The sequence below is a fragment of the Leucoraja erinacea genome, chromosome 1, assembly GCF_028641065.1.
Source record: "Leucoraja erinacea ecotype New England chromosome 1, Leri_hhj_1, whole genome shotgun sequence".
NCBI classification, from domain to species: Eukaryota; Metazoa; Chordata; class Chondrichthyes; order Rajiformes; family Rajidae; genus Leucoraja; species Leucoraja erinaceus.
The window spans coordinates 75,488,704-76,065,419 of record NC_073377.1 but is presented as its reverse complement, the minus strand read 5'-3'; the positions used below and the strand labels follow the sequence as shown (position 1 = coordinate 76,065,419).

Sequence of the window (576,716 nt, the reverse complement as noted above, 5' to 3'; positions counted from 1 at the left end):
CCTCTCTTGGCTGCACAACGTTTGCTACCCCCCACCCCACCCTGACAGCACCCGCCTCAAAAACATTTGTTGCACAAATTCTTCAGTGTTCATTTAATTTTTATTTATTAGAAGTACAGTAAATTACAGTAGTCTAAGCCACATATATCTTATTACATTTATTGTACCCCTTCATTTTTTAAGCTTTAAGGAAAGATAGAAATAAAGAAAGTAAAGAAAGTGAGAGAGAGTCGTGTTAGTGTAGAAGAGTGATAAAAAAAAAACATTCGAAAAAGCGTTAGTGAAAAAAGTTAAGAAATAGATAATAGAAAAGAAAGAAAGAAAAAGAAACAAAAGCTCTAGTATGAAAACCTCGCTAAAGGGATATACCAACTTCATATTTTTCATCCCCCCTTACCAGATCCTGACACCATTTATTTTTTAAAGTTCTGATGCACCTTATACTTGTAGTAAGTCGATAAATGCAGACCATGTCTTTTGGAAGTGGTCTGATTTGCCTGCAAGGAGGAATCTCATATCTTCCAGGTGTAATGTTTCAAGCATGTTTGAAATCCACATATTTATTGTTTGTTATAGGAGCGTTTTTCAAGAATTTAAGTATGCTTTTTTCCCGTTATTAGCCCATAATTAAATAGATTATTTTGAAACACATTTAGTTCAGGGCTACCTTCCATTGTTCCAAAGATAATCCATTCAGCTTTTGGTATCAGTTTTATTTTAAATAATTTTGTGAAGATTTCAACATTTTCAGTCCAGAATTTTTGAATTTTTATACAAAAAACAAATGAGTGCGCTATAGTAGCTTCTTGAGATCGGCTTTTATCACAAATAGGTGAGACGTTAGGAAAAAGTTTACTTATTTTGGTTTTTGAATAGTATAATCTGTGTTAGATTTTGAATAGAATTGGAGTGTGTCTTACGTTAATCGAGCATTTATGCACGTATAGTAAATGTTTATCCCACCTCTCTTTTGAAATTTTTATAGCTAGTTCTTGCTCCCAGTCTCTTCTAATACCGTCGGTTGATGGTAATTCTATATTTAAAATCATGTTATACAAGTATGATATTAAGTTTGCTGATTCAGCCTTTGTCTTCATTGCTTCGTCCAGTAAATCTGGTGGCATATTATAATAATCTTGTGTATATTTTTTCAGAGGCAAAAATATCACAAACCCACTGCTGGACCCTCTGCAGTTTGCATATTGGGCCAATAGACTGTGGATGATGCAGTCAACCTGGGCCTGCACTTCATCCTCCAGCACCTAGACCGCCAGGAGACCTATGCAAGGATTGTGTTTGTTGATTTTAGCACTGCATTCAACACCATTGTGCCAGAGCTACTACACAGACTCTATGATGGTCCAATTCTATACGGCCATCACAGAGTCTGTCCTCACCTTCTGCACCATGGTTCGGTTTGGCTCAGCCACCAAGCACGATATCCGGAGGCTGCAGCGAATTGTCCGATCAGCTGAGAAGGTTGTTGGCTGCAACCTTCCCTCCATTGACGCACTTTACACTGGAAGGGCCAGGAAGTGAGCAGGTAAGATCATCTTTGACCCCTCTCACCTTGGCCACAATCTCTTTGAATCACTTCCCTCTGGAAGGCAACTCTGGACTGCCAAAGCTGCCACAGCCAGACATTAAAAACAGCGTTTTTCCATGAGTAGTAGCTCTACTCAATAACCAAAAATCTGTAGCCTCCTTTAGCTCTGGTATTTTAATTAAATCACATGTTTAATCAATAATGTTTTATTATTAATGTTTAATGTTTTATGTATCATTCTTAACTGTCACTGTATGTCATGTTGTCACTTGTGGGCGGAGCACCAAGGCAAATTCCTTGTATGTGAATAATTGGCCAATAAACGTATTCATTCATTCATTCATTCATTCATTCATCCATTCTTTCAAAATCCTCTCCCCTTACCTATTGCACCATATCCATCTCTACAAGATGGAAATATAATAAGGTAATGAGAAAATCACGTTAAATAAAATAACATCAAAGGAAATGGAGGTGGCTGCATGGTGAGGAGAAGAAAGGGGTATTTCTAATTCAGCAATGGAAATACTGTCTATTTTTGCAAAATGAGGCAGAAGTGTGATTGAATAATTTTAAGCAGCTGTTAGGAGCATGAATTTTTGTAGGAGTATTCATGCTACAGAGCCAGAGCTACATTGCAGCTTGGTATCGATCAGATACATTGCACAGTGCCCTATAAAATACACAGATAATGTTGATTAGCAGCTGCTTCAGATTATGTTGCTGTCTGAATTTAAAACACAAGTTCAAAACATTTGTAAGCTGAAAATGTGAAAATGTGAGCCATTGTTAGCACGCAAGAAATGAACAGCACTTTCAACAACAACAAAAGGGGTCAATCCTTCACTAATAACCCAGTGCTTTTTAATGTGACCATGTACACCAGACCTCTCAAATATTGAAAACTAGATTTTTTAAAATTTTAGAATTATTAACATTACAAAAAGATTACTAAAATTTAATACGACATGTATTAATTAAATTCAATGATTCAGGCCCTTAAACAGTTTAAGCTGCTTATAGGACAACAACCTACGATAGACACCAACACCAAAGGACGATAACTATACTGGCATTTTTTTGTCTACAAAAATAGCTCCACCTTTAAATCTTTTTTAATCTGAATTGCTTACACTTTGTGTATATCCACTAATCCAACCTATAAAAACCCGTAATATTTCGATTTTTCATTCCGAATTTTCAGCAGCACCACATCTACTATTACACAAGGAAATATCTAAGCATTTTTATTCATCTTGTGCCACGGCTCAATAAAAAATACTAATGTGCAATACTAATGTAATTTAGAAGTCTGTTACCACATCTTTACTCACCCAATAAACAGTAGCTCAATATATAACATCAAATAATAATAATTACTAATACAGTATAATGGGCATTGCATGGTTCCCTGCCTCAACCAAAACATATTTGCAAGCAAGAATTGAAGACAACGGATAACAATCTCTATGCCCAATTAAGCTGAAATGACAAATAATATACAAGAGAATGCTAGCTTGAGTTACTACTCAGCAATCAGCTAGCTAAGCTGAAAGAATGCCCACTTTAAGTAAATAATGTTTCACCGTTTCTCTAGGGAGCTCGAGCATAATAATAAAATTTACACAGAAGTCCACTGCATTTCTATTTAAATTTGTATTTATCCAGAACGGTATAATTTTGAATCAGCTATCTCTATAGCACCATGGCTTAATGAATATCTATTGGCTTCATTATTAGCACATGGTGCACGCAATGGAAATGGGATCTAGCCTCCACTATTTAGCATCATCTTGGAAGTGAGCATTCTTGATATTCTTGAAGATAGACACAGAAAGCTAGAGTGACTCAACGGGACAGGTAGCATCTCTGGAGAGAAGGAATGGGTGACAATAGACAATAGATGTTTCGGGACGAGACCCTTCTTCAGACTCGACCCGAAACGTCACCCATTCCTTCTCTCCAGACATGCTGCCTGTCCCGCTGAGTTACTCCAGCTTTCTGTGTCTATCTTCGGTTTAAACCAGCATCTGCAGTTCCTTTCTACACATGATGTTCTTGAATCAGCTTTTTGTAAATCTATAGCCAATTGTCTAGGCTAAGCAGTTGATCGACTGAAAATCAAAGCCTTCCTTTCTTTTAGCTTTACAGGTTAATCAGTACTGACTTGGATCTATCTGATTGCTGGTTTGAGTGTGCTGCTTGCATACTTAATAGGCACAACATGCATAGATTTTACTTCGGAGTCACGTGAGGGACTCCATGAAGAAGCCCGCGTACGACGCATGCGTGTCATATCGCATACACGCATTGAACGAGTCAGACGTGGGAGACGACGTCTCCCTAGAGGGAAATGCAAAGAGCAGGTAAGAGACTGCAAAAATTTTTCCACTTACCTTGCAGGTAGGAAATACAAGAGGCCGGAGAGGATTCCTAAACGGCTATTTTTAGCACAGAACAGCTGTGCCCGACGTCGCTCCCCGCACCGGCAAGATTGACTGCTGCCGGGCGGGAAGCAAAGCTACACGTCCCGGGGGTTTCCAGACCAAGTCGGGTCTATTTTTAGATGCAGTCGCTAGGGGCTCCGGAGCTGATTGAAGCGGCTGCACCTCCCGGAAGAGAGAGAGAGCTGACATCGGGGACAGCAGCCCATGGACCTGCGCTACGGGGTCCGTTGGGCTGCGGGAGGAAGGACGTTTCCTCCCAAACGGCAGCCTGAAAACCAGTACAGGTAAGAACAAATTTCCCTTACCTTTTTTGGTGCTTTTTTCCAGACGTGGCTGTTGTATTTTGAAGAGCAGCAGGCAGCCAGCTAAGGACGTCAGGGCAGAGCCACAGACTTAATGGTGTGTTGCTGAACAGCAGGCAGCCAGCTACTGGTGTCAGTATAGAGCTGAAGGGCTGCCAACACAGAGTTTGCTGTTCTTTAATGACAAGCAGCAGGCAGCAATAAATGTCGGCACCAGCATCTCCCAGAAGGGAGCGAGTGCCAAAACATCACCCTAAATGGGTAGAGGTGCCCGTGAGTACCAGGACCATGGGGAACGACCAGTGCCCGTAGGCATGGGGACGGGCTGTGGGAAATACCGCGTGCGACTAGTGCCCGAGAGCACCAAGGTCGGCAGGAGCGGTCCCATATATTAAGCACCCGCGACGACTAGTGCCCAAGAGCATGTAAGTCGGTTGGAGCGGTTTGCTGGAGTAAATTTCTCCACAGTGGCAGGCTCCAGGATTGGAGGATAGCCACAGTGGGCAAATAAATATAAGTCCCACAGCAGTTTCCCATATGGGCTGCATGAAATGTCAGACGCCTCTGAGGAGGGTATGGAAGGTCTGACGGGGTAAAACCTGAGCAGGTGATGGAGCCACTGTCCCCTATTGAAGGGGGGGAAAAACAACCTGCTGAACATGATGAGCAGTACTGCCAGCAGAACTCATGGAGAATGATCTCGAGAAGGATGGCTGTGAGTATTGTAGGACTGTGAGTCCACCCATTAACTTCAAGCTAATATTTTGCTGAAGTGTTGGCAAGGGTTCTATACCCCGGGAATATTGTGGTGCTCTTAATGTAGCCATTGTTACAGGTGCATTTGCAGACGTGTTGGGAAGGCCGTTAGGAGTTGGGAAAATCCGTAATACTCTGAAAGGTCTCATGGCGGGCATAACAGCTTTGGGCCGCATGTTAAAAAAGGTGTACAAAATTAGTGACCATAAGGATGCCATTAGCACTATTTTTTGAAATGTGTAGTTTGAAGGGCCATTCAGCCAGCTCTAGACCCTAGTTCGTTATACTATGTAAGCAAAGGGCTATAGACCCCATTATTTTGGGGGGGGGGAGACCTGTCTAAACAGGTAAAGAATTGGCGTGGAGGCTTGACTTTGGGGCTGATTAAAGCATCCAAAGGATTTCTGGGGAAGACATTAACCTCATGTGCATCCTAAGAGAGGTAGTGTGTTTTTTGTAATTATACTAGAAAGAATTGGGCAGAGGTACCCAGCAGCAGCGTCCTGTTTAGGGTTTGGCCGGGATGACCACTGTGGAGATGCAAAGTAACATTAACCTTTAGGCTCTCCACAACCGCATATGAAACCAAGAAAATAACTTGGTTACCACCAATAACCATGGAGGTAGGTGAATTTGGGGCTCCAGCATTAATAGGGAGCACGGAAGTTGGGGGGACATTGCAACTTCATGTTGAAGCTTGGTGTAATATATCTATGGACAGATATATCCTTAGCAGTTTTAAGGGATATCTGATAGAGTTCTACACGAACAAAACCCTCCAGTACATAAACCGGACAGATATACATGCTGGTAATGGAATAAACCAAACCTGAACACCAGGATTTGTCTCAAACATCTTTATTAGAAATAAGAAAGATGGGGGATGCCGTATTATTATGGATTATCAATACTTCACAATGTTGTGCAATATATTCATTTTAAAAAATGGATATGTTTAGCAGTGCTAAAGACTTAGTGTGCAGCAGGCTAGTCTATGGCAAGTATTAATTTAAGATCCTTGCTATTCAATATCCAACAGGGGAAAATTTTAAACCAGTGTTGGGACTGCTGCAACGCCAAAATCATAGAATAATGGTATAGTTGGATGATATCCTTATCTTGCTAAGGAATTGGTCGCCGGCTACAGCATTAATCTGGATAACTAACTAGAAATGGTAATGCTGATAGCGCTAGTCACAGTGCATAAGCTCCAGTTATTGCTAAAAGTAAGACTGGATGGCTTTGCTATTGCGGCACGAAGTTTGGGGTTTGTGATCCAGGACCGTATTATTAAACAAAATAGGCCAGGATCAGCGGGGCAGGTCATAGAATTGATGGCCTACCCGGAGGACAAACGCCTCTGTATAGTAAAGTACGGGTTTGTTATACAGTGAAAGTAAAAAGGCTATCAGAGGCAAGGAATTGGCGTTTAATCAGCTATAAGATACTGTACCATAGAGTGTAACTCAGACTATTTCGCGGTGGCTGAAATATGGGTTATGATAGGCGGGAGTGGACAATAACATATTTAATTATCACTCCACCAGGGCTGCAGCTACATCTGCAGCAAAACGCCTTGATGTATCCATGGACCAAATCCTCAGGATTGCAGGATGGTTGTCAGAGAAAACGTTTCAGAAATGTTATAACAAACCAGTTAGCAGTATGGGAACGTTTTTCGGGGAACAATTTTAAGTTCTGTATGATAATTTATCCCTGAAGAATACAGGGTTATGATTTGAATTAATTCGATATTATTTATCATTTCCATTAAATAATTGGTATGAATGTTTTGAATATAATTAACAATTTATCTCTCACTACCAAGGCAGTTGTGAATCATGGACTCGTTTTCCACGGCGTGAGGTCACAGAGCTTTGAAATCTTCATGGAGTCCCTCACGTGACTCCGAAGTAAAATAGTAAGATTAAACGAGAACTTACCAGTTTGAAGTTTGATCTGTATTTTATGAGGAGGAACGTTGAGGGAATACATGCCCACCGCTCCCACCCTCATAGGGTCATATCTTAAACTGGTATCTCTTTAATAATCTTACTATTTTAGGTCATTATAGTGTATCTGTGACCTCACACCGCTGCTTTGAAGGATGACACGCTTGCATCGTACGCGGGCTTCTTCATGTATTCCCTCAACGTTCCTCCTCATAAAATACAGATCAAACTTCAAACTGGTAAGTTCTCGTTTAATCTTACTATTTTACTCAAGTATCGGATGGTTCCCTCAATGGCCGCCTCGCCAACTGTCTGTCTCGTCCCTTCTTTCTTTGTTGTTTTTTAGGATGTGTTCAAGAGAGTTCACGAGTTCAAGAGATATTTATTATCACATGCACCAATTGCTACAGTGAGATTTGAATTACCACACACCCATACGAATAAAAAGAACACAATACACGATGAAATTTTACATGAACATCCCCTGTTAAATGTTAAATGTTGTTTTGGTGTTATTTTGCTTGTTTTATGTGTGGGGGGGGGGGGGTTGTGGGATACTTTTTAAAACCTCTTACCTCAATGGAGATGTAATTTTTTCCCGTATCATATCTCTGTCCTCACTGCGGCCTAACGTTGTGGAGATGGCGGTCTCTGCTGGAGACCGACTTCGAGGAGTTCCAACAACGTGAGCCTGTGGACTTAACATCATGGAGCTGGCGATCCCTGTCGGGGATCGAACTTGGAGCTCCAACCACGAGAGCCTGCGGACTTTAACATCGTGGAGCTCGTGGTCCCTTGTTAGAGACCGACTGTGGTGCTCCATCCGCAGGAGATTCAATCGCCCCGATGCGGACGTTCGATCGGTGGGAGCTTCGATCGCCGGCTGCGGGAGCTTCAATCACCCCGACTGCGGATGGTTCGTAAAGAGAAAGAAGCTGGACTTTATTGCCTTCCATCACAGTGAGGAATGTGGGGAATCCGCTGTGGTGGATGATTATGTTAACTTTTATGTAGTTGTGTGTCTTGTTGCTTTTTTTTCAGTATGGCTGTACGGTAATTCGAGTTTCATTGTACCTTAATTGGTACACGTGACAATAAACTGACCTTTGAGTATCAGTCAATGCTTGGAGCTGATGATACACAGATCCTATGAAGATTCCACATAGTTTCCAAAGTAAACAGGATTAATTTCCATGGTACAACAATTAACACATGATGTTATGAACATTCTAATATACATTTCAGGCTAAAAAGGATAAAATGTTGTTTACGATTATTCATTTTTCCAATCAAGTCTTTGAGTTGAGGTCTGAGCTGTTACCTGATAAACCTTTGATGTCAAATGGACTCACTAAATCATCACAATCTATAGAGTAGAAACAAGGAACTGCAGATGCAGGTTACACAAAAAAGCTGGAGAAACTCAGCGGGTGCAGCAGCATCTATGGAGCGAAGGAAATAGGCAACGTTTCGGGCCGAAACCCCTTCTTCAGACTGATCGGGGACGGGGGTGGGCGGGGACAAGAAAAGGAAAAAGGAGGAGGAGCCCGAAGGCTGGGGGATGGGAGGAGACAGCAGGGGGGCTGAGGAGGGGGAGGAGACAGCAAGGACTAACAAAATTGGGAGAATTCGATGTTCATGCCCCCGGGATGCAGACTCCCCAAACGGAATATGAGGTGCTGTTCCTCAAATTTCCGGTGCTGCTCGCTGTGGCCATGGAGGAGACCCAGGACAGAGAGGTCGGAGACGGAGTGGGAGGGGGAGTTGAAGTGCTGAGCCACCGGGAGGTCAGCTTGGTTATTGCGGACCGAGCGGAGGTGTTCGGCGAAACGATCGCCCAACCTCCGCTTGGTCTCACGGATATAGATCTGCTGACATCTAGAGCAGCGGACGCAATAGATGAGGTTGGAAGAGATGCAGGTAAACCTCTGTCGCACCTGGAACGATTGCTTGGGTCCTCGAACGGAGTCGAGGGGGGAGGTAAAGGGACAAGTGTTGCATCTATTGCGGTTGCAAGGGAAAGTGCCCGGGGAGGGGATGGTACGAGAGGGAAGGGAAGAATTGACAAGGGAGTTATGGAGGGAGCGGTCTTTGCGGAAGGCAGATATGGGGGGAGATGGGAAGATGTGGCGAGTGGTGGGGTGCACCACCTCCGCTCGGTCCGCAATAACCAAGCTGACCTCCCGGTGGCTCAGCACTTCAACTCCCCCTCCCACTCCGTCTCCGACCTCTCTGTCCTGGGTCTCCTCCATGGCCACAGCGAGCAGCACCGGAAATTGGAGGAACAGCACCTCATATTCCGTTTGGGGAGTCTGCATCCCGGGGGCATGAACATCGAATTCTCCCAATTTTGTTAGTCCTTGCTGTCTCTTCCCCCTCCTCAGCCCCCCTGCTGTCTCCTCCCATCCCCCAGCCTTCGGGCTCCTCCTCCTTTTTCCTTTTCTTGTCCCCGCCCACCCCCGTCCCCGATCAGTCTGAAGAAGGGTTTCGGCCCGAAACGTTGCCTATTTCCTTCGCTCCATAGATGCTGCTGCACCCGCTGAGTTTCTCCAGCTTTTTTGTGTAACCTTCGATTCTCCAGCATCTGCAGTTCCCTCTTAAAAACTGCAGATGCAGGTTTTTCCAAAGAAAGATACAAAATGCTGAAGTAACTCAGCAGGTCAGGCAGCATCCCTATCCATGTTCTCCAGGGATTCTGCCTGACCAAATGAGTTCCTCCAGTGTTTTGTGTCATCACAACCTATTTCACCCATTTGACCACTTTGGGAGGAATGGAGGCTGTCTGTTTGTGTTTGTGTTCCGAGGTGGGAAGATTATTCTCTATGGTCGATTAAGTGCAGTTGTGGACGGCTTGATTGTATCTGTACACTGTGGATGGCTTGATTGTAGAATGGGGACAGTGTGGGGGAACTGTTGTTGGGGGGATGGGACAAAAAGGGGAGCCGGCGTGCTTTGTAACGTTGTCAGCGCCGTAGGTGGCTGCTATTTGTATACATTGAGTAAACAAGCAAATAATCTCACTGTGCCTAGTCACATGTAACAATAAAGTATTCCTATTCCTCCTAGTTAATCTGTGGAACATTGCCACAGAGGGCTGGAGAGGCCGTCAGTGGATATTTTTAAGGCAGAAATAAACATTTTTTAAATTAGAATAGGTGTCAAGCGCTATGGGGAGATGGCAGATAAATGGGATTAGGAGGCAGAGATCAGCCATGATTGAATGGCAGAGTGGCCTAATTCTACTATACGTTGTGAACTTGTGAACTTGTAATAATTTATAGTTTTTTCACCGATTGGATAGCTCACAACAAAAATATTTTCACTGTACCTTGGACACTTGATAATAATAAACTAAACTAGATTCTGTTTCAAGGAAAAGACATCCGAACTCTTGATTTTACTGTTTATTTTTGGGACATGAGAATTATTATCAAAGCTAGTAGTGTTATATTCATCTATTGATCCTTGAACATGGGTACTACATGTAGAGTTTGCACATTCTCTCTGTAAATGTATGGGATTCCTCCGGGTGCTCCGGTTTCCTTTCACATCCCAAAGACATTTACATTTGTCGGTTAAGTAGCCTCTGTAATTTGCCCCTAGTGTGTAGTGAATGGAGCTAAAGCGGGATAACATAGGACCAGTGTGAAAGGGTGATCGATGGTCAGCGTGGCCTATCGGTGGGCCAAAGGATCTATTTCTACACTGCATCTTTCAATCAATCAATCAATCTGTCAAACTGAGAAAATTTTTCAGACAGCAACCAGGCGGTAGGCGCAACCATATTGGTGGGTCTGGAGTCACATTGAACTGAATGTATTTTTGCTGAAGGTTCATGGAATGCTTTACTGAAATATGTTTCTTTAAATCTAGTTAATTATTTGAATTTAAATTCCATTTCAAATTTATGTCAATGGATAAATTGTCCATGTCCGTAATATTGGAAATATTATTTCAATTTAGATAACAAGTGGCATAAGAGTTCCTTGGATTGTAAATAATTTCATTAATTGTATTTAACATACATATTTTGTTCCAGGACATGGAAATAAATATGTTCAAACTTATACTATCGTATTGGCTTTAATAACTCTACATTTTCTTGGACATTATCAAGGAAAAATTCTCGATTTTTGAACTCAAGTCACCAACTTGACATTTAGCATCTCAAGCAAATTTGATGCAAGCTCTTTTGACTGGTCATACATCACACACAGCTTTATTTAACAGTCATAATACCAATACACATAGAAATAAACAACATATATTTATAGATCAGACAACCAAATATCCATTCACAAAACCTACACACGTTAATGCACAAATGGGCAAAACAGACAAGGGTTCATGTCATCATCAGAGCTGCATCAATAAACATTGGCAGTGTGATCCAGTGCTCATATAAAAGCTGATTGTTTTGATGGACCACTTTTATTCAAATTGATTTTTTTGCAGAACCTTTAGTGCTCAAATAATCATATAATAATAATAATAATAATAAATTGTATTTAATGGGCGCCTTTCAGACACCTCAAGGACACCTTACATAGATTAATCGGAATAAAAACATATAATCGGAATAAAATAAGTAATAAAGACATCACAGAGACACAAATTAAAAACAGAATTCAATTCAAAAACAGAAAATCAAAAACACATTGTGAAGAGAGAGCAGCGGCAGCCAAAGCGCGCCAGCGTCCACTCTCTCTTCACGGCAGCCATCTAGGACACAGACTTACAGGATTACAATATCACTGTATGCACACCGCTTCCTTGTCGTCATAACCTAGTTAGGTTTCTTTTCAAGGTCAAGGCACACAGCAGCATTAACAGCAATATAATATGTCAAAAAAGTGAATTAAATTGCCAAAAATGCCAAAGTGATTATATGCTGAGACTGCTAACCAATAGTGCAAACTTCAACATTTATCAATTATGTTGAAAGGATCAAATTTGAAGAATAAATGAATGCAAAACATGGGATGTCAGTAAATCTTAGTTTAGAGATACCATGTGGAAACAGACCTTCAGCCCACCAAAGTCCATGCCGACCAGGGTACACTAACACTATCCTTACACTAGGGAGAATTTACAATTTTTACCAAAATCAACTAAGCTACAAATCTCTACATCTTTGGAGTGTGGGAGGAAACTGGAGCATTTGGAGAAAACCCACGCAGTCACGAGAAGAATGTACAAACTCAGTTTGGACAGTACTTGTAGACACGATTAAACCTGGGTTTCTGGCGCTATAGGGCAGCAGGTCTACCGCAGCATCACCAGATTGCCGTAGCACATTTTTGACAAAATATTCACTGTTCCAATCTATTTTGCAGATATCCAAAGAAAGAATAATCAGTTTCCTATTGAGCTGAGCCAACATCTCTTGTACTAGAGAATCACCAGGTCAATTGGTGTCCTCCAAGAAAGGTTGGACGCAGTTTAGCGGAGTCAGCACTGAGTCCACTTTGGTTCAGATTAATATGGTTAATATGGCATTTACTCCGTTTTCTGTAAATGCTTCCATTATTAGTAATTACGCTGCATCATTTACAAAATTCAATTCCATTGAAATAAATTAAACCAAATTACAGAAGTGGTGAAGAATGTTTTCATGTTTGGTGATGCAGTTACAGTCAAGAGGAACGAATGAAGAGTTTAGATTAGTTTAGTTTAGAGATACAGTGCGGAAACAGGCTCTTTGACCCACGGGGTCTGCACTAACCAGCTATCCCTGCACATTAACACTATTCTACACACACTATGAACAATTTACACTTATACCAAGCCAATTAACCTACAAATCTGTACATAAGTATTCAGACCCTTTGCAATGACACTGAAAATTGAGCTTAGGTTCATCCTGTTTCCATTGATTTTGCTTGATGTTTCTACAACTTGATTGGAGTCCATCAGTGGTAAATTCAATTGATTGGACATGATTTGGAAAGGCACACACCTGTCTATATAAGGTCCCACAGTTGACAGTGCATGTCCGAGCAAGAGCCAAGCCATGAAGACGAAGGAATTGCCCGTAGCCCTCTGAGGCAGGATTGTATCGAGACACAGATCTGGGGAAGGGTATAAAACAATTTCTGTAGCATTGCAGGTCCCGAAGAGAGTGTGCTCCATCATTCTTAAATGGAAGAACTTTGGAACCACCAGGACTCTTCATAGAGCTGGCCACCCGGCCAAGCTGAGCAAGTGGGGGAGAAGGTCTTTGGTCAGGGAGGTGACCAAGAACCCGATGGTCACTCTGACAGAGCTCCAGAGTTCCTCTGTGGAGATGGGAGAACCTTCCAGAAGGACAACTATATTTGCAGAACTGCATCAATCAGGCCTTTATGATAGAGTGGCCAGACTGAAGCCACTCCTCAGTAAAAGGCACATGACAGCCTGCTTGGAGTTTGCCAAAAGGCATGAGAAGCAAGATCCTCTGGTCTGATGAAACCAAGATTGAACTCTTTGGTCTGAATGCTAAACGCCACATCTGTAGGAAACAAGGCACCGCTCATCACCTGGCCAATACCATACCTATGGTGAAACATAGTGGTGGCAGCATCATGCTGTGGGGATGTTTTTCAGCAGCAGGAATTGGGAGACTAGTAAGGATCAAAGGAAAGATGAACGGAGCAACCTACAGAGATTTCCTTGATGAAAACCTGCTCCAGAGTGTTCTTGACCTCAGACTGGGGCAGAGATTCACCTTCCAACAGGACAATGACCCTAAGCACACAGCCAAGACAATGCAGGAGTGGCTTCATGACAAGGCTGTGAATCTCCTTGAGTGGCCCAGCCAGAGCCCCAACTTGAACCCGATCGAACATCTCTGGAGGGACCTGAAAATAACTGCGCATCGACGCTCCCCATCCAATCTGACAGAGAAGAATGGGAGAAATGACCCAATACTGGTGGGCCAAGCTTGTAGCGTCATACCCAAGAAGACTTGAGGCAGTAATCACTGCCAAAGGTGCCTCAACAAAGTACTGAATACTTATGTAAGTGTGATATTTCAGTTATTTATTTTTAATTGCAAAAATTACTAAACACCGATTTTCACTTTTTTATTATGGAGTTATTGTGTGTAGATTGGTGATTTAAAAAAAAAAGAATTTAATACATTTTAGAATAAGGCTGTAATGTAACAAAATGTGGAGAAAGTGAATGGGTCTGAATACTTCCTGAATGCACTGTAGACAGGGGGGTCAAGAGGACTTTCAGCACATTGGCCTTCAGCAGTCAGAGTATTGAGTATAGAAATTGGGAAGTCATGAACATAATCATAATCATACTTTATTAGCTAAGCATGTTTTGCAACATACGTGGAATTTACCATACAGTCATACCAATAAAAAGCAAAAAAACACACAAAATACATTTTAACATAAATATCCACCACAGTGACTCCTCCACATTCCTCACTATGATGGAAGGCGGAAAAAAAAGTTAAACTCTTCCCTTCTTTGTCCTCCCGCAGTCGGGTGCCTTGAGCCTTCCATTGACGGGACAATCTTGGCTCCTGTAGCCGGCGGTTGGGCCCTCCGCCTCAGGGCAATCAAGCTCCCGCCTCGGGGGAATCGCAGCTCCCTGTGCCAGGCGATCGGACCCCGGGTTGGGGCTAGTCGAATCTCTTGCAACTTTGGAGCTTCCCAACATCAGTCTCTACCCGAGACTGCGAGCTCATCGATGGTGAAATCCACAGGCCGCTGTTACAGTTGTGTGCGACATTAAGGAGGCCACATTTGGAGCATTGTGTTCAGTTTTAGTCACCATGTTATAGAAAAGATGTTTTCAAGCTGGAAAAGATGCAGAGAATATTTACAAGGATATTGCCACGAGTGCATTGCATTCAGTTCTGGATCACCTTGACAATAAAAACATTTATTTCATGATCTATTTGTTGACTACAGCTCAGACTCAACACCATAATACAAAATAAGCTCATCTCTACACTCCTGGACCTTGGGCTTGGAGCCTTCGTCTGCAACTAGCTTCTGAATTTTCTGAAGATAGACACAAAAAGCAGGTAGCATCCCTGGAGAAAAGCAATAGGGGACGTTTCAGGTCGAGTCCATTCTGCATGTCACAGAGTCCAGAGCAGTGTCCAGGGAGCAGGGTTAAGGGAGCAGGGAGCAGGGAGCAGCATTTTTTTTGGATAGGCAGACGCTGTCCATGGTGCTGAGCGTCCACTCCTCCTGGCCTGTCTGCCATTAACAAGGATCACAGCGGCACATATGGAAGCTGGAGCCATCACAATTTATACTCTTTACACACGAACTTCATATAAACAAGGAATTTCATTGCACCCTGGTGTATATAGCAATGAACTTATCTGAATCTGAATTTGAAATGATGCCACGTAAATAAATATCTTGTAATTTATCATAAAATCAGTTGTATTTGGCTGTCTTTAGCACCTCAGGGTACAACTATTTTCTCCATTGAAGAACACACTCAGATTTTCATCCTACTGATCTCTATACTTCCCCCAGACACCAAGCCAGCATTAAGTAAAAACATATTTTGCAATGTGCAAAACATTTTACATTGGTTGTCATCCTTCACAAAGTTTGGGTGAGAAAAGGAGAGGTTTGGAGGAGTAATTGACTAAATACCAGAGTAAACAGACCCAGAGTTCACCCAGACACATGTCAGCATGCAAGAAGTAGGAGTTTTATGGAGTCATAGAATTGTACACCTCGGAAACGGGTCCTTCGGCCCAACTCATCCATGCTGGCCAAGATGCCCATCTAAGCTAGTCCTATTTGCCTGATTTAACCCATGTCCCTCTAAATCCTTCCTATCCCGGAGCTATACAGAATGGTAGGGCTCTGGGGAGTGTTGTAGGGTAGAGGGAACTAGGAGTGCAGGTACATAGTTCCATGAAAGTGGCGTCACAGATAGATAGTGTGATCAAAAAGGTTTTTCGTCAGTCAAAGTATTGAGTATAGAAGTTGGAAGGTCATGTTCCAGGTGTATACAATATTGGTAAAGCCACATTTAGGGTATTATGTTCAGTTTTGGTCACCATGTTATAGGAAAGGTGTTTTCAACCTGGAACGGTACAGAGATATGAATTTATTGCCAACACTCAAGGCCCTGAACAGTAAGGGGAGATTGAACAGGCTGGGACTTTATTCCTTGGAGTGCAGGAGGGTGAGAGGAGATGACGTAGAGGTGTATAAGATCATGAGAGGAATAGATCAGGTAAATGCACAGTCTTTTGCCCAGAGTCAGGGAATTGAGAACCAGAGGATATAGGTTTATGTTTGAGAGGGGGGAGGAGTGGAAGATTTAATAGGAATCTGAAGGGTAACTTTTTAAATAGGGGGGGTGGATATATGGAATAAGTTGCCGTTGCAAGTAGTTGAGGAAGGTCAAATACAACATTTAAGAGATATTTGGGTAGGTACATATTTAGAAATTAATGAGCCAAGTGTAAGCAGGTGGGACTAGTTTAAATGGGACATGTTGGTCGGTGTGGGCAAATTGGACTGAAGGGCCTATTTTCACGCTGTATGACTATCACACTATATGAGTCTAACCATGGACCTGTCCAAGTGTCTTTTCTATAATGTTATTGTGACATGATATTTGAATATTGTAATTGATTTTATAGGCCAAGTATGAAAACAAAACAGGTGTGTAAATCATACGAGGAATTTGATTTGCCATACAGTCTCTAAAAAAGCAACAAAACACGCAACCACATAAAAATGTCACATAAACATCAATCACAGTGGCTCCTCCACATTCCTCACTGTGATGGAAGGCAATAAAGACACCTTCTTCCCTCCTTTTTCTCGCTGGCTCCCGCAGCCAGCGATCGGAGCTCCCACGTCGGGATGATCGAAGCTCCCATGATCGGGGCTGTCAAAGCTCCTGAGGCTTGGAGCTCCTGAAGCCAGTCCCTGACCAGGGACCGTGAGCTCCACGATGTTAAAATCCACAGGCTCCTGTGGTCAAAGCTTCCGAGGTCGATCCCTGGCAAAGGGATCACCAGCTCCGGATGTTAAATCTGCAGGCTCCCATGGTTGGAGCTCCCGAGGTCCATCCCCAGCAAGAGGTCGCCAGCTCCACGATGTTAGGCCGCAGTGCAGACGGAGATACGATAAGGAAGAAGTTGCATTTCTGTCGATGAAAGACATTAAAATAGTTTCCCCCATACCCCCTCCACGCCCTACATAATACAAAAGTAAAGATACACTAAAACAGCATTTAGCTACAGACTAATAATCAACAAAGAGAGAAAGGGACGAGACAGACTGTTGGCGAGGCAGCCATTGACGGCGCCACCCGGAAGTCTTGATGGCACCACCCGAAATATCCATTCTCTATCCACCAGAGGAGGATTCCACCTCTAAACCAACTTCACTAAAGGCGATGTACCTGATCCAACTGTCAGATGCAGCTACATGCAAGTATCAGATGGAGTAAGATGGTGCCTCTCCTCTGACAATGCTACAAAGCCTGAGACTAATGCCACAATAAATCATATAGATTCCTTCTGGCAATGTTGGCTTTCTTCAGGTTTCAAAACAAAGTCTAGAATCATGTATTGCTTTAACTGGCTGGAAACTGCAATATTGAAGCTCATCTGGGGACACATGGATTAATGAAACGGCCACAGAATTCCAGTCCACGGCTTTGTGCAGAAATTGCCATGACAATGATGTAAGAACTGATCAAAATGATTAACCTGCACTTTGCCCATGGTATTGTTACTAATACTTACTGACAGAGTCACTGGTCAATAATATTGCCTATTGACTGGACGTTCTAATCCGCTGAGTGATTTGATTCCTAAGTACGAGGGAGTTATCAGAAAGAATTAGCTATATTATTGAAATGTCTGCAATAGGAGTATCCACTGTTCTATATTTTAACTAATTGATGTTGCAGACAATTCTCTAGTAAATTTGTAGTCATAATCATCTTGCCTAGCCTTTTATGTTAGTGTTTCCTGTAATCAAAAGCATCTATCTTCTTTATCCAGAATTTGAATCTTATTTTAAAATGCACTTTGGCTTGGGATATTAGCAGTGAGCAACGCTAACTTTTAGTATTCTTCCCCAACAATTGGATCCTTCCAAACTTTCAGGAATGGGTTGTCCATTTTGTAATTACACTCACCTCTGCCATTGATATACTGTGGTCTTTACCTCACATCATGTAACCAACAAGCTGACACTGCACATTACCAGTGAGTGGTGCCTGCAAGCATTGCTACGTTTCCACCTACCGTGCTGTGAAAAGGATCAGAGAATAAAGTAAGGTACGTTTCCCCCTGGGATGTGTTTTCCAATGTGTACTACATTTTCGTCAATAATAAATAATAAACATTAAAGAACAAATTGAATTCCACATCTTATATCTTACACCTTGCTTATCTGCACAGTATTTGTGCCTATGCCTACTCCCTCTGCTCCTCTGCAATTCTGTCATTCAATCACTTCCTACAATTTCCAGACATCCCAGTTCAGAGTTCCTTCCTACACACCACATGTTGTACGTTATGCTGCCACTCAGTGTAGAGATCCCGCTTATTGAGCTGTACAATTACAAGCCTTGGGTAGAGTAAATAATTATTATGCCACACTCCAAAGTAAATTCAGCTATTTGAGTCTGAAGAAGGGTCTGACCCAAAACATTACTCATTCCTTCTCTCCAGAGCTGCTGCCTGTCCTGCTGAGTTACTCCAGCTTTTTGTGTCTAACTTCGATTTAAACCTGCACCTGCTGTTTCTTCCTATACCAGCTATCCACCATGTTCATTACACACCCTGTAATCAATTGTATGTGTGGGCTGCTGCTCTTCTCTAGAGTGAAACTTCAAATGGTCTCAAGAAACTGATTGTTCTTTATCAGAGACCTACAGACTCATTAGACATTAACATTTTCTTTCATTTCCTACAGCTAAATAAAATGTTAGCTTATATTTCACCATGAAGTTGTAGCTAATAAAAGATCACCCAATGTGGATGTATTTTGTACAAATTGAGTAGTTTGATAGCTTGTTAATTTTTGAGCTGCTTCATCTAATCTATGACTGATGCAGAGTGAAGTATTCAAAGATGATATCCACAGTAACACTGGCAAAATTGCAAATCTCTGTATTCCTGGCCAGTTGGCCAGGAGTGTACACAATGGAGTATGTTATCATTTGGAACGAGTTCTAAAATCCAAATGGTTCCCAATTGAAATTTGCTTTGACATTAAAAAATCAAATATTTCAGAACACAAAATCAGAATAGGCAGTTCTTGTTTACTTGTAGCATCATGTATAAAGACAACTACTTTTCAGCGAGATACAATGTAATTTTCTTTTTAAAAATCAACATAAGAATCTACGTTTTGTGAAGAACTGGATTAATGCCTGAAAGTCAAATAAGATTGACTCGTATGGCGAGTGTGACTTCTTTTTATGTTTATTTCTTGTTAAAAACAAGCATTTTTATTTACCTTTTTCCGGTCTTGAAAATGTAGAGTCTTCTCATAAATTATTTGATTTTCTAGAGGCTGAGGGAACATTTAAAAACTGCTGGTTCATGAGGATCTAGAATTTCTGCATTCAAGTTATCAACGGCAAGGCCATGAATGGAGAATTTGCAGATCAGATCTCAGATAACGGTGTAGCTCCTCCACTCAAAGCTATGCAGGCCTTATCCAGCTATCTTCACTCTGGCTACAGTCTCCAGCACTGCCATCAGCTCAAGCTGATGGTAACATCTTCTACTTTCATTCTGCCAACGGCAACTGTAACCAACCTCACCCATTGCAATCTTCCTATATTCTGGCACAGTTATGCAATTGATAGAGCTGCTGCCTTACACAGCCAGGATCCCGAGATCTATTATGACCTTAGGTGCTGTCTGGGTGGAGTTTGCACATTCTCCCTGTGAAATTGGTTTGTAGCTTAATTGGCCGCAGCATAAATTGCTCCCAGTATTCAGGGAATGGATGAAAGTGGGATAACATGGAATTAGTGTGTACAGATAATCAATGGTCATTGTAGACTTGGTGGGCCGTAGGGCCCATTTTCATGCTGATTCTCTAAACTAAACTCCATTCCAGCAGAGACCAGTGCCATTTTTTTAACAAACTTTTGTCACTTCTAAAAGTCACGGTGCAGATGACTCTCTAAGCTATTGGGAAATATTTAATTTCTCCCGTCATTCCAGATGTCATCCAGCATGGAAACAGGCCCTTCGGTCAAACTTGCCCACGACAATCAAGATGCCCAATCTATACTAGTCCACCTGCCTGCATTTGACCCACATCCCTCTAAACCTTTCCTATCCATGTGGAGCCCAAGTTATTGGGTATTTTTGAAGCAGAGATTGACAGATTCTTGACCAGTAAGGGTACCAAAGGTTATGTGGAGATGGCAGGGAAATGGGGCTGAATGGCCACGATTGAATGGTAGAGCAGACTTGATGGGCCAAATGGCTTCATTCTGCTCCTATGATTTATGATCCTGTTCTATGTTCTATGAAGCCCCTAAAATGATCTGGGCCATGCTGAAGCATTGGGAGCCGGGTCTGACTCAGAACGGCTGTAAAATAAATGAAAAAGGCACCATTACTATTGAATTATTATTTTGATTAACTTGTCAGAAAAGTTAATGTAACATCTTTCACAAGTATTTTACCTACAGTCCAACCATCGAGTTCTTTCATTATTGTAGAATATTTATCAATGTCGTTAAAATGCTTATATTTGGAATTTAATATTAACACAATATTAGTGTGGGTTGGAAATATTAACAACAGCAATCTTGACAAGTGTTCTGTATATCTAAGATATCAGAAGACAATCGATCAGAACGCCAAGCAATGACGACTGAAAAGCAGAATGTATATTAAGTACGGTTCTTGATCTCAGAGATGGAGGAGTGCAGTCCGCATAAAATAAGGACAAATCTATAAGATGCTCAGATAACATGACCAGCACCAACAACGAAAGTATTCTTTTGTCAAGAAAAGCAAAATATTGAAAGTGATAAGAAATTATACCAGACTTGAGACACCGCTCATGAATCTCAATATCCGGTGACACAAAGCTGAGAAATGCTTTTGTTTACATCATCGACCTCACAACAGCAGGGGTGAAGAAAAAGGAACATTGTGTTTTTTACTTGAGAAGCTGGACAAAAACAAGAAAAATAATTTCCTTGGTACTGATAACAACTCACTAAGTGTCACTGTTTTCTTTTTCAGGCTAATGCAGAGCCCTTTATAAATTAGAACAACAAGGATTCTTTCAATGAGCATCTGAGAAAATGATTAAAGGCAGGAAGAATGATTCTTGGAAAAATAATGAGAAGAACAAAACAGTTTTGTACAGATGCAGCTGAATAAATAATTAAAACACTTTAAACACAAGAGCAGCAAATTGTGACTATGGATTGTTCCACATGGGTCTGCATTCACCTTAATGTATCTAATTATTCTGTTATCTATATTACTAAAAGTAAGATCTTGACCGCTTTTGACTCACTGCAATGTGATTTCCGAGAGAACACCGCCACTTACGGCCGTCATTTTTGGCCAACTAGCTCAGAGTCCGCCTCCGCCGGACTGGACCAGAGGATTGTTCCCATCGGTGAAAAATCAGTGAGATATGAATGTTTTAAAATGTTTTGCCATTCTCTCTGCTGCCCCTGCTGGTGGGAGGGGGAGGGACTATAAAACCCGGATGTGATGTGCCTCCACTCAGTCTCTGCAAGGTGGAGGAAGCGCGAGGGTGACGTCTCTCTGAGCTCTGAATAACACTGAACACATGTCTACTCGACTGTGAGTGCCCTTAATGTGGTTTGAAAATGAAAATATGGTTGGGTTGATGTATAAAGGCACTACAAAAGGTTTAAGAGGGAACTGCAGATGCTGGAGAATCGAAGGTTACACAAAAAAGCTGGAGAAACTCAGCGGGTGCAGCAGCATCTATGGAGCGAAGGAGATAGGCAACGTTTCGGGCCGAAACCCTTCTTCAGACTGATCGGGGGCGGGGGTGGGTGGGGACAAGAAAGGGAAAAGGAGGAGTAGCCAGAAGGCTGGGGGATGGGAGGAGACAGCAGGGGGGCTAAGGAAGGGGAGGAGACAGCAAGGACTAACAAAATTGGGAGAATTCGATGTTCATGCCCCCGGGGTGCAGACTCCCCAAACGGAATATGAGGTGCTGTTCCTCCAATTTCCGGTGCTGCTCGCTGTGGCCATGGAGGAGACCCAGAGGTCGGAGGCGGAGTGGGAGGGGGAGTTGAAGTGCTGAGCCACCGGGAGGTCAGCTTGGTTATTGCGGACCGAGCGGAGGTGTTCGGCGAAACGATCGCCCAACCTCCGCTTGGTCTCACCGATATAGATCTGCTGACATCTAGAGCAGCGGACGCAATAGATGAGGTTGGAAGAGATGCAGGTAAACCTCTGTCGCACCTGGAACGATTGCTTGGGTCCTTGAACGGAGTCGAGGGGGGAGGTAAAGGGACAAGTGTTGCATCTCTTGCGGTTGCAAGGGAAAGTGCCCGGGGAGGGGGTGGACCGAGAGGGAAGGGAAGAATTGACAAGGGAGTTATGGAGGGAGCGGTCTTTGCGGAAGGCAGATATGGGGGGGTTGGGAAGATGTGGCGAGTAGTGGGGTCACGTTGGAGGTGGCGAAACTGACGGAGGATTACTTTTTGTATGTGACGGCTGGTGGGGTGAAAGGTGAGGACTAGGGGGACTCGGCCCTTGTTGCGAGTGCGGGGATGGGGAGAGAGAGCAGTGTTGCGGGGTATGGAAGAGACCCTGGTGCAAGCCTCATTTATGGTGGAGGAGGGGAACCCCCGTTCCCTGAATAGTGAGGACATTTCAGATGTCCTGGTGTGGAACGCTTCATCCGCGGAGCAGATGCGGCGTAGACAAAAGGTTGTTTGGAGGGTTTGTGTTGAAGTAAAAAGGCACTGCAAATGGTTGTTTGGGGGGTTGGGCGTTTGGGTTGAAACAAAAAGGCACTGCAGACGGTTGCTTGGGGGGTTTGGGTTGAAGTAAAAGGCACTGCAAATGGTTGTTTGTCTAAACTTGACAAATTCCTGTTTGTGCTATATCGAATTTAGATAAAACGCTGCCACTTACGGCTGTGATTTTTGGCCATCTTAATCAGTCCCCATCCGCTCATCAGGTGCAGAGGATTCTTCCCAACAATGAAAAATAAAAGTGTTATTAGTGTTTAAAAAATGTTGAGAATCTCTCTCCTGTCAATCACGCCATGAAGGCCACACCTTTTAAGATGGGAGGGGGAGGGATTATAAAACCCAGAAGTGTGGATGTGGCTCAGTCTCTGCATGATGGGGGAGGGAGAGGTCACAACTCTGTCTGAGCTGTGAATCAACTGAACAAATTGAATGTCTACTGAACTGTGAGTGTGGTGTTTTGTGTGGTTTTATGGTGGTTTCACCCTGCTTGAAATGGTATGAATCTGCATATGAATGTGGTGGCCTTGCACCGTGCATGAAATGGTATGCAACTGCATTTGAATGTGGTGTTGTTGCACCCTGCATGAAATTGTATGAAACTGCATTTGAATTTGGTGGCCTTGCACCCTCCTTGAAATGGTATGAAACTGCACTTGAATTTGGTGGCCTTGCACCCTGCTTGAAGTGGTTTGAAATTGCACTTGAATTCGGTGGCCTTGCACCCTGCTTGAAGTGGTAGGAAACTGAACCTGAATTTGGTGGCCTTGCACCCGGCTTGAAGTGGTATAAAGCTGCACTTGAATTTAGTGGCCTTGCTCCCTGCTTGAAATGGTAGGAAAATGGATTTAAATTTGGTGGCCTTGTATTCTGCTTGAAATGGAATTTCAAGGAATAGTCGTGAGTCAACTGCCAGCCCACCAGCCATAAATGAGCTCCCAGCACTTCAGGTTTGAGGGACTGAGCTGCCACCCCAAGAATCCATTTGGCCCACAATGTCCATACAAGCCCTCTGGAGACCAATAGTTCCTGTAACACCCATACCAGCGCTCCAGAAAGCACTCCCCCCCCACTGGCCACCATTATTGGAATTGGTGGGGAGGTGGAATATTGTGCCGGGGACCAGCCCTCCAATGTGAACATGGGACCCAACGGGTCCCACTTAATCTAGTTTCTTCCTATTCTTTTGTCCTCACTTATTTATCCAGGCATAATAGAAGCTTCTTCCTGCTGTTCTTCGTGCAATTTTATTGCTACAGGTTTTTAACTACCGGTACTTTCTCTAATGCTTATCTGGCTTTACCGTAGATGTATCTGTGATAGAATCCTAAAGTATTCCTTTTGATAGCAATAGTGTTTCCTGATAAGTGCACCATTTTATCTCCAAGTACATCCCAGGGAATTATTCACATGTCCTTTTCAGTGTCATGAGTTCTTCACCATAGCGCCCAATCTAAAAGACTATTTGTGTGCAATCACACATTACAATCGCTCCACTCCTTTAAATCTCTACTCCAATAGCAGCATTTATTCACTTTATTCCCTTTATCATGTATCTGTACACTGTGGGTGGCTCGATTGTAATCATTTATTGTCTTTCCACTGACTGGTTAGCATGCAACAAAAGCTTTTCATTGTACCTCAGTGCATGTGACAATAAAGTAAACTAAACTAATCATATTGGGAACTGATTTCCAAAGGATACTTCATGGCAAGCATTGACCTCAAAGATGCTTACTATTCAGTACCCATTCACAAGGATCATCACAGATACCTGAAATTTACCTGGATGGGGCAGCTATGGCAGTTTAAAGCATTACCCAATGGCTTTAACATCAGCCCCATGATTATTCACCATGATACTAAAACCAGCCCTGGCAATATTAAGAAGACAAAAACATATTGTCATGGCATATCTTGATGATATCTTAATAGTAGGCAAGACCATGGAATTGGCATATCAGCTGTGTCAAGTACCAAACAGTTGTTTGAAACCTTAGGATTTGTTTTACATCCAGATAAATCTAAGTTTAAGCCATCCACAACCATGGACTACTTGAGCTTCACAATTAACTCAGCCCACATGTCTATAACTTTGCCAGAAGACAAAACAAGTGAATTGGCACAATCATGCAACAATTTAATGGTCAACGAGCGACCAACTATTCGACAAGTAGCAAGAGTAATTGGGAAAATTGGAGCAGCATTTCCTGCTACACCATTTGGACCTTTGCACTATCAAAACCTACAAAGAACAAAGGTACAGGCACTAAAACAAAATGCAGGTCATTATGATCGTATCATGAAATTACCCACTGAAGCAATATCAGAACTACAGTGGTGGGCAGAAACCGTTTGGCATAGTTTCAGCCCTATCATCATCATTAACCCTACTTTAGTTATCCAAACAGATGCCAGTGCTCAAGGCTGGGGAGCGACTAACTCCATATCCAGCACAGGTGGTAGATGGACTAACCTAGAGTCATCATTACTACTTACACGGGGCATTAACTATCTAGAGATATTGGGTCCCTTTTATGGTTTAAAAGCATATGCATCCAATATGCATCACTTGCATGTACGGTTACAAATAGACAATACTACGGTGGTGGCCTACATTAACCATATGGGCGGCATAAAATTGATATCATGCGACAAATTGGTCAACACAATTTGGCAATTGTGTGTCGAAAGACATATTTGGCTATCAGCAACTTACCTGCCAGGTAAGCTAAATACAGTGGTAGACACCAGGTCACGCAAATTTAATGACAACACCGAATGGATGTTAAACCCCAAAGTGTTTGCAAAAGTTATTAAGCAATAAGGCACGCCAGATATCGACCTATTTGCATCAAGGCTAAATCACCAGGTACCTATGTATGTCACTTGGGAACCAGACCCTGAGGCAGCAGCGATAGATGCGTTCGCACTGGACTGGGGAAATTTCTTCTTCTATGCATTTCCTCCCTTCTGCCTCATCAGCCGGGTACTGTGCAAAATACAAATGGACTCTACTTCAGGTATTTTGATAGTACCCGACTGGCCTACAGAGCCATGGTTCCCATTACTCCACGACATGGTTGTTGAAACCCCGATGATTGTTCGAAAAAACCGTCAACACCATGTCAGCATCCCTCCGAACCTCCACAAGAAAACAATACTTGTCCAGCATCAAAAAGTGGGAGAAGTACTGCTTGGATACAGGGACCACCTACTCAACTGCTGCAGTTACCAACGTACTGGAATTCCTGGCGAACCTTCACCAAGATGAAGGACTCAGCTACAGTGCCATCAACACAGCTAGAAGTGCCCTGTCTGTCTATTTAAAACAAGCTCCAGGACAACAGGCCATGTGGTCCCACCTGCTGGTGGTCAAACTAATGAAGGGTATTTACAACTCTAACCCCCCTAGACCAAGGTACACCCATATATGGGATGTCAATGTGGTCCTGACATACCTCGGGGGATGGCCACCAGCCAGATCCCTCAACCTGGAACAATCTACGCTCAGATGGCACTTGTATCTGCACAGAGGGTCCAGTCACTACACCTATTGCGACTCGACAACATGATCACAGCTCCAGACCAGATCTCTTTTATTATCCAGGGACTGATCAAACAGAGCAGCCCAGGAACACCTAATCCAGTCGTGGAATTTCGGGCTTACACGCCAGAACCATGGTTATGTGCCATGACCCACCTACTGTCCTACATAGACACAACCAAAAATATTCGAGGGAGTGAAAAAGCCTTATGGGTCAGATATAAAAAACCTTATGGTTGGGTGATGAGCCAAACCATTTCGAAATGGCTCAAGCAGGTGCTAAAAGCTGCTGGGATAAACACTAACATGTACAAATCTCACTCCACCAGGGCAGCATCCACGTCGACGGCCAAAAGAATGGATGTGCCTATAGACCACATCCTGGCTACAGCAGGAAGGTCGGGGGAAAGAACATTCCGAACTTTTTATAATAAGCCGTTGACAAAACCTGCTTTATTTGCAGAAAATATTTTACAGACTGCAAATATTTAATTTAAGCCCAGTGGAGCAATTTAATTTCTTTGTTGTTATTGTTAATAAATACCGTTGTGTTTTTCTACAAACAGATTCATTGGTTGATTACAATAACACACTTCCTCCCTCAAGGACTTCAGCAGTGAGTGAAGTAATAACTGTTACACGGTTTGAAATCACAGAGCTTTAAAATCTTCACGTAGTCACTCACGTGACTCCGAAGTAAAATGGTAAGATTAAACGAGAACTTACCAGTTTGAAGTTTGATCTGTATTTTATGAGGAGTTACGATGAGGGATTACGTGCCCTCCGCTCCCACCCTCAATAATATGGGTCAAACCGATAACTGATGTCTCCTTTTCTTTACTGTGTTTATTTCAATAACTGTGTCTATCTGTGATTCTACACCGCTGCTTTGAAGTATGCCGCTCATGCGTGCTGAGCGGGCTCTTCATGTAATCCCTCATCATAACTCCTCAGAAAATACAGATCAAACTTCAAACTGGTAAGTTCTCGTTTAATCTTACTGTTAAATATAATACCAGAGCAAAAGGAGGCAACAGATTTTTGGTTATTGAGTAGAGCTGCTGCTTGTGGAAAAAAAAACTGTTTTTATGTCTAGCTATGGCAGCTTTGACAGTCCAGAGTCGCCTTCCAGACAGAAGTGATTCAAAGAGTTTGTGGTCAGGGTCAAAGATAATCTTACCCGCTCGCTTCCTGGCCCTTGCTGTGTTCAGTTTGTCAATGGAGGGAAGGTTGCAGCCAACAAACTGCTCAGCTTGACCACAACCTTGACCACAAGATTACAGCAAAAGGTTATCTGGGAATGAAAGTACCACAAATGGATTGGATAAGTAACATTCACAGTTTTATTAACATTAACTCGACTAAGTGGGACCCATTGGGTCCCACGTTCACATGGGAGGGCTGGTCCCCCAATGAAATATTCCACCTCTCCACCAATTCCAATATTGGTGGCCAATGGGGGGTCTTTCTGGAGCGCTAGTATTGGTATTGCGGGCCGAAGGGACTGGTTAGAGGGCTCCTATGGCCATTGTGGGTCGAATGGATTCTTGGGCTGGCAGCTCAGGCACTCAGGCCTGGTGGGCTGGCAGCTCAGTCACTTAGGCCTGGTGGGCTGGCAGCTCAGAAAGAGCCAGAAATTCTGCCCAAAACAGGTGAGAGCTCTGTGAAAGAGAGAAGGGGCAGAGGGTTGAAAATCAATTTTAGACATTTTTCATCTTTTTTCTGCAGATCACAGCAATGAAGGAGGAAAGTCTATCCTAGCCTGGATCTCACAGGGAGCCAATGGAGGGAGAAAAATACTGGGGTGAGGTGTAATACTTGCAGGGGGAATACTTACTGATGAACCAAAGGGACTCATCCTGGGCTAGTACTGGCCTGATCGGCCAAAGGGGCTCTTAAAAAAAAATCTGAGTGTAATCACAGTGAAAGGCACTTTTTCTGGACTTTTCCTGGCCTGGCACGGGCCTTTTCAGGCAAAATACTCCTCCTGGACTAATACAGGCATTTTGGGCAAAAGGGACTGGTTTCTCTAATAGAGGCCTTGTGGTTTCAGGCAGGCCAAATAACTCATTTGATTTCTTTTTCATTTCAGACCCTTCTTCAGACTGAGAGTCAGCGGAAAGGAAAACGAGAGATATTGAGTGATATTGAGAGATATAGAGGTATATACAGATATAGAAGTTGGGAATGGCGGTGAATGGCTGGCTCAAAGGGCAGAATGACCTACTCCTGCACCGATCTATTGTCTATTGAAACTGAGTAGAGAAGTAATAATGTTACAGTTCTAAAAGATGTTGGTGAGATACACTTGGAGTATAGTGTTCAGTTTTGGTCACTGTGACAGGATGTTGCCTGGACTCAAGGGCCAGAGCTATAGGGTAAAGTTGGGCATGCTAGGACTATAATTCCGGGAATACAGGAGACTGAGGGACGATCTTATAGAGATGTATAAAGGAAGGGAATAGATAGGGTATTTATTTGTATTTTTCCCCAGAATAGAGGAATTGAGATGTAGAGAACATAGGTTTAAGATGAGAGGGGAAAGATTAAATAATAACCTGAGGGGTAACTTTTTCACGTAGACGATAATGGGTGAATGGAACGGGATACCAGAGGAAGTAGTTATGGCAGGTATTATAACAACATTTCAAAGACATTTGCACAGGCACATGGATAGGAGGGATAGGGGCTAAAAGTAGACAAATGACACTAGCTTAGATTGGCATTTTGATCGGCATGGATGAGATGGGCTGAAGGGCATGTTTACTTGCTGAAAGACTCTATGACTCGATGCCTCATCTTTGCAAATTGTACCTCAAGGAGCATTTGGTTTACGAATCACCTCAGACATCTTTAGGGGCAATACTCTTTAAAGATATGAACATGGGTAAAGGTGAGGTAGAATTGTCTATGGCTTGTTTTTAATCATAAAGTTATACAGAGATATAGTACAAAGCCAGCCATTCAGTCTATCCAGTCCTCCCGGATCATCAATGTCTCATTTACACTAATCCTGCATGAATCCCTTGTTATTTATTCTCTCCCACATTCCCATCAATTATTTCAAGATTATACCACTCACTCAATTTTTCTGTTTACTTACCGACCTACACATCTTTGTAAGATGTGAGGAAAGTGGTGCACAAGGAGGAAACACATGGGTAAATAGAAATAATGCAAATTCCACACAGACAGCACCCAAGATCAAGACTGAACCCATGTCCCTGGTGCAGTGCAGAGGTATCTAAACACTATGCCATTGCACTGCAGAGAGTCTAGAGGAACTCTTGGCACCTTGTATGGCACCTTGTATGGAAAACTTTCCATTACATCAAACTTAAATAGTAACAAGCATACAGAATGTTTGCCTCATGTCCTGGTTTGCTAACTCAAATCCCCAAGAATGAATAAGGCTGCAGAAGATGGTGGCCATTACCCGGTCCATCACTGATGATGACATCCCCAACGTCGAAGCGATTTGCAGAAAGCACCACCTCAAGAAGGCAACTAACATCATCAAAGGCTACACAACACAAGCTATGCTGCTACCATCGGGAAAAATGTATAAGAGCTTGAGAACTGTTACCTCTCGATTCAAGAACAGCTTCTTCCCATCAACCATTAGGATCTTGAACCTGTACAACCCTATCCACAACCCTACCTCAGCAACTATTTATTATGGACTTTGTACATGTGCACAACATACTTTGGTTTGTACAATTAAGTTGTGGTTACCTAGTATTACTGATAATTTATTGTATTATTGATTATTGTATATATTTGTGGTGTTGCATTAAAAGTGTGCCTCTAAATGCTGCAGCAAATAAAGAATTGTATTTGCCCCCGGTGAATATAACAATTAAACAATCATTGCCATACTTGTCTCAAGATAATGGTTACATCTGATAGGAAGAGGTCAGTTACATCTCTATGACATTTCACCAGTTGAACAAACTATCCTCACCATGATTGCAGATGCATAGTAATTTGCAGTTCTCCATCTCCAGTTACACAGAACATAGAACAGTACAGGAACATGATGCCGAATTAAACAAAGCTCATCCACCTGTACATGATCCATATCCCTCTATTCCCTGCACTTCCATGTGCCTATCTCAAGGCCTCTGAAATGCCTCTATCATATCTTCCTCCACACCACCCCTGGCAATGCTATCCAGGACTTGCAGTGTAAAAAAAACATGCATCTCCATTAACTATTACCTTTTAGCTATGCCTTCTTTTCCACCCTGGGAAAAAGGTTTTGACTGTCACACCCTCTCACCCAACTCATCATACTTCTCATGCTGTAGTAGCATCACATGCTGCACCCTACCCTTCCCAGAATTAACTGTGCAGGCTCATCCTTAAAATCTGGCATCACAAACAATATACAAGATTAATTTAGAGGAAGTGTCATATGACCAAAAAAAAAGGCCATGATAGGACACATTTGGTGAGAGACATCAGATCACTCACATTAATTCTACTCTGTGTTCTTTTATTGTCGATATTTAGATTTCAGACTTTTAGATTCAGAGATACAGCACAGAAACAGGCCCTTCGGCCCACCAAGTCCATGCCGACCAGCAATCACCCCATACACAATGTACAATGCATTTCTTTTTTATGAATACTGTGTGTATTTCTCTAAACAGCATATGGTTCTAAATATGTATGCATGAAAATGACGAAAGAATTGCATTGCAGCTTAATGTAATTAATAACTGTTTAACTGTTTTGATGGACAAATTGTCGAAGTTTACAATGGCCATGAGGATGAAGGTCCTGGATCTGCAGCTGTTCGAGTGTTCTGTGTCCATGAATTTTTGCTTCTGATTTCTGATCCAATGTACATAGGATTTCTTGTAGCAGTCGAAGTAAATGAGTCATCCTGCTGTTCGGCACAGCAGCTGCTAAGGAGACTGTAAATTTCCACTCCTAACCTAATTAATCTAAATCTACTTAAGTTAGCAAATGTCACAAATATGTTAAGATAAATAGAAATGCTAATGCCTCAGAGAATCAACTGGTGGTAAGCCTGTATGGTTGCAAGGCTGAGAAGCCAGAAGATTTTAACCAGGGTACATCAGTGTAAGTCCTGACGACTCAAGCCATTAAAAGCCCCATTTCGGGATCCAAGTGCTATTTCCTCAATGAACAACTTTTTCACGACCACCAACATCACATCATGCTGAGGAATGCTTGCTATCGCAGGAAATATGCAGAGATAAGGCAGGGTAGGAAGATTCTTGATTAGTACGGGTGTCAGAGATGCAAACTAATCACCTCCTGCATGTTGACATGTCACAAATGTGAAGTACCGTGATACAACACTTAGCACAGAAGGACCAATCTTATTTTGCAACCTATTTTCAGCTTTCGATATATTACTAGACTTCACACGGGAAGGCTGGTCTCCCAACGCAGTATTCCACCTCTCCACCAATTCCAATATTGCTGGCCAGTGGGGGCTTTCTGGAGTGCTAGCATGGTTGTTGTGGGCCGAAGGGACTGGTTTCCAGAGGGCTAGTATTGACATACACACACACGCATGCACACACACACACATACACTCACACACTAACACACACACACACACTCACGGCCTCTCCCTCACGATCTTGCAGAGTGACTGAGTCACATCCAGGCATCCGGGGTTTTATAGTCCTGCACCCCCACCCCCCGCCCCTCGCCCCTGAAGGGGCGTTACCTTCATTGCGGTGATTGACAGGTGAGAGGATCTGAAGGGTTTTTTAAACATAACTTATTTATTTTTCATCGATGGGAAAATTTCTCAGGGCTGCCGCAGTGGAGGAGGACTGTGAGTAAGATGGCCAAAATTCATAGCGATATATGGTAACATTTTTTTCTAAAATCAATATACAGCACAGACAGGAAGTGGTCAAGATGAGGCTTTTAATTATATAGATAAAGCAGAGAAAAGCATGTGGCAGATGATAGCTGTTTATAGCAGTTGGCCATGAGGAAATATGTTTTGTAATGAATCAGGACTGTGTAGCATTGTGCATCTCTCCTCTAGTTTAGTTTAGTTTTGAATTTAGAGATACAGCCTTGGGCCCCATTCGCTCCTCCCAGCGATCCCCGCACACTAACACTATCTTACACACACTAGGGACATTTTTTTTACAATTATACTAAGCCAATCAGCCTACAAATCTGTACGTCTTGTGGGAGGAAACGGGTGATCCTGGAAATAATCCACGAAGGTCACGGGGAGAACGTACAACCTCTGTACAGGTCAGGCACGTGTCGTCAGGGTAGGCAAGGTAGGCACTGCCTACCCTGACTAAAATTATGACATGGTAATTATTAAATATAAATAGTAAAGGCATGGGAATATTATGCCTATCTAAGAGACTGATCTCTTAGGTAGACATAATTCTCCGTGCCTTTCAACCGCAGCACTTGTAACACGGGAAGGTCTGTGCAGCCAATGTGCCGTCAGCGCTGCTTCAAGCCATCAATTTCAAGGGGAGCTGAAGGCAGCTGCAATTCTGCCTTTGCTGTATTGCGCATGCGCAGCAGCCTACTTCCCGCAAATCCTTAAATTCCGACAGCGTGCTCCAGGAACCAATTGAGGTTGCTCGGCTGTGGTAATTTAAGGATTTGCAGGAAACAACTGACATGAGTGAAGCCCGCGAGCGGCAGGTGAGAGGTGTTCAGTCGGAGAGCATTGCCAGAGGTGAGCAGGATGGCAGAAGGCGCTGAAGTGGCAGCCTACTGAAGTTGGGTCTACTCACGGCCGCTCGCAGTCACCCGAGCTGCTTCTATCCCCGGAAGTGGCGGCCAGTCCTGCTGTCCATGCCCAGAGCTCTGCGGCAGCGGTGAGTGTGTCTGACATGATCTCCGACCTTCTCCTTCTCAACACTCCTGCCCTCCCCGCATCTTTAATCCCTGGTCCAGACTCTCCACAAGCTGTGAATGGAACCCTCTCTCTAATTGGACCCTTGAATTAGTATTGTCATTCAATAAGATGACAACTGATTCTCGTGTGCTCCCGTTTTTCCCACCATCTCTCCACCTGCCTTCATCCTCCGTCCCCCACCCATTCAGTAATTTAAAAATTAAGGAGATTTAGAAGCCTTGGGCAAATTGAATTGTCACTTATTTTTATTTTTTATTTTTAAGGAGAGAACAATCTGCACATGCGCGGTTTAAGATTTTTTTTAAAAAGCCGCCTGCCTACCTTGAGTAATTACTCACGGCACGTGCCTGGTACAGCCAATAGCGATGTTACAAAACTTACCTTCAGCGGCGCTGCAGTTCTGTCACTGGGCGTGTGCGCGACTTTGGCGCCTTTGAGGGGGGGGACGGAATTAAAATCCAGTTTTCTATCGCCTGTCCGAGGCAGGAGGCGGATTTTCTCGAGGTTCTAGCTGATGCAGAAAAATCGTTTCGACTTCCATTCACAATTTTTTTTTAAGTTTAATCGCGAGACAATTTCATAATTATATTAAAATAAAAATAAAATTCTGACGCCGTCAACGCCTACAATGTGACGGATCTCACGTATGGGACAAAACACAGTGTAAGTCGTTTATTTTACATATAAACTTGCTTCTTGGGATGACTTTAATCAATCCTCTATAAACGAAAATGTGATTTGGGCCCCATACGAACCGGCAGTGTTTATCCTGCAGATATGGGGTTCAAATTCACCGCAAATGCAACATTCCAATCGATTGCGTTCCAGAAGCAAGATAATTAAAATGCCCATTTTTCTTGGAGATAAGCCGTCTAAATTGTCTATATTTTGTCTTATTTTCTTTCTCCATGATCATTATTTTTAAACTAAATATTCATAACAGTTTGAGTCACATGTATTGTGCAAAAAACAATAATTTGATTATATTTTGGGTGGATATTTCTAGATTAATTTATGGGAATTAAACATTAAATCCTTTCCATCTGGGATATAAATTCATGGCAGCGAGATTTAAAAATCATGTTATATTGTAAATTCGAGTGGGATTAGTTTGTTATTTGGATAGTCTATTTAAAAAATATATAATTTTCTTAAGAAATTGATTCTACAGGACATTGTTAATGGGAAAGTAGTGGGCAGAAAGACATGTCATGTGTGGTTTGAAGAGCAAAAACGTAGTTTACAATGCCAAAATTGAAAAGTTGAGGAAAAACAAGGTGTACAGAGTTGCTTATTGGTTACAATCTGAGGAGTATGATGATGCTACTGATTATGATATGCCAATGTACCAGCTAGCAACTGATCGTCTCCATAAAGACTGGGTCTATTGCTAGAAATTGTAATTTATTTACCTATCTGTTACGAATTTACAGCATATAATACAATAATATTAAAGTTCTGATCTTGAGAATATCACATTTTTGAATTTTCAAGGCAGTCTGGATGTTTATTACTATTTCCATCACAACGGTCAATTTTGTAATTATCTACAATTAGGTAATTAACTAATTATATGCTTTAATTTCAGGTCATCCAAGTAAGATGTTTTATATTTGTTTCAGAATGCTTCAATCTACAATAACTGAAAATTTAATTCAGTCCTCTTGATTTTTAAGAAAGTTATGGGCTTTTGACTGTCCTCGATCACAGCTTTCATGTTAGTTAATTCAATGGAAAAGCAAGAGGGAACAAGATGCAAATTTCCGGGTATGAAAATGGCCATAACTATTTTAATACTGAAGATATGAAAGTGAATTAGGTGTCAAATTAAACTTATTTTTATGCTTTATCTGATGGGATAAATTGCAGACTTGATTTTTTAAATCCCAAAATGTTGTAACATTGCTACAGACAAGCACCTGTAGTCAGGATCAAACCCGGGTCTGGCACTGTAAGACAGCAATTCTACCGCTTCACCATTGTCACCCAACTTCTGACTTAATTGCAAATGTGCTGGTCTAATTTATCTAAAACTAAAATAATGAAAGCCACATCATTCCCTATTCAAATTACAATTCTTTGTTTCTCTTCCACCTAGAATCTGATTTTGATGCATAGCAACTGAAGAAATAAAATCAATGCTAAATCTACACAGTACTCCATGCTTACAGAAAAACAAATCTTGCTTTTATTTGCTGTCCCAGAAGAACACAATTTCCTTTTGTAAAAATTGAATAATTGACACCAATCTTGGAATATCACATCCTTTTATGTTGACATCTGTTTTCCTGAAAGTAGTTAACGTGTAACATAGAAATGCGTGGAGTGATCTTCCATGACAAATGTTGTCAGGAGAAACTGTTCTCAGAGCTGCAAGAAACCAGAGACATTGCAGACATACATTACAAACATATTGAATATCTACGAGTGGCATTAAATAGAATAAATGCTAATATCTAATACAGTCATTTTAGACTGATAATCCTATAACACTGACAACAACAATTGCTACAGATAAGGAAACCTGGGCCTTAAGAGGAAAGAAAACCTATATTAGTTACAACACTTTTTTTTCTCCTGAATAAGTACCTTTCATTATTTTAGCGCCTTAGGCACAGGCATGACTAAAACAAAGGTGAGGAATATAGAAGCTATTCCAATCTTAACAATGTCTACATATCATGTTCAATAAGCTGCTATAAAAAACTTACACAACCCACATCAGTTTTTTTTATGACAGAGGAGTTAAAAGATTAGGAATACAGATCTATCATTCATTACTTAACAACACGTTAAGAGTTTCATTTTAAAATGAACTAATTTCTCGACAAAACTGAATTTAAAAAATATTGAAGCTATCTGAAATTGTATGAAAATTTTATTTACTTGATGATGTAAATGATCGTGGACTCTTTATTGTGTAAAGCAGGTAGGGGCACTGACAAAACCAGAATAAAGAGGATGTAGCTGTCAGCAAATATGTACATATCATGGGATGATCTGTGTGTAGGGAAGAACTGCAGATGCTGGTTTAAATCGAAAATAGACACAAAATGCTGGAATAACTCAACGGGACTGGCAGAATCTCTGGAGAAGGAATAGGTGACGTTTCGGGTCGAGGGAAGGGTCTCGACCCGAAACTTCAACCATTTCTTCTCTCCAGAGATGCTGCCTGTCCCGCTGAGTTACTCCAGCATTTTGTTTCGATCTTCAATCTTCTATCTTCTGTTCAGTATTGCTAAAGTTAGAATAGCTCCATATGTGCAGGTGAAACCAGAACGGTGAGCACTTATAAAGATAATGATTGGAAATTTCAGGAAAACTTTACTCAGAGAGTTTTTAGAGAGTGGACTCACTACTCAGGAGGAATTGTTGATACAACTGTTATGAATGAAATTGGAAGACAGCTACTCAGTACTTGGGAAAAGGAACAGAACGGTATCTAGATATTGGAAAAGATGATGGTGAAAAATGCACACTGACATGGAGCCAATAGCCTGTTTCAATTCTGTGAAAACATTAAATAATGGACATGGATCTCAAATTGTAAGAAAATGACTCGAAGAAGATGAAAGGAGAAAATGTTGTAAAGGTTCAGCAAGCGGTAATGGAAGTACTGAAAAGTAGAACATGAATATGGAAAATGATGGATGAATATTGAATGTGAGTGATGAAAGACAGCATAAAATTCAAAGAGATAATCTGCACGGCAGTTCATACTTCACACGGGTTTCTAAACAGTAAAGTCACATGATAATCGATTCATTTGAAGAGTGATGTTTATTGTTTCTGATTTTTGATATTGAAAGTCATTATGCATTTGATGCACATTTTGATGTTGGTATTTTTTTATCATTGTCACGTGTCGTGGACTTTTTGTGGATATCGAGGTCATAGGCAGCTGAATACCTGCTGGTGTTTTATCTAATTAGATCTGTCCTTCTTGGGCATTCCTGCAGGATCGATGATAACCTCCTCCATTCCAGCTTTGTTGGTTCTGAGGTGATTGATGCGACCAATGCGATAATAACAGCAAACTCTTCCGCAGATACCATGGCAGGTGGCTGCAGGGTGGGTAGTTTGTGAAGTGGCCTGCTCTTGCCACTGGGCTATAGTTTCTAATATCGTCCTGAATGTTCCTTCTCCATTGTGAGCTGTCATGGACCAGGAACTTCCAGGAATCAGTGGGGATTTTGCATTTCTTGGAGGACAGTTTCGGCACATCTTTGAATCTTTTCCTCTGGCAGGCAACCTTTGCCTATAACAATGCTTGGAATAAAGTGTCTATTTCAGGAGTTTGACATCAGGCGTGCAAACAAAGTGGCTCGGAACGAGTGCCAGGAGGGAGTAGTGCCGGCATTTTGACATTTATTCAGCAACCTTTCCCATCCAACATCCCAACGTCCCAGTTTTACAGCAAATTGGGAGGATTTTGCAGAGAAAGCATTGGTAGTATCTTTATCCAAAGCCTTGAAACACCTGGTGAAGGAAATATAGGCCGTGGAAGCATGTAGGATGGTAGGGATGACTGCAGCCAGGCAGACCAAGAGCTTTGTGACAGGTAGACGGTCGTGATCTTCAAGCACCCTTTCCCTGAATTGACCAAAGGCTATGCTGACACAATGAAGATGGTGGTGAATTTCATCTTGCTTGCCTTTGCTGTAAAAGTGGGAGAGGTCTTGCTATGAACCTTAATTGTCAAAGGACAGGACGGTGCAGAAAGAGCAGGTTGGGACAAGATGCTGGACTTTCAGATGTTGAGAGTATAAGACCCACGTGCTAGTATGCTTCAGTGAAAGAGTTGATGCTGGCTTGGAGCCTCGTAAATATGTCTAAACACCAATATAATCTGCACACTGTAGCTTCAATATGGAGGTTTTAATAACAATGGCTCTACAGTATAAATGCTGTAAGTTGAACAGCTTTTCCATTGGATCAGAATAGTGCTGTAGTCCTACTGAAGTAGTTTGGTGATATTCAACATTTATGCGAGAAATATTGGTAAATGTGTAGGGACAATACGTTGGCATAATTTGCCAGGTTTTATTGGCCTATTGGTTAATATCATGGTTTGCATGTCATGTGAAGCAAGTGTATGAGAATACGTTCTGTGGGCAGGACAATTTTCAAACTCAATGATGGTCTGCAGTCCCTCCCAATTGATAGAGGCAAAGGCATCATTGAGTTTGAAAAAGGCCATGAACAGTGGCTGGTGTTGCTCCTTGCAATTTTCTTGAGCTCTCACATGATGAAGAACTATTGAGTCCTTCAATGGACAGAATCCACATTGAACCAGGGAGCATCTCTTTGGTCACTGGGAGAAATTAAACATGAATGATCCTGATGTAGACTTTCCCTGGGGCAGCAAGGTGACCCGACTGCAATTACCACAGTCAAATTTGTCTGCTTTCTTAAAGATGGTCACGATAACTGTAGTGTATTTTGGGTACTTGGAACTGACTCAAAAGAACTCTCAGATACAGGAGTAAACTAGCAAGCTTCTTTATTGCAGGACGCCACCTTGAGTCTCCTCCAGCGCATGTGTCCCCTCGCACCAGACGTAACATATGCTAATTACATTATATACATTACACTGCTCCCCCTTTAACTTGGAGGCAGGTTACACCATTTACATTTTATACATTACACTGCTCCCCCTTTAGCTTGGAGGCGAATAACTTCATTTCTAGTACGTTAAATATAATTGATTAACACACAGTTGCAAAATTATATTATTGCAGTCATCTTACATTACATCCTCATAACTGTAATAATCGTACTAAAACTTAGCACTTATAATGGTTCATTCCACTCATCTTTCTAATCACTCTAGCTCTACCTGTATCTCTGCCTCTTCCCTTTTTAAATATCCTAATCTAATTTGCAGATTTCTTCCTGTTCTTGATATTCTGCTAAAGTTAACATTTCCTCTGTTTCTGTTCCTTATTTGTAGGTGGGATCTCACACATGACTGCAGGTTTTCGTTTTTCAGTCGCTCTCTGTCGCTCAATTTCCTGGCGCTACGTATTTATCTGCTCTTGTTGTAATAATGACATTCTGCAACGCATAAACATTTGTACATTGCTCAGTGAAGGAAGCTCCATGCCGGACTGTACTGAAGTGTCCTAAGCGCAATCGGTCCTGCATACTTTTGTCTCAACCGACAAGCCTCTCTTCTTTAGATTTTTCTGTTAACAGTTTTATGCTCATCGTCACACATTTATTTAACCGTTCTTTGCAACGTTTAAGCCTTTTCTGCTGTTCCTCTATTTGTCTTCTTAAATTACCTTTCTGGTTATTCATCAAGAAGTAGGATCTATACTGTCCTTGCAATACAGCAGTGGCTTTGATTTGCGCTCTGTATATTTCTCTTACTACATAAGCACGGTAGTGATACTGCACTACAACTGCTGTATAAATCGGTTTGAGGAAGTCTTTCCGATATCGTTTAAGCCTTTTGTATCGTTTCAGCCTTTTCTGTTGTGCATCTATTTGTCTCCTTAGGTCTTTCCTAATACCAACTCATACGGAGTACTGACTGCACTTTTACAGTAGCTCTCTTTTGCTTAACCCACTGTCTAACCACCATACTCTTGTAGGCAGTTTGAATGGTAATAGTTGCATCCCTCATTGACTGATATTGCACAAACTGAGAATGCCCTATTTTGCATGCTTTGTACCATCTCTGGACCGAAATGACTGCTTATGGCATAGCTCTGTACCGTACCCTTAATCGGTAACCACGGTATGCAGCTTGCAGAGTGACTACAGCCACATTTTGCATCAAGAAATGCTTTCTTGTAATGCACATTCTTATGAATGACTTAATACCACGTGCTGCCTTGGTTTTCTCTACCAATACTCTGGCTTTGATCCCGCAGTATAAGGGCTGAATACACACCACTGCTTCTCTCAAACTCTTATACTGTCTCACTTGGACATCTCTTATCTGGCATGCTCTGTATCATTGCTGTACAGCAATGGCAGACCAGCATAGTTTCTTAAAATACTGATGCTGTTTATTCATCTGATAATAAGTCTGTATGACCTTGACAGATTTATGCATGCCCCGCAGTTGCCTTCGAACAAGCATTGCACGGTAGGCTGCCTGAAGCAGTACAACGCTTCTGCGTACCTTCATGTAAGTTTTGCGATCACTTTCCATTTGAAGGTGTGCCCTATAATGGGTTTGTACTATTATAGCTGCCAATCTCATTGCCTTGTATTGACGGTATACTCTGTGCCTTCTAAATGCTGCTTGTATTACCGTTGCTGCCTTCTGTTTGTTCCGGATCTCTCTCCGTACATTCAGACCCCTGAATTCAGCTTGAATAGCTAGGGTTGCCCTTTGGATGGCAATTTCTCTTTGCCTTTGACTTCTGCCACTTTGCATTTGCCCTTTGTCCCTTAGCACTTGACTTGTATCCCTTTGTACTTGACCTTTGTCCTTTTGCACTTGACCATTATCCTTTTGCACTTGACCTTTGTCCTTTTGCACTTGACCTTGGTCCTTTGAGAGACTCTCTGCCCTCTTTAGTTCAGGCTCCTTGCCTCTGGATGCCCTTGGAGGTTTTGGCGAGAAATGAACCATTAAAGTCTCCTTACACTCCTCATACATTTTATCTGTGGGTTTTGTTGGCAGCAGTAACATACGTAAGGTTTGATAACCCTCTCTTCCTAAGCCTAATATGAACCATGCTCTCTTCTTCTCCTCTGCAGCGATATCATTGGAAATGAAACAAGCCATTTCACAAAATTACACCCATAATCTAACTGGGGCACGTTTCCTACAATTTGAAAAGCCATGCTACCTGGTGCTATTCAGGTGCACTATCTTCTTTTCTCTCACTGTGTATTCTGCATAGACGTTATCCTTCTACACACTAAGAAGTGATCCAGCCCACTGACTATTACTAATTCTTATAAAAATAGATTTATACTATTAACCAACATTTCATGTTAATAGACATTTAGAACATTTGAACCATATTCCTGCTATGCACACAGATTTACTATTAATAACAGTGACCAATGCATTGCATCCAAACAGTCCCGCTTTTACTGTGAAGGAATAGTGAACAACGCATTTCATTCTACAGTCCTGCTTTTACTTTGATGGATTTCACTTGTCCAGCTCGTCGGCATATGTACTCTGATGCCTTCCCGACCTCTCGAGCTGTCCCCACCAATAGTTTTGCTGCTGGCCTCTCCAGACCTCCACTTTTGCTGCTTTTGCTGGCTCCTCCGGGCTTCACCGTTACTTTTGCTGTCGATGGCTCGCTGCCAAATCGACTCCTGCTGCTCCGCCGACTTGCCTGCCCGCTGGCTCCACAGCCCTCCCGCTGCTCTCCACTGGACCTGCTGCTTGGCTCGTCGCTGGCTCCGTGGACACCCTGCGGAAGGTGTGTCGCTGCTAGTTACTGCTGCTAGTCGGGGGCTGGCTAAGCACTGTGTCCCGCTTCTCCATTGGCCAGCTTTCTCTCGCGACCGGGCTTTCTCCACTTTCTGCTCACGACCGGGCTGACTCTACTCCCGACCGGGCTGAAGTGCTTGAGCGCTGTGTCCTGCTTCTATCGTGCGGACCCACTCTTTGCTCGGGGCCGGACTTCCTCTCACATCCAGGCTTTCCGCCTCGGCCAGTCCGTTTCTCTTGCGCGGCCAGACCCTCTTTCCTGCTCACGGTCGGGCTGACTCTGCTCCCAACCAGGCTTTCTCTGCTCATGGCCGTCTCTTGAGACCGGGCTTTCTCTCATGACCGGTCCGCTTCTCACGCATGGCCGGGCTGTTTTTTTTCGCTGCTGGTCTGCTTCTCACGTGGCCGGCTTTCTCCCTCGACTGGGCTGACTCTTCTCCCAGCCGGGCTGACTCTGTCTCGTCGGTGGCTTCACTGGACCTGTCCGTGACCTACCCGGTACTAGGCCCTCACTCGACGTCGTTGGCGGCTCCTGGGCCTGGCTGTGGGCTACACAGCCCTGGAAAACGTCCGAAGTCGGTGGCAGCTGCTGGGCCTCTTCTGCCCCTTTGCCTTGGCTACACGGCCCTGGAAAATGTTCCAGGTAAGTTGACACCATCGCTGCCCTGCTGGTTAGGCTTCCAGCTTTCGGCTGCTTTCTTCGGTGACACTTACTTACTGCCCACTTGTTTTCCTTGCTTCCTGTTCCGACCTTTCTTTTCTTTGGCGTCAATTCAAAACCATTTGGCGCCAAATCTTTTGGCTTGGTGCCGTTCCACTATGTTTCCAAACACAACCTTTATTTTTTTCTGACAGTCCTTCTTCTTTCCTTTTCTGTTCTTTTATCCTCTTCGTGCTGTTGTTGTGTGTTTTGGTGTAACAATTCACCTAAAACTTATACAAAGACTGTTCAGCTTGAGGAATTTGACAAAAACAAAACTCAGTCTAAAATGAGTAACAATCCGAAGGACGACATCTTGCCACGAAGGCACAACATAGAGATAGCCTGACAAAACTCGCCGACTTGTACAGCTGATGTTTTAAATGTAGTCCCCGGCATAGAGGGATCTGCAGGCCTCTTTTGTCCAGCTCGCAAACAACTGCGACACAACTCCGTATCTACAGTTTAAACTGTTAAACAATCCTGTGTGTTGCAAAACAGTCCTGTGGGTGAGTTCACAAACTCTATCCCATCCTCGTCGCCAATTGTAGTGTATTTGGGTACTTGGAACTGACTAAAAAGAACTCTCAGATATAGGAGTAAACTAACAAGCTTCTTTATTGCAGGACGCCACCTTGAGTCTCCTCCAGCGCATGCGTCCCCTCACACCAGACATAACATATGGTAATTACATTATATACATTACCATGTGGAGAGCAGCGGAACATCTCTAAAGATCTCCTGAAATCTCCGCCTCTTCCCAAATGTGAAGGTAAAGCTATAAAGCTATAAATTTGTTCACGGTTTAAGTTTAATGTGGATTTTGTATGGCACCAACCCTATACCTTCTTTGCTTTTATACACATTCCTCGTTCAGTATTTTATTATCGATTTAACTTTGACCTTTGGGGGCATTGAACTTATTGTGTTCATTACTCAAAGCTTCAGTTATCCACATCCAGTTCCTTGCAGCAAGGGCTTCCTATTATATTGCATCTCCTTGTATGAATTTTAATAGGCAATGGCAGCAGAAGTGAATAATTGTTATTTGAAGCAATATCTAAAATGGTTTTTACTGCAGCAATTATCGTTCATTGAGTTTTTGTTCTTTAATGAAGCTATGGGATTTCTGAATGTTATTCTTCAGACAGAGTAATTAAATGGTGTAATGACTTTGGCTGCAACACTAACCATAGAAATCAATTAATGAATGTCTGTAAATAATGGAATCCCACTGAAGTGATTTTACTTTTGATGAAAAAATGTTTACTGATCAGAAGTGTCAGGTTTCGTCTCAGAATGCAGGTTTAATTTAATAGACATAATTTCCGAGTCAGGCTAATGAAATAATTGGAAACAATGTGATTAGAATTCATAATTTAATTAATTACCAACATTTGCAAATAGATCATGATGTGAACTGATTTGTTAATTATTTTTTTGTAAAATTGCAAATTTCTTATTCCCTAAAATTACTGTTAAGTTTGACTGCGGCTAACTCTGTTAATTCAAACGGAGAACCTTTATTCAATGAAGATCCCATTAAATTGTTAGTCAAAATTGCCCTTAAATAAGTTTGTAGGTTTTATTTAAGAGATATGCACAGAAATTGGGTCTTGACCCGTAACTCACCCATTCCTTCTCTCCAGAGAGGAGATAGGAGAGGTGATAAATTGTGTATTCAAAAAGTTAGGATCATAAGAGGACAAATCTGAAGCCTCTGGTGAGGACTAATAATGCAAGATCACGGAGAGGAAGATCAGAATGTGCAGTGAAAATGCAGACGGTAGATCCTGGGAGCAGAGTGGAGCCTTTTTTTAGTCAATGTAAACAGTTGTTCTCCAGGCTTTCTGTGGAGCTTCCAACAACATTGTTACAATCACGAGAAAGAAAGGTAGAAGTTAAACACGTTACTTTGGCAGGGTGCTTGGACTAGCGCATTAAAACCTATTTTGTAATTCCCAACAAAATGTATCCCGAACTCCTTCAATAACATGAACACTGGTAATTTAAATTTGGTGTGAAGATGGATCTTGACCCAAAACGTCTCATGAGTCTGAAGAAGGGTCTCGACCCGAAACGCCGCCCATTCCTTCTCTCCAGAGATGCCGCCTCACCTGCTGAGTTACTCCAGCATTTTGTGTCTACCTTCGATTTAAACCAGCATCTGCAGTTCTTTCCTGCACAAAAATTCAGCCTGGACTGGTGGTGCTAAACCTAACATAAAACAGCAGTAGTTCATTCCAGTCAATCTCCAAGGTAATTTTTCATTCAGAGTTTCAAATTTAGAGTGAAGAGAGCTGCCATTAGTATATGGCAGGATTAGTGCTACAGCCAGGGTTTCAAATTTCATTTTTGGTTCTCAGTTTTAGAGGAAACAGGCCCTTCAGTCCACTGAATCTACACTGACCTTTGATCACCCATTCACACTAGTTCTGTGTTGTACCATTTCCTCATCCATGCCTGTGGAAAGAAACTGAAACATAGTTTTATGAGTCTAGGAGGCCACGTTACAATTATATGAGATGTTGGTGAGGCCACATATACCATATAACCATATAACAATTACAGCACGGAAACAGGCCATCTCAACCCTTCTAGTCCGTGCCAAACACGTATTCTCCCCTAGTCCCATATACCTGCGCTCAGACCATAACCCTCCATTCCTTTCCCATCCATATAACTATCCAATTTATTTTTAAATGATAAGAACGAACCTGCCTCCACCACCTTCACTGGAAGCTCATTCCACACAACCACCACTCTCTGAGTAAAGAAGTTCGCCCTCATGTTACCCCTAAACTTCTGTCCCTTAATTCTCAAGTCATGTCCCATTGTTTGAATTTATGATTTGTAAAATGGAAAGATAGGAGGTTATCTGTCCCCACCTGTTGTTGAACCGTCTCAACCTATCGCCGACTTGAATATCGTCAGCACATCTCATGCGACTGATGGAATAATATTTGCATACCACAACGGCCTCCACCTGATTGTCGCTTTGCTGTCCATGACGAGACAGATGGTGGCTGCAGATGTGATCAAGGCAGTGTCTAAGAAAGCACTTGCTATAAAACCACCAAGGCTGCCAATAAAATAATAGACAAAAGGTGTTTATCACTGCATCTACTGCAATTCAGACAGCTGAGTTCCCTCCACTGACCTTGCAAATGCCATAATCCTCTTTTGAGAATTCTCTGAACTCGCTGGTATTTAAAGGCTTTTGACTGTTTTACCCTTCAAATAGCCCCAAATGGTGGCATTAACCTACGGACCTGCAGTGTCTGGCAGAAATCAGGACTAGCATACTTTCCAACAGTGTCCTGCATGATCTTCTCAATCAACTGATGAGAAGTCAAGTAAGCAATGCTACTTGCCAGTTCTTCCTCTAATGGTTCTCCTATGCCCAAAGGGAAAGCAAATTTAGTCACAAGTGCCAGCAGACCCTTATAAGACTTGAGTTGAAGCAGATCATCCATTTGATGTGGGAATTTGAGTTCACTGTCAACTACCTCACAGTCAGAGTCTCCACGAATAATCCTCAAAACAGAGTGGGAGATATCATAATGCAACCCTGAACTAGGTATTGCTGCCGCAAACCTCTGACTGGAACTGCCTGTCTCGGTCGCCAGTGTGCGCAACACATTCCCTTCGACCAGCCTCTCAATCAGGATTTCCAGTATTGGGAGCCTACAGATGATATCCTCAATGGATGTTGAGGCAGTACCTTCCTGCCCAATATGCCCAAGTGGGTTGGCGGCGCGACCGACGTCGCAGCGGCCTCTGCAGTCCGTCTGTCTTTTTTTATTTTATTGTCCTGTTGAGTGTATAGTTTGTGGTGGGTTTTTTTTACTGTGTATGTGTGGGGGGTGGGTGGGGGAAACTTTTAGATCTCTTCCCTGTACGGGGACCCGACCTTTTCCCTGTCGGGTCTCCGTTGCCGTAGGGGCCTAACACCGTGGAGCAGCCTCCAACCGGAACGACAGCTCAAGTCACGGAGCCGGTGGAGCTGCGGATCTACCATCGTGGAGCTGGCCGGCTTCGGAGCATGGAGACCTGCGGTGGCGCGCTGGTGCGACCCGATTACGGTGGATGGTGACACCGGGAGCTCGCGGGTCCCCAGTGGGAGACTACTTTGCGGGGCACCGGCAACGGCGACTTCTCCCGCTCGAATTGCGGGGTTGAGAGTGACCTGGAGTTGGGCCTTACATCGCCTGGCGTGGCTTTAAATGGCCGCGGACTTGCTAACGCCCGCCGGGGGCTTTGACTTTGACTTCGGGAGAGGAATGGAGGGCAGGGGAGAGACAAGACTTTGCCTTCCATCACAATGAGGAGGAGATTCACTGTGATGGATGTTTGTGTAAATTTTGTTGGTGTGTGTCTTGGTTCTTTTCTTGTTTGACTGCAGAAACCAAATTTCGTTTGAACTTCATGTGAGGTATTGTATTGTATTGTATTGTATCGTAATATTGTCCTTTTGGACATTTTGGCCTTGGCCTACCCTGAACTTGGTTCGCCAAACTGCTCCCTTACGGAGCTTTTGCTTTATTAATTATTTATATTATATTATTTATTTATTTTTATCCCTTATTTTTTACAACACGTACCTGCAAGTCAGATAAAAATGCTACATGCCAGTTCGGCCTTTATTGGTTTACCATATCCCAGAGAGGATGGCAAATGATGTTCCATTGAGCTGGTAACCTTTTTTAGCCGAGGTGAAAGAATTTAGCATGTAATGAGGGAATCCTCAACCTCACCTGCCTCTTAAGCAGGAGATATCCTATACAATGAAATGCACCTTTCTCACTCTTGTGGACAGCCTGATAACCTCATCATAGATGTTGAGGCAGTGCCTCCCTGGCCAATATGATCCATTTGGCTAGCCAGTTTCAAGTTGGTCGACCCTGAACCAGGGTAGACAATCTGCTCCTTCTGGAAGCTTTCACAGAGGTTGCTGTGCAGGCCATGCTGCCACCGTCTCTGAGGCCAGTTCCAACGAGCTGCTCCATTTCGGAACTTTCAGCGGTTTCTGTGCAGGCCAGCGCCACTGAGCCCGGTTCGCCAACCTGCTCTTTATCAGAGCCAGTGGAAGGTACCAGACAGACTATGCCGCCAGTGTTTCCGAGCCCGGGTTGCCAGGCTGCTCCATTTCAGATCTTTAACGGAGGTTAGTAAGCAGACCTTACCTGCCAGCATCTCCGAGCCCGGGTCGACCTCCGTATCGGTCCTTTAGTCCATTTGCAGTCCGTGCCTGTCGACATCTTTGACCCCACGCTTGCCAAACTGCTCCCTTTCGGAGCTTTAAATGGACATTGCTGTGCAGGTCGAGCCTGCCAGCATCTCTGAGCCCGGTGGGACAGGCTGCTCCTTCAGAGCCTTGGTGGAGCTTACTTTGCAGGTCGTACCTGCCAGTTACTCATAGGCCGGCCGCCCGCTCCCTTCCGGAGCCTCAACGGCGGTAGATGTACAGGTCACGCCTGCAGCCTCACCAAGCCCGTTGCATCTATTTTCGGGGTCAGGGGGCCATTCCTGCAAACAAAAATAGCTTACCTGCCGGAGCATTTTCGAATGGCTCCGAATCTCACGCCATGTGACAGCGTATTGACACGCATGCGGGGGGGTTTTCACGCAGTCTCATCACGAGACTTCAATATAAAATCAAGAACTAGAGAGCATAAGTTTAAGGTGAGACTGGAAAGATTTAATATGAATCTGAGGAGCAACCTTTTGCAACATTAGGTGGTGGGTATATGCAATGAGCTATGTAGTTGAAACAGGTGCAATAACAACCTGTAAAATACATTTTGGCAGGTACATGGATCGAAAGGTTTAGATGGACATAGGTCAGGTATGAGCAAACGGAACTAGATTAGATATTGGTTGATATAGACAAGCTGTACTGAAGGGCCTGTTTCAGTGATGTCTGACTCTAGAGTGCAGAATGCACAAATCTTGCCATTCAGCTTGCAGCACATTTGAATACAGCCATTTGAGATACAAATTACCACTTGGGCCTCTTGTGACCACAAATGGATAATCACACATTTATTACAAACACAATTCACCATGGGTTCAAATGACAGATGAGATGTTGCTTACAGATGAGATGTTAATCAATTTCCTTTGTTTTTTTTTATGATTCTATAGCCCCTCTTATTTATGGTTTCCCGAAGTTGTTCATCATGAATTCCTCCAATGAATTGTTCTGAATGGCATTTTGCTGATTTCAAGCCTTGTTTGAACAATCATCCATCAAAAATGTTCAGGAGACAATGGTTCTATCCTGACCCCAGGTCCAAACAATGGGCCGGATGTGTGCACTACAATAAGTATGTCCACTGCATTGAAACCTGCCCCCTGCTGCAGCCACAACGCCAGTCTCAGAGCAGGGCTACATCGAGATTGCCACTGCTGCCTAATTTTGTATGATTGGTTCATTCCAAGCTGCAGTTAAAAACATTTACAGCATCTTGCAGCCTGCCATCCATTACTGAGATCATGGACTCTCTGCTCAAAGAGAAAGGCACCATTTCATTCTTCTTTGCCTGCACAAATAGGCAGAGAATAGAAACAGACCTAAAGTTTTTGAAGTCCTTATATTGTTCAGCAATAATAAACATTTCAAGACAGACTGCACACGTTTAGTAAATTTTCTATGTGTCAATGTGTAGTGGTTGTTAGAGACTGGTTGAAAATTCAGTTACTTTGAATTGAACAAACTGTAGTGCGTGGGTCTCAAAAGGAAGCACGAAGTCCAGTGTTTTGAGAGGCACCTTTTATTATGATCCTCCCGGTTGTAGGGAAGACCAAACAAGAGAAAGATGGCACCCAAACCCCTGCCTTTAAACCCTCTGGCTAAGGGCCGCCTCCGGACTGAACCACTCCCATGCCGAGGGGTTCGACAGTATGATGGCACGACCCTTGGGAGCCGCCACAGGACCCCCCCAGAACCAGAGGCATGAAATGCACCGGCGGGCGCACGACCCGGCCGGCCCGCGTGCGGACGTCAGCCGATCATGGGGCTAGCAGAGGCATAGGTGGAGGGACAGGTCGAGGGACTGGTGGGAGGACAGGTGGAGTGACAGGCGGAGGGAGCCGTGAAGGGGGGCGCCCTCGAGGCCGAGGTTGGTCAATGTCCAGGTGCGCCGGCTTCAAACGGTCAATCGACACTGCCCTCCGGACGGCCCCCCATGTCCAGGACAAAAGTCGACTGCCCGTGTTCCAGCACCCGGAACAGGCCCTCATACGGCCTCTGGAGTGGCGTCCGGTGGGCATCACGGCGCAGGAAGAAGTATGGGCAGTCACTGAGGGCTGATGGCACGTGTGGACGAAATGTCCCAAGGCGGGACGTCGGGACGGGTGCGAGTCTGCCAACTCGCTCGCAAAGGCGCTTTAGGGTGGATGAGGGCGTTCCCTGCTGCTCCGGCGCCGACGCCACAAACTCCCCGGGCACCGTGAGTGGCGGCCCGTACACGAGCTCCGCCGATGATGAGGCCAAGTCCTCTTTGGGAGCAGTCCGGATGCCCAGCATGACCCACGGCAACTCGTCCATCCAGTCCGGGCTGGAGAGTCGTGCCTTCAGTGCTGCCTTTAGCTGCCGGTGGAATCTCTCCACCAGACCGTTAGATGACCACCTTATTGAAAAGATACAATATTTTTCCTGATAGTTCGCAAGGTTTGCACAACTCTTTAGATCATTTCTTAATGAGCAGGCATGGATGAAGTGGATGGTTTGGTTTCCTCTGAAAGGATTGTGAGCCTTCTGAGTCAGCAAAATGATGAAACCGTTTGTGGATTTCCGTTAATCCCTACTAAGTTCTTTGCTTCCTCAGAATTGTATCTCCCCTACTGGTACTGTTCGTGGATTAGCTGTCTTAAATCTCTCTTCTCTTGATCTCAAAGGATGTTCAGCACCAAAATGATATAGCCGTCAACACCAAGCTAAATCTGGACATACATTCTAAAACTTATTTAATCTCGCTCTTGCATTGATATATTTTCCTACTTTACAGGACAGGCCTTGACACATTCTAGGTAAAATAAAAAACTAGAATTGCATTAAAAATTGAGGACATCAAACGATCTAACCTTCAAAGTCAAAAACACCAATATAAGTTAATGCCTAAAGAGACTACTGAACTTGTACTGTCAATTCTGTGTGACGTATGTTGGAAGGATTTAAGGCAACTTGCGTCAATCACCTCATTTAACCTGAGTCTTTGCCTTCATAGCAATGAACCACCTTTCACTGCATGCCCATTAACTCAATCATAAATTAGATTGAAAAAAAGTGAAGCTAGGACATATTAAAAGAAAATGTTGAGCAATTTGTTTCTTGATGTCTTTCATCCAAATAGAAATATATTTTGAGAAATTATGTTAGCTGCAAGATTACATACACGTACACTACAACTACCCCCCCCCCCCCCCCCCCCCCCCCCCCCCCCCCCCCCCCCCCGCTATTAAAAAACTACAACTTTCAACTGTCTTTAGTTGAAATCAGCATCAGCATTTCCTCTACATATATATATATATATATATATAGGAAATGCTGATGCTGATTTCAACTAAATACAGTAGCGTCGTTCTCTCAGAAATCACATCGCAGTGAGTCAAAAGCGGTCAAGATCTTACTTTTAGTTTTATATATATATATATAAGATCTTGACCGCTTTTGACTCACTGCGATGTGATTTCCGAGAGAACGCCGCTACTTACGGGTGTCATTTTTGGCCATCTCGCTCACAGCCCGCCTCTGCCGGACTGGACGAGAGGATTTTTACCATCGATGGAAAATCAGAGACATATTAATGTTAATATATTAATATTAATTCCCTCTACTGCCCCTGCTGGTGGGAGGGGGGGGGGGGGGGAGGGGGGGGCTACAAAACCCGGAAGTGGTGTGCCTCACTCAGTCTCTGCAAGATGGAGGAAGCGAGAGGATCAGGTCTCTCTGAGCTCTGAATAACACTGAACACATGTCTACTCAACTGTGAGTGCCCTTAATGTGGTTTGAAAAAGAAAATATGTTTGTGATGAAGTAAAAAGGCACTGCCAATGGTTGTTTGGGTTGAAGTAAAAAGGCACTGCAAATGATTGTTTGGGGGGTTCGTGTTGAAGTAAAAAGGCACTGCAAATGGTTGTTTGGGGGATTCGGGTTGAAGTAAAAAGGCACTGCAAAGGGTTGTTTGGGGGATTTGAAGTTAAAAAGCACTGCAAATGGTTGGGGGGTTTGGGTTGAAGTAAAAAGGCACTGCAAATGGTTGTTTGGCGGGTTTGGGTTGAAGGAAAAAAGAACCGCAAATGGTTGTTTGTCTAAACTTGAAAACTTTCTGCTTGCACTATATTGATTTTAGATAAAACGCTACTGCTTACGGCAGTGATTTTTGGCCATCTTACTCAGTCCCCCTCCGCTCATCGGATGCAGAGGATTCTTCCCATCAATGAAAAATAAAAGTGTTATTAATGTTTAAAAAATGTTGAGAATCTCTCTCCTGTCAATCACGCCATGAAGGCCACACCTTTTCCGGTGGGAGGGGGAGGGTTTATAAAACCCGGAAGTGTGGGTGTGACTCAGTCTCTACATGATGGGAAAAGGAGAGGTCAAGACTCTGTCTGAGCTGTGAATCAACTGAACACACTGAATGTCTGCTGAACTGAGTGTGGTGTTTTGTGCGGTTTTATAGTGGTTTTATGGTGGTTTCACCCTGCTTGAAATGGTATGAAGCTGCATTTGAATGTGGTGTCGTTGCACCCTGCATGAAATTGTATGACACTGCATTTGAATTTGGTGGCCTTGCACCCGCCTTGAAATGGTATGAAACTGCACTTGAATTTGGTGGCCTTGCACCTTGCTTGAAGTGGTTGGAAACTGCACTTGAATTCAGTGGGCTTGCACCCAGCTTGAAGTGGTAGGAAACTGCACCTGAATTTGGTGGCCTTGCACCCTGCTTGCAGTGGTGAGAAACTGCCCTTGAATTTTGTGGCCTTGCACCCTACTCGAAGAGGTAAGAAACTGCACTTATAATAATAATATAATAATAATCTTATTTATATAGCACATTTTTAGTCAACTTGCATTGACCCCGAAGTGCTTCACATAATTACATTACATTTACACACACGGAAAGGCGGGTGAAGTGTCTTGCCCCAAGGACACAACGACAGTACGCACTCCAAGCGGGATTCGAACCGGCTACCTTCCGGTCGCCAGCCGAAAACTTAGCCCATTGCGCCATCTGTTGTTCTTGAATTTGGTGGCCTTGCAACCTGCTTGAAATGGTAGGAAAATGGATTTGAATTTGGTGGCCTTGGACTCTGCTTGAAATGGAACTTCAAGGAATAGCCGTGAGTCAACTGCCAGCCCACCAGCCGTGAGTGAGCAGCCAGCACATCAGGCTTGAAGGACTGAGCTGCCACACCAAGAATCCTTTTGGCCCACAATGTCCATACTAGCCCTCTGGAGACCATTTGTTCCTGCAGCCAACACCACCCATACCAGCGCTCCAGAAATTCAGTCACCGGTACCAGGTGCCGGTTGACGTAGGTAGTCGCCAATGAAATTTACTGAAGTCAGTACCCGGTGACAACCAACGTCACCTGGCGACAACCTGTGTCATCTTGGCGACAACCTACAACAGCACCTACAACAGGAAAATACAAATTACGTCAAGCTACGTCGATTCCATTTTCGCCGAAAAGTTTTGAACATTTCAAAATCCAGCAGCGACCAGAAAAATGTTATGACTGGCATGTTGTGGATGTGTAGGATATGGAGGGATATGCATCATGTGCAGTTAGAGAAGATGAGCTTATCTTGGCATCATGTTTGGCTCAGACATTGTGGGCCTTCTTCTTCTTGCATATGGCGTGCACAGCCTAAAGTTGTAGATCAAGGGTAGACACCAGGCCAGGATAGCATCAGTTACTGGGTGGATGGCTTTGATGCCCCCAGGCAAAAGCCTCAGTGGGCAGTCATTCACGATGTGTGGGATGGTCTGGTCTGGATGTCCACAGTCGCAAGCAGGGCTGTCTGTCAGCCCCCACTTATGCAGGTGATGTTCTTGCATGGAGGGTGCGGATTCTGTTCAGTTAGCCATTGCTTGCAATGGAGGTCAAAACCCGGTGGTTTCACTGTGGAGTCTGTGATGACATCTCCGTTGTTGGTGTTGGCATCTTTCCAGGCTCTGCGCCATTCTGTCTAGGAGTCAAAGTCTTCCAGAGATTTAACGGAAGACCAGAAGGATTTGCGGGACTTCAGGCGCATGTTGGGCAGATTGGTCAAGTCAGCATGGATGGGAAGGTCAGGGTTAGCCTCGATGGTGCACCAATCTTTCACCATCCTCTCCCTTCTGCGTATGCTGGGAAAGGCTATATGGGAGAGGACAGGGAGCCACTGCAAAGGTGTTGACTTAAGCGTCCCTGTAATGACCCGCATTGCAGAGTTAAGAACAGTGTCCTCGTTTGGTGTAGCCGAAGGGCCTGTTCTATCTCATGATTCATGAGCACACAGCCAGGTTTATCATTCAGTCCAATAAATCATGGAAGTTCTTAGCTCCTTTGTTCTCCCTCTCTAGTTTGAAAGCATTTGTAGCAGGCGTTTGTTATCGCCCACTAGCATTGTTTAATATAGTTCACCTTTCCTACTATTCCTCTGCTGCGAGCCTCTGGTCATCAACTTCTAAAGCAGTTCAACCAGTCATTTTATCTTCCTGCTGTCAGTGGGGCTTCAGTGTGTGGAATGTGACCTCTGCATTTGTCTACAAAACAACATTGCAGAAGCTTCAAAAGGCAATGCATTGGCTGTGAAGTGTTGTAAGGTGTTTCAAGATTGCAAGGGCTGCTGTATAAATGTAAATTATTATTTCCTCAGCAACAATGCCTGAAGTAGGTTCCATGTCTCCAGCAAAATTAAATGCAACATCAGCAACAATGACACTCGTCATATCCTCCTTGATCTGAGTGCTTCAGAGCCAGCAAGCACAATCTAGCTCACATTTTATTTCATTTATGATCCACTGTAACTTTTCTGTTGAAATATCAAACTGGGGTATTTCATATTTATTCCAGAAAATCTTCTTCCCATATCTGTGTAGCTGATGAGGTCCACTAATGAAATAAGGTCATGTAGCATGATCTTGGATGGATTAATTGAATTGATTGAACAATATGGCAATAGACCTTACAGCCCAGAAAGTCCACACTGACCATCAGACATGTGTTCACACTAGTTCTCCATTTTCCCACTTTTGTATCCACTCTCTTTACACTAGGAGCAATTTTTGTAAAGGCCAATTAACTTACAACTGCATGTTTTTTGGATATGGGAGGAAATCGGAGCACCCTGTAGAAATCCACACAGTCACAGGGAGACCAAACTCCCCATGTGGACACAGCACCAGAGATCAGGATTGAACCTGTGTCTCTGGCACTGTGATGCAACAGCTCTACCAGCTGCACCACTGTGATGTCTACACAGATCTTATAATACAGTAAAAAGGTATTGCTTATTACGAATAGGGTCAGTTTCAACAGGAAAGCTTTACTAGTGTTTGGTATTCTTTATTAGAGAGGTACAAGCTCTGTGAGGATAAAACCATTTGGTTTGGGTAGGAACACTTGAATTGGTAAAATGGAAAAGATGAACCCACTCAAAAACTATTGATGCATCATTGATGTAAGGATTAATAGCTCACATAAACATATCTCTCCCAAATGCACCATTCCCAGCAGCTCAAAGCTGAACAATTCCTCTCCCTCATTCTTTCCATTTACAATCTTTGGCAATAAAAAAAGCCACACTCAAAACTAATGATTTAATTTTTCACATCCCTTCTGTTCATTCTTTTCAGTCTAATACTTTAACTGAGAGGCTTGAACATAGAAACATAGAAATTAGGTGCAGGAGTAGGCCATTCGGCCCTTCAAGCCTGCACCGCCATTCAATATGATCATGGTTGATCATCCAACTCAGTATCCCGTACCTGCCTTCTCTCCATACCCCCTGATCCCTTTAGCCACAAGGGCCACATCTAACTACCTCTTAAATATAGCCAATGAACTGTCCTCGACTACCTTCTGTGGCAGAGAATTCCAGAGATTCACCACTCTCTGTGTGAAAAATGTTTTCCTCATCTCGGTCCTAAAAGATTTCCCCCTTATCCTTAAACTTAGACCCCTTGTTCTGGACTTCCCCAACATCGGGAACAATCTTCCTGCATCTAGCCTGTCCAACCCCTTAAGAATTTTGTAAGTTTCTATAAGATCCCCCCTCAATCTTCTAAATTCTAGTGAGTACAAGCCGAGTCTATCCAGTCTTTCATCACATGAAAGTCCTGACATCCCAGGAATCAGTCTGGTGAACCTTCTCTGTACTCCCTCTATGGCAAGAATGTCTTTCCTCAGATTAGGAGACCAAAACTGTATGCAATACTCCAGGTGTGGTCTCACCAAGACCCTGTACAACTGCAGTAGAACCTCCCTGCTCCTATACTCAAATCCTTTTGTTATGAATGCTAACATACCATTCGCCTTCTTCACTGCCTGCTGGACCTGCATGCCTACTTTTAATGGCTGGTGTACCATGACACCTGGGTGTCTCGTTGCATCTCCCCCTTTCCTAATCGGCAACCATTCAGATAAGTCTACTTTCCTGTTTTTGCCACCAAAGTGGATAACCTCACATTTATCCACATTATACTGCATCTGCCATGCATTTTCCCACTCACCCAGCCTATCCAAGTCACCTTGCAGCCTCCTAGCATCCTCCACACAGCTAACACTGCCCCCCAGCTCAGGAAACCTCAAATAAACTTGAAACCTGAAACTTCCAGTCTGAAGAAGGGTTCCGACCCTAAGCGTCGCCTATTCTTTTTCTCTCGAGATGCTGTCTGACCCAATGAGTTACTCCAGCCTTTGGTGCATAACCTCAAATAATATTGATACTTCCAAAGGGAAAACAAAAGTTGCAGTCCATTTGCTATCGCCATTGTTGCTACACCATCAAAATTTCCTTCTAGAGAGAAAAAATTAAACCCAAATGGTCTAAGCCAAATGGTTTAAACTTCACAAGTCCTTCCACCCTGCATCGCACCCTCTCTCGTGCCTGCAAATTAAGCCTCATCTGTAATGTGTTAAAGCTATCTATTTTAACTATTCAATGTTGTATCAACAATCAAAATCAAACCATTCTCTGTCCAGAGATATTGCTCATATATCTATTCACAAGAATCTGGAAGCACTCAGCAGGTTAAGCAGCAAAGGTCTTGAAATGTTAACTTTGTTTCTCCTTTTACACACTGTTGCCTGACTTGCTGAATGTCCCTAGCACTTTCTTTTCTTTATTGCAGACCTCCAACATCTCCAGGGCTTGGTTTATTTGCTTCAGCAGACTTACTGTAATTGTTATTCTTGAGCAACACAAGTGTGTACTGTTCTGTGAAGGCTGAGTTGAACACTCTCATTTCAGCATGAGATCATTGTTAGTGGTAGTCATGCTTATTAATTTTAAATGCCTTTCAGTGCCTCTGTGCATTTTTAATCAAACGTCATTGGACTTCTCAATAACTCTTCAATCTCTGTGCAGTTGATGTGTATTTACTTTGACAGAAATGTTGCCATTTGCAATGCATTTGTATTTCAGGCCACAAAAACAAAATGAATTGGATTGCGTTTCACTTCATTTGTTTTTCTTATACTGTTGGCATACCCGAGGCAAGGCATAAGGGCAAACTTTGTTGCAGTTGTTATTTTCTTGAATGCTTAATCTTCTTGACTGATTATAAAATATGTTAGTAGACTAACAAGTACTCAATAGAACTAAATAAATATTGGATATGATGCATTATTTACCCCATAGGCACAAAACAATAGTTATTATCTGATAGTTTATATTTTGAACCATTTCTGTTAGGGTTCCGGGGGGGGGGGGAGACTGGACCAGCTCTCATCCGTAGAACCACGCCTCACCGCAGCCAGAATCGAACCCGTGTCCCCAGCGCCACAAGCGCTGCCAAACCCCCACTGGACCGTCCCGTTCCCCCTCCCCGGTCCCCCTCCTTCCCCACTCGAGTGTCCCATCCCCACCTGTTTCCACCCTGTATCTCTAAACTAAACTAAACCAATCTTTAATGTTATGACAGGATGGAGAATGATATCACCTTCCAAATAGACTGCACAGCACAAATCTAATAACCACTTCAGAGTATTATTGAGATTTTCATTATTATTTAACTGCACCATTCTACATTGGGGAACGAGGCAGATGATGCTGGTTATGAGGTTGCACAATACTAATTTGCCTTTGATCTGGAGGTGGTTTTCATAGTCTATTCTACTATGTGATTTATGAAATAAATTTTAGTTGCATCAATGTCAAATTGTAATCTTTATGTAGAACTAACTCAAATTAGCTGACAGATTTTTCAAAATAAATATCTACATATGAAAGACATTGATTGCCTAATTATTATGAGAAATAGAATAATTATTTGTTAATTGTGAACAATTTTAATCCTGGTTTCTGCCCATAAAATTAATCATTTTGTAGCACACTAATAGCATAATACGCCAAACTTGGATATTTTTGTATAAAGCTGGCAGGTTTTATCATAGTATTGCATTTTATATTTTAGATTAAAATATATTGTTTTAAGAGGAGTGCTTTCGACTTGATAAGCAGAGCCTACGGCCAGACTATTCCTCCAAACCCACTGTCAGCCATTTTCGGTACCCCTCCCAACACCAACCTCTCTGTTGCGGTGAAACGGGTTCTAGCTTTTACAACCTTGTTAGCCCGGAGACTGATCTTGCTTAACTGGAGGCTCACCTGTCCCCCGACACACGCCTGCTGGATTAAGGAGGTGCTTTACAATTTAAAGCTTGAAAAACTTAGGTTCTTTCTCAAAGGCTCTACCAAGACATTCCTAGATACATGGAACCCTTTCTTGGAACTTGTTAACTCTCTCAACTTGTCCCCGGACTCAGAAGAGGACTGAGTGCTCTCCACCATTGTTCTGCTCTACTGCAGCTGCTCTTCCCTTAACCCACCCCCCCCCCCCCCCACACTTATTTATTTATTTACTTACTTATTTACTGTTATCAGTGACTCCCTTTTTTTTCTTTATTTTTTAGTACTTTTTGTTTCGTTTATCTTACCATATTTGTGTGGATGTGTATGTATGTGAGTGTTGTTTGTCCCCGTTTGGTTCTGACCTGATTCGGGTGGGTTGAAGGTGGGTAAGGGTAAGGGCTTTGAGGGTCGCCTACATACTGTTACACAATTATGCCTTGACTGTCACTGTCTGTTATCATTGTATGTATGCAAATTGCTGTGAAATTCAAATAAAAAGATTTAAATCAAAATATATTGTTTTAAGAAAGCTGTTGCCCTGAGGAGAAAAATGTTCATCAATGTTTTTGCTCTGTATTTCAGATGAACCAACATTACAATAAGGTACCAATTCCGCCTCCACCCAGATGGCTCATTGGAGTTTCACGACCTAGGAAAACCTACCGGTAGGTAAAATGCCCGCTAAACTTTATTAAACTTCTTAAAAATGTCTCCATTCCTTCTCCCCCCCTTTTCCCCCCTTATCTTCCCTTCTCTCCCCCTTCTCTCCCCCTCCGTATTAATTCCAACTAGAGATGTCCGTGAGTCAAAGCATTCATTGCAGGAAGACTGGGGTCTGGGTCACGTACAGCACAATGATTAAAGGTTTGAGAGGACAGCTGGCTACATGAATCAGTGAATGAAGAGGGGGAAAAAAATTGTGAGTTCATTTTTTTAGTTTCTTTAGTTTAGTTTTGTATAGAGACACAGCTTAAAAACAAGGACCATTGTCCCACCGAACTGTCGCAGACCAGTGATCACCCGTATAATAGTTTTATCCTAAACCATAGGGATAACTTACAGAGGCCAATTAACCTACTAACCTGTACATCTTTGGAATCGGGTGGGCGGCGCGACTCACGTCGCAGTGGCCTCTGCAGTCTGTCTGTCGTTTTTTAAATTTTTTGTCTCGTTTGTATGTAGTTTTTATTTATTTTTTAAACTGGGTATGCGTGTGGGGGGCGGGGGGTGGGGGGAAACTTTTTTAAATCTTTCCCCTGCACGGAGAACCCGACCTTTTCTCTGTTGGGTCTCCGTTGTCGTTGGGGCCGAGCACCGTGGAGCGGCCTCCAACCGGATCGACCTGGGGCTCCAGTCACGGAGCTGCGGACTTACTTACCATCATGGAGCTGGCCAAGTTCGGAGCAGGAGGAGCGGTGGTGGCGCGCTGCTGCGACCTGACCCAGGAGATTCGGGGGCTCCAGCCGCTGGCCCGGTGGATGGTGACACCGGGAGTCCGCGGGTCCCGGGTGGGAGACTGCTTTTCGGGGCTTCCGCAACGGCGACTTCTCCCGCCCCAGTTGCGGGGTTGAGGATGACCTGGAGCAGGGCCTTACATCACCCGGCACGGCTTTAAATGGCCACGGGACTTGTTAGCGCACGCCGGGGGCTCCAACACCAAGACCCGGAGCGCGGCCTTGCATCGCCCAGCACGGCTTTATAATTGCCGTGGGACTTATTTACCATCGCCCGCCGGGGGCTTTGACTCTGACATCGGGAGGAGAATGAGGAGAGCAGGGGAAAGATAAGACTTTGCCTTCCATCACAGTGAGGAGGAGATTCACTGTGATAGATGTTTGTGTAAATTGTGTTGTGTCTTGGTTCTTCTTCTTGTTTGTATGACTGCAGAAACCAAATTTTGTTTGAACCTCTGGGTTCAAATGACAACAAATCAATTGTATTGTATTGTATTGTATTGGTGGAGAAAACTGGAGCACCCGGAGAAAACTCACGCAGTCAAGGGGAGAAAGTAAAGGATCAAACCCGGGTCTCTGGTACTGTAAGGTAGAAACTCTACCTCTGCGTCACTGTGCCATCCTTCATTTATTGAGCTTGCTGTTCTCTATAATTACCTATTACCGCAGTGGCTGCCTCGCCAGCAACTGTTAGTCCTTTCCCCCTTTTTGTTATTTCTAAATGTATGTTTTATATGTTTCTTAGTATGTCCAATAAGGGGGGGGGGGGGGGGGGGGAATAGGGGGGAATCATTTCTCAGTCACTTACCTGGACCGAGATGCATCTTTTCTCTGTATCACATCTTCACCCCCCCCCCCCCTCCCCCCCCTCGCAGCCTTTCCTACCGGTGACCAGCCCAGAGCTTCAGCAGTGGCGCAGCACTGAATTGCCATCACGGAGCGGTGATGGATCTCCGGAGTGTTAGGCCTGCTGACTTTAACACCGTGGAGCTGCGGTTTGCGGGGCTTCTAGCCGCGGGCGCGATGCTGACTTTAAGATCGCGGAGGCCTCGGATCTTTTGCCGAGCTCCGCCCAGTTCGGCCTGTAGACATCGGAAGCCGTGGTCTCTGGTAAGAATTGGCCAATTCGGAAACTCCAAGCCACGAGTGTGTTCCGATCCGTTCCGATGTCGGAGTTCCGATCATCCCGTTGAGAACGTATGTACATCGGGCCGTCCGTAGCGGCAACTGTGGAGGGTTCAAAGGCCCCGACCATGGGTGAACGAAGAGGAAGGTGAACTTTATTGCCTTCCATCACAGTGGGAAAAGTTGATTCCATTGTGGTGGATGTTTATGTTAAACTTTATCTGGTATTGTGTTCTTTTTATTTGTATGGCTGTATGGTAACTCAAATTTTACTAATACAATTGGTGCATGAGACAATAAATGTGAACTTGAACTTGATGTGGGTGGCCATGGTGGCGCAGCGGTAGAGTTGCTGCTTAATAGTGAATGCAGCGCTGGAGACCAGGGTTTGATCCCAACTATGGGTGCTGTCTGTACTGAGTTTGTACGTTCTCCCCGTGGCCTGTGTGGGTTTTCTCCGAGATCTTCGGTTTCCTCCCACATTCCAAAGACGTACAGGTTTGCAAGTTAATTGGCTTGGTAAATGTAAAAATTGTCCCTAGTGAGTGTAGGATAGTGTTAAGGTGCAGGGATCACTGGTCATCGCGGACCTGGTGGGCCGAAGGGCCTGTTTCCACGCTGTATCTCAAAACTAAACAACTGTATGCACCGGTTTAACACTCACCCAGACACCAGAAATACGTAAAGTGCACTTTTATTTAATGACGTAAGAGTGCACTTTCTAAAGAAGGTTCAATAAAGTAGCAATGTTACAAAATTTTGAGATTTAAAAAATCAAGTCTGTAATTTATCCCATCAGATAAAGCATAAAATGAAGTTTAATTTGACACCTAATTCACTTTCATATCTCAAGTATTTAAAAAGTTATGGCCATTTTCATACTCGGAAATTAGCATCTTGTTCTCTATTGATTTTCTATGGATAACAAAAAAGCTGTGATCATGGACAGTCAAAAGGCCATAACCTTCTTAAAAATTAAGAGAACTGAATGAAATTTTCAGTTATCGTAGATTGAACCATTCTGAAACAAACATAAAATAATCTAACTTGGATGACCTGAAATTAAAGCATATAATTAGTTAGTTACCCAAGTGTAGCAAATTTCAAACTTCAATTACTAGATCTAAACATCTATCCATTTCTTAATAAATGATTAACGTTTTTAAATAGCCCAAGTGTCCAAATAATATTCATAAATAATTCACAATAAAACATGATTTTAAAATCTCATTTACATTAATTTATAGGCCAAATGGAAGGAATTTAGTGTTCAATTGCTGTAAATTAAAGTCAATTTTAAATCGGCTTTCTAGTGGGTTCCTGTGAACGCGCTGGTTTAGAACGTTCACATTGCGCTGGATTTGTGCCCTCAAATGCCCAGAAAAATACTGCGGGATATAAAGAGCCCAAAATTAGCTACTCGCTATTGAAAACTTTATATACAGGGTTCTTAAGACGCCCCTTTTAATGTAAAAATAAGGTACATACCTTTAATTGTTTGCTTTATAAAACCCTGGGGCTGCGAGAGGTCGCGGGTTTAGAGAGTGATTTTTAAACTACTATAACTATTATACAAGGCCATAAAAACTAATAATACCTTTTGCGACGTGGTCTTTCAGCGATTTTTTGTTAATGATTTACTCGGCTGAACATTTTTGATTGCAACAGCCTAGTAAAAATCGCGTTTTAAACCCGCCCCCTCTAAACAGCGCCAAAATCACGCACACGTGGTGGGGCAGATTCTCAGACACGATTCAGGTAGGTTTTGTAATATACCTAAATAAAGCCCATCTGTGAACATCTGGTTGGTAGTGTAGTGTTTTACAAAGGCATTGAGACATAACAACATATATCCAGAGGTACCGCTCAATTTGGTAGGCAGTACACTTAAAGCATTTACATGTCGAGGCTTTAATCTGTTGAAGCAGACTCTATATTCCATTATGTAGGTACAAATGTCACATATCAGTAACAGTCCACAAAAAAAACACATATGCATACAGAAAGAATAGCAGGACTGTGCTTAATGATCCTCTAAAAGGCAGGCTGAAGGGCCTAATCAGCTAGACAGCCTACAATAATCACCATCCAATGTTACATGAATAATGAACAGTAATTTTACATATAACCTCTGAAATCTAAAGAGCCTATAATGTTTACACTGGATTAACTATACTAGCATTCTTTTAAAGATAGGGTCACCAGGGGCACACCTCATCAGAGCCTTCTTCTAAACATGGACTTACACATAGGACCCCAAATGCTGCAGAGAATGGTGGAGTCAGCCCGCTCCATCACAGGCACAATCATCCCAACCTCATCAAAAGAATCTACGAGGAGCTACCTCAAGAAGGTGGCACTTATACTCAACGATTCCCCCGCCCGGGAAGGGTCTTCTTCTCGCTGCTACTTTCAGGCAGGAGGTACATAAGCATGAAACATAGAAACATAGTGCAGGAGTAGGCCATTCGGCCCTTCGATCCTGCACCACCATTCAATATGATCATGGCTGATCATCCAACTCGGTATCCCATCCCTGCCTTCTCTCCATACCTCTGATCCTTTTAGCCACAAGGGCCACATCTAACTCCCTCTTAAATATAGCCAATGAACTGGCCTCAACTACCCTCTGTGGTAAAGAATTCCACAGATTCACCACCATGAAGTCATACACCACCAGGTTAAAGATCAACTACTTTCCTACAACTATCCGGTTCTTGAACTGACCTTCACAGCCTTAATTGTACCTCAGCAACGAAACAATTAAAAAAAAATTGTTGTATGTAACCATGTCTTGATTTGTTGCAATCTTTTTTTTGCTACTGTCTTGCAGAATTTGTGTGTAATATGTGTATAATTTGTGTTTTGTGTATTTGTCTGAGTCTATGATGAGTCTGTGATGCAGGTGCAAGGACCATTTACATTGTACTATACTTGTGCATATGACAATTAACTTATCTTGATTGCAATTTATGTAGTAGCCAGTTGGCTTAACTTAGCATGTTATAAATAGGGCATTTGTCTTTAAATTTTGTCTGCCGGTAATTATATGGGTGGGATTTATTACGTAGTCGGAGGCGTGTTTGCTGCTGGGATTTTGGCGCAGAAACCTGCAGTTTTTTAGTTTAGTTCGGAAGAAGCATGGAGGGAAGGCATACCTTTCGACTATTTAGGAGCAACATTTTGGAGCCACATGTTTGACATGTAAGATTAAAATGTACTTAAACAAGAAGAAGTTTGGATTAATATCTTACTGCTTTACTATGACAATAAAGAAACTATTAATCAAGAGACTGTGTTTTGAAGATTTATCTTTTGACGGCTTTGACTGTCTTGTGGAGAGCTCCCATATGTAAATAACGGTATTTCCTTACCCCCATGTCTTCATCATAGTGGCTGGGGGAGAAAATTCCTTGAATGATATAATAATCTGCCACTATCATTTAGCTCATACCAAATTTATAGAGCACTTGATTTCAATAGAAAGCATTTCAAAATAAATAAATCAAATAAAAGTACATAGCGTCATAAAGTCAAACAGCACGGAAATAGGTTATTTGGCCCTACTTGCCCATGTCGACAAAAATGCCCATCTACACTAGCCCCAACTGCCACATTTGGCCCGTATCCCTCTAAACATTTCTCATCCATGTACCTGTCTAAATGTCTTTTAAATATTTTTATGGTACCTGTCTAAACGAACTCCTCTGACAGCTCGTTTCATCCGCCCACCATCCCATCTGTGTGATATACATGCAATATAAGAAGTGAAAAATTACTGAATCTTTTGACTGTTAAGTCTTTGCAATGATTCTATTGCCCGGAAATTTGAACACATAGTGGTTTTCCATCCAGTATGACTGACAAAACCTAAATTGCTTGCCGTATTGTACTCTGTCCAGGCAGAACACATTTATGAAAATTCAATCTAAATGATATGCATTCCATGTGCCTGGAGGTTGCTGGATACGGTCAATTACCATATAACAAACAAAGGAAGACACCTTGAATGAAATTATGCTGTTCATACCCAGTGTACAAACAGTGTAGGACTCATATACTGGTGTAGGATTTAATCAAAGCCACACAAAAATGCTGGAAAAGCTCAGTGGGTGCAGCAGCATCTATGGAGCAAAGGAAATAGGCAACCTTTCGGGCTAAAACCCTTCTTCAGACAGATGGGGGGTGGGGGGACGCGGGGAGAAGAAAGGAAAAAGGAGGAGGAGCCCGAGGGCTGAGGGAGAGCTAGGAAGGGGAGGAGACAGCAAGGGCTAACAGAATTGGGAGAATTCAATGTTCAGGCCACGGGATGCAGACTCCCCAAGCGGAATATGAGGTGCTGCTCCTCCAATTTCCAGCCGTGGTGGAGGCCCAGGACAGAGTGGTCGGATACGGAATGGGAGGGGGAGTTGAAGTGCTGAGCTTGGCACTTGGCGAAACGATCGTAGATCATCTGACATCTACAGCAGCGGATGCAATAGATGAGGTTGGTGGAGATGCAGGTGAACCTCTGTCGCACCTGGAAGGACTGCTTGGGTCCTTGAATGGAGTCGAGGGGGGAGGTAAAGCGACAAATGTAGCATCTCTGGTGGTTGTGAGTTCTATTTCAATGTAAGTGAAATGTCATTGTAAAGCACTGCCCAGCAGACTTTATCGGATTCACTTTTTTATTTTCCCATCAACTGTGATCAAATCCATGCATTCAATCTGAACACATTATAATTTGGTAGAATACTGCAATAACTGGAAACTTCATTACAAGACGACCATAGGACATTTTAGTGTACAGGCCCATCACCGATTTTCTTGCACCCTTGCTTCTAGAGCCTTGCCAGATTATCCATTTTGTTGGGCCAACAGAGGTCCCATAATAATGATACAATAATACACTTCCGACGCACTAATTATACCCCTCCCTGTGTCACCATGGACTGCTAGAACTTAAATAAAACAAATATTAATTGTGAATTAAATTTGCTTACATTTGACATCATGGCTTTCATTTGGAACATACTTAGAAGCCAAAGCTAGGGTTAAATGTAAGCTAACAATTGCATTAAACTGAGGACTCACCACCAACAATTGCAGATGTGGGTATTTTGATTTTTGTTTATTTTCTTTTGTCTCGTATGGTTGTGTGGTAATTTGCATATCTCTGTACCTTAATTGGTACATGTGACAATAAAAGATCTTTGAAACCCTTGAATCCTGTCTTCAGGTGCCATGTACAGTGGCTTGCAAAAGTATTCATACCCCTTGAACTTTTCCACATTTTGTCACCTTACAACCACAAACGTAAATGTATTTTATTGGGATTTTATGTGATAGACCAACACAAAGTGGCGCATAATTGTGAAGTGGAAGGAAAATGATACATGGTTTTCAAATTTTTTTACAAATAAAAAAACTGAAAAGTGTGACGTGCAAAAGTATTCAGCCCCCTTTACTCTGATACCCCTAAACAAAATCCAGTGCAACCAATTGCCTTCAGAAGTCATCTAATTAGTAAATAGAGTCCACTTGTGTGTAATCTAATCTCAGTATAAATACAGCTCTTTTGTGACAGCCTCAGAGGTGTATTAGAGAACATTAGTGAACAAACAGCATCATGAAGCCCAAGGAACACACCAGACAGGTCAGGGATAAAGTTGTGGAGAAGTTTAAAGCAGGGTTCGGTTATAAAAAAATATCCCAAGCATTTCACGGAGCACTGTTCAATCCATCATCCGAAAATGGAAAGAGTATGGCACAACTGCAAACCTACCAAGACATGGCCATCCACCTAAACTGACAGGCCGGGCAAGGAGAGCATTGATCAGAGAAGCAGCCAAGAGGCCCATGGTAACTCTGGAGGAGCTGCAGAGATCCACAGCTCAGGTGGGAGAATCTGTCCACAGGACAACTATTAGTCGTGCACTCCACAAATCGGGCCTTTATGGAAGAGTGGCAAGAAGAAAGCCATTGTTGAATAAAAGCCATAAGAAGTCCCGTTTGCAGTTTGCCACAAGCCATGTGGGGGACACAGCAAACATGTGGAGGAAGGTGCTCTGGTCAGATGAGACCAAAATTGAAGTTTTTGGCCTAAATGCAAAACGCTATGTGTGGTGGAAAACTAACACTGCACCTCACCCTGAACACACCATCCCACTGTGAAACATCGTGGTGGCAGCATCATGCTGTGGGGATGCTTTTCTTCAGCAGGGACAGGGAAGCTGGTCAGAGTTGATGGGAAGATGGATGGAGCCAAATACAGGGCAATCTTGGAAGAAAACCTGTTAGAGTCTGCAAAAGACTTGAGACTGGGGCGGAGGTTCACCTTCCAGCAGGACAACGACCCTAAACATACAGCCAGAGTTACAATGGAATGGTTTAGATCAAAGCATATTCATGTGTTAGAATGGCCCAGTCAAAGTCCAGACCTAAATCCAATTGAGAATCTCTGGCAAAACTTGAAAATTGCTGTTCACAGACGCTCTCCATCCAATCTGACTGAGCTTGAGCTATTTTGCAAAGAAGAATGGGCAAAAATGTCAGTCTCTAGATGTGCAAAGCTGGTAGAGACATACCCCAAAAGACTTGCAGCTGTAATTGCAGTGAAAGGTGGTTCTACAAAGTATTGACTCAGGGGGGCTGAATACTTTTACACGCCACACTTTTCAGTTTTTTATTTGTAAAAAAATTTGAAAACCATGTATCATTTTCCTTCCACTTCACAATTATGTGCCACTTTGTGTTGGTATATCACATAAAATCCCAATAAAATACATTTATGTTTGTGGTTGTAACGTGACAAAATGTGGAAAAGTTCAAGGGGTATGAATGCTTTAACAAGACACTGTATATGTAGTTTGCGCATTGTGACTGTGTGGCTTTTCTCCAGGTGCTCCGGTTTCCTCCTATATCCCAAAGACAAGAAGATTTGTAGATTACCTGGCCTCTGTAAATTGCCCCTAGTGTGTCGGGAGTGGATGGGAAAGTGTGATAATATATAATTAGTGTGTTCAAGTGATCAATGATCGGTGTGGAGTCGGTGGGCTGAAGGGCCTGTTTCTATGCTGCATCTTTGAATCAATTCAATCACGAGGGTGAATGGAGTTTTGAGATCTGAGGCTTGATAGGCTCCTTCTATGACTTGTGAAATATGAACAATATTCCTGAAGGCGGTCAACAGTTTGCTGAAGCTAATTTGCACTAGTTACACGAGGTGATACCTTTGAGAGAGACTTGTAGGAACAGACAAAGATGCAGCAAGTTTACAGAGCTTTTAACTTTGTATTGTGACAATAGATACCTCAGACACTAATACCAAGCAATTGTCAAAGAACGGGCAGCACGGTGGTGCAGAGATAGAGTTGCTGCTTTATAACGTCGGAGACCCAGGTTCAATCCTTACTATGAATGCTGTCTATACGGAGTTTGTGCATTCTTCCCGAGATTTTCTCTGAGATCTTCGGTTTCCTCCTGCACTCTAAAGACGTAGAGCAATCTGCTCCCAGACTATGCACCACTCAAAACCCACTCCGTTCCAGCTCCTTGCTGTTCCAGAAACGAAAATGTCAAACAATGAGATCAACCTCTTTGCTTGCAGGCTCCAGTGGTTATTGGGGCTTGTTGCTTGACTGTCCTGCAGCTGAGGGAACTAATTATAACCTACACTAATGCGTAGTCAGTTTGTCAAGGCAGGCTTAGGTATGCCAATTCATAAATAAGGGATGCTGCACCTACATCAGTTGCATACGATGGAAGAGTCATTATCAAGGGAGCGATGTCATACTTTTGGTGTTAAATTGAGCATTGGCAACATTGGTGTCATGGGCAGCCTTCTTGAGCTATAAAATGGGTGCAACAGATTCCTCTCCGGTTGCACATGGAATTGCATTTATTTTATTTCCACCTAATACTATTTCAAATTGTGTCCTTCACCAATTGCATTGATCAAATGTTCATGTAATTGGAAGAATCAATGATATCAGAGCAGAAAGTGATGGACTGATGTTTGCAGGAGATTAAGCAATGAATAAAAATCTGGCTAGTTTCAACCTTTGTGAAGATAATCACATTCTCATAGTAAATGTCAGGAATTTAGCTTGAATAATTAAAGCAATTGGTTTCCATAATTTCCCTTAGTTCCTGCCAATTACATTGCTACAATTTATAGGTAATGGATAGAGGTCAGTGGTTGAGTAAATAAAATACACATGCTGGAGCTGAAGACAGAATGAACATTTAAATTTGTGTTAATATATTGTGTAGGCGTGACATGATGATCAGGTATAAATATAGTAAATAATTAACTGAACTCATTTATGAGCTTTGCTGAAGAGCAAACAGACATTATGAAAATGTTGTGGATTGCTTGCTGTAGGTCCACGATTCTTGTTTAACTATTTTCTCAGGTTGACATTGCGCATCAATGAAAGTCACTCTTAAATTAAATTTATGAAAATGTTACCGGCTGAACAGTAACCTTGTAAAAACATTCAGTAACAATCAGTAAGGTATAACTCCCTGTGTAGGAAGGAACTGCAGATGCTGGTTTAAACTGAAAATAGACACAAAAGGCTGGAGTAACTCAGCGGGACAAGCAGCGTCTCCGGAGAGAAGAAATGGATGACGTTCCGGTTCAAGACCCTTTTGTGTCTATTTTAAGTATAACTCCCTCGCTGTTTATGTCCATTTTATAAGCTTTGAATGGTGGGATATTTTGTACAGTTACTATAGTAGCCACAAAATGAGGCTAGTAACTCACCTCAACAATTCAGTTCAGTTTAGTTTATTGTCACATGTACCGAGGTACAGTGAAAAGCTTTTGTTGCGTGCAAACGCAAGACGCCCAGGAATGTGAACCTTTTGATTCTTTCTACCATCGTCCCGTTTATGAAGACAGGTTTGTGGATCTTCATTCTTCCTCTTTCAAATTCCACATTCAGTTCCTCTATTTTAATAGAATGGGGTTTTTAGTTGATCAATGATTGTCAAGAAATTCCAGTGCTTAGAAATATGAGTCCAGATACACACACAGCCTGAAGCCGGGTTTAATAATAATAATAATATCTTTTACTGTCATTGCACATAGGTGCAACGAAATTTGGTATGCAGCTTCCATCCAATGTCATAACTCGGATGGAAGCTGCATACCAGCAAAAGGTTGGCCATCCCATCGGTTGTGCTTGGAATCAAGGATAGTCAAATCTGATCTGATCACATTGTCACGTGCTTGGGGGCCAGGTAAGCCTTGGCCATATTGGGTCTGGAGAGTGCGCCTGTGAATATCAATTGCCTATTAATTTTGGCCAGGAAGCTGAATGATTTAGTGACACCTGTGACCACTGGTAATGGCAATAGCCAATAGACAATAGGTGCAGGAGTAGGCCATTCGGCTCTTCAAGCCAGCCCTGCCATTCAATGTGCTCATGGCAGAATGTTAGAGAAGTTAGCAATTCGTGTCAGTGATCAAGCTAGCCATGGATTTGTGGAGCCTGGGAGGGTGGCCATGAACATTGGAAGTTGATTGACCATAAACACCAGGGTTCAAGGACATTAGCGATTGAGAAGCCAGAGTCAGGAGCATCATTGGGAGAGGTGGCATTATCACTGGGGTGAACTGGGGTTGGGGACTGGACTTTGTGCCTTCCCTCATGGTGGGAGCCATTGTGGGGGGATGTTCTTTGTGTTTAAGACTCTCATTGGTGTTATGTCTGTATTCTTTTGTGTACTGCAAAATGGTAAAATGCATTTCACTTCATTACACCTCAGTGTATGTGAATGTGACTAATAAAAAAACCTTTGAATCAAGCTCTTGGGGGCAAGTTGAGAATAGCAGCAAATGGTATTGTGAATGGTAATAGTGGAATTGGTTCTTGTTGGCAGTGGGCATGGTGTGGAAATGCCATGATTTGGATAGTTTTACACACACTTTCAGGTCTTCTAGATTGGCGCTAAAGAATGAGAACAATGTCTAGTTATGGGTGATTCCATGTCAACAAGTATCAATTTCCACGAGAAGTGACAACATCACAGATGCCTGTTGTCGAAATCATGAGGTTGACTAAAGTTCTTGATTTGTTTGATCTGGCATGTAAATTGTCACAAGCTTAACTTACTCCGTCCGGGATGACAATGATGTCTCAATAGCATTGCACTGGAAATAAAAATGCTCTGTGTTCGAGCTTCTGAGCTAATTGTATGTCTGCTCCACACATGCTATCTTATTGCTGTCTGCTTCCAGCTCTGTATCTCTTGTTCTGGCAGTCACTAAGGACGCAGTTTGTTGGAGCTACTGACCTGAGATTGGCAGCTGAAGTACAGACGGTATGATACTTAAACTGCTTGACACGTGCCCAAAAGACAGACTGCCCTGCAGGCAAGAGCTATGTTTGCCTGGATAATGCAGAGCACAGAGGTCTCTCAGCAGTAACAAAGGAAAATCTTCTCTGGGGAATGAAAAATCCTTGCTCTCAAAATGTAGCGTTAGAGGTCGGATAGATTTAACACAGGCCCAGGAACTCCACTGGCTGCCTATGTACCTTGTAAACTAGATTTGATTGATGGCATTTACAATTCGGTGTCGAATTAGACTGATTCTCACTGTCACTTCAAGAGAATATCTCTCTCCCTTCACCTGCACTGAGAGTGACAGGCATTCATCTGACGCTCGTGGATAGCCACAGAAACAAGGCTGGGATGTAAACAAAGAGCAAAACGCCCTCAGTGGGTAAATCACCTTATCCAGACTGGTGCATTACATGTTCGGGCAGGAAGTAAGGGTAGATATCACAGAGACGCTGGCCACATTTTCCCAGTTCTCCCCTCACAAACAGGGTATTTCCTGATCAATGGAGGATTACAGCGGTTATTCGTAAACGGGGAGAAAGCTAGAACCAGCAATTCAGTTCAGTCAAATCATACAACATATAACAGTACAGTGCAGGAACAGGAGCTCTGCCCACATTATCCATGCCGAGGATGATGCCAGTTTAAACTAATCTCTGCCTGCATGTAATCTAAACCCCTCCATTCCCTGCATATCCATGTCCCTATCTGAAAGCCTCTTGGATGGCCCCTATCGTATCTGCCTCCATTACAACCCCTGGCAATGTGCTCCAGCCAGCTACCACTCTCTGTATTTAAAAAAAAAAAAATTGTCTCGCATATCTATACATATACATAAATATACATATACATATACATATTATATATATATATACTAGACTAAGTGTGACCCGTTGGGTCCCATCATCACACAGGAGGGCTGGTCATCCAACGCAATATTCCACCTCTCCACCAATTCTAATATTGGTGGCAAGTTGGGGGGGGGGGGGGGGGCTTTCTGGAGCGCTAGTATGGGTGTTGTGGGCTGAAGGGACTGGTTTCCAGAGGGCTAGTATGCAAATTGTGCGCCAAATGGATTATTAGGCTGGCGTCTCATTCAATCAAGCCTGTTGTGCTGGCAACTCACTCACTCACGGCTGGTGGGCTGGTAGTTGATTCACGACTAATCCTTGAAATTCTCTTTCAAGCAGGGCATAAGGCCACCAAATTCAAGTGCAGTTTCATACCATTTGAAGTAGGGTGCAAAGCCGCTAAAGAGCGAGTCGTGACCTCTCCCTCCTCCATCTTGCAGAGACTGAGCCACACCCACATTTCCGGGTTTTATAACCCCTCCCCTCTCCCACCGGAAAAGGTGTGGCTTTCATGGAGTGATTGACAGGAGAGATTCTCAAAATTAAAAAAAATACTAATAACAGTTTTATTTTTCATTGATGGGAAGAATTCTCTGCACCTGCTCAGCGGAGTAAGATGGCCAAAAATCACAGTCGTAAGTGGTAGCGTTTTATCTAAAATCAATATACAGTGCAAACAGGAAGTAAGTGCATTTACAGTAGTGCCTTTCAACTTCAAGCCAATGCACCCACGCCACCATTTGCAGTAAGTAGTGCATTTCAACTTCATGCCACCTTTTGCAGTAAGTGGTGCCTTTCAACTTCAAGCCAATGCACCCAAGCCACCATTTGCAGTAAGTAGCGCCTTTCAACTTCATGCCACCATTTGCAGTAAGTAATGCCTTTTAACTTCAAGCCATTGCATCCAAGCCACCATTTGCAGTAAGTAGTGCCTTTCAACTTCAAACCACACCCAAGCCACACCCAAGCCACCATTTGCAATAAGTAGTGCCTTTCAACTTCAAGCCAATGCACCCACGCCCCCATTTGCAGTAAGTAATGCATTTTAACTTCAAGCCATTGCACCCAAGCCACCATCTGCAGTAAGTAGTGCCTTTCAACTTCAAGCCACACCCAAGCCATAATTTGCAGTAAGTGGTGCCTTTCAACTTCAAGTCAAAGCTCCCAAGCCACCATTTGCAGTAAGTAGTGCCTTTCAACTTCATACCACCATTTGCAGTAAGTAGTGCCTTTCAACTTCATACCACCATTTGCAGAAAGTGGTGTCTTTCAACTTCAAGCCACACCCAAACCACACCAAGCTACCATTTGCAGTAAGTAGTGCCTTTCAACTTCAAGCCAAAGCAACCAAGCCACCATTCGCAGTAATAGTGCCTTTCAACTTCAAGCCAAAGCTCCCAAGCCTCAATTTGCAGTAAGTAGTGCCTTTCAACTTCAAGTCAAAGCTCCCAAGCCACTATTTGCAGTAAGTAGTGCCTTTCATCTTTCTGGAGCGCTAGTATGAACCATTTTAGAACCAATGGACATTTTTTTGCAAGCTTTAGAACCAATAGAGACACTTTTTTGCAAGCTTTAGAACCAATAGACATTTTTTTGCAAGCTTTAGAACCAATAGACATTTTCTGCAAGCTTTAGAACCAATAGACACTTTTTGCAAGCTTTAGAACCAATAGACACTTTTTGCAAGCTTTAGAACCAATAGACACTTTTTGCAAGCTTTAGAACCAATAGACATTTTTTGCAAGCTTTAGAACCAATAGAGACACTTTTTTGCAAGCTTTAGAACCAATAGACACACTTTTGCAAGCTTTAGAACCAATAGACATGTTTTGCAAGCTTTAGAACTAATACACATTTTTTTTGCAAGCTTTAGAACCAATAGACACATTCTGCAAGCATTTTAGAACCACTAAGAGCACTTACATTTGAGTGGACATGTGTTCATTGTTATTCACAGCTCAGAGAAACGTGACCCTCTGCCTTCCTCCATCTTGAAGAGACTGTGTGGCACACCACTTCCTGGTTTTATAGTCCCTCCCCCCTGCCGCCAGCGGGGGCAGCAGAGAGAATGGGAAATTTCGTAAAATCATTAATATCTCTGTCATTTTTCATCGACGCAAAAAATCCTCGGCACACACGCCGCAGAGGGGGGCTCTGAGCGAGGTTGCCAAAAATGATGGCCATAGGTGGCAGCGTTCTCTCGGAAATCGCTGCACAGATCGCCAAAATCGGTCAAGAACAGACCTTTAGTAAAATAGATATATATACATATATATATATACACACATATATACATATATACATATATATATATACACATACATACATACATATACATATATATATGTATGTGTATATATATCTAAACATTTCCCCCTCACCTTAAAACTATGCCTTCTGGTGTTTGATATTTCCACCTTTGGAGAAAATATTCTGACCGTCAAACATATCTACAGCTGTCAACATTTTTATGCATGTCTATTCGGGTCTCTCCTCAACTTCTGATGTTCCAGAGAAAACAATCCAAGATGTCCAACCTCTCCATATATCTAATACTCTCTAATCCAAGCAATGTTCTGGTAAACCTCCTCTTCACTCTCCACATCCGTCCTGTAATGGGGTGACCAAAACTGCATGCAACACTCCAAATGCAATCTGACTAAAGTCTAACTAAAGCTGCAACATGACTTCCTGACTTTGATATCCGATGGTCTGATTGATGAAGGCAAGCATACCGTGCACCTTCTTTCCTGCTCTCTCTACTTATGTTGCCATGTTCACCGGTGGCAATGGAACAGCCTGGAGAAATTATTTGTCAAGTTATTCACCTTTCTAATTCTTGACTTAGCAAAGAATGATATTCCCCATTCATAATATCCGCATTAACAGAGAAAAGGTAAATTACATAAAATGTTCACTGTTGTAATTATTTAGTGGTGTTTCAACGTCCTTGTACTGTAAAAAAAAAATCTTGCCACATTTATAATTACTTAAAGCAAGTTTAATAGTTCTTGAATGTTTCTGGACATTAGAATTTATTAAACATGAAAAGAAGCTGGTCCTCACCCTGAACAACACCTCCCAATTCCATAGCATGGGCCCCAGCTATGCCTGCCTCTTTGTAGGGTACGTTAAACAATCCCTGTTCCAGGCGTACACTAGCCCTATCCCCGAACTCTATCTCCGTTACATTGATGATTGCATCCATGCAGAACTCATGGACTTCATCAACTTCACCACCAATTTTCATCCTGCACTCAAATTTACTTGGATTATCTCCGACACCTCCCTCCCCTTTCTTGATCTCACATTCTCCATCACAAGTAATAGACTATTGACTGACGTCTATTACAAACCCACTGACTTCCACAACTATCTCGACTACACTTTTTCCCACCCTGCTTCCTGCAAAGACACTATCCCCTACTCCCAATTCCTCCATCTACGCTGCATCTCGCGCGACTCACGTTGCAGCGTGTCCGTCTGTCGTTTTTGTTAATTTTTTTTTTTTTTGTCTCGTTTGTATGTAGTTTTATTTTTTTTTAAACTGGGTGTGTGTGGGGGGCGGGGGGAAACTTTTTAAAATCTTTCCCCTGCACGAAGAACCCGACCTTTGTCGGGTCTCCGTGTCCTTGGGGCCTAGCACCGTGGAGTGGCCTCCAGCCGGAACGACCTGGGGCTCCAGTCGCGGAGCTGCGGACTACTCACCATCGCGGAGCTGGCCGAGTTCGGAGCGGGAGGAGCGGTGGTGGCGCGCTGCTGCGGCCCAACCCCGGGGATTCGGAGGCTCCAACCGCAGGTCTGGTGGACGGTGACACCAGGATCCTGCGGGTCCCTGCTGGGAGATCGCTTTTCGGGGCTTCCACAACGGCAACTTCTCCCGCCCGAGTTGCGGGGTTGTAGACGACCTGGAGCGGTGCCTTACATCGCCCGGTGCGTCTTTAACGGCTGTGGGACTTGTTAGCGCATGTCGGGGGCTCCAACATCAATACCCGGAGTGCGGCCTTGCATCACCTGGCGCAGCTTTAATGGCCGCGGGCCACTTACCATCGCCAGCCGAGGGCTTTGACTCTCACATCGGGAGGAGAACGAGGATTGCAGGGGAAAGATAAGACTTTGCCTTCCATCACAGCGAGGAGGAGATTCACTGTGATGGATGTTCGTGTAAATTGTGTTGTGTCTTGGTCCTTCTTCTTGTTTGTATGACTGCAGAAACCAAATTTCGTTTGAACCTCTGGGTTCAAATGACAACAAATAAATTGTATTGTATTGTATCTGCGACCAAGATGAGGTGTTCCGTACTGGAACATCCCATTCTTTAGGGAACAGGGGTTACTCTCTCCCATCATAGATGAGGCCCTCACTCATTTCTCCTTGGTACCCCACAGCTCTGCCCTTGCTCCCCCTCCCCCTAGAGACCGAGACAGAGTCTCCCTAATATTTACCTTCCACCCAATCAGCCGTCGCAAACTACACATAATCCTCCAAATTTCTGCCACCTCCAACGGGATCGCACCACTAGCCCCATGTTCCCATCTACACCCCTTCCACCTTCCGCAGAGTGTTCCCTCTGCAACTCCCTGATTAACTCTCCTCCATTGTCAGAGTGAGGCTAAACACAAAATGAAAGAACAGCATCTCATATTTCATTTGGGCAGCTTACAGCCCAGTAGTATGGATATTGATTTCTCTCACTTCAGGTAGCCTGGGCATTCCCTCTCTCTCTCTTTCTCTCCCCCACCCAAGTTGCACCAGCTTCTCATTTTCACCCTCCAAATAGCTTACAATGGCCTGTTGCCTTTATCATCCTTACTTTTTTGCATATCTTTCATTCATTGTTCTTTATCTCTCCCCATCACCGTCTATATCTTTCGTTTCCCTTATCCCTAACCCGTCTCAAGAAGGGACTCGATCCGAAACGTCACCCATTCCTTCTCTCCAGAGATGCTGCCTGAGTCACTTCAACTTTTTGTATCAATCTTCAGAAAGAAAAGGTTTGTCTTTGATAGGAGTTTAACCTTTCCACCTGTCACTGTCTGCCTGGATGCTTTGGTTGATAGAAATTCAGCAGTAGCCACGTGAGGACAATAGGTATAAACCAGCATCTGCAGTTCCTTGTTTGTACATTTTGGCTGCAGCTCTGCAAAATTTCCTCAAGGCATGTCTACTTTGAAGTTATCTTCCTCTCTCCAACAGAAGTTGTCCAACACCCTCTCTCACAGCTCTTCAAACCCCCCCCACCCCCTACTGTTCATCGGAAGAAGAGTCCTGCCCGAAATGTTATCCATCCTTTTTCTCCAGAGACGCTGCCTGACCTGCTGAGTTACTGCAGTACTTTCTGTCTATCTGAAGACAATAGGAAGATGGCTGAATGCAGCTTGATCTAACCCAATGAATAGACTAATTTGTGATTGGGTAGAGAAATTATAGAAATGAGCTGCAGAATGAAAACTGTGCATTTATGCAGCCATGTACAAATGTTATTCCAGTTTTATATTATTCCACTTTCTCGTCGTCTCCAAAAACATTTGGAACAATTTACAGAGGCCAGCCAGATATAGACCCATGGCCCTGTTTTGTTCTGACCTTCTCTATCTCCCCCTAAAGCCCAAAAACCAATCAAATCTGCTTAACTTTACCTGCTGCCTGATAGCTAAAATAAAACAATTCCTCCACTTTGATGACCTCGAAAAGATCATCCACACATTTATCTCCTCCCGCCTAGATTACTGCAACTCTCTTTACACTGGCATCAGCCAATCTTCCCTGTCCCGCCTGCAACTGGTCCAAAACGCCGCAGCGAGACTCCTGATGGGCACCCGAAAAAGGGACCACATCACCCCAATCCTGGCATCTCCACTGGCTTCCTGTGCAGTTCCATATACATTTCAAGACCCTCCTCTATGTGTCTACAAAGCCCTCAATGGGCTTTCCCCCTCCTACATTAAATGTCTTCTCACCCACCATTCCACCTCGGGTCCCTCAGATCGGCCGACTTGGGGCTGCTGAATATCCCGCGGTCTAGGCATAAGCTTAGGGGCGACCGCGCCTTTGCGGTTGCAGCTCCTAGACTGTGGAACAGCATCCCCCTTCCCATCAGAACTGCCCCCTCCATCGACTCCTTTAAGTCGAGACTAAAATCCTATCTATACTCCCAAGCCTTTCCTGGCATCCACTGAGCGAGGGCTATATGTATACATGTATGTAGTTTGTGTGTTTATACTATTCTTATAACAAATGTAAAGCACTTTGGCCAACAAGAGGTGTTTTTTTTAATGTGTTATATAAATAAATGTGACTTGACTTCTCTATCTTTCAATCTGAAGAATGTCACTCATTACTTTTCTACTGAGATGTAACCTGACCCGCTGAGTTACTCCAGCATTTTGTGTCTATCTTCAGTATAAACCAGCAACTACAGTTCCACCCTGCACATACAAACCTGCACCTCTTTGGGATTTTGGAGGAAACCGGAGAACCCGGATGTAACCTATGTGGTAACAAGGAGAACGTGCAAACTCCATACAGGCAGCACACAAGGTCAGGATTGAGGCAGCAGCTGTGCCACTATGCCGCCCTAAATGTTTTGTTTAATTTAGAGATACAACATCGAAACAGGCCCTTCAGCCCACGCCGACCATCGGTCACCCATTGACACTAATTCTATGTTATCCCACTTTATCATCCACTCCCTACACATTAGGGACACTTTTTTTTTTTACAGAGGTCAAAAACCCTACACGATCAAAACCAGGTTGGAGTCCCAGTGGGCTTTTCTCACACTGGATTAGAGTTGTGCAATGCAGATCCACTGTAAATGTTCCTGGAGCTGGGTTTGGAGCTTGGAGCCAGTTATGGGGACCTTCGCACTTGCCATTCAGCAAGATCATTGGTAATATGGCGGCAATACTATTTTCCTGTCTTCTCTTCATCCAGAAAATCTATCTACCGCAATGTGGAGTAGGTAGAATGATTCAGCAACCTGACACAGAGAGTTCTAAACATTCACAACCCTCAAGAAATGACTGCGCATATCACCTGGGAATAGATAACCCCACATGTTGTGATTGTAAATCTTAGTTCGAGGCCACTGCTTATTCCAGAGTCACAAAACAATCACCCAGATTTAATTTTTATTTTGAAACAAAGAACTGCAGATGTTGGTTCATTCCAAAGATAGATACAAAGTGCTGAAGTAACTCGGTGGGTCAGGCAGCATCTCTGGAGAAAAGGATGGGTGACATTTCAGGTTGGGACTCTTCCCCAGACTGGAAGACCTTTTTCTCCAGAGATGTTGCCTGGCCTGCTGAGATACTCCAGCGCTTTGTGTTTATTTTTTCTTTGGTGTTTTTGTCTTTTGAATCAAATCATTAGTTTTGTCAAGAGATTACATAGATGGGTGGTACTGCAAAGAATTGTGTCTGTAAATTAAATGGGAAGGACAATCTCAGTGGTCAGTCAGTTTTTCATATATAATTTTGCATAATTTCCTGAAATAACAGCCAACAGATAAGCATTCAGTGCTAATCGATGTTTTGTTATGAATTGCTGTACGAGACCGGTAATTGTTAAAACTAAGTATTCATGCCATGCAATTCACAGTAAAGGACACAATTATTGGAGGACTATTATTTTCCCTTTGCAACCATCATTAAAAGTGTAACTTGAGGCACAGAGAAGTAATATTATTGACCTCCAATTGTGTCCGTCAGGAGTCCTGAAATGTAATTTATCTGCTAACTAATTCTAATCCATGGTGGGAATATGAAAATTGCACTTGGAGGTTGCATTATCTATATTCCATTGAACAAGAAGAAATAGTTAGATTTAATAAACAAGAGAACACATTTAAAAATAGAAATGAATTATATTTGAAGAAATATTATTTTCTTACGTTAAGGAAAAGAGAAAGGAATTGTAAGCATGTGCAACTCTTGTAAGCATGTACATTTAATTTAATAGTTTTCAAATATCTCTGGACATCAACAATTCTTAAAAACAATTTAAAAAAAGGGTCTCAACTCAAAACATCATCCATTCCTTCTCTCCAGAAATGCTGCCTGTCCCGCTGAGTTATTCAGGCATTTTGGGTCTATCTTTGGTGTAAATTAGCATCTGCAGTTCCTTCCTGCACAATTTTAAAAAGCGTCAATCTTTTGATGGGATTTGAAGCGCCATCGAGAGCTTCTCCTTGTCCTTGATAAAGATCTCTCAATGGCTGTCAGGATGCTTTTGCTGATGGTGAATCAGCAGTAGTCCAGCTGAGGACAATGGGCAGCTGGTTAGATCCAGTTTGGTTTATCCCAAAGGTAGACACAAAATGCTGGAGTTACTCAGCGGGACATACAGCATCTCTGGAGAGAAGGAATGGGTGATGTTTCTGGTCAAGATCCTCCTTCAATCTGAAACGTTACCCATTCCTTCTCTCCAGAGATGCTGTAATAAGTCGAGTCAAACACACATCAAGATACAACATGTTTATTAAAGTCCACTTACAGCATCGGTCTGCAGGATATTACAGTTCCTAACAGCAAGCGGCGTAAGAAACAGGCTTGCAGTCGCTATTGGTAGTGGTCTGCAGGCAAGCAGCGCCAAGTCAGTACGGGGACGCATCACAAGTGTGCGTTACTAGTAATTCCAAAGCAAAGTAGGTGAGCGTAGGTGCGCTAGCCAGCTGCAATTTGAGGGTATCAAAAGCTCTTTAGTGCTGCTGATACCAGGACCATGTCACCTTGCAGGGGGACAGATATGTCACTGAGGTTGGGAATAAACTTCCCCAGGTAGTTGACCATTCCAAGGAACCTTTATAGACTCACAACGTCAGTAGGTAGCGGCATCTCATTGATAGCTGCAGTTTTTGACGGGTGAAGACATGTCCAACGTAGGTAACGTCCGGGACTCGAAACTTGCACTTCAGGGGATTGAGTTTGAGCTGAATGTCTTTGGCACGGTCCAGTACTTTCTTCAGATTAGCATCATGTTCAGCCAAGTCGCGCCCATAAATGAGAATGTCATCAACAATGATGGAGATTGTTCCATCGAGCGCTGGAAAACTTTGCTGGCAGAGTTGATGACAAAAGGGCATTCTCAGGAACTTGTAGCGGCCAAAGTAAGTGCCGAACGTAGTAACATTGGACGAGTCTGGATCCAGTGGAATCTTGGCATCCAGAATGGAGACCACTGATGCGTTGCCCATTTGAGCAGCAACTTCCTCTACTGTTCGCATAGGGTAGTGTGGGCGTTTGATAGCAGCGTTGAGATCTCTGGGGTTAATACAGAAACGAATCAACTCCTTGTTTTTTTTGTTGTTGCGACCGCCATGGTAGATGGGTCAGTAACATCAGCAATGACCCCCATGTAGACCAACCACCCGAGTTCATCGTGTACTCCGTCACGCATGGCATGCGGAACACTATGTGGTGTTTGAACCACAGGAGTGACGTTAGGATCAATGTGGTACTTGAGGGGCAACTTGCCAAGCTTGTCTTTAAATAGTTCTCTGTATTGGGAGAGTATTTGCTGAGTGGGGCCTTCAGCAAGAAAGAGTTGATGGACAGATCAGCCAAAGTATACTAGGCCTAGATCATGGCATGCATTGATACCGAGCAGAGTCTCAGAACCCCCCTTGACGATATGAAACATTAGGGTATGAGGCTGCGAGTCTATGGTGCATTTTAAATTAGTCTGTCCAAGCAGGTGTAAAACACCTCCTCTTAGACCCGAAGTGTGGCCGAGGTCTTTTCAATATGTTCAACATTACGAATTTTAAAAAATTCAGATAACAAGATGACGTTGCATTTTGCGCCTGTATCAACCTTTGCAATCACAGGCCTGTTATTCACAAACATGGTTACTTCAGGGTCAATTTGTTGCTCATCAGAGGAAGGGTGGAGAGAGTGGATGGCTGAACTGTTATCTGTACTTTTAGAGAGCTGAGCGGAGGATGGCAAGTCAGGCTTTTGGTATTCGTTATCAGCAAGCTCATGTTGTAACACGTACAAACTCGGCCTTGAGAGGGATTGAGTCACACGGGAATGGCAACATCTTGCAAAGTGGTTGGATTTCTTGCAGAAATTGCAGATTTTACCAAAAGCAATACAGAATTCTCGACCCGTAGCATGAAAATAGTTGCAATTAGGACATTGAGCAGCTGACCATCTCTGCTGCAAGGCCGGGGAAGGCTAGGAATGGCTGTTACAACAGGAGGTGTCTGTAATATTGACTATACTGCGAATGCTGGCCAGAAATCACAGACTTAGTGTGACAAGTCTCCGCACTCCGACAGGCATGCGCGGCTTGATTAAGGGTCAGGTCAGTGTTACGGAGCAGTTCATCCCTTAACTTGTTATTAAACATACCTCCAACAATCTTGTCATGGATGAGTTTATCGCACAAATCACGAAAATGGCAGCATGCAGCCATGTGATTTAAGTTGCGAATAAAACATTCTATCGGCTCATCAATCTGTTGCATAAGAGCACAAAACTTGGTGCATTCGATAATGTAGTTCGCGGGGAGGTCACACAACTGTCTCAACTTTGCAAGTAGGACAGCAGGGTCATCAATCATCTCTGCAGGCACTTGGATCTGTCCATTCGCATCTAAAACAGCAGGCTCAAATGTCCGCACATTTCATTGCTTCTGGGCCAGACAGATTGAGTAATACAGAAGCACGTATATCTGGAGGATCATTGCGATGAACGGTGCGAACATTGTGAATGCAGTCGCGCTTGAAAAGGCGCCAGCATTCAGCAATGTCGGAGTCAAAGAACAGAGGACTAGGATGGCGAGACGAGTTTGCCATGATAGAGATAACAGTCACATAAAACAAATATAAAAAAACAAAACTCGATAAACGTGAACGGAGTAGGTAAGACTCACTCTCTGCCACCATGTAATGAGTCAAGTCAAATACACATCAAGATACAACACATCATTATTAAAGTCCACTTACAGCATCCGTCTGCAGGACATTACAGTTCCTAGCAGCTACTCATACTGAATGGCATAGTCAAGCTCTTTGTAATATGAATCGCATATTAGGCGGATCAACTACTAACAAGCACTACAATTGGTTAGTAGGAAATATCCTATCTACAGATTTAGCCTGTCCCTCTGCATTACTCCAGGATTTTGTGTCTATGTTCGGTTTAAACTGGCATCTGCAGTTCCTGCCTACATATTTGGATTATCCAAAAGAGGATCAGACTTTGTTATTCGTCCAATAGATGTGAATTTCACAAGCAAGCCCACCTTTTAGCATGCAGCCCCTCAATGCCCTAGAAAAAGAGTAGCGATACATTGTCTTCATATGTTGATGTCCATACGAACTCCATCATCAAGTTCGCTGACGACACCACTGTGGCGGGACTTATCACTGATGGGGATGAGTCAGAGTATAGAAGAGAGATCGAGCAACTGTCCATATGGTGCCAGCGCAATAACCTGGCTCTCAACACCAGCAAAACCAAGGAACTGATTGTGGACTTTGGAAGGAGTAGGATGGGGACCCACAGTTCCATTTATTTCAACGGGTCGATGATGGAAAGGGTCAAGAGCTTCAAATTCCTGGGCGTGCACATCTCTGAAGATCTTTCCTGGTCCGATAACGCTGATGCAATTATTAAGAAAGCACATCAGTGTCTCTATTTCCTGAGAAGATTACGGAGAGTCGGATTGTCAAGGAAGACTCTCTCTAACTTCTACAGGTGCACAGTAGAGAGCATGCTGACCAGTTGCATCGTGGCTTGGTTCGGCAACTTGAGTGCCCAGGAGCGGAAAAGACTACAAAAAGTAGTAAACACTGCCCAGTCCATCATCGACTGACCTTCCTTCCATCGAGGGGATCTATCGCTGTCGCTGCTTCAAAAAGGCTGGCAGTATCATCAAAGACCCACACCATCCCGTCCACACACTTATTTCCCTGCTACCTTCAGGTAGAAGATACAGGAGCCTGAAGACTGCAACGACCAGGTTCAGGAAAAGCTACTTCCCCACAGCCATCAGGCTATTAAACCTGGCTCAGACAAAACTCTGAACATTAATAGCCCATTATGTGTTTATTTGCACTTTATTAGTTTATTTATTCATGCGTGTATATATTTATATAATGGTATATGGACACACTGATCTGTTCTGTAGTCATGCCTACTATGTTCTGTTGCGCTGAAGCAAAGCAAGAATTTCATTGTCCTATCAGGGACACATGACAATAAACTCTCTTGAATCTTGAATCTTGAATGTCCGTGTGATATCAACTAACTACAACTGAACTCTCGATTCTCCAGCATCTGCAGTTCCCTCTTAAACAACTCAATAACTTACTGGGCTTTTCTTCTAATAAGAACTTTTCTGTTGGTATGGAGCCACGCATGGACTCAGTCCAACAATTAACAGCAGATTTTCTTCCCCAAGCAGCATTTCAACACCAATCACTTCCAGTAATGATAAAATTGCACAATCGATGGCAAACAATTATAAAATTACAGTAATGCAGCCACCAGTGAGGATTCCTTTCAGTAATTGAAAAATCCAAAAATTGTTGAAACGAAAATAAGACCAGAAAATGTTGTAAATCAAGGGATATGGGGAAAAAGCTGGAACGGGGTACTGACTTTTTGATGATCACCCTTAATCGTATTGAACGGTGGTGCTGGTTCGAAGGACCGAATGGCCTACTCCTGCACCTATTTTCTATGTTCCTATGAAACATTCAGTAAATTGCGTAGCATCTGTGGTAAGAGAAAAGAGTTAGGTCCGAGTCAGCATGGATTTACAAAGGGGAAATCATGCTTGACTAATGTTCTGGAATTTTTTGAGGATGTAACTAGGAAAATGGACAAGGGAGAGCCAGTGGATGTAGTGTACCTGGACTTTCAGAATAAGGTCCCACATTAGAGATTAGTGGACAAAATTAGAGCACATGGATAGATTGGGTGAGTGGGCAGATGCAGTTCAATGTGCATAAATGCGAGGTTATCCACTTTGGTGGCAAAAACTGGAAGGCAGATTATCATCTAAATGGTGTCAAGTTGGGAAAAGGCTCCAGTTTAAGAATAAGGGGTAAGCCGTTTTGAACGGAGATGAGGAAACACTTTTTCGTACCGAGAGTTATGAGTCTGTGGAATTCTCTGCCTCAGAGGGCAGTTTAGGCTGGCCTTTCTAGAGAGAGCTAGACAGAGCTCTTAAAGATAGCGGAGTGAAGGGATATGGGGAGAAGGCAGGAACGGTTAGTGATTTTGGATGATCAGCCACGATCACAATGAATGGCGGTGCTGGCCTACTCCTGCACCTATTGTCTAAAATTTCAGATTGAAGATCTTTCATCAGATTTTGGACTAAAGGAATCCATTCATATTGTTTCTGATGAAATGTAGAGTAAATATGTCTCATTGTTTCTACAGCTGGACAGGGTAAATTCGACAATAAGCTTTCATTTGTATAATAAACACAATGCAGTAAAAATAAAAGCATGGCAGAAAAAAGTAGTGTGTATGTGATTTTCTATTCATTCATTTAACTGATTAGAAAAATAAAATGAAGTGATAATAAAAACTACCAATAGATTGTTTCTTAGTTCTTCATTGGAAGTGCAATACCTGCTAATTATTTCTGAATGCAAAAATTGTATTTAACATCCTCGCATATACCTGAGAATTGTTTCCAATAAAAAACAGTAAAATGTTGCAAATTTGTATATGCGTGTACTAAAAGCTTCCAGCATCTTAACACAACTTTTCCTTTCTGATGGTGAATGGAAAAACTGCAAATATTTGTCATCTATTAAGAAGATCAGTCTGAACGTTTTGCATATGGATTAGTTCATTGTAAAAGCCAACAGAAAAGTTAGTTCATTTTCACTTGCTAAATTGATAACAACCAATATGCTGGGGATGTCCAAATTCTTAGCTGTTGGCTATGTGCTTTACTTCATTTAAATTTCATGGATCTGTAGATTTGGAAATACTGCATTTATGATCCTTCAGCGAAGAAAACATAAATCAGTAAGTCATTTCTGTTGGTATCCAGAGCATGAGCACAATTTAATGGAAACTAAATTAAACCTTCCACATGCCACACAAGCTTTATGTTCATGACATGTCCAGATAAGACATGACAGCATTAAAGTACAGGTTTTCCACTGCTCCATTGAGATACCTCCAGTTATTTCTCAGTATTGAACAATCAAATGCAAAACATCTGATCTTGCCATTGCTGTCTCATCTTCATCCTTTTGGCTATTACTTAGTGAATTGATGCCTGTTGCTACTAATGGGCCTGTCCCACTTAGGCGACCACCAATGACTCGGGCAATGGAATTCATCAAAGTCAGCACCGGCGACAACCTACATCATCTGGCGACAACCTACGTTAACTTAGCGACAACCTACGACAACACCTAACACAACCTACGACAGCCCAAATTGACAGCACTGTTGCTGAAAAATTTTCAACATGTTGACATTTTTCGGCAGCCACCTAAAAAAAATCGCATGTGGGACATGCCCATTAGTGTCAACAATACCAGAAACAGCAGCTAAACGAGAGATATTTTAATGCCCCCCCTTCCTCCACCTCTTTTGTTTCCCTATTCATCAAGGAAAGCAAAATTAGTAACAAAAAGATAGTGGTGGTGGGGAGGAGGAAATAAACTATTTTATTTGTTAAGGTTTTTTGGAGAAAAGGTTATATGGTTGGGAAATTAAAATAGATCTAGTTTACTTAGTGTTAATTGAAAAACGGAGCAGTAGAACACATTCATCTTATATTTTTGTTCAAGAAGGAATTGCAGATGCTGGAAGATCGAGGGTACACAAAAATGCTGGAGAAACTCAGCGGGTGCAGCAGCATCTATGGAGCGAAGGAAATCGCATGTGGGACATTTTTGCCTAGTTATTGCATTAGTTCAGAATTGTTTAGAAAGTGGCTGTTGGATCATGCAGAGTTCCACGCTACCCATTTTTAAATAAAGCAAATTGCAGGATAGCTGGCTCTTAGCACTCGAAACAGATGAGCAATAAATGACCAATGTTTTTCTCAGATGCATATTTCAGTGTCCTTGATATAATTCAGAACTCTCAAGGCTTTTATATTTAAATAAACTATTAGTTCCAAAGAAAGCAAGAACTAACCGTAAGTCATTTAGAATCAATTTTCAGTACAATCTAGACAGGAAGATGATGGATACAATTTGCATTTGAATTGATTTACCTTTGATTTTTGATTTTATGTTCAAAAGATTGCTTGCATGCAAGAATAAGTATTGATGGTTTAATGCCTGGTTTTATAAATCAGTTTTAAAATCTGAGTGACAGTTTTAAATTGCAGAGAGGGCAGGTGACTTCTGTATAGAACAATAGGATATCTATTGGCACGAGGAACTGCAGATGCTGGAATCTTGCACAGAACACAAGTGCTGGAGTAACACAGAGGATCAGGCAGTATTTCGGCAAGACATGGATAGATGATGATAGATACAAAGTGCTGGAGTAACTCAGCGGATCAGGCAGCATCGCTGGAGGAAAATGATAGATGACGTTTTGGGTCAGACAGTTCATTAAAGTCTGAATGTCCCCCATCCTTTTTCTCTAGAGATGCTGCCTGACCTGCTGAGTTACTTCAGTACCTTTTGTCTATCTTTGGTATAACCCAACAACCAAAGTTTGTTGCTTCTACATGGATAGGTGATGTTTCAGGTCAGGACCTTTCTTTAGACTGATTGAAGTAGGGGGAGAAATCTGGAAAAGCGGTTTGTGTGGTACAAAGCCTAGTGTGATAGATGAATGTAGGTGAGTAGGGTGTCAAGACTCAAGAGTGTTTTATTGTCATATGTCCCAGATAGGATAATTAAATTCTTGCTTGTTGCAGCACAACAGAATATGTAAACATAGTACATAACGGGAGAAAGAAAATTTAGTGCGTATATATACACAATGTGACATGCACACCTACTTAATAAATAAACAAATATAGTGCAATAATAATAATAGTCTGTTGTAGTTCAGAGCTTATTTGTTGTTATGTTTAATAGCCTGATGGCTGTAGGGAAGAAGCTGTTCCTGAACCTGGACGTTACAGTTTTCAGGCTCCTGTACCTTCTTCCCAGTGGCAATGGTGAAATGAGTGCGTGGCCAGGATGGTGTGGGTCTTTGATGATGTTGGCTGCCTTTTTGAGGCCGCAACTTCAATAGATCCCTTCAATGGTGGGGAGGTCAGAGCCGGTGATGGACTGGGCAGTGTTCACAACTTTTCTGCTCCTGGACGTTCAAGTTGCAGAACCAGGCCACGATGCAACCAGTCAGTATGCTCTCTACTGTGCACTTGTAGAGTTCAAGAGAATTATTTTTGACAAACCAAATCTCCATAATCTTCTCAGGAAATAGAGGCACTGACATGTCTACTTTATAATTGCATCAGTGTGCTGGGTCCAGGAAAGATCTTCGGAAATATGCACGCCTAGGAATTTGAAGTTTTGACCCTCTCCGCCATCGTCCCATTGATGTGAACAGGATTGTGGATCCTCATCTTTCCCCTTCCAAAGTCCACAATCAGTTCCTTGGTTTTACTGATGTTGAGAGTCAAGTTGTTGTGCTGGCAGATGGGTGGTCAAAGGCTAGAGATAAAAAGACATAAGGAGAGAAGAGGTGTGAAAAGTGGCATCAGAAGAAGGGATATAAGTGGAAGGAGATGGTGAACAGGGCAGGAGAGTGGGAGAAATTGGTGAACCGAAGGGGGTGGGGGGGGATACAGACAAAAAAAAAAAAAAAAAAAAAAAAAGGGGGGAGGAGGGGAGATGTATGTTACCCTAATACTGGAGAATCATACAACATACCATACAATATACTTTAGGCTAATATGCAATTTCTTAATGTATCTTTGTAATTATTTGTACTGTTTGATGTGTATATGGACCTGTGTCTGAAATAAAGCTTTAATAATACGATACGCAGGGGCAAAAAACCCGGGGAGGCCAGAGGGGACACGTCCCCTCCATGTTTTGAGAGGTGGGGGACTTTAAAATGATGAGAGGGATAGATAGAGTTGATGTGGACAAGCTTTTCCCACTGAGAGTAGGGAAGATTCAAACAAGGGGACATGACTTTAGAATTAAGGGACAGAAGTTTAGGGGTAACATGAGGGGGAACTTCTTTACTCAGAGAGTGGTGGCTGTGTGGAATGAGCTTCCAGTAAAGGTGGTGGAGGCAGGTTCGTTTTTATCATTTAAAAATAAATTGGATAGTTATATGGACGAGAAAGGAATGGAGGGTTATGGTCTGAACGCAGGTGTATGGGACTAGGGGAGAATACGTGTTTGGCACAGACTAGAAGGGTCGAGATGGCCTGTTTCCGTGCTGTAATTGTTATATGGTTATATGGTTATATTGGTCTGCCAACAGTCACAACACACTACAAGGTACATGAAAACTTGAAATTAAAATTAAATTAAAGGTGAGAAAACAAAAAGAAAACGACAAGCGACTGTTATTTGGCTGTCGTGTACACAGCGCCTTCACAAGCGCTTCAGATTTGTGAATCTCACTTTCTACATTCCTCGCCACATTGTTACTGAAATTCCCACAGATTTTCCTACGAGAGTGTAATCACAAATTTTTAACAGACTTTTACACCCATTTATATAACTAAGCATCCATTGAGACTGCCTTAAAACAAACAAAACATTTGTGATTTGACTGCAGTTTAAAACTTTCAAACTTGCCAATAACCAAGTCTCCTGTAGATATAAGGTACACAAAAAAGCTGGAGAAACTCGATATCTCCTCAAGGTATGCCTACTTTGAAGAAGTTCTCCTGATATCCCCTCCTGTAGATATAAGTACATTTGGGTATTGACTCCTCCTCTTCAAATCTATTGTCATCAGCCCCTCCAAAGAAGCACCTTTGAACAATAACTGGAGACATTAATCATTAAAAAGAGAGAACTGTATCGTTGCTGAGTTTCGGGTCATTTTGGAAATAGACAAATTGCCATTGACTGCTACTGACTATGACCATGCTGGAGAGATGCGTTTAACTGTAGTGATCAAACCAATATTTTGTTTGTTTCAAGAGTCTCACTGGATGTTCAGGACATTGAGCCTGGAAATTAGTTATATAAATAGGTGTAAATATCTGTTTTAACTTTACACTGTAGACTTTAACGATACAGCGTGGAAACAGGCCCATCGGCCTACCGAGTCGACGCCAACCAGCGATCTCCGTACACGAGCACTATCCTACAAATTAGGGACAATTTACAATTTTACCGAACCAATTAGCCTAAAAACCTGGATGTCTTTGGAGTGTGGGAGGAAACTGGAGCACCTGGAGGAAACCCAGATGGTAACAGAGAGAACACACAGACTCCATACAGACAGTACCCATAGTCAGGATTAAACCCGGGTCTCTGACGCTGTAAGGCAGCAAATCTACCGTCGTGCTACTGAGCCGTCCTAGTCTGGATGAGTCAGTAGGGTCTGGACCCGAAACATCACCCACTATTTTTCTCCAGAGATGCTGCCGATCCCGCTGTTAAACAAGCCTTTTGTGTCTATCTTCTATATTTACATCCAAGTTCTTCATCTGTATAGTATATCACAAACAAGAGAGTAAATATAAAAAATAAACCAAAGAATTTATGTGTGAGATAACATTACAGGCTTAACATGGGTAACCGTTTGTATAAAAATGAAAGGAGAAACAATTCCTGAGACACTTGAATTTGAACTGTACTTTGGTCCAAGCTGGTTAGTCAGAAACAAAATTAAGGAGATGGCTTCCAATCAGGGTACGGGATTCTTTCATCATGGTTTGTTGTACGGGGCTGTTGCTGGAGTTCTTCTATTTTGTTGGTCATTTACACAGAACTGCATAGCGTGGTGTGGAAGAGAAAATGTATCCTTTCCCATTAGTGTACTGGAGGTGCATAATGATCCTGCATTCATCACAAGAGACAGTCACTTGCCCGCCAGCTGTGCTGTCTGCTTTTGATTCTGAGAGAGGACAAGACCCGTGAAGCTGGGGATTTATGGAAATTCACTGCCATATGTGCTTAATCACAAGAAACCATACCCAAAGTGTCATAACAATTATTTACAAATTCAACACATTAAAAAGCATGAGAATTACCTTTGGAATATAATTAAAATCAAATTCATATTTGAAGCACTCAAGGCCACTCTGGGAGGCAAATTAAGCCACTGGAAAAAAACAGATTTTCCTGTGTGTATTCCTGAAATTATGAAATTAAAATGACATTAGATGTTCTTGGGGGGGGGGGGGGGGGGGGGGGGGGGGGGGGGGGGGGGGGGGGGGGGGGGGGGGGGGGGGGGGGGGGTCCTGACTCTACAACGTGATAAAGAACAGTAGATTTTATTTATGCTATGTGGTACTGAGGAAACAGTGTATATTCATGAGAGCCTCATTGGAATGACCATTTTCTTTAATTTTCCTGATAGCCAGAACATTGCATGCATCCTTCACTGACCAAATCAAGTGAGTGCAGGACTAATCAAATTTACAATATCCTGATGTTAAAATAATCTGTTCAGATTATGTCAAGGTTACTTACAAATAATTCTTCAATGTAGGATAGAAACCGGTTCCTGGGTTTCAGGTTCAACGTGTATTAGCATCTTGACAAGGAAAGAAAAGATATAAAATAATATATATGACCAATTACTTGCAAAAAAAAAGTTTCCTACTTCTGTCACAGCTGTTCTTAAATTATTCATTTAAAGTTCACATCAATATTTAGTGTACAAATCATAAAATAGTTTGTTAACATATCATTGCACATTAAAAAGAGCTTTGGAGTTATCTATTCTTCAGAGCTAAATAACATTTTGTAAATGCAATGATGCTTCAATATTTACAAGAGGATTGATAAATGCATTTCCACTTATAATGTGAAACATATAAAATCCACACAGATTTTCACTCAGAAATATTGTCTGCATCATGGTAGTATCACAAAAGTTGAATGTGTCTCATCAACATATCACTTAGCTGTCACAGGTGTGGGAGACAGAAATCGCATATTTACAACTGGAGATATCTTCCAAATATCCCTATTGACATTGTTGAACGTTTCCATTAAGTTAATGCAGTTTGGGTCTCTGTTATTGCAGTTGTAAGTCTCCAATACACTCTGAAAATAAATGAACACCTTTCGACGATTTACTTTATTTAGCTGCACATTTTCAATCCTCAGAAAAATATTTTTAATTACTTTATCTGATAGAGAGCCGATAATCATATCAAGTGAGTATCAGTCTTGAATATTCCATGCAAGTATAGTTTTGAGTTTCCTCTATGTCAGTGAGAAGGATGGGTGGGTGCTTTTGTTGTGCATAGTTGATGCTTTTTTCAGCATAGTCAAACATATTTTTTGTGGGCTCTCAGGTACCAGAATGGATGTTGCATTTTTAGTTGGTTGGGAGCTTTAAGGACTGAGATGAGGAAAATCTTTTTCATCCTGAGTTGTGAATCTGTGGAATTCTCTTCCACAGAAGGCAGTGGTGGCCAATTCACTGCATGTTTTCAAGGGAGAGTTAGTTCTTAGGGCTAACCGAATCAAGGGATATGGGGAAAAAGCAGGAACGGAGTGCTGATTTTGGATGAACACATGATCATATTGAATGGCGGTGCTGGCTCGAAGGGCCGAATAGTCTACTCTTTCACCTATTTTCTATGTTTCTATGTTTATCATGCTGTAATACACTGGAGTAGTAAGTCCCTAACTCCAAAATGATAGGTGCCTGCCCATGTGTGATACCAGATGCTATGGCCATTTCAATTTGATTAATAACAAATAATTCTTTTTTTCCCCCCCCCATAGTTGCTTGAGAGGAATTCTGAGAAGGACACTTGGCAAATGGGATTTTTCGCCTGTGCAGTCAAAGAGAGGCAGCAGCCTCTCCCTTCCTCTGATAACTTTACAGACCCTAAGTAAAGCAGTGAGGGTCAGACTGGATACTGGGCATCTATCTTAGATAGGTTTGATTTTACTACTGTCTAAAGAAGGGTTTTGGCCCAAAACTTTGTCTATTTCCTTCGCTCCATGGATGCTGCTGCACCCGCTGAGATTCTCCAGCATTTTTGTGTACCTTTGATTTTACTACCTTCTGATTCAGTTGAAAGGCTGTAACAACTGTTTTAAATATTAAAACATTGAAAATTCAGATTCAACCTTCAAAGGGAGAAATCCTTTATTACGTTAGCTACTGTGCATACTCACAACAAAGGTCAGCTCCACAAATAGAGTTGTGAATATTTCACTGTGTCATTTTCAATGCAAATTTTGATAATACATACAAGCGAGATATGGATGTAAATTAAAATCAAAGTGCAGCATTAAATATTTAAAAGTAACCAAGCATGCCATTATTCATAGTGCAAATGTTTAATTTTTTAATGTCAACAATATAAAGTACACAAGCTGGTGAAGGAGTCAAAATCAGACCGTAATTATATCATTTGCTGCAGTTACAAAAAAACGTATTTCACACGATTTGCAGCAATTGACTGCTCTAGATAAATGCGTACTAAAAAATAATTTACAAAAATATTGTGATCTCCTACTTTTCCATCACCAATTGTAAGAAAATTGACAAATTGTTACTAAATGAACCATTACAAAGGAAACGCTGTTTCCATTAATATACCCAACAAATCATTGACATGCACATTTTGTATCATTTGCACCAAATTCTCTGCAGTATTTAATGTCTAAAGTAAATTAGCTATTGCTCATGTTTCACTAAAACAAGGCATTAGCAACATTACTTACATGAGTGGGCAGCTTGCATTCTATTACATAAACGCAGCTGGCTTTTACATTTATATTCATCTCATTTATCAACATCTATTTGTTATTAACCTAATAAGAATGGGATTTCTATCAGATTTCCCACACAAAGATCAGAGAAGTTGTGCCCGCTCTCCTACAGTTGATGCAATCCTTGCATTTATTCTAAACTCACTGGTATTTCTCATTTTGTTATACAACAGGGCTGGACGCTGATATGAAATGACAAATGGGATGTCAATATCAGTGTTCAAAAAGTCACCATGGAGTAGTTAATCATAATGTTATTTCAATCATTAACAATGTGATGTTGTAAGCCATTGAGAACAATAATAAGATTCAAATCTCCAGTCTCACAATTAATCCACACAATGAGCCACATTGTTATTATTAACTGCCAAACATTTGTTGATCAATTAAAATTCTTATTTTCGAGCACAATATATAAAAGCACCAAATGTGAACAATTTGTGTCATTATAACTAATCAGCCGTTTTAAAACTACCATCTGCCTCAGTAAATGCACCCATTGATATCACTAACATTTAGCCACTGACTAACAAAATTAAATCTTGTATGAATTCTAAAATGCCACAGAGGTAACTGACCAAATAGCTGCATTATTCTATATACATAAATTATCTGTGGGTAAAAGGTGGGGAATATTTAAGCCATAAATTCAATTGAACGTTTGGAACATATTTGGCTTATTTTTCATATCCACGTTCGTCAATGAACACTGACCTTAACTACATTTTCACTTGTGTCCAACAGAAATTGTCTGAGTGTAGAAATGAGGAACTGCGGATGTTGGTTTACAAACAAATATACAAAGTGCTGGAGTAGCTAAGTGGGTCAGGCAGCATTCTTGGAGAACATGGATAAGTGACATTTCAATTGGAATCTCTCATCAAACTGCTAAGAAATCGTCTTATACTATTTTATTATCGCTTATTATATTGGTGTACCTTCTCCCAATTAATTTATTAAGTTATATTAGTTAAAACTAATGATAAACAAACCCACATCTTGTCGGTAGACAGAAAATGCTGGTGAAACTCAGTGGGTGGGGCACCATCTATGGAGAGAAGGAATTGACAATGTTTCGGGTCAAGACCCTTGTTCAGAATCCACATCTTGTAGATTTATTGGCATTTGGGAAAGGTCAACTCAAAGCAAATTGTTTTTCCAGTAGCATTAATCACATGTTTGAATCACAAACGTCATTCTTTAAACCTGTTAAGCCCTTTCCCGTCCCCAGTGCAGTGTTTGGAACTTGCCAAGTCATGTCAAAAAGTGTGGTCAGTCCAAATTTAAAATTCTTGCAATACTGGGCAAAAATTAGCGATAATTTGGGAATGAGAAAACAAAATGCCCTGTTCCCTAGTGGGCCTGTCCCACTTCGGCAATTTTTCAGGCGACTGCTGGCGACTGTCAAGTTGCCGGCAGTCGCCTGAAAAACTGGCAACTGGAACGGCGACTGTCAGAGTGGAACACACACACACACATCGCTTCCTTCACTAGCCTGTTATACAGGCGGGGGACAGGGCAAGTGGGTGGTGTGCTGTCTGAGTGAAATTCACACGGTGCAAAGCCAAGGTGATACAGACACACACCGCGATGAACAGGAAGGTTGGCGCTGTAATTAAGATGGCTAAAGCACAGTGTACAGTAAGTCCTTTAAAAGAGGGGGTGAGAGGGGGGGGAGAAGGAAGGAGAAGGAAGGAGAAGGAGTGGAGACAACTTTTAAGAAGCCAGAGCTGCACGGCTGTGAAGCTCGGCGGACATTTAACATTACTGGTCAGTTATCCTTCGTTCTGTAAACTACTGCTTATGGGTTTTTTTTCCAATGAGCCAATGAGATTCACTGGTCAGCACCGGCTACAACATATGAAAACCTTCGACCTCCTGGCAACCCACCTACGGCACGAGAATTCTCGCTACTCAACATGTTGAAAAATTCACGGTGACCATAATGAGGCCGCGACTAGTTCCCAGAATGCGGGAACTCCTCAGGACCATGAAGCCGACTCCCCGGCAGGAGACTACGCGGTCACAAAATGCTCGCCACGTGTTCGCGGGTTGTTGCTGGGGAGTTGCCTTCATGGTCGTGAGGAGTTCTTGAGACCTGTGGCCAGGTCTCAAGACTGACTGAATGGTCCCACATCTGTCACTAACTTACTTGAGTCCACATGGAAGCCAAGGGCAATGCCAAGTTCACAAAGCAACTCTCAGATCAGCCCAGTGGACAATGGGAGACCACTATAATTTCAGTGGAGATTTTGAGCCTGCCAGTGAGGGAGATAGAGAGGAAGGTAATTATTTTAAAATTATTTTACTTTTGATTTTAAATATTTGTTTTGAATTAACTTTAATATCAATTTAAAGTAATAGGTATTTTTTTAATAAAATATTTACATCATTTTTAATGGACTTTGAATGTCTATGTTAGCTTTCACTGTTGGCAGTGCTCCATTTCCATTTATACCTTCCATCAAAAGCTGCAGTGAATGTAGATGTAGAATTATGCCACCAAGGAATGTGTCATGGTTTGAACTGATGCTGACAGAAAAGCAGAACTCCAAACCAACCAATTGTTTCACAGCCTCTCACAAAATTAAAGGGGATTCCATTATCACGCTGATACTTAGCATACTTAAGCAAGATCAGAGCTAAAATATGCTGGTGCCGTTCAATTATTTTAAAAGTCTTTCCAATTAGAATACGACGATTTATACTTTTAGGATCATAAAACGTAACCTATTGGCACAACTCGTTCTGGCCAAACAGAAGATCTCGAACCGAAACGTAACGTACTGAGTTATGGGCCTGTCCTACTTAGGCGACTTTTTAGGCGACTGCAGGAGACTATGCAGTCGCCACAAGTTCGCGGGTGGTTGCCGGGGAGTTGCCTTCATGGTCGTGAGAAGTTCCCGCATTCTGGGAACTAATCGTGGCCTTATTATGGTCGCCGCAAATTTTTCAACATGTTGGAAAATTAACGGCAACTAGAATGAAGCCGCCATGGAGAGTGGCGAGAATTCTCGTGCCGTAGGTGGGTCGCCAGGAGATCCTAGTGGGTTACCAGGAGGTCGAAGGTTCTCATAGGTTGTAGCCGGTGCTGACCAGTGAATTTCATTGGCTCATTGGGGGAAAAAACGTAAGCAGTTTTTCAGAACGAAGGATGACCGTCCGGTAATGTTAAATGTCTGCCGAGCTTCACAGCTGTGGCATCTTAAAAGTTGTCTCCACTCCTTCTACCCCCTTCTCCCCCCTCTTTTAAAGGACTTACCGTACACTGTGTTTTAGCCGTCTTAATTACAGCGCCATCCTTCGTGTTCATTTTCTAGGTATGCATAAAACTTTTAATTTTTAGTCTTAAATTTACAACAGAAGTCTTTAATGCTTTACTCAATGCTTGCAGCAAGACAACTCAAATAGGCTGCACACACACTGTCTACAGACAGGATAAACTATATACAAAACGTCTCCCTTTGTGCTGTGCAGCGCCACTTGCTGCATGGGAGGAGCAACGGGTCCTCCCACCCCACACAGTCCAGCAAACATCACGCCAACCTTCCTGTTCATCGTGGTGTGTATTTGTATCACATTGGCTTCGTGTGTGTGTGCGCTCGTGCGTGCGTGTGTGCGTGCATTCCACTCTGACAGTCGCCGTTCCAGTTGCCAGTTTATCAGGCGACTGCCGGCAACTTGATTGTAGGACAGGCCCATTATTCCAGCACTTGGTGTCACTACTTAATCAGCTAGTTGCTTCAAAATGCACTTGCTATAAAAACTCTTTGAAAAGTTGACAAGTTTTGTAATATAGAATTATTTGAAATTATTTGTTCCAAATGCTTCAGTGTTTGATAGTCTTGAAAATACAGCAAATTAAATAGTTTTCCATAAAGGCTGAATTTTACTGATGACCAACAGGACATTTAATAGTAGGATTAAACGAGTACTTACCAGTATGAAGTTTGATCTGTATTTTATGAGGAGTTACGGTGAGGTATTACGTGAAGAACCCAGCTCTACTGCGCATGCGGCATACTTCGAAGCAGCGGTGTGAAATCACAGGATAGACACAATATTTGAAGTAAGATAGTAAAGATCACGAGACATCAGTTTATTAGTTTGATCTATATAATGAGGGTGGGAGCGGCGGGCACGTAATACCTCACCGTAACTCCTCATAAAATACAGATCAAACTTCATACTGGTAAGTACTCGTTTAATCCTACTATTTTACTTCGGAGTCACGTGAGTGATTCCGTGAAGACTTCAAAGGTCTGTGATTTCAAACCGTGTAACAGTTTTTATTTCACTCACTGCCGAAGTTTATGAGGGAGGAAGTGTTATCGTAATCAACCAGTGGATCTGCTTTCAAAAGAAACAGAAAGGTATTTGTTAACAATAACAACATAAAGAGCTCCTCTGAGCTTAAATTAATATTGCAGTTTGTAATATTCTCCTGCAATTAAATCAGGTTTATCAACGGTTTATAATAAAAAATGTTCAGAACGTCGTTCCCTTGACCATCCTGCTGTATTGAAAATGTGGTCAAACGGGATGTCCATTCGTTCAGCCGCTGATACCAATGCTGCCCTAGTGGAATGGGATTAAATGTATTATTATCTATTCCGGCAGCTTTCAGTACCTGTTTGAGCCACCTTGGAGTGGTTTGGCTCGTACCCCGTCTTGGGTTACTGTGGTTGACCCATAGGCTTTCCTCTCCCTCTAAGATTGTGGGTTGTGTCTATATATAGTAGTAGATGGGTCACCACACTCAACCTGGACTCTGGTGGGTAGGCCCGGAATCCCACCAGTGAATTGGGCGTTCCTGGTCCATATAGCCATATAACGACTACAGCACGGAAAACACAGGCGATCTCGACCCTACTAGTTCGTGCCGAACTCATAATCTCGCCTAGTCCCAAATACCTGCGAGTTAGATTTTACCAGACCTAAATATGAACGTGATGCGTCCGGGGTAATCACCATGTATCTAGTCTAGTTTATGGAGTGACCGGACTCTGTGAGCGTGTACGAGAGCCATAAGCATGAGCGTTTTTTAAAACATAGATTAAGCAAGCTGAGGGATCTGGCTGGTGCCATTCTCTGAGATATGTCAATATCACACCAATATCCCATACATGGGTATATACCTGGGTGTTTGGGGCTTATATTATAGTTGCCCTTCATAAGTTTACCTTCAGTGGATGGGATCCCATGCTCCGCTGTCATGCTGTTTTAGATAAGCAGATAAGGCGCTCCATGCTGTATTTACGGCATTGTAACTCACCTTTTGGTCATGGTGTAGATGTTCCAGGAACTCCAATACGTCAGTGGTTGAATAATTCGGTATGTTGTCCCTGCGTCGTGGCAGTATTTTACCCATGTTAGCTTTTAGTGACTGTTCGCAGGGATGCCGACATGGTGGTCCCTTGGATAATCCCAGTCCCTGGTAAGGTCTATTCAAACCCTGCACCCAGGAGTTTGATGTTTCCCTGGTATGGGTGGCTTGTGCCTGATACTGGGTGGAGTCAGCAACCATGGTCCACTAGGGAAATCCATAGGTGACTCGCCCACTGTGTCGTGATGAACTGGGAACCATGGCTGTGTAGGCCAGTCGGGCACGTTCAATATCTCGGAGGCTCCCATCTGTATTCCGAAGTGCCCGTCTGATGAGGCAGAAGGGAGGAAGGCAAAGCAGAAATTCGCCCTTCCAGCGTGTAGGCATCTATCGCTGCTGCCTCTAATCTGGTTCCCAAGTCACATACATAGGTTACTGGTGATTCCTTCTTGTGCAACCAAATTGATATCTGGCTTTCAAACTGCTTAATACCTTTAGCAGATATTTTTGGGTTTAACATCTATTCAATGTAATCATAAATTTACCCCGTGACCTGGTGTCTCCCACTGTGTTCTAGCTTCCTAGGACATAGGCAGCTGATAGTTAAAATGTCTTTTGACACACCATTGCCAGATTTGTTTGACCAATTTGATGCACAACAATGATTATTATGCTCCCCATATGGTTGATATAAGCCACCACCATAGTATTATCAATCCGTAACCACATATGTACGTGCTGCATTTGAAATGCATATGTTTTTTAGCCCAATAGGCGCTCACCAATCCCAAGTAGTTGATGCCCGGTATGTGTAGTAACGATGTTTGTGAATTGGTCCATCTGTTACCTGTGCTGGATATGGAGTTTAGTTGCTCCCCAGCCTAAAGTATTGGCATCGGTTTTTAATAACCAAATTGGGATTGGTGATGATAATAGGGCTGAAAACTATGCCAAATAGATGTCTACCCACCACCTTAGTTGTGATATAGCTTCAGTGGGTTCATTCATGATTTGATTATAGTGACCCAAGTACCTTGGCAAAGTAACAGTCATATGGACGGAATTATTATTGAAGCCCAGATAATCCTTGGTAGTTAACGCTTCAATACTGGTTTATCTGGGCGTGGGATAAACTTCAGAGCTTAGGGAGCTGTTTCGTAGCTAGAACTGCTGCCACAGCTAATTCCTTTGTTTCCCCTAATATGAGGATATCATCCAATATATGCCATGATTATGCTTGTTTTCTTAATGTTTTCATGGCCGTTTGATATTTATAATAGTTTTAGGGCAGAAGTTAGACCATAGGGACTGCTCTATGCTCCCATGGTTGCCCTAACCGGGATATCCATTATCCAGGTAAAATTTTTAGGTATCTATAATGATCCTAGTGTATGGGTATAAGATAGTTAGCATCTTCCATATCAATGCTCCCCTTAGGTATCCTTGGGAGATCAGATGCCTGGCAGTGACAAAAAACCCATCTCCATCTTAAAGTGTATATATACTCAACAGATTTATTTAGTGATATTAGATCAATGATGATGCTACATTCACCATCTTTTGTAGTTTCCAATGGTTCATGTTTACTCCCATGATCCGTTTAGTAATGAGCCTTTCTAGTTCAGCTTGACCTTCTCACTTCTCTTTTCTTAGAGGGAGAAAGTGCCCTTTGGGCGCATTGCTGAACTGGCGGTAATATGCCCAATTTGAATTCGTTTTTATCCTCTAATACTGTTGAGTATATTTTAGTTATTTGTGACAGCATCCCATGCTTTATTAACAAGTGTAAATGCCCCCCCCCCCCCCAGTTAGTAGAACACCCTTGTTTAGTGTAAACTGGGAGGAACCAGACTACCTACCTCCATGTTTGTTGTTTTTTCATGAAGGCGTAGTTTGCTGGTATGCTGGTGCTGTTGGTGGGGCGGCGCATCTTCCCACGGCTCCGCTCTGGGCCCCGTCTAAAAAGAATTTTGGGGGTAATGTGAAGCGGTCGCCAGGCTTTCACCAGTCCTTGTTTGATATCGCTGGTGGATGCCGAGGGGTGCTGCCAGCTGGGTGTTGGATGCGATGTCCTGCTCGTTCCATGGCCTGCCTTCATGAGGCGCACAGGTTTAGCTGCCTCTCTTCCCGCAGCAGCGGTTTGCATAGCCCCATATATTTGGGGTTGCGGGCAGGTCTATATGCACCATTGTTCAGTCGAGTATCCCAAATTTGGGAACATCTTAGGCGTCAGCACCCTGGTAGTGCAATGGGAGAGTATAATCCGTGGAAAAAACGAGCAAAGGCGGTAACATCTTGACCCTTCTGTAGAATTCGCTGCTTGTCTGCGAGTCTGCTGACCCAGCTGCCTGCGGATTTGCCTCTGGAAAGGCCTGCTCCTGCAGGGCTTTGTTGGGAAGATGGTCGCGTGGAGGAGCCATGTAGTGGCCCACGACACCCAGTAGCTCTTCCTGATCCTGCTCCCCTGGCATACTGCTGTTCTCGTCCGCCTGCCCAGCATTTAAGCCAGCCCAGCCCTGGCCTCCTTAGCTAGCCTCAAAAGAGGGAGCAAAAGGGTGTGCTATAATTTGGAGGAGGCATAGATCAAACTCCGCTGTTGCATCAATCCCTCGACAAGGGAGATGGCTAGTGCAATAGCACTGGGGTAGGAGTCAGCTCCCTTGGCATTCAGCCAGTGCCCCTTTATTCCTGGAGGTGAACTCCATGACCTCCTCTGGCTTGGGGAGACAGACATACTTATTTTTGCCTTCTCCAACCTGTTCCAGTTTTGGAGGAAGTTGGCTCCTGTAGAACCTGTAAATTGGGAAGATTTTTCTCTTACCTGTATGTAGAGGCTGCCTGCCGTTTTTCAGGCGGCATTGTGGCGGTTCCCGGGCGGCGATTCTCCTAGTCAGGAGTCTGCAGGGCTGCCGGTCGGGTTTTTAAATTTCCCGCCGGTCCGCTGCTGTTGCACAAACAGCTGTTCAGCGGACCGGCATTAGCGCAGCTCCCTGCAGCGGTCCGCAGCGTTTGCGGTCCGGGTAGCGCTTTTTCCCCGTCCACTGTCGGCTCCACGCTGGAGTCGAAACGGGGCCGCTCACCATGCCTCTCTACTTTGCTCCCCCTGGAGCAAAAACCACAAGGCCCGATTAAGGTAAGTACTTACCTCTCGTCCTTGGATGCGGGAGCGCCCGACTCCCGCTGGCCGCGTTCTGCACAGCTGTGCGTAATGCCGCATGCGCAGTAGAGCTGGGTTCTTCACAGAATCACTCACGTGACTCCGAAGTAAAATTCTCCAAGATAGTGGCGGCACAGTAGTAGAGTTGCTGCCTTACAGCGCAAGAGACCTGGGTTTGATACTGACTACAGGTGTTGTCTGTATGGAGTTTGTACATTCTTCCTGTGACAGTGTGGGTTTTCTGCTGATGCTTCCCACAATCCAAAGACATACAGGTGTGTAGGTTAATTGGCTTTGGTTAAATTGTCCCTAGTGTGTAGGATAGTCCTAATGTACGGGGTAGTTGCTGGTTGGCGCAGTCTCAGTGGGCCAGAGGGGCCGTTTCTAAGCCACCTGTATATCTCTAAAATCTAAAGTAAAGATATCCATAGAGAGCAAAACATATTTTACATAGTCGATCATTTTTCCTGATCAAAGGTCTTTGACTCAAAAACTTAACTTAAAAAGAAAGTATATGGCATGTTGGCCTTCATAACAAGAGGAGTTGAGTATAGGAGCAAAGTGGTCCTTCTGCAGTTATATAGGGCCCTTGTGAGACCTGGAGTATTGCGTGCAGTTTTGATCTCTAAATTTGAGGAAGGACATTCTTGCTATTGAGGGAGTGCAATGTAGGTTCACAAGGTTAATTCCCGGGATGACGGGACTGTCATATGCTGAGAGAATGGAGCGGCTGGGCTTGTATGCTCTGGAATTTAGAAGGATGAGAGGAGACCTTATTGAAACATATAAGATTATTAAGGGTTTTAACATGCTAGAGGCAGGAAACATGCTCCCAAATTTTGGGGGAGTCGAGAACCAGGGTCCACAGTTTAAGAATAAGGGGTAAGCCATTTAGAACGGCGATGAGGAAACATTTTTTCACACAGAGAGTTGTGAGTCTGTGGAATTCTCTGCCTCAGAGGGTGAAGGAGGCCAGTTCTCTGGATACTTTAAAGAGAGAGCTAGATAGGGCTCTTGAAGATAGCATAATCAGGGGATATGGGGAGATGGCAGGAACGTGGTACTGATTGTGGATGATCAGTCATGATCACATTGAATGGCGGTGCTGGCTTGAAGGGCTGAATGGCCTACTCCTATATCTATTGTATATTGTCTATTAACTCTGTTCTTTCCCTATTGATGCTGCTTGATCTGTTAATTACAACATTTTCAATTTATATTTGATTTTCTGCATCTTTGCTGTTTTACATGCTTTGTTTCTTATTAATAATTGGATAAGGGAATGTATAACAATGTGGCTAACAAATAAATGTCTCACATGTTAAGCCTAATATAAATTCGAAGATTTATTTGAGTCTTAGAAAAAAAAATTGGAAACTTGTGAAACCAAAATATTGACCATAAAGTGAAGTCCCAGATTTTTATTCATTCCTCCAATTACTCCATTAGAAGTTAGTAACTTTTGGAATTTTTGCATTTAAAGAGAAAGGAGGATATCAATTGGTGAGGCACTTTTCACGTACCAATTTTTACTTTTCACAATATGGTAGAGTAAACTGCTTTTCATGATAACAACAGTTTAGTTTAGTTTAAAGATACAGCACAGAAATAGGACCTTCGGCCCACCGAGTCCACACCAACCAGCCATCCCAACACATTAACAGTATCCAACACACACTAGGGACAGTTTACACTTATACCTTAAATTCACTTTAACCTACAAACCTGTACGTCTTTGGAGTGTGGGAGGAAATCGATGATCTCAGAGAAAACCCACAGCCAGGGGAGAACGTACAAACTCTGTACAAACGGCACCCGTAGTCAGGATCAAATCCGGGTCTCTGGTGCTGCAAGCGCTGTAACGCAGCAACTCTTCTGCTGCGCCACCATGCTGCCCTGAATAAAATAATCTGCTTTCATAAAATATATTGGTGCAAAGATAATTGTTGACCAGGATACTGGGCTGACTTTACAAACTTCCTTAATGGTATTACAGAAGCAGCTGTTTCATCTGAAAGACAGCATCTCTGATAGCATAGCTCTCAATGGCGTAAAACCTGCAGAAAAATGGCACCATCAAAAATCAAGTAAGCTTTCAATCATCAAATGGGTCATTGGGTCCAGATGCCTTTGGTCCTAATGATTCAGAGAACAAGAAGAATCTTGAGTTGGAGACACAAGGAACTGCAGATACCTATTCTTGAGCAAAGCACAAAGTGTCAGACTAGAGGCGGGTCCCGACATGAAACCTTGTTCGTCTATTCCCTCCCCAGACGCTGCCTAACCTGCTGAGTTCCTTCCGCACTTTGCGTTTTGATCAAGAACCTTGAAGTATTGTTTAATGATGAGCGGTGAATTTCTTGGTTAAATTTAATTGCTCAACCATTAAAAGTCTTAAAGATTAAATTAGTCATTCACTTTATTGCTGATGGAAACAATTTGCGGGGCATGAAATAGTTGCTATTTTTATTCCCATGAAAACATTTACCCTGTAGCAAGCTATCCATTGAAGGCTTTGAGACCGGATTACAAAAAGCAATTACTTTCCTTAAAAATACGTGAACTTATTGACTGTGATGTGACCAAACAAGCAATGACATCATTAAATCTGCAGACTAGAATTTTCATAAAAATTGGATTTGTTTCAGAAATGTATGATTTCAGTGAAAATTGGGTTGTTGGAAAACAATGTGCTTTTTTGTTTAGTTGCACATTTCTTGAGTTTGATTTGATTTCACCCCCTCCCCCCACTAACTTAAAAAAACAAAATCCCACAGGTTGTTCTTTAATAACTGTGCTTAAATTAAAAAAAAAAGTTTGATGCTTATGAACTTCAAAATAATCTTATAAAATTATAGTGACACAGAGGGAGTTAATTTAGCCTATCTGCTCATGCTTACTCCTTAGCAAAGCAATCCCATCAGTCCCATTCCCTCTCTCCTTATTTTTCACCTTGCTACTGTAATTCTGGTCCTAACCACCCCCCTCTCAGTCTGGTTCAGTCAAACACCGAATACGAGCACTGGAAATCCAACTCTCTTTTATTGCACAATACCAATACAATACCTAATCCAATACCGCGGGTCCGATCCTTGCCTCTACTTACTCGAGCCCAACAGCCTCGCACAAATAGAACACACACCCCCAGAAGATCGGCACACCCCAATGTGCTCCTCACTCTTTTTTACCTTTACACACCCTTGGCGTGAAAATACAAGGGGGGGGGGGGGGGCAACCCATACAAGCCGATTATCGATAAGGGCTGCAGAATACATTGAATGACAATTTGAAAACCCAATCATATATCACATACCTGAGTTTCAACACAAAGCACTTAGGGGAAAACACTTCTGTTAGGTAAAGAAACATTATACCAGGTAAAGTAAACATCTAAGGTGAGGCTCCTCTCCTGGACCAATCATAATTAGCAACAGGAAGACTCTGCAACATTATTGTAATCCATCATTTCCCCAACCAATCCCAAACATGCATTTGCAACAGGACCTAGCTCCTTCTGCAAAATCTCATTCATATTAACTATTAAAGGCCATCTGGACATCAATCTCTATTCAACCCCTTCTCAGGCCACAGACTTTCTGGAGCCATGATCCTCATGGTCTTGCAGCTTTTGCAAAAGATGACAAGCAGGTTTTACAGAAGCAGAAATCCTCCATTTTGTTTAGTACCCAAAATGCTTGATATTATCATTCCCCTCTTTTTATCATATATGATAACAAATAAAGTAAGATGACAATGGTTCTTGTTATACAATTTAACAATGATGGCAAAGTAATTATGTCAGAACTCTAAGTAAATTCCTGAGTTTTCATGGGCATCGTTCAATGATTCCTGACTGACGAGTCTCCATCTCCCGAGTTTGTATGGGCAGGAATCCTCTTTATCCATCCCGTCAGCTTGATGTACTCTTGACTCTAGATGGGGATGATGTTCCTATACTTAAGAAATTCCTTGAAGAAAACAAGTTAGCAGCACAAACTCTTCCACCAATACTCTTGCAATGGTGTAGATGGACCCACGCATTCCTTCCTTCTATCTTAACAGCATTTCGGGTTGTTAGGAGAACCTAGTAAGGTCCCTCCCACTGAGCCTCCAAACCTTTTCTTACCCAATTCTTCACTATCACAAAATCACTAAGCTTGACCTTAATGGAAGAAACCAAAGGAGGTAATTCACTATATGCTGCTCGCACCCTACAATGCAAATCTTAGTGCCCGAGTTAAAGTCAGAATATAGTTGGTCATCTCATAGACATGTGATGGAAATTGACAACCTTTGGGGTATTTTGGTTCCACGGGGTTCTTAAGGGACGTCCATACACAATTTCAGCTGGGCCTAGTCTCGATTATTATAGATTGCTGTTAAGATCTGGGTGCATATTGGGTATCCTCTCGCTACTGGGTCAAGCTTTGAAGAATAATAAGCCACTGGTCCGTGCTTATCCCCATGGGTGAGGACTGCAGTTGAACATTCGGAAATGATGGCACAGTAAAGTTGGAAGGGTCTAACAAAGAGTGGCCTTCCTAGTGCTGGAGCCTGCATTAAAGATCTCTTTAAATTCTAGAAAGCTTTCTGAGCTTCTTCGGACAACAGAAATTTGTCCTCTAGGCTAGTATAAGGAGTCAATTCCTTGGTGTCTAGTGTAATATTAGGGATCCATGATCGGCAGTAGCTCCCATGCCGAGCCAGTCTCATCTGCTTTGCCTCTTTTGGTACAGGAAATTTGCAAATTGGTTCAATAATTGAGGAGTATCCTCACGATTGCTCTGCTCATCTAAACTAGCCACCAACAAGTTGTCCACATGTTGAACTAGAGTGGATTTACTTTTAAAGCTTAAGGTGCTTAACTGCCCTTGAAGACCTTGAGAAAACAGGATAGGCAAATTAATAAATCCCTGAGTTAGTCTCGTCCACGTATATTGTTGTCCCCTGTAAGTAAAGGCAAATAAATACTGGCGGTTTTGGTGCAGAAGTAATAAGAAGGCATGCTGCAGGTCTACAATTGAAAAAATATGCGCTTCAGCTGGGAATCAAAGCTAAAATACGAGCTGGGTTTGGCACCAAGGCATGGAGCTGTTCTACTATTGCATTGACAGATCTTAAGTCCTGAACCAGTATGTACTGGCCTTCTATCCCTGCCTTGGGCACTGCAAGGATTAAGGTGTTGTAAATAGACTGGCACTTTACTAATATGTCTTGTTCCAGCAATCCCCGAATCAGCTTGTCTATACTCGGAATTGCCTGTTGTTTCAATGGGTACTGCTGTGTCGAAGGCAGTGTCACCCCTTTCTGGAGAGCTACCTGGATGGGATAAATGCGAACACATCCTACCTGAGTTGTGTCTTCTGCCCACACTTGTGGGTCCACATACTCACATACCTCACTCCCCAGATGCTGGTGTAGCTGGGCAACAACTGTCCTCAGGGTCTAATAAAACTCAACAGTACATTCGTTAGACAAGTTCTGTTCTTCATATATATTCGGATCTGCCAGATCAATTGCTTTCTTTACCATTGCTCCCAAGTCTGGAAAATTCACCTTCCTTGTTATATGTGGAGCAAACTCTGTAGCTCATTTCCATAAATCCAGGGGTATCTTAACATACTCTGCAGTTCCTTCTTGTCCTGTTATCCATGCCAAAATATTCACATTCCAATTTTTTCCTTCTTGAGGTCTGATCAAGGATTATAATTATTTATTTTTGCCACTTCTATCATAGGCCAATGTGATATGAAGCAGAGGGTCATCTTCGAAGTCTAAGGACCACCATTGCGGTGTCACTGATGAATAGCACAGCCTTTCGGGAGCCCATGGGGTTATTATTATTCCACCGTCGTTGCATTCAATTTTCAATTGAAATGCGCAGAGCAAATCCCTAGCCATTAAATTGCAATCCATCCATTATTACAAATCTATGTTTTATTGCCTTGCTTCGATACACCACATTGACTGGCTTAGAGATGGGATACTGGTAAACCTGTCCCTGAAATCCGGACAGGCTCTGAACTTCACTATACTTGGGAAGGTTATAAATTGATTGAAGAGATGACATGGATGCCCCTGTATCTCCCAAAAATGGTGCATATCCTTCCTTCTACTCGTAATGATAGTACAGGTTCTTCATCAGATTTGCATCCGTTCACCACCAAGTTAGCTAATCAGGAACGTGAGAATGGATTATTTTGAGAGAAGGGCGTTTGTCTTCTTTGCCCCTGATCCAGTTCCCTCTCTGCTCTCTCTGTTGGCCCCCTCCTTCTTGTCGTTTTCGTGTTGGGCACTCCCTCCTCTAGTGACCTTGTCTGCTGCAAGTATAACATTGGTCTGGTCCCAATGCTCTATTCCCTTTCCAGTGTCTTGGGGAAATTGGTTCTAAGGGAGATGGTTCATCAGGGTAACCCGGATAATCCGGTTCTGGCACCCTTGCCCAGTATGGCACATCATGCCTTGCGCTTGTCTGAGGACTATTTCATAAGTCTAAATTAGATCTTGGCGCTTTCTTTTCATTACGTATTCACTCTTTGCCTTAACGACTGGCTTTCTAATATCTTTCCAGTGATAGCCAACTGCACGGGCCATTTGACTTGCACTATTCTCTGACCAATCCATGTTGTTTGTCTTGATTGCTTCAGCCACATTAGTTGGCAGACAATTTAACAAAATTGCGCAGTATTGGGGAGTATTCGCCCCATCCCGAAAAATTTAAATCTTCCGACTGATCCATATATAGTTCCGAAAACATTTCTACGAATTCATCTGCTCCCTCTCCTTTCTTTGGTCTTACTTCCAGAATCCTAGCGATGTCTATTGGCTTTTGGAGGGTAGTGGCAAGGGCAGTTAAAACTGCATCTTCCCTTGCAGTTATTGGCAAGTACATTGGTCAGTGCCTCATGAGTTGGGTGTCCTAAAGTGGCTACGAACCTGGTATGCTCTGTAAGAGTTATGATCTGTTGTATTATAGCCCACAAATCTCTCGAATTTGCGTGATACACACGCATAGTGTCCAGAGACCGTCCACAAAGGAAGCTGGTGATTTCTTTCTGTCAGGTATTTTACTCAGTACTGCCATCATTTCATTTGGTTTCCATGGGGAGTACATGTCAATAGTTTGAGGATTGTTGGCACCAACTGCATTAGCCGGATCAAAGGCTGGGTTAGGCATCTCCTTAACTGGGAACTGGCGGAGAGAAAGTTGTTCAGCCTGCATAATCTTTCCTATGTCTGATTCACTCTCAGTGTCTCCAGAGACGACATCACCCTCTGGTGTATCATCCTCGTCGCTAGGGGGAAGGCGGTACTTTTTTAAAGCATATCTTTTCTCTCTGGCTCGTCGTCTTATTCTCCTAGGTTTAGGTTCGTAAACTGGTTCTGGTGATCGGTCTTTTTCTCAAAATACAGGTGCTATTTTCTTTGTCTTGCTCCTTGTACTGAGCGCTACTGGAATATCTGTTAGTGCTGGAGCTGTTGAGGTCAAGGAACTCTGTGCTGGTGCTGCTGTCTGGAGAGCAGGTGATAGTACAGGATCACTATCAGCAGGGAGTGTGGGAGGTGCTGTAGGCACAGGAGGTCTGTGAGGTACATAAGGTGCTGGAGGTGGAGATGACATATAGGGAGCGGAAGGGGAATAAGGTGAAGGCTGCAAACTTCTCTTAATACAAACTCTCCCAATCTTCCAAATATTCCTTGTCTCCTCCTTCCAAACCAAAGCCAACCAACGTGTTCCTCAACTATATTTCTACGTGCCACTTTTCCATCAGGAGTCCCCTTAGTCTCCCGTTCCCTATGTTCTTTGTAAGCACATCCACATTCCTTTTTCCAAGGCATCCAGAGGTTTATTCCCTTCATCATCTTTTAATTCTATTGCAAGTTTTAAAGCTGCTTCTATAATCTTTGGTCTGGAGCCGGTCCCGACATCATACTCATGAATCAGCTGGGCAGGAGGCGGGCAGACTGAATTTGGATGCCGCACGGTGTCGGGCGGTTACGTCATCACGCAACGGCCCTTTACTTACAATGGAAACAATAGCTCAAGCTATTCGCACTTCAATCACAATATTCCTAGGTTACACAGAAAAGCTGGAGAAACTCAGCGGGTGCAGCAGCATCTATGGAGCGAAGGAAATAGGCAACGTTTCGGGCCGAAACCCTTCTTCAGACTTCCCTCTTAAACACAATATTCCTAGGACTTGACTTGACTTGACTTAATAAGTTTCCTAAAAAATAATGGCAAAAGCTTTCCAATGCACTAGTAAGTCTCTCACAGGACAAGGACACAAATTCCTAACACCTAACAAGTCTCTCACGCAATCTATCTCCTTTCAACCAATGATCTTATAGCAGAGCTATAGGATCTTTGCTTTCAACAGGGCACCCAAGAATCTTTCACACAAATCTCACACACAGAAATTACAGAGATCACACAAGCTTTTAAAACGGTAAATAAAATGAGAAGGTGGGGACCACCTTCTCAACGGAACAATCAAACGTACTTCAGCAGCAAATCTCCTGCACTTAAGCACTTGGATTCAAACAAGCAAAATTACACTCAAACAAGAAAAAAATATAGTTACAGACTATTATACACAACCACACTGCAATATAAATATAAGCATTTGATTACAGTACAATTCTAAAGTAAATCACGCTATTTTAAACTACACTAGATCATCCTATATTAACATACAGTCACGATTCAAACTACGATTACAACAGCAGCATTAATCACACAATAGGGAGGTTTCACGGCAGTCGGGTCACGACCCATGACCCGTACTGTTGCTACGCTACTCCAAATGGATTACACACGATGTACTGCAGGTAGGCACTTACCATTGTTTCCAGTGTAGTAGGCCCGTTAAAACACGCTGAAATTGTCAATTTTTGCGCTGTAAATAATTATGGAAATCGGGATAAGCGTGTGAGACATTTAGCATACTTCAGAATTCCAAAAGTGTGGAGAAATGACGGTAGATAGAAACGAGAGCTGAAGGGACAACAACAGCCAGAGTGCTTGGCGAACATTGGCCGTTTGCTCACTGCATTTCATGAAGTAAGGCATTATTTGTGTTTTTTCTTGATTCCGTTGGCATCTAAAAAGTTTCAGAAGTGATAAATCTGGCTATAAATTTTTTAAATCGTCCATGGTTCTCGTGGGTTTTTACATACAAAATGAAAACGCATCTGAAGAAAAATTTACAGTCAGATTTATCACTTCTGAGAATTTTTAGATACCAAAGGAATCAAGAAAAAACACAAATAATGCCTTACTTGATGAAATGCAGTGAGCAAACGCGATAATTCCCAATATTTTCAATGTTTACCAATGTTTGCCAAGCACTTTAGCTGCTGTTGTCCCTTCAGTTTCTCATTTCTCTTTACCTTCATTTCGCTTCACGTTTGAAATTCTGAAGTTGGGTACATGTCTCTCACACTTACCCCGATTCCCACAATTTTTTTCAGCGCAGGAATCCAAAATGTTGGCGTTTTTTAACAGGTAGGAAAGCACGCGTTTCTAGCACTAATAACATATACCGGAAGTGACGGCTGTCTTCCAGTTGGATTTAGCGGCTCCGTGCGTCGAGCCCTATGACCCAGTGACCTTCCGTGCAACCCCCCTATAGCTATATTACAATTAAGGAGGTATATGGAGTTATATACAATTACAGAGTTATTTTACAATTTTACAAGATCAAAAATGGCTCTATACATTACAATAACCAGTAGCCTTCAATATGAATGCCCTGAATCGAAATATTTAGATCACTGTCCAGATAACAGACGCGTCTTCCCGAGCTCGGTGTTGATTTTAAAGTATATCATCCAAATTTTACTCTAACATTAAGTTCCCAGTACTGGTTGGGACAAACCACACACAGGCGCGGCCTGGAACCCCCTAGGCCTCAAACCTTCAACCCGCTAAATAGTGGTCTTCAGCACTTTGAGGATATCTCACAATTTATATCCCAGTCTGAGTAGGGCCTCAAACCTCAGGGTCTACCAACCCTCAAACATCGGGCCAGTTTCAGTAGATTTCCGATTTCAACAGCTGTCACCTTATCAATGGTGTGGGACCTTTAACCCACTAGAGAGGAGCCTTTTGAACCCAACTCCCACCCTCCGGGCCTCAAACCCCCTAGGCGGAGACTCAAACCCTCTAGGGCCTCAAACCCTCACCCTCAGTGCTTGCCAGACTACTAATCTTCTATTGATCTCGTCGGGAATCCAAACACAAGCACGTGAATGACTGATTCGTCGTCAGACTAGCGGAGCGGGGAAAACCGATGTGAAAGTCGCACCGTGGCGCCGATTTCTCCTCCCGCAATCTGACATGACTCGATTCCCTGACCGCAAATTTATACTTGGCAATCCGTTCAGATCGCGGACAAGCCCCCAATGTTATTCCGCTCCTAGACTTACCCCCCTTAGTCTTGGTCAGAAAAACACTGAATACAAGCACTGGAAATCCAACTCTATTTTATTACAAAATACCAATACAATACCTAATCCAATGCCAAAGGTCCGTTTCTTGTCTCTACTTACTCGAGCCCAACAGCCTCGCGCTAATAGAACACACACCCCAGAAGATCACCACACACCTATGTGCGCCCACTCTTTTAAACCTTTACAGACCCTTGGCGCAAAAATACATGGGTGATGGGGGCAACCCCTACAAGCATATTATTGATAAGGGCTGCAGAATACATTGAATGACAGTTCCCTAACGCAATCATATAATATCACATAACATAGTTTCAACACAAAGCACTTGGGGGAAACACTTGTCATGTAAAGACACCTTATTCCACATAAATATCTTGGGAGAGGCCCCTCTCCTGGACCAATCATAATTAGTGGTGGGAAGACTCTGCAACATTATTGTAATCCATCATTTCCCCAACCAATCCCAAACATGCATTTGCAACAGGACCTAGGTACTTCTGCAAAATCTCATACATATTAACAATTAAAGGCCATCGGGACATCAAACCACAGACTTTCTGGAGCTATGATCCTCATGGTCTTGCAGCTTTTGGAAAAGATGACAAGCAAGTTTTCCAGAAGCAGAAACCCTCCATTTTGTCTAGTACCCAAAATGCCTGATATTATCACTACTTTACCCTCTCTCATTCACGGTTATCTAAGCCACTTTAATATGTTTGCCACTTACCTTTTCTGAGGCAGTTTACAATAACAATATTTGCCGGCTTACTGTTGAGATGGTGTTGCTATAAGGGGGAGGGGGAAGTTGGTGAATCTGAATAAATAGGTTGTGAGCTTCCGTCCCCCTCGAAAGCAGCCTGAAGTCTAGAGGTTGGTTTGGGAAGTTCCTCAAGTGGGACTCAGCAACCTTGGCGAAAGGATGTGGAGGGGCAGCTGTGGAAGGCCGCGGCCAGAGTGGTTGCAAGAGCAGTAGGTCATGGCGTGGGAACAGGAAGATGTGGCGGCCGGTGGAGGCCTTATTACAGCTAGGTAAGCAAGTATGTCGAGCACAGCTTGCAGAAGCTACATGGAGCAGCGGTGGCCATGAAAGCAACAAACAGCATTATGCTGGGCCAGGCCGACCCCAACATCATTGATAAACCCTCACTCACCCAGTGTCACCCATGAGGAAGTAAAACATGCATGTCCCCTTTGGCCAAGATCAGACTCATGATTTTTTTTCAGTTTTGAGATTTGATAAATGCAATATGGCGTCGAAGTGCGGCAACGCTTTGTGTACTGTCCCAGAAGAGGATCCACTGATTATCCACTATAACAGATCCATTCTTTTACTTGTGTATGATGGTATGGTACTTTATTGAAACATATACCGAGTTACAGTGAAATTAATTTGTGTATACACTTCAGTACAAGTATCACTATACATAAGCACTTAGATACATATTAGATAAGCATCTCAGATACAGTACAAGGGTATAGCAGTTGTACAGAGACAGTATACAGTCGCCAGTTTGGCACCGTTTGCAAGTCCCAGTTGTAAGTGCAGGGTTCTAGATCTGACCATGAAGATCTGTTGCCCTAAATATGATAGTACTTATGGTATGATTTGACTGGATACCATGCAAAACAAAGTATTTCATTTAGTTTATTAGTGAATATAATAAAATAAATTAAGAAATGTGAAAAAAGTCCAAGCACCCTGTTAAAATCCCAAATGGTCACAGGTAAAACATATAAACTTCACACAGACAGCACCCCAGGCCATGAATCAGAGAGGTGGTAGTACTGTCTTGTGCCACCATTATGCTTAACAAACTTTATTTGTCAGTAATTTTTAATAATGATTCTGAGGGATAGAATCATACAACCTGTAAAAACAGGCCATTTAGTCTAACTTGTCTGTGCTAACCGAGATGTTCTGATGGCAAATCATGATGGCAAATCATAATGGCAAAGTAATGATCTTGGAATGGAAACAATGCACTTGAAAGGAATAGCTTTATTTTGAATGTAAGGGGATGGCATAGGTGAGAGTGATCTTGGACCAGCACATGTCTTTTACTGAAATGAATACAAGTAGAATATTAAGAATCTCTCAACTTTAACAGGGTGAATGACTGAATAACCTTAGGGTGCAAGAACCTCAGCTACAAGGATGCAAGTTCATGTGATCACGCACTCTTTGGACAGTACTGTGCACTGATCGGGAATCAGGCAACAAATACAAACATACAATGATCTTTGATGATGCGCAACATCTCAGGAAGTCTATAAACAACTGTTCCACCCTAAATCTCAGTCCTGAGCAATACCTGTTCTGCCCCTTTATCTGTTAGTCATTAGCATCTTCTCATCAAAAGACAAACAAAGATACAAAGTGCTGGACTAGCAAAGCGGGTCAGGCAGCATTCTGGAGAACATGGATGCAGGGTCAGAACCCTTCTTCAGACTGATTGTAGTGAGGATGGAAGCTGGAAGAAAGGAGGGACGGGACCAAAGCCTGGCAGGTAATAAGTTGATACAGGTGAATGTTTTTTTTTAATGGGCAGATGGTTGGACAAAGGCCAGAATTGAAAAGACAGAAGGAGTGAGACAAAAGGATTGAAGAGCTGTGAATTGTGAAGTTAGAGGAAATAATGTAGGTGGAAGGGGAGGGGAAAGAGGAAAAATAGGTGAGAGTCCAGTTGTGGCACACGGGAGAGGGGAGGGAGACGGGGGCAGTTAGGGAGCGGAAAGGGGAGTGGAGGTTTATTTCGTTATCTAAAATTATATAATTCAATGTTCCTACCCAACCGAATTTTGATCAAATGGTATGAACATTGAATTCTCTAATTTGGCTCCAAAGCCCCATCTCCCTCCTTCTACCCCCCCCCCCCCCCCCCACAAACCTTTATCTGTTTAAACCTGCCAGGATTTGTCCAGCCCCTCCTCTCTTCCTGGTTTTGGTTCCCCCCCTATGATCAGTCTAAGAAAGTGTCCTGATTGAAAACATTACCTATCCACGTTCCACAGAGATGCTGCCTGACCCACTCCAGCACGTTGTGTCTTTTTTTGTAAACCAGCATCTGCAGTTCCTTATATCCTCATTAAAATGCTTTTTTTTTAAATAAAAGCTCTCATAAAATTGAGTCTTAAACAATCACATTTCCACATATAGTCCAGATATGGTTCAAAAGCATATTGAGCATACAAAAGACAAGGTTAGATTACATGGATTCCAAGGAGAGATAGCAGAATGGGTAGCAAATTGACTCCATGGAAGGAAGCAGAGGGTGATGGTGAAAGGTTGCTTCTCCGACTGGAGGCCTGTTACTAGTGGTGTGCCTCAGGGTTTGGTGCTGGGCCCGTAACTGTTTGTCATCTACATCAATGGTTTAGATGAGAACATACAGGGCCAGAGTAGCAAGTTTGCTGATGAGACAAAAGTGAGTGGTTTTACAGATGGTGAAGATGGTTGTGAAAGATTTCAGCAGGATCTGGATCAATTGGCCAGGTGGGCTGAGGAATGGTTGATGGAATTTAATACAGAGAAGTGTGAGGTGTTGCATTTTGGGAAATCTAACAAGGGCAGGACCTACACAGTAAATGGTAGGCCTCTGGGTAGTGTTGTAGAGCAAAGGGATCTAGGAGTACAGGTGCATGATTCCTTGAAGGTCGAGTTGCAGGTAGATAAGTTGGTCAAAAAGATATTTGGCACATTGCCCTTCATCAGTCAGAGTATTGAATATAGAAGTTGGCAGGTCATGTTGTAGTTGTATAAGATTTTGGTGAGACTGCATTTTGAGTATTATGTTCAGTTCTGGGCACCATGATATAGGAAAGATATTGTCAATCTTGAAAGGGTTCAGAAAAGATTTACGAGGATGTTGTCAGGGCTAAAGGGTGTGAGCTATAGGGAGAGGTTGAGTAGGCTGGGGCTCTATTCCTTGGAGCGCAGGAGGATGAGGGGTGATCTTGTAGAGGTGTACAAAATCATGAGAGGAATAGATCGGATAGATGCACAGAGTCTTTTGCCCAAAGTAGGGGAATCGAGGACCAGAGGACATAGGTTCAAGATGAAGGGGAAAAGATTTAATTGGAATCCAAGGGGTAACTTTTTCATACAAAGGGTGGTAGGTGTATGGAACAGAGGGGGTTGTTGAGGCTGGAACTATCCCATTGTTGAAGAAACAGTTAGACAGGTACATGGATAAGATGGATTTTGAGGGATATGGACCAAGCGCAGGCAGGTGTAGCTATTGTAACTTGGGCATGTTGGCCGGTGTGGGCAAGTTGGGCCGAAGGGCCTGTTTCCACACTGTATGACTTTATATGTGACTTATGCTTGTCAAAAGGACACAGGAATTTCACATTTATCTTTGCTTCCTTGACCATGGCCAAGAAGTTCTCTGATGCAAGTCATAAAATTAATGCTGGCTAGTCTAACAAATTTGCTTTCGGAGTTAATCAAATAAAACACAATCACCAGAAGAATGAAAAATATAGTTTTCACAACATTAACTGATAATCCCAGTAGCTGATCAAACATGGCTTTAGTGTGCCTTTTTTGGTGCTGCAGGAGACAGGAAAATAAATATTAAAAGGTGCAGGAAATTGGAAAACACTGGAGAATGAAAGCCTAGTGCAAGAGCGTTCCGGTGCTGCAGTTTCAGTGGTGCTTGAAAAATAAATGGAATTTCCAATAAACATTATGAGCACAACGAACTGCATAAAGTAGAGCAATTTCAGATCATTTTAGCCTGCCAGGCCCAGCAATTCGATTCATTCAGCTGCCTTAATGGTGTTTGATTGTTTCCTGCTTTAATGCACTACAGTTTTAAACTTTGCCATTGCCAAGAGCAATTTGGGAATCAATAAACGCATCAATAAATATTTTCATTTGATGAATTTCTAGGTCATCGCTGATGAGTTTTATGCTTTTTCCGATATCTATTCCTATTGTTGTAAAGTACTCCAGTTTTCAGGCCAACATATTAGATATGGACGTGCCATCAGCATGCCATAGTTTTAGGGAGATAGTCCCCAGAGATTAATCAGTACCATTGTTATCTGCTTTATTTAAGATACATGCAGTGTATTCTACAAGTGACAATGCAGTGATAATGTTACAGTAGGGCACATTAAACCAGAAATATCCCTTTATTGACATAACATAGGACAATGGAGAAGAGGAACTCTGGTGAATTCTACTGCTAAGCAGAAAAACAATCACCACCGTAATCCACTACCAATACGGAAGACACCAAGTAAATTAATCATTGTTCACAGATTGTGATCAATCAATATTATTTACTGTACCTCCACGTATTGAATTTCTGAGTAGGAAAAAGCAAAATTGAGTCTCGTTCCTTCTTTGTAAATGCTGTGAATATTAAATTATATTACTGAATCTAAGTCAACCATTAGTAATGATGCATGTGACAAGATTTCAAGTGCACCCACAGAATTGTTCTTTGAGTATTTGTACCGATTCAGTGTGGCTTTTAATATATAGTAGATCCAAGCTCTTTTACTTATGTAAGTGGCCTAATTATGAGTCACCTCATTATCAATGTCTTAAATTGATGAAATCTCCATTTAATATCCATATGATGTCTTCACAGTAGAAGGTCTCTCCATCCATATCTTAAAAGATGACGCACTTCATTCATGCTTTGATGGAGGATTACTTTTTAGAAAGACTGTGTTCAGCTCGTGCATGAGTTTTGAATGAAGTTTTGTATCAGTTCCAAAATACATTTTATTAAGAGTCACTTCTGCTTGACCTGGACACTGTAATCCTTGGCGGAGTCTTAACTTTGTGTCACTTTGTGCTCCAGTAGCTTGACCTGGTCGTAAAATGCGCTTATTTAGCTCTTGTCCGTTGGCAGATAAAATCCCTGAGCGTTCTAGGCAGGCAGCCAAGTGATGTGATTTCCCATGGGTATACTCACGGCTTGGCTGATGAAGGAGATCATTCAGATTCAACTTCCTGGCATCCTTCTGTAACAAAAAATAATTATTTAATGGAGGGGGTTCAATATTCTGGAAGAATGCAACTTCTCTAAACTACAGAAATTAAAAATACAAAATTAGGATAGTGCAGCAAATTAAGTACTTCAAACAAGTCACTTGCACGCAGTAATAAGAGTGGTTCCTGGCACAATGCTGTTGCAAAAGCAAAGAAAATTCATGCACATAAGAGAGAAGTTAACAGTTTGTGATGGCTTTCATTTACAGTTTAGGCGGCACGGTGGTGCTGCGGTAGAGTTGCTGACATACTGCGCCCAAAACCCGGCTTCGATCCCGACTACGGATGTTGTCTGTACAGAGTTTGTACATTCATCCCATGACCTGTGTGGGTTTGCTCCGAGATCTTTGGTTTCCTCCCACACTCCAAAGACGTACAGGTTTGTAGGTTAATTGGCTTGGTATGAATGTAAAATTGGCTCTAGTGTGTGTAGGGTAGTGCAGAGTGGTCTCTGCATACTCGAGGCCTCAGCTAGGTCGCGGCGTTTTTTTCAATATGTTAAAAAATGCCAGCGAGTAAAAAAGGTCGCCATGGAAAAAATATACTTTTTTTATTCGTAGGTTTAGTCGTAGTATGTCGTAGTAGGTTGGCATGCGAGTCGTACGTAATCGAGGGGAGTCGAAGGTAGTCGTAGATAGTCTTCATGAAGATGAAAGGAGGTCGAAGGGAGGTCGAAGGAGATCAAAGGAGGTCGTCTTCACTCTCCACTATTCGTTGTCCAATTTTCCCGAAGTTAGTCGTAGCTAGTCGTAGCTAGTCGAAGCTGGTCTTCAACATAGTCGAAGGAGGTCGAAGAAGGTCTTCTATATAGTCGAAGGAGGTCTTCAACGTGTCATTATTTCAAACTCTTCTAAGCTCGGCAATTAGGTCGCCTAAGTGGGACAACCCCTTTAATGTGTGAGGATCGCTGGTCAGTGCGGACTTGGTGGGCCGCAGGTTTCTGCACTGTACCTCTAAACTAAACTAAAGTTTGAACTGATGATGATTCTTTAGTTGCGCTATTCATTTAATCATATTCACCTGCTCCTGGGTCAATGTTTTTATCTTTTGAATATATCCAATGTATATTGTTTTGCTGTTTTTAGACAGCCAGACATAAAAACCGTTTTTATCCACTAGTAGTTGCTCTACTCAACAGCCAAACATCTGTAGCCTCCCTTTGATCTGGTATTTTGTTGGTTCACATGCTTGATCAATGGTGTTTTATCATTAATGTCTTCTTATTATTAATGTTTAGTGTTTTCTGAGTCATTTGTAGCTGTCACTGTATGTCATGTTGTTACTTGTGGGTGGAGCACCAAATTCCTTGTATCTGAATACTTGGCCAATAAACTTACTTACTTACTTTCAGACAATGCATCATAAAACTTGCTGCGTAAATGACAACTTAAAATTGTGTACTCTGTTTACAAACCCCTTTCCAATTATAAGTAATTTGTTTTTATTTATCTATCAAAATTATTGATGTTTTACAGCTCTACCAAACTAAGTCCTCACTACCTCTGCCTCCAATGAACCAACCCCCCCCCCCCCCCCCCCCCAGTATTTTTGTGCACATTAAGTCCTTCATCTCTGGTACTGCTCTGGTAAATATCCTCCACACAGCCTCCAAGCACTTAGGACCATTCCTGAGGAGTGTTGTCCGGAACTGGTCTACATCCAGCAGGGGCATACACAGAATTCACTAAAGGCTGAGAATAACTTACTTTATGTTTTATTTCTCTATTAATAAAGCCAGTTGAAAAATGGAATAAAAGGTGCATAGGAAAGTAATATAATAAAAAGCTAAATGGAAAGAAAATCCAATAGTTGTCAAAAGAAATGAACAAAATGAAACAGTCAGGCACTTAAAAAAAATAGCCATCTCATCTTTTCTTATCAGCTTTAAAGACTTCCGCAGGTATGTTAACAGGTGTCTGTCGCTGCACTTCCTAAAATACTACCGATCAGCATACATTGCCATAGCTTGCTCCTCCTGTCCAAATGTATTACTTCACACTTCTGCCATTTCAACACAAAACCTATGTCTGTCCATTTCTGGCTTGACATCCAAAACATTAATCCTCATTGATTATTTAAGTTCCAAGTTTCATTGTAAGCCTGGAATTCTCTCCAAGTTTGCAAAATTAATGTACATCAGATACAGCGATATTCCCTAAATGTATCTGTGGGAAATTATACTATTCCAGTTTGGAAAGGAAAAGTGGCATTTTGTCAATTAGTTTTTGAATGCCTATTTTTCATTTTTTTTATTTTATCTCTGTCCTCATTTTAAACAGACTTGTAACATCTAAAGCCACCCAGTGCAAACTTTACACCAAAGGAGGATTGTGATCAGAGCCTCAACAACTTCAATTATACTTCTCAATGGCCAAGGACACTTTCCATTTGGATCAAGTGACGATTACACTTTCAAGAACTTTTTTTTTTTTTAAGTATATACTTTAATTAGTTATGCAGGGTAGTAGCAGCTCCTCTTTAGAACTCCCAGCCATGGACAAATTCCATGCTTACCATTTTGACTTTGCCACACACCCCAAATTGAATACTGAAGGGCAGACATGTCTACTGGGGGTATCGCTTCCAATGCCTCTACAGTCACTCCAACTCAGCTTCAAGTTTCGCTTCCTGGTGGGTCCCCCATGACCGGGCATTTTAATTGGCTCATTGGAGTTTTCAGAACCAAGGAAAACCGACCGGTAATGTTAAATATTCGCTAAACTTTATTAAAAGTTGTCTGGCTTCTTAAAAGTGTCTCCTCTCCATCTCCCTTCCCCCCTTCCCCCTCTCCCCCTTCTCCCCCCTTCTCTCCCCTTCCCCCCCCCCCCCCCCCCCCCCCCCCCCTCACGCTCACTAAAGGACACTGTACACTGTGCCAGCCATCGTTTACCTTCCTGGTCATCGCGGTTGTGAATTTCAGACAGCGCTCCCCCGCTTTCCCTAGCCCCTGCCTTTGCGATCTGTTTGTGTGTGTGTGCTGACGGTCGATCCAGCTCGCGTTTTCATTGCTGACAGTCGATCCAGCTAGAGGTTTTTCAGACGAATGGCCTCGAGCTTGGAGGTCGAAGACAGTAGCTGAAAAGTCGCGTTAGTGGGACAGGCCCTTTTAGGCTAAACACAAATTAGAGGAACAGCATCTCATATTTCGCTTGGGCAGCTTCCAGCCCAGTGGTATGAATATTGATTTCTCTAACTTCAGGTAGCCCCGGCATTCCCTCTCTCTCTATCCCTCCCTCACCAAGTCGCACTGGGTTCTCGTTTTCACCCTCCAAACAGCTAGCAATGACCTGTTTCCTTTAACATCATTACTTTTGTGCATATCTTTCAATCATTGTTCTTTATCTCTCTACATCATCGCCTATATCTCTTGTTTCCCTTATCCCTAACCAGTCTGAAGAAGGGTCTCAACCCAAAACGTTACCCATTCCTTCTCTCCAGAGATGCTGCCTGGCCCACTGAGTTACTCCAGCTTTTTGCGTCTGTCTTCAGTTTAAACCAGCATCTGCAGTTCCTTCTGACACACTCCTATCTTTGCGTTGGACATTTCCCCAAGCTTACATACCCAGGGATTTGGTTGCAACGCATCAAATGTACTCACATTTCAACACATTACCATTAATCTCTGATGTCCACTGACCGTTGCACCATATAAACTGCCTTCCTCCCAGTGGTTTACTGTTGATGGATTATTCCCAAATCCTGCACATGTTCTGAGTCCTAAGGGTAGACCCATGCTGCTTCTGAACAATGTTGCTCTCTGAAGGTCATCCTCGGTATGACTTTTAGATTTTTATGTTTACAAACTAAAAATTAACTAGGTCCTAATACTGGCAATTTAAGATGCCAACCTTAAATGAAAGAAGCCTGCAAATATATCTTAGTAATTGTGTTTCAAATGTGCTCGCATTAAACTGGTCAAGCTTCATACTCAGGTTACATAGTGCTGCTCAACTGAATTATGTTTCTTGTAACAAAGCCAACCACATATTCTCCTTCCTCAATTCCTTTTCTAACATTTCTGTCTGTGTTTCTGCACAAAAGTATCAGGGATAAGTGTTTCTAATGATTCTCTTCTTTGCAGTGCTTCACATAATTTACCCAAGGTTCTGGAATTTTTGTTTAATTTAGAGATACAGAGTGGAAACATGTCCTTCGGCCTATGGACTGCACCGATCAGCGATCCCCGCACTCTAACACTATCCTACACAAACTAAGGACAATTTACAACTATACCAAGCCTATTAACCGACAATCTTGTACGTCTTGGAATGTGGGAGGAAACCTGGAGATCCTGGAGACAACCCAAACGGTCACAGGGAGAACGTACAAACTCCCTACAAACAAGCGCTCCTAGTCAGGATTGAACCCTGGTCTCCGGCACTGTAAGGCAGCAACTCTACCACTGCGCCACCTTGCCGTCCCAATTTTCTGCCAACATTACAACAAACAAGAAGGGGAACTCACTGAAATATCACCCAGGCATGACCACACTCTGTGCCTGTTCATATACGAATGCAGGTTGCAGTAAATCTTCACAGGAAGATGACAAAATAAAATTGTGAGTGAGCAAGGAGGTGCAGGGAGATCAGAGATATCATTCCATTAACGGGGCCTATGTTCATACAGCTTAAATCATGGATTCGAATGCTGAAATCAATGTTTCTTCTCAGTGTAGGCTTTGGGCCTCATAACCAAAAGGACTAGCTGAGGAGAGCAGAAGGCAGCTTGTCTTTGAAGATTAGACTGCTATTGTGCTGACACAAGTTCTCAGGTAACTAAGGAAGGCAAGAGAGAAGTGAGGCCAAGGGATGTGCGCTTGAGGGAAATACTGGTGTCAGAGAAGTTATTTTGTTCTTATCAGCTACACCTTCAGGGATGTATATTTTAACAATCTGCACAGTTAATTGCACAAAGCAGATAGTCCCATTAAAAATTGACTGATAAAGCACAAATCTGTGTTTCTGTTATCTGTTTTGAACCAAGTGAAGCAGCACTGGTGCAAACTGATGTTGCTTCAGGTCTTAAGCTCCTTAGTTGAACACAGGTCAATGCATATCAGTAGGTACTTTGTTCTTTATCAATAGTGTGTGTGAATTTTTAGCCTCAATATGTTAAAGATAAATGCTCAAGAAAGTAACTGCAAACAAAGTAGAGAGAAAAAGAATGACTCACTGTTACTTGTTTATAAACAATTACATTCAGAGTCATACAACTCATCCATGCTGACCAAGATGCCACATTTAAGTTATTCCCATTTACCCATGTCTAGCCCAGATTTCACTAAACCTTTCCAATCCATGCATTTGGCCAAGTGTCTTGTGAATGCTGTTATAAATACCTCCTCTTGCAACTCATTCCATATAGCCAACACCTTCCAAGAGAAAAGGTTGCCCCTGATTCTGATTAAATCTTTCCTCTCTCACTTCAACCTACATCCTCTGGTTCTTGATTCCTCTACTCTGGGGAAATAGACTCTGTGCATTTACTCTGTCTATTTTCCTCATGATTTTATAAATCTATATAAGATCACCCCCTCAGCTTCCTGTGTTCCTAGGAATAAAACCAAGGCCTGCTTAACCTCTCTCTATAGCTCAGGCCCTTGAGTTATTTAGTTTACGATCTTGAGTAATTGCGACCTTTAGCCATGCAACACGACTGTCAGTGCAATCGGTAACAACTATAATGTATTTCAATAGACAATCTATTCATCTGTTGCTGCAAAGCAGTTGTTGCCCTATGTTCATAAAAAAATAGTGCATGTACTCAGAGCAGCATTTACATAAACTAAATTGATATTGGCAGTATTGATGAAGTATCATTTTTAAATCATTCCACTTTTGATGGACATATCAGATAATGCTTAAAACATCATTAGTCCACAGCTAAAGCACCAAAAGGTTTGCAAATTGCACAATGAACCATTATGGGCCTGTCCAACTTAGGTGATTTTTCAGCAGATGTGCTACCTTCCAAAATGGCCTCCTTATGCAACATGAGATTCAGACCAGTTCATACATCCTTTGTTTCCAGTGCCAATGCCTAAATTTTGGGAACTTGAGATGAGTTTGTACTGAAATGTATGTGACAGTATGAACAACCTGAATAGTAACAAAGGGATTGAATAAAGCAAACAACTTACTTGTATTTGTTCCATTTTCTTTCCAGTGGTTGATACTTGGATTGGAGTTATGCCCATGCTCCCTAGCTTTGCTGCCAGCATCATCGATGAAATGTGCAGCTTTCCACCAGCTCGCCAAAGATCACCCTCGTGCTGTAAAAAAAGTCCGCGTTTCAAAAAAGATAGTTCTGTTAAGTGCTTTCTGAACCAAGTTCAGGTTGAATTACAAAGTCACGTGCCATCATTTCCAGTTCAAAATCCGAATATGTGAACGATAATTTAAAGTTATGGACTGCTTTTAGTGTAACAAGGTCAGAATGTTAATGACAGGAGAATTGTCAAATTTAGATCATCTTACAAAAGTAAATATAAGTTTGAGGACATTTGGGGCGGTACAGTGGCGCAATGGTAGAGTTGCTGCCTTACAGAGCCAGACATTGGGATCGATCCTGACTACTGGTGCTATCTGTGTGGAGTTTGTACATTTCTCCCTGCGATTGCGTGGGTTTTCCCCGTATGCTCCGGTTTCCTCCCACACTCTAAAGACATGCATGTTTTCAGGTTAATTGGCTGTGATAAAAATTATAAATTGTTCCTGGTGTAGGATAGTGCTAGTGTACAGGGTGATCGCTGGTCGGCACGTATTCGGTGGGGTGAAGGGGCTGTTTCCGCGCAGTATCTCTAAAGTAAAGTCTAAAGTGGTACTAGATAGAGAGACAGTTGGGGACAATATGGCCAAGGAATACAGTTTATGGACTGGTCCAAAGGTTGGTTTAGGACCTCGTAATATTTAATTGGAAGGATGTGCCACACAGAAACCATTTAGACCAGGAATCTGATTAGTATGAATCCTCTGCATTGTCTTGCTATGATTAGAAAGGTAAGAATAGAACCTGCAAAACATGGGTGAAGGGGTTAAATTTAGAAGATGGCATAATCAACCACGTTGTGAGAAGCAATGTATAGTTTTACCCTTGTTAGGCCTCTTGGGCAATAGTGACATTATAAACAGCAATGTTAATAGTGCGGGAGAAGTGGAACCTTGATCGAGGGCTCTAAATAAGGAGTTCAAGAAAAAAGGGTAACATTTGGGGACAATGAGAGGAAAAGGATGCAGTTGTGGCAGAGTCAAAGAAAGTTTAGGAGGAGGAGATAAGGAAGATGGATTTAAAGAGATGCAGGATAGCACTGATAGTACCATCAGCATCAGCGAGGGAGCCAGGAGAACAATTGGTGATGTTGGAGAAAAACAAAACAAGATTTATCTTTACATTCTCATATTATCTGTAAAAAGCTATGGAAACTCTGGAAGATGCCCGAGCAATATTAATTCATTCATGAGAGGACAGCTCGCCGGCAATCCAAATGTGGTGATGGCTGCAATGGGGGCTTTATGGCCAGCTGCAGCTTAGACTGTGTAAAACTGGTGGCGACTATTGCATTTGGGCTCAGTGGGCCATTTCCATGCATGGGTACTTTTTTAGGGATTGTCTTTATGTATGGCAATAATCTCACTGACCTGTATGCAAAAATATATATTTCAATAAAATAAAAGAACCATTGACACGAGGGACTGCAAATGCTGGAATCCGGGGCAAACAAACAAACTGTTTGTGGAATTCAGTAGGCCAGGCTACATCTGTGGTGGGGCAAGGTCTTAAAAAATCTCAAGCTTCAACAATTCCTTTCCCCCTACAGATGCTGCTCCACCATGAGTGCACCTTGCAGCTTGCTTTTTGCCTAGATGAGCATCATGATATCAGTATCACATCCATTAAAATAGCACCAACGCAACACATCTGTGCAATGTGTAGGTAGGAACTGCAGATGCAGGTTACATACCGAGGATAGACAAAAAATGCTGGAGTAACTCAGCGGGTTAGGCAGCATCTCTGGAGGGAAGGAATGGGTGACGATTCACGTGCTCTTAGTTCACGTGAGAATGCTTCACAACAGTGGACCTTTGATCTCTAATTTACATTGGCATGGATGGAAATGGGCATTGTAGGAATGGAGGTGTCATGCATAGGGAAAAGGACAGACACAATGATGTGCACTGTGCCAATAAGTGCCCAGTCCAATTTCACAATGAAATGATTTACTTCATAATATAATTCAGGTAATAACAATTTTGCATCACGTGGCATTTGTAAAACAGGTGCCATGCTTCCAATTTTCAGCCTTGTATACTTTAGCTTACTGAAGGGAGGAATGTACACACATTCTCGCTGTCCGAGCACGACGTGAGGAGGGCTCTGACAAGTGTGAACACGAGAAAAGCTGCAGGCTCCGATGGCATCTCGGGGCGAGTACTCAAGTCCTGTGCTACGCAGCTAGCTCCAGGGCTCACTACAATATTCAACCTCTCCCTGGACAAGTCCGTGGTCCCTGCCTGCTTCAAAAAATCCAACATTGTACCGGTACCAAAAAATGCCTCCCCAGCCTGTCTGAATGACTACCATCCGATGGCCCTTACCTCGGTAGTCATGAAATGCTTTGAGAGGCTGGTGAAGAAACACATCTGCGCCTTCCTCCCTCGGAACATGGACCCTTTGCAGTTCGCATACCGTCCGAACAGATCCACGGACGATGCGGTCTCCCAGGTCTTGCACACCGCTCTCTCCCATCTGGACAGCCAGAAGGGGGGCTACGTGAGGATGCTGTTCATTGACTACAGTTCAGCCTTCAACACGATAGTCCCCACCAGACTGGCCGGGAAGCTAATGGAATTGTGGCTCAACACCTCCCTGTGTGCCTGGGTCCTGGACTTTCTCACCGCCAGGCCCCAGGTAGTCAAGATGGGAGGGAATACATCGAAGTCCCTCACCCTGAGCACAGGATCGCCCCAGGGTTGCGTCCTCAGCCCCCTATTGTACTCCCTGTACACACATGACTGTGTGGCTAGGTTCAGCTCCAACTCAATAATTAAGTTTGCTGATGACACTGTGGTGGTGGGCCTGATCTCAGACAATGATGAGAAGGCCTACCGGGAGGAGGTGGCTGATCTAGCACTCTGGTGCCAGGATAACAGCCTCCTCTTGAACATCAAAAAAACCAAGGAGCTGATCATGGACTTTAAGAGGGCACATCATCCGAGGACGTACACTCCATTGAGGATAAATGGGAATCCTGTGGATAGGGTGAACTGTTTTAAATATCTGGGAGTCCACATCTCTGAGGATATGACATGGGCATCACACGCCTCAGCATTCGTGACTAAGGCAAGGCAGTGCCTTTACCACCTCAGGCAATTGATGACATTCAGAGTGTCTCCGAGGATCCTCCAGTGCTTCTACGCAGCGGCGGTGGAAAGCATCTTGTCCGGGAACATTACCTTCTGGTTTGGGAATTGCTCTGCCAAGGACAAGAAGGCTCTGCAGAGAGTAGTGCGTTCGGCCGAACGCAGTATGGGACTTGCCCCCCTGCAGGAGCTATACAACAGGAGGTGCAACTCCACAGCCAACAATATCATGAGAGACCCCTTCCACCCCTGCAACGGACTGTTCCAGCTGCTACGGTCAGGCAAACGCCTCCGTTGCCATACGGTGAGAACGGAGAAGTTGAGAAGGAGTTTCTTCCCAGAGGCCATTCGGACTGTAAACGCCTATCTCACCAGGGATTAACTCTACTGAACGTTTTTCCTTCCATTATTTATTATGTAAAAGAATATGTGTGTTATGATTGTGTTTATAGTTTGTTTAGTTGTTTGGTTGTTTGTCTTTTGCACAAGTGTCCGCGAACATTGCCACTTTCATTTCACTGCACATCTCGTATGTGTATGTGACAAATAAACTTGACGACTTGACTTGACTTGAAACAAGACTTGAAAACTAATTAAAATCAGAGTGGATGTCTGCCAGACTCTCAGGTTCCAGTGTTGTTTTACGTCGATTAGGAACATCTGCAGAAAATCTGCTCCACCTATTCATGTAAACAACATTGAATATGAATATGCACATTTTCATCACCTTAAGGCATTGTATCTTCCCTTCGTGCATTAGTAGTCAGGGTCATTTGCTCAACGAGGCACTGAAGTACCTATTAAAGTGCTAAGCAGGTGCAATGGCCAAGTGATTATCTTACTAGAGTTCTGGGCTAATGGTCTCAAGAGGAGTTCAAATCCCACCATGGCAGATAAGCAACTAAAATTGAGTTCATTAAATAAATCCTTAATGAATGATTATCAGTAACGTTAGCCATGGAGCTACTGGATTGTTGTATAAATCTATCTGGTTCACGAATGTACTTTTGGTAAGTGAATATGCTATCCATAACCACTGCAAAACAAAACAAAAACTGTTGCAGGAACTCAGCGAGTCAGGCAGCATCGATGGATGCAAAGGATTAGCCATAGTTTCGGGTCGAGAACCCGTATCATGACTGCAAATTATCATCATGATGGTTCAGCACATCCTATAATCCAGACAAAATTACGAGAGCAAACTAGAAACCCCCACTGGAAATTGGCCAGTAATTGTGGTGCCTATGCCAGGTGAGGCGGCCAATCTCAATCTCATTGGGACCTTAGTGCTGATTGGCTGGTTGAATTTCCCCACTGCAGCCGAGACTCTGGAGCTCCGGCTTGGCCAGAGCCGGCAGATCCGTTCCCATAGCCAACTTCCGCAGCCAATCAGCAGGTTAAATTTGTCCCCTGTGGTCGGGGCTCTGGAACACCGGCCCAGCCAGAACTAGCAGCTCTGTTCTCATGGTCAAATTCTAAGGCCTACTTTTTGGCGGCCCAGGTAGACCGTTCCGGCACAGTAGGAATCCTCTCAGATGCAATGCCCTCCATTGGCCCAGCAAAATGGATATTCCACAAAGGCTCAGAAACCAAGGGTGCCGGAAAATCAGTGGTGGACCTGTACTTAGATAGGAACAGTGGAAATAGCCCTCCATATTTAATCAAGCACATTCAATGGACTCTACAAGCTGCTGGAACAATCCAAATTCATTCACGAAGCTGCTCAGTTAGGTAGCACGGAGCCACAATTCTTTTGTCTCTGCAGATGTTGAGTTCACCTGCTGAGTTCCTCGTGCAGCATGTTTCTTGCTCCATGTTTCAACATCTGCTCTCCCTTGTGTCAACACAAGCAGAGGCCAGTGTGGTTATTATGTGACTTCACAGAAGGCTCGATGTGTGTGAAGGTTACTACCTTCTGAAATGCCCTGGCAATCCATTCAGTTGTATCAAAGTACAATAAACAAATAAAACCAGCTGGATGATCTGGCATAAACCTAAACAGAAATCATGACAAAGCTCACTCAGTAATTTCCCATCCTGTGGCCTCAGGGGGAACCTGTGCAATACAAAGATGAGCACTCATAGACTGGAGAAAAAATGATCTGGTGTGGCAACAGGATAATATCTTTGAGCCACTGTCATAGCGTCACGCAGCACCGAAAAAGGCCCTTTGCCCCATGCCGACCAAGATGCTCCATCTACACTAGTCACACCTGCCCGCAATTGGCCCATATCCCTTTAAATTTTCCTATCCATGTACCTTTCAGATCCATTTATAATTGAATTTGGATTGCTCTGGTGGCTTGCAGAGTCCATTAAATGTGCTCAATTAAATATGGAGGGCTTTTTCTACTTTTCATATCTAAGTACAGATCCACCATCGATGTTCAAATGTCTTTTAAATGCTGTTATAATACCTGCCTCAGCCAAAGATCTTTGGCCTCAACTACCATCTCTGGCAGCTCGTTCCATGGACCTATCACCAGACTAAAACCCATAAATTCCCAATTTAACAGCATTTGAAGAGACCACGACTTAACGGCATTTCAAGGAGGCAGCTTACCACCACCTTCTTAAGAACAATTGATAAGGTTAACAAATGCTGATCTTAAGAGCAACACCCAGGCTGCTTGAATAATTAACAAAATGCTTTCTGCTGTTAGGAATTCCTTAAGAGGAACCACCAACCTTTGCAAGTTTTCTCATTACAATTTTAAAGATTGCTGCAAAAATATGTTAAAAATTAACTTTAGGGAATTGAGTTGCTGCATTTTGTTGCAACATTATGGAACAATTAAATCAAATGGGCCTTATATTCAAGTGTGCATCGGATTACATTGAACTCATGCAAGAATTAAATAGCCATGATGGAACCAAAATATGACTGCAAAATTACACAGAAACATTGAAGATTTCCCACCTGTGCATTGAGCAAACTAGCCAACCATTCCAAATATGTCTCCTCCTTATCACAGCACAAGTACCTGTAGATGGATACATATTTTACATATCAGTCCAATGTTATCAATTATAATTTTAATGCAGAAGATATTATCATAAACCCATTGTGGAATTCATTGCCACAGACGGCAATTGACAGATTCTTGATTAGTAAGGGTGTCAGGGGTTATGGGGAGAAAGCAGGAGAATCGGGTTGAGAGGGAAAGATAAATCAGCCATGATTGAATGTCAGAGTAGACTTGATGGGCCAAATGGCCTAATTCTGCTCATTTTACTTATGAACGTGAATCCATTAAAAAGGAAACCCATTTGTTTCATGGCATCAACCACTTTCCAGATCAGAACTAATTATTCTCACCCCCATTCTGTCTCCATAATAATAGCTAAGAAAAAGATGTGGGATTAGTGCCTCTCAGCACATTATGTGATCATAAATGGTCTTTTTTGAAGTAATTATCAGCATATATTTGATTTTCTTCAATGCCCAACAAAACCCTTTGGGTCTCAGTTCTGAAGTTTCCAATTGGTCTAACCTCATAACTTTACCTGGGCTCCTGATTTCCAGTATTCCTTGTGTGATGATGAGCTATCTGCCTTCATCACAAACAGCCCCACTCCATCAATTATTTACACTTATTTTCTTAATCTCATACTCTTAATCTTTTACATTAAATGTAATTAAATCAAAAGCAATCGCACTTCATAATTTAGTTATTTTATCTCTAGAATTATAATGTAAAACTGTGTTCATAACCTCTCCAATATAGGTTTCCTACAGAGCGAAACATAGAATTGAACATGGTAAACCAAGTGCAATCTAAACAGAGCTTGAGAAGACTGTTCAATAGCCTCAACTGTACTTTTAATTTTTCCATAAGGGATGTATCTCTTCACTGCTGTATAACTTACAGCTTTTCGATTTGAAAATATTCTGAACATAGTCTTAAGTCAAAATCCTAAGCCATTCCTATTTCCAGAGGATGGTGGGTATGTGGAACAAAATGTAAAGGGAAGCTATAGAGGGGTAAAATTCAAGTGTTTAAAAGACATTTAGGCAGGTACTTGAATGATAAAGGTTTATAAGGATACGAGCCAAAGGTTGACAAACGTTAGCTCAGGTGGACATCTTGATTGGCATGGACAATTTGGGCTGAACGGTCTGTTACGGTGCTGCATAACTCCGAGTCTATCTTGAACTTTGTGTGCACCAGTTTTGGCGAATCTTTTGGTTAATCATTATTCCTTTGTAACTTTCTGCTCCTATCTACACTAATTACTGTGGCATCCAATTGTTGCTCCCTCCAAGCATTGATCCAGTTCTCAATCTGTCAAGACATATTGTAAATAACTTAGATCCCAGTTGAGATCCGTAGGAGCGACAATAGCCAGATTCAGGCTTTGGAGTCCTAATTCATTATCACTTTACCTACAGTTCCAAATCAATGTCCTATGAATGTTAAAAGGTTATCTACACATTTACAAATCTCCAAACTTTCTCGTATGTGGAATCTCGTCAAATCCTACCAATCAAGTTAAACATGATTTACCTTTTGGAAATACAAAATGACTTTTTCAAATCCATTAGATTTATCCAAATGCTCAATCATTCTACATGGAGTAACTTACCTGTAAATGTTAACAATCTAATTAAAGGTTATTGACTTGAAACATTAAATGTGTTTTTTCTGAATGCTGGATGAAGTGCTGAATATTTCCAGCCTATTATTTTCCCATTTCAGGTCTATAATTATAACAGTTGTATAACAGTTTTACGATTAGTTGTAGTTGCCAAGTTAAACTGATCTCATCTGCCTGTACGTGATCCATATTCCTCCATTTCCTGCACTTCCATGTGCCTATCTTTTTTATTTTTTTTTAAATTTTATTTTATTAGAAGTACGTACAATAATGTGGTACCTTGCAGATACCTAATATATATTGACATGTTACATTTTATGTACAACTTCTTATTTTTTTTATTTTTAGCAGTAAATGGAAGAAAAGAAATAGAATAGTAGAAAAATAGAGAAGTGCGTGATAACGAACAGTGAGGTGAAGGAAAGAAGAAAAGAGAGAAAATAGAGAGAGAAAAAGAGGAGATAGAAAACAGGGGAGTGAAGGAGAAATAGCTATTTATTATTCTTGACCACCCTTCACTGGCTATATTTAAGAGGGAGTTAGATGTGGCCCTTGTGGCTAAAGGGATCAGGGGGTATGGAGAGAAGGCAGGTACAGGATACTGAGTTGGATGATCAGCCATGATCATATTGAATGGCAGTGCAGGCTCGATGGGCCGAATGGCCTACTCCTGCACCTATTTTCTATGTTTCTATGTTTCACCCGATCCTGAAACAGTTAATTTCTACAGATATGTTGCACCATATGCTTGTAAGAAGTCGATAAATGGAGACCAAAATATTAAGAATTGGTCTGCTTTGTCTGTTAGGAGTAGTCACATTTCTTCAAGATGTGAGGTGCCTATCTAAAAACCTGCTAAATACCACTATCATATCTGCCTCCAGCACTACCCCCGGCAATGCATTTCAAGGCGCCAGCACAGTCTGTGAAAAAACGTCCCACACATCTCCATTAAACTTTCCCCGTCACCTATAGCTATGCCCTGTAGTGTTGGACATTACCACCCAGGGGCAATGTTTTCCATTGCCTACCCTTTCTATGGCTCTCATGATTTTAGAAACTTCTATCAATCCACCCCTCAACCTCTAACGCTTCAGAGAAACCAATCCAAGATTATTTGAAACCTTTGCATAAGGCAGCATTCTCATAAACCTCCTCTGCACCCTCTCCAAAGCCTCTATATCTTTCCTGTAATGGGGGCGACTAGAACTGTGTGCAATACTCCAAATAAGATCATAAGATCATAAATGAAGAGAAGAATTAGGCCATTGGGTCCATCAAGTCTACTCTGCCATTCAATCATGGCTGATCTATTGCTCCCTATAAACCCCATTCTCCTGCCTTCTCCCCATAACCTCCGACACCTGTACTAATCAAGAATATATCCATCTCTGCCTTAAATATATCCACTGACTTTGCCTCCACATCCTTCTGTGGCAAAGAATTCCAGATTCACATCCGTGGAATTCCTCCTCATCTCCTTCCAAAAAAAATAACGTGCTTTAATTCTGAGGCTATGATCTCTAGTCCTAGACTCTCCCACTAGTGGAAATATCCTGTCTACATTCACTCTATCCAAGTCTTTCACTATTCTGTACATGTATATGAGGTTCCCCTATCTTCAAGTCTAGTGAATATAGGCCCAGTGCACTATTGCTCTCCATATGTACATTTTGGGAGGTTTCCCCCTCATCTGGACTTCTCCAGAGCTCCATCCTTCCTCAATATAGGCCCAAAATTGTGCCAAGTTTCAAATGTGGCTAACTAACCATACAGAATTGAACCCTTACTCATTTTTTAGGAAACATATTTCTTGCAAACCTCGGCCTGGACCCTCTCCATTCAGCCATGGCACATCCTTCCTCAGATATGGTACCTGCCTTCTCTCCATACCCAAAAATCCCCTTAGAAAGGGTACAAGTTTCCTCAAATATGTGAACTGGCCTCAACTAAATTCCTGGCAGAGATTTCCAGAATCATGTCTCTCTGTGTGAAAAAAAAGTTCTTCTCATCTCGGTTTTAAAGATGTCCCCCTTATCCTTAACTTGACCCCTTGTCCTGGATCCCTAACATCGGGAACAATCTAGCACAAACTTATCCTTAGACTTTTAATGGATACGAGAGACTTTTTGGATAGTTTTGAATTAAGTTAGCTTTCAAAGATGTAGCGAGGGCATCAACAACATCCTCATCTATTTCTCTCAGCATACTGCCGCAAAAATCATCAAGTCTTAGAAATCTGCCTATTGTCATTCACATTAATCTTTGCATTATCGTTACCCTACTTGAACTAAATTTAGCGTATTCCCCCCCTTAAAAAAGATTTAGATTTCCTCATATCTGTGGCACTTTATCACCTTCCTCAACTGTGAAGCCTTCTATTACTTTATTATTCAGCAAGTAATAGCTCATCTTTATTGGCAAACAGTAGCAAAAAGGAACTAAGCACAAGTCAAATTCCTGGTGGTGATATAATATCCTGGGCCTGTTCTACTAATCACCGAATGTTTTGACCGACCCACAATCTTTATTTTGCCTCTTCATGTCAGTCAATTCCTGGAAAAAAACCTGAGGATGTTAGTATATTCCCAGGAAGTTAGTTATGTTTTTTCCCTCCTGTTCAAATCAACTACTATGGATAAAGAATGTTTTGAAAAAGATCTAATTTGAGAACTTACCATTGCTGCTTTTCTGAACAGAGTGTAAATCCCCAGCTGTGTATTAGAGAAAGAGATACATAAACATAAGAGCTCTTACTCATCCTTCAGACAGTGGTGAACAAGAACAAATGTTTTAATCCGGAGACACCACCATGGAGGTTAAAAATACAATAAACAATGAAAACATTGTGGACACTAAAGGTGTTGGTTACATACAAGCTTTTCAATCACAACCTCTTTAATTGAAGGGGAGGCAAATGTAGAGCCTTCGCCTCATAGTTCCAGAGACCCGTGATCGATCCCAATCTCGTTTGTTGTCTGTGTGGAGTTAGTATGCTTTCCCAGTGACTGTGTGGGTTTCCTCTGGGTGCTCTGGTCTCCTCCCATATATCAAAGATGTATGGGTTTGTACGTTATTGGTCTCTGTGAATAGCCCCTAATGTGAATGTAAGGTAACATCAAACTAGTGCGAATGGGTGATTGATGGTCAGTGTGTACTTGGTGGGTTGAAGAGCCTGTTTCCATGTTGTAACTCTATTCTGATTCTGTCCCTGCTTGAGCTTGACAAATACTTGTTGGTTAGCAATGAGTTTAGGTCAAACCTTTGCTTCTTTAGTCTTCTCTAGGAACTTGAACATTATTATCTGGACTGACACCATTAACTGATGAGATAGCACACTATTGTCAGAGATGCTACTGTTGAGAGAGGATGTCAAAATCTTCTTCTTGTTCAAATGAATCTGCAAGAACCTATTCTACTATTCAAAGCTGATGTTTCAAGTACCCTGATCCGCTGAGTTACTCCACCACTTTGTGTCTTTACACAATCTTAACTCAACCTCAACAACAGAACACCATGAACCATGTCTCGCATCACCATGGATTTGTTTTTTTTTCTATTTATGATTTGCGCTGATGTCATATTTTTACAGTATTTTTTCCTTTTTACTTTCCTGCAGGTGCTATGTGCAATCTACATGTAGTTTATGTGTAATGTGTGTAATTTATGTGTATTCTGTGCATAATTTATGTTTTTGTGTGTTTGATTCTGTGTGTTTGTGACCATTTTCATTGTACTTGTATCTCACTGTACTTGGGCAAATGACAATAAACCCAACTTGACTTGTCAACCTGGGCTGCAAAGTGCGTTGGGACACAATCATTTTGATGTAATGTCCTTGGGTAGGATAGATTGAACGGAATGACAAGCCCATTGCATTTGATGTTAAGAAATCTTCCTTTTCCTCTGAGATATGTTGTGTTATGACAGCAAATTTTCTGCTTTAAAAAAAGAACTGGGATTAACGTTTTGTTTTGTCCATAAATGGGTATGCAAGAACTAAATAGAACAGTAAGTATCTCATGTCCTGCATGATCTCCTAAACTCAGTTGATCACAATGGGTAATTTTCCAGTTTATTTTCCCTCCAAATTAGTTTGGGATTTTCAATGCTTTTATGCATCTTCTTGGAGGACCTTTAGCCAGCAGAGAGAATGGGAATCAAGATGCCCTGCTGCATTATAAACAGCCGATGTTTTACGTGTTTCACATTGTGCTTTTAGTGAACCTTAACTGGAACTGCCAAACCAACCTGTACTCATGAATGCAGTCTATCACATTTGAGTATGTTCTGCATTAACCACAAAGCATCCTTACCAGCTTGGAGGTTTCAGTTTCTTTTTCAGACCAAAGTAGAACTTCAAGGATTTTACAAGTGCTTCTCTTTCCAGTTTGTTGCTCTGAAAAAGTCACACATTTTGATTGGTGAGTGAAATGAAAACTCTTTGATCAATAAATTTGTATTGGTTTATTTAGATTGGAATTCCCAAAAATATAGACAAACTTGTTCTCCTTCAATATTCCAATGGCTGACTATCAAAGTGTCACAAACTAAGGAGACCATTCTCAAACCTACTAGAGTAATAAAGCGATACAGTGTAGAAATAGGCTCTTCAGCCCAATTTGCCCATACCGGCCAACATGTCCCAGTTACACTAGTCCCACCTGCCTCCATTTGGTCCATACCCCTCCAAACTTGTCCTATCCATGTTTCTGTCTGACTGTTTCTTAAATGTTGGGATAGTCCCAGCCTCAACTACCTCCTCTGGCAGCTTGTTCCATACATCCACCACCCTTTGTGTGAAAAGGTTCCCCTCAGATTCCTATTAAATCGTTTCCCCTTTATCTTAAACCCATGTCCTCTGGTCCTCAATTCCCCTACTCAGGGCAAGAGATTCCAAACATATCATTAAACTTGTGTCAGTCTCTACACTCGGGAGAATAACAACGTATGTAATAATCTGTTGCCTTATGTGAATGTTAATGATTGAAACTAATTTAATTGTGAAGCTGGTTTGGTTGTACGAGTTCTATACATTTATCCAAGTGTGAGATTAGATCAAAAGAGGCCTCAAATGTAAAAGTATTGGAAATACTCAATAGGCTGTGGGCCGAGCATCAAAAATGTGTCTAGAAATAGGATTTTGTGACCCAAGTCACCAAACTCCATGAAATGTTCACATATTGTGTAAAAAAATGTATATAAATCACCCCTGAAACTCAATATGAAGAAGACTTGCACATTTTTATTAAATTAGAGAAAAACCGGAAAAATGTCGGGAATTTTTTAGTCCAATCAAAGCACATTTAACATTGAGTTGTCTGCCAGTTGGCCAATCACGCGTTTTGTTTCAGGCTAGCACACAAAGGCTTTCTTGCACTTTAATCCACTTTGCAGCACTTTCTTCAGCCTTTTTTATGCTTTTCCCACTAAATACAATTAACCTGCTGCAAGTTTCCACAACATTTATTCCACAGAACAACACATCGGAATCTCCAGTAAAACAGGCATCTGTGAAGCCCCCTCAGCCATTTTGTGTGCTAGCCTGAAACAAAGCGCGTGATTGGCCAACTGGCAGACAACTCAATGTTAAACGTGCTTTGATTGGACTAAAAAATTCCCGACAATTTCCCGGTTTTTCTCTAATTTAATAAAAATGTGCAAGTCTTCTTCATATCGAGTTTCAGGGGTGATTTATATACATTTTCTTACACAATATGTGAAAATTTCATGTAGTTTGGTGACTTGGGTCACGAAACTGCAGAATAAAGCTCCTCGGCCCACAGCCTACAACAGATCAAGATGCATCTGTGGAAAGTGAAAAAGAATTTCAGAATAACAACCCTTTATCAGTCTAGGAATGAGATTTCAGATGTTTAGTATCTTCCGTTTTTTGCTTTCCACTGAAGCCTCCTTCAGAACCTAAGGAAAATCAATGAAAGTTGTTTGCAAGAATTCCAATGTGAATTGAAGGTCAGAGTAGTTTCCTTAGCTGATAATGTAAGGACGGGAATTTTGTATTTATTTAAACTTCATTCAGGGCATGTGAAAAGTTAAATATATTACATAACTTTTCTCTCTTTTCCTTTAGTAAAGCGTGTTAAAGGGGGGAAATGGTCCTACAGAATGATACAGTATGGAAACAGGCCCTTCGGCCCAACTCACCCAGGCCGATCAGGATACCCCATCTAAGCTTCTTCCCGAAAGGCAATGCTTCACACTTACTTGAACTAAACTCCATTAATCATTCCTTGTGCCACTTGTCCAGCGATCAACATTGTGCTGTAATTCTTGATAATCATTTTTACTGTCATTGATACCACCTACAGTACATTAGTACAATCTTCCATCTTTATAATCACATCGTATATTCTCATCCAAATTATTTATAAAGATGACAAGCAGCAACGGGCCAAGTGCTTGTCCCTGAGACACATCACAACTCACTGGTCTCCAGTCCGAAAACCAATCTTTAATCACCACTCTCTGTTTCCTACCACAAAGGCAATTCTGTATCCAGTTAGCTAGCACTTCCTGGATTCTATGTAAAGTAAACGTCCAGAGCAGCCTACCTTACCAAAGACCTTGGTCAAGTGCCAAAGACTATGTCTACATCCCTGCCCTCGTCAACCTTGTTACTTCAAATAACTCAGTTAAATTTATGATACGCAATCTCCCATGTACAAAACCACACTGACTATCTCTAATCAATCCCTGCTTTCCAAATTACTGTATAACTTATTCTGCAGAATCCTTTTTAGTAGGTTTCCCATCACAGATGTTAGGCTTACTGGTCTATAGTTCCCAAGTATTTCCTTGCAACTTTTTTAAAATAAAGGCATAATATTAGACATCCTCCAGCCTTCCAGCACCTCACCTGTGACAAAAGATAATTCATTTATGTCAGCCAAGACTCCTTGGCTGACATAAATCACACTGTCCTTCGATATATCTGATCAAGCCTTGCAGATTTGTCTAACTTCGAACATCTTAGGATGTTCAGCACCTCCTTGACAATAATATGGACTATTCTCAAGACATCTCCAATAACGTTCCTCGTCCCCATGGCTTAAAGAATTGAGTGCATCGTATATGATTCAATAGTCTGTATTGGTCACATTAAACTGGATTTTCTGTGTTCTCTCATCAGAACTTTAGCGAAATGCAACACTAATCCCAAGTGCAGAAACTCTGCTGAACACAATCATATTTCATTTACACGTGATGGAGGGCACAATCTCTTACTTTGCCAGAGACTAAAGGGCCTGTCGCACTAACGCGACTTTTCAGCAACTGTCTTCGACCTTCAAGCTCGAGGGCACTCGCCTGAAAAACCGCGAGCTGGATCGACCGTCAGCGCACACACACACACATACACACAACAGCAGGGGCCATGGACATATCGCAAAGGCGAGGGCCAGGGCAAGTGGGGGAGCGCTGCCTGAAATTCACACGGTGCAAACCCAAAATTCACACGTGCGATGAACAGGAAGGTAAAAGACGGCTGGCACAGTGTACGGTAAGTTCTTTAGAGAGCGGGGGGGGGGGGGGGGAAAGGGGAGAGAAGGGGGGAGTAGGGGGGGAAGGAGTGGAAACACTTTTAAGAAGCCAGACAACTTTTAATAAAGTTTAGCGGGCATTTAACATTACCGGTCGGTTTTCCTTGATTCTGAAAACTCCAGAGAGCTAATTAAAATGCCTGGTCAACAAAGGAGATTGCCTATGGCTGCCCTCGACTGCCTATAACTACAAAGTGACCCCACTCAACTGCACTACGAGTTCAAAAGAACCATGCCGATCAATTTTTATTTGCGGAAAATTTTTCAGCATGCTGAAAACTTTTCCTCAACCAAACTGAGGGCGCCAGTATGCGGGAACTTCCTTCGAGTTTGCAGAGTTTGCAAATGCCTCCCAGGTTTATTTTTTAATCATTCAGAACCATGAGAGCAGGGAAGGAACTAGTTAGGTAGATGTTACTAAAAGTACATCCACTGCTGTCAGCAGCAGCCCTTTTTCTTCATCAGCCTTTCAAGAAAGGCAGAAGGGAAAGCACAAGGGTGAAGAGGAAGCAGAAGAAGAGGTGCCAGTGGGTGAAGCCCTTCTTGCAAAGAAGATTGATGCTTGGACAGTATGCTAACCTGATGAATGTGCTGCAAAAGGAGGATTTGTCTGCATTTAAAAACTTTCTACGAATCACACCTGAGCTGTTTAATGAGCTGGAAGAACTCTGCAACTATGATTGAGCATGCCCAGGAGTGACAGAGGTCACATGCTTATGTTAATATTAACCTTCTTTTCACCCAGTTTTATTCCACCAGGGAGGTCTTACCTTCCACTACCTGCAACCGGCAACCACCTTCAACTAACATCGCAACCGGCTTCGACTAAAAAATTACCGATTTTTAAAACGGCAACCGATTTTTAGTCGCAGCCGGTTTTGAATTTTTTGAAATAATCGCTGGAACATAGAAGAATCGGAAACCACTTCCGACCATTAGGGAGACTGACAAAAACCTCCGGGAACCGCATGGAAACCTTGGGTGGGGTGCAAAGTCTCCAGAGGTTTCCGTTCAGGTTTCCTAAGTGGGACAGGGGCATAACAGTTACCTCCTAGGATCTCCTCAGACCACAGGTCGACCATGCTGCAAGTTTGAGTCGAGCGCAAACTCTTCTAAACTCGGAAATTAGGTTCCCGCAGCGGGGCAAGGCAAGGCAAGGCAAGGCAAGTTTATTTGTATAGCACCTTTCAACAACAGGGTAATTCAAAGTGCTTTACATAAAACATTAAAAGCATTGGAAAGAAACACATATAAAATGACATTTAGATGTAAAACGATTATTAGATTATTCAGATAAAATAATTACAAAATTAAAGGCAATCAAATAAAATATTTAAAATAGAATAAAACCAGGAATAGAAGTTACAGTGCGGTAATTAATAAATTGTATTGTTTACTGAAAGGCAGCGGCAAACAGAAAAGTCTTCAGTCTAGATTTAAAAGAGCTGAGAGTTGCAGCAGACCTGCAGTTTTCTGGGAGTTTGTTCCAGATATGTGGTGCATAAAAACTAAATGCTGCCTCTCCATGTTTAGTTCTGACTCTGGGGACACAGTGCAGACCTGTCCCAGACGATCTGAGAGATCTGGGTGGTTCGTAGCTAAGCAGAAGATCAGAAATGTATTTTGGCCCTAAACCATTCAGTGCTTTGTAAACCAACAGTAGTATTTTGAAATCAATTCTTTGACAGATAGGAAGCCAGTGTAAAGACCTCAGAACTGGAGTAATGTTATCTACCTTTTTGGTCTTAGTGAGGACTTGAGCAGCAGCGTTCTGAATTAACAGCTGTCTGATCGACTTTTTAGGGAGACCTATAAAGACACTGTTACAGTAGTCGAGCCTGCTGAAGATAAATGCATGGACAAGTTTTTCCAAATCCTGCTGAGACATAAGTCCTTTAATCCTTGATATATTCTTTAGGTGATAGTAGGCTGACTTTGTGACTGTTTTTATGTGGCTGTTGAAGTTCAGGTCTGAGTCCATGACTACTCCTAAGTTTCTGGCTTGGTTTGTTGTTTTTAGCCTTACCATTTGAAGCTGGGTGCTAACTTTCAATCATTCTTCCTTGGCTCCAACAACAATTATCAAAGATAATCAGGTTTTACGAAATTAATGGGCCAAAATCTACCGGAGCTGGAGGTTTTACAGCCCAGTAAAGAGTAGAATAAGGGGATGGGCAAGGTGAAGTGGAAGAAGTAAAAAGTACGAAGGTAAGCTCACCAAGAATATAAAGAACGATAGTAAAAGCTTCTTTAGGCATGTTAAGAGAAAAAGATTAGTAAAGATAAATGTGGGTCCCTTGAAGGCAGAAACAGGTGAAATTATTATGGGAAAATAGGAAATGGCAGAGGAGTTGAACAGATACTTTGGTTCTGTCTTCACTAAGGATGACACAAACAATCTCCTAGATGTACTAGAGGACAGAGGATCTAGGGAGACAGAGGAACTGAAAGAAATTTGCACTAGGCGAGAAATAGTATTGGGCAGACTGATGGGACAGAATGCTGATAAATCCCCAGGGCCTGATGGTCTGCATCCCAGGGTACTCAAGGAGGTGGCTCAAGAAATTGTGGATGCATTGGTGATCATTTTCCAATGTTCTATATATTCAGGATCAGTTCCTGGTAGCTAATGTTATCCCACTTTTCAAGAGAGGAGCGAGAGAGAAAACAGGGAATTATTGAGCAGTTAGCCTGACATCGGTGGTGGGAAAGATGCTGGAGTCAATTATTAAAGAAGTAATAATGGCGCATTTGTATAGCAGTAAAAGGATTGCTTCAAGTCAGCATGGATTTATGAAGGGGAAATCATGCTTGACTAATCTTCAGGATTTTTTTGAGGATGTGCCAAGTAAAATGTATAAAGGAGAGCCAAAGGATGTAGTGCATCTGGACTTTTAGAAAGCCCCGCTCACCCATCCCAAGCATCGGTTTTCAATTTGTGTTCAACCATTCTTTTGTTGAAGAAATTCAGTGAAAGGAGACCATGTTTTGGAGAATTGGTCTACTTTATCAGCCAAAACAAGCCTAATTTTTTCTAAATGTAATTTTTCTAAATTCTCGGCCATTTCAGGATATCAACATTTACAGCACAATCTCGACCAGTTGGGCAAGTGGGCTGAAGAATGACTAATCTGGGTATTGATTATAGAAGGTGGAACGTTCTATAACAGTTGTACAAGGCATTGGTGTGGCTGCATTTGGAGGACTGTATTCAGTTTTGGTCACCCTACTGTAAGAAAGATGTAATTAAGCTGGAAAGAGTGCAGAATTGACATATACAATACAATACAATACAATACAATACAATACAAATTTATTATCATTTGAGCCCCAGTGAGACTCAAACGAAATGTTGTTTCCACAGCCATACAAACAAAGACACTGTCTTACAGACATACACATAATTAAATTCACACAAACATCCATCACAGTGAAGCCACTGTGATGGAAGGCAAGTCTTTTCTCTCCCCTGTTCTCCGTGTCTCTCCCGATGTCCAAGCCCCAGGCGGGCGATGATGAGTCCCACGGCCATTTTAGGCCGCGCGGGGCGATTTACGGCCCCGCTCCCGGTCTGAAAGTCCAAGGTTGGAACCCCCACGGGCGATGGTGAGTCCCACGGCCATGAAGCCGTGCCGGGTGATGTTCGTCCCGCTCCGGGTCGTTCCAACCCCGTGACACCGGCTGGAGAAGTCGCGTTGCGGGTGCTCCGGGAAACGGTCTCTCTCTCTCTCCTCCCAGACCCGCGAGCTCCCGATGTCGCGGTCCACCGGACCTGCGGCTGCGGCTGCGTTGCTGGAGCCTCCGAGCCCCAGGAGTCGAGTCGCAGCAGCGAGTCACCGCCGCTCCCCACGCTCCGAGGCCGGCCACCCCCGACGATGGTGAGTCCGCAGATCCGCAGCTCCGCAGCTCCGCAGTCTCCCGAGCCCCCGGGTCGTTCAGGCTAGAGGCCGCTCCACGGTGCTAGGCCCCAACGACAGCCAAGACCCGACAGGGAAAAAGTCGGGTCTCCCGGACAGGGAAGAGATTTAAAACAGTTTCCCCCTCCCCCCCCCCCGCCCCCCACATTTACACATTTAAAAATACTATTAAAAAACAGCAAACACTACATTTAACTAGACAAAAAATAAAAAAAAGACAGACAGGCTGTAGGGGCCGCTGCAACGGGTGAGTCGCGCCGCCAATGAGGATGTTGCCAAGATTCGAGGGTCTGTGCTATATGGAGATGTTGACCAGGCTAGGACTTTATTCCTTGGAGTGCAGGAGGCCGAGCGGTGATTTTATACAATGTTTAAAATCATGAAGGGAATTCATAGGGCGATTGTAGATTTTTTTACCCAGGATAGAGGAATCAAAAAACAGAAAACATACATTTAAGGTGAGATAGGAAAGATTCAATGGAAACACAATGGGGCAAGGGTGGTGGGTGGTGAGTTTACCTTTCAAGGGTGGTGGGTGGTGAGCTGCCAGAGGAGGTAGATAAGGCAGGTAAAATAATAAATTTAAAAGACACTTGGACAGGCACATGGATAGGAAAGGTTTAGTGGGACATGGACCAAATGGGGTCAAATCGGACCAGTTTAGATGGGGCATCTTGGTCGGCATGGACTAGTTGGGCTGAAGGGCCTGTTTCCGTGCTGTAAGACTCCAAAAGGGATAAGGGTTAAATTGGTCATATGATGAGGTTGCCTTGCCATTCACAATCAATGATGATGGAAGTAAATGCTTACTTAAGTTTATTTTAACCTTATTCTTAATAATGTGGAAGCTCTGTTTAGTTATGTGCAAGTCTTAGCAATATTTCAATCCTTCAGACTGTAAAAGCATCAACCCGAGAACATTTCTGCACCACCTGTTTAAAAAAAAATGGCACATATGGTTCACTTAATTATATCCAAGCTACGTATTGACTTTTGTTAATAAAACTATTGAAAAAAAAAAATTAAATCAAATGGTTATGCCCTACCACTGACCTACAGAACATCCTGCTCATTCTTATTAGGTGGAGTTCCAATTAAAGGTGTGATTGATGTGATATCACATCACACTTATCTCAAAATAAATTGAGGTCCTTGGGGGCATTTAAAGTTAGTGGGAAAGTAAGGGTCAGAGTGGAGCACATTTGCAGTGGAGACACGTTGCCACCTTATACTTGTGAATGACATATAATAGAGTTCAGTCTTGAAAACTGTCTTCATCTATAAATGTTTACAAGGTGATTCCTGGCAGTTCAGAGCACTCCAATAAGCTTTACCACTCTCCTCCTTGTGGACCTATCCCTCTGGGTTCAAAGTGTTAATGGAGAGCAGCAGCAGCCAATTGCATAGTCAACATTGCTTTCAGACCAAACTCCTTTCACTCTCCTGGTCTTTATAACTCATAGGCTGATGTCACTAAAGGTCCTGCATGGTAGGCTGGTCCAGAGAATTAAGGCACAGGGGATTTGAGTCATATTGGCAAACTGGATCCACAATTAGTGAAGTGGTAGGAAGCAGAGAGTAGGTGTGGATGGATGTTTACATGACTGTAAGTCTGTAATAAATGGTGAACCATAGGGATCGATGCTGGGATTTACGATGTTGTCTGTAAGATGACTCGAATGAAAATGCCACTGGTATGCTTAGTAAGTTTGCAAATGACACAAAAATTGATGAACTCATAGAAATAGTTTGCCTGAGGATATATAGATCAGCTGGGAAGGTCGGTGGAGTAGTGCGAGATGGAAGTTAATCCCAGCTAACTATGAGGTAATGAGCTCTGAGGGGTCAAATTCTGGTTGGACATAAAGTAAATTGCAGGAATTAAGGTGCATTAATGTACAGAGAGACATTCAGTACAATTTCATTATTCACATTAAGTGGCAACACAGGTGGTAGTGAAAATGACATTTGGTTTCCTTACCATCAAAGGCTGAAGCGTTGAGTGTACTAGTTGGGATATCATGTTGCAGCTGTACTTAGAATATTGCATAAAGTCCTGGTGGTTGCACTGCAGGAAGAATGTGAAAGCAACAGAGAGAGTGTAGAAGAGATTTGCTGGGATGTTGCCCGAGATGGAAATATATAGTTATAATGAGAGATAAGGTGGGTTATTCTCACCGGAATGAATGAGGCTGAAGGGGTATAGATAAGATGGATAGACAAGGGATAAGGTAGATAGTCAGGATTTTTTCCCAGAGAGGCGAATGTGAGAACTAGAGGGCACGGGCTTAAGGTGAGAGAGGGAACATATTAAAGGAGATATGTTCTTCCAGTTGCAAGTATGGGTGATAAAATATTGATAATATTCACAGTGTCTCCCTCTTGGAATATATGGCTGTACAAATATCATTAGGGCTAATTTAAAATTATTTCCTTGCATTCATTATATGCAATGTTAGCTGAGGTTCACTCATTGTTTTAAATAATGTACCAAAAAACTTTCACTGTTAATAGAGATGAAGATAATTCTGGATTTTATGTGCCCGGTTATTATGGAAGTCAAAACTGCCCCTGTAAATTATAATCAATGGCCTGAAAGAATATATCAAATGTATACTTCATACACATTTTAGTTGTCCATTAGATTGATAAATGAAGCATCATGTAACTTAGAATTAAAACAAGTTAAGAAGCATTGTATTGTACAAGACATATTGAATGTTAATGTGGGTGAGGTTAAGGAGGTTAGAAGAGAAAAAGTGACTGTGAAAACCAATTAAGAGAGTTTCCAAAGTGAATTTGAAGACTAAAATAATTCCAAACAAATACATGTTCATGATTACAAAAAAAGATGTGCACAAGTTGTGCCTAGAAATTGAATTTAACCTTCTTTTGCTGAGCTATAGATCTGCTGTGAAAGAATCTCAAATCCACTTTGATATCTTGCAAACAATAAAATACACTAAAGGACATTGAGTTCCAACTGCCACAATAACAACTGAGAAATGAGTCAGCACCTAGAGAAACGTTTCCAATAACAGTCACAGTACAGCAGCAGAGGAGGCTGTCATGGAGGTGAGGAAAATCATGGGGGTGGGGGGGAGATAGTGGGGTGGAATGGAGGACATGGTCATCTGCTGTATGTGGGCTACCTCTTCACAACAATCTGGTCTGGCCTGATTGACTCTCCAAAGCCACTCCGATGTGTGGGCTGGTCAAGCAGCATTGATCACCGAATGGAGCCGAGTGATTTAAAAAAACTGCAAATTCGTAAAGGGCACATAAAATAACACATGCAATTGAAAAGTCAAAACACAAGAAGCCACAAATGAGCACGAAGCAAAGTGCTGGAGGAACTCAGTGGGTCAGGTGGCAAGCGATGATGTTTCTTTGGAAAGGTCCTGACCTGAAATTGCCCGTGTGAGGATAGTGTTAGTGTGTGGGGATTGCTGGTTGGCGCGGACTCGGTGGGCCGAAGGGCCTGTTACCACGCTGTATCCCTAAACTTTGATTCGCCAGGTGGCGCCAGCAATGGCTGCTTCACCAACTGCCTGTCTGTCCCTTCTTTCTTTGATGTTTTAGTAGTATGTGTAAAATGTTTGTTTTTATTGTTCTTTAGCTTGGTTTATGGAGGGGGTTGCGGGTTGGGGGAAACATTTTTGAATCTCTTACGTTGACGGAGATGTGCTTTTTTCCGTACCGTAACTCTGTCCACACTGCAGCCTAACATCGAGTAGTTGGCGGCCTTTGCTGGAGACCGATTTCGGGAGCTCCAACCATGGGAGCCTGCAGACTTAACATCGTGGAGCTCGCAATCCCTTTGTCAGGGATCTACCTTGGAGCTCCAACTATGGGAGCCTGCGAACTTTAACATCATGGAGCTCGTGGTCTCTGGTTAGAGACCGACTTCGGGAACTACAAGCCGCAGGAGCTTCGATCGCCCCAACGCGGGAGCTTCAATCGCCCAACGGATGGTTCGATTGCCCCGATTGTGGAAGAATAAAGAGGAAGAAGATTGGACTTGATTGCCTTCCACCACAGTGAGAAATGTGGGGAATCCGCTGTTGTGGATGTTTGTGTTAACTTTTATGTAGTTGTGCGTCTTGTTGCTATTTTTTTGTATGGCTGTATGGTAATTTGCAAATCACTGTACCTTAATTGGTACATGTGATAATAAAAGACTTTTGAAACCTTTGAACTAAACTAAACACACAACTCCACAGACAGTGCCAGAGGTCAGGATTGAACCCAGCTCACTGGTGGTGCATGGCAGCATTACTACCTACGGTGAAAGTTCTCGGTTGCTCCCAGAAGCGCCACTTTCAACTGTACATGGAAGTACTATGTGCTGCACAAACCAAGCCATCATTAGATGTGCAAATGGTAACAGGCAAAGGCCAAACACACGCTGATAAACCATGTACAGAAGTGTCCTGGCCAATTTCCCGATGGAAACTAATGAACTAAAAAATAATCACTTCTGCAATGTAGGGGGTAGAGAGTATATTTTATTTGTGCATAAAATACATTTGGTAGTAGGACCAATTTCCACGTATTGTTCCTCGAAGACAATGACAGTCTGAGTTGATTTTCTCAATATTTAATACCAAAGTCAGGCTCGAAGGGCCAAATGTTCTCCCAATGCACTTATTTTCTATGTTCTAATCATCAGATTTACGACCAAGGATATTTTGGATTAATCGGGCATTAGAGAGGAAAAGCTCCCCAACTTTCACAGAATCAATGCTCAAGTTGAGGGGAGAAGTCAGCAAAATAGCCTCATTAGTCCAGTTTGTTCTGACAAAAGGGCATTGATCTGAAACATTAATTCTGTTTCTCTCTCCCTCGCTGAGGATTTCTCGCATTGGCTGTTTTTATTTTATATTTTTGGATCTGCGATTGTTTTTGCTTTTTGATTACCAGTTAGTTCCAAGCTGTCTGCTCAGTACACTTAAGCTGCTTGTTTCCTCACACAATTAAGGTGTTTTCTTTTAATTTTACTGTGGCTTTAAATTCGAAGTTTTAAATTTGGGTATTAAATTCATCTAATTTAAATAGGGTAACTGAAAAAAAAAAATCAAATCCACAATGATAGTAAAAACTCACCTTTGCATCTTTGTAAAGGAGTAGCTTCTCATCTTGCAAGACTACATGTCGGTCCTGAAATTTATTTTCCAGATAAAAGTTTTGATGGTTCTTCTCTCCATTTCAGAGTTCCTGCTTTCCCAGAATCTTTGATGTTCTTTGCTGAAAGATTTAAACGCTGAATTTAGGCATTGGAATAACTTTCCACTCAAACCCACCATCACGGGCACCCTACTCATCTAGATTATGCTGGGCCTACCCCATCCTCTAGACCCGTCACCCACTGAGTCTGCCCACCTTTATTTAGAGTGTTTTATTAATAGAGATACAGCATGGAAACAGGGCCTAGGACCCACCGAATCTGCACTGACCACATTCACCCGCACTCTTAGTCAGAGTGATACAGTGTGGAAATGGGACTTTCGGCCCAACTTGCCCACCCCAGCCAACATGTCCCAGCTATACATGTCTCACCTGTCTGTGTTTGATCTATATCCCTCTAAACCTGTCCTATCCATGTACTGTCTAACTGTTTTTTTTAATGTTGGGATAGACCCTGCCTCAACTACCTCCTCCAGCAGCTTGTTCCATACATCCACCACCCTTTGTGTGAAAAAGGTACCCCTCAGATTCCAATTACATTTTTTTCCCCTTCATCTTAAACCTATGTCCTCTGGTCCTCGACTCACCTAGTCTTGGCAAGAGACTCAGTGCATCTACCTAATCTATTCCTCTCATGATTTTATACACCTCAATAAGATCACCCCTTGTCCTCCTGTGCTCCACGTAGTAGAGCCCCAGCCTACTCAACCTCTCCCTATAGCTCACACCCTCTAGCCCTGGCAACATCCTTGTATCCTCAACATCCAGAACTGAACATATACTCAGCCTCACCAACGTCTTATATGGCTTGGATAGAGTGGATGTGGTGCAGATGTTTCCACTAGTGGGAGCGTCTAGCACTAGACGTCATAGTCTCAGAATTAAAGGACATTCTTTTAGGAAAGCGTGAGGAGGAAGTAATTTAGTCAGAGGGTGATGAATCTGTGGAAATCTTTGCCACTGAAGGCTGTGAAGGCCAAGTCAGTGATTTAAGGCAGAGATAGGTAGATTCTTGACTAGTACGGGTGTCAGAGTTTATGGGGAGAAGGCAGGAGAATGGGGTTAGGAGGGAGAGATAGAGAAGCTATGAGTGAATGGCAGAGTACACTTGATGGACCAAATAGCCTAATTCTGCTCCTATCACTTATGATCTTATACAACTGCAATATGACCTCCCAACTTCGATATTCATTCTTATTCTATCCTGCATAGGAGAGACAATTTAATGAGGCCAATTAATCTACAACTTTATGTCTTTGCAATGTGGGAGGAAACCAGGGCAACCAGAGAAAACCGACTCGGTCACAGGGCAAACATGCAAGCTCCACAGAGACAGCATCTGAGGACAACCTGGGTCTCTGGTGCTGTGAGGTAACAAATCTATTGCTGCGCCATTGTGCTGCCAGTAGGTAAAAGGCAATGACGCTCCTACCCAATCTGCATCCTGCGATACCGATGAGGACCCAAGTGGTCAGGTCACCAAATTCTACGGACCCACCGCAAAAATGCTCCTGACTTCAGCACAGTCGTGTTCCATCACCGGTGGAGCCCAGTGGCAGAGTGGGAGTGAAAAAAACTAACATCAGACCAGCTCATTTTGCCCTTCTGCATTGGCCAATGTGCCCAGATGTGTATGGTAAGTATTGATAAGGATAATGCACACAGTCTATTTTCTCCTGGGGTAGAGGAACAAAACATTTGAAGACATTTCAAAGGTTTAAGGTGAGAGGGGAAAGATTTAAAAGGGACCCCAGGGATAACTTTATCGTAGAGTGGTTAGAGTGTGCTGCCAGAGGAAGTTGTAGAGGCAGATACAGTAACAACATTTAAAAGATGTTTGGACAGATACCTGGATAGGAAAGGTTTAGAGTGATGGCAAATGGCATTAGCTTGGTCTAAATGGATGAGCTGGGTCGAAGGGCCTACTTCCATGCTGTACTCTGTGACAAACTGGGCTGCATATAGCTGATGTCCAGCAGTTCCCTATGGAACCACTGGCTGTCATTCAGTTCAATTGAGCATTTCAAAATTAGATTGTGAGCCACTATAATTCTGATGCAACTGCCTCAGGCAGATGCGATCCAAACTGGTCTTCTGAAATGATCCACTTATGGATGGATACATTTAATTGTTACATACATGATCTCTCTTTTTAAGCACAACAATAATCTGAGGAAATATTTTAAAGTTCTATTATGCCATGTGTTCTATTAAAGACACATGTTCTACCAGAATAATTGATGATGAGAGAACAGATCATTATAGGCTGTATGTGAGAAGCAACATCCAGAGCAAACCTGCTGCAGCCTGACTGCCCTGATATATACTTGGGGAAACAATCAAACAAATATATTCATTTGTTATCATAATGAGAAAGCATTTACAAAGTATATTAGACAGAATATATACTATGTGAATTTAATAAATAAAATGAAAGGACTATTTTGATGAAAGTATAATTAAAGCACAAACGCATTAATAATGTTTGTTTACCCAGCATCTGCAGTTCCTTCTCTCTCTCTCTAATTGGAACCTCCTTAGCTGCTGCATAATTAGACGCTGGTTATTTTTGCCACGGTTTTGGTTTCAATCAAATTTACTTCTAACATAATGTACGTCAGTGAATTGACCAGCAGAGATGACAGACTGGAGAATAGCCAGGTGTATGTTCCAATGAATATATTGCTCTTTACACAGTATAATGAATCAGGGAAAGTTTGAATGGAACAGGATGGAGATCCACAAAACCAAACAAGTGATCACATAGGAAATATTACCACTTGTGTCGTTGACAAGTGTAATAAATTACATTCTCGTTTTGAAAAGGTCTATTCCTTGATCCGGGACCAAAGCTGTCAGCTAAGTATTCAGCGTGTGCTCATTTATCTCTGCTGGTCAAGTTTGGGTAGTCTTGGCTTTTAGTCTTTATTCAGCACGAGCCCAGACATTATATCACCAATAGAACAGCATGTTTCTGCTCTTTATTTCTCAGTCCGCAGAGAATTCCAGCCAAATTACTGTTAGCTCATGGGCTTTAGTTGTTCCAACAGTTTGGAAGTGCTTTACTAGAAACTAAATTGAGCAGTTCTCCAAGAATGTAGGAACAGAGAGGCCCATAGTATAGAATTGCTTGAAGGGGAGAGGATGTGGAAAAGGCTGTTAAAAATGTACGAGGTAGAGACACAGTGTATAACACAAGGAGGATATGTCAAACCTTTCCAAATCTCAGCTTGGGGCTATGACAAACTATTTGGGAAGGATATCAAGACCATGCAAAGGGTGTTGAAAAGACTCTGTAGAAGTGCACCAAAGGTGTGAATCTTCAGTAACATAGAAGCGTGGTATCACGGAACAGGGTACAGGGGAAATTAATGGGGGAATAGGTTTAATCTGTGAACTGGCAGCTGGGTTTGTTCTTCTCAAAGCAGAGAAGATAAAGCGGCAATTCAGCAGGGGTTTCTGACACCATGAAATGCTTGGAACTCTGAATAATTATTTCCACCAGCAAGAGGGTTGGTAAGCAGAGCTCCTACTGAGTGTAGCATTGATAGAGCTGCCGCCTCATAGCTCCAGCAACACAGGCTCAATCTTAACCAGTGTAGGACAGAACTGCAGATGCTGGTTTAAATCAAAGATAGACACAAACTGTTGAAGTAACTCAGTGGGACAGCAGAATCTCAGGAGAGAAGGAATGGGTGTTGGTTTCGGTCGAGACCCTTCTTCTGACTGATCAGTTGGAAGAAGGGTCTCAACCTAAAACGTCGCCCATTCCTTCTCTCCAGAGGTGCTGCCTGTCCCGCTGAGTTACTCCAGCATTGTGTGGGGAGAACAGGGTACAAGGAAAATTAGTGGGAGAATGAGACTACTCCATCAGCATAAACTGGACAGGCATAAATACTTCCTTCTATGTGGTAAGGAAACATATAGAACCATAGCAAACTGTTCTAGCAACAGGGGAAAGGGAATTTGAGTATTTTAAAACCACATTTGCTTTGATCTAGATGAGCAGAAGATTTAGTAACTTTCAAATGGGAACCACATAAATAATAAGACACTGCAGCACTGAAGGGAAGGGAAAGGAAAGGGCAAATCAAATAATTTGTCTAGTTCATGTAATGGACCATCACAACCTAAATGTTCTGTGCTTTAAGATTTAACTATTGGCTAATTATCAGGAATAATTGTTTAGGTGCAATAAAACAGACATTAATTTTACAGACATTAAGCAACACAATGTAATTAAGTCAAAAGCAAGTTAATTTTATGCCACGTGAATTAAATTTCTCCTCCAGGATACAAACAGAAATGTTGGAGATTCTCAGAAATACACAGACTTAACCTTCAGTATACGATGAGATAATGTTGGTGAATTATTTTGTCTTATCAGTCTACCTAAGGCAGGTGCTTTTACATGTGATTCATAGGGGTAACCATTGCACTTTGTGGAGACATCACTTATTGTCAGAGGGCATTTTCCATCCTTCTGTGCAGCAGTACTGTCAATGAACTACCTGTCAATGAACAGTCCAAAACTGTGTGTCACAATGAGTCATCAGCAGCCTTGGGCATTTCCAAAATATTATAGTGTTAGGTGAATCAGGTGAAATCCTTATTACATGCTACACTTTGGATGCAGCATGCCAGTGACAAAACTAAGTGATCCCATCATAAACAATCAGATTAAACCAGCAGGAGCAACTGTTTAACGATCCATCTCACTATCAATCTCACTGGGACACAAAGGAATAAGAAAATTGTCTATATCCGCTTCTTCTTTTTTTATTAAACGCATATTATTTTCATTTGCACAAACTGGTTTCCTCAATGAAGCATTGTCCATAACCTGCAAATAAGTAAATGTTGGTATCTATTTCTGCCAGTTACCACAGACTTTGTGGGTACATGTACCTCAGATATCTGTATTCATAGCACTAAAAAAGGGGGAGTTGTTCACTAATTGCTCACTAGAATTTCTTCATTCATACGTATTAAAACTCACATTTTAAAATAAATTAATTTCCCAACTTTGTTCGAGTTAAGTAATGGCTTCATTTTGAATATTTTGGTTTAGCAACATATGCCGATGACAGTACAGCAACCCATTTGTGGAAGTAAAAATAATATGCATTTAAGAGTTATAACATTATGTAAATTTTACATGAACTCTTTTTGAAAATCACTCAGAAAGTTGCACCTCCAGCCATTAAATCACAAAATATTTGAGATTACTAATCAATTTTCAAAGATGCATCCAGCAATGAAAACAGTGGTTTTATCTCCAACGGAACTTTAAGTGTGGAACTAATTGGAGTTTCTGAAATACCTACTCCATCAAGCAACTCAGAATTTTATTAACATTCATGTTCCCAACTGTGCAAGTGCGACAAAGGCGATGTGGGGGGTGGGGATCGGAACGTTTATTCAACAGAGGATGGTGAGTGCCTGGTACACGCTGCCGGGGGTAGTGGTTGATGCAGATATGCTAGTGGCATTTAAAAGACTTTTGGATAGGCATATGGATATACAGTGAATGGAGTGATACGGTTTATGTGCAGGTAGATAGGTGACGGTTTTGGCATCATGTTCGGTGCAGGCAATGTAGGCCATGGGGTCAGTTCTTGTGCTGTACTGTTCAATTAACTTTATTTTTCTATCTCATCTATTATATTGTTTACTATGTACTATGTTTATGTATTCTGTTGTGTTGCTGCAAGTAAGAATTTAATTTTCTCCGAGATCTTCGGGTTCCTTCCACGCTCCAAAGATGTACAGGTTTGTAGGTTAATTGGCTGGGTAAATGTAAAAAGTGTCCCTGGTGGGTGTAGGATAGTGTTGGTGTGCGGGGTTTGTTGGTCGGCGCGGACCCGGTGGGCCGAAGGGCCTGTTTCTGCGCTGTATCTACAAGTTATGACTGTAGCTCTCATGCAGGAGGCCTTCCTATCAATAAAGATGGGCATGTTCTTCCTCTACCAGTTGGTTAACTGTCCCCCGTCATTCACCAGGACACGATAGAATTGCAGCACTCAGACCTATGTACACAGTCTTGCATTGTAACTACACCAGCTTGGCACCTCATTGTTGGTATAGGCCCTGCTGCTCCCAACTTGCTTTCCATATTATTAATTGAATCAAAATTGATCCCCATCCTCAATGGTAATTGCACAGTAAGAGATATCGCTTATCATGTGATCTAGGCACAAACTTAGCATTGAGAACATTCATCAAACTTATTTGGGTTTATTATTGTGAAAATCACAATCAATGAAAAGAAAAATTGTGCACTGCGCAAAAGGCAACCGAGTGCCCGTACTTTACAGTCCAATCAAGATTTTCAAGTTCTGCCTGTCATATGCCTATCATAAGTTAAAGCAAATGTCATTCCCCAAGGACAGCTCTTTTGGTCAACTGTCCTGCTACTGGACTCTATACCAAGCCCCTGTTTCTCCAGTAGCTTTGTGCCTATCGCCTGCAGGATACATCAAGATGATTTGCAAACACCAGCCGCCATCATAACCAGACCACAAACCTAAGGACTGCCTCCAATCTTCCAGTCGAATGCCGAACCCTCGCAGGCAATTGTTAATGCTGTAAAGTACCAGAACTCTAAACTCAACACCTATATAAATCACATAAAGACAGTAAAGCCTCTCCAGAGTAATAAAAGTTGAGCAAACTACGTTAGAGCAGGCCACACAGCTATTAGAAAGATGCAGACTAGGAAAGCCTATGTGAAAACTGTCAATCTTCCTTGTCATAAAATTATGCGCCTATTTAATTAGGATATTGCTAGATTCCAATATAAAATTGATCAATGTGCCTTGGTTTACTAACAACAGACAAGCAGAAATGATATGCTGTTACAACTATATGGGTGCAATAATCTGGTTTCATTAAAAACATGTCAAAGTTGACATTTATACCTAGGTAGTTTTTGATTGCGTTTGCTGTTTGAAATTGCTTTATGATCAAGTAGGCAGATTCAGGCTCCGGCAGTATGCTCCACTGAAGAACCTGTTCCAGCACATGCTCTTGATAGTGCAACAGTCTCTCTGTGGAGGGGAAAAGGCACAATAATTATATTAAATAGTAGACAATAAATATTTGAAAATGTTATTTATTCCTTCCATAACTTCTGACATGAAATAACAAGAGCAATAAATTAACAGTGAGCCAAATTAAGGACATATATAAATACAAATAAATAATTTAACTAGTGCATAGTATTAGTCGTCAGTTTGATGTGACAATTTATTCTCGCAAATCCTTCAGGAAAATGCAAAATGTACTTAACCCCTTAGAAATTAATTTGCGATGCATCAGTTTAATTGATAGCTTATTCAAATCCCTCCAGCTCCAATCGTAAACCTCAAAATTCTTATCACTGATATTGTTTCTTGGCAGCAAAAGGAAGCAATATTAATATAACATTAATAACCATTTTAATAGTTTGATTATAAACATCTAGAGCATATTTCTTAACATCGCCTTGGTTTAAAATGTTGGCCGAGTTGTACAGGAGGCAAGAGGCCCACTCTGAAGAGCATTAACTACAACTATGAAAGGAAAGTAGAGCAGACCATTATTTTATTACTCTGGCAAGTAAGCATCTCTATGTAGATCCTCGGCAAGGATAGGATCTGGTTCAAACTGTCAACCTGCTCAAAACATCAGCCAGGTAGAATAAACAACCTTTAAACTTCAGCTAAAGATGAAAATTTTATTTTGCTAATTTGTCAGAGCACAGGCGTCATTAACATTGATGGGATTTATTGCCCATCCATCGAATGCCTCTTGAATAAGATGGTCAACCACTTTCTTGGTCCACTGGGCAAGATGCTCCAAAACAATGCTGTTGGGTAGGAAGGCATGAAAGATGCTGTTGGAGTGAAATAACTTAATCTGAAGATTTCTCACTTAATGTAGAGCAACCAACAGTTCTAGTTGAGTAATTGTAGTGCACTTTGTAGTTGGCACATGCTGCAATATTTCACTATGAAAGAGTATTTACGAGTTAGAATATTACATGGATTTAACAGGCATTAAACAGGAACCAGTCTTCAGAAAATCTGTTCTAATGCATGTTTCAGGCAGTAATCACTTTGAAATTAAAAGGACATTATTGTCAACAGTATCGGTCTACTGACAAGACCATGAAACGTTCTTATCTGCAACACTGAATGTTAAATAATGGGCAATTTTTTTTGCACCTTCACATTAAAGGGTTTGTCCCTCAGGCGTAATTTGCTCGTCATTTACACGACAGGCCGGTAGTGACTGTCACGCGAAAATCGTCTAGCAGTACGTCAGTCGCACGCCAAGTGCTCTTGAGGGCCCTGCTTCTTTTGGGAGCGATTTGCAATGTCGTTCGTACTTAGTCCAATCTCCATGGCAAGATTTTCCTAGTTAAAAATTTTCAAAACTACGCGCGCTTTATACCCGGGTGGTCATGTGATGTGGTGCTCAAATGAGGTGCAAATGGCGAGACAACGGCATACAGCGCATGGTTACAGACGTTGACGTGTGGTGACACGTAATAAATTAGCATAGGCAATGTCTGTGCGTCACCGTGTGTAACCATGCGTCACCATGCGCTACACATACTCCATCAGTATGCCAGCGTGCGCCATCAGTACATCGGCATGCGCAAGGGATACCTCACGCAGTGGCACGCAAGGATTTTGAGCATTCTAAAATCGTGGGACGCCGCACATTACCGTGCGTCACTGCATAAGCCACCATGCCTCACCACGCGCCATGCGGGTGTCATGACGCGCCAACCAATTTTTAGGATGTCATGCAAATGACGCCTAAGTGTGACAGGCCCTTAAGTTATTTCACATGTTTGTCATAGAGATGAAGCAAACTACCAAACATTTTTGCAAGTCACAACACCATTCTCTGCCAATGGTAGAGGGAATGAATGCTTCAGACTCCAATCAAGGCATTTGCTATGTCCTTGATTGTGATGAGCTTCTTAAATGTAGTCAATCCTGCTCACATCAGGGCAAGTGTGGAGTATTCCTTCTCTTTCCTGACATGCCTTGTAACGTTAATGGGGTATCAGGAGATGAGGCACCGCTGTGAAATACCTGGCCTCTGACCTGCTCTTTAAGCCACAATATTTATGTGGTTGGTCCTTTTGCATTTCTGGTCAATGGTCACCACTCCTTGGAAACTGATGGTAGGGGACTCAGCAATGAGAACACTGTAAGTGGTTAGTGTCTGACAGTTTCTCTGGGCAGCTGTTCAGCCCAAGCTTGAATGTTCTTTTCGAGTGACCCAAAGATATAGGCAGTGGCTGCTGGTCAGTTAGATGAACGATGGGAATGGAAACAGAATCTTGATTTTGCTGGAAACCTCTGGCATCCATGTAATCCAGCAGCAGAGAGTGCTCAGTTTTAACTCTGAGGAACTCATTTTGTATCAGCTTTTAAATGTCTCTGCTCATATTTGATAGTTAGCAAACTTGAGGGCATCTTGGGAGATTTGTAAGGTAAGGCCTGTTGCAGGATGCATGACCCAATTGATCTTAAGTTGAATGGAGCACTGCGAAGGAGGAAGCAAAGTGGAAAACAAGTTCATTTTTTGGGAAGACAGTGTGCTGGAGTAGATCAGTGCCTCAGAGGTTCATGGATAGGTGACATTTTGGGTTTGGACCCTTCCCAACCAGCAACATTGCCTATTCATGCACTCTTAAGATGTTGCCTGACCCGCTGAGCTACTCCAGAAATCTGGGTCTTCTTTTGTAAACCAGCATCTGCAGTTCCTTGTTTCCAAATTCCTTTATTTCATATTTTTTCTGGTTTGTTCATTATTTGCAATGTTTTGTGTGTTTTAAGTAGTTTTAACCAGAATCAATTTAGTTCAAAAATGAGCTGTGACTTAATAAAAAAATACTTGCTTCATTTTGTATCAGCTTTTAAATGTCTCTGCTCATATTTGATAGTTAGCAAACTTGAGGGCATCATTGTTGGCTGTCAAAGGTGGGGCATCTTTTGTGCGTCATTAGAAGACCACCTGCCGCTTGGCTGTGGGATGCTTTGGGCTAAGAGTGTAGCTCTTTGGCATTTGGATCATGTTAAGTTAAGTCTTATGGTTAATGTGGGTGTCGGCCCTTATTATCAGGAGACGATTTTTAAGGGTGACTACTACATGTCGATTGAGATTGACAAGAGGGGACAAAAGAGTCTTCATTGTGTTTTGAAAGAACATTGTGTTTTGAATTACAATCTGCAACTGTTAATATCCTACCAAGGTCTCCATTCTCTATCACTTCAAACGCGGCCCAAACAATCTTCTCCTCAATAACGATGCTCTTTATTTCTAAGACAGAGTGAGTCAGCTCTCCAGCCGTCATTGTCGGAGATACCTGTAAACCACAAAGTAAACCAGGCCGTTATTTCAAAGCACTCAAAGCTGTTAAAAGTAGCTGACGTGCTAGGTATAAATTATTCCAAAACAAAATTTGATAAATATGTAATTATGTCTGAACTTCCAAAACTTTTGTAATTCAAATGGAATTCTGATCTAGGACTATTTTCAATTAAGAGTGAGATAATTTAGTAAAATCCATTTCACAAAACAAGTACTCCTATGACAGATATAGATGACAGAAGGTGCTGAAATAAAAGCCATAGCATTATCTCAAGTTAAAGCAAATATTCCATCACAATTGAAGCATACATTTCCTGTCCTATACCTTTGTGCATTTGTTTTTTTGTAAAATGGCTGCTACATTTGCCTGTGAAAAGTTTTATTTTGCAGCAGCTTATTGCCTGCGGCTCAATTTGTGATATTTCTGACTGCATTCACTGGGTTGAACAGATCTGCCAGACCTTGGTGTAAATCAAAGGGACCAAAATATCAATGCAAATGGTGTAGAAAACAAGTAGAACAAATGACTGAAGTGACCATTGGTTGTTTAATCTCTCAATACCATTGTCCACACTGGAACAATGGAAACAAAAATTCAAAGTGAATGCCGATTATGTAATTGTTAAATGGGTATGCATTTTGGGAAAATTGAAGCATTTTTTCCCCTCAAAAATAAAGCAACTTCGGCTGATCTGATAGTTAAGTTCGCTTCTTTCAATTTAAGCTATTAATCATCTTTATTTCTAACACAGTGAGTTAGTTCCTCTGCAGATTTAACTAGAGACTATGCATATGAGAGCATGTGTGATGAAGGGGCAAATCTGCTCCAAATGAGTAGAGTGCAATACAACGATGATTATTACTGCACAGGTTATTTACATGAGAGGAATAGATCGGGAATAGACGCACAAAAAATCAGCTGGTGTTGCAGTGAACACACTCATTCCACTTAACTTTAATGTGCTCCTGAAATACATCTATGAAATACAAACTCTAGTTTGGGACCAGTTGTGGGTGTATAAAAATAGTTTTATTTGGTTGGTTTTAAATTGAAGTTAATTAACTACATTAAAGGTAGAAACATTTCAAAGTACTGGGAATAAGGATGCAATACACTGAGTATTTCATACTTGAAGCAAATGCCTACCCTAATAATGAAGCAACAGTCAGTCTCCTTCTTCTCCAGGTATACTTCAAGGATGAGATCCCCAGTTTGTGCAATCTAAAGAAAACAATTTCCAGAACACTTTACAATCTCAGTAGTAACAAAAACCTATACTGACAGTTTTACTTTTGGGATCTGCAAGAGGTAAAATATTTCAAGAGTTGTCTTTTTCTGTTCTAAGTTTTGTCTAAGTAAAACAAATGGAACAAAATGGGGGAACCACCAAAAGCATCATATACAAAATACTGACTCAAGCTGTGCCTTCTGCTATCTGACCAAAGGAACCACGTGGTGTGCTGTATTTAACTTAGCTAAAACTCACAGGAGTATTATTAAATAAATCTCTGTGCTGTGCCACATGAGGAGGTATCAGCGCAATAAATAAAAGTCTGTTAAAGATGTAGGATTTAAAAAGCATCTCAGAGGAGAGAGATCAAAAGTCAAATCGAGTTTATTGTTATAAGCACAACAGAATACAATGTCAAAAATAAGAGGGTTAAGCTTTAAGATGAGAGGGGCAAAGTTTAGTAAAGATGAGAAGAAAGTTTTCTTTATATACCATTGGTGCAAGGAACCCACTGCCAGTGATGGCGTTGGAGGTGGTACGATTGTGGTATTTAAGAGTTTTTTGGATAGGCACATGGATATGTAGTGAATGAAGGGAAATGGATCATGTGCAGGCAGAGGAGATTAGTTAAGATTGTAACATTGTAATGAAACATGATCTCATTAGAACATGAAACAGCACCCTACACAATGTCTGTGCTGAACACGATGTCAAGATAAACTAAACTCCAATATGTCTTCACCACCACCCATTTCCACGTATTCCTGGCCCCTATCACACTTTGCATTAAAAAAGAATTGCCCAACACATCTTTAAACTTTACCCTTTCACCTTAAAGCTATGCCCTCTGATCTTGGACATTTCCACCCAGGGAAAAAGGTTCTCACTCTCTACCCTATTGACACTTCTCATAATTTTATATACTTTCACCAGGTTTCCCCTCATTACTCTTATGTTGCCAGATAAGGTCAGTAAAGGGTTAGCAACACTATTCCAATTCATGACACTGAGATTCAAAATAGGCGCATTAGCAGCCACAGTCATAATTGCTGGACCCCTTTTCCAAATTGAGCAACAGTAGCAAATATCATAACTCACTGAATAAAAATAGATGGATATGTCCAGTAGAAAAGAATTACTGTGAGATGCAACTGAGAGGAACAATTCCAGGTTTGAAAAGAATGCTTTCCCCAAAAAATAAAAGCACTAAAATCTTCCCCAGAGTAAAACATAATCCATTATGCAAACACACATTCAAATAAAATTCCAGATCAAAGGTCAATCATTCAGTCAGTGATTGCTTATGTAATTAGTACGACTCTTTTGTAAAGAATCACATAATTACACCAAAAATCTATTTTCTAATTAAATTAAAGTTTAGCAATTAATTACAAAGTTGTTAAAAGGAATTAGAAATGTGCTTTTATGGATGAATAGAAACGTTTTACCTATATAGATGAATTAAATGTATACACTTTAATTTTGTAGCAATTACCTAATTGCAAATGCAAGCAATGAATGCTCATGATTTTTTGTTAAACCAATTTTTGTTGTTGGAACGTGTGTTACATCGGCAAGACCACATATTATCCATCCTCAGTGGTCATAATAGCTGGTTATTGACTACTTTTTGGAATTCCGATAGCATTTGTGGTGATGCGGTTTTCTGTTTGGTATTTGGCAGAGTGTTCACGGATCTTGAAGATGAAGCTACAATTGTACATGAGCAAGTCATAGACGACATGAAACTAGGTACTGAATTGCATATGATGTTTAAGAGGGAACTGCAGATGCTGGAAAATCGAAGGTAGACAAAAAAGCTGGAGACACTCAGCGGATGAGGCTGCATCTAAGGAGCAAAGGAAATAGGCAACGTTTCGGGTCAAGACCCTTCTTCAGACTATATAATTATGTCACATATAATTATAATCACATATAATTATGTGATAATATGTGGTCTGAAGAAGGGTCTCGCCCGAAACGTTGCCGAATTGCATATGATGGTGCCTCCATGACATGATTCTCTTGTTCTTCTTTGTTAGAGATTATGGGCCGAGTGCTGCCTCGAAGTACATGGGGTGAACTACCAAGTGCAGCTTACACGTGGTACAGAGCACATCCAAAAGATAGTAGAAGGGGAATAAGTACAAAGAACTATTCAGTACAGTGGCAGATAGAATCAATTATCTGGGCAGCTCTATCCTGGATCACAACGATTGATGACTATTTCACCGTACATCTTAACTTGGTCTTCTTCTTAAGCATTTTCTCAGGATTTTGAGGTAGATTTGCTTCCATTTCCAGTTCCGTGAGTATTGAGAACCAAGTGGTATCTACAGATTCTGCTACAGATAAGATGGGGGGGGTATTGAGAGAGGCATGGGTAGAGGGTTTGAGAGGTGATGTGCTTTTTCCACAGATTAACACTGGGCTTTTGTCTGCTCCTTATGAATAACTGTGAGCTTCTCAATGCTCTTCTGAATGCTCCTTCTTCAGTTTATTCATTCGTAGGCCAGGGATTCCTACAAGTCAGTGGGAATGATCCAGTATTTCCGAAAAGTTCAGAGAATATCCTAAAGCCGTTTCCTTTGTTTACCTGGTAATATCTTGTCATGGCAACTTCTACACTCAGCAATGCCAGCCTCGTGTGATCAACAGTGGACAGCTGCATATTTCCAGACCTATGCGGTGCAGCCCTGAAGCGATGCCAGTCACAGGAACCATCACTTCAACCTTTCCAGGTGGCCAAATGAAAGTCTACCCAAGATTTTGATCCACAGTGGACAACAAACCTTAGCCTGAGGCCATTCTTAGGGTTCGAGGGAAGGAGGAAGAACATAGAGGACTTTGGGATGGGGTAGTTGGGGAAAGTTAATATCAAAATAATAGAGAGGAGATGGGGGCCCAGATCGTTGATGGAATAAATGGGCTCAGGCCAAGTGCAAGGGCAGTGGGGGAAGGTAAGGGTTGGATGGAGAGGCACTGAGAGATGGTGGGAGGTAGATAGCAGGATATCAGAGATCAGAGGGTAACAGTGATCAAGAGGAAGGCAAGGAGGAGACAGCAAGCAAAGGCATCAGTGCTTGCGTCGTACAGGCAATGCTGAGCCTTTGCTGTGGGTCAGTTGTTGCAAAGTACCTAGTGTTCTGAATATGACCTGTGGTATACATTCAACTAGTAGTTCCTCCAAATGGTATTCAACAAGAGACTAAAAAAGAGATACAGAAGAAATGAGAAGCAAAGAGAGAAGGAAATAAATCATATCAATGGGTGCATGAAAGATAAATTTCAAAACCTTGTAAGGTGACAATACTTCTAAGTATGCTAGTTATTTTTTTAACTCTTGAAGTTACAAACCAATTCAAAGAATAAGATACCAGCTCATGAAACCCATAACTGTACCATAACTGCAATTGTTAGGAACATTCTGTTTTACAGAAACTCTGCATTGTGTCAATATCTAGCGATTCATTAAAAAAAAGCAAGCATGTAGGTATTTGACCATTTTGTTTTTGATGTCCCCTTGAAGAGATTACACCAAAGCTTACAAAACATGTGTGGCTTTAAATATTAAAAGTATGAAAATAGCTCTGATATGACCATTTGATCTTAGACCTCTCAAAACACAATAAAGCTAAATACGTCAGAGACAGGCTTCTACCTGTGTATCTTTCCAAGTTGTGATGAAGCTATTTTCAATCTCCATCTGTTTGACTTGGTCTTCATTAACCTATTCCAAACAAAACACAAAAAACATTTAGTAAAAAGCAAAAAATAAATAATAACGATCTGAAGCTGTCAAACTAAATAAAAAATCAATTAATTTACCTCACAATGAACCACGTAGATAAGTGCATGGGGAGTTGCTAATCTACTGTATATTTAGCCAGGGAGAATTAAACAATTAAATGATCCACTTTTCTTATTTATTTGACATTTCTGCTTTAAGAAATCATTTAAAAACAAAGCATTTTTGCAGTTATTTTGGGAATAGTTGCCGGCAAGATTTCCAGATAAAATAGTGAAACATTTGATGGGTATCTGGGAACATTTGACTGGAGTACCCGGGAAAAATAACTCAAGAGAAATTCCAACAAGATTTAATACTGCACTTGTTTTGTGATTTCCCTGTGTAATTCTTAAGGGCCTGTCCCACTGCACAAGGTAAATCAAGAGTTCTCCCGAGTTTTCCCCTGATTCGAACTTGGAGAATGTCCGTAGGAGTTTGTGAATGTCCCGTAGCAACTCGTGCGAGTAACGGTAGGTATTCGGGAAATCCGGTAAACTCGTGACGTTTTTCAATACTGTGAAAAATGTCCATGAGTAAAAAAATACTCGTGATGAAAAAAATTGTTACTTTTTACTCGTACGAGCCGCTACGAGACATCCATGAACTCCTACGGACCCGCTACGGACATTCTCCGAGTTCGAATCAGGGGTAAACTCGGGAGAACTCTTGAATTACCTCGTACAGTGGGCCAGGCCCTTTACCAATGTTGTCTTCCTACATCAATTCTTATGTTGCATGCTTTTTCCCCAGAATTGGTTGTTTTGTTGTTTACATATGTGTAACCTTTTGATATACATTGTACATTCCCCAGAGAACCTTTCAGTTGATTAAAGACTCCTGGTGCATGCATTCCATTTATATTTCCTGATGGCTAAGTTTGGAATACTGGAATACTTTTCTGTTATTCACTTCCCTGTAGCATTATATCATATAACATAGAACAATACAGTAATGGGAACGGCCCTTTAGCCACAATGTTTGCACCAAATATGATGCCAAGTTAAACTGATCTTATCCGCCTGTGCATGATCTATACCATTCTATTCCTTGCACCTCCATGTACTGTACCTATCTAAAAGCCTCTTAAACACCATGCACACACGCTCTATCTTCCCCCTTTCTCAATGACAGATATTTTAGATAACTCCATTCATCCAAACACCATGCCACACAAACCATCTCCTCCAACTTCCCCCTTACATATTCAAGCCGTTCTATAAATACGTCGACTTACAGGTTTCATTATAAAATTATCGCTTGCCACTCTTGCTCCTGCTTTTCCATTTGAGTCCTGGTTTCAAATGAGCATGAAGTCCCATTCCCCCCTACTTTTATAGAGATAAGAACTAAAGGTAGCATATAGTCCTTTGTCCGCCATTCAAACATTGCCCATTAAGGCAGCGCTGTGCTCCACACCTCAGGTGCTACTGTGTTGCACAAAACATTTGCCTCTGGATATCCACTTTTCATGCAATACCCCTATGAGTAAATATAGTATATAGTAAATGCAACCATTCCTCATTATTTAACAGACCAGCAGGTGACAGGTCAGTCTGAGAAAGGGACTTGACCCAAAAGGTCACCTATCCATGTTCTCCAGAGATGCCGCCTCACCCGTGGAGTTACTCCAGCACTTTGTGTCCTTTTGTGCATTAACCAGAATCTGTAGTTCTTTATTGGTGGGCGAGTAAAGCTGATGAAGTTCAAGATACACAGACACAAACAACTCTAAGCAGTTTTACAGCTTGATCAAGGCTGTGTATGGTCCACCCAAGCTGACCTCCTTCCCCCCTCCATGCAGCTGACGGCAAAACCCGGCTCAAGGATAAAAGCAGTATCTCAGACAGATGGAGAGAACACTTCGCCAACCTTCTAAATAGATATTCTGCCGTTGGCCCAGTCGCTCTCGACCAGATCCCACAAAAGCCATCACTTGATGACCTTGACCTCCACCAATCTTTACAAGACATCAAGAAGGCCATCAGTTAAACTAGCACAGGCAAGGCAGCAGGCATGGATGGAATCTCTATTGAACTCTACAAGGCAGCAGGTCCTGAGACACTAGATGCCTTCCACAACATCTTGTCCAGCATCTGGGAGACAGATAATATGACCGATGAATTCAGGGATGCCATTGTTGTCTCCTTGTTCAAAAACAAAGGTAACAAAGCTGACTGTGGCAACTACCGAGGCAGCTCCTTGTTGTCCGTCTCTGGAAGGATACTGACCTGTGTCATCCTCAATCGCCTAATCAATAAGGTCACGGAAGCAATCTTAAGGTCTCAGTGTGGTTTCAGACCTGGTTGCAGTGTAAATAGCTTGTTCTAAGCATCCCCCTGTCTAATTTCAGTCAATAAAATACTGAATCAAGCACTTGCGCATCTAAATGTTATTTTGGAAAAACACAATAACAGTTCCCACTACTATACCTAACCACCGCGGGTTCGATCCTTTTATCTGCTTGGCCAAGCACTCCTAGCCTCGTGCAAGCAGAGACGCTGTAGTAACAATATCTAATTAGTAATCAAACTTTAAGTACTCCTAAGCCAAATCTCACGTCAGTTCCAAATCTCAAATTTTAAAGTCCCTTCAATTGATCGCCATACAATTTAGAGACCAAATTCAAAATTATCAATTTATATCTAATAACTGTAATTTATGCACAAAGTAGGTATTTTGCCCCAAACCACAGAGTGTCTATTTTTAAATTCAAATTCAATTCTTCAAATTAGAACTTGCCCCAATAGTAGATTGTCTGTGACTTTTAGAAAAGGTTGGATTGTGTTATTTTCTTTTTCCTTCACTGGTGTCAAAAGCTAGATGATGTTAAAGTTGGTCACTAGGGTAGGCATCTTCTTCTTCTTCCTTGATATTAGTTTCAAAGGAGTAGGCATACTGAGGAGCAGCCTTCTCTATCTGTTGGCCTTCCCAGATGTCTTAAAGGGACAGGACAGTATAATTTCTTCCTTGATGTTGGTCTCTGTTTCAGGGGAGCTAACTAACCCGAGAAGTGTCTTCCGCCCGTTCTCAAGGGTCACATACTCTTTACCTCACTCCCCAGATAGTAGTGTGTTGTAGATTATACTGTCCTGCAGGCACAACAACTTAGTAACAAGTTAGTGCAATAGCTCAAAGGTACACAAAAAAGCTGGAGAAACTCAGCAGCATCTATGGAGCGAAGGAAATAGGCCACGTTTCTGGCCGAAACCCTTCTTCAGACTGACGGGGGTGGGGGGGCAGGGACAAGAAAGGAAAAAGGAGGAGCCCGAAGGCTGGGGGATGGGTGGAGACAGCAGGGGGACTGAGGAAGGGGAGAAGACAGCAAGGACTAACAAAATTGGGAGAAGTCGATGTTCATGTCCCCAGGATGCAGAAATGCAGGGTGTCCCCATTTCTACAGAAGGCACATTTAAATTGACCAAATAGCCTAGCAGCCCAGAAGCCTTTACTCAATTATAGTGTCCTGGCATCTCCAATTTGACCAGAATTAACATTAGCACTGCTGATATGATTTTCATGGTAAGACAGATACAGGAAAAATGCATTAAGCAGAAGATGGACCTCTACGCAGTCTCCATCAACTTGACAAAGGCCTTTGACACGGTCAACCAGGAGGCTCTGTGGTCGATACTTCACAAGCTCGGCTAGAAAGTGCATATAGATCATCCGCCTCTTCAATGATGGCATGACAGGAACAGTTCTGGTCAACGGGGTGAAACTTCTGCACCTTTCGACATCTCCAATGGAGTGAAGCAAGGTTGCGTTCTGGTCCCTGTACTCTTCAAACTCTTCTTCGGCTGTGTCCTGAGTCACGCACTCCAGGACCTCGACTGTGGAGTGCACCTGAAGTACCGTCTGGACGGATCTCTCTTTGACCTTTGACGGCTGAATGCCAAAACCAAGACACACGAACGGCTCATTCTCGAATTCCCTTTTTGTGGAGGACTACACCCTCATGGCTCACGAGGAGTCTGAATCCAGTTCATTGTGACCAAATTTTCGGAAGCAGCACAGGCTTTTGGTCTCACAATCAGCCTCAGCAAAATGGAAGTCATCCACCAGCCGGCTCCAGACTGCAGCACCGCCCCCAAGTGAGCACATTGACAGCACACGGCTGAAAGCCATTGACTCCTTCAAATACTTGAGAAGTGTAATATCATCTGATGGCTCCCTGGTCAAGGAAATCCCAATGAGAATCAGCAAAGCCAGGCAAGCACTTGGACGACTGCATACACAAGTGTTGAACCACCACAACATCAAGCTGTCAACTAAACTCAAAGTCTACAAAGCAGTTGCACTTTCCAGCCTGTTCTATGGCTGTGATATGTGGACCTTGCATTGGAATCACATCCGTCAACTTGAGAAGTTCCATATGCGCTCGTTACGGTCCATCATGGGCATTCGCTGGCAGGACAAAGTGCCCAACCTAGAAGTATTGGACAGATCCAGCTTCACAAGCATCGAGGCAATGATCATCAAAGCACAGCTCCGACGGACTGGGCACGTTATCAGAATGGATGAAACCCGCATGCCTCGTCAGGTCTTTTACGGCGTGCTCTCCCAGGGGCAAAGGAACCATGGGCGTCCCAGGAAGCGGTACAAAGATTGCAGTGCAAACAGCAGCCAGCAGCTTTGAGGTGTGCCGTCTGGAGCAACTTACCAAGGCCAGGGAGTGGTGGAAGGTTGCCGTCCAGAACCCGCCAACGGTGACCTTCATCTGCCTCCACTGCTCTCGAGTGTGCAGTTCACGAATTGGACTCGTGAGCCATGTCAGAACTCACCAGAGTTGAGACTGCACAACCCGCCATCGTCGTTACCGACAGGCCACCACCTACATGCAGTTCTTTGTTTCCACCTCCTAATTCAACACTTTGTGCTAATTCGTATGATTCGCTGCACTTTTTCCAGCATCATTAGCTCCACTTAAGATTTAATGTCCACAATTGAATGTAGCAACCCTGAGCATGGATTGCCCTAGGCTCTAGATTACGGGAGGTGTTAGATCCAGCACTGGTTTCAGATAGTCACTGTGTGAGATCAAGAGATATTTGGGTAATAAATAGCTTTTCCAGGGAACAGTGGAAAAACATTTGAGGCAGAGAATAGGTACTGGTGATGATAAAGATGATTTCTAGAGTCATACAGCATGGAAACAGGTCCATCAGCCCAACTTGCCCACACCGACCAAAACGTCCCATCTACACTAGTCCCACCTGCCCGCTTTTGGCCCATATGCCTCTAAACCTATCATGTACCAGTCTAAATATTTCACAAACTTTGCGATAGTGTCTTATTTCAACTAAGATATTATTATGTGATGTGATACATTATTGCATAATCAGTGGTTGGTCAATTCTAGATAAAAACATAATTTCATATAACACCCCTCACTGCTTCTCCTCAATTAAGTATTTAACTTTAATGGACTCTGCTCACATTCACAGTTGAGTCCCAGAAATGTATTAAATCCATCCATAAACTTTTCTCCTCTCATCTTGTTACAGCCACCATAAAAGAGGTTCCTTTGGACAAAGCTCTTAAGCATTCAGTATGATCTTCTTTTATTGACATCCCCTCTGTTAGCACAGAACACATTTCCCTCTGTTAAAGGTTTTATTTATAAGTGAGTTGTTGCAATGTTGTTGCAACTGCCACAAAAGATCTTACAACTCAGTTTAGTTTGGACCCAAAATGAATGAACTTGCTTAGGTCATCACTTTTCCAACTTTTAGACTCTCAGTTTCAAAGCTGTAATGAATACATGGTGAAATAATACATTGGCAGCAAGATCAAAACTGGCTGTGTAGGTTGTGAGATACTGAGCGGCATCTCTCCCAAGAAAATATAAATTGCTTAAATTATCAAGCCTTTCATGTGTTTTTATCCACAATTCTGTAAGGCTACATGTCTATAGCATAACTACTCAGGGATAAAATTTTATTTTACAAAATAACATTTAAAAAATATACCTTAATACTTTTCTTGATCTGGAAGAACATAAAACAATATGCATTAATTGTTCTCATGTTAACTGGTGATATAAGCTTTTCATATTGATTCACTTTTTAAAATCAAGAAATATGACAGAAATTATTTAGTCCATTAATTTGAAGCAATATTGATTTATGATAAAGAAAAATCCCCTTTCACTTTGGAATGAAAAGTATAAATTACAATTAAAACACAAAGTACTTGGATATGCTCTCAACCAAGAAAATCAAGCCCAAAGCCAAAGTAGTATCTAAACTGATTATACTAACATGCTAAGGACAATACGGAAAATATACTTACACCAAAGAGTTGCACATATAACTTGATAAGATCCTCTATAACATTCACTTCGTGTTTGGTTTGACCTTCTGTTTGGAATAAGTAGGATGAAAACACTTGGGACAAACTGTGTGTGTTCATCTGATTCATCTCTGAACATTTCTGTACTCTGTGGAGGGGAGAAAGTAATTTAGCATGCGCACAACACAACTGCCAAAGTGATTCATTACTACACTGGGGTTTTATATAAAAACCACAATGTCCTTATTACCAAGGTACACAAAAATATTTTAATGCATCATTATTTTTATTAAGCTTTATGCAACACACTGCCATAGTTGTGTTACATAGTATATTACACTGGTCCAGTTTTATGTGTAGGGGTAAGCATTGTGGAGCAAGTTCCAAGATTGCAACAGGTATCAGGCAATATGAACAGGTAAATAATCTCTCCCAGAGACTCCCAAAACCTAGCTTGCCCTCTTCCTTTCCAGTAAATGGAAGAGTGTATTCTGGAGATGGCCATCTCAGTCAAGGATATTTAGAAGTGGCTGCTTCCTGGCCCATAGGAGTCCTCTCTATTTTTGCTAAAACTACCTTTTTCTTTAGGTCAGCCTTTGCGTTCTACTTGCGGAAGTTTGTTAAAAATCAGGAAACAGCAGAAAGGTGGTGAGATCATAATAAATAACTGAGTGCATCCTATTAAATCCCACAGCTGTCTTCTAGTGCAGACTGTGGAATCAGGGTGAGTATTTCAGCATTGCACAGGTCTTATAATTTGGTTAGACTTGAATTTAATCACCTCTGCTGTTTTGACAGGCTGGATAAAATGTCGAACGAGAATAAGCAAAACGTGGGACATGTTGGACTTCACTAAATCAGATAATGTGACCTCGGGTTACTTCCAACAAACTGTATGGAGGAATTGAACATCATTACAATTTCCACTATAGCAATAGGTGTAATAGCTTTGGGTTGCCAAAGAAACTGGATATTCTCATTCCTTCGTCCCTGTGGACCCGAGGGAGAAGAAAACAAGTTCTGCAGAGAAGCAAGACTTTAATAATCGAGAGGAGCTACAGAACCGGATTGGAAGCTGGAAAAGTTTCTTGTGATTTTTACAGCTGCAAGTGACCTCTCCTGAACTTCAGATATTAACCAGCAGCTAAAACAGTGTCCGTGTAGCTGCTGAAATATACATCTGTCTGAATGTCTAAACACATGCCAGAATCGAGACTTGTAATAGATGCACTACTGCAGAAGGGAAGAATGTAGAAAAATGAGTGTTAAGAGTCCAGTATACCGAGAGGTCCAGTTTAAGCTCAGTTTGCATGCCCGAACAATGAGAATACTTTGTGCTTGGCCAGGACCTACAGGTCTTCAAGAGCCAGCCGTTGACAAGTACTTGCCCAATTTCATTTTGTCTCCCTTCCCTTACTCTTCTGCTGCCACTTTTTATGGAGCTCATTATCAGGTGCATGAACAACAGCGGCTCGCTGATACACGTTATAGGAGTAGAATTAGGCCATTCGGCCCATCGTGTCTACTACGCCATTTAATCATGGCTGAAATCTAAAAATAAGTACCTTCTAAATGTTATCTACTCTCATATTTAGATCGGATTGAAAAAAAGGGTTAAGTGCCCTGTGTTTTCTCCAGAAAAATGTATAAAAAAGAAATGTGCATGTTCCTACATTATTATCATTTCACATTCTTCAAGCCTTATCTGAATTTTTATGTTTAATGTGAATTCTATCACTTTTGCGGAAGGAAATTCTGTCCATTTTGCATTCAGTCCCAACATCAACCATTAAAAGGACAACAAATTAATGAGCCAAATACATCCAGAAGCTTCCCATTTATTGGTCCCAAAATGTACTGAACAACCATTTTAGATTTCACCCTCGAGCAGAAAAGTAAATGTGGACACAGGGATCTGCAGATGCTGGAAACTTGCATAGACCACAAAATGCTGATTCCAGCACTCAGTGTTCCAAGCAAAGTAAATGTATTTTCCGAATCAGGTGTCCTAGAAATCTCCAAGGGATTCCACTCCAAAATTAATATTTGTTTAACAGTGAAACAAATCAATATTAATAATATTTAAGATGTTCATGCTAATTGAAAGCAGACAACTCCCAGCCGTAATGGATGCATTCAGCTTCAATTTCATGAGATAGATTTTACCAGCCCTCTGTTTCATCCAATCCCTGTTGCCACATTACAATATTTTTTCTGTTTGCAGTGAACAGATTGGATCAGTAAAAAAAAACTACTCATGGGACAATTTTTGGAAGTTGATTAACAATTTGATGTGATGGGTGAATTGAATTTGTACCCACCTGCTATTTTGGGGAAACTGACAGGAATTTCAAGGATTTATTCGAATGAATCATTTGGAGCCTGAAAGATTCACTGCACTGTTTATGCCCCCTCAACGCGTAGAATACAACTAACATCAGTGCAATTAGTTGACTTTACATCACACTACAAACACGCACATACTTCCATGTCTTATGTACCACATGCCACTTTGCTTTATTAAAAAAACATTAATTGATTTTCTATAGGATAGGGTACATGATAGAAACCGGAGACTGGCAGGGATAAGGTGCGGTTGTAGAAAGGGTTAATTGTTGGCAAATCAGCAATCCACCCCCTGCTACACTTTATATTTATTAATTTTCACCCTGTCAAGGCAGGAGATCATAAAGCTCAAATTCCAAAACTAAATATTGTTTGGCCAGGGAAGCACCTCAACATGAAAAGCACTGTATAGCTTTGTGATAGTGTTGTGGGATTTATAGCTTGGGTCGTGGAGCAAGAGATGAACTAAAGTTTGTTCTCCATTTTAATTTGTTATCAGTGACATGGAATGATGTCAATGGAATAACATAAAAGTACTAAAAAAAGCAATGCCTGTAGTTATTAGCATAAAATAGTCTGTTTTATTTTTCAGAGGAAAAGCTACCATACTTCTGTCCTAGCAGTGATCTATTTATAGCACAACAATGTATAGATTTTTTTATTTTAATTAATGATTTTCTTCCAAAGCAATATACATTCTGGATTGAAGGAATAACTACATAGAGCACATTTTCCCAATTATGGTATTTCATAGCTAGTGGTCTATTTATTCTTCATGTTTAGCCCATCCCAAATTTTCCATGAAGCGCTGCTATCCTTCTGCTGATGGTACTCCAAGAGTACTGCCAGGCTGGGATTTAAACCTAACGGTTATGAAGGAATGGCAATACATTTCCAAGTAAGTTTGGATGGGAACCTGAGGGTGCTGGAGTCCCCCTTGCACCTGGATCCATTGTCCTTCTTGCTGGTAGAGATTGCTGGCTTGGAAAGTGCTGGCGAATAGACTGGGTAAGTAGAAACATAGAAACATAGAAAATAGGTGCAGGAGTAGGCCATTTGGCCCTTCGAGCCAGCACCGCCATTCAATATGATCATGGCTGATCATCCAACTCAGTATCCTGTACCTGCCTTCTCTCCATACCCCCTGATTCCTTTAGCCACAAGGGCCACATCTAACTACCTCTTAAATATAGCCAATTAACTGGCCTCAACTATTTTCTGTGGCAGAGAACTCCAGAGATTCACCACTCTCTGTGTGAAAAATGTTTTTCTCATCTCGGTCCTAAAAGATTTCCCCCTTATCCTTAAACTGTGACCCCTTGTTCTGGACTTCCCCAACATCGGGAACAATCTTCCTACATCTAGCCTGTCCAACCCCTTAAGAATATTGTAAGTTTCTATAAGATCCCCCCTCAATCTTCTAAATTTTAGCGAGTACAAGCCAAGTCTACCCAGTAACTGCAGTAATTATAGATGGTGCTCACTGCATGGTGGTGGTGGAAGGTGGAAGGAAGGAATGTTTAATATCAAAAATAGGGTAGCAATCAAGTGGGCTGCCTTGCTGAGAATAGAGGAGCTTCTTATGAGTTCATGGACTTGCAGTCATCTGGAAACCTGAAGAATAATGGACACTAAAATCTTACCATCCACTGATGTCAGGCTGACCGGCATATAGGATCCCCTCTTTTGCTCTTTCCCTTCTTGAAGAGTGGAATAACATTTGCAATTTTCCAATCCTCTGGGACCATTCCTGACTTTAGTGATTCTTGAAAGATCACCACTAATACTTCCGCAATCTCTAATGCTACCTCGTTCAGAGCCCTGGGGTGTAGTCTATCAGGTTCAGGTGATTAATCCACCTTCAGAGCTTTAGTTATTTTCCTCTCACACCCAAACATGGACAGGATTGTATAACTAAATATTCAAATATGAGGCCCAATGCTGTTAGATGAAGGCTCTCAATTCTTATATTTGGAGCTGCTAGAGCTTGTAATAATTTAGCAGCAATTTATAGTTTTGTAATCAGAAAATAGCTTTTTAGATTAGTAATTCAATTCTTCACCCAGAGATTCACAACTCTCTGGGTGATGAAGTATTTTCTCATCTCAGTCCTAAATGGCCTACCCCTTATTCTTAAACTGTGACCCCTGTTTCTGCTCGCCCCCAACATCGGGAACATTTTTTTCCTGCAACTAGTCCAATCTTTTAAGAAGTTTATATGCTTCTATAAGATTCCCGCTCATCCTTCTAAATTCCAGTAAATACAAGCCCAGTCGACCCATTCTTTCATCATGTGGCAGTCCCACCATCCCGGGAATCAACCTGCTGAACCTACGCTGCATTCCCTCAATATGTCCTTCCTCAAATTAGGAGACCAAAATTGCACCGAATACTCCAGGTGTGGTCTACCAGGGCCCTGTACAACTGCAGTAGGACCTCCTTGCTCCTAAACTCAAATCATCTCACAATGGCCTATATGCCATTACCTTCCTTCATTGCCTGCTGTACCTGCATGCTTACTTTCAGTGACTGATGTACAAGCACACCCAGGTCTCCTTGCACATCCCCCTTTCCTAATCTGACATCATGCAGATAATAATCTGCCTTCATGTTCTTTCCACCAAAGTGGATAATCTCACATTTATCCACATTATACTGCATCTGCCATGCATCTGTCCACTCTCCCAACCTATCCAAATCACCCTGCAGCCTCATAGCATCCTCACCGCAGCTCACACTGCCACAACTTGGAGATGTCACATTAAATTCCCTCGTCTAAATTGTTAATATACATTGTAAACAACTGGGGTCCCATCACTGAGCTTTGTCACCCCACTAGTCACTGCCTGCCATTATGAATAGGACCCGTTAATTCCTATTCTTTGCTTCCTGTCTGCCAACTAGTTCTCTATCCATGTCAATACCCTACCCCCAATACCATGTGCTCTAATTTTGCACAGTAATCCTTGTGTGGGACCTTATCAAAGGCTGTTTGAAAGTCCAGATACACCACATCCACTGGCTCTCTCTTATCCATTCTACTTGTTACACCCTCAAAAGATTCCAGAAGATTAGTCAAGTATAATTTCCCCTTCATAAATCCATGCTAACTTAGACTGATCCTGTCACTGCTTTCCAAATGCACTGCTATAACAACTTTAACAATCGACTAAAGCATCTTCCCCACTACCGATGGAAGCTTAACTGGTCTATAATTCCGTTTTCTCTCTCCCTCATTTCTTAAAAAGTGGGGTTACATTGGCTACCCTCCAGTCCATGGGAACTGATCCATAGTCAAAAGAACATTGGAAAATTATCACCAATGCATCCAAGATTTCTAGGGCTTGAGTACTCTAGGATGCAAACCATCAGGCCCTGGGGATTTATCGGCCTTCAGTCCCAACGGTTAACCTAACAACACACATAACACAAATCCCAGAATATCATAAAGGACATTTCCCACCCCGGACACTCCCTGTTTGAACTGTTGCCGTCAGGCAGACGGTACAGATCTACAAGGACAAGGACAAATAGACTAAAAAACAGTTTTTACCCCACTGCTATAAAAGCACTAAATGTAGCCGCCAAGGAACGCAGGGGCGATACAGACTAAGGGACTGTGGTAACTGTGGAATCGACAGAAGGATGGAGGGTTGGGTGTGTATGCGTGCTTTGTCCGTGATATTTATTTAGTTGTTTATCTTTAATATTTTACCTTGTATGTATCGTTAGCTTTTAGAAATGTTTGAATGCTGCACTGACTGGCTGACATTTTAAATTTCGTTGTACATGGTTCTTGTTACAATGACAATAAAGAAACTATTCTATTCTATTCTATTCTATTTCCTGACTAATGTGGATTCCCTTCAGTTCCTCCCTCCCACTAGATCCTCGGTAGTATTTCTGGGTGATTGTTTGTGCATTCCTTAGCCAAGACGGAACCAAAATATTTGTTTAACTGTTCTGCCATTTCTTTGTATCCCATTATAAATTCACCTGTCTCTGATTGTAAGTGACCTACATTTGTCTTCACTAATCTTTTCCTTTTTACATATCTAAAAAAGCTTTTAGAGTCAGTTGTTATATTTCCCCCAAACTTTCTTTCATTCTCTTTGTACTCCCTCTTAATTAACCCCTTTATCCTCCTCTGTTCTAAATTTCTCCCAGTCCTCCTTTTCCTTGGATTTAGCACTATCCTTGATCTCCCTCATTAACCACGGTTGAGCCGCCTTCCCCGTTTTATTTTTTCGCCAGACGGGGATGAACAATTTTTGGATTTAATTCATGCAGTCTTTAAATCTTTGCCATTGCATATCCACCATCAACCCTTTAAGTATAATTTGCCAGTCTATCCTAGCCAATTCCCATCTCATACCTTCAAAGTCTCCTTTCTTTAAATTCAGGACCCTAGTCTCAGACTTAACCGTGTCACTTTCCATCCTAAAGCTGAATTCCACCATATTATTGTCACTGTTGCCCAATGGGCTTTGCACAACAAGATCGCTAACTAATCCTTCCTTATTACACAATACCCAGTCTAGGATGGCTTGTCCTCTAGTCGGTTCTTCTGCATATTGGTTTAAAACACCATCCCGTATACTTTTCAGGAAATCCTCCTCCTCAGCGCTGCTACCAATTTTGTTGGCCCAATCTATATGTAGATTAATTAAAGTCACCCATGATAACTGCTGTACCTTTGCTACACGCATCCCTAATTTCCTACTTGATGCTATCCCTAATCTCCTAACTGTTGTTTGGTGGTCTTGACACAACTTCAACAAGTGTTTTCTGCCCTTGGTTATTTTGCAGTTGTACCCATACCGATTCTACAGCATCCAAGCTAATGTCTCTCCTTGCTATTGCATTAATCTCCTCTTTTACCAGCATTGCCACCCCACCTTCTCTTCCTTTCTGTCTATCCTTCCTGAATATCGAATACCTCTGCATGTTTAGCTCACAGCCTTGGTCATCCTGGAGCCATGTCTCTGTAACTCCAAATATATCATATTACTTAACTACTAACTGCACATTCAATTCATTCACCTTATTACGAATACTCCTCGCATTAAGGCACAAAGCTGTCAGGTTTGTTTTTCTCATCTCCCTTCTCCTTTTATGGCCCTCTGTCTCCTTGCATTGGTTCCCATCCCCCTGCCCTATTAGATTGGAAGTTTGAATTATGCAAAATGAAATACCACACTAGTTAAGTGAGAGAAAAAGAGACAGAAGTCAGCTCCAGTACTTCTTATAGTAAATTTTGGTTGGTTCCGTAGCCCTTTTGCATCAAAAGGTAAGTTACATTAACTGCACAGGGAGGAAGTACAAATATGAACATGAACTTATGAAGTTCTAATATCACCAAATCAGCAACTTCAGGGTTTTCTTTTTTCAAGAATGTAGATCTTTCCTTTTATATTCATGGAACAAATTGGGTAATTATTTTCCAAAATGAAAAAAAACATTGTTCCGAATATTAATTAAGAAACTAGAACATTTATAGGGTATTTTCACAGTTGGAGTGCTTGTAGTTTCTGGTATATTATACTAATCTAATGTTTCCTTTTGGGTAATAATATATGTAATGTGAAATATGGAGAAAAGGAAGATCTGTTTCACGAGAATACAGAGGATGATTACTTTTACTTAGTTTATCAATTATTCACAAAGCATGCAAGTAAATAAAGTTCTTCAAGAAATATAAATCAGCAGCAAAATAACATAAGGAATTTACAATAACCTAAGATCTCAATGCGATCATTCTATTAGATGATAATTGCTGACAAACTGTGCAGTAAAACAGATTATCCGTTGTATAATAGATGTCATGAATTTTAGAAATAAGGATAATCATTATCCACAACACAACATAATCAACACAAAGCTCTGGTCAAACTGCAGATTTTGAATTTCTATTCAGTTAACATCACGATATAAGTGCCTTCAGTAGGTTGGATTAAGTTAGTTTGGCACATTTGGAGGAAGTCATAGAGTGATACAATGTGGAAACAGGCCCTTTGGCCCAACTTGCCTACACCGGCCAACGTGTTTTGTCCATGTCCCTCTAAACCTGTCCTCTCCATGTTCAGTGCCCTCCATAATGTTTGGGACAAAGGCCCATCATTTATTTATTTGCCTCCACAAATTGTACTACTCCACAATTTGAGATTTGTAAAATAGAAACATAGAAATTAGGTGCAGGAGTAGGCCATTCGGCCCTTCGAGCCTGCACCGCCATTCAATATGATCATGGCTGATCATCCAACTCAGTATCCCGTACCTGCCTTCTAAAATAAATAAATTCTTACATCCTCTTTCATTGAAATTATTTCGTCCTCTTGGATTCTTAGAGCAACTTGTAATGAAGCCGACCAGAGAAAAGGCAATTCTGGATTTAGTGTTGTCCAATGAATCAGATTTGATAAGAGAACTCGAGGTAAAGAAAACGCTTGGATGTAGTGATCATAATATGATTAGTTTTAATCTGCAATTTGAGAAGGAGAAGGTTAAATCGGAAGTGTCAGTGTACAAAGAGGACTATGAAGGCATGAGAGAGGAGCTGGCCAAGGTAGACTGGAAAGGGATCCTGGCAGGAATGACGGTGGAACAGCAATGGCAGGAATTTCTGGGCATAACCCGGAGGTCACAGGATCATTTCATTCCAAAAAGGAAGAAAGATTCTAAGGGGAGTAGGAGGCAACCATGGCTGACAAGAGAAGTTAGGGAGAGAATAAAACTAAAAGAAAAGATGTATAACACAGCAAAGAGTAGCCGGAGGCCAGTGGATTGGGAAACTTTCATAGGATGACAGAAGGAAACAAAACGGGCAATACGGGCTGAAAAGATGAAGTACGAGGGGAAGCTGGCCAGGAATATAAAGAAAGACAGTAAAAGTTTCTTTAGATATGTTAAGAGAAAAAGAATAGCAGTCAAATGTGGGTCCCTTGAAGGCAGACATGGGTGAAATTATTATGGGGAACAAGGAAATGGCAGAAGAGTTGAACAGGTACTTTGGATCTGTATTCACTAAAGAAGGCACGAACAATTTCCCAGAAGTACTGGAGGACAGAGGATCTAAGGGGGTAGAGGAACTGAAAGAAATTTTCATTAGGCGAGAAATAGTATTGGGTAGGCTAATGGAACTGAAGGATGATAAATCCCCTGGGCCTGATGGTCTGCATCCAAGGATCCTCAGGGAAGTGGCTCTAGAAATAGTGGACGCATTGGTGATATTTTTCCAATGTTCAATAGATTCAGGATCACTTCCTGTGGATTGGAGGATAGCTAATGTTATACCACTTTTCAAGAAAGGAGCGAGAGAAAAAACGGGGAATTACAGACCAGTTAGCCTGACTTCGGTGGTGGGAAAGATGCTGGAGTCAATTATTAAAGAGGTAATAATAGGACATTTGGAAAGCAGTAAAAGGATTAGTCTAAGTCAGCATGCATTTATGAAAGGAAAATCATGCTTGACTAACCTTCTGGAATTTTTTGAGGATGTGACAAGTAAATTGGATGAAGGGGAGCCAGTGGATGTAGTGTAACCAGACTTTCAGAAAGCCTTTGATAATGTCCCGCACGGGAGACTGGTGACTAAAATTAGAGCACATGGTACAGGGGGTAGGGTGTTGACAAGGATAGAAAATTGGTTGGCAGGCAGGAAACAAAGAGTAGGAGTGAACGGGTCCTTTTCAGAATGGCAGACAGTGGCGAATGGAGTGCCGCAAGGCTCAGTGTTGGGGCCGCAACTGTTCACCATATATATTAATGATTTGCAAGAGGGAATTAGGAGCAACACTAGCAAGTTTGCGGATGACACAAATCTGGGTGGCAGTGTGAACTGTGAAGAGGATGTCAGGAGGTTGCAGGGTGACCTGGACAGGTTGAGGGAGTGGGCAGATGCGTGGCAGATGCAGTATAATATAGATAAATGTGAGGTTATCCACTTTTGGTGGCAATAACAAGGGGGCAGATTATGTCAATGGGATTAAGTTAGGTAAGGGGGAGATACAACAAGACCTGGGTGTTCTTGTACACCGGTCACTGAAAGTTGGCGTGCAGGTACAGCAGGCAGTGAAGAAAGCTAATGGAATGATGGCCTTCATAACAAAAGGATTTCAGTATAGGAGTAGAGCGGTTCTTCTGCAGTTGTATAGGGCTCTGGTGAGACCACATCTGGAGTATTGTGTACAGTTTTGTTCTCCTAATTTGAGGAATAACATCCTTGTGATTGAGGCAGTGCAGCATAGGTTAACGAGGTTGATACCTGGGATGGCGGGACTTTCATATGAGCAAAGATTGAAAAGACTAGGCTTGTATTCACTGGAGTTTAGAAGGATGAGGGAGATCGTATAGAAACATAAAATTATAAAAGGACTGGACAGGCGAGATGCAGGAAAAATGTTCCCAATGTTGGGCGAGTCCGGTACCAGGGGCCACAGTCTTAGAATAAAGGGGAGGTCATTTAGGACCGAGGTGAGAAAATATGTTTTCACCTGGAGAATTGTGAAATTGTGGAATTCCCTGCCATAGAGGGCAGCGGAGGCCAAATCACTGGATGGATTTTAGAGAGAATTAGATAGAGCTCTAGGGGCTGGTGGAATCAAGGGATATGGGGAGAAGGCAGGCACGAGTTATTGATTGGAGACCATCAGCCATGATCACAATGAATGGTGGTGCTGGCTCATAGGGCCAAATGGCCTCCTCCTAAACTTATTTTCTATGTTTCTATAAAAAATCACATGTGGTTCAAGTGCACATTGTCAGATTTTATTAAGGGGTATTTTTTTTTAATAGATTTTGTTTTCACCATGTAGAAATTACAGCTGTGTTTATACATAGTCCCCCCATTTCGGGGCTCCATAATGTTTGGGACACATGGTTTCATGGGTGTTTGTAATTGCTCAGGTGTGTTTAATTGCCTCCTTAATGCTGGTATGAAAGAGCTCACAGCACCCAGTCTTTCCTTCAGTTTTCCATCACCTTTGGAAACTTTTATTGCTGTTTATTAACATGAGGTCCAAAATTGTGCCAATGAAAGTCAAAGAAGCGATTATGAGACTGAGAAACAAGAATACAATTGTTAGAGCCAAAACTTAGGCTTACTAAAAAAACTGTTTGGAACATCATTAAGAAGAAAGAGAGCACTGGTGAGCTTACTAATCACAAAGAGACTGGCAGGCCAAGGAAGACCTCCACTGCTGATGACAGAAAAATTATCTCTATAATAAAGAAAAATCCCTAAACACCCGTCCGACAGATCAGAAACATTCTTGAGGAGTCAGGTGTGGATTTGTCAATGACCACTGTCAGCAGAATACTTCATGAATAGAAATACAGAGGCTACACTGCAAATGCAAACCACTGGTTAGCTGCAAACATTTTAGGTAAAATGAGCCAGGTTACAATTGACCAAGAAGTACTTAAATACTGTTCTGGAAAAAGTGGATCTGTGGACAGATGAGACGAAGATTAACTTATATCGGAGTGATGGCAAGAGCAAAAGTATGGAGGAGATCAGGAACTGCCCAAGATCCAAAGCATACCACCTCATCTGTGAAACACGGTGGTGGGGGCGTTATGGCTTGGACATGTATGGCTGTTGAAAGAACTGACTCACTTATCTTCATTGATGATACAACTGCTGATGGTAGTAGCATAATGAATTCTGAAGTGTGTAGACACATCTATCTGCTCAACTTCAAACAAATGCCTCAAAACTCATTGGCCTGCGGTTCGTTCTAGAACAAGGCAAATGATCCCAGACATACTGCTAAAGCAACTACGATGTTTTTCAAAGTTAAAAAATAGACAATTCTTGAGTGGCCAAGTCAATCACCGGATCTGAACCCAATTGAGTTTGCCTTTTATATGCTGAAAATAAAAATGAAGGGGACTAGCCCCCAAAACAAGCATAAGCTAAAGATGGCTACAATACAGGCCTGGCAGAGCATCATCAGAGAAGACACCCAGCAACTGGTGATGTCCATGAATCACAGACTTCAAGCAGTCATTACATGCAAAGGATATGCAACAAAATACTAAACATGACTACTTCCATATACATGACATTGCTGTATCCCAAACATTATGGTGCCCTGAAAATGGGGGGGGGGGAGGGGGAACTATGGATAAATACAGATGTATTTTCTACATGGTGAAACCAAAATGTGTAAAAATGGCTTTTATTAAAATCTGAGAATGTGCACTTGAGCAGCATGTGATTTTTTTTCCTATTATAAATCTAAAAAATTGTGGAGTACAAAGGCAAATAAATAAATTATGGGTATTTGTCCCAAACATTATGGAGGGCACTGTACCTGTCTAACTGTTTCTCAAATGTTGGGATAGTTCCTGCCTCAACTACCTCCTTTGGTAGCTTGTTCCATACACCCACCATCCTTTGTGGTTTTGATTTTTTGCTTTTGGATTGAATTCTGTTTTTAATTTGTGTCTCTGTGTTGTCTTTATTACTTATTTTATTCCGACTATATGTTTTTATTCCGATTAATCTATGTAAGGTGTCCTTGAGATGTCTGAAAGGCGCCCATTAAATAAAATTTATTATTATTATTATCCTTTTTGTGAAAAAGTTACCCCTCAGATTCCTATTAAATATTTTCCCCCTCACAGGCCAAAGAGTGTGGCCTGAGCTTCTTTTCATTCTTGATTTGAGAAGGCAGTGTGACATCAGCAAACAGTGGATGAAGAGGTAAAGTTTAGATACAAATTTAAAACAACCTTCACATGAATTATTGAATTTCCTCCTCCTTGTATTAATACCTGCAGAGATTGTATCAATGATTGTAAATTAGAGAAGAATTTTCAAATGTCAACACGTATCTTTAACCCTGATTGCAATTCAGATTACTACTCATTGAGTGGGCTTGTAGATAAATCAATTGTCCAAAGAGGATGGGGAAAATATGTAACTCAGGGCACAAAGAGAGATTTGGCAATCTGGGGTGTGGGTGGGCACTGGACTGCCAAAGAAAATATTTTATTGGGATGCATCACAGCATTTTTTGAAAACAGGTCCATCTAAGACTGCAAGAAATTGCAGAGAGTAGCAGACATAGCCCAGACCATCATGCAAACCAAGCTCCCTTTCATTGACTCCATCTACACTTCAGGATGCCTCAGCAATGACCAGTCTCACCCTGGTCGCTCCTTCCCCCCTCTCCTATCAGGCAAGAGGTACAGAAGTTTAAAAACGCACACCTCCAGATTCAGGTACAGTTTCTTCCAAGCTGTTATCAGGCAACTGAACTGTCCTGTCACCAGTTAGAGAGTGATCCTAACCTCCTATTGATATTATTAGAGACCTTCGAACTGTCTCTAATCAGACTTTAATCTTGCACTAATGTTATAGCCTGTATCCTGTATCTCTAAACTATGGACTGCTTGATTGTAATCATGTGTAATCTTTTCATTGACTGGAAAGCACGCAACAAATTTCCCTCCTGGGATAAATAAAGTCCCATCATATCGTAATGGACTTCCACGCTGCAAATGGTCTTGAGGCACTGTAGGCTGATCAATAGGCCAGCATTCGATATATCCAGGTTCAGTTTTAATATTCAGTGTAAAGATGCATCATGGAAACATGCCCTTCAGCCAACCGGGTCCATGCCAACCTTTACACACTAAAAACAATTTATAGGGGGCAATTAATCTACAAACCCGCACGTCCTTGGGATGTGGGAATAAACCATTCCACCTGTTGCCACAGGGAGAACATGCAAACTCCACAGAGGGAGCATCCAAGGTCAGGATCAAACTTGGATATCTGGTGCTGTGAGGTAGCAGCTCTAACAGCTGCGCCACCCTAATCAGATCATCAATGATGGTGTGAAAAGTCTGCAGAAAAGGAGCTTCCGTGAATTACTTATGTGTTATATTGGCTTATGTAAAGAGAGGCTGGGAATTTGCCAACAGGTATCGTGCACAATGCGCTGAATGGGATAGAAATGTGATAAATTGCCTGGACCTGATAACTGGCAATTAGGAACATGGAAGAATATCACCTAAAATGCATGCAGAATCAACAATTGTTCTCATAGGGAAACACAAAATACTGGAGTAACTCAACAGGTGAGGCAGCATCTCTGGAGAGAAGGAATGGGTGACGTTTCGGGTCAAGACCCTTCTTCAGACTGATGTCAGGAGAGGGGGCGGGACAATGGTAGAATGTAGTCGGAGACAGTAAGACTAATGTGAGAACTGGGAAGGGGATGGAGAGAGAAAGCAAGGGCTGCCTGAAGTTAGAGAAGTCTATGTTCATACCGCTGGGGTGGGATCAGGCCAAGGAACAAGAGTGAAAACTGGTAACTACAACTAGTTAGCTGACATCATTAGTTGGAAAACTGCTTTAATCTATGTGATCTGGGCAGAGTCCAGAAAAATTCTGTTTAACAAACCGGTTGGAACTTTGTCAGTTTTAACTCGAAGATTAGGCAAAGGAATAGATTGGCAGCAGAGAAAACAAAGTAGAAAAACACATTGAGTCCATCAAGCCACCTGACCCGCTGAGTTACGCCACCACTATGTGTCTATCTTTAGAAAAAAAATCAGTCCTTTTCAGATTGATTGTGACCATCGAGGTGTTGAAGGTGGTCGTGGAGTGAGAGGGTGGTGGTGTTGCAGCAGAGATTAGCGCTAAAGCCTTAGTTTGTGCTAAATTCATGCATAATCCATGATTTGGATAAGGGGATCAAGTGTAACATGTTGGTGATACAAAGCTAAGTGAAAGCTAACAAAATTCTCAAGAGTCCAGAAATGATGAGGGGAGTTTACTTTTCCTTTGGCTACATCGTCTTGAACCAGAAGCACAGTCGCAAACAAGGGTTTGTCCACTCAGGGGAGAGGTAAGGGTAATTTCTTCACCCAACAGGCCTCAGGAAAACATTTTGGCCAGCATGAATAAGTTCTGAAGGACCCATTTCAGTGCAGCATAACTTTATAATTGTGATGGTTTGCAGAAATGAAAATCTTATCCACCTGCATAATCTGTGCACAGACATGGATTTGGTGTCAAAGATTTCTAACATTCAGGAATCTATGTCCAGCCTTGATTACCCGAGAACAGAGGGAAACAAAAGAAAATATAACTGAATAAACCTCTCCAAATAGTTTCAACAACATTTGATATTTCACATTGGGACCAAGGTGTGCACTTCTTTGTTGTAGTGCCTGTATCTAAGTTGTCAGAATTGGACTCAATCAGGAAGCTTTTTCATTCGTGGACACTCATTGCTGCATCTCATCTCTCTATTTCTGCCCTGACAAATCATTCCCTGAAGTAATGAAGGAATTGTGGAGACTGTGCCTTGACTCAACCAGTGATATGACGAATAAGTGAAGATCATGTAAATTACATAAAGAACAAAGTCCTCGGGTTCTGCAGATTATCCTTTGAAGAATTGTGACTGGTACTTGAACAAACTGTATAAATTATAAATTACATGATATTACAATTGATATCACTTGATAACAATTGCATTATTTTATTGAGATGTGCTTTTGATTGCTATTTTTCAGATGAACAGTTATTTTCCATGTATATATTAATTTACGATATGGCAAAGCATGACCATGGATAATAACAGGAGTTATTGTTCTTGCTGAATGCTTCATAAATACTAATGTCACACACCTGTATAGGTGACCAATCAGTGCTGCAAGAGTAGTCCGGTTGACTCGTGGCAGTGTCTTTATTAACATCCTGTACTTTTCCAGTCGCTCTGTTTCATCTTGCACGTCTGGTGACAAAAGATCGCAAGGGTTAAGCGCAGGTAGGAAGTTTGCTAAAAGGCAATACATCACATGGACTCAAAATGACGGGACTGAGTAACTACATATTACAATGCTGATTACTGCAGTGACCTCTTCCCGCTGTAAAATTACACACCACCTTCATGAGCACAACTCATTACGGAGTGGAGTCCCAACTGACACAAGTTAGCAAGGTGGTGAGATTGTGTATTTTCTTCCAGGGATCCAGCTGGTCTCATTTTAATGAGATTATAAGTGCTTTACGGCATGGACGTTTCTGCTTACAGAATTCTGCAGGGAGTTTATTTCCACTTTCCCCTCAACAAATAAAACTTTTATGCAATTCAGCTCTCAGTGAATTCATTTGGCAGTTCACTTGCACACATGAAATACCTTTGCACTTGGGGACTTTATGATTTATGGAACTCATTGCGATTTATGGTTTGCGGTTTATATTGCACGTTATTACAACCCTTCACAACATTACATACTGAAAGTATTCATGAGAACCATGCAAAAATAAATTCATGACGTATTTGGATTTGAAAGTAAAATGCAATTTAAATACTTAGGCTGAAATTATACATTAAAAATTGTTTCAGTAAAAACAGCTAAAATAGGTGGAGGATCTGATAGAGAGAGGTGCATTATTATACTGATAAAGGTAGAAGATAGAAGCTTTATTGGTCATTTTTAATACAAATTTGAGAAAAGTTTAAGCAATTTTGCCTGATATTTAAAAGAGCAAAATTATGTGTTCAAAAATCCACCATTGTTTCTTGACTTATCGGAATTTTAGAAAAACTTAAAATATGCATTGATGTTTCTCGATTCAGAAGAAGCTGTGGTGCTGGCAGAATTGTGTGACATTTGTTGAGAATAAAAATGCTGCTTTGCATCAGCAGAACTTTAATTAGTGTATATCGTGACGTAATTGAAACAGTATTTGTGCTCCGCAACGAGCTGTGGCTCGAGCCAAGCTTCAGCACAGTTACAACACTGACACCTACTTGACAACATGGAAAATTGCCCAGGATTTTCCTATCAACAGAAAGCAGGAGACATCCAATCGTGCCAATCACAGTTACATCACCATAGTGAAGGAAGGCATCTTTGACAGCGCTATAAAGGAGCACTTAATCATCAATAAGCTGCTCAACAATGCTCATTTGGGTCCTGCCAGGCTCCAAAGGAAATATTTGCAGAATTCTAGGTTCAAGATGAGTGTATTCCTCTTGTTACTCAACTAAGTGAGTTAACAAGCAACCTTAGTAAAACTAAAGCCACAAGGCATCAGAGGTGAAAACAGAGTGCTGGAGAAACAACCATATAACCATATAACAATTACAGCACGGAAACAGGCCATCTCGACCCTTCTAGTCCGTGCCGAACACATAATCTCCCCTAGTCCCATATACCTGCGCTCAGACCATAACCCTCCATTACCTTCCCATCCATATAACTATCCAATTTATTTTTAAATGATAAAAACGAACCTGCCTCCACCACCTTCACTGGAAGCTCATTCCACACAGCCACCACTCTCTGAGTAAAGAAGTTCCCCCTCATGCTACCCCTAAACTTCAGTCCCTTAATTCTCATGTCATGTCACCTTGTTTGAATCTTCCCTACTCTCAGTGGGAAAAGCTTTTCCACGTCAACTCTGTCTATCCCTCTCATCATTTTAAAAACCTCTATCAAGTCCCCCCTTAACCTTCTGCCCTCCAAAGAATAAAGCCCTAACTTGTTCAACCTTTCTCTGTAACTTAGTTGCTGAAACCCAGGCAACATTCTAGTAAATCTCCTCTGTACTCTCGCTATTTTTATTTTATTTATTTTTTTTTTTTTTTTTCATCATCAAACAACACATCATTCCGCCACCTTCAGGGTGATCCCACCACCAGTCACATCTTCCTGTCCACACTGCTGCCCGCCTTTTGTAGCGACCACTCAATCCACAACTCCTTGGTTCATTCATCCTTCCCATTCAAACTGCCCCCTCCCCAGGTACTTTTCCCTGCAACTGCAAGAGATATTGTACATATCCTTGGGCTTGGCCGGCACGCCTGCCGCGGACTGGGGACCTGTCTGGAAGGTTGAAGCGCAGGGATTCGGTTACGGCTATCGTGAGGAGCATGGACATGAACCTGTTCATGGCAGAAGGTTGTCCCCGACGTGTTACGACCATACCCGACAGCAGGTCTGGGTTGCATACCCAGAGAGGAAGGAGCTCAACTGTGGGAGGCAGTGCAATGCCTCGATGGTGGAGTGGGTCGCTGGAGGTCTGGCAATAGCATGGAGTTTGGCTGGAATGAGCACCGCTCCAAGAGGCCAAGCGTGTGGACCAGACACGGCTTGCAACAGCGGAGGACACCTCTGCTACACTTGGCCAGTCTGGCCCTGCAACACCTGCAGGACAATAGGCCTTCATGGTCAGGCCAGAAACCATGCACTTACAACAACTGGGACATGAAAATGGCACTCTGCATACTGTCTCAGTGTACTACTGCTATATACTTGCACTGTATCTAAGATCTAAGTGCTTATGTAAAGTAATACTTGTACAGAACTGTATACACAAATGAATTTCACTTTAACTCAGTACATGTGACAATAAAGTACCATTGAACTTCCCCTCTCAGTTCCATCCAGGGATTTTAGCAGCTTTTTCAGATGAAATGGCAGTTCATGTATCTTATCTACCTCAGCTATTCTATCTAGTGCTCCTTCTGTGGCCTCCTTTACATTGGAGAGACCAAACGTGGACTGGATGCCCATTTCGATGAACTTTGGCTGAACATATGTTGGATCTCCCAGTTGCTGGTCATTTTAACTCCCTGACACATACTGACATTTCTGTCCTTGACCTCCTCCATTGCCTGAGTAAGGCCATGTGCAAAATGGAAAAACATAATATTTTATGTCATTTAGATGACTTATAACTCAATGTTATGAACACTGAAATCTCAAATTTCAAGTAATGCTTTCTCCCCCCCCCCACCCCCAACCAATCATCAAGGTATGCACCCATATCTCCCAATCTTCCCTTCCCTCATTATTTAACACTCTTTAGTCTCCATTTTAATTCCAGACTTTGCTACTTACTCCATCTATCTGCCAATCCAAACTGCACCACCACCTATATTCACCTATCAACGGCCAGTTTTTGTCCTGTCCCAACCTCTCTTTCCCAACTCTCTCTCCCCACTACATCAGTCTGAAGAAGGACCCTGACCCAAAACACTGCCTGCTCATTCCCCCCACAGATGCTGCCTGGCCCACTAAGTTCCTCCAGCACTTTGTATTTTGTTCAGAATTCTATCAGAGGGGGAAATAGTGCACTGGCTGAGGTGAATACATAGTTTAAGAGAAAATCGCTGTGGATTATGATGCCATGTGTTGGAGTGGGTGTAAGCTAGGGCAATGTTTTAGACTCAAGTATCTTCATCTACTTCATCAAAGAACCTCACTCTACCAAAAGATCAGAAGTGGGATGCTCAGAATGACTGCAAATGTTTACCTTTCCTCAGATGCTGAAGCAGTCACCCATCCAACAAGACTTGGATTGCCTCCAGGTTTGGGCTGATGAATGGTGGGTAAAATATGTACCAATGGCGTGAGGAAATGATAATCACAAGTAAGAATCTAATCATCCCCTCCTGATGTTCAACAGGATTATGATCAATGAGTCATGGACAGGACAAGGGGAGGAATCACACATCATAGGAGTAGATTTAGGCCTTTCGGCCCATCGAGTCTACTCCGCCATTCAATCATGGCTGATTTCTGCCTCCTAATCCCATTTTCCTGCCTTCTTCCCATAACCCTTGACACCCATTCTAATTAAGGGGGCATGAACATCGACTTCTCCCAATTCTGTTAGTCCTTGCTGTCTCCTCCCCTTCCTCAGCTCCCCTGCTGTCTCCTCCCACCCTCCAGCCTTCCGGCTACTCCTCCTTTTCCCTTTCTTGTCCCCACCCACCCCCACCCCTGATCAGTCTGAAGAAGGGTTTCGGCCCGAAACGTTGCCTATTTCCTTCGCTCCATAGATGCTGCTGCACCCGCTGAGTTTCCCCAGCTTTTCTGTGTAACCTTCGATTCTCCAGCATCTGCAGTTCCCTCTTTAACACTAATTAAGAAGTTGTCTATCTCTGCGTTTAAAATATCCAATGACTTTGCCTCCACAGCCCTCTGTAGCAATGAGTTCCACAGATTAACTACCCTCTGACTAAAGAAGTTCCTTCTCACCCCTTATCCAAAAGAGCGCCCTTTATGAGGCTATGGCTTCTGGTCCTAGGTTCTCCCACCAGTGGAAACATTATTTCCACATCCACTCTATCCATGCCTTTCATTAGTCTGTAAGTTTCAATGAGATTACCCTCTCAACCTTCTAAACTCCAGCAAGCAGAGGTCCAGTGCTGTCAAACACTCATCATATGCTAACCTATTAATTGCTGAAATCATTCTTGTAAACCTCCTCTGGACTCTCTCCAGAGCCAGCACACTCTTCCTCAGTTATGGAGTACACCCCTTATCAGAATTAAAGCATCCACATAAGTACTGTTGTTACAGTATAGTGATGAAGCTGCACATACTGCAGAAAGCAACTAATTGGAATCTCTGTGGCTTCTCCACCATCTACTTGGTGAAGGCAGATATATTTTTTTAGTTTAGTTTAGAGATACATAGACGGGAACAGGCCCTTCAGCCAACCAAGTCCGCGACGACCAGTGATCCCAATACACTAGCATTATCCTTCACACTAGAGCCAATTTACAAATTAAAAAAAAAAAAAAAATCAAAGCCTAATTAGACTCCAAACCTGTACTTATTTGGAGTGTTGTAGGAAACGAGAGCACCCAGGAAAAACCCACATGGTCACGGGGAAAACAAACAACTCGATAGAGACAGCACCCGTAGTCAGGATCGAACCCGGGTCTTTGGCGCAGCAAGGCAGCAACTCTACTACTGCGCCACCTTGCCGAATATGTTCCACAAGCCTGGATGAGGGATGCTTTAACCACAAACAAAAGGTCATCAACTTACTGGGCAATGTGTTAACACCGGACAAAGCACTATATACTGCATTAAACCTTGTCGCCAGCAACAGTGGCAGTCCACAAAATTCATTGCATTGATTCGCGAAGGCCTCTTTGATAGTACCTCCAAAACCTTTCCTCAAAGCAAATTAAAGGACAAGGTCAGGAACAACATGGGGTCACCAACACCTAAAAGCCGAGTCTCACGTTGCGAGTTGACACAAGAGGTTCCCCGAGTCTCCCCCAGAGGGTGGACCGGGGGGGGATGGGAGTCAGCAGGCACGCCGGCTCTTGACTATTTTCTGCATTTCATCGTAAAATGTTCCTGTTATTAAAAAATAGTAATGTCTATCCTGTCATGAGTAATGTGTGCGCCTGCAGCCCTTCACCTCCACCCCCCTCCCCTCAGTCCGACACCGAGATCCTGCTCAAGATGGGCAGCTGCCGGCTGGATAAAGTGGCAGCGGGTACCGTAGTGGCAGAAGCTGATGGTGTGCAAGGTACGTCTTGTTCTTGGGGTGGCAGATGAGGGGGCGCAGCTTGGGCTGTGGGAGAACTGCCGCTTGTCGCCGTAGCAGCCCATTGGGGTGCGGGTTCCTCTGGAGTTGGAGCGGGGCTGGGCTGGAGTTGCTGTTGGCTGTGGGTCTCTGGGTTCTCCGTGCTTACAGTGGGCCTGGAGGTCGGTGTCCCGTTGGTCCTGACGTCTCCGGCTACCCCCCTGGACAAGAGCTGAGACTGGGAACTGTACCGCCCTTGTCCCCTCCCTCTGCAACTGCAAACAACCCCACTCTCCTGCTCACCTAACCAACCCCCCCCCCACCACCTTTCCCTCCCAACTCCAGTCCCGTCCCGACCCCCTGGGAAACTGAAGGGAGCGACTGCCCCGGGGCGACTGGCACTGACCTGCTGGCATCGTCGACGTGAAGACAGTGCAAAGCCCCCGCGCCGGTGCAATGGGCGAGGAGCTGGAGAGGGGAGGGAAGGGGTCACACACATGGCCGGGAAACAGAGGGGTGTAGGTGGGGGTGGTGACTGATAGGGCCAACAATGAGTGGAGAAAGACAGAAACACCGACGTGCAAAGGAGACCTACAACAGTGCATGATTTCTCTCGCGTTATGGCAGGTGATTGTCGCTGGGAAACTGAAGGGAGCGACAATCTGCTGCTGCCTGCCCGCTGAGTTAAACAGTTCCCACGGTAGACTCACGATACACTAAGGTAAACGCACGGGCCACTACGTTCTTACAACTAGTTAAAATGTTTCAATTCTTAACCACAAGAGTAAATTTGACTCGTGGAAAACTTTAAACATGTTTGATTTGTTTCAAGAGTTGACAAGTTTCACGGGTACCTGCCGTTAGCGCCACGACTCTCTAAGTTGCGTCCACGAGTTCCATACTTTAATCGTACATTATTACCACGAGTTTTAACTCGGGGTACCTCTTGTGTCAACTCGCAACGTGAGACTCAGCTTTAAGTCACTTACAAGTGACACAATCTCCCAGTTCCAAGGAACGACCCGTTATTTTATTACAACTGGGTCTAAATCCTGGGAGTGGTGGTTAACAAATACTCTCTGAAGATCAATGAATGTTATCCTTGCATTCCTCGATACTCAATAAATAAAGGCATGGGATTCTGCTGGCAACGTCCGCCACTCTGAGAAGAGCTGTTGGTATTTACCTATTTTAATGGAAGCTAGAGACTTCTGCACGTCCTGTCAAAAAGAGAGGGCTAGAATTTTCACACAATACCGGACATGCAGCAGGTCCAACGGCAGCTCAATCATGCTGAGAAGCCTCTGCAATCACACTGGAGACATGTCTCCTGGATCCTATGCTCAATTAGCTGTTTAATGCTTTATCAATGTCAGGCAGAGTTTAACATTTTTACGGCTCTGGCAGCTGACAAAGCTGGTGGACGATCTCTGTCAAAGCTTTCAATAGCATTTTGGGCTTGGGGCTTCCGAAGTGCATCCCTGGAAATCCTGCTATCACTCAGACCCAGCAGCAGAAGTGCAGGGCATTTCTAGCCAAGATCTGGACCAAATGTATAGGAAGGAACTGCAGATACTGGTTTAAACCGAAGATAGACACAAAATGCTGGGGTAACTCACTGTCCTGCTGAGTTACTCCAGCATTTTGTGTCTATCCAAGATCTGGACTAGTTAATTTTGTATAGGTGACAGCAGAGGGTACTTGTGGGAAGCAGGCACACATCAACAAGATTTGGCCCAATAATTTGTAAGATGAAACAAAGGAAGGAGGTACCATTCTGTTGTAAAGCAACAATTTCCAATGGCTTAGATTTCAGTGACTAACTAAAATTAATGAGGTGTAGATTATAAAACATTGTTATCTATTCAAACTGGTAGGACAAAAGTCAGAAGATAGACACAAAAAGCTGGAGCAGCTCAGCGGGTCAGGCAGCATCTCTCTTGAAGAGGAATAGGTGATGTTTCATGTCGAGACCCTTCTTCTGATCCCCTTCTTCAGACAAATGTCAGCAAGCACAACAGTAAGAGCTGTCTCATGCATTTATGTTACACCAGAATCATGTCTGCTGCTATTTGGAACCACTGAAGTACACGAGCAAGGTAAATCGAGTAACTAATCAACTGATGTGAAAGTGTAGGAGAAATAGTGAAGTCTTATGATGATGTCAAAAATTAGCAGAAATTAATTCACAATATCATTAATGGATGCATGCTCCCCTAAATCTTCACCATCAATTTCTCCAGAGGAACTTTCCTCTAATTGATTGGATTATTGTACTGCAACAGTGATGAATCCTGGCATTTACATCTTTGCCTTGTTAAACATAATTATCAGCCCACATCCAAATTCACATGCTCTTCCAGATAAGATTCCTAAATAATGTTCATAGAGCAACTAGGTTTTTGCTATAATTTTGCTACAGGCTGGCACGGTGGTGCAGTGGTCGAGTTGCTGCCAGAGAACACTAGAGATTCGGGTTCGATCCTGACTAAAGAATGCTGTCTGTACGGAGTTTGTACGTTCTCCTTATGACCACGTGAGTTTTCCCCGGGTGCTCCGGTTTCCTCCAACACTCCAAAGGTGTACAGGTTTGTAGGTAAATTAGCTTTGGTAAAAATTGTAAATTGTCCCTAGCGTGCATAGTGCTAGTGTACGGAGTTCACTGGTCGACGTGGACTCAGTGGGCCCTGTTTCCACGCTGTATCTCTAAAACTAAAACTAACCAAAACCTCCTCTTCAAAGATCGATTATATTTGGTATTGTCCCAATAATGCTGGCTCGATCTGCCCATTTAGATTGGTTAGCACCGATGAAGAAAACACAAACCAGAATATAGAATAGTAAAACACAGGAACTGGGTCTTCACCCCACAATGTCTAGACTAAACATTACGCCAGGACCAACCCTTATCTGCCTGCCCATGATCCATATCCCTCCATTCACTGCACATCCATGTACCTATCAAAAGGTATCTTAAATCCCACTGAACCTGCCTTCCAGGCACTCACCACCACTGGAAAAATTAATACAGGCATTCACCACCTTGTGTAAAACGACTTACTCTGCACACCTCCTTTAAGCTTTGCCCCTCTCACCTTAAAGCTATGCCCTTTAGTATTTGATATTTAAATCCTGGGAAAGAGGTACTGACTGTTTATCCTATCAATGCCTCCCGTAATTTTATATACAGGTGCACAACCTTTTATCCGGTTCCAAATAACGAAAAGCTCCGAATAGCAGACATTTTTTCGGTCCTTGAAGAAAGGTCCTTGAAGATGTTCACCGAGTGCGGCCCGCAGAGGTGACAGCGGAACCTCCGGTCGGTCCTCGAAGAAAGGGGAACTGAATCCCCATTCATAAAAGAGAAGGTGAGGGTATATTGCGCGGGAGGGTTAATAATTGACATTCTGCTGCTGCCTGCTCGCTGAGTTAAAAAGTTCCCACGGTAGACTCACAATACACAGTGTATCGTGAGTCTTGCGTGGGAACTTTTTAACTCAGCGGGCAGGCAGCAGCAGATTGTCGCTCCCTTCAGTTTCACCCCACCTACACCCCTCTGCTTCCCGGCCATGTGTGTGACCCCTTCCCTCCCCTCTCCAGCTCCCCGCCCATTGCACTGGCACGGGGGCTTTGCACTGTCTTCACGTCGGAGTTGCCAGCAGGTCAGTGCCAGTCACCAGAGATGTCAGGACCAATGGGACACCGACCCCCAGGCCCACTGCAAGCACGGAGATCCCAGAGACCCACAGCCAGCAGCAGCCCAGCCCCGTTCCAACTCCAGAGGAACACGCTCCCCGTAGGGACAGAAGGTGATGGTGTGCAAGGTACGTCTTGGTCTTGGGGTTGCGGATGAGGGGGCGCAGCTCGGGCTGTGACGTCTCCGGCCACCCCCGTGTACAGGAGCTGAGATTGGGAACTGTGGGGTTGTTTGCAGTTGCAGAGGGAGGGGGCAAGGGCGGTACAGTTCCCAGTCTCAGCTCCTGTCCAGGGGGGTGGTCGGAGACGTCAGGACCAACGGGACACCGACTGCAAGCACGGAGACTCACTGCCAGCAACAACTCTAGCCCAGCCCCGCTCCAACTCCAGAGGAACCCGGGTTGCGGATGAGGGAGCGCAGCTCGGGCTGTGGGCGAACTGCCACTTGTCGCTGTAGCGGCGCATCGGGGAGCGGGTTCTTGTTGGTCCTGACGTCTCCGGCCATCCCCCTGGACAGGAGCTGAGAGACGTCAGGACCACCAGAAGCCGCTCCCCGATGGGCCGCTACAGCTACAAGTGGCAGTTCGCCCACAGCCCGAGCAGCGCCCCCTCATCGGGACACCGACCCCCAGGCCCACTGCAAGCACGGAGATCCCAGAGACTCACAGCCAGCAACAACTCTAGCCCAGCCCCGCTCCAACTCCAGAGGAACCCGGGTTGCGGATGAGGGGGCGCAGCTCAGGCTGGGGGCGAACTGCCACTTGTCGCCGTAGCGGCCCATCGGGGAGCGGATTCCTCTGGAGTTGGAGAGACAGGGAGACAGCGGCTTTTGAGAATGGTGGGCAATCACTTCCAAAGTTCTGCCCACACAGTCAGTACACCTCTCCTACACTTGTCTCCCGCACTAAGATCATCTCGCAGAGAATGATCCCAGCCTAACCCTCCCTATTCTCTCCTATTCTGCAAGAAAAAACTACATTGAACTCAAACTCGCGATCGAGTAACTGCCGGGATCGAGGCGCAAACTCGCGACCTTGCGGATATGAGCTGAGCACTCTACCACTGCGCCAGCCGTTAAAATCTACGCTAAAAATCTTCCATTCCAAAAGCCGAAAAATTCTGAATTACGAAAAGTGTCTGGTCCCAAGGCTTTCGGATAAAAGGTTGTGCACCTGTACTTCTATTCTATCAGGTTTCCCTCCAACTTCCAGCATTGCAAAAAAAGCAACCCAGTCTGTCCAACCTCTCCCTGTAACTAATACCCTCTAATCCAGGCATCATTCTGGAAAACCTCTCCTACACCCTTTTCTGAAGTCTCCACATTCTTCCTGTGATGGGACCACTAGAACCTTATGCATTACTCCAAATGCAGCCTAAACAAAGCCCAATAAAACTGCAAATATCATCTGAATATCTTAGAAAGGGTCATCCCTGATGCAATAAAATTAATGAGTGAGTCAAAGGTTTTGTATTTGCGGTCCCCGAAACTTATGAAGTGGTGTATTAGGAAGCAGTTCAGAAAATATTGACAGGGTATCAGATAGCCAAAGGCTTACTTTTAAGCCTTGATGTACCTGACAACATAAAAGACAAAATATTTTGAGTGGGCTGTTAAAGGTGTTGTGGGTTGCAACTTCTGTTTGATTCTCAATGCCCTCAGCTCAGTATCTTTCACTAACAAGCTCTGCTTTGAGCTGGTTACCTGTGTGTGTTGGCATGATCAGAACGCATGCCTGAAGGGTGACAGTGGGTAGCAGATGAGCTGAGGGATTCGCAATGAAGGAGAAGTTTGCCGCAGCAAAATGCAGTCAAATACATCTGTTAAAGTTGAAAGGGGAAGGCTTGAAGTCCACAAGTAGGTGACCAACGACAATGCAGCAAATGAAGGAAATTAGAACGACTGATTAATAATATTAGATGGAGATGTACAGATTCAATCCACCACTGTATTTTGTTCGGAAGCAACATATATACAGGTCCACCATCGATTTACCAGCAACTGATGGTATGGCACCTATTTTAATCTGGACAAAATTCCATGACATCACTTGAAATCCCCCCCTGGAAGTCCCCCCGAAAATGTGGTGACTACGTCGGGTGAGACGGCCGATCTCTACCTCATCGGGACATCCGCGCTGGTCGGCCTGTCAAATTTGTCCCCTGCAGCCAGGGCTCTGGAACTCTGGCCCGGCCAGAACCGGCAGACCTGCTTCCAAAGCTGACTTCCATGGCTGACTTTGCGGGCCTGTATCTCAGCCCCCCCAAGGCTGTGACCTCTGTTGGTCTGACAAAACAGATTATACGGCAAGCCTCTGGAACCAAGGGTGCCAGAAAATCGGTGTTGGACCTGTACATAACTCATTAAGATTCTTTTGACAAGGTGAAAAATGACATGTTTAATTTTATTATACATAGAAAATGAAATAAAAATTGAAGGACATATATAAATGTTTTGCTCACCTAATGCAGATAACCAATATGGGTATAATTCCTTGGTGAGGAGAGCATCATCTATTTCGAACAAGAATCTCTTCATCACATCCGCTACATCTCCCAGTTGATGTTCCCTGATTCTTAGCTTGACGTTTCTGGCATCTTTTCTGAATAGATCCAGGAGCTGGTTAACACGTGATGGTGTGCCATTTTTTTGGTAAATTCCTTCAGAGCCAAGTCCTAGGATTAAAAACAGTAAATATGTTTCAAGTTAATACCATGCGAGAAATATCTCCATCTGACAAAAAATTACGAATGTACACAGTTGTGTTAAACATGGATTCACACCACAGGCACATTGATAAGTCAAAGTGATGATTTAAAAGGCGAGGACTTCCACTAACATGTCGACCAATAACAGAATTATATTTTCTGAACCAATTGGCCTGTTTCAGGATGGCAAGGCTTTAATTTTTTTCATATTTAATTCTTTAAAAAATATATATAAATATTTATTTTTAATTTTAGTTAAAGGCAAAGCATTAGGGCCCTGGCCAACACTATGTTTGGGGATGTGTGGGGAGTAATGGGACAGTGGTACGCAGGATGGGATGGTAAAGGAGATAGAACAAGATTCTCTCTCAAAATAGCTGAGGTTGCTTTGGCTATGGGGTGGGAAACAACATACATTTTTTAAACAAATTTGATAGGAAATGTCAATTGCCTTAAAATTTACCTTGTTCCGTGCAGCTATTACTTTTCATTTAAATGAGTGGGTTCACTCTTCTAGTGCTAGGTTCAGCAGATTCTCCAGTAAAATTGCAGCAACTCAATTTTCCACAAGATGCATTTAATAACTCCCTTAACAATGCCAACCAGTTTAAGCAACACCAAGAAATCCAACCTCAGAATGAAAGATACAAAGTGACTACCAATAATGAAATAGCCAAATTAAAGATTCCTTCTACTGTTAAGCAGAAAATTTATGATCACCAAAGCACAGCCTAGTCTTTTCGACTTTATTCCTGCCTTTAGTCATTAGGAGTGTCTACATCACAGCTATCAGTTTCTTGTCTTGATTAGATCATAAATAATAGGAGCACAATTATGGGCATGTCCCACAGATGATTTTTCATGCGACTGTCAAGTTGCCGGCAGTCGCCTGAAAAACCGGCAACTGGAACGGCGACTGTGAGAATGGAACACACACAAACACATCGCTTCCTTCACCATAATGAGACCGCAACTCGTTCCCAGAATGCTGAAACTCCTCACGACCATGAAGGCGACTCCCCAGCAACCACCGCAAACATGTGGCAACTGCATAGTCTCCTGCAGGCACCTAAAAAGTCGCCTAAGTGGGACAGGCCCATTAGGCTATTCGGCCCTTCAAGTCTACTCCACAATTCATTCATGGCTGATCTATCTCTCCCTCCTAACCCCATTCTCCCACCTTCTCCCCATAACCTCTGACACCTTACAGGGAGAAATACATTTGCACAATGTGTAGTTCCCATAAATGTTTGGGTGATACTGGAAAGATTGGTCCTCAAGTACAACTGTGTTGCACCTATTCTTTGTGCCTCATTGCTGCTAATTTGTTTAAAACAAGAATGTGTTAAGCGCAAACATATTAGTAGCAGGGATTGCATGACTCAGGACTGCAGCTCTACACCATTCTCCAGGCACATTTCAACCATGTGGCCATGTGAGAAGCACTTTCCCAGTAGCATTTACACTTACAGTACACCATCAACGTACATATTTGAATTACATTTGGGCTATAACTGGAGATATTATCAACATATACGAACATTTTCTACAATGTTGGTCAAAACTGTTCTTAGGCAAACCAGACCAAGAGGTCAAAGTAAAACCATTATCCTTGATTTTAAATTGGCATCTTTCTTTTCACACTGCTCCATGATTTCACGCTGTAAACTCAGTTGCACTCAGAACCCTCCAGGGTAGCAGTAATCCTCCACTTCAGGTCCATCACTCATCTCCAACAGATAGACACAAAATGCTGGAGTAACTCAGCGGGACAGGTAGCATGTCTGCAGAGAAGGAATGGGTGACGTTTTGGGTCGAGACCCTTCATCAGACATCCCCAACCTCATCTATTCTGCCACAAGTGGCTGTGTCTTCAGAGGTCAAGGGTCTAAGCTCTGGAATTCCATTCCTAAAAATTCCTAAAACACTCCACCTGACATACCCCTCGTACAAAGCCTTTGATTTCAGCACTAATTATATCACAATATCAATTGGCATTTAATAACCCTCCTGTGGGGACACTGTTCCATTATCAGCTAAATAAACAAAATCTGGTTGCCTTGCTTTGCTTTGATGTTTGCTGCATTCACACCCTAATGAGTTGGCCACGTGGCTGCAGCAAGGCTGGAGGACGACTGATAATTTTCAGTGGAGTGAGCCGATAGCCTTGCAGGCCAACTTCATGCTGCCTTGAGCTGGTGCTAGGTGATTACAATAATATAAGGCTACATCGATGAGAAAAAACAAGGCAAGCTACCGTGTGCTTCACATTGCAGGATGCTGGGATTATTACAGCAAGCTGCAACACCAAATCCATGCTCTCCCTAAAATGATGCACCAGAACGCAGGTGTCTGCTTTGTGTGCAGTCCAAAACGAATCCCAGGCATGTGACGGACAGCTATTTGTCTTTGGACAAAGAAACCATATCCTACTCACACACAAGGTACACACAGCTCATTTCTGACAAGGGATAGATCAATACTACAGGTGAAAAGATTCATGTTGTTCACAACCTAACCATTTGATTTTTCTTTGTTTTTATAACAGGACTGGTTTAGTGGCTGCAGCCCACTGCAAACTATTCTTAAGGGAAATAGGAAGCTGGAGAGCCTGCTTTGAAATTCAACTTAAAGCTGGAGGTGCATACAACTTGTTTTTTTTCTTTTTAAAGGTTTTAACAATAAATTAAGATGACATTTAACGGTGTCATTTTTTAGAGTACATAGCGTTCTACAAAGGGATGATTCCATTATATTAAGTTGATAAACCAGTGAGTCACTGAAGCTTACATTCGCAGATGATGTTTTCAGAAGATAGACACAAAATGCTGGAGTAACTCGTCCCGAAACATCACCCATTCCATCCATCCAGAGATGCTGCCTGTCCAGCTGAGTTACTCCAGCATTTTGTGTCTATGAATGAATTAATATTATATTGTCATATGTGACAAGTCACAGCAAAATTCTTTGCTTGCATACGTAAGGTATGCAATAGTTGCCTACATAAACGGTGCCAATAAAGTTACAAACATCCGTGCCAGGTCCTCCTTTGTTCTCCCCACTCCCCACAATGTTCCCCCATGCGGGCTGGGTCCTCCTTTATTTGTCCCTACTCCCCACAACGTTCCCCCATGCCGGCCGGGTCCTCCTTTATTTGTCACCCCGGCAGTGGCATCCTCACTGCCACTTGGACCGTACTTGGCTGTCGGTTGCCGCTCTTATCGACCACTGCACCAACCTCTCCGCTATCGCCGCCAGGTCCCGTCCTGATGTCTCTGTGGCTCCGACTCACACCAAAAATCAAGCACCTATTTGAAGAAGGGTCTGAAGAATGGTCTCGACCCGAAACGTCGCCCATTCCGTCTCTCCATAGATGCTGCCTCACCCACTGATTTACTCCAGCATTTTGTGCCATACCTTCGAAGCACCTATTTACACCAGTCATGCATCTGTTGAGTCAACTGTCCAAATCTTCAAACCAGCATCTGCAGTTTCTTCCTACACCGAATGTTCTCAGAGTCAGCTCCTGATCTAGTTTCGTCATTCTATGGATAAAAAGTGCTCCTGTAGCAACTCTAGGTCATTCAAGAGGAGGCAGGCCGGACAATTAGCTCAATGTTGAACTGATATAATACTACAGTATGTATTACTACTGCAGCAGGATTTATTCTGACAGTTTCCTGTCCTCGAACCACCAAAAACAAAGTACTCCTCCCCTGAAAACAGAAAGTTTCAGGTTCAGGACACACTCCAGAGACGTGCAAAAAATTCAGGTCGTCACTCCAGTGTAGCATTGAGTTGCTGTTCCACACTCAAACATATTGGGTAACAGATGAAATGCTAAATTGATGACCTGTTTCCTTCTCTCAATGGATCCTATGGTACTTCTTTGAGAAGGAGCAGTTGTGACATCCACCAGTATTCTGGCCACCATTTATCCATCAATACCACATGTCTAAATTGAGGTTGCTTCACGGTTAGCTGACAGCTGTTTGTGGGAGTCAGCTGAGGGCAGCGACTAACTTGATGATTGAGTCGGTGTTGTACTTGGCCGCACAGTCTTGGGTGTATAGGGAGTAACACAGGGGATTGGGCACAGAACCCTGAGGAGCACCAGTGTGGAGGATCTTTCTTTTTACTGATGAGATACGTTAGTTACCAAGCCGCAGGTTCACACAACAATACTGCCTCGTGGGCAAAGAGTTTGCGCCGATAAACAAGCACCTATTTATGCCAGTCCTACATTAATCCTATTTAGTCAGCTGTGCAAATAGCCTGCCTCATGTCCAACACTCATGGTAGCTGAGGCTCAAGAATTACTTTGAAACCTGCAGAAAAGCATTATATAAATACAGATCTTTCAGTATGTTTTGTATTTGCAGGCAATTGAGTGATTCACAAACCACTTTACATTGCATAGCACTTAGCTCGGGATACAGCTGCTGACTCTTAACTCTACCTCAATCAATTATTTCTTGTTGTTCTTGAATCTTTTGGCAGTGTTTCCACAGCAATATTTGCACCATTCTGCTCTTTTGCATTTCCCTTTGTATTTATTGTTGTGTCTTTTTTACCATGCATATTGTTTACTGAAATCTTCCTGTGAATAAGGAATTTCACTGCACCTTGGTGTATTTGACAATAAACTAATCTGATCTGATCAATTTTTTCCCTTACTCTATTTGCAGTCTATGAACCAGTTTATTATTAAATTTAAAATTGAACATTATTTCTGCTGTGGAAGTAATAGCATTGTTAATTCCACAGCAAGAATTATATTTGTATCAAGATTGTGCTATTACTTTTGGTCTCAGAGCCGGGCATCCCAATTGTATAGTCTGCATATCTTTGTTTCAATTCCCAGTGCCTGCATCCACAGCAGAGAAAACATTGCCTAGAATTCACCTCTAGTTCGCCAATCACACTCAGGGAGGGTGAACAAACAGATTGTCTGAGAAATAGCAATGCCACGATGGCACACTGGAGCGTGCCACACCCAAAGTCGACTGTGTCACTTGCATATCCTGCGCACCAGCAGAGTGCACTTGATGCAGACGCTTATTTTTGTTTTGCTTCAGCTCAGCACTCATCTTTCAAACTGAAGGAAATCACGGCAGCAGCAGCAGTACAAGCAGCGACCACAGATAGGAAAAACAAGGCAGAACTGCAGGTGCGGAGCAGTCATCAGACTTAGAAGACACCACAGTGGGTACAGGGCTGAAGCAAAGCAACGGAGCCGACCGGAAAGGGGAAAACACGCATACATCAAAGGAATTAAATACAATAACCTAGAAAGTGTTGCAGTGGGAGGATAATTAATTAGTAGACAAACAGCAAAAACTGCAAATGCTGGATATCTGAAATAAAAACAGAAAATGCTGGCTGATACGCTCAGTATTTCTAGCATTCTCTGTCCTGATTTTAGACAGCTGTGGATGTGGCATTAACACGAGAAGCCAATAACAAAGATTATCACAGGGAACGTGTAGGCGGGTGAAGAGATGGGAAATAATGATTCTACTTGGAAAAAATCTGGAGATTTTGTGCAGGAGTGCAGGAGGACATAAATCCAGAGTGCAGACGAGTTTGCCTGCACAGCATTCCAATTGAAAGCCCCCGTTCCAAACAGCAGTCTGAAAACTGCCCTTCTCCTATATTCATCACATTAGCCTTCAATAAGGAGGATAAGGCGAACCGAAAATATAAATATTCAGGTTATTTGCAGGTGGCACAGTGGCACCGCTGGTTGAGATAATGCCTTGCAGCTCCAATCACTCGAGTTTAATCATGACCTCCAGTGTTATCTATCTGGCATTTGCAGGTTCTCCTTGTCATCCCATGGGTTCCATCCCAGATGCTCTGGTTTACTCCCACATCCCAAAAATGTGCACATTGGTAGGTGAATTGGCTACTGTAAATTGTCTCCAGTGTGTCAGTAAGTGGTAGTATCTGGAGGAATTAATGGGAGCACGGGGAGAATTAAATGGGTAAGAATAGGAGTGATGGAAATGGATGGACACAAAATGGATGCTTGATGGTCAATATGGACACAAGAGGGCTGAAGGACCGACTTCCATGCTGTATCTGTCTGACATTTTAAGAGAACCAAATGTGGCAGTGGCTGGATTTAAATTCCTTTGGCAAGGAGACTGGAAGCTCTGGGGCAGTACAGTGGCATAATGGCAGAGTTGCTGCCTTACAGCACTAGAGGCCCAGGTTTGATACCGACTACAAGTGCTGCCTATATGGAGTTTGTTCGTTTCCCCTGTGATCATGTGAGTTTCCTCCTGGGTGCTTCAGTTTCCTCCCACAGTCCAAAGACATAGAGGTTTGTAGGTCAATTGGCTTCAGTAGAAATTGTAAATTGTCCCAAGTTTGCAGGTTAGTGCTAGTTTACAGGTGTGATTGCTGGTTGGTGTGGACTTAGACCTGTTTCCATGCTGTATGTCTAAAGTACAGTCTAAAGATCACTTGCTGAAGGAAAGCAAGGTGGCCAACTATTCCAAAGGCAGCAAGAAAGTTGAGAAGGACATGGAGAGATGGTTTACCTCTCATTAGTACTGTGGGAGGAGCAGCAACCCCCTGGCTGGAGGCATTCAGGTGACACTCTAGGAAAGGTGAACATGTTGTTAGGAAGGAACAGCACACAAGAAGATTGGAGTGAAAAGAGTTGGACATGTCTTGCAGTTTGCAAAGATGAAGTCAAGGGTATATTTTTTGAAGAGAGTAATGATGGTTTATAGTATCTATGAGCAAAAGGAAATAAAACAGGACTGCAGTTGCTGGAAATCCTAAATAAACACAGAAGATGGTGGAATACTCAGAAGGCCAGACAACATTGCTGGAGTAAGAAACGTCCTTATGTTTCACAACGTCCAATTACTTTTCATCAGAACTGAATCAGGGAAGAAGATTAGATGTTAGCAATTCAGTTGGAACAGGATTGAAGGGAACATGTAGCAAGTCTTGTGGACTCCTTAAGCTTAGAAGGTGTGTGAAACTGGAGAAGGAGGTGGGTTTGAGGCAAAGGAACAAGAGACACTAATAGTGGGTTTGGCCTGGTGGGATCAGAGCAGAGAGAGAAGCAGTAGAGACAACAGTCATATATTCATAATATCAATGATGCAAGTCCAGGAAGTTCTCATATTGCTGGAGGTAAAGATGGAGTCGACAGTGGAGAGGGTCTTAAGCAGATGGATTATAAACTAGAAGATTATAAACCATGGTATTTGTTTACATTCAAGGAGGATTGTGGATTAGTGTGCAGATGAGGAGGTGAGTTGGGGGTGTCTAGTGATGTGGAATAAGTATTAGCATTTCCAGAAACAGTATTACAACCAGCCATTCACAGCCAACACAGTGGGAGCAGCTCAATGAAATCTGTTTGCTACATTTGTCAAACAAAATACTTCAAAACTATAAAACATATGGATGCAATTGCTTTTGGCATGAAGCAAGCAAATCAGTGCGACTTGCAATGACACCCTGTAGAAGGAGCTTGCTTACCATACTGTGTAACAAACGCGATACAGCTGTCCACAATGATGGGAATGTCATTTTTGCTGAGCTGCTGGTCTCGCAGTGCATTACCATCTGTACCTGCTGCTTTCCTTATGGCATCGTGCCAAGCCGTGAAATCCAGCTTTGTGTAACCGTGGATATACAAAGTTCTGAAAGGTGAAAACAAATTCTTAGCCCTTGAAGCAATGCTTCATTTGTGGCAGTTCAGATTCCTCTCACTGTGGAAGATTTAATGCCTTGGTGTCTGGTTCATAAAAGATAGCAACTGAAAATGGAGATTAATTTGCAGCTGTGCAATGAGAGAAAACAACCCTGTTCTTAATTTTAGATGTCAATGGATAGGAAAAATGAATTAATTTTAATAAAATGAGCTAATGCTACACAATGATTAAATCACACAGAGAGAAAAAAAATATATTTGTTGAGAATGCTGTCAAGCACCAACCAAATGGAACAAGAAAGAAAATGCTGGAAACTTCAGGAGGTCAGGTGGAACTCAGACCTCAGAGATAACTGTTTCTCTTTCCACAGATGGTGCCCGTCCTGCACTGTTAATACTGACCATTGGTTGTATTGTTCATTGCTAAAGCTTTTACTAGGTGCCTTGCAACACAAATGATCTGTAATTAGCTAACCAAGCACAAAGGTTTGAGGAAATTACATGCCACTAACATAGCTGCTTCAACTCCTGGCAATGAGTTCCAGGCACTCACCACCCTCTGTGTAAAAGAAAACTTGCTCTGCACATCTCCTTTAAACTTTGTCCATCTCACCTTAAAGCTATACCCCCTAGTATTTGAGGGATGCTGCCTCACCCGCTGAGTTTCTCCAGCATTTTCCAGCATCTGCAGTTCCTTCTTAAACCCCCTGGTATTTTACTTTTTTCCACCCTGGGGGAAAAAGATGTCTACTGTCTACCCTATCCATGCTGCTCATTGAAGATAGACACAAAAAGCTGGAGTAAATCAGCGGGACATGCAGCATCTCTGGAGAGAAGGAATGGGTGACGTTTCGGGTTGACCCTTCAGATGAAGAAGGTCTTGACCCAAAATATCATTCCTTCTCTCCAGAGATGCTGCCTGTCCTGCTGAGTTACTCTAGCTTTTTGTGTCTATCTTCGGTTTAAATCACCATCAGCAGTTCCTTCCTACACATGTTTCTCGTCGTTTTCGAGAAATATCAGAAACCCTGAAATTTTTTGCAGGAGTAGAGAAATTCGGCAAGTCGAGCCTGCACTCCATTCAATATATCATGGCCCTGAACCAGGCAGTCATTCTCCCTCCTCTGCACTCCTTTCTCTCCCTACCCCCTGATCCCCTTAGCCACAAGGGCCACATCTAACTCCCTCTTAAATATAGCCAATGAACTGGCCTCAACTACCCTCTGTGGCAGAGAGTTCCAGAGATTCACCACTCTCTGTGTGAACAAAGTTCTTCTCATCTCGGTTTTAAAGGATTCCCCCCTTATCCTTAAGCTGTGACCCCTTGTCCTGGACTTGCCCAACATCGGGAACAATCTTCCTGCATCTAGCCTGTCCAACCCCTTAAGAATTTTGTAAGTTTCTATAAGATCCCCTCTCAATCTCCTAAATTCTAGAGAGTATAAACCAAGTCTATCCAGTCTTTCTTCATAAGACAGTCCAGACATCCCAGGAATCAGTCTGGTGAACCGTCTCTGCACTCCCTCTATGGCAATAATGTCCTTCCTCAGATTTGGAGACCAAAACTGTAAAAAATACTCCAGGTGTCACTCACCAAGTGTCATAACAACTTATTAGTAGAATCAAAATAGCTCAGTACATACTCAAATCCTATCTAAATGAAAGCAACATACCATTCGCTTTTTTACTGCCTGCTGCACCTGCATGCCTACCTTCAATTCACTGGTAATACCATGAACCTTATCTACTTATATCAGGTCCCCTGCAACTTTTGGCATTCCAGAGAAAACAATCCAAGTCTGCCCAACCTCTCCCTGTAGCTAATATCCCCTGAACCAGGCAGTCATTCTGGTAAACCTCCTCTGCACTCATTTCAAAGCCTCCACATCCTTCCTGGAATGAGGCGATGAGATCACACACAATACTCAAATTACCCGGAGGTGGATTTTCACTAATTGTTATATTTCAGGCACAAAGACATAGTCTATAAACATTTAAAAAAATATACTTCAGAATTGACAATTGCATATCAATGCAAAAAGATGAGTTCAGTTTCCATGAAGTCACATTCAGCTAACATTAGTCAAAATGTGAATCAGACAGTTGGTTTAAAAAAGCTTTCTTTTTTGTGCTTCTTAATTCAACTGCACCTGTCATTAATAAACCCACTGCAGGAAATATACTTGAATACTGTAATATTTTACTTTTGATGACATTCAAATAAGTTGGAAATGAATAAAAGAAAAAAAAAGTGCAATTTTGACTGCAAAAACTTCTCAGCACCTCACTACAAATGTGTCATAACAACTTATTAATGAATCAAAAATAGTCAGTACATACTATCAACGTATCTAAATACATAAGGCAACAATCTCACACAACGTTTTTTTCTTCTCTACTAACGTGGCAAACTCATACCATTGGAATTCAAGGGCTAATAATATCTACACAACATTAATGTTTGAATAAGTAGTTACTAACAATAACAGCATAATTAAAAATATATACACATATTGATAGTTCAGGTCCCGACCCAATATGTCACTAATCCATTCCCTTCACAGTTGCTGCCTGACCCACTGAGTTGCTCCAACATTTTGGTTACAATTTCAGCATCTGCAATTGTTTGTGGCTGCAGATGGTGTTAAATAGATTTCATTAAAAACATGTCATCATAGTGCTCCTAAATAATGTTTTAATTTGGTTTATTGTCACGTGTACATTTACATGGTATTTCCCCACAACATTATTAGTCGGCATGTGCTGACCAACCTCCAAGATGTAATGACACAAGATTTCATCAAGATTCTGGATACTTGGTAAGAAATAGAGAGCATAAAATCATTCTTTACCTTCCCTTTTCCACTAGTAGCAACACATCCTTCTGAACCTTCTTCTCATTGTGTTTATTAGTCTGGATGCTGACCGCTGTAAACAGAAAGAGAGGAGCAGTTTTTCACTGAAAATCATCTGAGCCATGAAAATATGAAACATTCATCCTGGTTTGTTTCTTGATCTGTGCCTAGTTCCTTGACTAGTTGTGCGAAGCATTAGAGTGGTATTATGGATTTGTTCCCGTCTTTTGGAGGAGAAAATAGAGTTTAAGGAAGAACTTGCATTTACATATCTTTTCCTGACCTAATGATCTAATGATCTGCCAAAGGCTTTTTCACCCAATCAGTACTTGGTAAATGGTCAACAGCTCTGTTGTAAAATAATGTTATTTTTAAAATATGTCAAGTACCTAAAGTGAATGCTCAATGGTTAGAGGCTCTTTTAGAAAACTAAAAATTAGCCCAATTAGTGAAAATTTAGAAACAGGTAAGTGCAGATTTACAAAAAAAAGACAGAAAATGCTTAAGTAACTCGGCAGGTCAGGTGGTATCTCTGCAGGGCATGGATATGTGACATTTCAGGACAGATTGGAGGAGCTACACTCAACTAATATGTCAATGGTTTCTGGACAAAAAAATTAAGAAAAGGGAAAAAATAGGAAGATAAATTAGAAATGATTGTTTCTTTAGGATAGGATCCATGCTAGAAATATCCAGCTAAAACATAGAAACATAGAAATTAGGTGCAGGAGAAGATCCCCTCTCAATCTTCTAAATTCTAGAGAGTATAAACCAAGTCTATCCAGTCTTTCTTCATAAGACAGTCCTGACCAGATGATTCCTGGGCTAAAGGGAGGACTGGGTATGAAGAAAAGAGGTACAGGATAGACTTGGTTTATCTCTCTAGAATTTATTGAGATTGAGAGGGGCAGGCTTATAGAAAATTACAAAATTCTGCACGGGTTTCACAGGCTAGATGCAGTAATTGTTCCCGATGTTAGGGAAGTGCCAGTTGACAAGGGGTCACAGCTTAAGGATAAAGGGGAAATCCTTTAAAACCGAGATGAGAAGAAACTTTTTTTAAAATTAACTTTGAGTGGTTCAATTGTCTGGAAACTCTCTGCCACAGAGGGTGAGTTTGAGGCCAAAATATTATAAATCGATATTTGAGAGGGAGTTAGATGATGGCCCTTGTGGCTAAGGGGATCAGGGGGTATGGAGAGAAGGCAGGTTCATTGTGGACCTACTGAGTGCACCATCAGCCATGATCATTTACAATGGCGGTGCAAATAGATTCTCAAGGGCCGAATGGCCCTTCTGTGTGCACAGATATATTTAGAATAACTATGTTTTTAGGATTTTACTTACTGCCCATATCTGCAAGGTTCAAAATTACAGGGAATATTTTTAGTAAATGCTTTTAGCATACTTTAAAAGAATGGAAAGACCAGCTATGTTGAAAGACTGGGTCTGAAGACGAAGAACCCAAAACATCACCCATTCCTTCTCTCCAGAGATGCTGCCTGCTCCGCTGTTACTTCAGCTTTTTGTGCCTTTCTCCTTAGGATAGAACTGATTAAAAAATTGAATGGAGTTGTTTGGATAGTCCACACAAGGAGATATGTATCTTGCCTCTATGATTTAAGATGATTGGCAAAAAGAAACAGGTGATAAATACTTTTTTTCCCTAAAAATGCAACATGTTGCTATTTTCTGGAATCTACCTTTTGAAGGATTCAATTGATAAATTCTAAAAGGCAAGTAGATATGTTTTTTTAAATAAAGGAAAACAATGCAAGGTTACTGGGAAAGAGCAAAGCAATCAAATTAATTGGTTAGCTCCACCTAAGAATAGCAATGTTACAAAATTTTGAGATTTTAAGGAGCATCCGGAGGAAACCCGTATAGCCACAGAAAGAACATTTAAACTCCACAGAGACAGCACCCGAGTTCAGGATCACTGGCACTGAGGCAGCAGTTCTACCAGCTGTGCCACTGTGCCCCCTACTTTGCCTTGCTCTGTGATGGAGGCCAGGTCTTTCTCCTGGTGTGGGAGGCCTAGCAGGATTATTGCAAGGATACACTAACTATAACGTCAACCTTCACCGAAACTCACTCCAAGGCATAGCTGCAACTTGTAGTCCTATTCAATGGGTGCAAGGCCTCCTCTGATTAAATCCCAGGTAAATAAGGATCCTTTCACTTAGAACAAGTTCAGGATTTGTCTGTGTTGCTGCCCATTGTGTGGATTAATCAAATGAGAAGGCATGTGGAAAAATGCCAACCCTGCCCGCTGTACAGTGTGTTTCCTGTGTCAGCATATTTACAAGCACAAAAGTCTCCATGAATGTTATACCAATTTTCTAGTGCTCCCAACCACATTTCATGATCAACTATGTTGGGTTTTATCTGTGTACTCGATAAAACAGAGAATCATATAACAAATTAATTTTTAGCTCCACATTTGTTAATGCTCAGCTAAATTTGGCTGGATTAAGCATCAGAGAACAAAGTTTAATCATCTCTCTAATCATGGAGTATTGAAGAAAATTGTCTGTTCTTTTTGCAACAGTAAGGTAGTAAATCAGCTCAAGCTAAGGATTGAAGCGGGAACCTACCAGGTCTTCCGCATATACCTCACTAACCTTATCAAACGAGGTGAATAAATTTGGTTAGAAGAGTTTATTTTTCATTATGTTAGACAGTGTGTCAAATAGATCATACCAGTGATGCATTATTTCCCAGAATAAAATTGATACTGGGCATTTTTGTTGTTTCAGTGCTTCATCGGTAGCCATTAGCAATGTTACAAAATTTTGAGATTTAAAACATCAAGTCTGCAATTTATCCCAACAGATAAAGCATAACAAGACGTTTAATTTGACACCTAATTCACTTTCAGATCTTCAGTATTAAAAAAGGTATGGCTATTTTCAAACTCGGAAATTAGCATCTTGTTCCCTACTGCTTTTCCATTGACTTATCACAAAAGCTGTGATCAAGGACAGTCAAAAGCCCATTACTTTCTTAAAAATTAAGAGAACTGAATGAAATTTTCAGTTATTATAGATTGAAGCATTCTGAAACAAATATGAAACAATCTTACTTGGATGACCTGAAATTAAAGCATATAATTAGTTAGTTACCCAATTGTAGCTAATTACAAAATTGAATTACTAGATCTAAACATCTATCCATTTCTTAAGAAAAGGTTAACATTTTTAAAAAGCCTAAGTGTCCAAATAACATCCACACAAGAATTCATAATATAACATGATTTTTAAATCTCATTGTCATGAATTTATAGGCAAATGGAAGGAATTTAGTGTTTAATTCCTGTAAATTAATGGGCATTTAAATCATCTTGCAAGTGGGATTTAGTGGAATGCGTTGGTTTGGAACGTTGCTGTTGCAGTGGATTTAAACCCCATATCGGCAGGAAAAATGCTGCTGGTTCGTATATTTACATAATGACATTTTCGCAACGTGAAATTTTGATTAAAGGCATCCTAAGAAGCAAGTTTATATGAAAAAATAACCTTGCCTTGTCCTACGTGAGATCCGTCCCGTTGTCGGTGTTGATGGCATTTGAAGAAGATTTTAATTTTTCTCCAACAATTAAATTATCCAGCGCTAATTTTAATAAACTTAATAAAACGTCAGTCAAAGTGATTTTTCTTTAGCAACTAAACAGCCTGACAGAGATTGATTTGAATAGTCTGCAGAAAAATCGCATTTTAAACCCGCCCCCCTCTCAAAGACGCCAAAGTCGCACACACGGGCAGCGACAGAACTGCAGCGCCGCTGAAGGTAAGTTTTGTAACATACCTACTAAGAATGGATACAAATTTAATGGGTCAAGTGGCCCGCTTTTCAGTTGTATTATTTACAACTTTAGTGAATGTAATGTAGCAAAATCTTACTAAGTTCCTGCAGCCTCTTTAGATGGACTGAATCCTCTCCAGACACATTTTGTTCGGGGCAGAAGCAGAGTTGTGATTTCTCCAATGCAAACCAGCCTGCTCTCCAGTTTTCTAGACTATGCACATCCTTGTAATAGAGTCGACCAATCAGTTCATAATCTCTTTTGGTCAGGATTTCTACCATCTCAGGAATGAAACACTAGAATACACAAACCAATTGGAAAACTATTATGGATTTTATACAACAGTGACCTCTGCAAAAAAAGTCACATAAACATTAATCCAAAAAGATCAGACAATTATCCATATATCTTGGTAAGATTGCATTTAGAGTAATGTGTTCAGTTCTGGGCACCATGTTATAGGAAAGATATTGTCATGCTTGAAAGGGTTCAGATAAGATTTATGAGGATGTTGGCAGGACTAAAGGGTCTGAGCTATAGGGAGAGGTTGAGTAGGCTGGGACTATTCCTTGGACGCAGGAGGATGAGGGGTGATCTTATAGAGCTGTATCAGAATCGGGTAGATGCACAAAATCACTTGCCCTGAGTAGGGGAATTGAGGACCAGAGGACATAGGTTCAAGGTGAAGGGGAAGAGATTCAAAAGGAAACTAAGGGGTAACTTTTTCACACAAAGGATGGTGGGTGTATGGAACAAGCTTACAGAGGAGGTACTTGAGGCCTGGAACTATCCCAACTTTTAAGAAACAGTTAGACAGGTACATGGATAGGACAAGTTTGGAGGGATATGGACCAAACGCAGGCAGGTGGGACTAGTGCAGCTGGGACACGTTGGCCAGTGTGCGCAGGTTGGGCCGAAGGGCCTGTAACCACACTGTATCACTCTATGACTATCTAATTTAGTTGACTACCCTCAAACATATTCAAATGTTGGTTGTGGAAGACGGAATGCATAAATTAATCGTAACTGTGACTTTTCCACATTCAATTACATGGCATTTGTACAGCACTGAATCAAATATCTTGATTTGTCTTTAATTTCTTTCTCATGGCACTGCTAATGTTGAATCATTAGATTACAGATGAAGCTTGCTACATAGGGCTCATAATTTTCAAATATATATATTTTTTTCTGGTTGCAACTTGCTATGGAAAACCGAGAGGAGTTGGCTCCCAGCTGTACTCTTATGCAGGCCACATAGTATTAAGCAGCTTAAGTGCTATTAGCATCACATTTTCCATTTAAGTCTAAAAGTACTTTTGTCAATATAAGCAGATACATACTTAATGTGGTCAAGTGACATTTCTATGTTTTCTTATTTTATTGCAGGGCATTAATGCACTATAATACATTTACCAGTGACAGAGGACTAACATTAAGCCTGATGTATTTTTCCACTAATATTAATGCTTAATATGAATAAAGCTAGCAAATGTTACTTAATTATTGAATAAGAGCTCAATGTAATTTTTATGCGAGGAGATTCATAAAGCTTCCCATTTTTCTTTTGCATCCTTTCTTCCAAATTCCATCATCTCATAGTGCTGCAGGTAACAACGTATTAGGTGACTGATGTACCCACATCACAACTCAGTTAGCACATAGAAATGTCAGGCAGCCCAAGGGCTTAAAAGTTTTTTGCTTTCTGAATTGTAACATACTGAGACACATGTAAAATCCTGCTAGGAAACCCATAACATCACAAAGTATTCCCGTATTCTATTACAATTCAATGCATGCATTATAACATTACTGATATAAGGTTGATTTAGATTAGTTATAAATAATATAAATAACTATGTTAATAAGTAGACATGCACATATCTATGTGTGCCTGTGCGTAGTTTCAGGCACAAATTGAACATCCAGCACATGGGATATCAAATGGACTGAACAGTCTTTGCCAAATAATAATGAAGCGTTACTCTCAGTAGTTAGAAGCACAAAGTAAATATCCATGATACCTAATAACCTTTATTCCACATCTTCAACATTAAAGATTTATTCCAGTTATTTTTCACCTTTGTTAATGCCCTAGTCCAGTCTTTTAGGATTTCGACATTATCAGTTCCAAAGGAGAAGACATGTTCTGACAGCAAATACATCTCAAAGGTATAGCTTACCCTGAAGCAAAAAAAGAAGAATGAACAGCATTAACATCTTGTAATAATAAAACACCAGAAGCTATTTGGCAAACCTTAATGTTTCAAGCCAGAAGCAAGCATTGCAATATACTCGCACACTGGATATCAAATTAACTGAACAAAGTCCTTGTCAAATGATCATCTACATGGACTACTTTTTAAATTTTCTAAAAACTGACCTTTGGATAACTTCTGCAGCTAAAATAATTCCTAATCCCCCCCACCCCCCTCCCAAAGACTGAAAATAAGCCCAAATGGAAAAAGCTGGGTGTTTATATACTTGCAATGGAATCAGTCATGCATACACAAATGCAGACAAATTGCATAAGCATAGTCTGTAGAACATAGATGACATATCAGTTGATATTTCTGGTGGTGTCATATTCGCCATAAACAGTAAGATGAAAAATGCAAGACATTTCTTGTAATAGCAATACATTCAGTCATAATATTGAAGCACAGTATCGGATGGTCACCGTAGTATTGCAATTGTTGCTCATATTCACAATGAATATTTGTGGTTGCACGAAACCTCCTGCTGTTCTATCAGTCTGAAGGAGGAAAACAATCCAAAACATTGCTTATCCATTCCCTCCACAGTTGCTGAGTTCCTCCAGCACAGTGTGTTTTACTTCAGATTTCACAGTCTGCAGTACATTGCTTCTCTTGCTGCTCTTGGCATTTTTTCCTGAGAATGTCAAAACGTGAGCCGCAAATTCACGGCATTACAGTTGATTTGCTACACCAAAGCCTGTGTAGCTAGCGCAGGATGATTATGTAGTCTCTCACAATCTACCTTCACAGAGGTCATGAACATATTAAAAATAGACAAAAGTGCTGGAGAAACTCAGCGGGTGTAGCAGCATCTATGGAGCGAAGGAAATAGGCAACGTTTCTGGCCAAAATTCTTCTTTAGTTTAAATCACCTTCTTTAGTCTAAAGAAGGATTTTGACCTGAAACGTTGCCTATTTCCTTCGCTCCATAGATGCTGCTGCACCCACTGAGTTTCTCCAACACTTTTGTCTACCTTCGATTTTCCAGCATCTGCAGTTCTTTCTTAAACATATTAAAAATGATGGCCAGTAAGGATGACATGGCAAAACCTCACAATCACAGCATGCCAATGATTACTTATGGTGAGATAAATTAGGTAATCTTAGTTGTTTATTTCAGGGGGATGCAGGAATGTCTGTGGTAATTGATTGAATATCCTGTATCCAGCACTCTACATTTTGCTATGAGCAGGACAGAAATATCCAAGGGTACTCAATCCTATAGGTGAGCAGAGGCAAAGGCAGAGATTCAGTGGAAAAGATTAAGTGCATGAGGGCATAGTTTAGTTTAGTTTGGAGATACAGCGTGGAAACAAACCTTCGGCCCACCGACCAGCAATGCCACACATTAACACTATCCTACACACACTAGGGACAATTTACACATACACCAAGCCAATTAACCTACAAACCTGTACGCCTTTGATGTGTGGGAGGAAACCGTAGATCTTGTTGAAAACCCAGGCAGGTCACGGGGAAAATGTTCAAATTCCATACAGGCAATGTACGGAATGACATTAGTCAGGATCGAATCCAGGTCTCTGGTGCTGCACACATTGTAAGGCATCAACTCTACCATTGTGCCACCATGCCGCCCGGCATACCTTTAAGGTGAGAGGGGTTAGTGATTGAGGCAGATACGATAGTGGCATTTAAGAGACATTGTGATAAAAGACTTTTGGCTATGCAAGGAATGGAGGGATATGGATTATGTGCCGCTGGATCAGAGATGGTCTTTGCATCATGTTTAACAAAAATTGTAGGCTGTTGAGCCTGTTTCGCGCTGCACTGTTCTATGTTTCGTAGCATAAAATATGCCACATAATTTTTCTTTGATCGCCTGTAGGACTGAGCCTTGGAATATTTATATCCTGGTCACTGTAAGACATTCAGAAGTTTGGACAGGATATTCAATCTCTATCACTATCGTTCATTTGGAAACCTAAATCGAGGATCAGTTGTCTTCAAGGTTGACAGAAAGACAAATTACTTCGACTAAAATTGGAAAATGGTGGAAATCCTCAGCAGGTCAGGCTGCATCTGTGGAGAGAATGTTTCAGGTTGGAGACCGTTTGTCAGAACGGAGTGAGCTGCTCACTGCTATCATAGTGGTATATTGGTTGGTATATTTTGCCATGCTATGCTAAAGATGTTGACGCAGATGGAATTTATGTATTGCAATAATATGGCAGTGCATAATCAGTGTTATATTTGAATGGCTATTCAAGTTTGTGCGAGACTGGTTCTATGTCACATCTAAACACCCAACCTTTGTGTCATAACCTGCTGGGACATTAGCGGAGGCCTTGGGGGAAAAAAAACAGTGCAACTACAGAAGTCTGAGATAAAGCGAAAGAGAAAATAGTTTACATCATTAGTTGTGCAAGATTATCAATAGCAATCTCTTCTGGTGTTATATCTGCACTTTGCACACGAGTGGTTGCATGCAAAACAAATGGAAGTGATGTCCAAAAATCAGAAATTTCACAAACATAATGGGCAGAATACTTCTTTCTGGTCATGTGATAGGAACAGAATTAGGCCATGAGAAAGCTCCGAAGTACATCTGGACAAGCTGTACCTTAAATAAAAAATAACAAAGAAATCCAAAGGAATGATCAGTTTTATGGAAGAAGTTAAAACATATAAAGATTGAAATAAAAATGAAATGAATTGATGCATCTGTCTCAAGCTCAAAAAATACAATTGTGCTCTTACAAGGTAGTGTTTTGGCTTCCACACTATAGAGAGGATATTGAGATAGATTATGTAATGGGCTGCTTAAAGATAAATTGAAAGCCAGACTTGAAACATTAAAGTTATTTTTGGCAGAATGAGTAGATTACTTGTTAATAAGGAATAAGGGCATTCAGAATTGGTCGGTCACACAAGGATAAACAATGCTGCAGTGCTCATTTGAATAAGATAAACTTTGACATAGATCTGAGGTCTGAGGTTCCCATCTGCTTTAAAAGGGCATCAATTATACCGGTGCCCAAGAAGAGCAAGGTGAGGTGCCTCAATGACTATCGACCAGTGGCACTAACGTCGGTGGTGATGAAGTGCTTTGAGAGGTTGATCATGGTGCAAATCAACTCCTACCTCGACAAAAACCTAGACCCACTGCAGTTTGCCTACCGCCACAACAGATCAACAGGGGATGCGATCTCGCTGGCCCTCCACTCGGGACCACTTGGACAACAAAAACTCATATGTCAGGCTGTTATTCATTGATTACAGCTCGGCATTTAATATAATCATCCCCTCCAAGCTGGTTACCAAGCTCTCAGATCTGGGTCTCTGTGCTTCCCTCTGCAATTGGATCCTCAACTTCCTCATCCACAGACTGTTCTTATTGGTGGAAATGTGTCAGCCTCGATAACAATCAGCATGGGAGCACCTCAAGGCTGTGTGCTCAGCCCCCTGCTGTACTCACTCTATACTCATGACGGCGTAGCTGGTCATAGTGCGAACTCCATCATCACGTTCGCTGACGACACCACTGTTGTGGGACGTATCACTGATGGGGATGTCAGAGTATAGAAGAGTGATCGACTGACTGACCAAATGGTGCCAGCACAATAACCTGGCCCTCAACACCAACATAACCAAGGAACTGATTGTGGACTTGGGAAGGAGTAGGATGGGGACCCACAATACCATTTATATCAACGGGTCGATGGTGGAGAGGGTCAAGAGCTTCAAATTCCTGGGAGTGCATATTTCTGAAGATCTTTCCTGGTCCGTGAACACTGATGCAATTATAAAGAAAGCACATTAGCGCCTCTACTACCTGAGAAGATTATGGAGAGTCGGTATGTCAAGGAAGACTCTCTCTAACTTTTACAGGTGCACAGTAGAGAGCGTGCTGACTGGTTGCATCGTGGCTTGGTTCGGCAATTTGAGCCCCCGGGGAGCGGAAAAGACTGCAAAAAGTAGTAAACACTGCCCAGTCCATCATCGGCTCTGACCTCCCTATCATCGCGGGGATCCATTGCAGTCGCTGCCTCAAAAAGGCTGGCAGCATCATCAAGGACCCACACCATCCTGGCCACACACTCATCTCCCTGCTACCTTCAGGTAGAAGGTACACGAGCCTGAGGACTGCAACGTCCAGGTTCAGGAATAGCTACTTCCCCACAGCCATCAGGCTATTAAACTCAACTGAAACAAAACTCTGAACATTAATAGACCATTATCTGTTTATTTGCACTTTATCTGCTTATTTATTCATGTGTGTATATATTTATATAATGGTATATGGACATACTAATCTGTTCTGTATTCATGCCTATTATATTCTGTTGTGCTGAAGTAAAGTAAGAATTTCATTGTCCTATCTGGGACACATGACAATAAACTCTCTTGAACCTTGGCAGGTTGCACAAAGTAGCCAACTTCCGCATTATGTCAACTAAGTCGCACAAAGGTAGCAGCCCCTGTACTACAATTGTGCGACTTAGTTGACATAATGCGGAAGTTGGCTAAGTCGCACAAAGGTAGCAGCCCCTGTACTACAATTACTTATTTCTAGAATGGATCTGGAGCTCAGAGTGTGAGAAAATTACCACGCAGACTTCAGGGTTGCCCTCATAAAAATTTGAGTTTACTTCTGCAGAGAAGTTAGAGACCTGAAACATTCATTTAAATTCCTTTCTCCATGCTTGTTGCTGGATCTGCTGAGTCGTTCCGGCATTTTGTTTGTATTTCAGGTTTCCAACACCTGCTGTTTGCAATTTTTTATCGTTATCCTTGCTTGCATGCAACACCTTAATTTGGTTCCTCCGCCACATCTTTCAATAGCTAAGATTTTCTAAACATGGGATTAAAATCATACAAATACACCAGAAAATCTTCCAGTCATTATGCTGCAATTTACAAGTTCTTTTCATAAGTAAGCTGTAATCAGCACCCATGTCAGCTTTTTTTTCAAAAAGCTATACTACTACCTTTCTCACTGAGTTGTAATCACAATTCCCCAAAGATCTTCGGCTACTAAACTTAAACTGCCAATAGAATCATAAAGACAAAAACCCCGAAAACAGGCCTGTTACCTCAACTTGCCCAGTCTGTTAGACCCATTTGCCTGTTTAGCCCTTATCTCTCTAAAACATTTCCTTTCCGTGCACCTATCTAAGCGCTTTTTAAATGCTGTTATAGCACCTGCCTCAACTACGTCCTCTGGCAACGTTCCATATACCCAACACCTTTCGTCAAAAAGTTGCCTCAGGTTCCTATTCATAAATTCATAAGTTAATTTGAACTTATGAACTGGTTTACATTAACTCTTTTCCTTAACCCTGTGTCATCTGGTTCTCGATTCTTAACTGTGAATGATGGCAGGGACATTAATACAGATGATTTATAATTGTAGGCTTGTAACATTGAGGTTCACAGTCTGCAAAACATCACGTCTAAGTTTCCCACTGGGGGAAAATGACGGATTTATCATTTGGCTTTTCTTCTGCATTTGCGACTTTCCACCAATACATCATTTTGGTCCCAAAACTTTCTTCAACTGCATTCTCACAGAACTGTGGTTGTGACTTGCTTTTTCCTGACACCTTTGCTGTCCATGTTGTTTTTGTCACTTAGATGTTCAATTGCTTTGCATTGCCCCACTAAGGTGATCTTGAATGCTTATGGTTCAACATTATTGAGCATTTAACCGATCATTGAATACATTAATTTTTTCTCTGTGATTTGTTCCATTTCTCACTTTTTATTTTCACAACATATTATGCCATGAACTACTTCTGTTGTCCCTCATGCTGAAGAATAACTTAAAAGTAAATTACAGCTGCTGCATGGAGCATTACCATTCATAGTTCAATATAAAAAACATTAGTGGTCATGAAAATTAAAGTGATTTGGTGCAATATTGACTACTCACAAAAATTCCAAATCAATGCAAAGCAATTATAAACAATTTATTGAATACCTAAATGTACTTATAACCCATTTGATTGTAACCTTGAAAAATTTTAAAGTGGATAAGTCTCCAGGTCCTGACAGGATATTCCCTAGGACATTGAGGGAAGTTAGTCGAGAAATAGCAGGGGCTATGACAGAAATATTTCAAATGTCATTAGAAACGGGAATGATGCCAGAGGATTGGCGTACTGCGCATGTTGTTCCATTGTTTAAAAAGGGTTCTAAGAGTAAACCTAGCAATTATAGACCTGTTAGTTTGACGTCAGTGGTGGGAAAATTAATGGAAAGGATACTTAGAGATAATATATATGATCATCTGGATAAACAGGGTCTGATTAGGAACAATCAACATGGATTTGTGCCTGAAAGGTCATGTTTGACTAAACTTCTTGAATTTTTTGAAGAGGTTACTCGGGAAATTGATGAGGGTAAATTGGTGGATGTTGTCTATATGTACTTCAGTAAGGCCTTTCACAAGGCTCCTCATGGAAGGTTAGTTAAGAAGGTTCAATTGTTGGGTATTAATAGTGGAGTAGCAAGATGGATTCAACAGTGGCTGAATGGGAGATGCCAGAGAATAATGGTGGATAACTGTTTGTCAGTTTGGAGGCTGGTGACTAGTGGGGTGCCTCAGGGATCTGTGTTGGGTCCACTGTTGTTTGCCATATACATCAATGATCTGGATGATGGTGTGGTGAATTGGATTAGTAAGTATGCAGATGATACTAAGATAGGTGGTGTTGTGGATAATGAAATAGATTTTCAAAGTCTACAGAGAGATCTAGGCCATTTGGAAGAGTGGGCTGAAATATGGCAGATGGAGTTTAATGCTGATAAGTGTGAGGTGCTACATCTTGGCAGGACAACTCAAAATAGGACGTGCGTGGTAAATGGTAGCGAATTGACGAATGCAATTGAACAGAGGGATCTAGGAATAACTGTGCATAGTTCCCTGAAGGTGGAATCTCTTGTAGATAGGGTGGTAAAGAAAGCTTTTGGTATGCTGGCCTTTATAAATCAGAGCATTGAGTATAGAAGTTGGGATGTAATGTTAAAATTGTACAAGACATTGGTGAGGCCAATTCTGGAATATGGTGTACAATTCTGGTTGCCAAATTATAGGAAAGATGTCAACAAAATAGAGAGAGTAGAGGAGATTTACTAGAATGTTGCCTGGGTTTCAGCACCTAAGTTACAGAGAAAGGTTGAACAAGATAGGTCTTTGAAAGGTTGAACAAGATAGGTCTTCTGCACTCCAAAGAATACTTTGGAGTGCAGAAGGTTAAGGGGGGACTTGATAGATGTATTTAACATTATGAGAGAGATAGACAGAGTTGACGTGGATAAACTTTTTCCATTGAGAATAGGGAAGATTCAAACAAGAGGGCATGATTTGAGAATTAAGGGACAAAGGTTTAGGAGCAACATGAGGGGGAACTTCTTTACTCAGAGAGTAGTAGCTGTGTGGAATGAGCTTCCTGTGGAAGTGGTGAAGGCAGGTTCGTTTTTATCATTTAAAAATAAATTGGATAGGTATATGGACAGGAAAGGAATGGAGGGTTATTGTCTGAGAGCAGCTAGATGAGACTAGGTGAGAGTAAGTGTTCGGCACGGAATTGACGGGCCGAGATGGCCTGTTTCCGTGCTGTAATTGTTATATGGTTATATGGTTGAAAGAGCATTATTTTATCCCTGTTTAATTTATACTTATGGTCAGTGATCCAAGTTTAGTTTAGTTTAGAGACACAGTGTGGAAACAGGCCCATTCAGCCCACCGAGCCCGCGCTGACCAGTGATACCCACAAATTAACACTATTCTACACACACTCGGACAATCTTTTGCATTTACCAAGCCAATTAACCTACAAACCTGAGTGTCTTTGTAGTGTCGGAGGAAACCGAAGATCTCAGGCAAAAGCCACGCGGTCACGGGGAGAATGTACAAACTCCGTATAGACAGCACACGTAGTTAGGATCAAACCCGTGTCTCGGGCGTTGTAATGCAGCAACTCTACCGCTGCGCCACCATGTAGAATGCTAGTACCAATCTGACTGATGATTGAGAAAACAGAGATGAGAATATCTTATATTCGGGCGATACCTAACTGGTTCGCCATTGAAGCTCCGGAGCATTGGGCCCACTGCTCCAACATCGTGGGGCTGTGGTTCGCGGAGCTCCCAGCGCGGGTGGCGCTGACCGACATCACGGAGTCCTGGGGCCCTTTGCCGAGGGCCGCCAGCGTGAATCTCCATCCGGCGCGGCCTGGGGACGTTGGTAGCTGCGGAATCCGGTGGGAAGTGGCGGCCGTTTTGGAGGTCCAAGCCGCCGTGGTTGGCCTCCCGTTCCGATGTCGGAGTTCCAACATCCCGGCGAGCGGGCCTGAGCGACGGGCTGCCCGTAGCGGCGACTGCAGAGGGTTCCGGAGGCCCCGACCACGGGTGAACATCAGAGGAAGATGACTTAGGTGCCTTCCCTCACAGTGGGAAACTTTTGATTTTGCTGTGTGGGGATGTTTTATGTTGAACTCTATCGTGTGTTGTGTTCTTTATTTTATTGTCTGGCTGTATGGTGATCACATTTCACTGTGCCATCTGGCACATGTGACAAATAAATGTATCTTGTATCTTGTATCTTGTATCAGAAACAATTTGGATGCCTGGGTTCTAAATTTGTAACTGACTTACAGAATTGGATTTATTCTCATTGAAGCAAAAACAATGAAGGTGAGACACAAGGCTCAAAATTATTGGAATCAAAACTAAGCACAGAAGAACCTACTCGATTGATGGTCAATTACCTTTTGTTCAAGAAAGCTGAATAAACACTGAAAAGCAACACTGAAGGTTTCAAGAATACACAAAGGCTTAAATAGGAGGGAAGGACGAAAGAATAAACTTCTATTTATTATGTAGCTTATCGTATCCTTCAGGATGTCCCAAAGCAATTCACAACAAATGAATTACTTTGTGTAATGTAACCACTGCTGCACAAGTAAACATGAAGCCAACTTGTGCATAATTCCAAAAACAGCAAAAGAGATTAATGGTCTATGCAAATTGGAGAAATAAGAAACTGCAGCTGCAGGAATCTTGAGCAAGCTTCAAGCCTCCACATCCAACACATCACTCGCTGACATTTACGCCACTTTCAACGTGACCTTCCCTCCGCACCCCTTTGTGCTTTTCCGTAATGCCCACTCTCACCACATTTCCTTGATTCGCTCATCCTTTCTCATGCAACCACCCTATCCTCAGGTACTTTTGCCTGCAACCACAGTTGTATTGTATTGTATTGTATTGTATTGTATTGTATTGTATATCTTTATTGTCATTTCCTGAGTATTCGCATACCTAGAGGAAACAAAAAAAACGTTGCTCAACCAGTGTCCATTCAGTGTGCATGAAAAGTAAATAGAAATAAAAAAAATACATGTATCATGAACAAATTTAACACTCTACTAAACATTCAACAGGCGTTCCGACCGGCAGCGGCACAACAATGGCTCTGCTGCAGTGTGGGGGTTTGTGCGCGATACTTGGCAGGGGGCAAAGTCCATTTAGCAGTCTTATAGCCTGTGGGAAGAAGCTGAGGAGCATCCTGCTGGTTTTGCAGCTAATGCTCCTGTACCTCTTCCCAGATGGCAGGATGGAGAAAATGTCATGCGATGGGTGGTAAGGGTCTTTGATGATGGAGATGGCTCTGCTGATACATCTCTTCCTGTATATGTCCAGCAGGAAGGGGAGTGGAGCACCAATAATCCTGCTGGCGGTCTTCACTATCCTATCTAGTTGGTGCCGTTCGTACGCCTTGCAGCTCCCGAACCAGGAAGTGATGCCGTAGGTCAATGTGCTCTCGACAGTCCCCCTATAAAAAGTCCGTAGGTGTGTAGTGGGGAGGCCTGCTTAACGTAGTCTTCGGAGAGGGTGAAGTCGCTGCTGGGCTCTTTTGACCAGAGCTGTGGTGTTGGCCGTGGACGTCAGGTCATCAGACAGATGTAGTCCTAGGAACTTCATGCTGCTGACCCTTTCCACATCAGCTCCGTCGATGTGCAGAGGTGTATGGTGTTGTTTCCCCGCCCTCCTGAAGTCAACCACCATCTCCTTAGTTTTTCCCACGTTAAGAATGAGGTTGTGGGATTTGCACCAACCTGTGAGCAGCTCCACCTCCATCCTGTACGCCGATTCATCATTGTCACTGATGAGACCCACCACTGTTGTGTCATCAGCGAACTTGTTGATGAAGTTGTTATCGAGTCTGGCAGCACAGTCATGTGTCAGCAGACTAAACAGAAGGGGGCTTATACAGAATCCGTCATCGCATACATCAATAAATGTATTGAGGATGTAACGGTGGTAAAAACCATCAGGAGGCGTGCCAATCAGAAACCTTGGCTAACTGGGGAAGTGTGTTCCCTACTGAGAATCCGGAATGCGGCATTCAAATCTGGGGACAACGCAGCATACAAACTGGCAAGGGGTAACCTATCCCGGGGGATCAGGGAAGCGAAGAGGCTGTACGGACAAAAACTCAATAGCCACTTCGCAAATGACAAAGACACACGTCGTTGTGGCAGGGATTTCGTACCATCACTGACGGGGGGCTTTTTGTGCAGGTATAACACAGTTGATGTTATACCTCCACACCTCCTCAAACTTCCATTCAGGGACCCCCAGCAGCCCTTCCAGGTGTGACAGAGGCTCCCGGGCAACTTCTATAACCTCATCTACTGCATTTGCTGTTCCGGAGGTGATCTACTTTACTTCAGTGACATCAAGGGAGATTTGGCAACTTGAGCTCTGTCCAACCTGTCCTGCTGGAGCTTCCGGTTGCTAACTATATTAATTCCCCTTCCCATTTCCATATTGAACTTTCTGTGCTTAGTCTCCTCCATTGCCAGATTGAGGTCACACACAAACTAGAAGAAAAGCACCTCATTTTCTGCTTGGGTAGCAACCCACATCACCCCTCTTTTCCCTGCTCTCCACAGTGATGCACAGGCATTTCTCCCACCATCTCCAACCACCCTGGTCATCCAGCCATTTACACACATCTCCCATGCCCAAGTCCCCATATTTCTCTTTTATTCCCCCCTTTTTCCCCTCTCTTCTGCGCCCTTTAAGCCACATCTTGCTTTACAATTCACTCCTCTTCTTTTCCTATCTGAAATCCTTTTCATCCCTAGCTTTTGTCACTTTCTCCACCTATCTGTCAATCACCCCCCTCATCTGTATCCACCTATCACTTGCCAGGATAGACACAAAAAGCTGGAGTAACTCAGCGGGACAGGCAGCGTCTCTGGAGAGAAGGAATGGGCGATGTTTCAGTTCGAGACCTTTCTTCAGACTTCCACTTGCCAGGATTTGGCACCACCTCTCTTTTCCAATTTTCTCCCCTCCAGACTGGAGATTACAAAATGTAATCTGCCCACTTCCTCCTCATTTATTGTTGCCTGGCCAGCTGAGTTCCTTACGCACTTTGTAGTTTGTTCAATTACCAATGCCATTTGTTTTTGGTTGAATTGATTAAGGGAAAATTATTGCCCTAAAACCAGTTGAATTTCATGGATTTATCTGATGGTGACATGGAATCTTTTGCATCCATGTGAATAGTCAGGCATGACCCTCTCAAATACAGCATCACCGATAAAATTGTATTGCTGATTTGCAGATAATGTCCTCCAGCATGATTTCAATCTATCGATCAGTGACAAGGGTTCACAGGCTGACCAAAATCAAATTACATGGATCATTGAGTAAAATACTAAATACTCAACAGCTTTCAGCAGATAGCTTGCTGATTAAACAACAGTGCACATAAATTGTGTTACAACTTAGAATTTCTAAACTAAACATTTTCTATTCTTCTGATCTGACAATGGCTTGATATTTCTGCACTTTCCAGAGATGGCATCTTAATTACTATGTGCTGCTGAAACTTTAGTGTCCATAATAAATTCTCTGTAAAAGCGATTTCCCCATTTGTACTCAGTTCAACCTGCATAGCCTCATTTATTGATGCTTCTCTCAATTCTTCCCTCCAATTGTAATTACTTCTGTAACCTGCTCCTTATCTCGCCTGAAAACTCTGTAACCAGGAATATTGCCCTGCATATCTGTACATTCTTAAGACATATTTCATCATGGCCTTAAAATTGCACCCTTAGATGCAACTCTGCAGCCAATTCATTGCCATTATTTTGTAGACCGTTCAATTACAAATAATTGAGAATCCGTGGACATTTCTTGCATCCTTTTGCCTAGATTTAGATTTCTCTGTCTTCCAAACCCATTCATTTATGGGCCTGTCCTATTTAGGCGATTTTTGAAAAACCGGCAACTGTAACGGCAACTTTCAGAGCGGAATACACACGTCGCTTCCTTCACCAGCCCATTATGCAAGCTGGGGAGCGCAGTCTGAGTGAAATTCACACGGTGCAAAGCCAAGGTGATGCAGGCACACACCGCGATGAACAAAAAGGTTGGCGCTGAAATTAAGATGGCTAAAGCACAGTGCACGGTAAGTCCTTTAAAAGAGGGGGGGGCAGAGGGGGGAGGAGGAGAATGGGGGAGAAGGAGTGGAGACAACTGGCAAGCCAGAGATACACGGATGTGAAGCTCGGCGGACATTAACATTACCGGTCGGTTATCCTTGGTTCTGAAAACTACAGCTTACGTTTATTTTCCCAATGAGCCAATGAAATTCCCCTGTCAGCACCGTCTACAACCTACGAGAACCTACGAGAACCTTCAACCTCCTGGCAACCCACTAGGACCTCCTGGCGACCCACCTATGGCATGAGAATTCTCGCTACTCTCAAAGGCGGCTTAATCTGGTCGCGGTCGTCGAAAATATGCAATATGTTGAAAAATTAGTGGCGACCATAATGAGGCCGCGACTAGTTCCCAGAATGCGGAAACTCCTCACGACCACGAAGGCGATTCCCCGGCAACCACCCCCGAACACGTGGCAACCACATAGTCTCCTGCAGTCGCCTATGTGGGACAGGCCCATTACTGTACAAATTCCACATCCGGGTGTGAGAAATTTACATTTAATATAACTTCTCTCCTCTTCAATTTCGTCTATCTAGAAATAAATCTTAGTGCTGACACTGCTTTTTATTTTCCATCGCTCCTTTCAATTATTTGTGCTTCCAAATCGTTTGCTCTTTGAATTTGATTAGTACCCGTGTCAGGGTTTATGGTGAGAAGGCAGGAGAATGGGGTTAAGAGGGAAAGATAGATCAGCCATGACTGAATGGCAGAGTAGACTTAATGGGCCAAATGGCCTAATTCTGCGGCAAGAACATGAATTCACTTGGATTTCTGATTTCCTTAGTTTTGTTACAATAGTGTAAAATCTCACATTTTGCTATTTTAATTAATATGCCAGGTTGTACGATTATTCACGCACCCCTATAATCTGTGTCGGTCTTCTTTAGTGTTGAAGGTCCCTCTATATTCTGTCAACATTTTAGAGATTGTTTTTGACTCAAGTCTAAACAGTTATTAGAAATAGTGAGCATTGATAATCTCCAAGGAACGTCACTTTTTGTAACTTCTGTACTTTGAGGAACTTCTGTGGATAGTGATGCGGGTAATCTTCATCTAGAGTGATGTGGTCAGTTGGTAAAGCTGCTACGTTCTCCTGTGTTAGGCAACACCTCCTCCTCAATAGCTTTCAACAGTGGTGCCCCACAAGGACATGTTCTCAGTCCCTTATTATATTCAACACACACTCACGACTGTACGGCAAATTTCAACTCTAACTCCATCTACAAGTTTGCAGAAGACACCACTGTGGTGTGCCAGATCATGAACAATGATGAAATGGAGTATAGGAAGGAGATTGAGAACTTAGTAACACGATGCAAGGACAAAAAACTCTCCTTCAATGTCAGCAAGATAAAGGAGCTAGTTGTTGACCACAAAGTGTAGTGCAGTACATGCCTCAATCAGCATCAATGGTGCCAGTGAAAGTGACTGAGAGCTGCAGGTTCCTTGCCATTAATATTACCAATGAGCTGTTATGTACCAACCACACTGACGTGACTGTCAAGACAGTAGGCCACACCAACGCCTCTACTTCTGAGACTGAGGTAATTCAACATGTCTCCAATGACTCTGAAAAACGTCTGCCAATGCACCATAGAAAGCATGCTGTCAGGTTGCATCACACCTTTGTTTGGGAAACGTTGTGCCCAAGTCCACAAAAAAATGGAGAGTTATAGATATAACCCAGTTCATCACAGACTACCATTGATTCCATCTACACCTCGCAAAAGCAGCCAACGTTATCAGACTTGTTCCACTCCAGTCATTCCTCATTCTCCCTGCTCCTGTCCAACAGAAGGTACAGAAGCTAGAAAGCGTGCACCACCAAACTCAGGAACAGCTTCTTCCCCTCTTTAATTAGGCTTCTGTATTACAGACATTGGATTTTGTCTATGGAACTGATGTGCTACAGTGCTGAGAACTCTGTACTCTGTATCTTCCCCTTACTGTACTTGAGTTTGATTTAAGTGTATTTATGTGTATGTGGGAACAATAAACCAAACCTAAATTGAACAAAGATGTAGATACATTTTAGGAGGGTTGATAAAACCAGGATGTAAATAATGAAAGGCAGGAGTGGGATTGATGGTGGTAGTTGGGGCATTACTTGAAAATGGATAAGGAGAGCAGCAGGATTCAGAGAGGCAAAACAGTTGGAAAGGGTTTCATAGAACTCTTGGTGTGAAGAGGAGAATGTATTTAAAGTAGGTATCCCTGCTATTAGGTAATACCCTCTCTCTTTGCCATGACCTCCCATCCTGATGTGCACACATTTCTTCCACCATCTTCCATCCCATCTCTGCTGATTTCCTCTCCTTTGTATATTCATCTCCTATCTCAGATAACATTTCATTTTTATCCCCCTCTTTATCCATCCACCCATATCCCACTCTTCAGCGTTACATTTCACTCCCACGTTCATTATCTGAGACTCTTTTGGCTTTCTGACACTCTCTAGCCTGTCATTCCATACATCTGCTGATCAACTCCTTGTCTATCCACATCCTCCAGAGATGCTTCCTGACCCACTGAGTTACTCCAGTATTTTGTATATTTTTATTGTAAACCAGCATCTGCAGTTCCTTGTGCCTACATCTACTACAATATAATTGACTTCACTCTCTTTCTATTATCATTGTAAATTAGGCAATGAGGATTTAACATTATCATTTTAGTTTATGTCAGTTTTTCTATTTTTTTTCCTTCAAGATACTCCTAGTATTTTCTCTGACTACAGACATTAATCAACCAGTTCTTCAATCCTTGGATATGTTCTACAGTTTTCACTCAAAAGGCAACATCTCTCACAGTGTAGGACTCTTTGCTGCAGTGAAGGATACGCCTAGTTTTGGTTATGCTCATGTCTTTGGATGGGACTTAAAATCACAAACTTCTGACTCTAATGCAAGAGTGCTGCACATATCCGACACAAAATATGGCTTCTGGCTGGTTTCTAATCCACTGATTTCAAAGGATTAGTACATTGGATGTGAAAAGCAAAAACCTGTCCCAATGAATTAACAACCAGCATGTAGTTCTAAACATTTAATAATTAAACAATACTCAGTATGTTCAGACATTTTCACCTCATACTGTTAATGCTTAATTTCTGAAAAGAAAGATACTGCCTATTCAAAAGATTAATGCACATCTCAACCGAATATTCAGGAGTTATTCTTCCTTGATTAAACAGCACTGCCATTGAGTCTGTTAATAAGGAGGACTGGGGAATGCTAATTAATCGGTCTTTTGCAGGAGCAATTCTCATTTTAAAGTAATCTTATCATTTTTAGCTATTTTCTGAAATGTGAATATGTTAAGAACGTTTCAATGGCATCTCTGCCCATTTTTTGTTAACTGAAATAAGCTCAAAGTTCAAGGAGAAATAGATTACAGAGAGCAAAAACTGCAGCTGTGTCATCAGAGTATTTCTTCTATAAATAATTAAAGGTATGGATTTTTTTCCCCACAATGTTATTTCTCTTTTAGGACTAACTGGTGCTAAAAGTAGAGATGTTTCACCAGTGGAAAACAATGTTGCTGCAGAGCTCTGCCAGTAATGACCAGAGGTCCCAATTAAACAAAAAAGTTTAATTCAATGGTGGAAACTACTGGTTTAACTAGTATTAGCATCAATGAGGTTTGATTTTGCAATACAAGCACTTGTTCACTAAATTAATCTGTATGAGAAACTACCTATCTAACCCCTCCCCAACCCTCAGTCTTTGGTCACTGCCACCATCTATCCACCCTTCACCAATTTAGAGCATTCCTGGCCTTGGGGAGTGAACCACACATAAAATATAGAAACGTACATTGCAGGAACAGGCCCTTCAGCCCCCCATGTCTATGCTGAACATGACGCCAAGATACACTAATCTTTTTCTGCCTGCACGTTATCCATACCCCTCCAGTTTCTGCATATCTGCGTGTCTATCTAAAAGTCTTGAATATGGCACTTTTGTACCAACCTCCACCACCAGAAAGAGCCGAATGGCCTACTACTGCACCTATTTTCTATGTTTCTAACTGAAGACCATAGCTGAAGACTGCGGCGGCCCAACTCGCAGTCCTTTGGTCTCTCTCTACCCCTCTCCCTCTCTAGCATGTATGAGTGGATAGGGCGGGGGATGGGGTAAAAGGAGCGAATGAATAACATTAATATAATATCAAGGGGCGTAGTGTGTAGTGTGTGTGTGTGGTGTGTGTGTGGTGTGTGTGTGTGTGTGTGTGTGTGTGTGTGTGTGTGACGCCACAGGGGGGGGGTGGTTACCCCCTTGACCCCACCCCCCCCCCCCCCTCCCCCCAGCAACTGCGCGTTGAGGAGATGGGGCCCAAAGGGTCCCACTTGGTCTAGTTAACTATAATTCTTCAGTTGTTCATCTTCCCAAAGCATCATTATATTTCATCTGTCCAATATCTACAGGATAGGAACTAGATAGATACAAGAAGGGTTGCTAGAATATAAGTAAGAGGTAGAAGGTAGATTATTAATTTTTATTATCTATGAACCCACAACATATGCTACCAAAACTTGCTTTGTTGGAAAAAAATAATCACCACCTGTCTTCCATGTTTATTACATCAATAGGGAATGAGCAGATGCAAAATTTTAACAACAGGCTTGTGTCACGTTGCGGAGCAACAGTTTGGTACTTAATTCCTGTGTAATATGTTCCATTGGGTTCTATTGCAGTTCTACAAAGTGCCATTAACAGTGCAATGATAACTGAAATACATGAGGATTTAGTGTCTGAGACAAATGGATTCAGAATGTTCTGGGATTAATGCCAGCATACTGCAGCATAAATTGCTGAATGTACATTTAGTCAGGAACAGGTGCAATTTTGCCCAATGATAATACATAGCTGAATATTTTATCAAAGCTTTCAATAATTAATATGCTATTCAATTACAAAAGTACTTAAGTTTCCAGAGTTCTCAGTTGTACCCATTGAACAGTATTGTGGCTTACGGAGAGCACTGACTTGAATAAATGGAAAAATACTGACTTCCATATAGAGAAGCTTATTCCCTTGATGAATGAAAGTGAACAAAAGTTAGATGGAAAGTTTAGAGATTTCCTTAATCGCCTCTCTGAGATTTCAAACCAGTGGAAATTTAATATTCCAAGGAATTGGCATTAAATAAAATGGCAGGAGCTTTCTTTAATTAGCATTGAATAGCCAATAATTCAAGCTCATTTCTTAAGTACCATAAGCATTCCATCAATAATCACCAGTAAGAAAAATCTGATGTTAAATTGATTCACCTTTGTTTTATAATCTACATGACTATATGAATGAAGTTGATCTTTTTTGAAAAGTAACAATAATAAAAAAGCTGAAGAATGTTATTTTCAAAAGAAAAATCAAGCATTTGGGCCAGAGATTACCCTGACATGAAAGAACGTATCTTGTATCAGAGTGTGGCAGCATATGATAAATGTGACACACACACACAGGAGAGTAGGTTGGTGCTGACAAAGATCAGTGAAACTAAGGAGAGGCTGCTGAAGTCATTCAGTGGAGCTGCAGCTCTACTTCACAGCAACAGCATGACCCTAATCAGGGAAAGGCATCCATGGCTGAAGATAAAATGGAAAATTGATTCATCCGTTGCAGTTTGAAATATTCCCGGGTGCCTTTCATTGTAATGCCGATTCTCAGATTTGTATTTCAGAATTAATCTGCCATGCACACGAGAGGATGCAATGACCACACACACATGACTCTTCAACGTGCATGCACTGCATATAAATGGAGAAAAGCCTTTAGGATACCATCAATATCTTTGTAAATACAGAATATTTCACTCAAATATTTGTTGAATCTTAAGAATAACATGACATAACATGAAAATTAATGCACATCGTATCTGAAGGTGTGACATTACATGGCATTGTGTAATTGGGCTGGCTGATCACCTTCATCTTCAAGGTGGTAACCAAGCAGGTAGCGTCTCTACCAGTGAAATTCAGTTGGGTTCTATAAAGGCTGACAAACACACTCGATCACTTTGAGTAATAATAGCACAGACGGAAGCCATATCTCCCACTGTGTCCATGACAGTTCCCTGCAGAGCAATCCAGGCATATCCATTCCCTGCAAATTATTTTCCCTCAAGCGCCTTTCCAAAATTCCCATTTGGAAATTCCAGATTCTACCACCTTCATGGACACAAAGATCAAGGTTATCAAGCATTCTGCATAGGTCATCTCATCATATTACCTGTGAATTTTTTTTGCCAATTCCATTAAATCTGTGATCCTCTGTCCTTGACAGGAACAACTTCCATTTAGCTATCAAATCTAAAATTATCAGGATCTTGCACATCTCCATCAAATCTCCTCTGAGCCGCCTTTGTTCAAAGAACAACGCCAGCTTCCTCTGACATCATTAACCCAGTGCTGATGACAAACATTCCCGTGTTTTCCACTAGACCAATTCCAGAGAGGTTATCAAGGGAAGAAGTAAAGGCCGATATTTGCTTCATTGGTAATTAATTACAGCATTCTATTTTAACTTATGGTTCAAACAATTTTACCCAAAAAGTTGGATGCAATGGGCTAAATACAGATGAACCAGAATGCCTTTGTGTGCTAAATTCCATTAATTCCACGCGTTGGATTCCTTTCCCATTCCATGGTATCTTCAATGCACTAGTGATGCATGCTTTGCCTGCTACATTAATATTTCCAAGAGTGTTAGGTTCACATAGTACACATGATATCAACGAGAATTCAATTCCATTTGGCACCATCCTAAAATTAATTAGAAATCTATAACTGAAAAATTCTCCCATCTACTCTCAGTTAGGTAATTTAATGGTCAAGTAATGGTCATATAACATTTACTCCAAATATCTTTTTAGATACAAACAAAGGAGACTGACAATTAATGTCAATGGTGGGCTAGAACATAGAACAGTACAGCAAAGAAACAGGCGCCTTGATCTACAATGTCTGTGCCAAACAAGGTTCACCTTGATCAAGAACTTGAAAGTTCTCTGCAATCGCTCGTGGTTTTGTTCTCAAAACCAGTTCAAACGGGATTTACTGACCATCATTTTATGTAAAAACTTTGCAGTTGATAGTGGCAGAGGATATGGAGAACATGTACAGAAGACTCGATGGCACTGTTGACTGAAACACATTTTCACCTCTGGGACTAGGATTAATGGAAGGATGAAGCAAGGACTTTGAATGAAACTGACTTTCAGGTCTTGGTCTGCTGGACTCGCTTGTAAATCTTGCATTCATCTGTTTATTTCACAATGCAGTGAGTTGTTCACGAAAGAACCTTTGCAGTGATCAGTGACCGTGACGCTAACATTTTTATGCTTGGTTTATACAACTTGGATATTTTTTATCTATTATTAGCATTCATTAGGTTTTGCCATTAAAAAAAATATTCAAAATGCACATAAATATGAGATTGTGAAAAATGAGGTATATTGCATGCTGTGCATAACCAATGTTGCACGTTTTATATTTAAGAATTTTGAAATGGGAGATTGCTGTATATAGTGACGGAAATAACAATATGGATAAAACTATAAGCAAAGCCAAAAAAAACCTAGAAAATGTTCCACAATGCTTCGCTTTGGTACACCAAATCCTCTGCCGGTAGCATTAGGAAATATTTTTAGTTTAGTTTAGTGATACAGCACGGAAACAGGCCCTTCAGCCCACCGAGTCCACACCAACCAGCGATCCCTGCATGTTAACACAAGCCTACACACACGAGGGACAATTTACGCTTGTACCAAGTATACAAACCTGTACGTCTTTGGAGTGTGGGAGGAAACCAACGGTTTTGTAGAAAACCTATGCGGTCACGGGTTTCCAAAGCTGCAAACCCTGCAAGGCAGCAACTACCACTGCACCACCATGCCACCCTCTTATTATCAAGTTAACCTCAGTTTAGACACTGGACACAATTGATGAGTCATCTACAAAGCTATCCATGTTTAATATTTTCATAGGACTGGGGGATAGGGGGGAAATAGAGTGAAAAGGGACAGAAATTATAGCAATGCTGTACATTACAATTAAAAGTAATGCTACATACATTGACGATGCCCTGCATGGGCACAAATCATTCTCAGAAGTATTTAGGGCACAGAGCATTCCAAACAACAACATTCAGAATGATATTTTACTTTGGATGTTAAATATTTTATGAATCAACAACTTTTATATAACAGAGGACACAACAATAGGTTACATGATAGGGCCCAAAGCAGCCACTATTTGGCATCCTTGTCTCTTTTTTTAAGTGTTAAGTTTTAAATGTGTTAAGTTTTAAATATGGTAAGAAGGTATTATCTGCATTTAAGAAATTCTCTCAGTTCCCTCTCAGATATTCATAAATTTCCTCTTCTACATTAAGCATGTTGGATCTTTACAGTTTCCAGTTATTCTTGGATGATTTGAATTCACGGAGGAATACATATGAGAACTATTTCATATAATAGCGCATAAGTAGCTGCTTTACAAATGAATTCCAGTTTTATAACAATCAGAAATGTATCAACCAAAGAAAGGCTTCTCAGCCCACTGTGATGTCAGCTGAAAATTACCAACCATGGATACTAATCCCCAGCCCGACACGAAATATCACCTCTCTCCAGAGATGCTGCCTGACCTGCTGAGCTACTCCGCAGGTACTTTGACTCCAGTACTTTGTGTCTTTTATGTAAAACAGCATCTGCAGATTCTTGTCTCTACGCTTCCCAGTGCTGTGGTTAACTGCACCTCTGGTGCTCTCCTGGGAATTCAAGTAACAATGCTTTATTATTATTATTATTATTATTATTATTATTATTATTATTATATGTAGTTAGTTCCAAGGCTTCACCAGACTTTATGTGAACATTTTACCTACAAACTAACTAATCTTTCTATTAACATCTATATTCAATCATTATTTGAGACTAGTTTAGTCTAGAGATACAGCATGGAATTTGGCCCTTTGGCCCACTGAGTCCACACCAACCATCCAACATTGTTCACATGAGTTCTATGTTGTCCCACCTTCGCATCCACTTCCTATGTATTAGGGGCAATTTTACAGAGGCCAATTAATCTGCAAACCTGCACGACTTTGGGTTGTGGAAGGAAACCAATGGACCCGGAGGAAACCCACGTGTTCATTTGGTGAACGTGCAAGCTCCACACCGACAGGTCAAGATTGAACCAGGGTCTATGGTGCTGTGAGACAGCAGCTCCACCATTGTGCCGCCCCATTTTGGCTTCTAGTAATTTTACCTCCATGAAGTCTTCAAAGGCTCAAAGAAGGCAACAATATAGTACATCTTCTTTATGGATAACAGTGCATGGATAACATTGCGCATTCTTCACCCGTCTCCCATCAAGCAAGAGGAGCGGAAATGTGAAAACGCGTACCTCCAGATTCAGAGACAGTTTCTTTCAAGCTGAAATCAGGCAACTGAACCATCCTATCAACAAGAAGGGTTTCGGCCCGAAGAAGGGTTTCGGCCCGAAATGTTGCCTATTCCCTTCGCTCCATAGATGCTGCTGCACCCGCTGAGTTTCTCCAGCATTTTTGTGTACATCCTATCAACAACTAGAGAGCAGTTGTTGAGATACTATCTACCTTATTAGAGACCCTCGGACTAGCATTAATTGGACTTTATCTTGCACTAAATGTTATTCCCTTTATCATCAATCTGTACACCGTGGATGGCTTAATTGTTAGCACGTATAGTCTTTACACTGACTTGTTAGCAAGCAACAACAGCTTTTCACTGTACCTCAGTACACAAAGTAATACACTAAACTAAAGTAACTAAACAGACCCATGCAGAAACCTCTTCTTCAAAGTAAGCCATCATGTATCCAAACATCTGCCATTATGAATCTAAGATACATATGAGGGAGTAGTGACACCTGCTGAAAGAGGTTGGATTGCCCTGCCATCAATCACACCATTACCATATTTCACTGTAGTTAGATTGATAAACAAAAACAAGTGTTAAGATGGATCTTGGGAGAAAAGTGATTTCATCATTTCTTATTTGGTGCCTGCCATAACAAAATGAAAAACCCACAGAAAAAGAGCAAAAAATCATTCCACCATCTAAACAGCTTAAAGGAGCTGGAAACAATTCATTCAATCGGTGACATAAAAAGAGTCTGATATGCGAGTGAATTCTCACATTTTAGGTAACCTCAAGCAATCCCCCCCTTTCCCCCACCCCCCCTCTCTCCTTTCACCCACACACCAAACCCCACTTCCCTCCCTTGTGCCAAATCTAGACTCGTACATATTTCTCCCTTCTCCTTCCTCTGTTTTCACCATTTGCAATTCTTCAATCAGTCTGTCTCACATCTTTATCTCTAGCTTTTTGCTCCATCTGCTTATCAAAACTTGCCATGCCCTTTTGTCCTGCCTCTTCTGTCTCCTAGCTTTCTATCTTCCACAATCAGTCTGAAGGGTCCCAAACCAAAACATCACTAATTCATGGTCCAGAGATTCTGCCTGACACGCTGAGTTAGTCCAGCACTTTGTATCCCTATGTGGGTGGCACAGCGGTAGAGTTGCTTCCTTACAGCACCAGAGACTTGGGTTCGATCCTGACTATGAGTACTGTCTGTACGGAGTTTGTACATACTCCCCATGACCTGCGTGAGTTTTCGCCGGGATCTCGTTTCCTCCCACACTCTTGACGTACAGGTTTGTCGGTTAATCGCTTTGGTATAAATTTAAATTTCCCCTAGTGCATATAGGATATTGATAGTGTGTAGGGATCGCTGGTCGGCGCGGACTCAGTGGGCTGAAGGGCATGCCTGCACACTGTATCTATAAACTGATATTTGTACAGCGAATGGAGTCCCGTGAGTCCGAAGGACATTGGGCATTCCTCCTCCTGGCTTGGGCATTTTGTTAGCCTCCAATATGACTGCAGCTACGTAGACATGGCCTCTTCATAAGAAGTTGCGGCTGAGTTCTCCCAAGGGGAATGCTGAATTTTTTAGACTTTCCTCAAACTTGTCATTTTGCCAGTGTATACAAGGTTTTGCTTTAAGCATTGCACACTGTTCCTGAGGTGCATGCTTCAAGTGCCTGCGATGCGCTTTGGGAATTGTACACAACATTGGCTGGTTTGCTCAAGGATCTAGCTGTTGGTGAGTCCCAAGTGACTTCAAGCATTTTTCAATGACATCAAAAACGGTTCCGTCTCTGTTTCTACTTGAAGTACATGATCTTGCTCACAGCTGCAAGAAAGAGTGATTATAGACAGACACCTCGGGAGTCAGAAAAGTAGGAACTGTAGATGCTGAAAATCTGTAATAAAAACCCAAAATGTTCAAAACTGTCCAGCCAAATACCAACCCAACTTCATTTATCAGCTTGCAGACGATACCGCCATGGTCGGCTGGAAATCAAGTAGTGATGAGACGGAGTACAGGAAGGAGATTGAGAATCTTGTGACCTGGTGTCAAGACATCAACCTTTCTCTCAATGTCAACAAGACAAAGGAAATAGGAACATGTGCATTAATGGCGAAGTAGAGTTAGTTGAAAACTTCAAGTTGTTAGGAGTAAATAACGCCAGCAACTTGCCCAGGCCCACCTGTATCAAATCCCTCTTCTCCCCTCTCCCATGTGGTAAGAGGTGCAGAAGTGTGAAAGCGCATACCTCCAGATTTCTTCCCAGCTTCCCAGGGCAACTGAACTGCTCTCTCACCAGCTAAAGTGCAGTCTTGACCTCCCATCTACCTCGTTGGAGGCCTTTGATTTACCTTTAATCAGACTTTATCTTGCACTAAATGTTATACACTGTGGATGGCTTGATTGTAAACCTGTATAGTTTTTTCATTGACTCGATAACACACAACAATAAAGCAGTTCACTGTGCCTTGGTACATGTGACATTAATAAACTAAACTAAAAATATATTCAGCAGGTCAAGGAGTATTTGTTGAGAAATAACCATAATAAACTTCCTTGTGGTATATTCGTAATTCAAAAACATTTGCATTTAGGACTAGTAGTTATTTTTCTTCCACAAGTAAGTTTTGCAATGTGACACATGCTGATTTTTGCACTGCATTTTCCATCAAAGTGTGCTGACAACTGTTTTCTCAGTACTGACTGCTATTCTAAACTTAATAAGTGCAACATAATCCACCATACGTATATAAGACAAGTTGGGGACAGCTGCAGTATCACCAATAAAGAGCAGATATAAGCTTGATTGCATGACTTTAGCTGAAATGGTCTTGATGTTGAACAAGCCGTCTTTCATCCTCAATTCAATTAGTGATCCAGAGTTATTAAATTGAAGGCAGGCAGAATGATAGATAATACATCAGTGCAAGAATATTTTGTCCATGTGCAAGGAAAATTTCTGTTGTAAACAACAGCATGTCAAGCTGTTTGGAACAATTAATTTGGAACAATTAATTCTACTGGGATTCTTTCCAATCTAAAGAAATGTGTCTTAAATTTCATACTCACCCAGAACCCCAAGTAAGATCAGACTTGGTCACTCCCAAACAGACCAACTCACTGATATCAATCCTCCCATTTGGTGTGGCAGACTTGTCACTCTCATAATAACTGAGAAATCCACCTTCTAGGGTACACCATCGCTTGCTAAAATCTGTGGACAAGAGATGAAAGGCATTAAAATCAGATCATATACATCATCCAGAAAATGCTGATAATGTTGACTGTTGTGAAATAGACAACACTCCTGAAGTCATAATACGGGTAGCAATAGATGTTTTCCAGCATACTTTTCCCGCGGATCCCAAGTCGCCTTTGGAGTCCTAGTGACACTGCATTTCATGAGTTACAGAGTTGCTTGCTGTGTTCAGTTCACCATTCATTGCAGTTTGAGCAGTGACTGAATTTTCAGATGAAAAACATAATTAACTCCAAGCCTTTCATTTCCAAGGAATGTGATCTCAAACATACACTTTCGAAAGTCATGTGCAAAATGTTAACAAGTAGGCAGTTTAGAATTTTTTCTCTTGCTGCAAGCATTTAAAGAAAAAGTGTTTATGCTTACCAAGTTAGATGAAATGAAGAAAAGAGATACAATTTACTTTTCACCTATATAAGGAAAGATGTGTTATGTATTACCCTTTATGGTTACCTAGTACTGTGAAATATTAATTTGTAATATTACTGATTATTGAATATTTATTTGTGTGTTATTGTGTTAATGCGCCTCTAAAGCAGCAGCAAGTAAGAATTTAATTGGTTATTTCTTGTTTAATTTCTTATTTCTAGCATATAATTGTTTATGGCCTGTTTCCGTGCTGTAATTGTTATGTGGTTATATGGTTATTTGCTGTAACATATCACAATGAAATACTCTTGACTCTTCAATTATGGCTGGCTAATTGTGAATGAACATCCTCGTACATGATAAGAAATAAGGAAACTGTGAATGTTCTATCAATTTCTTGGCATCACACAGTTATCAACCCGAACAGCATGAGAATGTATTAGCTTCGCCCAGTGGTAGATTGTGCTTCTTCCTCAAAGCACAATTGTGTGATTTAAGCTCCAAGTGGAAGATTTGAGGTCAGAAACTAGGTCAAACTCCAGTGGAATACAAAGGTGTGCCACTCAACTGATTGGAAGGGGGGAGGGGTCGCATTTTAGAGGAGATCTTACGCTGTTTGTTCTCTCAACTGGGTGCAAACGGGCCAATCTGAATATTTAGACATAGACACTGCATGGTTTCTTTCGAGCCAACATTTCGCCCCCATTCAACACCTCCAAGAAAAGATAATCTGATTATTCAATTAAGATTTTGTGGAATCATGGACACAAAGTGGAGAAGTGACTCAGCAGGTCAGGCAGCATCTCTGGAGAAAAAAAGATGGGTGACGTTTTGTGTTGGGACTTGGGTCTTCTTCAGACTACAGTTTTGTGGAATAATGTTTGATTGTCACTTTTGTCAAAAATAAATAGATACTAAAATTCAATGGCAACCAGTCGGCCATGATTGACTTTGCGCGGCGGTGTAGTACTCTGCATCACTCTTTTACGACAAATAAGTCACTGAAAATCAAAGGCTTGAATTTGATGTCAACAGTTTTAGTTGCTGGAAGATATCTGAGATATAGCACAGCACAGTGTAAAACATGGTGAGAGAATAGTGTGAGAGCTGCAAACCACTTTAATTAAGCTCTCAGTAATGATTCTACAACAAACTATTTAGAATGATAGAATAGTGGAATGGTTATATACAGGAAGGCATTCAGCTCGTCTCATCTTCTCCAGGTCTCTACCATTCCAACTCATTAGTTTCACCCTCCTGGACTCAATACACAATAGACAATAGGTGCAGGAGTAGGCCATTCAGCCCTTCGAGCCAGCACCAGCATTCAATGCGATCATGGCTGAACATCCCCAATCAGTACACTGTTCCTGCCTTCTCCCCATATCCCCTGACTCTGCTATCGTTAAGAGCCCTATCTAGCTCTCTCTTGAAAGTATCCAGAGAACCACAGTCAAGTCCCACTCGCACTTCAAAACAAGTGGGCTTGAGGAAGCCGCTGATTGGTGGAAACTGACAAGAGGGAGCAGCTGATTGGGAGTCAGATCCCTGCTGATTGTATTGTGGCTGTTTGTTTTGTATTGTATCCTAGGTAAGAGGGGAGTGTGAGTGCCAGGGCAGTTTGCTGTTCTGGATGTCAGATGTGGGAGATCAAGGAATCTGATAGCCTTGCAGACGTCCACATCTGCACCAGGTGCGTCGAGATGGGGCTCCTAAGGGACCGTATTAGGAACCTGGAGCAGCAGCTCGATGACCTCCGTCTGGTCAGGGAGAGCGAGAAAGTAATTGAGAGGAGTTAGAGAGGTGGTCACTCCAAGACCACAGGAGGCAGGTAAGTGGGTCACGGTTGGGAGAGGCAAGGGGCACAGACAGGGACTAGAGAGTACCCCAGTGGCTGTACACTTTGACAATAAGTACTCCTGTTTGAGTACTGTAGGGGGGACAGCCTACCTGGGGGTAGCAACAGCGGCCGGGCCTCCGGTACAGAGACCGGTTCTGTTGCTCAGAAGGGTAAGGAAAAGAAGAGGAGGGCATTAGTAATAGGGGACTCTATAGTTAGGTCAGACAGGTGATTCTGTGGACGCAGTCGGGAGACCCGGATGGTAGTTTGCCTCCCTGGCGCCAGGGTCTGGGATGTGTCTGTACGTGTCCAAGATATCCTGAAATGGGAAGGAGAGGAGCCCGAGGTCGTGGTGCATATAGGTACCAATGACATAGGTAGAAAAAGAGACAAGGTCATGAAAGGAGAATTTAGGGAGTTAAAGAGAAGTACCGCAAAGGCAACAGTCTCAGGATTACTGCCTGTGCCTTGTGACAGTGAGAGTAGGAATGGAGCGAGGTGGAGGATAGATGCATGCCAAGGACTGGTGCAGAGGGCAGGGATTCAAATTTCTGGATCATTGAGACCTTTTTTGTGGTAGGTGCGACCTGTACAAAAAGGATGGGTTGCACTTGAACCCGAGGGGGACCAATATCCTGGCAGGGAGATTTGCAAAGGCTACTGGGGAGACTTTAAACTAGAACGGTTGGGGGGAGGGACTCAAATAGAGAAAGATAGTAAACAGTGTGTGAGGCAGGAGGCAGAGAAGGAAAGCACTCAGACCCAACATGTAGGGGGGAAAGAAGAAAACAATAATAAACAGAGAATAAGAGGTGGTGGGGTTCTTAAATGGGTGAGCAGAGAGACAGAGGGGTGTAAAATGGGGGTGGAAGCAATAGGTAGCAAGATGAAAAGTAAAAGTGGCAGGCAGACAAATCCAGGGCAAAAATCAAAAAGGGCCACTATTCAACTTAATTGTAAAAGGGGTAAGAGCATTGTAAAAAACAAGCCTGAAGGCTTTGTGTCTCAATGCAAGGAGCATTCGTAATAAGGTGGATGAGTTGAATATGCAGATAGCTATTAATGATTATGATATAGTTGGGATCACGGAGACATGGCTCCAGGGTGACCAAGACAGGGAGCTGAACATCCAGGGATATTCAATATTCAGGAGGGATAGACAGAAAGGAAAAGGAGGTGGGATAGCGTTGCTGTGTAGAGAGGAGATTAACGCAATGGAAAGGAAAGACATTATTTTGGAGGATGTGGAATCAGTATGGGTAGAGCTGCGAAACACTAAGGGGCAGAAAACACTAGTGGGTGTTGTGTACAGGCCACCTAACAGTAGTAGTGACGTTGGGGATGGCATCAAACAGGAAATTAGAAATGCGTGCGATAAAGGTAAAACAGTTATAATGTATGACTTCAATCTACATATAGAGTGGGTGAATCAAATTGGGAGGGGTTCTGAGGAAGAGGATTTCTTGGAATGTATGCGGGATTGTTTTCTAAACCAACATGTAGAGGAACCAACGAGAGAGCAGGCTATTCTAGACTGGGTATTGAGTAATGAGGAAGGGTTAGTTAGCAGTCTTGTTGTGCGTGCCCCCTTGGGCAAAAGTGACCGTAATATGGTTGAGTTCTTCATTAGGATAGAGAGTGACATTGTTAATTCAGAAACAATGGTTCTGAACTTAAAGAAAGATAACTTTGAGGGTATGAGACATGAATTGGCCAAGATTGACTGGCAATAAATTCTAAAAGGGTTGACGGTGGATATACAATGGAAGGCATTTAAAGACTGCATGGATGAACTACAAAAATTGTTCATCCCAGTTTGGCAAAAGAATAAATCAGGGAGGGAAGTGCATCCGTGGATAACAAGGGAAATCAGGGATTAGCCAGAAAAAGCAGCATACCAGACTGGGAGAAATTCAGAGACCAGCAGAGGGCGTAATTAGGAAAGGGAAAATAGATTATGAAAGAAAACTGGCAGGGAACGTAAAAACTGACTGCAAAAGTTTTTATAGATATGTGAAGAGAAAGAGATTAGTTAAAACAAATGTAGGTCCCTTGCAGACAGAAACAGGTGAATTGATCATGGAGAACAAGGATATGGCGGACCAATTGAATAACCACTTTGGTTCTGTTTTCATTAAGGAAGACATAAATAATCTGCCGGAAATAGCAGGGGATCGCGAGTCAAAGGAGATGGAGGAACTGAGTGAAATCCAGGTTAGTCGGGAAGTGGTGTTGGGTAAATTGAATGGATTAAAGGCCGATAAATCCCCAGGGCCAGATAGGCTGCATCCCAGAGTACTTAAGGAATTAGCTCCAGAAATAGTGGATGCATTAGTGATAATTTTTCAAAACTCTATAGATTCTGGAGTAGTTCCTGAGGATTGGAGGGTAGCTAACGTAACCCCACTTTTTAAGAAGGCAGGGAGAGAGAAAACAGGGAATTACAGACCAGTTAGTCTAACATCGGAAGTGGGGAAACTGCTAGAGTCAGTTATTAAAGATGGGATAGCAGCACATTTGGAAAGTGGTGAAATCATTGGACAAAGTCAGCATGGATTTACGAAAGGTAAATCATGTCTGACGAATCTTATAGAATTTTTCGAGGATGTAACTGGTAGAGTGGATAGGAGAGAACCAGTGGATGTGTTGTATCTGGACTTTCAGAAGGCTTTCGACAAGGTCCCACATAAGAGATAAGTATACAAACTTAAAGCGCACGGTATTGGGGGTTCAGTATTGATGTGGATAGAGAACTGGCTGGCAAACAGGAAGCAAAGAGTAGGAGTAAACGGGTCCTTTTCACAATGGCAGGCAGTGACTAGTGGGGTACCGCAAGGCTCAGTGCTGGGACCCCAGCTATTTACAATATATATTAATGATCTGGATGAGGGAATTGAAGGCAACATCTCCAAGTTTGCGGATGACACTAAGCTGGGGGGCAGTGTTAGCTGTGAGGAGGATGCTAGGAGACTGCAAGGTGACTTGGATAGGCTGGGTGAATGGGCAAATGTTTGGCAGATGCAGTATAATGTGGATAAATGTGAGGTTATCCACTTTGATGGCAAAAACAGGAAAGCAGACTATTATCTAAATGGTGGCCGATTAGGAAAAGGGGAGATGCAACGAAACCTGGGTGTCATGGTAACACCAGTAGGCATGCAGGTGCAGCAGGCAGTGAAGAAAGCGAATGGTATGTTAGCTTTCATAGCAAAAGGATTTGAGTATAGGAGCAGGGAGGTTCTAGACTCATGATCAGATTGAATGGCGGTGCAGGTTAGAAGGGCCGAATGGCCAACTCCTGCACCTATTTTCTATGTATCTATGTATCTAACCGGCCTCCACCGCCCTCTGAGGCAGAGAATTTCACAGACTCACAACTCTTCGTGAGAAAAAGTGTTTCCTCGTCTCCGTTTTAAATGGCTTACCCTTTATTCTTAAACTGTGGCCCCCTGGTTCTGGACTCCCCCAACATCGGGAACATGTTTCCTGCCTCTAGCATGTCCAAACCCTTAATAATCATATATGTTTCATTAAGATACCCTCTCATCCTTCTCAGCTCCAGAGTATACAAGCCCAGACGCTCCATTCTCTCAGCATATGACAGTACCGCCATCCCGGGAATTAACCTTGTAAACCTACGCTGCACTCCCTCAATAGCATGAATGGCCTTCCTCAAATTAGGGTGCCAAAACGTCACATAATACTCCAGGTGTGGTCACACTAGGGCCCTGTACAACCGGAGAAGGACCTCTTTGCTCTGATACTCAATTCATCTTGTTATAAAGGCCAACATGCCATTTGCTTTCTACACTGCCTGCTGTACCTGCATGCTTACTTTCATTGACTGATAAACAAGGACCCCCCAGATACCGTTGTACTTCCCGTCTTCCCAACTTGACACAATTTAGATAGTAATCCGTCTTCCTGTTTTTGCTACCAAAGTGGTTAACCTCACTTTTATCCACATTAAACTGCATCTGCCATGCATCTGCCCACTCACCCTGCATTCTCATAGCATCCTCCTCACAGTTCACATTGCCACCCAGCATTTTGTCATCTGCAAATTTGCTAATGTTACTCTCCCTAAAGCTTAGTAAATTCCCTCTTCATCACAAGGGAACCTGTCTCCACCATGTTTCCAAATATGTTCCAGATTCCAAACACATGCTCTGTAAAACCAATTTCTTTCAAGTCATTATTCATCTTTCCATCTGAATCTTAAACTCCTGACCTCTTGCCTTCAATCCTCGAACACCAGGAACATTCTCACACTCTTTCCAGACAACTCATCCTTCTAACAGATCTATCCTTAGTTGGGGTTGTTTCTATAAAGAATACAGCCCCATCCTCTCCATTCTATCCTCATAATTGCAATCCTATATCGTAGGAAACATTCTCATAAATATTTTTCTGGTCCCCCACTTCTAATGCATTCACAAGCTTCCTAGAAAGATGTGACTAGAATTGAGCAATGCTCCAGGGGAGAATCTTATAAAGATTCAGCATGACTTCTCTGCTTTTATACTTCATGCCTCTATTGATGAAAATAATTGTGCATGCCTTAACCATTTTCTCAATCTGTCCTGCCACTTCCAAGGACTCATTCACTCTCATCTCTAGCTCCTTTGCACCTACATCCATTTTAGAACAATATTTTTTTAAATTTTCTATTAATTTTCTAATAATCTTCTTATCCTTCCTACATAATCAGGGCTCTCACTTAACTTGTTTTCCCTGTTGCCAGCCGGGCAACCTAGGCAGCTTTTTCGGTTGCCAAATGACAGTTTAGGTGGTCATTTAAGATGACGATTGAATATGACGAATGAGATAATGTGCTCGGACGAAGTGCGTAGTTACCAGTCGGAATTATGCTCAATGAAGCATTCACATATTATTTCTGCTTCAAATATAGTCACAAACTAAACATATTCACCAATCAAGACATGATATATACCACAATAACATGCAGCAAAATTATAATACAGTATCTCAACTATTTTTACACATTGCAATTAATGCAATTTCTATTATTTCTTTCCACTTCCAAACAAAAATGTGGTTGGATTATTCAGCATATGATCAACTTGTGTCAATAAATCCTGGACCATGATAACATATATGCTTAACCATGCACACTGCAGATTGATGCAAGCATGTTTTCTGTGAAGGACCGAAAATTATCATGACATGGCCATAGCATGGGTCGTTATCGCTATTGGTACAGAAACACTCTCGCTTCCCACATAATTTATCCACAACAAAATATACAGGTTGCAAGGAATTTTCTAAAGGCTTGTTATGATAATAGCTGTTAAAACAGACTAGACCCATCAGACAGGTTAAACATTACACTAACTAACAAGAAATGGCCAAAGGACATAAATGCAGCAAATGTTCTTTTGGTAATATATTTAAAGGTGTCAAGACGCCACATTACCGGGCATTCAGATTAGATGTATGTGTTATGAACAGCAATGAAGATACCCAGTTTGTAAGCACCAGATTTAAAAAAAATTGTTGATAAACGCCGTTTCCATTATTTTCACTTCAGAATTAACGTTAAAATTTCAACTGAAATATCTCCTGACCAAATTTGTGATGTATTTGACTGACTGTAGATGTAAAAGCTGGATAAATCCAATGTATAGTTGTGAATGTTGCTCATTAAATAACTACAGTACTGATACTCCATATTAAGAGCATTGATTTGCCGTTAAAATGAATTCTGTAATAACGTGTCAACAGCAGCAGTGACAATCGAACACTGCGGTTTTAATGTTTCACGTGTTCACGTGGATCGGAGGGTCTGTGCAGGATGAATGGGTGGGTCACTACAGGCTGGATGGCGGGGTCACTTCAGGAAGGATGGGGGATCACTGCAGGATGAATGGGAGGTTCAGTACAGGATGGATGGGATGGGTCACTACGGAATGAATGAGGGGATAAGTACAGGATGAATGGGGTGCTCAGTAAAAGATGAATGTGCAGATCAGTACAGGATAGATGGGGGGGGTCGATGCAGGATAAATGGAGGGGGGATCAGTACGGGATGAATGGTTGGATCAGTACAGGATGGATGGGGGGAGCAGTGCAAGATGAATGGGGGGTGCAGTGCAGGATGAATGGGGAGGGGGGTCAAACAAGGGGGGTCAGTAAAGAATGAATTGGGGGACCAGTGAAGGATTGATGGGGAGTTGCAGGAGAATCAATGTGAGGTGGATAGGATGATCAGTGCAGGATGAATAGATTCGGGGGGGTGTAGATGTGGAGGGGAGCACACGGGATGCCAGTGAGGACTGAATAGAGGCAGGAATGGGGATCAGTGCGGGATGGAGAGGAGGGGTCTCAGGATTAGGGGGGTGGAGGGGGGCGTACCAGAGAGAGAGAGAGTGAGATGAAGGGGCAGAGGACGTGGGAAGGAAGGCATCATTGCTGCCTTGGCCGTCCCTGTCCACCGCCAAGTGCCACCACTAAAGGGGGAGGCAGTTGGGATATCCTCGCCACCGCCTGCACTCCTCTGCCAACCAACAGGAAGGTGTGGGGCCGAGCGGTGCAGGTGCATGTGCTTCAGACGGCGGAAGGAAGCTTCCCCCTGCCTCCCTCCCTCCCTCCTTCCTCGCAGCCTCGGCGTGTGGGAGTGTTTGTTTTGAAAGCGCGCGTTGGCGGAGTGGCAGGCAGCGGCCGTTATCAGGGCGGGTGGGGTGCGGGTGGAGGAGGAGATGGAGCCTCAGCCGCCATTGCTCTGCTGCGCGGGGCCCGTCATTCGCTCCGACCCTCCGTCATGTCACACTTAGCATCTTTCCCACGCATTACAGCCGTCGCCGACACAAAACGTCACGTTCCTTTTCTCCAGAGATGCTGCCTGACCCGCTGATATATGCCAGTTTTTTGTGTCTATCTTCGGTATAAACCAGTATCTGCAGTGGCAAGCTGGGCAAAATGACTCGGCTTTTAGGTTGCCCGGCGGCACTTTGGGTGGTCATTGACACCCGGGCAACCATTAATTTCGAGCCCTGATAATCTCATATTTCTTACATTAATGTTCATCTACCATGTGTCTGCCCACTCACAAACCGGTTTAGGTGTTACTAAGATAAATTCTGATTGCTTACGAAATTAAAAACAATAATAAACTTACAATGTGGTTTGCACTGAGAGCTTTAATGTTCTATTGAATTGAATCCTTTATTTGTCATTCAGACCTTTCGGTCTGAACGAAATGTCGTTGCCTGCAGCCATACATGGAATAATAAACAACTCACAATAAAAACAAATTAACATCCACCACAGTGAGTTCACCAAGCACCTCCTCACTGTGATGGAGGCAAAAGTCTTAGGGTTGCTGTCTCTTCCCTCCTCTTCTCCCTCTGCGCTGAGGCGATACTGCACCGGGCGATGATAAGTCAGTCCCGCGGTTCAAGTTCCGTGGGATCGGGGGTGGTCGAAGCTGCCGCCCACCAGTCCAGCGGACAAAGTTGTTGCCACAGGAGCTCCGGAAAACAGGCTTCAACCTGTGATCCGCGAGCTCCCGACGATGTCATCCACTGGCCCGCGGCCGAGCCCCGGATTCAGGTCACCTCCGCCAGAACGCCGCCTCAGCCACCAGAGCACCGTCTCCACCCCGCTCCGGGCCGCCCACACGGGAGCACCTTCCAGCCGGGCTGCCCACACGAGAGCATCTTCCAGCCGGGAGCCGGGCCGCCCACACGGGAGTGTCTCAGCCCCGCGCCGCAACCCTCACCGGAGCGCCGAGTCGTGCCGCTGCCCGAACGCCGCCGCAGCTCGAAGACGGCCAGCCTCGCATTGGTGAGTACTAGCTGGGTCTACCTCCGGAGCCTCGAGGACGGTCGCAGGTTGGAGGCCGCCAGCTCCGCCATTAGGCCTCAGCTCAGACGGGGGAAGAGAAGGGGGATACGACTAGAAAAAGTCGCATTCCTCCGAAGGGAGAAACAGAAAGCCCTGTTTCACCCCCCCCCCCACCCCACCCCACACACACATAACACAACCTAATAACCAAAAGTTTAAATGAACAAGGCAAAAAAAAAAACACAAAAATAAAAACAGACAGACTGCAGGCGAGCCGCATCCGTTTCACAGCACCGCCACTGCAATTTATGAATAAGTGTTACGAACTATTAATTGAAGAGGTTTGGGGAAAAACAAACACGTAAATCTTTAGCAAATGCAACTAATGAGTTTTAATTACATCTATCTATCTATATCTATCTATATGTAATATTAAAACTCCATGTGTGTCTGGTTGGCTGGCTGTGTATGTTTCTGACTTGTGGCTGCCAGCCTTTGATTCGTTGTTACTCCAACACCCGACCCACAAACGCCCTGATTTTTTCCATTCCGGTAGAGATTTCACTTTTCCTTCCAAGTATCCACTCCTCATTAAATTTCATCGTGTTTATGTACACATTTTTTATAAAATCCTTCTCCCCCCCCACTCACTCATTTTGTCGCATCTCGCCTCAAAGACGCCATTGAAAAACAGCCGCACTGCTGATTCCCGAGCCGCTTGAGTTGGAGGACCACATCTATGGGTAGGGATCGGCTGCGTTGGAGGAGCAGACCCAACGGGTCTGCACTTGGTATAGTATAATACTAAAACTCTTCGTCTTGTTTGTGGCTGTGTGTGTGTGTGCGTGTGCATGCGTGTATCTGGTTAATTTACTAATTTTCTTCCAAACGTTAGGCCACAGCCTTCCTATTTTCACACACCCTACTCACATTTTTCCCATCGAGGCGATAAACATCTTCCCATAGCATTCTCACCTATATTTCCGAACTTTGTAATCATTTAAAGTTTTAAAAACAGCCCACTCACCCATTTTGGAACAAAAACATGAGTGACGTCACAATGCACTCGCACAAGGGAGGGGCACTCCAGCACTCGCGGTGTCCAAGGTGTGGCGGCGGTTGCCGGCGCCCGACGCCTGAAGCCCGGTGGGTGGGTGGTGCTGGAGTTGGAGTGAGGGCCGAGCCCGGGGCTTGGGATGGGTCCGTGACCGGGGCCGAAAAGAAGCCGCCGTTGTAACCAAGGACGAGCCTGGGTCTGGGTTGAGCCCAGAGATGGCCAGGGCCTGCACTGGAGCCCAGGCGGCAGCTGAGCTGACGGCTAGAGTCTACAGACAGGGTCCGGCTGAGTACGAGAACCAGGCCGAGTTCCAGGTCCTGGCGCTGCTCTACGACCTGGGTAGGTCCTGGGGAAAGGAATGGGAGTGAGGGGAAGAGGATGAGGGAAATGAGGAGGAGGGAGATGGGGTGGGGAGTGGGATGGTAGAGGGAGATGAGGGGGGAGCATGGAGGGAGATGGGGAGGGGTGGAGGAGGGAGATGCCCCCATCTACCCTCACTCCCACCTTCTCTACCCCCTCCCTCTCTCTTCTTCTCCCTCGCCCGCCCTCTCTACCCTCCCCCCCCCATTCTATCCTCATCCCTCTACCTCTACCTCTACCCCCTCACACTCTCTCTCTACCCCCTCACTCTCTGCCCCGCTCACACTCTACCCCCCACCCCTTTCCCCCTCCCTCTCTGCCCCCCCCCCCCCCCTCCCCCCCCCCCCCCCCCCCCCCTCCTTCCCTCCCTCCCTCTCTACCCCTCCTCCCCCTCCTTCTCTACCACCCCTCCCTCTCTAGGGATTGAAGATGGAGGGTGAAGAGGAGGAGGAGGGAGTGCTGGGGGATGAGGAGAAATGAACCACGCCTGCGCAGTTGGGGGCTAGGTGTGAGTGGTGCAATAATGCGTTGGGGGATCGGTTGAGTGGTGGAAGCAGACACACTTGGCCAAGTTTCCATTAAATTTTCTTCAATATCTGAGCTATACCTCATCTGGATCATTGTTATATTTTTTTAACCAAATTTAAATTACAAACTTCTCTCAGGATATATACCGTACCAAGCTTACCCTAAATATTCATGATTCAAACTTTTAAAGATAGAGGGGGAGTGTAGGCTAGTGCTGGTGTACGGGCTGGTCAGCGCTGATGCGGTGAGCCAAAGGGCCTGTTTCCGCTCTGTATCTTTAACTAAAATATTAATTATAATAAACTATCAGTTAATTTATACTTTGCTGATCACTGCTAAGCAAAGCCAAGGAGTGGAGCATGCTAACACAGTTAGGGAATCACACATTTCCCTAGGCCAGCAGAGCTTTTCAAAACAAAATAATAGGAGAGCAGACATGCGATTAACGCCAAATTTGAGCAGTTTGTGGCAAGCTTGACGTTAAACTCTAACTATGCTTCACCCAGTAAATCTGGAGTGTTGGGAGACACCAAAGTCATGGCCAACTCACAGCATTTGGCTGTGATGTATTCTGGAATGTATTGGGACCAATGCAAGTGATATGCTTCACATTAGTACAAGGTGGAAGTATGCATTAGCACCAAAGGAGCAGTGTAACGGCAGCCTATGCTGAACTTGATTTGCTATTAATAGGATCACCTTTCTGTCCTTGTAGTATTTGGTTTAATAACAGTGCTGCTGCTGCAATTCGATAATGCACGTCTCAGCAACATTGCCAACTCATTTTTCTTGCAAGTAGATGCCATGCTGAATCTACCCTTTGACCTCTGATCTTATCTTTCAGTACTTCATCGGAGCTGTCATGAAAGTTCCCATTTGACCTTCTCTATGTATTTCGCTGGCATGTTTATGAGTGCTTATACAATAGGTCAAAAAGCATCTTTAGTACATTATTAATTGCTTTCCAACAAGGTACTGTGAAAAGTAGACCCATGAATTGAAAAAAAAGGATGAACATTTGCAGATTTGCTTAACAAGTCCGTACAACCAACCTTCTCACTCCTCAACTTCTCCAGACCTTATTGCCCACCTACCCATCTCCTGATGGCATGTCAGAGTTGCCCCAGTAACAAAGCTGTGCTATTATTGGCGTCATCTCCCATGAGAAGCAAGCTCCTCAGCATCCAATGGTTGGCCACTCCAATCTATGAACTACAAACATAGACTCCCATTAACGACCATCACACAGTCATCACCAACTTTCCTTCACTAAAATTGGTGGGCATAAAGCCAAAGCAAATGAATACCTGGGCCACAGTATATAGCCAGTGCCTTTTCTATTTTGGATTATTTTCCTACAAGAGAATATCCAGTTATCACCTTCTGACACTCAATGGCATTATCATCACTGATAATCCACTGAATCCTCCATTATTAACATCCTGGAGGTTGCTCTTGACCAGCAACTGAGCTAGTTTCGCCATTTACACAATGTGTCTATAAGGCAGATCAGTGGCTAGGAATCCTATGGAACTAACTCATCTCATAATTCCCCAAAGCCAGTTCACCATCTCCAAGGCTCAAGTCAGGAGTGTGAAGGAGTACTCTTCACTCTCCGGGATGAGTGCATCTTTCGCAACCCTGCAAGGAGCTCAACACCACACAGGACATAGCAGCTCATTAGATGGGCATCCCCTCCACAGCCATTCACTCACTCTACCAATGACTTACAGTAGCAGCGAATTTACCATCTGCAAGATGCACTGCAGCAATTCACCAACACTCCTTAAACAGCACCTGCCAAACAATGACCTCCACCAGCTGGAAGGACAAGGGCAGCAGAAGCATGAGATGCACGAGAAGGAAGATTGGAATTTGCCCACTGACCCATACACCATCCCGAGTTGGAGATATATCGCCATTCCTTCACTGTCGCCCAGTCAAAATTCTAGCTCTCTCCCAAACACCTCAATGAAAGCAGCAGTTCAAGGCAGATACCCTAAGGACGCCATTCCGCTTCACTGTCGCCCCTTTGAATCAAAAAAAAATTGGAAGCTCTCCAGCTAAAACTGGCTAATACCAAAACACCTCAAGTGAAAGGAGGTTCTACTGCAGTTCAGGGTCTTGGTGAGAAAGCAACTTTTGGTCTCCAAATCTGACCCTCTTTTGCAATAGAGGGAGTGCAGAGACGGTTACCAGACTGATTCCTGGGCAATTCATGAAGAAAGACTGGATAGGCTGGCTCATACCTCTAGAATTTAGGAGATTGAGAGGGGACACAAAATCCTTTGGGTTGGAAGGCTAATTAAAGATTTTCCCGCTTTTAAAAAACAGCTTAAGGATAAGGGGGAAATCCTTCCGAGATGAGAAAACTGGCTAATACCAAAAGGAGGATATGTGCACCTGTGATTCAAAATGCTAAAACATTAGTAGCAACTTGATTTGGGAATATACAGCTATCTGAAAATAATGTTCTGGTAAAAGCTGCCAGTATTTTTCAAATAGAATGGAAATACTGGGCGAGAATGAACAAATCTTTTTTTTTTTTGTTTCGCGCCACTGGCGACGTTCAAATGTCCGTTCAATGTCACTGAACAGAAGAACAAACAATGAATCAGTTCCTAACAATTGGGAGAGCCGTGAAAGATTACTTTGTGAAATTACATTCCATACCATCATAAGAAAGACTTTGGCCCGTGGACATAATCACTGTGGAAACCAGTTTTACTGAAAGTTACAAGAACACGACAAAACACCTGTTACAATTTTCTGGTAAATTGTGACAAGATAGATTAATTTCCTGCAGTTGTAACACTATAGTAAAGACTGGAGGCTGTGATGTTTCCTGCAAAATAAAACCTTCAATAGTCAGCTATAGGAGACATTGGGACCAGTCAAAGCAGAAACCTTGAGCCGCTGGAGTCGAAACTCTGGCAATCAAGGGGAAGAATTGCGTATATTTAATAGGGTTTTTTTTAATGTATTAAAATGGAGGAGTCAAGCAACTTCAAACAGTAGCACATTTTTCCTTTTTCAAAAACCGCATTCTAGGACTTAAGCAATTAATCAGAACTGGCTCTTCAGAGAAGTTCAGATGGATTTAACCGATGTAATTTGTTTCACCTGCTGCATGTTTGTGTCAATGCTTTTAAACAGTTACAATTCAATTGCTGCAATCACGATTATTGCTGAAGGTAGATGTCTATATGCCTTTTTGCCCTCCTCCTCTCTCAGCTTGCTCTGCAGTAAGAGGGCAAAGAAATTCAGAGGCAGAATGCAGGTAACTTGTACATGTGAACTATGTACACACCTCTCTTCAGATCAAGCAGAGCTACCTGGGGAGATTGGAGAAGATTTTTCCTTGTAAGCTCCACTTTGTCATGGAGGCAGCCAAGAGCTACACTGTTTCCTTTAGTCTGATATATCTGACAAGCATATTCTGCCTTTGGCGATGAAGATGACCGCAGCTAGGAACTCCTATTTCACTAGATCACTTCAAACATCTTTGGGGGATATTTATAATAAACCCACCAGCAGCTCACCAATGCCAACAGCAAGTATCAGAATGAGCTGCTGGTCGAGACGGATTCTTTAAAAACATCAAGACACAAGAAGCAGCAGATGCTGGACTTTGAGCTGGAGGCACTCAGCAGGTCAGGCAGCATCTGTGGAGGAATGGATAGATTACATTTTGGATCGGGATGTTCATTCTGAAAAGGGCTCCGATCAGAAACATCACCTACCTATTCCTTCCCCAGATGCTGCCTGACCCTCAGAGTTACTCCAGCACTCCGCTTTGCTCTTTAAGAATATCCCCTTGTAAAGCCAGCAGCTGCATGAGAGAACCTCATCATTTTTCCAAATGACAAATTTTCCCCAAGAGCATGACCTCTACAGTGGCGTAATGTAGCATTTGATTAACATCGTCAGGGCATGTCATGAAATAGGCAATGTATGTGAATAATCAGCACACCAGTAACAGCCAAAATGCCATGACTTCATGATTTATGACATTATCCTAATGTTTCAAGGAAAGCGACTGATCTGATGCATCATTGATGAGAAAATATGTCATTTATTTTCTGATGACAAAGAACCACAATCGTAACCAAATGGCTGTACAGCAAATAAAGCTGCAAATCGATCAGAAACATGTTTCAATAATTTCTTGTTGCAATATTGCACCTCACCTCCAATAACCTACAGAACAAATGAGAAACAGTTAAATCTGTCTTGCCTCCAATCCAAATCCAAGGTTACCCCAGATTCAGAGGTCGAGAAGCTGTAGGCAGATACCACTCATCCACAAGAGGCCATGTTCCACGTTTAAGGAGACGTGCTCACTAAAGCATATGAACGGACAGCCCTTAGACTGAATGTGTGCAAAGCAAAACTCCTCTATAGTTCCGGACAACAATGGCCGCAGACAGTAAATTCATTGCTGTCAATGTGTCAGCATCCAATGATCACAACCTCAAAACTTATGAATCCCAGGCAGCTGATCTCTGCTCTTCTCTATGCTTCTGAAACATGAACTGCCTTCTGCACAGTAGTTAAAGCGCCACAGAAGTTACCACAGTCATGTCCCTGTAAAATACTCCCAATCCATGGATACTGATTTGTTAATCCTGACATTGTCTTTCACATTCACAAAAGAAGACGTCTAAATAGCCACTCCATTCCTAGCCCTGTCATTGGGAGACATCATTAGGTAGATCCAAGAATCGATTCAAGGATATGCTCAAAGCTTTCCTGGAAAAAAAAGCAACATTCCCAATGACTCCTGGAAGCTTCTGGCCCATGTCCATTTAAAATGAAGACCGTACTCTGGGAGACCATTAACAGTCTCATGCCCATGTATTGGGAGCACCCAAAGCCAATGATGGAAGGAGCACACCACCTCCTCACCTACCTACCCATCCACTCCCCAAGGCACCCGAGGCCTATCTGTACCAAAGTGCATGGTCCCACATTGATCTCATAATTTGCCTCAGTGCCCACAGGACAAGAGTGGAAGTCATCCTCCATTCCGAAAGATCATCTCAGATCACAGTCTCAGTCCAAAAAACACGCGAGATGGAAGCAAATCAGAGATGACGAGTGATCGACGTAAAACATGCCACAAGTAGCGCGAACCAAGGAAACAGATATTTTGAAAGATCAGGGGTCTTGCGAAAATGTAACACTTGCTTGGAAGGAGACACTGCTCCTTGCATGAGGATGAGGAAGTCTGCCATGAGCTGGACAGGAAACTAAACTCTGCCTGACCCGATGTGAACTGGAACATCAGATGCCACAACGAAACGTGCAGGAAGCTCCCATCAGCAAACCATTATACAAATGTGATGTTAGCCGGACTGAAAATGCTTGTTTGAAATAATGTGGAAGCACTGTTTCTCTGAAATATTCAGTGCTAAGAACCATTAGTAGTTTATAGCCTGCTGATTTACTCTTGGAGACTGATTCCAGAAAATAGGCATAATCTGAAATCAGTGTAATGGGAAAATTAAATGAATTAGATGACTGTGTTTTAGTGTGGCTGAGAAATTCAAATGCATGGGAATATTTTTAAATTGTACAGAATTGAATGCTTTGAGATACATCACAAAACATTATCTACTCACTTTTGCATTCTGTTTAAGTGTTCAGGTTGACGCACATTGGCTTTGCTCCTACTTGATTCCATGAACGGAGAAACAGAGTGGGCCATGTAAAGCAAGCAACTCTATTAAGCACAGCCAGAGAAGCACTCAATGGGGAGCAAGGCAGAATAGCGGGAATAATAGGCCGGTTAGTCTGACTTCGGTGGTTGGTAAGATTTTAGAGTCCATTATAAAGGATGAGGTTACATTGAACTTAGAAGTTCACAATAAATTAGGCTGAAGTCAGCATGGCTATGTGGAGGGGAGGTCCCGCTTGACAAATTTGCTGGAATTCTTTGAAGAAGTAAATAGCAGGACAGACAAAGGTGAGTCAGTAGATGTTGTTTACCTAGATTTTCGGTAAGCTTTTGATAAGGTGCCACACATTAGGCTGCTTAGGAAGATGAGAGCCCACGGTATCAAAGGGGAAATGCTAGCATGGATAGCAGGTTGGCTGGATGGCAGTCAAAGAGTGGCAACAAAGGGGGCTTTTTCTGGTTGGCTGCCAGTGACTAGCGGAGTTCCGCAAGGGTCGGTGCTGGGGCCGCTACTCTTCATGTCGTATATTAATGATTTGGATGAGGGGATAGAAGGCTTTGTGGCAAATTTTGCAGATGATACAAAAATAGGTGGAAGGGCCGGGAGTGTAGAAAAAGCAGGGACTCTGCAGAAGGGCTTGGACAGATTGGGAGGGTGGCCAGAGAAGTGGCAGATGGAATATAGTGTAGCCGAGTGTGGAGTCATGCATTTTGGTAAAAGGAGTAAAGGCATAGGCTATTTTCTAAATGGGGTGAGGATCCAGAAATCGGTTTTGCAAAGGGACTTGGGAGTGCTGGTGCAGGATTCCCAAAACGTTAATCTGCATGTCGAATTGGTAGTAAAGAAGGCAAACTCAATGCTAGCATTTATTTCAAGAGGGCTTGTGTACATAAGCAGGGATGTTGAGGATCTATAAGGCGCTGGTAAAGCTGCATTTGGAATGTAGTGAAGAATTTTGGGCACCATATCTGAGGAAAGATGTGCTGGCTCTGGAGTGGATCCAACGGAGGTTTACAAGAATAATCCCAGGAATTAGTAGATTAACCTATGATGAGCATTTGTCAGCACTGGGCCTGTACTTGCTGGAGTTTAGAAGAAATAGGGGGTAGGGGTGGGCATAATTGAAACATACAGAATAGTTAAAGGCTTGAAGTGGATGTGGAGAGTCTCATTAGTGGGAGAGTCTAGGACTAGAGGTCATTGCCTCAGAATTAAAGGACGTTCGTTTAGGAAGATGAGGAGACATTTCTTTTGTCAGAGGGTGGTGAATCTGTGGAATTGTTTGCCACAGAAGGCTTTGGAGGCCATCAGTGGATACTTGCAGATCATCTAAAATCAGTACCCCGTTCCTGTTTTTTCCCCATATCCCTTGAATCCTTTACCCCTATGAGCTAAATCGAACTCTCTCTATAATCAGAAAGCATTAAAATTCAATGTAAAATTCAACAGATTCAAGGGAACATTTCTGGTAGTAATTCTCCATTTGTCTTTGAACATAGCTTGATATGAAAAAAGCTTTGTTTAAAGAGAAAAATGAAGTGGGTGGCAACATTTTCTGAACTGTAGATTCTAATCACTTCTGGGAGAACAAAGCAGCAATCGTTCCTGGATTCATTTGTTGCTATGGAAGCAATTTGCAGATATATGTGCGCATCATTTTAAAGTACTTGGGAATAATGCAAGGATCATCTTTCCAAAAATAAGTAGACAGAAAAGTCTGAGACAAAGCAAAGGTTTCCAGCCTTCATTAATACCACATCCCTTGCGAACAATGGTCGTAACAATATTTTTAATGAACTAAGAACAAAACAACACAGGGACAGTCCCTTTGGCCCACAATGTCTGCGTTGAATATCCAAAACAAATTCTTATCTGCCACCACATGATCTAGATCAAACCATTCCCTGCATATTTATGTGTCTGTCCAAAAGTCTCTTAAACACCAGTATCGTATCTGCCTGCACCACCACCCCCTGCAGCATGTTCCATGTACCCACCACCTTCTGTACAAAAAAAAATAGCCCCACACATCTCCTTTAAACTTTGCCCATATCACCTTAAAGCTATGTCCCATAACATTGATGTTTCCATCCAGGGAAAAAAGTTTTGACCATATCTATGCCTTCCATAATTGTATGTGCTTCCATTAGGTCTCCCCTCAACCTTTGGCATTCCAGAGAAAACAATCCTTTTTGGTAAACATCTTTTTGGTAAATCACCGCTGCATCTTTTCCAAAGTTTCATCTCCTTCCTGCATGGGAGCGATCAGAACTGTAATAATTGGATCTATCAATGCCGGTTAGAACACCAAGGAATACCCCCAAAAAAGTGTCTTAAATCAATAACTATTATGTGTGTGACCAGGAAATGTTATGTTTATGATAATAAATTAATCTAATCTAGTCTAATATAATATAATAAAGTGCATGCACAATGGAAGGGGAATAGACACAAGTAAGTATCACCGTTGCCTTCGAAAAGGAGAAACAAAGTTAAATGGGGATTTTGTTGTAACTGCACGCAGCTACCCTATTCTTTTTTTAATCAAGATCTGAATCTGTATTGGATAAAAACTGTGGATGGCAAGTTAAGCTCAGATAACAAAGGCTAATGTTGATATCACAAACTGGATTTGATTAAAGATACATTATAGAAATTAAATCGCAGATGGAGGCAGAGGTGAAGGCAGGCCAACACAGCATATTGGCAAGAGAACACAATGCAATCAGTACAATATGGTTAAATTGACAATATTAGCAATACAATCATACTAATAAGAAATTTGAGTCGCATTCTCCCCGGATGGATATCATTTAGGTTATTGAGCTCCTCGACATTTGGCTGCAGTTAAGCTCAAATAACGATCTCTCATTAAGCAAGCGAGTTGCATGTTACATGGCAGTACCATTATTGATGGATAACTCACCTTCCTTCAACCTTTTCTCATTTACTGTTTTGTTAGTGTTAACAGCCTTGTACAGGAATCCACAGAGAAAGGTAGATGGTGAATTAGTAGAATGAGTGCCAGCCTCAGACAATGAATCAATCTTTGGAAGTGCTAAAGAACAGAAATCAAACAGTCAGGACTGGCACAAATAAGGAATATGATTTTATAAAGTCATTTCTATTGGTGGGTTTACAACACCAGTCAAATATTTTGCCCAGTGAATAGGTTTTATGACAAAAGCTTTATTTCTCATGCTTCAGGATTTTACAACCGTTCATCGAAGCTTCGTGATTCCATATGGAATATTGTTTGGCCCAAGACCAGTTTCTCAACTCTGATCAAAGAGTGGTACTCGTATGGTTGGTTTTGAGTAGCCCACCTATGAAATATCAAACCAGCCTGGTCTTGGTGGTTTTTCTCAGCATGGATACAGTGCGCTATGGAAAATACAGCACTGACTGTTAAACACCTCCATATTTTACAGGTTGTTTTGTTATAGCATAAGTGTTTAAATCGTTTTTTTTAAGTAAGATTTAAATCGTCCTGACATTAATTTAATTTGAAAAAGGCAATGATATTCCCCCATCAGTCTGAAGAAGGGTTTTGGCCAGAAATGTTGCCTATTTCCTTCGCTCCATAGATGCTACTGCACCCGCTGAGTTTCTCCTGCACTGTTGTGTACCAATGATATCTAACAGACGCCTTCTTAAAGCTCAGCCTGTTTTGCACAAGGAAATGTGGCTTCTCCCTCACTCTTGTCAAATTAAAGGCAGTGCATTCCAATTAACAAAAGCATCAAATTGTACAGATGCCTTAAGAAATTTGAATTCCATGTAGGTTTACACATGCTTATAACCATATAACCATATAACAATTACAGCACGGAAACAGGCCATCTCGGCCCTACAAGTCCGTGTCGAACAACTTTTTTCCCTTATTCCCACCTGCCTGCACTCATACCATAACCCTCCATTCCCTTCTCATCCATATGCCTATCCAATTTATTTTTAAATGATACCAACGAACCTGCCTCCACCACTTCCACTGTAAGCTCATTCCACACCGCTACTACTCTCTGAGTAATGAAGTTCCCCCTCATGTTACCCCTAAACTTCTGTCCCTTAATTCTGAAGTCATGTCCTCTTGTTTGAATCTTCCCTATCCTCAAAGGGAAAAGCTTGTCCACATCAATTCTGTCTATCCCTCTCATCATTTTAAAGACCTCTATCAAGTCCCCCCTTAACCTTCTGCTTGCTCTTCTTCTTCACAGGGCTGTTACCCCTGAAAACGTCAATAACTCCAAACGATATGGTGGATAAATCACACCTGTGAGTAAAGCTGTCTTCTCTCAGACCACATTTCACATGCAGAAATTCCCCAAACATTCACAAATTCTTTAGTTTGAATCTATTCATAAATAATAATATTGCTGGCCCTCGCAAAGTCAAATGAAAGGACAATTCTGAACATTATCTAACAGTTCCTGCATTACAAAGAGTAGCGGATACAATCTTCAAACACCTATACGTGTTTTACCTGAGAGTTTATTGTGAAACAGAAACTCCATTTGCAGTCGTTGGCCAGCTTTCTGTGCTAACAGGTAAGGAGTACAATGAGCTGCTTCTCCTGTTGCACACATGACATCCGCCCCACTAAAAACAAGTGAGAGAGTCTCCAAGATATCTTGTTTCACAACAGCTTGACATAAAGCCTGTTTGTACAAAAAGGTAGAACACATTGTAGTGACCAAGGCATGGAATGGCACAATTACAGACTGAAGTTAATGTCAACTCTGCAGGCAGTTTTGTTTAGTTTATTGTCACGTGTACCGAGGTACAGTGAAAAACTTTTGTTGCGTGCTAAGCAGTCAGCGGAAAGACATGACATGATTACAATCGAGCCGTTTACAGTGTATAGATAAGAGAATAACATTTAGTGCAAGGTAAAGCCAATGAAATCCAATCAAAGACAGTCCGAGGACCGATGACCACCATATGACTCAACAGAGCACCAGTACAAACTGTACATGTGGTTTAATAATGGCAGTATCACTCACAACAAAAATCTGCAGTTGTTGAAGAATTTCTGACAATCTAAAAATGACCTTTTTTCTGTCCAGCCATTTGGGTCTGCTCCTTTGTAAAGCATTATACAGCAAGATCATGGAAACATATTTTGGAAGAATTGTTCTTACAAATTTCTGCAAGGGTTAAGGAATCAAATGTTCTTTTGGTCTACATTGCAAGCCAATTCCCTGACTGCTAAAATAAAATAAAAGCCATGATCTTACTGTACAATGGAGCAGACTCCTGGTGAGATATAATCTTGTGTATTGCGTGCAGGTAGTTTTCACGTTTGAGAACAAATACATTTACTGTATAAATAATAAAGCCAATATTTAGAAGATTGATTCTGGTGATGTTAGAAGATGGGAAGGGTAGGATTGAATGAGAGGTGAGCTTACTGCTAGCTTACCAGTTTACTTTTACATTTAGAAGAATGAGGTGATTTCATTGAAACATACCAAATTCTTAAGGGGCACAAGAGGATGAATGTTGCCAGGGATCACAGTATCAAAACACAAAAAGAGGCTGGGCATTAATGGCATACATGAGAATACATTTGTTCAACTAGAGTATCACAAATCATTGTAATGCCCTACGCACACTGACTATGCAGGATCAGTCATCAAATATATTTGTGACAGGAAAATATTTGTTTTGGATATTAGGGGAATCAAAGGATATGGGATTAGTGCAAGTAAGTGTCATTGTGGTAAAAGATCACCCATAAATTGTACTGAATGATGCAATCAGACACGAAGGGTCTAACAGCCAATTCCTGCTGCTATTTTTTATGTCTCTAAGCTAAAACTATATTTCTTGATTTTCCAAGTATTTACAATTCATGTTGGATCCCAAACTTGTATTTGCTCAGTAGTAGAGACTTTAGAGCCCTCAAGTGCAGAAAATTACCAAGATTCACTGTCTTCTTTAAGAACCGTCTTTTTTAAGAGCTGTCTTCTTTAAGAGCTGTCTTCTTTAAGAACTGTCTTTAAGAACTGTCTTCTTTAAGACTGCTCATCTCAATCATGAAAAGTAAAAACATTATTTTGATTCCAAGTTTGAGTCAGTCCAGGTAGGATTGTATCTGCTTATCTGTCAAGCTCCATAATATTTCTATATATTTCAATGAGATCACATCTTTTTTTTAAATAAATTTAAGAGAGTGTAAATTTAGTCTGCCTAATCTCCCGCTGATGAATTGCAATTCTAGTATCAATCGGGTGAATCTTTGTTGCATTCCTTCTGTCACAAGTATATCCTTCCTCAGGTAGGGTTACCAATCTGAAAACAATGCAGGTACCCTGGCTGAGATTTATGAGTCAACATTGAATTGGGGCGAGTTGCTGGAAGACTGGCAAACAGGCTATGGAGGATCATCATCAAATATATTTGTGACAGGAATAGATTTATTTTACATATTAGGGGAGGGTGGCAAATGTTGTACCTCTGTTAAGAAGAGCTGCTGGGAAAAGCCTGGGAACTACAGGCTAGTGGCCCCAACCTCAGTGGTCTCAATGTTACTGGAGAGAATTCTGATGAATAAGATATACATTTGTTTAGATGGAAAATCGACCCGAAACTTCACCCATTCCGTCTCTGCCTGTCCCGCTGAGTTATTCCAGCTTTTTGTGTCAATCTTCGATTTAAACCAGCATCTGCAGTTCCTTCCTACACATGTATTTAGATGGACAAGGGCTGATAAGGGATAGTCAGCACAGTTTTGTTTGTGGGAGATGGTGTCTCATGAATCTGATTGAGTTTTATGAGCATGTGACCAAAAAGGTTGAGGGCAGAGCTGTACATTGCATGTATGGATTTTTGAGAAGATTCGGCATGGTAGGCCGATCTGGAAGGTTAGATCACATGGGATCCAAGGAGAGATTGCTGAATGCATAGGCAATTGGCTTTATGAAAGCAGGAGGTGGGAGGTTGCTTTTTGGACTGGAAGCCTGTGACGAGTAGTGTGCCTCAGCTTTCGGTGCTGATCCATTGCTGTTTCCTATCTATATCAATGATTTCGATCACAATGGTTGACATGCATGATTAGCAAGTTTGCAGATGACACTAAAGTGGGTGGTACCATAGATAGTGAAGATGGTTGACAAAAATTGCAGTAGGATCTTGATCGGTCGGGCAGGTGGGCTGAAGAATAGCTGATGGAATTTAATACAGTGAAATGCGAGGTTCCTTTCCCAAACTCGAAACTTCACCTATTCATGTTCGCCAGGGATACTGCCTGACCCTCTGTTACTCCAGCATTGTGTCTTTCCTTCATTTAATAACTGTTGTGTACCTTACTGAATGCTGTCTTAAAGACTAATATATAACTTCTACTGATATCTTCTTATTTATTTTGCTAGTTTTAACCTCAAAATCTGAAGCAGATTCAAATATTTTATTTTTCATTAGCTCAAAATGTTCCTATGAACCCTTTTTAATCATCTTGCAAAATACTCAATACTCATATTCTTAAATATCACTATCATGACAACATGAAAAATCCATATCTGATGCTTATAAAAACTTTGTTTTCTTTCTTCCTTAAATGCTTTGGGTTGAAATTTAATAATACAAATCTGGTTTGCTTCTCATAGCCGTTCCAAAATTGATTATCCACCACTGAGGTTTGGTGAACTCTGTGATAGAACAAACTCACCGGCAGGGATGAAAACAACACTTAGTCTAATCAAGAGCAAGTGATGTGCATGACGTAAGTGACTTTGTTCAGAATGAAAAGCTCAAAAACTGCAGCAAATATTGGGTTGAGCAGTTTATATTCAATGAATAAAATGGGTGAATGGATGTTTTATGCAGCATTTGCCATGTCGCAAATACTTGATTTCATCTTCAACTTTATCAATCCTTAGAAGAATGTTTACATCCAAGACTAGTTTTAAAGTTAATGGAAAAAAAGATGACTGAATATTACAAAAGCAACTTGAAAGCAATATCTTCCACTTCAGTAAGAGAAGTGATACCAATATAACTTGTTGAAATGTCATAGTTCTGAAAGAGAATGGCTTTCAAAATATTGTCTCTAAATTGTAAATGTAATGAGAGAATGAGAGAAAATGAATTTCTATAGAGAAGCACACTCTGACAATTCACTCACATGCAGTAATGTCAGACTATCACATATATTTTGGGGAGCAAAATAACAACATCTATATTACTAAAAGTCTGATCTTGACCGCTTTTGGCCCACTGTGCTGCGATATCCGAGAGAACGCCGTCACCTACAGCCCTCATTTTTGGCCACCTCGATCAGAGCCCACGTCTGCCTTCCTGGACCAGAGTATTTTTCCCATCGATGAAAAATCAGAGAGAAATTAATGTTTTTAAAAAATTCACCATTCTCTCTGCTGCCCCTGCTGGAGGGAGGGGAAGGGACTATAAAACCAGGAAGTGGTGTGCCTCAATCAGTCTGCAAGATGGAGGTCACTCTGTGCTCTGAATGACACTGAACAAATGTCTACACAACTGTGAGTAAGTACCCTTAATGTGGTTTGAAAATGAAAATATGGTTAGTTTGAATTACAAAAGCACTGCCTGCAAATGGTTGTTTGGGGGGTTTGGGTTGAAGTAAAAAGGCACTCTCTCTCTCTCTCTCCCCCCCCCCTTCTCCTCTCTCCCCCCTCTCCTCTCCTCCCCTCCCCTCTCCTCTCCTCCCTCCTCCCCCCTCTCCCCCTCCTTTCTCACCCGCCTCCCCTCCATCCTCTAAACCCCCTCCCCTCCACACACCCCTACCCCCTTCCCTCCCGCTCCCTGCTCCCCACCTCTCCCCTTCCCCTCACCTCACCCCCTCAGCACACCCCTCTCTCCCCTCTCTCTCTCCCCCCCCCCTTTTCCCCCCTCCCGGTCCCCCCCCTCTTTCCCCCCCCCCTCTCCCCCCCCCTCTCTTCTTCCCCCCCCTCCCTCTTCCCCCCCCCCTCCCTCTGCCTCTTTCCCCCCCCTCCCTCTTTCCCCCCCCCCCTCTTCCCCCCCTCCCTCCTCACCCCCTCCCAGCACCCCCTCTCTCTCCCCCCTCACTCTCACCCTCTCTCTCTCTCTCTCCCCCCCCACCTTTCCCCCCTCACCCTCCCTCCCTCTCCGCCCGCCACCTCTCCACCCGCCTCTCTTGCCCCTCTCTGTGTGTCTGTCTCTGTCTCTGCCCCTTCTCTCTATGCCCTCACTCTCTAACCCCACCCCCCCCCCCCCCCCCCCCCCCCCCCACCCCCCCTCTAGATGTGACTGCAAGTTGGGGGCTATGTGTCAGTAGATAGGGTGGTTATGGGGTAAAAGGAGCAAATTAATAATATTAATATAATATCAAGGGGGGTAATTAGCGTGAGTGTGGGGGGGGGGGGGGGGATAGTTAGTGTGTGTGATGCTGCATGCCGCATCCCCCACAACCGCACGTTCGGGGAACAGACCCAACGGGTCTGCACTTGGTCTAGTATTTATATATATTTACAAATAACAACAGGATCCCACTACTGGCCACATCTTCGCATCTCCACCGCTTTCTGCTTTCCGCAGAGACCTTTCCCTCCGATACTCCCTGTTCAACTCGTGCCTTCCCACGCAAACCACCCCCTCCCCAGGTACTTTCCCCTGCAACCACAGGAGGTTTAGCACCTGTCCCTTTACCTCTCCCTCGACTCCATCGAAGCATCCAAACAAACCGCTCCTTCCGCAACTCCCTTGTCAATTCTTCCCTTTCCTCCCATACCACCCCCTCCCCGGGCACTTTCCGTTGCAACCGCAAGAAATCCAACACCTGTCCCTTCACCTCCCCCCTCGACTCCATGCAAGGACCCAAGCAGTCGTTCCAGGTGTGACAAAGGTTCAACTGTATCTCCTCCAACCTCATCTACTGCATCCGCTGCTCTAGATGTCAGCTGATTTTATCGGGGAGACTATGCGGAGGTTGGGCGATCGTTTCGCCGAACACCTCCGCTCAGTCCGCAATAACCTATCTGAACTCCCGGTGGCTCAGCACTTCAACTCCCCCTCCCATTCCCAATCCGACCTCTCTGTCCTGGGTCTCCTCCATTGCCAGAGTGAGCAACACTGGAAATTGGAGGAACAGCACCTCATATTCCGCCTGGGTTGCTTGCGTCCGGCTGGCATGAACGTTGAATTCTCCCAGTTTTGCTAGCCCTTGCTGTCTCCTCCCCTTCCTTAACCTTCGAGCTGTCTCCTCCCATCTCCCCGCCCTCGGGCACCTCCACCTCCCTTTTTCCTTCCTTCTCCCCCCCCCCCCCCCATCAGTCTGAAGAAGGGTTTCGGCCCGAAACGTTGCCTATTTCCTTCGCTCCATAGATGCTGCTGCACCCGCTGAGCTTCTCCAGCATTTTTGTGTACCTTCGATCTTCCAGCATCTGCAGTTCCTTCTTGAGCCTTTCCAGGTGAGGCAGAGGTTCACTTGCACCTCCTCCAACCTCATCTACTGTATCCGCTGTTCCTGGTGTCAACTTCTCTACATCAACGAGACCAAGCGTAGGCTCGGCGATCGTTTCACCGAACACCTCCACTCAGTCTAGGTATGTTACAAAACCTACCTGAATCGTCATTGGGAATCTGCCCTCAGCAATGTCCGCGATTTTGGTGCTGTTTGGAGGGGGCGGGTTTAAAACGCGATTTTTACTAGGCTGTACTAATCGCAGATGTTCAGCCTAGTAAATCATTAACGAAAAATCGCTGCAAGACCCGGTCGCAAAAGGTATTATTAGTTTTATAGGCCTCGATAATATAGTTCTAATAGTTTTTAAATTACTGTCTGATTCCGCAACCTCTCGCAGCCCCAGGGTTTTATAGAGCAAACAATTAAAGGTATGTACCTTATTTTCACATTAAATGGGGCATATATATAACCCTGAATATCAAGTTATCTATAGCGAATAGTTCATTTTGGGCTTTTTATATCCCGCAGTATTTTTTAGACTCGGCATTTGATTACACAAAAACATGCGCGATATCAACATTCTAAACCATGCGCGTTCCACATGAACCCACTAGTTAACCGATTTAAATGGGCATTTATTAAAGATCATCCACACTGAAACCTTCCATTTGGCCTATAATTAATGACCTTAGATATGTAAATCATTATCTTCTGAATTATTTGTTTCATATTTTAACACTTATCCATTTTTTTGTTTAATCTTTCCTTAAGAAATAGGCCTTTTGAATCAAAGGGACAGCTATTTTGTAATGTCCATTTTAAATCAATTGCCCACAAAAGATGCTTTATTTCCGATAAACAAATTGATCAAACTTTTTAAAAATGAGAAGACAGTATTTCACTGTGAATTCCACTTACCTTCTGAATTAAACGTCCCTATTCTTTCGCTCCATAGATGCTGCCTCACCCGCTGAGTTTCTTCAGCATTTTTGTATACATTCCACTTACCTTGTTAAGGTCTTCCTGTGTTAGAAATGATGAGAGTCGGTTTACGAAACACTTCCCTCTTTGTATTTTTGCGTTCCCAATCTAGCCTTTCGTTTCCTGGAGCTCCTCCGTATCAGAGTGAGGCCCAGCACAAATTGGAGGAACTGCACCTCATAAATCACTTGCAAAGTTCTATTTTTAGAATTTATTTCTGCATTCTATATTTGTCCCACCCCCTCCCCTGAAATCAGTCTGAAGAACGGTCTCGACCCAAAACATCGCCTATTCCTTCTCTCCAGCCTGGCCCGCTGAGTTACTCCAGCATTTTGTGTCTACCTTCAACATATTTATGAGCTCGCTTGTGGAAAACTTGGTATTACTTAGACCTGAATGAAATAATTACAGCAAAAACATGAAACGCTGGAGAAACTCAATGGATCATGCAGCATCTATGGAGAGAAGGAACAGACGGCGTTTCAGGTCAAGACCCTTCTTCAGACTGTGGCGATGTTTCGAGTCGAAACCCTTCTTCAGACTATCTTCTTTCTCTCCATAGATGCAGCCTGACCTGCTGTGTATTCTCCATCATCTTTGTCTCATATTTCGATTTTTTCCAACAAGGCAGTTTTTTCTGAAACACCACGGGAAATAGGCGTCATAATCAACTCGGGAGTATTAATTCTGTTTTATCTTTTGCCCACAAAACACTTGCTTCATTTAAAATAAACAATATTGATCAAAGGGATAAAAACTGAGAAGACAGTATTTCACTGAACATTCCACTTACCTTCTGAAGGTAACGTCCCTATTCTTTCGCTCCATAGATGCTGCCTCACCCGCTGAGTTTCTTCAGCATTTTTGTATACATTCCACTTACCTGTTAAGGTCTTCCTGTGTTAGAAATGATGAGAGTCTTTTACGAAACCTTCCCTCTTTGTATTTTTGCGTGATGAATTCCAGACGTTGGTTTGGTGGAGCATCCATATCCAGCTCTTCTATTGGTTTGAGATTTGCTGCCCAAAAGCTGTTGACCATTTTATTTCCCACCACAATGAAGAGCTGCAATTCAACCAAAGGATGCAGTCATTCTCTTTGGAACAAACATTTTCAATCATTATAAAATTTCAACATTTAAGTTTGCACTTATTAAATACTTTCGCATCAAAATTCTTCTCCCCTCTCCCAAGGGGCGGGAGATACAGAAGTTTGAAAACCCATACCTCCAGATTCAGAGGTAGACAAAAATGCTGGAGAAACTCAATGGGTGAGGCAGCATCTATGGAGAGAAGGAACAGACGGCGTTTCAGGTCGAGACCCTTCTTCAGACTGTGGCGATGTTTCGAGTCGAAACCCTCCTTCAGACTATCTTCCTTCTCTCCTTAGATGCTGTCTCAGCCGCTGAGTTTCTCCAGCAATTTTGTCTACCTTCGATTTCTTCCAACATCTGCAGTTCTTTCTGAAACACCACCAGATTCAGGTGAACTTTCTTCCCAGCTGTTATTAGGCAACTGAATTGTGCCCTCATAAGCTAGAGTGCAGTCGTGACCTCCCATCTACCTTATTAGAAACATTTAATTATCTTTAATAGGACTTTACTGGACTTCAACATCTTGCACTAAATGTTTTACCTTTGAACCTTTGTAAACTGTGGATAGATTGATTGTATTCATGTATAGGCTTTTCTCTGACTGGATAGCACGCGCACCAAAGCTTTTCATTGTATCCTGGTACACGTGACAACAATAAACTAAAGTCAATTAGTGGACCTAGTTTTTGTTTTTTGACCAGGTCTGTATGTCAATAAGCATAATTGCTGTAACTGCAAACTTCAGCAAGGGTTGTGGGATGGGTTGTGTAAAAGGTTGTGGGTTGTGGGATGGTCAATATTTAATCCACTTCAGTTATACACGGGTAAATTTACAGATGGTTTTACCACAGGATGTTTAAGCTGCTGCCAATCCTTATTATTTATGTTATACCCATGCCATAATGGAAAACTCCATTCAGTGATTTCAAAATTAGTGAGATCACACCTGGAGTATTGTGTGCAGTTTTTGTCCCCTAATTTGAAGAATTACATTCTTGCTATTGAGGGAGTGCAGCGTAGGTTTACAAGGTTAATTCCCGGGATGGCGGGACTGTCATATGCTGAGAGAATGGAGCGGCTGGGCTCGTATACTCTGCAGTTTAGAAGGATGAGAGGATATCTTTTTGAAACATATAAGATTATTAAGGGTTTGGACACGCGAGAGGCAGGAAACATGTTCCCGATGTTGGGGGATTCCAGAACCAAGGGCCACAGTTTAAGAATAAGGGCTAAGCTATTTAGTATGGAGACGAGGAAACAGTTTATCACACAGAGAGGCCAGTTCTCTGGATACTTTCAAGAGAGAGCTAGATAGGGCTTTTAAAGATAGCGGAGTCAGGGGATATGGGGAGAAGGCAGGAACAGGGTACTAATTGCGGATGATCATCCATGATCACATTGCTGTCTCGAAGGGCCGAGTGGCCTACTCCTGCACTTGTTGTCTATCATCTATAACATTTCAGTCATTTTTTCCAAAATCATCAAACACATAGGTCAACAGAAAAACATTAAACCTAAATTGTATCGATAGATACATTGATTTGTGTTTTGCTCAAGATTCCAGCATCTGCAGTATCTTGCGTTTTGTGCTCACAGTATCTGTTCTTTGTTTTCAGCTCCCCTCTGATTTATTTTTAACCTCATCTTCCTATTCACGGATTCATGATGATATTTACGTTGTCAGAAATGCACATAGCTTTTGGGTGCATTTTAACCAGTTGCGTATGTGGTAAAGTTTGGGATGTTATACTCAACGGGAAAATAAATTCAACATTGTATTGTATTAAACAGAATAGAAAACACTGCTGAATTTGCAAAGTAAAGTTAAAGGTGCAGAAACTGTTGTGTCTTTTACATAAGATTATTTTCTTGTGATATCTTAGTCTGTTAGGAAATTTGGAAAGGAATGCCTGCCCTTCCTCATTCTGAACCTGTAGATGGATAACTAACCTTTCAGTGAAGCAAAGCAGTAGCATCGTTGTCAAATGCTGACATTCCTTGTAAACTGGGTGCCAGCAAAAAACTTGACCACATGAACGTTTGAAGGAAGACTACTGCCAGACCAGACTTCAAGTTCAAGTTCACATTTATTGTCACATGCACCAATTGGTACAGTGAAATTTGATTTCCTTACAGCCATACAAATAAAAAGAACACAATACACGATAGAGTTTAACATAAACATCCACCACAGCGGAATCAACGTTTCCCACTGTGATGGAAGGCAATAAAGTTCAGTCATCTTCCGCTTTATTCACCTGTGTTCGGTGTAATGTCTTCTGTAAGACCTTGTTGTGGCTAACACAATGAATACACGTCCGACATCTTGTAGGAAAGGTTTAATCTGCAATTACTGAAACTTCCAGAAGGTCACGACCTCAGTCACGAGGCACAGGTACATTTGCTAGCTTCTGCTTTTGGCCTCAAGGGGCACTGGCATTTACATTATAAATTACATTACATATAAATCACATCTCCCCCTTCACTTTAATTACATCACATCTCCCCCTAATATCCACATAAGGATTTACACTAGACTCAATTAAGAGTGCTGCTGTTTTTCACTTTAAACTCAAATTCTAGAAACTCTAACAAAGGGCCTGTCTTGTTGCCTTTTGCTGTGACTGGGAGACTGGCTCCTGCCTCTCGCTGCATCTCGGCGCATCGTGTCTTCTGGGGACTTGCCCCTTCTGGGAGACTATTTCTGGCTTCTGGGGGACTGGCTCCTCTGTCCAGGTTTGTCTACAGGTCTGGCTACAGGTGGCCCATCCATGGCTACACAGGTGTCTATCCACGGCTACACAGGGGTCTATCCATGGCTACACAGGGGTCTATCCTGGACTAGACGTCTCTATCCGGAACTTACTCTCCGCCTGGTCTCGTAGACTTGCTCCATCTAGGAGGCGGACTCCCCCTTTAAACAAAAAAACGTAGTCAATACTAAACAGTCAATACCAACTATTTTCGTTCTTTCAATTTCTTGCATAATAACTCTTGGCTTTTACTTCTTCACTTCTTAACTTTTACTTCTTTGCATTTGTATTTTCGGCAAATTATCTGTACTTCTTGGCTTCTTAACTTTTACTCTCTGCATTTGTCCCTTAGTGTCTTTAAACTGTTGCTCGGGTCGTGCTCCTCGCTCCGCAGGGCTACTTGAATCTCTCGAACATGGCGGTGGCGGTGGCTGCGGCTGTTATTGCGGCGGCCGTCTCTCGTGAACGGGCTTTCTCACTCAGCCGGTCCGCTTCTCTCACGTGGCTGGGCCCCTTCTGCCCACAGCCGGGCTGACTCTGCTCCCGGCTGGCTGGAGACTCGGCTGTCCTCGTTGGCGGTCGCCAGACCTGTCCACGGACTACACGGTACCAGGCCCTCAGCCGACGTCGGTGGCGGCCACTGGGCCTGGAACTCACCCGAAGTCGATGGTGGCTGCACAGCCCTGGAAAACGTTCCAGGTAAGTTGACACCGTTGCTGTCCTGCTGGTTAGGCTTCTATCCCACCCCTGACACCATGTAATGTCTTCCTTAAGGTCACTGGCATTTACATTACACATTACATTACATATACATCACAGTCGGGGCCTTTGAACCCTCTGCAATCGCCGCTACGGACGGCCCGATGTACAGGCCCGTCCACCGGGATGATCGAAACTCTGGCGTCGGAACTGATCGGAAAACACTTGCGGCTTGGAGTTTCCGAATCGGCCGCTTCTTAAATCTGTAACCATGCCTCCAGTAGAGTCTCAGAGTATTATCAACAGCAGGAAGTTCCCAAAACTATATTTCCCATCTCTTAAACTCCACAACCAAATCTGTGCAGATCAGGCTTCTGTGCCTTTCACTGATCTTTTCAAAGTCACAAATGGCAGCTTAAGTTAATAACCAAGGAAGCCTTTCTCCACGCCCTGATTGCTGATATTCGCAAGCTCCAGCGCCTCTCTGCCATCATTCACTTGCATCCAAAGCACTCAGCCACTAACATTTTCATCCTGAATTTGGGTTATCTTCCCTCTCCCTCGTCAATACTATCAGGATCTACAGTTGTCATCCTTCTCAAACATGTGCTATCCTTCAGTGTTATTATACAAAATCAATTCAATCCATTTGTATGCAGCTGACAACTTGCTTTCCAACACCACTACCTCTATCAACCCATCCACTGAATCTGAAATAGTCAAATTATTTAATTAACCTGGGCAGAAATTTTCTCCAAAAGAAACAATGAGAATACCTCCGGTGGGCGGCGCGGCTCTGGCCAGCAGCGGCCTCTGCAGTCTGTCCGCGTTTTTATTATTTTCTGTCTGTGTTTTAATGTAGTTTTTTGTTATTTTTTGTTGGGGGGTGGGGGTGGGGTGGGAGGGGGGGGGGGGAAACTTTTTTTAATTTCTCCCTGCACTGGAGACCCGACCTTTTCTCTCGGGGTCGGGTTTCCGTTGTCGTTGGGGCCGCAACGAGGAGCGGCCTCCAACAGGAAGAAGCCGGGGACTCTGGTGCCGACGACTCACTGTCACCGTCGCGGAGCTGGCCGAGTCTGGAACGGTTGGAGCGGTGGAGGAGCGCTGCTGCTGCTGCTGCGGCCCGACCGGAGAGTCGGAGGCCCCAACGGCAGGTCTGTGGACGGCGGCACCGGGAGCCCGCGGCTCCCTGGAGGGAGACCGCTTTTCAGGGCTCTCGCAACGGCGACTTCCCCCGCCCAAGTTGCGGGGTCGAAGAGCTCCTGTAGCGGGGCCTGACACCACTGCCCCGCGCGGCTTGGAATGGCGAGCGCACGCCGGGGGCTCCAACATCAAGACCCGGTGTGCGACCTCGCATCACCCGGCGTGGCTTAAATGGCCGCGGGACAATCGCCATCGCCAGCCGGGGGCTTTGACTTTGACTCTGACATCGGGGGGGGGAGAGTGCAGTGGAGAATTAAGTTTATTTGGCCTTCCATCACAGCGATGTGATGGATGTTTATGTAAATTATGTTGTGTCTTGGGTCTATGTGTTTGTATGTATGGCTGCAGAAACGGCATTTCGTTTGGACCTCAAGGGGTCCAAATGACAATAAATGTATCTTATCTTATCTTATCTTATCATACATCACCTTTAGACTTGGCTGCAAACGCCATTCCTCAGATACAACGTCATCCTTCTCCCTGACAATGGTCTCACACTAAATCGGACTGTTTACAATCTTGGTGTCAAGCTGAGGTTCCAGACAGTCTAGAGAGACTATCTATCTCCTTTGCCTGTGCAACATCATTTGATCCAAAATGTGTTTCTCCATTTTTTTTTTTTAAAGCAGAGATTGATTGGGGAGAAGGCAGGAAAATGGGGCTGAGAGGGAAAAATAGATCAGCTGTGTTAAATGGCAGAGTAGACTCCATGGGCTGAATTCTGCTTCTATGGCTTATGGACTGCACTGATGTTGAAAACCTGATGGTTTTGTATTCTATAAACCTGAGGTCATGTGAGAGTCTGCTGCTTTGTCCCAAAGTTACTCACTTGTACCTTCATGTTCATCCTCCATCCATCTCTCAGGCATTCCTTATATAACCATATAACCTATAACAATTACAGCACGGAAACAGGCCATCTCGGCCCTACAAGTCCGTGCCGAACAAATTTTTTTTTTTCCCCTTAGTCCCACCTGCCTGCACTCATACCATAACCCTCCATTCCCTTCATATCCATATGCCTATCCAATTTATTTTTAAATGATATCAATGAACCTGCCTCCATCACTTCCACTGGAAGCTCATTCCACACCCCTACCACTCTCTGAGTAACGAAGTTCCCCCTCATATTACCCCTAAACTTCTGTCCCTTAATTCCTTTATTTCTTAAACCCTGCTTCTGACTAGGCGTAAATTCACCCGCCTTAATATCTCCTTTTGCAACTTAATTTCAAAATTTGTTAGAAAATACAACCGTAAAGCAGTTTAGGATGTTTCAATATTTCCAGTAATATTGTTTCTCTGACCAGTATCAAACCAGTGGAAACAATGGAGGTTGATGTGGAATGAGAACATCAATCACTTTCATTTTACAGCAACAAAAATCCAGTGAACTAAATTCCATTTACCTTAAAATAGCAGTTGTATGATATGCACATGTTCAAGTGGACACTGTGACTCTAACATCGTATGGATTTGACATTTAATTCAACAATGCCCCATAGGTGAACATTATATTCACTTCAATTATAAGGAGCATTTTCTTGATAGTTTTATTTTTGACATGAGAGTGACTTTGTGCCTAACAGAGTACAAAAGAGTATTGAATTGGTGCCAAGATTGTGTTGTGGGCACCTGCTAGGAATTGGATCACAACCACCAAAACTCATTTCACATCATGTATTGTTATTGCAAAATAAAAGCACTTTCATTTATGAATCACAAAACAATCATGACTTTTGATGCAGCTATAATCAGGAAGTCATTGGGCAAGAACTAAGTTATCACAACACTAAACTAGACTTGACTTGACTTATTCACTGTTACTGTGGACATTTTTTGTTCCCATTTTCCAAAAAATATATATGCAGGAGTCCAATGATCGATTATTGCAATTTATACTCGATAACTCTGTTAATTAAACAATTTGTAAACATCTCACTGAAAGTCTACAAAACTACGTCAGGCGAATTCAAAACTAGTCAGGAGGGAAGAGTAATATTAGGAAGAGTAATATTTAAGAGCCTGTCCCACTTGGCGATTTTGATGGCATCATATCAGTGTCGCCAAAAGATTTTGAACATTTCAAAATCTAGCGGCAACAAAAAAATGTTGCGACACTTGACAAAACACCGCACGTCACACGTCATCACGCCACGTTAAACCAAAATGTATAAAAATGGCCTTTATTCAAATCTGACAATGTGCACTTTAACCACATATAATTTTTTTCTATTACAAATCTTAAATTGTGGAGTACAGAGGCAAATAAATAAATGATGATTCTTTGTCCCAAACATTATGGAGGGCACTATAGGTCTGAGCTTATGATGAACATTAAAACCATGAACATGTTGTAAAGAGGTATTGAAGTTGACTGCTGTCATGGTAAAGTCAAACACACATGAAAAATAATAGTCATATAGCAGGGAAATAGACCCATTGGGCCTCCAGTGAGAGTTGTGCAGGGTGATTCAAGAGTCTAATGTTTGATGAGAAGACACCATACTTAAACTTGGAGGTAATCTAAGCCAGTCCGATTTACCTGTTTTATCCATATTCCCCCTGAAGAAGGGTCTCGACCCAAAACTTCACCCGCAATGTTCTCCAGATATTGCCTGACATGCTGCGTGACTGCAGCATCTGAAGTTCTTTGTTTCTACTCTCCCTCTAAACCTTTTTTTATCCATAAGAATCATTAATTTAATTGCAGGGTAACACTGATGAACAAGTCTTTGGAAAGATATCACAGGTCATTCCTAAAGCTATTATTAAGGCTGAATGATATCAAATTCTCTGTCTAAATTAATAAAAAGTTAGAAGCTTTCAAATGGGAAAAGGCTTGAAGTGATGCTGTATGACTGCCAAACTAAGAAGACAGCACAAAGGAGTCACCATGCAAACTAGTTATTGCTCTCACATCCCCATGACCGTCATAGTTTATGCTCATACATTAGCTCAAAATTAAATTAAATATGATAGATGATATGGTCAACAAAATCCCTATTTCTCAAGAAATGATATCTGAAGAAAAACAAGGCTGGGATCAGCCAGAAAAAGACAGCTTATTGGTCCAAGTGTGTGCTAATTTTTTTTTTTTTTTTTTTTTTTTTTTTTGTTTTGTTTATTTTATTAGAAGTTAATACAGCACAAAACAGTACAGTGGAACCTAATTTTAGGTGCCAACTATGTAATACCGTAATCCATTCTATGTACAACCTCTAGTTTTATGTTATGAGAAGGAAGTAAGCAGGACAAGAAAAAGAAAACAATAGAAAGAGGCAAAAGTGGAAAAATAGATGGTAGAGAAACGTGAAGTGTGTATATAAAAAATAAAAAAGGAAGAGAGAAAGTGGAAAGTAGAAATAAAAGAGAAGGCCCCTTAAAAGAGAATTTTTCAAATCTGTATTCGGAGATGAAGTGTGTGCTAATTTTTAATAATAAATCTCATTCAGAAGGATAGAAGCAATTTTATTTTAACTTCTCTGGTTTTCTTACCTCAACAAGTTCATTACTCCAAATACTAGTGTCCAGTTTCAGACTACGAACTTTGGAAACATTTGAACCCAATGATCGATGCTGACCTGAATCACAGAAAAAAACAAATAACATGAACACGTGTTAGACTGAAACAAAATTAGTCAGTTTACCTCTCAATTTCAAGATTTATAATTAAGGAAAACTCGTTTGTATATTTAAACTTGCTCCCACTTAGAGTAAATCAATTTCTTGTGCCAGTACATTTTTAATTCTTTAACCAATTCTGATTAATTGTGCATTTAAAAATATATAATAATAATAATAATATATTTTATTGTCATTGCACACAAGCGCAACAAGATTTGGTATGCAGCTTCCAACTGATGTTATAACATAAATAAATAATCCATTTTGGATTTAGATGTCCCGAGAACATGGATTGTAAAAAGACCAGTAAACAGTCAAAACAGTTCACAGACTAAAGTGCAGATGTGTCTGTGCGACATGACTTCCGAGGAAGACAGTCTATGGGGGGCGCTCAGCAGGGCTGGTTCGGAGCCGCTATAGCTCTGGGAATGAAGCTGTTCCTGAGTCTAGAGGTTCGGGCGTAGAAGGCCTTGTAACGTCTGCCAGAGGGAAGTAGTTTGAACAGTCCATTAAAAGGGTGTGAGGAGTCTTTATGGATGCTGACGGCCTTCCTGAGGCACCGTGTGTGGTAGATGCCCTCCAAGGCTGGTAGCTGTGTCCCAATAATCCTCTGCGCTCTGTGGACGACGCGCTGAAGAGCTCTCCTCTCCGCCTCCGTGCAGCTGAGATACCACACAGAGATGCCATATGTTAATATGCTCTGTTTTCGCATCTTTTTCAAGAGATGAAAATATTACTATCTTTTCTCCAGACAGGTAAATACTTGCAAATTAAAATGTTAACTAATTCAGAACAAAATTTGCCAAAGGTTTTATGAGCAAGATATAGACGAGATGCAACAACAAAGCATGCAAAGCAAAATTCCATTTTGGCTGTAATCATGAAATAGCGCTCGATTACAGGTTAGACGTACAAACAAAATTCATTCGGAAAAAAACAAATGTAAAATACTCTGTCAGCTGATGCAACATGGCAGTCAATCATCTTTCATTCCACTAACAAATATTTAAGAGCAGGAACTTGTCTCAATTTCATTAATGGAGCAAAAATGTTTTCATAACAATGATGCATTTTTAATTAGGGGTCCATGACTTCATCTGGGAGGGACTGAATTTAGAAGCCACAGAAAAATCACTAGAAACAATATTAGGTACTCCACTCAATGGTTAACTGCTGTGCACTATTTAGTTTCAGTAAATTAATTCCATATAAAATGAAGTAATTTAGAAACTTGCCATGAGAAAGTGAGTGCAATTTTCTGAAGAGATGATCAGCACACTCTCAGAATTTCAACCTACATATGTGCGTAGTGCGGTTGACGCGCAGTGAATGCTAATCCAGTACTAGAATGACTGAAAAGATAAGCACGATGTCCGGGTATTAATTGACATAACTTTAAAATTCCCAACCCCTCTGCACTGGTTTAGCCCATTCTAACAGCAGATGCTGGCATGTTACTGGCATACTCAACTCATACGGGCAGCAGCGGCAGCGGCGGTGGTGGTGACGGCAGCTGTGGCTGAGGGGAGTTAGGGCTCAGGACAGCGAGGTAAGCTTCACACCCACCGCCGGCATCCCGCACTAAATAAATTGAGGGAGGCGGGGAAATCCCGTCGAGTTGGGTGGGTTTGGTCACTGGTGGGGTTCGTCCAGCGGAGGCTAGGCTGAGCCGCGCCGGAAAAAAAAATTTCACACAGAGAGTGGTGAATCTCTGGAACTCTCTGCCGCAGAGGGTAGTCGAGGCCAGTTCATTGGCTATATTTAAGAGGGAGTTAGATGTGGCCCTTGTGGCTAAGGGGATCAGAGGGTATGGAGAGAAGGCAGGTACGGGATACTGAGTTGGATGATCAGCCATGATCATATTGAATGGTGGTGCAGGCTCGAAGGACCGAATGGCCTACTCCTGCACCTAATTTCTATGTTTCTATGTTTCAAGCGGAAAATTGATCCAAATAAACTACATCCTGAAGGAAACTACTGAAAATTTGATTGGGGTCTCCCCAATCAGGAACCATTATTTATTTGAGATTTTGTTAATCCAGAACCCTACTGATATTACACCAAAATTACAGCAGTCATTAATTGCATGTGCAAAAAAATCGCTGGCAAATATATTTGCTGAACCAAACAATCGAGTGGTGATCCATTCCTGTGGTGGAATATTGTTGCATTCAAAATATTTTTAACAGTACAAAATAAGAAGATGGCATGATTTGTGCCTTTTCCTTTGCCTTTTAAAAAAATAATTACCTGCACATTTTTTGCAGATGACAACTCCCAGATTTATGGATGCCCATTCAGGGTCAGGCGCTCGACAATCTGCACAGTTTCTGTTCGACTCATTGAACCAGATCTTCTCCACCACTTCATAATCTGAGAGGCTTTCCGCTATTGATCCTTGCATAGCTTCAATCCATTCCTGTTTCTCCCGCTCCGATTCTGCTGTGAAGCTGAAACATTGATTTTTTTTTCCCATTTCAACGATAATTATCAAATCACATGGTACACCATGCCACAGAGAATTAGATATATCAGAAACTATGAAGTGTGTTACTCATTTTCAAATGGGATTATAATAAATCCTATAATCTGGCTATGGTTATCAGTGTTGGCTGGTTCAACACTGTATACATCGTATGCAACATACAAATTCTATTGTGGAGGAAGGAACCGCAGATGCTGGTAACATCGAAGAAGACACAAAGTGCTGGAGTAACTCAGCAGGTCCGGCAGCATCACAGGAGAAAATGAATAGGAGATGTTTTAGGTCGAGACCCTTCTTTAGACCGAGAGTCTGAAGAATTTTATTAGTCCTTTCAAGTTACACAATACCCAAACTTGAAAAAAAAGCACAATTTTTTCAATAACTTTGGGTTGAAATCCTGAAAATCCTCACCCAAAAGCATGGTGTCCGTGGGTCTGGCAGCAATTGTGAAAAAAAGAGTTAACATTTCTAGCCCAAGACTCCCAGGTCAAGGCATCCGTTCAAGAGAGAAGTAGAGCATTCTCAGACCATGCAAATGTGGTTGGAGTTGTAAAGGGATTGTAAGTCTACTCAGATTCAGATTCAGATTCAATTTTAATTGTCATTGTCAGTGTACAGTACAGAGACAACGAAATGCATTTAGCATCTCCCTTGAAGAGCGACATAGCAAACGATTTGAATAAAAAAAAATAATAAGTGTCCGGGGGGGGGGGATGGTGATTGGCAGTCACCGAGGTACGTTGTTTAGTAGAGTGACAGCCGCCGGAAAGAATCTGTTCCTCGACCTGCTGGTTCGGCAACGGAGAGACCTGTAGCGCCTCCCGGATGGTAGGAGGGTAAACAGTCCATGGTTGGGGTGAGAGCAGTCCTTGGCGATGCTGAGCGCCCTCCGCAGACAGCGCTTGCTTTGGACAGACTCAATGGAGGGGAGCGTGGAACCGGTGATGCGTTGGGCAATTTTCACCACCCTCTGCAATGCCTTCCGGTCGGAGACAGAGCAGTTGCCATACCATACTGTGATGCAGTTGGTAAGGATGCTCTCGATGGTGCAGCGGTAGAAGTTCACTGACAGATGGACCTTCTTCAGTCTCCTCAGGAAGAAGAGACACTGATGAGCCTTCTTGATCAGAGTAGAGGTATTGTGGGTCCAAGAGAGGTCATCGGAGATGTTGACTCCCAGGAACCTGAAGCTAGAAACACGTTCCACCTCCGTCCCGTTAATGTGGATGGGGGTGTGCGTGCCGCCTCTGGACTTCCTGAAGTCTACAATGAGCTCCTTGGTCTTCTTGGAGTTAAGGGCCAGGTTGTTGTCAGCGCACCATGCTGCTAAGTGCTGGACCTCCTCCCTGTAGGCCAGCTCATCGTTGTTGCTGATGAGGCCAATCACCGTTGTATCATCTGCATACTTGATGATGGTGTTAGTACCATGTACAGGTGTGCAGTCATAGGTGAAGAGGGAGTAGAGGAGGGGGCTCAGCACACAGCCCTGAGGAACGCCGGTGTTCAGGGTGAGGGTTGAAGAGGTGTGCTTGTCTAACCTCACAGACTGGGGTCTGTTGGTTAGAAAGTCCAGTATCCAGTTGCAGAGGGAGGGGTCGATGCCCAGGTTACCGAGTTTGGTGATCAGTTTTGATGGAATAATGGTGTTGAATGCCGAGCTGTAATCGATGAACAGCATTCTTACATAAGTGTCTCTGTTGTCGAGGTGGGAGAGGGCGGAGTGAAGTGCCGTTGAGATGGCATCCTCCGTACTCCTGTTCTTGCGGTAGGCAAACTGATAGGGATCCAGTGTGGGGGGTAGGCAGCTTTTGAGGTGTGCCAGGACCAGCCTCTCGAAGCACTTGGTGATGATGGGGGTAAGTGCAACTGGGCGGAAGTCGTTGAGGCTTGCCGCAATGGAGTGTTTTGGCACTGGCACGATGGAGGTGGCTTTAAGGCAGGTGGGGACAACTGCTTGGGCAAGTGACAGGTTGAAGATGTCAGTCCAGACGTCTGTCAGCTGCGCAGCACAGGCACTGAGCACGCGCCCGGGGATGCCGTCAGGGCCAGCAGCCTTACGTGCATTAGTCCTACTCAGTGCCACGTACACGTCGTAGGGGGTGAGTGTGAGGGGTTGGTGATCGGCAGGTAGCACAGCCTTGATGGCTGTCTCTAGATTGTCCCTGTCGAAGCGGCCATAGAAGTGATTAAGCTCTTCAAGGAAGGAGGCGTCGCTGGATGTGGGGGTGATGTTGGAGGGTCTGTAGTCCGTGATGGCCTGGATGCCTTGCCACATGCGTCGGGGGTCGGAGTTGTTGTTGAAGTGCTCCTCAATCCTGAGCTTATGGCAGTGCTTGGCCTTCCTGATGCCCCACTTCAGGTTAGCCCTGGATGAACTGTAGGCTCGAGCATCGCCTGACCTGAAAGCGGTGTCCCATGCTTTCAGCAGTACCCTGACCTCGCTGTTCATCCATGGCTTCTGATTCGGGTATATGGTCACCTGTTTGAGGGAGGTGACACTATTGATGGTGGAGTTTATAAAGTCCAGAACAGAGGATGTATAGGAATCAATGTCCGTGTGATAGTCAAGGGTGGCCTGGGCTGCATGAAGATAAACCAGTTGGGGTCAAGAACTTAGAAGTGGCAGAGGAATTCGCTCTGGCCCTCTCACAGCTCTGGAGACCTGGGTTCGATCGTGACTATGAGTTCTGTCTGTGTTGAGATGCTACATTCTCCCCGTGACCGTGTGAATTTCCTCTGGGTGCTCCAATTTCCTCCCACATTCCAAAGACATGCAGGTTTGTAGGTTAATTGGTTTCAGTAAAATTGCCCCTATTGGGCAGAATGCGAAAGTGACATAACATAGAACTAGTGTATGAGAGTGATCCATGGTCGGTGTGGACTCAATGGGCTGATGGGCCTGTTTCCATGCTACATCTCCAAACTCCAAAGATGTGATTGGGAAGGGTCTAGGCCCGAGCAGAAAGGTTTGTGTCATAGTGTTAAGAAAGAAATTGTAGGTCAGTTTGTCAAACCACAACAGCACCACTCTTATCAGCAGGTTTGATGGAAATATCAGGGTCTCAGTGACGGAGTGCTGCAAGTTCAGAGGCATCTGTTCAAGGAAGAAGCAGAGTGCATGAACATATCCTGGGTGCACAATCCCTCTGCAGCTCCATCCCACATTAAGATGGTCTGAGGAATTTTGCTTCTTCCTTGAGCGGAGGCCTTGATGAAAGGCCTCAGACCTGAAATGTTAACTCACACTCTCTCTCTCTCCCCCATAGATGGTGCCTGACCTGCTGCATATTTTCAGCAATTCCTGTTTATATTTGAGATTTCCAGCACCTTTTGTTTTACTGATCTTCAACATGGTACATTGGCTTTTATCAGTCAGGATATTGAATATAGAAGTTAGGATGCTATGTTAGTTGTACAACATGTTGGTGAGGCCACATCTGGGAGTATTGCATCAGGTTTGGTCATCCCGCTATAGGTAGGATGTTGGTAAGCTGGAAAGAGTGCAGAGAAGAATTTAAGAGTCTGAACAAAAGTGAGAGGTTGGGCAGGCCAGGACTTTATTCCTGAGTGTGCAAGAGGCTGATCTTAGTGAGGTGCATAAAATCATGAGGAATTTGGATAGGGTGAATGTAGAGTCTTTTACCCAGACTAGAGAATCAAGAACCACAGGAAATACGTTTAAGGTGCTAGGGGAATGATTTATTAGAACCCCGAGGGTTAACATTTTCACCCAAAAGGTGGTGAGTATATGGAATGAGCTGTCAGAGGATGCACTTGAGGCAGGTAATATAATACCATTTAATAGACAGTTGCACAGGTACATGAATATGAAACGTTTAGACGAATATGGACCAAAATGCAAGCAGAGGAATTTGGGTCAGCATGGACAATTTGGGCTGAAGGATCTGTATTCATTCTGTGTGACTGACTTTATGGTAGTAGGATATGGAAATGCTAACCAGTATTTTGAATAATTTAAAATATATTCTACCATTATTTGTGGCATTAAAGTACAACACACACTGAATAGTTTGTGAGAAAGATGTTAGGGGATTCAGTATTAAATTAGTTTATTGTCATATGCAGAAGGTGCAATGAAATTCCTTGATTGCATAAAGCTCAGTAAACAGTATACATGGTAATGACAGATAAAACAATAAATACAACCACGAATGCAAAACACCGCAGAATGGTGCAATATTGTAGCGCAATAAAAGAATAACCGATGAGATATAGTTAAGAGTAATGGCTCTTGGCAGCACCTCTGGGAAAGGGGTGTTAACGAGGTGATTTGTTCAGCAATGATAGACACAAAATGCTGGAGTAAAAGGACTAGGTGGTGTTTCAGATCGAGACTCTTCATCAGGCGAGTGTGAAACTAGAGGCAGCGAAAGTTTAGAACAAATCAAATCCTGCACCGATGAACAAGGAAAGGTGGAGCCCACATGGTCCATTGTTGGCAGCGGAAGACGTGATAACGAGGGGATATATGGATGTGAACAGTGATAGGAGCAGAATTACACCATTCGGCCCATCATGCCTACTACACCATTCAATCATGGCTGATCTATATCTAACCCAATTCTCCTGCCTCCCCATAACCCCTGACACGCATACTAATCAAGAATCTATCTATGTTTAAGAGGGAACTGCAGATGCTGGAGAATCGAAGGTTACACAAAAAAGCTGGAGAAACTCAGCGGGTGCAGCAGCATCTATAGAGCGAAGGAAATAGGCAACGTTTCGGGCCGAAACCCTTCTTCAGACTGAAGAAGGGTTTCGGCCTGAAACGTTGCCTATTTCCTTCGCTCCATAGATGCTGCTGCACCCGCTGAGTTTCTCCAGCTTTTTTGTGTAACCAAGAATCTATCTATCACTGCCTTAAAAATATCCATTGATTTGCCTCCATGCACAATGCACCATGATGACGAACTGGATGGAAGGAGCGTGCGATGGAACTGGCGGGACAACTAGGATGGGGGTGGGGCAGAGAGAGAGGAAATGCAAAGGTTATTTTAAATTAGAGAAATTAATATTCATACCGCTGGGTTGTAAGCTGCCTAAGCAAAATGAGAGGTGCTGATTAGCGGAGGATGCCCAGGACATTCAGTATACCTGGACTTTCAGAAAGCTTTTAATAAGGTCCCACATAAGAGATTACTGGGAAAAATTAAAGCACATCTTATAGGGGGGTAGGGTACTGACATGGATAGAAAATTGGTTGGCAGACAGGAAACAAAGAGAAGAAATTTACAGGTCCCTTTCAGAATGGCAGGCAATGACTAGTCAGGTACCGCAAGGCTATTTACAAGTGTCGAGACCCTTCTTCAGACCCGAAACGTCGCCCATTCCTTCCCTCCAGAGATGCTCCCTCACCCACTGAGTTACTACAGCATTTTGTGTCTACATTCGATTTTACCAGCATCTGCAGTTTTTTCTTACACAAGGAAGTTAATGGCATGTTGGCCTTCATAACAAGAGAAGTTGAGTAGAGGAGCAAAGAGATCCTTCTGCAGTTGTGTTCACCGCTCTGTATAGGATCATGTGGCCCGATGGATGTTGCTATGAACTCTCCAACACCATACCTGAGCTGTAGATCTTGCTGCAGATGCAACAGCTCCCATTGTGTGTGAAGTAAGTCAGTTGCCACTAAAGTAGCGAGGCAAATTAAATGGGAGACCGCCAGGGAGATTAGATGCACAGAAACACTTGCTCAGAGTAGGGGAATCAAGGACCAGGGGACATAGGTTCAAGGTGGAGCTGAAAAAATTTAATAGGAATCCAAGGGGTGACCTTTTCACACAAAGGGTTGTGGGTTTATGGAACAAGCTGCCAGAGGAGGTAGTTGCGGATGGGATTATCCCAACATTTAAGAAACAGTTAGACAGGTACATGGATAAGACAGGTTTAGAGGGATATGGACCAAGCGCAGGCAGGTGTGACCAATGTAGCTGGGACATGTTGGCCGATGTGGGCAAGTTGGGCCAAAGGGCCTCTTTCCACATTGTATCACTCTATAACTCAGTCTTGACAGAATATGCATGTTGTAAACCCAGCTGCTGGGAACAGGAGTGCTTAATCCTTACCTGAAACTATTATTTAGACAGGATGGGGTTTATACAGAGTTTATTGCAAATGCCATGGATTCACACCCACATCTAAATTGCCTTGACGTTTCGTTGCTTCCTCCATACAATGGCAATCTTAGAAATATTATATTCAGTTCCCGCATTCAACTCATTGAAGTTTACAGTGATTAGATGGGGGGCCAAGCACTGATCCCGGAAGTGCCCCCACATCACTGCCTGCCACCATGAGACTGCCCCATTTATTCCTATTTTGTTTCGTGAATGACAACTAATTTACACCCCTTGCTAGTATATTACCCCAATCCCACATGAACACATTTTGCAATCTATTCTCTTATGCGGGACTTCTGAAAATCCAAATCAATTATTTAGTATTCTTTATTTGTTTTTTATTGGGTTTTCTCCCCTCTATTTTACTGGTTATATGCTCAAAACATTCCAGTAATTAAAAACAATTTCTCATTCATAAATCTACACTGACAAGTTCCATTGCTATTAAATAAATGTCCTGATATAACATCCATTTTCCCTGCTACTTGGTGATAGGCTACCTTTTCTGTGGCTCCCTAGTTTCTTTCGCCCTTCGTTTATAATTGGTGCAAATAATTACGTCATCTTCTAATCAGCAGGAATTGTTCCATAATCTAGAATTTTGGAAGACGGCATCCAAGCTATTTCCACGGCTACCTCATTTAGTACACTGAGCTACACATTATCAGGCCTTGAGAATTTCTCCAACAATTTTATTTTTACTAATATTAATTTCCTTTCAGTGTTCCTCTTCGTCAGACTTTAAGTCTCCCAGCATTTTTGGGAACATAACGCAACTGTATGCAGAATATTATATGTACTGTTAAAAATCTGTGGGAGCAGAGATTTATCTTTGTTACATACATACTGGCACCAAATAGCAATGCAGTACCTTAGTACAAAAGTCTCAAGGGCCTTTGCCACGAACAAAGAGCATTTTCATAATCAACACTATCACTGAACATATTGAGTGTGTTAATTATGCAGCCTCACCCACTCCTGTATTGTTGACTTTAATTTTATTCCACTGTTCTTGTTAAAGATGGGAATATGGTAGATGATGCTCAATGCTGATCCTCTTTACAAAACTAAGAAATATACTGAGTGCTTTACAGAACGCATGAAAGAAATATGCTGTCAGGACATTGTAGAGGAGAATAAGATTCTGAAGAACCAAGTTTACACATCTTTGTCACTTCTTAAAAATAGCTTCTTGGTTAAGCAACATAAGTCAATTTTCTTAAGCAACCATTTGCCCTGGTTTGAGTGCATGTCAATAGAGCTGAAACCTGTTTTTAAAATGACAAACTAATAGTGCAAGAGCATTTAGTTTTATGCAACTTTTAAAAATCACACTTTGCTTCTGTGCCCACAGGGGGAAAGGAAGTAGGTTATTCATTGAATAAATTTCTAGCTTACAGCTCTGGAAATTATAGGCACTTCCCATCAATTTTACAGAGCTGTACAATTACAGTTGTGTTACAACTGGCACTGAAGCTTCAACCCTATTACAGGCAGCATCCCAACTGATAAAAGTATCTCTCACTCACAATCATCTCCAACCCTCAGTTCCCAACCTCTATGTTTCCAAGTATGTTTTTATATTTTACATTTATTTTAGACCTGGATCGTATGGACATTTTATTTTAAGAAATCCTAGCCTCAGTCCTTCCAACAGTTTTTGTGGCTACTGCCTCTGTTATCCATGTCCATCGTCTATTGATGTGCAGTGCAGCAGACAATTAAGTAAATTAACAGATCAGTATGTTGTGAGTTGTATTTAACTTTGTGATAATTTGTGATCAATCATGTACATTGTCAGCAAATTAACATCTATAATGCAAAAGCATAGGACCCAAGACTCCAAATGAACCGCGTAGGAATGAGTTCCTTTCAATGTGCACATTTTGGGAAAAACATTGCACGAAAGTTAGATTTATTTTGTACATTTTAGTCTTCACTTGGTCTTCATTTTGGGCTCCCATATTAATTGTAATTGTAATTGTAAATCTTTATTGTCATTTCCTGAGTATTCGCATACTCAGAGGAAACAAAAAAACGTTTCTCAACCAGTGTCCGTTCAGTATTATCTCCTCCCTCAAACAAACAACTTGACTGAAAATTCTCAAAATGGATCAAACTCAGCTCTGAGATACTGAACTCTTTACCTTGGTTGAAATTTCACTTTCACAGGTGTCAGCTTTCAGATGCAAAAGATGTCACGATTCCAGAGTGGAGAAGTACATTCTTCCATTGGTCTAACCATCAGCTAATAATGCTAATGCTATGAGTTCAACTGATCACTCATCTCACAGCTGCTTTCAGGACCTTGGATTGTGCACATTGCTACCCCTGGTTTGCGACACTGGCCGCATTTCAGAAACCACTTGAGTTGGAAGGAACTGCAGAGTCTGGTTTATACCGAAGACAGATGTAAAATGCCAGAGTAACTCTGCGGGTCAGGCAGTATCTCTGGACAAAGGAAAAGTTGATATTTCAGATTGAGACCCGGTTTGAAGTAGGGTCTTGACCCAAAACGCCACCTATTCCTTTTCTCCAGAGATGCTGCTTGACCCATTGAGTTACTCCAGCATTTTGTGTCTATCTTTAGAAACCACTTTATTGATTGCAAAGCCTTTTCACTGCACAGCATTCAAGAGAGATGAATAAAACACAAATCAATTTCAAAACATTTTACCTGAAGTTTCGGAATGGAGTAGATAATTCAAAGCATTTACGATCAATGTCTTTGACTGTTGCCACGTTTGTGTGTACCATTGTAATACCAACTCCACCTTTAAAATCCTTCAAAATAAAAAAAGAGATAAATTATTGGCATTTGTTTTCTAATGTTTAGCCATATCTGATCAAACATTTCATCATTGATCACCATTCAAGTTCATCATCCATTCCAAGAGATGAGGCAGCTTTGTTCAAGCTACATTGTTAAGGCTATTTTTAGATTTAATGAACATGACAGCAACTTCTCCAAAACATGGGTGTACTTGCTGATGGAAAGGGTCAGAATTAATTTTCTTGGTGCAACTCACGATGAGTGAATGTTTTGGGACAACTTCAAGACAATATTTAACAATAGCTAGCAATCCAAACTACTTTTCTTCCTCTACACCATAGAAACGAATGTCTAGGTTAGACAACGTCCAATAAGCCCAGCTAGAACCACAGTACAGCAATGATTTAGAAGTGCAAAATAAAAAAGAGAGAGAGACACAGTTAGGTTGTTATTTAAGGAAAAAATGGTCAAAGAAAAAGCAAAACTAAATCCTGCAACTGAATGCTAGGTTTTGAATTTAAAAGCTTAAGAGCACCAAAAAGGGGCTTTGGGTAAGGGAGATTGGAAAATCAAATTGAATGATATGATGGAGTCAAGGGATATGGGGAGAAGGTGGGAACGAGGTACTGATTGTGGATGATCAGCCATGATCACACTGAATGGCGGTGCTGGCTCGAAGGGCTGAATAGCCTACTCCTGCACCTATTGTCTATCGACTGTGAATAAACACTCACAAACAATTAAAACACAAATTTATTTTAAAAGCAGACTTTTCATATGATCATGTGATAGAAGTAGAATTAGGCCATTCGGCCCAACAAGTTTACTCCGCCATTCACTCATGGCTGATCTATCTCTCCCTTCTAACCCCATTCTCCTGCCTTCTCCCCATAACCTCTGACACTTCTGTGGCTTTAGATCAACTTCAAACTGCATGTAAAGCATATTTGTTAAAAGCCATTGACACTATTGCTATTCTTCATTTCAATAAATCAATATTGTGTGAGGAAGTCAACAATGATTGATTGAATGCAATGAAACAGAGGATGCTCAAAAGCACAACTAACTTTAAGACTCAAAAAAGATCATAGTGCTTTATATCTTGAAAGGGATCAACAACAACTGCAGAAATTACCATGTAAATTGGCTAATAATGCTAAATTCTCTGCACACTGACAAACAATTGTTTTTAAAATTTGGATTTTCTGCACGACAAACCCCAGAGCCACGTTAATGAGATTTTCTTTGATGACCCATCAGCCATTTGAATACAAGCGCATCCAAGTGCAAGCATGCGGTCCCAGGGGAGATCGTGTCTGAATAATCAGAGACACCAAAAACACTTATACCCAACATCATAGGGAACAATGTGTTTCTGAATTGAATGAGCCATGTTGGGTACAAGGAATTGACAGTCTAATTGATGCTGCAAATTATGATATGAAGAGTTAAACTGTTTATTCTTACCTGTTCACTTTTATAAAGCCAAACCTTGCTGCCTCGCAATACAACAAAAACTTTGGCTTTGTGGCCCCTTAGTTCCAGAGACCCGTACTTGTCAGCTGTAGCAGTGGACTGATTATTCGGGTGTGAAGGGACACTGGAGTCTGATTTCAATGCATTTAAAATTGTGTCAATCCAGTCATCTCTGTCGCCTGTAAAAGAAAGTCACAGAAGTTCACTTCACTTGAACCAAGCGTGTTATTTTAAATACATATATCGGATTTTCACAAATAATTTATCAAACATGATGTCTTAAAAGAAATGGGGAGGAGGAGGTGCTAGAAATTAAGAACCAAATGTTCAGTTCAAAATCCCACTCACTTTACAAACATGCAAAAATCAAGAGCTGTGAATGATGGAGATTGTAACTGGAGGAAGTTTAACTGCTGTGATTATAATATGAAGCGGTTGTACTTCTGAAAGTATTAATTTTGGAATGCTGATAGGTTAGTATTTTAGTATAAATCACTAATTTAAATCCACCGTGAAGTGAATCTCATATCTCACCTCTGCAACTTGGTCACCTTTTTATTTTTTAAGTTTTTCTTTAAAAGAGTGAACACGATGAAACTTATCAGCCTCGTCGGGAACAGCTACAATATTCTCTCTGCATATTAAAAAAAAAATCTGAACCTACAATCAAGATTGGATGTTTCATTACTGTCTCATTATGGAGGTCAACCTCTCACTACTGAGCTCTGAGGTTCCCGCCTGCTATGAAATAATCCCGGTGCCCAAGAACTATCAATTGGTGGCATTAATATGGTTGTGATGAACTATGAGAGGTTGGTTATTAAGTCTATCCACTCCTGCCTTAGCAAGATGGACCAACTCAATTACTGTCTCACTATGGATGAATGAAGATGGGGAGGGGGGGGCTCGCCACTCTATACACTGGACCACTTGGACAAAAATAACACAGATGTCAGGCTGACTACACCTTGCGGTTCAACACCATCATCTGTTCCACACATGCTATCAAGCTCAGGGAACTGGGATTCTTGCATCCTTATTGCAACTAGATCCTCAACAACAGGCCACAATCAGTATGAATTGGTAACACTTCCCCCTCGATAACCAATGATCAGCACATTGGCACCTCAAGGTTGTGTGCTCAGCCTCCTCTATTAACACACAACTGTGTAGCAAGACAGAGTTCCAACTCCATCTTTAAATTTGTCCATGACAACATGGTTGTAGGATGAATTATGGGTAAGGATGTCAGATGGAGATTGATTGGCTCATTAAATGGTGCCAGAACAACTACCTTGCTCTCAACTTCAGCAAGATCAAGGAGCTGATTGTTGAGATTATAAGAAGAAGGCCAAGGATCAACGAACCTATCTGCATCAGAAGATCGGCAGTGGAGAAAGTCAACAGCTTCAAATTCCTGGGCGTGCATATCTCTGAAGATCTGTTCTGGTTGCAGCACACTGATGAAATTTTAACAGCGCCCATCAACGCTTCTAATTCCTTGGAAGATTGAGGAGATCCGGTACGTCAGCGACTATTCTGGAACTTCGATGGGTATACGGTAGAGAGCATATTGACTGGTTACATCACAGCTTGGATAAGCAACTTGAACACTCAGGGATGAATGTGATTACAAAGAAATGGTGGGCACCACCTGGTCTATTATGTGCACTGATCTCCACAACTTTGAAGGGATCTATCTATAAGATGTGTTGCCTCAAAAAGGTAGCCAGCACCTCCGGGCTACTTTGATTTAATATTTGGGTTTCTTAATATATTAATTGTTTTAATTGTGTTTAACATATTATCTATGGGTATGGTGTTTGTAGACCTGCTTTGATGCTGCAAACACACTTGTTTACAGGTCTACAAACACACTTGTTTCTTGAAGAGTTCATTGTTTCATACAAGTGAATGTAAGGCTCTGGATAAATTAATTGAAGTAAAAATTGGCATTGATACACCACCTGCCATGGGTATTGACGTCCAAGGAGGGCAAATATGTCAGAAACATTGATTTGGTGAGTACAGGGGTGAGTGCAGTGAACATCCACAGAAATAAACGACCTGTCGTGGAACAGCCACATTAAAGTGACAGCCAAGTAAGCATACCAACACCTCCAGTTCCTCAGGAGACTGAAGACATGTGGCATGTTTCCAATAACTTTCACAAACTTCCACAGATGCACCCTTGTTGGGTTGAATCACAGCTTGTTTTGGGAACTGTTCTTCCCAAGACCACAAAAAATGCAGAGTTATGCACAGCAGTCCAGCACAGACCATTGACTCAATTTACCTCATGCTACCTCGGGAAAGCAGCCAACCTAATCAAAGATCCCACTCGAATCATTCCTTCTTTTTACTGTTCCCATCAGGGCGAAGATGCAGAAGCTTAAATACGGGCACCACCAGGCTCAGGATATAGCTTCTTCTCTCTTATCAGGCTTCTGAACTGTCCTTCCATAAGCTGGGACACTGTCCAATTCACCACTACCCCATTCATTGAATTCATGTATATTATCTGCTTGACATAAAAATGGTGGAGTAACTCAGCGCGACAGGCATCATCTCTGGAGAGAAGGAATGAGTGACTTTTCGGGTCGAGACCCCTCTTCAGACTGGTTAGGGATAAGGGAAATGAGAGATATAGACAGTGATGTGGAGAGATAAAGAATAATGAATAAAAGATATGCAAAAGAGTAACAATGATAAAGAAATCAGGCCATTGTTAGCTGTTTGTAGGGTGAAAATGAGATGCTAGTGCGAAGGAATGCAGGGGCTACCTGAAGTGAGCTAGAGAATCCATGGTGACGGAGGAACTGAAGGAGATGCACATTAGGCAGGAAATGGTGTTGGGTAGACTGATGGAACTGAAGACTGATAAATCCCCAGGGCCAGACGGTATGCATCTCAGGGTACTTAAGGAGATGGCACTGGAAACTGTGGGCACATTGGTGATCATTTTCTAATGTTCTATAGATTGAGGATCAGTTCCTGTGGATTGGAGGGTAGCTAATGTTATCCCACTTTTAAGAAAGGCAGGAGTGAAAAAAAAAAACATGGAATTATAGACCAGTTAGCCTGACAGTGGCGGTGGGGAAGATGCTGGTCAATTATAAAAGATGAAATAATGGCACATTTGGATAGTAGTAGCAGGATCGGTCCGAGTCAGCATGGATTTACGAAGGGGAAATCATGCTTGACTAATCTTCTCGAATTTTTTGAGGATGTAACTAGGAAAATGGACAAGGGAGTGCCAGTGGATGTAGTGTACCTGGACTTTCAGAAAGCATTTGATAAGGTCCTACATAGGAGATTAGTGGGAAAAATTAGAGCACATGGTATTGGGGATAGGGTGCTGACATGCTTAGAAAATTGGTTGGAAGACAAGAAACAAAGAGCAGGGATTAACAGGTCCCTTTCAGAATGGCAGGCAGTGACTAGTGGGGTGCCACAAGGCTCAATGCTGGGACTGCAGCTATTTACAATATACATTAACGATCTAGTTGAAGGGATTAAAAGTAGCATTAGCAAATTTGCAGATGACACAGAGCTGGGTGGCAGTGTGAACTGTGAAGAGGATGCTATGAGGATGCAGGGTGACTTGGACAGGTTGGATGAATGAGCAGATGCAGTTTAATGTGACAGCCTTAGCCACTCTAACCTCACCCACTCTGAACATACAACCCTCCGCTCACTCTGCAGCAACCCTGATATAATAATCAAACCCGCCAACAAGGGAGATGCCGTGGGAGTCTGGCGCGCTGACCTCTACTGGGCTGAGGCCAGACGACAACTCTCAGAAACCTCTTCCTACTTATCCTTGGACCATGACCCCACAGATGAGCACCAGGCCTGAATCTCAAACACCATTACTGATTTCATCACTTCCGGCTGTTTGCCTTCCACAGCCTCCAACCTTATTGTTTCCCAGCCCCGCACAGCCCGTTTTGAACGTCTCCCCGAAATTCACAAACACAACTGCCCTGTCTGACGCATTGCTTCTCCCTGTTCCTGTCCCACGGAAATGATTTTCACGTACCTTGACTCCATCCTATCCCCCCTGGTCCAATCTCTCCCAACCTATGTCCGAGATACCTCACATGCCCTTCGTCTCTTTAATGACTTCCGTTTTCCAGGCCCACACTTGGTGTTCTTTACTATGGACGTGCAGTCACTCTACACCTCTATCCCACATCAGGAAGGCCTTAATGCCCTCCGTTTCTTCCTCGACCACAGAACCAACCAATTTCCCTCCACTAACACTCTATTCTGCCTAGCGGAGCAGGTCCTCATCCTCAACAACTTCTCCTTTGAATCCTCCCACTTCTTCCAAGTCCAAGGCATAGCTATGGGCACCCGCATGAGCCCCAGCTATTCATGCCTCTTTGATGGGTACATTGAACAATCCCTGTTCCAGGCATACACTGGCCCTTTCCCCGATCACTATCTCCATTACATTGATAACTGCATCGGTGCTACCTCCTGCACCCATGCAGAACTCATGGACTTCATCAACTTCACCACCAATTTTCATCCTGCACTCAAATTTACTTGGACCATCTCTGACACCTCCCTCCCCTTTCTTGATCTCATAGAAACATAGAAAAAAGGTGCAGGAGTAGGTCATTCGGCCCTTCGAGCCTGCACCGCCATTGAACATGATCATGGCTGATCATCCAACTCCGTATCCTGTACCTGCCTTCTCTCCATACCCCCTGATCCCTTTAGCCACAAGGGCCACATCTAACTCCCTCTTAAATATAGCCAATGAACTGGCCTCAACTACCTTCTGTGGCAGAGAATTCCAGAGATTCACCACTCTCTGTGTGAAAAATGGTTTTCTCATCTCGGTCGTAAAAGATTTCCCTTTATCCTTAAACTGTGACCGCTTGTTCTGGACTTCCCCAACATCGGGAACAATCTTCCTGCATCTAGCCTGTCCAACCCCTTAAGAATTTTGTAAGTTTATATAAGATCCCCCCTCAATCTTCTAAATTCTAGCGAGTACAAGCCAAGTCTATCCAGTCTTTCTTCATATGAAAGTCCTGACATCCCAGGAATCAGTCTGGTGAACCTTCTCTGTACTCCCTCTATGGCAAGAATGTCTTTTCTCAGTCTCAGTCTACATCACAGGAAATAGACTTTTTACTTACGTTTATTACAAACCCACTGACTTCCTCTCGACTACACTTCTTCCCACCCTGTTTCTTGCAAAGACTCCATCCCATATTCCCAATTCCTCTGTCTAGGCCACATCTGCGCCCAAGATGAGGTGTTCCATACTACAACATCCGAGATGTCCTCATTCTTTAGGGAACAGGGGTTCTCCTCTCCCATCATAGATGAGGTCCTCACTCGTGTCTCCTCGGTATCCCGCAGCTCCGCCCTTGCTTCCCCTCCTCCTCATCGCAACAGAGTCCCCCTAGTCCTTACCTTCCACCCCATTAGCCGTCGCATACAACCCATATTCCACCAACATTTCTGCCACCTCCGACGGGATCCCACCATTCCCTGGTTAACTCGTCCCTTCCCACCCAAACCAACCCCTCCCCAGGTACCTTCCCCAGCAACCGCAGAAGATGCAACATCTGTCGCTATACCTCCTCCCTTGACTGTCCAGGGACACCAACAGTCCTTTCAGATTACGCAGAGGTTCACTTGCACCTTCTCCAACCGCATCTACTGTATCCGTTGTTCAAGATGTGGACTCGTATACATCGACGAGACCAAGCATGGACTAGGCGATCATTTCACGGAACACCTTCACTCAGCCCGCCTGGACCAACCAGATCTCCCGGTTGCGGAGATTTCTCCTTCCTATTCCTACACAGACCTTTCTGTCCTCGGTCTCCTCTATTGTCAGAGTGAGGCTAAACGCCAATTGTAGGAACAGCATCTCACTTTTCACTTGGGCAGCTTACAGCCCAGTGGTATGAATATTTATTTCTCACACTTCAGGTAGCCCCGGCATTCCCTCTCTCTCTCTTTCTCTCCCCCACCCAAGTTGCACTAGCTTCTCATCTTCACCCTACAAACAACTTACAATGGCCTGTTTCCTTGTTTGAAGAAAGGTCTTGACCCGAAACGTTCCCTATTCAATCGCTCCATCGATGCTGCCTCACCCGCTGGGTTTCTCCAGCATTTTTGTCTACCTTTTATTTTTCCAGCCTCTGCAGTTCTTTCTGAAACATGGCCTGTTTCCTTTATCATCGTTACTTTTTTGCATATCTTTAATTCATTGTTCTTTATCTCTCCACATCACTGTCTATATCTCTCGTTTCTCTTAACCCTAACCAGTCTGAAGAAGGGTCTTGACCAAAAACGTTATCCTTCTCTCCAGAGATGCTGCCTGTCCCGCTGAGGTACTCCAGCTTTTTGTGTCTATCTTCAGTTTAAACCAGCATCTGCGGTACCTTCTTGCACATATTATCTTGCTTGATTGGATTGCATCCAAAATAAAGCTTTTCAATAAGCCTTGGCACGCGTGACGATAATAAACCTAAACATAACCTAAGGTGAATGAGTATGAAACCCTGAGTTAATTCCAGCACTTGCTTTTTAGAGTTGAAGCTCCATCTCACATCCCCACTTGCACAGACACAGAATCTCAATCCATACGCCTGATTGCCACCTTACCGACATCTCTCCCGCACACCATCAGTTATTTTAAATGAAATAGGCAACAATTGTAAGCTGGTCCATGGTAAATCTTGACTGGCATTTGAATAATCCACCCGACGGTGGTGCTTCCAGTACAATTGTTGCCGCTCAGCTCCAGCAACCTGGGCTCCCTGTGAAAATGTATCACATGACGAATGACAGAAGGCCGTAGACTTTCAGTGGAGGAGACTACAGATGGTTAGCAACAGACTGTGGAATCTCGGCATTAGATGCTACCGTCTAGTGTAGGCTAACTGCTTCCAATGGCGCAGAGCAAGTTGAGGGGGGAGGGTAGGTCGGGACAGCAGGGGAGGGAGAGGGAGGGAGAACAGGTGAAGAAAAGTCAGGATCACGGTGGGTGGGGTCTTCAGGGAGTTTGGGTGCACAAGGGGAAAACTCGGGGGTGCAAAGGAACGTGACAGGAGTTCAGGATTCCATTGTCTGCATAGTCATAGAGTGATACAGTGTGGAAAAAGGCCCTTCGGCCCAACTTGTCCACTCCGGCCAACATGTCCCAGCTACACCAGTCCCACCTGCCTGTGTTTGATCCATATCCCTCTAAACCTGTCCTATCCATGTGTCTGTCTAACTGTTTCTTAAACGTTGGGATAGTCCCAGCCTCAACTACCTCCTCTTGTTTCAGCTTGTTCCATACACCCACCACCCTTTATGTGAAAAAGTTGCCCCTCAGATTCCTATTAAATCTTTTCCCCTTCACCTTGAACCTATGTCCTCAATTCCCCTACTCTAGACGAGAGATTCTGTGCGTCTACCTAGTCTATTCCTCTCATGATTTTGTACACCTCTATAAGATCTCCCCTCATTCTCCTGCGCTCCATGGAATAGGGACCCAGCCTACTCAACCTCTCTCTATAGCTCGGACGCTGTAGCCCTGGCAACATCCTCGTAAAACTTCTCTGAATCCTTTCATGCTCGACAATATCTTTCCTATAACTTGGTGCCCAGAACTGAACACAATATTCTAAATGTGTTCTCACCAACGTCTTCTACAACTGTAGTTTCTTTTGGTTTTAATGATACAAATATTAAAATCCCCAATTTCAAGTAACCCACGCCCCCTGCCATGCCTCCTTCTTACCTCTTCTCCACCCCACCACCCCCGGCCACCACCCTCATTACCCAATTTATTTGCCTTTCCCCACTTCACTCCCACACTACACTTATCAACTTATCACCTTCCAGCCTTTGTCTCTACCTCCATGCTACCCTCCCCCTACCTGACTCCATTTGCTCATCAATACTCTTCATCTCATTCTACCTATCGCCTGCCAGCTCCTGCACCGCTCCTCCTTCTCCAACAACCAACAACCCCATCCTCCCCCTTTTCTCCCACCCCTCCTCCCATGCCCCACCTGCACTCACACCACTGTGTCATGGACATACATCCTTCTGTCTCACATCTTTTGTTTAAACCTCTAGTCTTTGTTTCAACCATCTGTCTTTCAAAAACACCAGACACCTGGGTTCACCTATTACCTGCCAAGTGTAGTCCTGCCTCTCCTTTCTCCCAGCTTTCTCTCTCCCCCCCCCGCCCCCCACTTACAGTCAGTCAAAAGTAGCATTACAACTCTACCCATCATCTATGCATATTATCCAGTGATGCTACCTGACACTCCATGTTACTCCAGCACTTTGTGCCCTTTAGTGTAAACTCGCATCTGCAGTTGGACACAAAATGCTGGAGTAATTCAGTGTGAACAGCAGCATCTCTAGAGAGAAGGACTGGGCAATGTTTCTGGTCGATCTGCAGTTCCTAGTTTCAACATTAAGGCCCACCGGTGTTTGACTGCCATCACTGCCTCCATTTCCTTTTAGCCTGGAGATCATTATTCCCTGGTTTCCACGGAAGTCTCTAGTGCAGTTCCAAAAAGAATTAAAATCTACCCTCTCCCATGTTCTTCCATTCCTCTTTGCTTGTGGCGGCGCTAGTAAATGGCTGCGGCTCGCCTGCAGTCCGTTTGTCTTTACTTTTTTATGTTGTTTCTTTTTCGTTTTGTCTAGTTAGTTTTTGTTGTGACCAGCAGTCCCCGGTAGGTTAGGTTGTGTTTATGTGGGGGGGTTGAAACGGGGCTTGCTGTCTCTCCCTTCGGGGGAATGCGACTTTTTTGTCGTATCCCCCTTCTCTGCTTCCGTCTGCGCTGAGGCCTAATGGCGGAGCTGGCGGTCTCGAGACTCCGGAGGCAGAGCAAGTCAGGACTTGCCCTGGGCTCGCTCCCGTGAGGGCGTCCCGGCTCGGGGCTGAGACTCTCCCGTGAGAGCAGCCCAGCTCAAGGTGGAATGGCGCTCCCGTCGGAGCGGCCCAGCTCGAGGGAGGAACAGCACTCACGTGAGGGCGATCCGGCTCGGGGCTGGAACGGTGCTCCGGTGGCTGGGACGGCGTTCTGGCGGCGGTGACCTGAGTCCGGGGTTCAGCCGCGAACCAGCGGCTGCGTCCGTTGGACTGGAGGGCGGCAGCTTCGACCACCCTGGGCCGCGGTGTTTGAGCCAGCCCGTTCGCGGAGCTCGGTGAGCCGCGGGACTGTTTGTACCATCGCCCGGTGGGGTATCGCCTCAGCACAGAGGGAGAAGAGGAGGAAAGAGACTGCAGCCCTAAGATTTTTGCCTCCATCACAGTGAGGAGGTGCTTGGAGGACTCACTGTGGTGGATGTTAATTTGTGTTTAGTGTTGTTTATTAATGTATTATTGTATGTATGACTCAGGCACGAAATTTCGTCAGACCGTAAGGTCTGAATGACAATAAAGGTATTCTATTCTATTCTATTCTATTCTTCCCAGGTAGCTTAAATTCCTGAAATGTCAGCATGTACTTGCTCCAGCCGAGGTGCATCCCCCATTAATCCAGAGCAGGCGAGCTTTATCTGGTATTAGCTACCCACAATATTAATCCCTGATGTGTGCATCCAATCTGTGACACCAGATGTGCACTAAATTGTTGGAAAATACAAATTAGCTGGCAGTACCAACTACATAGGCTGGCCACATTATAGTCAACAGACAGAAACTAATTGCAAAACACAACCTTCAACTTTGTTTTCTGAGAGATATATCAAACCTGAGCTCCGAGATGGAAAGTATTTTGTGGAGGTCTGAATGCTTCATCTTGTATTCTTTTCTTGGCAATGCAGAAAGTTTTGGGAGCCACTTATCAGCACATCAAATAAAAGTTGGCTGCATCCCATTTTCTTCAGTAAAAACCCACCTTAGATCATCAGCTCAAACCCTGCACTAGAACTTGAAGTTGCGGTTTCTTTACTCGAGACCGTAGTGTGCTATCTCTGAGCTACTTCACCTAATTGTATTATCCCAGAGGCTCTCCATGGCCTTCGTATCTTGGAAGGAACTGAGAAATATGCAACAGTGAAAATCCAGACACTATTTCTGTTAATGAAACTTGGACCAAAATATATACTGTCATCCGAAATGTCACTTATCCATGTTTTCCAGGGATGCTGCCTGACCCGCCAAGTTGTTCCAGCACTTTGTGTCTTTTTTGGCAAACTGTATTTATCTTAAATAAATTTGCTGCTCCTTGTTTCTATATGCCATCATCCTCCTTGCTGAATATTATGAGAGGGGATATACACAAAAAGCTGGAATAAGTCAGTGGTACAGTCAGCATCTCTGGGGAGAAGGAATGGATGACGTTTTGGGTCCAGACCCTTCTTCTCAACCAGAAATATCATCCATTCCTTCTCTCCAGAGATGCTGCCTGTCCCACTGAGTTACTTCAGCTTTTTGTGCCTATCTTTGGTTTAAACCAGCATCTGCAGTTCCTTCCTACACCTTATGAGAGGAGAGTTCGAAAGTCTTGCTTTTTTAACATCATCACCAGCATTCCACGCCACCTCAGCAGCCTAGATTACACACTCAAGTATCAGAGTGGACGTGAATCGACAGAAGCAAGAGAGCAACATAAAATCACATCAAACTAAAATCTAGCTGGATTAAGACTGTATATATAAAGCATCCACCTTTAAAAGTGGTACTTCTCTTTAATTCCAATTAAGCCTCTGCTTGCTGCATGCACATTTATTAACAATCTTGCTTCATCCACAAAGAGAAACTGAATTGATTTCTAAGACAATTGCTCATTGATTTTAATGGCATGCATATTGAGAAGTGATAGTTATCCGATCTGTGCCCGGCCAATAAAGCACAGCCATTAACAGGAATTCTATTTCCCACTCCATTCTCCCAGTCCACAGTACAATACAATGAAGTGCCACTACCAGTGACATTTTTATGCTAAAAAAATACATATATACTAGTTTTAACATATGTTTGTCCACTGGGTGGTTGTAAACTGCTGAAATAAATCTGTGCTTCAGCTCAATTTCACATTCTTTTGCTTAAGAGTGGATAAATAGTGGTGGGGAAACCATGGATACAAGTGCCACATGTGGCGTTGAAGCTAACATTCAATTAATAGTGCTGTTAGGCAGCATATTGTTCAAGTGAGTTCAAGAACTCATGATATAGTTATTCACGGAATGAAGTCCATGCTAAACTGTGACATTATAATATAACATATACAGCTATTTAACAAACAAGGTGACCATGGGACCATAGAATAATTTGGCCTGAGCTGATACCATGATGCAAATATGTGGATATACATGTTATATCCTGTACTACCAAACTTGTGCTATCATACATACAGTACATAGTCAGTTTCAGGGTATTGCTTGAAACTACAACATGTTATCTAAGCCACATGAAAACATGGGATCACAGGAACTGAAGATGCTGGAATCGTGAGCAAAACACAAAGTACTGGAGTAACACTTCAGGTCAGGCAGCATCTGTGGAGGGAATGGATGGGTAATGTTTCTGGGCGGGACCCTTCTTCAGACTGTTAGACTGATGAACAGTCCTGAACCGAAACATTGCCTTTCCATTCCCTCCACAGATGTTGCTTGACCTGCTGAGTTACTCCAGCACTTTGTGGTTTACACATGAATACATAGATGTTTAGTTTCAAATTCTGATGAATCCTAGGATTAACTTAATTGTAGCGAGTTGAGCATTGTAGCTCCTTGCAAGAATTTTGACATATTGCTCCACAAAATCAGGTCAGTGATGTTAACTAATACTCTCCAAAATAATACCATAGGAAAGGAAGTAGAAGGCAGAGCAAAATTAAATTGAATCAACTGATCAGTGAATTGTTTATGACTCAAAATAGAGCAGTTGGTTACTGGATAAATGTATTACTGGTGGATAGGTAAAGGGAGGATGGTGTCAGGATGGGGAAGTTCTTGAATATTACAAATCAATAGCAAGGTGCATAACACACAAGTTGTAGTGTATAGTGCCAACAGAAATCAAATAGACGACACAAAAAGTCACCCATTCCTCCTCTCCAGAGATGCTGCCTGAGTTACTCCAGTATTTTGTGTCTATCTTCGGTGTAAACTAGCATTTGCAGTTACTTCCTACGCATGAACTTAACATCACTTTGGCGTATGTGTCTTCTTACCTTCTTTTTCAACCCTGAAAGTAAAAGTCCTGTTGGAGGAAACCACCTCAAATTTGTTGTCTCCCAATCGATGTGCCGATTTTATTGAGGACAGTGGAATTATTCCCTTTGAGTACATTTCCTTTGATGGTGGAAAGAAAAAAAGAGGGAAGAAAAATATTAATCCATTTCAACAGGACTCATGGCAAACATTTATGTTTCAAGTCACTGACGAGCATCCCTGATTATCACCATAATAAATGTCTGAATCCAACTTCAACTGTATTGGTTTGACATTTTGTAAAGCCCTCATAGTAATCAGACAATCAAAATTGGTTAATAAAGTAAAATTCAAGGTAACATTTATTTTTAATTTTAATTCCTCAATATTTGATTTAAAAACAGAGCTCTTTTTATCCCTTTGAAAACTTAGTTAAAACTATTATTTTCAAATTTGATTTAAACTCCACACCATAAAGTCCTGCTGATTAGACAATTTGCTGGATCCGATTACATTTGATGAAATAATGCCTGCATCATCTTACTTGCTGACCTATAATATAATAATATTGTTATCCCAATAAAGGTTAGATAAGCAGTCACTGATTTTAGAGGGATTTTTTTTATCCTCCACTTTCTGCCATCATCATTCACAAACCATACATGTTTTTCTTTTGCAGTGAATATTACAATTCAATTTTTAAAACACTTCAATTAATCATGTTGATAATCTTAAACATTTGATATATTACACTTGAAACAACAATTTATGATAAAAATGCTGCCACAACAAGATCGGTACAATATTTGATTTTAAATATATAATTAGCATTAATTGGAGCGGCACATTAAACATTAATAATAAAACATTATTGATTAAACATGTGAATTAAGTAAAATACCAGAGCAAAAGGAGGCTGCAGATTTTTGGCTATTGAGTAGAGCTACTACTCGTGGAATAAAGCTGTTTTTATGTCTGGCTGTGGCAGTTTTGACAGTCAGGAGTCCGCTTCCAGAGGGAAGTGATTCAAAGAGTTTGTGGCCAGGGTGAGAGGGGTCAGAGATGATCTTACCCGCTCGCTTCCTGGCCCTTGCAGTGTACAGTTCATCAATGGAGGGAAGGTTGTAGCCAATAACCTTCTCAGCTGATGGGACAATTCGCTGCAGCCTCCGGATGTCGTGTTTGGTGGCTGAGCCAAACCAGACAATGATGGAGAAGGTGAGGACAAACTCGACAGCCAGGTCTCAGTGAAGCAAAGGGCAGCGGCTTGAGAGAAGTCCTTGTTTGCCCAGCGCAGGAGTTGCAGTTCGTCCACTTTGTTATTGAGAGAACGTACGTTTGCCAGGAATATGCTCGGGAGCGGTGTGCGTGATCCTCATTGCCGGAGTCGGGTGAGTGCCCCAGAGCACTCCCCTCGGGGCCTCCTCCGTCTCAAGACCTGGAATGCAGCCACAGCCCCACCACCGAGTATGTCCAAATAATCCAGCGAGTGAGAGAAACCCTGAACGATGTTTGGAGGTACCGTATGTCCGATGTTAATGAGCAGCTAGGAAGCGGCCGTTCCAGGTGGCCCAGCCGCTGTGAGGACACTCCTGACGCCGGGGCAACACCACCCGGCCAGAACGGCCTGGAACATCAGGCCTCCGTAGAGGCAATAGCGGTGGCCTCAATAGGCCTGACTTTGGGTGAACTGGGGATGGGGACTGGACATTGTGCCTTCCCCCACAGTGGTATCCACTGTGGGGGGGATGATTTTTTTGTGTGTGTAAGTTAACATGTTAGTCTATGTCCAAGATGGCTGTCGGAAGGGAGAGTGGACGCTGGTGCGCTTTAGCTGCCGCTGCTCTCGCTTCACATTGTGTTTTTTGATTTTTTTGTCTTTGGAGCGATTTCTGTCTTTAATTTGTGTATTGGTGATGTCCTTATTACTATATGTTTTTTTCTCTTCTGTTAATTTTTGTAAGGTATCCTTGAGACTTTGAAAGGCGCCCGAAAATAAAATTTATTATTATTATTATTATTACCTCTCTCGAGAAAGTAATCTTTGTAGGGGTTTCACAGATGACACAAATGAACAAACACATAGCAAGGAGCAGTACACCGTGGCAGCCATCGTCTGCGCCTGCAGCAGCAGCTATACTGCAAGTAGCTGCACTCAATGCAAGACACATGAAAGTTAACAAGTTTAGCGAAAGCTCCATCACTCCAAATTAGGAAATGGTATCGATAAATGTTTGAAAATGAAATAGACATCTTTCGTATTATAAATAGGTTTAATTTTCTCTATTTGACTGAAAGACTCGCCATTCTTATGAATCTGACAATACCTACCTTGTCTTCTTTGAAAATCCCAATTAACATTATGTTTGTTACTGGTCAAACAGTGTATAAATCAATAGGGAAGAAAGCTCTCAAAAGATCATGATGATTCAGTAATGCAGGAGAGAAGGAATCAGAAAAATAAAAGATTGAACATTACAGTCAATATAGAAAATTCAGGAAAATGCTTGGGTCAATAGTACTCAATAGCACAGCTGGATGGAAAGAGTGGGCTGTTAAGCTAATTGTCAGTTGCGGAGAAAACACTGGAATCCATAAAAATGATTTATAATAGAACAGCATGAAGAAAAACAGGATGGAGCAAAGTTAGCATGGATTTATGAAAAGAAACTCACATTCAACCAATCTGTTGAATCTTTGCGAAGTTGTGACAAGGACAATAGCTCAGCAGGAACCTGTGCAGATGGTATATTTGGATTTTCAGAAGGTTTTCAATAAGGTGCGCGTAGGGGTTTAGTCAACAAGATCAGAGCATACGGAGTTGGGAATGAGGCAGTGGCATGGACTGAGACTGTTATCAGATGGAAAGCAAAAAGTGCAAACAAATGGGGTGTTTTGGGGTCAGCAGGCTGAGACTAGTGGGTATTGACAAGGTCAAAGTTTGCACCGTAGTCATAAGGTCATGTGATAGGAGTAGAATTTGACTATTCGGCTCATCAACTCTACTCTGCCATTCAATCATGGCTGATCTATCTCTCACTCCTAACCCCATTCTACTGCCTTCTCCCCATAACCTCTGACAAATGTTCTAATCAAGAATTTATCTATCTCTGCCTTAAAAATATCCACTGACTTGGGCTCCACAGCCTTCTGTGGCACAGAATTACCACCCTCTGACTAAATAAATTTCTCCTCATCTCCTTCCTAAAAGAATGTCCTTTAATTTAATTGGGCACCATGGTTTGCCCAAGGCGCCCAATGGTCATTTTTCTAAGTTTGCTGATGATATGAAATCATGGGGTTGTGATTCAAGAAGATACCCAAGGATTTCAATATATATATACGAGTGAGAGAACAGATAGAATATTATTACTGCATGAAAAGTTTTCCTGTGAATTTTCTCTGGGTGCTCGGGTTTCATGTGGAGAGGTAGGATAATTAGCCAAAGGAAATTACCCCAAGTGTAAGTGGGGAGTAAAATTGATAAATATGTGGGGAGAATAGTTTATAAGGAAAATTAATGGGATAATGAGATTGCTCTACGAACAAGCAAATTGGGCCAACTAGCTTTCTTCTGTGATGCAAGTAAAAATGGAAATATATGGAAAATATTATATGGAAAAATATGAGGTTATCTATGTTTGGGTGGCACTGTGCACAGCAGTAGAACTGCTGCCTCAGTGCCAGAGACACAGGTTCGATCCTGACCTCGGGTGGTATCTGCGTAGAGTATGCATGCTCTCCCTGTGACTGTGTGGGTTTCCTCTGTGCCTTCCCATTTCCTCCCACATCCCAAAGATGCACAGGTTTGAAGGTTAATTGGCTTCTGTACATTTTCCCTATTGTGTAGGACGCTAAAGTGGGATAACGTACAACTCTTAAAAGTATATTGCAAACAACGTAATGGCTAAAATGCTAACTTTAATACTGTTGCAAAAAGTCAATTTTTTTTTACCCTAACAGTAATAGCACAGGTTCTCGCTACCCAATAAATATATGATAAAGGCTTTCTAATTTAAATAGAATCCTCTGTTTTCATTTTTTGTTCATAATCAATATTTAATCAATACTGTCTCAACTCACCACCACCCCAAACCCAACCAGCAAAATACACATTATAATTTTGTTTTAGCTAGTTAAAACTGAATTAGGTACAATATGTCACAATTGTTTTCCTTCAAAGAAACAATTTAATGGCATTTTTTTGTCCCCTGATTTAGCAGCTATATTTGGGGGAGGGATAAAATTAGATTTTTTATTTAAAAACCTTTCTCCTTTAATAATCTATCTTACAATTAAATTGTGCATTCTCTTACACATTAGTTTCCTTTGCATTGTGCAGTATCTTACATTAACACATCTTATTACAAACAAACAGCACAGTTACTGATTCAATGAAACATTATTCTTTAAACAAAAACAATATGTCTCTCAATCTTACTTCAACACAACATATTTATATAGCCTGATGGTATTGCAAGTCCTGTGATGCAGCTACAATTATTAATTAATCAGACCGGTTTCAAAGCAGCCTAAGAGAGTGTGTATGCATGCTTGTATACAAAAGGCTCTCCAGGTCTCACGTTGCCAAAATTAGCTGTAGCTCACTGTTGGAATTATAATGTGGTTCCAAGCAAGTTCCTTCATGTAGAGGCAATTTGAAACTAGGAATTCTACTTGACAATTTTGAAAAATAAAATAGAAGATTGTGAAACTAAAACAGATTAACATTCAGTTTGGATTAATTTTTGGTAGATTGGAGTAAACAATTTTTTTCCACTCGGAGTTTATCCAGTTCTAATTATATCAAAATACATATAACTAAAGTTGCTGCATATACATCTCATATATCATATCTCATCTCATGCGTCTCCAACGCACCCCCTCCTCATGGAACCCCCCTTGTAAAGTCCCGGGTCTGGAACTCTTTATCAAGAACTGCTGCCGCGACGTCAACCGCCTCAGCTTCTCCACTCCCCTGTCTCACTCCAATCTCTCCTCCTCTGAATGCACTGCCATTGAATCACTCCGCAAAAACCCAGATTGGGTCATCAAACCAGCCGACAAGGGAGGTGCTGTGGTAGTCTGGCGCGCCGATCTCTACAAAGCTGAGGCCACGCGCCAACTCCCGGACACCTCCTCCTACTTACCCTTGGACCATGGGTCTGACGAACACCAGGCCACCATATCTAGCACCATCACCGACTTCATCAATTCCCACGCCCTGCCAGACCAAGCTTCCAACCTCATCGTTCCCCAGCCCCGCACGGCCCGTTTTTACCTTCTTCCCAAAATCCACAATCCCGGCTCTCCCGGCAGACCCATTGTCTCTGCCTGTTCGTGCCCCACCAAACTCATCTCAACATACCTTGACTCCATACTATCCCCCTTGGTCAAATCCCTTCCCACCTATGTTCTAGACACCTCAGACACTCTCCGCCGCCTCCACGCATTCCACTCTCTAGGCCCCCACCCCCTCATCTTCACCATGGATGTCCAGTCACTCTACACCTCCATCCCCCACCAGGATGGCCTCAAAGCCCTCCGGTTCTTCCTCGACCAGAGGAGCAACCTATACCCAGCCACTGACACTCTCCTCCGCCTAGCGGAGTTGGGCCTCACCCTCAACAACTTTACATTTGACTCCGCCCATTTCCTCCAAACACAAGGCATAGCTATGGGCACACGCATGGGCCCCAGCTACGCCTGCCTCTTTGTCGGGTACGTTGAACAATCCTTGTTCAATACGTACCAGGGCCCCATCCCCGACCTCTACCTCCGTTACATTGTCGACTGCTTTGGGGCCACCTCCTGCACCTACACACAACTGACTTCATCCACTTCACCACCAACTTCCATCCGGCACTCCAATACACCTGGACCATTTCCGACACGCCCCTACCATTCCTTGACCTCACCATCTCCATCGCAGGGGACAGACTTCTGACCGACATACACTACAAACCAACTGACTCACATGATATCTGGACTACACATCTTCCCACCCTGCCCCCTGAAAAGACTCCATCCTCTACTCACAATTCCTCTGCCTACGCCGCATCTGTTCCCAGGATGAGACATTCCATACCAGGGCATCGGAAATGTCCTCGTTCTTCAGGGAACGGGGATTCCCCTCCGCCACCATAGATGAGGCTCGCACCAAGGACTCATCCATACCCCGCAACACTGCTCTCTCTCCCCATCCCCACACTCGCAACAAGGGCAGAGTCCCCCTGGTTCTCACCTTTCACCCCACCAGCCGGCAGATACAACACATAACCCTCCGCCATTTCCGCCACCTCCAACGTGACCCCACCACTCGCCACATCTTCCCATCTCCCCCCATGTCTGCCTTCCGCAAAGACCGCTCCCTCCGCAACTCCCTTGTCAATTCTTCCCTTCCCTCCCGTACCACCCCCTCCCCAGGCACTTTCCGTTGCAACCGCAAGAAATGCAACACCTGTCCCTTCACCTCCCCCCTCGACTCCATTCAAGGTCCCAAGCAGTCGTTCCAGGTGCGACAAAGGTTCACCTGTATCTCCTCCAACCTCATCTACTGCATCCGCTGCTCTAGATGTCAGCTGATTTACATCGGGGAGACTAGGCTGCGGTTGGGCGATCGTTTCGCCGAACACCTCCGCTCAGTCCGCAATAACCTACCTGAACTCCCGGTGGCTCAGCACTTCAACTCCCCCTCCCATTCTCAATCTGACCTCCCTGTCCTGGGTCTCCTCCATTGCCAGAGTGAGCAACACTGGAAATTGGAGGAACAGCACCTCATATTCCGCCTGGGCAGCTTGCGTCCTGATGGCATGAACGTTGAATTCTCCCAATTTTGCTAGCCCTTGCTGTCTCCTCCCCTTCCTTAACCCTCGAGCTATCTCCTCCCATCCCCCCGCCCTCGGGCTCCTCCTCCTCAGTTTTTCCTTCCTTCTCCTCCCCCCCCACCCCCCATCAGTCTGAAGAAGGGTTTCGGCCCGAAACGTCGCCTATTTCCTTCGCTCCATAGATGCTGCTGCACCCGCTGAGTTTCTCCAGCAATTTTGTGTACCTTACATCTCATATAAGATTGGATTCATTGCTGGCCTCTTAAATTCTTTACTAAGTAACATCACAGTACAGATGGACCTTTCTGCTGTCTTAAAGTAGAGGCTTTAAGCCAGTGAAAAGCATCCCATTGTTCAAAGATATCAAAAGGCATGACAGAATATCAAGCTGAAATACCAGCAGAATAAACTATTGCCCAACATGTTACTCACAGGACCTCGTATTTTCAATACAGCCTTTTATCAAGGCTGCCAACTCTCACGCATTGAGCGTGAGAGCCACGCATTTCACAAAATTCTCACGCTCAGAAATCTGCAGGTGCTGGAAGTTCAAAATAAAGCAAAAATTGTTTTAGAGGTGAGTATAAACCACGAGGGGAATATATAAGGTGAATGCATAGTCATTTTCCCAGGATATGTGATTCAAGAACTAAAGGGCATTGATTTAAAGCAGGGCTATCAAACTCTCGGCCCATGTGATGATCGAGGGGGAAGTCAAAGTAGTTTTGTTTCTCCTGTACGCTCCCTCACAATTTCTCACTCTCAACTCTCACCCAATGTTGGCAGCCCTGCTTTTACGGTTCAGCTTTTGTTAACCATTTAGTTATGAATGAACCACTCAATACATACAGGAGAATTTTAAAAAAAATCAATATGCTTTATTTTGCTCATTTTCTTCCATTAACCACTGTAGATGGAACATCCGAGCATCAAGATAAAAGATCAGCTCGAAGGCATCTCCCACACTCACCAATTACTCTGCTACCCATCAGACATTTGAACAGATAAAGTAGTGAATTCATCAAGTCCCCCTCCCATCTTTAATATTCATTATTTTAATATCCCAAATCATGAATAATATAAACATCATTACCCTTTCGAACCACTTTATTTAAAACATTTAAAAACGGAAGCTGGTTTATATTTCATCCATTTCCATTAATTGAGTTCTTTTGGTTCACAACTCTGGGTACATTGAGCAGGGTTTATCAAGAGATCCAAAAACAAAATCACTAAAAAACAATATGAAAGCACTTCACAAATGCCTTTTCAGTTTCTAAAATTCAGCCTGAAAAAGCATCATGTTGCAGTATCATGAATAAACTGACTATTTATTTATTTCCTGGTCTATGCAGACATCTACTGGAAATGTAATGCAAGTACAAGAGTATTTTTCATGAAAGAGCTCCTCTGTTGCCTCAGAAAGAAGAAAATGATGCCATATGACTGGAGAAATAAAGCTCATTGCAAAAATCTTTCATACTGGATCCCACCACCAGTACTAATTGGAGATTAATCATGGGATATAATTGTTGACAAGACTGGAAAAGCATTCATTGTTCCAGGACCAAATCGATGAGGTGTGAGAATAGGCTCAAAGAGAAATATCAATTCAACTGATCAAATGCAATGATCAAGAAACTCGATTGTATCTGAAAACAGGGCTTGGAGCATGAAGTATGCGTTCACTTAAATAGCTCGACGTGACATTAATTTTGTTGCAATGATGTTTAGAATCTGCACTGCTAATTCATTATTCTCTGATAACAATTAGTTGAATAGCAGAGGTGTGTGTGTGTGTGTGTGTGTGTGTGTGTGTGTGTGTGTGTGTGTGTGTGTGTGTGTGTGTGTGTGTGTGTGTGTGTGTGTGTGTGTGTGTGTGTGTGTGTGTGTGTGTGTGTGTGTGTGTGTGTGTGTGTGTGTGTGTGTGTGTGTGTGTGGCAAACAAACTGAAGATGGGTGACATGCCAGTGGACTGTCACAAGATGCGACATTGTGTCCAGCAGAACAGTAGTGGTGTGCTGGAGAGAGGTTCAACATGTAATTCTCACACATAACTGTTTCACACCAGGGAGGGAGTTTATACCAACAGTGACCCCATCCATCTGAATGCAGTCATTAGCCCTGCAGAGAAAAGCAAAGTGCCCATCAATGCTTCAGATACTTTATTTTACTTAGTTGACAATCAGATACATTTAAGAACTGTTGCTACCCATTGAGGCTATGCCACCACATGGAACAATCCCAAGCGCCCACTAATATTTCCGATACTTAATCTCATCACATTCCGACTGAATTATTTTTTGTTCTGAGGTTGAGGTTTGTGCTGTGAATGTAGGGAAGGACCGTTGAGGGAGAGGGTGTGAAGGGAGGCTCTTTGCCACAGTGGCAAAAGCTAAACACCAGGTGGTATGTTCAGGAACCAAGGAGATTTTTTATTCATACAATGAGTGCTGTGCACAAATTTGAAGGCTGGGGCACCAGCAACTGATGCCACTCTCACCCGTCGGTCAGGCACTGCAACAGCCCCAGGAGCGAAACAAAGCTGATCCAATGTTAAAGCTTCTTGGATAATTAAAACATCTGAGGTAAAAATGTGACAAAGAAACAAGCTCATGAAAATTGTAAAGTTCTGAATCCAATAATACTAAAAGAGAGAGCTAGATAGGGCTCTGAAAAATAGCGTAGTCAGGGGATATGGGGAGAAAGGCAGGAACGGGGTACTGATTGGGGATGATCAGTCATGATCACATTGAATGGCGGTGCTGGCTCGAAGGGCCGAATGGCCTGCACCTATTGTCTGAAGAAGGGTTTTGGCCCGAAACATTGCCTATTTCCTTCGCTCCATAGATGCTGCTGCACCCGCTGAGTTTCTCCAGCTTTTTTATGTGTCTATTGTCTATTGTAAAAGTGACAAAAGAGAGCATGCACTATAAAAATGGAAAAATCACCTAGGACAGATGGTACGTGTCATAGATTACTGAAGGAAATAAAAGAAAGTGAAGTCTAGTAACAACCTTTCATCATCTTTGGATATGGCATATTGCCGTCACACTGCAAGGAGAGGGGGATATACCCAGCCCTCTGCCAGTCAACCTAATATTGAGATTGGGATACTGGTAGAATAATATTTGGACATATGGGAAGGATGGCAAAATAGATTATTCTCAGCATGTACTTTTTTAAAAGACAACTCATATTTAGTTAATTACAACAGTTCTTTGATCAAGTTATAGGAATGGTTTGCATAACTGATGTGTTATATACTCATCAATAAGCAGAGAATCAAATGCTTGACTTAACAGTTAAATTAAAAACTGCAGGATTAAAAAGAGTCAGGCATGATATAAATCCCAAATGTGTTCACCTTAAAATGGCAAAAAGTAATGGCAAACATTGGGTTTACAAGTAGGGGCATTCTTGACAGGCCACTGATCATTTTAACAAATGTTATTGGGCACAGAGGGTATAAAAGCAAACTTTTCAGATCATGTGCAACTCTGAAACTAGATAAACAATGAGGAAAGTTACAGACATTGACAATGAAATGTGAATGAAATGACGAAAATGAACCCAAGAATGATGGGGGTAAACATATGATAAACATTAAGGCGGAGATTGACGGTTTCTTGATTAGTAAGGGTGTCAGGGGTTATGGGGTGAAGAAAGGAGAATGGGGTTGAGAGGGAAAGATAGATCTGCCATGATGGAATTGTAGAGTAGACTTGATGGGCTGAATGGCCCACTTCTGATCCAAGAACTTTTGTACAGAAGTGTATAAAATACACCAGGCTAAATGAACTAAACGGTAAAATATAAAGGGAATGAAGGAACAGACGGACCAATGGACAGCTGTGAGGACAGTATGATAGGTGGGAAGGCTGCTTAAAATGTTTATAGGATTTTGAGAGTACCAAAGAAAGTTAGAGTGATAGAGTCAAACAGCATTGAAACAGGCCCCAACTCATCCATGCCAACCGAGATGCACAATCTAAGCTAGTCCCATTTGCCCATGTTTGGCAAATATGCCTTTAAACCTTTCTGATCCATGTACATGTCCAAGTGTCTTTTAAATATTATTGCACTTATCTCAACTACCTTCTCTGCCACCTGGTTCCATATGCCCACCATCCTTGGTGTGAAAAGGTTGCCCCACGGATTCCTATTAAATCTTTCTCCTCTCACCTTAAACCTATGTCCTCTGCTTCTTGACTCCCCCACCATGGGGGGGAACTTGGTGCATTCGCCCTTTCTATTCCCTTCAAGATTTTATACATCTCTACAAGTTCACAGGCTCTTGCTCTCCAAGGAATAAAGTCCCAGCCTGCCAAATTTCTCGCTGTAGCTTAGGCCCTTGAATCCTGGCAGTGCGCTTGTAAATCTTCTCCACACTCTTTCCTTCTTCATGGAATCTTGCCTTTGGCGGAATGACCGAAACTGAATAGAATACTACAGGTACAGCCTCACCAACGCCTTATACAACTGTTACATAATGTCCCAACTCTGCTACTCAATTCCCTGACTGATGAAGCCCAATGCAACAAAAGCCTTCTTCACAACCCTATCTACCCAAGATGCCATTTTCAGGGAACTATGTACCTGCGCTCCCAGATCCTTCTGCTCTACAACACTCTCCCTGTGAAGATACTGCTCTGGTTTGACTTCCCAAAATGCAACACCTCATGCATAACTAAATGAAAGTTATGCATGAAAAACCACATAGAGGGCACTGACAAAGTTACAAAGCACTATGATCTGATTAAATGGTGGAACTGGATTGAGCAAGTGAATGGTCTGGTTATGCTCATGATTGGTTGTCTGCAGGTGATTGGGGCTCATGACATCAGAAATTGGGAAGCAAATCAACAAGGGGAAATGCAGAATGAACCACAGTTTCTGCTTTTGAACAAGCCCAGCAAGATGGACTTACCTGGTCTTAGACCTTCCTAGATTTTGATATACAGTTTGTAAGCATTCTAAAAAAAAAAAAAACACTATTGCTATCCGAAGGAAAGAATTTTTTCTAAAAAGTAAAGTTTAAATTGGCAGGGTATGACTGCCAAAAATGGATACTTACCTACTCCACTTTTACATCAGAATTCTGTGCTGAAGAAGATAAATTGCACACTAACAAGGCCTCTTCCCAAGTGGCTCAACAATATTCTCCACCAACATCTGACACAGATTAAGTACACTAAATAATGTTTTTTCAAACAGTCAGCTTTTCCTTGAAAAGAAACAAAACACTTTTTGAGGCTACATGACAAATCTGGTCTTTGGGACATCGATCTACATAGCAACTATTCTCTAGATGGTTTCATTCAACTTTTCAAAGTGTTTGATCATGTAAATCGGGAGTTTTTTTTAAAACCAGCTGACTTTTCTCCGACGCCAGGCATGACTCGTGTGGCGTACCTGGTCCCTTGGTACAGCATGATTGTACCAAGGGATCGGATACACCACACCTTTACTCTGGTTTATACTTTCATTTTAGAATGACATTTCATGAAATTGTGCTTAATTAATAGCCTAATACTTGCTTGACTTATGCCAGAGGTTCAGTAAGTAACTGCTCGCGTGGTCGACTGCACATTGCAACAATCAATTCAGGATTGATCAGTGTGGGATTTGCACATTTTCACTGTGACCACACGCATTTCCTGCAGGTGCTCTGGTTTCCTCCCACGTCCAAAGACATGTGGGCTGGTCGGCCATTTTTAAATGGCCATTGACAGTTACCCTTGTTGTATATCTGAATGATAGAGACCCTAAGCAATCGATGAGCATGTTGGGAGAATAAAAACATTGCAGTAATGTGGAATTGGTATAAGTGAGCCAATGGGCCTGTTTCCATTCTATATGATACCCTGCTGCATTCTCTCACTTTGCATCCATCACTTAGCCTCATATCAGGCCAGCTGCTGAAGGTACCCTGACCCCACTCCTCTCCCGCAGATCACGAATCCCATGTAAAAGGTGCATTCTGTTAAATGTATTTTATTTCACTTTAACAAACCTGTGGCATCCCAGCCTCCTCAACCTATCTCTAGAGCCAAGAACCTCTAACCCTGGCAACAACCTCGTAAAGCTTCCCTGTACCCTTTCCACCTTGACAGCATCTTTCCTATAACGTGGTGTCCAGAATTGAACATAGAAAAATAGCAGGAGTAGGCCATTCGGCCCTTTGAGCCAGCACCGCCATTCAATATGATCATGACTGATCATCTAAAATCTGTACCCCGTTCCTGCTTTATCCCCATATCCCTTTATTCCTTTAGCCCTAAGAGCTAAATCTAACTCTCTCTTGAAAACATCCAGTGAATTGGCATCCACTGCCTTCTGTGGCAGAGAATTACACAGATTCACAGCTCTCTGGATGAAGATGTTTTTCTTCATCTCTGTCATAAATGGCCTACCCCTTATTCTTAAACTGTGACCCCTGGTTCTGTACTCCCCCAACATCGGGAACATTTTTCCTGCATCTAGCCTGTCCAATCCTTTAAGAATTTTAAATGTTCCCATAAGATCCCCTCTCATTCTTCTAAATTCCAGTGAATACAAGCCCATTCTGTCATCATACGTCAGTCCTGCCATCCCGGGAATTAACCTGGTGAACCTACGCTACACTCCCTCAATAGCAATAATGTCCTTCCTCAAATTAGACCAAAATTGCACACAATACTCCAGATGCGGTCTCACCAGAACCCTGTACAACTGCAGTCCTTGCTCCTAAACGCAAATCCTCTCGCAATGAAGGCCAACATGCCATTAGCTTTCTTCACTGCCTGCTGTACCTGCATGATTACTTTCAGTGACTGATGTACAAGCACACCCAGGTCTTTTTGCACCTCCCCTTTTCCCAATCTTGTTCTTGCCACCAAAGTGGATAATCCACATATCTGCCATGAATCTGCTCACCCAACCTACCCAAGTCACACTGCAGCCTCATAGCATCCTCATCGCAGCTCACACTGCCACCTAGCTTTGTGTCATTCGCAAACTTGGAGATGTCACATTTAATTCCCTCGTCTAAATCGTTAATATATATTGTAAATAACTAGGGTCCCAGCAATGAGCCTTGCAGCACCCCACTAGTCACTGCCTGCCATTCTGAAAAGGACCCAATAATTCCTACTCTTTCTTCCTGTCTGCCAACCAGTTCTCTATCCATGATATACCCTACCCCCAATACCACGTGCTCTAATTTTGCACATTAATATCTTGTGTGGGACCTTGTCAAAGGCTTTTTGAAAGTCCAGACACACCACATCAACTGGCTTTCCCTTATCCATTCTACTTGTTACTTCCTCAAAAAAGTTCAGAAGATTAGTCAAGTATGATTTTCCGTTCATAAATCCATGCTGACTTTGACAGATCCTGTCACTACTTTTCAAATGCGCTCCTATAACATCTTTATCAATCGACTCAAGCATCGTCCCCACTACCGACGTAAGGCTAACGCGTCTGTATTTCCCCATTTACTCTCTCCCTTACCCTCCAGTCCACAGGAACTGATCCAGAGTCAAGAGAACATTGGAAAATGATCACCAATGCATCCACGATTTCTATGGCCAACTCCTTTGGTACTCTGGGATGCAGACCATCAGGCCCAGGTTATTTATCTGCCTTCAGTCCCAACAGTTAACCTAACACCATTTCCTGACTAATGTGGATTCCCTTCAGTTCCTCACTCCCACTAGATCCTCAGTCGCCTAGTATTTCTGTGAGATTGTTTGTCTTCCTTAGTGAAGACAGAACCAAAGTACTCATTGAACTGTTCAGCCATTTCCTTGTTTCCCATTATAAATTCACCTGTCTTTGATTGTAAGGGACCTACATTCGTTTTCACTCATCTTTTACTTTTATCATATCTGAAGAAGCTTTTAGAGTCAGTTTTTATATTCCCTGCAAGCTTTTTTTTCATGCTCTGTTTTCCCCTCTTAATTAACCCCTTTGTCCTCTGTTGAGTTCTACATTTCTCCCAATCCTCCGTTTGCCTGCTTCCTCTGGCCAATTTATATGCCTTTTCCTTAGATTTAACACTATCCTTCGTGGCGATTTCTCTCATTCGCCACGGTTGAGCCACCTTCCACGTTTTATTTTTTCACCAAACAGGGATGAACAATTTTTGGAGTTCACCCATGCGGTTTTTAACTTTTTGCCATTGCATCTCCACTGTCAACCCTTTAAGTATAATTTGCTAATCTATCCTAGTCAATTCCCGTCTCATATCTTCAAATTCTCCTTTCATTAAGTTCAGGACCCTTGTCTCTGAATTAACCGTGTCACTCTCCATCCTAATGCAGAATTCCACCATATTATGGTTACTGTTGCCCAAGGGGCTTTGCACAACAAGATCGCTAGCTAATCCTTTCTCATTAGGGGTAACATGAGGGGGAACTTCTTTACTCAGCTGGTGGCTGTGTGGAATGAGCTTCCAGTGAAGGTGGTGGAGGCAGGTTCGTTTTTATCATTTAAAAATAAATTGGATAGTTATATGGATGGGAAAGGTATGGAGGGTTATGGTCTGAACGCAGGTGTATGGGACTAGGGGAGAATACGTGTTCGGCACGGACTAGAAGGGTCGAGATGGCCTGTTTCCATGCTGTAATTGTTATATGGTTATATTACATAATACCCAGTCTAGGATGGCCTGTCCTCTCGTTGGTTCTTCTACACATTGGTTTAAAAATCCATCCCATAAACATCCTAGGAAATCTTCCTCCTCAACGCTGCTACCAATTTGGTTGGCCCAATCTATATGTAGATTAAAGTCACCCATGATAGTAGCTCAATACTCTAAATGCGGCCTCACAAATATCTTATGCAACTGCAACATGACCTCCCTAGTTCGATACTCAATCCTCTGACTGATGAAGGCCAATGTGCCAAAAGCCTTTTTGACCACCCGATCTACCTGCGACTTCACCTTCAAGGAACTATGTACCTGCACTCCTAAATCCCTCTGCTCCACGACACTCCCCAGAGCCCAAACATTCACTGTGTTAGTCCTGCCCATGTTAGACTTCCCAAAATGCAACACCTCACATTTCTCTGTGCTGTACTGTTTAAAAAAAATCATTTTAATTTATTTGGTTTTCAAATGTCTCTTCACCTCTGAGAGATATTTAAAAACTGATTAAAATAGAACCTTTGACACCTATTGGGAGCAAGAGCCCTTTGACACTGATTAGGAGAAGAGGACTTCAGCCTCTCTGCCCCCCTACAGCCAGTCAGAGTGCCAGCAAGCAAGGACTGAGCAGTTAGTCCAGAGAACCAGTTTGTTCCACCATTATTTTAGGTGAAACTGTACAGAAAATGTGCCACAGTTCACTGCTGGGGCCAGTGTGAGAGTATAAAGAGATTGTGTAGCTCTATGTACACCATGGTAGCTCTTGGACCCAGAAGCTTTGAAAGGAACCACACAGGACATCACTCGGCATCACTGGGTGACTCACCCTATTTGTCTGGGAGAGGATTTTCTCTGGTGAAAGAAAACAACATTCAGCAAGGATGACAAGAGCCACTGCTTGATATATTCCGGGCTTGTGCTCGGAAACAAGCTAACTCCAGCAGCTGCTTTGTTTCCTTCACTTCGATTATTGTATTGTGGTAAATCTCAGTCACCAAAATCTTTTGTAGCTCTTCGTATGATAAAAAAATGCAATTAGGCTTATCGTTTTAGTAGATTTCCGCATTCTTAACTTTTGTCTGTTTTCATCTCTTTCTCATTAAAGATGCAACACACTGACAACACCAGAGTGAATTAGTGGTAATAACATATATCTGACCCAAATAGCACGCAGTTAACAAAAGCTTCCAGTCTCATCGACGGAATACATTTAAAGATATAGAAATATGTAGTTAAAGATATAGAATTATTTAAGTATTTCATATTTGGTGAATCAATTAATATCATGGGTAAAATTTCACCGTAGTGTCGCATGGCAGCAGTTACAAAATCTGTTCATGACAGTCAAACAGAAAGAGATGCGTCATTACCATGATACCGGCTCATTTGATACGCATAATCTGAGCTGTTTCATTGAAACATAAACAGGAAACAGGAATAAGACAGATACAAAGCGCTGGAGTAACTCAGCAGGTCAGGCAGCATCTCTGGAGAAAAAGGATAGGCACCGGGTGGTGGGCCACACACTGTACATAACCTTCGGCACTTGGGGGGGGGGGAGGGGGGGAGGGGTCACGTGTCCCGGTGATGAGAGGTAGGGGGTCACAGAGCGGTCACGGGTGCCCCTGGGGTGTAGTAAAGGGTTAATCGCACACGCACGATGTTGGTGAGTGAAGAGAATTAGTGTAACAATAAAGAACAAGAACTTCGGTCAAACTTCGTGTCTGCCTCGTTCTTTAACGGACAGCTCCGCGTCCACTACAAGGTGCCGTTTTTCAACAAAACAACATCCCAAACCCCCTCCATACTCCTTAAAGTCTTTGTTGTCCAGAAAACACATCCGTAAAGATTCATTGACTTGGCCTCTGCTGCCTTTGGTGACAGAGAATTCCACAAGTTCACCACACAGAGTGGTAAAATTCCTCATCTTAGCCATAAATGTCTCACCTTGTAATCGGGGACTGTGACCCCTCATCCCAGACAATTCAGCCAGGGAAAACATGCTTTCCTCACTCAGTCTATCCAGGCATGCCAGAAGTTCTAATGTTTCAACAAGAGCTTCTCTTAATCTTCTAAATACAAGTTTTAACTTATTCAATTAAAAATCCCTCCTTATGACAAACACATACGCAAAATACATTATTTGGCAAATAATAGTAAAGAAATCAGAATAGCACGCAATATTCCAGGCGACATCTGAACAAGACTCTAGAAAATTGTGGTAAGATGACCTTGAATCAGTGCTCATCTCAATTTACAAAGCTAGCCAAGATACTTTATTTCTTAATCACAAAATAAAAGAGTCGTACAGGATGGAAACAGGCCCTTTGACCCAACTTGCCCATACTGACCAACATTGCCCCACCGACACTAGTCTCACCTGCCTGCACGGCCCATATTCTTCTAAACCTATCCTATCCATGTACATGTCCAATTGTCTTACACATTATGATAGTACCTGCCTCAACTATCTCCTCTGGCAGCTCATTGCATATACCCACAGTCTGTGTAAAAACGTTGCTCCTCAGGTTACTATTAAATGTTTCTCCCCTCACCTTAAACCCTTGATTCTTGATAATCCTCCTCTGGATATAAGAATTTGTGCATTTATGCTATCTCATCATGTAATCCCTTCAAGACCCCCCCCCATAAGATCATCCCTCATCCTCCTGCACTCCAAGGAATAAAGTCCTAGCCTGCTTAACCTCTCCTTTTAAGCTCATGCCCTCAAATCCTGTCAACATCCCCAATTTGTTTTGCATTCTTTCCAGCTTAACAACATCTTTCCTGTAACAGAGAGACCAAAACTGATCACAATACTTCAAATGTGTCCTCACCAATGCATTGTACAGCTGTAACATAACCTCCCAGCTTCTATACTCAATATTCTGACTGATTAAGGCCAATGTGCCAAAAGTCTTTTTGACCAACCTATCTACCTGTGATGCCACTTTCAAAGACCTACATACCTGTGCTACTAGATCCCTCTGCTCTACAACACTCCCCATATCCCCGCCATTCACTGTGAAGTTCCTGCCCTGGTTTGACTTCCCAAAATCTTGCACCATGCACTTATCTATATTAAACTCCATTAACCATTCCTCAGACCATCTGATCAAAATCCTGCTGCAATTTTTGATAACCATCTTCACTATCTACAATACAACCCACTTGTGTCATCTACAAACTTGCTAACATGCCTTGTACATTCTCATACAAATCATTGATATAAACCACAAACAGAAATGAGCCCAGCACCAATCCTGAGCTACACCTTTAATCACAGGCCTCCAATCCAAAAAAACCTACCACCATCACCCTCTGCTTCAATCCATGAAGCCAATTCTCTATCCAGTAGGCTAGCACTCCCTAGATGCCATGTCATCTAATCTTCCATAGCAGCCTACCTTGTGGAACCTTTCTTGCAGTGACTGTTTTTCAAGAAACCCGGATTCCTTTGTGCATCACTATCTTCCAGTATGTTAACATTTTTAATGACATCACCAAATAATGTGTTAGTCGGGACTGAAAATTAATCGTTACACAAATAAAATAGCTGGAATAAAAAGGTCTGTTTTTAAATGGAAGGATATAATTAGTTGAGTACCCCAGACATTGAATACTGGCCCTTGCTTGCTTACTATTTACATGAATGGCACTGTGGAGAATGAAATAAAAGGTTTCAGGCAATGATATGAAAATGAGAGGAAGGGCATGATGTGATGAGGGAGTGGTGACTACAACAGGTTATAGACAGTGTGGGTGACTGAAAAAAACCTGCAAATTAAGGCAAAAGCACGGAAGTATGAGATCATGGACTTCCGTAAGAGGAATCAAAAGATGGAGCTTTATCTAAATGAGGAGAAACCTCAAACGAGTAAAGTTCTGAGGAATCTGCGTATTCCATTGAATGAATCACAAAAAGTTAGCAGGCAGGTTCAACAAGTCGTCAAGAATGCAAAGGACATTGCAAGATGATAGGAGTTCCAGAACACTGTGATTTTGATACCATTGTACAGTTGGTGGTGAGGCCGCACCTGAAATACTGCACACAATTTTGATCACTTGATCAAAGAGAAAAGTTCTAGTAACTTTGGGGACAGTTCAAAAGATAAAAAGTAAACTAAAAGGAGAGGCGAGATAGCTTGGATCTGTATTTCTTGGACATACAGTGTGGAAACAGCCCCATCAGCCTATCAAGTCCTTGCCGACCAGTAATCACCAGTACACTAGTTCTATCCTATACTATGGAACAATTGAAAGAAGCTAATGGGCCTGTCCCACTTACGTGTCCTTGGCACGCAAATTACTTTGTACTGTATTGTATTGTATTCAAATTTATTGTCATCGTCTCAATTAGAGACAACAAAATGAATTTCCCTTTACAGCCAGTATCATAAAAATAAATAAATAATAAATATTAAAACATATTAAAAAAATAAAATAGAATTTTTAAAAAAAGCACAAACACAGAAAGTCCACGACACAACACAGTGGCACCAAGGTGAGGAAGGCACCATTGTCAAGCCAGCCTCCCCTCCGATCTTCCCAGATGTTCATCCGTGGTCGGGGCCTTCCGAGCACCCGCAGTCGCCGCCCCGGGTGGCCCGATGTTCAGGCCCTCACGCCTGAACATTTACGCGACCTTGTGGTTGCGTTGAGGCACACGGGCATCGTATGGCCGCGCGGGGCCGGTCCCACTGAGAAGCGCGGAGGGGTATGTAGTTGTGCGCGATCTCGCGCGGGGCTCCGAAATGTTTGTAGCGAACAAAATCTTTGAACGCCAACGGCCTGTCATGGAACTGACGGCCAAAGTGGGACAGGCCCAAGACCCTGGCGCGACACAACGCCTCGCCTCCAACAGCAGCAGAAGCAGGCAAACGATCGCTGAACTCGGCCTGGGGCTCACGGCCGTTGCAAATCCGGATCCGCCCCCGCCCAGAGCGGGGCCAAGACGATTGTAGATAGACACAAAATGCTGGAGTAACTCAGCGGGAGGGTTATGGTCTGAACGCAGGTGTATGGGACTAGGGGAGAATACGTGTTCGGCACAGACTAGAAGGGTCGAGATGGCCTGTTTCCGTGCTGTAATCGTTATATGGTTATATGGTTATATGGGACCGGCAGCATCTTTGGAGAAAAGGAATCAATGACGTTTCGGGTCAAGACCCTTCTTTCAGCCTGAAAAAGAGTCTCGACACGAAACGTCACCCATTCCTTCTCTCCAGAGATGCTGCCAGTTCCACTGAGTTACTCCAGCTTTGTGTCCATCTTCAAATGATGTCACGTTCTCCAGCCGGCTGTGTGTATGCATGAAATCGCGCACGAACTTCGCGGGACTGTCGCAGCTCAACGCGATCACGAGGTCGCGTAATTTGCGTGCCAAGGACACGCAAGTGGGACAGGACCTTAATTAACTTACAAACCTGCACTTCTCAGCTGAACCAAAACGTGGGCATTGGGGTCCACCCACCTCCTGGTCAAACACAGGCCGCACTTTCAGAATACAGATATTTAACACTTCAGTTGATGAACATGAGACACGAGAGTATGGAATAATGAAGAAAAAGCAAGTCAAAGAAATATAAGAACTTGAAATCAATTGCAATCCTGACTTCCATTTTTGTCTGTGGAGATACAGCACCTATGATACATGGAAACAAAAGAAAGCAATGAAGCATCCAAGTTGCATCATTACAAACGGTTGTTGGATAGAGCAACATTAAAGAAGCTGGGAAAATGGACATTTAATTATTTTTAAACAATCAAATGATTCCTTTGAAATGTTTGAGGATTTAATTTCTTGCTAGTAGGTGGTCATGTTCATATCTTTGAGAGGGGAAATGACCAGGAATTCCACAGATTCACCACCCTGCGACTGAAGAAATTTCTCCTCATCTCCTTCGTAAAGGCCCTCTTGAAATGTTTTAAATTTCAGTACAGTTTAACAAATGTATCTGAGAATCATGTGCAATTAGTGTCTGTAGGCTGCACAATACGAGTGCAGGCAGCAATCCCTGCTCTGGGATGGGCAAACCTGAGGCACATTCAACACTGAGCCTCAGGACTCAGGAAAGATCAATGACCTGCAACTACCTGGTTTCCAGCTTATGATACAAACACACAGTAGAGCTAACATGTTCACTTTAAAATATATCTTTCAAGTTGCCCCAATGTTAAAAACTTACAAATATCTAAACATTGGCGCATTTAAAAAATCCGAGTACAACTGCTCTCCACACTATCGCCACATGAGATATCATGAAACAATCACTAAAAGAATGAGGTCCAGAGTATTTCTTCTTCATGCCTTGAAACAAAGCCACAAATCCATTTTAATAAGTACAAACATAGATATGTTAACTATTAGTCCCCAACACTTTCCATTTATTTGTTGCAGTTATGTTCAGCAAGCCATCTCCGAAATAAACACTGTTTATTTTATCTTGAGACAAGGAAGATGGCCATTGTAATGACTTGAACACCAGCTGTGTTGGATGTTAAGATTCTAACTGTGTATGGGCTAACATAACTACCTATCAACCTCCTTATCTCAAACTCCAAGAGGTAACCATGTTTGGTCCCAATGAGCACATCAATCATTAAACACTACTTACAATATGACATTATGGCATGATAACACTGTTGACAAAGCAGAATTGCTTCCAGAATCCCACAACTGGCAGCAAAATCTAAAGGATCACTTGTTCCCCACCGTCCATTGGGATGAAGTAATTTATTCAGCAATTGTGATATGGTGTGAAAGCAAAATCACTGCTAGGACACACAAAACAACAAGTGTCGTTTTCAGGATGTATAAACAGGGAAGTGCATTAATATCCCCTTTCTGATAATGAAACAAAGTGATTTAACAAAGGTGGGGGAACAGTGGCTTTTGCAAGCTCTTGATAAATAATACCAAGAGAGTCAATTCATCAAAAAACACAAATGTTAGTAGAAAGAACAACCCATGCAGAAGTGTAATGTAATGCATTGTACAGAGTGAGCATTGTATTGTACAATGCTCAGTCAAATTGTATGACTGAGATAAACACTTCTCGGTAGAATACATTTAATTGTCGTTCAGCCAAGGAGAGAAGGTGACCTTTGCTGTGAAGTCCAATATAATCAATGAAAGATGAAAATGCCTCCTCAGAGAAGAGAGTACTTGGAATGCAATTATGCAATACATTTTTCTATCATTCGCAACATCTAAGTCCAAAGATATGGAAGACATCCCTCATGGGGATGCAACTTGCAACAAATTTGAGTTTTTAATAAATTTCTTTGCAACGATTCTTTGCAAATTTTTTTAAAGGAAGCTAAATTTACTTGCTGGTTCCAGCACATTCTCTTTCCAAGCAACCACTGGATGCAGGAAATAAAAATATGGATCACAGCCAGCATTTGGAAAATCAAAAAGAAATCAGGCTGCTCACAAGAGAATACGAAACAAGAGTCATAATAATGTTAAGAGAAACATTTTTTGAAGAACAGAAGCAAAATTGACTAACTGCAATTTGCTTTCATTGTTACTCTGTACATGCACTTGCCTTCTATAAACAAAAACACAGATTAACACTTGGGATCTAGACTAACCTTTGAAAAGGTTGGGTTGGTGCTGAATAGGTAACCTTCAAAAGATGAGGTGTATCACAAACCCAATTGACAAACCCTTTGTCCCTGCCTTGTTTTCAGCTTTCTCCCTCCTACTATAATCAGTCTGAAGGAGGATACCACCCATGAACATCACCCAACCATGTCCACCACAGATTCTGCCTGACCCGCTGAATTACTCCAGCACTTCGTGCTTAACCCCATTTTTAAAGCCAGGTTGTGTTATCAGGTAACTATTTATTTGGCAATGCAAGGTATAGAGTCATAGAGAGTCCATGAATGAAACAGTGTGGAAACAAGCCCTTCGGCCCAACTTGCCCACACCGGCCAACATGCCTCAGCTACCCCAGTCCCACCTGTCTGTGCTTGGTCCATATCCCTCCAAACCTGTCCTATCCATGTCCTTGTCTAACTGTTTCACAACCGTTGGGATAGTCCCAGCCTCAACTACCTCCTCTTGTTTCAGCATGTTCCATGCACCCACCACCCTTTGTGTGAAAAAGTTACCCCTCAGATTCCTATTAAATCTTTTACCCTTCACCTTGAACCCATGTCCTCTGGTCCTCAATTCCCCTACTCTGGACAAGAAACTTTGTGCATTGACCTCTATTCCTCTCATGATTTTGTACACCTCTATAAGAACCCCCCACATCCTCCTGCGCTCCAATGAATAGAGACCCAGCTTACTCAACCTCTCCCTATAGCTCACACCCTCTAGTCCTGACAACTCCTCGTAAATTATCTCTGAACCCTTTCAAGCTTGACAACATCTTTCCTATAACCTGGTGCCCAGAACTAAACACAATATTCTAAATACGGTCTCACCATCGTCTTCTAAAACTGCAAAATGACCTCCCAACTTCTATACTTTATACTCTGACTGATAAAGGCCAATATGCCAAAAGCCTTATTGACCACCTTATCTACCTGCGATTCGACATGCACTCCTAGATCCCTCTGTTCTACAACACTCCCCAGAGGCCTACCATCCACTGAATAGGGCTTGCCCTTGTTGGATGTCCTAAAATGCAACACCTCACACTTCTCTGTATACTTCTCAATGCAAGATCCTTTGACCAGTTACTGATTACCAGTTGCATTTCAGACAGAATGGAAGCATGCAACCTGTAACAGAAATTCTTTAGGAAAATAAACACATGTAAATCTGTAACATGCATAATTACAGACAATAAACTCAGGGACTATATTCATGTTGCAGATCGAGTCAGACATTAAGAAAGTCCTTGGGAGAGATTTTCTGCTAGTCACATTGTTCCCAAAACCAGGGAACATAGGAAAACCCCAAAAAGTAATTGAATTATAATCATGGGTACAATCAGAGGTTTTGGATTACACAGACCCCATGATTGTAGTGTATGCCAGCAGCATACACCCTATAGTAGGTATGTTACAAAACTTACCTTCAGCGGCCCTGCAGTTCTGTCACTGGCCGTGTATGCGACTATGGCGCCTTTGAGGAGGGGGGCGGGATTACAATGCTGTTTTCTCCTGCTTATACGAGATATATTTTCTCGGGCTTCTACCTAATGCTGAAAATTTGTTCCGACTGCCGTTCTCTGAATTTTTTTTTAAACCGCGGGACAATTTCAGCGCTGTAGTAAAACAAAAATCGACTTCTAACGCCGTCAACGCCGATAACGGGACGGATCTCACATACGGGACAAAGCAAGTCATTTATTTTACATATAAACTTGCTTCTTAGGATTATTAGAATGTGATTTGGGCCCCATACGAACCGGCAGTGTTTTTCCTGCCTATATGTGGTTTAAATTTACCGCAAACCACAAGGTTCCAATCGATCACGTTCCACAAAAACCCACTCGCAAGATGATTAAAATTGCCATTAATTTACGGGAATTAAACACTAAATTCCTTCCATTTGGCCTATAAATTCATGACAATGAGAATTAAAAATCATGTTATATTGTGAATTCTTGTGTGAATGTTATTTGGACACTTAGGCTTTTTAAAAATGTTAACCTTTTCTTAAGAAATGGATAGATGTTTGGATCTAGTAATTGAATTTTGTAATTAGCTACAATTAGGTAACTAACTAATTATATGCTTTAATTTCAGGTCATCCAAGTAAGATTGTTTCATATTTGTTTCAGAATGCTTCAACCTATAATAACTGAAAATTTCTTTCAGTTCTCTTAATTTTTAAGAAAGTTATGGGCTTTTGACTGTCCTCGATCACAGCTTTTGAGTTAAGTCAATGGAAAAGCAATAGGGAACAAGATGCTAATTTCAGTATGAAAATGGCCATAACCTTTTTTATACTGAAGACATGAAAGTGAATTAGGTGTTAAATTTAACTTCTTTTGATGCTTTATCTGATGGGATAAATTGCAGACTTGATATTTAAAATCTCAAAATGTTGTAACATTGCTACCTACAGCGGTGATGACTGATCTCATCCTGGAAATGTGTAGGAAGGAACTGCAGATGCTGATTTAAACCAAAGATAGAAACAAAAAGCTGGAGTAACTCAGCATGACAGGCAGCATCTCTGGGGCGAAGGAATGGGTGATATTTCAGGTTGAGACCCTTCTTCAGAATGCAGTCACCCATTCCTTCTCTCCAGAGATGCTGCCTGCCCGGCTAAGATACTCCAGCTTATTGTGTCTATCTTTAGCCCTGGAAACGACTCAGCAGTGAACACACATTGATCGTTTTGTCATATTTCATATTTATGCCATAGATGGAAGCAGAGCAGCTCCGACTCTTATGCCAGCTTTCAGAGCAGTTCCATCAGCTCCCACTTTCCTCTAGCGGACTCTCTCACTTGCCCGTCACCTCCACCCTGATGCTTCTACCATCAGTGCTAATTTGCAGTAGTCAACCAATGAGTACATCCTGGGGATGTAGGAGACAACCAAAGCAATGGGCAGAAACCTATATGAAACTGTGCAAAATCCAGCAGAGGTCAGGGTAGACTCGTATCTGGTCAAACCAGTCGGAAGGAAAGCAATGACTGAGGGAGTCACGCACGAGCTCCACATGTGCCGGACTGGAACATCTGGCGGCCAACATTGGAAAACATTTTGGTGTTAGTAGTTTGGTACACTGTCATTCCGCCATCCCACTTGGCATCAAAAATAAATATGTAATTAAATAGTGGTCACAGCACTTAAATCATTTTTTTAAACCCCAGAAACATTATGTTTAACCAAATTAGTGGTTGGCAACTATTTTGAATATTGTTGTTTAAAAGTTGAACTACTCTGCACTTAAACCACAAAGCAGTCGATAGGAAAGACACTCTAAATTATACAATGACTTAGTATGCTCAAATTAAAAAATGCATCAATTCTGATTATTTCAAAATACACATTGCAGTGTCACCCCAAGCAGAGTTCCAACTGTACAAGGGCCCAAAAAGGGGTGTCAAACTGGAGTATGGGCCTTTAGAACCGTTATGGTGCATTGAACTCCATATTAGTCCAGTCCAGTCCAGGATTAAAAACCCTGTCCAGCTTGTATGTTGCTGGACCATTTCATTAGATTCATTATAAAGGCATTGCGAATGAAGGCTGAAAACCAAATCTTTGTTACTGGTGAATAAAACCACCTTCTTCAACGTGAAACTCATGCACCAGAACCTCCAACCCACTCACAGAGATCCAGGATTCCAAGACCTACCAACATGTGACAGCATTGTTCAGGAGGATGAAGTGTTTCCTGAGGTTCTAAGGGCGAGGGCAGTACTGGGCTACACTACAGACTTTAGACAGCATGGCAGCTGGGATTGGGGTGAGGACCTTGAATTTCTCCAGTGGCACAAATTGCTCCCTATCCTTTGATATTTTGAGTTACCGAGCCTTATAACTGAAACAAAACTGCAAACAACCAATTTAAACAATTCTATTTTTAATCAGTTTTTACTACTTCACACTTAAACCACGTCTACATACACACACACACACACACACATTCCAAAATTAACGTCTTCTTTCTTAACAAGGATACCTTAAAATTCAACCAGCAATATAAACCAACTCAAATAAACAACCAATTTAAACAATTCTATTTTTAATCAGTTTTTCCTCCTTCCTATTTACATATGGACACACACACGTCTCCAAAATTGACGTCTGCTTCATAACAAGGACATCTTAAAATTCATCCAGCAATATAAAACAACGTGAATAAACTTGGAAATCAAATTATTTGGTGCACTTTACAACTATAAATAAAAGAGACATCAACAAGATTTGAGGAAGTTATTGAATGCAAAGTTAATGATAATCAACACAAGGCTTGCTCTGCAGATTATAATCGCATTAAAGAAAAATCTGAGTGATTGCCAACTTGTGCCTGAGAACGGAATTGAATCCCATTGCATTCACCATAGCCCAACACGCACCACCAAGATCCCAATCTCAGCTGCATCGCAAGAAAAAAATCAGATTGAATCATCAACGAAACAACTTAAAATTAGGATGACTGAGTTTGTTAAAAAAAATGAACCAACTTTTATTGCCAACCAACCACATTCTTATGTACACTAACCATCTTAAATCTACAAGTTTGCATAGCACAAATAAATGAAATTCAATTTATTAACATCCCCATAAGGTTACGTTGTAAGTCTTCAAACATACCTTCTCATTGTTGTGGTATGATAAATTATCTCCATCAAACCTAACCCACCGTTTCTGGAATACGCAATTCCTGTAATGAAACAATGACATTTTTTTTAATCAATGTGACTAAATTATATATATATCAAATCTTTGCTGAATGCATTAAGATAATTGAAATAAAAACTTTTATCAATATTTGATTTGTTATTTTGCCATAAAATCATGATGATGTCATTCAGGGAGCTTGAGTTGAAACAAAAAAAAATCCTGATATTTGAAAGATACACATTGAAAACATGCCCATCAACGCCAATGGTCCATGCCGACCATCACACGACTTCCATGCTATCACACTTTTGCGTCCACTCCCTACACAAGGACAATTTTAGAGAGGCTGATTAAGCATCAAACCTACATGTCTTTGAGGTGTGGGAGAAAACCAGCGCATCCGGTGGAAACCCTTGCGGTTATAGGGAGAACGTGTAAACTCCACACAGCCAACACCGGAAGTCAGGATCAAACCTGGGTCTCAACTAGCTACGTCACTGTGCCACACAGTGTTTTTATAAAGCATCATTATTTGCCAGGGACAGCAGTTACAGTTGGAACGTAGGGATGCTAATATCTCTCAATGATGTCTTAGCGAATTACTTGAGTCGTAGAATTACCCCTTCGAACATGTACATAAACATTCAACATGTTAGTCTGAAGTTACCCTCAGCTACTTAACAGAGGTGACCTACAGTTTAAATGGAAAATCACTGACGATACAGATAACCTTTTCATAGGTCATTGCAGTGTTAAAAACAGCATGGACACATTTCAGCCAAAGATGCATCTGGTGTTTCTGGTATATTTTGCTTTTGAGAAAATGAGATGATAAGACCCATGGCAGTTTTTACTATGATCATCTGTCTCCGTAAGTTATATAACAAATCATATTTTCATTTTATATCTTCATGAAAGATTTTGGTTCAGGTACTTTACACACTTGCATGCTTTTTGAGAAAATATTTTTAGAAGGTTAATGAGGGTTCCAAAGAACAGGTGTTATATAATGGATTGCAGCAGGCTGGGTTACTGCAGCCAATGTTAAGTGCAAGTAGTATTCAACTATCTTCCAAAGGTATGTTAATAACTCTCACTTTACCCACAAATTCACACCAATTATCTCAATCCAATTGATGCAATTGTGTTGCATTGTTAAGTATTTTCTAAATTAAGATCACAGATTCAGCAGCAATTCTGGTAACAGAAACCTGTTCCACGTACATCACTCCAAACCCAAGATCATTCCAACATTGGTGATCATCAGCTACCATAGTCGGACTGTACGTAAACATTGGCCAATGGACGACTCCGAAAAATTGTCCGTTCTTACCTTCTCAGATTCAGATTCAGATTCAGATTCAATTTTAATTGTCATTGTCAGTGTACAGTACAGAGACAACGAGGATAAGAAAATTCTGGGATAAGAATAAGGCCATTCGGCCCATCAAGCCGAATGGCTATTGATGGTGTGCAGCATAGGTTCATCAGGTTAATTCCCGGGATAACGGGACTAACATACGATTAAAGAATGGGCTTGTACTCACTGGAATTTAGGACGAGATGGGATCTTATAGAAACATATAAAATTCTTAAGGGATCGGACAAGCGAGATGCAGGAAAAAATTTCCCGACGTTGGGAGAGTCCAGAACTAAGGGTCACAGTTTAAGAATAAGGGGTCGGCCAATTAGGACTAAGATGAGGAAAGCTTTTTCACCAAGAGAGTTGTGAATCTGTGGAATTCTCTGCCACAGAAGGCAGCGAAGGCCAATTCACAGGATGTTTTCAAGAGTTAGATTTAGCTCTTAGGGCTAACAGAATTATATGTGGTATGTGGTAAAAGCAGGATTGGGTACTGATTTTGGATGATCAGCCATGATCATATTGAACGGCGGTCGGTGCTGGCTCAAATGGCCAAATGCACCTATTTTCTGTTTCCACGTCTACTCTGTCATTCAATCATGGCTGATCTACCTTTCCCTCTCAACCCCATTCTCCTGTCATCGTCCCATAACCCCTAATAATGAAGAATCTATCTCTCTTTGCCTTAAAAATATCTATTGACTTGGCCTCCACAACCTTCTGTCGCTATGAATTCAACAGCTTCACCACCCTCTGACTAAAGAAATTCCTTCTCACCTCCTTTCTAAATGTACATCCTTTTATTCTCTGAAACACGAGAAAACGGGACTTGCACTAAATAAATGCAAAACAAAAAGATTATCCACCAAACTGCCCTGACGATACAACACGATCCCCAGCAAAAAAAGGTCCACACTGAGACTTAGAAAACATACATAACTTTCCATATTCCAAGAAAGAGACTGAAGGAAAATTGCAGTGTCTTCCCCAGTGTACTGTCCCTTTTGCCATCTGGCGAGGGTGCTTAAAGATAAAAACCACAAACCAGGCACCAAACTCAGTCTACCAGGCAACAGAGATGCCTTCCCACAGAACGCACACTGCAGAACGCACCTGAAACAATGGACATACCCACCCTGCCACCAGAAAGACTGCAGAATTGTTGTTAACTCACTGGAATTAACAGCCTGCTAACAGCTTTAACAGATGTGATTTCTCAAAGTTAAATTTGAATTACGGTTGTCACTTGTAGGGAAAATGATGGTGAAAGTGTTTATTTTCCACAAAATTATGAGTCTTGAAAAAAAAGTGTCATTTCGTCACGCAGAAAATTAATGCATAATATAGCTCTGAACAGTACATATTTCACCTTTCCTTTGACGTCACTTATGCTAAAAGCTGATCTTTATTAACAAATCTAACCCACAAAGCTGTTTGTGGATTAACATGGCTCATGAGCTACATCTAGTGTTCAAAGCAGGGACAGCAAGAGCCGGCACATCATGACTGAATATCATTATATATTATCTGTGTATATTGCATTTACAGGCCTGTTAAGCTGCTGCAAGTTAGAACTTCATATTGTTCTGTTATCGGTACACATGACAATTGAACACTCTTGACTTCAAAACTTTACTGTCAGTTCACCAATAATTTGAATTGAAAGTAGTCAAGGACAACCTGTGTTCACTTTTGATTAGAAATATTGAGATAGGAGATGTGTGACAAGAATGGCTTCCTAACTTCCAATCTTATGAAAGATTTACTTAATGGGGGCAACAGAATAATTTTTGAATGGCACAAGTTAATCTCAGAGAAAACTTCAAATCTCTCCCTAATTTCATAGTTGTAAAACATTTTTTTTAAGTAAATAAAAAATCTATAATGCTTCAAATTTTCCACTCACTTTACTATTGTACAAACGTTGTTATCATTCACTTGATAATCAGCTGTTTATTAACTATAGGTAGTTAACCCTTTATTAACTATAGGTAGCCAACTAATACATTGTGCTCAAAGATAGATACATTTTGCTATCAGCTGTCTCCAAAAGAACAATGTATTTTTACAACCACAACCTGATAAACTTTTCGTCGACATACATTGGAATCAGAGATATAGTGCAGAGAAACAGGTTATTCGTCCCACTTAGCCAACAGCAACAATCAACCAGCCAATTATTCCAATTTTAATCCATTTTGTTTATTCACACCATTCTCATCCATTCCATCAGATTTCACCACTCACCTAACCACCAGCGGTAATTTACAGTGGTCAAATAACCTACACATGTTTGAGATGCGGGAGGAAACCGAAGCACCCGGGGAAAATCATGCAGTCACAGCTAGAACGCACCAACTACACACAAACAGCACGAGATCTGGATGAAACCCAGGTCTCTGGCGCTGTGAGGCAGCAACTCTTCTGCACCACAATGCCGTCCATTCTAGAGGATAAGTCACTTTGTGTTCCACTCCAGTGTAACCCTAGAATGCAATAGCAATCCCGGCTTCTTTAATGCAAACTACCTTCTTAAATCTATTTCCCTTGTGATTTTCCACACTGAATGCTCAATTACTCCAGTACTTTGTGTTTTCTTATGTAAACTACCATCTGCAGTTCCTCATTTCTACTAATATTCACTGTGCATTTTAACAATCGAAAGGCACCACAGAAAAAGAAGAGGCACGTATTAAGAATAAGAGTTTAAGAATTAATAGGAGGTGTTGCACGATTGGGCAGACACAGAGCTGATTAGAGGATCAGGAATCATTTAAATGAAGGCAGGTGAACATTAAATGTTAAAGGGGCTCTTCCTCTGGCCTTCAGCTCACCTTACATAATCCTGGTTCCTGATCATCTTAAATACGCTTCTGACAGGGATATTATTACTCCACAGTTGTTCACAAGTTTCCCCCACCCCCACCCCGAGGGCTGTAATAACATTTTGTTGCAACTTGATTCATTTGTGCGGTTCTTTATTATTGCTGGAATAGCCAACAATTGCCACGGAATCCAAAGGTCACCGTTTCAATCTCCACTCTAGGACTTGTGCATGCACATATTATCCTGACACAGCAGAGCAGTGCTGAGCATGGCTGCACTGTTAGATGTACTGACATTCAGTTAAGATGTTAAATCATCTGTCCTCCTTCTGATCGGCTGTGCCTTAATAGAGGCGTCATGCGCCCTGGCCACCTTTCCTCTCTACCAAGGGCACTAAAAACACTTCTGCCTGATGAAATCAATGGAGCAGTTTGTCTAGAGTCGGCGATAGCTCGTTTCGCTTCGACAAGGTTCTCATGCCGTAAGAAACATATCCTGACATAGAATATGGACCATCTTGTTTTGGTGCAAGAGGCTCGTTCAGGGTCCTTCCTGATCTTTCATCGCTGTTTCAGCAGAAGATCGGAGGCCAATCAAAGAAAGGAATTGACAGGGACTGCAGCTTATGCCGATCTTCCACTGTGGAGAGAGCAGATCAGACGATGCCTCAAAGAAAATTGCACACCCCAATGCACAAAGTCAACACCGACCGGGTGGCGCCAACAAAGGCTGCTTCGCCAACAACCTGTCTGTACTTTCTTTTGTGTTCAATAGTATGCGTTAAATGTGTGTTTTTAGTGTTCTTTAGCTTGTTTTAAGTGGGGAGGTTGGGAAAACTTTTTCTAATCTCTTACCTCGACGGAGGTGCAATTTCTTTCCGTATCGTACCTCCGTCCGCAGTGCGGCCTAAGACCAAGAAGTTGGCGGCCTTTGCTGGAGACCGACTTTTGAGAGTTCCACCACAGGTGCCTACGGGACTTTAACATCACGGAGCCTGCAATCCCTTTTCCAGGGATCGGCCTCGGAGCTCTAACCGCGGGTGCTTACGGACTTAACATCACGAAGCTCGCGGTCAGAGACTGACTTTGGGAACTGCAAGACGCAGCAGTTTCGACCGCCCCGACGCGGGAGTTTTGATCACCCCAATGTGGGGACTTCGACCGCCGGCAGTGGGAGCTTCGATCGCGCCGACAGATGGTTCAACTGCGCCGACCACGGGAAAATAAAGAGGAAGAAGTTTGGACTTATTGCCTTCCATCACAGTGAGGAATGTGGAGAATCCACTATGGTGAATGGTTACGTTAACTTTTATGTAGTTGCGTGTCTTGTTGCTTTTTCTCATGTGGCTGTATGGTAATTCGCATAACACTGTACCTTAATTGGTCTTAAATTCAAACAAACATCTTTATATTTATGATTTGTGTGAAGATTAGTTTTGAAATTACACTTTTTGGAAAATATTTCTCAACTCATGATGTTCAAACAGAGTTGATTGCTTGAACCTGTCAGAATAAGGTAGGCAAGCCAACAGGCAGACTCAACAAGTGGCAAATGAGCATTGCAGTGAATAATATTCAGGGCCGGAACATATGGACGTGTCCATACAACAATTTAAACACAGGGAACTCAACTATTATTTTCTCATCTTCTGGACAGTTAAGCGTATCACGGTTATACATTTAGCGCACTGTTGCTTCTACCCACTTATCCATTTAATGTTTAATGCTTTCCAGCTAATAGTCAAAGTCAGGCTCTATTGAACGTCTCATTTTTTCATTTACCAAAGTCAAGGACAATGACAAGAGCACAAAATGCAATCAGCAGTCAACATAAAATAACAAGGAGATTCTGTTCGATTGCTATGCTCAACAAATTATCTGGGTATTCGACATGTAGGTTGTAAGAAGAGGCAGTTCTCTTCCAGCTAAAGCTGCAGAAGGATGTTTGAAAAAAAAACTCACAACATATTAGTGACTTAAATGAGAATGTTGCCAATCACATTATCCTACCAAAGCAAGGCTCCATTTCAAAAGTAAATTAACTAAAAGAAAATAACTTTTAGGATCAGGTGCTATTTAAACAGAAATTCATTGGTTTACTCTGGGCCAAGGCTGTCAATGAACTCCACTTGACAGGTATCGGTGTCAGGGGTTATGGGGAGAAAGCAGGAGAATGGGGTTGAGAGGGAGAGATAGATCAGCTATGATTGAATGGCGGAGTAGACCTGATAGGTCTCCTGTTCCCGATGTTGAGGAAGTCCAGAACAAGGGGTCACAGTTTAAGGATAAGGGGAAAATCTTTTAGGACCGAGATGAAAAAAACATTTTTCACACAGAGAGTGGTGAATCTCTGGAATGCTCTGCCACAGAAGGTAGTTGAGGCCAGTTCGTTGGCTATATTTAAGAGGGAGTTAGATGTGGCACTTGTGGCTAAAGGGATCAGGGGGTATGGAGAGAAGGCAGGTACAGGATACTGAGTTGGATGATCAGCCATGATCATATTGAATGGTGGTGCAGGCTCGATGGGCCGAATGACCTACTCCTGCACCTATTTTCTATGTTTCTATGAATGGCCTAATTCTGCTCCTATAATTTATGAATTGAGACTGTTGCAAAATTATTGAATTGAATGAAATACTTAATTGTCACATAACAAGTCACAGTGAAATTCTTTGCTTGCATACCCAAGGTATACAAATAGTCACCCATGAAGGGCACTTGAAAAGTTACAAATTCCTATCCCCCCCCTCCCCCTCATGGCTGTTCCCCCACGCTGAGTCCTCTGTTGTTCATTGTTCTTCCCCCCCCTCACGGCGGTCCCCCCCATACAGGCTCCTCCTTTGTTCCTTCCCTCGGCAGCGGCATCTTGACTTCCACGGGTCCGTCGGTCGATTAAACAATGCTATGTCAATTAAATTACTCTACATTAGCCCAGATACCATAGAACATTCCTCACAGACATTTCCAACTCCCAGGGCACAGAATATACAAAGATCGAGCCGACCAATATGTCTGACAGTTGTCCAAACAATGTCCAAAAAGCCAAAGAATTGGTTGCCAATGCTGAATAGAGCACTATTGTTACCTACAAAAAATCAGTACAGTAAAATCTGACAAACTGGCATCCCAGTCATAGAGTGATACAGTGTGGCAACAGGCCCTTCGGCCCAACTTCGGCCCACACACCGGCCAACATGTCCCAGCTACATTAATCCTACCTGCTTGCATTTGGCCCATATCCCTCCAAACCTGTCCTATCCATGTACCAGACTGTTTGTTAAACGTTGGTATAGTCCCTGCCTCAACTATCTAAACCTATATCCTTTGGTCCTCGATTCACCTACTCTGGGCAAGAGACTCTGTGCATCTACCCGATCTCCTCCAGTGTTCAGAAATTGTTCAGAAAATGGCTCATCAGGTGCTGGTTGCCATGCTCCCTTAAACACACGGGATCTCAGTTCCCGTATTCACATTAAACACTTGGGATCTGTGGGAAGGAACTGCAGATGCGGGTTTACACCAAAGATATGCACAAAATGCTGGAGTAACTCAGTGGGTCAGGCAGCAACTCTGGAGAAAAGGAATAGGTGACATAGGAATAGGAAATCAGGTCAGATCTGATGAAGGGTCTCGACAAGAAACGTCACCTATTCCTTTTCCCAAGAGATGCTGCTTCACCCACATTAAACACATGAGACTCCAGCTCCATGTGTTTCCCATTAAACACAGTTCCCCCATTCCCACATTAGCTTCAACACACTGTCCCCTGGCTCCCACACAAAATGAAACCCAGGGGTGATGGTTTCAAAGTAAATAGTTGACCCTTCAATGCTGAGATAATAAAATATGCGTAAAGTCGAGATAGTGTGATAGAATTTTGAACTTTAAAGGAAATGAACTTTTATGGGGTCAGTTCAGGTAGGATTATAAAACCTTGTAAAACCAGTGTAAAATACCTTATTGAATGGCTGAACAAGCACAATGAACAACGTGGCTACACCTGCTTATATCTCATTTGTTTTATGTAAAATTGAGAGATATTTTGTTAGGCCAGAGCAGGAGCCTACTATAGTACAGCCTTTGTGATGCCTGCTAATTATAAGGTGCTGATACATGAATATGCAACTCCCAGAAACGATACTTCTCACTTTTGAGAAAAATCACTGGAGAAATACATAAATGGAAATATGTGTAATGAGCTGAGAATTATACATGATGGAAAAAATACCACTTTTGATCACTGGTGCATTGTATCTAAATAGACAAAAGCTACACAATAGAACAAAACTCCCAATCCCCAAATGATTTGATCTGTAAAACTTTATTCGAAGAACCCTTTCAGCAGTCGAAGCAGACACAAGATGTTGTGCATTATCAGAGTGGCACACAGAATTAACCCCAACAGCAGGTGCTGTGTATTTTATTAAATACATTCATGCCAGAAATTGCCAGATTAGTACTACAGAGACCAGTATATCTGTTCATGCCCACTTCCTTCCAAATTTTAACTGGCTGAATAAAATTAGCTTTCTCCTGACCACATAAATAGCAGGAAATTTGATCAAAAATTCATGATACAGAGCCTTGCTCTCATCAGATGCAGCTGTGTAATTAATCTGTGAATTTTCCATATAGTGTCTATAAAACATGACATCTCATTCCGATAACTGGAACACTCCTCTCCCAACATGAGACGAGGTTAAAGAAGGAATTCACGAACTGATCGTTCCATTGAGATGTTCACTCTATTCATTCTAGACGCTTCTCCAAAAAAGACAGGAGTTCTGTACCAAGGACTCGACCAGATTGGTAGATAATATTCAATATTCCCTTTAAATGATGCTCCAAGATCTGTTCTAGTTAGGGTTCTATCTTCATCCAATCAGGATTTTTTTTTTTACAACCATGACCTAAAAAAATACTAAAGAACCAAGAGCTTTTTATTGTAAGGGTTTCGTTGAACAAGTGAAAAGGAGTCTTGTTGCAAATGAATAAAGCTAGATTGAATGTGTCTATATTTAAGAGGGAGTTAGATGTGGCCCTTGTGGCTAAGGGGATCAGGGGGTATGGAGAGAAGGCAGGTACGGGATACTGAGTTGGATGATCAGCCATGATCATATTGAATGGCGGTGCAGGCTCGAAGGGCCGAATGGCCTACTCCTGCACCCAATTTCTATGTTTCTATGTTTCTATGTGTCGGAGGGATTGTGGATGATCAGCCACGATCATATTGAATGGCAGTGCTGGCTCAAAGGACCGAATGGCCTACTCCTGCACCTATTAGCTGTAAATGCTGGTTTGCACTGAAGATACACACAAAACCTACTCCTTTTCTCCAGAGATGCTGCCTAACCCGCTGGGTTACTCTGGTATATTATATCAAAGCTTGATTGAAGGCAACTAATCCGTCCCAAGAAAGAACAACTGACTTAGAGAAAGGCTGTTTAGATTCACCTTTTCAATGCCCTGGATGAAAGTGGTTGTGCTATGGGAAGAGATCGAGCCAAGAAGGATCTACACTCATTGACAATTAGAAGAATGAGAGATGGTGTGGGGGATTGTGACAAGCTTCTGAAAGGTATTGAAGTGATAGTTTAGGACTCTGCACAACATAAAACTAAAACCTGTCCCTAACTAGTCCAAACCTACTCAATCTCTCATCGTTTTTTTTAAAACAGAACCTAAACCCTACACAAAGTCAGGCTCTGTTGGACGTAGGTAAGGTAGCCCGCCCCTTGGGGAGAGCATCCTCTGCCAAATGTGCTTGGATCATAGTGAAATACTCCCGGTATTGGGTTGTCAGGCATTTAGGATTGAACAGAGGAAACATTTCTGTACTTAGCGGGTTATAAAGTATTGGAACCATCTGCCCCACTGAACAGCCGATTCTCATTCATAGTGTATATTTCGGTTTTTCTGCAATAGATTTTGAGATCAATGGATGCAAGGAACTGGTAAGCACATGAAATGAATGATAGAGCAGAACGCAGACCTGGATGGCTTATTCCTGCCAACTTATTTTCAAAGGCAATAATGACCCATCAGAAATCTAAGAAAAGCTGGGCATTCAAAATACAGACAAACTGCTGCATCGAGTGTCATGAAACATCCTAGGCCTGGTTATGGCAGAATTAATAGAAATCCCAACAAACTATACCAAATAAGCATCTTATCGACATGTATATGTAGTAAAGCACTTTATTTTTTACTTCCCTTTTTTCTTTCTAATTCAAATGATTTTGCACTTCAAAATTTTACTTGATGGAGACCCGCTAACTAATGGGCCTGTCCCACTTAGGTGACTTTTTAGGCGACTGCAGGAGACTATGCAGTCGCCACATGGTCACCACATGTTCGTGGGTGGTTGCCGGGGAGTCGCCTTCATGGTCGTGAGGAGTTCCCGCATTCTGGGAACTAGTCGCGGCCTCATTATGGTCGCCGTAAATTTTCAACGTTAAAAAATTAGCGGCGCCTAGAATGAAGCCGCCATGGAGAGTGGTGAGAATTCTCAAGCCGTAGGTGGGTCGCCAGGAGGTCGAAGGTTCTCGAAGGTTTTAGGTCGGTGCTGACCGGTGAATTTCATTGGTTCGTTGGGAAAAATAGGTAAGCAGTACTTTTCAGAACCAAGGATAACCGAACGGTAATGTTAAATGTCCGCCGAGCCTCGTAGCCGTGTATCTCTGGCTTCTTGAAAGTTGTCTCCACTCCTTCTCCCCCCCCACTCTTATTATGGACTTACCATACACTGTGCTTTAGTCGTCTTTTTACAGCGCCAACCTCCCTGTTCATCGTGGTGTGTGTCTGTATCATCTTGGCTTTACACTGTGTGAAATTGTTAGACAGGACTCCCCTCGCTTACCTTGTTCCACGCCTGCATAATGGGCTGGTGACAGAAGTGTGTGTGTGTGTGTGTGTGTGTGTGTGTGTGTGTGTGTGTGTGTGTGTGTGTGTGTGTGTGTGTGTGTGTGTGTGTGTGTGTGTGTGTGTGTGTGTGTGTGTGTGTGTGTGTGTTCCACTCTGACAGTCGCCGTTCCAGTTGCCGTTTTTTTGGGCGACTGCTGGCAACTTGACAGTTTCCGGCAGTCCGCTGAAAAATCGCCTGTGGGACAGGGCCATTAAGATCTTTTCACATCCCTTATTAATCTCTTGAACAAAGGGATTTATCCTTCACAGATCGTTCTCAAGGTAAAGCCAATAGAATTCTCAAGGTAAAGCCAATAGAAGGGGAGAGAGAGGGGGGGGGGAGAGAGAGAAGGGGGGAGAGAGAGAAGAGGGGGGGAGAGAAGGGAGGGGGGGGGGGAGAGAGGGGGGGGGGGGGAGAGAAGGGGGGGGGAGAGAAGGGGGGGGGAGAGGGGGGGGGAGAGAGGGGGGGGGGAGGGAGAGGAGAGAAGGGGGGGGAGAGAGAGGGGAAAGAGGGAGGGGGGAGAGGGGGGGGAGAGAGGGGGGGGAGAGAGAGAGGGGGGGGGAGAGAGAAGGGGGGGGAGAGGGGGGGGGGGAGAGAGAAGGGGGGGAGAGAGAAGGGGGGGAGAGAGGGGGGGGGGGGAGGAGAAGGGGGGGAGAGGGGGGGGAGAGAGAGCGAGGGGGGGGGGGAGAGAGAGAAGGGGGGGAGGAGAAGAGGGGGGAGAGGGGGGGGAGAGAGAAGGGGGGGAGAGAGAGGGGGGGGGAGAGAGAAGAGGGGGGAGGAGAGGGGGGGGGAGAGAGAGAGAGAGAGAGGGGGGGGGAGAGAGAGAGGGGGGGGGGGAGAGTGGGGGAGAGGGGGGAGGGGAGCGAGAGAGGGGGGGAGGGGAGAGAGAGGGGGAGGGAGAGAGAGGGGGGGGGAGAGGGAGGGAGAGAGGGAGGGGGAGAGGGAGGACGGGAGAGAGAGGGGGGGGGGGGGGAGAAGGGGGGGGGGGAGAAGGGGGGGAGAGGGGGAGGGAGGGGGGGAGGGGGGGGGGGGGGGTGGGGGGGTGGGGGGGGGGGGGGGGAGAGAGGGAGGGGGGGGGGAGGGGGAGAGAGGGGGGGGGGGGGGGGGAGAGAGGGGGGGGGAGCGGGGGCGGGGGGGGGGAGAGAGGGGGGGGGAGGGAGGGGGGGGGAGAGGGGGGGAGGGAGAGAGGGGGGGGGGAGGGAGAGAGGGGGGGAGAGAGAGGGGGGGGGAGGAGAGGGGGGGGAGAGAGGGGGGGAGGGAGAGGGGGGGATTTAGAGGGGGGGAGAGAGAGGGGGGGGGGAGAGAGAGGGGGGGGAGAGAGAGGGGGGGGGAGAGAGAGAGAGAGGGGGGAGAGAGAGAGGGGAGAGAGGGAGAGAGGGGAGAGAGGAGAGAGAGGGGGAGGGGGAGAGGGGGGGAGAGAGGGGGGGAGAGAGGGGGAGAGAGGGGGGGAGAGAGGGGGGGGGGGGGAGGGAGGGGAGGGGGGGAGAGGGGGGGGGGGGGAGAGAGAGGGGGGAGAGAGGGGGGGGAGAGAGAGGGGGGGAGAGAGAGGGGAGGGAGAGAGAGAGAGAGGGGGGGAGGAGAGAGGGAGAGAGAGAGAGAGAGGAAAGAGAGGGAGAGAGAGAGGGGGAGGGGAGGGGGGGGGGAGAGAGAGGGGGAGGGGAGAGAGGGGGGGGAGAGAGGGGGGAGAGAGGGGGGAGAGAGGGGGGAGAGAGGGGGGGAGAGAGGGGGGGAGAGAGGGGGGGAGAGGGGGGGGAGAGAGGGGGGGGAAGAAGAGGGGGAGAGAGGGGGGGGAGAGAGGGGGGGGGAGAGAGGGGGGGAGAGAGGGGGGGAGAGAGAGGGGGGGGAAGAGAAGGGGGGGAAGAGAAGGGGGGGAAGAGAAGGGGGGGGGAAGAGAAGGGGGGGGAGAAGGGGGGGAGGGGGGGGGGGGAGAGAGAAGGAGTGGAGACACTTTTAAGAAGCCAGACAACTTTTAATAAGCCAGAGATACATAGAAGTTTGGCGGCATATAACATTACCGGTCGGTTTTCCTTGGTTCTGAAAATTGAACGCTTACGTTTTTTTCCCCCAATGACCAATTAAAATGCCCGGTCAGCAAAGGAGATTACCTATGGCTCCCTCGAATACTTACAACGACATGGCAACCCAAGTATGACTGCGAGTTCAAAAGTATTGATTTTCTCCATGCCGACCAATTTTTACTCGCAGAAAAATGTTCAGCTTGTTGAAAAATTTTCCACGACCAAACTGAGGCCACGAGTAGTAACTACTATGCGGGAACTCCTCTCGACCATGAAGGAGACTTACAAGAGATCACGTACAACCACGTGTGGACCATGCTGCAAGCTTGTGGCGAGAGCAAACTCTCCGAAACTGGCAAATAAGGTCGCCATAGTGGGACAGGCCCTTTAAATGTACTGGATGTTTTAAGGAAATTAGTCAAAATACCTGACAAATGTAAATTTGGACCACTACACTTCAAGCATCCCAGACTTTTGACTCTTTTGAAAATTAGGAAAGAGCACTTGCAGAAATGTTTAAAGAAATGCTCTTCAATTGAAAGTACTTCATGTTATTTATCCTATCATTTTATTTGACACAATATGGGAAAAAAATAGCATGATAATCTGTTGGTTTCCACTTGTAACCAATTCTGTGCAATATGTTCTTCTATTTGGAGAATCAGTGCCGGATTTACGTATAAGCTAAACAAGCTATAGCTTAGGGCCCCCACTTTCTAGGGGGCCCCCTGAAAAAATTGATGGGCCTCGAGGTCTAGGGGGGCCTCCGGCCAAGGCAGAACACCTACCGTTCAACTCTGGGCGGCCCCCCTCTCTATCTCTCTCTCTCCATCTCCCCCCGCTATCCGTGTCCGGGCCGCCGGGCTCCGCTCGCTCCTCATCCGCCGGCACGGCAGGCCGCCTTGCACATGCGCACAACCACGGCCAGCACATCATCGGCCGCCCTGCGCATGCGCACTGCAACGGCAACTGGTCGGCGCTGGGCACTTTCTCCCTCGCTTTGAATTGTGGGAGATTTGGCCGCCATGGCTGTCCGGTCGTTGGGGGCCTCACAAGTGGAACAGCTTAGGGCCTCTCTTCATCTAAATCCGGCACTGTGGAGAATATATATCTCAACAAGCAATGGTGAGCAAGCAGTAGCGCAGTTGAGACACAAGGAACTGGAGATGCTGGAATCTTGTGTAAAATACAAAGTGTTGGGGGAATTCAGCAGGTCAGGCAGCATTTGTGGAAAGAATGGTTCAGTGACATATTGGGTCGGAATCCTTGTGCAGACACATTTTGGGTCAGGACTCTTATTCAGGCTTCATAAGCTGGGTCATCACTTGTCTCTTTTTCTCAAAAGCCTGGGAACTATTCACCAGCGAGTCTATCTTTTGTAGGCAAGTTAGTGGAGAGTATTTTGAGGGATAAGATATAGATGCATACATAGACAGGGGCTGCTTAGCAATAGTCAGCAAGGTGTTGTACATGGGAGATCATGTCTAATGAATCTGTTTGAGTTTTTTGAAGATGTAACCAAAAAGGCAGATGAGGATAAAGCCGTAGACTTCAGCAAGACATTTGATGTTCTGCATGGTAGGCTGGTCTGGAAGTTTAGATTGCATTGGATCTAGCGAGGGCTAATGGACAGGATAGAGAATTGGCTTCATGGAAGGAAGCAGAGGGTGATGATGGAGGATTGCTTTTTGGACTGGAGGTCTATGACGAGATGTGTGCCTCAGGGATCAGTTCTGAGCCCATTGCTGTTTGTGGTTTATATCAACAATTTGGATATAGTCATAGTCATACAAGACGTTGGTGAGACGTTGGCATTAAGAGTATTGTGTTAAGTTTTGGTCACACTGCTACAGGAAGGATGGTGTTAAGCTGAAAAGAGTGCAGAGAAGGTCTACGATATTGCCAGGACTTCAGGCCCTGTGTCATAGAGGGTGGAAACAGGCCCTTCGACCAAATTTGTCCACACTGGCTTCACTAATCCCGCATGCTTGTGTTTGACCTATATCCCTCCAAACCTGTCCTATCGATGTCTAACTGTATCTTAAAGCTTGGGATAGTCTCTGCCTCAACTACCTCCTCTGGGAGCTCATTCCATATACACACCACCCTTTGTGTGAAAATGTTACCCCTCAAATTCCTATTTAATCGTTCTCCCTTTGCCTTAAACCTTTGACAACTGGTCCTCGATTCATCGATTCAAGACGAGACTCTGTACATTTACCCAATTTTTTCCTCTCATAATTTCATACACCACTATAAAATCACCCCACATCCCCATGCGATCCCAGGAATAGAGACCAAGCCAACTCAACCTCTTACTATAGCTCAGACCCTCGAGTCCTGGCAACATCCTCGTAAATCTTCTCTTCACCCTTTCCAGCTTTACAACATCTTCCTCGAACATGGTGCTCAGAACTGATACTCAAAATGCGGCCTCACCAACGTCTTATATAACTGCAACATGACCTCCCAACTTCTATACTCAATACTCTGACTGATGCAGGCTAATATGTCAAAAGCCCTTTTGACCACCCAATCTACCTGCAACCACCTTCATGGAACCATACACCTGCACTCCTGGATCCCTCTGCTCTATAACACTCCCCAGAGGCCTACCATTCACTGTGTAGGTCCTGCCCATGTTAGACTTCCCAAAATGCAACAACTCACATTTCTCTATATTAAATTTCATCAACCATTCCTCAGCCCACCTGGCCAACCGAGCAAGATCCTACTGCAATTTTTTCAAAACCATCTTCACTATCTGCAATACCACCCACTTTTGTATCATCTGCAAACTTGCTAATATTGCCATGTACGTTCTCATCCAAATCATTGACATGGATGACAAACAGTAACAAGCACCGAACCCTGAGGCACACCAGCAGTCACAGGTCTCCAGTCCGAGAAGCAACCTTCCACCATCACGCTCTGCTTCCCTCCATGAAGCCAATTTTCTATCCATTCAGCTATCTCCCCTTGGATCCCATGCGATCTAACCTTCCAGAGCAGCCAACCATGGCAAATGCTTTGCTGAAGTCTATATATACAACATCTGCAGCTCTCCCCTCATCAACATTTTAGGTCACATCTTCAAAAAACTCAAGATTCATGAGACACGACAAAACCATGCTGACTATCCCTACTCAGTCCTAAATGCATGTATATCCTATCCCTCAGAATATTCTCCAGTAACTTTCCAACTACAGATGTCAAGCTCACTGGCCTATAGTTCCCAGCATTTTCCTTGCAGCCCTTCGTGAATAGGGGCACAACATTTGCCACCCTCCAGTCTTCCAGCACCTCTCCTGTATTTAATGGCAACTTGTAAATTTCAACCAGGGTTCCTGCATTTTTCCTCTCCATTTCCCCCTAATGTCCATGGATATATCTGATCAGGCGCTGGAGATTTGTCTACCTTCATACACGATAGTACAGGTACCTTCAGCACCTCTGACCGTAACAGTGACTGCTGTCAAGACTTTTCCATTGACTGCCCCAAGATCCTCAGCCTTCTTGTCTTCTCGGTAAAGACAGAGGAGAAATACTCATTGAGGACCTTGCCCATTTCACTTTGATTCCTGAAGAGTTGCCACTCTCTAGTTGCCCTTTTCCCCTTATGCATTTATAGCTACAGAGAAAGGCTGGGCAGACTAGGATTTTATTCCTTGGAGCACAAGGGATGAGGGGGTGATCTGATAGAGGTGTACAAAATCATGAGGGGAATAGATGGATTCATGCATAGAGATGTTTACCTAGAGTAGAAGAATCAAGAGCCAGGGGACATAGGTTTAAGGTGAGAGGGAAAATATGCAAGAAAATGAGGGGCACGTTTTTTCCCCGCAGAGAGTGGTGGGTATATGGACGAGTTGCCGGAGGAGATGGTGAGGCAAACACCATAACAACATTTAAAAGACATTTGGACAGGTACATGGAGAGGGAAATTTTAGAAGGATATGGATGTAATGCGGGCAGGTGGGACCAGTGCAAATGGAGCATCTTGTTTGGCATGAGCAAGTTGGCACAAAGGGCCCATTTCTGTGCTGCATGACTCTATGAATGCTTTGCAGGTCACTGGCATCAACCCAAAGTGCTGAATAGCCTCCTTTTCTGTCTTCTGTCCTGAGCAGCAAGTGAGCACCGAAGATGCCAACAGTAGCTGCTCTTCCACTGCTGAAACCCAGGTTTCTGATGAAATAACATCCCTCTGTTATTCCAAAGATGGGGGCTTGTTAAATAAATTTGTACTCGGGGACTAATTCACAAACCCTGTCCTGCTTTCTACATTAATTTTCAATTCACTATGAAGCAGTGGGTTGAATGATATGTGAAGTGGAAGATGCACTGGCACTGCTTGGAGTGTTGCTTCTGGAGTGGGGCTTTTGGTGATACAAATGTACATGTTACATCCTACAAGAGTGTCCCATATAGTAATAACACCTCAGGACCTGCTGCCATTTCCAAGTTCAGTCAACTTTCATCTCAGACACAGCAAAAAATACAAAATGCATCGCTCAGTTTAATATATCTGAGCAACTCAGCCGCCTAACAAAAGGATTAAAACTATTAGGAATTCCATAATTGATCTGAATAAGAATAACGGATATTAATCTACTTGAAGTGGTATGTGATGGAACGAAAACGTCACTGACATACTATCTGGTAACAGGATCCTGTTGAGGTTTTAACACAGACACAATGCTTTGCTTTGGTATACACGATTACAAATTATTGATGGTTTTGACACTTGCCCAAAGTGGTTAGTTATATTCAAAATGTAACTATTTGGCTCGTGCAAGTTAATCACTGAATCGGAAGAAGTATCCAGACCCGAGACATGACCTATCCATGTTCTCCAGTGATGCTGCCTAACACACTGAGTTACTCCAGCATATTTTCTCTTTCCTTGGTAAGCCAACATCATCAGTTCCTTGTTTCTACACAAATCTGAATCCTGGTGTGTTGTATAATAACGCATACATTTCATTAACAAAACACACTATATTTCAAGAGCACAATAAGTAACTGGTGGGGATCGTTTACAGCAAGATCCTGCTAAGATTTAATTATCAGCCACAACATACATTTCAAATCTCTTATTTACACAATGGTATTGGCACAATTTAACAAATATCCCACCAAGAGCCACAGTACAATGTTATAATTGAATTTACTGAAGTGTTGTAACATAAAACCACTCAATGTACAAGTATTAGCAATCTGTTACATTTCTGCCCTATTCACAGATTGGTAATATATTGCTGGTTAGCAATTTGCAATATAGAAATTTGCAGAATACTGAAAAGTAGTTTGCTCCATGGCCTCTGCCCTTGATGAAGAGCAGACCAAATCCTTCTGCCCAGTCTTCTGTACAATTATTGTGTATTTCTCACTGGTAACTATTGGCAGGCGACATCTATCAAATACAATTCTCATCCAATTTCTTCACTGGCCATTAATTCTGAATAGAAGGCAAAACTCTCAAAGATATAGATCAACTATAGACCCCCATTTCCCTGGCTATAATCAGCCAATTCAGCACAGTGCCACAATAGAACCTGTGCTTAAGGATATAGGTAAATATAACAAATAAATCCATGATCACAGTTGCTTTTTGCATATCTTTCTTTCATTTGTTCTATTTATCTTCTATATCTAACATTTCTCTTTGCTGAGTCTGAAGTGGGGTCTCGACCAAAATGCAACACCCATTCCTTCTCCTCAATGAGGATGGTAGACCTGTGAAGTTACTCCAGCTTTTTGTGTCCATCTTCAGTTTAAACCAGCGTCTACATCTCCTTCCTACACACTACTTAAATGAAGGACAGGATGAAATCCATCTACAAATATTTCTGAATATCGAATATCTGAATATTGAATATCAGGGAGTCCCAACCCAAAACTTCACTGATCCATATTATCCAGGGATGCTGCATGTCCCACTGGGTTACTCCAGTGCTTTGTCTCTTTTTTTTAGTAAGTCAGCATCTGCAGTTCCTCGCTTTTAAAAATATGCAAAAAAATAATATTTACAAATTTTCAGTATGCTATCGACTATTTGGGGAGAAGCATATGTAACTTTAATCTACATTTTTTTTCTGAAATGAATACCGCACCACTCTATGCTCTAAGGAAGACAGTGCACCAAAAGACTCAATGTATTTTGCCCAGCCTTTTTGATTGATTACAAATATTACTTTCAGGAACAATCCTTTCATAAAAGGAGAATAACCTGCAGGGGGAATTTAAAATAAAAACATAGGATATCTAGTATAAATTAAGCAATAGCAGCACATGGGAGAGATAGCTACGAGGAGGGCAGAACAACATTTCTCCGAACCTGTACAAATATGTGCAAAGGGAACTTAGGAAACTACAGTTTGACACCAATCGTCAATAAAGTAAAGCCAACGGCTACTGACTGAAAACCATGGAATAACCAGATCAAAATAAAACAATAAAAGATATGTATATGGGTTAATGAGAGAGGAGGTTGTCCCAATCTAATTTAGTTAGGGCAAGTTGCGTGGGGAAGTTGTTTTGGAGTGCGATTCAGAAATTTGTAAGAAGAAAAAAGCAGATTTAGCACTACTAACATTCAGCAAGGCCTTCAATTGTTCTACGTAAAAAGTATTATAAATAAAAAGGAAATCTGCAGAAGAGTTTCCCCAAATGGTTACTCAACTGTTCCTCAATTGTCTCCGAACCTAAAAGGATGTTACAGTGAGGTTGGTTTGGGTCCTCATTTGGTTAAATTGAATACCCAAGACCTGAAACTGGAAACCCACAATTGCAAACAAATTAAAGAGGAAGTCCACAAAGCTAAAGAGAAAAACCTGCTGGGGAGATTAAACCTACCAGGCAACAGGGTTCCATGTTCCATATGTTCCATGTTCCATAGATACATAGAAACATAGAAAATAGGTGCAGGAGTAGGCCATTTGGCCCTTCGAGCCTGCACCATTCACTATGATCATGGCTGATCATCCAACTCAGTATCCTGTACCTGCCTTCTCTCCATATCCCCTGATCCCTTTTGCCACAAGGGCCACATCTAACTCCCTCTTAAATGTAGCCAATGAACTGGCTTCAACTACCTTCTGTGGCAGAGAATTCCAGAGATTCACCACTCTCTGTGTGAAAAATGTTTTTCTCATCTCGGTCCTAAAAGACTTCTCCCTTATCTTTAAACTGTGACCCCTTGTTCTGGACTTCCCCAACATCGGGAACAATCTTCCTGCATCTAGCTGTCCAACCCCTTAAGAATTTTGTAAGTCTCTATAAGATCCCCCCTCAATCTTCCAAATTCTAGCGAGTACAAGCCAAGTCTATCCAATCTTTCTTCATATGAATGTCCTGACATCCCAGGAATCAGTCTGGTGAACCTTCTCTGTACTCCCTCTATGGCAAGAATGTCTTTCCTCAGATTAGGAGACCAAAACTGTACGCAATACTCCAGGTGTGGTCTCACCAAGACACTGTACAACTGCAGGAGAACCTTTTGCTATGAATGCTAACATACCATTCGCTTTCTTCACTGCTTGCTGCACCTGCATGCAGTGAAGATAAATTCCAGCCAAGATAAATTGTAACCCACTGCATAATGCTCACTAGAACTGATGGAATTTACTGAAAGGTCAATATTGAGGAAATATAATTTTGCATTATTAATCATCTGTGCAAAACAGTTACAGATATACAGTATATGGTTTTAGCTGCTACGGTATCTCAGAGCTGTGAAGAGGACAACCAAAGTAACTGAGTGGTTGAAGGTTTGAATTATGAGGCACAGTTATGTGAGCTGAGAACATTTGCAGGTATGGAGGTAGAAATGAAAAAAGCACTTCAGCTTTATTTTGATTTCGCTTCAGATTTTGTTGCTCCAGGATTTTGTTGCTTCAGGTGTGATAGAATTGGAGGGGCAAGAAATGGAGGTGTTGCATTGCTTGTCAGGGAAGATATTACAGCAGTGCTTTGGCAGGATAGATTATTGGGCTCGTCTAGGGTGGCTATTTGGGTGGAACTGAGAAGTGGGAAAGAGTGAGAATTGGAAGAGCAAATATGTAAGGAGATAACAGATATTAGTAGTAAGCACAAGGTAGTGATTGTGAGAGATTTCAATTTTCCACACATAGACTGGGAAACAAATTTTGTAAAGGGGCTGGATGGTTTGGAGTTTGTGAAATGTGTGCAGGATAGTTTTTTGCAGCAATACATAGAGGTACCTAATAGAGAAGGGGCAGTGCTGGACCTCCTGTTAGGAAATGAGACAGGTCAGGTGGCAGAGGTATGTGTTGGGGAGCACTTCGGGTCCAGTGATCACAATACCATTAGTATCAATATAATTATGGAGAGGGTCAGAACTGGACCCAGGGTTGAGATTTTTGATTGGAGAAAGGCTAACTTTGATGAGATGCGAAAGGATTTAAACGGAGTGAATTGGGACATTTTGCTTTATGGGAAGGATGTAGAAGATTTAAAGGGGAAATTTTAAGAGTACAGAATCTTTATGGTTGAAAGGAAATAGTAAAAATTGGAAAGAGCCATGGTTTTCAAGGGAAATTGGATACTTGGTTCTGAAAAAGAGAGAGATCTACAATAACTATAGGCAGCATGGAGTAAATGAGGTGCTTGAGGAGTATAAAGAATGTAAAAAGAATCTTCAGAAATAAATTAGAAAAGCTAAAAGAAGATATGAGGTTGCTTTGGCAAATAACGTGAAAGTAAATCCAAAGGGTTTATACAGCTATATTAATAGCAAAAGGATAACGAGGGATAAAATTGGTCCAGAGCCAAAAGAAATGGGGGATATATTGAACAATTTCTTTTCTTTGGTATTCACCAAGGAGAAGGATATTGAATTATGTGAGGTAAGGGAAACAAGTAGAGTAACTATGGAGACTATGCGATTCAAAGAAAAAGTACTGACACGTTTGAAAAATATAAAAGTGAATAAGTCACCAGGTCCTGACAGGATATTCCCTAGGACATTGAGGGAAGTTAGTGTAGAAATAGCAGGGGTTATGACAGAAATATTTTAAATGAGATTAGAAACAGGAATAGTACCCAAGAATTGGCGTACTGCACATGTTGTTCCATTGTTTAAAAAGGGTTCTAAGAGTGAACCCAGCAATTATAGACCTGTTAGTTTGACTTCAGTGGTGGGCAAATTAATGGAAAAGATATTAGAGATAATAAATATAAGTATCTGGATAAACAGTGTCTGATTAGGAACAGTCAGCATGGATTTGTGCCTGGAAGGTCATGTTTGACTAATCTTCTTGAATTTTTTGAAGAGGTTACTAGGGAAATTGATGAGGGTAAAGCAGTGGATGTTGTCTATATGGACTTTAGTAAGGCCTTTGACAAGGTTCCTCATGGAAGGTTGGTTAAGAAGGTTCAATTGTTGGGTATTAATGCAGGAGTAGCAAGATGGATTCAACAGTGGCTGAATGGGAGATGCCAGAAAGTAATGGTGGATGGCTGTTTGTCAGGTTGGAGGCAGGTGACTAGTAGGGTGCCTCAGGGATCTGTGTTGGGTCCACTGTTGTTTGTCATGTACATCAATGATCTGGATGATGGTGTGGTAAATTGGATTAGTAAGTATGCAGATGATGCTAAGTAAGGTAGATGGTGTTGTGGATAATGAAGTAATTTCAAAAGTCTACAGAGAGATTTAGGCCATTTGGAAGAATGGGCTGAAAGATGGCAGATGGAGTTTAATGTGAGGTGCTACACCTTGGCAGGACAAATCAAAATAGGATGTACATGGTAAATGGTAGCGAATTGAGAATGCAGTTGAACAGAGGGATCTAGGAATAACTGTGCATTGTTCCCTGAAGGAGGAATCACATGTAGATAGGGTGGTAAAGAAAGCTTTTGGTATGCTAGCCTTTATAAATCAGAGCATTGAGTATAGAAGTTGGGATGTAATGTTAAAATTGTACAAGGCATTGGTGAGACCAATTCTGGAGTATGGTGTACAATTTTGGTCGCCCAATTATAGGAAGGATGTCAACAAAATACAGAGAGTACAGAGGAGATTTTCTAGAATGTTGCCTGGGTTTCAGCAACTAAGTTACAGAGAAAGGTTGAATAAGTTGGGTCTTTATTCTTTGGAGCGCAGAAGGTTAAGGGGGGAGTTGATAGAGGTCTTTAAAATGATGAGAAGGATAGACAGAGTTGACGTGGATAAACTTTTCCCATTGAGAGTAGGGAAGATTCAAACAAGAGGACATGACTTCAGAATTAAGGGACAGAAGTTTAGGGGTAACATGAGGGGGAACTTCTTTACTCAGAGAGTGGTAGCTGTGTGGAATGATCTTCCAGTGGAAGTGGTGGAGGCAGGTTCGATTTTATCATTTAAAAATAAATTGGATAGGTATATGGATGGGAAAGGAATGGAGGGTTATGGTCTGAATGCAGGTAGATGGGACTAGGTGAAAATAAGTGTTCGGCACGGACTTCTAGGGCCAAGATGGCCTGTTTCCGTGCTGTAATTGTAATATGGTTATATGGTTTAAGGATTCTGTAGGATTACACAATGTAAGCCACGACAAGCTGTTTCACCTTGTTCAAAACAATTGAACCATAGGGCTAAAGGAGAATAACTATTCAAAATTAATCAAGCAGCAACATTATTCATAGGAGCTAATTGTAAATCTATGAAATGAGCTCCCTAAGCAGGGAGATAGCACAGAATCATTCAGTTATAAACTAGCTAAGTTCCTTTGAGAAGGTATCACAAAGAGACAGCACATGTGGAATATCAGAACTAGATACCTGGCAATTGCAAAGGGTTGGCGGCATTTCAGGTTGGGGCACTTTATCGGTCTGAAGAATAGTTCTGATCTGAAACGTCGTTTGCCCATTTCCTCTACAGACAGTGCCTGACCCGCAGAGTCCCAGCAACACTTTGTTTTTTGCCCATGATTCCATCATCTGCAGTCTCTTGTGTCTCCAGCTGGCAATCACAGCCTACTCTGGGAGGAACAAGGACTTTGAAACTATGACTGAGTATCAGCCTTACCCCAATGGAACCGATGCTAAGATGCCATTATTATGGTTTAAGTCATGACTTTATTGTTCCCCCAAGCTTCCTTCACCTGGGTCTTCCTCCACCACAGTCTAGCTAAAAAAGACCTACCATGTGTGTTTGGCAGCTCTGTCATTGCTAATTATTCAAAAGTTTAGTGGGATATGGGCCAAACACGAGAAGGTGAGACTAATGTAGATGGGGCATCTCGGTCAGCATGGGCAAGTTGGACGGAAGGGCCAGTTTCCATGCTGTATAACTACCAACCCAGCGCTATCTCATAACATAATCCTGGAAACATATTTTCCACAAGGTTTAAAACGTGTGTAGTTAATACATCAAGAAGACTCTCATTCTGCAAAATTAAGTATGTCATTCGAGGAGGAGCCATCTTGGGGAACAGCTGCTAACCAGCAGCCATCCGTTTAATCCATTTTTTTCCAGTTTTTTTTAGTAAGTCTTGTTTTTCGTTTGTAGGAGAAATGGACTTCTTAATGTGGGGGGGAAGGACGTAATCCTACTTCTAGGTCCCTACCTGGTCGGTGAGGCAGAGTTTTCTCCGGGCTGCTCGTCGACCCGTCCTCGTGGCCTACCAGCGGGCTTGGAGCGCCGTTTCCTGGCGGGGACCGCCTAGCACCTCGGCTTCGTTGGCGGCACAGCGCTGGAGCGCTATCGTGGAGCGGACCGGGCGATGCCTTGCCTGGGTCGCCGCGCTGGATTGACGCGCTGGAGCTCCGGTGAGCTGTGACCTCCGTGTTCAACACCTCCGGGCTGCAGGTCTACGGAGCGGAGCGGGCTGCGCCGACTTTAACATCGGGAGCCTGGGAGCTCCAACCCGGTGCGTCCCTGTCGGCTTCAGAAGCCGACAATCCCCTGCTAGGAAGCGGCCGTTCCAGGTGGCCCAGCCACTGTGAGGACTCTCCCGACGCCGGGGCAACTCCACCCGGCCAGAACGGCCAGGAACATCGGGCCTCCGTAGAGGCAACAGCGGTAGCCTCAATAGGCCTGACTTTTGGGAGAACTGGGGTTGGGGACTGGACTCTGTGCCTTCCCTCACAGTGGTAACCACTGTGGGGAGATGATTTTTTTGTATGTAGTTACTATGTTAGTCTGTGTCCAAGATGGCTGTCGGAAGGGAGAGTAGACGCTGGCGCGCTTTAGCTGCCGCTGCTCTCTCTTCACATTGTGTTTTTTGATTTTGTGTCTTTGGAGCGATTTCTATCTTTAACTTGTATATTGATGATGTCCTTATTATTTATTTTTCTCCGACTATATGTTTTTTTCTCTTCTGTTAATCTTTGTAAGGTGTCCTTGAGATTGGAAAGGCGCCCGAAAATAAAATGTATTATTATATTATTATTAATATTGTTCGATGGGCATTCAATGAGATGTTGAACCCACTACAATGACAATTCAAATTCAAAGTTCAATCATTGTTCAGTTTTCCAAAACAAAGTTTAACACCAACACCGATTTATACGCCATTCATTGCATTTTTACTGCTGGAACCAAGCTGTACATAAAACTGTGGCCATTTGTTTTTACAAAGAGACTGATGAATAATTTATCTTATTTCCAGAAGATGAGGAAAGTTCAATTTTGGGCATTTTCAATGTCATACACGTTTCCTCCATGCCATAATCTGCTCCAGGCTCAAAGCAGTATTGTTACAGGACAAAGATTAACTTTAAATTGTGTGAATTACTCATGACACTGGGCTCCTGTTGATGAGCCTCACCAAACTGCAGCAAATGCAATTGAAACAGTCAAGCAGCACCCATATTATTTTACAGAGGCCCAGGAACCGTTGGAGCGAGTGGAGGAGGGTCAGGGCTATGAGTACTTAAATCGAGCGCGGGGCTTTCTTTCACAGAGGCCTGCGAACCGTTGGAGCGAGTGGAGGAGGGTCAGGGCTTTCACCGAAATCTGTAACGTTACACACTTCATAGAGAGGGTTCTGGTGGAAGCCGCTGATTGGTGGAAGCAGACTAGAGGAAGCAGCTGATTGGGTGCAACCTCAGGTTAGCATTTCTGCTTTCTGGTTAAAGGTACAGTGCTTTAGTAAAGGTACAGTGAGCCAAGGGTACAGTGGGCTAAAGGTACAGTGCTTTAGTAAAGGTACAGTGAGCTAAGGGTACGGTGGGCTAAAGGTACAGTGCTTTAGTAAAGGTACAGTGAGCTAAGGGTACAGTGCTTTAGTAAAGGTACAGTGAGCTAAGGGTACAGTGCTTTAGTAAAGGTACAGTGCTTTTTGTTTATATAATAAAGGTGCAGTTTAAAGGTCAAGAGGGAGCAGCTGTTGTGAGTCAGATACCTGCTGATTTCTCCCAGCAGTTTCTATTGTATTATACTTGTATCGGATCCAGGGTAAGGCGGGAGAATGACAGCCAGAGCAGTGTACTGTTCAGGATGTCAGATGTGGGAGGTCATGGTGTCGGATGGCCCTCCAGACGTCCACATCTGCACCAGGTGCAGCGAGATGGGGCTCCTAAGGGACCGTATTAGGATCCTGGAGCAGCAGCTCGATGACCTCTGTCTGGTCAGGGAGAGTGAGGAGGTCATAGAGGGGAGTTATAGGGAGGTGGTCACTCCAAAACCACGGGAGACATGTGGGTCACGCTAAGGAAGGGCAAGGGGCAGAGGCAGGGACGAGTGACTATACCAATGTCGGTACAACTTGCAAATAAGTACTCCTGTTTGAGTACGGATGGGGGTGACAACCTGCCTGGGGGTAGCGACAGCGGATGGGCCTCCAGCACTGAGACCGGCCCTGTTGCTCCGAAAGGTAGGGACAAAAAAAGAAGAGGGCAATAGTAATTTGGGACTCTATTGTTAGGGGGTCGAATAGGCGATTCTGTGGACGCAGTCGGGAGCCCAGGATGGTGGTCTGCCTCCCTGGTGCCAAAGTCTCGGACGTGTCTCAACGCATCCAAGATATCCTGAAATCAGAGGGAGAGGAGCCTGAGGTTGTGGTACATATAGGTACCAATGACATAGGTAAAAAAAGGGGAAGAGGTCCTGAAGGGAGGATTTAGGGAGTTGGGAGGAGAGTAAAGGAAAAGGACCAAAAAGGTAACAATCTCAGGATTACTGCCTGTGCCACGCGACAGTGAGAGTAGGAATGGAGCGAGGTGGAGGATAAATGCGTGGCTGAAAGACTGGTGCAGAGGGCAGGGATTCAAGTTTCTGGATTATTGGGACTTCTTTTGGGGAAAGTGGGACCTGTACAGAAAGGATGGGTTGCACTTGAACCCGAGGGGCACCAATATCCTGGCGGGGAATTTTGCAAAGGCTACTGGGGAGACTTTAAACTAGAATGGTTGGGGCGAGGGACTCAAATAGAGAAAGCTAGTAGACAGAATGGGATGCAGGAAGCAGAAAAGGGAAGCACTCGGACACAAGAGGAGAAAGAAAAAAAAGGAAATAAACAGAGAATAAGAGACGGGGGTTTTCTTAAATGTGCATATTTTAATGCTAGGAGCATTGTAAGAAAGGTGGATGAGCTTAGAGTCTGGATAGACACCTGGAAGTATGATGTTGTGGCGATCAGTGAAACATGGTTGCAGGAGGGCTGTGATTGGAAACTAAATATTCCAGGATTTCGTTGCTTCAGGTGTGATAGAATTGGAGGGGCAAGAGGGGGAGGTGTTGCATTGCTAGTCAGGGAAGATATTACAGCAGTGCTTTGGCAGGATGGATTGGAGGGCTCATCTAGGGAGGCTATTTGGGTGGAACTGAGAAGTGGGAAAGGTCTAGCAACACTTATAGGGGTGTATTATAGACCACCAAATGGGGATCGAGAATTGGAAGAGCAAATATGTAAGGAGATAGCAGATATTAGTACTAAGCACAAGGCAGTGATTGTGGGAGATTTCAATTTTCCACACATAGACTGGGAAACACATTCTGTAAATGGGCTGGACGGTTTGGAGTTTGTAAAATGTGTGCAGGATAGTTTTTTGCAGCAATACATAGAGGTACCTACTAGAGGAGGGGCAGTGCTGGACCTCCTGTTAGGAAATGAGATGGGACAGGTGGCGGAGGTATGCGTTGGGGAGCACTTCGGGACCAATGATCACAATACCATTAGTTTCAATATAATTATGGAGAGGGTCAGAACTGGACCTAGGGTTGAGATTTTTGATTGGAGAAAGGCTAACTTTGATGAGATGCGAAATGATTTAAAAGGAGTGAACTGGGACATTTTGTTTTATGGGAAGGATGTGGAAGAGAAATGGAGGACATTTAAAGGGGAAATTTTAAGAGTACAGAATCTTTATGTTCCTGTTCGGTTGAAAGGAAACAGTAAAAATTGGAAAGAGCCCTGGTTTTCAAGGGAAATTGGACATCTTGTTCGGAAAAAGAGGGAGATCTACAATAATTATAGGCAGCATGAAGTAAATGAGGTGCTTGAGGAGTATAAGGAATGTAAAAAGAATCTTAAGAAAGAAATTAGAAAAGCTAAAAGAAGATGAGGTTGCTTTGGCAAGTAAGGTGAAAGTAAATCCAAAGGGTTTCTACAGCTATATTAATAGCAAAAGGATAACAAGGGATAAAATTGGTCCATTGGACAGACAGAGTGGACAGCTATCTGCAGAGCCAATAGAGATGGGGGAAATATTGAACAATTTATTTTCTTCGGTATTCACCAAGGAGAAGGATATTAAATTATGTGAGATAAGGGAAACTAGTAGAGTAGCTATGGATACTATGAGTTTCAAAGTAAAAGAAGTACTGACACTTTTGAAAAATATAAAAGTGGATAAGTCTCCAGGTCCCGACAGGATATTCCCTAGGACATTGAGGGAAGTTAGTGTAGAAATAGCAGGGGCTATGACAGAAATATTTCAAATATCATTAGAAACGGGAATAGTCCCCGAGGATTGGCGTACTGCGCATGTTGTTCCATTGTTTAAAAAGGGTTCTAAGAGTAAACCTAGCAATTATAGACATGTTAGTTTGATTTCAGTGGTGGGCAAATTAATGGAAAAGATACTTAGAGATAATATATATAAGCGTCTGGATAAACAGAGGCTGATTAGGAACAGTCAGCATGGATTTGTGCCTGGAAGGTCATGTTTGACTAATCTTCTTGAATTTTTTGAAGAGGTTACTAGGGAAATTGACGAGGGTAAAGCAGTGGATGTTGTCTATATGGACTTTAGTAAGGGCTTTGACAAGGTTCCTCGTGGAAGGTTGGTTAAGAAGGTTCAACTGTTGGGTATAAATGCAGGAGTAGCAAGATGGATTCAACAGTGGCTGAATGGGAGAAGCCAGAGGGTAATGGTGGATGGCTGTTTATCGGGTTGGAGGCAGGTGACTAGTGGGGTGCCTCAGGGATCTGTGTTGGGTCCTTTGTTGTTTGTCATGTACATCAATGATCTGGATGAAGGTGTGGTAAATTGGATTAGTAAGTATGCAGATGACACCAAGATAGGGGGTGTTGTGGATAATGAAGAGGATTTCCAAAGTCTACAGTGATTTAGGCCATTTGGAAGAATGGGTTGAAAGATGGCAGATGGAGTTTAATGCTGATAAATGTGAGGTGTTACACCTTGGCAGGACAAATCAAAATAGGACGTACATGGTAAATGGTAGGGAATTGAAGAATACAGTTGAACAGAGGGATCTGGGAATAACCGTACATAGTTCCTTGAAGGTGGAATCTCATATAGATAGGGTGGTAAAGAAAGCTTTTGGTATGCTAGCCTTTATAAATCAGAGCATTGAGTATAGAAGCTGGGATGTAATGTTAAAATTGTACAAGGCATTGGTGAGACCAAATCTGGAATATGGTGTACAATTTTGGTCGCCCAATTATAGGAAGGATGTCAACAAAATAGAGAGAGTACAGAGGAGATTTACTAGAATGTTGCCTGGGTTTCAACAACTAAGTTACAGAGAAAGGTTGAATAAGTTAGGTCTTTATTCTCGGGAGCGCAGAAGGTTAAGGGGGGACTTGATAGAGGTCTTTAAAATGATGAGAGGGATAGAGAAGGGAATGGAGGGTTATGGTATGAGTGATGACAGGACTTCAGGTGGGACTAAGGGAAAAAAGTTGTTCGGCACGGACTTGTAGGGCCGAGATGGCCTGTTTCTGTGCTGTAATTGTTATATGGTTATATGGTTATATGGTGATGGTATGAGTGCAGGCATACCAGCTACCTACCTGTTGAAGATTTCGGTTTAGGTTCATTATTGTCACGCGCACTGAGGTACCACGAAAAGCTTTATTTTGAATGGTGTCCAATCAGTTCAGGTATACCATATATGAATACAATCAAGTCACACACAAGTATAGTGGATAAAGCAAAGGAAAAGATGCACAGTGCAGCATGGATCACCTGCCCTTTAGTTTCTGGGCTATCCATACTTGATTTTGCTGATGGAGACTCTGCTTGGTGTACTGGCTACACACCAGTATCTGCAGACATACAAATCCGGTCCCGACCTGAAACGTCATCCATTCCTGCTCTCCAGAGATGCTGCCTGTCCCGCTGAGTTACTCCAGCATTTTGTGCCTCTCTTCGGTTTAAAGCTGCATTTGCAGTTCCTTCCTTCTGAGCTGTCCAGGTTCAGCTTGCCAAGGATTTCACAAAAATCTGAGTCTCCACATTTTCAAATGAGATTTCCCTGTGCAGCAGGGAACAGGGAGATCAGCCTGAAGATCAACAGTTAGATCTTATTCCCCAGGCATCAAGCCCTCGCTGCTATTACATCCACTCAGCCAAGCAGTAAAATCCATTCCAGGTGGTTAGGGAACTTGTGGGAACATCACTAGTGAGGTCAATTGGCCAGTCCCACCTTGTTTTTGTAATGCCCTCCCTCATACATAAACTTGTAGGATTGCTGACGCTCACTACAAACTCCACTTCCCATACATCTCCAGTGCTATAGAATCAGCCCCAGTATGCACAGCTAGATTCTGTTTTACTTTTCTCTTGAAGGTGATTTTAGTCACCGTTTGCGAGAGATGCAAATATTATGTCAATTATTTTTTTAAATAAACTATTTATACAATAAACAGTTGTCCTCTTAGTGACCAATAGACTTCAAGTGAAATGGGTATAGAGTGCGAGGAAATAATGAACTTACTTGCTATTTTGATGTCAACTTTAATACATTTCTATTGGAAATTAATACTTCCACACATGACAATAACAGCACATTCATAGCATGTCAAGCAACTCTGCTATCCCAACCAACCTGTTTTTCTCCCTTTCCCACTTCCAATGAAGAGTCCCAGACCTAAAGGATTAACTGTTCCTCTTTCCAAAGATGCTACTGGGCCTGATGAACATTGGGAAACTTACTATCCTCATAACGTCCATGTTCTCACTCCACTGCATTGCTCTTTCATAAAGGAGAATGCAATTTTGGACTCTGCATCTTTGACCGGCTTAATTCATGTTTCAAGTAGGTGATTTACAGATAAACTGCATAGAACGCAGCACTCCTTGCCCCTCCAACAATGAGCACTGCACAGCTGCATTTTATGGATACTACAATACACAATAGGTGTAGTAGGCCATTCGGCCCTTCGAGCCAGCACCGCCATACAATGTGATCATCCCCAATCAGCACCCTGTTCCTGCCTTTTCCTCATATCCCTTGACTCCGCTATCTTTAAGAGCCCTATCTAGCTCTCTCTTGAAAGTATCCAGAGAACCGGCCTCCACCACCCTCTGAGGCAGAGTATTCCACACACTCACAACTCTCTGTGGGGAAAAAGTGTTTCCTCATCTCCGTTCCCACATCGGGAACACGTTTCCTGTCTCTAGCGTGTCCAAACCCTTAATAAACTTATATGTTTCAATAATGTTCCCTCTCATCCTTCTAAATTCCAGAGTGTACAAGCCCAGCCGCTCCATTCTCTCAGCATATGACTGTCCCACCATCCCGGGAATTAATCTTGTTAACCTACGTTGCACTCCCTCAATAGCAAGAATGTCCTTCCTCAAATTAGGGGACCAAAACTGCACACAATACTCCAGGTGTGGTCTCACTAGGGCTCTAGACAACTGCAGAAAGACTTATTTGCTCCTATACTCAACTCCTCTTGTTATGAACGCCAACATGCCATTCGCTTTCTTCACTGCCTGCTGTACCTGCATGCTTAATTTCATTGACTGATGAACAAGGATCCCCAGCTCCCGTTGTACTTCCCCTTTTCCCAACTTGACACCATTTAGATAATAATCTGCCTTCCTGTTTTTGCTACCAAAGTGGATAACCTCCATTTATCTACATTAAACTGCATCTGCCCTCTTACCCAATCTGTCTAAGTCACCCTGCATTCTCATAGCATCCTCCTCATAGTTCACACTGCCACTCAGCTTTGTGTCATCTGCAAATTTGCTAATTGTTACTTTGAATCCCTTCATCTAAATAAGTGATGTATATTGTAAATAGCTGCGGTCCCAGCACCGAGCCTTGCGGTATCCCACTAGTCACTGCCTGCCATTCTGAAATCCCTACTCTTTGTTTGCTCTCTGCCAACCAATTTTCAATCCAAGTCAGCACTCTACACCCAATTCCATGTGCCCTAATTTTGCCCACTAATCTCATATGTGATCTTATCAAATGCTTAGTAGTTGTGACAATTAGATGACAGTGGAGGGGATTGGCTGCAGCAAACAGGAGAGAAGGGTAAATTTAGAAGTATGTGTCATGCAGTATTTAATTCATGGAGTAAACATGAAAACTGGGCAAAAATGATCACCCACTCACTTGCGTGGGTTCTGCACTTGACCTGCATTTGGTATACACCACCAGCAGAAAGCATGACAGTGCATTTCTCCCTCACTAACTGGCATAACATTGACTACATTAGTATTTGTGTTTTTTGCAACAGTTTTTGCACCTCAAGTTACTTTCTCAGCAAGAAAGCAACTGGATAATCAAGCCAACCACATAAATGGTTCATCGTTTTAGAATGTAGTAAGTTTTAGTACAATATGATTGAGAAAACAATGAGTACAAATGGCCAACATCTGAATTTGATGAATGCTGTTAATGGTGAACTGAAGATAAACTTTTAAATGTGTGCGCATACAAAAACATGATGCACTTACCCTTGTGGTGAGAGTTTATCCAGCCAACCTTCTTTTGATTTCTTTGTTACACCATAGAAGCAAGCGTAGGGTGATATTGATTCCTCATCTTCATTGACTTCCCCATAAGCAGATTCTTCTGTGCAACCAGAGGGTGACGAATGACCCTCCCGGTAATCACTTGCTACTTGAATGCTGCAACAGTCTTTAGGCAGTGCCGGAGCAGACGACCTCTGGTAGCAAATACTGTCATCGACCGTGGAATATTCTACTTCAGATTTTTCCTCTACAGAGCAATAGTCAGAGTGTGATACTGGTAGCCTAGCACCTTCCACATCCAAATTTGCACCCTGACAGTTCCTGCAAATAATTAAATAGCATTTATTATTTTTCGAAGAAATGTAATTTTAATAATACTGAACAACTGCAGAGTTAGAGACCAAAAATGCTTCATTAGTGCTGGATACAGCTATTTGTTTTTAAAGTAACAGCAGCCAGGAATTGCACCAAAGATTAACGTTATTTTGGGACAGAATATCCTTTTATTTAAACAAACTCAGTCGCCAACAATAGATCATAACTAGATATGGATTTCTGATCACTGAAAGATATATTTGCTCCACAAATGTCACCAAAGTATTTCAAAGTGTAGGAAAGAACTGCAGATGCTGGTTTAAATCGGAAGTAGACACAAAATGCTGGAGTAACAGGTAGCATCTCTAGAGAGATGGAATGGGTGACGTTTCGGGTCGAGACCCTTCTTCTGAAGTTCTTCACTTTCAAAGAGTTGGCAACAAACACACTGATGTAGAAACAGCAAGGTAAAAAACAGAACTTATGACATAATTAATTTGCAGTCTGGCATCTTCAACAGTCCTTCAATTTCAAAGATGAGGGTTTTATGGGTTTTGAGGTGACCAATGTGTGAATCTCAGGCTCTTCCAAGGATGAATCAGGGTCAAAGTCACTAATTATTCTCCACAGACTCCATAGTATTGGTCCCCTGTGCTTGCTTTGCTCCATGTAGCTACATCTTATACTCTTTAAGCACCGCACAGATTGATTTTCAAGATAAAGTTTCTGTCATCAAGGCTAATAAAACATTTCACTGCAATAAAATCCTCCAGAAGAAAATTCCCAAAGTCAGAATCCTCCTTATCAATCTACCCCAAACAAGAAGCTCTCAAATACTGCTATCTGCCTCCAAACTCTCAGGGACCAAGCTTAAATCCCACAAGGTTAGTCCCCTTCTAAGATACTTTCATGCTTATTTATTAAGATCCTTCTACTACATAATCGCTGTAGTTTCCGATAATCTTTGTTATGACCTTATGTCGATACATGCAGAAAGACCTGAAGGCAAGACTGAGACAGGGCAAGGATGACTATAGGAGGAAGCTGGAGCTGAAACTTCAGCAGAACAACACGAGGGATGTGTGGAGTGGTATGAAGAGCATTACAGGTTACAAGAAGACCAGTGGCCTGGGGAGGGAAAGCAATCAGGATTAGGCCAATGAGCTAAACCTGTTTTGTAATAGATTGGATGGTGGGGCCTCTGCCCATCCTCCCCCCTGCACCCCGACAGTCTCTCCCCCTCAACCCCCCTGGTCCACTTCCTCTGCCCTTTCTTCGTCGAGCCTGACCATCAAGGCTGAGCAGCTGAGCAGGTGAGCATACTCCACCCAGGCAAAGCCACGGGGCCCGATGGTGTCAGCAGACGCAGAGGACAAACCACGCCAAAGCAGCAGCCTGAGATTCACCTAAACAGCTCTGTAATCAAACACAAAGATAGCTGCCATCACAGAAGATCTAAATCAAAACAAAGTGCCACCATACAGCAGATCAGACAGCAAGCACAAACATCTTTACTCAGAGAGTGGTAGCGGTGTGGAATGAGCTTCCAGTGGAAGTGGTGGAGGCAGGTTCATTGGTATCATTTAAAAATGAATTGGATAGGCATATGGATGAGAAGGGAATGGAGGGTTATGGTATGAGTGCAGGCAGGTGGGACTAAGGGGAAAAAAAAAATTTTGTTCGGCACGGACTTGTAGGGCCGAGATGGCCTGTTTCCGTGCTGTAATTGTTATAGGGTTATATGGTTATATTACAGCAGATCTCACAAAGCTGCAATACGCAAACAACAGCTGAAATTGAAAGAAAATTTGCTCTCCATTCCACCAATGCCATGCATTTCCATCATTTCAGATTTTAATAAGCGTCTTGCTGATGTCACATTTACGTTGTTGTGCCGAGCTTGTGCCCACAATGGCCAACAAATAGGCATTCAACTTTCCAGCCCCTCGCAAAGCTTGCCTTAATCCAAGTTCCTTTTAAATGTGAAGATGATTGCTGCTACTATCACTGCACTAGAAAATGAACTCCAACACCAGGAGAACAGAAAATGCTCAACTCCCCTCTTATCATTGTGTCTATCAACTCAGATCCATGCTTCCATAACCATTGACAAAATAAGAACTAGTCCAGTCTCACCCTCTTGGACTTGGCACCCGTTTAATCTCCTCAGTCAATTCTGCCCTCCTTTCCCCTTCTCTACCCATCCAGCCACTGCTATTCCAAAGAAGATTAACCTCATCACCTCCAACCTACCCTCAGTTAAACCATCCAATTCCAGCAGCATTCATTTAACTATCAGCAGACACCTTTGTGATATTTTTTGTAAACTGTATGGACTGTCAGGCAAGGCTTAAGTGGTTTATAAATACTAAAGAACTTTGAAAATGTAAACTTTGAAACTAGCTTTTATTTCCCAAGCCTCGACCCATAGAAATAAACCATATCTTCTTAAGCATTTTACCCTCCTGTTTTGTAATATCTGTGAATACAAACTCCTAGTATTCTCCATTCCACTCTATATCTTAACACCCGAACATCTTCAACATTTGTGGCATGGTAGCGCAGCGGTAGAGCTGCAGCCTTACAGCGCCAGAGACCCGGGTTCGACCCTATGGGTGTTGTCTGTACAGAGTTTGTATATTCTCCCCGTGACCTGCGTGGGTTTTCTCAGAGATCTTCGGTTTCCTCCCACACTCCAACAACATATGGGTTTGGAGGTTAATTGTTTTGATATAAATGTAAGTTGTCCCTAGCATGTATGATAGCGTTATTGTGCTGAGATCGCTGGTCGGTACAGACTCGGTGGGCAGTAGGACCTGTTTCCGCTCTGTATATCTAAACTAAATATTTACTCGCCTTACACGCGCTAACTCACATGCCCACAGAAAAATAAATATTTACATCCCATTTCCACCCACTTGAACATGTAAAGTGAATACAGACAAAAAGCACCAACAAAACAACCATCCACGTGCATGGCTTAGAAGACACAAAGACACAAAATGCAGGAAAAACTCAACAAGGTCAGGCAGCATCTTGGAGAACATGGATAGCTGATGTTTCGGGTCGGGACACAAATTGTCATTGCGTCTTTCCTTGGTTAACCAGCATCTGCAGTTCCTTGTTTCTGTATAACTCCCGATTGATAGTCATGAACTAAACTCCCAATGGTTCCCTTCTTCTTCTTCTTGCATATGGCGTGCACAGCCTAAAGTTGTAAGACAACTTGTTCTGTTTGGTCTTCTGTTTGTGCACGCCAGGTTGGTTGCATTCGTTGAAACAGGGTGGACCACGTGAAGGTTGCAATCTCCCACCCCCCAATGGTTCCCCAAAGTGAGGCAAAGGTCACAAATATTAACACTGAATCACAAACACATTATGAGCAATATAATGGAAAAAAGATGTACAATATAAATCGAATTTTGATATAACTATATTGAGAACGTAATAGTACAAAACAAATTATCAAATCTCTTTACCTCACATCATTGCACCACTTTGCGGATGTATCCATACCAGGTAGCTTTCTTAATATCTGAGAAAGAACAGATTTCTAAAAATAAGTACAGAAACATTGACTTTGTTGCACTAGAAGGAACACATCAAAATGAACTGAAGTATAAAAATATTGACATGTAGAAACATAGAAATTAGGTGCAGGAGTAGGCCATTCGGCCCTTCGAGCCTGCACCGCCATTCAATATGATCATGGCTGATCATATTGGTGGATAACTGCCCAGCTCCTGATGGAATTCGCCACAAGTTGTTTAGAGAGGTAAGCAAGGAGAATGCTGGGCCCTTGGTGGAGATCTTTGTATCCTCTTTAGCCACAGGCAAGGTCCCAGAGTACTGGGGTATATCCAATGTTGTTATTTTGTATAAGAAGGGAAATGGGGCCAAATCAGAAATTATAGATCAATGAACCTTGCACCAGTGGTGGGGAAATTATTGGAGAAGGTTTTAAAGAATAAGATCTACTCGCATCTGGAGAGGAGGATCAAACCATATGGCTGATGTAAGTTTTCATGGCCTCTTCCATTTTGATCAGTTTGATCCACATTCATCTCATAAATCATCAGTTCTGAATGTTGTTTCTAGCATTTACCAGTCAACAGAGCTGGAATGTTGGCATGTAGATAATCAAACAAGGCGAACCATTAAAGTGAGAAAAGTATGCTGAAATTATTAGACCAGTTCAACTTCCGCCAATTGAACAATTTAGATCCTGCGTCATCTAATAAATGTGTTTCCTCGTCTGCCTGCAGAGGCATACACAGGTGGGCGTGAAAGGCTGATATAACCAATTGGTATCACTCTTTATTTGTTTGTTCATAAGCAGCTACTTCATATGTGAGCGCAGCACAAGCAGAATGCTGGCCAGCTTACAAGAAGTATGGGCACCACCCTATTGAAACAAAACCAAGACAGTCATGCACTGATTCTCATTAAGTAAGTAAGTTTATTGGCCATATTCACATACAAGGAATTTGCCTTGGATCTCCGCCCACAAGTAACAACATGACATAGTGACAGTTACGAATAACTCAAAAAACACTAAACATTAATAATAATAATAATAATAAAACATTAATTATAAAACACCATTGATCAAGCATGTGAACCAACAAAATACCAGATCAAAGGAAGGCTACAGATTTTTGGCTGTTGAGTACAGCAACTACTTGTGAATAAAAACTGTTTTTATGTCTGGCTGTGGCAGCTTTGACAATCCGGAGTTGCCTTCCAGAGTGAAGTGATTCAAAGAGTTTGTGGCCAGGGTGAGAGGGGTCAGAGATAATCTTGCCTGCTCGCTTCCTGGCCCTTGCAGTGCAGAGGGAAGGTTGCAGCCAATAATATTTTCTGCTGATCGGACAATTCGCTGCAGCCTCCAGGTGTCGTGCTTGGTGGCTGAGCCAAACCAGACCATGATGGAGAAGGTGAGAACAGACTCTAAGATGGCCATGTAGAATTGGACCGTCATTGCCCGTGGCAGATTGTGCTTCCTCAACTGCCACAGGAAGTACATCCTCTGTTGTGCCTTATTGACTGTGGAGTTGATGGTGGCCCCCCACTTAAGGTCTTTGGAGATGATGGTTCCCAGGAACTTAAAAGACTCCACAGATGTGACTGTGGTGTTGTTGATGGTGAGTGGGATGAGGGGAGGGGGCTCTCCTAAAGTCTACAATCAGTTCCACTGTCTTAAGAGCATTGAGCTCTAGGTTGTTGCGATGGCACTTATCACTTCCACATGCTATGTAATGTATACTTATCACAGCAGACGTCCTATAGTGGCAGAGTCACTGGTGGAGCTGCTACCTCACAGCACTAGTGACCCAGGTTTGATCCTCCTCTCCAGATGCGAGTAGATCTTATTCCTTAAAACCTTCTCCAATAATTTCCCCACCACTGGTGCAAGGTTCATTGATCTATAATTTCTGATTTGGCCCCATTTCCCTTCTTATACAAAATAACAACATTGGATATACCCCAGTACTCTGGGACCTTGCCTGTGGCTAAAGAGGATACAAAGATCTCCACCAAGGCCCCAGCATTCTCCTTGCTTACCTCTCTAAACAACTTGTGGTGAATCCCATCAGGAGCTGGGCAGCTATCCACCAAAATATTCTTCGAGACACAACACTTCCCACTTCTTGATATCAACTTGCCCTAGAATATCAACATATGCCTCCCTGATCTCACTATCCTCCATGTCCTCCCCCTTGATAAATACTAATGGTCATTTTGAAACCTTGCACAGTCTTGCAGCCCAAGGGATTCATTGACTCCTTTGTACTTGAATAGTCCTATCTTCTCCCTTTGATCCATTCGCCATTAAAAAAAAAAAAATGTTTTTAACTTCGAACTGGTGAAATGACACTCTCTGAGGGGAGAGAAGTCAAAGACTGTCTTGATGCTCCAGAGGCTGTCTGTCAGGATACGCCTCTCTTTGGGATATCAGCTGTCCCGGTCCTCCTCACATGGGGGAAGTGGGAGCAAGTTATGGGGAGAAAGCAGGAGAATGGGGTTGAAGGGGTAAGTTAGATCCGCCATGTGGAGTAACTTGATGGGCCGAATGGCCTAATTCTGCTCCTATCAACTGAACTTATGAAGTACAGATCACAGGTGGTGAATCAGGCGGCTTCAGGACTAACCAGCCAAATACCAGGGATCCAGTCCCGTTTGGCTGCTCCAGTGTGTGAGCAGCGCTGCAGAGAACCAACTAAATCGTCAAAACATTACCAATCTGTTGACTGCTAAAGCCTTTGGTCCCCACTGCAATATCAGTATGGGGAAAGATTAAAGCAGAATTTCCTCATTTGATTTTGATATACTCAAGTGTGTTCCAAATTAAACCTTGTCAGATTTATGTAATTCCTGTTTATTGTTTAGTAGAATGTTTGGCAATTATCAGAAACAAGCCATAATACACCTGTCCAAACCACTTTAAGGAACCTCATTAGATTCTATTATATGCAACAACAATATAATGAGCAAGATATATTGGGAGATGTCCTCATTCTTTAGGAAACAGGGGTTCCCCTTTTCCATTACACATGAGGCTCTCACTAGAGTCTCCTCGATTTGCCACAGCTCCACTCTTGATCCCCCTCCCCCCATTCGTACTAAGGACAGATCCCCCTTGTCCTCACCTTCCACCCCTTCTGCCGTCGCGTACAGCAAATAATCCTCCAACGGGATCCCACTACTGGAACAATTTTTTTCCCCCATCTCAAACCCTTTCTGCTTTCCACAGAGACTGTTCCCTCCGCAACTCCCTGGTCAACTCGTCCCTTCCCACCCAAACTATCCCCTCCCCAGGTACATTCCCCTGCAACTGCAGGAGATGCAACACCTGTCCCTTTACCTTCCCCCTCGACTCCATCCTAGGACCCCGACAGACTTTCCAGGTGAGGCAGAGGTTCACTTGCACCTCCCCCAACCTCATCAACTGTATCCGCTGTTCCAGGTGTCAACTCCTGCACATCGGCGAGACCCAGCACAGGCTTGGCAATCGTTTCGCTGAACACCTCTACTCAGTCCACCTTAACCTACCTGATCTCCCGGTTGCTTAGCACTTTAACTCCCCCTCCCATTCCCAATCTGAACTTTCTGTCCTGGGCCTCCTCCATTGTCAGAGTGAGGCCCAGTGCAAATTGGAGGAACAGCGCCTCATATTTTGCTTGTTTAAGAAATCACCCACCTCACCCGCTGAGTTTCTCCAGCATTTTTGTCTTCCTTCATATTTTGCTTGGGTAGCTTGCACCCCAGCAGTATTAACATTGACCTCTAAACTCAAATAGCCCATGCTTTCCCTCTCTCTCCATCTGCTCCCTCTTCCCAGTTCTCCTACGACCCTTACTGTCTCCAACTACATTCTATTTCTGGCCTGCCCACTCCCCTGACATCAGTCTGAAGGGTCTCGACCCAAAATGTCACCCTTTCCTTCTTTCCAGAGATGCTGCTTGTCCCGCTGAGTAACTCCAACATTTTGTGTCTACCTTCAATATAATGGGCAAAATCAGTTTACACAGTTACATTACATATAGATATACATTGCTGATGTTTGTCAGCAAATAAGCTTTAATGTGAACCAATTTTATTTTGGATTTCCACAGACAAAATGTAATCTAAGTAAGTGAGTGACTACACGGCACCGGAAACTTTGCAGGTACATCTGAACGACTGACTCCTCAGTCATCCTTTCCATTAAATGGCCAATTTGTATATTTTAGTAACTGCTCTGACTCACCTGGTAACCTTCAGATTTGGGGTCGAGGAATGTTTCACCATATGGGGTGATAGGAGAGGGCTCATCTCTATCAGATCCTTAGAAAAGGAAAAGGAAAAGGAATAAATCCAAAATATCTCTTGTGATAACATATCAGCAGTCAATATCAAAACTAAATAATCTCACGATCATAGCAAAGCAACAAACACTGGTCATTAAATAAGAGGACGGGGGCCATAGTGGCCAGGCCTGACAACAGACCTGGCTCGCTGCCGCGCTAATGAGAATCGGCCTGGAGAGGCTGCCCGGCCTCTGTACAACCAATGGACAGGAAAAGAAAGAGTCGGACAGAGGGCAGGTAAGTGGACCAGAGGACCTCGATGGTGGAGAGTGCTGTTCCTGGCACAGCAGCAGCCTGGTGCTTGGCACAGAGAGGGAAGGTCACCGAGCCCATCCCCTGCTCGCCCTGTGGATCAGGAATCGGAGAGGAGTTAGAGGGAGATGCCGATGGTGCCAGACGCTAGACATAGGAAGAAGAACGCTAAGAAGAACGTCCCTGCCCTCGAGGTCAGCCGCAGGAGTTGCACCCAGGGAACAAAGGCCAGGCGTGGAGAGGGACATCGGTTCGCATGATGACCGGAATGGATGCGATGGCAACAACGGGCCTTTGTGGCTCTGCAGGTGGGACTGTAAAATGGGGCAAAAATTGGCACCTCTTGCACATATCAGTGGGCTGTTCTGTATTGACTGGGGCAATTGTGCTTATGTTCAGCGATGTCTTGCCGAGCTCTACGTGAAAATGTATTGCCTGACCCGCTGAGTTAATCCAGTTTGTTTTGTCTATATTCAGTTTAAACCAGCATTTGCAGTTCCTGCCTTCCCATCTCTTTCTTGAATAATGCTCAGAGCACCTGCAAAGAAGCTCTGAATATTGAGCAGAAGTAAAAATATCAGTAAATTTCATCCTTTTCTAAATCTGTACTAAGATTACTGCAGAACTGAGCACCTAGAATATCTCGAACATTCAATGAGCAAATTTCTATTTAAACAGCATTTCTAATTAATTTCATGACACCATCAAGGAGCCAAGTTTAAAAAAAAAGTATAAATTATCTTCATAAGCTGGATTAGCAAAGAGATGGACCTTCAAGCTTGATGGAAAGCACAAATTGGAACTAATTTTGTGTAATACATTTCGCTGTATCAAACTTAAATACTTTTGGGGGATCCTGCATTTTGATGTCACATTTTCCCCTTCAGCCGAATGCCAAAGCACTTCTGAATCGTTCACAGATATGCAAATGCAAAGGATACACTGAATGAAACATTGTTCGGCATGAGCAAAGAGTATTATCTGTTTAAGTATAATTTGGAAATCATCAATGCATGACATAAATCGAATTAATTTTTTTTTAAAGTAGCCACAAATTCCTGTAACCATGCTTAACAATAAAGGTCAGGACAACGCACATTCATTAAATATGTGAAATTTTGGTTCATTTATAAAATTGAAATAAAAGATGTTTGTTCTACAGACTTGCATAATTTCTCCCATATGTGATCACATAATATATAAAAGGACCCTAATTTTAAATAGAACAAAAACATGCGCTTTCTATTCCATACCAGAGTTTAACCAACAACCTCCAAGCTTGTCCCCAACAATGTCAATCCACCCCAGTCAGAATATTAAGTTAACACTAATATGTTGGAAACTCTGGGATGCCGTTTCAATCTGTATAATGAATGGTGAAGGAAGTCATATTCCCAGCACTGTATCTGTATTTAAACATATACTGTAGGACACCATAGAAATATATAAAAATAGGTGCAGGAGTTGACCATTTGGCCCTTCGAGCCAGCACCACCATTCAATATGATCATGGATGATCATCTAAAATCAGTACCCCATGCCTGCTTTTTCCCCCATATCCCTTGATTCCTTTAGCCCTACGAGCTAAATCTAACTCTCTCTAGAAAGAAAATCCAGTGAATTGGCCTCCACTGCCTTCTGAGGCAGAGAATTCCACAGATTCACAACTCTGGGTGAAGACATTTTTCCTCATCTCAGCCCTAAATGGCCGGCACCTTATTCTTGCTGCGACCCCTGGTTCTGGACTCCACCAACATTGGGACCATTTTTCCAGTCCAATCCTTTTTAAGAATTTTATATGGTTCCATACGATACCCTCTCATCCTTCTAAATTCCAGTGACTGCAACCCCAGTCGACACATTCTTTCATCATATATCATCATCTTTATCGCAACATGCCAGTTGGGATAAAAATGGGACCTCATGCATCACCCGTTCATTATTATATAAACTTATGAAAATGGCATGACAGTATGCTATTGTCAATTCTCTCCAACTAACAGCGGAAAAATATCATCTACAGAGCTACCACTATTGCCTTATCTACTGTACAGTCATTGAGAGCCAGGAATTGAAAAAAATTGCAAAAGAGCAACAGGATAACTCCAATCACCAGATTCCCAGACATAATTACACCCCAGCCAACAAATTTCCTCGCAGCAGAGTTATCCAGCGCGGCAAAGAAAAAAAAAAAGAAAGACTACAAAATAATATTTACAGGTATAAATATCCAGGTATTGAACAAAGTGCAATGGAAAGCCTTGTAGACAATGCATCAACAGAGAGTCAAGTCAGAAAAGATTACTTACCTAACGCATCAGCCCACGAAGGATTTTGCAGATTGTCACCACTGGGGATGTGCGCGAGATTGAGGTTTCTCCTTTTCAGTAAGGAACTGCAGTTGGAAACAATTGGGGATATAAAAAGATAGTTGTGATAACACGCTTTTCAATGTATAACCAGCGATAATATCTCTACACGGAAGCACGCCTTGTTCTCACATACAAACTCAGATTATTAAAATGAAGCAGTTAGCAGCAACATTCCAAAACAAGAACTGGCCAATTGTTTTAATTCTGCATTCACTAATCCACCAGTGAGATGCACTTTTCTTTTCATGCAACTGCTCCTATTCTAAATTATGTAAAATTATAGTGAAAGTTGCCTCGGCAAGAATCCACAGCTGTCCCTGGAACAAATAGGGCAGTTAAATTGCTTTGAGAAATATCCCTATCAGCAGAGAGGTTCAAAGTCTCGGCTATAAGTAAGCAACCTCATGGGACTCCACCCATTCTGCACTGATATGTCAGCGCAGACATGGAGCTGGATTTTGCTAAGGTATGGATTGAGTACGTAAAATGGAACTGTTGAATGAACAATCAACACGCCGCGGATGTCGGGCCGTGGTGGTGGAACTGCAGTCGTTTTTAAAAGCAATTTTAAATGCAAACAGTGCACTACGTTATCAACTTTTTCCAGCTTTGAAGCTACTTTGGTTGAGGTGGGTCGCCCCGGCACGGTGCTGTGTGGTGTCATCTACAGACCCCCCAAATACCATAAGGACTTTGTGAGTGACTTTTCTGAGTTTCTAGCTGGGATTATACCCAACTATGACCGTATCCTCTTGGTTGGGGACTTTAATATTCACGTGTGCTGTCCCGATAAACCGTTGACGAAGGACTTTTTAAATCTTATTGATTCTTTTAATTTTGCACAGTGTGTGTCTGGTCCCACACACGAACAGGGACATACATTGGACCTTGTATTATCTTATGGTTTGCCTGTGTTAAACTTGGAGGTCTGTGACAGTGTGTTTTCTGATCACATGCCGGTAATATTTGATGTTGGTTTCTCCAGTGCTGCAGTTAGACCTGTTGCGTCGGCTCGGCGCTGTCGGACCATTAACCCCTGTACTGATGGCCAGTTCTCTGCCGCCTTCAATCAGCTCTGTGCCCCCTCTGCGTCCATTTCCATCGGTACGGAGGAGATTAGTTCTTGGTTCCACTCTTCCTGTAGAACTATTCTCGACTTTGTGGCCCCATTAAAAACTTTGCAGCCCAGAGCTAAACCCGAGCCCTGGTTCTGTGACGCAACTCGTACAGCTCGACGGGAGTGTCGCAGAGCTGAGCGAATGTGGAAGAAGGACAGGCTAGAGGTTTCATCGCAAATCCTAAAGGACAGCTGGCGAAACTACCAAAATACTGTTAAAGAGGCAAAAAGATATTATCTCTCTAATATAATAGTGTCTAAGCGCCACGATCCACGTGCGTTATTCAAAACTATTGATTCTGTTTTAAATGCCCCACAGCCTGTCTGCCTGGAAGCATCGCCCGAATTGTGCAACGACTTCCTGCACTTCTTTATAAACAAGGTTGTTTCTATTAGGGCTCTTATCTCAGCTCCTGCCTCAGACCCACCTGTTCTGGCCCCTTGCCGGGTGGCATTTGATAAGTTTGTTCCCCTGACGCTGTCGGGTCTAGAGGATGTGGTTACCCATATCAAGCCGTCGGGTTCCCCATGTGATGCTGTCCCTCCTCTTCTTTTTAAAGAGGTCTTCTCGAGCATAGGGCATTCGGTCCTCGCCATCATAAACAGTAGCTTATGTTAGCTTTCATTGCAAAAGGATTTGAGTATAGGAGCAGAGAGGTTCTACTGCAGTTGTACAGGGTCTTGGTGAGACCACACCTGGAGTATTGCGTACAGTTTTGGTCTCCAAATCTGAGGAAGGACATTATTGCCATAGAGGGAGTGCAGAGACGGTTCACCAGACTGATTCCTGGGATGTCAGGACTGTCTTATGAAGAAAGACTGGATAGACTTGGTTTATACTCTCTAGAATTTAGAAGATTGAGAGGGGATCTTATAGAAACTTACAAAATTCTTAAGGGGTTGGACAGACTAGATGCAGGAAGATTGTTCCCGATGTTAGGGAAGTCCAGGACAAGGGGTCACAGCTTAAGGATAAAGGGGAAATCCTTTAAAACCGAGATGAGAAGAACTTTTTTCACGCAGAGTGGTGAATCTCTGGAACTCTCTGCCACAGAGGGTAGTTGAGGCCACTTCATTGGCTATATTTAAGAGGGAGTTAGATGTGGCCCTTGTGGCTAAGGGGATCAGGGGGTATGGAGAGAAGGCAGGTACGGGATACTGAGTTGGATGATCAGCCATGATCATATTGAATGGCGGTGCAGGCTCGAAGGGCCGAATGGCCTACTCCTGCACCTAATTTCTATGTTTCTATGTAGTAGCTTGTCTTCTGGGGTTGTCTCCGTAAAATTTAAACATGCTGTAGTGCAGCCATTACTCAAGAAACCTGGCCTTGACCAGACTGTCCTGGCCAATTTTAGGCCAATCTCCAAGCTGCCATTTATCTCGAAAATCATGGAGAAAGTAGTTTATGCCCAGCTGAAACTCTTCCTGGATGAGCACAACATCCGGGAGATCTTTCAGTCTGGTTTCAAGGTTATGCATAGCACATAGTCGGCTTTGCTAAGGGTCTCTAACGACATCCTCCTGGCAAACGACTCCGGTAATTATGTGGTTCTTGTCTTGCTGGACCTATCTGCCGCCTTCGACACTGTGGACCATGGAATATTAATTTCCCAATTACAGCAACAAGTGGGCATCTGTGGCAGTGCCCTGGGATGGTTCAGGTCCTATCTGGCAGATAGAACCATGCGTGTAAGCCTTGGTGGCCTTGAATCCTCCTCTGCTCCCTTGGCATATGGGGTTCCACAGGGCTCAATTTTAGGGCCCTGCTTTTCTCCCTTTATCTACTTCCACTGGGCTCAATTTTAAGAAGGCATGGCATCTCCTTTCACTTTTACGCGGATGATATCCAGTTGTACATGCCACTCAGGAAAGAAGATAATTATTCCCTAAAATCACTTCTGTCTTGTCTTGAGGACATTAAGTCCTGGATGGCCTTAAACTTTCTGGGACTTAACGAAAAAAAGACAGAAGTGATTTTGTTCGGCCCTAATGGCTGCCGTGAACCTCCCTCTGTTGACTTGGGTCCACTTGCAGTGTTCGTAAAGCCAACAGTTTTAAACCTGGGTTTTATGATGGACGGTGATTTTAAATTAGATAAACAAATAGGCGCAGTGGTTAAGTCCAGCTTCTTTCACCTAAGGAAGCTGGCAAAGGTGAAGCCCATTCTCGAGCGGCAGCATTTTGAAACAGTAATTCACGCCTTTATTTCATCTCGGCTGGATTACTGTAACGCGCTCTACTCTGGAGTCTCACGAGCTTCGTTGGCTCGTCTCCAGTTGGTCCAAAATGCTGCCGCTCGCCTTTTAACCGGAACTCGAAAGAGGGAGCACATTACGCCAATTTTGGCCTCCCTTCACTGGCTCCCAGTGCACTTTCGAGTTCATTTTAAAATTATTTTATTTGTTTTTAAATCATTGAATGGCCTCGCCCCGCCTTACCTCTCTGAGCTGCTCCACCTATATGCTCCTACCCGGTGCCTCAGGTCAGCGGATCAGCTGCTCCTTGAGGTACCAAGGTCTAAGCGGAAGCTCAGAGGGGATAGAGCCTTTTCTGTTGCTGCCCCTGCACTCTGGAACACCTTGCCGCTGCAGATCAGACAGGCCCCTTCACTGTCCATCTTTAAATCCTCCCTAAAAACTCACTTTTATTCACTGGCTTTCGACACTGGCTGAGACATTGTTCCTGTTTTAGTGCTTTTAAATGTCTTTTAATTTTTACTGTTTTTATAGTCCTGTCGTCTTAATGGTTTTAGTAGTTTGTAATAACTTTTTGTTGACTTCCCATGTACAGCACTTTGTGGTAACTGATGTTGTCTAAAAGCGCTTTATAAATAAAGTTATTATTATTATTATTAACAATAACTAAAGACGAAAATTTAAGATAACTTTTGGAAGGGGAAATGGAAAAAACTATTTTCACTCCAGTAGTATTTTAATGGCCGCTAAATTGCTCTAATCTGGAGGACCAAATGAATGAAGATGGACTGGAAAGGTAGGGATTTTTTTCATTATCTTAGACACTATGTCCTGATTTATCTCCTTCAGTGCCATGTTTTTTATGACAAGGCTGATAATTCACAGAAAGTTAGTAATTTCAGATGAAACCCAATGTGAAATGCTTATATGAACCTTTCTACTGTGTCTGTGTGTGTGTCTGTGTCTGCCTGTCTGTGTGTGTCTGTGCGTGTGTATCTGTGTGTCTCTGTGCGTGCCTCTGTGATTCAATTTAGTTTATTCACATATATCATAGAAACATAGAAACATAGAAAATAGGTGCAGGAGTAGGCCATTCGGCACTTTGAGCCACTCAATATGATCATGGCTGATCATCCAACTCAGTATCCTGTACCTGCTTTCTCTCCATACCCCGGATCCCTTTAGCCACAAGGGCCACACCTAACTCCCTCTTAAATATAGCCAATGATATCGAGGAACATTGAAAAGCCTTTGTTGTGTTCTAACCAGTCAGCGGAAAGACAATACATGATTATAATCAAGCCATTTACTGTCTATAGACACATGATAAGGGAATAACATTTTGTGCAAGGTAAAGTCCTATCAAAGATTGTCCGAGGGTCACCAATGAGGTAGATAGTCGTTCAGGACTTATCTCTGGTTATGGTAGGATGATTTAGTTGCCTGATAACAGCTGGAAAGAAATTGTCCCTGAATCTGGAGGTATGCGTTTTCACATTTCTATGCCGTTAGTCCATACTAATCTCCATTAATCTCTGTTTCAGTGCTCAAGATGTTCAGATTCAATTTGCAAGAATTTCCCAACAAGTAGTAAAATAAGTGGAAAAGGGCGGATGTAACAAATTATACCAAGGAGTATGATTATCTAAACTGATTGCTATCTCAAACTTGGCATATCTCACTAGGAAAATGTTACATGGACAGTATAGCAATGCAGCAATTAAATGTTTCTGCTCCAGGCTTCCAGCCATCCTAACCCCCAGTACTGTCCATGTGGAGCCTGCATGACAGTGTGGGTGTTCTCCAGGAATATCAGAAATCATCAATAAGTATCAATGACTGAAAAGCAGTGGCCAAGTGCTGGAGTGCCATTTTACAGAGATCACGCTAAATGGCATTTAGGACTAATACTTAAACAGCCTACTCTTAATTCAGAGTAATGTTAAAAAATAATGTGGAGGATTGTGTTGTGGAGGAAGTCTTCAGATGTGAAAACTGTGATAGTTTAGAAAAGTTGAACTGTTCAATTCACCAAACTGCACATGGCAAGTTGGTGACAAAGAAAAATGCATAGAGTCAATAGGGATACCACAAAAGATTGTAAAGTGCTGGAGCAATGCAGCAGGTCAGGCAGCATCTCTGGAAAACATGGGTGGTTGATGTTTTGGGTGGTGACCCATTTTTTGGACTTGGGGGGGGGGGGGGGGGGGGGGGGGGGGGGGGTTAGAGCTAGCGGAATGTCAAATTGTCAGCAGTCAAAATTCCATTGCCTTTTGATCAGACAACCTCTACCCACCACTTCAACATCATCCAGCAAACTGCAGAGGGGAACTTGATAAGTGCCTGAGTGTCAGAGGGCAGAATTAGAAGGGAGTAAGCAAACTTGGGGGAAAAAAAGATAGTTTAGTTCTTTTAATTGCTTTTTCTATATTTTACAATGGTTGAGTGTTCTACGTTGAAACTTGCTCAGATCATTTACAGGGAGATTGTTCACATTGTTGGAGGGGATGACAGATATGAAATAAGGAAAATAGAGCCACACAACAAAAAGCGTTTTTACAAAGCATGTGCTTAGTATATGGAATGCACTGCATATATTAAAACAACAACAAAACTATCCTGTTTCCAGCTTTGCTTTCCCCTTCTGATTCTGCCCTCTGAATCTCAACCGCCTACCAAACTGAGGCGGAGGCAGGTTCTCATAGTCACAGAGCCATGGGGTCATACAGCATGGAAACAGGCGCTTTGGCTCAACTCGTTCATGCCAACCAAGATGCCCCATACAATCTGGTCCAACCTGCCTGCACTTGGCTCACATTCCTCCAAACCTTTCTATCCATGTGTCTTTAAATGCATCTGCCTTTATAGTACCTGCCTCAACTCTTCCTCTGGAAGCTCATTCCACATACCCAGTGAAAATGTTGCCGCTCAGGTTCCTATTAAATCAATTCCCCTCTCACCTTAATCCTTTTCCCTCTGTTTTTTTTAATTTTCTTCCTCTGTGCATTCCCTCATGATTCTATACACTTCGCGAAGATCACCCCTCAGCCTCCTGTATTCCAAGGAATAAAGTCCTAGCTTGTAAAACCTCTCCCTATAGCTCAGGCCCACGAGGCCTGGCGACATCCTCGTACATCCCCTCTCCACTCTTTCCAGTTTAATGTTCTATTGTGGGTTTAGTTAAAGTGAGGAAAAATCTGCAGCTATGAAGAAGGAACTGGGATTGCAATTAGTGAGTTAGTGGTTGGGAGTCAATGCATCATGCACAATGGATCGATGCAGCATGCAGCATGTATAATGGATCGATGCAGCATGTATAATGGATCGATGCAGCATGCAGCATGTATAATGGATCGATGCAGCATGCAGCATGTATAATGGATCGATGCAGCATGCAGCATGTATAATGGATCGATGCAGCATGTATAATGGATCGATGCAGCATGTATAATGGATCGATGCAGCATGCAGCATGTATAATGGATCGATGCAGCATGCAGCATGTATAATGGCAGCATGTATAATGGATCGATGCAGCATGCATAATTAAGGGACAGAAGTTTAGGGGTAATATGAGGGGGAACTTCTGTACTCAGAGAGTGGTAGCGGTGTGGAATGGGCTTCCAGTGGAAGTGGTGGAGGCAGGTTCGTTGGTATCATTTAAAAATAAATTGGATAGGCATATGGATGAGAAGGGAATGGAGGGTTATGGTATGAGTGCAGGCAGGTGGGACTAAGGGAAAAAAAGTTGTTCGGCACGGACTTGTAGGGCCGAGATGGCCTGTTTCCGTGCTGTAATTGTTATATGGTTATATGATGCAGCATGTATAATGGAACGATGCAGCATGCAACATGCACAATGGATCGAATGGCTTATTTCTTCACTGTAACAATTCTATGAGACAAGAAGTCAGGCCGAGAAAAATGGAAGTAGAAGTGACAGCACATGCAAAGCAAACAGGCAATGGCTTGGGAGGGACTACAGAAGAGATCCCAAGTTTATGTTGTAAAATAAGAGGAAAGGGGCGGAAGTAACAGAAAGGAGCATAATTATCTGAACTGATTATTATCTGTGGTACTTGATATATCTCACTATGAAAGTGTTACTTGTGCTAACAAGAGTTCAGCATTAGGCCAACTCTATTTCTCAGATGATATGCATGCCCAACTCTCCAACCAAGTCTGTTCCTGAGCACACTTCTGTTCACATTGTTCTGTCACATTGTCACTCATAGAATCATGAAACATTAGGAGCCCAGCTAATGCTGCAGCTCCAGTTGACCAGCCAACTTCAGATAGACTATTCTGGTACAGGACTTCTCCTGCCTGCTATCTTTTGGGAACTTTGAATCTGCCTCAAATGAAAGCTGAGATAGACACCAAATGCTAGAGTAATTCAACGGGACAGGCATCATCTCTGGAGAGAAGGAATGGGTGACATTTTGGGTTGAGCCCCTTCATCAGACTGAGAGCCAGGGGGGAAGGGAGACACAGAGATAAGGACGGGTAAAGTGTGTGAAAACAAAACATCAAAAGAGATGAAAAATCAAGGAAAATGTAGAAAAACATAACTAGAATAATAAACACAAAAATAAACTTGTAACAGCATCAGCCAAAATTATGGAGAGCATCAATTGGAGAAATCAGAGATTATCAGCTTTAAAGGAGATATGAAGTTTATTTCAGCAAGTAATCTCAATGAATGGTAAACATGAATAGAAAACCATAAAACTGGGAATTTGAATTTTATCTACAGAATGGGCCACAAACTGTGCAACCTACACTATTATTTTGCTGATAGGTTTTACACCAAAATGAACATAAAAACATGAAGTTCTTGTACTTATCCAATAAAATAGACAGGAAAGTTTAGTTTAGAGCGACATAGGTGAACTTTTTAAATAGATCATGCATAATTACTGTTAAGCTGCTCAGCAACAAATAATATATATTTTTTTATGTGTGGAGTTTCCTTCCTTCAGAATTTAATTAGCATTAGAGATTAAACATTTTTTTTGACTTTCCCCACTCTCCCCCTCTCGGCATCTCCACCCCTCTAGGCAAGTTCTGTTCCTTCTCCTCTTAGCACAAACTGGAGGCTTTAGTGCTCCAGAAGATGAACAGTGTAACAAAAGGGATGAATTAATTTCAGTCTGTAACTAGTTGATAGAGCAGGATAGTACAGAGTAAGAGAGAGGGAGATTCACCCCAGGTTTTCGCAGCTTTCAATGATCCCTCAAAACAAAGGTCAAACTCAGCTACAATTTTATCTATTCCCAAAGCAACCACATGGTTGACCACCGGGTGGCGCCAGCAATAGTTGCCTCACCAACAATCTGTCTGTCCCTTCCTTCTTTGTTGATTTAATAGTATGTGTTAAATGTATGTTTTTAGTGTTCTTTGGCTTGTTTTATGTGGGGGGTGGGGGTTGGGAGAAACTTTCTCTACTTACCTACCTCGATGGAGATGTGATTTTTTTCTGTGTCATATCTCTGTCCGCACAGCGGCTTAACATTGTGGAGTTGGCAGCCTCTGCCGGAGACCGACTTTGGGAGCTCCAACCGCAGGTGCTTGTGGACTTAACATCGTGGAGCTGGCGGTCTCTGTGGGGAATCGACCTTGGAGCTCCAACATCGTGGAGCTCACGGTCTCTGGTTAGAGACCGACTTCGGGAGCTCCAAGCCACAGGAGCTTCGATCACCCCGATGCGGGGGCTTCGGCCGCTGGCTGCGGGTGCTTCGATTGCCCTGACGGATGGTTTGACTGCCTCGACCACGGGAGAATACAGAGGGAGAAGATTGGACTATACTGCCTCTCATCACAGTGAGAAATGTGGGGAAACTGCTGTGGTGGATGTTTATATTAACTTTTATGTCATTGTGTATCTTGATGCTTTTGTTTTTAGTATGGCTGTATGGTGATTTACATATAACTGTACCTTAATTGGTTGCATGCAGAATGTACAGGAGGGTGGCTAAAAAACTGATCATCAAAAAGGAAGACAACAGAGAGAAACGACACAGCACATAACATTATTATCAACATAATTTACAATGGTTAACAAAAATTACAGCAGGATCGTGATCAGCTGGGCAAGTGGGCTGAGGTATGGTTAATTGAGTTCTATGGTGCTTTATTGTCACATGTGCAAAACACAGTAAAATTCCTTTTCGTTTAAGAAGGAACTGCAGATGCTGGAAAATCGAAGGTAGACTAAAATGCTGGAGAATCTCAGCAGGTGAGGCAGCATCCATGGAGCGAAGGAAATAGGCAACATTTCAGGTCGAGACCCTTCTTCAGACTCTCAAATTCCTTTTGCAGTCGCCAGGTTTGGCCTCGCTTCAAAAGTCCAGACCAAAAGATAGGTCATACGGAGCAGCGCCCAATCCAGATGAGTCCCAGGCGGGTATATCTAATGAGCTGCCAGAGGAGGTTGCTCAGACAGCTACTATTGCAACATTTAAAATACATTTGGATAGGTACATGGATAGAAAAGTTTTAGAGAGATATGGACCAAAACGCGGCCAGTAAGCCGAGAATAGATGGAATGTCTTGGTCGGTATAGGCAAGTTGGGCAAACGCCTGTTTCCATGCTGTATGACTCTTATAATGTGCCATCAAAAAAGAGAAAAACAAAAGATATTCCAAAGCAAGAAAAAAAAAAGAAAATATCAAGTATGATATAGACAACGTGTTAAATACATCTCCCTCCTAGTGTGCCTTGGATTAAAGAAACATCAGAGGCTGGCAATTCAGAAATATGCAGGGGGAAAAAATGAGAGCTATTGGAAGAACTCAGTGGGTCAACCAGCATCTGTGGAGGGAAATGGACAGATGACATTGAGTCAAGAGTCTCTATCTGGGCTGATGCAAAGGGTCTCAGTCTAGAGTGCAGGTCTTGGCCCAAAAGATTGACTGTCCATTTCCTTCCATACATGCTGTCTGACTTGCTGAGTTCTTTCAACAGCTTTTTCTTTCTGCTAAGCGATAGTTTGGTGGAAACCAAATTACAATTTACTTTATTGCAAAACCCACGCAAATGTTCTAACTTTACATTCCTCATCTTACCCACATGAAAGGATATATCAGACATTTGTCACACCATGCATTTGTGCTGGTCGGAAATTCACACACACACCATGTACCCAAACAGGCAATGCACAATGTTGACAGAAAGGTTCACTCTCTTGGCAGCTGGTAGGCCTGTCATGCCTTTGCTCTTTGTAACAAGTCAAATGTTGGAGGAAGTGTGAAACCAAAGTTTCAAACATATAAAGAGGATGCATATTTATATATAGACCATGAGACATCTAGTTCTTCAATTTCACTGCACTATTGGAAACGTGTGCCGAATCTCCAGGATCTCAACCACTAAATAAACAAGGTATACACTCCTTCTTAAAAATAGAAAATGCTGGAAGCATTCAAGACAAGGAATATCCATGATAAGAGAAAGAATGAGCATTTTCCGGTTCCAGCAAAGGATCTTCAACCCAAAGTATTAACTTGGTTTCCCTTCACAAAGATGCTGCATGACCCGCAGCCTGGCTGCTTCCAGCAATTCCTATTCTTGTTGCACATCTCCAGTTTCAGCATTTTTTCCGTTGATTTTTGTAAACTATCCCACCCCTCAGTTAATCCCCATAAACTACAAGAAAATCAGTTGCGAAAGTTTAACATCTACATTGTGTCCCTAACAAAAGGATTTGGGTTGTGGGGGAGTGGTCGGGGGATGAAGAAATGGTTACTTTTACTGCCATAGCCTAATTAAATTCTTGCCTCATTCAAATTCTGTAATCGGAGAATATATTACCAAGATCAGTTATCAAAGTGGGAACTGATAGATTGTAAAGAACAGTAACATGAAAGGTATCGGAACATTTGCCATTTCAGTAAAATCATGGTGATTCATTGAAATTCAGAAGATTCTGACAGGTCTTCATGGGGTAGAAAAGAATGATGTTTCCATGACTCAGTAATCAGCCTCAATAAAAACTGGCCCTTCAATAACACTCTTCATTGTAGGCATATTAAGTGCAGATGAGAAGCCAGTAAAAGTTCATAGAAAGTAGTGAAACTCTGTAATTCTCTATCCAAGCAATCACTGCATTAATGCAAGACAGAAATTGATAAACTTAACGGATTTAATGCACAAAACTGACAGCAAGATCAAAGGCATTAATCGTGACTTTATTGCATGGAGGGGCTAAATGATTTATTCCTGTTTCTATTTCTTATGTTTGTCAGGGATGGAGAGATTCGGCAGAGAAGACAAGGTTGCATAGATATTGTGGGCTGAAAGTCCAATGCATGTGCTATTTGGTCCTAGGATTTCTACGATTATGTTCGCAAATGTATGGAGTGACATATGTGTTCACTTTTCTACTCCCTTCTGACCTTCCTGTGATTATTCTTCACCCAGAGTCCAACCATTATAGGCTGACCAGCTTGCTCAAAGATGAATCAGAAACTCCTATTACCCTATAAAAGGAGTGATGGGACTTTTTTGAAGAGGATCCAGGAGACATTGTCGAGTGATTTTGCAGATAAGACTATGAGGAAACAGAGAGCACTGGACTTAATCTGTACTGAATGGAGCCACGCAAATGGTTGGAGTATCTGGGGGAAGGGCATCTCAGAGATTAAATCTACATCACAGATTCAGATGTGCTGTATATTAGTTTAGTTTAGTTAAGAGAATCAGCATGAAAACAGCTGCACAGGAGAGAATCTAGAGGAAAGGCACCAGGATACTGCCTAGGATGGAGCATTTCATGCACAAGGAGAAACTCCTGCACCCATGCAGAACTCATGGACTTCATCAACTTCACCACCAATTTCCATCCTGCACTCAAATTTACTTGGACCATCTCCGACACCTCCCTCCACATTTTTGATCTCACAGTCTCCATCACAGGAAATAAACTATCCACTAACATTTATTACAAACCCACCGACTCCCACAACTATCTTCACTACAATCCTTCCCATCCTGCTTCTTGCAAAGACTCTATCCCCTACTCCCAATTCCTCCGTCTACGACACATCTGCACCCAAGATGAGGTGTTCCATACCAGGACATCAGATATGTCCTCATCCTTTAGGGAACGGGGGTCCCCCTCTCCCATCATAGATGAGTCCCTCACTTGTGTCCTCTCGGTACCCTGCAGCTTTGCCCTTGTTCCCCCTCCCCCTAGTCACAAAAGAGACAGAGTCCCCCTAGTCGTTACCTTACACCCTATCAGCGGTCGCATACAACACATAATCCTCTGAAATGTTTGCCACCTCCAACGGGACACCAACACTAGTCACATCTTCCCATTTCCACCCCTTTTCGCCTTCCGCAGAGACGGTTCCCTCCGCAACTCCCTGGTTAACTCATCCCTTCCAACCCAAACCATCCCCTCCCCAGGTACCTTCCCCTGCAACCGCAGAAGAGGAAACACCTGTCGCTATACCTCCTCCCTCGACTTTGCCCAGGGATCCCGACAGTCCTTTCAGGTTAGGCAGAGGTTCACTTGCACCTCCTCCAATCTCATCTACTGTATCTGTTGTTCAAGATGTGGACTCTTATACATTGGCGAGACCAAACGGCGACTGGGCGATCGTTTCGCTGAACACCTTCGCTCAGCCCACCTTGGTCAACCTGATCTCCCGGTTGCTAAACACTTTAATTCTCCTTCCCATTCCCACACAGCACTTTTTGTTCTAGGTCTCCCCCATTGTCAGAGTGAGGCTCAATGCAAATTAGAAGAACAGCATCTCATATTTCACTTGTGCAATTTACAGCACAGTGGTATGAATATTGATTACTAGAACTTCAGGTAGCCCCAGCATTCCCACTCTCTCTATCCCTCCCCCACCCAATTCACACGCGCTTCTCATTTTCACCCAATAAACAGCTACCAATGGCCCGTTTCCTTTATCATCGTTACTTTTTTGCATATCTTTCATTCATTGTTCTTTATCTCTCCACATCACCATCTATATCTCTCGTTTCCCTTATGCCCAACCAGTCTGAAGAAGGGTCTCGACCTGCAACGTCATCCATTCCTTCTCTCCAGAGATACTGCCTGTCCCACTGAGTTATTCCAGCTTTTTGTGTCTATCTTTGGAAAAACTAAGTAGGTTGGGTTTATTTTCCTTAGAGTGAAGATGATTAAGGGGTGGACCGCAGTGTTCAAAAATATGATGAGCATAGACAGTCGATAAAGGGCATCCTTCCTCCTAGCAGAGGTGATTAAAGTCAGAATGCACAGAAGTATAAGATCTATAGACAGATTAAAGGAGAATTTTTATGCCCAGATGGGATGAAATCTGAAGTACAGTGCCAGAGGAGCTTAGTGGACAGGTACTGTCAAAACACTTAAGAAGCATTTAGATAAGCAGCTAAATTGCATGGCATACAAGGCTACTGGCCAAGTGGTTTAGAAATGGTGTAAATGGGTACTTGCTAGCCGACACAAACATAGTAGGCCGAAGGGCCCATTTCCCATCCCTGACTCCATAGAGAACCTTCTCAACCATCCTGGTTAAAGTCAACCAGCACCCGACGTCTGGTCACCAGCACCCGACTTCCGATCACTTCAAAATTTCATCATGTTCACATTTTACCCGCGGGAGCACTACAAAATCATTATACTCAATGAAAATAGTGGCAAGAGTAAATGGACTCTACCCATTTGATATAATGAGAGAAGAAATTTTGATTAAAGGCTTGTATTCAAGTATGAAAACCACCTCATTAAGCAGCTATTGCAGGAGAAAAGGAGGAAATTAGCATTCAAAATGTATGCGACCATAAAGGATTTGTGGTTATTCATCTGCGAACTATGTGCAGTAAATTAATTCATTTCATCTCTTAAAAACTCTCTCTTTAGCCACCACTTTAACGTTCTCCGAGTTCACCACATCTATATCCAGCCCAAGGCAAATAATTAGCTCGCTCTTAAGGAACCATACACTGTGGTCAACACACACTTCCTCCAACATTGTCGGGGACTTCAAGGCTCGTTTGAAGATGCTCTCAAACCCTGCTGTTTCGGCATCAGAGAGACACACATCACTCGGTACCTTCACACCTCTAAATTCATCTGCATTCTCAGGTAACCTGTCCTCTGTTCAACTCTATGCATCTGGACCTTCGACTTCCACATCAGCAGACCTTAATCAGTACAGATTAATATTGATTCCTCCTCCACACCGACTATCAGCATAGAAGCACCTCAAGGCTGCATACTCAGTCCCCTGCTCTAATCTTCCGATACATATGATTTTACTTATTCAGAGGTTTGGGGAGATTTGGCACATCGTTGAAGACTCTATCAAACCTCTACAGGCATAAGATAGAGAACACACTGACTAGGTGCATCGCAGCCTGGTTCGGCGATTCTAAAGCCCAAGAGCAATTGAAACTGCAGAAAGTGGTGGACATTACCCAGTCCGTCACAGGTATCGAACTCCCCACCATCAAAAGGATCTGCAGGAAGCACTGCCTCAAGAGTATAGCTAATACCAATAAAAACTCACACCACACAGACCACGCTCTCTTCTCTCCATAACCTTTGATTGTATGGGAGCCTGAGAACTGTTATCTCCAGGTTCAAAGACAGCCACTTCACATCAACTATCAGCTTCTTGAACCACTCAATAGTTTAAAAGGAACTATATTCTCACATGTATCTAGGTACGAATGGTATGTTAGCTTTCATTGCAAAAGGATTTGAGTATAGGAGCAGGGAGGTTCTACTGCAGTTGTACAGGGTCTTGGTGAGACCACACCTGGAGTATTGCGTACAGTTTTGGTCTCCAAATCTGAGGAAGGACATTATTGCCATAGAGGGAGTGCAGAGACGGTTCACCAGACTGATTCCTGGGATGGCACGACTGTCTTATGAAGAAAGACTGGATAGACTTGGTTTATACTCTCTAGAATTTAGGAGATTGAGAGGGGATCTTATAGAAACTTACAAAATTCTTAAGGGGTTGGACAGGCTAGATGCAGGAAGATTGTTCCCGATGTTAGGGAAGTCCCGGACAAGGGGTCACAGCTTAAGGATAAGGGGAAAATCCTTTAAAACCGAGATGAGAAGAACGTTTTTCACACAGAGAGTGGTGAATCTCTGGAACTCTCTGCCATAGAGGGTAGTTGAGGCCAGTTCATTGGCTATATTTAAGAGGGAGTTAGATGTGGCCCTTGTGGCTAAGGGGATCAGGGGGTATGGAGAGAAGGCAGGTACGGGATACTGAGTTGGATGATCAGCCATGATCATATTGAATGGCGGTGCAGGCTCGAAGGGCCGAATGGCCTACTCCTGCACCCAATTTCTATATCGGGATTTTATCGCGTTTGCTCACTGCATTTCATCAAAACATCAATAATGCCTTAGTTTTGATGAAATGCAGTGAGCAAACGCGATAATTCCCGATATTTTCGATCTTTCTATCTGCACGGCCAACAACTTCCGCTGTTATTTTCCCTTCAGCGCTCTCTTGTCTTTACCTTCGTTTTTCTTTATCTTCTGGACTCTAAAGTAGGATAACTGTGTCTCACGGTCACCCCGACTGGCACAGTTATTTACAGCTCAAAAACAGGCAGTTTTCGCGGTTTTTAACAGGTTTGAAAGTTTTCGTTTCTAGCATCAATAACATGTACTGGAAGTGACGTTTGTACCCCAGTTAAATTTTGCGGTCACATGGGTGAGGATCTATGCTCCAGTGACCTTTCGTGAAATCACCCTATAGAAGGAATAGTAGATTACACCGAGTACACAAGAGTCGGCACATTTCTAGCACCACATAATTAACCACAACCCTACTTCAACACCAAAATCTCAAGGACTTTACACTCCTGTGGTTTCGCTACATACTTTGGTTTCGGATATTTATTTAGTATAGATTAGAAATACAGCACGGAAACAGGACCATCAGCCCACGCTGACCAGTGACACTTGTACACTAATACTATCCTACACACTGTGCACAATTTGGGCAGGTTTCAAGGATCCAGGAAGTACTAAGTGTGTAAGGGAAAAAATTAGAAATAGGCTACCTAAATCTAACCTAACCTATAAACAATTCAGTTATAAATATCATGGCAGTATTGTAGTACACCTAAACAAAAATCCAAATGGCCTGTTTTATGTAACAAGGAATAATACTGTGTTTGCAGACCTACTGCGCTGTTGCAAGAATTTAATTGTTCTGTTTTTGGTACATATGACAATCAAACACTCTTGACTCCAAAAAAGGCATTGCTGGAAGCTTTGTCAAGATGATGCATTTTCATAACCTTTTTTATTAGTATCCATGAAGGAGAATAATTCAGGAAACCAATTGCAGAGAGCAGGGCTGAGGTAGGTTTGGGTACACAAAGCCATCATGGGTCGTCAAAGAAGAGGATGACGGATGAAAAAGGCAACAAGTCTCTGAATACTCTCTAGAATTTAGGAGATTGAGAGGGGATCTTATAGAAACTTACAAAATTCTTAAGGGGTTGGACAGGCTAGATGCAGGAAGATTGTTCCCGATGTTGGGGAAGTCCAGGACAAGGGGTCACAGCTTAAGGATAAGGGGGAAATCCTTTAAAACCGAGATGAGGAGAACTTTTTTTCACACAGAGAGTGGTGAATCTCTGAAACTCTCTGCCACAGAGGGTAGTTGAGGCCAGTTCATTGGCTCTATTTAAGAGGGAGTTAGATGTGGCCCTTGTGGCCAAGGGGATCAGAGGGTATGGAGAAAGGAGGTACGGGATACTGAGTTGGATGATCAGCCATGATCATATTGAATGGCGGTGCAGGCTCGAAGGGCCGAATGGCCTACTCCTGCACCTATTTTCTATGTTTCTATGTTTCTATGAAACTGGCTGAAAAGTGGAGGAAATTCAACTGACAAGGTGTCTAAAATATAGAAATTACGAACGGCAGATGGTGGTCTATATCAAAGATAAGCACAAAGTGCTGGGGTAACTCAGCATATCAGGCAGCATCTTTAGAGAAAAGGGATGGGCGACTAATGCTGGTTTACATAAAAGACGCAAAGTGCAAAAGTAACTCAGCAGGTTAGGCAGTATCTCCACAGAACACGGACTCTAGAGTCTGAAGAAGGGTCCTGACCTAAAATGTCACCCCATCCTTTCTCGTCAAGAGCTGGTGCCTGACCCGCTGAGTTACACCAGCACGCTGTGTCTATCTTGGGAAGATTTCAAGTCTGATTGTGGTAAAAAAAAGATGCTGCAGAGTTGCAAAGGAAGAAAAATGTTGGTGGGTGGCAGACAATGTGTTGAAAAGGAAAATATAATTTTGGCAATGCATTGGATGCAGGATTATGGCCCAATTCTGTAACAAAGATCTTAAATTTTAGCAAGGTTTGGGACAGCTGGAACAAGTGGCTATTGAGACCTGTGGAGTCGATGGAGATGCCACAACTCTCAGCAGCCATAGAATTGAAGCTTCAAGATAGGAGCAACAGCTGAATCATCTCAACATTTGACAAGAATGACAATGCCATTGATACAGTTTGTCTTCAAGGAGGTGAATGTAAAGTGGAGAGATAAGGTAAAGGTGGTGAGAACGTGAAGGCAATTCAATATCAGTACAGAACTTGTAGCAAACTCAGGGGACAATGTTATATGCCATCAATTTATACACACAAACAGCAACTCACTCTTTATCCTAGTTATTTTTGAGTACTGGCAGGATTTGCACTCTGATTACCCACTAAATTCACCACAGCAAGCTGGTGCCTATAATTGACAACATCAATAGTCTCCATGTAAAAGCAACAAATGAAAGAATTTAAGTTGCGTGCAGTAAATTGAGATTTTAAGTTTACACTTCTTGCTCTTTTAAATATTACATAATTATATGAATCATGCAAGTATAAATAATTAAAATTATAGCAATTTCTCCTCATTAAAGCACATTTACTTTTCCAGAAAAATACAATGACTAGAAAATCTAAATTAAGCACATAAAATCAACCTCTGGCATTTATGGTTGTGTCATCACAAACTTTGATTGGCAAGTTGATTAGGAATTAGGCAGTTATCTCTCATCTAGTTGACAGCTCCACTGTAAATATATACAATCTAAAAATATATATCCACTTGTCATTCATTGAAGTGTTAGCTGGCCGGTTGGCCTCACTGTGTCACTCTATAAGCTTGCAATTTCAGGAAATTATACCACAAATGATTCACTAATTTAGGAGACCATCGAGATTGAGACACAACAAATTACTGTTGCTGGTTTACAAACAAAGACACAAAGTGCTGGAGTAGCTCAGTAGCTCACACGGCATCTCAGGAGAACATTTCAGGTTGGGACTCTTCTTCAGACTGATTGTATATAGGGAGGAGAAAGCTGGAATACAGATAGAGGTAGGACAAGATGTGGCAAGTAATAGGTGGATACAGGTGAGGCGAGTATGATTGGCAAATAGTTGGACAAAGGCCAGAAATGAAAATAATAAAGGTAGTGAGATAAGGAGAGAGTCGAGGTGAAATGTAAAGTCAGACGAAGGAATATCGATGAAAGGACCTGAATGCTTGCTTTCAATGACTGAAGAACAAGGACTCCCAGAACCCGTTGTACTTCCCCTTTTCCCAACTTGACACCATTTAGACAGTAATCTGCCTTCCTGTTTTTGCTACCAAAGTGGATAACCTCACATTTATCCACATTAAATTGTATCTGCCATGCATCTGCCCACACACCCAACCTGTTCAAGTCACCCTGCATTCTCATAGTATCCTCCTCACAATTCACACTGCCACCCAGCTTTGTGTCATCTGCAAATTTGCTAATATTACTTTGAATCCCTTCATCTAAATCATTGATGTCTATTGTAAATAGCTGCAGTCCCAGCACCAAGCCTTACGGTACCCCACTAAACACTGCCTGCCATTCTGAAAGGGACACGTTAATCCCTACTCTTTGTTTCCTGTCTGACAACCAATTTTCTATCCATGTCAGCACTCTACCCCCAACACCATATGCCCTAATTTTGCCCACTAATCTCCTATGTGGGTCCTTATCAAAAGCAATAGGGTCATGGAGTGACAGAGTGTGGAAACAAGCCCTTTCGGCCCAACTTGCCCTTAACATCCAACCTGTCCCAGCTACACTAGTCCCACCTGCCCGCGTTTGGTCCATATCCCTCCAAACCTGTACTATCCAAACGAGGCCACCCAGCTCAGAAAGGTAAGTATAGCAACAGCAACCGGGAAATTCAGCAGGCCCCTCAAGACTGAGGACCACTTGCATTCACTTCAGTTATGTGGGTTCCGAGGTGGCCGCTGATGATAATGTAGAAACAGCAGACTTTTCCAGATGGGGCACATGTTGGTGGGGTGGACATATTGTGAGGAGTTTATTCTACCCAGCCTTGGCTTTATCCCCTCAGCTGAGGTCACCCTTGGATGACAAGCCCCAGGGCCAGAAGACAGCGCCACACACATTCCGAGTTGACAGACATCATCAAGGCCAGTGAATGCATTGTACAACTGCACTGTTAGTCCAATAGACTGGAATAATAATTAGTAGGCATATCCAAATCCCAGAACGAATACAATAGACAATAGGTGCAGGAGTAGGCCATTCAGCCCTTCAAGCCAGCACTGTCACTTAATGTGATCATGGCTGATCATCCCCAATCAGTACCCCGTTCCTGCCCTCTCCCCATATCCCCTGACTCTGCTATCTTCAAGAGCCCTATCCAGCTCTCTTGAAAGTATCCAGAGAACCGGCCTCCTCCGCCCTCTGAGGCAGAGAATTCCACAGACTCACAACTGTCTGTGAGAAAAAGTATTTCCTCATCTTTGTTCTAAATGGCTTACCCCTTATTCTTAGAAACATAAAAAATAGGTGCAGGAGTAGGCCATTCGGCCCTTCGAGCCTGCACCGCCATTCAATATGATCATGGCTGATCATCCAACTCAGTATCCTGTATCTGCCTTCTCTCCATACCCCCTGATCCTCACCATTCTGCGTGAAAAATATTTGTCTCATCTCGGTCCTAAAAGACTTCCCCCTTATCCTTAAACTGTGACTCCTTGTTCTGGACTTCCCCAACATCGGGTACAATCTTCCTGCATCTAGCCTGTCCAACCCCTTAAGAATTTTGTAAGTTTCTATAAGATCCCTCCTCAATCTTCTAAATTCTAGCAAGCCAAGTCTATCCAGTCTTTCTTCATATGAGAGTCCTGCGATCCCAGGATCCGCAGGTCTGGTGAACCTTCTCTGTACTCCCTCTATGGCAAGAATGTCTTTCCTAAGATTAGGAGACCAAAACTGTACGCAATACTTCTGGTGTGGTCTCACCAAGGCCCTGTACAACTGCTGTAGAACCTCCCTGCTCCTATACTCAAATCCTTTTGCTATGAATGCTAATATACCATTCGCTTTCTTCACTGCCTGCTGCACCTGCATGCCTACTTTCAATGACTGGGTACCATGACACCCAGGTCTTGTTGCATCTCCCCTTTTCCTAATCGGCCACCATTCAGATAATAGTCTACTTTCCTGTTCTTGCCACCAAAGTGGATAACCTCACATTTATCCACATTATACTGCATCTGCCATGCATTTGCCCACTCACCCAACCTATCCAAGTCACCTTGCAGCCTCCTAGCATCCTCCTCACCGCTAACACTGCCCCCCAGCTTAGTGTCCTCCGCAAACTTGGAGATGTTGCATTCAATTCCCTCGTCCAAATCATTAATATATATTGTAAATAGCTAGGGTCTCAGCACAGATCCTTGCGGTACCCCACTAGTCACTGCCTGCCATTCTGAAAAGGACCTGTTTATTCTGACTCTTTGCTTCCTGTCTGCCAGCAGTTCTCTATCCACATCAATACTGAACCCCCAATACCGTGTGCTTTAAGTTTGCCTACTAATTTCTTATGTGGGACCTTGTCGAAAACCTTCTGAAAGTCCAGATACAACACATCCACTGGTTCTCCCCTATCCACTCTACTAGTTACATCCTCTAAAAATTCTATAAGATTCGTCAGACATGATTTACATTTCATAAATCCATGCTGACTGTCCAATGATTTCACCACTTTCCAAATATGCTGCTATCCCATCTTTAATAACTGACTCTAGTATTTTCCCCACTACCGATGTTAGACTAACTAGTCTGTAATTCCTCGTTTTCTCTCTCCCTCCCTTTTTAAAAAGTGGGGTTACATTAGCTACCCTCCAATCCTCAGGAACTACTCCAGAATTTAAAGTGTTTTGAAAGATTATCACTAATGCATCCACTATTTCTGGGGCTACTTCTTTAAATACTTTAAATGGGATGCAGCCTATCTGGCCTTGGGGATTTATCTGCCTTTCATCCATTCAATTTACCCAACACCACTTCCCGACTAACCTGCATTTCACTCAGTTCCTCCATCTCATTTGACCCCCGGTCCCCTACTATTTCCGGCAGATTATTTATATCTTCCTTAGTGAAGACAGAACCAAAGTAGTTATTCAATTGGTCTGCTATGTCCTTGTTCCCCATGATCAATTCGCTTGTTTCTGACTGCAAGGGACCTACATTTGTTTTAACTAATCTTTTTATTTTCACATATCTATAAAAACTTTTGCAGTCAGTCTTAAACTGTAACCTCTGGTTCTGGACTCCCCCAACATCGGGAACAAGTTTCCTGCCTCTAGCGTGTCCAAACCCTTAATAATCTTATAAATTTCGATAAGATCCCCCCTAATCCTTCTAAACTCCAGAGTGTACAAGCCCAGCCGCTCCATTCTCTCAGCATATGATAGTCTCATCATCCCATGAATTAACCTTGTAAACCTACGCTGCACTCACTCAATAGCAAGAATGTCCTTCCTCAAATTAGGGGACCTAACTGCGCACAATACTCCAGGTGTGGTCTCACTAGGGCCCTATACCTCTGCTCCTGTACTCAACTCCTCTTGTTACAAAGGCCAACATGCCATTCGCTTTCTTCACTGCCTGCTATACCTGCATGCTTAATCTGTAATCTGCCTTCCTGTTTTTGCTACCAAAGTGAATAACCTCACATTGATCCACAAGGAATTGATAAACAGTCAATGAATTGAAACTCGGTACACAGGACAAAGCAATACCAGGAAATATCAATTTTTAGACAAAGTGTTAGTATATGTGAACATTTTGTGTTTGTGACCATATCCTTAAGCATATATTGGAACAAGAACCTATATAAAAACTTCAAAACAAGGGGCCAGAATTAGTTGCGTGTTAAGTGCAGTATAGAGTACATACAGCAACTAACATGATATTCATGTGTACTTTTTCACCATTGTGTCTTAAGTGCACGTCATACGCAAGAAGAACATTGGTGCCACCCAGGGTTGCATGTTGGGGAAGTCCAGAACAAGGGGGTCACAGTTTAAGGATAAAGGGGAAATCTTTTAGGTCCGAGATGAGGAAAACATTTTTTACACAGAGAGTGGTGAATCTCTGGAATTCTCTGCCACAGAAGGTAGTTGAGGCCAGTTCATTGTCTATATTTAAGAGGGAGTTAGATGTGGCCATTGTGGCTAAAGGGATCAGGGGATATGGAGAGAAGGCAGGTACAGGATACTGAGTTGGATGATCAGCCATGATCATATTGAATGGCGGTGCAGGCTCTAAGGGCCGAATGGCCTACTCCTGCACCTATTTTCTATGTTTCTATGATAAATCTCTACAGGAATATGTTAAGATTTTACAGTCAGGGCATCGTTGTTTCGAGCAGTATGGTTATGCACACCCACACACATCCAACATCAGAGTTTTAAGTACATAATAGATAACAATAATCTAATCTGATTCCGATTTGATCTGAAAAAATCCGAATAAGAAATTAAGATAATCACATAAGTTTTCTATAAATGTTTTTCCTCAAATCATTGTAACTCGAAGAGAAACAAGACAAACTATTTCAAGATTGGGTAAAATATCAAAATTCAGCACTCATGATTTGTCTTTCCACTGAAGAATCAGCACGCAACAAAAAGTACACGTGACAATAAACTAAACAATAAACTAAACTAAATCTAAAATATAATGAGAAGAGCTAAAAATCATTAATTTTCCATGTGATCAGAACATTTGCTGATGGCATACCTCAGAACTCAATTGGCCAGGTGGGCTGAGGAATGGTGGATGGAATTTAATACAGAGAAATGTAAGGCGTTGCATTTAGGGACGTCCAACAAAGGCAGGACCTACACAATGAATGGTAGAACTCTGGGGAGTGTTGTAGAGTAGAGGGATCTCGGAGTGCAGGTGCATGGTTCTTTAAAGGTCGAGTCGCAAGTAGACAAGGTGGTCAAAAAGGCGTTTGGCACATTGGCCTTCATCAGTCAGAATATTGAGTATAGAAGCTGGGAGGTCATGTTGCAGCTGTATAAGACGTTGGTGAGACCGCATTTAGAGAATTGTGTTCAGTTTTATAGGAAATATATTGTCAGCGTGAAAGGGTTCAAAGAACATTTACGAGGATGTTGCCAGGTCAAAAGGGTGTGAGCTATAGGGAGAGGTTGAGTCTCCATTCCTTGAAGCGCAGGAGGATGAGGGGTGATCTTATTGAGGTGTATAAAATCATGAGAGGAATAGATCGGGTAGATGCACAGTCTCATACCCAAAGTAGGGGAATTGAGGGCCAGAGGACATAGGTTCAAGGTGAAGGGGGAAAGATTTAATAGGAATCTGAGGGGTATCTTTTTCACACAGAGGGTGGTGAGTGTATGAAACAAGCTGCCAGAGGAGGTAGTTGAGGCTGGGACTATCCCATTGTTTAAGAAACAGTTAGACGCGCATGGATAGGACAAGTTTGGAGGGGTAAGGACCAAGCGCAGGCAGGTGGGTGGGACTAGTGTAGCTGGTACATGTCGGCCGGTGTGGGCAAGTTGGGACGGAGGGTCTGTTTCAACACTGCATCACTCCATGACTGGCACATTGGATTTTAACCCAAATACAAGTAAAACTTTGAGATTATGTACAATAGAGAATTATAGAGCTTTTCACAAGAAATTAAGCTCATTTTTGAATATGCAGGCACCACTAGCAAAACATTTAGAAATTAGATTACATAACATTTTCATAATATATTCCACAGATACTTACTTCACATCGTCAGATTGAAAATATTTTGAATGTACTCCACATTTTAAGCTTTTATATCACCAAGTTAACTTCAAATGAAAAGTGAAAGCTTGTTGCCTGTCACTTCATTCACCACTAATACAATCACGTTACTGTAAATCTACTCAATTGTGCATTGTAATCTAACAATCGTTCTAACAGCCACTCCAATCACAGGGAGCCTGAAATTACTAACTAAATCATGTGAGGTGGTTTTTGGAATAACTGGTACATGCACGCCATTCTTTTGGCCCTGTTGATGTGTCATCTTGAACAATGTTCCTTTTTTTTAAATTATCAATTCACATGATGTAAGTGTCACGGGCAAGAAAGCTTGCAATCCTCATGAATGAATTGGTTTGCTAAGCACAGGGTCTTTTACCCAGGGTAAGGAAATTAAGCACAAAATGCACAGGGTCTTTTACCCAGGATAAAGAAATCAAGAACTAGAGGGAAGAGGATCAAGGTGACCCACTTGCCTGTGCCGTCCCACCTGTCCAAATATCTTTTAAATGTTGTAATTGTACTTGCCTCTATCACTTCCTCTGGCAATTTGGTTCATATATGCGTGTGTGAAAATGTTGCCACTCAGATCCCTTTTACATTTTTTCCTTCACCTTAAACCCATACCCTCCAGTTTTAGACTCCCCTACTCAGGTAAAAGACAATGGCTATTAATTTTATCTATGCCACTCATAAGTTTATAAACCCTTATAACATCTCCCCTCAGCTGCCTACATCCCAGGGGACAAAGGCACAGTCTCTCCAGTCTCTCCTTATAATTCAACCATTCCAAGCCCAGTAACATCATTGTAAATCTTTTTTGTACTCTTTCCAGTTCAATTATATCCTTCCTATAGCGACCAGTGCTGTACATGATACACCAAATGTGGTCTTACCAACATCTTGTACAACTGTAACATGATGTCCCAACTCCTATGCTCAATTCACCAACCAATGAAGGAAAGTGTGCCAAACACCTTATTCACCACCATGTCAATTTATCGGGAGCACAGTGGCACAGCTGGTAGAGCTGTTGCCTCATAGCGCCAGAGACCCGGGTTCGATCCTGACATTAGGTGCCGTCTGTGCGCAGTTTATACATTCTCCCTGTGACCACATGGGTTTCTTTCAAGTGCTCCAATTTCGTCTCACATCCCAAAGACGTGTGGGTTTATGTGCTAATTGGACTCTGTAAATTGCCCCTAGTGTGTAGAGAGTGGATACAAAAGTGGGATAACACAGAACTAGGGTGAAGGGCTGATAGATTGTTGGCGGGGACTCGGTGAGCCAAAGGTTTGATTCCATGCTGTACCTTCAAACTAAACTGTGTTGCAGTCTCAGTTCTACAATACTCCCCAGAACCATTTACTGTGAAAGTCTGCTCTGGTTCGTCTTACCAAAGTGCAACACCTCACATTTATCTGAATTAAACTCCCTCTGCTATTCCTCAGTCCATTGTCCCAGTTGATCAGGATTCCCATGTAATATTAGATGAACATCTTTGCTCTCTCCAATACGACCAATTTTCATGTCATCTGTAAGCTGACTATACTATCTATATTCGTGTCCAAATCATTAATACAAATAACAAAGAACAGTGTCCAATCACGACCCAGTATACCAATCCCTGTGGTACACCAGATGTCACAGGCTTCCAATCAGAAAAACAACCCTCTAGCACCACCCACTGTCTCCTACAATCAAGCCAATGTTGGCTAGCCGGCACTGGATCCCATACGATCTAACCTACCAGACCAACTTGCCATGTTCTGAACAGCCTTGTTTTCAGGCCTTGCTAAAGTCCATGCATGCAATGGCCACCTCACTGCTCTCAATCAATCTTTTAGCTCACTTCTAAAAGAAACTCAATCAAATTTGTGAGACATGGTTTAGTTTATCGATACAGCATGGAAACAGGCCCTTCGACCCAACAGGTGCACATTAACCAAATATCATCCATTCACCCTAGTTCTATGTTATCCCACTTTCTCCTCTACTCCTTACACTATGGGCAATTTAAAGAAGCAATTTAACGTGCAAATCTGCACGTCTCTTTGATGTGGGAGAAAACCAGGCCAACCGGAGGAAACCCACGTGGTCACCGGAAGAAAGTGTAAACTACAGAGACAAGCCCTGCCTGTGACAGGTCAGAACCTTGGTCTCTGGCATTGAGAGGCAGCAGCTCAAACAGCTGTGCCAATGCGTCACCCTTTCCTATGCACAAAACCGTGCTGAATTTCCCCAGTCAGTCCTTGCTTTCTTTCAGGCTTTTCCTTGCAGCCTTTCATAAATAGAGGCATAACTTTAGCAGTCTTTCCACATGTTACAAATACCTCTGCCAGGGAACACCACAATTTCACCCTTAGATTCCCAAAGAGATACACTTGATCTGTTTAGGACTTCAAATTTTGGACTAGTCCTATGCTTACCATAATTATGCAGAAACTACTAGAATTATGGTCACTAGTCCAAAATGCTCCTCACTAACATGTCAGCCACCTGCTCTGACATAAGTCTAAAGTGGAGGTTAAGTTTTGTCCCTTCTCTACTAGCACTGCCTACATGTTGCTTTTGTAGAAACTTCCAGGACACTTAACAAATTCCACCCCATCCACGCCCTTAGCATCATGGCAGTCCCAGTCAATATTTGGGAAATTACAATCATCTCCTTTTACAACCTTATCATTATTGCACCCAGTTGGAATCTCCCTACATATTTCCTTCATCTCCCACTGACTATTAGGGTGGGGATGCTATCGTACAAACTGATTGCCACCTTTTTATTTGTCAGTTGCACTCATTTAACCTCACTGAATGATTTCCCAAGAATATCATCTCCAAGTATCGTTGTGACATTCTCCCTAAAATGCCATTCCCCCTTCTCCCGTGCCTTCACTTCTTTTCCTGGGGCATTTGTACCCGGGAACACTGACCTGCCAGTCCTTTCTTCCTTTGGCCCCATTTCATTAATAAATTCAATATCCCAGTCAAATATAGTTATGCAGGCCTCAAGTTTGTCTGCCTTGCCAATTAGGCCTTTTGCATTGAAATAAATGTAATTTAATCCATCAGACTCGCCCTGCTCGCTGCCATGCCTCTGTGTCTGCTGAATTTATTCTCTAGTTTATGTAGTTGCCTCACCTCATCTCATCTGCCTGACTAACGTTTTGGGCCCCAACACACTTCCAGACTAGTTTACATAGAAACATAGAAAATAGGTGCATGAGTAGGCCATTCAGCCCTTCGAGCCAGCACCGCCATTTGATATGATCATGGCTGATCATCCAACTCAGTATCCCATTCCTGCCTTCTCTCCATACCCCCTGATCCCTTTAGCCACAAGGGCCACATCTAACTCAGTCTTAAACATAGCCAGTGAACTGGCCTCAACTACCTTCTGTGGCAGAGAATTCCACAGATTCACCACTCTCTGTGTAAAAAACGATTTTCTCATCTCGGTCCTAAAAGACTTCCCTCTTATCCTTAAACTGTGACCTCCAGTTCTGGACTTCCCCAACATCGGGAATAATCTTCCTGCATCTAGCCTGTCCAACCCCTTAAGAATTTTGTAAGTTTCTATAAGATCCCCCGTCAATTCTAGCGTGTACAAGCCGAGTCTATCCAGTCATTCTTCATATGAAAGTCCTGCCATCCCAGGCATTAGTCTGGTGAACCTTCTCTGTACTCCCTCTATGGCAAGAATGTCTTTCCTCAGATTAGGAGACCAAAACTGTACGCAATACTCCAGGTGTGCTTTTGGTGTGCTGGCCTTTATAAATCAGAGAATTGAGTATAGAAGTCGGGATGTAATGTTAAAATTGTACAAGGCATTGGTGAGGCCAATTTTGGAGTATGGTGTACAATTTTGTCCGCCTAATTATAGGAAGGATGTCAACAAAATAGAGAGTGTACAGAGGAGATTTACTAGAATGTTGCCTGGGTTTCAGCAACTAAGCTACAGAGAAAGGTTGAACAAGTTAGGGCTTTATTCTTTGGAGCGCAGAAGGTTAAGGGGGGACTTGATAGAGGTCTTTAAAATGATGAGAGAGATAGACAGAGTTGACGTGGATAAGCTTTTCCCACTGAGAGTAGGGAAGATTCAAACAAGGGGACATGACTTGAGAATTAAGGGACAGAAGTTTAGGGGTAACATGAGGGAGAACTGCTTTACTCAGAGAGTGGTGGCTGTGTGGAATGAGCTCCCAGTGAAGGTGGTGGAGGCAGGTTCGTTTTTATCATTTAAAAATAAATTGGATAGTTATATGGACGGGAAAGGAATGGAGGGTTATGGTCTGAACGCAGGTATATGGGACTAGGGGAGAATACATGTTCGGCACGGACAAGAAGGGTCGAGATGGCCTGTTTCCATGCTGTAATTGTTATATGGTTATATGTTATATGGTTATATGGTGTGGTCTCACCAAGACCCTGTACAACTGCAGTAGAAACTCCCTGCTCTTATACTCAAATCCTTTTGCTATGAATGCTAACATACCATTTGCTTTCTTCACTGCCTGCTGCACCTGCATTCCTACTTTCAATGACTGGTGTACCATGACACCCAGTTCTCATTGCATCTCCCCTTTTCCTAATCGGCCACCATTCAGATAATAGTCTATTTCCTGTTTTTGCCACCAAAGTGATAACCTCACATTTATCAACATTATGCTGCATCTGCCATGCATTTGCCCACTCACCCAGCCTATCCAAGTCACCTTGCAGCCTCCTAGCATCCTCCTCACAGCTAACACTGCCCCCCAGCTTCGTGTCATCCGCAAACTTGGAGATGTTGCTTTCAATTCACTCATCAAGATCATTAATATATATTGTAAATAGCTGGGGTCCGAGCACTGAGCCTAGCAGTACCCTACTAGTCACTGCCTGCCATTCTGAAAAGGACCAATTTACTCCTACTCTTTGCTTCCTGTCTGCCAGCCAGTTCTCTATCCATATCAATACTAAACCCCCATTCACCGTGTGCTTTAAGTTTGTAAACTAATCTGTTATGTGGGACCTTGTCGAAAGCCTTCTGAAAGACCAGATATAACACATCCACTGGTCTCCCTTATCCACTCTACTAGTTACATCCTCGAAAAATTCTATAAGATTCGTCAGACATGATTTACCTTTCATAAATCCATGCTGACTTTGTCCAATGAATTCACCACTTTCCAAATGTGCTGCTATCCCATCTTTAATAACTGACTCCAGAATTTTCCCCACCACCTATGTTAGACTAACTGGTCTGTAATTCCCCGTTTTCTCTCTCCCTCCCTTTTTAAAAAGTGGGGTTACATTAGCTACCCTCCAGTCCTCAGGAACTACTCCAGAATCTGAAAAGTTTTGAAAAATTATCACTAATGCATCCACTATTTCTGCGGCTACTTCCTTAAGTGCTCTGGGATGCAACTTATCTGGCCCAGGGGATTTATCGGCCTTTAATCCATTCAATTTACCTAACACCATTTACCGGCTAACCTGGATTTCACTCAGTTCCTCCATCTCATTTAATCCCCGGTCCCTTGCTATTTCCGGCAGATTATTTATGTCTTCCTTCGTGAAGACAGAACCAAAGTAGTTATTCAATTGGTTTGCCATGTCCTTGTTCCCCATGATCAATTTGCCTGTTTCTGACTGCAAGGGACCTACATTTGTTTTAATTAATCTTTTCCTCTTCACATATCTATAAAAATGTTTGCAGTCAGTTTTTATGTTCCCTGCCAGTTTTCTTTCATAATCTATTTTCCCTTTCCTAATTAAGCCCTTTGTCCTCCTCTGCTGGTCTCTGAATTTCTCCAGACCTCTGGTAGGCTGCTTTTTCAGGCTAATTTGTACGCTTCATCTTTTGTTTTGATACTATCCCTGATTTCCCTTGTTATCCACGGATGCACTACCTTCCCTGATTTAATATTTTGCCAAACTGGAATGAACAATTGTTGTAATTCATCAATGCAGTTTTTAAATGCCTTCCATTGCATATCCACCGTCAACCCTTTTAGAATTAATTGCCAGTCAATCTTGGCCAATTCATGTCTCATACCCTCAAAGTCACCTTTCTTTAAGTTCAGGACCCTTGTTTCTGAATTAACAATGTCACTCTCCATCCTAATGAAGAACTCAACCATATTATGGTCACTCTTGCCCAAGGGGCCACACACAAGACTGCTAACTAACCCTTCCTCATTACTCAATACCCAGTCTAGAATAGCCTGCTCTCTCGTTGGTTACTCTACATGTTGGTTTAGAAAACTATCCCGCATACATTCCAAGAAATCCTCTTCCTCAGCACCCTTGCCAATTTGATTCACCCAATCTATATGTAAATTGATGTCACCCATTACAATTGTTTTACCTTTGTTGCACGCATTTCTAATTTCCTGTTTGATGCCATCCCCAACTCCACTACTATTGTTAGGTGGCCTGTACACAACTCCCACTGGCGTTTTCTTCCCCTTAGTGTTTCGCAGCTCTACCCATATCGATTCCACATCCTCCAAGCTAATGTGCTTCCTTTCTATTGCGTTAATCTCCTCTCTAACCAGCAACGCTGCACCGCCTCCTTTTCCTTTCTGTCTATCCAGTCCTGAATATTGAATATCCCTGGATGTTCAGCTCCCAGCTTTGGTCACCCTGGAGCCATGTCTCCGTGATCCCAACTATATCATATTCATTAATTACTATCTGCACATTCAACTCATCCACCTTATTACGAATGCTCCTTGCATTAAGATTTAAACCCTCCAAAGTAGCTGAAGCCAATTTTTTTCCCCAATCAGGATATTGGTTTCCCTTTAGTTCAGGTGTGACCCGTCCCTCCTGCACAAGTTATATCTGCCCCAGAAGCTGTGGAGACACTGGAAGATTCCCTAATCTCACACATCCTGGTGGAAAACCATATAACCATATAGCAATTATGGTTATATGGGTTTCGGTTTTCCACCAGCATTGGGATTCTACTGTCCTTGAAAACTGCACCATTATCCACCATTACATTTTAAGTTCGAATATCCAAACCCCCATGAATATTTATATGTCATTCCTTTCTGAATGTTTAATTTCTCTCTTGTCACTTAAGATTTTCTATGAAACACATTACACAGTGAATGGCAATTTCCACTGTGAATATGGAACCAGCGTGAAAATTACAGGGAAATCATTGGGAAAACATTTTAGTCAAATTTGGCCTTCAAAGAAGGGATGAGACAAGAATTCAGCATATTTTGGCTTTAAAAGTAGGGATGAAACAAAGCCAGATATTTGACATGCAAATAGATGGGTGGAAAGTAATATTGAAAAGTTTACAAAATTATTAGCTGTGGAATAGAGGATGATGCTGGGTTCAGCAGTGACCACACTGACATTTGTAGTAGGGTGAACTCACAGATGTATTTTATTCATAATGATAAGGAAGTTCAGGACTGTCCCTCATCGTCAGGGTACAACCTCGGGCTTATCCCAGCAGCTCAGTCCTAGTCTCAAAGGAGGAGGCGTGACATTCTCGGGCTTCTCCGTGTAGTTCACCCTTGCCTCAAGAGGCAACACTGGCGGTCTCTGGATTATCCCGGCCCTGTCTTCGCCTCCATGTGTATGTGGGCATAATCCTTCTTGTCTATGGGCAGGAAGAGTCACTGGCATCTCAGGCTTGGCTTGGCCTGGCCACTCAGTCCTAGTTGCAGTTGAGGAGCTGGCTGTCTAGGGCTTCTTCCCCGCACCCAGTCTTGACCACATGGTGGTGCTGGTGGTCTCATGTTTGTCCCAGTGCCTGGTCTTCCTCGAAATGACGACGGGAACACAGCTAGACGACAGGTGCCCCACATTCCCTCCCTTCCTCTCGCTCTTCCTTCTGAACCATCCTACCACAACTAGAGAGGAGTCCTGAACTACTATCTGCCTCATTGGAGACCCTAGGACTGTCTGTGATTGGACCTTACTGGCTTAATCTTGCACTAAGCGTTATTCATGTTATTCCTTTCTAGTATCTATACACGGTGAATGGCTTCATTGTAATCATGTATTGTCTTTCCACTGACTGGTTAGCACACAACAAAAGCTTTTCACTGTACTTCAGTACACATGACAATAAACTAAACACAAAACTCGTTCTTCCTCTCCTGTTTCTTCTCTCATCTTCACCTCTCTGGCTAGAATGCATGGGTTTTATAGGGAGTAGGCTGACAAGGCTCAAATGGCCAAACCAATATCAACTAATTGGACCCAGGTGGTGCCAGTGATGCCTCTCCTGGCCTGTCAGCCAGTGATGGGGATCAGAGCAGCATCCAGGGGAGGGGGGCTCTGTCACAAAGGCTAGAGAGATAGTCCCAGAATTTAGTGTGCGATGCTCCATCAAAACCAGACATATGCACTTTGGAAACGCTTCTGTAGTCTGCATGCTCCTTTACTCAGGAAAGCAGGGATAGAGTGAATACAAATACTGAATACAAAATGAGGGAGCTGGCAAGTGCTGAGAAAACTAATGCAGCACGATGATTCAACAGATTAACAATGTTAAATAGACTGCTGAACAACAAAACTAATTAACTGACCTGTGCCAATAAAATAATTTCAAATTATGGACACATAATTATAAATTATGGACAGAACTAGTTTGATTGGCAAGATTCCTGTGGCTCATGGAGCGGATGCGGCAGAATATCAGAAAATGTTCTGAAAGGAGATGGGATAAGGTTGACGATACTATATATGGAAATGACACCAGGCATCATTAATATCCTGTGTAACACATTGTTGGGAGATTTCACAGTTTTGAACGGAATTTTGTTGAGCTATCTGCAAAGGTGTCAAAGGTCAGAGGTCTTTTATTGTCACATGTATCAATTTTGCACCTCTCCTGCAAGAATCATTGGCCATTGATTAAAATAACAAATTATTTAATCACTGTATGGCTGAATGGTTCAGTACTAGTGAACCAGCTGACCTTTATACATCTGACTTTCTGTACATAGGTTCAGCAATGCGGCACTTCCATTAATTCATTTGCAGCACTTGAAATCAGAACAAAACTCACCATAAAGAGATCCGATCTTAATACTGAAGAGAGCACATTATCATCAGTGTGTGTATATAATAATGGGGGGATGGACAACAGTCACCAGCAACAAATGGATGAGGACACATTGTGGGAGGCCATTTGTAAATTCTGGGTTGAGGAGCCGCTCTGGAAGATGCCATAATGCAACATTCATGACAGCATCAAGAAACATTTGAACAACAGGGATAGATGGGAGAAGCTGGGATCATTCTCGGCGCAAAGATATTTGACAGAGGTGTGCAAGACCATGACTGGATTAGACAGAGTAAATGGAAGGAAGCTCGATCTGTTCAGAGAATACGCATTTAAAACAAGACAAAAGGAAAAAAAAAAATACAACAGGAATATTAAGTAAATCTTTTTCAAAGTGGTTGGATCCCAGTCTCACTGGCTTAAGGAGGTGGGAATTGAAGCAGTGCAATAGAAAGTAATCTGGAGGGAAAGTGCACGGGAATTTAACTATTGTACTAGAAGCCAGCAGCCCTCACCCATCCCATTATGATACTATAATATAAAAGGTATAGAAGTGTGAAAACGCACACCTCCAGATTCAGAGAAAGTTTCTACCCAACTGTCATCTGGCAACCGAACCATCCTACGGCAATTAAAGAGCATCCCTGAACTACTATCGGACTATCTTTGATGACTCTACCTTGCACTATACATTATTCCCTTATCATGTATCTGTACACTCGATTGTAATCACGTGTTGTCTTTCTGCTGGCCGGTTAGCATGCAACAAAAGCTTTTCACTGCACCTCAGTACACATGACAATCAACTATATTAAATTCTGCACTCCAGAGGAAATTATTTGTCATGGTGATGGGGACATGACATCAAACAGCAGAGATACTGACGAGGTCCAGTCAAAGTGGCAGCACCAATGACATTAATGCCCAGATGCCAGCAGGAAAGCAGCACTTAGTGGTTGCAAGTGCAGACTGACCAGAGCAAGCAGAGAAAGAGAAGAAAGAGTTTCTAGAACTTACACGGAATCAGGAAAATGGTGCATGCATGCTGAGCAATTCAGTAACGCCTCTTCTCTGTTTGGGCTTACAATTTATAAATTAATAGTCATATAGAAATCAGAAAAAAATACCAAAAAAGGATTTTAAAAAGTTCCTATATTTTTCCATGGTCTCTGCATCTCATGAAGCACTTCCTGCTGCTATGCAGCTCCACAGATGACAAGGACTCTAGACAACAGTCCACAAATAAACAGGCTGACTATATTTCAAAATAAGGAAGCAAAAAAGAAAGTAAGCTAAAATAACACAACTTTCTTATTGCTTAGGATTGGGACAGTGGGAGATAAAAAATGTACTCAACACAGTCAATGATAAAGTTTGAAAATGTACAATTAAACTCATATTAAGCAATGTCAAATTTTTCAGATTATTCCCGTAGCGACCATAGAATCTTTTCGTACTGTCACTTTCAGAAAAAGCAGCATTTGATTTTTATTATGGAAAGTACTGTACCTGTTGTCTGTAGCATCTAGGACAACTCCTTGTGCTTTACACAAACTTGGGAGCTGTGGTACTGGCTTGTGTCGAAGATCAAGTGGCGTCATGGGACATGAAGTAACTTGCTCTGAAGTGCCCAGCATTCCATCATAGAAATCGTTCAGGATCATTTCGCCTTGAAATTCAAAGAGAGGAGAGTCCGGTGGACTGGTCGGTGCACATTTAGTTTCTGCAGATGTGGACTGCTCACTTGTGAAGGGAAAATGTAAGGAATCAACATAATCAGAAGGCAGTGACATCGTGTCTCCTGTAAACTTGTGAGGCGGAGTTCCTTGACGGACCCGTGGTGGAAGTGGCGGCCTGCTAGCCACATCATCTTGTGGTTCACATGGATTACTGCAGGCACTGTCAGTCTCCGAACCAAACATTTTATGGTTTCTACTAACCAAACATTTCTCCTGCGTTTCAACCTGCTGCAGTTGGCAAGTCAAAGTTTTGTTTTTAGAGTTAATACATCTGATGCTCACTGGGTGTATTGGGTTCAAGTTCAAATCATCTTCAGTAAAGATAGTTCTCAGTTTGGAGACGTTGTTGTCAACCTCATCCTTGGGTGGACTTCTTTCCAATTTTGTACCTCTGGACAACAACTTGGGAGAGCACCTGGACACTTTCGACTCAACAGCTTCAGAAAGTAAACGGCGCAAATGTTTGAGTATCCTTTTCCGGTGTCCTGTTGGAGTAACCCCAATTTTAAGGAGGATCTCATTGTTCAAGTGCCCACAGTCCTTCACAGTGCAGTAGCCAGACTGCTTGAAATTGTCAGTGTACTGCTCCAAATGGATGTCGTTCAACCAGTCCATGATACTGCTACTGGCCTCAGAGGATGACGGCCCGGTGGCAACTTCAGTCTCACTCCAACCTTGTTGATTTACAATTACCTTCTGAAATGTCTGCATACACAGCAACCTGTCACAGCCTGCCGTGGGAGTTGGTTCAAATTGGAAATCATCAGATGTGGATATATTTATAGCGATCAGAAGTAATCTTTCTTCCCCCTCGTGATGTCACAGAAAACAGCACCATTTTACAAAACAAGGCTAAAAAGGGATAGAAATATAATTGGGTCAGTTTGATCACACAGAGAAATGGCCCTCTGCCCGTTAGATCAGCAGCTATAATTGTCAATCTCTATGTTTAATCTCAGTTCTCCATTTCTCCTTCCCATGCCTTAGTATCTTGATGGCCAGTTCCAATTTGGACAATTTACTCAATTCTGTACCTTCATCCTTTTGGGATGCAGCATTACAGTCTCCCAAGGAAATTCCATTGTCACCACCACTTGCACCATCACTTCCCTCCCCAAGATCTGCAGGAAACCATCTTAAAGGCCAATTAACAGATCATGCTGTTATTTTGTTTTACTCTTTCACCAATGACAGAGACTTTTATTTATCTATTAATTCAATTTAATGTTTTAAACATTAGGATAGATTTTAAGCAAAATAGACAGTACATTTTATATATTCATAACTATTCAATTAATAGATTTTAACTGTGCAGTCATTCTTGCTAATAAAATATTGTTCAAATTTATTAAAGGAATAACCCAATCTGTTATTAAAATCCAGGTCAAGGACATAACATGAAATTGAAAAAGTTATTTTTCATAGTAACCCACGAGTTAAATAGTTTTAGACTAGACTAAGTGGGACCCATTGGGTCCCAGCATCACAAGGGAGGCCAGGTCACCAACGCAATATTCCACCTCTCCACCAATTCCAATATTGCTCACCAGTGGGGGGGCTTTCTGTTGCGCTAGTATGGGTGTTGCGCGGCCGAAGGTACTGGTTTCCAGAGGGCTAGTATAGACATTGTGGGACAAATGGATTCTTAGGCTGGCATCCAACTGTTGCAACAATTTTAAAAACCAAGCCAAGGCAAACAATTGGGCTGCAGCCACCGGACAACCAAAATTCATTTTGTGAACACAAACTTGTTAAAAAGGCGAGGCAAACAATTGGGCAGCAGCCACTTTACAGCCGCATCGACGGGACTTACCGTGGAGTGGACGTATGTTCAGTGTTATTTGCAGCTCAGAGAGCTCAGAGCTCAGAGAGCCATGACTCTCTTGCTTCCTGGGTCTGGCAGAGACTGAATGAGTGACCACTCTTCCAGGTTTTATAGTACCTCCACCTGCCGCCAGCGGGGGCAGCAGAGAGAATGACAATATTTTTAAAAACATATTTCTCTGATTTTACATCGATGGGAAAAATACTCCGGACCCGGAAGGCAGAGGGGGGCTCGGAGTGAGGTGGCCAAAAATGATGGCCGTAGGTGGCGGCGTTCTCTCAGAAATTGCAGCATAGTGGGCCAAAAGCAGTCAAGATCAGACTTTTAGTAATATAGATATCTATGGCCAAATAAATTCCTGTAACATCACTCCATACAACAAAATAAATTAAGAATTTCAGGTGGTATAAGATCACTACCAGATTAGCATATCCATGCACATTCATCCACCAATTTAATGGGAAATAACCATGAAAGTCCACTATTTTCTTGGCACCTCTCTCCTGACCCCACAGTCAGCAGTTCACATAGCTTGCTTTATACACACATTGTCTGCCAAGAACCTGCTGCTTTTTAGAAACTGAAGTCACAACTAGTTCTTTTTATTAGTTTCTTTTAAAAAAAGCGATTCACAGGAAAACAGGAAATATGTTTGTTTTTTTCAGTTCATTTCATTTACTCTCCAGAGATGCTCAGTGCTGCGGAGCAACAACTTATTTCTCAACATCACAGCATATTAGAGTCAGAAGAACTACAGCTTGAATGCAAAAAAAAAGTCTAATCTCTTGGACAACCTTTCATGGATATTTAACAAAATTTATTTCTCCATAGTTCAAGAATAATGAGAAAAATGTTGAATTTGGTCGTCCTTCATCTCGATTAATGATTACTTTGTAAATGTAGAACTGTATTCAATTGTGATCTTCAAACACTGGAAAAAGTTAATTAATAAATGGGTGGCCAAGACAAGTTTAAATTATCATTTAAGGAATTACTGATAAAATCAATGGCTCAACAGTTCACCCATACAAAAAACAAAGCTTTAAATTCAGAATTAAACTAGCAATTGCAGACAAAAAAAAATGTCCAGTCCTCTCACATCCATTCTGCTGGATTCAACAAGGTTCTGCCTGGTACATGGCTCTGGAAGGGTAGATCACATGGGATCCAAGGAGAAATAGCTGAATTGATGGCAAATTGGCTCCATGAAAGGAAGCAGAGGGTGATGGTGGAAGGTTACATCTCGGACTGGAGGCCTGTGACTAGTGGTGTGCCTTAGGGTTTGGTGATGGGGCCCATTACTGTGTCATCTGCATCAATGATTTGGATGAGAACATACAGGGCAAGGTTAGCAAGTTTGCTGATGATACAAAAGTGAGAGGTTTTGCAGATAATGAAGATGGTTGTGAAAGATAGCAGCAGGATCTGGATCGATTGGCCAGGTGGGCGGAGAAATGGTTAATGGAATTTAATATAGAGAATCATGAGGTGTTGCATTTTGGGGTGTCGAACAAGGGCAGGACCTACACAGTAAGTGGTGGACCTTTGGGGAGTGTTGTAGAGCAGAGAGATCTCGGAGTGCTAGTGCATGGTTCCTTGAAGGTCGAGTCAGAGGTAGATAAGGTGGTCACAAACACTATTGGCACTTTGGCCTTCATCAGTCAGAGTATTGAGTATAGAGGTTGGGAAGTCATGTTACAGTTGTACAAGATGTTGGTGAGTCTGCTTCTATTGTGTTCAGTTCTGGGCACCATGTTATAGGAAAGATATTGTCAAGCTTGAAAGGGCTCAGAAAAGATTTATAAGGGTGTTGCCAGGCCTAGAGTGTGTGAACTTTAGGGAGAGATTGAGTAGGCTGGGTCTCTATTCTATGGAGCGCAGGAGGACGAGGGGGGGGGGATCTTATAAAGGTGTACACAATTATGCGAGGAATAGATCAGATAGATGCACAGAGTCTCTTGCCAAGAGTAGGGGAATTAAGGACCAGAGGACATAGGTTAAAAGCAAAGGGGGAAAAAATGTAATCGGAATCCAAGAGGTAACTTTTTCCATAAAAAGGATGGTGGGTGTACGGAACAAGCTGCCAGAGGAGATAGTTGAAGCTGGGATTATCCCATCGTTTAAAAACAGTTAGACAGGTACATGGATAGGACAGGTTATGAGGGATATGGAGCAAGCGCAGGCAAGTAGCTCAGAAGGGTAAGGAAAAGAAGAGGAGGGCAATTGTAATAGGGGACTCTATAGTCAGGGGGTCGGATAGGCAATTCGGTGGACGCAGACAGGAGTCCCGGATGGTAGTTTGCCTCCCTGGTGCCAGGGTCAGGGATGTGTCTGAGCGGGTCCAAGAAATCCTGAAATGGGAGGGAGAGGAGCCTGAGGTTGTGGTGCATATAGGTACCAACGACATAGGTAAAAAAAGAGAAGAGGTCCTGAAAGAAGAATTTAGGGAATTAGGTAGAGAGTTAAGGAGAAGGACTGCAAAGGTAACAATCTCAGGATTACTGCCTGTGCTACGCGACAGTGAGAGTAGAAATGGAGCGAGGTGGGGGATAAATGAGTGGATGAGGGACTGGTGCAGTGGGTATGGATTCAAGTTTCTGGATCATTGGGACCTCTTTTGGGGAAGGTGCGACCTGTACAGAAAGGACGGGTTGCACTTGAACTCGAGGGGGGCAAATATCCTGGCGGGGAGATTTGCAAAGGCTACTGGGGAGACTTTAAACTAGTATGGTTGGGGGGAGGGACTAAAATTGGGAAAGCTAGTAGTCAGTGTGTGAGGCAGGAGGCAGAGAATGGTAGCACTCTGACCCAAAATGTAGGGGAGAGAGAAGAAAAAGACAATAAACAGAGAATAAGAGAGGGTGGGTTCCTTAAATGTGTATATTTTAATGCTAGGAGCATTGTAAGAAAGGTGGATGAACTTAGAGCCTGGATTGACACCTGGAAGTATGATGTTGTGGCGATCAGTGAAACATGGTTGCAGGAGGGCTGTGATTGGAAACTAAATATTCCAGGATTTCTTTGCTTCAGGTGTGATAGAATTGGAGGGGCAAGAGGTGGAGGTGTTGCATTGCTTATCAGGGAAGATATTACAGCAGTGCTTTGGCAGGATAGATTAGAGGGCTCGTCTAGGGAGGCTATTTGGGTAGAACTGAGAAATGGGTAGCAACACTTATAGGGGTGTATTATAGACCGCCAAATGGGGAGCGAGAATTGGAAGAGCAAATATGCAAGGAGATTGCACATATTAGTAGTAAGCACAAGGTAGTGATTGTGGGAGATTTCAATTTTCCACACATAGGCTGGGAAACACATTCTGTAAATGGGCTGGATGGGTTGGAGTTTGTAAAATGTGTGCAGGATAGTTTTTTGCAGCAATACATAGAAGTACCTACTAGAGAAGGGGCGGTGCTGGACCTCCTGTTAGGAAATGAGACGGGTCAGGTGGCAGAGGTATGCATTGGGGAACAGTTCGGGACCAGTGATCACAATAACATTAGTTTCAATATAATTATGGAGAGGGGCAGAACTGGACCTAGGGTTGAGATTTTTGATTGGAGAAAGGCTAACTTTGAGGAGATGCAAAAGGATTTAAAAGGAGTAAATTGGGACATTTTGTTTTATGGGAAAGATGTGGAAGAGAAATGGAGTACATTTAAAGGTGAAATTTTAAGAGTACAGAATCTTTATGTCCCTGTTCGGTTGAAAGGAAAGTAGTAAAAATAGGGAAAGAGCCATGGTTTTCAAGGGAAATTGATTACTTGGTTCGGAAAAAAAGGGAGATCTACAATAATTATAGGCAGCATGGAGTAAATGAGGTGCTTGAAGAGTATAAAGAATGTAAAAAGAATCTCAAGAAAGAAATTAGAAAAGCTAAAAGAAGATACGAGGTTGCTTTGGCAAGTAAGGAGAAAGTAAATCCAAAGGGTTTCTACAGCTATATTAATAGCAAAAGGATAACGAGGGATAAAATTGGTCCATTAGAGAGTCAGAGTGGACAGCTATCTGCAGAGCCAAAAGAGATGGGGGAGATATTGAACAATTTTTTTTCTTCGGTATTCACCAAGGAGAAGGATATTGAATTATGTGAGGTAAGGGAAACAAGTAGAGTAGCTATGGAAACTATGAGATTCAAAGAAGAGGAAGTACTGACACTTTTGAGAAATATAAAAGTGGATAAGTCTCCAGGTCCGGACAGGATATTCCCTAGGACATTGAGGGAAGTTAGTGTAGAAATAGCAGGGGTTATGACAGAAATATTTCAAATGTCATTAGAAATGGGAATAGTGCCGGAGGATTGGCGTACTGCGCATGTTGTTCCATTGTTTAAAAAGGGGGTCCAAGAGTAAACCTAGCAATTATAGACCTGCTAGTTTGACGTCAGTGGTGGGCAAATTAATGGAAAGGATACTTAGAGATAATATATATAAGCATCTGGATAAACAGGGTCTGATTAGTAACAGTCAACATGGATTTGTGCCTGGAAGGTCATGTTTGACTAATCTTCTTGAATTTTTTGAAGAGGTTACTCGGGAAATTGATGAGGGTGAAGCAGTGGATGTTGTATATATGGACTTCAGTAAGGCCTTTGACAAGGTTCCTCATGGAAGGTTGGTTAAGAAGGTTCAATGGTTGGGTATTAATGGTGGAGTAGTAAGATGGATTCAACAGTGGCTGAATGGGAGATGCCAGAGAGTAATGGTGGATGGTTGTTTGTCAGGTTGGAGGCCAGTGACTAGTGGGGTGCCACAGGGATCTGTGTTGGGTCCACTGTTGTTTCTCATGTACATCAATGATCTGGATGATGGTGTGGTAAATTGGATTAGTAAGTATGCAGATGATACTAAGATAGAAGGGGTTGTGGATAATGAAGTAGATTTTCAAAGTCTACAGAGAGATTTATGCCAGTTGGAAGAGTGGACTGAAAGATGGCAGATGGAGTTTAATGCTGATAAGTGTGAGGTGCTACATCTGGGCAGGACAAATCAAAATAGGACGTACATGGTAAATAGTAGGGAATTGAAGAATGCAGGTGAACAGAGGGATCTGGGAATAACTGTGCACAGTTCCCTGAAAGTGGAATCTCATGTAGATAGGGTGGTAAAGAAAGCTTTTGGTGTGCTGGCCTTTATAAATCAGAGCATTGAGTATAGAAGTTGGGATGTAATGTTAAAATTGTACAAGGCATTGGTGAGGCCAATTCTGGAGTATGCGGTACAATTTTGGTCGCCTAATTATAGGAAGGATGTCAACAAAATAGAGAGAGTACAGAGGAGATTTACTAGAATGTTGCCTGGGTTTCAGCAACTAAGTTACAGAGAAAGGTTGAAAAAGATAGGGCTTTATTCTTTGGAGCGCAGAAGGTTAAGGGGGGACTTGATAGAGGGATGATGAGAGGGAATGATGAGAGGGATAGACAGAGTTGACGTGGATAAGCTTTCCCCACTGAGAGGAGGGAAGATGCAAACAAGGGGACATGACTTGAGAATTAAGGGACAGAAGATTAGGGGTAACATGAGGGGGAACTTCTTTACTCAGAGAGTGGTGGCTGTGTGGAATGAGCTTTCAGTGAAGGTGGTGGAGGATGGTTCGTTTTTATCATTTAAAAATAAATTGGATAGTTATATGGACGAGAAAGGAATGGAGGGTTATGGTCTGAGCACAGGTATATGGGACTAGGGGAGAATACGTGTTCGGCACGGACTAGAAGGGTCGAGATGGCCTGTTTCCGTGCTGTAATTGTTATATGGTTATATGGTTATAAGTAGGACTAGTGTAGCTGGAATAATATTGGCCGGTGTGGGCAAGCTGGGCCAAAGGGCCTGTTTCCACACTATATCACTCTGTGAGCCTATGCTGAATCAATTATACAAGTAGAGAGGACCCACTGCCATTCATAAATGATTCAAGACCTAGGATCATAAATATAAAACTAGAGGTGAAAGAATCAGAAGGGATGCAATGAAAGGTTTTATTACTAATACTCTCCGCCTAGCAGAGCTGGTCCTTATCCTCAACAACCTTTCCTTGACTCCCATTTCCTCCAAATCCAAGGTGTAGCTATGGGCACGCGCATGGGCCCCAGCTATGCCTGCCTCTTTGTAGGGTACCTTCGATTTTTCCAGCATCTGCAGTTCTTTCTTAAAAAAAATATCGCTTTTATACAGTTTTGTTATAATCCGGAATTTGCTGTTGGTTCGGTTGGTAGAAGCAGCCTATCAGGGAATTTCAAAAATAGAAATGGATCAGGGCTCGCGGGAAAAATAACATGTAGTCATGAATGCGGAAATGGTTGATCAGCAGTGTTGGGGTGTATGCCTCCCATGCGATCACGAATCGAGTCATGTTTGTCATCATATGTACTAGTATGGTGATATACAGTACAATGAAAATCTTGCAATACTGTAGCAAATATTATCACAGTTGTTGTATCAAGTAACATGCCTCCATTTCAGGACAGTTCACTATGATCTGGCTACTATAATCAGATACTCACTTTCTCCATTAATTTTGCCCCTAGATCCTGCTCTCAGTGCCTTCCATTGCTTGCAAATCTCAGCGCCTCATTTCAAAACTCACTGTCAAGTGCTTGGTCTAAGATCTTCCTTCCCCAACAATCTCAACACACAAGAGGTCATGGCACACATCAAACCCGGAAAAACAATAGAAAAAATGGCAAATGATGTGAAAAAAACAAAAACAGAAAAAGCTAGAAATACTGATCAGGTCACACAGCAAATGCGAAGAGAAAAACAGCATCAACATTTCAAGATGTAGATCCCGCGCCAGGACAGAAAAGGCAAAAAAAGGAGTTATAAGGCTGCAGCGAGGGTGAAGAAGGGAGAGTCCTCATTTGAGCAAAACTGAGGTGATCATACAGATAAACTGTGTACACTCTTATCTCAGTTACCTCAACTACTCTTCATGCCATCCTTCCTCCTGCATGAACTCCCTATTCATTCTCTGTGTTATATTTGCTCTGATGACGAGACTATCCCTGTTGATGTCTTTTAAATGTCTTCGTTCTGAACTATGCTTTTTCCTCTGCAATTGCTTACAAAACCCTTAACTACATCTCATCCATTTCCCACACATCTGCTGTCAACCCCTCCTCTCCAGTACAGAACAAAGGTAGAGTTCCTATGGTCCTCAACTTCCACCCCACCATCCAACAGATGACACTCCACTAGTTCTGCCGCCTACACAGAGATTCCATCACCAGACATCTTCTCCCTTGTTTCCCTTTAACATTTTGCAGGGAACATTTCCTTTGTCAGATCCAAGAGTGTTGTATTGCCATACGTCCCAGATAGAACAATGAAATCCCCACTTGCTGCAGCACCACAGAATCATCCTGGTTTACTCATCCATTCCAACCAGCCACCCCCTTCTTCTGGCATTTTCCCTTGCAACCACACCGATGCACCACATCTCCCTTCAAACAAAACTGAGATAGAATTTTCCATGTCCCCACCTTTCACAAACCAAGCCTCCATTAAAGCACATTGTTCCTTTGTCATTTTTGTCAGCTGTAATGAGTTCCAAACACTAGCCACATCTCCTCTCCACCCCTTTCTGAATTCTTTGGGAACCACTCCTTCCATGAGACCCCAGTCTGCTCATTCTTCCCCACCCATCCTACAACTCACTGGTGCGCTTCTCTCTCCACACCCATCCTTCCTTGATTCCCGACACTTTATCCTGCAACTGCAGGAGGTGCAACACACGTTCTTACATCTCTGCCCTCATCACAATCCAGGGACCAAAATGGTCCTCCGCATGGCAAATATGTACACACACCTCCTCTAACCTCATGCACTGCTTTCAGTGCTCCACATCTACACTAACAACACCACGTGACCCATTTGTAGAATGCTCTCTCTCTCTCTCTCTCTCTGCGGGTTTCATCTGCCTGGTATCCTTCAACTCCCCCTATTCCAGGAATCCACTGGGCCCATCACTTCCTCCCTCCTCTTTATACTGCCCATCTTCCATCTCCGCTCAGGCTTGATGCAGTTTTCGATCCAAAATGGTGTTAATTCTGACCAATTCAGTTCAACTAGCAGATCGTCCGTTGAAAAGACACTTTTTCTCGAGAGATGCTGGCTGACCTGCTGAATTACTCCAGCATTGTGTGCCTATGTTCACTATGAACCAGCATCTGCAGTTCCTCCGTACACAGAATGTCTGTTGCTCCAGATTCCAGCAGCTGCATTCTATTGTGTCTCCAACTCGATTGCTCAACATGTATCAGTCATCCATCTGTAATAATACTTCAGCTTGTTTGTTTATCACCTACTTTTTCTCCTCCCTCTGGGAGTTGAGAACATGCCCAGCCTGATCTACTGGGCTTGTCCTCCTATCTTACTTTTCACAACATCCATATCCTTTTGTCTGTATTATTACTCTGACTGCTCTCATTCACTCTGTGACTAGTTAACATTGTTTAGAGTTTATCCCCATTGTCACTCAATTTTATCCGATTGGAGGCCAGGTGGCGCTACCAGCAGTAGCTGCCTCGCCAACAGTCTGTCTGTCATTCCTTCCTTTGTGTTATTTTTAGTATGTGTTAAAACTATGTTTTAGTGTTCCCTAGTTTAATTTATGTGGCAGGTAGGGGAGGGGGGGGGGGGGGGGGGGGGGGGGGGGGGGGGGGGGGGGGGGGGGGGGGGTATGTTTGGGGAAACTTTTTATCAATCTCTTACCTCGACGGAGATGCAAATTTTTTCCATATTGTATCTCAGCCCCCATTGTGACCTAACATCATGGAGTTGACGGCCTTTCCGGGAGACCGGCGGGTGCTCCAAGCTGCGGGACTTTAACATCGCGGAGCTTGCGATCCCTTTGCCGGGGATCGAGGCTCCAACCGGGGGACCTGTGGACTTTAACATTGTGAAGCCTGTGGTCTCTGGTAAGAAGAGGCCGATTCGGGAGCTCCATGCCGCAGTGAGAGTTTCAACCGCCCCGACGCGGGAGTTTCGGTTACCCCCGTTCGATCGTCGGCTGCGGGGGCTTTAATCACCCCGAGTGCGGATGGTCTGACTGCCCCGACCGTGGGATAACAAAGAGGAAGAAGTTTTCTTGTTCTTATTTAATCCACTTAATTTAACTTGGTGTTAATGTTTGCCCACTTTAACGCTGAGTCAGCCTAGCATGTCTTTGTAATCTTAAAAGTGCTATATTAATGCAAATAATTCTTGGTGGTACGAACATTTCACCATGGTGGCCCCTTCATGGCCTATATCAGAATATTGCACCAGAATTTAAGAGCATTATTCTATGTATTAATTTATGTTGTAGAATTTCTGCTTCACGTTTAAATTAACTGTAGCTATGGTCTTGAACTTATTAACAATGTTCATGATACCAAAATACATCGTAGGGTGTCAGTTCTAAACGAAGATTACCAGGAAAGGAAATGCTATTTTAATCACTTCCTGATGGCTTATAATAACCTTTATTTTCCCTAGTTGTACACAGAAAATTTAAAACGCTTAATTATTGTCAAACCTTAAATAGTAACAATTAATGATGCCTAAAAATCTATTTTTTCCTTCCAACACAAATGCACTAATGCATTGGTACAATTCCAGAATTTGCAGGGGGCACAAAAATGGGCATGTTCAATATAAACCAGAACAAATTAGGCTGAGTGAAAAGATATGTCTGCACTAGCAGCGGAATGCACAGTGCATTAAATCCTTTCCTGTGTTGAACCAAAACACACAACACAGGGCGTAACTAAAACTGTTGGTTCCATGCACTGCATTACATTACAGGTAGCAAAAGCCAGCAATGCCACTTGCAGCACTCTTGCACACACTTTCACAGTGTGTCTACTACACATTGACCGAATGGTGGCAAAGCAGGAACATTGTTTACCTGAAGTTCTATTTGTGGATTTAATAAAAAACGCTTCTTTATTAGGTCCCACATGTCCATAACAACGCTGTGATGTTGCTGACAAATTTATATAAATGCCATCGGCGTTGTGCTTAGCAACACAGTTGTGGGTGTAAAGAGAATAGAGAAGTGGACTAAGCATGCAGCCTTGAGGTACACCTGTATTGATAGTCAATGAGGAGATGCTGCTACTGATCTACAGTAATCGAGGTCTAGGATCCAGTTGTAAGGCGGGGTACAGAGGCCCTATAGAAACAAGGAACTGCATTTGTTGGTTGATACACAAAGACACACAAAGTGATGGAGTAACTCAGCGGGTTAGGCAGCATCTCTGGCGAACATGGATAGGTGACGTTTTGGGTTAGAACCTTCTTCAGACTCCCAGGTCTTGACGCTTGGTGGAGAATTTGAAGGGGATAAGCATTGACACACCGAGCTGTAGTTGATGAATGACAGCCTGTCCTATGATTTCCACTTATTCAGATGGTCTGGAGCACAGTGGAAGCCAGTCATATAGCACCTGCAGTTGAACTGTTGCGGCAAATGCCAAATTGAAGCAGATTTAATTCATTCCCGAGGCCAGAGTTGATTCATGCCACAACCTTCTGTGCACTTCATCAAGGTGAGAACAGGAGGTAGAGATAGAGTGATCATTTTCCAATGTTCTGTAGATTCTGGATCAGTTCCTGTGGACTGGAGGGTAGCTAATGTCATCCCATTTTTTAAGAAATGAGGGAAAGAGAAAACCGGGAATTATAGACCAGTTAGCCTCACGTTGGTGGTGGGGAAGATGCTGGAGTCAATTAGTGAAGATGTAATAGCGGCGCTTTGGATAGTAGTTACAGGATCGGTCCAAGTCAGCATGGATTTAGGAAGGGGCAATCTTGCTTGACTAATCTTCTGAAATTTGTTGAGGATGTAACAAGTAAAATGGATAAGGGAGAGCCAGTGGATGTAGTGTATCTGGACTTTCAGAAAGCCTGTGATAAGGTCCCACACAGGAGATTAGTGGGCAAAATTAGATCACATGGTATTGGGGGTAAGGTATTGACTTGGATAGAACATTGGTTCACAGACTAGAAAGAGTATTAATTACCCTTTCAAAATGGCAGGCAGTGTCTAGTGGGGTGCCACAAGGGCCGGTCTGGGACCGCAGCCATTTACAATATATATTAATGATTTACATGAAGGAAGTAAAAGTCACATGAGCAAATTTGCAGGTGACACAAAGCTGGGTGGCAGTGAGAACTGTGAAGAGGATGCAGGGTGACTTGGATAGGTTGTGTGAGTGGGCAGATGCATGGCAGAGGCAGTATAATGTGGATAAATGTGAGGTTATCCACTTTGGTGGCAAGAACAAGAAGCTAGATTATTATCATAATGGCATCAGATTATGAAAAGGTGAAGTACCATGAGACCTGGGTGTCCTTGTATATCAATCACTGAAAGTAAGCATGCAGGTACAGCAGGCAGTGAAGAAGGCTAATATAACCATATAACAATTTGGCATGTTGGCCTTCATAACGAGAGGATTGTGTGCCGTTTTGGTCTCCTAATTTGAGGAAGGACATTCTTGCTATTGAGGGAGTGCAGCGTAGGTTCGCCAGGTTAATTCCTGGGATGGTGGGACTGTCATATGATGAAGGAATAGAACGACTGGGCTTGTATTCACAGGGATTTAGAAGGATGAGAGGATATCTTATAGAAACATAAAAATTATTAAGGGATTGGTCAATGTAGGAAATATGTTCCCGATGTTGGGGGAGTCCAGAACCAGTGGCCACAGTTTAAGAATAAGGGGTAGGCCATTTAGAACTGAGATGAGAAAAAAGAAATTCACCCAGAGTTATGAATTTGTGGAATTTTCTGCTTCAGAAGGCAGTGGAGGCCGATTCACTCAATGCATTCAAAACAGTTAGATCGAGCTCTTAGAGCTAGAGGAATCAAGGGATACGGGGAGAAGGCAGGAACGGGAGTATTGATAGTGGATGATTAGCCATGATCACATTGAATGGTGGTGCTGTCTCGAAGGGCAGAATGGCCCTTCACCTATTTTCTATGTTTCTATGTTACTTAGCAACATGGTGTCAGAACAATAACGTCTCCTTCAATGTCCGCAAGGCGAAGGAGCTAATTATCAACTTCAGGAAGCACCGTGGAGTACATGCCCCAATCTGCAACAGAGGTGTAGAAGTGGAATTAGTTGAGAGATTCAAGTTCCTTGACATGATTATCAATGATTTGTCATGGACCAGGCACATTGATGTGACAGCCAAGACAACATACTATTGCCTCTACTTGTTGAGAAGACTGAGGAAATTTGGCATGTCTCTAATGACTCTTACAAACATCTAGAGATGCACCATAGAAACCATACAGCTTGGTTTTGGAACTCTTCCCAAGACCTCAAGCAATTACAGAAAATTGTTGAAGTCGCCTGGTCCATCACACAGACCAGACTTCCCACCATTGACTCCATGTACCCCACATGCTGCTTCAGAAAAGCAGCCAACATTATCAAAGCTTGTCCTATGCTAATAATTCCTTATTCTCCCTTCTCCTGTCTGGTAGAGAAGGAATGGAATCTTGAAAGCACGCACCACCAGATTCTGGAACATCTGCGTCCCTCTATTATCATGCTTCTGTGTGGTCCTTCCATAAGCTCGGGTACCGAGTGATTCAACTAGAATGGCGATTGGGAACATTGGAATTTGCCTATGGAACTGATACGCTACAATGCCGAGATCTATATTCTGCATTCTGTAACTTCCTCTTTGCTCTAGCTATAGTATATAATTATACTATACCGGACCTTTTTAAATAGCACACAAAGCTTTTTCACTGTACCTTGGTATATGTGATAATTATAAACTGAAACCCAAGGGATAAAGGGATCAAGGCATAATTAACATGTGCAAAGGAACACTTACTTGTGTAGGCCCTTACACCTAACTCACAGCTGAGTCAATGTTGGTACAGCAAGTGAATATTGTTGCCCCTCAAACTAGTAAAGAATAGCCCAACTATCGTCCTCACAGTACGATTATGTCACAGACAAGGTACTCTAACCCTGGGGCACCACAGCTGGGTATGTCCTGTCCACATGAAGGAAATCCCCAGCAGTGGTAGCAGCACAACAATATATCCCCGTGGCTATACAGATCTGCGAGTCTGCAAACATTGACCAGTTCCATGAAATCTCACGGCATCAGCACACACATGAGCAGGGAAACCTCCTCCTGAATACCACCTACCCAACTGATAGAAAGTAATCCGTACATGGCTAATAAAACTTAAGGATAACATTAGGTCCAAAATGCTATCATATAAAATTACAAGAGCAAGTCTGAGATATGTTTAAAATTCAGCAAGTTAGGGCCAAGGGAATGAACCAGAGAGAACAAGGGTAAAATTTGTAAGCTGCTGATTTACAAAAAACCCCACCAAGTACTGGATTAATCCAGCAGGTCAGGCATCATCTCTGGAAAACATGGATGCGTGACATTTTCAGTCAGGACCCTTCTTCAGCCCGATTGCAGTAGGGGTGAGAAATCTGGAAGAGGGGTGCGGGTGGAGCAAAGCCTGGCAAGTGATAGGTGGATACAGGTAAAGGAGATTTAATTGGCAGATTAATAATAATAATAATACATTTTATTTATGGGCGCCTTTCAAGAGTCTCAAGGACAGCCAGAAACGGGAAAACTACAAAAGGCTATGGGATAAAGCAAGAAAAGGCACAAATTGTGAGCACAAAGGGACATTGGTGCAAACGGCCAGGTGAAATTGAAATGGGAAAGGGTTATTGCAGAGTATTTAACATTTACCAATCTATCACTGTTTGATTTACATAGAGAGGCAAGTATTCCCATGGATCAGTAGCCAAATGCAAACATGTACATGTATCAAGCAGTTCGGAAGACAAATTGACAAATTAAATGTTCATACCGTTGTCGTAAACTGCCCAAGTGGAATATGAAGTGATGTTCTTCCAGATTGCATATGGCCTTACTCTGGCAGTGGAGGCAGCTCCAGTACATAAAAAACGGCAAAAAGCTCCACAAACAAGTAAAATGAAGATCAGTGAAGATGCATGAAGAAAAGAGAGCAACGAAACAGCAGAATTAAAATAAAGAAAGATTCAAGAGGCTAATGAATAGGAGGAATTAAAATAATTAAATATTTGTGAAAAGGAGCTGAGACTGAAATCTAATAAATCCCCAGTGCCTAATAATCTGAAACCTATAAAATGAAAGTGTTTGTCATGGAAACAGCAAATGTGTGGATGACGTGTCACCTTTCAAAGCTCTACAAATTATGAAACAGTCTGTGGAGAATGGAGCTTGGGAAATGTAGAAAAGTAACATTACTGCAGATCGGTTAGACTGGTATCATTGGATGGGAAAATTGTAGTATAATATTTGGGACAATTATTCTAATATTAACAGGATTAGACAAGGTGAACATAGAAAACTATGTTTCACAAATTTACATGTTACCCAAACAAGCACTATGTTACCATCAGTCTGAAGAAGGTCTCGACCCCAAACGTCACCGATCTCTTCTCTCCAGAGATGCTGCCTGTCCCGCCCGCTAAGTTGCTCCAGCATTTTGTGACTATCTTCGGTTTAAACAAGCATAGGCAATTCCTTCATACCCAAACTTGAGGATGTAACTGATAGAATAGACAAAGACGAACTAGTGGATGTGATTTATTTTAACTTTCGGGAAGACTTTGAGAAAAGTCCCACATAAGAGGTTACTGTGCAGGTGGGATTTGCAGGTCACTTATCGGCATTGCAAATGGCAAATGACAAAGAACTCAAAGGATAGCAGCCAGTATCAAGGGAGGTACCTCAGGCATCGGTGCGTTGAGCAACTGCTATTCAAAATATGCTTCACTGATTTGAATGAAGGAACTGAACATACCTTTCACTGTTTACCAGGTGGCGCCACCAGCAAAGTTTGTTCATTCTTCTTTTTGTTATTTTTAGTATGTGTTAAAAAGTATGTTTTGGTGTTCCTTGATTTATTTTATGTGGGTGGAGGGTGTGAGTGTTGGGGAAACTTTTTTTCCAATCTTTTACCTCGACGGTGATGCAATTTTTTTCCGTATCATATCACCATTCCCACTGCGGCCTAAGATCGAGGAGTTGGTGGCCTTTCCTGGAGACCGATGGGTGCTCCAAGCCGCAGGAGTCTACGGGATTTTAACATCACAGAGCTTGCGATCCCTCTGCCGGGGATGGAAGCTCCAACCGCGGGGCCTGTGAACTTTAACATCGTGAAGCCCGCGATCTCTGGTAAGAAGAGGCCGACTCGGGATCTACATGCGTGGAAAGAGTTTCAACCGCCCCGAGAGTTTCAATCACCCCGACGGGGGCTTCGATCGTCGGTTTCAGGGGCTTTGATCGCCCCTACTGCAGATGGTTTGACTGCCCGACTGCGGGTGAGCGAGAGGAAGAAGATTTAACTTTATTGCCTTCCATCACAGTGAAGGATGTGGAATCCACTGCGATGGATGTTTATGTTAACTTATGTGGTTGTGTGTCTTGTTGCACTTCACTTAGTATGGCTGTATGGTAACTCAAATTTCACTTGACTAGTACATGTGACAATAAACTGACCTTGACGATGAATACATGAAATTCAGTGGGAGTTTTGAGTTGTGACCAATAGGCCAACACCCTTCATGGCCATTTAAACAAGTTGAACAAGTGGGTAAATACATAGCATTTGTACATAATACAGATAAATGTGACATTATTCATTTTGGGAGAAAGACATATGCAGAGTATTTAACATTTACCAATCTATCACTATTTGATGTACAAAGGGAGACAAGTATTATCATGCACCAGTCCCCGAAAGCAAACATGTACGTGCAGCAAACAGTTAGGAAGACTAATGTTATGACGGACTTTACAGTAAAACATTGAGTACATGATCAAGTATGTTTCCCTATAAATTATACAGGGCCTTGGCAAGATCACACCTGCAGTATTGCAAGCAACTTGATCTACTCTTGTAAAAAGATAAATTCTTCATTCAGCAAGTCCTGGCATGGCAAAATGAAGATAGATTGGGACAATCCAGGCCTGAATTCACTAGACTTTAGAGAACAAGAGATCTCATTAAAAGCTCCAAAACTCAAAACTTGGCAATATGGCTGCAGGCTAGACCATTCCCGAATGAGTAGGTTCAGAACCATACATTACAGATACAGGATAAAAGCAAACATCGGACTTAGACTTGGAGATTTATTCATTTTTTCCTCAGTCAAATTCCCTGCTACAGAAGGGTATATGCATTAAATATATTTAAGAAGGAGATGGATAGATTTCTAGCTACTGGAAGGATGTAACTAGAGGGGTGCTGCCAAAGATCAGCACTTGGCACTCAATTGGATACAGCACACATAATGACTTGGAGGATGGGACAGATTGCGAGACATCCAGGTTTGCAAATGTCATAAAAACAGGTGAGAAGCATGACGTGATGTAGATATTTGGACTGAGTGAGTGGGCGATTGAAGTTTAACATGGTAATCTGTTACGTTATACACTTCAGAATGATGAATCAAAAGGCAAACTATTAAATTCATGGAAATAGGTTGCACATAAAGGGCTTGTCCCACTTTCACAACCTAATTCACGACCTTTTTTACTCGTGGACATTTTTCATCAGGCTAGAAAAACGTCCCGACCTACTTGATGCCACGAGTACCTACGACCAGCATCACGACCTAACTACGACCTAACTACGACCTCGTGACGACCATGCTGCAAGACTGAGTCAAGGGTAAACTTGGTCGAGGTCGTGAATTAGGTCGTGAAAGTGGGACAGGCCCTTAAGGGTCCTTCCCTAGGATTCATCTGCACAAATTCTGGAAAAAATAGCAGGGAGATGCAGCAATTAGTTAGAAAGGCAAATTATATATTGACCTTTATTGCAAGGGGGTTGGGGTTGGTGTTGAGGAATTGAGAAGTGTCACAATTGCACTGGGTGTTAGAGGCCACATCTGGAGCAATCTGCAAAGTTTTCACCGCATTATTTAAAGTGGGCCAGCATTGGAGGCAATTTAAAAGAGATGCACTAGGCTTGCCCATGGGATGAAAGCTTGTCCTAGCACGATGATTAAAGATGTATTTGAATTCCATGCGGTTTAGAGAACGTGGGATGATGAAAGAGTCATACGGCACAGAAACAGGTCCTTCAGTCCAACTTGCCCATACAAACCAATATGCCCTATCTACACTAGTCCAATCTGCATGCAATTGGCCCATATCCTCTAAACCTTTCCACCCTGTCCAAATGTCTTTTAAATATTGTTATAGCACCTGCCTCAACTACCTCCTCTCGTATCTCATTACATATAACCACCACCGCCTGCATTAAAAAGTTGCCCCTCAGGTTCCCATTAAATCCTTCCCCTCTCATCTAAAATATATATTCCCAGGTTCTTGATTCCCCTGCTCTGGGTAAAAGTCTGTGCATTTACCCTCTCCATTCCCCTAATGATCTTAAAAACCTCTATAAGATCACCCCTCATCCTCCCGCACCCCAAGGAATAATGTCCTAGCCTGCCCAACCTGTCCCTTATGCCTGGTAACATCCTTGTACATTTGCTCTGCACTCTTTCAAGCTTAACACCATTCTTCCTGTAGCAGGGTGACCAAAACTGAATACAATACATCAAATGCGGCCTCATCAATGTCTTCTATATCTGTAACATAACATCACAACTTCTATACTCAATACCCTGACTGATGAAGACCAATGGCAGAAGGAATAAAGGCATACATCTATACATAGAACTAAAACTTTGATCTTGTGCTCTTCTGGTTTGTGTGGTTTTTCTATTTGCGCAAAAACGGTACACGATAGCGCTACCAATTTTCACCACCTTACTCACCATTCTCCTGTGTTGCAAGTGCAACATGTTTTGTTCTGATTGATGATATATTTTAAAAGTTATTAAGATTTAAAAATCTTTAAAACACACATGCGCAGATTGGTCTCCTCTCCTGTCAGTCAACGCAATGGCTGGTACAGCGCTGCCCCTTCCTGCACCATGGCCTCTCCCGTCTCAGTCACAAACTCCTCTCTCCCCTCCTCACAGTAACTTGTCTACCGTCTCCCCCACCACCGTGTCCCACACATCTCCATTAAACTTTCCCCCCTCTCATCTTAGAGCTGTGCCCTAATGTTGGACATTTCCACCCTGGGAAAAAGGTTCTGACTGCCTACCCTATCTATGCCCCTCTTCATTTTAGACACCATTCAAATCTCCCCACAACCTTGACATTCCAGAGACAACAATCCAACAATCTAATCTATCCAATCTCTCCCTGTAGTTGAAACCCTCTTATTCAAGCAGAATTCTGGTAAACCTCCTCTGCCCCCTCTCCAAAGCTTCCACATCTTTCCTGTAATGGGGCAACCAGAACTGCACACAATATTCCATTTCTGCAGCTGATCTATATCCCGCTATATCTTCTGACACTCTTCCTCACTGTCTGTACTTCCAATGTTGGTGTCATCAGCAAACTTACTCACCAACATAACTACATTTATAGCCCTTTCTCCCACCTTCCCCTCCCCCTTCCCAGCTCTCCCATAAAGTCTACTCTCTCCGCCACCCCCCCTCTCTGACATCAGTCGGAAGAAGGGTCTTGATCCGAAACGTCACCTATTTATTCCTTCTCTCCATAGATGCTGCCTCGCCTGCTAAGTTTCTCCAGCATTTTTTGTCTATCTTACATTTATGTCCAGGTCATTTATATAGGGGGGTTGCACATAAGGTCAAAGGATGTGATGCACGGGGCGGCTTGATCCATGTGGAGGACATGGCAGCCTCAGCACACACTGTTAACACACGAAACGCGTACCTTCTTACCTGTTAAAAACCGCCAAAATGGTAAATATTTGCGCTGTAAATAATTGTGGGTGCCGTCATTGAAAGTGGGAAGGTATAAGGTTTAAACTGGTGTAACCTCATGGTGTAGCATCTTTTACAATCCGCGACTAATAGCCGCATTCACTGTCGTGTCCAGACAGCACCATCTCGATTAGCCTTCGCTACATAAAACGAACTCAAACTCAGAGCAATTTGATTGCAATATTGTGGGGTTATTTTTTTGGATGACTGAGCGCTCTGAACCAAATGTTCTAGTATCTTTGCTCTGAACCCGAGCACCAAAGTGTAATCGGCCGAAGGAGCCCACCTCTCTCCCCCTCTTCCCCCCCCCCCCCCCCCCCCCCACAGGGTCAGCGCTGTCCAGCCACGGCCGCCCCGTCTCCCCGTTGGCTGCACTATCACTGGCTGTGGATCAGCAGTGCCCACACACGGGGACAAAAACCCGGCAGCGTTCCCATCAGCTGCAGCAGAATTGGGGGCGGTCTGGACCCTCCGCCCACCCAGAGTCACCGACACCCCAAATTCCTCCTCCTCCCCCCCCCCCCCCCCCCCCCCCCCCTCCTCCCCCCCACGATCTCCTCCTCCCCCCCGATCTCCTCCTCCCCCCCGACATCCTCCCACCACCCCAGGCCGCCGCAGCGGGGTCCGCGAGCGTGCAACCAGTAAGCGTGGAGTCCAGATGCTGGGACAGAAGAAGGGTATGCTCTGCTGGCAGCCAAAGCAAATGCTTACCTGCAGTTCATCGCGTGTACTCCAGCTGGCGTTGCGTGGCAAGAGTACGGGTCATGGGTTGAGACCCCGACTGCCGTGCACAGCGCTCCGGAGCTTACCGCACGGCGATCCGGTAAGGCATTGCCCTCTCCCCGCTGGTATCCCAGCGCTGCGACACCGCCGACTCCGAACATTCGCGGAGCTGGGGCTGCGGGGCGTCCGGCCGCGAGCGGCGGTGGATTTGGAGCGCCTTGCAGCCAGGGGTAGAGTTGCCGGGGTCGGAGCTACAACCGGCGCCGCCCGCGGTCAGACGCCCGCAGCCCCAGCTGGGAGTTGGCGGCCACAGCGCTGCGGAGCTTACTGCACGGCGACCCGGTAAGGCATTGACCGCTCCCCGCCTCTCTGACCAGGTAGGGGACTAAGAATTAAAGTTTACCCTTTCACCCCTCCTCCTCTCCCCCCCTCCTCCTCTTCCCCCCCTCCTCCTCTCCCCCCCTCCTTCACATAAAAGCCCTCCAAACTAACTGACTAACATTTAAGCAATGATTTACAGATGTTTAAGTGTCTCCCCGGTCTCCGGGGAGGAGGCAGCCGCTACAGTAGTACAGACCTGGGTTGACCGTGGGTCGTTTCGGGTCAAGTTTGGCGCCAAACGCAAGGTTTGGTGTGCAGACGACATCCTGGAAAAAATGGCCGGTTTTCGGAGTTTTTCCGTTTCCGGAACTCCGGATAAAAGGTTGTGCACCTGTATCACAAACAGCAGAGGTCCAGCACATATCCCTGAGGAACTCCACAGGTCTTGTAAAATGTAATAGTATTTATTACTGCAATAGATTAACAGTGAAAAAAGATTAGCATCCTTAAATTAGCAGACAAGTGGTGTATGCAATCTCTCACTCAAAACACAACCAATTTGTTGCTAAATTACGTATTACTTCCAATTTCTAACTGTGTGGGTTATGAAATTGCTGTCTCCTGCTTTAGTCTTCAAGTTGAAACATGAACAAGTAATACTTGCAGTGTTTTCATTCTTTCATATCTTTTTTTAAAATCGCTATAATTTTTGTAAAACGCAACTGTACTTGGAAACAACAAAGCGACCACTACTGCTATGATTAAAAAGATCCAAATCATTAAATGATTTCCGAGCAAATTGCCCAAAAAGATGTGCCAGTAACAATGTCTTATGCTGGCAGTGTTCTGAAGGATTTTTATTTATATACAGACAAGCCAAACACCTGAGAAAGGGAATAATGTTTAGTGCAAGATAAAGTCCAGTAAAGGCCGTGATTAGATTGTCCAAGGGTCTTCGATGAGGTAGATAGCAGCTCAGGGCTGCTCTCGAGTTGTTGGCAAAATGGTTTGGTTGCCTGGTAACAGCTGGGATGAACTATGCAGCTCAGCCACTCAACATCGACAAAAAACTCCACCCAGGAAGTCTCCCTATTTAAGATTTGAGCTTTATGATGGCTCAGTGGGGAAGAGTTGAATGGACCGCGATCTCAAAGTCCCATCGTGGCAGCTATTGTATATATTTTACCTCATTCTGCAAATCTTGTGACTAAATTACCTCAATGTTATTAAAGGCTCACAGAACCCAGTCTCCACCATCACCACCACATTGTAATCAAGGAGGCCATACTCCACACGGCAGAAATCGCTGTTATAAAACATAACCTTCTCGAATCGTTATTGCATTTTCATACAGAAGACATGCATGACATATGTTGGGGATGCAAATGTTCGGTTAAGGCTTCATTTTAAGCTCAAGGGAAGGCCAAACAGGGCAACCACAGGGGAGTTGGGTGATTCTTAAAGGGCTTTCTCACAGTGCGACCTGAAGCAAGACTTAACAAGAGTTTAACACCGTGGGAACCTTCTGCGATAACAGTACGGCATTCGTGGAACCCCGAGGACCTCCGTGGCGCTAATGTCAGGTAGTCGTGATACTTTTTGAGGTCGGGAGAAAATTCAAACATTTTTGAATTTCTCCAAGAGTGCCTTGGTGAGCTTTGCAACATTGTTTGAATGCAGTGGCCCGTGCGATATCCGTGCGGTATCCGTAATAACTCTTGCGGGTACCGTGGGAACTCCTGCGAACGGTAAACCCGGAAGCCTGACAGAGGGGACATAAGGTGAGGTTAAATAAATATATTTTTTACTATCAGATTGATGTCTGCAACTCTTCATTAATACATCACTACAAGAGGAATGTCTCTAATGTTATAATCCCTCTCATGCTAAAACACAAAATAGTTGAAGGGAGGTGAAATAATCACATTTTTATTCTTTTTCATTTATGAGTGTCCAAGTACCTCACTTGCTGAGCAAGTTTACTCTAGCAGTGTGTGTCTTTTTGTCTGAAAGCAGTTTCTAATTGGAGAAACTCCGCGGGCCAGGCAGCATCTACGGAGGGAAATTGACAGGCGAGCCTTTCTTCAGGCTGCCTTATCTCTCTACACCACCCCCCCTCCCCCCAACTGCCACCCACACACACAAATGCTGGAGAAACTCAGCGGGTGCAGCAGCATCTATGGAACGAAGGAAATAGGCTACGTTTCGGCCCGAAAAGTTGCCTATTTCTTGTGCATGTGTCGGAAGGAACAGCAGATGCCGGTTTAAAGAGAATGAGTAACTCGACGGCAGGCAGCATCTTTTGGGAGAAGGAATGGGTGACATTTCGGGTCGAGACCCTTCTGATATGCTGCTTGTCCCGCTGAGCTACTTTGTGTCTATCTTCGTTTTAATCCAGCATCTGCAGTTCCTTCCTGGCCGAACCCGAGAGATGAGAGGCTGGGCGATAGAAATCATTAATTGAATTAGATACCTGTCTAATCGTATCTACAGGATTGGACAGGCTAGATGGAGGAAGAATGTTCCCGATGTTGGGGGAGTCCAGAACCAGGGTCCCAGTTTTACAGTCTACCGTGGGAACTCCTTAATTACAGCGGGAAACCTTCAGTTTCCTAGGCGTCCGGGACAGGACTGGAGTTGGGAGGGAAAGGTGGGGGAGTTGAGGGAGAGGAGGGGGAGACAGATGGGGGTGTCTTCATTTAGTGGCGGTGGGTGTCTGTCACTGAAACAGGCAGGTGAGATTTCACATTCACCTTGTGTGTGCCTCTCTCTCTCTCTCCCTCAATCCCTCTCACACAGGCATGAATGGATGAACTCCGCGGGCCAGGCAGCATCTACGGAGGGAAATGGACAGGCAACCCATTCTTCAGGCTGCCTTATGTCTCTCTCCCCCCCCCCCCCCCAACTCCCACCCACACACGCGAATGCTGGAGAAACTCAGCGGGTGCAGCAGCATCTATGGAACGAAGGAAATAGACAACGTTTCGGCCCCGCTGCACCCGCTGATTTTCTCCAGCATTCGTGTGTGTGGGTGGGAGTTGGGGGGGGGGGGGGGGGGGGGGGGAGAGACACCCACCTTTCCCTCCCAACTCCAGTCCCGTCCCAAGTTCGGTATGTGAAACGCAGAAACGCAACACGCCAGCCCCGACAACTAGCCCGGTGGTCAGTCCTTTGAAGATAGACACCAGTTGCTTGGAGCAACTCAGCAGGACAGGCAGCATCTCTGAAGAGAAGGAACGGGTGGCGTTTCGGGTCGAGAGCCTTCTTCAGACTGAAAGTTTCACCTCTCAGTAGATCATAAAATAACACAATCATCACGGTCAATGTGAGACACAGTCTTTATTCATATTTGACAAAATAAAAAGACGACTTCTTGCACATATTGAGAGAAGGTGCATCACACCAAACAACATTTGTCTAAAAAAACACAGATTATTCATCAGCTCATTAAAGAGCTCGGGTGAAAAAAACCAATATCGTGTGTGACACAAAGTAACATCATTTGTGTCACGTGATTAACTACACTACAGTCCACGATGTTCATTCACGATTAACGGGAAAGATCAGGAGACGGACAAGTCACTCGCAAAAATGACAGAATTGCAGAGTACCATGGGAACTCTTTATCTACCTTCTGCTATATCGTGCGGAACTCTTATTGGACCACGACCACTTCACTCTGGTGACATCTTGCATCAGGTCGCACCGTGAGAACAACAATTTTAAAAACTGATTATTTGTTTTGCTGCCTTGCCCTGAAACTCTAAAGCAAATATTTGTGTTCAGTAGATTAGCCCAAAGGCTTTGCTTGATTCCACACGCAGTCCCAATTGATTGATGTTAAGTGTGAATTGATGTTAATAGTGTCGCCAACTGTCCCGTATTAGCCGGGACATCGTGTATATTGGGCTAAATTGGTGTGTCCCATTCGGGACCACCCTCGTCCCGTATTTGACCGCTATTAAACAGGTCGAGGGGACTGTCGGGTTGGAGCGCCGCGTCCAGCCCTGCCTCAACCGTCCCAACATAGTGCAGCCCAAGGAGTGCAGCAGTAGCACCTCGCCCATGGCGCCGTCGGTCGGCAGCCCGGCCAGTAGTCGGACCTTTGGACCTTCGCTTTCCGCCGACACCACCTTCTCATGGTCGATCATCGGTTCACGAGTTGGATGGGGTGCCAGACTTTGTGCCCGATGTCGCACGCAAATTCCGGTGCCCGGACCAAAACTCCTCAGCTGACCCGCCGGCTGGGCTTTGGGTGCAGTCCAGCACCAAGGCCAACTCATCATTCACCCAGCCACGGCTGAGTTGGTCAACGAATTGCCCTGTCGGTGACTTGGTTGACGTCCTGTCACTTTCCATGCATCCAAATTAACAAGATAAACAAATTTTGCAAAATGTAATTAGTGGTGGGTATACACTGGTAACATAATGGTGAGTAGTTTATTATTTCCTACATGCAAGGCGAAATACAAAAAGCTGGCCTTTACCAAAGGCCTTGTAGTAACTATGCGTATCCAACCTCAAATGTTTACGAGAATATATTAACTTAAATGTCCAATGACCCTTAATGCATCAATTACAGAAAAATAAAATTATACCTGGTCTGGTCCATTGGGGACATGATTATTTCTGGGCACAGTTCAGAGTGCAGCAATATCACCTGGAACTAGGAATGTACTAGCCATTTGGTCCATTGAGTTTGCTCTGCCATTCATTCATGACTGATCTACCTTTCCCTATCAACCCCATTCTCCTGCCTTCTCCCCACATTCTCCGACTCCCTTACAGATCAAGATTCTGTCAACCTCTGCCTTAGAGATGTACATTGACAGCCTCCACGGCCTTCTGCAGCAATGAATTCCAGAGATTCACCACTCTGACTAAAGAAATTCCTCCTCATCTCCTTTCTATAGGTAGGTCCTTTTATTCTGAGACTATAGTCACTGGTCCTACGTTCTCCCTCTACTGGAAACATCCTCTCCACGTCCACTCTATCCAAGACTTTCACTATTCAATAAGTTTCAACGAGGAACCCCCTCATCCTCTAAGCTCCAGCAGGCCAAATGCTCATTGAAACCCATTGAATAATGAAAGGCCGAGAGAGAGTGGATGTGGAACATTTTTTTCCAGTAAAGGGAGAGTCTAGAACCGAGAGGCATGGCCTCACAATAAAAGAAAGTACCTTCAGAATGAAGATGAGGAGGAAATTCTTTAACTAGAATGGGATGAATCTGTGGAATTCATTGCCACAGATGGCTGTGGAGGCCAAGACATTGGGTATTATTAAGGCAGAGATTGATAGGTTCTTGATTAGTATGCGCAGGGCTCGAAATTAGTGGTTACCCTAGTGCCAATGACCACCCAAAGTGCCGCCGGGTAACCTAAACGCAGAATCATTTTGCCCGGCTTGGCACGGCAGATACTGGTTTATACCGAAGATAGACACAAAAAACAAAGTAACTCAGCGGGTCAGGCAGCATCTCTGGAAGAAAATGAACGTGATGTTTCGTGTCGGTGGCGGCGGCGACAGCTGTCATGCAGGGCAAAGATACTAGGTGCAGGGTGACTAGGTGCAGGGAGGGTCAGAGCGAATGACGGGCCCCGCACAGCAGTAGCAGCAGCGTCCGCGACAGAGGCTGCACCTCCTCCCGCACCCCGCCCACCCTGATAGCGGCCGCTGTTTGCAAATCCGCTAACGGTGATACCGCTTTCAAAACAAACCCTCTCGCACGCTGAGGCCGGGAGGAGGGAGGGAGGGGGAGGCCTCCTTCCACCGTCTGAAGCAGCTGCACCAAACATCCTATAGCTATAGGATCTTTGAGCTGCACCGCTCGGCCCCACACCTTGCTGTTGGCTGGCAGAGGAGGGAAGGCGGTGGCGAGGAGATCCTAACCACCTCCCCCTTTAGCCGCGGCACTTGGCGGTGGACAGGGACGGCCAAGGCAGTCGGGTGATGTTGGCCGAGGAGCACTGACCTTCCTCCCGACCTTGCTTCCCCCCCTCCCTCCCTCTCTCTCTCGTACGCCCCCTTCCACCACTCTTATCCTGGGACCCCTCCTCCCAATCCCGCACTGATCCCCATTCCCGCCTCTATTCAGTTCTCACTGACATCCCTGTGCTCCCCTCCCCAAATACCCCCCTCCCCCAAATCTATTCATCCTGTTCTGATCACCCTATCCACCTCACATTAATTCTCCTGCCACCCCCCCATCCATCGTACACTGGTCCCCCAATTCATCCTGTACGGACTCTCCTTCCATCCATCCTGCACCACACCCCCCATTCATCCTGCACTGCTCCCCCCCCCATCCATCCTTTATTGATCCCCCCCCATTCATCCTGTACTGACCCACCCTCCATTTATCCTGCACCAACCCCCCCCCCCCATCCATCATGTAGTGATCTCCCCATTCATATTTTACTGATCTGCCATTCATCCTGTACTGATCCCCCATCCATCCTGTACTGACCCCACCCCCTCATCCTGCAGATTCTCCGATCCACACTGTACTGACCCCCCCCCCCCCCCTCATCATTCATCCTGTACTGATCCCACCATTCATCCTGTGCTGATCCCCCCATTCATCCTGTACTGACCCACCCATTCATCCCGTACTGATCCCCCCCATTCAACACCACTGACATCCCCCACGCTCTCCCCTCACAATTTTACATACTCCAACACGTACTAATACACCTGCCTCAATCCATCCATTCCGCAACAATTGCCTTCTCAACCCCCCTCCCCCACCTCCCTGATCCTATTGTGCTGGAAATGTCTTCAGAGCGAAAATTGACTGTGTTTGATAACAGAATGCAATCAAATGTGTTTTAATTCCCAATGGTAAATTTGTTTTAGTCCATGAAGATGGATTAATTAAATTGTGAACATGTAAAACATTATCACCGCAGTGTTCGATTGTCATAGCTACCGTTGACACGTTATTACAGAATTCATTTTAATGGCAAATCAATGCTGTTAATATGGAGTATCAGTACTGTAGTATACGTTGGATTTATCCAGGTTTTACTTCTACAGTCGATCATATACATTACAAATTTGGTCAGGAGATATTTCAGTTGAAATTTTAATGTTAATTCTGAAATGGGAATGGTGGAAACAGCGTTTATCAATAATTTAAAAAAAAATCTGGTGCCTACAAACTGGGTATCTTCATTGCTGTTCGTGACACGTACATCTAATCTGAATGTACAGTAATGTGGTGTTTTGACACTTTAAACATATCACCAAAAGAACATTTGCTGCAGTTATGTCCTTTGGCCATCTCTTGTCAGTTAGTGTAATGTTTAACCTGTTGGATGGATATAGTCCGTTTTAACAGCATAAAATGCCTTTAGAAATGTCCTTGCAACCTGTATATTTTGTTATAATTATGTGGGAAGCGAGAGTGTTTCTGTGCCAATAGCAATAACAACCCATGCTATGGCCATGTCATGGTAATTTTCAGTCCTTCACAGGAAACATGCTTGCATCAATCTGTAGTGTACATGGTTAAGGATATATGTTATCATGGTCCAGGATTTATTGACACAGGTTGATCATACGCTAAATAATCCAACCACATTTTTGTTTGGAAGTGGAAAGAACTAAGAGAAATTGCATTAATTGCAATGTGTAAAAAGAGTTGAGATACTGTATTATAATTTTGCTGCATGTCATTGTGGTATATATCATGTCTTGATTGGTAAATATGTTTAGTTTGTGACTTTATTTGAAGCAGAAATAATATGTGAATGCTTCATTGAGCATAATTCTGACTGGTAACTACGCACTTAGTCCGCACATTATCACACGCATCATGCAAACCGTCTTAAATGACCACCTAAACTGTCATTTGGCAACCTAAAAAGCTGCCTAGGTTGCCCGGCTGGCAACAGGGGGAAAAAAAAGTTAAGTGAGAGCCCTGATGCGGGTCAAAGGTTATTGGGAGAAGGCAAGAGAATGAGGTTGAGAGGGAAAAATAGATCAGTCATGTTTGAATGACAGAGTAGATTTGATGGGCCGAAGGGCCTAATACAGCTGCTAAGTCTTATGGAACTCTCCTGCAGAACTTGGTGGATGCCCTCCAATGAATGCATGTAGCAATAGCTGTCAATGAGCCGTGAATGCAGTGTGCAGAAGTGAGTCATCAGCACGCTGCCAGAACTGGAGCACAATACTTTCTCTGCACAATTTGGTCCTTGGATTTAACTTGTGTTGAACTCATGGCATCAACTATCTGTAGAGTGAAATTACTTAGATATTATATCGCAAATACATTTTGGAATATTTAAAAGGAAACTCGGTAAATATACCATCTTGTTAATTTCTGTAAAGTACTTCTTTAAACATGTTGAATTGTGGCAAACACTCACAAAGAGATATTTTACTTTTGAACCTAATTTAGGAAGAGTTTAATTTTCTTTTTAAAATAATAAATCTTTTATCCTACATTTAACATAAACAACCTCTTCAATCTATTGAGACAAATCACTGGAGTGTGAATGACTGGATCACTAGACAAAACCATTTGCACATACATTTCTGTTCCAAAGTACTTCAAGTCCAAACATTTTGATGTTCAAGGACAGACACCACATCTGTTACAAACACTAAATCTACTTTATATCTTTTAGTTTTTGTTCAGAGTCACAGTGTGGAGACAAGCCCTTTGGCCCACAAAGTACATGCCGATCCATACACTAGTTCTATGTTATCCCCTCCGATACACTAGGGGCAATTTGCAGAAGTTGATTAACCTGCAAATCTGTACATCTTTGGAATGTGGGAGGAAACATTCTCTGCATGCAGAGAAAACTCACGTAGCCACAGGGAGAACGTACAAACTCTGTATGGACAGCACCCATAGTCAGGATCAAACCCAGGTCTCTGGCGCTGTGAGGTAGTAGCTCCAATGCTGCAGCACTGTGCTGCCCTGCTCACACTGGGTCAAAGCCAGAACACCAAATATCTTAAACAACCTCATCTGCAGTTGGAATTCATGAAAAGTAATTACTGCTGGCAGTGGATACACTATCAACTCCATTAGGGGAATTGATGTTTTTGCCTAAAAGAAACCATGCAGCGAACACCACTTCTATTTCAGGAACAAGATTCTCATGTAAACAAATAATAGAGTGTATAAAAGGAGCAAACACTGAGAACATTAAGTGGAACTAATTTGCGTTTCAAACTCCTCCCACACCCAGGTGCAACCCCCACTTTTTCACACGGAGAGTTGTGAATCTGTGGAATTCTCTGCCTCAGAGGGTGGTCGAGGCCGGTTCTCTGGATACTTTCAAGGGTGAGCTAGATAAGGCTCTTAAAGACAGTGGAGTCAGGGGATATGGGGAGAAGGCAGGAACGGGGTACTGATTGGAGATGATCAGCCATGATCACATTAAATTGCGGTGCTGGCTCGTAGGGAAGAATGGCCTACTCCTGCACCTATCTAACACCCTGATATGGAAATCTACAGTATCACCATTCTTTCATAGTCACTCGATAGAGATCTTGGAACTTTTTACCTTCCTAGCTGCATCATAATACTACTTTTCACCAAAGACAGAGACAAAATGCTGGAGTAACTCAACGGGTCAGGCAGCATCTCTGGAGAAAAAGGATGGGGGAAGTTTCAGATTGGAACCCTCCTTCAGACCTTTCACCACAACTTCAAATGGAGTTGGCAACAAATAACCTACAACCACATTCCAATAGGGGATCACACAATAATGCAGCAAATATTTTCTTTTAAAATGTTATTAGTACGAACAACATGTGCAATCAGCTGGCATTATTAAATAGCCCAGTAACTATATTGCTTCATAACAGAAGATTATAACATTCGATTTTATTTAATCTTATCCAATTAATTTTAAGATGAAACAAAGCCTGCTCTAAAATCACAGACAGGAAGTTATTTAATAAAGTATTTAGCAATCAATATTGCCCACAGAAAAGTTGAGATTGATATCATTTTAATTTCTATTATTTTTTCCCATACAAGAATAGTAATTTCTTGGTTTCCCTTTCCGTTTACACTTGAAGGTTTATCAGATTCTGTGACACCAGCCTGTTGCAGAAGTGAATGCTGCAACCACCTTATTCTGACTAATACCTAAATGTAGCGTTGCCCGGGGCTTTTATCAGAGATGCTCTATTGTGTGCTTTGAAGACTGGAATGTATCATATTTCACTACATACATTTCACAACTTGGCCAAGCAAAAATCAAATCAGATGATGCCCAACTCCTAGCCGACAAATAGATATTAAAATCATAGATACATCTGTGATAAAGTTTACAAATGGTTCTGTACCGCAAGACATAATTTGCACCACCACTGCTCCTTGAAACATGAATGCATGGAACAGCATCTTTAAGGGGGAAAAAGCAGTGTCTACACGTGTATATCCAGTGGCCACAGTTTCATGACGGTGAGAATCAACAGCTTCTGCCCGGTCCTGACTTCACACGACCAATCACAATAAATTGAACCCCAAACCAGCTTGATGGGAAGGGATCATCAAATGGGGGGACTGGATGGGTAGCGGAAAGGCAGTTGGGTCGAAGACGGAGAACAAATAGAAACAACATGACTCTAATGAGTGCATTTGTAACTTTATTGGCGCTAGAAACATCCTTGTGTACTTTGTGTATTGTATACAAGAACAAAGAATGTCAGTGTACCTGGTAAGTGACAATAAAGTATCATTGAATCATCGAGTCTTTGAGTCATACAGCAGAGAAACTGGACCTTCGGCCCAACTCTTCAATGCTGACCAAAATGCCCCGTTTTAGCTGGTCCCATCTGCCTGTAGACACAAGAAACTGCAGATGCTGGTTTTAAAAAAAACAAACAATGTGCTGGAGTAACTCCACACATCAGGCAGCATCTTTGGAGGACATGGGAAGGCAATGCTTAAGGGTCAGTACTGTTCTTCAGACCGATCGTCGTAGGGGGAAGAAAGCTGGAAGAGAGGAGGCGATGGGACAAAGCCAGGCCAGTGAATCCCCACCCCCCCCCCCCCCCCCCACCTATCACTTACCTAGCTTTTCTACAATTTAGTCAAAACGTCACCAATCCATGCTATCAAGAGATGCTACCTCACCCGCTGAGTAAAGAGGCCTGTCCCACTTGGGCATCATTTACGTGACAGGCCGGTAGTGACTGATGTGCGACAGTTACGTGACAATCGTCTAGCAGTACAACAGTCGCGCACCAAGTGCTCGTGAGGGCCCTGCTTCTTTTGGGAGCCATTTGCGATGTCGTTCGTACTTAGTCCGCTCTCCGTGGCAAGGATTTTCCCAGTGAAAAAATTTAAAAACTACCCGTGCTTTATACGCGAGTGGTGCGGCGCTCAAATGACACGCAAATAGCACACCGACGGCTTACGGCGGCACATGATTACGGACTTTGACGCACGGTGATGCATAATAAATTAGCATAGGCAATGTTCATGTGTAACCATGCATCACCACGCGCTACACGTACTCCGTCAGTATGTCAGCGTACGCCATTAGTACGTCAGCGTGCACAAGAGGTTTGTCACGCAGGTGGCGCGCGAGGATTTTGAGCATTCCAAAATCCAGGGGCGCCGCGTGTTACCGCGCATCACTGCATATGCCACCACGTGCCATGAACGCATCACGACGCACCAATCAATTTTTAGAATGTCGAGTAAATGATGCGCAAATTACGCCCAAGTGGGACAGGCCCTTTACTCCTGCACTTTCTGTCCCATTTGCCCATATTTGGCCCGTCCATCTAAACCTTTCCTATCCATGTACCTGTTAAAATATCTTTTAAGCACGTTATTTATTGTACCTGCGTCAATTACTTGATTCATTGCCTTTTACTCTTGTTAAAGTTTTCTCTATATGGCTCAGTCTCACTTTCAGCTGTTTCTCAATATTTCAGTGTGCAGATTCAGTTCACAATGCATTACTGCTTATATCTCTTGCAGTCAGTCTCCTGGCATTAGATACAGAAGTTTTTAGGCAGCACAAGTCACCTGGAGTATTGGACTTGTCAATGAAGGCAGGTGCCAACTGCATCACCAGGCACTTGAATTTAGATGTGTTACATGCATCACAATGAGTAAGCAGGGTTTAATCATCTTTCTGCTAACTGCATACCGATTTTCGCAGATTATCCAAAATTGAAGTTTTAATGAAGGAATGTTGGAGCTCTGGTTAAGGCAGTTTAGCCAAAGGTTTGGGGTGGACAAAGGGTGGGGAGGGGCAGTGATTAGGCGATCAAGGCGTTGCAAGGGGAGAGCGTGACATTTTGCAGCTTCAGCCGATGATTCATATGTCAATTACACTTGCAATGTCAGGTCAATATATTTTTGCACAAGTTATGATGTCTGTAAAGTAATTGTACAGCCACAAGGAATGGAACACAATGCCGTGCACAGAACAGGAGAGCAACAAGGATAAATAAACAAGGTAGACACAAAAAGCTGGAGTAACTCAGCGGGACAGAGTAACTCTCAGGAGGGAAGGAATGGGTGACGTTTCGGGTCGAGACCCTTCTTCAGATATATAAACCAGCATCTGCAGTTCTTTCGTACACAAACATAAACAAGAACGATACCAATGGTTAAATTACATGGAGAGAATAAACAAACCAGGGTTTATACGCCTTGCATTGAAACAAATGTAAACTGCAGACAACTCAGCATGTCAGGCGGCATTTGTGACAAGGAGAACAGGGTTAATATTTCAGATCAGACAACCCAACCCTAATCTTCAACCTGGAATGCACATATTTTATCTCTCGACAGTAGCTCCCTGTTGATGAATTTAGCAGCATATTTGTTTGTTATTTCACTTTGTGGAATCTGGAAGGTTATAGTGCATAGTTAGCATGAGTTCAGTGGCTGCAGGGCTTGTTTCCATGCTGTATCTCTAAACTAAACTCAATTACTGGAAGGAACTGATAGGATAATGAGTAAGAGACACTGCCCAGTGGTTGCAGAGTACAGTGCTTGAGAAAAGTGAACAAAATTAGACCAAGCTTTTCAACCATGAAGATAAGAATCCCAGTAACAATACAAAGTGTATCAAAGTTTGGAGTTTTCTTCTCCACTCCATCAAGAGCCCCAGCACACATTTCACATGAGATTTATAGGCCATTCTCACGTTGCGAGTTGAGACAAGAGGTACCCCGAGTGAAAGACTCGTGGTTGTGTACGAGATTGCAAGTGTATGATCAAGTGTTTAACCGAGTCCCCACGGGTATGACAAGTTTGCCGTTTACTTGTCATTTCTGCGATGTTCCAAGTTTGTCTCCCGAGTTACTCTTGAGCCAATCCTGATTGAAGGTTTGGTTTAATAAGCAACAGTGTTATGTTTTAATAAGCAACAGTTAAAGAAGACCTCTCCATCATGTGGCTTTGTTTTAAAGATATAATTCAGAGTGGCCGCATCTATTGATGTGACCTACAAAGGGAAAATGCGCACCATCCAGTGCCAAAGCAGTTATACTTATGATTTGTTTGAAACACACAGGTTTGCTTTAATTGAATTTACTGCCATGTCTACACATTGCGGGGAGACGGGAGATTAAATCTTTGAATGTGGATGGATGTGCACATCAGATTGTTGTGAGACGGAGCTCAGGGTTCGCCTCCCGAGTTGCTTTGGTGCCCAGGCGTGAGTTGAGATGGAGAGGGGTTGTGGGGGGGCGTCATTAATCTGTCTGGGGTGACATGGCTCTTGGGTTAGGCTGGGATCATTCTCTGCGGGGTGATCTTAGTGCAGGAGACAAGTCTAGGAGAGGTGTACTGACTGTGTGGGCAGACACTTTGGAAGTGATTGCCCACCAGTCTCAAAAGCTGCTGTGTCTCCCTGTCCCTGGGATAGCAGGGGGCGATCAAACAGCACAATACCCCCCTCCCCCTCTACGCCAACACGAAGGGCAATGATCTCAAGGCTTTAGCGCCAGGAACAGCGGGCAGGCGACAATCACCTGCCATAACGCGAGAGAGATCATGCACTGTTGTAGGTCTCCTTTGCACGTCGGTGTTTCTGTCTTTCTCCACTCATTGTTGGCCCTATCTGTCACCACCCCCACCTACACCCCTCTGTTTCTCGGCCATGTGTGTGACCCCTTCCCTCCCCTCTCCAGCTCCCCGCCCATTGCACCGGCGCGGGGGCTTTGCACTGTCTTCACGTCGACGCTGCCAGCAGGTCAGTGCCAGTCACCCCGGGGCAGTCGCTCCCTTCAGTTTCCCAGGGGGTCGGGACGGGATTGGAGTTGGGAGGGAAAGGTGGGGGGTGAAGTGAGCGACTTCCCCGGGGCGACTCACATCGACCTGTTGGCATCGCCGACGTGAAGACAGTGCAAAGCCCCCGTGCTGGTGCAATGGGCGGGGAGCTGGGGAGGGAAGGGGTCACACAAATGGCCGGGAAGCAGAGGGGTGTAGGTGGGGGTGGTGACAGATAGGGCCAACAATCAGTGGAGAAAAACAGAAACACCGACGTGCAAAGGAGACCTACAACAGTGCATGATTTCTCTCGCGTTATGGCAGGTGATTGTCGCTGGGAAACTGAAGGGAGCGACAATCTGCTGCTGCCTGCCCGCAGAGTTAAAGAGTTCCCACGGTAGACTCACGATACACTAAGGTAAACGCAGGGGCCACTACGTTATTACAACGCACGGGCCACTACGTATTAAATGTTTCAATTCTTAACCACAAGAGTAAAATTGACTCATGGAAAATTTAAAACATGTTTGATTTTTTGCAAGAGTCGACAAATTACACGAGTACCTGCCGTTAGCGCCACGATGCACTACGTTGCGTCCACGAATGCCGTACGCTAATCGTACGTTATTACCACGAGGTTTAACTCAGGTTACCTCTTGTGTCAACTCGCAACGTGAGAATGGCCTTTTACCATGGCAACTTGCTACACTGTGGTTTCTGGTTGGGATGTGGGCCTCTCGATACAAAATAGGTCAAACATCTACAGTGGGTAAACACTTATGGACCTGCCCCACTTAGGCGATTTTTCAGGCAACTGTCAAGTCGTAGCAGGTCACTGAATAACCGGCGACTGTCAGAGTGGAACACACACACATTATGCAGGCGGGGGACAGCGCAAGTCACCAGTCAGCAGCAGTGACCCTACGAGAACCTACGACCTCCTGGTGACCCACTACCACTGCATTTTCGAAAAATTAGCGGCGATCAGAATGAAGCTGCGACTAGTTCCGAGAATGTGGGAACTACTCACGACCATGAAGGCGACTCCCCGGCAACCACCCGCGAACATGTGGCGACATTGGCGACGTTTTAGGTGACGACAGGAGACTAAGTGGGACAGGCCCATGGGTATCAGCGCTTAGCCCACAAACGTAACCCTGTATTTCCAGCTATATGTCACTTAATTTCTTCAATTCAATTCCCATTTGGACCTTCTGGACTCTTCCAGTTAAAGTCATTGGAAGTTAGAGCAACAGCAATTCACTTTTTACTGTGTCATGTACATCTGACGAGTGAAACAATTTAATAGTTCAGTATAGTATTTATGGGTCACTTCTGTGGGCTTTACATACGAAGCTCTAATTGGACAAAGGGCAGCTTTGAGAGCGAGATGGCTCGGGTAAAGTCTTTGCATATTTCGATTCCACAGTAAGGCAGAGCAACCAAAGTTAGAATTCATAAGTTAAAGGAGAATTAGGCCATTCGGCACATCAATTCCTGCTTGGGAAAAGATAGAGAGCAAGCAGGAGCAGAAAAAGTAGACATGTGACAGACATTAGGTTGATGGCATTAATGAGAGTGCAGAAGGATCGAAGTAGTTGCCAATAAAAGATTTTAAAAAAGGACAAAGAAATAAAAAGCAGAAAGAGCCTGCCTGAAAGGGAACCAATAGGTTTATTATGGGTATATAAAAATCACACAAGAGCAATGAGAATTTGGATTAAGGACCAATAGATCCAAGCATGGGAGCACAGGTAATAAATGAGAATACCATATGATATAGAAGATGACCATTTCAGCCCACTGAGCCTCTGCCAGCTGTTAGAGACACCTCACCAATGAAATCCTTGCATATCTTCCAAGTGATCTATTCTTGCACATATGCCCATTGAGTTTACCCATATCTAGCTACCACACATCTACACAATAGCATATCAAAGTGAGATGATACATACTCTGCACAGACAGCAGCAACAGGTTTGACCCCTGGAGTTACATGAAGCTGCAGCATCATCTGTAGCACTACAGAACTACATAGAACATAGACAGCACAGGAATGGGCCCTTCGGCCCATAATGTTTGTACCGAACAGAATGCCTAAATTAAGCCCATCTCATAGAAACATAGAAACATAGAAATTAGGTGCAGGAGTAGGCCATTCGGCCCTTCGAGCCTGCACCGCCATTCAATATGATCATGGCTGATCATCCAACTCAGTATCCCGTACCTGCCTTCTCTCCATACCCCCTGATCCCCTTAGCCACAAGAGCCACATCTAACTCCCTCTTAAATATAGCCAATGAACTGGCCTCAACTACCCTCTGTGGCAGAGAGTTCCAGAGATTCAAAAGTTCTTCTCATCTCGGTTTTAAAGGATTTCCCCTTTATCCTTAAGATAAAGCTCATCTGGCTGCACACAATCCATATTCCCTGCACTTCCATGTGCCTATCTAAAAGCCTCTTCAACTCCACTATCGTACTTGCCTCCACCACTACACCTAGCGGAGCACCCAACATACAAACACCTGGATTTATAAACTGGTGTCCATAACAAATCATTAATTGTTCTGAGTAAAAGTATGAAGAAGGGTGCGACCTAAAATGTCACCGATCCATGTACTCCGGAGAAACTGCCTGACCCGCTGATTTCCTCCAGCACTGTGTGTCTGCGTATTGATTTCATCGTTCTGACTCATGAATGTTCAGCTACAAAAATCTAAAACCAATTTGCACGATAAAGCAACAAACAAAGTGTTGCACAACACCTCCGTGTGCTCACAAATGCAGTGACTCATTTGGTAACAATTCATTTGCGCTGTCACTAAGTTTCTCCATTTCGTTTTGCTACAAGGCCAAACATCTTCAGTTGCCATTGTGTTTTAGAGCTAAACCATGTAACAGCTGAGCCCGGCACTTATGATAAAGTTTAAATTCTGGATTCAGTCAGCCTGAAGAAGGGTCCCCACCAGAAATATCACCTAATCATGTTGTCCAGAGATGCTGGGTTACTCCAGCACTCTGCATCTTATTTTATAAACCAGCATCTGCAGTTCCTTGTTTCAACATAAATTCTGGAACATGTGAAGGGAATGCTGATCGTGTAAATGGCAATAAAAAGCCGGTGTTAACAGTGAGATGGGAAAATCACTGTTTTGGATGAAAGACCAAAATCAACTGTTGACAAATTAACTTATTGCTGATAGAACCAAAAGGACAAAAACCTTTACAAAGATGCAAGCAGATAATGGAAGCAAAAATGGTCCATCGCTGGGGATGTGCACACATTTGCGTTGTCCGAGCACGACGTGAGGAGGGCTCTGACACGTGTGATCACCAGGAAAGCTGTAGGCTTCACTCCCCCCCCCAGATGGTATCTTGGGGCGAGTACTTAAGTCTTATGCTATGCAGCTAGCTCCGGTGCTCACTACAATATTCAACCTCTCCCTGGCCAAGTCCGGGGCCTGCATGCTTCAAAAGATCCATCATTGTACCTGTTCCAAAAAATCCCTCCACAGCTTGCCTGAATGAGGCCCTCATCTCGGTAGTCATGAGATGCTTTGAGAGGCTGGTCAAGAAACATATCTGCGCCTTCCTCCCTTGCAACATGGACCCGCTACCTTCCGAACAGATCCACGAACGATGCGGTCTCCCTGGTTCTGCACACTGCTCTCTCTCACCAGAAGGGGGGCAATGTGAGGATGCTGTTCATAGACTTCAGTTCAGCCTTCAACACGATAGACCCCACCAGACTTTCTGAGAAGCTGCTGGAAATGGGGCTCACACCCCGTGTGCCTGGGCCCTGGACTTTCTCACCGCCAGGCCCCAGGAAGTCAAGATGGGAGGAAATACATCGAAGTCCCTCACCCCGAGCACAGGATCTCCCCAGGGTTGTGTCCTCAGCCCCCTATCGTACTCCCTGTACACACATGACTGTGTGGCTAGGTTCAGCTCCAACTTGATAATCAAGTTTGCTGATGGGCCTGATCTCCGTGGGCCTGATCTCCGATAACGATGAGAAGGCCTGATCTGGCACTCTGGTGTCAGGACAACAACCTCCTCTTGAATGTCAAAAAAACTAAGGAGTTGATCGTGGACTTTAGGAGGGCACATCATCCGAGGACGTACACACCATTGAAGATAAATGGGGATACTGTGGATAGGGTGAGCTGCTTTAAATACCTGAGAGTCCACATCTCAGAGGATCTGACATGGACATCACACGCTGCAGCACTGGTGAGTAAGGCAAGGCAGCGCCTTTACCACCTCAGGCAATTGAGGAAATTCAGAGTGTCTCTGAGGATCCTCCAGTGCTACTACGCAGCGGCTGTGGAAAGCATCTTGTCTGGAAACATCGCAATTTGGTTTGGGAACTGCTCTGCCCAGGACAAGAAGGCTCTGCAGAGAGTAGTGCGTTCGACCGAACGCACTATGGGAACTTCACTCGCCCCCCCTCAGGATCTATACATCAGAAGGTGCAAATCCAGAGCCAACAAGATCATGGGGGACCCCTTCCACCCCTGCAAAAGACTGTTCCAGCTGCTACGGTCAGGCAAACGCCTCCGTTGCCATGCTGTGAAAACAGAGAGGATGAGGAATTTCTTCCCAGAGGCCATTAGAACTGTAAACTCCTATCTCACCAGGGACTAACTTACTGTACCAATTTACTGTTGTGTGGTGTCTTTTAAATTACTGTTTCTTCTTTTGTTTTTCTCCCACAAAAATGTAATTACTGATTCTGTTCCATTCTGCTTTGTAGTTTTTTTTGCACAATCCGCAAGCATTGCCACTTTTCATTTCACTGCACATCTCGTATGCGTATGTGATGAATAAACTTGAGTTGACTTGACCTGTAGTACTTGTGGCAAAACATGGGAAGTTGATAAGACAGTCTGCAATCTTCCACTGAAATTTATTTCAAGGCTGAATGTGATCAGAGCCCATTTCAGCAATTTGAGCAGGTCAAGGTCATAAATAAATGTTTGTTGAAATACTTTAACGTGCTTTATTATTACTGTATTTAGGTTTTGCATTTCATACTATGCTTTAAATATGTCACATTACAAGCAATTATACTGGAATATTTCTGCTGACCACTTCCATACAACCGTTGTGAGTGAAAGTAACAATGAGGTTGCAAGCATGTTCCAACCTGTGAACAAGTCAACTTACAAATGTGTTTCAGGAATGCAAATAGTTTGAAATTGGGGACACTGCATTTATTACAATCAATCTTTTTTGGTTTTAGAAAGCTGATTACAGGAAAAGAACAAAGTAGAAATAAATTGCTCTTTTTCCAGTTGTCAGGTTGTTACTTGTGAGATACTATAACGATCAGTGTTTAGATCTCAAACTAACACAGTACAGTATTGGGAAAGACCCTTCAGCCCAGTGTGCCGACCATGATGCCAATTTAAAATAACCATATTCGCTTGCCCAAGATCTATATCTTTCCCTTCATGTTCTTGTGCCTGCCAAAAATGCCTCTTATACGACACTATCGTTTGTTTCCACCAACCCTTCTGACAGCATGTTATAGCTATCCGTCGCTTTGTATCAAAAAAAGATTTGCCTCGCATATCTCTTTTAACTGTCCCATCTCATGTAAAAGCCAAGCCCTCCAATATTTGACAGTTCTACCTGCGGGAAAAAACTGACTCTCTACTCTCATAGTTCAGGCTGCTCCTCAACCTCCAATACTCCTAGAAAAGAACCCAAGTTTGTCCAACTTCTTATAGCTAATACTCTCTACGTCAAACAACATCCTGTTAACCTCTTGGGCATCCTATCTGAAGATTCCACATCATTCCTGTACCGGTGCAACCAGAACTGTCCACAACACTCTGTCCAAGTCATTTTAATATAATCACAAACAATAGAGGTCACAACAATGATTTCTGCCGAACACTTTTGATCAGTAATTGTTTCTCCAATCAGAAAAACACCCTTTAAACCGCTACCCTCAGCAAGCCAATGTTGAATCCAATCTACTAAGTCACTGCAGATCCAATGCATCTTAATATCCTGGATCAACCTACCTAAGAAAAGTACACTCGCTGAGTTACTCCAACTTTTTGTGTCCATCTTCAAAAAAAAGTATTGTTTTCTTTCCTACAGTGCTACAATCCACATTAAAATCATCCGCTCTACAGACCCTGTGAAAGATCCTGAAAATCAACCAGCAAGTTTGAAAATACTGCACATAACTGGGAGTCCACAAACTCAATGTTGAGAAATGCCAGGATTTTAGAGGATCACACACATTAAAAATCTTAAAACATAGTTGATTAACCAATTTCCAGCTGTTCTATAAATCTCTGCCATTAGCAGTAATGAACACATTTAAGACAGAGTGTGACTATGCCGATTCAAGGGATGTTACTTTTGTGATCATGCAAATTGTTAACTTTCGAAGGAACTGAAACTCTAACCTAACCAGCAGAGTTTCAAGCTCACTTTCAAAACCATCTCCAAAAGTTGAACCTCTGTTCTGTGGCCTTTTGCACTTTGAATGCAAAGCACAGAATAACGGGCAGATGATAATATCCATGATGTGAATTTTACTTCTACCTTCCAACGTGCTCTGGTACCTTATCTCATCATCTCAAGGTGGAATTTAAATAAATAACTCTGCAAACGCGTGCCTTTTATCTTTGCTCACGTTGTAAATGATTAGCAAGATGTTTTCTCCAAAACAGACAGCTTTGACAGTTATCACAGAGGGCACATGCCCACCACAAATGGAGGTTTTACCGTAATGCAGGGCTGCAAGCAGGAATGCAGCAGTGACCTACTTTATTCAATGTATTGTCCACACATACTTGTGTTCTCTGCTCTTAAACTGCTGAAATCACAATGTCATCTACTATTTTCCTCCACACAGTCCTATAACTACATTCTGATGTAGGATGTAGGCCGATGAATACCAATTTTAGAAGCCCATTTACAGAGCTCTGGGCTCTCAGAAAAGGCATGACTTCCTACCCGCACTGGAAACTCCAAACAGAAAGCTCCCAAGATCCGGATTTAACCCATGTCTCTGCCACTGCAAGCTAGCAGCTTACTAAGTGCAACACTTTGCTGCCCAAAGAACAACAATCATCAGTAAGATGGTCACTCAGCACCTCCCATCCATTCATCATTGTACTGCAGATTCCATCTCTGTACCCTTACATTCAAAGGCTGCAAAATTTGACCAGACTCATGCACAATGTTACAAGTCCTTATCTGCAAACTACGTAAACATTCATATCTTGAACCACATCTTTCCAGTCCATGGCAATGAGGTAATTCACCATGCTCCAAATAACATTGTTGAATATTGAGGAATCCAGGAAATCAAAGGGTGGAGGAGTTTGCTTCAAGACCAACAATAACTGGTGCAACCCATGGAATATTAAGACGCTTTCTCGTTCCTGCTCGCCGGACCTGGAGCATCTGACTATCTCATGCCATAAATTCTACCTTCCCCGGGAGTTCAGCTCAATGATCACCACAGCCGTCTATGTAGAACAAGAACCCTGATGCGGCTATGGTGGTGGCTGCGGATTTTAATCAGGAAAATCTCAAAAAGGTGATGCCTAACTTCTGCCAACACATCACTTGTGCCACCAGGGGGGAAAGAACTTTGGACCACTGTGACATGCCGGGAAAGCTACAAGGCCATTTCTCTCCCTCCTTTTGGAAAATCTGACCACGCTGCCATTTTCCTGCTGCCGGAGTATAAACAGCGGATAGTATTGGAAGCAGCAGTGACGAGGAACGTAAAGCGGTGGTCTGACCATTCAGAGCCCATGCTGCACGATGCATTGAGCGATGTCGACTGGAATATGTTCCAATCAAGTTCCAGAGATGTCAGTGAGTTCACAGAAGCGGTCACGGACTTCATTGCAATAATAGCCGATAACAATGTTCCCATGGTAAGGGTTAGCATCTTTCCTAATAAAAAACCCTGGGTGGACAGGTCCATTCGCGTTGCCTTGAGTGCTCGCACCGCTGCTTACAACTCCGGTCTGGCCCCCCCCCCCCCCCCCCCCTCAACTGGGAGTGCCGGCACCTCCTTAGCTGATGACCTGAAATCTTTTTATGCACAATTCGAGACGGGCAACATCACCCCTAGCTCGCTGGCTAACAACAACACCGCCAGCATGCTGGCTAGCGAGGCTGGAGGGAGGTCCACCGCTGGGGACGTACACACATTCTCGGTGTCCAAGCACAACTTGAGGAGGGCTCTGACATGTGTGAACATGAGGAAAACTGTAGGCCCAGAAGGTAAATCTGGGCGAGTACTAAAGTCTTGTGCTAATCAGCTTGCTCCAGTGCTCACCACAATATTCAACCTCTACCCTGCCTGCTTCGAAAGATCCACCATTGTATCAGTGCCTAAGAATGCCTCTCCAGCCTGCTTGAATGGCTATCGACCGGTGGCCCTCACCTCAGTAGTCATGAAATGCTTCGAGAGGATGGTCAAGAACTACATCTGCGCCTTTCTGCCTAGCACCTTGGACCCGCTACAATCCGCATACCGTCCGAACACATCCATGGATGATACGGTCTCCCAGGTTCTGCACACCGCTCTCTCTCTCACCTTGACAGCCAGAAGGGGGGCTATGTGTGGATGCTGTTCATTGGTTTCAGTTCAGCTTTCAACACCATAGTCCCCACCAGACTTGCTGAGAAGCTGCTGAAACTGGGGCTGAACACTCCCCTGTGTGCCTGGGTCCAGGACTTTCTCACCGCCAGGCCCCAGGTGGTTAAGATGGGGAGACATAACTCCAACCCCCTCTCCTTAAACACAGGTTCCCCCCCAGGGTTGCATCCTCAGCCCCCTACTGCACTCCCTGTACACACATGACTGTGTGGCCAGGTTCAGCTCAAACTCCATCATCAAGTTTGTCGATGACACTGTGGTGATGGGCCTGATCTCCGTTAACAATGAGAAGGCCTACCTGGAGGAAGTGGATGATCTGGCACTCTGGTGTCAAGTCAATATCCTCCTCTTGAATGTCACAAAAACTAAGGAGCTGATTGTGGATTTTAGAAGGGCTCAACAACTGAGGACGTACACGCCACTGGAGATAAATGGGACTATTGTGGATAGGGTGAGCTGCTTTAAATACCTGGGAGTCCACATCACAGAGGACCTGACATGGACAACACATACTGCCGCACTGGTGAGGAAGGCAAGGCAGCGCCTTTACCACCTCAGGCAGCTGAAGAAATTCAGAGTCTCTCTGAGGATCCTTCAGTGCTTCTACTCTGGGGCTGTAGAAAGCATCTTGTCCGGTAACATCACAATCTGGTTTGGGAACAGCTCTGCACAGGAAGGCTCTGCAGAGAGTAGTGCGTTCGGCCGAACGCACTATGGGAACTACATTCACCCCTCTGCAGGAACTATACACCAGGAGGTGCAGATCCAGAGCCAGCAAGATAATGAAGGACCACTACCACCCCAGCAACAGACTGTTCCAGCTGCTATGGTCAGGCAAACGCCTCCACTGTCACGTTGCAAAACAGAGAGGATGAGATGGAGTTTCTTCCCCCAGGTCATCAGGACTGTAAACTCTTATCTCACCAGGGGACTAATTTACTGTTGTGTTGTGTCTTTTTATTTTTCTAAAATGTAAATACTGGTTCTGTTATGTTCTGTTTTGTTGTTTTTGCACAATCCGCAGGCATTGCCACTTTAATTTCACTGCACATCTTGTATGTGTATGTGACAAATAAAGTTGACCCGACTTGATTTGAATGGCACTACCGATAAAAGAACATGAATTTTGGAGAATGGTACTGAACAGACATTGCTATCACCTTTCTAAAAGGTGCTAGTCACTTAAAAGTATTAATACTTGTGTCCATTAGATCACTTCAACCAGAATTATTCAGCACCTTTTGTTTCAGTGTTTTCCACCAAAAATGATGGCAGTTTTCAACATTCTTTCATATTGATAGTGATAATTGTGATTTTACATACACTTTGGCTAATGGATAAAATTTATTGTTGATGGAGAAAGATGTAGAATTGTTCTTAGCGCAATTAATTTAACATACAAGTCAATGGTACAGTTTCCAAAGGCAACTTTGATCTCGAGCAAGCAACATTAGGTAACAAGCCAGCAAAATGACCTGCTTATACTCATTAATTTCTAAAATGACCTGCTTATACTCGTTCCCTATTAATGTACAAGCCTTCACCCACATCCCTTCAAAAGAGGATATGGAACACTCTCGCACATTATATGCCTGTAGCCTTCCTGTGCTTTAAAAAAAATTATCCTGAATTCCAGGCAAAGGTATAATAATGGGCGAGGCATGACAAAAGAAAAAATATTGTATTAAATCATCACCGGAAATGATTATGTTAACCAACATAATCAATTTCAAAATATGCTGATAATTTAATAAACACGCATAACTAGTTTTGCTTGTATAACAAGTCCTACTGACTAGTGATCTTTATTGGTACTTTTGATCAGCTTCAGTATGAAACATGCTGCATTGTGCATCAGGTAGACAAAAAAAGTTGGAGAAACTCAGCGAGTTTCTACACCATTTTTTGTTACCCCCGATTTTTCCAGCATCTGCAGTTCTTTCTTAAACATTTATGCATTGTGCATCAAATGTTTTCATGCTGAGAGCTGGAAAATGTATACCCCTTACCCTTACTCCCATCCTGGTTGTTCTCCCTTAGCCTCCCCTATGACACTTCCACATGTGGTACCATGTTCACCCGATGCAGTCTGCAACTGAAATGTCATTCCAAAAGTACTCATAATTTTACGAAGTAAACGTATTGCAAGTTCAAAACGCTTTAAAGCAAGCTCCTTGGCTGAAGGAACACCAGCAATGAAGGTAGCAATATTGACAACCTGTAATCCAGAATCATTAAACTGGAGGTATACAAAAGTGCTGGAGAAGCTCAGCAGGTGCGGCAGCATCTATGGAGCGAAGGAAATAGGCAACGTTTCGGGCCGAAACCCTTCTTCAGACTGATATAATTAAACTGGACAAGGTGGGCCAGTGAACCTCCAGCAACTACAAGCTAGTGCATGAGCCCCTTTTTGACCCATCATTCTCAGAGCTTCAGGAACATCTGTTGCTCGTGCCTTGAAGACACAAATCATTAGCCGGAGTTTATTCAACTTTAGATTAGATTAATTTAGTTTATTGTCATGCGTCATGAGATACAGTGAAAAGAATTTATTGTGCGCTAACCATTCAGCGGAAAGATAATATGTGACTACATTCAAGCCATGCAGTGTACAAATACATGATAAGAGGAGCATAATTAAAGTAAGAAATGTTGCTGTTGAGTAGATTTAAAAGAGTGGAGTGATTGTAATGTGTGATTGCAGATACACTTCTATGACGAGCACACAAGGAAACTAAATTACTAATATACATAACAAATAACCATGGTCCCATCACTGTTTACGGCAAAACGCCTGCGGACTATGTTAAATCTTAATGCTACGTTTTGAAATATTGTGACAACAGTAACCCCTCGATTTCACCAAGGACGACGTCCGGAGACTGCAGCGAATCGTCCGATCAGCTGAGAGGGTTATTGGCTGCAACCTTCCCTCCATTGACAAACTGCCACTGTATGTCATGTTGTCACTTGCAGGCGGTGCACCAAGGCAATTTCCTTGTATGTGAATTCTTGGCCAATAAACTTATTCATTCATTACAGCCATTTTGATATCAGATTTCGGCAATAGTAGACAGACCTACGGACCTTCGCTGCCAATCAATTTTACGAAAACAGAATACATGGTTATCAATACATTGCATTTGTTGGGGCTCGCTGTGTGCACACAAATTGGCTGCCACACTTCCTTCAATGCCAACATTTCTAAAATACTTCATTACAAAGGTTACAGTCAATGTCCTGAATTCAAGAAAATTACAAGGTAAATGCAAGTTCTTCTCTTCTAATATAAAACATCAATGTAAAACCCCTGATCTCCCCAAAACTGCTCGATTTCAATTGTATGAAAAACATGGTTCTGGTGCTCATGTATTTACCGCTTCTGCTCAAGCAGGTCTGAAATGTAAAGTCAAATATGATTTTTTTTTATTTATCATGGTAAATGTGCAATTCAACAAAATAATATACACCTGCACAACAACTTCCAATATTTGTTGAATCATTGAATGCAACCTTAACTTATCAACATTCACTCTGGATTGTTCGCCAGAGATTCAGACCGACCTTTGAATACTTCCAATATAGATAAGTATTCCAGAATACTTCCAGTTTCTTTATCATTTAATTTTTTGTCTGCAAACTGAACATATTGAATATTTCTGATTTTGCAGCTCAATATTCACTACGGGGGGTATCTTCTCAACTGACGAGTTAAAATGAAATTTAAAATCTGAGAATTTAATGGTAAAGAAGCCTTTTAAATCTTTATACTGATCACTGTTAATTACACTAGTCATTTGATCCCACCTTCCTGCTCGTTCCCATCAGTCATGTGACTTCCTCCTCCCTCCCCCACGAGGATAGGAAACAGGAGTGGGCTATTTGGACTCTTTGCCATTGAATAAGATCATACTGATCCAACTGTCCTCAAATCCAGTTCCCTGCCCTCTCCTCATATCCCTTGATTACCTCACTGATTAAAAATCTATCTCATCGTTGAATATATTTCAGTGTTCCACACCCAGGGATAAGGGATTCTAAAAACACACAACCTTTTCAGAAATATTAGTTCTTCTCAGTCCGAAGTGGGTGAACAGTCATTATCTTTGCATCTTTACATTTGCTTCCACCATCCTGTCAGGCAATGCATTCCAGAACATAGTTTTAGAGGTACAGCATGGTAACAGTCACTTTGGCCCAACAAGTCCGCGCCAATCAGCAATCCCCGCACACTAACACTATCCTACACACATTAGGGACAATTTACATTTATATCAAACCAATTAACCCACAAACCTGTATGCCTCGAGTGTGGGAGGAAACCAGAGATTCTTGAGAAAAGCCACGCAGGTCATGGGCAGAACGTAGAAACCTCATCCAGACAAGCATCGTACTAGGGTTCAAACTCAGGTCTCTGACGCCGTAAGTTTCAAATCCACAGCTAAGCTACCAGGCCACCCAAACCCCTTAAATCCCGTCTTTCAGTTATCCAAATCTTTCTTGCAGTTACTCCTCAAGATTTACTATTTTGGAGACTTCTATTAAAACCTTTTTTGGTCCAAGGTGCATTGAAATCAACTGCACACATAACTGATATCTCAAATCCCTGCTGCTATTCAAATAAATATTTTCTCCAACATTTTTATTGAAATACAGTGTTACAACTTTTCATTACACTTTAGCCGAAGCCCAAATATTGTTTCTAAAGAAGTTTAACATAACATCTTTTGTACTCTGATATTAAACCCTGGGGTCCTGTAGAGCTCATTATTTTGTCAATGTGTTTACACAATTGGCACTTCTTTGAGACTAATCTCATCCTTAAAAATAGAAAGTTTACCTTAGAGCCATACAGCACGGAAACTGCCTACTTTGGACCAACTCAACCATGGCAAACAAGTTGCCCCATGTTTGGCCCATACCCCTCTAAACGTTGCCTATTTTTTGCACATGTCCAGGTGTCATTTAAATAATGTTAAACTGCCTCAACTACCTCCAGTGGCAGCTTATTCTGTACACCCACCATCCTCTGTGTAAAAAAAGTTGCTTTTCCAGTTCCAATTAAATCTTGGCTCTCACGTTACACACATGCCCTCTGGTTTCTCGATTCCCCTACCCTGGGTAAAAGACTGTGCATTCACCCTATCTATACCCCTCATGATCTTATACACCTCTATAAGGTCACCTTACCCTACTGCACTACAAAGGATAAAGTCCTAGCTTGCCCAACCTCTCCCCATAGCTCAGGCCTTCGAGTCCTGGCAATATCCACCTCTACCGCCCTCTACCTCAGAGGCCGGTGGAGGCGGGTTCTCTGGATGCTTTCAAGAGAGAGCTAGATAGGGCTCTTAAAAATAGTGAAGTCAGGAGAAATGGGGAGAAGGCAGGAACGGGGTACTGATTTGGGATGATCAGCCATGATCACATTGAATGGCGGTGCTGGCTCAAAGGGCCGTATGGCCTACTCCTGCACCTATTGTCTATTCTTGTGAATCATCTCAGTTTAGTTTATTGTCACATGTACCGAGGTACAGTGAAAAGCTTTTGTTGCGTGCTACCCACTCAGAGCCATAGAGCGTGGAAAATAAACACTTTGGCCCAACTTGCAACACCGACCAAATGTCCCACTTATACCAGTCTCAAATGCCCACGTTTGGCCCTTTCCCCTCCAAACCCATCTTATCCACGTCTTATCCACGTACCAGTCTAAATGTTTCTTAAAAATTGCAATAGTTCACTACAATCTTTCTAGCTTAATACCCTTCATACAGTAGTGTGACCAAAGCTGAACACAATACTCCAAGTGTGGCAAGACGTACTTTGGCCCAGCTGGTCTATACGCTCACAATAGGCCCACAGCTGCAAGCTTGGCTCCCAACTGCCTTTGCAACCCAAGTTATTAGATCAATCAGCTGAAAGAAAACAATTACCCAGAGTAGGGTAAATCAAGAACCAGAGGACATAGGTTTAAAATGAGAGGGGAAAGATTTAATGGGAACCTGAGGGGCAACTTTTTCCACACAAAAGGTGGTGAGTATATGGAACAAGCTGCCAGAGGAGGTAGTTCAGGCAGGTAGTATACCAACATTTAGAAGACATTTTGATAGGCACATGGATAGGAAATGTTTGGAAGGAAATGAGCCAAACACAGGCAGGTAGGACTAGTGTAGATGGGCCGAAGAGCCCGTTTCCATGCTGTATGACTAAATTATAAAAATGGACTGAGGACCAACATTAAATGAAGCAACCGATCTGTACATGGCAATGGTGCAACTGATTAGCATAGCTGAATCTGCTGACCCACTTCAAGAACATCTAAGAACTAGCACCTCAATTAAGATAATACAAGATGAAGCAAGCAGCAGCCTGATGTGGTTATAGTCACAGCAGTTTGTCATTCTGGCAATGACTACTCCATCCTGATCCCTGTCTCTCTTATTGCACTATTATCTCTGTATTTCTTTGCCAATTGGCCATTGATTTCATCATCCATGTTAGTTTCCAGAGCATTCCCACATACTTCCCTCATGACCTTTTCTCACACACCCGTCAACTCCCCCTGCTCAATTCTCCTGACACCCACCTACTCATCAGGGTGGTACATGTTCAGAACACGGGAGGGAATTAAAGCACCTGTCACACACCCAAGCAACCTCAGCAAAAATTTGCAATCTATACACAGACAACTCCCGAGGTCCGGATCAAAACCGGGATGCTGGAGCAATGCAGCAACAACATTAACTTCTGTGCCATCAGTGAAAAACTTTTCACTGTATCTTGATACACATGACAATAAGCTAAACTAAAACTAATCATGTCAGAAGATTGAGGTCTGGAGATGATCCCAGCGGTGGGGGCATTAGAAGGTTTTAGGTTGAGGGACAAGTGCGATGATATTTACTTCAAATTTAGAACTGCAATAGTTGGAGGCAGGTATAATTTCCACATTTAAATCACTGAACTTCAGCCAAGATTTAAAAAAGATTTGAACATTAGTTTCCCCTTGAAAATGTCTTAAAATTCACCAGTCGCACAGTTTCACATTCACAAAGTTGAATGAACAAGAGTAACAAAATTATTCATAACTGAAAATCTGAATGGGTGCCTACTGGTCTGCATGGATTTGGCGGGCCAAATAGCTTATTTCCACACTGAACAGCATTGTGCACATTAAATTAGCTCCTCCATAAAATATGGGACCATAACCATCGGGCGTTGGAAGTCTCGCAAGATGATCAAAAGTTGGTGGACAAAATTATTTTATCACTTCGACTCATGATCATCTCATCCCAACAGCATTCTCTCCCACCCACAAATAAAAATCCTCCTTTCATGACTAAACTAAGGAAATATTTTGGAAGCGTACCGCCAAACCTCATTCTCCCCAAAGATCACCAACATCTATGCTTCCAGCATTTCTCATTCTGTTTAGGATTCACAACGTCTGGTGCACAATTTTTCTTTCTTCAGTAATATTTGAGTGGGTTTTGTTCTTGGTATTAATTGCACTACAAAGTAGCTCATCAGCCATCAGGAAAAATACACACTTTAGCAAGTAGGCTCTTTAAAATTCTTGTCGGTAATATTTAATAACGTCGTTAGAAAGCTAAAGCGAAAAGTGTCAATTGTGACTAACTTGGGACCGCGCGGGTCAAAAAGTGCCAGCCATATGGAGAAAAGTTTGCATATATACACATAGCAGTGCCACACTGAGGACATTCTGTCAGACTGCAGTCTCTGCGAATGGGAATTTAAAATGAGGCCTCCATCCAATAACAACATTTAAAAGACATTTGGACAGCTACTTGCACGGGAAAGGTTTTGAAAGATATTGGTAAAACACAGGCAAATCGGATCAGCGTATGTGGGCATCCTGGTCGGCTTGGACGAGTTGGACTGAAGGCTCTGTTTCCGCACTACACGACTTCATCCAAACTTTCAGGTGACTGTAAACAATCCCACTACTCTGCTGTCCCGCCAACATCAATAACTCAAAGGCAGTGAGGCTACAGGCCAAATGCTGGAAGATGGGACTTAAATGAAAGGGTCTGCATGGATGTGGTGGGCAGAATAGCTTGTATCCCCACTGAACAACTCAGATTGGCCATTTGTGGAGGCTTGCTTGTACTATATATGTTCTATATAATGAAACCATTAACTTTAAATTACTTTCACAATCACACAAAATGTTCTGCTGATTCAGAAAGATTCATTGAACAATCTGTATCTGGGCATTTCCCTAACTTCTATCATGATTAAAGTTTCACCAAAAGTGAAATACAATGTTGGTAACTTTTCTGAACGTTAAAACTTCAGAGCAAGGCAGTTGCTTCCAATCCAGGCCCAAGTAATTCAATAGCAGATAAAGAATATTTTTTGACTTGACAACTTAACCAAGGAGGTGACAAGCCAGTTTACTTGAGAAGAAAAAAGGCTAACAGAATTATCTATACACAAAAATAGTGTTAAACGTTTCAGCACTTAGTTTGAAGTTTAATTAAAATGCACGAGTAGCCCAGCCCAGCCCTGCCTGTACTTTCCAAATACTCCACTGTACTTCGCAAATGTCTGTCTCACATTTCTCTGTAGAACTCACTTACCTGAGTCAGTTCAGTTGCGTGCAGCCAGTCTGTGTGTTTCACTTGCACTCCGCGTTCTCTCACTCCACTCCTTACACTCACATCTTCAGGGACGGCGCTCGCTCACTTCATTTTTCTGTCAGGAAACGTAGTTAGTATTTGGTGGCCAGACAACGTTCATTGAATGCGAAGAAAACAACTCGCAGCAATGAGCATCCTGCTTTTCTACTTTCGCAATCACACCGCCCACCAGCGGCGATGGCAACTAGTGCCGGCGATGCGGAAGGAGGGAGAGGTGCCGACGCTGTCGCCCGCTGTCTGGAGAGGGCGCAGCTGAGTGCAACTCCAGCATTGCCCTGAGCCCAGTGTCGGTGAATGCACCACAGCCAGAGGCGACTGACAGGCTGCGAGCTGCAACAGCAACTTCTTCACAGTGTGCAATTCCATGCTGACATCTGAGATGCACATTGTGTAGGAAGGAACTGCAGATGCTGGTTTACGCCGAAGATAGACACAAAATACTGGAGTAACTCAGCGGGACTGGCATCATCTTTGGAGAGAAGGAATGGGTGACGTTTCGTGGTGAGACCTTTCTTCAAACCCCATTCCTTCTCTCCAGAGATGCTACCTATCCCGCTGAGTGACTTCAGCATTTTGTGTCTATCTAAGATGCAAACATGGAATTCAAAACATCTGATTATTTTGAATGCACCATTCTGTAGACAACTCCACTTAAAATATTTGTGCAAATACAGCAGGACATCCCTTCAGCACGTTCACGCTCAAGTAATGAATAAACGATGGTGAGTGGTGGTTTACGTACCAAGCAACGAAACTGAAAGACATCCCAAAACTCTATGCATTGCTGACTCCCCCGCTTGTGTGAATCACAACAACCTCTGAGATGACTGAGAGAAGAAAGCATTTTCAAAACATGTGACTTTTTAAGTGTTTTATGCATTTACTTAAACAAATTGGTCTTCTGGGATACATTGATTTAGGGCAAGAGATAAGAGCGTCAGAAAAGATTGGATGAGGCCCTCACTAGGGTCTCCTCGATATCCCACAGCTCTGCTCTCCCCCCCCCCCCCCCCCCCGTCACAACAGCCGGGACAGAGTCCCCCCTGGTCCTCACCTTCCACCCCATCAGTTGTCGCATGCAGCACATAATCATCTGACATTTTTGCCACCTGCAATGGGATCCCACTACTAGTCACATCTTCCCATCTCCACCCCTTTTCGCGAAGATCGTTCCCTCCGCAACTCCCTGGTCAACCTGTCCCTTCCCACCCAAACCACCCCCTCTCCAGGTACTTTCCCCTGTAATCGCAGGAGATGCAACGCCTGTCCCTATATCTCATCCCTCGACTCAGTCCAAGGACCCCGACGATCTTTTTAGGTGAGGCAGAGGTTTACTTGCAGCTCCTCCAACCTCATCTACTGAATCCGCTGTTCAAGGTGTGGAATTCTATATCAGCGAGACCAAGCGCAAACTCGGTGATCATTTCGCTGAACACCTCTGTCCAGTCTGCCTAAACCTACGTGATCTTCCAGTTGCTAAACACTTCAACTCCCCCTCCCATTCCCACATTGACATTTCTGTCCTGGGTATCCTCCATTGTCAGAGTGAGGCCTGACACAAATTGGAGGAACAATACCTCATATTTCACTTGGGCAGCTTACACCCCAGTGGTATGAACATTACCTTCAAGTTGCCCTTGCTTTCCCTCTCTCTCTCCACCCCTCCCCCTTCCAAGTTCTCTGGCCAGTTTGACTGTCTCCGATTACATTTTATCTCTGTTTGCTTTGCAGGGCTGCCAACATTGGGTGAGAGTTGGGAGTGAAAAATTGCGAGAGACCAAGCCCGAGGGAACGTAGCAACAGAGGTACCCATTGGTTCGGAGCTTTTGCATTTTTCAGCATGAAATTGTGCAATTTGATGCATACTGTAGCAAATCCTTTAACTCACACCTGAATGCAATATTTATGCTTTAAATTGGATTAGCTATGAATAAGGTTAGGCTAAATTACATTTCTAATCACATTCTACAGTAGAGCCAGGCTCTGATCAACAGGTGCAGCACATGAATGATCTTAATGTATTCATGTATGGAAATTAGATTATAATCAAGCCCTCGGCCCATGCTGTCCAACCTGGGTGTCACTGCACACTTGGCACTAATCCTGACCCTGACTCCAGTTGCATACCTTGTCTCATTCCTGACCCCGAGTCAAGCCTTAAACCTGGCCCCCTATTCTACCCTGATCATAACTGCTTAGCATCCCAATGCTGAACATTCCCATTGTCCCAGGTTTGATTACACACCTAGAACTATTCCAGACCTTGACTCTGGATGCACACTTGGCCTTGCTCCTAGCCGACAATATATATGGCCCACACATAAAGACCCATATCTGACCCCCTGGACTTAAGTTATTACGTTCAAGTCCACAGGTGCTTATCTAATGCTGTAATCTTTTATGGGGCACTTCACGGAACAAATTTTATTTAACAAAATTTGCTACATCCATTGGCTTCCTTATTATCTAACATGCTAGTTACTTTGTCAAAGAAGCCATCAATTGGGTGAACACAATTTCTCATCCATAAAATTATACTCACTCAGCTGTATAAGTATTATGTTACCATTCCCTTCATTTTCCTGACAAACTGTCCTGAAGTTATTTTCACCCCCAATATTTTCAATATTTTGTGTCTTCCCCTCAGCTGGGACATTTCCAAAATGCAAAGTCCAATAACTATATATTTAAGCAATAATATTCTATTTAATGTGATCTTGAGAGTACATAACATTTTCTGTGGTATTCATAAAACAATGATAAAAGATCTTTGTTTCGATTGCACCTATCAACATGCATTCATTATTATATTACAGTTAATATGTACCAAGGGCAAATTTTTGTTCGACTGCTCCCCTTTCCTAATTACTTTTACATTGAAGTGATTGAAATCCAAGTGAAGTTTAAATAGCATCAGAAAAATAAAACCTCCGGAATGGATGATGTTCATTACGTGGTTGGTTGGAGTCAGTATCAGCACAATTACTATATTAAACTTTGAATCTTCAGATGTCCTCGTTCAAGCTAAAACTAAAGACAAATAATAACCTCCTCACATATTCCCCTGCAGGTAGCTCTGTTATTCCTTTAAAATATGCCCCTTCTTTGAACAAGCTCTTAAACAACGCATCTGAATCAGTTTCCATCTGATTACACTCCTTGAGGATGTTCAACTACATGTTGAATTAATAAAGCAATGAGATTGGGGACATTTCTATTCAACCTGTCAAAGGGATTTGGGGTAGAAATAATCAGTGAGGTAAACAAACATAATAGTTTTTAAACATAATCGCCCATTATTTGTTATTTGCACTTTATCAGTTTATTTATTCGTGTGTCACATTTCAAGTCAAGTCACATTTATTTATATAGCACATTTAAAAAAACAACTCTTGATGGCTAAAGTGCTTTACATTTGTTATAAGAATAGTATATATTTATATAATGGTATATGGACACACTGATCTGTTCTGTAGTCAATGCCTACTATGCTCTGTTGTGCTGAAGCAAAGCAAGAATTTCATTGTCCTATCAGGAACACATGACAATAAACTCACTTGAACTTTAACTAGTTGAGTGGCAAATGACAATAGTGCTACCTTCCCAATAATTAACTGAAGGAAATAATGGGTTATCGGGGCTGTATGTTGTGACATTTTAATATTGCACTTATCCCATATTTTCTGTGGTATTCATAAAACAACAATGATGTTTTGCATGTCACTTTAATATTGCATTTATCCCATCCCCCTGGATATTCCACATTAATAAATTAAGCTTTTGTCAACTAATTACAAATCAGGCTAATTACAAATCAATAACGTTAGCCAACTCCGAAACACGAAGCAGTGAGCATTGGAATCCAGACATCACGGACAACTTTTTCCACACAAAGGGTGGTGGGTGTATGGAACAAGCTGCCAGAGGAGGTAGTTGAGGCAGGGACTATCCCAACATTTAAGAAACAGCTAGACGGATACATGGATAGGACAGATTTGGAGGGATATGGACCAAAGGTAGGTAGCGTAGCTGGGACATGTTGGTGGGTGTGGGCAAGTTGGCCAAAGGGCCTGTTTTCACACTGTATCACTCTATGACTACATTATACCTCCACCATGCATGAATGCTTCAAAATCAAGTGGTCGAGTTTTATTGCCATATACTCAAGCATAGAAACATAGAAAATAGGTGCAGGAATAGGCCATTCGGCCCTTTGAGCCAGCACTGCCATTCAATATGATCATGGCTGTTCATCTAAAATCAGTACCTCTTCCCTGTTTTTTCCCCACATCCCTTGTTTTCGCTAGCCCCAAGAGCAAAAAGTAAATCTCTCTTGAAAACATCCAATGAATTCGCCTCCACTGCCTTCTATGGCAGAGAATTCCACAGATTCACAATTCACTGGGTGAAGAAGGTTTGTCCTCATCTCAGTCCTAAATGGCCAACTCCTTATTCTTGAACTGTGTGACCCCTGGTTCTTAACTCCCCCAACATTGGGAAAATTTTTCCTGCAGTTACAGTAAGTAAAAATCTAGCAGGCAAGCAAGATGCTTTCTCCAACCACCCCCATTTAAAGGCCATTGTCTTCCACCGTATCTACCCAGTGCTTGGTACCTACTGCCAGCAGCGACTGGTTGTCCTCCAGGATGCACCGAGCCGCAGCCTGGTCCATGTCGGTCACCAGGGCGAATTCAGCGCAGAGACTCTCACGGCAGCGGCATAACACTACCGACACCTCCGATGGCACCGGGATTCTTGCACTGAGGCTGCTCCATGGCCGGAGCTGCAGCGAGCAACTCGCCAGCCTGGCAAACACTTGCCAGCATTGGCTCCCCGACTGCATCTGCCCCCGCTGCTGCTTCTGCTTCCATCCCTCCCTCTGCCCGGCTCTCCAACACCTGTGGCCCATGCAGGGATATGCAGTTGATATTAGTTTGAAATTCTCGCGATCACAGAATTTCTCATGACAGAGCATGAGAATTGGGCAAAATGCTTGAGAATTGGGCCAAATGCGTGATTCTCACACTCAATGCATGAAAATTAGCAGCTCTGGCTTTGTTGTTACCTTCTCCCAGCTAACAATTATCTATTCTACATTTTTCTTGATCTCCATCCCATTTGTCCTGTTTTCACACCTTCAACTTCCTTATATATGTATTTCCCTCTGCCCTGACATCAGTCTGAAGAAGGGTCTCGACCCAAAATGTCACCCATTCATTCTCTCCAGAGATGCTGCCTGTCCCACTTTTTGTGTCTATCTTCAGTTACAGTGGCTTGCAAAAGTATTCATGCCCCTTGAACTTTTCCACATTTTGTCACGTTACAACCGCAAACGTAAATGTAAACGCAAGAAGATATGAGGTTACTTTGGCTAGTAAGGTGAAAGTAAATCCAAAGGGTTTCTACAGCTATATTAATAGCAAAAGGATAACGAGGGATAAAATTGGTCCATTAGAGAGTCAGAGTGGACAGCTATCTGCAGAGCCAAAAGAGATCGGGGAGATATTGAACAATTTATTTTCTTCGGTATTCACCAAGGAGAAGGATATTGCATTATGTGAGGTAAGGGAAACAAGTAGAGTAGCTATGGAAACTATGAGAATCAAAGAAGAGGAAGTACTGACACTTTTGAGAAATATAAAAGTGGATAAGTCTCCAGGTCCGGACAGGATATTCCCTAGGACATTGAGGGAAGTTAGTGTAGAAATAGCAGGGGCTATGACAGAAATATTTCAAATGTTATTAGAAACGGGAATAGTGCCGTAGGATTGGCGTACTGTGCATGTTGTTCCATTGTTTAAAAAGGGTTCTAAGAGTAAACCTAGCAATTATAGACCTGTTAGTTTGACGTCAGTGGTGTGCAAATTAATGGAAAGGATACTTAGAGACAATATATATAAGCATCTGGATAAACAGGGTCTGATTAGGATCAGTCAGCATGGATTTGTGCCTGGAAGGTCATGTTTGACTAATCTTCTTGAATTTATTGAGGAGGTTACTTGGGAAATTGATGAGGGTAAAGCAGTGGATGTTGTATATATGGAGTTCAGTAAGGCCTTTGACAAGGTTCCTCACGGAAGGTTGGTTAAGAAGGTTCAATGTTTGGGTATTAATTGTGGAGTAGCAAGATGGATTCAACAGTGGCTGAATAGGAGATGCCAGAGAGTAATGGTGGATGGTTGTTTGTCAGGTTGGAGGCCAGTGACTAGTGGGGTGCCACAGGGATCTGTGTTGGGTCCACTGTTGTTTGTCATGTACATCAATGATCTGGATGATGGTGTGGTAAATTGTATTAGTAAGGATTAGTAAGTATGCAGATGATACTAAGATAGGTGGGGTTGTGGATAATGAAGTAGATTTTCAAAGTCTACAGAGAGATTTATGCCAGTTGGAAGAGTGGGCTGAAAGATGGCAGATGGAGTTTAATGCTGATAAGTGTGAGGTGCTACATCTTGGCAGGACAAATCAAAATAGGACGTACATGGTAAATAGTAGGGAATTGAAGAATGCAGGTGAACAGAGGGATCTGGGAATAACTGTGCACAGTTCCCTGAAAGTGGAATCTCATGTAGATAGGGTGGTAAAGAAAGCTTTTGGTGTGCTGGCCTTTATAAATCAGAGCATTGAGTATAGAAGTTGGGATGTATTGTTAAATTTGTACAAGGCATTGGTGAGGCCTATTCTGGAGTATGGTGTACAATTTTGGTCGCCTAATTATGGGAAGGATGTCAACAAAATAGAGAGAGTACAGAGGAGGTTTACTAGAATGTTGCCTGGGTTTCAGCAACTAAGTTACAGAGAAAGGTTGAACAAGTTCGGGCTTTATTCTTTGGAGCGCAGAAGGTTAAGGGGGGGACTTGATAGAGGTCTTTAAAATGATGAGAGGGATACACAGAGTTGACGTGGATAAGCTTTTCCCACTGAGAGTAGGGAAGATTCAAACAAGGGGACATGACTTGAGAATTAAGGGACAGAAGTTTAGGGGTAACATGAGGGGGAACTTCTTTACTCAGAGAGTGGTGGCTGTGTGGAATGAGCTTCCAGTGAAGGTGGTGGAGGCAGGTTTGTTTTTATCATTTAAAAATAAATTGGATAGTTATATGGACGGGAAAGGAATGGAGGGTTATGGTCTGAGCGCAAGTATATGGGACTAGGGATGATTACGTGTTCGGCACGGACTAGAAGGGTCGAGATGGCCTGTTTCCGTGCTGTAATTGTTATATGGTTATATGGTTATATGGTATTGTATTGGGATTTTATGTGATAGACCAACACAAAGTGGCGCATAAATGTGAAATGGAAGGAAAATGATACATGGTTTTCAAATTTTTTTACAAATAAATAACTGAAAAGTGTGATGTGCAAAAGTATTCAGCCCCCTTTACTCTGATACCCCTAAATAAAATCCAGTGCAACCAATTGCCTTCAGAAGTCACCTAATTAGTAAATAGAGTCCACTTGCGTGTAATCTAATCTCAGTATAAATACAGCTGTCTGTGACGGCTCAGAGGTTTGTTAGAGAATATTAGTGAACAAACAGCATCCTGAAGCCCAAGGAACACATCAGACAGGTCAGGGATAAAGTTGTGGAGAAGTTTAAAGCAGGATTCGGTTATAAAAAAATATCCTAAGCTTTGAACATCTCACGGAGCACTGTTCAATCCATCATCCGAAAATGGAGAGAGTATGGCACAGCTGCAAACCTACCAAGACATGGCCGTCCACCTAAACTGACAGGCCAGGCAAGGAGAGCATTGATCAGAGAAGCAGCCAAGAGGCCCATGGTAACTCTGGAGGAGCTGCAGAGATCCACAGCTCAGGTGGGAGAATCTGTCCACAGGACAACTATTAGTTGTGCACTCCACAAATCGGGCCTTTATGGAAGAGTGGCAAGAAGAAAGCCATTGTTGAAAAAAAGCCATAAGAAGTCCCGTTTGCAGTTTGCCACAAGCCATGTGGGGGACACAGCAAACATGTGGAGGAAGGTGCTCTGGTCAGATGAGACCAAAATTGAAGCTTTTGGCCTAAATGCAAAACGCTATGTGTGGCGGAAAACTAACACTGCACATCAGCCTGAACACACCATCCCCACTGTGAAACGTGGTGGTGGCAGTATCATGCTGTGGGGATGCTTTTCTTCAGCAGGGACAGGGAAGCTGGTCAGAGTTGATGGGAAGATGGATGGAGCCAAATACAGGGCAATCTTGGAAGAAAACCTGTTAGAGTCTGCAAAAGACTTGAGACTGGGGCGGAGGTTCACCTTCCAGCAAGACAACGACCCTAAACATACAGCCAGAGCTACAATGGAATGGTTTAGATCAAAGCATATTCATGTGTTAGAATGGCCCAGTCAAAGTCCAGACCTAAATCCAATTGAGAATCTCTGGCAAGACTTGAAAATTGCTGTTCACGGACGCTCTCCATCCAATCTGACTGAGCTTGAGCTATTTTGCAAAGAAGAATTGGCAAAATGTCAGTCTCTAGATGTGCAAAGCTGGTAGAGACATACCCCAAAAGACTTGCAGCTGTAATTGCAGCGAAAGGTGGTTCTACCAAGTATTGACTCAGGGGGGCTGAATACTTTTGCACGCCACATTTTTCAGTTTTTTATTTGTAAAAAGATTTGAAAACCATGTATCATTTTCCTTCCACTTCACAATTATGCACCACTTTGTGTTGGTCTATCACATAAAATCCTAATAAAATACATTTAAGTTTGTGGTTGTAACGTGACAAAATGTGGAAAAGTTCAAGGGGTATGAAAACTTTTGCAAGCCACTGTAAATCTGAAATACAGGTAGTGGAGGCAGGTATACTCACAATATGTTTAAAGTCTTTAGATGGGCACCTGAAAAGTTACGTCAAAGAAGGAGGAGATCCCATCGCTGGAAAGTTGTATTCATATTGTTAGGGGCTGGATGCCCAACATGGACGAAGTGCGCTCAAGGGTCTGTTTCAATGCTGCGCGCATTGGAGCGCAGTGCATGAATAATAGATGATTCTGTACTTGATCATTTCAAATCATTAGTTTAGTTCAGTTTATTGTCACTTGTATCGAGCATTTGGTTTGTTCTAACTAGTCAGCGGGATTACAATACATGATTGCAATCGAGCCATCCACAGCTACGTGTACAGATACGTGATAAAGGGAGTAATGTTTAGTGCAAGATAAAGTCCACTGAAGTCCAATTAAAGATAGTCCGCGGGTCTCCAATGAGATAGATAATAGCTCAGAACCGCTCTCTAGTTGTTGATAGAATTGTTCAGTTGGCTGGCAACAGCTGGGAAGAAAATGTTCCCGATCCTCCTCCCTCCGTTCCATAAACCTCCTCCCCATTTCTTTAGACAACAATGCCTGCAATTATTCTCTGCTATATAATTACTCAAAATCTGTTTTTTGTTCTCTTTGGTCATTTATGGTCATTTTGTTTGCACCAATAGTATCTTTATATCTTAGTATCTTAATTTAGTATCTTTCAATACTAAAGGGCCTGTCCCACGAGCATGCGACTCCATGCGGCAAGCGCGACCTAAAGGGCCTGTCCCACGAGCATGCGCGACCAAACCAGAAGCGGGGGCCGCACGAAGTCCGCAGGAAGTTCGCCCGTGACATACAACGTTGAGGCGGTGCGTACGGTGTCGAGGTAGATGCTGGCCGGCAGGCCGTTGCCGCGCGGAATTTTTGAACACGGTCAGTTTTTCGGAGCCCCGCGCAATGTCGGGACCAGCTCCGCGCAACTCCATACGGCTCCGGCGATCGAAGTGGGACCAGCCCCGTGAGGCCGTACGGCTCGAGCGACCACGTTACGTCGCGCTAGCCGCATGGAGTCGCATGCTCGTGGGACAGGCCCTTTAGCCTTTCATTCCTGTCTTAAGACACAACCTTCCCTTTTGTTCTTTCCAAAATGTCCCACTTTCTTCTGCCTCTCAGTGTGATGGAAACATTGTACTTCTCTGTTTCCAATTCTGCTGAAATGTTATTAACCTGAAACACTATCTCTTCTTCTCCAACCCTGGTGATGCCTGACAAAGAGAGTATTTCCAGCGCTTTTATTTTATCCCATGTTCATGATTGTTCACCACCATATTACGGTCTGAAGAAGGGTCCCGACCTGAAACCATGTCTGTCCATTCCCTCCACAAGTGATGCCTGACCTGCTCAGTTCCTCCAGCACTTTGTGTTTTGCTCTATTTTATAGTCTACCACACAGAGAACAAGAATCTCCTTAAGAATTAACATGTTTCCTTTCTAACATCAATGAAGTTTTTTTTTTAAACACTGTATATTTACCTTGCATTGCCTTAATGTAAGATAACGAAGTGCTTTGAAATTACTTACTTGCTCACAAAGAACATCCGTCCCTTTCTGATCAATCTATCTCGGCCAATTATGCGTATTGCCGCAATTAAGCCCACCCCCAAATGAACAACCCCTCAGTCTCTCCACCTCTGCTGTACAAGGTGCACTGAGCAAGGTGAATGAGCACAAAGTTGCCGGCCCCGATGGCATCCCCGGGCGGGTGCTCAGGGCATGTGCTGGACAACTATCCCTGGTCTTCACTGACATTTTCAATCTGTCACTGGCCCAGGGTGTCGTCCCCACTTGCCTCAAGACCTCAACCATTTTGTCAGTGCCAAAACAATCAGCTTCAGGGAGTCTCAACGACTTCCGCCCAGTGGCACTCACCCCTGTCATCGGAAGTGCTTTGAGCAGCTGATCTTGGCTCACCTCAAAGCCTGCCTCCTCCCCACACTGGATCCCCATCAGTTTGCCTACTGGACCAACAAGTCTACAGAGGACGCCATATCAGCGGCCCTACACTATGCCCTGACCCACCTGGACTATAACAACTCCTACATCAGGATGCTGTTCATTGATTTCAGCTCTGCCTTTAACACTGTCATCCCCGCTAGCTTGATCACCAAACTCAGCGGACTTGGCATCACCACCACACCTCTGCAATTGGACACTGGATTTCCTCACCAACAGACCACAGTCTGTTAGGATCAACAACCTCACCTCCTCAATAACACTATAACACTGAACACCGGCATGCCACAGGGCTGTGTGCTCAGCCCTCTCCTCTACTCCCTCTTCGCCCATGACTGCATCCTTAAGTTGGCTCCAACGCCATCATAAAATTTACTGACGACACCACGGTGGTAGGACTGATCAGTGACAACGACGAGTCAGCCTACAGGGAGGAGGTCCAGCACCTGGCAGCCTGGTGTGCCAACAATAACCTCATCCCCAACTCCAAGAAGATGAAGGAAATTATTGTTGACTTCAGGAAGAACAGAGGGGGCAGACATACCCCCATCCATATAAATGGGACTGAGGTGGAGCGCGTCTCCAACTACAAATTCCTCAGGGTACACATCTCGGAGGATCTGTCCTGGTCACTCAATACCACCAAATTGATCAAAAAGGCGCAGCAGCAGCGCCTTTACTTCCTGAGGAGGCTCAAGAAAGCCCACCTGTCCCCACAGATCCTGACCAACTTTTATTGCTGCACCATCGAAAGCAACCTGACCACCTGCTTCACGGTATGGTACAGCAGTTGCACCGTAGCTGACAGGAAGGCACTACAACGGGTGGTGAAAACTGCTCAGCACATCATTGGTGCCCCGCTCCCTACCATGGATGCCCTCCACCGAAAACGGTGTCTGAGACGGGCCGGGAAAATCATCAAGGACCCCTCCCAACCTAACCATGGACTGTTTGCCCTCCTCCCATCAGGGAGGCGGCACAGGAGCCTCAGGTCTCGCACAAGCAGGCTGAGGAACAGCTTTTTTAATAACACTATTACATTGCTGAACTCGGAGTCCCGTCGCTAGATATTTTTAGTCTCTCCCATTTGTATACAGTATTTGCCTATGTACCAGTTTTTTTTCTAATCCATCCACATTCCACACATTGTTAACCAGTACTCTTTTACATGCTTATTCTGTATTTTTATTTTCTACTTCTACTATCTTGCACTATGACTCTGACCAGACGCTAAACTGCATTTCGTTGTATCTATACTTGTATCTGCGCAATGACAATAAAGTTGAATTGAATTGAATTGAATACTTGCACAATATAACCAGTTATCAATGACTAAACATCTGTGCAATATAATTTCAAAACCTGAGATACCATCTGGTAGTTCAATATTGAAATTGAATAGTTGGTATCTCATGACAAACTATCTGTAAAAGACAGAACCATATTCATTTTGGGCTCATTGAAAGTTACAACTCGTTCAGATTGTTTTCTCCTCAAAGATAAATGGAGCTCACTGGATTTAAAATGATCACCTTTTGAATCTGCACTGTGTGGTGTAACAGTTCACAATTTATTTTTTCCAAGTCACGAGTTTTCAGCCTGAATCATTTTGAATGTATGAGCAGTTTTGACAGACTGACTTTATTTGATTTCTCTTTGTTTGCTCAGCAGAGGAATTTCATATTGTAAATTGGCAGGAGGTATTAAACATGTCAAGCTCAAGATAAACTGAGTATGAACACAAGCTTTCATGGTCAATCCTGCAGTGTGTTGGCGCGCTTCCTTTCCATTTAGATAAATTGGGTTATAAATGTTGCCAGTGATTTATTCAGTCATTTCCTTTGAAATACAGTAAAATGTGCTCCATAAGAATTGTCACCTCATGTCTTCGAGATGAAGAACACAATTGGAAAAAATATGCAAAATAAGCATGTCAATGCAAAAATGAACTGAAAAAAGATGCATATCAATCATAACTCATTGTTACATCTTGATGTATATTTATGTCTATTGCATTTCTTAATTTGCATATAATATAAAGAGAGTATTTCCAGCACTTTTATTTTATCCCATGTTCATGATTGTTCACCACCATATTACGGTCTGAAGAAAGGTCCCGACCTGAAAGGTTATCTGTCCATTCCCTTCTCAAATGATGCCAGCTTTCCCAAAGCCCACTGTCTCCGCCTCTTCCTTTCTTCTTCCTGCCCCCCACCCCCACATCAGTCTGAAGAAGGGCCTCGACCCGAAGTGTCATGTATTCCTTCGTTCCATAGATGCTGCCTCATCCGCTGAGTTTCTCCAGCATTTTTGTCTACCTAATATAATTGCTGGTCATTTTATTTGTGCCTACATATTATGCTTGAAGTTTTGGCATTACTTTTTTTCCCTTCTGATGGACAACCAAAGCACTAATGCACCTTTACTTGCTTCTTGCAGATCCCAGCCCCCCCCCCCCCCCCCCCCCCCCCCACCACCACTTCCCCTCTATTGATGGCCAAAACACTGGTGATTCTGAGGTAACTAATGTCCCAGATTTTTCCCAAACTGTGCATTTCTGAGGGGAGAGCATCAAAATAATAATAATTTCACAGCCTGCCCGCCATTAATTGTACACCAAAAGATGTTTACTTTATCTATTATTGTTTGTGATAGCAATCTCCTTTACATACTTTACCTGAGTCAGACCCTCCCACCTCCAACCACCAAACTCCTCCTCCCTTGCAGTTGTTATCCTGCTTCATTTTTAATATCCAGGCTTGGGTTAGATTGTGACGGATTCCAGGTCTGACTGAATTCCGTCGACAATTAAACCTACTTCATAATTGTCCGTGTGAAGTGGCTCAAGTGATTTGGAGTTAGGACAGAGGACAGGCACACAATAAAGATAAATCTTAGGCAAGTTTCCATTTATTACCTTCAAAGTTGGCCTTGTCCCAATTCAGAACTTAATAAACTGTTATAAAGTTAATAGAACTGGGATCACTGATCCCAAAGGTTCACCCACTGATACTTCAGTCACTTGTCCTTCCCAATTTAGTTCCCCTCCAGTTCAGGTACTACCCGTCCTTCTTGTACAGGTCACTTCTGCTCCAGAGGAGAACCCTAAAATCTGAATCTCTACCCTCTGCACCAACTCCTCAGTCACGCATTCACCTGTTCTTACCCTCACTAGCGTGTGGCATTGTATTCACTCTGCAGGACCTCATCCCTTTCCCCACTTCTGTCATTTGTGCCAACATGCACAGCATCTTCTGGCTGCTCACCCTCCCGCACTCGATCACTCATGGACATCCTGGACCCATGCACTAGGGCGGCAACTCGCCTTCTTGTAGACTCATTTGCTGCCACAGAATTTCCTGTCTGTACCCCTAACCTTAGTTTAGTTTAAGAAAGAACAATCAAAGGTAGACAAAAAGTGCTGGAGAAACTCAATGGGTGGAGGCAGCATCTATGGAGAGAAGGAATAGGCGACGTTTCGGGTTGAGACCCTTCTTCAGTTTTCAAACCACGTCCACAACAACCACTGGTCACCCACACACTAGTTCCATGTTATCCCAGTTTCGCATTCAACACCCGGGGGGCAATTCACAATGGCCAATTAACCTACAAACCTGCACGTCTTTGCAATGTGGAAGGAAACAGGAACACCCTGAGAAAATCCACGTGGTCACAGGGAGAATGTACAAACCTCGCACAGACAGTGCCCATAGTTAGGGTTGAACCCGGGTTTCTGACGCTGTGAGGCACCAGGTCTACTGCCGTGCTCACACTGTGCCGCACTAACTACAAGTTTCCTATCACTTTCATTCAATTCACCCTTCTCTGCTGCACCTCAGAGCAAGGCCTGACGCCACAGACCCGACTGCTGCTGCTCTCCCATGACCAGTCATCCCCCAATTGTATTCAAATGGACATTCTTATTGTTGAGGGGGATGGCCACCGAGGTTCCAAGCACTCTCTATGATTCATTTTCAAAGAAAAAACATAAAATCTGATTTCTAACTCTTTGTGGTTATGTCTTCGATTGCCGTGGTGGATCCATGATTAGTATGTGTAGGAAGGAACTGCAGATACTGGTTCACACCAAAGATAGACACAAAATCCTGGAGTTGCTCAGCGGGAAATGGCAGCATGTCTGGATAGAAGGAATGGGTGACGTTTTAGGTTTAGACCCTTCTTCAGACTGATTAGTATATGCTCCCCTATTCCTCTAGCCTTGGCACCAATTGTGGTTAATACCAATTTCAACTTTTCTAGCTACCATCCAGGGCAGAAAGGAAAATCGAGAAGGAGATCCTGCTGTTTCCTGTTGTGGGATCCTATTCCACATCAACAATTGGTCTCCTACCTGATGTCTGAACCTGAAAGTGTTAAAGCCAATTCATCTATTGATTGACCATCTTTCCCCCTTGAACCATGGCCCACCATGCTGCAAGCAATTGTATCCCTCCATCAAGAATAAAGAGCAACATATGAAATCGGTGGAAGTAAACAAATTAATGAAATACAAATGGAGTAGCAAACAATGCATCTTGAATGTTGAAATAGAATTAATGAACATTAAGAAACCTGATTACTTGTATACTTCCCATTGCGTAGGTATGTTTCAAAACTTACCTTCAGCGGCGCTGCAGTTCTGCCACTGGCCGTGTGCGCGACTTTGGTGCCTTTGAGAGGGGGGCAGGTTTAAAATGCCGTTTTCTCCTGCCTGTCGAAGTCAATCTTTGTCAGGCTGTTTAGCTGCTGAAGCATAATCGATCCAACTTGCGTTTTATCAAGTTTTTTAAAAACATCGCTGGATAATTTAATAGCAGGTGTCACGTACTATTCGTACGGGACGAAGCAAGGTAAGCCGTTTATTTTACATATAAACGTGCTTCTTAGGATTACTTTAATCCAAATTTTACGTTGCGAAAAGGTGATTTAGGCCCCATACGAACCAGCAGTGTTTTTCCTGCTGATATAGGGTTTAAATTCACTGCAAATGCAACGTTCCAAACGATCGCGTTCCACAAAATCCCACTCGCAAGATGATTTAAATGGCCATTAATTTACGGGAATTAAACACTAAATTCCTTCCATTTGGCCTATAAATTCATGACAATGAGATTTAAAAATCATGTTATATTGTGAATTCTTGTGTGAATGTTATTTGGACAGTTAGGCTATTTAAAAATGTTAACCTTTTCATAAAAAAATGGAAAGATGTTTAGACCTAGTAATTGAATTTTGTAATTAGCTACAATTAGGTAACTAACTAATTATATGCTTTAATTTCAGGTCATCTAATTAAGATTGTTTCAGAATGCTTCAATCTATAATAACTGAACATTTCATTCAGTTCTCTTAATTTTTAAGAAAGTTATGGGCTTTTGACTGTCCTCGATCACAGCTTTTGAGTTAAGTCAATGGAAAAGCAATAGGGAACAAGATTGAAACATAGAAACATAGAACATATGTGCAGGAGTAGGCCATTTGGCCCATCGAGCCTGCACCGCCATTCAATATGATCATGGCTGATCATCCAACTCAGTATCCTGTACCTGCCTTCTCTCCATACCCCCTGACCCCTTTAGCCACAAGGGCCACATCTACAGTAAATCTCTCTTAAATCCAGAGTATGAAAATGGCCATAACTGTTTAAATACTGAAGATATGAAAGTGAATTAAGTGTTAAACTTCTTTTTCTCTGATGGAATAAATTGCAGTCTTGATTTTTTTCATCTCAAAATTTTATAACATTGCTACATTGTGTCTTATTGTATGTTCAAGAAAATAAGTCAACAATTGAATTTGACTGTCTCTTAAAATCATAAATCAGTTAAGTAGTAGTACAAATTAATAAAACCATAAAAAAGGAAACTCTTAAGGGATAGACTTCAAATAGAGATAAATTGTTACTGAACATATTGCACTGCACCAAGACCACTGTGTACAGTACTGATTGCCACATAACAAAGACAAAGTGTTGGTGAAGGTGTAAAATACATTTACAAGGGTGATACTAGAACTGTGAGGTTACTGTCCATCACAGAATTGTATAATAACAAATTGGACAAACTGTGCTAGGTTGTCTCCTCTAGATAAACAACATGAGTAGTTTTCAGATTTTGTTTTTCTCATCAATTTTATTACATTTTCAACATACAATACTTCTGTTACTGGTAAGTGTTTGCAATTTACTGTCACTGGAAATGGTGAAGCTCTGCATAGATTCACATTTTTTTCCCCAAAAAATAAATTAAACTCCTTCTTGGGTTTCAGGCATGTTATTTCTTATACCTGTTTACCAAATTCGAGTTTTCTTCTCAGGCTCCCGTGATTTTGCCTTATTCATTTATGGTCAACCTCATGCTGGTCAATTTCCTGGCACACCTTTGCTCTGGGATCATGTACGGGAAAGGCGTGAAACAGGATGTCATTGGTCACGTTCCCAACTGCTGATGCCAAAGCCATTCAGCTACTGCTCAACGATTCTATGATTCAATTTATTGTCATTGCACTTTTCAGTGCAACGAAATGGTTTAGCCTGCAATCATAACATAGAATAAATAACAAACACTCAACACAGTTTAAAGTCCCAAAGTCATTGTCTCTTCCCTCCTTGCTCTCCCTCTGCGCTGAGGCAATCCAAGCCTCCGATGTTGTGACCCCGCCAGGTGATGGTAAGTAAGTCCCGCGGCTGAATCCGTGCTCCGCAAACTCCGCGGCCCGGGGCGGTCGAAGCTGCCGAAGCTGCCACCCTCCAGTCCAGCAGACGTAGCTATAGTTGCGGGAGCTCTGGAAAACAGAATTCGAGCTACCGATGATGTCGTCCACTGGCCTGCGGCCGAGCCTCTGAGGCTCCAAAGTCGGATCGGAAGTTGGGTCGCACCACAACCACAGCCCCGTAGTCGGCCAGCCTCGCGTTGGTAAGTCCTGGCTCTGCCTCCACTGCCTCGAGGTCGGTCGCAGTTGGAGGCTGCCAGCTCTGCGATAGGCCTCAGCGCAGACAGACACGGAGACAGGGGATACGGCAGGAAAGGTCGCATCCCCCCTGAAGGTAGAGTAAAAAAACATGTTACACCCACCCCCCCCCACACATACACAACTAAATAAACTGAAATAAACTGTAAAAACGGGACAAGAGAAAACAAAACACAGAAAAGACAAACGGAATGCAGGCGAGCCGCAGCTGCAAGGCAGCGCCGCCACTTCCGGACTGAGCTACTCCAAGAGAAATCTTGCAGAGATATGGGTGCCTGATTTATGGAAATAACTGGCCATCTTCACCAAAAGCCTCTTCAATGGCAGGTGTGTAATGCGATGGCCCATTCCTCTTAATTAGGATCAATAAATGTACTAATCTTCAAAAGTTTGGGGAAGAAAAGTAAATCAGTGTATTCATTTAAAGCAGACGACAAATGGCTTTGTTGCACAAACAAGTCTGCCCAATTCACATTGCTTTCATCTCTATAGTAACTATGCAACTTTATAAACAAACAGCTTTTGCCAGCTTCTGGGACTGCGAGTTCTATTCAATTTGTGCTTCAGTAAATCACCCTTTGTTTCGAACACTTTCATCATTCTGACATTTTGTCAATAAGTCTGAAGATTGAATATTTTCCTTTGTCATTGCACTGCTCTCTCTGCACTGTGTTTTTTTATGAGGGAACAGCATCATCAATATAGTTTACATTCTATAACTACACACGCCATTTCAAATGTGTCACTGCCTCACGACCAGACCATAAACAGTTTGTTTAAGAAGGAACTGCAAATGCTGGTAAATCGAAGGTGGACAAAAATGCTGGAGAAACTCAGCGGGTGAGGCAGCATCTATGGAGTGAAGGAAATAGGCTACGTTTCAGGTCGATGCCTATTTCCTTCACTCCATAGATGCTGTCTCACCCGCTAAGTTTCTCCAGCATTTTTGTCTACAGACCATAAACAGTGCTTGTTTTAGGAGGATTATTTGTCTAAGATTCTATTGCTTTGGCTGACCAGGGTTTGGAATCTTAACAAAAACTGTATTTGGATCAAATATCTAGTTTTTAGATTTTCAATTTGAATACTTTGCAGTCATCCTCAATAATAAATAAATAATACTTTCATACCTTAACTCTGGGCGGGAACTGCAGCTGGGCTCAATGTGGAGAGGCCCCCTTAGGTTGCCAATGCAAGCATTTCACCACAGGCAGACTTTAGAGTGCAGAGTTTAGAGAGATACAGTGCGGAAACAAGCCCTTCGGCCCAAAGACCAGTAAATCCCCATGAACTGGCACTATCCTATGTACTAGGGACAATTTACAATTTGTACCAAAGCCAATTAGCCTACAAACCTGTACGTCTTTGCAGTGTGGGAGCAAACCGGACTCCTGGAGGGGAAAACCCATGCGGTCACGGAGTAGAACATACAACGTATAGCAATGCTATCTCATTGCGACAACATGGCCCCAGTTATGATGCTCAGAGAGGGAAATAGATCACGACAACAACAGGTGCAAAGGTTGTTCCTTTAGTGTTAATAGAATTGTAAAAAACAAAAAATAAATGTTTGGCTTCAATGTGTTTATCTATCTACATTTGCATAATTTTACAAGCTGCTGCCAAATGATATTCAATTTGCATTTTTAGTGGAAAAGTTTCAGGATTGTGCCTCTTACATCAGAATGTGGGAGACAGCATGAATAATTACTGCAATGAAATTCAAATATTGCTAAACATAATTCTATAGTTGAAATTATATGATCTTTTAATTTAGTTTAGAGATTCAGAGCGGAAACAAGCCTTTCGGCCCACTGAGTCCGCGCCAACCAGCGATCCCCGTACATCAACACTATCCTATACACACCTGAGATAATTTACAATTATACCAACCCATTAGCTAACAAATACTGTATCTTTGGAGTGTGGGAGGAAACCGGGGCTCCCGGAGAAAACTCAGGCAGGTCATGGGGAGAATGTACAAATTCCGTACAGACAGCACCTGTAGTCAGTATCGAACCCAAGTCTCTGGCGCTGTAAGGCAGCAATTCTACCATGCCACCAGTATCAGCTTGACCAATTTCAGGCAAATTGCCCTGATAAAAACAATTCAACTTTGATCATTATAAAATATCCATTTATTTTGATGTTTAAAATAATTAAGTTTCTTTTTAAGAAGCAAAATAATATGTTTAATGTATCCTTTTCAGATTTCACCCTAATTATGCTGTTGACTTAGATTTTGAACCGTCCATCTCTAAGAATGGACACCATGTTAAAGCAATACTTAACTGGTTACAAGTTCAAGTTCTACAAGAGAAAGAAAATTAATGTTACAAGTAAGTAAACCTTCATAAGAACAATAGGATTGACATAGAAGATTACTTCCATGATACAAGTAACAATTCACTGAATGACTTTGCAACTAGTACAGGCATTTGTTTACAGCGGTAATTGTACTGTAACTTTTACTTTTTCTTCCTCCTTTTTATGAGTTTACTTTATTAGCTCTGTGGGAGATCAGTCTGCTGATTTAGTGGAGTGGAAATCATGCCCAATAATTCAATAAACCAATGACTCCATCCCAAATCAATTGGTGTTCCATTTGGAACAAGCTTTTCTCTTTAGGTCTGAGGCAATATTAGCCATAAACATCATCATTTTCAACAGAGATACAGTATGAGTCATAGAGAGTCATAGAGTTATAAAGCATGGAAACAGGCCCTTCAGTCCAACTTACCCATGCCGACTAAGATGCCCCATCTACACTAGTCCCACTTGCCCATGTTTAGCTCACGTTCGTCGGAAACTTTCCTGTTTAGGTATCTATCCAAATGTCTTTTAATTATGAACATAATTCAGGACATCCTGACATTGTCCTGAAGCAAGTATTCAGTAATGTATGTTTAATCTCTCTAGAAACGCCTCAGATGTCATGAGCCACATTCAGGCTTCATGAGAAGCAAAATGGAAGGAAGTTGGGTACATTCCCATTCATTCCAGCTGAGCACGAGGAAGCAATCTTTGCATTCCCAAGCAAAATTAAGGGATCTCTGCCAATGGGAATCCTGGTGGAGATGAAATGTGCCTCAAATTCCTGGTTATTCTAAGAATAAAACCTCCATCTCATTTGTCACCAAACAAATTAGAATTTCAAAAATTCCTCAAAATTCTTCAGAAAATGTCCTCAAATTAAATCAGTTTGTCTTCGTAAAGATAAAGGGAAATGAGAGGGCAGACCGTGCAAGTTGTAGTCCATTATTCATAGTAGTAGCTTGCTTAAGAGCAGCTTTCGAGGTTAGTAAATGCTGCCATTGCAAAGACAGTGCGTTCTTAAAAATATGTTAAATAATGCTGATTATTTTTCCGCTTCAGGCAACCAAAATCAATCTTTTTTCTGAGCTGTTTTGCTTCACTCTGGAAATGTGATCAAGCACTGATCCAGAAGGTGAAGGCACAAGAGATCGGAGGCATTTTGGCAAGCTCGATCAAGAATTGGCCATATGATAGGGGACTGCGGGTAAGGTCATAAGGTCATATGATAGGAGTAGAATTAGGCCATTCGTCTCATCAAGTCTACTTCACCATTCAATCGTGCCCTCTCTCCATAACATCTGACACCTGTACTAATAAAGAATCTATCTATTATATCTCTGCCTTAAACATATCCACTGACTTGGCCTCAACAGCCTTCTGTGGCAAAGAATTCCACAGGTTCACCACCCTCTGACTAAAGAAATTTCCCCTCATCTCCTTCCTAAAAGAATCTGCTTTAATTCTGAGGCTATGACCTCTAGTCCTAGACTCTCCCACTAGTGGAAACATCCTCTCCACATCCACTCGATTCAAGCCTTTCACTATTCTGCATGTTTCCATGAGGTCCCCCCTCATTCTTCTAAACTACAGCAAGTACAGGCCCTGTGCCGAAAAACCCCCCATGATAGTTTAAGCTACGCATTCCTGGGGTCATTCTTGTAAACCTCCTCTGGACCGTTTCCAGAACCAGCACATCCTTCCTCAAATACAGTGCACACAATTGCTCATAATTTCACAATCAGGGGACTGATGGATAGGGTGTTTTACTGACTGGAAGCCGAGACAAGTAGTGTACTGCAGGGATCAGTGTTGAGACCTTTGTTATATTTAATATATAGATATACAAATAACTTGGTTGGGAATACAAGTGCTCTATTTGGTAACTCTGCAGGTAAAAAGAATATTAGTGGACTCTTCCAAGCCTGAAGAAGGGGTCTTGACAAGAAACATTACCTATCTATGTCTCCAGAGATGCTGCCTGTTCCAAGGCACATGCACATGCACAAACAAGGTATTGCTATGATTCCTCTCCTTACCCCCCGTCCCAACCCACAGGTTCTAGAAACATAGAAAACATAGAAAAAAGGTGCAGGAGTAGGCCATTCGGCCCTTCGACCCATCGAGCCTGCACCACCATTCAATATGATGAAGGCTGATCATCTAAAATCATTACCTAGTTCCTGCTTTTTTCCCATATCCTTTGATTCCTTTAGCCCTAAGAGTTAAATCCAACTCTCTCTTGAAAACATTCAATGAATTGGCCTCCACTGCCTTCTGTGGCAGAGAATTCAACAGATTCACAACTCTGATGCCCTACTTATTCTGTGACTTCATTCTACCCTGTACCAAGGCACACACCTTGAATACTTTCTCCAACTTGTCTCCAAAGTGCAGGCTCAGACTCCCCCCCCCCCCCCCCCCCCCATGCCCCCCCCCCCCCCCACCCCATTCCCCTTTACAACACTGTGATTTCACCAAGGAGCCCTGATCCCTCTCTCTTGCCTGACCTAACCCCCCAGTCTTTGACCCTTCTTCCATCCAGTGTCTCAACCCATAGACTCTGATCCCTCACCAGTATGCAACAACTATTTTCCCCACCTGCAACCCACCCCCCTTTCTAGACACACATTCTGAGCCCTTTACAACACTGTGATTTCACCAAGGAGCCCTGATCCCTCTCTCTTGCCTGACCTAACCCCCCAGTCTTTGACCCTTCTTCCCTCCAGTGTCTCAACCCATAGACTGATCCCTCACCAGTATGCTTGGACCCAAGGCAACACATCCTGACTATTTTCCCCACCCCTGACATAAAGCAGACGATGACCCCCTTTCCTCACCTTCTGACATGGCAGACCCTGATCTATTTCACAAAACCTGACCCAAATCACATGTACAGATCGCTTTCTGCTGCCATCCATTGTTGACTACAGTAGCTGACCATTCCACCATCCCAAACACTTTCTCAGATCCGAATACCCAATAGGCTAGCACACACCAGGCTAGTACACACCAGGCTAGTACACACCAGGTTAGTACACACCAGGCTAGTACACAACAGGCTAGATTCACAAGTTCACAAGTTATAGGAATTGAATTAGGCCATTCAGTCCATTGAGTCAGCCATTCAATCATGGCTGATCTCTGCCTCTTAATCCTATTTTCCTGCCTTCTCGTCATAACTGTTAACACTCATTCTAATCAAGAATTTGTCTACTTGCCTTAAAAATATCTACTGATGGTTTCCACTACCCTCTATGGCAATGAGTTCCACAGATTGACTACCCTCTGACTAAAAATGTTCCTCCTCACCACCTCTCTTTAATTCTAAGGCTATGACCTCTGGTCCTAGACTCTCCCACCAGTGGAAACACATCCACTCTATCTATGCTTTTCATTATTCTGTAAGTTTCAATGTGGTCCCTCCTTCAATGTTCTAAACTCCTGCGAGTAGATGCCCAGTGCTGTCAAACACTCATCATATGCTAACCCACTCATCCCTGGTTTCACACCCAAAGAGGTGCAAGGTCCATTATGTACCTTCTGAGAACGTGGATTGTTGATGCAGAGCTGGTTCTGGCGTGAATTATCGTACTGATGTACCGGTAATTACATTTTGATTGCTGTATGTTAATATTAACAATGCTGACTTTATTTTCTCTTGACGTTCATTTCTCTTCAACTGTGTTCTTTTGATCTACAGAGTCCTGAAGTTGCAACATCAAACAAGGGCCGTAGCTTGTGCCAGTCCCCGTGGTAACCTTCAGCTGCAGGATATCAACACAACATGCAAGAGCAAGGAACCATCAGGAAGACTTTCAGCTGGTGAATGACACACCGTCCATACCAGCTACCAACGTTATAATTACTTCAATTGTTTTTGTCAGGCCTTGATTTAGGAAGTACCGGGTCTGCAGTTCCAAGCAGCCATCTAGAATGGAGGCAAGCACAATTGATAACCCATCCCAATCAGACAATATTTTCAATACCATTGACTCGATTCAGCAAAGGAATCATCTCCTCAAGTCTCTACTGCAGCAAAAAAGGACGCTTCATGAGATGGACGAAATGCATGTCAGGCAGCATCTTGATACGGTTTTGATCCTGAGCAAGCAGATCAGCGCTGAACTCCTGGAAAAGTTCAAAAGTGCAAAGGAAATACTGCAAATAACAACAGAAATAGTGGCCACACTGTGTGAACAATACCATGCAACTACTAGCTACAGAGGTAAGAACAGGTCTATAATATAGAGACGTTTTAAACAATGAATAGATTAAGTGTCTTTTATATTTCAGTCTTGCTTTACAAAATGTTATATCACCTTACCAAATGACGCATGCACCATGTGGTAACCTTGAGTAACTCTGCGGGTGAGGCAACCTCTCTGGAGGGAAGAAATGGGTGATGTTTCGGGTCAAAACGCTCCTGCAGACTGATGTCAGGGGAGTGGGCGAGACGGAGATAGAATGTCGTCGGAAACAGTAAGACTGGTGGGAAAACTGGGAAGGGGGAGGGGATGGAGAGAGAGGGAAAGTTTTAATTTAGTTTAGAGATGTAGTGCAGAAACAGGCCTTTGGCCCTCTGAAGATGGGTCTCGACCCAAAACGTCACCCATTCCTTCTCTCCAGAGATGCTGCATGTCCCGCTGAGTTACTCCAGCATTTTGTGTCTACCTTCGTTTTAAATCAACATCTGCATTTCTTTCTCACACACAGTGTGATAACCTTGTTGTTCTGATCAAAAAGACACCAAATTTATCTTGAACAAGTAGTGAAAATTGTCTGGACTAAACCTTAAATACTGGGAGCAGCGCTCGTCCCTATCTCTACAGAAAATATTTATTGGGATGATTCGTCAGCTGAACGAACATAGTTTTCAGAAGAAATTGTAGTATCAGGATTGGTTTTCTTAAGTGAATAGAAGAAATGACTTTTTAATGGTGTTTAAGATCATGAACAGTGCTCGCTGAGATATACGCAGGACAATGTAGACATCCATTGCCCATGGCTGGAGCTAAATCCTTGAAAGGATATAAGGTGCTAATTGTACTCTCACTCACACATATTAGGTGACATTAACATTAACTTCTCCCCCAGTATAACATCAACTTCTACCCACAGCGTGAAGCAAAACTAAAAGCCATAAATAAATAGCAATTTAATAAAACTTCTAGACAATTTAGAAGAATTCAGTGTAAGCCACTTGACCCCCGCCATACTAGAAAAAAATAGGTGCTCGAGCAGGCCATTCAGCCCTTCGGGCCAGCAATATGATCATGGCAATATGATCATCACCCGTTCCTACCTTTTCCCCATATCCTTTGATTCCTTTAGTTCCCAGAGCTAAATCTAACTCTCTTGAAAACATCGAATTAATTGGCCTCCACTGCCTTCTGTGGCAGAGAATTCTTAAACTGTGACCCCTGGTTCTGGACTCCCTAAACATGGGGAACATTTTTTCTGCTTCTAGCCTGTCCAATCCTTTAAGAATTTTATATGTTTCTATACAATCCCGTCTCATCCTTCTAAATTCCAGTGAATACAAGTCCAGTCGACCCATTCTTTCATCATAAGTCAGTCCCGCCCTCCCAGGAATTATCCTGGTGAACCTATGCTGCACTCCTTCAGTAGCAAGAATGTCCTTACTCAAATTAGGAAACCAAAATTGCACACAATACTCCAGGTGTGGTCGCACCAGGGCCCTGGACAACTGCAGTAGGACCGCCTTGCTGCCAAACTCAAATCCTCTTGTAATGAAGGCTAACATGCCATTAACTTTCTTCACTGCCTGCTGAATCTGCATACTTACTTTCAGTGACTGATGTACAAGGACGCCCAGGTCTCATTGCACCTCCCCTTTTCCTAATCTGACACCATTCAATAATAATCTGCCTTCCTCTTCTTGCCACCAAAGTGGATAACCTCACATTTATCCACATTATACTGCATCTGCCATGCATCTGCCCACTCACCCAACCTTTTCAAGTCACCCTGCAGCCTCATAGCATCCTCCTCGCAGCTCACACTGCCACCCAACTTTGTGCCATCCGCTAATTTGGAGATGTTGCATTCAATTCCCTCATCTAAATCGTTAATATATATTGTAAATAACTGGGGTCCCAAGCACTGGGCCTTGCGGCACTCCACTAGTTACTGCCTGCCATTCTGAAAAGGACCCATTAATTCCTACTCTTTGCTTCCTGTCTGCCAACCAGTTCTCTATCCATGTCAATACTCTATCCCCTGTCCGATCCTGGCCAACCATTCAATGTAATCATGGCTGATCTGCTCTGGACCTCATCTCATCTCACCTGATTCAGTTACTCATAGCCCTCTATTCCCTAATCTTTCATGTCCACCTCCTCTTTACATACGAAGATAGACACAAAATGCTGGAGTAACTCTCTGGCAGCATCTCTGGAGAGAAGGATTGGGTGACGTTTCGGGTCGAGACCCTTCTTCAGACTGATGTCGGGGTAGTGGGCGGGACAGAGATGGAATGTAGTTGGAGACAGTAAGACTGGTGGGAGAACTGGGAAGGGGGAGGGGATGGAGAGAGAGGGAAAGTTTTAGTTTAGTTTAGAGATGCAGCACAGAAACAGGCCTTTGGCCCACCAAGTTCATGCCATCAATCAATCCCCGTACACTAGCACCAACCTATACACTAAGGATAATTTACAATTTTTACTGAAGCCAAATCAACCTACAAACATGTACATCTTTGGAGTGTAGGTGGGAACCGGAGCACCCAGGGAAAATCCACACAGTCACAGGAAGAATGTACAAACTCCGTGCAGTCAGCACTCGTAGCTAGGTTTGAACCCAGGACTCTGGTGTTGTAAGGCAGTAACTCTACTGCTGCGCCACTCTGCCTGTCACCGCATCTGTTGGGTCTAACATCCGCAACCCTCCGGTGCAAAAAATCGAAATATTCACCACTATTTGCAACAACTTCCTACAAGCCTCGGCTTTAAATGACCACCCCTTTATCCTGTTACTGCACCAATCTTGTCAAAGCAAAGTAAAACAAGCTGTTAAAACAAACACTAACACAACACACTGCTAGTCATTGGGAAGATGTGCCCTGCCATTACTTTTATGCTTGGTTCTGATGCGGGTTGGGCTTTGGTTGGGAGATGTGTGATGGCCAATTAATCATGGTTGGTAATAATCCTAGAGCATTAGTGACCAAGGTTTACTTTTGTAATTCACAATAGCATCACTGGGGCATAAATAACTGAATGCTAACTTATCTTGACGGCCCTTTTCGGAATTTGCACATCTCCCTTTTTATAGTCATAGAGTCAGAGAGCTATATGATGAAAACAGACCCTTCGACCCAAACTATCCATGCTGATCGAGTTGCCTGGCTCAGCTAGTCCATTTGACTGCATTGGGTCTATATCCCTCAACACATTTTCTATCAATGTACTTGTCCAGATGTCTTATGTGTTAATTATCTTAACTGTACCTGGCTGAACTATTTCATCTGGCAGCTTATCCCATATACCCAACATCCTCCATGTCGCAAAAGTTGCTCCTTATGTCCTCTTTATTTTAGACCCCTGCCCAGGGAAAAATATTGTGGCTGTTCACTTTATCTATGCCCCTCATGATTTTACAAACTTCTATAAGGTCACACCTCAGCTTTTCTCACTGCAAGGAAAATAAGGCCCAGCCTTATGGGTGGCACGGTGGTGCAGCGATAAAGTTGCTGCCTTACAGCGCCAGAGACCCGGGTTCATTCCAGACGACGGGTGCTGCCTGTACAGAGTTTGAGTCCCTGTGAACTGCTTGGGTTTTTCTCTGGGTGCACAGGTTTCCCCCCACACTCCAAAGACATACAGGTTTGTAGGTTAATTGGCTTGGTAAAATTGTAAATTGTCCCTAGGGTGTGTAGTGTGTCCCTAGTGACTGGCTGACATTTTTAAATTTCGTTGTACATGGTTCATGTTACAATGACAATAAAGAAACTATTCTATTCTATTCTATTCTATTCTATTCTAAAATAGTGTTAGTGTGCGGAGATTGCTGATCAGCACATAGACTTGGTGGGCCAAAGGGCCTATATTCACGCTGTATCTCTTAACTAAAACTAAACTAAACTATCTAGCCTCTCTTTCTATCAGGAGCACTCAGCAAAATTCCACGCAGTCACAGGGAGAATATACAAACTACATGCACAAACCCTCCAGAGTTGGTAGAATTCTTGTAGATCTTGTCTACATGTCTGCACGTCCCTGCAACCCTCAGTCTCTTTGTTTATACAAGACTCTCTAGGGCCTTACCATGTCCTGCCTTGATTTCATTTACCATAATGCAACACCTTGCATTTATCTGAATTAAACTCCATTTGCCATATCACACCCATTGGCCCAGTTGATCAAGTTCCTGTTGTAATCTTAGATTGCCTTCTTTATAGTGTCATCCACAGACTTACACACCTACATTCACAAACAAATTGTTAATATAAATAACAAACTATGGTGGATCCAGAACCGATCCCATGGCACTTTAAAGCATTAATTTCAGTGGCATATGACCATATGTATCAAAACCCAAGGTCTAAGGTGTTCTTTGCTAACTTTTAAGTTAAAGGGGTAGCATAATGGTGCAACGATAGAATTGCTGCCTTATAGTGCCAGAGACTTGGGTTTGATCCTGACTATGGGTGCTTTCTAAATAGAGTTTGTACATTCTCCCTGTGACTGCGTGAACTTTTGCCGAGTGCTCCTGTTTCCTCCCACAATCCAAAGATGCACAGGTTTGTCGGGTAATTGACTTTGGTAAATTTGTAAATTATCCCTAGTGTGTAGGATAGTGCTGGTGTACGGGGTAATCGGTGCCGACATGGTTAGCCGAAGGACCTGTTTCCACTCTGAAGTCTAAAGTAAAATCTGAAGTCTTGAACAGGTATGATTGTAATTGCTCAGAAAATTCCTTTAAGCCATTCCATCTCGCAGCCAATGTGTTGCTGTTCCAATGTTTTCTCTCCACCACAACCTCCTGCTATGTTGTCTGAATCTCAGGGTTTACTTTCTCTCCTGTTCGCCATCCTCATCCAGAAAAGGATACTGCACATTGGGAAGGTGACTCTAACAGCTCAGTCTTCTTGAACAGGCAACCACAGTACAGAACTCTGAGACTGACAGTAAATGCTTGAGGAAGAATCGAGTGGTATTTCTGATGCCTGGCTTGGTCATTCAGCCCAGCGGATCTATGCAGGGGCTTTACCTATGTTTTCTCCCGACATACTGAATGTTGTCCTGTAATGATTTTCTTCTAGTCAGAATAAAGACGTTTCTTTTGAACATTCATGGCTAATATTGATGCAAGATTCAGTAGCTTTTTAAATATTTGAAATATTGCAAGGAAATTCTTGTCCTGCGCCTCTCACGGCCCTTCATGCGCAGCACCTACACCTACGGACGTCATTTCTGCAAGTCTGTGTCTTTGGCAGGAAATGGGGGGATGTGCAGAAGTAGATTCACTACATAATATCTTGGAAGCAAACCACAAACAATTGAGTGATTTTTGAGGCCTGAATATTTTGCCGTAATTCAGTTACACGCCCATACTTACTTTATGTTATTAAAGTCTTCTGCTGAAGTTTCCAGGAAATTTACGCTCCATCAGCTTCTGATTGTTTAAAGAAGACAGGTGTTTGCCTCAGTCATAAGTATTCAGTGTAACCGTGGCAACTTGCTCACTGTACCTGTAAATAGACTGATAACATCCACCTCAAGTAACAAAGTTCACCTTCTCAAAGATGACTCGCATATGGTTTTATATAATCCACTGCCAAAGTGTAAATTAATTAGGATCAAACAAATATCATTTTACTCAAGTTTCTCTATGACTTCACAGGAAGTAATAAAGAATAATCTGTATCTTGGGTGCTATCAGATTGTATCAAATCAACACTGATCATCATTTATGTATCAATATTCTACTCAAATATACTTTATAGCCAAAAAAATATTTTTTCCAGTGTATTCTTTGTCAAAATGTCAGAAACATGATGTCCAAATTACGCCCAACATGACCCTCTAGCAGAAACAAAATAATTTGTTGCAGTAATGGGTTGGGTGGCTGAAATGTATTGACTAGAATAGTCTAGTTTAGTTTAGTTTAGAATTACAGCCCTTCGGCCCATCAGGTCCGTGCCAACCAGCGATCCTCGCACACTAGCACTTTCCTACACACACTAGGGACAATTTACAATTTTAACAAAGCCAATTAACATACAAACCTGTACATCTTTGGAGTGTGGGAGGAAACTGGTGCACCCAGAGAAAACCCACACAGGTAAGGTAGCAATGTTACAAATTTTCGAGATTTAAAAAATCAAGTCTGCAATTTATCCCATCAGATAAAGCATAACAATAAGTTTAATTTGACACCAAATTCACTTTCATATCTCAAGTATTAAAAAAGTTATGACCATTTTCATACTCGGAAATTAACATCTTGTTCCCTATTGATTTTCAATGGACATTACAAAAATGCTGTGATCTTGGATAGTCAAACGCCCATTTCTTAAGGAAAGATTAACATTTTAAATAGCCTAAGTGTCCAAAGATTATTCACAAATAATTCACAATATAACATGATTTTTATATCTAATTTACATTAATTTATAGGCCAAATGGAAGGAATTTAGTGTTCAATTGCTGTAAATAAATGCCCATTTAAATCAGCTTTCTAGTGGGTTCCTGTGAACGCGCTGGTTTAGAACGTTGACATAGCGCTGGATTAGTGCCCTCAAATGCCGAGAAAAATACTGCGGGATATAAAAAGCCCAAAATGAACCACTCGCTATAGATAACTTTAATTACAGGATTTATATATGCCCCGTTTAAAAAAATAAGTACAGACCTTTAATTGTTTGCTTTATAAAACCCTGGGGCTGCAGAGGTTGCGGAATGAGTCAGTAATTTTAAAATTGCCTCTCGCCCATCGAGGCCTATAAAACTAATAATACCTTTTGCGACCGGGTCTTGCAGCGATTTTTCGTTAATGATTTACTAGGCTGAACATGTGCGATTAGTACAGCCTAGTAAAAATCGCGTTTTAAACCCGCCCCCTCCAAACAGCGCCAAAATCGCCGACATGGCTGAGGGCAGATTCCTAATGACGATTCAGGTAGGTTTTGTAACATACCTCGGTAAGGGAGAGAACATACAAACTCCGTACAGACAGAACCTGTGGTCAGGATCTCTGGTGCAGCAAGGTAGCAACTCTTCCACTGCGCCACCATACTGTCCCTGAATACAAAGTAAAACCATACAGGACTCCTTCAAAATAGTATGTGAACTCTTTTATTCCAACCTAAAAAAGCAGTCAAAGACACTACCACATTCCAAAGATGTGCAGGTTTAGAAACATAGAAACATAGAAATTAGGTGCAGGAGTAGGCCATTCGGCCCTTCGAGCCTGCACCGCCATTCAATATGATCATGGCTGATCATCCAACTCAGTATCCCGTACCTGCCTTCTCTCCATACCCTCTGATCCCCTTGGCCACAAGGGCCACATCTAACTCCCTCTTAAATATAGCCAATGAACTGGCCTCAACTACCCTCTGTGGCAGAGAGTTCCAGAGATTCACTCTCGGTGGGGTTATAGGCAGATGGTTGGACAAAGGCCAGAGATGGTTGTACAAAGGCAGGTAGGATGAGTGTAGATGGGGTAAGTTGGTCTGAAGGGCCTGCTTCCTTGTTGTAAGACACTATGACTTTATGACTACAGCAAATAAACATAATTTGTCTGATCTTTGCTTTGCAATTATTTTTTTTTTTTACAGTAAATGCTGCTCATTTGAGTTACCTGGGAAAGACTAGTCACTTTCTAAACCATATTATTGGAATTTTCAAAAGTGTAGAAAACAGTCTGCACAACATTCACAATCAAGCAGAAGAGGACGTACTGACGTCTGGTGCCTCAGATCCAAGTTTGGGATTGTCCACCTCAGAACACGATAGAGAAAATGAAAACTCAGGAGACGAAAACAAGGAGAAAATAAAAGGAAGCTTTCAGAACTCACTCTATAATTCCCCCAAAATTCAGTTAAACACTGAAAATGAGCAGCAAAACCTGGCGATGGTTAGAGGGAACAATCAACGCAACTCCACCTGCAGTGAGTATAAACTACTCGAAGGTGAAGGGACAGGGAAAGAGGCCGTTGCAGTAACAAAAGGAGAATGTTTACAGGGCATCTGATGCTTGTTCTTCTGGGCAAACAGGAGCAAAGAAGCAACCCGCCGTTCAAGCACTGGATGGAATAAAGGAACGACACAGTATCATAAAGGAAATTCATTGTGGCACTGAAGCCAAGGATGCTGACAGAACCTTTAGTTCTGGATCAGGTAGTAATCAAGATGGAAACAAGGAAATCTGCCTCCATACCGCTTCGGAAAGTGGTGCTGACGAAAGGAAAATGAGCAAGTTGCATGGTAAAAGTGAGGTAACTGAACCTGTGAAAAATGAAGTCCCTAGAGGCTGGTCCCAAAGAGAGTAAGCACCATTCAGCACAGTTCAATTTAATTTCTTTGACTGTTAATTAAAATAATTGTGGGTGTTAACGTTGTTCACATATTCTTTGATTTACCTATTTTCCAGTTAATATCAGCATAGGATACAGTTTTAGGTGAAAAGGTTTAGAGGGATATAAGCCAAACCCAGGCAGATGGGATTTGCCCGGATGGGACACTTTGGTCGGATTAGGCAAGTTGGGCCGAAGGACCTGTTTCTGCACAGTAAGACTCTATGACTCTATTTAGATGAAATATAACTCACAGTCAAAATTTGAGCTAAATGTGCTTTTCAGAATATTCATTATATTTTAATAATATATTTCTAAACGCCCAAATCCTCAAAATCATTGTGACTCATAGTCCAGATTCCACATTAAAGACACCATCCTACAGCTGCAGAGCAAACCCTGATTCTCCCAAACCTCATTAACTGCATTAGAGTTCCATCCACACAAAATCATAAAGGGCATAATTCAGACATTGTTTTGAGTGGCATCTCTGCTCTGCTTAAATATGTCTGCTACAAATGGCCCAGAAATCCCAATGTTCAAAAAAGGTGATCAATTTCTGATCTTAAATAATGGGAGTTTCTACCCATCAGGATTGCCAAAGAAACTTGGCTTTAACACGCCTCTGTTGCAATCAAAAGATCTAAGGTCATACGGTCATAAGGAATAGGACTAGAATTAGGCCATTTGGCCCATCAAGTCTACTCTGCCATTCAATCATGGCTGATCTCTCTCTCTCTCCTAACCCCATTCTCCTGCCTTCTCCCCATAATCTCTGACACCCATACTAATTTGTCGTATCATGACATTATACCAATGATTGGAGCACTCTGTTGTCAAAGGTAAAAGACCAATAAAGACATGTCGTGTTGGAAAGAACTGCTGATCTTGGTTCAAATGGAAGGTAGACACAAACTGCTGGAGTAACTCAGCAGGACAGGCAGCATTTCTGGAGAGGAGGAAATGGGTGACGTTTCGGGTCGAGACCCTTCTTCAGACATGTCCTTCTTCACAGCTGAGCTCAAACTCTTGGCTGTCACTTTTGTGCTCAGGGAGTGGTCAACGATGTCTTTCAGATATACTGTTAAGGCAAAGACCCATCTGACCTTTCAAATTAAATGGTCCCATGACACTATTTGTAGCAATACATAGATCTGTATTGTATTTATCTCTCAACTAAATTCAAAATACAATACATGGTCAATATCAGATTAGAAAGGAACTGCAGATGTGAGTTTATACAAGGCAATTTCCTTGTATGTGAATACTTGGCCAATAAACTTATTCATTCATTCATACCAAAGATAGACACAAAGTGCTGGAGTAACACAGTGAGTCAGGCAGCATCTCTGGAGAAAAAGAATAGGTGATGTTTCAGTTTGGGACCCTTCTTCAGACTGAAAGTCTTCAGGTCGGGGACCCTTCTTCAGATCGAGAGTCTGAAGAAGGGCCCTGTTCTGAAATGTCACCCATCCTTTTTCTCCAGCGATGCCTGACCCGCTGAGTTACTCCAGCACTTTATGTCTATCTTCAGCTAGTCAATATCTAGATAGGGCTCTTAAAGATAGCGGAGTCAAGGGATATGGGGAGAAGGCAGGAACGGGGTACTGATTGTGGATGATCAGCCATGATCACATTGAATGGCGGTGCTGGCACGAGGGGCCGAATGGCCTACTCCTGCACCTATTGGCTATGGTCTAATATCTGATTGCTGTTCTTGGATGCTGCCGTGATCTGTCAAAATGTTCATGTTTTCTGTAATATAATAGTGGCAACATTTGAAAAGTATATTAGTGAGGTTGGAAAAAGGCATCTTCCAAGTGGAAATATTTGTATGATGCAATTTGTCCTACTACTGAAATATAGAAAAATGCTGGGGATAGTCAATAAGCCAGAGGGTACGTGTGGAGAAAGAACCAGTTAATATTTCGATCATCACCCATTCATCAGAAGTCTATTTAGAACATAGAACAGTACAGAGGATAGACGCGAAGTGCTGGAGTAGTGACCTGAAACGTCACCTATCCATTTTCTACAGAGATACTGCCTGACCCATTCAGTTACTCCAGCATTTTGTGTCTAACAGTAACTGCAGTTCCTTGTTATTACATAGAACAGATCAGCACTTCTATCTTATAGAAACTTACAAAATTCTTAAGGGGTTTGACAGGCTAGATGCAGGAAGATTGTCTCCGATGTTGGGGAAGTCCAGAACAAGGGGTCACAGTTTAAGGATAAGGGGGAAATCGTTAGGACCGAGATGAGAAAAACATTTTTCACACTGAGTGGTGAATCTGTGGCATTCTCTGCCACAGAAGGTAGTTGAGGCCACACAGTTCATTGGCTATATTTATGAGGGAGTTAGATGTGGCCCTTGTGGCTAAATGTATCAGGAGGTATGGAGAAAAAGCAGGTACAGGATACTGAGTTGGAGCCATGATCATATTGAATGGTGGTGCAGGCTCGAAGGGCCGAATGGCGGTGCAGTCTCGAAGGGCCGAATGGCCTACTCTTGCCATTTTCTATGTTTCTATGTTTCTATCATTTTCTTTTTTTTGTTTTTTTTTGTTTTTTTTTTGTTTTGTTTATTTTATTAGAAGTTAATGCAGTACAAACCAATACAGTGGAACCTAATTTTAGGTGCCAACTATGTCATACCGTAATCCATTCTATGTACAACCTCTAGTTTTATGTTTTGAAAAGGAAGTAAGCAAGACAAGAAAAAGAAAAGAATAGAAAGGTGAAAAAGAGGAAAAATAGATGGTAGAGAATAGAAAAACGTGAAGTGTGTATATAAAAAAAGAAAAAGTGAAAGTAGAAATAGGAGAGAAGGCCCCTTAAAAGAGAAATTTTCAAATCTTTATTTGGAGATGTAGATCTATCCGCGTCATGAACTGAAATCAGCAATCCTTACAGTACCGCTGCATCACATGATTTCAAAAAGTTGATGAAAGGAGACCAACTCCTTAAGAATTGGTCATATTTATCTATTAGTCGGAGTCTCATTTCTTCAAGGCATGCTATGTCCATCATATTCCTAATCCACATTTTAACAGTTGGTATGGTTGTATTTTTCCAAAATTTAAGTATCAATTTCTTTCTAATTATTAACCCATAATTAAAAAAAAACATTTTGGTCTTTATTTAAATTGATATCTTCTACTATTATTCCAAATATAATCCATTCCGTTTTAGGTTCTATTCTTGACTTGAAAAGCTTTATAAATTTATCAAATATATCGCTCCAAAATTTATTCAACTTTGTACATCCTACAAATGAATGTGTTATATTAGCGTTTTGAAACAAACATTTATCGCATCTGGGAGAGACGTTTGGGTAAAATTTATTCAACCTCGTTTTTGAATCTATCATTTTCTAATGTGTTTTCTCCAAGATCTTTGGTTTCCTCCCACACTTCAAAGATGCACAGGTTTGTAGGTTAATTGGGTTGGTAGAAATGTAAAATTGTCCTTACTGTAGGATAGTGTTAGTGTGCAGGGATCACTGATTGGTGAGGGGTCGGTGGGCCTGGTTCTGTGCAGTATCTCAAAACTAAACTAAAGTAAAGTAAAATTTCAGATAATTACAAAATATAGTAAAACAAGCTTCCCTTTCTGTTTTTATTTAAGACTTCTTGCAGAGTTGGACAGTGCAGATGATCCACAAATTGGTTGTTATATCACTGCACCATTTATCATAGCCCAGAAGCTGCTGTGCAAAATAATCAATGGTAGGAGCTCGGTGATTGTAAGTGATGATGAGAACTTGGTGAGCAACGTGATCAGCATTAAGTGCACTGATTCCAGGATAAAGATTCCATTCCCTTTAAAGATTGCGATCCCATTCACTACTCGTTATCGGGGAAATTATCGTGACATTATGGTAAAGGCGTCAGATACAAAACCACATTCAAGCTATTTGATTCCTCACTCCTTGGAGGGAGTCTACAATGGGCACAAGGTTGGTAAACTGTGCAAATATCAGAAATATACATTTGTACAGAACACTCACAAAACAGTATTTTACAATTAAATTACTTTTCTCCTATTCACCTTTTTTTGTTGTTTTCCAGATATCCTGTGCAGATGTTAAGATATACGCACTTGGCACCTTTTCAGTTATGTCCTGCTTAAGAAAAGAGACATTTACCATCCCTCGGAAAGGTTTAAACTTAAAGCTAAGCATGGATTCAAGAATTACACTGACCTACCCCCATGGAACATTCAGTACCTCAGTTGTAGTTCAATCAAAGGTAGGAAATAATTGCCTAAAATTCTGTTCTCCCCCTCCAGCTTTTAGAATGGAAATAGCTCATTGCTGACCCTCACTTAGAATCCAACACAATCCTTGCTTATTGTTGGAATTTAAAAATATTTCTCCTAATATTAGTTTATTAGTTTATTCTGAATTAGTCTGAAGAATTATTTATTAGTCTGAAAAAAGGTCTCGACTCGAAGTGTCACCTACTTCCTTTCTCCAGAGGAGCTGCCTGAACCGCTGAGTTACACCAGTATTTTAGTTTATTCATTTAATTTGGGCAGTTCGATGAATTTGCCCCTTTCTCTGCTATTTTCTGAAAATCTAGTCAGCCAGCCACAGATTATCAAGGAGTCATTAATTTCTTAATTTAGAAGTAAATCATTTATTTAAAGTAATTGCGGACTAAACTGTGGCCCTTGTAATAAAATAATCCTTAACTACGGCAGGAAGACACAAGAAAGGGTAGAACCTCAATTACTTGACCCAGGATTAAAGATGGGAATGTATGTGCTGATACACATTCTCCTCCTGATATTGTTTACTATTTACCAGGTGTTTTCACCTCCCTGATCAAGGGCAGTCCTGACATTGCACCTGAGCACAAAGGTCAGCATCGCAGCCCTGCAACACCAAAGATAAGAAATGGAAAGTGGTTGCAAATTTTTTTTAGCTTCATTTCACTTACAAGAACAGACATTATGAGTGCATTCTCATTTGCACCAGCCTGGTGTGCAAATCAGAGCATGTCTCTTAGATGGGAGCTGAAAATATTCAGCTTGTTAAAATTCAAGTCTATTATGATCCAACTGTCCCATTGACTTCTTTTTAATGAACCACAACTTTTCTGTCCTTAGTGGCAGATTGTTTTGTGCCTTTATAACACTTGCAGCAATGATGGCTTATTTGAGCTTGTTTCGTTTTTTGTCAGCAATTTAGGTTCTCTGTTCAGACTTGGTTCAGACCACAGTGGAGAGAGTGGAGAGCATAAAGTTCCTCGGAGTGCAAATTACAGACAGTCTCACCTGGTCCAGGAACAACACTGGGATTGTCAATGGGCACTCCGAGGAACTTTATGGGATTGTCAAATGGGCTCATTCCTGAGGAAACTCAAACAGGCCTCACTCCCCACCAATTTAGTAACTTGTCAGTTTCTTTGTTGAACTAAATTAAGGCGCATGTTGCCTTCACTTCCCTACCCTCGGTCACTTTCCTGAGGAAAAAAGCTCAAACAGGCCAAACTCACTCCCCACACACCTGGATCTCATCCTCAGGACTTTCTCACAGGGGCAAACGGTGGAGTCTGTACACTCACAGTCACCTGATACGGCTTTGCACTGAACACGTGGTACTGGCCACTCAACTGCAACATGCTCGGACAGTATTTTAAGTTGCTGTTCTGCTTTTAGAGGGTAGTGAGGGGAGGATTGTTTTTTATTGTTATTAGAGGATCATTGGCGTCTCCCTACCCTCGTTGCTTTGCACAAGAACTGTTCCAGAGCCGCTGTCTGAAAAAATACAGCTCTGAGAAGGAAGTAGCTAAGGGACAAACTGCACTTTAGATTCCCTCAAACGTAACCCCACTTTTTAAGAAGGGAGGGAGAGAGACACAGACCAGTGGATCGGTCCTGCCATCAGGCAAGAGATACCGTAAATCATCAAAGCCAGCATGGCCAACCAGACTGCTAAACAGCTTCCTGCCACATGTGGCTGTGAGGCTGCTAAACAGTCCCACTAAGAAATTAGTATACAATCAGTCACAAGGCATTGGGGGTTCAGATTCTGCGGCTGGCTTGCAAACTGACATTTTAAGTAACTCTGGCACAATGGCCACTGACAACCCCAAGGCTCAGCTGCCCCAGCTATTTACATTTTAATGATTGGATTTTGAAGGCTGTATTTTAATGTTGGGGGGCTGTTTTACCTGCTTTTAACTATTTATACTGTTTCATCAGTGAGATAGGTGGTATATGTGGAGAAATGTGAGGATTATCCACTGGATTGTTTTTTCTATTGTTATTAAAGTGTGAAATGTTTTAAGTTTGATGTACGATGCTCTGGTATTCCCTGGAAAACGTCTTCTACATTTTGCACTGTACACACTGTTGCTTTGCAAGATGACAATAATAGAGGGAGTGCAGAGACGGTTGATTGATTCCTGGGATTCAGGACTGTCTTATTTTCTGGATAGACTTGGTTTATGCCTCTAGAATTTAGCAGATTGAGAGGGGATCTTTGAAACTAGAAAATTCTAAACAGGCTAAAATTGTTCCCGATGAGGGAGTCCAGCATAGCTAAGGATGATTTAGACGGATGAGAAGAACTCACGCAGAGAGTGGTGAATTTGGAACTCTCCCACAGAGGGTGTTGATGGAAAAAGTTAGATCAAATACTATGGGGAGGGCAGGTATCTTTATATTGAATGGCGATGCAGGCTCGGTCAAAGTTTGCAAATTTCGGATGTGTTTCATGTCAAATATTTTTTACACTAGAGTTTTTAAGAGTGCCAAAGTGGATGTGCATACACTGCTGTGGATGGTGGTTAAAGCAGATACATTGGGGGCTTTTAAAATACTTTTGGATAAGCATATGAACATGCAGGGAATGGAGTGGTACAAGCTATGTGCATCTTCGCACCATGTTCACCACTGACATTGTGGGCCAAAGATCCTGTTCTTGAGCTGTCCTGTTCTATGTTTATAAGATCAAAACATCATAAATGATAGTAGAATTAGGCCATTCATCTCATCATTCAATCATAGCTGATCTATCTCTCCCTCCTAACCCCATTCTCCTCCCTTCTCCCCATAACCTCTGAAGCCCGTACTAATCAAGAATCTATCTATCTCTGCCTTAAATATATCTACTGACTTTGCCTCCGTCCTTCTGTGGCAAATCATTCCACAGATTCACCACCCTCTGACTATATTCATTTTCATTTATATATATTCATTATTTATATACTGTATGTTCACTATATATTCATTTTCTAAATACATGCAGGTGCTAAATGTTTTCCCTCTTTATCTTCTATCTTATCTGCTTCAGGCACATAGTTATGCAGGGAAAGGAGGGATATGAATCATATGCAGGCAGAGGAGATTAGTTTAACTTGGCATCATGTTCAGCATGGACATTGTGGACTGAAGGACCTGTACTGTACTGTTCTATGTTCCGGATCTAAATCTATTCTTTGTTTTTTACAGAAATTAGGTATGTTGCATGTAGGATGTTATCAAAAACAGTAACTATACTGTGTAGGAAAGAACTGCAGATGTTGGTTTAAATCGAAGGTAGACACAAAACGCTGGAGTAACTCAGCGGGACAGGCAACATCTCTGGAGAGAGGGAATGGGTGACGTTTCGGGTTGAGACCCTCTTCAGAAGAAGTCTGAAGAAGGGTCTCGACCTATTCACGTCACCCTGAGTTACTCCAGCATTTTGTGTCTACAGCAACTATACTGCTGCGCCATCGTGCCGCGTGTGATGTTGCACTTACTTTCTTTTCAGAAAACCTGACATTGGCACGATTGTCCAAACAATATCAAAATGCAACCACTTGCCTTAATTAACATCTTAGCTAAGCTTTGAATGCAAAGGCCACAATGCTCATTTAAATGACCAGATCGAGAACTAAGCACATATTTTTTAAGGCATGTCATTTTCATGTAAAATTTAATGGGGTAGTATTGCCTTGAGGAGTTGCATAATTAGTCATCAAATCCTTTCTATGCCTTCACCAGGGTTTTTGTCATTCCCTGGCTGTGAGCAATTAGGACAACTTCTCTGGAAAGTATTGGCCTATGAATTGATTGCAGCTCTAACGGTGGAAATCCAGCCTAATGGCTATTCACCCGTTTTATGCAGTTGACTTTGTCGACTCCAAATCGATCTGAACTTGTCCTCACCCTCTTCATAAATAATGAAGGTTGAAAATGTACCAGATAATTCACTGTTGCACTCCCTCTTTATTCTCATAGGTTCAGCCGATTGATTCAACATTGTTGAATGTAATGAAGTCAAGACAAGATATATTTCATCCTATCATCTCCACCAGCCCTCTTGTTCATATCAAACATCCATCTACTCAGCAGTTTCGGAAATCAATTACCATCACTCTGCCCTGTCCGCCAAGCTTCGATAAGAAAAGATTAGGTGATGAAATCGACCATCCTCGAGCAGCCACAGCGGCAGTACAGAGAAGCAGCAGCCATCGTTTTCGGTAAATTAAGGGATTTACTGTTAGGCCCTGGTATTAACAGCAGGAGAAGCTTTGCATGTACTCAGATGTGCAGCTATGAAGGGCACCTGAGAAACAGAGATTTGATTAAATCAACATTGCAAAATAATACCAACAAATATGAATTGAGGAATAACTTAAAAATTAAGTTTTTTTTAAATGCTGTTCAGTACTTTTTCACACAAAGGGTGGTGGGTGTATGGAATAAGCTGCCAAATGAGGTAGTTGAGGCTGGGACTATCCCTACATTTAAGAAACAGTTAGACAGGTAAATGGATAGGACAGGTTTGGGGCTAAATGGACCAAACGCGAGCAGGTGGGACTAGTATTGCTGGGATATGTTGGTCGATGTGGGCAAGTTGGGCGGACGAAGCCTGTTTCCTCACTGTATCAATCTATACCTCTACTGCAGTATCTGTGGAGAGATAAATCAAGTTGATATTTCAGTCAATGCTGGGGCAGCAAAACATGATTCTATTTATTCTAATAAAATACCTTGTGCACTTCTCTTTATATATTTACACTGTCCCTTCTCAATTTTTAGGTCAATGAGTGCACCTGTAAAAAAACATGGAGAAGCAACCAATGATCCTTTAAAACTGTTAGGATTTAAATCAAAGGATGAAGAATGGATGGTGATGGACAATGTAAGCGTGAAAGATGTGCAAAATGGGCTGGTTGCAATAGAAATAACTGAACATGTGGAGAGGTAAGAAATTATCCTTGGTTGCCTGTGATCTTAGAAATCCACAATATACACTGTGTTCTTCATAAAAGTAATACAGGTCTGCCACTGATTTTCCGGCAATTGGTGGTCTGGCACCTTAGTTAATCTGGGCAAAATTATAAGAGTACACTTGAAACCCCCCCGCACCCCCCGGAAGTCCTGCCGAAGAGGTGACGCCGAGGCCGGATGAGGAGGCCGATCTCGTCCTCATCAAGACTTCCACAGCTGATCGGCCGGTCGAATTTTCCCCCTGTAGCCGGGGCCCTGGAATTCCGGACCGCCAGAGTTGGCAGATCCGTTCCCACAGCCGACTTCCGCGGTCAATCGGCTGGTTGAATTTGCCCCCTGCGACCAGAGTTCTGGAACTCTAGCCCAGCCAGAAAAGGCAGGACCGTTCCCAGAGTCGACTTCCGAGGCCAACTTTGTAGACCGGTATCTTGGTCCCCAGAGACCGTGACCTCTGTTGGTCCAGCAAAATGGATAACCCATCAATGGCCTTGGAATCAAGAGTACCCGAAAATTTGGTGGCAGACCTGTACTGCAAATAGTTTACGTTTTATGCTTTCAGATGTGCCCAAGATCAAGATATTTTGTTCAAGTACTAGCAATCATGGTTATTGGCGTTTTTAATCTATCGCTATGCCTGCCATTTTTGAATTGGGCTGAACCAAATTGATTTACAGCTATTGGTTACACAGAGGCAGCACAGTGGTGCATTTCGTAGAGCCGTTGCCTCACAGCATCAGACACCCAGGTTCGATCCCGACCTCGGTTGCTGCATGTGTGGAGCTTGCCAATGACCATGTAGGCTTCCTCCAGGTGGCCCGGTTTCCCCCAACATCTCAAGGATGTGCGGATTGGTCGGTAGATTGGCTGCAACTTGTGCAAAGGGTAGTGGTACAATCTGGGGGGAATTTATAACAATATGCGGAAGGTAAAATTGGAATCGATTAGTAGGGTTAGTGTGAATGAATGAATGAGTGGTCAGCATGGACTCGATTGACCAAAGATTCTGTGTCGAGTCTTTCTATCTATCTGATCATTAACTCACAGTTTATGAATAAGGAGTAAGCCATTTAGAACGGAGACGAGGAAACACTTTTTCTCACAGAGAGTGGCGAGTCTGTGGCATTCTCTGCCTCAGGGCAGTGTTGGCAGGTTCTCTGGATGCTTTCAAGAGAGAGTTAGATAGGGTTCTTAAATATAGCGGAGTCAGGGGATATGGGGAGAAGGCAGGAACGGGGTACTGATTGGGGATGATTAGCCATGATCACATTGAATGGCGGTGCTGGCTCGAAGGGCCGAATGGCCTACCCCTGCACCTATTGTCTATTGTCTACTCAGCACCTCTCAGAGATCCGACATGCTTGGCCAAGCACTGAAGGCCATAGTGATGTGGAGCCCTCATGCTGACACAACATCTCATTTAAGAAACATTTAGCCAGGTACATGGAAGGGACCGGTTTAGAGTGATATCAGCCAAATGCAGGCAGATGGGACTAGTGTAGATGGGACATGTTGGCCGGTGTGGGCAAGTTGGGCCAAAGGGCCTGTTTCCACACTGTGTGACTCCATGACTCTATGATTCAACGTTGGACTTAGCAATAGTAAAGAGTTGCCCTGCTGGGGAGAGAGGGCGAGAGACACTGCTCAGCTTTACACGGGACCTGTGGGGTGTAAATAGAAAAAGGAAAATCCTGTTAAGTGGTTCATTCATTTTTTATTTTAATGTTTGGAATCATTAGTTCAAATTTTAAGCTGCTTTTAATTAAATTCATTTTCTTTATTTTTTTAAATTACTTAAATTTATTGCAATAGTTTTGCCTCTCTCTCTTTCACGTTTACCTGAGGCCTACTGACTTTCTTGGAGCCAACTCCACCTCTTTGGAAGACTCTCGATATAGCTGGAAAATGGAAAGAAAGCCTCCCTCTTTATTGAGAGAGCCTGGATGGGGAGTCTGGGCAGAAAGTTGGGCCTAGCAGGTTTTGTTTTGGTTTTCATTGTACCCACTGTGTTATAGATTTTGGTCATCTTGGCCCTAAAAGAAGGACCAAGCTGCATGGAACAAAATATTTTCTTGCTGTAATGCTCTTTCATCTGCGATTCTCTTCTTTCTTGGCAGATTCATAATCCTTCGTTTGTCATCTTCACTCGATAGCAGCCATTTAATTTCTTTTGTGCACAAACTTGAAGAAGCGATCCCGTTCACGATGGTTAACGTTATTATCTACCACGAAAGAGACAACTTACACAATATAGTGGTGCTGATGGTTCCTTCCAAAGATTTACAATGGGAATTGGTTAAGCTACGTGAAGAGGGATTTAGGGGCCCACCAGAGCCTTCCGAAGAGTTTCCAATGAGAGAGGGCGAGCAGCTTATTCTCAAGCTTTGTGGCAACATTAAATCATTGGGTGAGTCAGTGATCATTACTGCTCTTGAATGCCGGTTTTCCAGACACAGAACATTTATTTGAACAAAGGAATTTTGTTAATTTTGTTAATTCCATCTCTCTTCTGGAAAGCAGCTTTACAAAGATCAACTATCTTCTAGCGCATCTTCCTTATGGCGGCACAGTGATTTTTAGCGGTAAAGTTGTTGCCTTAAGCCCCTGTCCCACTTTCACGACCTAATTAATGACCTCTGCCGAGTTTGCCCTTGACTCATACTCGCAGCATGATCGCCACGAGGTTGTAGGAGGTCGTAGGTAGGGCGTAGTAGGTTGTAATGCTAGTCGTAGGTACTCGTGGCATCAAGTAGGTCGTGGTGTTTTTTCTAGCCTGATAAAAACTGTCCACGCGTAAAAAAAAGGTTGGCATGGAAAAAATCAATACTTTTTACTTATAGGTAGGTCGTAGTAGGTTGTGATGCTAGTCGTAGGTAGCCGTAGGTGGTCGGAGGCAGTCAAAAGTAATAGCTCCGGGGTTACAGAAAGGTTATTTAAACAGTAGAACATCATATCTGTCACTCTAAGGAATGTTAATTCATAGCTGGAGAGTTTTTTGGAGAGGAGACTTGTGTTTAGTATTGTCCCTAGTATGCGTGTAGGCTGGTGCTAGTGTGCGGGAATCGCTGGTCGACATAGACTTGGTGTTTTCGCACTCTATCTCTAAACTAAACTAAAATTTCCCATTCTCTATGTATAAGCAAACAGGAAACATATTTTGTGAGTTCATTTGATGATGTTGATGATGATCTCTTCTCTCATAAGATACATTCTTATCTGTGAAGATCAAAAATGAAAAAATAATAAGTGACATTTTTGAGGACAGAACATTTGTTATTATCTTTTTGTTTCAAATAAACTCATGACCCTTTTAATCAAGTATCCAAAAAAGTTTTTAAATCTTATGTTTTTATAAATGTAACATTATATCTTCACCCACCAACTTGCTTTGGGAGGCAGAAGTGAATTCAATGTTGGATATTTGCCAGATGATTGACAATGGTAAACTATGCAATAACATTTTGGATCTAGTTTTCAGATCATTTCACCATAGAACATATAATAATGGAATAACAGTAACTGAGAAACAACATCTCTGATTTTCTCGGTTTATTGGTTATGAAGTCTATGTACTGCTTTTACAAACCTGTCGTGTTGCTGCCAGTAAGAATCTAATTGTTCTATTTCATAAGGTCATAAGGAACAGCGGTAGAATTAAGCCATTTGGCCTATCAAGTCTACTCCACTATTCAATCATGGCTGATCTGTCTCTCCCTCCTAACCCCATTCTCCTCCCTTCTCCCCATAACCTCTGACACCTGTAGTAATCAAGAATCTATTTATCTCTGCCTTAAAAATATCCATTGAGTTTTGGTACATATGACAACAAAATACCTTTGACTTTTGAATCTTGAACCTTCCTTTTCCAAAGTTCTGCCAAATCTTTCTCTTCATCTTAGGCAATCATTGGGGACTGAGGAAAACACTCTAATTTTGTGGATTCGCTGGAGACTGATGAGGTCTATTTTGGAACCGTAGAATTTTCCACAGATGAGCCAGGAGGTTTGAGATGGGTGGGTAGGTAGTTTGTAAAGAGGTGTGTTCTTTCCACTTACATAAGGAAGCCAAGAGCTGGGAGTGAGGAATGTGGCCAAATGTGTGTGGCGCCTTCACACCCACGTTGATTTTGCACACAACCTGTTACCGCTAACCACTCGCCATCAGCCTCATGGGAAGGTCCAGGCACAAGAGCTCAAAAACAACTTCAAGGTCAGATGCACTAATTGGCCTTATCTGCACACGGGTTATGATTGAGGAGAATGTAGGTAAAAGGGGCTTCTGGAGTAAAACGAGTCACAAGTTGTCTGGCTTAGCTAAGTGTCGTTTGGTCTTTGCTTTCTATTGTGGGACTCAGTAGATTCTACAACTGGTGACCCCGTTGCTACACGCAACCTTACACTTACTCACAAAGTGAATGCCAATAAATGTGACATGGTGTCAGTCAACGAGATAAAACTCGATATGGAAGAAATTAATTTAGAGGGAAATTAATGGAAAATGAAAAGCGGAGACCGTAGATTTGCTTTGAGATTTTATTGCATATCATGGAGAGATGGCTGCAGTAAACTGCTCACCAGTTCTCCAACTTCACTGCAGAATTAGCTGACAGTTATACTGTGAAGTAAAAAAACTTTTGTTTTTTGTTAGTTACAACTATACAAAAATATACTATCTACTACATGGGTACCAATTATGTCATTTTGGTACCCATGTACCCAATACTTTTTGTGTATGTCAATCTCATGCATCAACAGATGTTTAATACAGGTCAAACACAATACAAGGGCATCTTGACATTATTCTATCTCACCTTTTAGGTGGCCCGTGCCACCATCTCCTCTCTGAGCCAATCATAAGCCCCCCCCCCGCTCCCCATTTACAGTAACACTTCTATGTCACTAGAGGTAGGGGTGCGGGTGGTCTACTGTAACACCTCACAGAAGGGAAAACAAGCTACATTAACTCCTCTACTATTTTTTGTTTACATTTACCATCTACCCTTCAAAACATTCCCAGATAAGAGGTAATACATCTAATCTTACTTTGCCCATTCCCATGTACCTCTTCTGCACCTGGTCAAGCGAGAGCTGCCAATTGCCACATCCAAAACACCCTTTTGTTACCTTACTCAATTCCAATCAAAATTAAGTGAGGAAGGATATTATATTTTCTTCCACAATTCCCTCCTTGTTGATCTTTATGATCAACACTTATAGAAAGAAAGAATTTTAATATTTTCTCTCATTAATCAGTTGCAAAAATGGAGGCATACTTGTCTGATTATAATTTTGGTTGGAACCCATCCTTGAGCAAGCAACCCATAGATCGCCTCAAAGTTGCTAAGGCGAAATTTGACCATATGTTAGGTCTCGGGATAATCCGCAGTCTAAGAGCTGCTGGGATCACCTCTTCACATGGTCCCGAAGAAGTCTCCCGGAGATTGAGTTACCGCGAACTGCAGCAGCTCGCCATGCAGTGCGGCGTGAAGGACAACCTGAAGGCCGGTAAACTCTGCAAACTGCTGGAAAAACATCAAGAAATACATCGCTGATGTGCAGGTGCAGCAGGTGTTGGAGCATTGGACTGACAGACTGTGCAAAGTTTTGGCCTTGGGGACACAGCTGAGCAGCGAGAACCTGCAGCTCAAATCTGACCTGGAAACCATGACCCAGCAGCTGGCTGGAGCAGAGGCAGAGTGGGAGAAGCTGATGGATAATGGTCGGTACTTTGTGGAGCTGGTGACGGCCTCGCTGAAACTCTTGGAGGCGGCTCTGGCCGAGCGGACGGAGCGGTTGCAGGCCTGCGAGGTGCAGAACAAGGAAATGGTGGACTCGCTGCTGGAGAACGTGCAGATTCTAAGTTTTCCATCCTATTTCTTCACTTTCCTATCTTCTGCAATTGTGATAGAAAATTTATTTGGGAAATTCCATATAACATAAATTGAATTTATAGAAAGTCACATGTGATGAAATTTGGTTTGTGTTGGATCGACAAATATTTAAACAAAAATGGTGGAAGCACCAAAAGAAAACACGAGGGTATAAAAATCTGAACAGTATCAACTATCTGTTCGGCATAGACTTAGCGGGTCGAAGGGCCTATTAAAGTGCTGTTCTAACAGTTTTAAATATCGAGAGGTCAGAAATATACTTCAAATTTACTTCAATGATCAACATCATCGAATTTTAAAGTGGTTTCTTAATAATCATATGTAAAATATTTTTAAATTTGATCAGATAAGTAAAAATTGTGAAATGTTTCTTAAAAACAATTTGGCTGACTGGTACAAAGATATTAAATGCTTAAATGAAATTCTGTTCTCCTCAGTGGAGCAGCATAGTCGAAGATCAAGCTTTTCAATTAATCACATCAACTTTCAAATTGGCAATGATAACATTGACACTTTCCATTACAACTTCATTTAGACAGTGACCAAAACACAGCTGATGGATATCAACTAATATTCCACTCACAGCGGAAAACCAGACTGGAGCTGGAACTGACTGAAGTGAATGAGTTTGGTAACTGTTGCTCTCCTCACTACAAGGGGATGGCAGTGTTTTACAAAGTAACAAAAGCAGAGGTGACCGAGCAATGGGATAGAGAACACCAGCCAGTGGATAACTTGGACCATAACCCTGTATGCAAACTAACGTTAACGTTGCCTAAGGTAAGACACAATTGCAGAAATATGACATTTATTATATTAACATACCATTTGGTTTATTGATAGCTTTAACTTAGAAATGTAATATACAAACCATTTATGCATGTACACATCTGAGAACATGAAAGTTATTTGTGATTTTATTGTTCTTTTGTCCAACTTCCGATTTTTCTACATCTTTTACCGGAGGAAACACAAGAAAGTTGGGCAAAAGAGCAATGCAATCACAAGTAAAAGCCCTGTCCCACTGTACAAGTTCATTCAAGGAGTTCTCCCGAGTTTGCCCTGATTCGAATTCGGAGATTTACGATAATGGCCGCTCGTCGGTACTCAGGGCTCTCGTGGACATTTTTCAACAATCTTCACGAGTCTTCCCGAGCTTACCTGCCATTAGCGAGTCTTCCCGAGTACCTGCCGTTAGTGGTACGAGCCGCTAAGAGATGTCCCCGAGCTCCAACGTACCCGCTACATTCATTCTCTGTGCTTACCACGAATTTGATTTTTTTTTTAAACTCAGGAGAGCTTTTTGATGAACTAGCATCGTGGGACAGGGCCATAACTTTCAAATTCCCAGCTTTGACCTGCATGTTGTCCATACTGGAGTATGGTGTACAATTTTGGTCGCCAAATTATAGGAAAGATGTCAACAAAATAGAGAGAGTACAGAGGATGTTACCTGGGTTTCAGCACCTAAGTTACAGAGAAAGGTTGAACAAGTTAGGTCTTTATTCTTTGGAGCGCAGAAAGTTAAGGGGGGACTTGATAGAGGTCTTTAAAATTATGAGAGGGATAGACAGAGTTGATGTGGATAAGCTTTTTCCATTGAGAGTAGGGAAGATTCAAACTAGAGGACATGATTTGAGAATTAAAGGACAGATGTTTAGGGGTAACATGAGGGGGGGGGACTTCTTTACTCAGAGAGTGGTAGCTGTGTGGAATGAGCTTCTAGTGGGAGTGGTGGAGGCAGGTTCGATTTTATCAAATAAAAATAAATTGGGGTGGGATAAACATTTGCTATATGTGCATAAATGCTCGATTAACGTAAGACACATTCGAATTCAATTTAAAATCTTACATAGATTATATTACTCAAAAACCAAAATAAGTAAACTTTTTCCTAACGTCTCCCCATCTATCTATCTCTCTATCTCTCTATCTCTCTATCTATCTATCTAATATTAAAACTCTGTGGCTGCTGGCTGGCTGGCTGTGTTTCTGCCTGACTTGTGATTGCCAGCCTGTGGGTGCCAGCCTTGATTAGTTGCTACGCCAACACCCAACCCACAAACGCCCAGATTTTTTTCCATTTCGGTAGAGATTTCAATTTTCATTCCAAGTATCCACTCCTGATTAAATTTTGTCGTGTTTCTGTACACATTTTTAATAAAATCCTTCTCCCCCCACTCACCCATTTTGTCGCCTCCTGCTGGCCTGTGACCATAACGGCTGCTGGTGCCCGCATCTCGCCTCAAAGACGCCATTTAAAAACAACCGCACTGCTGAGTCCTGAAAGGCTTCACTTGGACGACCACGTCTCCCGTGGGGGCTACGGGTAGGGAATGGCTGCGTTGGGGGAGCAGACCCAATGGGTCTGCACTTGGTCTAGTTTGTTATAAATGTCTATCTCAAGAAGCTACTATAGCACACTCATTTGTTTTTTGTATAAAAATTCAAAAAATTTGGACTGAAATTTTTGAAATCTTTACAAAATTACTTAAAATAAAATTGATACCAAAAGCTGAATTGATTATCTTTGGAACAATGGAAGGCAGTCCTGAACTAACTGTGTTTCAAAAGAATCTATTTAATTACGGGTTAATAACGGGAAAAAAGCATACTTAAATTCTGGAAAAACGCCCCTATACCAACAATAAATATGTGGATTTCAAATATGTTTGAATCATTACACCTGGAAGATATGAGACTTCTTCTTGCAGGCAAATCAGACCACTTCCAAAAGGCGTGGTCTGCATTTATCGACTTACTACAAGTATAAGGTACAACAGTACTTTAAAAAGAAATGGTTTCAGGATCTGGTAAGGGGGATGAAAAATACGAAGTTGGTATATCGCTTTCTGCTCGGTCTTCATAATAGAGCTTTTGTTTCTTTTTCTCTTTTTTATTTTCTACGGCCCATTTTTTAACTTTTTTCCCTAACTTTATGCTTAATGGGTCTTTCTTTTTGATCCCTTTTTCACAATATCACGATTCTTCCTCACTTTCTTTACTTTTCTCTCTTTTTGAAGCTTAGAAAATGGTGGTACAATAAATGTAATGTTATATTTGGCTTGTATTATTGTAATGGACTGTACTTCTAATAAATAAAATTACTTAAAAAAAAAAAAAAAATTGGATAAGTATATGAACGGGAAAGGAATGGAGGGTTATGGTCTGAGTGCATGTAGATGGGACTAGGTGAAAGTGTTCGGCACGGACTAGAAGGGCCGAGGTGGCCTGTTTCCGTGCTGTAATTGTTATATGGTTACAAGTACAATAACGTACCACGGGGGGGGGGGAGGGGGGGGCAAGGGGGGGGCAATTATGCCAATTGTTTGCTATACTCGTGAAGGGAGTAAAGTTTAACCCAAGGCCGGGAGGGAAGAAACGTGGCATTGGGGAGTTAAACAAGTGAGAATTTGGCATATGGTGAGTCGCAGAACCCCCGGACCCACACACGGTGCACCAAGGACGGGCCCGATATACCCACGCCACCGTCATGCTGCTCGCTCTCTCCGCTCCAATGACCGGAAGCACGGCGCGTGATGCCTGCTCATTGGGTAAATGGCGGAGGTAGTAGAACGGTGCAATGGAGCCTTGGTGCGCTATAACCAAAAAGCCACCATACACTGTAGAGGTCCATTGTTGCGAAGGTTCACTGTATTGTTCAAGGACTCTTACATTGAACGATATATATTTAAATGGGAGAAAATACATCCGAATCTTCATTCATCACTCATGTCCAGCAAAAAATCAGCAAATTCTTGGGTTTGATAATTAGTCTGGGCTACATTAGCCAATAACAGTCAGGATAGCAGCAGTTTTCTAAAATCGGAAGATCACAACAACGGTTGCCACTCCTGTTTGTGATGAAGTGACCCCTGATGGAAAACATGTGTTTGTGCAACTGATGAGGGGGACAGTCCAGCTCATTTTTAAATTGCTGCAAAATAAAATGGCTGTCTACTGACACTCCCACATCAGCCTGTCAACACTCATTCTCCAGGCTCATTGTTAGTTTAATTTAAAGATACAGCGCAGGAACAGGCCCTTCGGCCCACCGAATCAGCGCCGACAAGTAATCCCTGCACACTAACACTATCCTACACATACTAGGGACAATTTCCAATTTTAGTGAAGCCAATTAACCTACAAACCTGTACATCTTTGTAGTGTGGGAGGGAACCAGAGCACCCGGAGGAAACTCGCCTGATTAAGGGGAGAACGTGCAACCTCCATACAGACAGCATCTGTCGTCAGGATCAATTCCGGGTCTCTGGCACTGTAAGGCAGCAACTCTACCGTTGCTCCACCGTGCTACCCTATGTATGAGATTTGCTATGTAGGTGATGGACGAAAGACCTGAACCAAGTGACATCAATATGCATCGTAAACAAAAAGAGTATCATCTTATAGAAACTTACAAAATTCTTAAGGGGTTGGACAGGCTAGATGCAGGAAGATTGTTCCCGATGTTGGGGAAGGCCAGGACAAGGGGTCACAGCTTAAGGATAAGGGGAAATCCTTTAAAACCGAGATGAGAAGAACTTTTTTTCACGCAGAGAGTGGTGAATCTCTGGAACTCTCTGCCACAGAGGGTAGTTGAGGCCAGTTCATTGGCTATATTTAAGAGGGAGTTAGATGTGGCCCTTGTGGCTAAGGGGATCAGGGGGTATGGAGAGAAGGCAGGTACGGGATACTGTGTTGGATGATCAACCATGATCATATTGAATGGCGGTGCAGGCTCGAAGGGCCGAATGGCCTACTCCTGCACCTAATTTCTATGTTTCTATGTTTCTATCCCATTGACCTATTGGACTGAACTGCGGTGATTGGATAAACTCAAGTAATCCCCGTACACCCACTTATATGTGGGTCACGTGTGGTGGGCATATCTCACCCGTTCCCTGCCCTGTGATGAAACGACAGGAGGACCAGGTTATCTGTGGCATGCAGCAGAGTTCTCCCCTGCCCACAACACCCACTGTGAGCCCCCCACCCACACAACATTTAGCCTTGAAGAAGGAAAACCTGTGGCAAAACTTTATTTTCTGTCAAAAACTGATTTCAACACTTTTTTAAACGTCTCTGGCATTTGGAGACATTGAAAGATTAATGTTAAATTAAACAATAAAACAATTAAATCCACTTGATGTTCAGTGTATCAATGGCCACACAATGGTGCAAAACAGAGAACGGAGGGGACCTGGCAAGAGATCCTAATGTTACCATGATTTTGCACAAACCACAACTTAACCTGGATCTTGATGTTAACAATGGTATCTTTACCATGAGACATCTGATGTACTTTCAGCAAGTTTTGAATTTTTATGGACAGATCTTACTTCAGAAGGCTGTTGTAGTATATTCAGCTTTCCCATATGAAACCCATTGAGCAATCATTTGCCGATCCTGACATTGGTTGGGTTAACAACCACTGAAGTCAACGTTTTTTTCTCGGATAACTCCTCAGTTGTCTTATTGCAGTAGAACATTGCTGTAACTGAAATGTTAACAGAAGGAGTCAAAAATATTACTAAAGAGCAATCAAAATTGTGAAAGGCTTTGGAAGGCCATTACAGTCTTTATTTTAAGACTGTGAAGACAGGGGATGTGGCAAAAACCAAAGTAGCAAATCTGAAAGAGCCAACATGCAAATAAATACCAGAATATATTTGCATTGGGCACCGTATTTGAAGTTATTGAGTGATTTAAATGGTGCTGCCGTTGGATGTTGTGAAGAATGTCATCCTTTGGGCCACTGCGTGATATCATATCCATTTGCTTCCCTTGCGCTCTGCCTGCAACAACGTGAAGGCTGTGTAGGGCTGAGGCTGACAGTGGCATTGAAAAATCTGTGCATGACTTCGCATCTGGGTTTTTGCTGAACCAGAGCATGTAAACACTGTTCTGATTGAGTGTCCACAAATATGACCATTGATCTCATGGATGGCTACAGTTAATCAGGCTTTACAGGATGAGGTTCACTAAATATACCTACCTTCATATAGAAATGAAGGAAGAGCTTGCATTTATTTTGCATCTTCCATTACTTTGGAGACTGCAAAGTGCTTGATAGCCAATGGCTTATTCTTTGACTTGTACAGTTGAGAGATTAAGTATGGATATGAAATTGATTTCACAAGTGGAAGGTTGCAGGAATTAACATTAAAGGATTATTTTTGTAACAATACAGCTTCACTTTTGCTTTATTTTTACTTTTGTTATTGTTCTGAATTTTGCTTATAGAGAGAAAAAGTGCTTAGTCGTTCATCGACAAGTGTGAGCAAAGTTCCACCACCAGGTAATCATTAGCTGGCAAATGGCTTGCATTTCCTCCAGCTCTGTCCATAACCAGGAATATTTCTGAGGAGTTTGCAGCCATTCTTCTTTAAAATTAAGAATGCTACTTGAATAATGTCTTTGTTTCACAATTGCATTGCATTTAAAGTAGTGTCATGTAAGAAATATCATGAAAGTAAATTAGATGTTGCAGTAGATTATTATCATCCAGACAAAACAATCTTCATTCTAAATGAACATAAACCCTTTGATATTCTAAACTAAATCTCCTTGTTCCTCCTGGACAAAATAAATTATATTTCTTTAATCTGGCACTAGTATCTGTGTTTCCTCCAAATTCAGCTCTCAGGTTTCTTCCCTTCCTCTTTAGAATCTAACAATACCCTACCTCAGACCTGCAAAAATCCTCCAACTGAATTGACAGCTGCAAGTTGCATGCTTCCCACCCTTCTGTACCTTCTGGCAGAAGTTACAGAAGCTTGAAAACACACACCACCAGCCTCAGGAACAGCTTCTTCCCCTCTGTTATCAGGCTTCTGAATGGTCCTTCCATAAGCTAGTGTACTGTCTGATTCACTTCCATTCAATTGAGAATATTGGATTTTGTCCATGGAACTGTTGTGCTACAATGCACTAGGATGCTGAGAACTACATTCTGCACTCTATATCTCCCCCTCTGCTCTATATATTGTGCTTGAGTTTGACTTGATTGTATCTATGTACAGTATATCTGATCTGTTTGGGTAGCATGCAAAACATCGCTATTCGCTGTAAATTGATAAACGTGACAATAATCAACCTAAATGTATAATTTGGGACTGAATCCATCAGTGAGAGTAAAAGAAGAAACACTAACAGAAATAATTCAAGGGACTTATGAAGAACTGTAGTTATTTGTCTAAGCACTGTGATGTCCATCAAGATTTCAAAGTCAGGATTTCGTTTTTTGTTTTAAAATTGTTGCCTAATTTTTATTTTAAGGGGATAATTGCATATGTGGTGTTCTGTCGCCATTCAAAATGAAGACAGTAAGATATATCAATTAATTAATACTCCAAATCATGAATTAGCTGCAATGCAGATGCAAACATGTCTGCAAAATATTCAGAATTAAATGGTATGGACAATCTCTAAGGTGCCTTGATTTCTTGCCAGATGAGAACCCGATATTAATTATATTACAATACTTATCCATGCACTATCGAAATGAATCTACTTCCCAGTAATAGTGTTTTGTTATTCGTATTTTCAGATTCCATTCATAATGACCTTGATGGAGGCATTCGGCCCATCAGGTCAATGCCAGCTCTCAGAGCATTCCCATCAGTGCCACTCCACCACTTATTTCCCTGTATCCTTTTCTCTCCCACATACCCATTACCTTGCTGTTCTTTCACTACCCACCTACACTTGCTGCAAATCACAGAAGCCAATTAACCGACCAAATAGTATGTCTACTAATGGGACACTGAGGAGAACATGTAATCTCCACACTGGTAGTGTCGAAGGCCAGGATTAAATCAAGGTCTCTGGAGTTTGGAGAAATCTAACTGCTGCAGAATTTGATATTCAAATAAGAAATGGTATTCAAACCCACACTGCAACAGAGCAGTTGGTAGGCACTAACCTGAGTGGGAGGCAGAGATGCAAAATGTGTGGCATTCATTATCAAATCAATCATTTTGTAGAATTGCACTGAATATAGATTGGACACAAAGTACTGCCAAAAGTATCTGACATTTGAAATATTGTGATTGCATAGAAATGGTTTATGTTATGACAGGATGGTAGTCCATTGTATCTAATGATAGAGTTTATAATTAGTAGTAAGCAACTTTCTATTATTTGCCAGTTGCTTGGACCTTTGATTATTAAAGAAATTCAGAAAACTGCAGATGCTGGGAAAAGAAAGTTGCTGGAAACACTTAGCAGGCCAGGCAGCTTCTGTGGAAAGAAATAAAGCAATAAAGCTCTTGGTAAACAAGAGAGAGGCCAATAAAACAAAGAAAGTATACTTGCAGGGTAACCAGCTGAATGTTTCTCCAGAGTTTTCTGTTTGCACTATGCAAATGATTAATTGATATTTTATTGTCACGTGTACTTGGCGCAGTGAGATTCTCCCCCCCTTTGTTCTCAGCAATGCCCCAGGCTGGGTGCCTCTTTGTTATCAGATTTTAATCAGATTCACTCCATTTCTTTCATGCTTGGAATGGAAATGAGAATACCTATCGGTATTTTAGAAGGTACGTCAGATTTGTGTCTACTTGTGTCTACATTATAATTAATGTGCATAAGCTCTAGCTACACATACACATGTTTTCAATATTTAATGGAGTCTCAATTTTTGTGACCACAGATACGCCTGAGGACCTACTTTATTGGCTGGCTTCAGAAATCTCTGAAGAAGATGCCATGTTACTTGTGGCGTCTCTGAGAATTCGGCGCAGCGCCATCCAGCTTGTCAGGATCACCAATCCTGATGACTTAACAGACCAGATTTACAAACTTCTCAGCATGTGGAAAAATAATCTGCCAGCTTCAGTAGATAAAATACAAATTCTTTCCCGGCATTTGAAGAAATGCGGAAGAGAGGTCTTAGCCGACGAGTTAAGGTTAAAAAATGGTCCAGGAATCGCAGTGAAAACATTTATCAATTAAGTTTTCTTCCTGCATCTTCCAGTAAGGACCCTCAACAGCCAGGGTTATATATCAATATGTGTATTGAGGGTGTAGTCCTGGATATTCTATTAATTAAGATCAAAACAGAACTGCATGAGGGGTATTTCCTTACGGGTAAGGCGATGTGCTGAATATAATCAGAAAACAGATACAACAATTGAGATGATTTGTTCTTGCCCTGTACATTATTTTAGACTTTAAAGATATTGTGTGGGAACAAGCCTTTTGATCCACCGAGTTCCCTTGACAAACGATCACCCCGTACACTAGTACTAGGGACAATTTACAATTTACGAAAGCAAATTAACCTACAAACCTGTACACCTTTGGAGTGCGGTAGGAAATCGGAGCACCTGGAGAAAATCCACGTGGTCACAGGGAGAACGTACAAACTCCGTACAGACAGCATCCAAAGTCAGGATTGAACCCTGGCCTCTGGTGCTGAAAGGCAGCAACTCCACCGCTGTGCCATTGTGCCGTTGGTACATCTCGCAAAAGTGATACAAAGAATATAACAAAACTTTTGGTAAACTCCAGGGTGCACAAACTCAGTTCAATCTATCAAAGAAAGTACATGTAAATAGTGTATATCATCTTAAAATTCTTTATCTTGTACTCCTTTCACAGATTGTCACATGTAATACTTCTGAGCCTGTCACACTTAGGTAATTTTTCAGCGGGCTGCCGGCGATTGTCAAGTTGCCGGCAGTCGCCTGAACGGCAACTGGAACGGCGACTGTCAGAGTGGAACACACATAAACATCGCTTCCTTCACCAGCCCGTTATGCAGGCAGGGGATAGGGTAAGCGGGGGAAGCGCTGTCCAAACAATTCACACGGTACAAAGCCAAGGTGAAACAGACACACACAGCGATGAACAGGTTGGCGCTGAAAAAAGACGGCTAAAGCACAGTGTACAGTAAGTCCTTTAAAAGAGGGGAGAGGGGGGGGGAGAAGGAGTGGATACAACTTTTAAGAATCCAGAGATACACGGCTGTGAAGCTGAGTGGACATTAACATTACTAGTCGGATATCCTTGGTTCTGAAAACTACTGCTTACCTGTTTTTCCCTTAATGAGCCAATGAAATTCACCAGTCAGCTACTGGCTACAACCTACGAGATCCTCCGAGAACCTTAACCTCCTGGTAACCCATTAGGATCTCCTGGCGACCCACCTACGGCTTGAGAATTCTCACTACTCTCTATGGCGGCTTCATTCTAGTCGGCGCTAATTTTTCAACGTTGAAAAATTCATGGCGACCATAATGAGGCTGCGACTAGTTCCCAGAATGCGGGAACTCCACAAGACCATGAAGGTGACTCCCCGGCAACTACCAGCGAACATGTGGCGACCATGTGGCGACTGCATAGTCTCCTGCAGATGCCTAAAAAGTCGCCTAAGTGGGACAGGCCCATAGGTGTAGTGCTGCATGATAACTCTCTGCTGTGAGTTCGGAATGTGTCATTCGACATCTAGACAAAATCACTATATTGTCTGTCTGGAAGCTTCACCTGAAATGTGTAATGACTTCCTGCACTTTTTTGTTGATAAGGTTGTTTCCTTAAGGGCTCACATTTCAGCACCTGCCACTGACCTTCCTGTTACGATCCCTTGCCTGGTGGTATTCGACAAGTTTGAGCCTGTGACTATATCGTATTTAAAGGATGTGGTTTCCCATATTAAGCCATCGGGTTCTCCTTGTGATGCGGTCCCTCCACAACTTTTTAAGGAGGTTTTCCCTAGTATTGGGCAGTCGGTTCTTACCATTATTAACAGCAGCTTGTGCTCTGGGGTTGTGCCCGTGAGTTTTAAACATGCGGTAGTGCAGCCACTACTTAAGAAACCTGGCCTGGATCAATCTGTTCTGGCCAATTTTAGACCCATCTCGAAATTGCCTTTTATTTCTAAATTACTGGACAGAGTTGTTTATGCTCAGCTGAAACTATTCCTGGAGGAGCATGATATTCGGGAGATCTTCCAGTCTGGATTTAAAACCATGCACAGCACGGAGTCAGCATTGCTAAGGGTTTTTAACGACATCCTCCTGGCTAATGATTCTGGGGATTGTGTGGTTCTTGTCCTGCTGGACTTGTCTGCCGCCTTTGATACGGTGGACCATAATATCTTGTTATCTCGGCTACAGCAGTTAGAGGGCACCTGCGGCAGTGCCCTGGGATGGTTCAGGTCCTATCTGGCGGGCAGAACCATGTGTGTTAGCCTTGCTGGGTTTGAATCCTCTTCCGCTCCCCTGTCATATGGGGTTCCACAGGGTTCGATTCTGGGGCCCCTGCTTTTCTCGCTGTACATACTTCCTCTGGGTTCCATCCTTAGAAAGCATGGCATCTCTTTCCACTGTTATGCAGATGATACCCAGCTTTATTTGCCGCTGAGGGGGGAAGACGCCTTTTCTGTAAAATCGCTTCTGTCTTGTCTTGATGACATTAAATCCTGGTTGGCCCTAAACTTTCTTGGATTTAATGAAAAGAAGACAGAGGTGATTTTATTTGATCCCAATGGCTGCCGTGAACCTCCATTTGTTGATTTAGTTCCATTGTCAAGGTACGTGAAGCCAACAGTTGTGAACCTGGGTTTTAGGATGGACAGTGACTTTAAATTAGATCGCCAAATATGCGCGGTGGTTAAGTCTAGCTTCTTTCACCTAAGGAAGCTGGCGAAGGTGAAGCCCATTCTCGAGCGGCAGCATTTTGAGACGGTAATCCATGCCTTTATTACATCTAGGCTGGATTACTGTAACGCGCTCTATTTTGGTGTTGCTCGTTCTTCACTGGCTCGTCTCCAGTTGGTTCAGAATGCTGCTGCTCGCCTTTTAACAGGGACTCGAAAGATGGAGCACATATCACCAATTCTGGCCTCCCTACACTGGCTCCCGGTGCACTTTCGAGTTCATTTTAAGATACTGTTATTTGTTTTTAAATCTCTGAATGGGCTCGCCCTGCCTTACCTCTCTGAGCTGCTCCACCCATACGCTGCTGCCCGGACCCTCAGGTCAGCTGGTCAGCTGCTCCTGGAGGTACTGAGGTCTAGTCGGAGGCTCAGAGGGGATAGAGCCTTCTCTGTTGCTGCTCCGGCACTCTGGAACACCCTGCCGTTGCACATCAGACAGGCCCCCTCTCTGTCCATCTTCAAATCCACTGTTAAAACACATTTGTACTCCCTGGCGTTTGACCATGCCTGAGGCTTTGCTTCTGTTTGTGGTGTTTTTGATGTTTCTTTATTTTACATGTCTTTTCCTACTATTTCTTTTGATTGTTATTTTTGGTGTGTATTAACTTTTTTGTCAATGATTAGTGATGTACAGCACTTTGTTGCAGCTATGTTTGTTTTTAAAGTGCTCTATAAATAAAATTATTATTATTATTTTATTATATACTGCAGTACATGGAATCTATATAATTAAAAGTCTCATCTTGACCCCCCTGTTTGCACTGTGCTTTGATTTTAGAAAAATCGCTACCACATATGGCTGTGAATTTTTGGCCATCTTACTCAGAGTTCTCTCTGCGCAGGCCCCGAGGATTATTCCCATCATTGAAAAATAAAAGACTTATTAGGGTTTAAAAAATCTTGAGATTCTCTCTCCTGTCAATCACCGCCATGAAGGTCACGCCTCATTTGGTGGGAGGGGGCGGGGGGGACTATAAAACCCGGAAGTGTGGGCGTGGCTCAATCTGTCTGCAAGATGGCGAGGGTGACAATAGCACACTCATTTGTTTTCTGTGCAAAACTTCAGAAATTTTGGAAGGAAATTTTTGAAATCTTTTCAAAAATATTTAAATTAAGACTGGGCGCAAATACAGAATTTATCATTTTCGGAGCAATGGAAGCCTGTTCTGAACTAACTATATTTCAAAGATGTTTCCTAAACTATGGTTTGATAACGGCAAAAAAAGTATATTTAAATTCTGGAAAAATGCTCCTATCCCAACGTTCAAAATGTGGATCACAAATATGTTGAAAATATTACATCTCGAGGAAATGAGACTCATTCTAGCAGGAAAACAAGAACAATTCTTAAGAATCTGGTCACCTTTCATTGATTTGTTACAAGTGTAATATGGTGCAACACAACCCTGGAAAGTAAATGTTTTAGAACTAGGTGATGGGTGTGAATCGTTATGAATTAGGCACATTCCCTTTCTTTTTTATTTAGCTCTACCTTCTTTGGATTGTTTACTTATTTCTTTTTCTTTTCTTAAGGCCCTCTTCTCTATGGGGCCTTTTATTTTTTCCTCACACTTTCAAGCACACAATCTACTTAGCCGTCATCATTTATTTAACGTCAACTACTGCAGACTACACTTCACTACTACCCTCATTCTTTTCTTCTTTCTCTTTCTTTTTCTATTACTGGTTAAAGTTGTTTTTAAAAGTCATACACGAAAGATATTATGTTGCATATCATGATTAAGATGTATGTACATTGCTTCTAATAAAATTAAAAAAAAGATGGTGAGGGAGAGATCACGACTCTCTGTCTGAGCTGAGAAACTACAGAACACCGTGAGTATGCAATGTATTTGAATAAATGATTTGTTAGCCCTCAATGACAATGAAATAAGTTGTTTGACCTGCCCAGTGCTTGAAACTGCAATTGCAATGGAAATGAAGTGAACATGCAATCTGTTTGGCTTGGGCCTGCCCTGTGCTTGAAACTGCAATGGCAATGGAAATGTAGTGAAAATGCAATCATCTGTTTGGCTTGGGCCTGCCCTGTGCTTGAAAGTGCAATGTCAATGGAAATGAAATAAAAATGCAATCAGCTTTGGCTTCAGCCTGTCCTGTGCTTGAAAGTGCAATGGCAATGGAAATGGTGAAAATGCAATCAGCTGTTTGGCTTGAGTCTGCTCTGTGCTTGAAAGTGCAATGGCAATGGAAATTAAGTGAAAATGCAATCAGTTATTTGGCTTGGCCTGCCCTGTGCTCGAAACTGCAATGGCAATGGAAGTGAAATGAAAATGCCATGAGCTATTCGGCCTGCCCTGTGGTTGAAACTGCAATGCAATTGGAAATGAAATGGTGAGTTGTTTGGCCTGCCTGAACCCACTAATTTCAGCCCACAAGGCCCTGATTAGCTGAGAAACCAGTCCCTTTTGACCAAAATGCCCATATTAGCCCTTTAGTAGCTGCCTCAAAAAGGTTGCCAGCATCATCAAAGATCCACACCATCCTGGCCAGTCACTCATCTCCCTGCTGCCTTCATGTAGAAGGTACAGGAGGCTCAAATCTGCAACATCCAGGTTCAGGAATAGCTACTTCCCCACAGCCATCAGGCTATTAAACTCAACTCAATCAAAACTGAACATTAATAGCCCATTGCACTTTATCTGATTATTTATGTGTGTGTGTGTGTGTATATGTGTGTGTGTATATATATATATAATAATCAATAGTATATGGTCACACTGATCTGTTCTGTACTTATTTATGTGCACTATATTCTGTTGTGCTGAAGCAAAACAAGAATTTCATTGTCCTATCTGGAACACATGACAATAAACTCTCTTGAATCTCGAGGAGCATTTTGGCCAAAAAGGCCCGTGCCAGATCCAGGAAAAGTCTAGAAAAACGGCCTTTCACTGAGATTTCACTCAGATTTTTTTTTAAAGAGCCCCTTTGGTCAATCAGGCCTGTACTAACCCAGGAATCCCTTCGGCCCATCAGTAAGTATTCATCCTGCAAGTATTAAACCTCACCCCAGTATTTTTCTCCCTCCCTTCATTTGCTCCCTGTGAGATCCAGGCCAGAATAGACTTTCCTCTTTCATTGATCTGCAGAAAAAGATGAAAAATGTCTAAAATTGATTCTCCATCCTCTGCCCCTTCTCTTTCTCACACATAGTCTCTCACCTGTTTTGGGCAGAATTTCTCGCAGTTTCTGAGCTACCAGTCCACCAGGCCTGAGTGACTGAGCTGCCAGCCCACCAGGCCTGAGTGACTGAGTTGCCAGCCCACCAGGCCTGAGTGACTGAGCTGCCAGCCCACCAGGCCTGAGTGACTGAGCTGCCAGCCCAAGAACTGAGCTGCCAGCCTAAGAATCCATTTGGCCCACAATGTCCACACTAGCCTTCTGGAAACCAGTCCCTTTGACCCATAACACCCATACTAGCACTCCAGAAAGCACCCCCACTGACCAGCAATATTGAAATTGGTGGAGAGGTGGAATATTGCTTTGGGGGACCAGCCCTCCCATGTGAACATGGGACCCACTTAGTCTAGTTAACAAATAAAATTCATACCTATCTATTTTAAATCAAACTATTGACTGGATGCCTTATTGATTTGTGATGATGCAATTAGTAACTTACATTGACTTTTTCTCTTAATCCCCATTACTTGATATATGTTGCTGCTTAATATACTAGTTTTCATAAAGTACGTTTAGTTTAGAAGCACAATACAATTTGGTGGTACAGCGATGCGGCTAGTATGGAATTTATATAGAAGATCACTTAATTGAAACATTTATCATAGCACAGCTATTTTACGTAATCAGACATCAGCTTATTTTATTTAGCCTCACGTGATTGTTAGCCATTTAGCAGCACTTAATTAAATCATTTATCTTGTAATCGAGAAACTAAACAAGTTACTTATTTCTACTTTTGCACCTTTGTATTCTTAATAAATACATTTGTATCTTTGTACTCAACTTATAAACTAATATGTAACATCATAATACGGTGTGTGTAACCTTGGCTGTAGCTAAAACATAATGGTGGCAAAGTGGACATAGCTAGGATATTAGAGTAACAGTTGAAATTTAAGGGTGGCGAAAGAAGAAGAGATATGAGGGGAAATGTAAAGTTTAATAAGACTGAACCAAGGTCGGAAGTTAATGGTGGCGAGACAGAGAATATTAGAATCGAAGATAGATGGATGCGAGAGGAGTATAGCATGCAAGATAAGGTAGAAGCGATAGGGCTGAAAACTGTATTAAAAAGCTGCCTGTTTCTGTGAATCAGAGAGCAATTAGGGAACGGACAGGTGGTATCATCTCTGAATGTTCCAGCCGATGTTTGCAAATAAAGGCTTCCGGCTTCTTGAAGAATTCTCCGTGTCTGTGTCATCTTATCCAACTCTGAGTCTCTAAACCACAACACTAGTAGAGCAGCTATTTGATAGTTCCAGTGACCCTAATTCAATCATGACCTCTGGCGCTGTCTGTGTGGAGTTTGCATGTTCTTCCTACACTATGTGGATTATCTCTGGAGCTCTGGGTTTCTCCCACATCACAAAGACACGTGGGTTGTTTGGATAATTAGCTGAAGAAAATCACCCTTACTGTGTCAGCGAGTAGTAGAATCTGGAGGGAGCTGATGGAAAAGTGGGAAGGATAAAATGGGATTAAGTGCAGTGTCGGATTAGTGTAACTGGCTGTATGATGGTAAGTATGTAATCACAAGGGGCTGAAAGGCCTAATGCCTTGCTGTGTCCTGGGGAGCCGCGCCTGCGGCGGGAGTGTCCCGGGGAGCCGTGCGGGCCGCCAACCGAAACGCACCCCACAGGCCTCGCAAGGCACTGGGGTGAAGACATGCCTGAGCCAAAAGAGCCTCAGAGACAGCGGCGATGGCAAGCTTGGCAACGGCGATGGGAGCCTCGGTGGCGGACGCGGGTGCCTGTGAAGGTGTGTTGTGACTATCGGCAGAACAATTTCTTTTCGGGGATGAATTAAATTTTATTGTATCATTTGACCATAAATCACCCAGAGAGTTGTGAATCTGTGAAATTTGCCACAGAAGGAGTGGAGGCCAATTCACTCGATTTTGTCAAGAGAGAGTTAGATATAGCTCTTGGGACTAATGGATATGAGAAAAAAGGAGGAACGGGGTACTGATTTTGGATGATCAGCATTGATCATATTGAATGACGTTGCTGGCTCGAAGGGCCAAATTACCTACTCCTGCACCTATTTCTATGTTTCTAAATCTAATTTAATTGTCAGTTATAAAGTTATTTTTGTTACGTGGTGCAATTTGCATGTTAATTCATTTTTAATGTGTGTTCAAGGAAATGATGAGAGGAAGATTGTAAATGATTGCACGGCAAGATATTCAATGATGTCCTCGCAGCCACTTTGAAAAACAGTATAACATCCCCCATGACTTGTGGGAATCCCTCGACTGCTCATAATTTCTAAGGATTTGGCATTGGGAACTGGGAGCCCATTCATGTCGGCGGTCTGCGTTTATCTGTGTTTGGGCCTGAATCTGCCCAAGTGGAGAAAAAAACTAAGAGTCTATCGGGGTTGTTTATAATAGGTTATAGAGACTAAGCATTCTGCAAATAATAATTATCAAAGTACTACAAAAAATATAATGTACTACGAGAAATCAGGAAATAATTATATGACAATGGCTTATATAATAATAATTGCTATAAGCTAGAAATATAAATATTGTGAACTGATGCTACTTTGTTTTTAACAAAAGGTAGACACAAAATGCTGGAGTAACTCAGCGGGTGAGTCAGCATCTCTGGAGAAAAGGAATGGGTGACATTTTGGATCGAGATCCTTCTTCAGAGTTTATGTCTGCCTGTTTTTTAAAGGGAACCTGGTTGTGAGGTGTAGTGTGTGTGGGCGGGGGGGGGCGGGGGTGTGGGCGGGGTGAGTTGTGGGGGTGGGTGGGGGTTTGTGGGCCAGGGGGGGGGGGGGTGGGGGGGTGGGTGGGGGGTGTTTTGGGCTGAGAGGGGGGTTTGTGGGGTTGGGGGGGTTGTGGGGGCATGGAGGGTTGTGGAGGAAGGAGGAAGGGCGAGTGGGGTGTGTGGGCGGGGGGGGGTTGGGGGTGTGTGGCAGGGGGGGGGGGGGGTGGTTACAGAGCTCTGAGAAAAATACGGGGTAGAAAGCCATGGGGAAGAGAGGGGCATCATGGGGGGAGGGGGGGGGAGGAGCCAGCAAGGGGAACTAGAGAGGTAGTGGCTGGAATTGGTGATGCGATGGGGACTCACAACAGGCGCTGGTCACTGGTCGTTCTCCTCCGCCGGGATCAGAGTCCTCGCTTTCCATCTTCCCAGACTTTTGATTGGCTTCTCTGACACAGTTGGAATAGGTTCTTGATCAATGAAGAACCTTTGATCTGTCAGTTTGCCTTTGATTATAGAAATGCCTCTTGATTTGGATGGCTTGAATTTCATTCTGACCCCAGTGATGTTCTCTTGAATCTTCCCTAAAAGGCGCCTGGTGCAAGGTGCTGTTGTTGTTATGATTGTGATGTCATCCATGTAGGTCCTGATGGGTGGTAGACGGACTCCAGACTTCAGCCGCTCGCCACCCACTACCCACTTGAAGGCCCTTTTGAGGACTTCCATAGCCATTGTACAAATCAATGGGGAGATGGTACACCCCGCCATAATGCCAATCTCCATGCAGTGCCATGTGGTCGTGAAGTCAGGCGTGGAGAAACAGAGCTGCAGATGTTGAAAATAAGCCTTGACAAGGCTTGCGATAGTCTCTGGTATCCTGAATAAGTCACAGGATGCCCAGAGGAAACTGTGAGGGACAGTTCCAAACGCGTTGGCAAGGTCAAGAAAAATGACATTCAGATCTCTCTTTTCTTTTCTTGCAGTCTGGATTTGGTGCCAAATCATGCCGGTATGTTCAAGACATCCAGAGAACCCTGGGATGCCTGCTGTTTGGACTGTTGTATCCACTAGGTTGTTTCTCTCTAAATAGCTGGTCATCCTCTGAGCTATAATGCTCAAGAAAATCTTACCCTCTACATTGAGGAGACTGATAGGGTGGAATTGGCTGATATCTGTGGATTCCTTCTCTTTCGGAATCAGGATTCCTCCTGCCCTGTGCCATGCTTTGGGTATGACTCTCTTCTCCCAAGCCACTCTCATTAGCCTCCACAGGAAGCGAAGAACATCAGGAGCCCCCTTGTAAAGTCGATACGGAAGCCCATTTATCCCTGGGGCTGAAGATGCTCTTGCCCGCATTACTGTCTGTTCCACCTCCCTCCACTTTGGAGGACTAATGTCCATCTTATGCTCTGGTTGTTCAATTGGTAGAATGTCCGATGGAATAGCTGTCTTCTGGTGTCTCTTGTCACCCACATGCGTTCTTTCCAGATGCTCTTCCAGCTCCTGCCTTGATGTTTTCAGGTTTCCTCCCTTTTCTTTGATGAAAAGTGATTTTATGAACATGGGGGTCCGTGAAGAAGTGATCTCGTTCATTCTTTTGTTTTACGTGATTTCCGCAGGTACTCTGCTCGTCTCGGGGTTGCTAAACGGTTTTTGATGTTTCCCTGGGGAATGTTGATGCCGTCCTTCTCACTATCAGTTGCCTTGCTCCACTGCTTCTTGAGCTGCTTTCTCTCCCAGATTAGGCATTCCATCTCCTTTTGCCGTCTGGACTTGCTTTCCAAAGCTGGTGCCTTTTCCTTTTTCTCCCTTATTCCATATCGTTCTGCTCCATAGCCATTGATGATGTCCCCCATCTTGTCAAGCTTTCTTTCAACTGTATCCCTTACACCATGTAAGATTCGGGTCAGGTCTACATTTACGCTCTCCCATTCTTTCTTCTCCGAGGCTCCAGGCCATTTGACGCTAGGTTTTCTTCCACTGATCTTTTTCTCCATTGTTGGTTTTCTTGTCTGGATGAGCTCCATATATTCTTCTGCCTGTGTAACTGTGCTTGAGTTTCCGTCATCAGGGGGGCTGGTGCCCTGCGAACTTTGGTGAGACTCCGGTCGCTGGACTTCATTCGACTTACTTGATTGACTTCTCAGGAAGTACTTATCAATTGCGAGGTCCCTGTTTTCCATCTCTCAAGCACCCTTTCATTCCTTGATGTATTTTCAAGCCCTTTGAAGATGTTATTTTCATCCAGCCGCAGGAGCAGACCTCTTCTCGGATGATGATTGTGCGCATGGTTCTTGTTGAGCGCATGTATTGCTCATGGTCTTTTCTGTTCCTAGGTCTATAGCCGTATTATCCGTCAATGAGTCATCTTCCGCCCCCGGATGATAAAGTGGATGAGCTTGAGGCTCAGTTAGAGAATGGTAGGCATGATGTTGTGGGGATTGCAGAGACATGGCTGCAAGAGGATCGGAGCTGGGAACTGAATATTCAAGCGTACATGTCCTATCGAAAAGACAGACAGGTGAGCAGAGGGGGTGGGGTAGCTCTGTTGGTGATGAATGAAAGGGGTGACATAGAATCAGAAGATGTAGAGTCATTGTGGTTAGAACTGAGAAATTGTAAGGGTACAAAGACCGTAATGGGAGTTATCTACGTGCCCCCAAACAGTAGCCTGGATATAGGGTGCAAGTTGCATCAGGAGTTAAAATTGGCATGTAGTAATGCTACGGTGGTTATGGGAGATTTCAATATGCAGGTAGACTGGAAAAATCAGGTTGGTACTGGACGCCAAGAAATGAAGTTTTTAGAGTGCTTCCGAGATGGATTCTTAGAGCAGCTTGTACTGGAGCATACCAGGGAGAAGGCAATTCTGGATTTAGTGTTGTGTAATGAACCGGATTTGATAAGGGTACTCAAGGTAAAGGAACCATTAGGAGGTAGCGACCACAATATGATAAGTTTTAATCTGCTATTTGAGAGGGAGAAGGTAAAATCAGAAGTGTCAGTGTTGCAGTTGCACAAAGAGGACTATGGAGCCATGAGGGAGGAGCTGGCCAAAGTTGACTGGAAAGGGACCCTAGCAGAGATGATGGTGGAACAGCAATGGCAGGAATTTGTGGAAATAATCCAGAAGATCCAGGATCATTTAATTCCAAAGAAGAAGAACAATTCTAAGGGGAGTAAGAGGTGACCATGGCTGACAAGGGAAGTCAAGGACTATAAAACTAAAAGAGAAGATGTATTACATAGCAAAGATGAGCAGGAAGCTAGAGGATTGGGCAAATTTTGAAGAACAACAGAAGGTAACTAAAAAGGCACTAAAAAGGGGGGAAAATATGAAGTACAAAGGTAAGCTAGCTAAGAATATGAAGGATAGTAGAAGCTTCTTTAGGTATGTGAAGACAAAAAGATTAATTAAGACAAATGTGGGTTCCTTGAAGACAGAAACAGGTGAATTAATTATGGGGAACAAGGAAATGGCAGACGAGTTGAACAGGTACTTTAATTTTGTCTTCACTAAGGAAGACGCAAACAATCTAGGCGATGGAGGATCTAGGGTGACGGAGGAATGAAGGAAATTCACATTGGTCAGGAAATGGTGTTGGGTAGACTGATGGGACTGAAGGCTGATAAATCCCCAGGGCCTGATGGTCTGCATCCCAGGGTCCTCAAAGAGGTGGCTCTAGAAATTGTGGATACATTGATGATCATTTTCCAATGTTCTATAGATTCTGGATCAGTTCCTGTGGATTGGAGGATAACTAATGTTATCCCACTTTTTAAGAAAGGATGGAGAGAGAAAACAGAGAATTATAGACCAATTAGCCTGACACCGATGTAGGGGAAGTTGCTGGAGTCAATTCTTAAAGATGTAATAACGACACATTTGGATAGCAGTAACAGGATCGGTCCAAGTCAGCATGGATTTCTGAAGGGGGAATCTTGCTTGACTAAACTTCTGGACATTTTTGATGATGTAACAAGTAAAATGGATAAGGGGGAGCCAGTGGATGTAGTGGATCTGGACTTTCAGAAAGCCTTTGATAAGGTTCCACACAGGAGATTAGTGGGTAAAATTAGAGCACATGGTATTGGGGATAGATTATTGACATGAATAGGAAATTGGTTGGCAGACAGGAAACAAGGAGTAGGAATTAACGTGTCCCTTTCAGAATGGCAGACAGTGACTAGTGGGGTGCTGCAAGGCTCAGTGCTGGGACCGCAGCAATTCACAATATATATTAATGATTTAGATGAAGGGATTAAAAGTAACATTAGCAAATTTGCAGATGACACTAAACTGGGTGGCTGTGTGAACTGTGAAGAGGATGCTATGAGGATGCAGGGTGACTTGGATAGGTTGAGTGAGTGGGCAGATGCATGGCAGATGCAGTATCATGTGGATAAATGTGTTTATCCACTTTGGTGGCAAGAACAAGAAGGCAGATTATTATCTGAATAGCATCAGATTAGGAAAAAGATGTAGGGCAATGACAATAGGTGCAAGAGTAGGCCATTCTGCCCTTTGAGCCATCGATGTAGTGGCAGATTATTATATCGTTCAAGAGATAGAATGGAATAGAATAGAATAGAATAGAATAGAATAGAATAGAATTACCTTTATTGTCATTCAGACCTTACGGTCTGAACGAAATTTCGTGCCTGCAGTCATACATCCAATAATATAATAATAAACAACAACAAACACAAATTAACATCCACCACAGTGAGTCCTCCAAACACCTCCTCACTGTGGTGGAGACAAAAATCTTAGGGCTGCAGTCTCTTCCCTCCTCTTCTCCCTCTGCGCTGAGGCGATACCCCACCGGGCGATGGTACAACCAGTCCCACGGCTCACCGAGCTCCGCGAACGGGCCGGTTCAAACACCGCGGCCCAGGGTGGTCGAAGCTGCCACCCTCCAGTCAAGCCCCGTTCCAGCCCCGAGCTGGATCGCCCTCACGTGAGTGCCGTTCCTCCCTCAAGCTGGGCCGCTCCGACGGGAGCGCGGTACCTCCCTCGAGCTGGGCCGCTCCGACGGGAGCGCCATTCCACCCTCGAGCTGGGCCGCTCCGACGGGAGCGCCATTCCACCCTCGAGCTGGGCCGCTCCGACGGGAGCGCCACAGCCCCTCACGGGAGAGTCTCAGCCCCTCATGGGAGCGCCGTTCCAGCCCCGAGCCGGACCGCCCTCACGGGAGCGAACCCAGGGCAAGTCCTGACTGGCTCTGCCTCCAGAGTCTCGAGGTCGCCAGCTCCGCCATTAGGCCTCAGCGCAGACGGAGGCAGAGAAGGGGGATACGACAAAAAAGTCACATTCCCCCGTAGGGAGAAACAGCAAGCCCCCGTTTCACCCCCCCCCCCCCCCCCCCCATAAACACAACCTAAAAACCAAAAACTTAACTAGACCAAACAAAATAACAACAGCACAAAAAAGTAAAAACAAACTGACTGCAGGCGAGCCGCTGCTGCCAGAGCAGCGCCGCCACTTCTGGAATACCTCTTGAAACTTAGGAATCAGCATGAGGTTAGGAGAATGTCATTTTACATATGTGAGCTATCCACTAGACTTTCAGAGCTTCTCAAAAGATAAATCTTCACAACACAGCCTTTTGATTTATAGTTTCTTTATTGTGGAAGAAAAACAGTAAGATATTCATCCAACACTCATCTTTGACGTACACTTTAATCTTCGTCAAACTCAGCTAGCGAGAACGGCCAGGAACATCGGGCCTCCGTAGAGGCAACTGTGGAGGCCTCAATAGGCCCGACTATGGGTGAACTGGGGTTGGGGACTGGACTTTGTGCCTTCCCTCATGGTGGGAGCCATTGTGGGGGGATGTTCTATGTGTTTAAGACTCTCATTGGTGTTATGTCTGTATTCTTTTTTTTGTGTGCCGCAAAATCGCAAAAAGCATTTCACTTCACTACACCTGGGTGTATGTGAATGTGACTAATAAAATACCTTTGATACCTTTGATACCTTTGAACTCCAGCATATCGCTTTTATACGATAGAAAACTCCTCATGTCTCTGCATAGCTGGTCAAAGGATATTCCTTCCTACCATGTTGCCTCCAAAACTAAAGCTAAACTGCTAACAGCTTCTGCGCAAACATCCCAGCAGCAAACACGCCTCCGACTATGGGTTCCTGGGATGTCAGGACTTTCATATGAAGAAAGACTGGATAGACTCGGCTTGTACACGCTAGAATTTAGAAGATTGAGGGGGGATCTTATAGAAACTTACAAAATTCTTAAGTGGTTGGACAGGCTAGATGCAGGAAGATTGTTCCCGATGTTGGGGAAGTCCAGAACAAGGGGTCACAGTTTAAGGATTTTAGGACCGAGATGAGAAAAACATTTTTCACACAGAGAGTGGTGAATCTCTGGAATTCTCTGCCACAGAAGGTAGTTGAGGCCTGTTCATTGGCTATATTTAAGAGGGAGTTAGATGTGGCCCTTGTGGCTAAAGGGATCAGGGGGTATGGAGAGAAGGCAGGTACAGGATACTGAGTTGGATGATCGGCCATGATCATATTGAATGACGGTGCAGGCTCGAAGGGCCGAATGGTCCACTCCTGCACCTATTTTCTATGTTTCTATGTAATAAATCCCATCCACAGAATTGCAGGCAGTCAAAATTTAAAGGAAAATGCCATAATTTATTACACACAAAATAAAGCCAAATGGCCACTAAAAGCACCGCCATTCAATGTGATCATGGCCGATCATCCACAATCAGTACCCAGTTCCTGCCTTCTCCCCATATCCCCTGACTCCACAATCTTTAAGAGCCCTATCAGGCTCTCTTGAAAGTATCCAGAGAACCAGCCTCCACTGAGGCAGAGAATTCCACACTCACAACTCTCTATATGAAAAAGTGTGTCTTCATCTCCGTTCTAAATGCCTTACCCCTTATTCTTAAACTGTGGCCCCTGGTTCTGGACCCCCAACATTGGGAACATGTTTCCTGCCTCAAGTGTGTCCAAACCCTTAATAATATATGTTTCAATAAGATCCCCTCTCACCCTTCTAAACTCAAGTATACAAGCCCAGCCACTCCATTCTCTCAGCATATAAGACCTGGGTCTCCTTGTACATCGGTCACTGAAAGTAAGTATGCAGGTGAAACAAATTCATATACTTTCAAAAAATGCACCAATCTTTATGTCATCTGCAAACTTACTGATTATGCTTCCATGTATATTACAAATAGCAATAGTCCTAGCACTAACCTCTGTGGAACACCACTAGTTACAGGTATCCAGTCACAAAACAACCTTCTATCTTCACCCGTAACCTATTGCCAAGCCAATTTTCAATGCAATTTGCCAATTTGGATCCCATGGGCCTGAATATTTGGATCTGTCTCCCATGTGTGACGATGATCTTGTATGGTCCATATAACCACTAACCACCAATATCCACTAACCTCATCAAAATACTATATTACCTCTGCAAAAATTTGATGAGATTAGCCCAACGAGATCTGCCCTTGTCAAGACCATGGTGCTGTGTCTGATAATCTCTGCTATTCCAAGTGACCATTCATCCTGTCCCTCGGAACTTTGATTCTGTATTCTTTCACAAATCCAGGTCAACAAAGCTGTTCATCATAAATACAAGGTTAACAGGGACACATCGCTCAACCATGCAAATGGGGTCAGGCAAATTAGGTCTCCACAGGCTGATGGACTTTTAATCATTGCATGAGGATTTTAACACTTATTTCAGGCAATCAGCTCCGTATTGATTCTCTTCAACATTCAACATTTGGATATATTTTTTGAATACTCCAGCATTTGCTGGCAGGGAAAAAAAATGAGGTCAGATCGACCTACGAGCTGTGCTCCACAAATTCCACCAGCATGTGCAGTGCCCCACCAGGGGCTCAAACATGCTGGATAAAGTGTACACCAATGTTAAGGACGCATACAGAGCTCTCCCCTGCCCACCCCGAGACAATCCGATCACCTCTTACTGTTTCTACTGCCTGCAAACAAATCCCTCATCCGCAAGACCAAACCTGCAATAAAGACGGTCAAAATATGGCTCGAGGACGCCACCCTACAGCTCCAGGACTGCTTTGTTTGCACCGACTGGGACCTGTTTGCACAACAGGCAACCTGTGGTACAGAGGTAGATTTGGAAGGAGTACACAACCACTGTGCTCTCCTACATCAACTGCTGTGTGGAGTTTGTCACAGTGGACAAGGAAATTAAGATGTTCCCAAACCGGAAACCATGGATGAACAAGGAGGTGCCAAATCTGCTAAGAGCACGCAACAATGCCTTTAAATCCGGTGACACTTTAGCATACAGACCTGCCAGGTCAAACCTGAACAAAGGTATAAAAAGGGCCAAAGACATCCACAGGCAAAGGGTGGAAGATCACTTCAATACCGCGGGCACCAGAAGCATGTGGCAGGGTGTCAGGGACATCACTGACTACAAGAGCAGACCTGCCTGCCCCCACAGTGATATCACACTGGCCAACGAGCTTAACACCTTCTTTGCCCGCTTCGAAACTGGCAACACCACCAGGAGTGGAATAACCGTGTCCATGGTGGAGGGACAGATCTTAACATTGAGCACACAGGATGTACAGTGCACTCTGTGAAGGGCCAATCCACACAAGGCTGCAGGCCCGGATGGAGTCCAAGGACGGGTACTTAAGGACTGTGCTGAACAGCTGGCTGAGGTATTCACGAGGATCTTTAACCTGTCTCTATCTCTGGCAACGGTCCCCAAGTGCCTGATGTCAGCTACCATAGTGCCGGTGCCGAAAAAGACAAACATCACCGACCTGAACGACTACCGTCCGGTTGCCCTAACACCAATAACCATGAAGTGCTTTGAAAGGCTGGTCCTCTCACACATCAAATCCAGCATCCCTGCCTCACTGGACTCACATCAATTTGCATACAGGGCAAATAGATCCACAGAGGATGCCATCTCTCTGGCTCTTCACACTGTCCTGACTCACCTGGAAAGACAGGGCACATACGTGAGGATGCTTTTCATAGACTACAGCTCTGCCTTCAACACGATCATCCCCACCAAGCTCACCACCAAACACCCCACCAAACTCCACCAGCTAGGCCTCAGCTCGCCGATATGCGATTGGATCCTGAATTTCCTGACGGAGCGACCGCAGGCAGTGAGACTGGGCCCGCACCTGTCCTCCACTATCACCCTGAGCACCGGCACACCACAGGGCTGTGTACTGAGCCCCATGCTCTACTCCCTCTTCACACATGACTGTGTTCCTGTATTCGACACCAACACCATCGTCAAGTTTGCAGACGACACAACGGTGATCAGGCTGATCACCAACGGTGATGAAACAAACTACAGAGCAGAGGTGCAGAACCTGGTGGACTGGTGCTCACGTAACAACATGTCCCTAAACCAAGGAGCTGATCATCAACTTCAGGAGGTCCCATAATTGTATTGTATTGTATTGTATATCTTTATTGTCATTTCCTGAGTATTCACATACCCAGAGGAAACAAAAAAACGTTGCTCAACCAGTGTCCATTCAGTGTGCATGAAAAATAAATAGAAATTAAAAAAAATACATGTATCATAAACAAATTTAACACTCTACTAAACATTCAACAGGCGTTCCGACCGGCAGCGGCACAACAGTGGCTCTGCTGCAGTGTGGGGGTTTGTGCGCGATACTTGGCAGGGGGCAAAGTCCATTTAGCAGTCTTATAGCCTGTGGGAAGAAGCTGAGGAGCATCCTGCTGGTTTTGCAGCTAATGCTCCTGTACCTCTTCCCAGATGGCAGGATGGAGAAAATGTCATGCGATGGGTGGTAAGGGTCTTTGATGATGGAGATGGCTCTGCTGATACATCTCTTCCTGTATATGTCCAGCAGGAAGGGGAGTGGAGCACCAATAATCCTGCTGGCGGTCTTCACTATCCTGTCTAGTTGGTGCCGTTCGTACGCCTTGCAGCTCCCGAACCAGGAAGTGATGCCGTAGGTCAATGTGCTCTCGACAGTCCCCCTATAAAAAGTCCGTAGGTGTGTAGTGGGGAGGCCTGCTTTACGTAGTCTTCGGAGAGGGTGAAGTCGCTGCTGGGCTCTCTTGACCAGAGCTGTGGTGTTGGCCGTGGACGTCAGGTCATCAGACAGATGTAGTCCTAGGAACTTCATGCTGCTGACCCTTTCCACATCAGCTCTGTCGATGTGCAGAGATGTATGGTGTTGTTTCCCCGCCCTCCTGAAGTCAACCACCATCTCCTTAGTTTTTCCCACGTTAAGAATGAGGTTGTGGGATTTGCACCAACCTGTGAGCAGCTCCACCTCCATCCTGTATGCCGATTCATCATTGTCACTGATGAGACCCACCACTGTTGTGTCATCAGCGAACTTGTTGATGAAGTTGTTATTGAGTCTGGCAGTACAGTCGTGTGTCAGCAGACTAAACAGCAGGGGGCTTAGGACACCGCCTTGGGGTGAGCCAGTGCTCACGGCTATGGTTTTTGATGTCCTACTGCCCACCCTGACTGTCTGCTGCCGTTGTGACAGAAAGTTCAGGACCCAGTTGCATGTGCCAGCATCAACCCCCAATAGCTCCAACTTCATTAACAGCATAATGGGGAATACGCCCCAATCTCCATCTACGGGGACAGTGTGGAGAGAGTGTCCAGCTTTAGGTTTCTGGGCATACACATTTCGGAGGACCTCACATGGTCCACCAACACCGCTGCGCTGGTCAAGAAGGCACAGCAACGACTGCTCTTCCTGAGAACATTGAAAAAGACTGGTCTGCCCCAACAGCTGCTGACAACCTTCTACCGCTGCACCATAGAGAGTATCCTAACACATGGCATCTCTGTGTGCTATCTCAGCTGCACGGATGTGGAGCGGAGAGCTCTTCAGTCGGTCGTCCGCAGAGCGCAGAAGATAATTGGGACACAGTTACCAGCCTTGGAGGGCATCTACAATACACGGTGCCTCAGGAAGGCCATCAGCATTCATAAAGACTCCTCACACCCTTGCAATAGTCTGTTCGAACTTCTACCTACCGGCTAACATTACAAGGCCTTCTACGCCCGCACCTCCAGACTTAGGAACAGCTTCATCCCCAGAGCTATAGCTGCTCTGAACCGGTCCTGCTGAGTTCCCCCCCCCCCCCCATGAACTGTCTCCCTCGTATGGTCACGTCGCACATCGACTTGGCACAGACCTGTTTGCACTTTATACTGCTTTAACTGGGTTTTAATCTTGTTTCTCTGGGTGTATACATTTTTAGCTAATTAAGTTATTACATCGGATGGAAGTTGCATTCCAAATCTCGTTGTACCTCTGTGCAATGACAATAAATCTACATTATTATTAAATATTTAAGAAAGTTGACACAACCATGTTCCGAGTTTCTCATTTGTAATTCTTCAGTGTTGACACAAGGTGGCAGAACATTACAATGAAAGTTTTCACTTTTTGCAATTACTCAGAAAACTGTGATTTTGACTATGGATTACTAACCTTTTTCCCTTGGTCATTTCTAGCCCAGAGTGGAGTCACTGCCTCACATCACGAGAGGCCAGGGTCAACCCTGACCTTGGGTGCTGTCAGAGACTAAGACTTTTGCCTTCATCACAGTGAGGAGGTGCTTGGTGAACTCACTGTGGTGGATGTTAATTTGTGTTTATTGTATATTTTGTTATTTATTATTATTGTGTATGACTGCAGGCAATGAAATTTTGTTCAGACCGAAAGGTCTGAATGACAATAAAGGAATCTAATCTAATCTAATCTAATCAAGTCTGCGTGGAGTTTGGACATACTCTCTTTTGACCGCATGGGTTTGCTCCAGCTGCTCTGGCTTCCTCCCACATCCCAAAGATGTGCGAGTGTGTAGGTTAATTGAACTCTGTAAATTACGTCTAATGAGCGGGGAGCGGGTGAGAAAGTGAGGTAACAAGTATGAATGAGTGGTTGATGGTTGATGTGTACGCGGTGGGATGGGGAGCCTCTTTCCATGCCGTATATTTAAATCAAACAATAATTAAACCACTCATTCTTTCTCAATGAAATCATGTTATTAATACTGCAATACTGTTTGTAAAATTATATATTCAACAACAATGTATGCCGTGAAAATGCCCCTTCACCAACCAAATGTATATTTTGGAATACAAATCAAAATGAATATTGAAATGATTGCAGAGAAAAAACCCTGAAATCATTAATGTCTGGTGTGCATTTCGTTTGGAAGTAATAAAGCATTGAAAGGTTTGAATTATGGCTTTAGGAAAGATAGAACAACAAATCCTGGAAACAGAAAGATAAATGTAACTGACAGCATGACAAACCAAATCAAGCAAAAGAATGGCATAGAGTTCACAGAGAACAAATTGGATTTGCTTCAGTCTTTGCAGATTAATACTATTCTCAGTTGGTGAAGTTTCATAACTGAGCTCCAGTTTAGATTTGCAGAAGTGTTCAAGTTCAAGTGAGTTTATTGTCCTGTGTCCCTGATAGGACAATGAAATTCTTGCTTTGCTTCAGCACACAGAACATGGTAGGCATTTACTACAAAACAGATCAGCGTGTCCATATACCATAATATAAATATATACACACAAGAATAAATAAACTGATAAAGTGCAAATAACAGATAATGGGTTATTAATAATCAGTTTTGTCCGAGCCAGGTTTAATAGCGTGATGGCTGTGGGGAAGTAGCTATTCCTGAACCTGGTTGTTGCAGTCTTCAGGCTCCTGTACTTTCTATCTGAAGGTAGCAGGGAGATGAGTGTGTGGCCAGGATGGTGTGGGTCTTTGATGATATTGCCAGCCTTTTTGAGGCAGCGACTGCGATAAATCCCCTCAATGGAAGGAAGGTCAGAGCCGATGATGGACTGGGCAGTGTTTATTACTTTTTGTAGTCTTTTCCTCTCCAGGGCACTAAAGTTGCCGAACCAAGCCACGATGCAACCGGTCAGCATGCTCTCTACTGTTAAGGTGAGCTTGCTAATCCACCAATATATGGGTGGCACAGTGGCGCTATGGTAGAGCTACTTCCTCACAACGCCAGAGAACCCGGGTTTGATCCGGACTACAAGTGCTGTGTGTACGGTGTTTGTACATTCTCCCTGTGATTGTGATGGGATTCTCTGGCTGTCTGGTTTACTACCACATTCCAAAGATGTGTAGTATGTTTGTAGATTATATAAATTGTCCCTAGCATGTAGGATAGAACAAGTGTAGGGTGATCTCTGGTCAGCGTGGACGCAGTAGACCAAAGGATCTCTTTCCACCGTGTCTCTAAGCTAAACATTTCCTTCTCTTTTTATGAATAAAATTTCAATTAAGCTTTGCCCTACAGTTACGCGGCATGGCTGCGTAGCGGGTGAACTACTGCCTTACAGGTTCAGAGACTCGTGTGTGACCCTGACTATGGGTGCTTAACTGTGCGCAGTGTGTACTTTCTCTCTGTGACCTCCGTGGGTTTACTCCGAGATCTTCGGTTTCCTCCCACCCTCCAAAGACGTGCAAGTTTGCAGGTTAATTGGCTTGGTATGCATGTAAAATTGTCCCTAGTGTGATTCAGAAAGTGTTAGTGTGCGGAGATCGCTGATTGGTGCGGACTCAGTGGGCCGAAGGGCTTGTTTTTGCGATGTATCTCGAAACTAAACTAAACTAAGCTGAAAGTTTATTTCATTAACTGAAGAGAGCAGTCTGAAGAAGTCTTGACCTGAAACGCCACCGATTCCTTTTCTCCGGAGATGCTGCCTAACCCGCTGAGCTACTCATGCATTTTTATGTCACTTAGCATTTACCTGGAATGTTTCATCTGCCATTTCTATGTCAATTTTGTCAGCTGATCTATATATTTCTGTTACCTAAAACTATTTTCCACCAATTATTGTATCATCTGCAAGCTTTTTAATCATACCTATTGTATTCACATTTAAATCTTTAATGCAAATAACAAACAAAAATGGTCCAAGCATTGGTCCTGTTGATACATCACTGAAACACCCTGTACCTCCTATCAGCAAGGCAATTTTTAATTCAATTTTCAGACTTGGCCAGAACCCAAAATTGGATGCAAATTGGTCTGTTAAAGCAGAAAGCAATGAAGACGTTGTTTAATAATAACCATCTAATGCACTTAGGTGGACAGAAAGAAGTGTTTGGACATGATTCAATTTCTCATTATGATTTCTCAGAGGTCGAATGATGCCTGCCCTCTTATCTGCTGCTCAGATTTCAGACAGAAGGCACCGCAAAGCATTGGAAAAGTGCTGTCTCCACTAAATCATTCAAATGCTGCTGTTTTTAGTGAGGCCAACATCCCATCATTTCAGAGCCTACATGTAGTTCATGTGATTAACACCAGGCTACTGAATCAGAATTTTCTGGTGTTCAGTGTTCAGTTTCATTTCATTTGAGAATTAAGGGACAGACGTTCAGGGGTAACATGAGGGGGAACTTCTTTACTCAGAGAGTGGTAGCTGTGTGGAATGAGCTTCCAGTGGAAGTGGTGGAGGCAGGTTCGATTTTATCATTTAAAAATAAATTGGATAGGTATATGGACGGGAAGGGTATGGAGGGTTATGGTCTGAGTGCAGGTAGATGGGACTAGGGGAGAATAAGTGTTCAGCATGGACTAGAAGGGCCGAGATGGCCTGTTTCCGTGCTGTAATTGTTATATGGTAATATGGTTATATAGTTCTGGGCACCATGTTCGAGGAAAGATACTGTCAAGCTTGAAAGGGTTCAGAAAATATTTATGATGTTGCCAGGACTAGAGGGTATGAGCTATAGGGAGAGGTTGAGTAGGCTGGGTCTCTATTCCATGGAGCTCAGGAGGATGGGAGATCTTATAGCGGTATACAAAATCATGAGAGGAGTAGGCCTTTTTCCCCAGAGTAGGAGAATCAAGGACCAGAGGACATAGATTCAAGGTGTAGGGGAAAAGATTTAATAGGAATCCGATGGGTAACTTTTTCACACAAAGGGTGGTGGGTGCATGGAACAAGCTGCCAGAGGAGATAGTTGAGGCTGAGACTATCCCATTGTTTAAGAAACAGTTAAACAGGTACATGGATAGGACAGGTTTGGAGGGATATGGACCAAGCACAGGCAAGTGGGAATAGTGTAGCTGGGACATTGTTGGCCGAAGGGCCTGTTTCCACACTGTATGACTCTATGACTCTAATTTTATTCTGGGCTCAGCTTTGAGTGGCTATTGTGGGTAGGTTTCCAGGAGTCATTATACAGTAGATGTTGTATTTCTTCAAGGTGGTTTTGATTATTTCCATGAATCTTTATCTCTATTTACAGTTGAACCATTACTGTTAATATCCACTCATGATAGAGCCCAGACTAGAATTGACAACGTTTAGGCCAAGTGGCAGAGGTCGTGCACACGTGGTGGAAGAAGCACATTTCTTGCCATCTACCCATGCATCCATTCCATCACCCACCACTTGTCCCAGGTCTGGAAAAGTCTACACTTCCCTCATTGGCCTCATCAGTCACCTTGGAACAAACTGAACAACAGTGGCTGCAACTCCCTGGTTAACTCTCTACATCCCACCCGAACCGACCCTTCCCAGGTATCAACTCCTATATGTTGGCGAGACCAAGCGCAGGCTTGGCAATCATTTTACTGAACACCTCCGCTTAGGCCTATGTGATCTCCCGGTTGCTAAATTAACTCCCCTTCCACTTATCATAATTACCTTTCTGCCCTTTGCCTCCCCTTGTGTCAGAGTGAGGTCCAACGAAAATTAGAGGAACAGCGCCTCATATTTTGTTTGGGTAGCTTACAACCCAACGGTATGAATATTGATTCTCTAATTTCAAGCAATCCTTGCTTTCCCTCTCTCCGTCCCTCCCCCACCCTAGCTCTCTGACTAGTTTCACTATCCTGATTAATTTTACTGATTGTATGTCTCCTTGTCACCTTCCCCTCAGCTAACAATGAACCATTCTACATTTCTTTAACATTGTCTGCTTTGATCTTTCCTTTTCACACCTTACCCCTCCACATCTCGAAACTCGCTCTCCACTGGCTCTCAGTCTGATGAAGGGTCTCAACCTGAAACAGCACCCATTCCTTCTCTCCAGAGATGCTGCCTGTCCCGCTAAGTTACTCCAGCACTTTGTATTATACGCAATATTGCTGCACCTGTAGTTTGTTGGGTCTCCATTTAAACCAAAAAGCAGCCAATTTATTTTCAGCCCTTCTCAGAAACCCCCAAAGGATTATCGATTCAGTTTTATCTGATACCTCAAGTAAATGACAGTTGCTGTTCTCTGCCTTTGCAACAGAGGGCCTATGTTTATCAACTGTGGCATCAAGTCTACTTCAGTCCCAAGAACCTGCCTAGGAAGATCATTATGTCATCTGGAAACTACACGGAGCACAGATTTCTGACCAGGATCATTGGATAACTATAACCACAAGAATCGTACACAACGTTCTGAGACTGGACCTTAAATTGAACCAAGAAGGCACAGCAGGAATAATTAATATAGTTAAAACATATAGAAAAAATATTGCAAAGACATTATCTACCCAGAATGCAAATTACTCTACAGTTTATTCCCAGCTCAAAATATAATTCCAACAAAGATTAAATAATAGATCTAAAGGAAATTTTGGAGTGTTTTATAGGAAATCTATGGTAGACAATTGACTGTGGAGGAAGTGAAATTTGAAAAGGGATTAACTCTAAGTCCATGTGACCCCCTCCGTTAAACATTGTAAACAGTGGGGGTAAACTCAGATACTAAGAAAGTTGGGAGAAAAGTGGGGAGAAAAGTGGGGAGATTCATTTGAGAATAAAATGTCAAGTAAATTTCCAACAGTGAAAAAACCCACCAGCAATCAGAAGTTAATGGTGTGGTGCTTGTCAGCCAGAATATTCTCCAATACGTGGGATATATATTTATAGACAAATTAACCATTTCATTCTAAATGGGCTTAATGTTGTTGACTTAATAGGAGCATAGATGGGGAAGGATTAGTTTTTACTTACAACTAGACTAAGTGGAACCCGTTGGGTCCCTGTCACACAGGAGGCTTGGTCCCTCAACACAATATTCCACCACTCACCCATAGCCCCCAACTGCACAGGCACAGCTCATTTCCCCTCGTTCCTAGCACTCTTTCCCCCTTCTCTTCACCCTCCCTCTTTCCCCTCTACTCATCCCCTCCCCAATCCCCCATTCACCTCTCTCCTTTCCCCTATCCTCAGTCACTCCCTCCCTTCCTCCATACCTCCTCTCCCCTACCTACCCCGTTCCTACCCCTCTATCCCCCATTCCTCACCTCCCGCTATCCCCCCTCACTACCCCCTCCTCACCTCCCCATTGCCCTCCACTCCCTCTATTCCCCACTCCCTACCTCTCCCACTCCCCCCTCCTCTACTCCTCCCCCTCTATTCCCTCTCCTCCCCCACTCTCCCTCCTCACCTCAACCCTCGTCTTTTCCCTCTTCTTCTACCCTCCCCCAATCCCTCCCTCACCTCTCCTTTTCCCTACCCTCAGTCACTCCCGCTATAACTCCTCTTCCTTCCGTACTCCCCACTTCTCCCTCTATCCCCTCTTCTCCCCCACACTCCTTCCTCACAGAGGAGGGAAGAGACTGCAGACCTAAGACTTTTGCCTCCAACACAGTGAGGAGATGCTGGGTGGACTCACTGTGGTGGATGTTAATATGTGTTTATTGTTGTTTTTATTGTATTATATGTATGACTGTTGCAATTTCGTTCAGACTTTGGTCTGAATGACAATAAAGGTTATCTATCTATCTATCTATCTATCTATCTATCTATCTATCTATCTATCTATCTATCTATCTATCTATCTATCTATCTATCTATCTATCTATCTATCTATCTATCTGTCTATCTATCTATCTATCTATCTATCTATCTATCCCTAGGATCTTGAGGTTGCTGCTCCTCTCCCTTCTTGCGTGCCCTGGAGGAGCATAAGCCATCAATGCCCTTAGAGCCAGGCCTCGATTCCTCGGCTTTGCCAGGAAGCACAAGCAGCAGCGGCTGTGCCGACATGTGTGCGGGGGGGGGGGGGGGGGGGGGGGGGGGGGGGGGGTGGGGGGGTAGGTGGAGTGCTCGGAGTAAAGACAGGGGAAGAGCCATGGGGCAGAGGGGAGTTTCATGGGGGAGGGGGGCAGGAGCCAGCCTGGGGTACCAGAGAGGAAGAGGCTGGAGCTACGCGGGATAGCGGTTGCAGTACGTTAGGGATTCACAGTGGGTGCTGGACGCACTCCTCCACCGGGATCAGACTCTCACTTTCCGTTTGGCGACATCTCTGACTCCGTGCCAGGCTGCGCTGCTTCCGGTCCCATCAAAAATTGTGTCCGGTTGGAGACTTCCGCCAGTCACCCGCAACGTCCCTCAGCTTCAGTAAAGACGCGATGGAGCAGGAAGTGGTGGATCATCCCAGGGAGTGACAGGAGAAGAGACTAATCCACGCGGCGCTGAGTGGCAGGAGAGGAGATCGATTTGCGCACGCTCAGTTTTTACGATTTTTAAATCTCGCTAACTTTTACAATATACTACTGATTGGAACGAAACATGTTGCACTCGCAGCACAGGAGAATGGTGAGTGAGCTGACAAAAAATCATAACGCTATTGCGTACCGTTTTTGCGCAAACAGAAAAACGGCGCAAACTGGAAGAGCACAGGATCAGAGTTTTATTTATGTATAGAAAAAAAAAATAGAATAGATAGATAGATAGATGTGATCATAGTTATTGGTAACTTAAAAAGGCTTAAGCTAAATTTAAATAAAATATACAAGGGTATGTTTTCCAAATTCCTTTGACATTTGAAAGGCAATAGGTGGCAAGATAAGCTAAAAGAACAAGATAAAATGAAGACTGCATTTAGTTAAAGCCCGCATCTCACGGTGCGAGTTCACCCACGAGTGATCCCGAGTGAAAGAAAAAAACAAACTCGTGGTTATCTACTAGATTCCAAGTTTATGTTCACGAGTTTAAACGAGTTCCCATGTGTATGTCTAAAGGGCCTGTCCCACAAGCATGCGGCTCCATGCGGCAAGCGCGACATAAAGGGCCGGTCCCACCAGCATGCGCCTGAATGCGGCAAGCGCGACCTAACGTGGTTGCTTGAGCCGTACGGCCTCGGGGGGCCGGTCCCACTTCGATCGCCGGAGCCGTATGGAGTTGTGCGGAGCTGGTCCCGACATCGCGCGGGGCTCCGAAAAACTGACCGGGTTCAAATATTCTGCACGGTAACGGCCTGCTGGCCCGCAGCCGCCTCGGCGCCGTATGCACCGCCTCGACGGGCATACGCAGCATCTCGATGCCGTACGCCCATCGGACTTCGCTCGAACTTCACGTCACTCACTCGACCTCCGCGACCTCCGTGCATACGGTGTCGGGGCGGCTGCGGGCTTTAGGTCGCGCTTGCCGCATGGAGTCGCATGCTCGTGGGACAGGCCCTTGTTTGCTGTTTACTTCTCATTTCTGTGATGTACCAAGTTCCTCTCCAGAGTTACTCTTGAGCCAACAACAACAACAACAACAACAACAACAACAACAACAACAACAACAACAACAACAACAACAACAACGTGTGGAAAAATCATCACATGGATAAAAAATGTCATGCAGTTTATTTTTTAACCATAAAAAGCCTCACATGACCATGGACAGAACTGCCCTGATGATCAGCTTCTCCATGTCTCTTATGTAGCTGCATGCTTCTCTTGTCATGTAATTAACCACTTTTATTAATATCTATCATTGCTACAATGCAATAAATGGCATTTAAAGTACTTGGCTGTCAAAATAAGCACAACACATAAAGGTGTTTAAGAAACGGACTGCAGGGAGAACTTCAAATCTTTTGTAAATCGTTAAATTCAGGTAGAAGTTGAACTCAAGATTTAAATCCCCTGAAAGTTCGGTTTCTTAACACAGGATAGATGTTCTGCCAGAACCGAGTTGCTGAATAAAATCGTCTCCCGTTTTCCTCCGTTTCTTGCATGACCACGGCTTACCAGCTATTTCACACTCTGTGATTTGTGTAATGTATATAAGTGTAAAATAATAAACTGACCAAGAAGGTCCAGTGTTCTCCCCTGTTAGTTTAATTTAGAGATACAGAGCGGAAAAGGGGGCTTCGGACCACTGAGTCCATGCCGACCAGCGATCACCGCACACTAACACCATCCTACACCCACTTTTACATTCACCAAGACAATTCACCTACAAACCTGTACGTCTTTGGAGTGCGGGGGGATCGCGGAGAAAACCCACGCAGGTCACGGGGAGAGCTTACAAACTCAGTACAGACAGCACCCGTAGTCGGGGTTGAACCCGGGTCTCAGACGCTACATTCGCTGTCAGGTAGCTGCACAACCGTGAATGAAGGCCTGTTTTAAGTATCAAATAGAGGAGCAAGGGGGTGTTCAAGGCGGAGAAAGTGTAGAGGCCAATGCCCAGGTAGTCCCACTCGCAGGAGCGCAGGTCCACCATGATGACGCCGTGGCCGCAGTGGGCTTTGGGGGAGGAGCAGGTGACATCGGTGACCAGGCGAGGGATGTAGACCGTGGTCTGATTGATCCACCACACGAACCACCTGGTGTCGCAGGTGCAGAGAAAGTGGTTGCCGCTTAGCCGCAGCTCCCAAAGGTGTTTGATGGTGCTGTCCGGGAAACTGGAGGTCTGGATGGTCTTCAGGTTGTTGTAGATGAGATCCAGGTACTGCAGGGAGGTCACGTCCTGCAGGAAGTCCTTGGTCAGCTTGGACATCTGGTTGCGGGTGAGGTTGAGGACATGCAGGGTCTGGGTGCAGTTGGACAGCACGCGAGGCACCGTGGTCAACAGGTTGCTACCGAGGTCCAGCAGCTCCAATCAGCCTAGCAGGTGAAGCCTGCCCCAGTTGAAGCTCCGCAGCTGGTTACTGCTCAGTACAAGCTCGTTGAGTAGCGGGGCAGGTGGTCAAACACGTTGTGCGTTATGAACGCGAGTTTCTTCCCCTAATAATCCGCTGCTATCTGTGTTCGAGAGTGAAAACTTGCAAAAGGCAGTCACGGTTCCTCGCCAGTGAAGATGGACACAGAATGCTGCAGTAACTCAGCGGGACAGGCAGCATCTCTGGAGAGAAGGAATGGGTGACGTTTCGGGTCGTGACACATTACTTCTCTCCGGAGATATGGCAACAGCACAGCACAAAACTAGTCTAAAGAAGGGTCTCGACCCGAAACATCACCAATTCCTTGTCTCCAGAGATGCTCTGCCCCGCTGAGTTACTCCAGCATTTTGTGTCTATCTCCCATGGCTTATAATGTCACCTTACATTGTAAAATCATTATCTGAAGAAATGTCTCCTCGCCGGCTCAAACATAATCTATTTAGAACTCGCGTTTCTCCCTGCTTCATATACGTGGGAATTCCCTCAGTATGGTCACTTTTCTTCCAACATTTATAAGGAAAATTGCTTAAGTTTAAGTAGGAAATTGAAAGGGTTCAGGGTAAACATGTTCCCGCAAAGAATAGGAAGTACTGTCAAGTTACACACACTGGTTGATAGAATTCACGGAGGACAAAATGAAACAAAAAAAAGAAGTTTATTGCAGATACTGAGGGAATACTGCAGTGACCCAGAAAAGTATAGGAAATGTAAGTGAAAGTAAAATGGAAATTAAGAAAGCAGAGAGGATATTAGAATATATCAGCAAATCAAATAAAACAAAATCGAAAGATGAAACATATGTACAGAAAAAGGAAGAGAAGGATAATGCTAACACGGTGATAAGGGCAGAAATATTTGAAGGGATTCTTCATAAAAGGGAAAGTGTAAAAATAAATCGTTTGGCTCAGATGAAAATCACCAGGATACAGTTAAAAAAAGCAAGGAAAATAATTGTGGATGCTATGTCTAGGATTTTTCAATCCTCCTTGTCTATTAGAGTGGTGCTAGATGAATGGAGGACTGCTAACATTGTAACATTATTTAAACAGAATGGGTTAAACTGAGCATTACAGGTCAGTTAGATGCTTTAAGACTGGGCAAATTATTAAACAATCAATTCTAAGGTATGTTCAGAAAGGCACAGAGTAATCAAAGAATATAAGCCTGGATTTGTTGAAGAAATGTCATGTCAAGTGAATGGAATTTTTGAGGAGGTAACAGAGAAGGTCAAATAGGATTATGATTGATGTAATCTATGTGGAGCCTTTTGTGGGGTCAATAAAATCAATTGCAATCTAGCAATGCAACCTGTAGGGGAAGATGAATCAATTAATGATTTAGATTTAAATGTAGAGAACTGGATTATAAATCATGTAAAAATTAGTTGTGTGGCTGAGCAAGAAGACATTAGATTGCAGGAAGATATAAATGTTCTGGTCAGTTGGGCAAAAATGGAATTTAGACATTATTATTATTATTATTATTATTATTATTATTATTATTATTATTATTATTATTATTAGTTTATTCATTGTCACGTGTACCAAGGTATAGTGAAAAGCTTTTGTTGTGTGCTCACCAGTCAGCGGAAAGATAATACATGATTACAATCGAGCCATTCACAGTATACATCGGGTATTATATTTCTCGTCGGGTCTCAGTCGTCGTTGAGGCCGTAACGAGGAGCGGCCTCCAACAGGAAGAGACCGGGGACTCAGGTGTCGACTCACCTCACCGTCGCGGAGCTGGCCGGGTCCGGAGCGGTGGAGGAGCGCTGCTGCTGCTGATGCTGTTGCTGCTGCTGCTGCTGGTGCTGTTGCTGCTGCTGCTACTGCTGCTGCCGGAGAGTCGGAGGCTCCAACGACAGGTCTGTGCACGACGGCGCCGGGAGCCCACGGCTCCCTGGGGGAGAGACCGCTTTTCGGGGCTTCTGCGGCGGCGACTTCTCCCGCCCGAGTTGCGGGGTCGAAGAGCTCCTGGAGCGGGGCCTGACACCGCTGCCCCGCGCGGCTGGAATGGCCGCGGACTCTGCGAGCGCACACCGGGGGCTCCAACACCAAGACCCCGTGTGCGACCTCGCACCACCCGGCGTGGCTTTAATGGCCGCGGGACAATCGCCATCGCCAGCCGGGGGCTATGTCTTTGACTGTGACATCGGGGGGGGGGGGAGAGAGTGCAGTGGAGAGATAAGTTTATTTGGCCTTCCATCACAGTTATGTGATGGATGTTTATGTTAAATGTAATTATTGTTGTGTCTGGGGTCTATTTGTGTGTTATGTATGGCTGCAGAAACGGCATTTCGTTTGGACCTCCAGGGGTCCAAATGACAAATAAATTGATTCTGATTGATTCTGATTCTGATTCTGATTCTGACATATATATACTAGACTAAGTGGGACCCGTTGGGTCCCAGCATCACACAGGAGGGCTGGTCATCCAATGCAATATTCCACCTCTCCACCAATTCTAATATTGGTGGCCAGTTGGGTTGGGGGGGGGGGCTTTCTGGAGCGTTAGTATGGATGTTGTGGGCTGAAGGGACTGGTTTCCAGAGGGCTAGTATGCAAATTGTGCGCCAAATGGATTCTTGGGCTGGCATCTCAGTCAAACAAACCTGTTGGGCTGGCAACTCACTCACTCACGGCTGGTGGGCTGGTAGTTGCTAATCCTTGAAATTCTATTTCAAGCAGGGTATAAGGCCACCAAATTCAAGTGCAGTTTCTTACCACTTCTAGCAGGGTGCAAGGCCACCAAATTCAATTGCAGTTTCATACCATTTGAAGTAGGGTGCAAAGCCACTAAAGACAAAGAGTCGTGACCTCCCCTCTCCCTCTCTCTCTCCCTCTCCCTCTCCCTCTCTCCCCCTCTCCCCCTCTCCCCCCCTCCCCCCCCACCCCCCCCCCCCCACCCCCACCCCCACCGGAAAAAGTGTGGGCTTTCATGGAGTGATTGACAGGAGAGAGATTCTCAACATTTTTTTAAAAAACTAATAACACTTTTATTTTTCATTGATGGGGAATAATTCTCTGCATCTGATCAGTGGTGGGGGACTGAGTAAGGTGGCCAAAAATCACAGCCGTAAGTGGTAGTGTTTTATCTAAAATCAATATACAGTGCAAACAGGAAGTAAGTGCATTTACAGTAGTGCCTTTTAACTTCAAGCCAAAGCACCCAAGCCACCATTTGCAGTAAGTAATGCATTTCAACTTCATGCCACCATTTGCAGTAAGTGATGCCTTTCAACTTCAAGCCAATGCACCCACGCCACCATTTGCAGTAAGTAGTGGCTTTCAACTTCAAACCACACCCAAGCCACACCCAAGCCACCATTAGCAGTAAGAGGTGCCTTTCAACTTCAAGCCAAAGCACCCAAGCCACCATTTGCACTAAGTAGTGCCTTTCAACTTCAAGCCAAAGCAACCAAGCCACCATTTGCAGTGTAGTGCCTTTCAACTTCATGCCACCATTTGCAGCGCCTTTCAACTTAATCCCAAACCGCCCAAGCTACAATTTGCAGTAAATAGTGCCTTTTAACTTCAAGCCATTGCACCCAAGCCACCATCTGCAGTAAGTAGTGCTTTTCAACTTCAAGCCACACCGAAGCCACACCCAAGCCACCATTTGCAGTAAGTAACGCATTTTAACTTCAAGCCACAATTTGCAGTAAGTAACGCATTTTAACTTCAAGCCATTGCACCCAAGCCACCATCTGCAGTAAGTAGTGCCTTTCAACTTCAGGCCACACCCAAGCCACACTCAAGCCACCATTTGCAGTAAGTAGTGCCTTTCAACTTCAAGCCACACCCAAGCCATGATTTGCAGTAAGTAGTGCCTTTCAACTTCAAGTCAAAGCAACCAAGCCACCATTTGCAGTAAGTAGTGCCTTTCAACTTCAAGCCAAAGCTCCCAAGCCTCCAATTGCAGTAAGTAGTGCCTTTCAACTTCATGCCACCATTTGCAGTAAGTGGTGTCTTTCAACTTCAAGCCACATCCAAGCCACCATTTGCAGTAAGTAGTGCCTTTCAACTGCAAGCCAAAGCACCCAAGCCACCATTTGCAGTAAGTAGTGCCTTTCAACTTCAAGCCAAAACTCCCAAGCCTCCAATTGCAGTAAGTAGTGCCTTTCAACTTCATGCCACCATTTGCAGTAAGTAGTGCCTTTCAACTTCAAGCCACAATTTGCAGTAAATAGTGCTTTTCAACTTCAAGCCAATGCACCCATGCCCCCCCCCCCCCATTTGCAGTAAATAGTGCCTTTCAACTTCAAGCCAAAGCAACCAAGCCACCATTTGCAGTAAGTAGTGCCTTTCAACTTCAAGCCAAAGCAACCAAGCCACCATTTGCAGTAATAGTGCCTTTCAACTTCAAGCCAAAGCTCCCAAGCCACCATTTGCAGTAAGTAGTGCCTTTCAACTTCATGCCACCATTTGCAGTAAGTAGTACCTTTCAATTTCAAGACACACCCATTTTAGAACCAATAGACATTTTTTTTGCAAGCTTTAGAACCAATAGAGACACTGTTTGCAAGATTTAGAACCAATAGAGACATTTTTTGCAAGCTTTACAACCAAAGACATATTTTTGCAAGCTTTAGAACCAATAGACATATTTTTGCAAGCTTTAGAACCAATAGACATGTTTTGCAAGCTTTAGAACCAATAGACATTTTTTTTGCAAGCTTTAGAAACGTAGAAACATAGAAATTAGGTGCAGGAGTAGGCCATTCGGCCCTTCGAGCATGCACCGCCATTCAATATGATCATGGCTGATCATCCAACTCAGTACCCCGTACCTGCCTTCTCTCCATACCCTCTGATCCCCTTAGCCACAAGGGCCACATCTAACTCCCTCTTAAATATAGCCAATGAACTGGCCTCAACTCCCCTCTGTGGCAGAGAGTTCCAGAGATTCACCACTCTCTGTGTGAAAAATGTTTTTCTCATCTCGCTCCTAAATGATTTCCCCCTTATCCTTAAGCTGTGACCCCTTGTCCTGGACTTCCCTAACATCGGGAACAATCTTCCTGCATCTAGCCTGTCCAACCCCTTAAGAATTTTGTAAGTTTCTATAAGATCCCCTCTCAATCTCCTAAATTCTAGAGAGCATAACCCAAGTCTATCCAGTCTTTCTTCATAAGACAGTCCTGACATCCCAGGAATCAGTCTGGTGAACCTTCTCTGCACTCCCTCTATGGCAATAATGTCCTTCCTCAGATTTGGAGACCAAAACTGTACGCAATACTCCAGGTGTGGTCTCACCAAGACCCTGTACAACTGCAGTAGAAACTGCCTGCCCCTATACTTTAGAACCAATAGACATTTTCTCAAGCTTTAGAACCAATAGACATTTTTTTGCAAGATTTAGAACCAATAGACACACTTTTTTGCAAGCTTTAGAACCAATAGACACACTTTTTGCAAGCTTTAGAACCAATAGACATGTTTTGCAAGCTTTAGAACCAATAGACATTTTTTTGCAAGCTTTAGAACCAATAGACATTTTTTTGCAAGCTTTAGAACAAATAGACAATTTTTGCAAGCTTTAGAACCAATAGACATTTTTTGCAAGCTTTAGAACCAATAGACATTTTTTGCAAGCTTTAGAACCAATAGACATTTTTTGCAAGCTTTACAACCAATAGACATGTTTTGCAAGCTTTAAAACCAATAGAGACATTTTTTTGCAAGCTTTAGAACCAATAGACACCTTTTTTGCAAGCTTTAGAACCAATAGACACATTCTGCAAGCATTTTAGAACTACTAAAGGCACTTACATTTGAGTAGACATGTGTTCAGTGTTATTCACAGCTCATAGAAACGTGACCCTCTGCCTTCCTCCATCTTGAAGAGACTGTGTGGCACACCACTTCCTGGTTTTATAGTCCCTCCCCCCTGCCGCCAGCGGGGGCAGCAGAGAGAATGGGGAATTTTGTAAAAACATTAATATCTCTGTCATTTTTAATCAACAGGAAAAATCCTCGGCACACTTGCGGCGGAGGGGGGCTCTGAGCGAGGTGGCCAAAAATGACGACCGTTGGTGGCGGCGTTCTCTCGGAAATCGCGGCACAGATGGCCAAAACCGAACAAGAACAGGCTTTTAGTAATATAGATGACAAAGAGAATAACGTGAATGACATTTAGCAGAAGATAAAGCCAGTAAAGTCCAAGCATAGATAGTCCAATATCTGTGAGGTACATAGTAGTTCAGGAATGCGATCTAGTTGTGGGCCTCATTGTGGTTTAGAGATACTGCTTTAGAGATGCATGCCCTATGGCTCACCGAGTCCACGCTGACCAGTGATCACCCCATACATTAGCACTATCCTACACACTTGAGACAATTTACAAAAGCCAATTAACCCAGCCAATTTTCATTAATATAATAAATGAAGGAATGTTGCTTAGTGTGAAGAAACAAAGGGATGTAGGCTGTGTGACACAACAAATACCCAAAATGCTGGAGTAACTCTGCAGGTCAGGCAGCATCTCTGAAAAAACATGGATAGCTGATGTTTCGGGTAGGAACCCTTCTTCAGGGCATGAAGAGTTTGAAAAAGAGTTCTGACAAGAAACCTCACCTATCCATATTCTCCACAGATGCTGCCTGGCCTTTTGAGTTAATCCAGTACTCTGTGTCTTTTATTTTGTAAACCAGCATCTGCAGTTCCTTGTGTCTATGGATTTAGGGAGTAGATCCACCCTAAATCATTGAAGGCAGAAGCGTGGGAATTAAAAAAAGTTTTTAATATAGTTAATAGATATAGAAATAATGAATCAATAATGTTATCTATCCAGAATGCTAAATGACTCCTCAGTTTATTCCCAGCTAATAGTATAATTCCGACAAATGTTAAATAATAGATCTAAAGGAAAATTTTAAATGTTTTATGGAAAATTTATGAGATGGTAGACAATTGACTGTGAAGGAAGTGAAATTTGTAAAGGGATTAACTCTGAGTAAGAGCTCGGTGTGACCCCTCATGTCAGGAATTGTGAACAGTGGGAGTGCACTCAGAGGCCATGATTTAAGTGGCGAGAAAGGACAACCTCTTTTGGAATAAAATGTCAAGTAAATTTCCAACAGTGAAAAAACCACCAGCAATCAAAAGTTAATGGTGTAGTGATTGCCAGCCAGTGTATTCTCTGGCAAGTGGAATGAATATTTATAGACAAAGTAACCATTTCATTCTCAAACAGGTGGCGCCAGCAATGTCTGTCTGTCCTTTCCTTCTTTGTTGTTTGTTTGTGTGTGTTAAATGTACATTTTAGTGTTCTTTCGCTTGTTTTATGTGGGGGGTGGGGGAGAGGGTTTGGGGAAAACTTTTTCTAATCTCTTCCCTCGATGGAGATGTGATTTTTTTTTTGTTATCGTTTTCTGTCCGCACTGCGGCCTAACATCAAGGAGTTGGCGGCCTTTGCTGGAGACCGATTTTAGGAGCTCCACCGCAGAAGACTGTGGACTTAACATCACGGAGCCCGCGATCCCTTTGCCAGGGATCGACCTCTGGGCTCTAACCGCGGGTGCCTGCGGACATTAACATCGTGGAGTCGCAGTCTCTGGTTAGAGGCTGACTTCAGGAACTCCAAGCCGCAGGAGCTTCGATCGCCCCATCGTGGGAGCTTCGACCACCCCGACTGTGGATGGATCGACTGCCCCGACTGTGGGAGAATAAAAGAGGAAGAAATTTGGACTTTATTGCCTTCCATCACAGTGAGGAATGTGGGGAATCCGCTGCGGTGAATGTTTATGTTAACTTTTATATAGTTGTATGTCTTGTTGCTTTTTTTTTTAGTATGGCTGTATGATAATTCAAATTTATCTGTACCTTAATTGGTATACGTGACAATAAACTGCCTTGAAACCTTGAATGTGCTTAATTTTGTTGACTTAATAAGAGCATGGATGGGGAAGGATTGATATTACTTACCATGTGACCATACCTGCTGGTATCTTAAAAGACTTAAGGTAAATTCTAAAAAATATAAGGGTGAATTTTCAAAATTTCTTTGACAAAATAAAAAAGCAATTGTTGGCAGGATAAGCTAATAGAGGAAGATAAAATCAGGGAGCGCTGTCTGAAATGCACACATGCAATGAATAAGAAGGTAAAAGACGGCTGGCACAGTTATGGTATACCTTTAGAGAGAGAGAGAGAGAGACACACACAAAAACACACACACACGCCTCCCCCCCCCCTAAAAAAAATCAAGGTCGAGTTGACCTGCAAACTCCCACGCATATGTTGAAAACCTTCCTCGACTATGAAGAAAACGTGTGTGTGTGTGTGTGTGTGTGTGTGTGTGTGTGTGTGTGTGTGTGTGTGTGTGTGTGTGTGTGTGTGTGTGTGTGTGTGTGTGTGTGTGTGTGTGTGTGTGTGTGCACTTTATTTATATATCTATCTATCTATCTATCTATCTATCTATCTATCTATCTATCTATCTATCTATCTATCTATTTATTTATTTATTTATTTATTTATTTATTTGCAGGTTGAATTTGCCCCAATGGCCAGGGCTCTGGAACTCCGGCCCAGCCAGAGCTGGCAGATCCGTTCCCACAGCTGACCTCTGAGGCTGATTTTGTGGGCCGGTGCAGCGGCCTAGCCAGATCTTTCCGGCACCATTCAACTCCTCTCGCAGGCTGTGACCTTTGCCAGCCTGGCAAAATGGATAATCCAGAAAGGAACTGAGAGCACTAACCATCGGTGGTGGACCTGATAGTTATTGAAAAGGTAGAGATCAGTATTTGGGTTCTATACCCGGGCATATTCATTCTTGCCAGATAGAGAAATAAGTGAGGAACATGGATTGGAAGCAGCAATTTGAAGTGGAATCAGTCTCAGAAAAATGGCATATGTGTAAAGAGGAAATTCAAAGGGTTCAGACAGCGGCACAGTGATGCAGAGCTGCTGTCTCACAACATCAGAGATCCGGGATCGATCAGGTGCTGTCTATGCGGAGTTTGTACGATCTCCCTGTGACCTCATGAGTTTCCTCCGGATGCTCCAGTTTCCTCCTACATTCCAAAGACGTGCAGATTTGTAGCTTCTGTAAATTGTCCCTAGTTTGTAGGATAAAACTAGTGTACGGCTGATCAATGGTCGGCATGGACTCGGTGGGCCGAAAAGCCTGTTTCCAAATTTATTCACTAAACTAAACTAAATACATTCCCACAACAAATGGGTAAGACTACCAAGTTAGCACAGAGAGCAAGATGAAGCAAATAAAAAAAGACAAGTATATTTCAGATGTTGAGGGAATTCTGAAGAGACCCAGGAAAGTATAGGCATTGCAAGTAAAATGGAAAGTAAGAAAGGTGCAAAGATAGTCATATAGTCACACACCATGGAAACAGACCCTTTGGCCCAGTTTCCCCACACCGATCAAAATGTCCCACCTACGCTATTCCCACATGCCTGCGTTTGGCTCATATCCCTCAAAATCTATCCTATCTGTGTACTTATCTAAATGTTTTTTTAAATGTTTAGTTTTACTTTTAGAGATACACAGCAGAAACAGGCCCTTCAGCCCACCGGGTCTGCGCCGACCAGCGATCCCCCACACATTAACACAAGCCTACACACATTAGGACAATTTATACTTATACCAAGTATACAAACCCAAGCCAATTAACCTACAAACCTGGAGTGTGAGAGGAAACCAAAGATCTTGGAGAAAACTGGAGTCATGGGGAGAACATACAAACTCCGTACAGACAGCATCAGTAGTCTGGATTGAACCCGGGCCTCTGGCGCTCCAAACGCTGTAAGGCAGCAACTCTACCGCTGCGCCACTATGTGTGATAGTACCTGCCTTGACTACCTCCTCCGGCAGCATGTTACATACACTCACTGCCCTTTGTGTAAAAAGGTTACCCCTCAGTTGCTTATTAAATCTCCCCACCCCCCTCACCTTAAACCAATGTCCTCTGGTTCTCGATTCCTCTACTCTGGGCAAGACAAAGTGCATTTACTGATCTATTCCTCTCATAATTTTGTACACCTCAATAAAATCAACGCTCCAAGGAAGTCCTAACCTAAGATAGACACAAAATGCTGGAGTACCTCAACGGGACAGGAAGCATATCTGGGGAGAAGGAATGGGTGACGTTTTGGGTCACAACCTTTCTTCAGACGTAGTTAGCCTACTCAACCTCACCTTATAGCTTAGGCCCTCGAGTTCTGGCAACATCCAAGTAAATCTTCTCTGCACTGACAACACCAGCTTGACAACACCTTCCCTATAAAATGGTGCCCAAAATTGAACACATTACATAGAAACATAGAAACATAGAAAATAGGTGCAGAAGTAGGCCATTTGGCCCTTCGAGACTGCACCGCCATTCAATCTGATCATGGCTGATCATCCAACTCATTATCCTATACCTACCTTCTCTCCATACCCCCTGATCCCTTTAGCCACAAGGGCCACATCTAGCTTCCTCTTAAATAAAGCCAATGAACTGACCTGAGCTACTTTCTGCGGCAGAGAATTCCACAGTCTCACCATTCTTTGTATGGAAAAAAAATTATCATCTCGGTCCTAAAAGACTTCCCCCTTATCCTTAAACTGTGACCCCTTGTTCTGGACTTCCCCAACATCAGGAACAATCTTCCTGCATCTAGCCAGTCAACCCTTTGGAATTTTGTAAGTTTCTATAAGATCCCCCCTCAATCTTCTAAATTCTAGCGAGTACAAGCCGAGTCTATCTAATCTTTCTTCATATGAAAGTCCTGCCATCCCAGGAATCAGTCTGGCGATCCTTCTATGTACTCCCTCTATGTATGCAATACTACTCCAAGGCCCGGTACAACTGCAGTAGAACCTCCCTGCTCCTATACTCAAATCCTTTTGCTATGAATGCTAACACACCATTCGCTTTCTTCACTGCCCGCTGCACCTGCATGCCTACTTTCAATGACTGGTGTAATGACAGGTCTCGTTGCATCTCCCCTTTTCCTAATCGGCCACCATACAAATGATAGTCTATTTTCCTGTTCTTGCCACCAAAGTGGATAACCTCACATTTATCCACATTATACTGCATCTGCCATGCATTTTCCCATTCACCCAACCTATCCAAGTCACCTTGCAGCCTCCTAGCATCCTCCTCGCAGCTAAATTCCTCTAAATATGGCCTCACCAATGTCTTATATACCTGCAGCATAACCTCCCTTCTATACTCAATACTGTGACTGATCAAGGCCAAGGTCTTGAAAGACTTTTTGACCACCCGATCGATCTGCGACTCCACCATCAAGGAAATATGCACCTGCATTCCTAGATCCCTCTGCTCTACAACACTCCCCAGAGCCCTGCAATTCACTGTGTCAGTCCTCCCATGTTAGACTTTCCAAAATGCAACACCTCACATTTCTCTATATTAAAATTCATCAACCCGCCTGCCCAACTGATCAAGATCCTGCGGAATTTTTTGATAACCTGAATGACCAACCCCTTACTTAGACATTGGCTAGACAAGAGGGGAACATCATTTTCACATCCCACCCAAACCACCCCCTCCCCCAGGTACTTTACCCTGCAACCGCAGAAGATGCAACACCTGTCCCCTTGACTCTATCCAAGGGTCCCAACTGCCTTTTTAAATGAGGCAGAGGTTCATTTGCACCTCCTCCAACCTCATCTACTGTATCCACTGTTACAGGTGTGGAACTGCAGATGTTGGTTTAAACTGAAGATAGACACACAAATCCGAAACATTGGGGTGAATAGAAAGGCCAGCAGAAGTCCAGCTGGATGTGTATTAGTCAAGGATTTTCTTCTTGTTGCTACACAGAAGGTACTGTGGCTGTGAGGAGGAAGGGGACTATAATTGGCAATGTTAGTTAGCTGAAATAAATCCAGAAAGAAACGGAAATACTTAACATTCCAAATCGCATTTGTGGATATAGAAACAGTTAACGTATTAACCCAATGATCTTTTACTGGATCCCAAGCAAATCACACGTTCAATTTGTCTGTCTGTTTACTGTGGAGGTAAACAAACAAAATCAAAGATTCTATTTTATGTGCTATTAGGGACTAAATTATATTAACAGAGCAAATTGAGAAAGTTGTTCTGATAATTCACAATCTGCCTTCAGTAAAATGACATCTGTTCCTATTAAATATTTAGCAGTTTTTGGAAACCCACACCAGAGATAAAATGCACAGGACCAGTGACATACATAAATAATTCCTGGGATTACTTTTGAAGTATGGGATCTACTTGAATATGAAAGCCTATTTTTTGTTTTTGTTTACAGGAATTGAATAATCAAAGCACCACAGATGCTGGAAATCAGAAATAAAAGAGAAACAGAGTTAATGTTTGGGTTCAAAGTTACTTGATGTTGTGGGGATGGTTGGATAGTGGAAAGGCAATAGCTTTTGACTGTATGAGATTGACTCCGTAATTAATTTCACTGGTGCTGCCAGACATCCAGAATGTTTTCAGCATTTTATATTTTTATTTTCCACACAAGCTCAGCATATCTATCTTCACAGATTTTCCAACGTGAGTTGCAAAGCTGCAATATTCAATAATGTATATGCTCCCATAAACAATAAAGCCACCTAATTACAGATGTAATAACTTTGGGTAAAGTATATTACTTCAAGATGATTTTAAATTATTGCACCAAATGCTCTTTATGAATGTATTGACAGGGGTATAAGACCATGAGACACAGAAGCATAATTAGTCCATTCAGCCCATTGCGTCTACTTTGCCATTCAATCATGGCGGATCTATTTTCCCTCAATATGTTTCTTCTGCCTTCTTCCCATAATCTTTGATACCCTTACTAATCAAGAATCTATTAATCTATGCTTTAAAAATACCTCCACAGCCGTCTGTGGCAATGAATTCTACAGGATTGAATCCGTGTCTCAGGTGCTGTGAGGCAGTTGCTCTAACAGCTGCACCACTGTACTGCCCTTCTATATGCATCCAGCAAACTGACCCAAAACCTTAGAAGATTTGATGTAAGAAGGAACTACAAATACTTTATTTTTACTTGCCCATGGTTTATCATAGCCAAGCCAAATCCATTTATCTGCAAACATTCTATGAGAGTTGGAACCATTTTTCTTTTGTAATTCCATTTATCCAAGGCCAACTATTGCACACATCATCCTGTCTGAGATTTATCTTCAGCTCCTGCCTGGGACCTCACTGGATTCAATGATTACAGGGAGCCTGGGTCTATGACATGGTCACGAGATTGTGCTCAGCTCTCTGCTTTGTAGGTTGCAGACCATCCTGTACTATTGATTTTCATCCTCTGCTATATTTTGTCCAAATGGTAGTTTTTTGCACTTTCCCATTCTTACAGACCCTTGCTTCTCCAATATATCTGGCAGGTTCCTCTGTGAAGATGGACACAAATAAATTATTTAATCCATCTGTTATTTCATTACTCCCCCATTTTTATTTCTCATGCTTCTGTCTGTAAGGGACCCATACGTGTCCTTACAAGACGTTTCTTTTTATGTAAGCTTAAAAACACATGGATAATTTTTAATGTTTCTCACCAGTTTACATATGTTCTATCTTGTCTAATTTTTTGAGTTCTTAAAAGTCTCCAATTTTCAAATCTACTTCTATTTCTGGGCAACTATATAAGTTTCTTATGTTGCCTATTCATGTTCACCAGAGATGCTGCCTGTCCCGTTCAGTTATTCCAGTACCTCGTGTTTTTTTGGGGGTAAACCATCATCTGCAATTTCTTGTCTCTCCATTATGTTTCTTTCTTAGATTCAAAATTATTTATCTTCTCAGTCACACATGAATTACTCTTCCTGTTGAATCCTTATGTCTCTCAAAGGGATGTTTTATTTAGCAACGTATTATTTTCTTAAAAGAACATTGCCTGTTCCGTTATACATTTCAATATGCTCGCCCAATCAACCAAAGGTAACACTTCTTTCATAGTTTCACAGTGTCCATTTGTTTAGAATTAGGATTTTGTTGGCAATAAACAATATCATTTTCAAGCTTGAGGTCAAATATTATGTTCACTTCCCCCAAAAAGTCCTCAACAACAAAATTATCAATTAACCCTTTCTGATTGCAAAAAAAAGATATCCAAAATAGCATTCATACTTGTTGGTTCTTCAGCATCTGAATCTGAAAAATCTTCTCTCATATATTGCATAAATTCATCCCCACCTTATTACTGCAATTAGATTTGTGCAGCAGCAGACAATAGGGTACAGAAGTGTGAAGATGCATACCCCCAGATTCAGGGAAAGTTTCTTCCCTGCTGCCATCGGGCAACTGAATCATAATATCAACAACTAGCGAGCAGTCTTGAACTACTATCTGCCTCGTTGGAGACCCTCAGACTATCTTTAATCAGATTTTACTGGACTTTAGGTTGCACTAAACACTATTCCCTTAATTGTGTATCTGTATGCTGATAAAGGCTTGATTATAATCATGTATGTTCTTTCTGCTGACTGGTTAGCACGCGATACAAAATATTTTCACTGTGCTTCCATATGTGTGACAATAAATTAAACTAAACTACAGTCTTGCATGATTACTGCTTTAGGTCTGCCGTACAATTTACTCTGTATTTCCTATAATGGATAGAAACCTACAGCACTGTTGCATTTAAACAAAAAATGGACACAATAAAAACAGTGGCATTCAATAGACAATAGGCGCAGGGGTAGGCCATTCGGCCCTTCGAGCCAGCACCGCCATTCAATGTGATCATGGCTGATCATCCCCAAACAGTACCCCGTTCCTGCCTTCTCCCTATATCCCTTGACTCCGCTATCTTTAAGAGCCCTTGCTAGCTCTCTCTTGAAAGTATCCAGAGAACTGGCCTCCACCGCCCTTTGAGGCAGAGAATTCCACAGACTGTGTGAAAAAGTGTTTCCTTGTCTCCGTTCAACTCATCTGCCATTTCCTTGTTCCCCATAATAAATTCACCTTTTTCAGTCTTTAAGGGTCCAACTTTGGTCTTAACTATTTTTTTCCTCTTCACATACCTAAATAAGCTTTTACTATCTTCCTTTATATTCTTGGCTTAGTTCAAATATTACATATTCATTCCAGACAACAGTTCTAATTTACAGTTCAACTTTTCTTGGAAAATTTCTTGGAAAATTGTTGTTATAAATTTCCAGGACAAATGAAACCTCTCAACCCACAGCCCATTGTCAGTTCAATTAACTTACTACCATGTCCACGTAAAACCAACTTAAATATGTTATTTTAAAACGGATAAAGCTGTGCATGTGTACACATTGAGGCCTGCAAGCATGGCTCATAATGGTAAATTGGGGAAAGAATCAAAGATGTTATATATAGGTCAATGCTATCAAAGAAGTGACAAAAATCAAAATACCCTTGCAGCACCTCCAACTCAAATTGGAAATAGATTTTGCACTATCATTCATTTCCTCATCCAATTGTCTAAAACTCACATTTCAAAAATCACAAGTTTGACTGTCTAAAATCCTCGGGATAACTCCTACAGTTAAGCATGTCATAATCATAGCCGCCATATTTTACTTTTCAAATGTTGTTGAAAATCTCTTCACTCGGGGACATGATCTGGGAAACAATGTAATCCATAAAAATAAAAGACTGAAAAAGACTAAATTGCAGATAGTAGAAGCAGCAGTGAAAATAATACAGAGAATGCTCCTCCACCGAAAATGCTTAGGCAGGAACGGTGCAGACCAGAGTCCCCGCTGGTGTTAGGCACTCCTCCTTGAAAACAAGGAAACACAAAATGCAGTGGGGAGATGACTCAGCCCACCCCCACCCCCCCACACACACACCCCAACAAAAATAAACAAAAACTACAGGAAACAGCATCTAATAAAAACGCGGACAGACTGCAGAGGCCGCTGCTGGCCAGAGCCGCGCCGCCTACCGGAAATGGGTGATGTTTTGTGTCGAAACCCTTCTTCAGACTTTTCTTCTCTCCAGAGATGCTGCCTGTTCTGCTGCATCACTCCAGCATGTTGTGTCTATGTTGCAAGTGCTTAGCAGGTATGGCAGCATCTTGGGAAATAGATGTGTAAGAAGGAACTGCAGATGCTGGTTTAAACCAAAGATATGATACAAAAAGCTGGAGTAACTCTTCTTCTGAAGGGTCTCGATACGAAACGTCACCCATTCCTTCTCTCCAGAGATACTGCCTGTCCTGCTGAGTTAATCCAGCTTTTTATGTCAATCTGTGGAAATAGAAACGGAATAGGTTCCGCTCTGTAGACTCTATTGAAAACTATGGTGTTGCTCATCGGCCTTCACATGGGCTTTTTTTCCAGTTGTATAATGTTATATTTTTGCTTTTGGACATATCTGAGCCTTCTTCAAGCTTTCCATTAGTTTATCCAGATTTTATTTCACCATTACATGATGCTCCTAGGTACACATTTACAGTGAATGCTCACTTCTTCCTAAAGCGATTTCTCATGCACCTAATAAGCTTAACAAATAATTTTAGACAACTGTAGAAGAAGGATTCAAATGCCTCACAAAGGTATCATTTGTTTACACAGATCAATGGATCTCAAAGCACAGTATGAATGGAATGTTACAGGAGCAGCTGGTTAGTAATGGTTGCAGCATTTATCACCCTTGAGATAATTCATGCACTGAATAAAGCCAAGTAGTCTCTCACCACTGTTGCAAATTCATCAGGTTTCATATCAATCGCAATTAAACCTGCCTGTTTTGATGTAGCATGTTTAATGTAGCAAATTTGTGCCAAGGCACTCCAGAAATTTAGAATCAATTCTGTAATTGGAAACCATGACCCAGGAATTCCAAACAATCTAAGTTTTTACAGCACGTTTCTAACTATAATGTGGTTAAGAAGAGCTGGAGGGTATTGAGATAAAATAGCTCTTTTTCCCTTTGATCTTCAAAGGTAGCAAATAGGCAGAGTACTTTAGACAGACATGAGATACGACAGAAACAGGTGCTATGGCACACTGAGTCCACGCCGACCAGTGATCACCTCGTTCACTAATATTATCCAACACACTAGGGACAATTTACAATTTTTACCAAAGCCAAATTACCTACAAAACTGTACGCCTTCGGAGAGCGAAAGGAAATCTTGAAAAAAACCCACACGGTCACAGGGAGAACATACAAACTTTGTTCAAACAGCACCCATGGTCAGGATTGAACCCAGGTCTCTAGCACTGTAAGACAGCAGCTCTACCGCTGCGTCACTATGGTGTCCCTACTTCTGAAACCCTCCCCCGTAGCTCTTTGATTGAGGTCATGGCTGGAAGCAGAATCAAAGTTTATGATGCACTGTGCAAATTTTTATATCTACAAATTTCAGTCAGATAAAAACAATTAAAAAGCTGTAAATAATTGTAGAAATAAGAACAATTATTTTTTTTTATTTTTTTTTTGTAATTTCTTTTTTTTAATTTTATTTTTATTAGAAGTACGGTAAATTACAATTCTACACAACACATATATCTTGATACCTTTTTTGTACCGCTTCATTTTTTTTTTTTTTTAGAGCTAAAATAAGAACAATTAGAGATGTAAATCAAACAAAGTATTTTTAAAATAAAATCAATCAAATATTATGTTAAAGTAAAATAACATATTTTTTCATTTTCTCCATTCCCCATGGCCAAAAATCCAATTGAAATAAGTGGAATCTCTAATCCTTCACCTTCATATAAAGTGCCAGTCAATCCCAGCAAGATGCCTCTCCATGTGTTCAGCATCAGAGCAGAGCAACAGATGTGCCAGCATATGTAAATTCAGCACATCTCAGACTATGAGTGTCAGCATAAGTCCGGATATACTAGTAAATTACCAGCAGTCTCCTGTGGGCCCATTCACCACAGTTAGCATGATGCCGCCCAACTGGTATAATCCATTTCTTTTAACCCATGGAATTCAAGTATCATTTTAATAAATCTATATTTCCCTTCCTCCAAGCCCAATATATCTTCCAGAATGTGTTATCTGGAATCCAACTGTGATATAATCAGGAGAGTGGTGTAAATTCTTATCTCTGGTGTGCTGTTCCTCCAGATAAAAAGACCTTTGATTTTTGGTCATTTTCTTTTTCAGTTGGGCTAAATTAATTATCTGAGTACATGGATAAATAAATCTCTTTGGATTTCATTACCTCTCGTCGTCCACTCTTTGGAAGGTACTCTATTCACAATATTTAGACCTGACCTGTAGATTCCCTGCAGCTCTGTCCTTGCTCCCCCTCCCCCTAGTCACAACAGAGACAAAGTCCCCCTAGTCCTTACCTTCCACTCCAATAGCCCGTGGCATACAGCACATAATCCTCTGAAATTTCCTCCAACGGGACCCCACCACTAGCCACATTTTCCCATCTCCACCCCTTTCCGCCTTCCGCAGAGACCGTTCCCTCTGAAACTCCCTGGTTCACTCACCCCTTCCCACCCAAACCACCCGCTCCCCAGGTATCTTCCCCTGCAATCTCAGAAGATGCAACACATGTCACTATACCTCCCCCCTCGACTCTGTCCAGGGACTCCGACAGTCCTTTCAGGTTAGACAGAGGTTCCCTTGCACCTCCTCCAACCTCGTCTACTGTATCCGTTGTTCAAGATGTGGACTCTTACACATCGGCGAGACCAAACACAGACTGGGCGATCGTTTCGCGTAACACCTTCGCTCAGCCCGCCTGAACCAACCTGATCTCCCAGCTGCTGGACACTTTAATTCTCCTTCCCATTCCTACACAGACCTTTCTGCCCTCAGTCTCCTCCATTGTCAGAGTGAGACTAATTGGAGGACAACATCTCATATTTTGCTTGGACATCTTGCAGCCCAGTGGTATGAATATTGATTTCTCTCACTTCAGGTAGCCCCGGCATTCCCTCTCTCTCTATCCCTCCCCCACCCAAGTCGCACTAGCTTCTAATTTTCACCCTACAAACAGCTGCAAAGGCCTGTTTCCTTTATCATCCTTACTTTTTTTCATATCTTTCATTCATTGTTCTTTATCACTCCACATCAAATTCTATAACTCTCATTCCCCTTAGCCCTTACCACTCTGAAGAAGGGTCTCGACCCAAAATGTCACCCATTCCTTCTCTCCAGAGATGCTGCCTGTCCCGCTGAGTTACTCCAGCTTTTTGTGTCTATCTTCTGTAAATTGTACTTGTTGATATGAGATGGAAAATGCTGAAAATACTCAGATCAGATAACATCTGTCAAGAGGGAAATGAATTAATACTTCATATCAAAAAGATTTCTTCAGTTACTTTTGAACTGAAATGTTCAATATTTATTTTGCATTGATGTTGCCAGACCAGACATGAGTTTCAAGCATTTTCTGTTTTTTTTTAGATTTCCAAATTCTTTACATTCTGTTTGATTTGCTTGTGTTGAAACCATTTGCAACAGTTCTGTCACTTGCTTAGTCTGTTGTGGATTTAAAATATCTAAACTACTCCAAATCCACTGTGGCATTGACAACTTTCCATACAGAGCTGTGCCATAAGACAAGCCTTTGATGTATTATACCTTTTAGTTACTTTGTGTATTTTGTATTGCATGACTATTCCCTTGAGATTCTAGCTATCGCAAAACTTTTGGAATGTTCCTTGTGAAGGGAAACTTAGAGTTACTGTTTGAATTTGATTGATTGAACTTGATTGAAACGACTAGGCTAGTATTCACTGGAGCTTAGAAGGATGAGGGGGTCTTATAGAAGCATATCAAATTATAAAAGGACTGGACAAGCTAGATACAGGAAAAATGTTCCCATTGTTGGGTGAGTCCAGAACTAGGGGCCACAGTCTCAGAATAAAGGGGAGATCATTTAAGACTGAGGTGAGAAAAAACCTTTTCACCCACAGAGTTGTGAATTTATGGAATTCTCTGCCACAGAGGGCAGTGGAGGCCAAGTCACTGGATGGATTTAAGAGAGAGTTACATAGAGCTCTAGGGGCTAGTGGAGCCAAGGGATATGGGGAGAAGGCAGGCACGGGTTATTGATAGGGGACGATCAGCCATGATCACAATAAATGGCGGTGCTAGCTCAAAGGGCCGAATGGCCTCCTCCTGCACCTATTTTCTATGTTTCTATGTTTCTATGGCAGCCACTTGATTGTATAAACGAGCTGACCAATCCTTTGTTGAGCCTCTGCATTGTCTTACATTGCTGTCTTGTAATGCCTACATTCCTACTTCTTTACTTTTGTTTAGTTTTGAGATACAGCATGGAAACAGGCCCTTCGGAAACAGGCCCTTCGGAAACAGGCCAATCAGCCATGAACATCTTAGGAAGGACTTTGGAATAGGAAGGTTGAGGACCCACGACCATGTTTACATCAATGGGACGATGGTGGAGAGACTCAAAAACTTATTGAAAAAATTCCTGGGCGTGCATAGTTCCAGCGATCTTTGCTGATGCAATTATAAAGAAAGCATATAAGCATCTCTACTTCCTGAGAAGGTTACGGAGATTCGGTATGTCAAAGAGGATTCTCTTGAACCTCTACAGGTGCACAGTAGAGAGCATATTGACTGGTTGCATCATGTCCTGGTTCAGCTACTTGAACGTCCAGGAGCGGAAAAGACTGCAAAAATTTGGGAACACTGCCCAGTCCATCACCGGCTCTGACCTCCCCACCATCGAAGGGATTTATCGGAGTTGCTGCCTTAAAAAGGCAGCTAATATTATCAGAGACCCACACCATCCTGGCCACACACTCATCTCACCACTGCCATCAGGAAGAAGGTACAGGACCCTGAGAACTATAACGTCCAGTTTCAGGAACAGCTTCTTCCCTACAACCATCAGGTTATTAAACGCTAAAACCTCATAAGTTATGAACTACAATAGACTATTATTATTATTATTGCACTGTTATTGTTTGTTTTTTTGAGTTTTGTTATCTTACTAGACCATGTGGGACCCGTTGGGTCCCGTCCCCTCAACACGCGGTTGTGGGGGGGGGGGGGTGCCTGTGGCGTCACACACACACTAACCACCCCCCACTCACACACACTAACCCCCCTTGATACTATATTAATATTATAAACAATATTAAATAATATTTAATTAAGAGAGAGACAGAAGGAACTGCAGATGCTGGTTTACCAACAAAGACACAAGGTGTGGCAACTCAGTGGGTCAGACAGCACCTCTGGAAGACATGGATAAGTGACATTTTGGATCAAGACCCATCTTCAGATTTATTTAGTTAGTTAGATTGAAATCCCACAGATGCCTTAGAGGGCTTTGAATACCTCTCTCTGGTTCCCTGCACTATCAAACACATAGTTTACTGATCAGGAACATTGACCTGTGGAGTAAATCTGACAATTCCAATTTGGAAAATATCCAATGTTGAAATGTTGTAAATGAGTGGCTTTGGCACAAAGTGACCATGGGGCACTTGGAATCCTCAGCGTCAAAGGTGGATGGTGCTGCAAGGTTTGTAGTATAAGAGATCAGTTCCCCATCTGCTTGCTTCCATTCACATTCTGGAACCTTGTCTATGGTTCTCTTCAAATTGATTTTCCATTGTTTGTTTATAACCATGACACAAATCCAAATTGAAGTCTGCAGACTGTTCATCTAAATTTATCAAACCTGGGAGCATTGTCTAACAGAGAGGGAAGGGGTTAGAGAGATGGTAGAGTTGGGGAGGGGGTAGTGTGGGGGGGAAGGAGGGTAGAGAGGGAGGAATGGGGTAGAGAGGGGGAGGGAGGGTAGAGAGGGAGGGGGCATGAGAGGGTGTGTAGACGTATGAACAACTCTCCTTCAATACCCCCACTCTCCCTCCTCAACTACCCAGGATTTTTTTCCTCCTCCACTCCCCCAATCCATCCATATAACCATATAACCATCTAACAATTACAGCACGGAAACAGGCCATCTCGACCCTTCTAGGCCATGCCGAACACATAATCTCCCCTAGTCCCATATACCTGCGCTCAGACCATAACCCTCCATTCCCTTCCCATCCATATAACTATCCAATTTATTTTTAAATGATAAAAAGGAACCTGCCTCCACCACCTTCACTGGAAGCTCATTCCACACAGCCTCCACTCTCTGAGTAAAGAAGTTCCCCCTCATGTTACCCCTAAACTTCTGTCCTTAATTCTCAAGTCATGTCCCCTTGTTTGAATCTTCCCTACTCTCAGTGGGAAAAGCTTTTAGACACGTCAACTCTGTCTACCCCCTCATCATTTTAAAAACCTCTATCAAGTCCCCCCTTAACCTTCTCCGCTCCAAAGAATAAAGCCCTAACTTGTTCAACCTTTCTCTGTAACTTAGTTGCTGAAACCCAGGCAACATTCTAGTAAATCTCCTCTGTACTCTCTCTATTTTGTTGACATCCTTCCTATAATTAGGCGACCAAAATTGTACACCATACTCCAGAATTGGCCTCACCAATGCCTTTTACAATTTTAACATTACATCCCAACTTCTATACTCAATGCTCTGATTTATAAAGGCCAGCACACCAAGCTTTCTTTACCACCCTATCTACATGAGATTCCACTTTCAGGGAACTGTGCACAGTTATTCCCAGATCCCTCTGTTCACCTGCATTCTTCAATTCCCTACCATTTACCATGTACGACATATTTTGATTTGTCCAGCCAAGATGTAGCACCTCACACTTATCAGCATTAAACTCCATCTGCCATCTTTCAGCCCACTCATCCAACTGGCATAAATCTCTCTGTAAACTTTGAAACTCTACTTCATTACCCGCAACCCCACCTATCTTAGTATCATCTGCATACTTACTAATCCAATTTACCACACCATCATCCAGATCATTGATGTACATGACAAACAACAGTGGACCCAACACAGATCCCTGTGGCACCCCACTCGTCACTGGCCTCCAACCCGACAAATAACCATCCACCATTACTCTCTGGCATCTCCCATTCAGCCACTGTTGAATCCATCTTGCTACTCCACCATTAATACCCAACCATTGAACCTTCTTAACCAACCTTCCATGAGGAGCCTTGTCAAAGGCCTTACTAAAGTCCATATACACAACATCCACTGCTTTACCCTCATCAATTTCCCGAGTAACATCTTCAAAAAATTCTAGAAGATTAGTTAAACATGACCTTCCAGGCACAAATCCATGTTGACTGTTCCTAATCAGACCCTGTTTATCCAGTTGCTTATATATATTATCTCTAAGTATTCTTTCCATTAATTTGCCCACCACTGAAGTCAAACTAACAGGTCTATAATTGCTAGGTTTACTCTTAGACCCCCTTTTTAAACAATGGAACAACATGCGCAGTACGCCAATCCTCCGGCACTATTCCCGTTTCTAATGATCCCTCGCCTCTTCGAGCGGAGCAGATGGAGCTGGGCTTAGCGGGTCCGAGCGGAGCAGGGCCGAGCGCGCGGGGCCGAACGTGTGGGGCCGAACGAGTCCCAGCAGTAGTTCACCTCGTAGGGGGGAAGAGAGGGAGGGGGAGGTGAGGGTGGTAGAGAGGGAGGGTAGAGGGAGTGGGAGGGGGGTAGAGAGGGAGGAGGGGCAGAGAGGGAGGGTGTTGGAGAGAGGTGGGCAGAGTCAGGGAGGGGGGTAGAGAGGGAAAATTGTGGCGAGGGATCCCAGCGGGGCCGAGCGTGTTGGAATGCTGGAGTGGCCTTCGCGCCCGGAGTGTGCAAGTGGATTGTGACGTCAGTCAGAATTTTTTTCTTCAAAATGCATGAGCTTGAAGAACTTTAATTTTTTTTAAACGATTAGTAACTTGGGAAATATAGGTTGAAATGCGACGGGAATATATTTATCGCGTCCGCGGGAATAATGTCAGCAGCATGTGTGAAAATGGAAAGGCTGCGGCCTATCGTTTGGAAGAAGAGAGGAATTAAGGAGATTGACAGAAAGCTGACACAATCCTGGCACACACACACACACACACACACACACACACACACACACACACACACACACACACACACACACACACACACACACACACACACACACACACACACACACACACACACACACACACACACACACACACACACACACACACACAAGAACAAGGATAGATTGTTAAGATTACATACTCTGCTGTGCAAGTAAGAATTTCATTGTTCTATCTGGGACATATGACAATAAAATACTTGAGACCCTTGATCATATTGATTGGTGGTACTGGCTTGAAGGGCTGAACGGCCTACTCCTGAACCGATTTTTCAATGTTTTCTATGTCTTCTATCTGTTGTACATGCTCCATCTCACTCTATTCCCTGAACTTCCACATCCCTATTATCTTTAAATAGACACAAAGAGCAGGAGTAAATCAGCGGGTGAGGCAGCATATCCGAAGAGAAGGAAAGGGTGACGATTCAAGTCAAGACCCTTCTTCAGAGTGAGAGTCAGGGGAAAGGAGAAAGGGAAATGAGAAATATAATCTCTATAATCTGTTGTACTGACTAGTGTCTCTGCCTATTGTGCATTTTGAGATACCAGACATGGTCATTAAATAAATGACTCATTAATTCAATAGGCTGGTCTAATGCTTCGAGCTTTGTGTTTTAATTTCTTTCACCTCTGCATAATTTTACAGGCACATGTGACCCATGACCATCAACTCTAACAACTTGTTTTTTTGCGAATTTCTTGGTAAATCTATTTTTGCACATGATCATCCCCTTGGAAAACACAAAGCATAGCTGGAGAGTTTATAGTAGCTTATTACTGGCCATGTAACATTTCTGACATATTCAGCAATAATATTATCAAGCAGTGGGAATTATGGACCAAAACACAAACTGCTGGTGGCACACTGTGGGTTAAGTAGCATTTGTGGGTGGAAAGGATTGTTGATATTTTGCATCTATACCCTAGTGGGTGGGACAGTGGGTTCGATCCTGACCTCAGGTGCTGTCCGTTTTGTGTTTGCACGTTCTCCCTGTGACCGCATGGGTTTCCTCCGGGTCATCTGATTTCCTCCCACATCACAAAGATGTGCGGCGTTGTAGGCTGATTGGCCTCTGTAATTTGTTCCTGTGTTGATTTCTCTACTGTGTGCAGGGAATGGATGAGAAAGTTGGATAACATAGAAATGGTGTGAACATGGTTTTAGCATGGACTCAGTGGGCCGAAAGTAAACTAAACTAAACTAACTTAAACTAAATCAAACTAAACTAAACTAAATTAAATTATATTAAACTAATGCTGCATCAGAACTGAGAATGGAGAAGGAAATTGACCAGAATAAATAGGAGAGGTAAGATGGAGGGGGGGGGGGGGGGGGGGGGGGGGGGGGGTGAACAGGATGCCTCTAAAAAAAAAGGCAGATGGAGCAGGTGGGGGAGGGTATGAAGGTGGAGATTAGATTGGAGGATGACAAGCAGGAACACGAGGGCTACACCAGCCAGAATCTGTTGAGTAAAAGGGTGATAATGGGTTCCATTAAGAGAGAGGTGAAGGGCAGATGGAACCAAATTGGGAGAGGATCTGATGGGTGAAAATTGCGGCGTTAGATGCTGCAGAAATCCAACAAAATAAAGTTTGCCATTCTCCAAAAGGTATAATTCCGCATAAACACAGCAGGTCACCTCATTCTTTTTGCTCTTTCATCTATTGATATATTCTGTCCTTTAATTTGTTCCTTAGGTTTCATATTTGTGCGATGCTGAGTCATTTTTCCTCTGTGTTGGCAATTTTGCTGTCTCTGTGGTAATTTGTTTTTCTCTAATTTATCGAGAGTTCGCATTTTTACTGAGTATTATACATCGATAGTAGTTCAGGTGACCATCCTGCTTCTGAGCCAAAATAAATCATAATGACACATGATAAAGGACAACGGTAGTGGAAATTCACAGATTTCCAAGACATTTTCTGTTGTTAATCAATACT

The 576,716-nt window shown here is 42.9% G+C and overlaps 2 protein-coding genes across 2 annotated transcripts; one reads left to right on the top strand and one right to left on the bottom strand.

Moving 5' to 3' along the window:
- Positions 1-115,767: 115,767 nt before the first annotated feature.
- Positions 115,768-464,853, bottom strand: arap2 (ArfGAP with RhoGAP domain, ankyrin repeat and PH domain 2). The gene is given in 34 exon segments (XM_055637821.1): positions 115,768-118,858; positions 125,026-125,157; positions 131,166-131,229; positions 135,523-135,558; positions 137,161-137,243; positions 149,427-149,492; positions 149,494-149,567; positions 156,428-156,556; positions 159,759-159,876; positions 161,029-161,103; positions 164,775-164,843; positions 171,195-171,342; positions 187,192-187,297; positions 199,003-199,215; positions 206,755-206,918; positions 209,782-209,857; positions 213,687-213,885; positions 215,671-215,773; positions 240,824-240,968; positions 261,581-261,712; positions 263,138-263,314; positions 270,919-271,099; positions 279,281-279,366; positions 281,660-281,859; positions 290,712-290,818; positions 292,275-292,462; positions 304,448-304,568; positions 332,129-332,198; positions 365,378-365,716; positions 369,190-369,245; positions 373,461-373,537; positions 376,122-376,207; positions 411,162-412,243; positions 464,562-464,853. Coding segments are annotated over 33 exon segments (5,100 nt in total). The 5' UTR covers positions 412,103-412,243; positions 464,562-464,853; the 3' UTR covers positions 115,768-118,519.
- Positions 464,854-496,484: 31,631 nt separating this feature from the next.
- Positions 496,485-522,785, top strand: dthd1 (death domain containing 1). The gene is made up of 9 exons (XM_055637807.1): positions 496,485-497,190; positions 500,849-501,179; positions 501,292-501,471; positions 505,457-505,698; positions 506,261-506,425; positions 508,567-508,856; positions 512,875-513,119; positions 518,583-518,637; positions 520,993-522,785. Exons 1-9 carry the CDS (start codon positions 497,114-497,116, stop codon positions 521,292-521,294), a joined length of 1,887 nt encoding a protein of 628 aa, XP_055493782.1. The 5' UTR covers positions 496,485-497,113; the 3' UTR covers positions 521,295-522,785.
- Positions 522,786-576,716: the final 53,931 nt, after the last annotated feature.

What these genes read in the sequence shown, in the direction of transcription:
- dthd1 (XM_055637807.1), top strand. Translation starts at nt 497,114, where the DNA reads ATGAGCAAGTTGCATGGTAAAAGTGAGGTAACTGAACCTGTGAAAAAT. An exon ending in ATAACTGAACATGTGGAGAG is followed by an intron (nt 506,426 to 508,566) that starts GTAAGAAATTAT and finishes CTTTCTTGGCAG; the next exon opens with ATTCATAATCCTTCGTTTGT. An exon ending in TAACGTTAACGTTGCCTAAG is followed by an intron (nt 513,120 to 518,582) that starts GTAAGACACAAT and finishes TTTTGCTTATAG; the next exon opens with AGAGAAAAAGTGCTTAGTCG.